The 576,716-nt window shown below is 41.5% G+C and overlaps 19 protein-coding genes and 7 pseudogenes across 111 annotated transcripts; 25 read left to right on the top strand and 1 right to left on the bottom strand.

The window, feature by feature from the left end:
* The first annotated feature begins 11,475 nt into the window (after positions 1–11,475).
* On the top strand, positions 11,476–17,812 carry LOC148338148 (eukaryotic peptide chain release factor subunit 1). Its single transcript, XM_088294934.1, has 11 exons — positions 11,476–11,642; positions 11,979–12,088; positions 14,008–14,183; positions 14,810–14,949; positions 15,040–15,178; positions 15,295–15,485; positions 15,891–16,020; positions 16,165–16,338; positions 16,422–16,486; positions 16,562–16,709; positions 16,829–17,812. Exons 2-11 carry the CDS (start codon positions 12,003–12,005, stop codon positions 16,909–16,911), a joined length of 1,332 nt encoding a protein of 443 aa, XP_088151060.1. The 5' UTR covers positions 11,476–11,642; positions 11,979–12,002; the 3' UTR covers positions 16,912–17,812.
* A 550-nt stretch (positions 17,813–18,362) lies between these two features.
* Positions 18,363–42,432, top strand: fbxw11a (F-box and WD repeat domain containing 11a). Its single transcript, XM_088294554.1, has 13 exons — positions 18,363–18,522; positions 27,323–27,391; positions 28,362–28,581; positions 29,313–29,499; positions 29,706–29,796; positions 30,040–30,177; positions 32,885–33,003; positions 35,043–35,292; positions 35,525–35,643; positions 38,040–38,150; positions 38,236–38,314; positions 38,973–39,137; positions 41,121–42,432. Exons 1-12 carry the CDS (start codon positions 18,406–18,408, stop codon positions 39,132–39,134), a joined length of 1,662 nt encoding a protein of 553 aa, XP_088150680.1. The 5' UTR covers positions 18,363–18,405; the 3' UTR covers positions 39,135–39,137; positions 41,121–42,432.
* Positions 42,433–45,111: 2,679 nt separating this feature from the next.
* On the bottom strand, positions 45,112–55,212 carry fgf18a (fibroblast growth factor 18a). The gene is made up of 5 exons (XM_088293516.1): positions 53,708–55,212; positions 49,808–49,847; positions 49,530–49,707; positions 47,191–47,297; positions 45,112–46,643 (listed from the first exon to the last, which is right to left on the bottom strand). Exons 1-5 carry the CDS (start codon positions 53,737–53,739, stop codon positions 46,371–46,373), a joined length of 630 nt encoding a protein of 209 aa, XP_088149642.1. The 5' UTR covers positions 53,740–55,212; the 3' UTR covers positions 45,112–46,370.
* Positions 55,213–102,823: 47,611 nt separating this feature from the next.
* Positions 102,824–115,813, top strand: LOC148338145 (protocadherin alpha-C2). 2 transcript variants are annotated; one of them, XM_088294817.1, is made up of 4 exons: positions 102,824–105,563; positions 114,395–114,453; positions 114,529–114,671; positions 114,993–115,813. In XM_088294817.1, the coding sequence occupies exons 1-4, from the start codon at positions 103,053–103,055 to the stop codon at positions 115,301–115,303; spliced, it is 3,024 nt and encodes a 1,007-aa protein (XP_088150943.1). In that variant the 5' UTR covers positions 102,824–103,052; the 3' UTR covers positions 115,304–115,813. The 2 variants fall into 2 exon arrangements, with proteins under 2 accessions (XP_088150943.1, XP_088150941.1); XM_088294815.1 differs by having other exon boundaries at positions 102,824–105,590.
* Positions 115,814–120,353: 4,540 nt separating this feature from the next.
* Positions 120,354–123,653, top strand: LOC148338144 (protocadherin alpha-C2 pseudogene; annotated as a pseudogene).
* Positions 123,555–126,174, top strand: LOC148338143 (protocadherin alpha-C2-like). The gene has a single exon (XM_088294104.1). The coding sequence runs from the start codon at positions 123,748–123,750 to the stop codon at positions 126,157–126,159; it is 2,412 nt and encodes an 803-aa protein (XP_088150230.1). The 5' UTR covers positions 123,555–123,747; the 3' UTR covers positions 126,160–126,174.
* Positions 126,175–126,377: 203 nt separating this feature from the next.
* LOC148338141 (protocadherin alpha-C2-like) lies at positions 126,378–147,110 on the top strand. 3 transcript variants are annotated; one of them, XR_015842773.1, is made up of 3 exons: positions 126,378–131,446; positions 143,659–143,695; positions 145,092–147,110. XR_015842773.1 is itself a non-coding variant. In XM_088292458.1 (3 exons), exons 1-2 carry the CDS (start codon positions 135,596–135,598, stop codon positions 143,668–143,670), a joined length of 2,421 nt encoding a protein of 806 aa, XP_088148584.1. In that variant the 5' UTR covers positions 135,468–135,595; the 3' UTR covers positions 143,671–143,695; positions 145,092–147,110. The 3 variants fall into 3 exon arrangements, 2 of the variants coding, with proteins under 2 accessions (XP_088148584.1, XP_088148583.1); XM_088292458.1 differs by lacking the exon at positions 126,378–131,446 and adding an exon at positions 135,468–138,004; XM_088292457.1 differs by lacking the exon at positions 126,378–131,446 and adding an exon at positions 138,016–142,856.
* On the top strand, positions 131,457–133,985 carry LOC148338142 (protocadherin alpha-C2 pseudogene; annotated as a pseudogene).
* Positions 147,111–150,486: 3,376 nt separating the features above from the next.
* Positions 150,487–153,478, top strand: LOC148338140 (protocadherin alpha-8-like). Its single transcript, XM_088293485.1, has 2 exons — positions 150,487–153,012; positions 153,443–153,478. Exons 1-2 carry the CDS (start codon positions 150,658–150,660, stop codon positions 153,476–153,478), a joined length of 2,391 nt encoding a protein of 796 aa, XP_088149611.1. The 5' UTR covers positions 150,487–150,657.
* Positions 153,479–154,477: 999 nt separating this feature from the next.
* Positions 154,478–157,683, top strand: LOC148338139 (protocadherin alpha-8 pseudogene; annotated as a pseudogene).
* A 623-nt stretch (positions 157,684–158,306) lies between these two features.
* On the top strand, positions 158,307–312,333 carry LOC148338135 (protocadherin alpha-C2-like). Of its 36 annotated transcripts, none has more exons than XM_088294870.1 (4): positions 158,307–160,785; positions 300,166–300,230; positions 302,083–302,168; positions 309,365–312,333. In XM_088294870.1, exons 1-4 carry the CDS (start codon positions 158,434–158,436, stop codon positions 309,667–309,669), a joined length of 2,808 nt encoding a protein of 935 aa, XP_088150996.1. In that variant the 5' UTR covers positions 158,307–158,433; the 3' UTR covers positions 309,670–312,333. The 36 variants fall into 36 exon arrangements, with proteins under 36 accessions (XP_088150996.1, XP_088150999.1, XP_088150998.1 ...); XM_088294873.1 differs by lacking the exon at positions 158,307–160,785 and adding an exon at positions 162,219–164,677; XM_088294872.1 differs by lacking the exon at positions 158,307–160,785 and adding an exon at positions 166,162–168,627.
* On the top strand, positions 169,837–173,546 carry LOC148338138 (protocadherin alpha-8 pseudogene; annotated as a pseudogene).
* LOC148338137 (protocadherin alpha-3 pseudogene) lies at positions 180,770–183,382 on the top strand (annotated as a pseudogene).
* Positions 243,856–246,529, top strand: LOC148338136 (protocadherin alpha-8-like). Its single transcript, XM_088294239.1, has one exon. It carries the CDS (start codon positions 243,927–243,929, stop codon positions 246,438–246,440), a length of 2,514 nt encoding a protein of 837 aa, XP_088150365.1. The 5' UTR covers positions 243,856–243,926; the 3' UTR covers positions 246,441–246,529.
* A 5,484-nt stretch (positions 312,334–317,817) lies between the features above and the next one.
* LOC148338134 (protocadherin beta-18-like) lies at positions 317,818–321,246 on the top strand. The gene is made up of 2 exons (XM_088293042.1): positions 317,818–320,352; positions 320,903–321,246. The coding sequence occupies exons 1-2, from the start codon at positions 317,968–317,970 to the stop codon at positions 321,185–321,187; spliced, it is 2,670 nt and encodes an 889-aa protein (XP_088149168.1). The 5' UTR covers positions 317,818–317,967; the 3' UTR covers positions 321,188–321,246.
* A 1,724-nt stretch (positions 321,247–322,970) lies between these two features.
* LOC148338133 (protocadherin gamma-A12-like) lies at positions 322,971–326,085 on the top strand. Its single transcript, XM_088293484.1, has 2 exons — positions 322,971–324,056; positions 326,074–326,085. Exons 1-2 carry the CDS (start codon positions 322,971–322,973, stop codon positions 326,083–326,085), a joined length of 1,098 nt encoding a protein of 365 aa, XP_088149610.1.
* Positions 326,086–327,236: 1,151 nt separating this feature from the next.
* Positions 327,237–571,820, top strand: LOC148338123 (protocadherin gamma-A11-like). Of its 50 annotated transcripts, XM_088292998.1 has the most exons (6): positions 433,963–435,855; positions 440,396–441,124; positions 564,792–564,850; positions 566,078–566,131; positions 567,494–567,591; positions 569,701–571,820. In XM_088292998.1, the coding sequence occupies exons 1-6, from the start codon at positions 434,161–434,163 to the stop codon at positions 569,982–569,984; spliced, it is 2,919 nt and encodes a 972-aa protein (XP_088149124.1). In that variant the 5' UTR covers positions 433,963–434,160; the 3' UTR covers positions 569,985–571,820. The 50 variants fall into 50 exon arrangements, with proteins under 50 accessions (XP_088149144.1, XP_088149163.1, XP_088149141.1 ...); XM_088293018.1 differs by lacking the exons at positions 433,963–435,855; positions 440,396–441,124 and adding an exon at positions 327,237–329,747; XM_088293015.1 differs by lacking the exons at positions 433,963–435,855; positions 440,396–441,124 and adding an exon at positions 332,173–334,688.
* On the top strand, positions 340,031–410,855 carry LOC148338132 (protocadherin beta-15-like). 6 transcript variants are annotated; one of them, XM_088293047.1, is made up of 2 exons: positions 340,031–342,533; positions 410,161–410,855. In XM_088293047.1, the coding sequence occupies exons 1-2, from the start codon at positions 340,143–340,145 to the stop codon at positions 410,182–410,184; spliced, it is 2,415 nt and encodes an 804-aa protein (XP_088149173.1). In that variant the 5' UTR covers positions 340,031–340,142; the 3' UTR covers positions 410,185–410,855. The 6 variants fall into 6 exon arrangements, with proteins under 6 accessions (XP_088149173.1, XP_088149176.1, XP_088149178.1 ...); XM_088293050.1 differs by lacking the exon at positions 340,031–342,533 and adding an exon at positions 391,053–393,471; XM_088293052.1 differs by lacking the exons at positions 340,031–342,533; positions 410,161–410,855 and adding exons at positions 391,053–393,471; positions 407,901–407,983.
* Positions 415,185–422,413, top strand: LOC148338131 (protocadherin beta-16-like). Its single transcript, XM_088292494.1, has 6 exons — positions 415,185–415,687; positions 416,969–417,744; positions 419,717–419,810; positions 419,889–420,030; positions 421,051–422,038; positions 422,369–422,413. The coding sequence occupies exons 1-6, from the start codon at positions 415,333–415,335 to the stop codon at positions 422,411–422,413; spliced, it is 2,400 nt and encodes a 799-aa protein (XP_088148620.1). The 5' UTR covers positions 415,185–415,332.
* LOC148338130 (protocadherin beta-11-like) lies at positions 423,176–425,953 on the top strand. Its single transcript, XM_088294187.1, has one exon. The coding sequence runs from the start codon at positions 423,404–423,406 to the stop codon at positions 425,942–425,944; it is 2,541 nt and encodes an 846-aa protein (XP_088150313.1). The 5' UTR covers positions 423,176–423,403; the 3' UTR covers positions 425,945–425,953.
* LOC148338129 (protocadherin beta-16-like) lies at positions 494,129–499,289 on the top strand. Its single transcript, XM_088293045.1, has 2 exons — positions 494,129–496,703; positions 499,188–499,289. Exons 1-2 carry the CDS (start codon positions 494,316–494,318, stop codon positions 499,224–499,226), a joined length of 2,427 nt encoding a protein of 808 aa, XP_088149171.1. The 5' UTR covers positions 494,129–494,315; the 3' UTR covers positions 499,227–499,289.
* LOC148338128 (protocadherin gamma-A12-like) lies at positions 513,084–522,779 on the top strand. The gene is made up of 2 exons (XM_088293044.1): positions 513,084–515,590; positions 522,614–522,779. The coding sequence occupies exons 1-2, from the start codon at positions 513,203–513,205 to the stop codon at positions 522,674–522,676; spliced, it is 2,451 nt and encodes an 816-aa protein (XP_088149170.1). The 5' UTR covers positions 513,084–513,202; the 3' UTR covers positions 522,677–522,779.
* LOC148338127 (protocadherin gamma-C5 pseudogene) lies at positions 524,827–528,498 on the top strand (annotated as a pseudogene).
* Positions 528,763–535,583, top strand: LOC148338126 (protocadherin beta-16-like). The gene is made up of 6 exons (XM_088292492.1): positions 528,763–531,494; positions 532,826–532,883; positions 533,113–533,244; positions 534,136–534,264; positions 534,394–535,478; positions 535,560–535,583. The coding sequence occupies exons 1-6, from the start codon at positions 528,981–528,983 to the stop codon at positions 535,581–535,583; spliced, it is 3,942 nt and encodes a 1,313-aa protein (XP_088148618.1). The 5' UTR covers positions 528,763–528,980.
* On the top strand, positions 538,137–540,653 carry LOC148338125 (protocadherin gamma-C5 pseudogene; annotated as a pseudogene).
* On the top strand, positions 546,286–549,165 carry LOC148338124 (protocadherin gamma-C5-like). Its single transcript, XM_088293043.1, has one exon. It carries the CDS (start codon positions 546,490–546,492, stop codon positions 548,971–548,973), a length of 2,484 nt encoding a protein of 827 aa, XP_088149169.1. The 5' UTR covers positions 546,286–546,489; the 3' UTR covers positions 548,974–549,165.
* Positions 571,821–576,716: the final 4,896 nt, after the last annotated feature.

Below are 576,716 nucleotides of genomic sequence, written 5' to 3'. Positions count from 1 at the left end.
CTTATTTTTCTGCGGAGGGGGTTAACACGCCACAAGGCAGTGCGATTGGCTCCTGCCCACCCATGACCTTAATAAGATGAAAATTGACTGATAAATGTTGATAAGGTTGTCCCTGACTATATTATAAAAGCATGGTATTTTAATAACATTTGGTTTTGAAATGTTAAAATCACATGCAAAAGCTTCCATTTAATCATATATTGGCCTTTTAGCCTTGGGCAGGTCTTAACTGTGGTTAAAAAAAATGACTACATTAAGTAAATATTTGCCAATTTAAAAAAATCTTTTGGAGAAATATGATGATAAATTCAGTTTTGTATTTGTGCAGGTAGTCCGGCTGGATCCCTAACTTCAAAAACAGGTTAATTGAAGACTATGGAATTGTGCCTTGGTGTTAAAGTGAGTTTGATTGATGGGCCTTGACTGGACACCAGGCTAGGGTGTACACCCCCCCCTCCCTCCCTCTCACAAAGTCAGCTGGGATAGACTTCAGCTCACCCCGTAACCTAATGAGAATACGGGGTATAGAAAATGAATGGGTGAATGTTTTTGTAGCTCTTTGTTTCAGTTAATTGAGAGTAATGGTGTAATTAATCTTTCTAAGATTCATGGCCATCATTGTGAAAACCAAAACCCATATTAAGTAATCGTCCACTATTTTGTACAATACAGTAATGCCTCATTTTTCGTGGTTCATGAATCACCCGCCAAAGTGAAATGTCAGCCTCACAGTAGAGAGGTACAAGGTTCGATTCCGGCTCCGGCCTTCCTGTGTAGTGCTTATAAAAACTTAAATAATATAAATGAAATAAAATGAAAAAGAATGTTCATTTGTTTGTTTGTTGTGTGCGGGCGCTGTTTGGTCGATTTCATGCCAGAAACCATTCACACGCCTTGAGTGCCCGTGGGTATGGACAAAGCCTCTGAGTCAATTCATCTCGAAACTTGGCTTTCTGCAATATCACTGCCTTTTTTGGGGGGGATGAATACTTTGGATGGTGGACGACTGGTTAGCACGATGGCCTCACAGTGCAGAGGTGCAGCGTTCGATTCCAGTCCTGTGTGGTGTTTGCATGTTCTCCCCGTGCCTGTGTGGGTTTTCTCCGCGTACTCCGTTTTCCTCCCACATTCCAAAAACATACATGGTAGGTCGATTGAACACTCTGAATTGTCCTTGGGCATGAGTTTGTCTTTATGTGTGATTGGCTGGCAACCAGTTCAGAGTGTACCCCGCCTAGATGCCCGAAGACGGCCGGGATAGGCTCCAGCACCCCCGCGTCCCTTGAGAGGATCAGCGGCTTGGATAATGGATGGATGAATATTTCTGAAAAATCTGCAAAACAAAAATGCAAAAAGTGAAGCGCGACGTGTCGAGGGATTACTATACTGTGATAGTGCTCAGCGAATGAAGACTTTACCAATTTTCTTGACTAAGAAGAAATCAAGTGAAAAACTGGAGTGTGAGGAAAGATTGTGAAGACAGTCTGAGTGATCTCTTCATTCAAGCGTCTTGTGACCACTCTAGTTTCAAATGTGTCAACCTTTCCCATCTGACGGTATCTTCCTCACTCTTACTTGTCATTCTTGAGAGACTCTCTTTTCAGCTCCTTTAGCCTTCAACATCACCTCTCCGTCTGCTCTCCCAACCATTCCAGTCATTTCCTCTTCTCTTATCAGCGTCATTGCATCTATCTTCTCTTCTCATTTTTGTAGCTCAGTCAGCCGCTTACTTCAATTCACAGCTTAGTATCACATCCTATTTTACTTTTCCCCAGCTTCTAAAGAATTTATTGGCCAGTCCATTGAAATAAAAAGCATTCTTACAGATTGACTGACAGACAGTCTCTTGTGGAAGTGTCCCATACTTTTTGAGGATATTTCATTTTCTTCATTTCACTCGTCAAGAAAAGTGTTCTCATAGATTATGTGAGTATCAATGAAAGTTATCACCAACAAACTTCAACAAAATGTCACATTATTGTATGTTTCATTTCTTGAATTTTGTCCTTCAACCCACAAATTAGAATTCAGATTTGTCAAGGAATTATATGAAATCATTATATGCACATAAATATACAGTGATGTGAAAATGTTTTTGCACATTTTTTTTTACAGAATTTCAAAAATCTATACTTTTGGTCATTGGGTGTTATTTTTTACAAATGATTGAGCAATCTGAAATTTTGAAGATGGCTTGCTCATTTTGATGATGCAATGTTAATTGTTGAGCATGACATTTTTGGGGTCTTCTGAAAAGTGATGATTTTGCATAGAAAGATAAAATAAATAAGAGTTCAGCCCAATGTCAGCAATGCTGCAACAAAGGGAACAAATGGGAACAGTTGTGACCTCCTCTTACACAGGATGTGATGAGGTCACCAGTAGGTACGCACATTGAAGCAAAGGAGACAGGAAGAAAGGAAAGATGACCGTCTTCTGTCTCCATTCTCAGACAGTTATTTCAGGAGCTTTTCTTATTGTTTTGTAACTGTTACGATAGTTAATAAATTGAAACTGAGAACACTGATCGACCGTTTAGCATGTCTGCCTCACAGTGCGTATATTTATTTGCACAAAAAATAGGGGTGAGACCAACAAATTACAAATAGTGCCACTGGCTACAAAGAACCAGGTTAAAAAAGGCAAACCAAAAACACTTGCAAAAAAGGCAAGGACAAAATAAAAACAAAAATCCTTTGGCAGAAAACCACAAGGAAACTCAATACACATGATGGCAAGCAAGATTACCACTAGAACTAAAATATTATCGGTAGGAAAAAAGGCAATACATGCGAGAGCCGATAATCAAAATAAGAGCATCTAGATACATTTGGCACTGGGGATACAGTCGTGAGCAAGGCAAATATCCCATTGAGTGGCTGGAATAGCAGCCCTTAAATAGTACGCTGATGAGATAGGCGACAGGTGCGCTGCTGGAGGGAACGCCCACCACTCCAGCTGAGACTGAATACAAAACAAACAGAACTATGACATAAAACAACCCAGTCCCAACTTGAATTATAAATCTGAATTGTTAATATAAATTCGTTAATCTGACGTCTACAATGATTAGTAATTATTTGTCTTCAACTTTTTTCTGTGAAATGTTGGACCGTGTCCGTGGGAATTTGTGTTCATTCATCCAGACTATCTGTGATTGGCTGCTGATCAGACTCCGCTTCTCCCTCATTGTCATCTGTGTTGGCTCCAGCTCATTCCCGATTGCTTCTGAAAATAAATGGCTAAAGTCACTAAGGTAGGTCTTGGGACAGGCCCTGGCCCACTATATTTGTTCTACTTCCTCCCCATTATTTCCAAAGGGGTTTTCAATGGGGATGATTTTGAGTTATTCCGCACCAAACTCATCCAAACATGCCTTTGTGGACTTTGCTTGGTGCAGTGGTGCAAAGTCATGCAGCAACAGAAAAGCCTTTCCCAAACTGCTTCCACACAGTTGGAAGCTCAGAATTGCATCAAGTTTTCATTATTGTCATTTCTTTCATGTTTGAATGGCATAGGGATGCTTTAGGCTAATATGATTTGAGTTTAATTTGACAGCTGCACAGTATGAGTCTGAAAAAAAATTCTATTCCTGCCCACTACTTTCGGTTCTGTCTCATCATGTCAGAGAGATTAGGCTTCATGAGCCAGCAGTCAGAGCACACATGCAAAGTGACTAACAATTTTACATGCTTTTTTTAATATGCTTTGAACAACTCAGAGATGTCTGTGGATTTTTATAAAAACAAAGCTGAGCAGAATCCGTTTTAAAACAATGCCTCGATAAAGCTGTTTTTATAGATTGTTGTTTTTATGTGAATACATTTCATTCCCGAGACATTCTAGTCGGCCATCTAAGCACTGTTGACCTTTGATCACGCCCATCATCCTTCAAACTGGGCTCGCCTCACCAGATACGCCTCTGTCTTCCTTTAACACGCTGTATTAAATCCACTGAACTGATAATGCCCTTTCAGTAGTAAATTTGATTAATGCAACTCCAAGAAAATCAATTTCCACCATCTTTCTCCCCTGTTTCATCTCTTTTCCCCATCTTCCTTGGCCTATCCATCTATCTTCAAGATTGTCATGGTGGTGGCTCTGATCTAATCTATCTTGAAGCCGTGCTGCAGGAGTAATGGCGTGGATTACCGCATAGCCCAAACTCATCAGTGTAAAATCTTATTTCCCTAAAGAATGAGATTTCTGCCTCACTAACACCAACATTTCAAATGAGTTGATTCGCATTAAGTCTGCCTTATTTTCTTTAATGAAATAATTGATTCACCCCAAAAACTGTATTTTCTTGCTACTGTACGGTATCTACTAATGAAACATATTTTTGTTCAACAGATGTACGTGTAATGGGTGTGTGCAAAAGGTTCAATGAAGGCACTCAAATGACTGATTTCCAGATTCTATTTGTTCCTGCAGAAGACAATACACAGTTTGTCTTCTCGAGTCCTTAAAGGGGAAGGCAACCCTAAATTTTACAAACATTTTACTTTACTTCAATAGCATTTTGATTAATATTGCATTTTTGCAATTTGAGTTAAGCAGCAAAATCCACCCGTTTTTAGCCATCCCAGGGGACGGCCATTTTGTCACATCTGTCGACTCAAAATAACATCACAGTTCTGAGCAATCACGGCTCACTTATTTTCTGAAGCTGAGCTAGGATGGATTGTACCCTGAGCCCTGAGGAACTTTGATGTCATTCGATGTCACAACAAGTGACCAAAATGGCCACCCACTAAAATGTACATCAACAGGTGGATTTTGCTGCTTAACTCATATTCCAAAAACACAATATTAATCAGAATGCCATATTTCGACTAGGAGGACTGCATAGTACATATTTTTGTCAAGTTTTTTTTAAGTTGACCTCCCCTTTAATATGTACATCTACTGCCCTCAGCAATCAACATCGCATTGTGAAGGAAGAATGAAGTTGCTTTGGAAGCCCTACAGGTATGACAGAAGCAGAACGTGCAGAACACACCGGAAACGACAAAATATTCATTAATAAAATGATTCATTGAGATTGAATTCACAAATATAAAAAATAACCACAAAATGATCATTTAAATTCAGAAAAAAAGTAGGAAGAAAAATAATAAATTAACTATATTTTTTTTACATATATGCGGTATTTTTGACTGAAGTTGTTTTCTTCTTTAATACAATAAAATACAACTTTATTTATATGGCGCATTTCACAATAGCCTCCTGAAAACCAAGAAAAATGTATCTTTCAGTTGTATTTATTTTTCCCTTTGTAATGCCTGCCTCCTTAGAACTAAAACAATCAAAATTATGCATTTTATAAAAATATTTTTACTATAGGATTTACAGCATATCCACTATAGTGGACAACAGAATGATTTTACTGCAGTACAACAAAATTAGAAGAGGCTGACATGGAAAGAAAAGAGCCCATTCTTTTAAAGATGAAAATACAATACAATAGAATGACCATTTAGCCTATATTTTTGGAAGCAGCGAAGCAAAATGTCACTTCTATCGGGGCCAATTTGTCTTTCAAGACTGACATGGTTATGCTGTGTGTACCCCGCCTACCGCCCATAGACAGCTGAGATAGCCTCCAGCATTTTTCAGAAAATGGATGTAGGGAATATATTGTGAGTCAAAAACAAAGCAAAACAGCAATTTAAACTGGAAATATTAGCTGTATGGGATGAGTCAGTGATGCTGACAAGAATACTGATCTAGTACTTTGGGTTTTTCTCCAAATTCAGTGTCTCATTTGACTGACTAAACACCATAGCTTCCGAGTTGAGGTTATTGGTCTTAATCCACCTTGTTGATACACTTCAAACTTGCTTAATTGTGTGGACAGGAAGCAGTACGTTGCCCTATTCCTCAAAAAGACCTCATTTATATTTATGACAGTCTTGAGTCTCCATTCCTGATTAATCCACTTAATATTAGGATGCGCATCCGTAAATCTCCTCCAAGCTGTGAGATAGTGTAGTGTAGAGCGAGTATGTGATCTGAATGCACTCTCTGTAATTTGCAAACGGAAAAGCTTGTACCTAAAGAACTCCTACTACAAATCTTGTTATCTCACTTGCCCCTTGGATAACTAGTCAGAATAGTAAAGCACATGGTTGTCCCGTGTCTTCAGTCATATCTTTCCGCATTTCCAAGCACATCACAATGAGACTAGTTTAAGACATAAGCAAGCCATTGAAGTACTGATGATTATGATCCTCTTTTTCACTATGAGAGACAGGCACAATGAGTCACAGATTAGCAAATCAGCAGAGAGTAAATGCTGCCTAATTCCCTCGGAGGAGCTGAAAGGTTTCTTCATCCTTGTTGAGAGCTGCTCAGCTCAATGTGAAGAGCTTTTATGGCGGGCTGCTTGCGTCGGGACGCTGCAAAATCAACAAATAGTTGAAAGTAGTGTCTAGTCAAATAGGTGTTGACATGATTTAGTTTGTTAGTGCCATTTCTACCCAGTTTGGAGTCATGTCCAAGGGTGTACACTAAGGGATAAGGAACAAGCCCTGCAGAGAAAACCTAAAATCTGCGACTATTTGATCCCCACAGTAAAAGAGTTTTGTATTAACCATAGAGATTTGCATTGCAACCAACAGTATTAACTAGCAAACTAGACTAAATAGATCACCAGCATAAATTGATGCGACATCACAAATATGCAAATAAATATGTGCTCGAACACTTAAGACCAGACTTTAAGTAACACAGTGAAGTTACTTCAAACAACATCTTTTGAGGGGAGAATGTACCAGCAAAGAAGGCAAATCTGACCAACGTCCGGATTTGAACCCACTTGGATGAAAACAAGTATGATGTGCTTGTATATGACGACAACTAAACGCCAATTTGACCGTTATTTAAACTGGTAAGGTAATTAAAAACATATTTGCTTTTAATAGCGATCTGCATGCAGACAGCAGAGCAAAAAAAAATCTTATAAAAATAATTATAATTTCATAGGTGCAGTGTGGTGCCATCTCGACCAGAGGCTTGGGAGCTTGAGGTGTTGGTTCTGTGCAGGATCTTAGCTGTTCCTGGTAATGAACTCAACTGCATGGAGATGTCGTTATTCCATGGTATCTGCCTGAGCCATTGCCGTTGGTCACTGTTCTCAGTGCCCCGATTACTACTGGCACCATTGTTGCCTTTTGTGAGTGCATTAGACACACACACACAAGCACGGGCACACAAACACAGAGACACGGAGAATACATATATATTGGCCAATTCTAAGGTAACAGTAGATTTGTTGGCGATAAGCAAAAACATACTTTGTTTCACCTTGAATGGTGCAAGAGATGAATTGAAGGACTGTCAATAAAACAGGTTACCTCAAAGTCAGACGAACAACACCACCAAGTCTTCACCAGAAGTGATTCATTTATTTATTTGGTTATTTATTTAGTTTTCTATTTATCCACCCAACCATCCATTATCCAAGCCGCTTCTCCTCACGAGGGTCATGGGTGTGCTGGAGCCTAACCCAGCTGTCTTCGGGAAGTAGGCGGGGTACACCCAAGACTGGTTGCCAGTCAATCGCAGGGCCCATAAAGACAAACGACCATCAGAGATCACAGTCACAATTAGGGGCAATTTATAGTGTTGCATTAACCTGCCACGCAGGTCTTTGGAATGTGGGTGGAAACCCGCGGAAAAACCACACCGGCACGAGGAGAACATGCAAACTCTACACCGGAAGGCCGGTGCCGGACCAAAATCGAACCTTTATCTATTTATTTACTTGAATATGCAGGGGAAGACTATTACAATAGAGAATGAAAGTGTAATATTCAATTCAGCCCTTCTGTGTTTCATATCTTACACTCCAATTCACATGTGCAATCTGGTGTGTCCTTGAATACCCCTGACAGTTCCAAGTTCCACCTTAACTCTCCCTTCTCTCCGCTCAGCACTACTTAAGCAGATGGCCACAGGTGGAAAAAATAGAACTGGATGAACCTGTAGGCAGCTGCCTTCAGTCACATGCTCCATAACACTTCCATATACATTGACACGCACACCCCCACAAACACAACTCCCTGCTTTTCTCTTAGGCACACAGGACGCCATAACAAACATGCAGATAATATATATATATATATATATATATATATATATATATATATATATATATTGTACTGTCCTCGCAAAGACGTGGGTGAGCATCGTCTAAGCTAGACAGCAAGCTAAACTCTTGAATGATGCAAGACGTCCTCTGGTTGTTTTTCACTTTTAATGGGAAATCTTGACACCGTTGAAAGAGTGAAACTAAAAATAAACACAAATCAACCCATCAGGCACGTGGGTCAGTATCATATGCGTTCGAAGACAATACAAAACAAATTAGCTGGCAATTCAACAGCAACTCACTAGCATACATCCAAAAGCCTTTAAATGTTAACCCTAGATTCATACAAACAACAATATGGCATGTTACATACAAGCGTTGCCTCTGTTGGAGGAAATTGCTTCCGCTGGATCGCAGGTGCACGCAATCTATATTCCCCTCCCACACGTAGTTTAGCCATCAACACTTCCTGCTTTACGGTACATCCGCCAAAATAAAGGTATGCCTTTCAAAATAAAAGTTGTCATAAACAAATAAGATTAACCTTGCCTGAAAAGCAGAATATATATATATATATATATATATATATATATGTGTGCGTGTGTGTATGTATATATATATATATATACAAACACACACACACACACATTTCTTACAGTGGAACCTAGGAACATATGTCTTGGCTCACCCGCACCCTGTGTGAGTGTGACAGAAAAGGCGGGTGTTGAAGCTTTCAAACGTTAGGTAAAGTGGGTGTTGCGACACCCCTGCTATTAGCACATGGCATCCTCTTAAGGACAGCTCTCTGCAATTGAGCATGTGCCATCTATTTCCAAGCCACAGATTATCACAGCTCTAATGGCTGACAGATGGTGAAAAATTGGCTCTAATACTAATGCGACAAAATGTTGCAGGCAGTCATTTTCATGAATTCTTTTTAATTTCGCTCATAAAGTAGCAAACCTGTGAAGTGGCAAATACTGACAGAAATTCCATGTACTCCCTCATTTCATTAGATTTGGGGATATGGCAGAGGCAATTTTGAGATTGTTACCAAAATGCACAGAGGAAATTGACCAGGGCACTAATGCTCAATAAATGGCAACGTGATACAATATAATTTAGTGTATGCCATGTCATGCCAATTTGTTCCCCATACAACAATGTAATTGAGTAAATAGATCGGCTTTCATGAATGAATTAACATCGGCAGACAGTGAAGTATGTTTTGGCTGTTGAATGATGCTGACATCTAGTGGTGTATATTTGTACAGTACCTGGATTTAGCTCAGGGACCAAAAAAATGAAGACCGTTAACTGTTTACAGTACATTGTTCATTGGCTGGTTAACTTTCTTTGGCACAAAATAATACATTCAACACATCTTTGAAAGTGCAATTATCTAGATGTCGTTTTGTTTGATTATTTTCTTCCAGGTTTTTGGTATGCTAACTTTTTAGCAAGTGTCTGCAGAGTAAATAAAAGAATAATTTCAAATATATTTTAATAAAGGTTGTTATATAATCTTAAATCACAGCATTTTTAGTCCATCAATTTAGCTTGATTTAATCAATTCCAAGGCAAGAAAATATAGTGTACTCAGAGGGGGGCATTGTCAGTCTGTCATCAAGTTCCTGTCGGTATTTCAGGCCAACCGACGTGGGCCCAGTCCGTTCCTCGTTGGCAAATGCCAATCTTTGTGTGAGGCATAATTCCATGTTACACACAGGCGCCGGACAAGCTGCGTGTGACGTGGTACCAGGACGCTGTTAGGCTGACGAACTGGCCAGGCCTGAAATACTGACGAGAACTTACTGATGAACTAAAGCACTGATGAATGCCCACCTCAGAGTTTTAATCAACACATTTTCACTGAATTCCCAATGGCCAGAACGCCCCTGCTAGTATTACAGCAACATGCAACAATGTAACAGCTGGGACATGCGCCACAACACTGTTAGAGTTGGCCTGTTTGACACAAATAATTACTTGTAGATGATTTAAGCTTGGCCGTTGTATATCTGTGACCTTTTTACTTGGCGCTGCATATTGCTTTCTTAGACACCCTTGACCTAAATATCTGTTTGGAGCAGGGAGATATATAAAACATCCAGGAAACCATAATATAAGGACCCAGTGATGGGTTCCCTCATCAAGCAAAAATAAAGTGAGCAATAGCACAATAATAATACGGTATCCTCGCATAATTTAAAGTGACCAGCAGTGCAGTAATTATGATCAAATGATGAATATGCATTTGATGCCGACTCCTTGAGCACTTTCAAGTGTGATCACAACAGTTATCCATCCATTCATCCATCCATTATCTGAGACGCTTTTCCTCACAAATGCACACAAACGCCCACTCACACTGACAATCACACCTAGAGACAATTTACAGCGTCCAATCAATCTATGATGCACGTCTTTGGAATGTGGGAAGAAACCGGATTATCCAGAGAAAACCCATGCAGGCACGGGAAGAACATGCACACAGTGGAAGGTCGGAACCAGAATCAAACCTTGCACCTCTACACTGTGAGGCTGACGCGCTTACCAGTCGTCCGCCGTGCCCGCCAAACAACAGTTATATTTGTACAAATATGTATAGAGCTGAAGCTACAACAATGAATATGGAACCGCTGTCAACTCAGGGTTGAACAAAATTGGCACACTTTGGCACAAATGGCCAATCAATTACAGTGTCTTAAACATTTTCACTTTTGTCATCCTGGACAGTATATTACATTACAGTTCACTTGTATTTACATTCCAAATATGGTACAGTTGCATTTACCATTTCTAACTGTTCTCAAACCTGTATTTATTTAGTTTTTTTAACTTATGTGTGGAAGATTTTCTTTTTTAAATTATTATTATTTTAAATGATTATTATTACCTATTTGTTGAGTACAGCTCAGTCGCATTTGCCTTCTAAGCGCAATACAGATGCGTTTAGCATATGCTCATGTACAGTTTCAACTTATTGGTTCTTAAAAATAATTTTGTATTTTCCTATATTTAAGTGCAGCGTTAACGTTCAAACTACATTGCATTACATTGCGTAAGATATCTTTTCATGGGGCCCAAAATCCATGCCACTGATAAATTGGTTTTAGCGCGGTAAACAAATGAAAGGTGACGAATCACAAAGTGTCCCTTTCATCCTTCGATTTGTCCGTATGCGGTCCTTGGAAGGAAAAGTTGGAACTCGCCAGGTTGAATCGGCGCAAAGCATTCACTACATATCCCACAAACAACTGCGAAATGGCCCTGCTCCTCTATGACGCGGTATTGCCATGAGTCATCCAATGGTTGCGTTGAATATGATGATTGACGCACAGGTCACATGCTACCATTGGTTTCTATGCGGTTTCCAGGAAGTGAACGCCACCACTGGGAACCACCTCCTACATGTGAGCTCAGTCGGCTGCACCACGCGCGGCGTGCGGAGGAGAGAAACCGGCGGAAAGGCAACGTCATCCCTCGGACCACCGACTCGACGTAGAGGAGAAAACAGCGAGCGGAGCGGCGTTGTCCGAGGCAGGTACGGTATTGATTGTTTTTTCAGATGGTTTAATCGCAACATCACAGTAGCTGTAGAAAAGAAACGGGGGGAAAAGTAGGTCGAATTAGGTAAGAAACGGGTGGACTTTAGGGCCTGGCAGAGTGTAGGCCTCTTAGCGCTCCGCGTACTTTACTGAGACGTAGAGCCCGGGTAGAAGCTCTTGTCTTCGGTCAGTCATAGCTTCAATACTGGCCAGGTGCCTGTCAAGACACCGCACCATTCATTCGGCGAGGTACACGACTCTGAATGAGCTCCGGCCTTTTTTGGTCGTGACCACTATTCTATCATATTTATGCCTCTTTTCCTACATTTTAGGTGCTGATCAACTACAGCAGAAAGATGGCGGACGACCCCAGCGCGGCGGATAGGAACGTGGAGATCTGGAAGATCAAGAAGCTGATCAAAAGTTTGGAAGCTGCCCGTGGGTAAGGACGCGATGTCGTGTGTTGTGTCCGTGTGTTGGTCGCTGGCACTGACTTAACACGACGTTAACCGGCTGAAGTTATTGTGTAAACGTGCCCAGTCGCAACAGCTGGACATCAGCTACGAAGGGCCGACTTTGGGAGTGGTTAGCTTAGCATCGCTAGCTTTTTGCCGCTGTGGCTGCTAGCCTGCCAGTGAATGGGTGCTGTCGTCGCATTTCGCCGGCCTGTTAAAAAAAACACAAAAAAACGATTGTAACTACGTGACCACCTTGACGTTTTCAGTTGCCAATTTCATACTTCAGTGGTAAATGAAACGCGTTAAACCCAGTAGACAGACTAAGACAGCGATCCTGAGGACATCCGTTACAAACGTCATCTCTGGAGCGAGGCCGCCATGGATGTCTTTAGCGAGATGGCTAATTGATGAAAATGAGAGGTTGCTAAACTTCCAGTGGATCTATTAACGACCCAAAATACTTGCATTTTTTTCAAATGACGTCAAGCTAGGGATTTGTCCTAAAAGCCAATGAGGCGAGCCTTATTTTGTAGCAGTAGTGTCACTATAACGTCATTGTTTCAACATGGTTAAGGACTACCTATTTCTCTTGATATTGTAATGGTTGAACGTTTCACAACTTATTACATAAGGTGGTCCATTCTCTATGTCAACTGGTGGTTGTTTTCCCCACTACTCAACCTGCTTGTTGCTACCAACCATTGAGTGCTGTGTCAGCATGCTTGTGGCCCTCTTATGTGGCCAGTGAATGGAGCGATGGAAATGGCAGAAGTGGAACTGTACTCTGCTTTTCACTATCTCGCACTATAGTGCGTTTGCAGTGATCTATCTAGTGTCTGTCCAATAACACGAGTATCACAGTTAAAAACTAAAACAGTGATGCGACTTTTAGTTGTGATACCTTGATTAATGTTAACACTCACATCTCAGATGATGTTTCCCCAAATGAAATGAATGTGAATGCCATTAATCTTTTTCGGGCCCCATATAACAGATATTTATTTATTTTTTTGTTGAAAAAAAAACACTCTCCTGCATTGCACTTTATAGATACATTCACTGTAACATAAATGTATTGTGAAGCATAAAACTAGGGGTGAACCATATATTCTGTCACAAAAAATTGTCCTTTTGTTTTGTCACCAAAACGACAAAGCCAAAACAGAATGTTTTGATGGTGCAAGCAAAAACCTTTAAAGCTAGCACTATAGCTTAGCTTAGCTAACCATGACGACTGGGACGTCGTAGGACACTGCAGAATGACTTAAAAGAAAAAGAGGGGGGTGATAAAAAGACGTTCATCACTCTCACCACTGTGGCCGCCATCAGTGCACCTTGGTCGGTCTTGTATGCGCCAGTGGCCCGCTGAACTGAGCGGATGTGACCGGCAGGAAATGAGACCAAAATTCCCCTGCCGCTGTATTCGTCCATTGGCCCTGAGTAAGAAGGCTGCCTGGTTGAGGCCGTTAAGGGCTGCCTCTCAAGTTGTCGTAAACGATTGTGTTATAGCAAAACAACATCAGTGCTAGTTTCCTTAACTAGCTATTGTTTTTTTGTATTGTGCGAAAGCATTAAGAAAGTTTTGTCGCATTTGGTTATATACACAACATGTAATTACTTGTTTTAGTTTTAGTTTTCCCCATACACCTGAACTGGGAGTGGCAATAAACCGCTTAAAGCAAGAACGTAGCCTCGCTTTTGTATATTTATTCACGATCTGCCAAACTGATGTTTGTTGTTAAGTTCGCTGTGTCCATCTACCCTTGGTAACTCAAATTTCTTTCTTCCAACACGAGAAAAAAAAGTGGTCAAGCAACTGCTTGTATTCGGAAAAATTCACGTCAGGTCCGTTTTAAGTAAAGTTATGACTGCATAATAACAGTAATGTCCTCCTCCTTTTTAGTAATGGCACCAGTATGATCTCTCTGATCATCCCACCCAAGGACCAGATTTCCAGAGTGGCCAAAATGTTGGCAGATGAATTTGGCACCGCTTCCAACATCAAGAGTCGAGTCAACAGACTCTCCGTTCTTGGGGCCATCACCTCTGTACAGCAAAGACTAAAGCTCTATAACAAAGGTAGGTCAAACACATCAAATTAGAAATGTAATATCCTGCTGTCTTGCATTCAATGTAAGTAATTATACTGGTTCTATACTTTCAAAGGGGTATTAACTGGTATACTGCCATTTATTTTTTGTACACACATTTAGTAGCAAGGGGTCGGTGGGATTCAGTAGCTTTGTGCAAATCCTCCAACTTTATGTGTGGGCATGATAAGTAAGATGTCCAAGTGCCTATATCTGAGCACTCGCAAGCTGTTTATATCAACAAAAGATCCCATCTGTGTTTTTTTTAATTCGGAAAAGTCAATAACAAGCTTCCCTTTGCTCATGTTTATGATCTAATGGAGTATCCTCAGGGTGACCTGTTGAGTTGATAAAAGTATGGCAAGAGGGCCTGAACAATTCTTAACATGCTGCTCAGTGCTAGGCTATCATTTCTAATGTTGTAGGATGGATATATAAAAATACTTCTCTGGAATGCATTTTCCCTCATGGCCAGCACCCTTTCTAAATCCATGTCCCAGTATTATTGTATATGGGTGATTTTGATTGCATAGCCGATCATTGGCAAAATTAATGCTGTTTAATAGTCATCTGAAAACGACACATTTTAATGTTATTTTACTCTTCTCGCTTCAGTGCCACCCAATGGCTTAGTTGTGTACTGCGGCACCATTGTTACAGACGAAGGGAAGGAGAAAAAAGTTAATATTGACTTTGAGCCTTTTAAGCCAATCAACACCTCCCTGTACCTTTGTGACAACAAGTTCCATACAGAGGTGGGTGTTTACTCTTTTGTGTCGTTTGGACTTCAGTTGTACAATATTCTGTTTTGTCTCATGCTTGCAATCTTTTCCTTCAAAACGTAGGCATTGACAGCCCTGCTCTCTGATGACAGTAAATTTGGCTTTATTGTGATTGACGGTAGTGGGGCGCTGTTTGGCACACTGCAGGGGAACACCAGGGAGGTGCTGCACAAGTTCACTGTGGACCTACCTAAGAAGCACGGTACTATACCACAATGCTCGCGCAACAGATTTTTGTATTTGCTACAACCCAGTAGGGATTTAAGACGAGGTTTTCCTCAATGGAACTTTGACACTTTCTAATCATCTTTGTCATAGGCAGAGGAGGACAGTCAGCTTTGCGTTTTGCCCGTTTAAGAATGGAGAAGAGGCACAACTATGTGAGGAAAGTGGCCGAAACGGCTGTCCAGCTGTTTGTGTCCAACGACAAAGTCAATGTGGCAGGAATGGTTTTGGCTGGTTCTGCTGACTTCAAGACTGAGCTAAGCCAGTCTGACATGTTTGACCCAGTAAGTGTGTGTTCTAAATGTGTGACGTTAGTTGTGGTTTACTTTCCTTTTTTTTCTCCCCTACCCCCGGTCATGTATCACTTGATGTTTGGAGAATGTGGACTTATTGCCCAAATTACTTACTTTAAATTGCACATAGTTTATTTTAATGCATTATTTAAGTAGACATTATTTGAAACGGGTTCATTTTTTCGTTGAAAATGAATCCTAGACAAGTTTAAATGACCTGATTTTCCTAAAAACATTTCACTGTATATCATCACTTGTGGCATGACTCTTGTCCAACCAAATTGTTTCGTCGGAATTAACTGTTGCACATTTTGTGGTATACACACAATGTGTTTTGATTGATTGACATTGTTGCTCAGGTTTTAACTAGTGGACATTTTTGTTTTTAAATAATAGAGGTTACAGGCCAAAGTTCTGAAGTTAGTGGATATCTCCTATGGTGGAGAAAATGGCTTCAACCAGGCCATTGAGCTCTCAGCAGAAGTTCTCTCCAATGTCAAGTTCATCCAAGAAAAAAAACTAATAGGTAGGTTGTTTTATTAACACGGTGGCACAACTTTCAGAGTTCTCAACAAGGGAACTAAGCGCTAGTGAGATTTGCCAAATCCTCGTCATTAAAAAAAAAAAAAAAGATAATGCTTTTATAAGCCTCTTGTTTGTGGTTCTACAGGACGATACTTTGATGAGATCAGTCAGGACACCGGGAAGTACTGCTTTGGTGTGGAGGACACGTTGAAAGCCTTGGAGATGGGAGCGGTGGAGATCCTCATTGTCTACGAGAACTTAGACACCATGCGTTACATTTTACGTGTGCATGGGGCCGAGAGCAATGGAGCTGAGAATGGTACACATTGATCACATACGGCAGAAGTCACCTAAAAGTGAACCATGCAACCTCATGCTCAATGTGGTTTCTGTGATTCCCAGATGAGAAGACTTTGTACTTAACGCCAGAGCAGGAGAAAGACAAATCTCATTTCACAGACAAAGAGGTGAGGAGGACTGCACACGCTGAAGTAATTGGTGTTGAGTTAAATTGTTCAATCCGTCTGCATTTATGTTGACAGACGGGGCAAGAGCACGAACTGCTCGAGAGCATGCCGCTGTTAGAGTGGTTTGCCAACAATTACAAGAAATTTGGAGCCACGCTGGAAATAGTCACAGATAAGAGCCAAGAAGGATCTCAGTTTGTCAAGGGCTTTGGAGGCATTGGGGGTAAGCACTATTCAAATATAACAGTTTTATGAATTAGGATAGCAAAGAACACCATGACAAACTGGACACCTCTCGCATTGATGGGTAATGTGATTTTTTTTTTTTTGTCTCCCCGACAGGTATCTTGCGGTACAGGGTGGACTTCCAGGGCATGGAGTACCAAGGAGAGGACGACGAGTTCTTTGATTTGGATGACTACTAGGTAGTCGGGGACTGATATATTGGGAGAGAGAAAAAAAAACAAAGGAATGAAGAATTAAGGAAAGAAAAATGCCACCTCTCTTGCAGCAAGTGAGGGGCTCAACTGTGTTGACCACGAAATGACAGCCAACTTCCAATTTACTTGTTGAATACACAATCTTGCACATACATTTCATCTGTACACACATTGAAGTACATCACACAGGCTGAAGAGGAGTGAAATTTTCTTTCATCCAGAGAGGGAAAAAGCCTTTCCTGAATAAATCCCTGCCTTAGAGTGCTGGTTCCTTCCCCTAGTTGGATTGGACTTGACTCATTTTTGTTCCTCAACACCCCAACCCCCGTTCACCTCCATTTTGAATGAACACAACAGCAAGTTCCCAGTGTTTGCTGCCCTCAACCCAGAAGATTAACATCTGAATCAGATACGATACAAAAATGTATTTTCCTTTTCTCCCATCCTGCTTGTCCTACCCTCTATGCTTAACCTGTTTTCTTTTTCTTTTTCATTTTTTTACAGGCAACTGCTGCTGTTGTATTTTATGAAAGTGGGGGATTTTTTTTAAACCTGGGTTTCTGTAGAGAAAGGGGGACAATGTATTAAAATTTGAACTGCTGAAAACCATTGCTACCTCCTCATCTCCTGTGCTCTCAAACTTCCGCTGTCAGCCTGCCCATTTCTTGGAGAAACCTGAACATTTCTGTTTCCCAGTTGTCATATGTGATTGTATGCATGACTGCACAGTAATTCCACTTGTTTGAGTCATTATCCAACTCTACTTTGGACATGAATCTTGTTTCCAAATTTCCAGCAGCAGAAATCAAAGTTTTGGAAGTATACCTTGTTTGATTTGATTTACTACCAAGATTAAATCCCTCCTATTTTTGACTATCAATCCAAACATATAGTCCACAAGTGAGTTGTTTGTATTACAAATGGATTATGCAATTGTGTTCTTATTTCTAAAATGCATCCTAATCGTAAAACACTACGTTTTTTAGCCACAGTGTGGAGAGAGCTAGTGCATTTAGTCAGGCCTCTATATTCAGCTGAAATGGACAATGGAATTGAGAGATACACTATTAATGTAAACGTTCTTATATTGATCACCCACACAAGGAAAAGATGGAAGACTTCGCTGACTAATCCTTTGAGTAAAGGGATGTGAAATCAAGCACCGTCAACGTGTGATCGCACTCTACATTAAGTTACCTAAGATCCTCACAATAAGCAACGTAGATCGATTTTATTTTAGCTGGATCCTCTTCGGGATAGCAACAGCATCTTGAGCAAATGACCTTTTGTTTGGGGGAGTCACCGGGGAAAGCCTTAGTATCTCGCTCGGCCAATAATCAACCATTAAATTCGTGTTAACCACGCCCCGTTAGGAAGCAATGGTTCAATCACCGCGTTGGTTCGACGCATGGGCGTTCCCATCCCCCACCCTCCCTTTTCACACCGTCCTACCCAATGCTGTGCGCTTGAGCAAGGCGAATGACGTCTCTACATTTGCGGGCCGCCGACGCAGGGCTGGGTTTCCATTTTCAGAGCGAGTTTCGGGGGATCGTCAACATGGAGCCGGAGATGGAGGACAAAACGTTGGATCTGATGGTAAGATGTGTTCCAGTGGGACATCGCGGACACGCGGGGTGTTCTCGGAGTTGTCTGGGGGACGCGTTGCTCGCTGATTTGAAAGGAAGAACAACCCGAAGCGGTTTGTCTGGAGAGGCGGTGGAGAAAAGTGGGGACCGGGAATCGAAGGGAGGGCCTGAAATTAGCGATACATTTCTAGTAGTATTGTGGATAACTAATGTTATTATGTATGTGACTTGTACTCGTTGTCATCTGGTGGTTGTGAACAACATATCGATTCTGCTACCGGTGGCAATTCGCGTTGTCTACGGCGGATTCGCGCAGCCGTCGGCCGAAGACAGCTGAGGTTTCTCGGAGTAGTGTTCACTGCGGTGACGCTGCGCCACTTTAACTGGGCCCTGTCTGGGCATTAGCTATCCAGCTAGCACTGGCTAGGGAACGGTGAAGCACTAAAATGAACACTTATGTTTACATATTGGTTGTGTGTTGAAAGTCCTCACGGTAAAAGATATGTGGACATGTCCAGTAGTTTCCGAGGCCTGTGGAAATATTGCTAAAATAATCCTAAAATGAAGCATGGCTGTTTATATTTTTGAAGTGCGTAGAAGGAAGTGTACTGCTTTTTCATTCATCTAGCATTACGGTTAGCGAGGCAGCAAGTTGCCATGTAGCTAGCTCGCTAGGTTTACTTGACATTCCTTTCCATATCAAAATAGACATTAAGTTGAGGCAGGAGTAGCCGTTTGTCGTACTAAACATAGCCAATAAGCCGCCATTCTAAATGCAGTTTCTTACAATGCGGCTCATTTACTGTTTATTTAGCTCGTGTATTACTGTTTATGTCAGAGGATTGGCTATCTCCAAAAGCTAGGCGGCTAGGGTACAGTTAGCTTAACGAAAGCTATTGCTACAATTACACTGGTTGAAATGAAGGGTTGCTAAAGTTATGATACCTCTTTTTGATAGTTGCTACATAATCGACATATCTCGGTATCTTCTCTTTGGTTTGTTTATGTAGCGAGGTGGAATTGAAATCGAGTTTAAAAATCAAATACATGCTTCATCTGTTGATGGAGGTTCCAGTCAGATATCATAACCGAAAATAACATTTACTATGAAGTCACATGTAATGTTCTTTAAGGGTCAGCTCTACAGCATCTTTACAATTCGAGTAACGTTAGTGATATGACGATTTACTAGCAAGGACAATGAGTAGATTACCCTCAAAACATGTGTTGGCGAGTGGCTAAAATTTCAACCGAAACTGTTATTACTTTTGGTAAAAGAAATGCTCATGTGCACATTTACAAGTTAGACTAGTCTGTGTTGTATAAAAGTGATGCTTAACTGAAAGTGTAATTAAAAGTACAACCCGAGGCTAGGTCAACGTGCTGTATACAAGTGATGCTGAAAAGGTATGCTATTTGTCTAAAAACAAATCATCTAAACGTACAATTTGAACCTCGGACCTGTTTACGTTTGACATTTGGCAGTTTTATTCTATTAGTGTCGATATTTTCAAGTGAGCAGGACTTCAACCATTGTGTCGTTCAGGGTCAGGTGTTTTTGTTTTTGGTTCGGATATTTTCTTGTAATTTTTGCCACAGTGTTATTCCGTTATTGTTTATGGAAGAGCAATTGACAGGAATATATATATAACTGACCGGCTAATCACAGTGCCCCTCCCACTCCTCTGCACACCCACTCCTCGTTCACAGCTAATATTGCTTCTGTGAGTATCAGTCAGTATTTTGTGTGCGAATGAGTGTGTGTGTTCCTGTGCTCACTGTGCAATGTGTGTAGCTCTAATACTGGTTTTTCCCTCCTCACTATTCCCCCAATTCCTTCCCTACTCTTTTCCTCACCTTTGATGGACACACACTCACAACCTCCTGATTCCCAACTAAACACTATTTATTTACTCATTCATTTTTATTGTATTTTGACACATCTACACCACATGAACTCTTGACTAATTGTATCCACATGTCAATTGATTGCTCCATCCATTCGTTCCCTCACCTCCTCGGTTTCCTCCTTCCATTTTCCCTCATCATCACTTCCTCCCTTCTCTTTTTCTTTACTTCACATCTATTTCTCTCTTGCTCTTCCTCCCTATGCCCTGTCCACGTGGGTCACCTCCTCCCTCCCTCCCTCTCTCTCTCACACAGTGCTCTGTGCCTCGCTCTCTCTGGCTGGGCTGCTCCTCGGTGGCTGAGAGTTTGTGTGCACTCAGGTGCCTGCAGAGCATCCCCTCCACCCGGGCTCACAACCAGGTTCTGCCTCTCTCCTCTTAATTCTGCTGCTCCTCCTCTACCTAAAGCCCACCCCCCCCCCTGCCATGTCCTTTTACTTTTCTTTCAACATAACTTCTAAGCATCCATGGAAACCCTCATCTCACCTGCCAACCTCCTTACCTGTTGTACTTTCCTCCACATTTGAAGCACACTGCTCTCAGGTCCCTCCCCGGTGTGTTGCTCGCCTCTCCCTGCCTAAAACATTAGTTACAGTATCCTAAACTCTAATTGACCACATTTATAATCGACCAAACCCAATTGGTCACGGCCACTGCACTCCGTGATTATGTCATTTAGCATTAACCTTTAATTGGCTATTTCCTTATTGCACATTGAAGTGAAGACAAACAGCCATCTTCATTCTTCTGCCTAGAGGTGTGAGGGCTGAGGTGGGGAGGGTCTTCTTTTAAGCCCTGAGAGACTATATCTGCTTGCTTGCCTGCCTGCCTGGTCAAACTTTTTATCTTTTCCTTCCCTCTCTCCTGCTCTGCATGATCATCAACACCAGCAAGCACATCTTGGCTTCTTAACCCTTATGCTTGGGTCTTGGGACCAGACGTTTTTGTTTTGTGTGGATGCCTCTGTGGCAACCACTGATAAGTTTGGTTGTTGTTTTTTTCTCAACATTAACTAGGGAAGGACATAATTGTCATTTGGTAAGGTTTGTGTTGATTTTGGGGTATTGCTTGTTGAGCAGCCTCGTCTATAAACAGTTGAGGCGACATGGAGTGCACCACTTGGGTAGAACCAGAAGAGACGCTGTGGATTCGTTGTGATCTAGTGTGCGGTCTAAAGAAGAACAAGTTGGTTATGAGAAGTTTATCCCCATTCACACCGACCCCGCTATGACACAATATTTTCAGGAGTTCAGAACATTCAGAGATATATACTCTCATCCCTTTTAAATTATAAAAAAAAAAAACAACAACACTAAATACCTGGGTTTAAACCAGTGGTGTCCAAACTACAGCCCACCATCCACTTTTTTAGGGGCCTGTGGCATATACTAATAATAACTTTTGACACAGTCCTAATTGATGTTTAAAAAAAAAGTATGTGCCATTAGGTTTAGAAGTGTAGCTGTCAAATGTGTATTTGGGACTACCACTACCACAGGCTGCACTGCTAATAAACCTTTGTAAATCTACAAATAAATAAATTTACAGCTAAAATAATAACATGTTTTCTTCAGAACACTGTGGAGGACAAAGATAAACCAGTTTCGTAAACAAAAACAAAACTACATCCACTTTCTGCTGCTGATTTGTGAACATATCACATTAATGATCCTCAAGTATCGTCATCTTACTTCAGCCTTTTCACGTTTTGGTTCTGAATGTGGAGATTGGATTCAGCTGCTCTTCAGTTCTAGTCGGATACAGAAACACAGCCCACTCCAAATGTGTGTGTGTGCGTGTGTGGGGGTGTGTGTGTGCGCGTGTATATATATATATATATATATTATATATATATATATATTATATATACATATACACATATATATATATATATATATTATATATACATATACACATATATATATATATATATTATATATACATATACACATATATATATATATATATATATATATATATACATATACACATATATATATAGATATAGATATATATACATATATATATACATATATATGTATATATATATATATATGTATATGTGTGTATATATATATATATATGTATATGTATATGTGTATATATATATATATATATATATATATGTGTATGTATATATATGTATGTGTGTGTGTGTGTGTGTGTATATATATAATATATATATATTATATATATAATATATTATATATATATATATATATAATATATATATCTGCCTTTAACAGAAAAGCCTTAAGTTAGATGTTTTTAAAAATAACATTATATGAACAATATATTGTTTGTCTTTATCTTGTTACATAGGTTTTATTAAAACCAAATCAAATTGGCCCTTGCATGTTACTATATTTTTTATGTATGCTGCCCCTTGATGAAAAAGTTTGGACAGCCTTGTTTTAAACCAGTGAATGGATGTGTTGACTTTACCACTGCACATTGATGATTATAGCTAGAAGTGGAAGAATCAGCATATTTTGGCATGAACAACATGGACGCCTCGCTGAACATCTCCAGCTGTTGTGAAATGCGCTATATAAATAACTTTGTATTGTATTGTAAATCAACAAGTGGTAGCTTTGTGCAGCAAACCAGAAGCCGTGCCTCAAGCGTGTGGAATTATTTGATTAAAAAGACTGGTAGCCTGGCCACTTACAAGTTATGTCGAGGCTATCCTCAGATATAATAAAACTACAAATCCTGTGATTGCCCATCTGAAAAGGATTCTGCTAACGCTAGCTGAAAACCAAATGCCCTCATGTTGCAGTAAAAACACAGTAAGTATCCTGTTGGGCCCACTTGGATGACAAAACAAAGATAAGCAGCAGTTGATCAAAAACATTTATTTATTTATTTACTTTGGTTAAAATTGATTGGTTAATGACGACAGCAACTGTTTTGCAAAAGCCTTTATCCCGACGACACACAGCAAGCACTTCTTCCTTCTCCCAGTTGTGCCATCCCACAATTCACCCGTCCAATGAAAATTGCCCCTAGACACTTCATGGTTTCACACAGTTTGATCTTAAAAAGTCTTGCAACAGTTCATATAACATGTTCAGGTTTGCTACCATACATTATTGCTGAGCATTCCCACATCAGGTAAAAAATTGCTTTGATTGCATTTATAAGCGAGTACAGACCTAGCAGTTTGTGATATGATTGGTAGTAGGGGTGCACGATATGCAGAAAACGTGCAATATCTGTTTAAAATTGATTCAATTAGATGTATGTGTATTAAGACTCAAATAAGTCAATGCAACTATGAAAAAGTCAAACAAATTGGTCAGTATAAAGATTAAATAAACTTTTTTAAACAATATGCTTTGTAGGGCTGGGCGATATGGCTGAAAAATGATTCAGAATATAAGGATTTCATATCAGATAATGTTTTTTTTTTAACCTTTAACTGTTTTTGATTTCGTTGTAATGTGCAGTTTCACCTCCACCTGTGCATTGCAAATGCTGATTTGCATAAGATGCGACCCCAAATCAATATTCTTAATACTCTTGCATAAGCCTTCATTCAGTGTTAATACATGTCGTGAACTACTCACACCTGTTCGACCTGATGCCCTCTGGCAGGCGCTACAGGTGCATCAAATCGAGGACCAATAGACTGAGAAACAGTTTCTTTCCGAGAGCCATCTCTATTCTGAACTCTCACACACACACGAGAACACCCTTACCTTGCAGAACAGCATTGTGATGTGTTTTTATATACCCTATTCAGTACTAAATTCCATTGCACTCTCTTATTTATTTATCTAATTTATATATTTGTCTGTATTATTGTTGTATTGCACTGGAGAGGGGAGCCCTCTAATCTCGTTGCACACTTGAGTACAATGACAATAAAGGGATTTCTAATTCTATATGTATGTGTATGTGTATATGTGTATGTGTATATGTATATATGTATATGTATGTATATATATGTATATGTATATATATGTATGTATATATATGTATATGTATATATATGTATATGTATATATATATGTATATGTATATATATGTATATGTATATATATATGTATATATATATATATATATATATATACATACAGCCCGATTTAATTTCTGGCAGTTTCTGGAAGCTCGCTGTAGTTAGCACATTTAGGCTACCATGTGCATCTGATGGAATGTCACATGCTTGTCCTGTTGTGCTACCCTAACATATTGTGTCCACTGTGGATTATGGTGGCATTAGTCAACAAACTTACATTTATTAAACCCACTCGCAAGTTGCGCAGTTGGTAACGTTCACCACAACAACATAATTATACAACATGGTTGGGATAAACATAAATATATACTATATTGACTGTAAAAATTCGGGATCTAACGATTTACTCAAGCTTCAATTAGATTTTAGATTTAGATTTTAAGTTCCCAATTTCAATTTGACCCCCCCCCCCAAATGAATAACTAAGTTTATAACCAAAATATTTGTGTGCCCTGCGATTGGTTTGCAACCCGTTCAGGGTGTACCCCACTACTACCTGAAGACAGCTGAGATAAGCTCCAACACACCTGCCACTCTTGAGGATAATGAATGGTTAGATGTTTTTATTTTCACATCTGTATTTTGTCCTTGTAACAAGGCGTATCCTTTTGTAACTTTACAAAAAAACTTTTGATAACTCCATAGTAATAATTGTTTAACTACATTTTGGTCTTATCACTGTTTTGTTAGTGCCATAACTAAACATGAAATTAAATAAATGTTCGATGGATTTGACTGTTATCATTACAAATCCTTTTGTGATCAAAATTTCCACATCAATTCTTTTACGTTTTTACTTCGATGCATATTTTAAGCAGTTTAAATGGAGGCATGATATGGAGACACACTGTGCTTTCTTTTATTAAGTCAGTTTGGAAAATAAAAGACCTGGCAAAAAGACATCACTGCAGTTCTTTGCATCTTGGAGTCGCAACATTAGGCCCTACAATATGTTTGCGTACCACAACAGGACATCACAGCGGCATTCAATCAGACGCATGTGGTAGCCTGTGTGCGCTAATTACAGCTCGCTTCCATACACGACTCTCCCTGTGTCCGAAATTCAAGCGGATATGAGCCGCAACGTGCTTCCTTTTTTGGCTCCCCGTTTATCACTCCTGTGCTGCCATGAAAAGGTTTACATTGTATTGAGTAATTTAGTAAAATGCGCCCGCACTTTCAGACTAACGTGAACATGGGTTGGCCATGAAACTCAAGTGCCCACAATAGAGACATGAGACAGCGGCAATGGTTAACATAACGTTTTAATCATGTGAGGTGAAAAGGATGAAATGAAGCATGTTAGAAAGCTGAAAGCTAGCACGGCAGCGTTAGCGCTGCTCCCCTGTCCTCTGCTGTCCATTAAGAAAATCTTAATAACCATTTAAACTGCAGGCTTTGCTGTTACAAAATTGAGCTTTCTCAAAATGTGATTGTATTGCAATCAATCATTCAGCCCTACTTTAAATAAACTGTTCAACAGTACAGCCTATATTAAGGGCTGTGTATCAAACCTCTGTCGTTAGTCTTTTTGGGGGGTTTTGCCACTCGCTGAAGTTAACACGAATGGCAAGTGGCGATATCTGCTGCAAATCCATGCTCCATCAAATATTTAATGTCAGCTATGTATTTGCGTTTGTAAACCAAAATTTCTCAACTTTTATATCTACACAATAATATGGCTCAAAATACGTTGATTTATTTGTAATCATTTTATCTTTGCAATATAGAAGAAAAGGCAGACATATGCACGTAAATGCAATTTTTAATGAAAAGAGCAAGAAAGAAAAATAACTAGATTTTTTTGGGCTGCTGTGTTTCATGGGAAATGCCTACTTTTCACATTTACATAACATGATACTTCCATTTTTTACCCTAAAATTTACATCACCCAAGGCACCATTGATGTGAAGGGATCCAATCATACCGTAATATGAACTTTAGGCCAAATTGCTAACCCCTCAGTCCCTATTTGAAGCAAAAATACGAAAAGCAATTTACATAAGAAATTATATTTACAGTGGAGCAAAAAAGTATTTAGTCAGCCTCCAATTGTGCAATTCTACCACTTATAAAGATGAAAGAGGCTGGTATTTTTCATCATAGGTGTACCTCAATTTTGAGAGACAAAATGGGGGAAAAAATATCATAAAATGTGATTTTCTGAATGACCAGAGAGCTGGGACCAAAGTAGCAAAAGGCCACCATCAGTACCGGACTACGCCACTAGGGACACAAAAGTAGAACTTTTTGTTAACAACTCCTCTCATTGCGTTTGAAGGAGAAACAGTGCTAAGTTGCATAGAACGAACACCTTACCTACTGTTAAGCGTGGGTGTGCAAACCTCCTGCTTTGGGGCAATTCTTCTGCAAAGGGACCAGGACTACTGATCCGTGTGAAGGAAAGAATGAATGGGTCTGTGAATTGTCATATTTTCAGTAAAAACCTCCTTCCAGCGGGAAGGGAATTGGAATGAAACAAACATAACAATGAACTTGTGCTCAGTGTAGATGAGGGTACACGATAATCCGTGTATTACCAAAGCCACTATCTAATATTATATTCTCTAACAGTACCAAAGCTCGTAACGGCCAAGTCATTGTTTAATGTACTGTAGTCTTCCTTTGTAGCTGTCATCGTTTTCAAGCAAGAATTTTGGTTGTGTTGATCAGGTTTTCCACATGGTGTGTGCGTGTACGCATGTGTGTAGACATACTGGCGTGCACGCAAGTCTCAGTACCCATAAAGGTTACCCCTCCTTGGCTGTTTTCGTGGCACTTCTTTGTCCATCTCTAAGCACTGGCTCAACGCAGTGATCTTAGCAAACTGTCAACTGAGAAAAAATGCACATTTGATCTATTTCTCCCCTTTTAAACAGAATACGTCGGGGATGGAGTCACAGAATCTAGTGGATGACCTGTCGCCAAAGAAGAACACGGTTCTCAAGGTATCTTCCGGGGCTTGGTGTCAGTTGAGCCTTACTGTATTTATTGTTTGTTTCAAAACTTACATGACAGTGTCACATTCATCCTCACCTCTTTCATAATCACAATGTTTTCTTGCTCTTCTTCAAACTTGTAGGAGTTGTCCGGTAAAAAGCATGAACAGAATAACACGAGTTGACTACTGCGGCTGTGTCAAAATGAGAAAATGTTCCTTATTCGGGCAAGGCTTTCAACCCATCTTTTTCATGTCCAAACCAAGCAACTTTAGCACAATGGAGCTGGAACACTCCACGGCACATTTTAGGGGCGACACCTTAAACGTGTTAGCTTCAAATCATTCAACGCATGTCCCATACTAAATGATGTCAAATTATTTAGAATTGTCTAACTGTCCCTGTTTATAAGTGCATTATTAACTGTTAAAGCCGTAGCTTCAGTATTCGTAACTGTCATACAAGTATATAAACAATATATCGCGATATAATTTGCTTGCATTAAAATAAAATCTGCTGTGTGATTGGCTGGCAACCAATTTGTGGTGTACCCTGCCAACTGCCTGAAGACAGCTGGCATAATGGATGGGTGTATAAAATAACATCACCCCTCCCTTTTAGGCATGGGTATTGTTACGATTTTAAAAATAGAATTACTCTTAACCATACAGCTTATAGATCTGATTCTTACGCTATCACTAAAGCTACCAGATGGGAAGGTGCTGTAAGCCCCTGTGAGATTTTGTAAGTGGCAATACCTTGAAATTTTATCTCAATATGAAGAGGTATCAGGGTAATATGACAAAAAAAAGTGATACGTAGGAAGTGATAAAGCTACTGCTTTGTTTGCTTTATATAAAGTTATATTGTATTGGAATTTACAATGTACACATTATTATGATTATTTAGTAGTGTGTTTCTATGTAGTATGCTATTCTGAACCAATGTCAGTCACTCAAACGTCTTCTACTCTTCACAGCTTAGTAATGGTCCTGTTGTGGGGTCCCGCAAGCGCCCGTCAGAGGGGAACTACGAGAAAGAGAAGGAACACTGCATCGCCCTATTCGACCAGTGGTCAGAGGCTGACCAGGTGGAGTTTGTTGAGCGACTGATCTCCCGAATGTGCCACTACCAGCATGGCCACATTAACTCCTACCTCAAACCCATGCTACAGAGAGACTTCATCACAGCGCTGCCAGGTACGAGAACCAACACAATTGCCCTATACAGTGTCGGAATTGTAAATGTGAGAATCTTACTAGTGAATGGATTCAATGTAAAAGTTGCTTTTGGGTGGCCTAGCCCCCCTTTTTTGTTGTTGTTTTGATGGTTGGGATTGTTTTGGGAATGAACATGAACATCGATCCACCCATTTTCTTTACAAATTGTCCTCATTATGGCTGTTGGTCAGCTGGAACCTCTCCTAGTTCACATTAGGTGAGCGCACTCCCAGGATGTGTCGTGAGGGGCGGCGTGGCTCAGTAGTAGAGTGCTCGTTTCTCAACCTAGAGTTTGTGGGTTTGATCCCTGGCCATAGTGACCCTAACAAATTAACCTTGGGCAAGATACTGTAAGAGCTATACAAGTGACCGCCCATTTACTATTTTGTCAGCCCTTATAGACCAAAAAATTAAAAAAGAAACATTCACAATTAGAAAGTGCAAGTAAATTTCTCCATGAAAGCTAAAATGCATGTTTGTGTCATGTGGGAGGAATACGGAGTACCCATATAAAATCCCCACAAGCACGGGGAGAACATGCAAACTCTACAACGGGATTTCGATCTCCAAGGATGGGCTAACATATCGTTTCCCAAGTTAGATATCCAGAGGTTATCTGTGGCTCTTACTATACATATAAAATGTAATTTTTCTCTCATGTTTCAACATCATGTAAGTAAATGTGATCCCCACTCTCCCTTCTTCTACAGCCCAAGGCTTAGATCACATAGCAGAAAACATCTTGTCTTTCCTGGATGCACGTTCGCTTTGTGCAGCAGAGCTTGTGTGTAAGGAGTGGCAAAGGGTAATCTCTGAGGGTATGCTGTGGAAGAAGCTCATAGAGCGCATGGTCCGCACTGACCCACTATGGAAAGGACTGTCCGAAAGACATCAGTGGTGAGAATGGGCCCCTTTGTTAAAGTCGACTTTGCTGTGTGTACTTTAAACAAAAGTAGCTTGTTTGTCTTATAGTGTTTATCATTCATTGATAGATATAAATGAATGAATAGAAATTAATAGATTGGTAGACTCTATTACTGTTTTATTATTATTAGGACCTTGTAAAATAATGATTAGAAAACTAATCATGCTTTTTCTCGTAGGGAGAAATACCTGTTCAAAAATCGCACATCTGAAGTCCCGCCCAACTCTTATTATCACTCCCTTTATCCCAAAATCATCCAAGACATAGAGGTAAGTGATTCCAAAAGGAAAGGTCAATGTTTATTCAATATAGTCACATTTCTCTTATTCTAGCCTATTTTGAGTTACCACGTTACCACGTCCTGTTTTACAATGCTTTGTTTTGTTGTCGATATAGCACATTACTTTGTCATTGTACATGCTCAAACCAAAAGAGCTGTTTTGTCATTTCTGCTCGTTTCGGTCCCACTTCTAGCCTTGAGAAATGTCTTATTGCCTTTTTCTTTTCTCCAGACAATTGAGGCTAACTGGCGGTGTGGCAGACACAATTTGCAAAGGATTCAGTGTCGCTCAGAAAATAGTAAAGGGGTTTATTGTCTCCAGTACGATGACGACAAAATCATCAGTGGCCTTAGGGACAATTCCATCAAGGTTTGTGTGTATGCTTATTTGAAGTCGGTCGCACAAATGTATTATTTGCTACTACCCTACTGTTAATTCTGCAGTTTTAGAACATGATATTTTCATATACAAAGTTGAGTTTTATGTTATGTGACTGTTTCATCGCTGATTAATTTGAAGGGGGGGAAAACAGCTGATACCATCCGATGTTATTGCACGGGAATGTATATCAAGACTCATCATTAGAAACCTGTAGGGCTGCAGCTATCAAATATTTTGGTATTCGGTGTCCTATAGAAAATTATATCAAATAATTAGTTATTTAAATTAAAAAAAAAACGTTTTTCCTTTTTGGGTTATAAATACAGAATACAAAAAAAAAACATTCCCACTTAAAATGAATGACCAACACCAACTGGTTGTCATTTTCAGATGTTCAACAGTTTATGTTTAAATTTACAGCGTGCATAGCAGCACACTATTTTACTTTCTAGAAACATTAGTGAGATTATGGGTAAATCTCTCCCCATGGGCATTGATTTTGGTCTTTGAGACGGAAATGACGGTGGAATAACAGTCACAATTTTGTTGGCTCAAACAAAGCGCTTGAGTAAACTCTGCTTGTTGAAAAGCGATCATTTGGTATGACATCGTGTCAGACTGTCAGCATCATATTGTGCGAAGTCATTTACGTCTCCTGACTTTGAAAAGTAGTCCGACGCCTCCCGGCAGACTATATGGGGCACTTGAGCGCTGCTACTGTTTGCTAGCGCTTGCTAGTGCTGGAGCTGTTACTAAACGCTGGCAGCAGGCATCGCACAATGCGGCGTCAGCGTAGTTAAGTTGCTTTTTTTAACGCCCTTAATTAGCGATTGAACATTATTTCAGAGCGATTTTTCGTTCTTGTAGTCGGTGGCAACAGTTTGTGTTGACAAACATCCCCGAACAGAGTCAAGTCAGCCGTTAGGTTGTGACACACTGCTGGGCACATCTTCAAAATAAAAGTGTTACAGAGTTACCCGAATTACTCGAGGACTCTTTTCAGCCTAATAAAGTTCCATTACAGTACAGAGAAATGTTTCTCATGTTTCTAAGGCTCCCTGCCGACTGCACGGCATGATGCCCAATTTGGATTTTGGGTTCATTCCCATTTTTTATGTGCTCGTTTAAGTAATAAAAAAATGTGACTCTTAACGTGAACCTAATGCGTTCGTGATGTGACACAAAGCACAATGGCGAGTGGCACAGTGTTTATGGAAATAAATGTGGGTCTGCGTGTAGCGGCTCATCTTTTTATCATCTTAGATCGCAAGAGGCAAAAAGAGGTTGAAATATTTAGCGGAAATTAGGCGACATTCTTCGATTTCCTCATTTAATGGCGACGTCCACTAAAGCTGACGTCACGTCATTGCCGCTCACATTAAATGAACCGTCTGCGAGGCTGAATGACTACCATCATCACATACTGTATGTATCTATATGCTTCAGGTTTCAAGTGGGTTTGAATTAGTCAAATGTTTCTCAAACTGCTTCTCAAAACGACTTTGCAGATTCACAGACTATATTCATGAGTCTCCAGATTCTGATTCTGAATCAAACTCTTCTCCTGCCCGCGCCGAGTGCATATTCTACCGTTGATGACATATTGGTTGGATGTGTATGGATGAGCGTTCATAATGCAGACCCATCACATACATTTCTGATTTATACCCACGTACGAAAGAGGCTCCTCAATAGTCACAGCTTACGAGTCTACAAACTGTACTAGCATAAACTGATGGACATCACACACCTGCAAACAAATAGGTGCAGTTGTTTGACATAAAAGGCATCTTTTGGCATTTACTCACAATAAGACATATTGGAGAATACACACCAATTGTATCAGCATCGGGAGAGAAGTAGAAATGCTTTCACACTTTTGATGGGACAAATGTGGAAGTTTCAAATGCAGATATGAAGCAACAAATGAATTAAACCGCACAATACACAAAGATTCCACCAGATGGCTCCAAAGTATGCTTTTTTTATGGCTTTGGCCTGAGCACATAAACAAGAGTTCTAGAGAGTAATGAAGCTACTCGAGATTCCTTGTAATGCTAGTTATACTACTTAAATGACTTGTGGTAAACCAGTTTGTCTATTTTGTTGTACCTTTTTTTTTTAAACAGATATGCCTTACTGACTGAATCCAATCTCACATTGGTGCATTGGACTATAAAATACTTTAATACGTTAAACAACTTGCCTTAGTTTTGAATGATGTCAACATATATTTATGTGGTTATTTTCTGCCACACCTGCATTTTCAAGGAAACAACCTTTAATTTTCTAAATCTTGCCGAATCATCTTCTTCCTACCTTTTAGCATAAACCTGCAGACTGAGAGAAAGCATCGGATAAAGGGCTCAACTCCGTGTGGTTGTGTGCCCCACTTAAATGTCTGGCCTGTGAGGAAAGGAAGATGATAATGATGAGCAAAAGAGCAATAGTAGAAGAGCAGCGGATTTGTCATCTTATTGTTATACACGAGGCTGGTGCGCACCCAGGGCCGCTCTAAATTATTCTCCAAGCGCACACGTTCTGCTCGCCTCAGCAGTGGGGAAATGGGGCGTGAACAGAACACGAGCATCGCAATGACAAATTGCCTTTCTTTGCATGACCCAAATCTGCGATCATCTGAACATAACATAAAATTCTGCTCCTTGTATGTCCTCGTGTGTATTTCCACCTGCAGATATGGGATAAACAGTCACTGGAGTGTCTGAAGATTCTGACTGGTCACACAGGTTCAGTGTTATGTCTCCAGTATGATGAAAGGGTCATCGTCACTGGATCATCTGACTCAACTGTTAGGTATGAACCTTTTTACATTATTAAGGGAATCATGTTGTACCAAACTGCTCAAATTGTTGACAAAATTATAGCCGTCTTGTTCTAATCATTATCATGGTCACTATAAATGGGGCCGCAGATGGAGGAGATGCTTACACCGAACTAACCGTTTGGTAGGCGGCCAACTCGACTGACTGCAGCTCCTGACATTCTTCATTAGGCCGCACCTCTTAAAGGCCTATGGCAACACACATTTACTACAGTGTGTGTAACTTAATCACACTTTCTTAAATCCGTTTGTTTCTTTACCCTTTAAAGTGTGTATTTTCACATTGAATAGTGCAGTGCTATTTCTCTAAACATGTTTTGGGGGGCTAGAGTGGTTTAATGGCAATTCAATTCACTTCAATGTGCATTTAATGTAAGAGTAAATCAAGTTACATGCTTGGTTACGGAGCAAATTATACTCATTAATCAAGATACCGCTGTACGGTGAAGTCTTCAAAGTATGAGTCATGCCAGCCGAGAAAAAAACAAAAAAAAAAACAAAGGTGGTGCACTATGAACATAATGACTTTGACATCAAAGTGCAGCAGGAAAGCAGAGCATTGGTGGAGAAAAAACAAACTCCCAGTTCATTTTACCTGAACAGACAGTCTTTTGACAAAGAGTTAGTAAAAATATAGCGGAAGAACTCCTCTCAACTGATAAATGCAATCAATTGTTGCTTTAGTAGTAAGATGCAATCCATCAGATCAAACATTACAAACCAGCAACATTTAAAATCACCCAGGGATAATTCAATTACCATGATAGAATTTGATGCAATGGATTAAATAACTATAACAGTTTTGTGAAATTTGTTCAGAGTCACGGCAAATACCATGGTGAACTTCTCAATTCAGTCACGCGAGTTGGCTAAACCCTTGAAATTAGCCGCTGTCATGCAATTGAAAAAAAAAAAAAAAAAGCGAAAGCAGGGATGACTCCTTGTTAGCAAATTATAGACCCATCTTTAACCATTCCTTCTGATGCAAGATTGTGGAGAAAGTGGCTTTTAATCAACTCAGTGAATTATTTTCAAATGGAGGTTTTGATGAATTCCAATCAGGTTTCCGAACTCACCACCGTACAGAAACAGCCCTTTTATAAAAGTACTAAATGACGTAAGATTTAACACTGACACAAGGAAGGTGTCGGTGCTCGTCTAATTGGATCTCTCCCATGCCGTGAGTTTCATGATGCATTCAAAAACACGTGGAAATAAGATTCCTTCGCAAGACAACATGACCTGTTACCAACAGAACAACTCACGTATCCTAAACTTCTCAAAGTGAAACACTTTTTCCACCACTTCCACATTTTCTAAATTAAAACATAACTAAAAAAAAATAATAATCTGTTGACATAGGCTGACTTGGTGCTATTGTGCCCAACTTCTTTGCCTTGGAGAAAGTGGGCGTGTGTTAAGTCTGCAGGGGCCATGTGGCTCATCACTTTGTGACAAAGTGAGGACTGAGTCAATTGTATTGGGAGGGGCTGGTGCTGAGAGAGCAGGAATGCTCTGTGATGGGTAAATGGAGGAAAACCCCACTTTGTGGTGTTCTTGGTGTGGAATTAGCCTTTTAACCTGGCTAAAAGCTAAAAAAAAAAAAAAAAGTTGATTTAGCATGACGTCATGTGTTTATTGCCAGTCTATATTCTTTTAGTAATTTTTGTAAGGTACCTTTGTTTAACTGTTGTTTATAAATGGTTGGAGGCGTTGTCTCTGAAGCACATTGAGTTGCCTTGTGTATCGAATGTGCTGCCGTGCCCTGCCTTTTCTCTTCTGGCTTTCCACCTTTTCTTTATTGTTACTTATTGTGTGTGGTCGCCTGGGAAAATGGGACTATTCCCACTCAGTTCTTAACTTGCAGCAATGTTTTGCGCATGTGTTTCAGTACACAGTGTTAGACATTACCTCATGTGTGTAATCGTTCTGGCCAAGTCTCCTGTTAAACCTGCCTCCCTCCTATCATCTCCATTGCTTCTGTTTCACTATGGCCTCCCTTCTTCTGCAGGGTGTGGGAGGTGACGACAGGTGAGGTACTGAACACGCTGATCCACCACAACGAGGCCGTGCTTCATTTACGCTTCGCCAACGGCCTCATGGTCACGTGTTCCAAGGACCGCTCGATCGCTGTATGGGACATGGCTTCGCCAACAGACATAAGCTTACGGCGCGTCCTCGTGGGACACCGGGCGGCTGTCAACGTGGTCGACTTTGATGACAAATATATTGTGTCAGCCTCAGGGGACCGCACCATCAAGGTAATGATTTGTATGGATTTTTCTTTTCCCGTATCTTTGCCTCGGGTAGGGTTAATTAAATATTATTTACTAAATAACACCAAAGCCGACAAGCTTTTTATCTTTTCATTCTTCTGTCAAAGCTTACTTGACACCTTTTCATTAAGAGTCACAACATTTTTGTTGTAGCTTTACTGCAAAATGTCATCCTCGCTAATAATCTTTCTTATTGTTGATCTGTTGACTTGTGCAGGTATGGAGCACCAGCACCTGTGAATTTGTCCGCACTCTAAACGGTCACAAGCGGGGTATCGCCTGTCTACAGTACCGAGATCGACTGGTTGTCAGCGGCTCATCTGATAACACAATTAGGTACATATGATACTGTCAGACTCAACAGGTCTGTTTCCTTCATGAAGGCAAAAGTGCTGCGATGATATGTTGACTTTACCTGCACATCTGTTAACTGTTAACAGACAGTGTGACATGGATTTGAACATAGTTGATGGGAAGATTTCTGCAACACACAGGCACAAATATAATCGGGCTGGCTCATTACCATAAAAATGAGAGGACTTAGTCGTTTTACTGTAGGATACGGTTGGATAACCTGCTATTGCATCTGTGATTCAATTATTTGCCTTACCCCTAATTATTAATCTGCATTAATATTTGCATTTGACTGTCCTAATACTCGTCAGCTGTTTAAAAACTTAAATATAACTCACCATGTAAAATGTTTACCCACTCGCCTTTGTGTTTTGTGTAGCCGTGGTTGTGATCTATCATCTGTCTTTCAGCATGGCAACTTTTAGCCTTGGCGCCATTTTGTTTCAAATTAATATTGTCCTCACCACATGGCACAATGTTGAATGATCCCATATCTGTCTGCTATTGTTTTCTGTACTCAGATGTAGGGCTGTGACTAACGATCATTCTAATAATCCATTAATCGGTCCATTATTTTTTTTTCATTAATTGAAGAATAAGAAAAAAAAAATTTCTGTCACTGTATTAAAAAAACAGGACCTCATTTCTAATTGACAGTACAGACAATGCAGAAACATAAATTATGAGTCAGTTAATGGTTTGTTCCGGAACTTGTCTGAAACTGGGCAGATATGCTGATCGTTTGTTTTAAAGTCAAAACAGATGTTTGCAAATATCTTATTTTGATTATAGACGTATGTTTTCACTGATGACTACGGAAATCTGATGATAGATACTTTTGAAAGGCTGCGATTCCAATGATTTTGACAATTTTAAGTTAAGCAAAATCTCTAAACATTTAGTTGACTATTGAAATAGTTTAGATTAATTGGATTCATTGTTGCACCTCACTTAGATCTTGCGATGCAAGTACAATGTCTTTCATAATTATTGGCCCCCATGGTTACTAAAAGCCTTAAAATGCTTTATTTTTTATTGCAGGAGCATGCTCTCAAACTGAAATTGTAGAAATGGTTCACCTGACACAGAATCAAGCTATTCCCACGACCATTTTAGTCCCCAGACCTCAATCCCGTTTTGAATCTGTGGAGTGAGCTAAAGAGGAGAGAGCGCAGAGGAATGGTCAAAGCTCCGTCTTTCTGCATTCCCCCACATTGTGAAACATTATAGGAGAAGATTAGGATAGGATTAGATTTTGTTGGCAAAAGGGGTTATACAATGTCTTAAGAACAGCAGGGCTGCTAATAATTTTTTTTTTTTTTTAATTTTTGTATTTTGGTCCTAAAACATATTAGAAGCTATATAATGCATCTTAACCAGGGTGACAATAATTAAAGAGGGCAATGTAATTGGAGTGTATCCCTTTCAAAAGAGTACCTGACCAACGTCCATGGTTGATATCTTGCAAAATAGGCATAACAAGGGATGCACATCAGTGGTCTACAGTCGCCCATATAAACTGAAAAAAAATGACCAAACGTGCAGTACATAGCCACTCACTTGCTTTTAGCCAACAAGCACCTCAGGTTTTCTTGGCTTAATTACAGCAGTTTGATTGGTTTTCGATATGAAGTGACCTGGTGCTGTCAATGTAGTAGTTTACTGGATTGCTCTCAAAATGGAGATTGGAAATGGTTTTGCGCATATTTTGTGCACCGAGCCTAGAACAGTGTTTCTCAACCTTTTTTTTGAGCCAAGGCACATATTTCACATCGGAAAGAAAATCATGGCATACACAATTTAGCAAAACAATTCACAAAAAGTAGAAAAGTAGACTGGTTAATTATGTAACTTGGGCCATTAGGTGGATTATTTTGCTTGTTACTATATCAGTAAAACATTTATTTATTTTTCTGTCTAAATGATTGACATTGGGACCAATGATTTCCTGTGCACAAATGAGCATGACAACTGTTAGCATTTCACATATCATCTTTCAAACTATTGCCAGGCAACTGGGAACAATTGTAAATCTGTATTGATCTGTTATTGAGTTTTCTGTACCCCGGGTGCTACCTTGCAATATGTGAGCATGTCAACAGGTTGCCATGTTGGTGTTTTAAAAGTCATTCAAAATATTATAACAATTTGGTTGAAGTGGAAGTTTGAAATAGTTCTCCAAGGCCATCCCAACTCACAAATATTTCATAAATGTTGCTTGCAGATTTTGTACAGACCTAAAAAATGACGAATCCCGGGAGGATTTTTCTTGTAGAACAATTGAATGGTCGGCTTTCGGCAGAATCAACTCCATGTTAAAACTGTGACAGTGCTGCAATCCTCTTTTGCCATTTAAAAGTGTCTAATCCCTGTTACAGGTTATGGGACATTGAGTGTGGGGCATGTTTGCGAGTGCTGGAGGGTCATGAAGAACTGGTGCGTTGCATCCGCTTTGACAACAAGAGGATTGTCAGTGGTGCTTATGATGGGTAAGACTTCACTTCAACAGGCACTCTGCTTCTGCTTTCGTATGTATCTTTAGATCTTATGTTGTGGCATGTTTTTTCTCTGCAGTAAAATCAAAGTGTGGGACTTACAAGCAGCCTTGGACCCACGAGCCCCTGCAAGCACACTATGTCTACGTACGCTAGTGGTGAGTGTTCACACATGATGCATGTAAATAATATCTATGTCGTTCGGTTTCTAGCCTCCTCTTTTATAATGTCTCCAACTTGACTGGAAACATGATGCCGACAGTAACATTGTGCTGCAACGAGGCCTGGGTCTCAAAATGTAATATTTTTAATAAATTTAACTTTGCTAAGGTTCAATGTTTTTTATTTGCCCAATAGATTTCATTTCATAAAAGAAAAAGAGCTGTCAGGCTTACAGGAAAATGTAAACTTTAAATGTGAATGAAGAGAGAGACAAATGAAAAAGATTTTCAAAATGGCATTTTAAATCACTTTGGGCATGATGAACACAGCCGACTTGTTTCCCCCGCTATCGGATTTTGGCCCCTTGGATTTCCGACTAAAGACGCAGAGAGTTTTAAATGGGCCTTGGTATTCTTTACACTCTCAACGAACATGTCCAACATTCTTTACCGTGCAAACTACAAAACAAAAGAAAAACACAAATTGTGTCTTTTTAGTTTCACAACTACACATTTCAATCATGTACACACTACGCTCATTTCAATTCAATACAAAAGAATGTTTGCACCCAAACGTATTCCTTATAAAATTATAATGGTGACTGTACTTATTGCGACAATGTTTTTGAAGTGTACTCCTGATTTCTATCTGCAGGAGCATACTGGCCGCGTGTTTCGTTTGCAATTTGATGAGTTCCAGATCATCAGCAGCTCTCACGACGACACCATTCTGATCTGGGACTTTTTGAACGTCTCAACCAACGGCCAGTCGGAGGGACGGTCTCCTTCCCGCACCTACACTTACATTTCTAGATAGCAGGTATGCAAGCACGCGTACATTCACGAATGACTGAGTCAGGTCTCAAAGAAATCCTGCATTCCATTCTGTGTCTTCAATATGTGTTTTTATGCTGATATGGTGAAAAGATGTATAAACGTGCCTTCCACACTGTGTGCTCAGCTTTAAGTTTCTGGCTTCAGAAGAGTTCTCCACACAACTTGGAGTAATAAGATTTTTTTTTTCTTTTTTCGAAGCAGTGTAGAATGACTGCCAACTTAAACGCTGATTTCTTTCAAGTGTCTCAAATGTTCCATGTTTCCATACAATTGTGCCCGTCAATGAATGATTCCACAGTGTGCGCTTCACTCTCCGCGCATCTGGCCCTCCCGGGTGTGAACAGCTTTTTCCATCTGTGCTCACTGTTAAAAGAGAGAGTAATAAGGCAATGTTGCCACATCCATCCGATGTCAGGTTACTTTCTGTCCTCTCATGCATCCATTTCTAAGGATTTGCATAGTCACTGGTTGCTCTACTATTAAGAATTCTGTTGATTTGCGTAGAATTTGTCTTGAAGCCGCTGAGCCAAAATGGACTGCACTACTTCGTAGCAACAAGCAAGGCCTTCTTAATTCATTTTCAAATAGTTTGTGATCTTAAGAACATGACATCTGTGGGAAGACGAGTCATCTGGACAGCAGTTAGCACGTGCACACAGTACTTGGTTGTGGCACCCACCACAGAATAGTGCACAGGACAGCCCCGGGACAATATTTTGCTAGCGCTTGCTAACCCAGGAGCCGTCGCTAAACACTGGCAATGGACACTGAGCAAATAGCGTAATTGCAATTTTTTTTGCTGGACGTTGTAGTGTTTTTGAAGTCTGTAGCAAAAGTTTATGGCGGCAAACGACCACACACACAATTTGGAAGACAAGTCAATCAGCCGTTACACTATAACATGCTGCCAGGAATGACTTCAAAATAAAAATATACCTAGGCATTGATGTCCATATATTATTTAATAAGGTTAGTTTTATTTTGAAGTTAGCCTTTTTATCGTGTTGACGATGCGCAGCATGAACAAATGTTGCTTGATTGATTAGCTTGACTTCATCAATTTTCAGCATTGAGAAAATCTTTTTTTTTTCTTTCTTTTTTTTTTTTTTCTTAATAATACCACATTGCGGTACGTCTTGTGTGTTCCAGAGCTAAGGATACTGTGTCACCACATTATTTTTATCGACTGTACAATCCACCAAAATCTCTTTCTGGTGTTACTCCATCATCATCCACCACCACCTTTCCTGTTGGATTTAATTGTCACAGAATTGAAGTGTTTTATTTCCGGTGCCTTTGCTGTTGTGGCCACACGGCAACACATACATAATAAGTGGGTTGGTCATCGGCACAGTGCTATGTGAAAAGGCCCTTTCACACTGCTCAATGGGCTGTAAGTGTTTAAAACATGCACAGTTAAGAATTACTGCAAACCCTCACAAGTTGAAGGAATAGGGAGCAAGACCTGCTCCAAATAGCAAAAATCGACAACTGAGGACCCTACCACTGAAAATATTTAAACGTAATTGCCTCTAGATGCCACATGATGGTGTCAAAGGACTACTTTTGTCTGAATGGACGTCCTAAATGCACTTCAAATGGTGCCATAGTGCAAAAGCAATATTGCATGAGCAGAAAAACAGATAATCGGATTTTCCAGGTAATAGGCTAGGTTCCAAGAAATAGTGAATCACATAGCGTGAATATGTTAGGCTTCATTGTCTTCTTATTTTGCTGCATTGTCAAACCGTAAATATTAGCCAAATGCCAATCTTAATGCCTTTTTGATGGTATTTTCTGAAAACAATTTGATTGAGCAATTGCCCCTCAATTCACTGTCTGTAAAAACAAAATATTGTGTCTGCACATCCTGCGATGCTGACCCTTGGTACTCATATGTGGAATCGTTTTGAGCAGGTGTTTATGCCCACTAAGCGGACCATGACTGTGTTTTTCTTTCCCGCAGGTGGCTCCATCCACCGCACCCTGTCTTGTTGGAGCCCAGGGCTGATTCAGCTGATGGGTGCATCAATCATGGAACGGAGCCCATCTCTTCTCCTTCCTCTTTGTCATCTCTCTGTCCACCTCCTCGCCTGCTCGCACCTCCTTTCCGTCCGTTCCGCCCAACTCTGAACGGACCTCTAAACGTCTGCCCATTTTCTACCAGCACTGAGGATGCCTGGCAATAGAACCAACGCCACTTTCTCCAGGAAGCTGTCCTTCTACTAATTTATCTTTTGTAAACTAATGACAGTATTAACAGACGTTATATAAGTCACAAGTTCCCTTCTCCCCTTGCCCCCGAAATTTATGAAGCTTCTGCTCCTCAGTTTCCACGCCCTGCCAAAAGAGGCTCTACAGATAAGGAATTGCTTATAGTTCTATTTATATATTACATATACATGCATACATGCAAATGCACACAGAGTGGCACAGCTGGACAGAGAATGGCTGGAGCTGTGACGCAGGAGAAAGAGACTCTTTACTCAGCTCCAGGAAAAGGAGGGAAGGATGGGAAAGTCGGAGGGAGTGCGTGATGGTGAAGTGTGTGCATGTGTGCGTGCGCGCACACTCCCCTCTCACTCCCTCCTCACCGTTTCTCTCTCAACATTACGCATCCCTTCCTGCTTCATGTGCCCACCCTTCCAACCCCCCAGAAATGCACACTAGCTTGGAATATGGCGGCACACACAGGAGTGAGTGTGTGCGCTTATGTATGTGGACTTGGCAGAGCAAAGGCGTCAGACATGCATGTGAGGTTGCCGCGGATACAGCGTCCAGGCACACCTTAGCTATTTTTTTTTTCTCTCGCTAACTCTTATTTTCTTACTGTTTTTTTATAAATGTTATTTTCTAATTTTATTTCAGTATGTTTTGGTTAGTACAAAATTCATACTAGTCCTCAACCCTTTTTGCTGTCTTTCGTCATCCTTTCTTCTAACCTCACATCGTTTGTCTGTTCCCCTCACTCCACGTTTGAGCTTGCTTTGGTTACGAGAGAAGCTGGAATTCATTCAAATTTAGTTGTAAACAGACTTGTCTTGTTAAAAATTGTGTTGTATATTAAAATGATTTTTTAAAGAAGAAAATGACCTTATTGTGAATAAAGTACTTGACAGTGAGTGTTGAGCCAACTGTAACGAGGATGAGTGTCTGTTGTTATGTTGTGTGTTTGTGTGGGAAAGTGTGGGCAGATTTGCCCACTGCCTTCTCCCCATTTGCACATTCAGGATTTAAATAAAATATTTCTTTTCTAGCTGAGAGAAGATGGATCCGTTTTGTGAAGTTTCAAACTTTTATGCCGAAGCTGAGGTTAAAAGGTTACATTTAACCTATGAACTTAAAATGAACGCAGTTGGTCGAGTAACCGTTGGCTAATGTGAAGAACTTATGGGTAACTCATTTAAGTTGGTGGCGAAAAGTACCTTGGCAATGAGCTGGTTAGATTGTGTGACACATGAGAAAAAACTTGAGGCAAAAAAATCTTTGGTAGTGTTGCTGACCTGATAAATTGAGGTGGATCAGAAAATGCTGAAAGATTGCCAGTAGATTTTATATTTTGGCCTGCTGTCAAAAAATGTGCAATCTGATGTATGCATTTCTACAAGTCAGTGTTAGAATGGTAGAAAGGTTTCAATGGAATTTTCAATCACAATTTCATGCACAAACCTTCAATTAAAGAAACCAAAATTGTATAAGAAATTGTCATTTGGCTATTGTGTTCGAAATAAGTGTTTGAAAACCTTTGAAACCATGTATTTTAAATATTTAATTATTTAGCGATTTGACAGCACAGGACATTTTCATGTCACAGTACAGGCATCTGTGTAGATCAGTTTAATAGAATGCTTTCTATGATGTTATATTAGACTGAAAGGACTTTGACGCAAAGTATTGCCTTCACTAAAATCTATCCGAAACGATCGGGGATTCGTGACAATTCAAAATGTTAAGAAAGTAAAATAAGTCCAAGTAAAAACTGTTCTATGCATTGATGTTCTTCAAATGTTTGCGTACACACACTTGCACGGTACATGTATGTGCCAAATTGAATCTTTAACACACCCTTGTTATAGGGTTTTAACTCTTGTGTCATTTCCTTCATGAAGGACATGATTTACTGTGAATAAGCGCATTCAAACTCTTTGCATGGAGCTGATTGGAATGTGGAAAAAGTGTCCACCAGATGGCAATATGAACTCACTCAATTCCCACAGTGAGGTCAGAAACAACCTGTTACAGTAGGCCACACACACCATCTTGTATAACTTAGAGAAGAATGCATGTTTGAATAAATACAACAGTGCACATGAAGCAAGACTGCTTCATAAGAAAGAAGCTATCTTATTCTACATTGAAGAGGGTGGAGATTGTTTTGGGGGGTTGGCTGTAATTGTTTCTTGGTTTATTCTTCAGAATGTTTCAAATTGTGTAAATGCTTTACGTGTTTAATACGGTTGGTATATGATGTCCGCATATGGGTGTGTGTGCTTCCGCTGGGTCTGTGGGATTTTGGCCCATAATTCCTGCAGCTCTCAGGTCACTGCTCCGTTCTCACACACATATTTGACATTCCTTCCCCGACGTGATTACCATACACCTTCCACTCTTGGGTTTGGCTACGCAAAATATTTCCATCATTCCCCAAGTGCAACTGGAACTTTCTCTTCTTTATCCCACACCCTCGTTGCCCTCCTGCCTCAACACCGATTCCTGTTGTCTTGTAATAGGAATCCTCTGGCACGACCCCTTTCCCCCCTGAGTCAGCTGTTTGTGTCTGCCAGCATGATTGGGTCATTTGGCAGCAACATCTCTTCAATGACCTCCTGCTATGAAATGGAAGGAAGGGGAAGGTCATGGGGGATAGATGAGAAGCGAAGCAACTCAAACACAATAAGGCATGTTTTCCTTAGTGGGTGCTTCACACTGCAGGGAGTAACTCAACACGCAGCTTTTAGTGACTGCAACCGTTAGTGAATTTACAAGTTCACCTCGGACAAAAAAGCTAACAGCTGAATAATTGTCGTCTGCAGACGTCACCATATGCAGATCATTTCAAAAACAGAAAAAATATAATTACAGTTATAATTATTATTATTTGTAGTAGTATTAGTAGGCCTGCTAATGCTAATAATAGTAAGACAAGCTATTTGAGTATTTATCAGATATCCTTCTTTTCGATTGATTTAGAATATTTTATTAGCACAGAAGACCGCACAATAAAACATCCCGTCACTCTGTCAGATATCACCGAGGATAAAAACAAAATAATGCCCCAGGGCTTATTTCCATTGTGGTCCTCAACAATTTATTTTAAAAGCTTAACAAACAGTTACTAAATTCCAGCAGTTCAAAATCCATGTACTAGTACGCTCTTTGTTCTCACTAGTAGGACAACTCTGTCATAGTAACACAACTAATCATTCAGGGATTAAAATGCACAAGCACTACTTGTGACATTGTAAAATTCTACTTATGAACAGCGAGTGCTTCACGAGTAGTACTAGACTAGTCGCAAAAGTCAATGAGTAAACAATGCCCAAGTTGTCCTACTAGTAAGCAGAAATGTGTTTTTGGGGAAACTTTTCCTCATAATACTTTGACTTTATTTTCGTAATATGCTCCTATATTTCTTTCTTTTCAGTTTGGCCCTTCAACACAAATTTCATGTAAATTCATTGGAATGTCTACACATTGCATCTCTTAGTCCCATGGAAACAGCGCACTAATTACTGCAGAGTTATTGAGGCCACACCCCCTGCACACATTTTGTTCCTTTCAACATTGTGTTGCTGGTTTTTGGTTGTCTTCATGTGGGATTCTTAATATTGAAAAATCCGCAATATATTCGCTGAAATTGCCTTTTGTTGTGTGTACGTGTCATGTGAGGACAAATCAGTTCAGAGACACATGGAATGGTTCGGTAAGGTTTACTGAGTCAAGAAAGACTGCTGCACACATAGCTGAAATAAATAAATGAAATAATTTTATCATAATAATTATGCTAACCATCATAGTAAGATTGCTTATTTAGTGTTTCTGTTTTCTTTATATATATAATATATATAGCTTTCAATAAATTGTTCCCTTTAATATTTTGTTCTCTTGGGCGTATGCACGAGACTTTGGTTTGTTCTATTGAATGTCCTGGTAGCAGCATTCTGTATCCACGGCATCGCACAGGAGCATCATCCCCTGGGGGTCGTTTCTATAGTAATGCTTATAGAGAAGGCACCTTCCCTCGTGTGTTCCCCCTCTGGGCTCATCATTGCCCCTCTGCACCTCTAAACTGAGGGTGCTTGTCCTCTGCAGTCATGTTAAAAGGGAGGAGTCCTGAAGAAGGCCCTCAGTTGTCTTTGGTTGCTCATTGATTTGGTCTTGTGTTATTGGTATGGTTGTTTTTGGTACATTAGTTCTATACATTCCAGTTGCTCCATGTCAGAGTCTCCAGAGTCCCTTGTGATCTTGCTTCCCTCATGCTTGTTGATGCACTTGCACAAACACACGCAAAACACACGTTAATTTCTATTTTTTCTCCTTTTACAGACATGCATGTATGAAGTGAGTCTGCCCCCCCATTCATCCGTCAATTACTTTCACAGGTTCTCACCAATCTATCGCTGAGAGGAATAAGTGTGTCACAAATCAAGAGTCCATTATTGGTCCTTGATCTGTGCCGATCATTCCATCCCTTTGTCCACATTGCAGTCTTTTCCCTTAAGCCTGAGCACCTACTCACCCCCTTTCACCCTTGTCCTCTCTCTGTATGGGCCAGTTGTAATTCCATTCTAGATATTGTCCAGCTGGTCCACAGCAGGAGATGTAAAAAGGCCATGTGTTTTTTTGTGGTTGTGGAATGAAGGCCTTTGTGGATCTGTGAGCCTTGGACTCTTTTGGCTGCCCTTCAGGTATTCTGTCAATAGTTCTGGTCTGTGAAGGGAAGCAGACCAGGTCCATATCGCTTCCAGTGATGGACCACCAAGGGTCCAGTTGGTCCCAGAAAGGGGAAAAAAGGAATGATCTACAACTATGGGGCTGTAGTGGCAAGAAGGTTGGTGTAAAGATAAACCCCATGAATGATTCATCAAGACTTCTGGTCAATGTTTGTCTCAACAAAGCGAGTTGTTCAGTGGAATGCGAATGGTTTTTGGTTGGCTGGTTCAGCCGTTGGCAGGCTCGGGCTTTCAGGCAACTTGAGTTTGGGCATTAGCCGCCATTAGCGGGGTCCAGTAGCACGCACCCTTTTGCCTCTCTTGCTGATGGTGGTGAAGCGAAATGGTGTGGTGAGGTCAGGTTGCTCCCCAGGCGGGAAACGCTTCATGAAGTGTACATCCTGCTGGTTGGGGAGCGTGTGGGGGCCGCGGCGAGGGCGCCCTCTTTTTGTGAAGCCCACATACCAGCCCGTGTAGCGTGCGGACATGAGAGCTGTGTAGTGGTTTTCCAGAACCTTTTCCACAAAAACACAGTCGGCACTTCTGTTACTGGCCTTCTGAGGAAGAGGAAGCACAGGCACCCACATGTGCAGAAAAGGGGAACAAAGAGAGGCTGGTCAGGACAGTGCATCACAATCATTTTGTATTGGACATTTTCAGAGATAGGCATTTCGTCCCTGACATCCGTCCGTCCGTCCAGGATGGACGCCGAATTTTTGGGACAGGCGACTAGAAGTTTTTACAAAAGGACGGACTAAGCAAGGGTGGAAGTGGGTTTTTGTCCGTCCCTTTAATCGTTACCGGGTTAAGTACTGTATTCTAGAATTCAAATATTTAAACTCAGAGCAGAGTAAAATATTGTAATGCTGTTGTGTGAACTGCCCCTTTAAGAGTTCAATTGTCAGAGAGAGAGAGAGAGAGAGAGAGAGACAGAAAGAGAGAGAGCAAGCAGGGAAAGAGAGAGAGAGATGCAGAGACAGAAAGAGAGAGCGATGTGTGAAATACTAGGACGCGGACGTAGGACGCAGGACGGAGGATGGACCGGCAAAATAGGGTGAAGCGCCCATCTCTGGATTTGTTGATGTAAATGAAGTTCATTCTTACCTTTCCTACCAGCTTGCCCCGGCGGTTCATGCACAGGTAGAAGTTGGTTTCTTTGCCCCGGATTCTCACCTGGCTACCAAAGGTGTCTGCCTCCACTACGAGCTGGGCTTGTGAAGGGACAGACAGAGGGACAGACAGACGTTAGATCCAGTGACAACAATGGCAATGTGTGGGTGTCAACAGAATCTCTATCTGACATTTGATTCCATGTGTGAAATCATATTAAAAACAGACGCACTTCCATCCACACAGCTACTTCCAAATGGCTGACTACATAATGGACTAGTCGGCAGTCAATGACAGTGAGTGTCAGAAATGTTCCAGGACTTGGGTCAAAAAAATATAGATTTTAAAAACCCAAACTAGAAATTTTCCTCTTCACTGTGGGCCAGACAATCAACCAGCACATATCTCCAAGACATCCTGTGCAGTTCGCCTCATTCAGTGTGCGAGAAGAAGCTAGTGAAGCGCCTTCACAATACACTTAGAATTTGACGCTTCCTGGTCAACAAGAATAATTGCTATGCAGGAGCAAACTCCTTACTAACCTCACCGGGCTCTGTGTGATTTCTCACCTGCTTTTTCCAAATCTAAATAAGGTCAACAATGTGATCCCTATTGAAGACATGGACTGCATCAAATTGCGTTTGACTCTAACGGAATTACTGTGAATGGGAAAACTTGTTTGGATTTTAGCTATCTTTTATAACTGCAGTCCTCGAACTTTCTCTGATACACCTCATATAGAGACTGACAACCATTCACATTGACATTAATAGAAATTTACTTTGTCCACTTTGCCTGTACTCGAGTCAGGCAAAAGAACCATTCCACCAAGACCCACTACCACTTTAGTCTTTTCCATCAAGCAGTGTAGTGCAAAAAGGAGGTGCAAGTGCAAGGTGGTACCCATTTTTTTCTGCACTTCCATTATCAAAAGCCCGACTAAAAATAAGTGAGCTGTACTGAGGCTTAGTTGATGGTTATGCAAATAATGCAGCCATTTGATTGACCCACAAGGAAATTTATAAGTGGCCATCATGGGAAAAAATCAACAGAAAATGTGCCTTAAAAACATGGATGAAGTGGATTCAAAATTGTTTCAGAGAAAGACAGTGCCACTTAACCTTTTTTCCATAAAGCATTAGTTCGGTTTGGTTCGATTTGGTACGCTAACATTGTCAAAGGTTGTTTTAAGTACAGAAACAACACTGTAACACATATTGGATCCTTTTGTTTGGGGTGCTGAGATATAAGTGTAACTGAATCGAACAGCCCAAACATTTTTCATGTTATCAATGGAACCTTCCATGTCTTCTATGCCTCTAGACGAACAGATGGTTTTAAGACAAGGCAATTCTCGTAGAAACAAACTGGCGCTTTTGATCATGAAGAGCAAGAGAAGGCTTTGACTGGGTTATCTATTTGTGCACATACAGTACAGCATACAGTACATTCATCCTTGCGGGCAATATCACTTCCCATCTTGAAAGAAAGCTTGAGGCTGGTTAAAAATATATCCCTAAAATGGTTCCTACATGACCTTAGTCAACAAAGGGGTCAAGCGAAATCAATACCTCCTTCCCTCTTGCCCTCTTCCATTCTCTTCCCCCCCAACTCTCCTCGCATATGTTTTAAGCTGTCTTGCATCGCTGTGCATGCATCAGACACAATACCCGATATCTTTAAGTCTTTGGAATGCTTTCTGAAACATTTTCCATAGATAATGTTTGCTCGAGGTGAAATGTTTGTAACTTGTTTGTGAATGGCAAGAGATACAATACTACCATCACCACCAAACGGAGCATCTAAGGAAACATGAACTCCAGGCTTCCTACTGCCCATTGATTCGGCGTAGTTTAAGAATGGGTTTAGGCATAATTACATTCAAGGTGGAGAGGAGGATGCAATGGGGGATGGACACAGGGAGTGTTAAAGCATGGAAGTGGAAAGGGAAGGAGGAAGGGAGGGAGGGGAAGCCTGCTGTTTTAAATCCAGAGGAGACAACAGCGAGGATGAGAAATCAATGTGTAGATCGATGAAGAGGATGAGTTTCTAACATCAGGTTTGACACTGCCTACCAGCCTTCTCTTCTAACTCACACCTTTTTCTTTTTATTTCACACAGACACCTTCATTCGCTCGTTCTCTTTCCGTCCTTTGCTCACTTGTGAATCACTGAGTCAGCAACCAGTCGATGAGGTCTTTGTACTCCTATAAGACAATCTCCAATGCCCCTGTGCCAAAGCCCGGGGAGGCATGCACAGCTGCCGCCTACATCAGTTCATACATTCACTTGTTTAACCACAGAGGCTTTGTACTTGTGTGTGTGCTTCTTACCATATTTGTCTCCATCTTCTCCCCGGGCGCTGATTCGGCGTCCCAGCACTTGGACATGTTTGCCGCTGGTACGACTGTAGAGCTGGTAAACCCGGTGATGTCGTCGACTCATGGTGTCTCGCACCTGTGTCTGGTTCTCCACATGCACACTGAAGTTGACCCCATCCACACCGAGTACCTGTTGGAAATACACACACGTAGACAGGTTTGAGAAAGTGTACCGACATTAAAATACAACTCGTCTTTATTAGTGTAAAAATTCCTCCTTGCCATCTCACCTGTAATGGATTGCACATCACCAGCAACATCTGGATACATCTGGAAATATTCGAAACAGAGCAATAGTTTAAAAAAAAAACATTCACAGCTGTGAGAGTCAAGCATGACACCATCATTCATCCCCATTCCCCTTCTGCCCCACAGTAACCTGCGTTCAACAGCTCTTTTGGCTTATTGGCCAATTGCTCACATTGCTGGCTGGCACAGCAGCTTGACATACCGACAGGCAGATGTCCAGGCATCAGCAGACAGGCAACACCCATAGCCCTGTTTATAGTGACTTCTTTCCGAGCCTAAGGTTCTGACCGGGCCATGCCAAAATGTGGCCTCCAAATGACCCGACTGGACCGGACCAGAATGGCAAACATGCCGAGACAAATAGAATATGCTTTGGTTGGGACATCTGAGGGAATGAGTCGGTTCAATTGGCTGCTGTGGATATGTAGACAGCTGGGCTGGACTACAGGTGCACACTGGGCTGTGATGTGGTTTTGGCCAGAAGTGGATTGTGGTACCAATTAGAGATGCTATGAATAAGTGAGAACATGAGCTACCAAATGTGTGGAAAAATCATTTCTGGAGGAATAATTATGGTGATGCACAAGTCATGTGTGTAGTCACACTGCTTATTTATGTTTTTACAGACCATGCAACTCAACTTTGGACTACTTGAGACGATGACAGAAACAGCTGGTTCCTTTTCAATTAAAATACATCTGTATTTATCTGAGATTAGACTACAAACCTTGGGACTATCATTTGTTTTTTAAAACTCTAAAATGGGACTGTGCAAAATCTGGTAGTCCTTGAGCTGCTCTGCATTAGTGACTTGATGACTTTCAGAACAACGCATGGAGGGTTCAAAGCAATTCTACCCATCTTGTCTTTCCCCACCTCATCTCTGCATGCCTCTTCCATCTCTACTCCGCTCTCTCTCTGACTTGTTGTCCTCCCTATCTTTCCTCCACCTCTTTCTCTCTCTCCTATCATTTTCCTGCCTCCCGGTTTATGTTTGGGGTTAGTGAGGTGACTCCTCCGCACTGTCATGGGCATGCACACAGATGTGTGTATACAGGAGGAGCAGGCAGCTGACAGCTGGGCCGAAGCAAAGACATGTGTTCCATTTATGAGACTCTGAGATAGTGGTGGAGAGACCGGCTGAATTGACCACAAAGCGGTTGAGAGAAGATGATCACCAGGGAATGATGCTGGCAGGGAATTCAAAAAAGGTAAGAGATAAAATCAGAAGTTATGTGAGCGGGAGGAGAGGCAGATCTTAAAAGGCTGCATCTCTCAGAAGGAATTAAAAAAAATGGAAGAGACAGTCTGACCACAGAGTGTGGTCTGGTCTGTCGTGAGAAGGAGACAAAAAGATCAATGATGGGAAAGAAAGGGGAAGAGGTTACAAGTCATGCACATCATAACATAAGTCACTACCAGCTCCTGACTCTGGCAAATGTACCTCATCGCACTCTCTTGCTTCATTCCCCTCCTCTTTTTGACACACAAAAATGGTTGCTCCTTAAGGGCCAACTATTTGAAACCAGTGATGGATATTATAATTGCGTAACAGATTAACTTAACTGATGTTTATTTGTTTTGCACTTTAAAACAACCATTCGCACATACTAAGTGCTATACATGGATTAACCAATTGTTAAGTATCTGAAATGGACTATTTGGTCACAACCAGCAAATTCAACTCCATTTGTGGTCTAAGAAAAATAACGTGACTTCAGCTAAGGCCGACAGCCACATTATGCGTTACTCGGCTCATTTTAACATTGGCATCAAAACAGGAGAACATTCAGAGCGGGTTTCTAATATCTCTAGTATAGTAAGAACATTTAGTAAAATTTTATATTACTTGGGCAACTGGAGAAAGTGCAAAGATTTATCTTAGAGTCAATGTGTTAGCACTTTGCAGTGCATTAGGATGGATAAACCATAAAGGAACAGCAATGCCTTCTTCTGTACACCTCATCAATGAATCCAAGACAAATTTGATTTTTCTTGGTTGTTGAAGATGTTTCGTCCTTAATCCAAAAGGCTCTGGGTTTCTAAATCCAGTTGCCTTCAGCTCACCCTTAGTAGATTACCATGACCTGGATGGCTGAGAAATTACACAGACATATTGTATCCCCTTTTCTGACAGCGCATACTTTGCCGTGTTGACACTTCAGTCATTCTAATAGACACAGACATCCAGGGCAACGCTGTGTTGGCCCTCACATTTTACCAACACCGCCAAAAAAACCTGAGCCCCTGTGCATTGTGAGGACTCTCAGCTGTTAAAACACCACGGCCGCACTGCCGTTGAAGACACTGCAGGAAAAGTGCCTCGACACTGGATTCCCCGCTCCCACAAAAACCACAGACACTCCGTGTTACGCCAGCCACAGAGCAAAGGCGAGAGGAAAGAGGGCACCGGTCGGGTGGGGGAGGGATGAGAAAAGGACAGAATAGGAGCAAAAAAAAAAAAAAGGTCGGGCAAAGCAAAGACAGAGCGGAGGTATGGGGGGGGGAAAGGAAAGCCCGGTGCGCAGTGGCTCCCTCCCAAAACAAGCAAAAGCTCTGACCATCTGATCATAAACCTGCGTCCCCGCAGATGCACCAGGATAAGACTGTGGTCAGACGAACGAGCCTCAGCGCGGACGAGCGAGCACCAGTGTGAAGAGAGCGTGATCGGCCTACTGGGACTCAGCATACAGAACGGCGGTTTCAGCTGTGTGTAGTAGTGGTTAGAGCGGTAGGCCGACACTGCATCAGCGGGCCTCAGCACGTTGGATGTTAGTCTGTGGGCCTCTGTGGCGGTGGTGAGGCAAGTGGGTGTGTGAGTGGTATCAGCAGCAACAGGCCTGACTGTGGAACAATAGTTAAAGAAAGCCTCGAAGTGGACCTGTGGCTTTTAAGCGAGGAGCAACAGGTTGCTGCGGTTAGAAGGACTTTCCCCTTTGCATACCAGACTTTGATAAAATGGGTGAAACTGCGTTTTCTGGGCGGAAGAAATAAATCCATAAATGTCTGCGGTAAAGTGATAGGCAAGAAGGAAATGAATGGCTCGATGATTGGCTTTGGTCGACCTTAACTAAAACCAGCAGACTAAACAGTCGGTCTGCCCGTCCTCAGATAGTGCCAGGGGCGCCGTCATTCATCAGTTATTAATTTCAAGTTTTATCTCTGCAAGCATATGTGGAAAAATGGTTACATGCAAGTCAACGAGACAGATGCAGGCAGTTAGGTGGGTAAAACAGAGACAGCGGGACGCAGGCAGGGAGGAGAAAGTTAGGCAGAGGCGACCGTCAAAACCCACCCCATCCAGGTCGTGCAAGGAATGAGAAGTATCTGGCGATGGCTGCCGTGTGGGAGAAGTAGAGCCGATGCAAGAAAAGAAAAATAAATCCTTCTCAGCTTTTAAGAAGACACACCTCAAATGGGCAAGCAACAGCCCCCTGAGTATGCATCCTCCCTCAGATTTGCTTTTGGCACTTTATCATGTTTCTATCCCACTAGATAAAGTTTGTTACTGGACTCGAAAATATTTTCAGCAGGAAAAAAAATTTGGAGATGGGAAAACAGCTTTCCCGAGCCAGTTTCGGCCATCCCTGAAGTAAGCGTAGACGGTGATGGAGAAGTTTATGGCAGCTTTTATGAGTAACACAGCCCCGAGTGTGACCCAGTGACCCCGAACTGTCAGCCAATCAAAACAGGACTTTCCTGGCATGTTTTCCACAGGGACTGATGAGGAGTGATGTAATCGTTTGACATTGCAACCCCTCCATCATCTTCATGCGTTGCTCAGCTTATTTGAAAGTAGTTTAAACACAAGGTGGAGACTGAGCACAGAGCACAGAGATCTGATTACGGCAAGATAAAGAGATTTAAAAGGGGAGACTTACAAGACGGTCAGCGTGGAAAGAAGGGACCACATCGCTTCCCCCCTCCACTATGGAACTTGGCCCAGAGTCAGTCTCCTCGCTCGGCCTGAACCAGTCCGACAGTCCGGAGAGTTTCCCTCTGTGGTTGAAATCCGGTGGATGTTAGGTAGAGTCAAAGCGTGAGCGGCCACTCCAGTTGGCATCGGCGATGACGTGGCCCAGTTCCCACAGCGTGGAGAATAAATATGCGGCTGTGGGTAAAGTGGTGTTTGAGGCCGGAGTAGCCGGGCCACTGTGACCGCAGGGCAACCTCGAACAGCTGTCCACGCCGGGGGCTAGTGGGCGGGGGGCGCAAAATGGTGAGCCTAAGACGATGCGCGCCCCCGACAAAGGAAGAAACAGGTGAAATCGCGCGTTCTACTTACAGATTGTCAAACTCCGAAAATACTGGTGACCCTCAGCAGCGCCGTGGAACGATGCAACGCGTGCGTAATTTTATGCGTAATCCAACCGTCCGATGCGTAAATGGAAAGGCGGTGGGTGGTGGGCTCGCTCCGATATGACAGCAGCAAACGAGCTTCAGTCCCGGGTGAGTAGGTCCAGCGACTGTTGGGGGTTCTTAGCTACGTGAGAAGGATGCTCGCGCGCACAGCAGGTGGGAGATGGGGGCTCTGCGGGCGCAGGGTGATGCAAGGTGCCTTCGGTCATGTCGGCTGTCCCGCGATGCCTCCGCTGGTTTGACGCGTCAGTGACACCACAGTGTCGGACGCAAATGTCGGTGAGGTCCTGGAGCGATCCAGCTCAGAGTAGTGTGCTTAAGGGACGAGACGAGGGAGGTGGTAACTTAGGAGGATGAGAGCAGCTGTGACTGGGTGTCGGACTCAGAGAGGAAATGACAGCCGCACTTTGCACCTGATTTTCCGGACTTGCCCGCCGCCCTCAGCGGCTGGTTGCCGCCTGGCTACAGCTCTTTCCCCTGCGCCTCTTCGACACAATACCAGCCAAAACACAGCTCGATGACATCACCTCCAAAATGTTTGAAGGGGGAAAATGCAATCCGATCGTTTTATTTATTTTTGTAAACCTAGAAAGTTAAAGCTGTTCCTATGAAGAGCGGGGGGGAGCACGAAAGCTTCTCCGCTCCGAGAGAGACAAAAAACAGCTCCGCGTTGCAAGAAGAGAGGGTTCGAGCTCGCCAGGTTAGCGGAGGAATAAAAAGTTGAACACTGCAAACGTTTACCCAAAATCACACTGACAGATCCACTCGTCGTCCAAAACCTGCTGCTCCGCTCTTCTTCTTCTTCGTCTCCTTCTTTTACTGCTCCGCTCTTTCATTCACACTTAGAAAGGCAAAAATGAGCCCAGCTGTGTGGTTTTCTCCACTTTCCTGCTATTATGCAGATGTTTCTCGCTTTTAAAAATCGCCAGACTCTTTGCATAAACAGCTCTCGTTGAGGGGGCTGCACAGGAGAGGCACGTCGGCAGGCACAGACCTCACTCTAAGAAAACCAGAACAAGATTTTAACAGACGCGGATCAATCCTCCCTTCCTCCCTCCTCGCCTCTCTCTCTCTCTCTCTCTCCCCCCCTCTCTCTCTCGCTCTCTGTCTCTCTCACTCTCTCTCTCTCTGTCTCTCTCTAACTCTCTCGCACCCCTCACACTCTCTCTCACACTACACAGTTACTGGATCAAACTGAGATTAGTCAATCGCAAGAAATGTCACTTTCAACAGGTGACGAGCACAAGGAGAACTTTATGACCTCTGTCTGTTTCCACTGATGGTTGTTTGATCAGATCACGGAAAATAATAATCCATAAAACAGTGGAATGTTGGAACGTTGCTCGAGGAAGAAGAATTTGGTGTGAATCTAGGAAGATAATGGCCCAAATTAGGAGTGTTTGGCCTTGGTTAAACATAAATTGGGTGGGTGGATTGATGACTATAGAGATGAATGCAAGTATGGTGGATGACTGGTTGGATGAGTGAATGAAGACTCCGGCAATTCTTTCTGACCTAAACAAAGTGGAAAATTGGACTGAACAGTCAATAAACATCTGTTTTAAAATCAACTGCTTGGCCCCTATTGCCCGCATACGCCACAATCCCCCGGTTGACACTCCCCCACCCCACCCCCCCGTCGCCGCCGCCCCAATCCCGTCAGCGTGCGTTCAAGTGATGCATTATGACTCCCCTTTTCTCAACTTTTAAGTGAAACCTTAAGAGGGGAAATGAAACGGACAATGAAAGACAGTCGAGAGGGCGGTATGTAAGCAAGGACAAGGATCCAAAAGGAACATTTCTCAGGGATTTCTGCAGAAACGCCCGCTCTGCGCTCCCCCGAAAAAAACTCCCTCTCACCGCTGCACAACCGCAGACAGTCAGCCAAGCCAACACAACACTACTGCCATACCTTTCAATGACACAGGCACACACACGTGCAAACACACACACATGCACTGCCTAGAGTGAGAGAGAGTGCATGGTTCAGCCTCACACACTAGGGACAGTTATCTTGGCTCAAAGTGAAGGCCTATTCTTTTCATCATTGTACTTTTAAATCACACACACATGCACAGTCGTTTGTGCAAGAGGACAGGCTTCAGCTGGGACGGGCACTGGGGTGCTGTGGTTGAATGCCTTTCCAGTCATGCTCCACAGAAAAGCCTCTGGCTTGCTTTCTTACCACTGGCTCGCTGCGTGTCTTAGCACCTGTGTTTGGGTGCTTTCTCGCCTGCTCACCACTGCTGCAAGGGACATGAGCGTAAATGTTATGGAGAGGGATTTGAACCACATTGCGGTGACAAGGTATGAGTCCGTCTGGTACGGTTAAGACCAGATGGAAGGGTTCAAGAAAAAGACTTAATAATAATTAGGACATTGAAGAACTAGAATCGATTGATGAAATTAAAAGTGTGATTTCCAACAAGGGTTACTTTTCAGTTCAGGTCATCGTATCTGTTACAGATAACTCTTACCGACCTTGCATTTCCACAAATTTTTTGTCAGCGATTGCTCAAGGTCGCAAATGGTCGCAAAGACATTCACAAACAGTTTTCCTTGGCGCAATGAAATTTTGAGCATGTTGAAAAATTCCCACCGAAAAGAAAAGCTATTTGTGTCAGTTAAAACTGTTGGCGCACATCTGGCAACTTGAACAAACCCTGAGGAGAAATAAAAAATCAAACACTTGTCAAACATCGCTGCTCAGTGAGATACTGTCTTAAGGTAATAAAGAGTACCTTCTGTTTTAAAATCCCTGTTTGGATTAGTTTCTGGACACAAATAGCTAAACAGAGCGGTGTAGCAGTTTGTAAAAGAAAAAAAGATGACGACAATGTCCAGCTTTCACCAACCTCTAAATAATAAAGAAATTTATGTTACATTTCATGCGTTGCACATAAAAGTTGAGAGATGAGCTTTCCAGTTATAAAAACTATGTCAGCCAATCACAATGGAAAGGTTCCATGCGGATTAGTAGCCATAAAAACATGTTGGGATCTATTTTCTTTGACAACGCATCTGTGGTTGGTCATAAATGCCGGCAGATTGGGATTTCCATTCTCCCGCAAGGGTCGCTGTTTGTGTTGGCCAATTTGGCAGACTGGTCCCTGTCAAACTGGGCATGCCGGTGCACCAATTCAAGTGGACAGACAAAGCATAGACCGTTGGTCATTTGAAGGGAATGCGAGGGACACTTTGATTGGCCATGTATGGTCACTCCCACATCAGATTCCTACATCTTTCTCTCAGATCAACAGGCCTGTTTTCGGTGGCGACATTACCAACACTGGGTTTAACCCGCCCCTGGCGCAGTTACGCGACGTGCCATTCAGAATTTATGCTTTCCACGACAATATAGTTCATTGAGTTAAAATTTAGTGGTACAGGGCAAACTGTCTAACATTTCTAGATGTGTCACTGAAGGCTTTTGAAAAATAGTTGATGGAATGGTCTGAAAATGTGCTAAATAAAGCAATAAACTTAGATTGGGAACACTTGTTTGTCTTGCTGTTTAATTTAGCTGATTTCATCATAAGATTTTATGTTACAAATGTCACTGATCCGTTTACTTAAATTCTTGTTGTGTCTGTGTGTGATTTCATTTCGCTCTTCTGTCTCATTCTCTTCAGATGCACATTGCACATCGTAGAACTTGACAAAAAGATGGTCTGAATTAAATTTCACCACTCCCTTCATTTTTAAAGCATTAGTGAAATGCTGCTTATTTGCTAGATATTGCCATTGGACATGAAGAACTTTCGACTTTCCACACCTGCTCCCAAAACGTAGTCTAAAGTTGAGAGAAAAGACGGATCGGAAGCTAATGCTGTGTTTCCTTTATCTGTTTCCTCCTCTGTCACATCGCTCACTCTCTTTTATTATCACGCCTCACTATCTGTCCCTTTAATCTGCCCCACCATTTTATCTGCTCTCTCTGTGTCTGCCTCTGTTTGCAGCCTGATTATTGATTGTTCATGTCTTTTCCTCTGCAGCTACTGCCTATTGATCTTTGGTTAAGACACACGCACACACCAACATATATTCACACACACTATAACATCAATGGAGCTCCAATTGTCATTTGCCATCCTTTTTGACCCCCCAGAACCCTCACACACACACGCCCTCATCAAACACACACAATCACATATTGATAAGTGCAAAAAAATTACACATTGATAAGAACACACATTTTTGCCATCCGTTGTGTTCAATAGACTTGGTATTGATGGACAGTATCCCTTTGTTGGGCTCTCTGGTCTCATTAAAGTAAATGTGAGAGCGAGAGTGAGGGAGAGAGAGAGTATTGGGAACTCGGTAACTGCAAAACTACTCTGTCTGTATGTGTATGTCTTTTCAGCGGGCCTGCAGGCTTCTTTATCCAGGGAGCCTGGTCAATATGGCCATTCTGTCTCGCAATTAACATCGATCAGCGCTCGTCAATACCGTTAGCACCCAGACAAAGGGCTCGCCCGCATTGTGTGTGCGGTCCCTTTCTTTATCACAGTCAAGCGTTTCCCCAAACGCCACTCTCATTATATGAGGGCATTCTGGCTTGACCCCAAGGTCGTGACGGTGAAGGAGTGAGGTGTGCTGGACTTTAGGGTCCAAGCTGGCTGTTGACTCTCTAAGATGAGTAAAGCGTGAGTCAAGTTTGGATAAGCTGTAGTTTATCAAGACAATTTGATGATCATCATCCATCATCTGGAATGACTGCAGAGGATTTGGCCCAATTAGCCTAGCCTATAATATACGGTCTGTACGTGTTTTGATGAGGAGGAAAGCCTGCGTTGAGGCTTTGATTAATACCTGCAGACTCTTATAGATTTTGGGCCAACATCTCAACATCAGATGTTCAGATGTTAGCCCAATGTTGTTTTCTGGGATTGATATTGCTGCTCTGTTAAATACAGGCCTGATTTAAACCGTTTGCCAATGTGTAAATGTATGAGACACTTATAACGGCCCTTTGAAAATTGGGGCCCCAAAGCCAAGTGGAGGAATGACTACAATGTGGTGTGCTTTGAAATGAGAACATGTTTGCCACTTGTTTGCACGTACACTTACCGCTAAAAGCTGAAAGCAGAAGTTACAATAATCAACAGAGAGACGCTTGTGCGATAGAGAGGTGTGGTTGACATAAAGAGAAAGGCAAAACATTGTTTTTATTAGCTGCTATGTTGGTGGTGTTTAGCTAGCTCTTCTCTGCTGTAGCAAGATGAATCTGATTAATACCGTTTGCTCTCTGCTCTGTCCATGAATCCATTACAGCTGTTGTCACTATACATAGCACAACTCCAGGCTCCAAAGTAACTTTGATTTGACGGTTTCTAGTTGAATGATTTGATTCTTGGGCGATTGTTCATGCTATCTATCTTTTACATGTCAAGCGCTGGTTTTGTAGAGTGAATAATTCCCAATAGTTCTCATTCATCAGGTTACAGGTTACACCTGCCATCACAACAATGTCTTTCAGTCAGGTTCTCTTTCATTAGAGCTCGAGTAATACTTTTAAAACGATCAGATTTATGGTTGTGATGTGGCTGATGGTTGCCAAAATCTTTGTTAAAACAAAACATCTGCTGAAACATTAGAGACGCAAACTTTACGACACAGACCTGATCTGAAATTAAAAATGGAGAAGTCAGCATTATGGAGCAATATCAAAATAATAATCCACCTTGGATTTTTCAGTAAATTAGGACTTAGTTGCCGTTGAATTATTCATGGCCAAATTGGGGCTGAGCAATACAGTACATATAATTGGAAAACAGGAAATATCCAAACATCCATTTTTTGTCCTGTTCCGGGTCACAGAGAAGCAAAAGCCTATTCCAACTGATTTAGCTCTACTCCATGCAGGTTATGCACTGCTTTGGCCCAAAGGACAATCATAGAATGGGCATTTATTTTCACATCCTGATTTTAGGTGATAATGGATAAAAACGTTGTTTGGAATGTTGTTTTTGGAGCCTGAAAATGAAAACGTTTGAAAATGGATCATTTCCAAGCGGAAAGGTTCAGTTTGTTCAGTGTTCAGCGTTTTCATTGTAAAGGGTTCGAAAATATCCAAACTGTCACACATTTCATGTTTTTATTCGGGTAGTGGTTTAGAGTAGAGTTTTGTTGAATTCATCAAGTAACAGTGGATATAACAAGTCGACACATGCCCGTTCAAATGTCAGGTTTTTGTGGTCTGAAAAAATGAAATGAGACCAAGATAAATCATTCACGCTTAAAGCCTCTGCTGGAAAGCAAAACAAATGTCAGGAAAAGCCTATTAGAACAACTGAAATTTATTTGGGATTATTCAGAGGCACTTTAAATGGTGGCAGGTGTGCGCTGACTCCTACTTAATGTGAGTAGAAATGTGATGGGTTCATTCTGAATACAGCCAAATCCCCAATTTTAAGAGGGTGTGCACATTTGTGCAAAAACATTACCTCTGCTGTTTATTTTTACTGCCCCCCCCCAAAAAAAAAAGAAAACGTTGCCATTTTTTGCATTCAATTGTTTTTTTTTTCTCAGATCCTGGCACTTGATGAGGGGTGTGTAGACTTTTTAAAATCCACTGTATACATTCTGCTATGATGTCATTCTATTTATGTAGCTGATGCATTAATGCATATCTCCAGTCAAACAACTAAAACAGTCATCTGCTAAAGCAGAAGATGTTTTTGTGTGTGTATGTGTACATGTTCAAAATTACATTCTACAAATCGGCAACACAACAAAAATAAGAAATTATGATTATATTAAGACCTTGTCAAGTAAAGTTCCATTCCTTTGGCAAGGGGGATATAAAATATGCCTTTGGAAAAAACCTGAGTATGCACATGGGTGAAAATTGTTTCTATATTACATATATTTCCAACTGCTGGTGTGGCATTCATATTACAGAGTTTAAAGATGTTTTTGCAGCTGCCTGTGAACCAGAATTGCTTAGATTGACATTGCTGCCATTTCTTCGTGAAACGTTTCAAAAGGAAAACCTTTGACATTTATACTTGATTGTCATTTTGTGAGTCTACTCCTCTCAGACATCCATTTGCGCAGATATTTTCATTAGTTTGGACTTTTGGGAGGAAGTCAGAGTACCTGAAGACAACCCAGGTGAGCAAAGGGAGAACAACTTCATATAGAGTGGTCCCGAGCAACATTTCAAACCTACAACCTACTTGCTGACAGTGCCTAAGCTCCAAATTGACAATAAATACAAAGTGCAATGAAGATTTTAGTGGAACAAAGGCAGCTGTGTGCTGTCTGACCTTGATTAACAGGCGTTGGATTGCACTCTCTCGAATGATGTACTGGTTAATTGCTTTTGACCAATGAGCGTGTATAAATATGCAATGTTCAGCTGTGTGGTGTGTGCTGCTATTGTGTTAACTGACAGCGTATCCCGACTGGCTCAACAAGGGTGTGTGCTATGCATAGTGTGTGTATGCGTGTGTGTGTGTGTGTGAGTTCTTGGACTCTATTTGTGTTCTTCAGAATCAATCTACGCCCTCCATGCAGCTGTGCAACGTGTTGGACGTCACGTCTTGTTTTTGTAATTTTTAACCTCATTTTTATGTTAAAGTATTCAACATTGGGATGTACTCCTCTTGCTCTTTCAGAGATGGGACAACATATTGATATTGCAGCGTCACATATCAGTATTTATCACGATACAGTATCAATGCATCAATCAATCAATATCAATGAAAATCAGTCTATTCAAACACTATAAAACATTTTTGTTCATTTTTATAGTAGTGTCTTCATGACTACGTAGTGAAGCGACAACAAATTTGTGTGTGTACTTTATTTTTAGTTTATTTATTTATAAATTATACGTTGACCGTATTGCATTAAACACTGGTTATAGAAAGACGACAAATTCCCGTTCAAATAGCAGTTTTTGTGATGTTAAAAAATAGAACAATCATTTACTACAACACAATTTCCATCCTTAATGCAACCTATAACTTGTAGGACTCAATTGCATATTTTCAAGAGAAATAATATGGTTGCATACGTTTGCACGCCGTCTTATAACCGCCTGGGGTCAGAATTAACCAATGCGATTCAAACACATGTTAAAAGGGAGCCAGCACACACTTGCAACCACTTGCCTGTGATTAACAAAAAAATAAATTTCAGATGTTCTAGTCAGCTTTTCCTGACTTTTTTTTTCTTTCCAACAGAATGCTGAAGCTTCTGTGCTAACGCTGCCAGCTATTTAGAACTTTTTTTCTTCTCTTCTAAGACCTCAGTTCCAGCTGGAAAAAAAAAATCATGACACTGCCTTCACAATGTTGTTTCGAACTGTTCATAAGTGCTCATTGGGACAATGTTCTTTTGGTGATGAGTGGTGTTGTGTTTGCGCCAAACAATTTAATTTTTCTCTAAATGGAAACATGGCAAATAAGTTTAACCTTTGTTACATCGCACCATAACAGATTTTTCCCACATATGTTTGGGAGATTCTGTTCAAACCTAGGTTAAACCTTTCCATTCCATTTTTAAGCTCCCCGAAAAGATTATAATTCTTTTCAGTTGTCTTGTAAAGGGTATTGGCCAGATTAATAATGGAAAACATTTTGAAATGATTTATCTTGCAGTATTTTTTCATAAAAACCTGGTATTTCATCAGGGGTGTGTGGACATTTTATCTTTGTTGTATGTTAGTAAGTTGGCTCTTGAGCTGAAAACCGTTTGAAAAATATATTTTTCTTCTAAAATGTACCAATATCATTGACATAGCATCACTCTCATTGGCAATTCGATTAAATTGTGGGTAGTTCAGTGATTCCAATCTCGATTCTCTTTTTTCCCATCTTCTCCTTACCGTTCATAATCCTCTTCACTGCCATTAATATTTATTTCTCTGCCCTTAGTGTTTATTTTCCTCATCTCTGCCAGCTTTATTTTTCCACGCTCAAGCTCTCATTCAGTTTTTTCCTCTTCTTGCTGCCCCTTAGCCATGCCACAGGGCAAAGGAGGAACTGTAATGTTTACAAAAAAATTAAAAAAACAATCTTTAATGTGCTATGTAATTACCCTGGCAGCAACTCCCATCATTACTCACGCCAATAAAGCACCTTGGAGTTGACTTGTCAGAGTGTGAGAGCAAGATGCTGCGGATCCCCTGCCATTAATCATCCCTCTCGTCTTTCATGTTTTCCCCGTCTACCTTTGCTCATCTTTTGCTGCTTCTTTCATTCTCGCCATCCACGGAGCCTTCCTCAACATCTCCTTCTACTCGACTTGCTGTGTGACTTTTTCCACATGGCCAGGTCGTGGTCATTTACGACAACAAACTTCTCGATTAAGAGCGCTCTGAGGACGTTTTTAGGAAGACCTCTATGACCTTTACGTTGGAAAACACGAGAACATATTGAAGGACGAGAGGAAGTCGGAGTGAAAGTAATTGGAAAATAACACTTTTGCATGAGTAAAGAAGGATACATAAAACAGTCAGTCAACTGCAGGCTCCATGGTGAATTTCTCAAAGAAGTGCAAAAAAAACTTCCATGAGCAATTAACACCAAGTCCTTACACAAGTGAACCCACATAAGTTAGTTTCTTGCCACTCTACCGCCCACTTAGAATGCTGAGAGCCTTTCACACGCTCTTTTTGTACCAGTGTGTGATTGTCATTTGGACCTTTTACAGTACAGGTCATTGCTGTAGTCCCTTTCTTCCTCTGCCCTGGCTGAATCCTCATTTGTAAGACAAATATTATAACAAATTAAGCAGCAAAACAATGGGTGGGTGCTTGCCTGACGTCAGCCTGCATTTCATTAGAAATTGCTAGTCTAACACTTTCCATATGGAGAGGCCTGCAGGGTAGCCCCCTGCTATCCATGCAGCCTCAGCCGAGCCCTGCGTGGCCCAGCTCGATGTGGTAACCACCATTTGCCCTAGCCTTACATTTCAGAAAGGCCAAAGATCTCATCCTCAATTTGAATAAACGAATAAATAAATAAAATGAGACCTCACTGTTATGTCATCTTCAGTTTGGCCTTGTCATACTACACTTGACACCTTCCTTCTCCCATCATGTTGTAACCTTTTGTTCTGAGAAGAAGCCCTCGGGAGCCTGTCTTGCTCTCGCCTGTTTCTCTCTTGGTCTTCTAAATTTGACACAGCACAGAGAAGAGTGTTGTTAACAACCCTGCCATGTTTGAACAATTACAATAATCTGCAAGTATATAAATGAGGTCTTAAAAACTGTGAAATATCAAGCCATTGTCTTTTTTCCTAAATCCTGTGAGTGTGTTCGGTGAATATTCGAACCACGCCCTGCAGAAAAATGGTTGCTACTTTGTATAGCAACTTTTTTTATTCTATTCCAGCCATCTTCGGGCAGTTGGCGGAGTACACCCTGAACTGGTTGCCATCACAGGGCACACAGAGACGAACAACCACGCCTGCTCACAATCACACCTAGGGCCAATTTAGAGTGTTCCATCAACCTACCATGCTTGTCTTTGGAATGAGGCAGGACACCGGAGTACCCAGAGAAAATCGATAGAACACGCAAACTCCACACTGGAAGGCGGTGCTGCAATCGAACTCTGCACCTCTGTACTGTTAGGCAGACTTGCCAGTCGTCCACAACATATAACATGTAAATAATTTTTTGGGGACCTCATCTTTAAAGCCTTCAGTGCTCGGAATAAATCCCGTCACGGGCCTTTCTACGTCAGGACGAGCGTGCGAGCTAACAGGCTTCTGGGGCCCCTCTTGGCCGCCGGACAAGCGGCGGGATTGTTCTTAACGTGGCATCCTCACTTGAGACTTTAAATAACGACAGTAAGCTGTACTATGAATTTTGTTATCCATAGAAGATGCATTTTCAGGTTGTAGATATAGATAACTCGGTAACTGCTCTAGTGGTGGAAATGGGCCGAGCCATACCTAATATATAACTCACAACTGCACTGGCTAACCATTTATGTGGCGCTCAAGATCTAATATAACTGGGGAGGTATGGACGAGGTTATTATAGTTAACGGAAACTAACAAAATAACTAATCATAACTTGCAAAATAAAATAAAAAGGAAAATGCTTTTGAAAAACACAAACTAACTTAAACTATGTCGTACGTTTATAAAACTAAAACTAAATATAGAAAATTTGTCTTTCTCAATTAATAGCATTGATGAGCTTTTAGGACTCATTTTATTTTATTTTTATTTATTTCAGGATTGCTGTACATCCTTATTGAAGAAGGAAGGTCAAAAAGTCGTTTGACAATCTTAGCTTACCTTACACAAAACTTATATAAATTCGCAATAAAAAAAAAATAAAATCATAGTAAAACTAAAACACATAAATGAATGATTGAATAAATGTACAAAAATAGAAAGTGATTAAAAAAAATAACAAACCTGCTCGAAAACATAATTAAAACTAAATGAAATTAAACAGCAAAAGTCAGACTAGTTTAACAGTGGCTCAGGCCCATGCTATTCACCCAAAACCAACACTGGGCACCAATTTAACCCCCACCCCCCCCACAAAAAAAAAAAAAAATATATATATATATAATGATAAAAGAATCTGTAAAAATAAAATTATGAAATATATAATAGTTTAACGCTATATCTCCTCAATTCACTGCATAGCTATTAAACTTTTCACATTTTCATCGATTATCATCAAACATAGATTGTATCTAGAAACTAATCTCTGAATTCACTTTACTTTCTTTATTTTTCTCTTAATTTTTTTGGATTTCTCTCACGTCTCTTTTTGCCCTGTGCGCAGGTTTTCATTTCTAACCTGCATGTACCTTGGCACTCACCTCTGCCTGAAGACATTCATGTCCAGGTGAGGGCCGCAAGAATCTTTCGGCTCGGGTTATGGATGACACCTCGGCACGCTCACCCGCAGGTCCGGTGCAGATGAAATGACTGACAGTAATATACGAGACGTGACAGTTGGAGGGAAAGCAAAGTGTTTTGGAAAGTGCCGCATTACTGTATAGCACATGACAGGATTCTGGATTCAGATGATTTTGTTGTCGTATAGGGGCGTCAGACTTGTGAGAGAGTGGCAGGGCCTCGGGTACGTTTCCTGTGGTGGAAATAAGGCGTGTGATGGATCAGTGGAATATGACAGAAAAGGAAGAAAGTTTCGAGAGAAACGAGTTTCAAATGAGAGTGAACTCCAAATTCCTCCGCAAACATGGAATTCCGACATGTGAGCAACGTCTGTGCATGCTTGTCTGACCTTTTGCATCTTTGCAAGCATGTGGGCTTTTTATGGGCCATGCTGTGTGATGTATACGGTTCGCAGTGCACATTACAATGTGACTTGTAGGGTGATGGTAGCCGTGCCTCATCGCTGCTCTGCCATTGGCATTCCTCCCACAGCTGTGATTCAATTCTGTTTGTCTATGTAAATATCTATGATTCAACAGCGCACATCCCCATGAATTATGAATTGGAAGAAAAGTGGGCATAAATTTGGGCATAAACAAGCTGGTGACGGGAGGTCATGGGTTCAGTCCCACTTTCCTTCATGCCGCCACTGAGGTGCCTTTGTAGAAGCACAGATTCCTTCCTGAATAAATAATGGTGAGAAAAAAAAAGAGGTTGAGCGATCTCACCACTGAGCTGACGTACCTCCGTCATACTTGGAGAGCGCTGATTCTTCCAATGTGAAGGCTGCTGTGGGCTCTGGGTCGTAGCCACGGATTAAACTTGAGATGCTGTTGATGCCCATCCATAGCTTGCCGTATTATCACATGACGCCACTTTCATTTAGAAATAGGAATAGGCACCCGAAAGAATTATGTATTAAGTATTATGAAGACAAGTGGAATTTAAAAAGTTGAACACAGTCCGTTCAGTGACAATAGGCTTCCAATTTCTTATGTGTTAAAGACCATGTAAAGTAAATTTAAAAAATTTGTTTCAAAACACATTTTTAAATATGTTTGAAGATAAGAGAGAACTATGTAGTACTGAATTATGGAGAGAGCAATAACGTGTTTTCTCCCATTTTAGTCTTATGTGCAGTCCGCACCGTCGAGAACGCTGATATCCTTGATATCCATCGTGTTGCTCAATTTCCACCCAAAGAGGAGCTCGACAAACCACCAACCCTCAAGAAGACAATCAAAGCTGCAGGGCAAATCAAGAGTTGCAAAGCAGCTGAAGTTGACGGCATCCCAGCAGAAATCTTGATGCAAGGAGGTCTGAAGCTCCATGACAAGCTCCACAAACTTTTTGTCTGCAACTGGGAGCAGAGCAAACTGCCACAATATCTTCAGGATGCTGTCATCATAACCTTGTACAAGAACAACGGTGAAAACCTTGACTGCTCCAACTACCAGGGAACCACTCTCCTCTCCATTGCTGGCAAAGCGCTTGCCAGAATCCTCCTCAGTGGGCTCGTACCAGACGAAAACGTCACAGAGAATCAAGAGAGCATGACTTTGTCAAAGGGGATGTTGTTCTCACCACTCTATTTTATGGATCTGGGACCTGGGTCATCTACTGCAGTTACATCCATCTCCTTGTGCGCATCCACCAGTGCTGCCTACGCACCATTCTCAACATCCACTGATGAGAGACGGCAGTTGTGTTGACTAACAGTGTAACAGTTGGAAACAATTCAGTCCACTCACAAGATACTCCAACTTCCTTAGTAGCAGTTCTCCGGGCCTGTTGCTCCTTTTTGTCTCGTCCCGGCCACCACATACATATGTAATATTTGTTGTATACTTCTCGGTCAAAAAGACGGCAATGATATTGTTGTCCCACATTGATTTTATTTCACTACTCACATTGTGTATGTACAAGCTTTAAAAAAATAGCTCTGGGTCTGTTTGTTCAAGTGCATGCAAAGGACGTAGTTAGTACGTTCTCAACACTGATTGGCTGTCGCAGACATGAACCGGCCAAAAGTTCACTTCATCCTACGCGGGCGGGATGGGAAAAGGTGCAACATTTCCGCTTCAAACACTTCAAACCGGTCACATAACTGCGCCTGACCGCGTGAACTGGATTGACTATATATGTAAATGCACTGTCGGGGAACGCTGAGCACGCCTCCGGTCTGCATGTAGCATACTAATTAAAAGTGCTCATGTTAGCCCTGAGCCCCGCCCCGTCAAAACACCGCCTACCCCCAAACCAAGTTTGAATATCAGTGGACTAGATTGCACAGTTTTCTGAGAGTTGGAGATTTTTAGAATGAGATTGAGGTTTTAATATAAGCACCCATACACACATGTAAGTGATCACATAAAATACATGTAAATGAGTCAAGATGTCACTTGCATAACATACCAACAGTTCGCTCGGTTGGAATGTAAGAGATTTATAGATCGCACTACACACTATTGTGGGATCTTTTGTCACAAGGCTTTCATGTGAAAAAGATTTCATTGTAATTGTTAAATGAAAAAAATCTTTTGCTAAAAATATGACCTATCCCAGAGTTTCTATATGTGAAAGACTATAAATCAGCAGTCCCCAATCACTGGTCACCATTTGGGACTTGGCCTCAGAGCTAGATAAAAATAAATAATTAAATACATATATATTTGTGATACATGTTTCAGTATAGACTCGTTCGATATAGTGCTCACACTTCGGTGTGCACTGCGTTGAATGATATGCTGTTGTCATTTGCGCTGCAACTCAGCAAAGAAAGCTCAGTATGTAAATGTAACATTTCCAACATCCTCATTGTCTTAACTATCTATAAATCTATAAAAACAAATTGGGACCCCATTTTGGGAAAAAATGTGTAAAACACCACAAACTACTGTCATGATCTGTGTTTGTTGTTTTTGGTTTAGTTGTTTCATGTTTTGCTCATGTTCCTTTGTCTCTTGTCAAGCTTATTCTTGCCACCTGTGCTTGTCTTCCCACTCCCTAGCGTTGAACAATCGGCTCCCTCAAACCCTTTGTGTCTTGTCCAGGTGCTCCTCGTTGTCTCGTTAATTTGCTTGTATTTAGTTCCCCGTTTCCTTTCACTTCTTGTCGGATCATTCTTTATGTCAGTTGTACATGTCTGCTCTCTCCTGTCAGCCGTTCCTCAGCGTGTTCAGATTTCATAGTCAGGTCTACGTTATTTTGATACTTTATCCATGTTCTTATGTACTTCTTTTTCTTTTTGTTCATCCAAGTACTTGGCTACCTTTTTACTTTAAATCAAATGCCCCTTTAAACCACTCCTTGCCTTGCTTCCCTGCATTTGGGTCCTCTTGCTCCTCCCCAACCAGAATCGTGACAACCATTGCAGTATTTTTTTTTCAAAGTTTCAAACACGTCCCTGCTCATTTTTGGAAAGTTTCCAGAAACCTGTAAATTTATAGGGGATGTCTTCCACGTTGGATTGGGCTACTTCCAATTTTTTTTTGTTTTTGTTTCAATGGTCATGATCACTGACATCATCTTCAAGGGGATCCTGAGGAAGGATGAGTGGATGGAAAAAATTAAACCAACAACAAAAGATGAACAAAGGAAGCTGGAGAAAACATGAGCAATGAAAACATGCAATTATACAGTACAATTATATTTAATCTGAGGATGAAAATGAATTACAGGGAACAAACAACTGCATTGATTTAAAAAAAAAAAAAAAAAAGTCCACTTGTTACCATGTGATTAAGATTTCACATTGAGGTTACTGGTGAACAAAATCTTCTGAAAATAATAGGATGATGGCTCACACATTTACAGAGTGTTTAGAAATAAAACGCGTGTGCAATCCAAGTTTGGAAATGCAGCACCTGAGCTGTCTTCAGACGAAAACATGACGGAATGTGCGCTTAAGCACCGATCCCAAGACTTGGACTTATTCAAAGCAGCGAGGTTGGCTCCTAATATGACAATGGCGGAGTGTTACATACCACAGTGACAACATCAGACGTTTGTGTCTGGTTGCGTGGTTTGCTCGGTAGCAGAGTGTGTTTTAAGCGGCTGCGTGATGCATGCGTGCATTCGAAAGTGATGGTTTGCACTTGTGTGTGCGTGTGTGAGTAAACCGCATCACCAGCTTGTGTATGCAGTGGCGTGGTTTGTGTTTGTCTGTGTGTTTGTGTTGGCTTGTTGTAGGCCCTTCGGTTGCTGGTGTTGGTCGGCAGTTTATGATCAGTATTTTCCGGCTTGCATGACTTAGTGTGTGAAAATCCATTCACACCCAACACAAATGCACACGTGCGCGTACGCACACACACACACACGCACGCGCACGCAAACACACACAAAAAAACGATGGATGAGATTCCATGGTGAGCCCGTGTCTGTGTCGTAGTCTTGGTAGCAGCGCAATGTAGTGTGGTGGAAGCATGGGTGTATGTCGTGTCTGTTTGTGAGTGCAGCTGCGCGTCGGTGTGTATGGATGTGAAAGACATCAGACACCAACACATTAATGGACTTCTGAAATTCTTGTTGTTTTTCTCACCGCAGCACTGTCTGTTCCAATAGAAACAAGGCACAGAATGTGCAAAGAGACTGATGGGATGACTGAGGTTGGAAATCTCACTTGTGCTCTCAGCCACAATACACACAGTTACATGCACACTACACACACCTCCAGATGCTGTAAGGAAAGGTTGGACATTTAGAGTTAACCTGCTTGCATGATACTCTGCCACAGCGTTTACGAATTGCCCAAAATATGCATATTACAAATAAACGGTGCATTCGCTGGTCTTTGACACTATTACACAAATACATCCACACGCACACATTCGCACACGTGCCAAAGTCCTTTCTGTGTTCCAGCTGGGGACCCAGCTGCGGTGATGTCATTTCTTGCTGCCACTTTGCTGATTGTGACTCTTATTGAAAGCAGAGCACTTTGATTTGCCTTCCAGAGTGAGTCAGAGTATGCAAGCGTGCGCATACATACACACAAACACAACTCGAGAATGGATTGAATGCATTGAGGGCACACAGCTCCTAACAACAGCATGTTTTGTGGACCTGATACTTACTAAGGCTGGATTATAAAGACCATAGCAGTCAAGGAGGCTAACATATTGGCAAAAAAGAGGCGAGAGATGGGCAGAAATCGATGCAAACCGAGCGCTAAATGTCTCCTTCGCCTCTGCAAACTATTCCCAAACATACTTAATTCTCCCACATGCTTTCTAACACCGAGCACCATGCAGATACAGACGCACAATTGGGGTCCAATTGCCCACTTCACTTGTGCTGCCAACTTTACATCATCAAGTGGAGATCTTGCAGTTTATAAACACACTTTAAGTGCACTGATCTACTGTATGAAAACCAATGAGTCAATTTGTCACTCGTTGTGTTTTGTACACATGCGTTTCATATCACAGACAAATTGTGTTTGTAATCAAAGTCCAATTTTTGTTTGTAATATGAACTAATAAATATAAAGATCAAATTTAACCAGAAAAAGCCCTGCTGTGTGATACATATCCTTTACACTCGGGCAAGACTTGAAAATAGGGCCTCAGAACTCACACAGTCACAACTGGTGGGTGAACACAGTGGGCCGTGCCCGCCAACCAAAATGCTCATGCCCCCCCAACTTGAGACCCGGATCTCTAAAAAGAAAATTTAATTAAATTCTCAACTTATTTTAACATAGTCGCTATTGTTGTTTCGTGAAATGTTCATCACTAAGATATTAAAAATATAAAGAAACCGTTGTGTGATTTTGTTTGAGTGATATTAAGTCTCTCCAACAGTCCATAACGGCCTTACTGAAAATAACGTTAGCGTATACGTGACGAGTACCTAAAAGTTGGGGTGCACGAGTGCTGCACTTGTGAGTGCTGATTTATGTGTGCCATTATGTAATATGGTATGTCTATAAAATGTGTATGTAATAGTAAATAACAAGAGGAGATTAAATGGCAGGCGAGCAGTAAAACTTTTAACATTAGCCAAAAAAACCCCCAAAAAACTTTCATCTCTTTATGTCACAAAACTGCAATCATATGTCCCGAAAAAGTATGTGGACATCCCTACTTATGCCCACATAAACCTTTGAAAATATCAGAACAATCGCCCCAATATTTTAGATTTTATGGACAAAGAATTTTCCTCATTAAGAGACATACTGTGAGCTTCGGTACTGACTGCCTCTTTGGAGAGGAAAATGCTTATTGTTAAATCTGAAATACTGGAGCATGCAAACATAGTAGCCATAGGTTGAAGCATAAGTAGAGACGTCAACGTCAATTTTGGCGACGATTGATGACAGTTGTCAGACATTAGGCAACTATACACTTCTCAAAATTAGGTATTCAAAACTGCCCTCGGTGCAGTCACGGTATAGCAAATGAGAAGGGACATATTACATTGGGGTCGTCAAATTAAAGAGCCATTTAAATCCATTTCACAAAGAAACCACCGGAGCCACAAACCCTTTGGAAATCTAAAATGAAGATTGGATTTTCTTTCCATTTTTTACTTTTTATTTGTGCTACGTTATTAACATCCTCAAGTACAGGTCGATGTATATGTTCTATAAATGTCTATGGTAGTACTTGACAGTGATTGTCACACAGGGCACCAATCAAGACAACTGTAACATAAAAAGTTAAGAGCTAAGTAAGTATTAACTGTAGCAAATAAAAAATAAATGACCACCTTTTTGGCTGAAGTTTGCCTGGACCCTTCCACACTTACCAACTCGCTGCAGTGTAAAAAAAAAACAGAAAAAAAAAACATGCTCTCTCCCGACCAGGTGGTGAGTGACCCCACATCAGGTGCTGTTGTCCGCTCTTGTCGGTGTTCTGCAAAGCAACTCAATACACCAGATGACTAACATACGTGCGTGACGGCGTTTATTCACTGATTCTCCGTAGACATGCTCAAGATTTTAGTTGCTTGTGTTGGGACCACTAACAATCACACAGCTTTTATGATGACGTCAACTCCCTAAACTAATCTTTCTTTTGAATTATAAAGTTCTTACTGGTGATTTCACACTGCATAAATGCTTCCACCACACAAAAGTAGCACTGCCTTGCTCATTATCCCCATCCTGTTCTATTGGTTAGCTGTTGCTTTCTTTTCCACACAATGTGTCCCTTCTATTCTTAGATAAGAACTTGACTCCTACTGTATGTAACTTTATTGTAGTCAAATATTATGATTATTCAGCTATGATCTGTTTTTTTCCATATATGTTTGGTTCTCTCTGTCTTTCCCTTTTTGTTTGTCCAGCTGCATTCTAAATAAGCATCGCGATATAAATAACCACAGGCAGAGTATCCCAAACTGCCGTTCCGTATAAAAAGACCTACCATTGTTAATTACTATGTAGCTGAAGAGCATAGATTAAAAATAGAAAAGAAACTGTTAGGTTTGGTTCTGGTTGTGTCTTAGAAAAATCCATCAAACTATCAGTCAAATATCTCGGTGTTATATATGACTCAACTATGTCTTTTCAAATAAACATTGAAATATTACTAGAACAGCATTTTTTTTTCTGGTCTCCCCACGTCTAGTCTTAAAAGTCTGCAGCTCGTGCAAAATGCGGCAGCTACACTCCTGATAAGGAAGAGAAAGATTGATCAATTTGCAAAGGCTCCTCGTCCAATTGAAATGTGATGTCAAAGTTTTGCTTCTTACCTAAAAAAATATTGCATGGCTTAGTTCCTTCCTATCTCGTTGACCTAGTGGTACCATATGCTCCGTCCCGAAACCTCCGTTCACAAATGCTGGTGTTGTGATCCCGAGAGACAAAAAGACGTCTGCAGGTTCTAGAGCGTTTTCTATTCAGGCACCCATGCTCTGGAATGCCCCACCCACGGATATTAGAGGTGCCACCTAAGTAGAAATGTTTAAAACATGACTAAAGAGTTATTTATATACTTCTGCATTTAGTTGAATGATTTCATGGCCTGTTTACTGCCGCTTCTATTCTCTTTTCTTACCCCTCTTCCCCGGCTTGGGAATTAGGTGACCGATTTGGAAGTTGCTGCTTTGATTTTACGGAAGCGGACCAGTACATGCTGACCACATCCTTGGAGGTGCTGCTATGGAGATTACGGCTTTGATCAACCGGGTGAGGACCGGCTCCACTGAAGTCATCTTCCTGCAGTGCTCCATTTGGTTGACTCTCACATTATGTCAACTGACATTTAATAGCATCATAATATTTGTTAAATGTTCATGAAAATGTTTAATAGGAGATTATAGTAGACTGAAATACGTCATACGCAAAACTTGGGTCTTCGTTTGAGTAAACCTCGAACCAGTTTTGATTTTATTTTTATTTGCCCACTCAGCATCCATTGCAGTTCGATTATCCTGGAAGGTGGATTCCCCCATCTGTGGACCCTTTTCAAGGTTTTTCATTTTTCCCCAGATGGGGTTTTGAGTTTTTCTTTGCCCCCCCTTGGGGGTTAAGATCAGGGGGTGTGGACAGTGGGCATGTGAAGCCCTTTGAGACTTTCTTGTGAGTAAGGGCTATATAAATAAATATGACTGGACTTTTTGACTTGACTTATTTTTTTAACTCATTCACTGCTGTTGGCAGACAGCTTCTGTGTACATATCGACATTAGACCAGATATAAGCAGGGGCTAAATTGTGGTGCACATGTAACAGGTTGAAATATTAAAGTATAAATAAAAAATGTATTATTTGTAATACGATAGGAATTTAAATATTAATTTGGTTTTTGGAATATTTCCATGCTTTTCACACTAGTGACGCTGTCGATCTGGGTTTTCCTATAGTTTGTAATAAAAACAATCTGAGATCGATTATTTATGTCTGTATGCACCTAGCAGGCGGCCGTTGGAGACTTTCCTCATTCTAGTAAAGTCTACTGAGGAAACAACACGCAACACTGTTGTGATTATTTCACCCTGTTTCAGGGTGTAACACACATGATGGAATGTGATTTTGGTAGATGGATTCTATGCTTTGTGGATGTGGATATGTTATAATATTTCATTGATATATATGATAACAGCATGCATAAATCATCATAATAGAAATAAAATAATTGAACAAGTTTCTGTCATTATCATCTTATCACCAACCTGCTGACTGGCCCTTGCCCACCCACTAAGATGCTTGTGCTCCTCAATTTGAGGCAAAGAGTTCTAAAAAGAAACTCTTTCTCCTGCATGGATCCCAGCGGTTCCTTCCGCCACTTCTCCTGTGCTGAATTTAAGGGGAATAAGAAGCTGGCTGTGTTCACTCTCACAATGGCGTAGACGTCCCTTTATAGCTGTGCCCATCTACGAAAATGCCAAAAGAAAGAAAACTCCATCCATGCGAACAGTTAAACTAGAAATGCACCTGGCATGAAAATATGTCCCAATGAGTCAGTGACATCACCAACTACTTTAGTGGCATGCATATTACAGCATTTTCAGTAGTTTTTAATGGTCGCTGTTAAAAGCAAAATAAACACAAACCCCTGAACTGGCATGCAGATTCCCAAATTTTCTGTTCGTTTTTTAAGGTCTGTGTAATCGGGATGAAACTTCTCCAAAAACTTTTTTTTTTTTACATAATGAAAACATACCATAGGATTATATGTGTCCACTTTTCACCTCTTTAGTCCTTCACATTACACTCTCACTGCCAAGAGAGACAAAACTATGAAGTCCTCATTGCACCCTAGAGATCTTTCATTCCCACAACTTACTTTTTACCTCTTTCTTTAAAACACCATTACCACCTTTATTTAAATCTTTTACACCCGGCCCCGTTTCCAGAGCTCTTTTCCCCATCCATCCCTGTCCACAGACAACCCAGCCCTTGTACACCCGTCTGCTGGCATGCCCTCTGTCTTTCCAGCCTTTGAAGGCTTTTCAGACTGCTAATAAAAGACAGGTCCCCACCACAACAAAAGGGGCTGAGCGCTGTCTTTGAATAAACAGTTTATTTCATTTTTTTCCCTCCCTTCGGCCTCTCCTCCTACCTCATACCCCCTGTGTGTGTGTGTGCTTCAATTAGAGTTAACAGGAAAATGTGTGCACTTGTTTTCTTTTTTTTCCATGCGATCACAATGCTCTGGATTAGATTAGCAAGGCACGAAGGAGAAGCAGAGAGGTATTAAAAGGAGATGAAGATGGAACAACAGATGAATGGACAGCAGGTAACTGTGGCAACCTTTCAACTCATTTCAATCAATCTGGTTCTCTGTTCTAAACTTTATTTTCCCCTTCATACACAACATGCACACCACTTCAAATTCACAATGTGGGTTTACTTCAGTTATTTGTTATTTGACGACATGTTACTACAATGAAACGTCCAATTTGGACATTTTTACTTTGGGGATGAATTCATTTGTTGTCAGCGTTTGAGACATTAATGAGTGTGGGCTTTATTTTTGTGACAGGCAAAATCCTACGGGGACGTTTGTTAGACTCGATGTTGGTAATTACACTGACAAGCGCAGGCCAGTGGATCTGCGAGAGGCAGGGCTGCATTGCTGTGGGAGTGGTCATATCATGGTTATCAAAGCGACTCCTTTGAATCCCCGCAAGAGTCATGCAAGAGTCCCAACATGGCTCAAGAAATTATGCCCTGTAAAGGAGGCCCTTGGAGACCACCAATGCCTGCGATTGTTACTGTGTCCCCAACATTGTTTTTCCCCGTGGGATTATTTTCCAAATATAACATAACTAATCTGAGGGTTTGGTCCCTACCACAATGTTAGAAGTGGTCTGCCAAATTGGAAAATGGCAAGCAAGCCTTGCACTTACGTGAAAACCAGGATCCGCTTAAATTCACACTTTTATAAAGGTTGTCCACTGACTACTTTACATTATAGTCAAGTGTCATTTCTCAAGTGCTGTCCCGTGAAAAGATATACGAAAATATCTACAAAAATGTGATAAATTTACTCACTTTCTCACTTTTGCAAGACGCTATGTCTCTGATAACAGCACGGATGTTGAATTGAGGTTTACCTGTTGTAGAACTAGTCTGAACCAGTGACCCCCCAAAAATAAATAAATAAATAAAATAAAAACAAATATATATATATATATATATATATATATATATATATATATATAATGCAACACAATTGAACACATTTCTGGAGCACAAATTAATTATTATTATTATTATTATTTATTTTTTTGTGGAGGTCCTAGTGTATGACTGGGAATACCATCTTCTGACTTTTGTCACTCCACCTCATACCTCATCCTCCTACTTCAGCCCTGCTGTCTGATGTCTTCATATGGCTGGGTGGTGGTTGTGTTTTTTTCTCAACCCACATCTTCCCATTGCCTCAATAATTTGCTTTTGGAGTTTGGGCTTGTCCTCCATACGCCTCTTCATATGTGGCCATGAATAGCTCGCGTGCATTGTTCACACCGCTATATAATTGTGGGTGTAGTGTGATGAAGTTGTTTTGCTGAATCACTGTTAGATCACGTCTTGTTTCGTCTTCTGGCTGCTGGCATCATGCATCTTGCTCAAGAGGATAGCAGCTCTGATGCATTGAATTGCTTTCTATTTTATTCTATTCTACTGAAAAATGTAGGTGAAAAATGTCAACCTCAACCTCAAGGCTGCTTTCTAAGAAGTGTCTGTTGAATTTCTTCTTTGACAATGTTACACATATGAACAGGCCGTTATGATCTGCCTCATGCAACCACCCTCCATAAAAGTAATAATACAATATCAGAGAGGAAGAGAGACAGAGAGAGAGGAAAAAGGTCTACTTTTGGTTTGCCCCTACTGAAATAATAGATCATATGAGATTATCATAAACATAGAATTCATTAAATAAGTGCAAACAAAAAAACATATAATTTCATCGTAGCTACTGTAAAATATAATGGATGACTTGTGCTCAACATTTTTTTTTTATTTTGCTTCATCATGAAAACACTCACCCATACATGAAATAACATGAAGATACACGTTGCGCATTATTTGGGTAGCGATACAAAACATTTTCCATCCATCCATCCAAGCTGCTTCTCCTCACAGGGGTCCCAGGCATGCTGGAGCCTATTCCAGCTGTCTTCGGGCAGTAGGTGTGGTACACCCTGGATCAGTTGCCAGCCAATCGCAGGGCACACAAGGACGAACAACCATCCGCGCTCACACACCTAGGAGTAATTCAGGGTGTCCAGTCTACCGACCATGCATGTCTTTGGAATGTGGGAGGAAACCGGAGTACCTGGAGGAAACCCATGGGGAGATCATGCAAACTCCCCACAGGAAGGCCGTAGCCGGATTCGAACCAAAATATTTTTCATTTCGAAAAATAAAAGAAGGAAAACATTAAATAAGGTTGCATGATTAATTGAATTATAAAATTAATTCATTGCAAAAGAAATAGAAATTTAGCCTGGTCACTTTGAAACCATGTCATGTATCACAGGTCAAAAGGTCATTGCATACTCACTTCTCCACTGCTAGGTCTTATCTTGTGAACACTGCGGCACACTGCTACAAGCACCTGCACTCTGAGGTAAACTCCCTCAAACCACATTAGTCCTGTGTACACTGGCAACACCTGGCTTTTCCCAAGCGGGTTCAAATAAACATCTTGTTGAAGAGAGGCCTGTTTTGTTGGATAAACTGGAACAACCTGGGCTCGAATCAGAGTGTAATCCACCACATCCAGAGGAATCGCGTCAAAGTCAGCTTGACAATTTGTCCTGTTTACATGCGTAGAACTATTTCATTGGCTAAAAGGGTCTTGTAAGGCATATTTGAAAAAGCACATTTTCCCCTAAATGTAAATAAGTTTGTTGGAACTGGACCCAGTGTGGTCCCACTGGCTGGAAAGACACTCTGCTACTGAACCAAGCCCCGGTAACCTGGGCCAGAATCAGGCCGGGCAGGGCAGAGCGCTCCGTCAAGCAGACATGGACAAACATAAATATGGCTCGGAATATTTCAAATACTTGCGGTGAACCTTAATTCATCTCATGAGATGCTTACACAACCTCAACATTGACAAAATCCCTTGGAAGATAAGTTTATTAAGCACTTTTACATGATTTCAAGTGTTCTGAGTGAACTCATCTACTTTTTTTCCCTCTTCACCAGGTTTGTTTCCTTGCTCATTTCTTCCCAAGCCACATTAACCAAAACCAAATGCAGCAGTGGACCAAACCACAGCTTGCTACTTGACAAACTCTCACTCCCTCTCAAGCAGCCGCTCTCTGGCTCTCTCGTCTTCATCTTGATGTTCCTACCTTTTGCGTTCCTACTCCTGCAATTGTGCCCCCCCCCATAACCACTTTTAGAGGTAGGAAGCTTCAAAGTAAATAAATTGTCTTTTTTTTCAGCTTTATTCTCTCAGGAGAACTACGGCGAGAGAGGCATGTGGATAAAGGTTTGTTTTTGTGTAAATTTATGCACCGTTGTGTACATACACTCTTAAGTGAATGTGTGTATGAGGCGGCAAACCACAGGCTTTTTACAGCTATTCGAGCGCTAGGTGAGCTACACCTGTGGCAGCACCAGATGTACAAGCGGCGATAAAGATTTGCACACGGCTGTACACTCACCAAGAAAAAGGACGCTCAACCGAATCTGTGCCATTTGCTTCCAGGGGAAAGAAAAAAAAGCATCAATGCACAATAATATTACTTTAAAATATTTTATAGTCTCCTGGTCATTGGTCCGACTGCATTCATTCCAACAGATTCATTTAACTTCATTGAAAACAGGAAAAATTGCATTTGTGTCCTGTCCCCAGTTCCTAAAATTAGACTTTGCCATGTAACATTTGAAATGCTTTAAAAATATATTTTTAATTGACAGTAGTTTAATTTCACAATTTTGTTGTATTGTTGGATTTTTACCCATTTTAGCACTGAGGTTCACACAAAAAAATTACAATTTCCCACAAGTCACATCATGCACAGCAAATTGCGTTATTCTGCATGCTTTGTGGGCCATTGGTAAGTTTTTTCATTGTTTTTTCTGTATATTTGATAATATTGCAAAAATAACTGAGAGGAGGTTAAAATCTCAGCTCAGGCGTGTTACCTAAACTATGTTTTTATATTCCTTTTTTCTATGCTAAAAAGAAGATGGGCCTGTGCACTTTTTGAGTGGTTCAATATGTATTAACAGATTTAGAGTTGAAAAAAAAAATCTGTTTGTTTTGAAAGTGTTACAAGAAGCAACTGGCACCAATTTGGTGTGATGGCTCACAAGCATATGGCACACATCAGTGCTGACAGAGGGATTATTAATTTGTACACTCCACATGTGTTCATAAACATACTTTGAAGTAATGCAAACAAATTGATTGCACACATGGGTAATTGTTCACGTCAAACACCGCGCACGCATGGCGCTCCCGAGTGATTGGTGGGCCGAGTGAGAATGACGACAGGTGACGCCGGAGCGCATCTCTTCATCCACGACTAATCATTCAACCTTTGTGTTCAAGAGTTGAATCCAATTCAAGTTGGTTGCACACCTACTGCTGTCTATGAATGGCCATTGTTGGTGTTGTCTTCTTCTTCTTCTTAGTTTATTGGCTGATTACAGCTCTATGTTGCATAGAGCCTCCTACTGTAAAGGAAGCGCAAAACATTTGCATATGTAGTATGCAGTATTCAACCCAGTGTTAGTCCATTCTTATATAAATTTGTTGTTACTTGTTCTGTACCCAGTTATCTCTCTTTCTCGCTATTGGTTAAAAAGAAAATGAAAATTGGGTCCACAACACACAGCACAGTGTCTGCCTTGTATCACAAGCAATGCTGACAGCAACAACTTTTACTGTTGAAAATCTTCAACGTAGTAGACACCCTGCTGTGACATCATCAAAATTATTATATATTTTCAAAAGCACAAAGGCCAGACGTTTGCGCAGCTGTCACATAAAGTAGAATAAAATGTAAAAAGTTTAGTGGAGAAGACATTTAGGGTCTTATTAAACGAAAATGCCGGATAAAATATAATGTCAATGTTGTGATTGAGTCAGCTCATAAATGAACAAAAAAATATTTTTGTGCAGTCTATTTTGTCCTCCAAACATTTCTCTTAGATTTTGAAGTGTTGTGCGTGAAAGGTTTACAGTACACTAATATTCTCAACGGTTCAAATTAGACTTGTGGCCATAAATCAGCTATTTTATCCACATCTGCACTTCACACCTTGCTTAGCCCAAAACGTTCTCCTCACGCTTAAAACCCCATAAAATGTTACAGCTAATGCTTATCTGTCTCCCAAAAGTCACAGCAGCTTGTCTAGAATTTCTCCTTTTCCCTGCAACGCTGCCTTCGCATCTCCCTCCGGACCCGGCTGGAATTTACTACGAGCCTGTTAGCCCTAACGCTCCCATTTGTCATGCATCCCAGTTATTGGAACGTTACAGTGGCACTTCCTGTGGCGTGGATGCGGCCGGCGGCTACGTTCTTGGGGTTACAGTAAAACAAGCGTCTAATGACACCCCCTGTAACCACAGCAAAAGAAGGAAAAGGGAGGGTGTGTTGGGGGTGCGGAGGGGGGGAGGGGTGCACGCGTCACTATAGCACTATAACCCAGGAAATGCTTTGGTTGGCCACAGGGTAATTGGGACTGTCCCATGTAATTTAGGTGGAGAAGCAGGCAAGTCTGGCCGCACACTTGCTGCACTTGTCTCTGACTGGCTGTTGGTCAACCACACGGCACCACAGACATGACAAAAGGATGGAGGGAGGGTTTGTGTGTTGGAAAGACGATAAGGCTTCAAGTGTGGCTGTAGAAGTGGAGGCTGAAGTGCGCAAAAATGGAAACAGATATCAACCGGAGTGAAGTGAAAACGTAGTGGTTAAGTGAGCGTGTTAGCGTCTGTTTAAACTGCGTGTCGCAGTTTGAGCCGTGAAAGTGTGACATTAGCACGGTGGGCATTACTTGTAGTTCTCCCTGGTGCAGGTTCTCCTACGCTGAGGCAGATGGAAAATAGGAAAGGGGATCAGGGGGAATTCAGCTTAGTCAGGTCTTCTGCTCCAGCAGTGTACTCATCACAGTATGCGTGTGTGTGTTTTGTGTCGGCTCCTCTTCAGAAGCTGAGCTCACTTTAAGTGGGACAGACAGCTCAAAGACCAAAGACTTCTCTGTTTTGTGGCCCCAAACCACAGGTGTGTGTTTGCATGTGTCTCCTCTGGGCGTGTTTCTGTTTTGGTGCGACGAGACTGTAGCGCAAGTGTGTGTTAATGGTTATCAGATCCAACGTGTGTAGCCTGCTTGGAAACATGTAACTGTGCCCTGCTGAGCTTGTGACGTCTGCCTTTGTGTTTGTTGTGGCTGCCGTGTCATACCTGTCTGTCTGTGGAGATTGTTTCGTATTAATGGAATTAGATGGCTTGTTCCACATGCTGTCTGCATGTGTGGGTTCTGTCTGCCTGTCTGTCTGTGTTTTCTTGGCAGGTGTGCACGTCTGAGGGTGCATATAGAAAGTTACAAGAATGCGTGTGCGTGTGTGTGTGTGTTTTGCCGGCTGTGGGGTCACCAGCAGGTCCTCATCTCCCCAGACCAGACCAGACCAGACGAACAGGAGGGGAGCGGCGAGGCAAGCGAGCCGGTGCGGTCCGGGACATGGCCTTAGGCTGTGACTAAATGAAAAATGGAACAGCACGGGGCCTTAAATGTTTGTAAATCTGACTCGGACTTACCTATGCTAAACCCCAAAACACACACAGAGACAATTCTAAACCGATCTCCCTCAGGGCAGTTACCTGTGACCCGCTTTCCTGTCTAGGTTTTGGCCAGAGTCCAAACTCAATCAGGTAAGCAGTCAGGTAAGCACCAAAGGCGATTGTGCCACCGGTGGCCTGTTTGGGTTTATTTTTCTTCCCAATGCTGCTTTGTTTCTATGATGAATCAGTAACGAGCTCTCAAGCAGCACAATTTACTGCACTTTTAACTTCAATAAACACGCTATTTAGCAAGTGTTGTTGTCCCTTGCCCCAGATTCTTGTGCAACAATAATACGTCTAACAAAGCACAGATGCTACATCAGCCTGGAGACATACTGTAGGTCTGACTTACACGGGAAAGACAGGGGGAGAGACTTTCAAAGAATGTCCCATCTCTACTTTGTGCTCGCTGCCGTTGCACATGTCCTCATCTAGCCGGTGCCAAAGACTGCTCCACGCCAAGAAACACTGACCTTTCTCTATCCTACTGAGGCGGTATCAAGTTTTCATGGCGACGTTTCAAAAGTGCGCATGATACAAGATGAAGAAAGACAAATGAAAGGGAGACATCGAGAAAGAGCCAGCGGTTCTGTATTGGTTCACATAGTTGATGTGTGTGGTATGAATTTCTAACAGTTAATAGCGGTGACTAACAGACAGTTTGACTGACTGGTGGTGATGAGTCGAAGTTGAAGTACGCCTTGCAAAAGCCTTGTCAAATGAATTCATATAGATTTGCTTCTAAATACATCATACTAGCTTTATAATAGCTTTAGAGAGCCTCGTTGTTCTGGAGTGGAAAAGCCCCGTGACAAACCAGTGGCATATATTTCGCAAATCAGCGAATCAATGACCAATCAAACAGTGCAAATGTGTAGCTTTGCCGGTAAGATGTCCGACTGTCCGTGTCCCAACCGAGTAGCAGGAGTGAGGAGATTTGTAGCCAAAAAAAGCCTGCCAACCATTGCTCATTCCTGTTGGTGCTTGAAGGATTTTTTTCCAAGATAATTCATTTCAAATGTGCTGCAAATTTTACCAACCAAAGAGTCGCCATTTAATAGCTCTAAAAAAACTCTGTCAAAATTTAAAAAAGCAGATTGAGGTAAGATGAGAGCTTATTATTTAAGGGTGACGACAGTGTAAGACTTAATTAGGCTTCTGAAAAACTATTATACCATATGTCATACCTAGTAATATACTAGCGCGACCTAATAGTACATGTAGCCTACTACTTAGTTTTTTATGGCTGGGTACTTAACAAGACATGTCATGAATTGCTGGCAAGCAACAGGCGGTGATTCAACATAGCAAGTTCTTGTTTTGTGACCTCTCAGTGATTTTTTAAATTTGATTTTAGCCAAATGTGAATTTTTAGAGATCTGTTATTGTTATTTGAAGTTATATGATTGCTATGTGCAAGATTTGTAAGTACTGTAACATTAATTACGAAAAGTAAGGAAGAGGGCGGTCAGAAACAGAGGACAATTATTTTCTGAGTTGGGACGGATGTACGATGACGAAAGCGTGCTCAGGTCGTGGATGGAGGATGCACTGGCAAAATTGGGTAAAGTGCCCATCTTTGGAGAATACTTTTGACACCTCTGGCAAACATCGATTTTTACGGGTCGTACTGGCGGTAGATTGACATTTGACAGTTGAGTGAAGCGTATTTTCAGTGAATTCGGTGGTCACATTCACAGCGTTTCACAGCGGAGAGAATTGTTTGATTTTTCTGAATTTTAAAACCACACACTTTCCGGTTTTATTAATAATTCAAATCTTGCAGAGTTGTTAACAACACTCTTCACTGTGGTGTGTCAAATGTAGAAAAATATTTATTTTCACTTTGCAGGGATTTTAAGGTTTGGCTCCTCCACAGCAAAGTGTTCCAGTTTGACTGAATACTCATCATTGAGGCTTTTCTCTGTGGAGTATGCGTGTTCTCCTGATGCATGTGGGGGTATTCTCAGTTTGCTTTGGTTCCGCCACAAATAAAAACATGCGAGGTTCAATTTGAGCCTGTTGCCTTGACCACGATGCTGAATAAGATCTAGATTTGATGTACCAAATTTCACAATAGAAGGAAATCAGATTACCAAGCAAACAGTTCAATTTGCCAAGATATGCTTTGGAATGGGAAAACTATGAAAATAGGGGAACTGGTATTGTAGTGGTTCGGATAGTTGACTTAGCCACAGATGGTTCTGGGGTTGGTCTTCCCTTTCAATGACCCATTCACAATCACTTTGTTGTTGATTGGCAACCACTCCAGTTTGCTAGTAAGTCATGACTTCACTGGTTGTGACCTTGACAGCGAAGATGAAATGGATTGATGTTTGGTTGGATCATACAGTAAGTAAATGGTTCCAAGCCAGAACAGCTGTGTAACAGTTTAAATGAATCAACTGGAAGGAGGATCATAACACAACAAAGACAGCAATGAATACAAATGACAATTCTTTGTTGACTATTCAATGAGAGACACTGTGCGTCTCCATGTACACCCAGTAGGTAACATACAAACAGTTAGTGTCCAAACAGGGGTCCCAAAAAGTAATTTATCGATCAATTATTTTGGTTCCCTTCATATATTTTGACGATGAAAAAAAAAAAACGTAAAAAAAAATGCATGCCATACCAAACTGCAGTGCATGGTGGAAACAGGGCTTAGCAGACTTGTGAGCCCATTGGGCATTAGTTACAGTTACGTGTTATTTCAATAAAAGACAGACTCTCAAGAGATAAAAATTCCAATGTAAGTGCACCAGCAGAGCAAACAATGCCAAACCTCAGCACAGCTGGGAAAGTCCAATCTGACTCATTTCAAAGTCGACAGAAGGAGAAATAGTGCTTCAGTGTAAATACGACTGGAATCGCGCGGGCCAACTTCTCTCATCCATTATGATGGTCACGTACTTTCACATCACATGATTTATGTTACAAGGTTTTCCTTTTTAGAGATGAAAAAATGGTAGTTTATGGAGCAGACAGAGTTATGACAAGGTAGAATAGAACAACTTTTATTCAAGACATAAAAGGCATAACTTTCCACAATTTAGTTACAAGGCTCAAGTGGCACTAAGTTGCAGACATAGACAAAAATACGTGTGCAAAATCCTGAGTTGAGAGGAAGAACAACGTGGAAAGCCAAAGAGGGTTCTTAAATAGAATAGGGAACTGGCTTTTTAGGTTCAAGTTGAAGGTGGACTCCATTTGGTCAAACCTGGTATAGGAACTTCACAAATATGCATAAAAAAACGACTTCAGGACCTTCTCTCAAACTCAAAATATCTGACCAGTTAAGTGCTGGCTACTTAAAATTATAGAGTCGAGTGGGGATTTACTTCCATTTAGCATTCGTAATATACTATAAAGCGTATTTTTTCTGGGTTGCAGGGGAACCTGTAAAGTCAGTATAATGTTTTAGTCCTCATCAACAAATTGCCTGTTATGTTTGCACAATGCGTTAAGTTAACCTATGACTCAGAATTTTGCAACAATGCGATGTTTTTGGGGGTGGAAAAGTCCAGTTCAGTATAAACTTAGAGTTTTTATGCTTCTTTTCAAAATTCAAATGCAAGCGTGATAAGCTATGATATTGGGATCACCGTCTAGCTTCAAAGAGTTCCTTGTGATGTGTGCACCTTGTCCACCAGGGGCAGTATAATACATGTGGGCATATTCACACAAAGAAGACGGCCACAACTGCTCAGTGATATTCATCATTTTTGTGTTTGTGTGAGCATTTCATCAGACCAAAAATTGGTGTTTGATTAAATACCCAAGGTGTATCTCGTTTTGTTTTATTTTTAGTTTTCCAGAAAACAAATAGCCAAATTTGCCTTAGAGGCTTTACGTAGAGTGTGAAAGCTAAGTTTAAGGTCAATTAGGAATGGTCACACATTTATTCTCATTATATTTTCAAACGTGATGATGTTTTTACTGAACTGTAGAAGAGCCTTTCAACTGTAGTATGCCATTCAGAGCAAATGTCAGCACATCGGTTTTTTTCTCCTCATTCAACTTGGCAAACAAAAGCCTCCCTAATAGTAAGGTTTGCGGCACTGTGCAGTGCACAAAGTGTTGCCATCCATCCACCCCAGGGAGGCGTTCTTTCTCATCTCTTGAACCTCTACTTAATTCTATGTCCTCTCTTTCTTCCTCTTTCTTCTCAGGCCAGACATGCCCAACTGTAGCCAATTAGCATTTTTTTGCCCTTTCTTCTCTTTCATTTTGTCCTCTCTTTTCTCGCCTCTGTTTGTTGTGTAAATTAGAGTTTAAGACACATTTGGAGTTCTCTGTCTCCATTACTTGCTCACTCTCAACATGAATAAACCTGCTGGCAATTAAACATTTATGGTGCTGGCATGCCCCCGTTTATCTCATCTCACTCAGAAGCCTCTTTCTCACTCTCTCCACACATTCGCTAGTGTCCGTTCTCCACTCACCTGCCTTTATCGATATTTCCACTCTTTTAGCTTTGACGCTCACTTTATCGCCTGCTGTGCGCACCCTTCAACACCTGCTGGAGGTCATATTTTTTTTGCTATCTTCTTCCTTTCTGAGTGAAAAAGGGGAATGAGTAATGAGAACACATTCAGATTTTCCTTCCACGTATTGCGCCAATGAAATGCCCATGTGCTTGCAAGCATTGAGAAAACTGTGCCAGACAAGAAGTGTTGTATGTGCGTCTATGTGTCTGATTTTGGAATGATAAAACAGAGCAGGGTGAAAAAGCAGAATACAATTAGCGGCACTCACGTGGCTTCAATCCAAAATTAGGTCCCGTGTGAACCATGTTTGCAACTGTTTGTACACACATTGTGGTTTATCAATGTGTGGGCAATCATGTGTGCTGTGTGTTTTAAGTTGCGGGAACAGATGTGCAACACGGTGCAATGAAATCCGACCTACCCCCCCCCCCCTTCCCTTCAGCATCAACTATGGCAGCCCCCGCTCCTCTCTTCTTGTCCTCCAAACCCGCCCAGAACTCTGCTGCGTTATAAGACACATGTGGAAACAATTCAGTCAATGCCCTGAGCAGGGTAGCCCTCTCTCTCTCTCTCTCTCTCACCCGCACCCCCCCCCACACACACACACCCCTGCATACACACACAAATGTATTTTACACTCTTAAGCACAGTCTGCAGACATACCATCATACTGGACATGTGACACTCATCCATCCATTCCCAATTGAAGTGCTCATTGCAGGGTATTTGACAGTGTGTTAACTCTGCTATGATCCTAAACTGCTATCACACTCTGTCAGTGAGTCGTGTGTATCCCTCAGTTCTAAGAAAGTGTGCAAGGAGAGCACAACATGAAACCAAAGTGGGACACTCAGACAGATTTGGGGGATGCTGTAATATGTTAAGGCTTGCTGATAAAGGAAGGCACCTTGACCTTCAATGGTGTGTTGACATGGACGCATTTAGCTGTTAAAGTGTGAAGACTTTTTTTTTTAATAGCAGTTTGGTGCATTTGTTTTCCAAGGTTCATCCAAACTTTGAACTGAAAGACAATCCAAAAAAATAATTGTCAATGAGAATTGGTCTAACCAATGGAGAGTGTCGCCACATTGGTTAAATTCAATTAAATTCCATTCATCTCGCCGGCTGAAATAACACACAATTTACAAGCGGGCACCTGAGCCGCAAGCACACACACACATAGGCATTTGGAATAATGAGAGAAAATGAGAGAAAGCCACACCATAGAGACTCGTTCATGAGTCCCAAAAGAAGAGTCCTAGTCAACTCTCGAGTCTTTAATGAATGAGTATAATTTGAGAAGTTCTTCAGTCCCTTCAGTCTTCAGTCACTCCCAAGTCCGATTTGCGAGTCCCCATCTCCCCATCTACTCCAGATGGAGATGTCGTCAACATCCCAGATCCAGGGACACAGAACCTCATATGACCAAACCTAGAAAACAGATGAGCTGTGATTGGTCATTACCCGAGCCCTGTCATTTTCAGGCAACAGCAAGTGGCAAAATGGACGAACCCTGTGATGGATTGAAACAGGTGGATTTTGAAACACATTTGGCAGCCTGTAGATGTACTTTTTTGTTATGTCTGTCACAGTACAACACTGGCCGAGGACACCCCAGCCTTCAGAGCGCACTGCAGTCCCTTTGCACGTGTGCATGCAGGTTACTCTAGTGTCATCCTGTATTTGGTGAACAATAATCTGTAATTAGGTTTTTCTAACAGGTGGCTGGGTGTATTGTAAAATATATAGGATTGAGGACCTTATTGAAAAAATAAATAAATAAAAAAAGAATTGCGAGGCCATGTTGGCCTGGAATAGACCGGTCAATCTGGTTTCGTCTCGAATTTCCCAATTGCCACCACATTCCTGGGAGCATGCACTCAAATTGAATCATGGGTCTGTTGTCGAGCATGCGAAGGTGCGAAAACCTGCTTTTTGATTAAGTTCCTACAATAGTTGGGACTGGCTTGGGCTTGTCCTGGATCACCTCTAATTATGTTGCAATCGACTGAGACTGCTGGGGGATTTCCCATGATGTTTTCTCCTTGTCCATTACCTGTCATACACAACCCAATAATGCTACATTTAACAGGTAATTCTACTTCTCAACAGTTGTAAATCATAATGTGTGAATTACTAGTAATGTTAACACTGTCAAGAATGAGTTTGAAGGTTGTGTATGGATAAGTTTGGTGGATGGTTGGATAATTAAGAAGACTATGCAAAAAGTGTTCCGATTTTATGTGATCTGGATACTGGTGTGGATTCAGAAATGTATCAGAGGAGCGGTCTACCTCAAAATCAAATAGGCATCAATCATCCCTTCATAAATGTCATCAAATGACATCATTCTCTATTACGCATGATGTAACCAATCAACAAAGATGGAAAATTAAAGTCAAAATAAAATGGGCCAGAATTTGTTAATAGTTGCGCCTTGGCAGAGGTCTGTTCCTGCTTAAGTAACATTATAACGCTCGTGTTTTCATTATTGCTGTTGTTGAAGCTCAACCGTGTGGAATTTGGTGTGCGACACTAAAATAGCTTCCAGAGTGCTGTATATCAAAACTGGGATATATATGTATATATATATATATATATATATATATATATTTATTTATTTATTTAGTTTTAATTTATTTATTTATGGTTCTGTCAGAAGTTTGTCACGCTGCCCTTAAGTTGTCTCATCTGTGCAGCTGAGAGCACTCCGCTGAGGTAATCAGACATGAATCAGTCTCTATGCCCTTCATTCACATCTAAGACTGACATTAGCATGTTAACAACAAAATGAGAAGGGACAAAACCTGTTTTATGCCGCACTTACATTCCAGAATGTTTCCAACATTAGTAAAACACAGTGAAAGTTTTAATTATCCACTAAACATAAATATCCTCTTTAGATGCCAAGCGACTGCAACTGTTTCACATTACAACATTGGATGTTAAGTTGTGTTATTTAGTGGAATAAACAGCACAACGTTTAATCACATGGGTGCATAAACATGATGTCAAGTGGTAAAGCATTTTATTTAAAGTTAACGAAAGCGGAAAAACATTGTATTGTGTTTGTTAGGCAGTCAACTGATGCAAAACAAGCGACATAGTTACTGTTTCTTTTTGCAAAAAAAGCTTGAGTTCTCCACTTTTTGGTTAGAAACCATTGTTTTTAGTGAGACTAACCCATGCTTACTGCTGATTAATAAAGAACAGAAAGCGTTAGAAACAATGTTTTTTGGATGAAAGAAAAGTGTCTACTCTTTCTATTGGTAGGTGAGGTGTTTGTATTATCACAGCATCTAGAAGACAATATTCTGTGGATCATGAAATATGCTTTCAAAATACAGAATCGGCCTAAAAGAGTATGAGAAACTTTGCCTAGAAAATGGTTCGGAGGGAATGAGTTTATCCAAGAATGGGCCAATGACTCCAAATAGTGAACACACATTTGAGAGTCTCTGCCCTGTCCTGATTTTGATTAAAATGTTTAGTACATGAGCTTCCCATCCATAATTTATATTGGCATTAGTGTGCATTTTGTGTAATGCCACAAACAAACAAACACAGCAATCAAAGCAATACCTCCTGCCTTTGCACTTTCACATTGGGGGCGGTATTATAAGAGAAAAATGACGGTTGTCCAACATTTACCACAATACTCATAAACCCATTTGATTTTATATCATTAAACTTTCAGCGGCACAACTATTTGATATTTTACTTATGTGTTTAATTTTTACGGAGTACAATGGAAACCAATAACACTCTGGCTGAAATGAGATTCATTTTTACATTCCGACAGAATTTAGTGTTAGGTTCTGTTGCCTTCGTGACAATAGCTTTCCAGATTCCAGCCAAGAATGGACTTACAGCACTTACGCAAGACCGCCCGGATCCCAGCTGTGCAGAACACAAGAACAGATCTGGTGGTTCAGAATAAATGGTGATTTATACTTCAAACTAATGACTTGGACAGGAGAGGTTATAACAGTTTGGGATTTTTCATTACAGTTAGTTTTTATTTCTTTTTGACTATTGTTTTGTAAACTCAGTTTTAATTAGTTTTAGACTGGCTTTATTGTTCTTTTTCTTAATACTTTTGGTTTTTAATACTTTTTCAGTTTTTATTAGTTTTACCATTAGTTTTATATATTTTTTTAAATGAAAGGTATTTGTCGAGTGCAAGATAAATAAAGGGTTACAATACGTAGTGTCAAACGCAATCTGCAAAAAACAGTTCGACCTTAATTAAATGTATTTTTAGTTTGTTTTACGAACACAAAATGCAGTTTCAGTTTATATGTTTTTTTATAAAATTAACTTTCAAAAGTGTTCTTTCAATTTCAGTTTTTTTTTTGGGGGGGTTAGTTTACATTAACTATAATAAAATTTGCGACAGGACAGTGAGTGAAACAGGCAACTTTCAAAAGTGAACAAGTACACGAGATCGCCCATAAAGAGGCAATCACCTGCGCTGTAATGTCCACATATGGTATCAAATGTTCAGGCGGTGTATGTCACATTGGGGGAGAGCATAGGCTGCTGGCTTGTTTTTGATATGGCCAAAGTGGAGAAACAAGCCCATTTCTGTAATTTAATATTTTGCTGCCTTCACATCTGGAGCTGCATGTAAAAATGGAAAATAGAGGGGTGGGATATGACATGGAGCGAGGGGAGGAGGAGAGAGAAAAAAAATAAACCCTCTTCTCCAGTGCACACATTTCACTCACTCACTACTCACACTATGACCGCATGTAACGTCTACATGCGCACACACACCACGCACGTACGCACACACACACATTGCATAGTTGCTGCATGCACATATACTTCTTGTCTTTCATTTTCTCTCTCAATCAGACTCTTTTTCACACACGTACAGTTGCGCACACACACACACACACACACACACACACGCTCTGGGGTGACTGGTGCTGTAAGTTGGCGTGAGCGTGTAGGTGATCTGGGTGTGATTACTGCTTGGCTCCCCGACAGCTCTGATGATGACATTCAGTGCTTTGAGCTCCTCTGGCCTGGGCGCGCTCCAAACACAACCAGGCAGGCCGTACACTCGCTCTACCTCGCAACCATGCATACATGTAGCCTGGATACTGCAGCAACACACGCTCTCTCGTGGAACTCGCACTTGGGTCGCCTGCATGCTATTGGCTGCACGAAGAACTCTGAATCTGGCTATTAAGTACGCCGGCAGCTGTGTGTTGCATAGTTGCTATCAAGAACAGAGGCAACACGTGTACAAACACAAACACACACACACACGCACACACTGCCAATTCACTGTGGGGCTTAATGCCCAGATTGTGTTCCTCTTCTCTGTCCTCTGCACAATTTTCTCTACACCCATCAACGTCATCGCCACTTTGATGAAGACGTGCACAACACGCGCGCACACTCGCTACTCTCCATCATTATCATTCTTTCAGCTGGAGAGGAGTCAGCGCTTTTGTTTGCAATTACAGGGGTTTGAAGTGAAGAATTTTCAAGAAGAAAGAAGATGATGGATGGAAAAAGGAGGGGGAAAAAACAGAGGAGGTCAGAAAAAAACACCAAGCAGCGTGTCTGTGACATATTAGTCACATTTTACCGTAATTGTTGTTCGACCCCATCCCACACTTGTTTAAAAAAGAAAAAAAGAACTACTTTGGGAATGTGCTCTGCCGTGGATGCCTTCCAAGGTTTTGTCTGGTAGATCTGTACAAAGGGCAAAAAGGAGCTTTGTGGCCGGCTGGTATGGCTTTAAAAACATGAGCGCTGTGGGCAGAGGACTGTTGCGCTTCCTAAGCCTGCAGCTTCGGCGAGGATTGACCCCATCAAAGCTGTGAGCTACTAAGGAGTCTACGGCTGTAGACTTTTGGTTTAGGTAAAATCGCAACAAATCCTTCCATGCAAAATCAAAGATAACGCTTACATGAAACCAACACCTTCCTTTTGAACCTGAGGATCTTTAGAAAAAAATGATGAACAATAATGACGTAGGAGCACACACATGGAAGTCACCACTGGCCTCGCAAACAGGCATCATTGTTGGCACGGCATGTGGCACAAAACCTGGTAAACGTTTGAGCCCCAAATGTGGACGATGAGGTCACAGTTCAAGGATAAGGTGTCATTGAAGGAAAGAGAAACACAAAACCTGTCCTCTCTGCCATCAAACTCCCGGCTATCAATTTGTGTCCTTTTTAGGATCGTGGATGAGGTGCTTTTTTTTGTATTTTCTGTCTCAATCATTCAAAAAGATAGACCACTTCCATTTATGATGTCAACCAACATGTCAACATATCACATACCGTACATCCTCAATTGAGCAAACGTCAAGAGATTAACTCTGCAAATTTGTTTTGTTTTTGAGGGGGAGATTATTTTTTTTGCTCATTCCAAAATGAAGGAAAAGTAGTTTGGAGAGATGAAGAACATGATGAGGGACGAAAATGAGTAAAACGAGAACAATTCTAAATTGTGAAATGTAGTGTTTTCTTGGCAGAAAAAAAATAATCAAATATAATAATAAAAGTAAGAAAATGTGAGAAAAAGTAAAAAAAAAAATAAAAGTGCCTCACTTAAATAGTTGGATTTTTTGGGCATCATTGTGAGGCAAAATTCAAATCCAGAGGAAGCTTCATATACTCACGAGAGTCATCAATGCACTTTCAGCCTTTTATTGAACGGGAAGAACAGTCACATACACAGAATGAAAACACTCGCAAGGAGCATGGAGAAGATGTGATAAATGGCCAACTGGAGTTGGACAGTCGTCAGTAGGGCACGCATTTTAAAGGCACATGTCAACACACAAATACTACAGTTTGGACACTTCATAAAAAGATTAAATGTCGCTTTATAATTTACCTTACAGTGCCATTTCCAGTCTTTGATAGGTTTGTGTTACACTCATTCCCATGATTTAGCATAGGTTCAGGTGCCACTCAGTGGTGAAGTGAATGGTTGTCAGTCTTTGTGTATCATAATAGAGACTGGCGACCAGTCCAGGGTGTTGCCTTCCTTTTACCCGATGTCAGCTGGGGTAGGCTCCAACTCACCGTGGACTCACAGGATAAACAACATGGAACACGGAAGGATGGTTTTTTTTTTTTTAATTGAAAACTCAACAAAACCATTTCTTTTTTTGTGGGACCTGGAACACAATGCAGTTAACGTATTTCAATTATTTTTTTATGGGGAACATTTATTTGATAAACAATTTAGTTACAAGGTTGGTCAGGGAATGAATTAAATTTATGAGTCAAGGTACTACTACTGAACAATACAGTATGTCATCTTTAATATTAACGGCTGCAGTTTATTTTTATGACATAATTAAAAAAAAACATTACCTGTACCTGCGCAACAAATAAATATTTTTATGATGGCAACAGTTGACCCTTCATGGATATGATCATTTCTATTTTCACTCTGCCTTACTAAGAAATTACCCAGACCAAATCAGAACAAAAAGGAGGCCAAGCATCATTCGTCCTTTGAAGTTTTGCCACAAAATGTTGCCCTGCTAATTTCATTAGAGGAGTGACTCTTTCGTCTTGTTTTTTTCATCATGTATCACACAAGTATAGCAAACTGCAAAAACATACACGTGTACGGTCACAACGTCGTCAACTTACGTCGAGGGAGGTGTTGTGTGTGACCCATGTACGTCCTCTCTTGACTCCCGTGCTTGCCCAACAGGGAGTGTTTTTATGGTATCCAAGGGCAACGGCAAGCGAGGGTGGGGGAGGCTGATGTGGAGAGGCAGGGCGGCAGCCTCGCTTTCTACTCTGATTTGTTTGTATGCATGATTACTGTGTGTGCGTGCGGGTGTGTGCGTGCGCGTGTGCGTGTGCGCGTGTCCTTGCGTGTGCTTGCGTCCGCGTGTACTGAATTTGCAGGTGGGCTTATGCATGTCATTATGCTTTAATGTTTGTGTAGCTCTGTATGTGTGCGCGCATGTGTCTGTGTGCGGGCGTGCGTGTGCGTGCATGTGCACGCGTGTAGCACCCATGCAACGTGTGGAAAATGTTGTTGTCAACAGACTAACTGTTGCTGACAAGCACACGCTGACTACTGGAGTCAAAAAGTTAAACGTACTCTATGCTCCTTCCACTCCCCTGAGGCGCTCTCTCGCTTGCTCTCTTTCTCTCACACTCTCTCACTCTCTCGATGTTTCCCCTCTTCCCATTTTTATTTTCTATATTTTTCTCTCTGTCATACCCTCCTGCTTTTTCTCTCTCTCCTGACGCTTTCTTTCTTTTTTTGCTCCCTCCTCCCTCCTTTCGCCATCTCTGATGATTTTAGCAGAGGTGTGACTCATTGGGCATGGAGCCACAATGTCAGGTAGTGAGGGGGTGGCAATGAGGTGGGGAGAAAAAGGGAAAAAGAGTGGCGTTTTTTTTTTTTTTAAGTGGTGAGGTATAGTATTGGTGGGGGTCATAGATATGTAAAACTGAGTGGAATGTGTGAGAGGGAAAGAGTGAGAGAGAAAGAGGGGGACTTGGGAGCGGGAGGGGTGTACAGTGAGCACAAGGAAAACATAAAAAAGGAGGGAAATGAATAATTTGATGGTTTCCGTCACAATTTACCCCCCCCCTCTTTTTTTCTTGCTCATGTTTTGGCTAAGGCACATATTCTGTGAGCTGACCAATGTGTTTATTTGAAAACCTGTTCATGGGCACAACCCCATTCATGACTTTTGGGGCTTTAAAGAAAGTCATTTGGTGGAAAGACATTAATAAACACTAAAAAAGGTGGAGGCAATTGGTTAGGGGCAGGTAAAGAGCCAAAACGAGGCTGGGATGAGCGAGGAAAGGAGGAGGAGGAGAGGGCGTTACACAGGCACATTCATGTTCATGTAACCTGTCACTCAAGTGTGTTGTGGCCCCCAAGGCAGGGGTTCTCCACCTTGCCACTCACACGCACACGCACCCAAACACCCCCTCACACACACACACACTTTTGGCCCATATTAATAACACTGTCCTATTTTCTTTCCTGCTTCTGATGAAACATTGTAATGAATGATTTCATCTCATGTGCCCAAAGGTTTAGGTCACCCTGAGGACACACACCTATGCATCAAATACACTGATTTTCAGTCCAACTCATTTTAAAAATTGGAATCGCTTTCAAAGTCCACAATGAGGGTAAGCAGTATAAGAAATAGTTGGATGGATTTTTTTTAAAAATCATCTTGTGCCTCTGTTTTTTTCTGCAGTTTACAAACATCAACAGAATGTCAGGTCGACTGACGTCACCTCAATCAGACATTGTCAAAGTGTGTTATGAGGACCACCAATGGTATGAGGGCTCTCTCTAGTGGCATGCAAAAGAATCACTGCCTCATTTTATTTTTCATTAGCTGATGCGCTTGTCCTCACCAGGGTTGCGGGCGTGCTGGAGCCTATCCCTGCTGGCTTCGTGCAGTCGGCGGGATACACCCTGGACTGGTTACCAGCCAACCGCAGGGCACACAAAGACGAACAACCCCCTGTGTTCACAATCATACCCAGGGACAATCTAGAGTGTTCAATGAACCTACCATGCATGTTTTGGGAATGTGGGAAGAAATCTGAGTACCTGGAGAAAACCCATGCAGGCATGGAGAGAACATGCAAACTCCACGCAGGTAGGGTGCGGCTGGATTGAAACCCACAATTTTTGTGTCGCTGCCGCTGTGAGGCGGACGTGCTAACGAGTCTGCTAACGTGCCACCATAAAAAATACATTCATCGTAAAGACACATTTTAGCAATAAAATCTGTTGTTTTAGATGGACACTTGGGCCTCCTTAGCTATTGTTTTCTCCAAAGTAAACTTAATGATGAATATTTTACCCTCAAACTTTACTTTGTTAACCGGGACCAAATATAGTCTTTTTTTATCGAAATGTACTCTACTAAATGTACTGTAATTTTGATCATTATGATGATATTTTGAGAGCTAAGTATTTTTGAAGTGGCACTCTGTCTAAAATGTCGAACAAACACTCCCATGAACTGCAAAGGAACTATTTTTGAAGAAAGTGCCACGTGTTTTTGTCATAAAAATAGACATATCTTCATTTTCATGCCGGGGTAAGTCTACCATATTTGGGAATTTGGCAGACCACGCTGCGTTTTTGTGGGCCCTCCAGTTGTCCGAGGGAGTTTTCTATCACACTCTCCCGGCGTGCCTAACAATTTGGTGACAGAATGACTTTAGACCAGGTAAATGCAGGTCTAAGTTATGGCGCAGGTGGTGTCACGTGAGTTTTGTGAATATTATCAAGGTGCAGGCAGACAAATTCAACTATATCATCTCCAAGTGGAGATCATCTTGCAGTTCTTTTCAAACTAACTTACCAATCTCCTGCATTGACTCCAGCGAGTGAGTCTATTATCCTTCCGCAATGTTGCACCTCACCTGTGCTGAATTCAAAGGGAATGAGAGGACCCGCTTCAACTGGCATGGATTCAAGTCAGCTGTGTTCACTCCCACAACGGCTCAAACACCCATTTCTAACTACACCCATCTACGAAAATGCCAAAAGAAAGAAAACACCACCCATGTGCACAATTAGACTTTGCACTAGACTTGTGCTGGGCACAGAAATTGGGCCCTAAATGTGAGCAGTAGTCTGTCTCTGCAAGGTGTTCTTGGCCTCTCTACCTGAGTCAGCTGGGATAGGTTTCTTGTTCGTTGTGACCATGCATAGGGTAAGAAATGGAAGATATTTATATAGATGACTGGAATTATTACTCCTCATATTTCATTTGTAGCTGAACCCTGAACCCAGCTCTTGTAGACTACTCAATACTGCCCCCATTAGGCTATTTTCTCCTACAGACAGACCAGGCGTCTTTCAATCTCTGCTTCGGAAAGAACACCTTGAGGTCAACAGTCATCATTGCATAACTCAGAAACGCATGTAAAAATATTGGAGGGGGGGGGCATCCAAAACCCCCTCTTTTTTTTACTGATTTGCGTTTGTATGTGATGTGCAGTTACTATTACATCTTTGTGTGTGCAGATTGTGATTGAGTGGGGAACATCCTGATCTGGTTATGACGGAGCCAATGAGGAGGATCAAAGTCATCCTGATAGATTGCCATCACCACTCCCACCTGTTTCCTCTGGAATGTGCCCCTCTCGCCAGAGCGTGTGTGCATGCGCGTGCACGAATGTTATGTCTATCAGACTGTTTAGGTTTCTGCATGTGTGCCCGCTTTTGCATCTGTTACCCGGTGGAGGAAAAACCTGTGTATATTTCTGTGTGTGCATGCGTGTATGTGTATGCAGTCTGTTTCAACACGTCTGCAAATTGCGGGAATTTTATAATCTGTAGCTGGAATATGTGCTCATGTCTGTGTCTGTCTAGCTGCTCCACCTCCTCCTCCCCCTCATTCTGTTCTCGCTCTCTGACAGATCCAATAAGTGCGGCGGATCGTACGCCCCTCCGAACATGCCAACTTCTTCCTGTTTGTCTCCTCTTTCCCCAATTCCATTTTGCGCCTCTTTTCTTATGCCCAGAAGTGTTATGCCAGCTCAGCGACAGACGGTTTCTCATGAGCACGCACTCACATATGGCAGACATACTTAGCAGCAGCGATACACACTTACATGCACACACTGTCTCAGTAGGCCTCTCGGGTTGCTGACATTTTCCATTTTTGCGCATATAAAGTATAATAATAATAATAATATTAGTGGGTGTGACAGAGCAAGGGTCTATTGACTGCCACTGCCAGCCTCCTATTAATATCCCCCCTTCTTCGGGGGAATCCGAGAAGCGGCGGAGACCTTCAGTTTACACAGCTGAGGTGCATGTGGACCAAACCCTCCATTCTCTCCATTTTCCCTCTTTTCCTCCCTCTCCTTTTACCCAGTCCTTGCTCTTCATTTTCCTATCACTCCGCTACTTGCTCTGGCTCCTTCACAATATTCTATTCACTCTTGTTTTCTTCTTGTCTTCTTTCCATACCTTTTCGATGTCTTCACAATTCTCTCCACGATGCATGGGCCTAACAAGTTTTTTTTCTCTTTCTATTCATACAAAGTTCAGATGTCTATGAAGAAACTACTGGGGGGAATTGATTTGCAAGTCACCCCCACTTTTTCGTACGGTCGTGTCTGCCAAGGTCATCAAAATAGTCACGAAGTGAGTGACACACATAGCCTTTTATGTATTTTACAAAAACATTGACAAGATAGTATGTCTGTTAACCATATGTGAGGATAGGCCAGTAGTGACTGTCGCAGTTTTTTTCCCTTGGTGTGTAGCTCCCTCTAGAGTATTTTTAGTGGCATCACAAAAAGTATTTTTTTATGGGAAAAAGATCAAGGTTTATTACTCTCATTGGTTCTAAGAAAACTAACAGGTTAATCCAACACAAGGTTCGACTACATTTCCTGGGGTGACGATAAAGGCAATGCACGCAGTGATTATCCCATGGGTGCATAAAAACACAAATTATCGTTTTGGAGGTGTCAGAATTAATTGATTAATCAACCACTATTGTCAAATTAATCAACAACAATTTTAACCGAGTAATCATTTACAGCCATAGAGCAGCTGTTTCACGGAAATTTGTACAAATCCTCTGATTTCAGCCTCAACAGTAAATGTTCTTGGATTGTGGTATTCTTTCATGAAAGCAGACTGACTGTCTTTTGTTTGATAAAAATAAAACATTTGCAACCGTCTGCTTGTACTTTTCAAAACAATGACTGAACCAGTAACTAAATCAGTTTTTAAGGGGTGAAGTACAACATCAATTCCTCTCAAATTATATTGTTTAGTTGTTGTTTAGTCATATTTTTAATCAGTGCAAAAATATTAAATAAACAACAATAATTGATTAATAATACACTGTGTAATACACTCTTATGACATAGTCAATTGTGTCCAATTATTCCAATTATTCAATTTAAGTTATTAAATATATATATATATATATGTGTAAGGCTCTTGCCTTGGATCCTTATTTCACCCTCTGTCACACTGTCGTCAAAAATTTGACCTCCAAACACTGCAAAATGACGGGGCATATTTGATGAGCAAACGTACCTATACCAGTTCACATGACATGACCTCTAGAATGCAGATCTGTGTTTTCGAGGATATTTGCAATAATTTCATATGGCATGACGTAATTGACTAAGCAGTTGTTATTCTCCTTTTTGGCCAATAGATGGCGGTCTTAGATCAAAGATGAAAACAACATCGCTCTGAGCACAAAGAATGACCAGCGAGGGGGAGTTTATTGACACTAAAACACACATTGAGGGGAGTTTTAACACAATCCTGTCAACTCTTTGCTTCTTTTCAGATAGATAGATAGATAGATAGATAGATAGATAGATAGATAGATAGATAGATAGATAGATAGATAGATAGATAGATAGATAGATAGATAGATAGATAGATAGATAGATAGATAGATAGATAGGTAGATAGATAGCATACACACTGTTTAAAATATAAAACGAATATAAAACAAAAAAGCAGCATCGAGGAGGAATTAAAAGAAATTTGTTGTTCGGCTGTAATTATGTCTAATCAATACGAAAGCCACAATAGTATTTCCTCAGTTTGTGAAAAGTATGATAGTGATGACATAAGTACTATATCGTAATTTAGGTTTGCAAGTACAACTGAGTGCTTTCTATATTTATTATCAAGTTATCGGTGAATCCCCATGTGCAGTGTACGTGCTTCATTTGCATGTAATTTACAATTCATGCCACTAGAGAGAGCCATAGGATAACTAGAAACTCGGCCGGGTGTACTTGTCAGACAAATTAACTGTGGTCAGTAGGAAGGAACTGCATAAAGATAATCGCAAAAATTAACGTTATACTCAGTTACATGTCACCCAGTGTGAACTGTCTTGTGGCATGACGCACTCTCGTATTTTGTCACTTTATAAAGGTATGACACTACTTCCGGTGTAGAGTTCAAGATGTAGTTCAGGCGGCCGCGAGGATCGGAGAAAGTCATCATCGTCTTCCTGTCACATAACGGAGTGCTTTGCGAGGCGATAGGGTCGGTTGAAACCAGCTTAATGCTCCGTGTAATGCATGTTAATGTACGCGGCACCAGGGGAGCGCCGGTCGCAGCGCTTCGGGATTATTTATCACCAAACATTTGTATTCTTCCGTCGGAGAACCGTTGATCCCGGATAGCTACCCACTAATCCCTCACTCCGTTAATTAAAAAAGAAGGCAAAGCAATGGAACTGGTGCTTTCCCCACTCTCTCCAGCTCCTCTTTTTTCCTGAAATGTAATCATTTCTGGAGAAGCTTAACCATCTGCTTGAGGTTAAGTCTGCAAGCAGATTGTGTTTTCTGCTTATTTAAACCTGGGGATTGGAGATTTTCATAAAAGGGAGGGTGTGGGTGCTGAGGGGGGATATTTCCAGGATATCTTCTGTTGTCGTTTGTTTGAATGCAACTCAAGTCATTTCCTTTAACACTTTAGGTGTGTCGAGAGACTATTTCATACATCTACATATCTACCCATGAACAAATTATTGTTTATTTTCCATCCTTTATCTACCATCTCCCTCTTCATTTTAGTGGCTAACGAGCTCCGAGCTGCCTGCAGGGCCCAGCCTGTGTCGTCAAGCCGAGAAGAGACTTCAAGAGATTTTAAGTCCAGCGCACATTTACATTAGGATGCCACTCGTGTCTATGTTGATCCACAAAGGCGTCCTTTTGCTTTGCCCCTCATTTGGTCTCTGTGCTCCAGTGCTTCTCAAACTGACCGGCATTATACAACAAAAAATCTCTGCAAATGTAGATTTACAGAAGTTCGTTTTTTTCTGAACTTTAACATCACACCCAAATTGTAAACACGTGCGTCCTATGAATGATCTAATCCAAACAATAATGCACGATTAGGGACAAATATGATTAAATCTTCATACCGTGGCTTTTATGTTGATTATGTTGATACATGTCCAGGCCTGCTTATGTGAATTAAAGTCTTGTAATGCGCATTTGTAGTGCTTGGTGTATTACACCTCCTCCTCACTGTCACTTTCATTACGTCCAAAAAGAAGCTCAGACATGTAGACATAATTGTGATTAAAGGGTAGTATTTTTAGTAATCTTTTGATATGTTTGAGCGGGTGATTAATTAAAGGGAGTGTAAAAAGAATTATGGGATATCAGGAATCGAATCGGTCCAGTCAATGTTGCATTGAATGTCATCCTTGGACAATCCTCTTGTTTCAAAGCCTGAAAAACACACCACGACACCCACCACACAATTTGCCCTCCTTAATCCAAATCTGGCTCTGACGTCTGGTGTCAAATTTTCGCCTTCTCGTCTCTTTAATAGGCCAGTGGAAGTGACGCGAGGGTGGGAAATGGTTAAACGTCGACAGTAATTAGAGTCGTATACTCTGCGTCCGCCAATACGGAGCATTGAGGAGCTCCAAGCACCCGCTCGCTACCCAACCCGCTTTGTCTCTCGCTCTCTCTCTCTCTCTTGCGCGCACACACACGCTCTCACACACCTCCCAGCCAGCTCCTCTGGGTGTCTAATACAGTGGAAAATCAAAGTGCGAGCCTTCCCAGTTCACACACCTCCCGTGTCGCGCGTGGAGCACAGTGGCAAGAGAGACAGGTGGCCCATTTTTCCGCACAAAATCTATCTAGTTAGTCACTTGCAAATGTGCTACAAAGTTGCATATGGTGACTATACACAATAGGTTGTTGCTGTTTGTTTTTTTTTAAACAGTGAATAATGCGTATTTTCTATAATGTGTGGCTGAGGTGACTTTACGCAAGGCTAAAATGGATCAAAGGCTCTCCAGATGCAGCTGGGTGCCGGTGACCGGGCTTGTTATTTGTCTGCTTCTGTGTGCCTGTGTGGTGGACTTGGTGCTGGCTCAAATTCGCTACTCCATCCCGGAGGAGCTGGAGCACGGAGCCTTCGTGGGCAACATTGCGGAGGACCTGGGCTTGGATGTGGCCAAATTGTCCGCACGTCGCTTCCGAATCGTGTCCGGAGCCAAGAAGCAATATTTAGAAGTGAACTTGGAGAACGGGATTTTGTTTGTTAACGAAAAAATAGACAGAGAGGATCTTTGTGAGCGCAGCCCCAGCTGTTTTTTACATCTCCAAGTGGTCATCGAAAACCCTTTAGAGCTCTACAGAGTAGAAGTGGAGATTTTAGATGTGAATGACAACTCCCCGAGTTTCCCTTGGAGCGAATTTAACATAGACATTACGGAGTCGGCTGCGCCCGGCTCCTGCTTCCCGTTGGAGAGCGCGCAAGATCTGGACGTAGGCACTAATGCTCTGCGCTCCTACCAGCTGAGCGCAAACGAACACTTCATTTTGAACATCCAGACGCGCAACGACGGGAGCAAGTTTGCGGAGCTCGTGCTGGACAACACTTTGGACCGGGAGCGGCAGAAAAAGCACGAGATGGTTTTGACAGCCTTTGACGGAGGGTCGCCGGAACGCTCCGGAACCGCTTTAATCACCATCACGGTGCTCGACGCGAACGACAACGTCCCCGTGTTCGATCGCTCCGTGTACCGAGCGAGACTAGTTGAAAACGCGCCGAGGGGGACACTAGTGCTGAAGCTGAACGCCACCGACTTGGACGAGGGCTCAAATGGGGAGGTGACTTACGCTTTTAGCGGACACGCGCCTCTCAAAGTGCGCGAGTTATTCAGCGTGGATCCGTACACGGGTGAGATCCGCGTAAAAGGCGTCGTGGACTACGAGAAAGCGAACGTGTACGAGCTGTACGTGCAAGCGAGGGACAGGGGACCCTCGGCCGTGGCCGTGCACAGCAAAGTGCTGGTCGACATCGTGGACGTGAACGACAACACCCCCGAAGTCATCCTCACGTCCGTGTCCACGCCAGTGCAGGAGGACGCACCACCGGGCACCGTTATAGCTGTTATCAGTGTCATGGACCGGGACTCGGGTGAGAACGGCAACGTGGACTGTCAAATCCCCAATAACGTCCCCTTTCAATTGCACTCCTCTTTTAAAAACTACTACACATTGGTGACAAGTGAAGTTTTGGACAGGGAGGCGGTGTCCGAGTACAATATCACACTCACGGCCCGCGATTTGGGCTCCCCGTCGCTTTCCACGAGGAAAACCATCGTGGTACAAGTGTCTGACATTAATGACAACCCCCCACGGTTTTCACAGCCGTCTTACACTGTCTATGTGACCGAGAATAATGCCCCGGGCGCTTCCATTTGCACCGTGACTGCCTTCGACCCCGATTCCAACCAGAACGCCTATCTGTCTTATTCTATTCTCGAGGGTCAAATTCAGGGCATGCCCGTGTCCACGTACGTGTCCATTAACTCAGATAATGGGAACATTTACGCACTGCGCTCCTTTGATTATGAGCAACTTAGAAACTTTCATATTCTCGTGCAAGCTCAGGACGCGGGTTTCCCACCACTGGCCAACAACGTGACAGTGAATGTTTTTGTTTTGGACCAGAATGACAACGCGCCAATCATTGTGTCCCCGTTGCCTAAAAACGGCACCGTCGCCACGGAGGTCGTGCCCCGCTCTGTGGATGCTGGTTATCTGGTCACCAAAGTGACGGCGCTGGACGCGGACGCGGGGCAAAACTCGCGGCTGTCCTATCAGGTGATGCAGGCGACAGATCCCGGTCTGTTCAGCGTGGCGCTGTACACGGGGGAAATCAGGAGCATTCGCCGACTTGTGGACAAAGACCCATCCAGACACAGACTGGTTATACTAGTGAAGGATAATGGGCAGCCTCCTCTCTCCGCCACCGTCTCCGTTGTCCTCACGGTGGTGGACAGCGTCCCCGAGTCTTTATCCGACTACGGCGACCACACGCTCAGCCCTCAGCCCCCCTCTAATCTCGCCCTTTACTTGATCGTGTCACTCAGCACCATCTCTTTCATCTTCCTCGTGGCCATCATCGTCCTGGCCGCGGTCAAGTGCCACAAGGACCGGGAGACACTGAGTGGCTACAATCTACCCCCCTTCGCGTGCTGCTGCTGCGGCGGCTTCCAGCCCGAGCCTACCCCCGAGGTGTTTAAAAAATCCAACCTCAACCTGCAGATTTCCTCCACAGCTAACAAGGTGCCCACTAACTGCATGGAGGTGAACGGAAGCAGCAGCCTGACGCAGCCTTATTGTTATAAAGTGTGCTTGACCCCAGAATCGTCCAAAAGTGACTTCATGTTTTTGAAGCCGTGCAGCCCGGCCAGCACGCCGCGCAACAACGAGGCGAAGAGCGCGGAACACTCGTGGGGCGCGTCTGTGAACAACGGAGCGACCACCCCCAATGAGGTAGCTGCAGAAAATACACTTTTAAAGGTGAAACCACAAAGCTCACATGCACCATCACTTTTTCATGCATTGTTGTTGGACGATTCCCAATAGCTGCATATCTAATTATTGCAACACATTGTACTAATAATCAATGTGCAGCTTTGTAATGTTTTGCACCGGAAATGAAATGAGACGAAGACGATGCCAGATTAGCTTTTAATTGACACGTTAATGCTCCACGGAGCATAATTATGCTGCGTGTGAGTATATCGTCTGAGAATGAAGTTAAATGTGGAAAAAAAAGTCGACAAAGGCTTAGGGCAGCCAGGAAATTATGATTAATTTGATGAGAAAATATAAATCATTCTTAATGCCTCCTGTTTCAGCGCCACTGCACTAGAGTAGCTATGAGGGAGGAGGGAGGTAGGCAGACTAAATTGCTCCCTGCACAACAGACTCGGAACAACAAGTCAAGGGTAATGGACAAGGTGAATGACAGTTTAGATTCATTTGTCCATGGTTCTGTCCATTTTGGTGCAGGCAAGGCGTTGACGTCTCACAATTTATATAGGACAAATCTCCCCTCTGGCCATCCCTCAAGGGCACCATTATACTCAACACAATGTGGCGGATTCGCAATGGGAGGGCTGTCCATTATTGATGAAAAATGGCAAATGTTCTGTTTTTTGGATAGGACACGGGGAGGGGGAGCGGGGGAAGAAGGTGTGGGGTGGGGGGGGGTGCGCAAGGACATGACTGGACTGAGACGTGGCCCGCCTGTAGATGGGTCCCTGCGATGTCCTCTGGGTGCAAGGAGAGACTAAGATGTGAAGTCATATTTATCAGCAGGGGTTGGGGGTGTGTGGATGTGGGGGTCTGTGGTTTGAGGGCTGGAGAAGAGGCGGCCAAGGAGGCAAGGAGAGAGGGTATTAAAGGAGCCAGGATGTAGTGTTTTCTAATTCTAGCAGACGGGGCAGTAGACCGTTAATGTGTGTGCGTGTGTGCGCGCGTGCGCGCGTGTGTGTGTGTGCGTATACCGCGCGTGACACCAGACTCCACCAGGCAGACTGACAAATGTCATTTCGGTCACGGGCACACTACTTTTGGCCACAGGAAGGGGCGGGGGTTGAGTCGATGAGGTCACAGTGGGGTTGTTATGCAGGTCCTTGAGGAGAGTGTGTCCCTCTTTAATCGTTAATTGGCTCCCTAATTCACTCATCGAGGCACGCACGCTCGCAAACGTTCACACACACGCTGGCACGCACATAGAGAGAGAGAAAGGTCGTGATAGGACACATGCATCATCCAATGACAAACCCAACTGACACGATGAGCCGCACGCGCACGCGCACGATGGAGGCCTGCGTGGAGCAAAGCGAAGGCAGATGGGTGGCGTGTACGAGCTTTGTCTCAACGACCTCAAGTGACTGTTCAAGGCTCTCTGTAATGACAAACCTTGCTCAGGCAGTCAAATATTCATGTAAAATATTTGCAGAAAGGAAGAAGAAAAACAATGATAATTTTCTTCATTTTCTCCTTGGCGAGCTTTCCCTTTGATGATTCTAATCGTGTTCCGTTTCATCCCGCTGGGCTTCTAATTGGTTTTCTAGCCAGCTTGGCCACACTTGTGGTATAGAGATACTATACTACTAGGAATTATTTTTAAATCAGTTTAGTTTTGTGTCGCATTCCTGTGTTATAGCAACTTTAAGTGAATTAACAGAGCAGCTATATGGCAAAAGAAGTCTGTTCAAATGTTAACTTTCTTTACACAAAACAAATGAGACCAAGAAAAATAATTTCAAAACTTCTTCCAACATTAATGTGTTCCTTTAAACTGTGCAATTCAGTTGAAAAAAAAACTAAATCTTTTTCTAGAGGAGAAGTGGAAATAAACAATGAGTTGCAATAAGCTCTTCTAACTGGAAGTGTGCCCATGGCTTAGAATTAACCAATTTTAGTCAAACTCATGTTAAATGGGACTCAGCACGCCATTGTCAGTGCCTCAGATTAACCACATAGGAAGTTCAGATGCTTTCGTATTGTTGAGGATTTGACCTCTATACTGGTTATTTGGATCTATTGTTCACTGCAGGGGTAAGGGTGTGCAGAGTAGCTATGCTTTTCCTGACACACATAGTCGACTAGCGGCCATCAAATCCGGTCCTTGAAGGCCCCTAATTGAGATGTCTCCCTCTTCCAACACACTGCACATCAGCAAGCTCAGCTCAAGCATAATAACGATCCAGATCATTTCAATCAGGTGTGTTGGATCCGGAACATATATTGTGGATAGAGGCCCTCGAGGACGGGATTTGGAGACCCCTGCTGTTAACCATGCTACGGTCTGCATACAAATTTCACATTATGAGCGTGATCTGTGATATTATTTGTGACGTTACTCTGAAATTGATAAAATGACGAGACCAAAACTGACCAGAGAGATCCCCAAGAGGCCAACAATAATGTTTAAGAATTTGTAGAAATTTCTGCTAGGTACTGGCTGTTCAAAGACGGCAGCTTTTTCTTACAGAAAAAAATGCGAACCGAGCTACATTTTGGGTACATTTTGGGCTATAATTCCCAAAACCTTGAAGCTTTTGCAAATAAGGGAAAAGGGAGAAAAAAGACCATTAGAACATCTGAACTTTATTTGGAGGCTATTCGATGGTAGATGTGGTGTCTTCCAATTAAAATGAGTCTAAATGTGAACACAGACAAATCCCCACGTAGTACAGGTTATAGGTCGCAAATGTGGTGGAAAAAGTTTTCAAATTGTATAATTCAATTTAAATTTTTTTTTTACATCACAAAAACTTTGCATTTGAACAGTGGTGTGTAGACTTTTTACAGCCACTGATAATTAGAGACTCATACTCTGAAAAAAATCTCACAAGGGTTCCCCCTTTATACACCCTTTCCTTAGCGAGCCTATAATACGAGCACAACTAAAAGTGACAGGCGTATGGCTGAGAGCAAAATAATGCCACCTCGGCCACAAGAGGGCAGCATTCGTCTCTTTTCTATAACGCTTATCTGAGGAATGGTCGCCAGCCAATCACTGGCCATATGAACACAATCTGTTCAAACTCCCATTCATATAATATAGACAATACAGAGGCTTCATTAACTGAACATGCGTGATTTTAAAAATGGGAAGAGAAAAATACTCTGAGAAAATACGGACAAGCAAAAAAAAAAAGGAAATAAATTATATATTAACTGAAATTACACTACTATATGAAATCATATCCTGGGTTGCTCAAAGATTGCTGGAATAGGCTCGAAAATGCCTGCTACTTAGTGAGGATAAACAGTTCGGACAACGAATGAATTCATATTATCTTAGTATGTAGGCATACTATGAGAATAATTGCTTTTTTTTTTATAAAGTTAAGAAAAGTAAAGAAATTCAAATTTCTCAAGATGAATTTTGCATTACTATCCTCGTGAAGGCGTACTGGTACAACGTCTCATTGTGAGTGCGTGCAGTAAACTTGCTTCACTGCATCCTGAATTATGTTAACTACAGAACTGAAGAACCAGGTTGTAATTCCAGCTCGCATACTTTTCATATTCACCGGCTCAAATGAGATTCAATACAAGTACTTAAAAAAAAAATCTGCCCTTACTAAATAATAGATAGTGTTCAGTTTTGATTGACATTGTCAGAGAAGTATACCTTTAATGATATATTTATAGATATTTTATCATTTGCAATGTAGTGCAGCGACACTGAGAGCTGTTTTAACGCATGCGTTTTCAAATAACACTGGTCACATAATTGGTACTATTTCTTTTTTTTGTATTCAGAGTTGCAAGTAAACCTTTCCACATTTTTTAATCTGCCCTTGTTTTACCCTGACATGTCATGTTTTCATAATAATTCACAATGATGATAATAGTGATAACAATATTGCATTTGCAATAAATTAATATATTTATGAATATTTCTGTCAAGATATCGCCTTGCGGCGATGAGGAGGTGGACCCAAAAGGCGAGGAGGCAGGAGGTGGATAGGGTTAAGGGAATTTATTGCCACTCTCAGCAGGGACAAACAACGGGGCGTGGACAAATCAACAACAAAAGGCAACAAAAACGAGACGGGAACGAACCAGGCGGACAGGGAATGATGACACGAGCAATAACAGGAACGAAACGCGAGTTGTGAGAGTCCGTGGTGCAGCAACAGGGAGCCAAACAGGATAATGACCCGACACTGGGTTGAGGGCATGGGAGGTATAAATAGTCCGGTAATCAGGGGAGCAGATGGGGAGCAGGTGTGTGATCGTGAACTGGGAACAGGTGCGTGGCTGGTGAGAATGAAAACAATAACACAAAGCACATGGCAGGGAGGTGACGAAAACAATAACAAAAGACACATGGCAGGGAGGTGACGAAAACAATAACAAAAGGCTGTCATGCCCGACGCGTATCATGACAGTACCCCCCCTCAAGGGACGGATTCCAGCCGTCCCCAAGAATAACAAAAAAGAAAAAACCATGTCCCAAAAACAAGGGTGGGCGGAAGGGGTCGGGAGGTGGGTCAACGACCCGTGATCGAGGCCGGTCTGGCGGATGCCCGGGGGGCCAGACCAGCGAGTCCTTTCGTGGCCCTTCAGGGGGCCGTGCGGGTGGCCAGACCAGTGCGTCCCGATGGGGCCATTCAGGCGGACGTCCGGGACGACCCGAACTCCACCTTGAGTCCGCTGATGGGGCTGAGACGAGGGGCAGCGGCGGGACGCTGGGTGCTGCAGAGGACGGAGCTTGGACCGGCGTTGAGGCGGGCGCAGCCGAGGCAGGAACTTGGAGCGATGGCGGGACGTCGGACGCCGCCGAGACGGAGACGAGGCATGGTGGAACGCCGGACCCCGCCGGAGCCGGGACGAGACGTGGCGGTGGAACGTCGACCGCCGTCGAGGCAGGCACTTGGTGCGGCGGCTGGTCGTCGAACCCCGCCGAGACCGGAACATGGAGCGGCGGCTGGTTGTCGAACCCCGCCGAGACAGGAACGTGGAGCGGCGGCGGCGGCTGGTCGTCGAACCCCGCCGAGACAGGAACGTGGAGCGGCGGCGGCGGCTGGTCGTCGAACCACTCCGAGACAGGAACGTGGAGCGGCGGCTGGTCCTCGAACCCCGCCGAGACAGGAACGTGGAGCGGCGGCTGGTCCTCGAACCCCGCCGAGACAGGAACGTGGAGCGGCGGCTGGTCCTCGAACCCCGCCGAGACAGGAACGTGGAGCGGCGGCTGGTCCTCGAACCCCGCCGAGACAGGAACGTGGAGCGGCGGCTGGTCCTCGAACCCCGCCGAGACCGGAACGTGGAGCGGCGGCTGGTCGTCGAACCCCGCCGAGACCGGAACGTGGAGCGGCGGCTGGTCGTCGAACCCCGCCGAGACAGGAACGTGGCATGGCGGCTGGTCCTCGAACCCTGCAGAGACAGGAAAGTGGAGCGGCGGCTGGTTGTCAAGCCCCGCCGGGACAGGAACGTGGAGTGGTGGCGGTTCGTCGGATGCCGCCGAGGCAAGGGCGGCAGGCGGCGGCTGGTCATCGTCCACCGCCGAGGCAGGAATCTGGATCTGTAGTGGATCGTCGGACGCCGCCGACACGGAGGCGAGAAGGGACGGTGGTTCATCTGGCACCGCCGGGGCAGAGGCGAGAGGCGGCGGCGTGTCGTCCTCCACCACCGGTGCAGGAGCTTGGGGCGACGGGGGATCGTCGAGCACCGCCGAGGCAGCGACGGGAAGCGATGGCGTGTCCTCGGGCGCCGCCGGGACAGGGAATTGGGGTGGCGGCGGACCATCTGGCGCCGCCAATGGAGGGATTTGGAGCGGCCGGGGGCCGGCCGCACCAGAGGCCGGGACTTGGAGCAGCGGCGGGCCAGGTGCAGCGGGGACAGTGACTGGTAGCGGACGCAGGACGTGCTCCGCCGGAACAGGGACTGGTGGCGGACGCAGAGCATGCTCCGCCGGAGCCCGGACTGGTGGCGGACGCAGAACGTGCTCCGCCAGAACAGGGACTTGTGGCGGACGCGTGGCGTGCTCCGCCGGAACAGAGACTTGTGGCGGACGCAGGGCGTGCTCCGCCGGAACAGGGACCTGTGGCGGACGCCTGGAGTGCTCCGCCGGAACAGGGGCTGGTGGCGGACGCAGGACGTGCCCCGCCAGAACAGGGACTTGTGGCGGACGCAGGACGTGCTCCGCCGGAACAGGGACTGGTGGCGGACGCAGGGCGTGCTCCGCCGGACCAGGGACTTGTGGCGGGCGCAGGGCGTGCTCCGCCGGAACAGGGACTTGTGGCGGACGCAGGACGTGCTCCGCCAGAACAGGAACTTGTGGCGGACGCAGGGCGTGCTCCGCCGGAATAGGGACTGGTGGCGGGCGCAGGGCGTGCTCCGCCGGAACAGGGACTTGTGGCGGACGCAGGGCGTGCTCCGCCGGAACAGGGGCTGGTGGCGGACGCAGGACGTGCTCCGCCAGAACAGGGACTTGTGGCGGACGCACGGCGTGCTCCGCCGGAACAGGGACTTGTAGCGGACGCACGACGTGCTCCGCCGGAACAGGGACTTGTGACGCTGGCGAGGCGCCGGAGGGGGGGTCAGCAGCTCTCGGGAGGCCAGAACGGGCCCCCCCAGCTTGGGGTGAGCCGGGACGGGGCGTATCAACTGGCGGGGAGCCGGAACGGGGTTCAGCAGCTGGCAGGAAGTCCGGACGGGACTCAACAGCTGGGGAGGAGCCGGAACAGGACTCATCTGCTGGCGGGGAGCCGGCACTTGACTCATCCGCTGGCGTGGAGCCGGAACGGGGCTCGGCAGCTGGCGGGGAGCCGGGAAGGGGCTCGGCAGCTGGCGGGGAGCCGGAACGGGGCTCGGCAGCTAGCGGGGAGCCGGAACGGGGCTCGGCAGCTAGCGGGGAGCCGGAACGGGGCTCGGCAGCTAGCGGGGAGCCGAGACGGGGCTCAGCAGCGGGCAGAGCGCCGGGACGGGGCTCGGCAGCTGGCGGGGAGCCGGGAAGGGGCTCGGCAGCTGGCGAGGAGCCGGGAAGGGGCTCGGCAGCTGGCGGGGAGCCGGGAAAGGGTTCAGCAGCTGGCGAGGAGCCGGGATGGGACGCTGCGGCTGGGGGGCAGCCGGGAAGGGACGCTGCGGCTGGCGGGGAGCCGGGAAGGGACTCAGCCGCTGGCGGGCAGCCGGGAAGGGACGCTGCGGCTGGCGGGCAGCCGGGAAGGGACGCTGCGGCTGGCGGGGAGCCGGGAAGGGACTCAGCAGCTGGCGGGGAGCCGTGGCAGGGCTCAGCAGCTGGCAGGGAGTCGGGACGGGACTCAACAGCTGGCGGAGAGCCGGGACAGGGCTCAGCAGCTGGCGGGGAACCGGGACGGGTCTCAGCAGCTGGCAGGGAGTCGGGACGGGACTCAACAGCTGGCGGGGAGCCGGAACGGGGCTCATCAGCTGTCGAGGAGCCGGGACGGGGCTCAGCAGCTGGCGGGGAGTCGGAGTGGGGCTCTGGAGGCAGCGTCTGATGAGGGACCGGCACTGGAGGCTGCATGGTGTGGGCAGCTGACGGGGAGGCTACGTGGGTGGTTGCAGCTGGCATGGAGGCGTGAACCTTTTCAGCCTGCTTTAGGTCAGCCAGCTGTGCCTGCAGCGAATAATACTGCCTCATGCTCTCCACCGTCTGATCCTCCAGCGCCGCGATCTGAGCGGTCAGCTCCTGGAGAGTCTCCCGGGGTGGTGCCTCGGCGGCGCCCTTCCCCGCTATTGAGGCCACCCGCTCCGCTATCTGGGCCAGTTTTTCACTCAGCTCAGTGCGGCGGGAGTCCATCAGGTAGGCGACCCTTGCGAGCTCGTCCTCGTAAGCGGGGTAAGCTGGTAACGAGGCAGACGTGGCGCTGAGCTGTTCGGCGGGTTGGTGGGGGGGGTCCGTGCGGCGGTGTCCATGACGCCGCCGCGAGCCCCTCGCTGGGTCCTTTTTTCGTGGTCGGGTCATTCTGTCAAGATATCGCCTTGCGGCGATGAGGAGGTGGACCCAAAAGGCGAGGAGGCAGGAGGTGGATAGGGTTAAGGGAATTTATTGCCACTCTCAGCAGGGACAAACAACGGGGCGTGGACAAATCAACAACAAAAGGCAACAAAAACGAGACGGGAACGAACCAGGCGGACAGGGAATGATGACACGAGCAATAACAGGAACGAAACGCGAGTTGTGAGAGTCCGTGGTGCAGCAACAGGGAGCCAAACAGGATAATGACCCGACACTGGGTTGAGGGCATGGGAGGTATAAATAGTCCGGTAATCAGGGGAGCAGATGGGGAGCAGGTGTGTGATCGTGAACTGGGAACAGGTGCGTGGCTGGTGAGAATGAAAACAATAACACAAAGCACATGGCAGGGAGGTGACGAAAACAATAACAAAAGACACATGGCAGGGAGGTGACGAAAACAATAACAAAAGGCTGTCATGCCCGACGCGTATCATGACAATTTCCGAACTAAGGTTTAGGTTCAGCCACAGGTGAAATGTTTTTCTGAAACGTCATTGCTATAAATTACAACGCATGATAAAATCTTTATCGCAGGTCAAACTTCAATTATTAAAGAGCTCAAAAACCTGATGTGATAAAAAAAAGAAAAAGTAAAGGCATTTTTTTTAAGCCAGTGTCAAAAACACGTTTCGGTCGGAACATTTAAAGCCATCTCTGATTAAAATTTGCTGTTGACCAAGGGCAATTTAACAAATTGAGTACAAACATCAACATAATTCAGTGCAGTTATACTAAGTGAAAATAAGTTCTATTTAAATGTAAATATACGTGTGGACATCGACATTATATTAAAGTATGGTATTTGTTTTTTCAGTTGAAGCAGCCAAACACGGACTGGACCCTCACAAAGAATCAGAATTCTTCCATCAAAAGGTAACTATTCTGACTAGAAAAACTTCATCTTGTTATGTGTCTGTCACAGTGACATGATTTTCATCTTCTCTCCAGTTATAACTCCATCAACATGGATGGGACACTCATGCGCAAGGCCATGCACGCAGACCCGGAAAACTACGTCACATCCATGACTCCTGGACAGTACTGGACCTGGGGCACTCACATGAGAGGCACAAAGCCAAGCCAAACGGAATGTGAGGGAAAAATCTATGATGCAAAACATTCCCAATGTTTGGTACAGCTGACAGCATCTAAACTGAGAGCTTGCTCTAACATTTTGCCGTGCATTCTCATATTGACAAATAACGGAAGTTGAATGTATTTCTCAAGATGAATTGAGCATTGTTATCTTTGTAAATTGTTGGTGCAACTCTTTTATCGTATCTCATTAGATTGTGTGTGAGTGTGTGAGCGTTAAACTAGACACACACCTTTTTGTGAATCCTGAATTATGCAAATTAACACCGAACTAAAGAATCGCTTTATAATTCCTTCCCACATATCTTCTACTGCAGACTATAAAATGTCTCCATCACCCAGCGGCGTAACCTCCCGGCCCTGGACTCCTCGGTGCACCCCTCCACCCCAGCAGCAGCAACCAACTAAGCCCCCACATCCTCACCCACACCCGCACCCGCCGCCTGACTACCATCACAACGTGTACATTCCCGGGACGCCATCAGGCTTCTGCACCCTGAGGCCTGTGGCACAACGCAGCGACTTGGACGTCCATAACTCCTTCTCCACCTTCGGCAAGAAGAGACGCCTCCAGATGTCCCCCCAGGGGGAGGCTGCCATGATCAATAACGATCTGTACAATGACTGACGTCTCACTGACTGCATGAGTGGAGGATTTGAGTGATGGATCACCTGAGATGAGGATCATTTGTTACATAAATTAATGAACAGTCGACTTGTGAGTGACTTAATATGTGAGCGAAATGGAAGGTCGGGACAAGGAGAAATAATGTCTGCCGGAGGGAAGTCGATTTTTGTGCTTATTTATGTGACAATATGTCTCAATGTATTTTTTATGACTATTAATTATTCCAATTTATTTTTTAGACAATCAAACAGGAGGTGCAGATGTGACTTTCAACATAAATGATAAGAATCAGTAGACAATTGTTTTGCACACCTTTAACTATGAAATCATATTATTGGGTTGTAAGAACATAGAACATGTTTTTTTTTCGTATGTTCGTCTGTTAACGTGACAAACATCATGCTGTGCTGTATATGCCGGTCACAACATGAGGAAAATAAAAAGAAGGGGAACACGCCTCACATATGTACTGTAAATACAATAATGGAAATAAAGTATTTTTTTGCATTACATTTCTTTCCCAAATGTATATAAATCGAAGCAGGTGCTTGGTCTTAACACAGACTTCAGTTGGCAAATCAGTATGCGGTATGCATACAGATGCAAGTTTTGTTCTTCGAGGTTGAATTTACTTGAGTCAATTATTTTCAGGGTGAAAAGGGTACAGTACAGCTCCTGCAATCTTTTCGCCTTGGTAAGCCGTTTTCCACCTAGATGAATAAACACAGTAAAATGCTAACATATGATAATTGGAGCACTTGCATTTCCATTTGCCCGCAGAGGACGGCGGGGGTTCATTTACTGAACAAACAAAAACTCTTCGCTTGAAAATATCACTTTAATTAAGAGCACGACCACACATGTACAAGTGTCGGGGGAGTGGGTCTACTGCTCCAAATGCCACACCTGGATGGGAGCTCCGGGGCCCAGAGCTTGTTTCTCTTCTTTCCTCGTGCCCTTTTACATGTTAATTCTCTGGGAAATTGTTCAGCACATTACAGATGGCTACCGGACAGGAACAAAGCAGGTTTAATTAGGTCGTCATTTGGTTCAGACTGAGAATAATCTCATTAATAAGGAAAAGGGGGTCCATAGAGTACCGAGGAGAGCGGGACACCTTCTCTGGGGTAAGGTGATCCAGAAGGGGCATACTTTATAGGTCAGATACAATAAAATGAAATGAAATAAATGGAGCTCCAATGCAGTTTCTGCTGCGGGGATAACTTTCACCTTGCTATCTGTTGTAATATACTTTGGGGGTAAAAATATCCAGATTTTCTCCTTGTAATGACATGTTACGACAGGAGTTCTGAGAGGTAAAACCATTCTATTCATGTAATTGTAATCAAAATTCTAAAATCTAATTCCCTCGTCGGCCAGGAAAGCTGTCCGTTGCTGTGGTGCTGAACTTCTGATCAGCGGTTGTTTTTCTTGTCAAACGCTGTGCCTACTTTCGTCCACCAGAGGGCAGATGTGATCAACGTTCAATATAGAGCAAGTGACCAGTGTCTCCGTCTATCACACGTGCTAAAAGAAAATCATCTCAATAATAAAACTTAACAAAGAATTAAATGAATCTACCAAAGCAGCATCATTTATTTGACAGTGTTCTCGAGTGTCATTCATGTGGAACAATTTACTGCCGATTCAATCTGCATCAAAGAGGAACAAATATGTTGGACATGAACGTAGAATTATGAGGAGTACAGATTTAGAATACAACGTCGCATTACATGCATTTTCACATTCACAAAACGTAACATGAAAAAAAGGTGCAGTACATGCAGCAGATGGCGTCGTTGAGTAAGATTCTCGAATTACTCTTTGTCTCACCTCAGAGAAACGGGATACTCTTAGTTGAATTAATGTTAATTAAAATTCATGGTGATTGTGAGAGAAAGGTCAATGGTGGAATTTACTTATGTATGTGCTGTATTATTTTTCCAATGATACAATTCTGGAAAATGCCACGTCTTTTACCTACACTATCAGTTTAATGTCATTGTATCAGAATCAGAATCAGAAATCCCTTTATTGTCATTGTACTCAAGTGTGCAACGAGATTAGAGAGCTCCCCTCTCCAGTGCAATACAACAATAATTCAGATAGATATATAAATTAGATAAATAAGAGAATAGTTCCTGCAATGGAAAATAATACTGGATAGGATATATAAAAACACATTACGTTGCTGTTCTGCAAGGTAAGGGTTGTCGTGTGTGTGTGTGAGAGTTTAAAATGGAGATGGCTCTCGGAAAGAAACTGTTTCTCAGTCTATTAGTCCTTGATTTGATGCACCTGTAGCGCCTGCCAGAGGGCATCAGGTGACTGCTTTTATTTGGCAAACTCAACTTTTGTAACACACATTGAAATAAACACTAAAATGAAGAATAGATTATTGACATAATTTAGGGTCAAAGAAAAAAGTCCTGTAAGAAAATAACCCCTGAATTATCATCAAACAGTCAGTAGGGCTCTAGGTATAGGTAAAAGGGTCTTTAAAAAAATCAAGGATATGGACAAAGAAAATATGTGTTTCTGTAAAAGGTGTTATTCCCTGCCATTGACAGGTATAGAAGCCAAAAAATACATTCATTTTACCAGGAGTGGCAGTGAATGAGTTTTAATTTATGCAATAATTATGGTAATGAATTGCAAGTAAAACACTTGTGCTTAAAAAGAGGTTTGAAAATATTTTACTACAATAATATATAAATCATATATAGAAATGTGAAACTTTACTGAAGCTATAATTCTTGGGTCTTGAGTAATAATGCTTCAGGTTTTAGTTTATAAATAAAATTATCCATGCACGTATATCAAAGCCGTTGTTTGTTTGTACTTTTCTTTTCTTTTTTTATTGTTTATTTTTAGAGTATGTATTGGATAGTGGGTCTACATGTTATGCTCACGTAGTTATTTTAACATATATATGGAAAAACTATCGTTGTTTTTTTTTGTTTTGTTGTGTATCAACATAATAAATGATTTCTAATAATTTATATTGTAATCTATTGTTTTTAAATATATAAACTGTTCTGAACTAAGATATGTATTGATTTTATATATTTAATTTTACAGATGTCAGAGAGTATTTCCAAAAAAACAATTCATTTAATTAGAAATTTACAAAGCCAAAAATAAAACTGTCGGCCATCCTGTGAGGAGTTTGCATCTTCTCCCGGTGCCCACATGGGCTTTCTCTCGTTTCTCCGGTTTCTTCCCACATTCCAAAGACATGCATGATAGGTTAATAGGACACTCTAAATTGTCAGTAGGTATGATTGTGAGCACGGATGGTTGTTTGCCTTTGTGGGCTCTGCGATTGAGTGGCAACCAGTTCAGAATGTACCCCTAAATGCCTGAAGACACCTGGGATAGGCTCCAGCACCTCCGCGACCCTCGTGTGGAAAGGCAGCTTAGATAATGAATGGATTTAATTTTCAGGTGTCAGAGTATTTAAAAAAAAAAAAGAATAATGACTTGGCAATGCCAATGATAAAACTGCTGGAAATGAAATTGCATTCTGAAGAAGCGTCTTTGTTCAAATGAAAAGAAAGGTCATGGACAAACATAGAGAGTAGCAAAAACTGGATATAAAAAGTATACACACCCCTGTTAAAATTCTAGGTTTTGTGACATAAAAAAAGGACCAATTTTCTCTTCCATGAATGTGAACTTTAATCTGTACAATGCAATATAAAATTTGTTGAATTATTTTTGAGGGAGTAAGTAAAAATAAACTGGGATATAAACAAAATGGAATTTGGCTGCGAATGGAATTAACCAATCACTTTCAAACTCATTTTAAATCAGAGTTAGAACACACCCGCCACCAATTAAAGTGTGTCAAATGAATCCAAACTGAAGTTAAAATGTTCTAATTGGCTTCAGTTTTCTTTACATTTTTAATTTGCTTTCCATCAAAAGCCTGAAGCTAAATCTTTGTGTTAACACTTCATGATATTTCTAACTTTGTATTATTCCAGACTCTTTTTGTGAAGCCCCAGTTCAAAATTAAAAAAGAAATAACTGCCCCAAAGCCTGATATTCATTGCCATCACAATGTTTCACTATTGGCAAGATGCTTCCACCAAACAAGCTAACTCAGATCTTGGTTCAAGTCAAATTATGAAATTGGAGTGTCTATCTATTTTATTTACGGATCATATAATGTATATATATATATATATATATATATACAAAGCTGTGTTTTTTGCAAGGAACAGATGAATGGCACAACCTTGTGCAATTAATCAGTTCCATGCAAAAAAAACAACAACATAGTTTTGTTTTCATTTATATAGATTTATATTTAGCAATACTTTAAATAAATTCAAACAATACTGAAATACAATTTATTTTATCGACATTTAAATTGAAAATATTTCCTTTTGAACATCATTTAAATGGACTTCGCTCACAAAATTACTATTGGGAAAAGAAATTACAGGCATTTTTTTTGTTCATATTTGAAGCATCGCCAAAATCTATGGAAAGACCTTCTATGATTTAATTTAGTAAGTCTATTCGTGGGCACAGAAGAGACACCAATAACCAGGAATGGCCAATTTAAGATAATATTTGATCGAATATAAACGTGATTTTGTCAAAAGGCGTAGCAAATATGTTTAATTTATTTTGGCAGTAAATTGATTTATGACTGAAAATGAGCGGAAATGTTAATCTCCCGAGTCATTTGGAACTCTACAGTGTGCCTTTTTGGCCACATGATGTCGCTGTTACCCTTTACTGTATTGCATAATTCATCAATCTACACATAAATCTCGACACACCCGTTGTAAAGGGTGGAGACATGTCTTTCTTTTGTATCCGATGTTTCGATGTGAAACAGTTGCGCCTCTCTGAGACATGCTTTGAGTAATTTTTGTTTTTGATATTTAGATAAATCTTTTGATTTGCTTCCATCCTAAAGCCTCCAGTCATGTGTCATGTAGGACAAAGGATGGATTTTTGGACGGGGGTCTTTGTGTTGTTTGCTGCATGGCCGGCTGCTTTGTCCGTGACACGTTACTCCATCCCTGAGGAAATGGAAAAGGGCTCCGTGGTGGCTAACCTTGCGGCTGATCTAGGACTGGAACCTGGAGGCTTGGCACAAAGAGAGGTAAAACTTGATATTTTTCACAACAAAAAATATCTGGATGTCAATAAGAAGACAGGGGAACTGCTCATCGTGGAGACAATGGACAGAGAATATCTTTGCCCCTCCAAACCAGCCTCTTGTCTACTTAAGCTTGATGTAATCATAGAAAGCCCACTGCGCATATTTAACATTGAACTTGGAATAACAGATATTAATGATAATGCACCACATTTTAGACGAGATAGAGTCGAACTGGATGTGTCTGAGTCTGCGACACCAGGGGAGCGATTCTCTCTCCCCAATGCGGTGGATCCAGATGTAGGTGTTAATACTATTAAAACATACACGCTCAGCCACAGTCAGCATTTTACCATTGAAATTCAGACGGGCACTGATGGAACACAGTATGTTGATTTAGTTTTGACCAAGTCTTTGGACCGGGAGGAGACTGCAGTCCATAATTTGATACTAACAGCAGTAGATGGTGGTAATCCAGTGCGCTCTGGCACGGCTAATATTATTGTGAAGGTACAGGATACCAATGACAATCCGCCTCGATTTGACCAGCAGATTTATACAGTCAACATGACAGAGAATTCCCCAATCGGAACCACGGTGATAAAGCTAAACGCTATTGATCTCGACGAGGGGCCAAATTCTGAACTTGTGTATTCATTCACACTTTACACATCAGAAAAAACACAAGATGTTTTTGCAATGAACCCCAACACGGGGGACATAACAGTGAAGGGGACCGTTGACTATGAAGACATGAAATTTTATGAAATGCACATTGAGGCAAGGGATAAAGGAATATACCCACTCCTAAGCCAGTGTAAAGTTATGGTGCATGTCATGGATATGAATGACAATTACCCTGAAATCACGCTCCAGTCTGTTAAAAATACAGTAAACGAAGACGTGCCTGTTGGCACTGTCATCGCCCTTGTGGCTATTAGTGACAGAGACACAGGTGATAATGGCAAAGTTAATTTATTCATTCATGACACAATCCCCTTTGTTTTAAACAAGTCATCAGACAGACCAATGCATTACAATCTCCTTGTTTCCAAACCTTTGGATCGTGAATCAGTTCCTGATTATGAGATCAAACTAATTGTGAGAGATTCAGGAAGACCACCATTGTCTGATAATGAAACAATTACTGTGCATCTGCTGGATGTAAATGATAATGCTCCACACTTCCCTCAGTCCTTTTATACCATACGTGTGATGGAGAATAACGCCCCTGGCGCCTTGCTCAGTTCCCTCAGTGCGTTTGACCCTGACCTCCATGAGAACCAGTACCTAGTTTACTTCATCCTGGAGAAGGAGATCGCCAACACCTCCATGTCCATGCTGTTCTCCATCAATCCAGAGAACGGCAACCTTTACGCACTCAAGACTTTTGACTATGAGATGGAGAAGGACTTTCTCTTCCACATCGAGGCCAGAGACTCTGGTTCCCCTTCGCTCAGCAGCAACGTGACCGTCCACATAATCATCGTGGACCAGAATGACAACGCTCCAGTTATCGTTTCTCCGTGGCGAGCGCACGGCTCTGTGGTGGAGGAGAAGATCCCCAGATCTACAGATAAAGGCTCGCTGGTGGCCAAGGTGATAGCCTTGGATGTGGATTCCGTGCACAACTCGCGTGTCACCTACCAGTTCCTGCAGGTGACCGACGCCTCCTTATTCAGTCTGGACCAGTACAACGGAGAAATCCGCACCGTGAGGATGTTCAGTTACAAAGATTCACGCCACCAGAGACTGGTTGTCGTTGCCAAGGACAACGGGGAGCCCGCTCTCTCTGCTACGGTCACCATCAAGCTGTCCACGGTGGAAACGGCCGTGAAGGCCTACTCGGACATGACCGAGGTGCCTCTGGAATACGACATCTTCTCGGACCTCAACCTGTATTTGGTCATCGGTCTGGGCTTGGTGACCTTCCTGCTGCTCATCACCATCTTGGTCACCATCGTGATCAAGTGTCAGAAGGTCAAGCCCAGCAAAGCGGCTCCTCCCTGCAGGAACAGTGTGATCAGCGAGAGGAACTCCACCATCGCAGATTCCACTCTGGTGTCCAACGATGCCTACTGGTACAGTCTGTTTCTGGCAGAGACCAGGAAAGGAAAGCTGGTGGTCAGGCAGCCCACGCCAAAGGGCTCCAGATACATCGTGTCCAGTATTCCCAGGAGCACAGGCATGTCTGACACCAGTGGCTCCGCTCCTTCCACCTTGCAGGTAAATTATTTTTCATCTTGTTCAATATTGTTTAAACTTATCAACAATCTTCATGGGTAGATAAACAACAAGGCACTTAAAAAATAAACAAAAAATATGAACACTGAATATGTACTTCATACAAATGAAGAAATATTCCACTAACACTAAGACCAGCAACAACAACAGTTGCTCTAGTGCTATTCCTATTAGGCTACTGATAGTGGTTCAGTGGGTAGTGGGAGTTTCTCCTAACTTTCGTTCAAGCTGATGCTTTGAATGTGGGTGCAAATTGTTGTCTGTCTCTATGTGTGCTCTATAGATTGACTGGTAAACAATCCATGGTATACTCTGCCTTTCACTGCATAGAATAGGCTCCTTGCAGCTCCCCTCTAACCCTGATAAGTGGTACAGAAAACAGATTGATATTATTATTATTATTATTATTATTATTATTATTATTATTAGTAGTAGTAGTAGTAGTAGTAGTAGTAGTAGTAGTAGTAGTAGTGGTAGTAGTAGTAGTATTAATAACAATAATAATAATAATAATAATAATAATAATAATAATAATAATAATAATAATAATAATAATAATAATAATAATAATAATAATGCATTGTCTTAAAAAATCCAATTGTGTAAAGTGTGATGCCACGGATAAAAGTATATTAATTGAAAGATTATGCATGGAACTGTTGATTCATAAAAATAAAAAACAAAAATTAAAAAATAAATAAAAAAGGAAAACAAATAACCTGATATCCTAATTATTTTATGGAACACATTACAGTAAATATTCGTATTAAATCAGCAACTGCTTCGTGTTCGACATTATACACATGAAGACAGGGGTGGCGCTGTCTAGCCTTGTTAATGTGAACCATCCTGCCATTTCCAAAGGCAAAGACGGTGGGTGACTTTTTCATACGAAAGAAGGAAGGGGAGGGAATGGACAGCTCCGAGGTGCTGAAATCCACACGGGAAGCGATCGCGCATTTGTTTGACTTTATGTCGGATTAAATCATTGAATGTATTACTGTGTTTGGAGTAACATAACAAGTAAAGGCCAGCCCATTTCATCACTTTCTATATAGCGTGCCGTGAATCGGAAATAATGGACTTCTCCGAGACAATGAGGAAACACAAAAGGTACGTGCAGCTCATTGTGTTGCTGTACACAGTACACGCTTTGGCTTCCGTGACTCATTATTCCATCCCCGAGGAGCTCAAAGAAGGATCCGTTGTTGCTAATCTTGCTAACGATCTCAGCTTGGACGTTACAAGTCTGAATAGAAGAAAAATGCGTGTGGATATCATCGCTAACAAAAAATATTTGGATGTGAACAAAGAGACTGGAGAACTGTATATTGTGGAGAAGATTGACAGGGAACATATTTGTACGACTAAATGGACATCATCATGTTATCTTAAACTGGAGGTGACGCTGGAAAACCCGTTGCGGATTTTTAACATCGAGTTAGAAATACTAGACATGAATGACAACGCCCCGCAGTTCAGACGAGACGCCATTCATTTGGATTTATCAGAGTCCACTTCAGCAGGGGAGAGATTCTCTTTAAGCAATGCAGTCGATCCTGATGTAGGGAGCAATTCAGTCAGCACATATCATTTGAGTGAAAGTGAGCATTTTAATATCGAGGTTCAGACGGGTAGAGATGGATCCAAATTTGCAGATTTAATATTAAATAAGGTTTTAGACCGAGAGCAGCAGGCTGTGCACAATTTAATACTCACGGCAGTAGATGGCGGTGCACCTCCTCGTACTGGCACTGTCAGTATTATTGTTCATGTCTTAGACGCCAACGATAACGCCCCTCTGTTTGATAATACAATTTACAGTGTGAAGATAATGGAAAATTATCCCATCGGAAGCCTTGTTATTGATTTAAATGCCACTGACTTGGATGAGGGCTCAAATTCCGATTTAACATATTCATATAGTTTATATACACCAGAGAAAACACAAGAAACTTTTAATTTGAATCCTTCTACTGGTGAGATCACTGTTAAAGGAATGTTGAATTATGAAGATTTTAGGATTTATGATATGGAAGTTATAGCAACAGACAAAGGAGTCAATAGTTTATCAGGACAATGTACGATAAAAATTCAAATTGAAGACATGAATGACAACCATCCGGAAATATCTATAAAATCGTTCCAAAGTCCAGTAAGTGAGAATATTGATGTAGGCACAGTGATAGCAGTTGTGAGTGTGAGTGATAAAGACTCGGGCAATAATGGCGTGGTGGATCTTCGCATTCCAAATAACATGCCTTTCAAATTGACGGAGTCCCCCGATAACTATTATAAATTAGTGGTTTCTGACCCATTAGACCGTGAGAAGGTTCCAGAATATGACATAATTTTCACTGTCGCCGACAGAGGCTCGCCTCCTTTAAGTGACAATGAAACAATGACTTTGCAGCTGCTGGACGTGAATGACAATGTCCCACACTTCCCTCAGTCCTTTTATACCATACGTGTGATGGAGAATAACGCCCCTGGCGCCTTGCTCAGTTCCCTCAGTGCGTTTGACCCTGACCTCCATGAGAACCAGTACCTAGTTTACTTCATCCTGGAGAAGGAGATCGCCAACACCTCCATGTCCATGCTGTTCTCCATCAATCCAGAGAACGGCAACCTTTACGCACTCAAGACTTTTGACTATGAGATGGAGAAGGACTTTCTCTTCCACATCGAGGCCAGAGACTCTGGTTCCCCTCCGCTCAGCAGCAACGTGACCGTCCATATCATCATCGTGGACCAGAATGACAACGCTCCAGTTATCGTTTCTCCGTGGCGAGCGCACGGCTCCGTGGTGGAGGAGAAGATCCCCAGATCTACAGATAAAGGCTCGCTGGTGGCCAAGGTGATAGCCTTGGACGTGGATTCCGTGCACAACTCGCGTATCACCTACCAGTTCCTGCAGGTGACCGACGCCTCCTTGTTCAGTCTGGACCAGTACAACGGTGAGATCCGCACCGTGAGGATGTTCAGTTACAAAGATTCACGGCACCAGAGACTGGTTGTCGTTGCCAAGGACAACGGGGAGCCCGCTCTCTCTGCTACGGTCACCATCAAGCTGTCCACGGTGGAAACGGCCGTGAAGGCCTACTCGGACATGACCGAGGTGCCTCTGGAATACGACATCTTCTCGGACCTCAACCTGTATTTGGTCATCGGTCTGGGCTTGGTGACCTTCCTGCTGCTCATCACCATCTTGGTCACCATCGTGATCAAGTGTCAGAAGGTCAAGCCCAGCAAAGCGGCTCCACCCTGCAGGAACAGTGTGATCAGCGAGAGGAACTCCACCATCGCAGATTCCACTCTGGTGTCCAACGATGCCTACTGGTACAGTCTGTTTCTGGCAGAGACCAGGAAAGGAAAGCTGGTGGTCAGGCAGCCCACGCCAAAGGGCTCCAGATACATCGTGTCCAGTATTCCCAGGAGCACAGGCATGTCTGAGACCAGTGGCTCCGCTCCTTCCACTCTGCAGGTATGAGTAACTTAAGCTTACTATTTCAGAAATGAAAATGTATTCATGATTGCAGTTGTTAATAAAATCACAAATAACTAAAAAATAGCCCTTTCACATGTAGTATTATCCGCGTATTGTAACAATAATACAGTATTATACAACCTATATCACTTTCCTCTTGGTTGGGTGGTGGGAAAACACAGGGGGGCGCTGTTTGACCAACAAAGTAGCCCATGACGCCATGACGCTGATATGTTGCTGTCGAGGCAGACAGGAAAATACCGCACAGATGTCACATTGATATCACATCCATTTGGATGAGATAGAATCGATTACCTTCACGCATCTTATCAGCGTGAAACTCATATAAGAATATTGGCGGTCAAGACCGTTTGCGGACTCAAACCATCATTTGGATTACAAATATTTTTGTTCGAGCTGAAATAGAATGGACGAGCAAACAACAATGGGGTCCGTTTTACTAACGTGTTCTTTTAAGAGGTACGTGCTGCTCTTTGTGTTTTTTTCCTTTGTTCATCGCTCACCGGCTTCAGTCACACATTATTCTATCCCTGAAGAAATGAAGGAAGGATCGGTAGTTGCAAACATTGCCAACGATTTGAGCTTGGATGTGAAGACACTAAACCTGAGGAAGATGCGGATGGATATTATTGCAAATAAGAGATATTTGGACGTGAAAAGGGAGACTGGTGAGCTATTTATTGTGGAGAAAATTGACAGGGAAATCCTTTGTCCGAGTAAATCATCAGCTTCTTGTTATCTAAAACTGGAGGTGATTTTGGAAAATCCTGTGCGGATTTTTAACATCGAGGTGGAAATAATGGACATCAATGACAACGCCCCTCAATTTAGGAGAGACGCAATTCATTTGGATATATCTGAATCTACTCCGAAAGGAGAAAGATTCTCTCTCAGCAATGCAGTGGATCCTGATGTTGGCAGTAATACAGTGAAAACATATCATCTGAGTGAAAGTCAACATTTTGGCATTGAAGTTCAGACAGGAAGAGATGGGTCCAAATTTGCTGAATTAATATTGAAAGAGACATTAGACAGGGAGAAGCAGGCTGTGCACAATTTAATGCTAACAGCAGTAGATGGCGGTAAACCTCCGCGTTCTGGGACTGCTAAAATTATTGTTCAAGTATTAGACACAAATGATAATGCTCCTCTGTTTGATAAGTCGATTTATAGTGTAAACATAATGGAAAATCCTCCCATCGGAAGCCTTGTTATTGATTTAAATGCCACTGACTTGGATGAGGGCTCAAATTCTGATTTAACATATTCATATAGTTTATATACACCAGAGAAAACACAAGAAACTTTTAATTTGAATCCTTCTACTGGTGAGATCACTGTTAAAGGAATGTTGAATTATGAAGATTTTAGGATTTATGATATGGAAGTTATAGCAGCAGACAAAGGGGTCAATAGTTTATCCGGACAATGTACGATTAAAATTCAAATTGAAGACATGAATGACAACCATCCGGAAATATCTATAAAATCGTTTCAAAGTCCAGTAAGTGAGAATATTGATGTAGGCACAGTGATAGCAGTAGTCAGTGTGAGTGATAAGGACTCAGGCAATAATGGAGTAGTGGATCTTCGCATTCCAAAACATATGCCTTTCAAATTGACGGAGTCCCCCGATAATTATTTCAAGTTAGTGGTTTCGGAGCCATTAGACCGCGAGAAGGTTCCAGAATATGAAATAATTTTCACTGTCACCGATAGAGGCTCGCCTCCTTTAAGTGACAATGAAACAATGACTTTGCAGCTGCTGGACGTGAATGACAATGTCCCACACTTCCCTCAGTCCTTTTATATCATACGTGTGATGGAGAATAACGCCCCTGGCGCCTTGCTCAGTTCCCTCAGTGCGTTTGACCCTGACCTCCATGAAAACCAGTACCTAGTTTACTTCATCTTGGAGAAGGAGATCGCCAACACCTCCATGTCCATGCTGTTCTCCATCAATCCAGAGAACGGCAACCTTTACGCACTCAAGACTTTTGACTATGAGATGGAGAAGGACTTTCTCTTCCACATCGAGGCCAGAGACTCTGGTTCCCCTCCGCTCAGCAGCAACGTGACCGTCCACATCATCATCGTGGACCAGAATGACAACGCTCCAGTTATCGTTTCTCCGTGGCGAGCGCACGGCTCCGTGGTGGAGGAGAAGATCCCCAGATCTACAGATAAAGGCTCGCTGGTGGCCAAAGTGATAGCCTTGGATGTGGATTCCGTGCACAACTCTCGTGTGACCTACCAGTTCCTGCAGGTGACCGACGCCTCCTTGTTCAGTCTGGACCAGTACAACGGTGAGATCCGCACCGTGAGGATGTTCAGTTACAAAGATTCACGCCACCAGAGACTGGTTGTCGTTGCCAAGGACAACGGTGAGCCCGCTCTCTCTGCTACGGTCACCATCAAGCTGTCCACGGTGGAAACGGCCGTGAAGGCCTACTCGGACATGACCGAGGTGCATCTGGAATACGACATCTTCTCGGACCTCAACCTGTATTTGGTCATCGGTCTGGGCTTGGTGACCTTCCTGCTGCTCATCACCATCTTGGTCACCATCGTGATCAAGTGTCAGAAGGTCAAGCCCAGCAAAGCGGCTCCTCCCTGCAGGAACAGTGTGATCAGCGAGAGGAACTCCACCATCGCAGATTCCACTCTGGTGTCCAACGATGCCTACTGGTACAGTCTGTTTCTGGCAGAGACCAGGAAAGGAAAGCTGGTGGTCAGGCAGCCCACGCCAAAGGGCTCCAGATACATTGTGTCCAGTATTCCCAGGAGCACAGGCATGTCTGAGACCAGTGGCTCCGCTCCTTCCACTCTGCAGGTATGAGTCAAGTGCATATACGTTTGGTCGATGGAATACTCACTTAAAATGGAATCAGGATTCATTGGTTTATTATAAAGCTTCACCATGCTGACTTTACAAGACTTTTGTATTATTTATATAATTTACATGATTGATAAATTTAATGACTTCTTTATCTGCAAATACAAACATCAACAGAAACAATACTTTTCAAATAAAATCAAAGAAAGAATGGAACAACCAAGTGAGAAAAAAGAAAAGAAGAGATACATTTCATCCTTCTTCAGTTTCCATGTTTAAATCGGATGAGAAAGACATTTAAAGACCTTACCACTTCTTACCTCGTGTTCTCTGTGTTATTTTTGTTTATATTGATACAATACTTAAATTTGTGATTATTACGTACAAATATATAAGTCTACCCAAATAATAGGTCCACAAATAAATGTGCATATCTTGTTATAAAGCTCTACATGTACTGTATTTAAATAAACCTTTGTAAACCTGTACCTATGTAAATAATTCTATAGAACCAAGCACACTACTTTCAAGGCCCCAAAACAAATAGAATTTTAAACATCTTGCAAAAAAAGTAATAAAATTGTTTGAACAACAAACAAACAAAATTAAGAAACACTTTCATTACAGTAGTTCAGATAACACCGCCAGATATTACTAGTTCAAAATTTCTTCTCACTGATTCGTGCATTTTTTTCTCAATACTCTTAAACCTACTTTTAAACTAAACAAGTGAACCACACATTTTTAAGCGAGTTTCATAATTATTCCATAAATCAAGTCCTATAACAGTAAATAAAAGTGGCACATCTTTGTTTTATATTATTCTTGGTTTTTTTTTTAAATACCTGTTCCCATCGATCATGACTGTCGAAATTCAAACAACTTCTTAGTACTGTGGCAAAGTATTGTGTACTTTGTACATTATCTGAACTATTTTAAATGCAACCAAGTCATACAACTTGAGAAAGTTTAAATTGAGTTGATTGTTGGTTCCATGTAGGATAATTATTTCATTTTGCTATATTATCTAACAACGGCACGACTGGTTAGCAGGATGACTTCACAGTACAGAGGTGCAAGGTTCGGTTTGGGCTCTGGCCCTCTTGTGTGGAGTTTGCATGTTCCCCCCGTGCCTGCGTGGGTTTTCTTCTGGCACTTAGGTTTCCTCTCACATTCCAATGACATGAATGGTAGGTTGATGGAACACTCTAAATTGGCCCGATATGTGATTGTGAGCGTGAGAGTTTGTTCGTCTTTGTGTGTCCTGCGATTTGCTGGCAACCAGTCCAAAGTGTTTCCAGCCTTCTGTCCATTGTCAGATGGGATAGGCTCCAGCATGCCCCTTGTGAGGAAATGTGACTCAGATAATGGATGGATGGATATTTTTATAACATAAAAATAGGGTGAGTGGTGTTTTTTTAGTTGTCATCCAATATCACAACACAGTAAATCATAGATGACAAAAACAGCTTGGTTTTATTGGGGGAAGCTTAACATCTTTGTTTTTCACTTTATATCCCTTCCAGCGTAGTATCACATTCAATGCCACTCCAAGGAAATTATCATATACTTTTACTTTTTAAAATGAATTTGCCCTATTTGAAATTTTCTGCTCATACACTTGATAATTGACCACATTAAACTAATCATATAACAGTCAGCACTGAGTAAGTGAAAAGAAGATTCTGTTCGATTTACATGAAAAAAAATGCATGGACATTTGCATGCATTAAAATCATGCTTCAACAACATGAATAAAGTAATTTTCTACAACATTCATGTTGGTCAAACATGATTTTAATGCTACAACCAATGTCCATACTTGTCAGATTCTTTTTTTTTCAGTGAGATGAGTGAAACCCCTAAAACAAATAGTAGACTCTGGCTTGAGGAAAGTATAGGGACTTTAGTGCCTTGCTCAAGGAAACCTCACTGAATTTTAGTCATTTCCACATATCTAAGTACTAGTTAGTCCCGTTTGGTAATAGGTCACATTAATAACCACGTTGTGGTATAGGAATGTGGTAGCACAGGTAACCCTAGTGGTAAAAATATATTTTTGACACGACTGTTTAATCATTTATGCATAAACAAATGCAGTTAAATCGTTCAGCACGGGTCGTCATAGGATGGTGGCGCTGTTTGTGATAATATTCAAATTACAGCCCATTCCTATCGTCATCATAGACCCCCTCGTGATAGGGCGGTTCTTACGTAAACTGGACCATTCCGCAGTGATGCAATGAGCCTCCGCCAATGCGGTCATTTATTCCGGCGTGTATTATCTGGAATATATTTGCAAATACGCGTTTTGGACATTTTTTTGCGCCGAAATTGAACTGGAAAAATACTGATTTTGAGACGTATCCTTTATGTGCATTGAGCGCAAATGAGAACAATGAACTCCGTTGCAGTTACGCAGCCACTGCAAAGGTACGTGCTGTTCGTTATTGTTATTCTTCTCTGTTTTATTCATCAAATATCCACATCCGTGACCCATTATTCCATACCCGAGGAAATGAAAGAGGGATCCGTTGTTGCCAACCTTGCCACCGATCTGGGATTGGATGTCAAGACGCTGAACCAGCGGAAGATGCGTTTGGACATTATTTCAAACAAAAAATATCTGGACGTGAACAAAGACACCGGGGAGCTGTATATTGTGGAGAAGATAGACAGGGAACACATCTGCCCTACAAAATCGCCAGGTTCTTGTTATTTGAGACTTGAGGTGATCTTGGAGAATCCGTTAAGAATTTTTAACATCGAAGTTGAAATAATTGACATGAACGACAACGCCCCTCAATTTAGGAGAGACGCCATTCATTTAGACATATCCGAATCGACACCAAAAGGAGAGCGATTCTCACTCAGCAATGCAGTCGATCCGGATGTTGGCAGTAATACAGTGAAAACATATCATCTCAGTGAAAGTGAGCATTTTAATATTGAGGTTCAGACAGGGAGGGAAGGAACAAAACTCGCAGATTTGATTTTGAATAAGGTTTTAGACCGAGAACAGCAGGCTGTGCACAATTTAATACTCACGGCAGTAGATGGCGGTACACCTCCGCGTTCTGGCACAGCGAGTATTATTGTTCATGTTTTAGACAACAATGACAACGCCCCTCTGTTTGATAATACAATCTACAGTGTTAAAATAATGGAAAATTCCCCCATCGGAAGTCTTGTTCTTGACTTAAATGCCACTGACTTGGATGAGGGCTCAAATTCTGATTTAACATATTCTTATAGTTTATATACACCAGAGAAAACACAAGAAACTTTTAATTTGAATCCTTCTACTGGTGAGATCACTGTTAAAGGAATGTTGAATTATGAAGATTTTAGGATTTATGATATGGAAGTGATAGCAACAGACAAAGGAGTCAATAGTTTATCCGGACAATGTACGATTAAAATTCAAATTGAAGACATGAATGACAACCATCCGGAGATATCTATAAAGTCGTTTCAAAGTCCAGTAAGTGAGAATATTGATGTAGGCACAGTGATAGCAGTAGTCAGTGTGAGTGATAAAGACTCGGGCAATAATGGCGTGGTGGATCTTCGCATTCCAAAACATATGCCTTTCAAATTGACGGAGTCCCCCGATAACTATTATAAGTTAGTAGTTTCTGAGCCATTGGACCGTGAGAAGGTTCCAGAATATGACATAATTTTCACTGTCGCTGACAGAGGCTCCCCTCCTTTAAGTGACAATGAAACAATGACTTTGCAGCTGCTGGACGTGAATGACAATGTCCCACACTTCCCTCAGTCCTTTTATACCATACGTGTGATGGAGAATAACGCCCCTGGCGCCTTGCTCAGTTCCCTCAGTGCGTTTGACCCTGACCTCCATGAGAACCAGTACCTAGTTTACTTCATCCTGGAGAAGGAGATCGCCAACACCTCCATGTCCATGCTGTTCTCCATCAATCCAGAGAACGGCAACCTTTACGCACTCAAGACTTTTGACTATGAGATGGAGAAGGACTTTCTCTTCCACATCGAGGCCAGAGACTCTGGTTCCCCTCCGCTCAGCAGCAACGTGACCGTCCACATCATCATCGTGGACCAGAATGACAACGCTCCAGTTATCGTTTCTCCGTGGCGAGCGCACGGCTCCGTGGTGGAGGAGAAGATCCCCAGATCTACAGATAAAGGCTCGCTGGTGGCCAAGGTGATAGCCTTGGATGTGGATTCCGTGCACAACTCTCGTGTGACCTACCAGTTCCTGCAGGTGACCGACGCCTCCTTGTTCAGTCTGGACCAGTACAACGGTGAGATCCGCACCATGAGGATGTTCAGTTACAAAGATTCACGCCACCAGAGACTGGTTGTCGTTGCCAAGGACAACGGTGAGCCCGCTCTCTCTGCTACGGTCACCATCAAGCTGTCCACGGTGGAAACGGCCGTGAAGGCCTACTCGGACATGACCGAGGTGCCTCTGGAATACGACATCTTCTCTGACCTCAACCTGTATTTGGTCATCGGTCTGGGCTTGGTGACCTTCCTGCTGCTCATCACCATCTTGGTCACCATCGTGATCAAGTGTCAGAAGGTCAAGCCCAGCAAAGCGGCTCCTCCCTGCAGGAACAGTGTGATCAGCGAGAGGAACTCCACCATCGCAGATTCCACTCTGGTGTCCAACGATGCCTACTGGTACAGTCTGTTTCTGGCGGAGACCAGGAAAGGAAAGTTGGTGGTCAGGCAGCCCACGCCAAAGGGCTCCAGATACATTGTGTCCAGTATTCCCAGGAGCACAGGCATGTCTGAGACCAGTGGCTCCGCTCCTTCCACTCTGCAGGTATGAAGATGAGCAAATGAAACAGAAACTTGTTCTGTATTATGAATGATTGTTCTTTATATTATATAGTTTTCAAATTCATATAGCTTTGACCTGTACAGCATTTTTCTATTTGTTTGCATGAAATCTACACAAGATAATAAGTTTGGTGATTCAACAGTATGAGCAATTCAGTCAACAAACTTTACTAATTATAATGCTAACTGCAATGCAAGAATTAGGGAATCCATGCAAAGTTACAGAATGGAGCAATCCACACTGCACATTTCAAGAAAAACATGCAGGCTGTAACAAAGTTTGCTATCGGGAATTAAATGCATTATAATCTTGATCATGGCCAGTAGTACAGGGTATTCTTTGCTGACTCTGCTGTCCCAAATAAATGATCAACAAGACAAAACTGATTACAATACATGCCACAATTCTATACATTTCTCAAGTAATGAATTTGTTCATGGGGAAATTAAACCACTATACTCCCAATAAAAGCCCTCAGTATTCTCAAGAAACATCCATCTATCCATTATTCAAACCTCCTAATTACAATCAATCATAAATATTTGGGTGTCTATACATGTATTACCTAAACATAATTAATGAAGCTATTCACATTTCGCGCTCACACATGATTTGTTCAGTATTTTGAGAACCAAAGTTCTGATACTTGAATTTATGACCTGTTTGCGCACTGGGGCCCATGCCTCGTGTTTTACCCAAAGAGCTGTGAGGAACTAAATCTTACAACACACACTACTGCACTTGCTGCAGCAACCATGTTGCGAAAATATTTATGATACATTACAACTCTAGTGACAAAACATATGGCAACTTTGGAGAAGTGAGGCATAGAATATGTAAAAAAAAAAATCATGGCGATATCTCCTCACAATATAACAACTACTTATTGCTCGGAGACGTTTATTTTCTTTTGATCTTATTGTTGAGTCTCTCAATGTTAACTTTACTGCACTTGAACGTTACCTGACTGCGATCTGTGCAATCTGGAGTCATCAACTAATCCGTCGTTAATTTTACACATTGAGAAAATGTTTGGGTATTTTTGTTAACATTGTTATGCGTGAGTATGACTGACTATATTATTATTATTTTTATACACTGACTCGGAGATTGTGTTGTGGTCTTGTTACCACAAGCCTCGCGATGTGTCTGGCGGCACACGACCCCCTGAAACAAGCTTCCCCCAGGTCCTAAAACGATCCCTTTCTTACCAAAGCATCTCGGGTTTATACTTAATTACGAATCATGTTGTATAAAGTTCTACCTTAATCAAAGTAAAACGGAATGCACAAAAACGAGGCAATATATCTTTTGAATTTATATAACGCTGTAATTGGATTTATCAATATATATTTTTTTAAATTGAGAAAAATAGAACCACAATTATGCACATAATGCCTTGCGTCACTGTGAGGAATCACAACTATGACTTTAATTTTAAGCGCACCTTTTTGAAAGGGAAATTGACGTCTCACAAATAGTATTAGTGTATGAAAAGAATATATTGAACTTATATTTAATCACAAATTGCAGATGTTTACAAAGGGTGGTTCAAGTCGCTGTTGGCCACAAAAAAATCTCGATGATGAAGTCATTTCTATAAACCTATTCTATTGGTGCACGATGAGGGGCGTATTATTCTCTCTATCAATGAACGGAAGAGGATCCTACAGGAGATTGTTTTTTGTCTGACTCTGAAAAGACGCACCTGAACTAAACGTCACATTTAATTATTTTAACCAAAGGGGAAAATGGCTCTTGCGTCTCTTCAACATTCAATGGAAAGGTATGTTGGCGTATTCCTTTTTCTTTTTGCCATAATGAACACCGTGAGGACCGTGACACATTACTCGGTTCCCGAAGAGATGGAGGAAGGCTCGGTAGTTGCTAATTTGGCGTCGGATTTAGGTTTAGATGTGAGGACGCTGAACAAGAGGAAAATGCGCATCGACGTGGTCGCAAATAAAAAATACCTTGAAATCAACAAGGACACGGGGGAGCTTTTTGTTCTGGAGAGAATAGACAGGGAGCTACTGTGCCCTTTGAAAACGACCACGTCATGTTTTCTTAAATTAGACGCAGCGATTGAGAACCCAATCCGTATGTTTAACATCGAAGTGGAAATCACGGACATTAATGATAACGCTCCTCATTTTCGACGAGGCACCATGCATTTGGACATATCCGAGTCGAGCCCGGCTGGGGAGAGATTCTCCCTGAATAATGCAGTGGACCCGGATGTTGGAGCCAATTCCGTGCAAAATTACCACCTGAGCTCGAGTCAACATTTTAACATTGAAATTCAAACGGGGAGAGATGGCACCAAGTTTGCAGATTTGATCCTAACAAAAGTGTTGGACAGAGAGGAGCAGGCTGTTCATCATCTCATTCTCACTGCTGTGGACGGTGGAGTTCCCACGCGCACGGGCACGGCCAGCATCATTGTTCAAGTCCTGGATGTTAATGACAACGCCCCATTATTTGACAAAGACAAATATTTTGTGGAAGTGATGGAGAACTCCCCTATTGGCAGTTTGGTGATTCAATTAAATACCACTGATTTAGATGAAGGTTCTAATTCTGACGTGCTTTATTCTTACAGTTTATACACGTCTGAAAGAACACAGAATGTGTTTAGTTTAAATCAAGAAAATGGTGAAATCAGAGTGAAGGAGACGATTAATTATGAAGATTTGAATTCTTATGAAATGGAAGTCATTGCTAGTGATAGGGGGCTAAACTCATTATCTGGGCAGTGTAAAGTGACTATACAGGTGACAGATGTGAATGACAACCACCCAGAAATTTCTATAAAATCCTTTCAAAGTCCAGTTAAAGAAAATATACCTATAGACACAGTGATAGCAGTTGTGAGTGTGAGTGATAAGGACTCAGGCAATAATGGAGTGGTGGATCTTCGCATTCCAAATAATATGCCTTTCAAACTGAAGGAGTCCCCCGATAATTATTTTAAGTTGGTGGTATCGGAGCCATTGGACCGTGAGAAGGTTCCAGAATATGACATAATTTTCACTGTCGCCGACAGAGGCTCGCCTCCTTTAAGTGACAATGAAACAATGACTTTGCAGCTGCTGGACGTGAATGACAATGTCCCACACTTCCCTCAGTCCTTTTATATCATACGTGTGATGGAGAATAACGCCCCTGGCGCCTTGCTCAGTTCCCTCAGTGCGTTTGACCCTGACCTCCATGAGAACCAGTACCTAGTTTACTTCATCCTGGAGAAGGAGATCGCCAACACCTCCATGTCCATGCTGTTCTCCATCAATCCAGAGAACGGCAACCTTTACGCACTCAAGACTTTTGACTATGAGATGGAGAAGGACTTTCTCTTCCACATCGAGGCCAGAGACTCTGGTTCCCCTCCGCTCAGCAGCAACGTGACCGTCCACATCATCATCGTGGACCAGAATGACAACGCTCCAGTTATCGTTTCTCCGTGGCGAGCGCACGGCTCCGTGGTGGAGGAGAAGATCCCCAGATCTACAGATAAAGGCTCGCTGGTGGCCAAGGTGATAGCCTTGGATGTGGATTCCGTGCACAACTCTCGTGTGACCTACCAGTTCCTGCAGGTGACCGACGCCTCCTTGTTCAGTCTGGACCAGTACAACGGTGAGATCCGCACCGTGAGGATGTTCAGTTACAAAGATTCACGCCACCAGAGACTGGTTGTCGTTGCCAAGGACAACGGGGAGCCCGCTCTCTCTGCTACGGTCACCATCAAGCTGTCCACGGTGGAAACGGCCGTGAAGGCCTACTCGGACATGACCGAGGTGCCTCTGGAATACGACATCTTCTCGGACCTCAACCTGTATTTGGTCATCGGTCTGGGCTTGGTGACCTTCCTGCTGCTCATCACCATCTTGGTCACCATCGTGATCAAGTGTCAGAAGGTCAAGCCCAGCAAAGCGGCTCCACCCTGCAGGAACAGTGTGATCAGCGAGAGGAACTCCACCATTGCAGATTCCACTCTGGTGTCCAACGATGCCTACTGGTACAGTCTGTTTCTAGCGGAGACCAGGAAAGGAAAGCTGGTGGTCAGGCAGCCCACGCCAAAGGGCTCCAGATACATCGTGTCCAGTATTCCCAGGAGCACAGGCATGTCTGAGACCAGTGGCTCCGCTCCTTCCACCTTGCAGGTATAATGACACATCTGTCAAACATCTTCAATGATCTGAAAACCCCAGTGATTAATCAAGTGCACTTATTTGATCAAAGCAGCCCCATGTTGCTGTGATATGATAGCTTTTTAAATATATTCTGAAGGGCGTTTAATCTTCAGGACCCTTCATCAATAGTAAATCACACAACCCTTAGGCACAGAAATGTTTTTATTTTTTCAGTTAGGACTCTCCCTTAATCTCAAATAACGGAACTCTTCTGGAAAGGGAATAAAATAATGTTTTAATTTCATTTATTAATTACATAAATGAAAAAAATCAAGGAAATGTTAAATTGATGTCATGAAAAAAGATGAAAAGAAATGTTAAAAATGAGAGAATATTCTGAAATAGTTATTTCAGATTCACGTTTAAGGTTTGAAAAAAAACTTATTGTACAGCACTGTTTTCCTACAATTATTGAACAATACATCCATTCAAAAAATCATGTCATACCACTGAACAAAACGCAGCAAAATGTTAGGAGAACTGAAATAATGATTTAGTCTCAATTTACTTACAATAATTCAACAGTTGCCAATGTGAATGTTGGCCAATTCAAAGCTGATATACTCACAGAAAAATCATGACTTACTTTATTTTGTGAATGGCAAAAGGTGGATACACAGGTTTTTACCTCCTCCTTCTAGTCCAGGAGCATTTCCCAATGCTTGTCACTATAGTCTCTGGCTTAGATAATTGAACTAACAATATATCTGTATATAGTAGATAATATTTTTTGGACAAATTAAGTTGGCATTTGGCTAATTTCCCACGGTATCCTGTTTGAGATCACTGTTCTGCAGTATAACAACAATTCTTTTACGCAAAAACTAGTAATGCCCAAATGTTTTAAAACATGGGGAAAAGAGTAAAAACTTATTTTTAACATCACTATCAGTATTATCACCTTGCTGCATGTTTGCATTGTTGCGAAACAAATATAACAAGAAACTCAATTCTAGTATAACAAAGTGGACTGTTGTGTGGTTTTGCCTCCCTTGACCACCTTGTCGCTCACACAACTGGAGCTTTATGAAGTGGACACTTTGTGGACTCATTTTTGAAGTGACAGATAATTCACAATGCTTATGCTGACGTTTATGTTGATATATTGTCATGAGATTTTCATGAAATTAGCTTAAATACAATTTTTGTCAATATTTACTTCTCTACTTGGCTTACAAAAAAATTGCTCTCACTCTTTCTATGGTACATTGCAGTCTCTTATTTAAGAGAGGCCGACTAAAACACGTTAGCATGTTTATGATAGTACACAGGGATTCTTTAAATTTGACACATTTTCTACATTTGCGTATGCAAGTTCATAGTATATTTCAGATTCTCACATTTAGGACAGAGGCGAGAGGGGAACTGAGTCACTGATGGTGGAGTGGGACACTTGCCTGATTTTGTGCGGACAGCTCTGTTGCAGTTCCCACTCAGTGACGATGTCTGTGTGTGCTCCGATACTGGCACGTGACCAGTTCAGGGTGTAGTGTGCCTTTTGCTCATAGTCAACTGTGATACGCTCTAGAACCCCCCACCCCGTGACCCTGTACAAGATTAGCAGTGTGGATGATGATGATGCTATGACGGCAACTATTAGCACACTTGTGGAAATGAAACTTAATTGGCCTTATCCAAGAGAGTTGGTTTTACAAATCAATGGATGATGGATGGATGGATGACTCATAGAGCGATAAATGAACTTTTTAGCAGGGTTCGAGAGAAATTAATCAGGGTAATAAAAATATGTATTCATCATTTCCAACCACTAGGCCCAGCAGTATATCCCAAACTTTACTGTGCATAAAAGTGTGACTTTGTTTTTAAGAAGTATTACTTTTTTAAAAAAATTGCATTTGATTATTTGACATGACTCTCATTTGTTTTGTACATTAGGGTTATTACTTCATTCAATGTAAACTGTTTAAGTGTACTTTAAAGTTTACCTCAAAAGACAAGTGTGGTAATTTAACATACATTTAAAACAACTTGCAAATGAACATCCGAACCTTTTGTTATTTTTTCCCGATGTAAAAACTAACTATTGTGAGGTGTATTTATTAACTAACTTAAGATATGTAACGGGTTTGGTCTGAAAACATTTGACGATATGTCATTATGAAATAAATCAGCAAAACACAGTGAGTTTTTTTTATAATGAAACGCCGGAATGTCAGTTGTTTTTAAATTGTAAGGGCTCTTGAAAACGAATTTCGTCGCTGCTGTACACAAAATCTCTCACGTTGGTGAGGTCATCATTTTCGCGAATTCTAGTTGGAGGAGAAGACGGACGTTTCAGTAGTGACGTCACACGGGGGCAAAATATGTTAACGTCCTCGTTGTGCTTATTCGTTGAGTAGGAGAGCGACTCGTCTTACCTTTCGTCGCGTTTTAAGGATTTATCATCAACATGACGCACGGCTTCTGTAAGTTAGTCGAGACGCGACCACTTGTCGTGCTTCTCTTTTTATGCACATTAGCGGACACGGTGTCGTCTGTCACTCACTACTCGATTCCTGAAGAGATGGAGGAAGGTTCAGTGGTTGCTAATTTGGCGTCCGATTTAGGCTTAGACGTGAGGACGCTTAACAAGAGGAAAATGCGCATCGACGTGGTGGCAAATAAAAAATATCTAGACATCAACAAAGACACGGGAGAGCTCTTTATTTTGGAGAGAATAGACAGAGAATTGCTACACTGCAACTCCAAAACAACGACATACTGCTCTCTGAAATTGGACGCAACGATTGAAAATCCAATCCGTATGTTTAACATCGAAGTGGAAATCACGGACATTAATGATAACGCTCCTCATTTTCGACGAGGCACCATGCATTTGGACATATCTGAGTCGAGCACGGTTGGGGAGAGATTCTCCCTGAATAATGCAGTGGACCCGGATGTTGGAGCCAATTCCGTGCAAAATTACCACCTGAGCTCGAGTCAACATTTTAGCATTGAAATTCAAACAGGGAGAGATGGCACCAAGTTTGCAGATTTGATCCTAACAAAAGTGTTGGACAGAGAGGAGCAGGCTGTTCATCATCTCATTCTCACTGCTGTGGACGGTGGAGTTCCCACGCGCACGGGCACGGCCAGCATCATTGTTCGAGTCCTGGATGTTAATGACAACGCCCCATTATTTGACAAAGACAAATATTTTGTGGAAGTGATGGAGAACTCCCCTATTGGCAGTTTGGTGATTCATTTAAACGCCACTGATTTAGATGAAGGTTCTAATTCTGACGTGCTTTATTCTTACAGTTTATACACGTCTGAAATAACACAGAATGTGTTTAGTTTAAATCAAGAAAATGGTGAAATCAGAGTGAAGGAGACGATTAATTATGAAGATTTGAATTCTTATGAAATGGAAGTCATTGCTAGTGATAGGGGGCTAAACTCGTTATCTGGGCAGTGTAAAGTGACTATACAGGTGACAGATATGAATGACAACCACCCAGAAATTTCTATAAAATCCTTTCAAAGTCCAGTTAAAGAAAATATACCTGTAGACACAGTGATAGCAGTTGTGAGCGTGAGTGACAAGGACTCAGGCAATAATGGAGTGGTGGATCTTCGCATTCCAAATAATATGCCTTTCAAACTGAAGGAGTCCCCCGATAATTATTTTAAGTTGGTGGTATCGGAGCCATTAGATCGTGAGAAGGTTCCGGAATATGACATTACCTTCACTGTCGCCGACAGAGGCTCCCCTCCTTTAAGTGACAATGAAACAATGACTTTGCAGCTGCTGGATGTGAATGACAATGTCCCACACTTCCCCCAGTCCTTTTATATCATACGTGTGATGGAGAATAACGCCCCTGGCGCCTTGCTCAGTTCCCTCAGTGCGTTTGACCCTGACCTCCATGAGAACCAGTACCTAGTTTACTTCATCCTGGAGAAGGAGATCGCCAACACCTCCATGTCCATGCTGTTCTCCATCAATCCAGAGAACGGCAACCTTTACGCACTCAAGACTTTTGACTATGAGATGGAGAAGGACTTTCTCTTCCACATCGAGGCCAGAGACTCTGGTTCTCCTCCGCTCAGCAGCAACGTGACCGTCCATATCATCATCGTGGACCAGAATGACAACGCTCCAGTTATCGTCTCTCCGTGGCGAGCACATGGCTCCATGGTGGAGGAGAAGATCCCCAGATCTACAGATAAAGGCTCGCTGGTGGCCAAGGTGATAGCCTTGGATGTGGATTCCGTGCACAACTCGCGTGTCACCTACCAGTTCCTGCAGGTGACAGACGCCTCCTTGTTCAGTCTGGACCAGTACAACGGAGAAATCCGCACCGTGAGGATGTTCAGTTACAAAGATTCACGCCACCAGAGACTGGTTGTCGTTGCCAAGGACAACGGGGAGCCCGCTCTCTCTGCTACGGTCACCATCAAGCTGTCCACGGTGGAAACGGCCGTGAAGGCCTACTCGGACATGACCGAGGTGCCTCTGGAATACGACATCTTCTCGGACCTCAACCTGTATTTGGTCATCGGTCTGGGCTTGGTGACCTTCCTGCTGCTCATCACCATCTTGGTCACCATCGTGATCAAGTGTCAGAAGGTCAAGCCCAGCAAAGCGGCTCCTCCCTGCAGGAACAGTGTGATCAGCGAGAGGAACTCCACCATCGCAGATTCCACTCTGGTGTCCAACGATGCCTACTGGTACAGTCTGTTTCTGGCAGAGACCAGGAAAGGAAAGCTGGTGGTCAGGCAGCCCACGCCAAAGGGCTCCAGATACATCGTGTCCAGTATTCCCAGGAGCACAGGCATGTCTGAGACCAGTGGCTCCGCTCCTTCCACTCTGCAGGTAAAAATATTTGCTACTTTCACAGAAGTGATGAAGAGTGAAGAGCATTATCAGGTATTGCAGTCACAGTGCAGCGTTTTCTCTGTGATGGAAATTAAATTGCAGTTAAATTCAAATTTTAAAAACTGTCAAAGTGCAGTCTGGGCACTAGCTGAAATTTCAAATAAATGTTTTTATTGTTCTATTATCTATGGTGTCCAATTCGTGGACTTTTATAAAAATGCAATGTATAAGCAGAAAAACTGTTATGTTTATCGATGCAAACTATTTATCATCTTTTCAAGATGTTTTTGTGATTAAGTGCACACATGTGCTCTCAATGTGTGAGTGGATAAAGTGTGTATTTGTTTTTATCTGTCTTATAATATGCCTAAACCAAAATACATTCAAAACCCTTTGTATACTTATATCCGTTCTAAAAGTTCATGAATGAAAATGCAAATATACGATACTTGCTCTGAGTTTCACAAAGCAGAACCCGCCTCCAAACTAAATAAAACTAGACTAAATTGAAATTGAACTACACTAAACTAAATTCATCTGCCATGGAGAATTGCTTTCATATGTGAGACTGTTATCTGCCTTTGCCTATCCAGGTACGTACAAGAGCTACTAGAAACAATGTTTTGACATGTTAAAATTTATTTTTGTGTTTATTGTTATGTCTATATCTGTCGCTGTGGGCCACCGCTGATGAATCTGGCGTCTTTGATTACATTCATCCCAAGATACATTGACAGTGAATTGTTTTTTGACCTGTAATAACCTCACCTCTCCCTTTCTTTTTCTTCCCACTATAAAGTACCCTAAATGAGGGAAGGCCACTCAGCAGCTTGCAGGTATGCAGGAGTCTCACTCCCTGTTTATGCACTGTTTAAAAATGTTCTCTGTTTCAACTGTTTTGTTTCCCTTCATGTTTCTTCTCGTCTCACTTTCAAATTCCGGTTTAATTTCTCTGACACCCCAATGTCTCTGTATTCACCACTTCATGTCCATATTTTGTCTGCAGTCGATCACATTCCCTTCCATAAAGCAAACCAAATGCATACCAGAAAAAAAAAAATACTAGTCATAACAATATAGTTTTTATCTTTGTATTCCTTATCAGAAAGTGTGCATTATTTAAAAAAATAATCAACCCGAATAATCATGGCCACAATAACCAAATGCACTGGAGACTCGCCTGACGACAATTTGTTGTCAGGATTGACACCATATGATAATTTACAACATACGTGAGGTGTTCCAGATACTATACAGCTTGTGGACAAAGTGATGGGTCAACTGCAACCAGTCCTTAAATGCACCTGTTGATTATTATTATCATCCCATATTAACACAACTATAAATGCAACACGGTCCATTTTTGAGTGACCTTTTATTGTGGGTAGCCTAAGGCACACTTGTGCCTTAAATGTGTTGCACAAGGTGCTCACACCACACACTCACTGGTTTTCTGCCTTCCCCAGAGTCCACCTCCCCCAACACACACGATATAGAGTAAAACTGCCCATGGATATGTGTTTGCGTGTTTTTATTTGTCTTTTATTTATATTACACCATATGGAAAGCGCTTTGTCACAGCTCCAGCTGTTGTGAAATGCGCTATATAAATAAATTGTATTATATATTAGATTGGCCTATTTTTGGGACATTCAAAGGCACACCTGTGCAATAATCTTGCTGTATAATCTGCACCTTTTGGCAAAGAAGTGCTCACTAACACAAATGTAGACATTTGAACTATTTATGAGAGTGTACTTAGAAAAAAAAAATGGGCTCACAGAAAATGGGCGCAGAAACAATAGTATTGCAGTTATATATTTTTGGGTGTACTTGCTGATTTAACTGTGTATAAAAAACAACAATATTCAAATTGTTACAAATGCATGTTAGGATTATAATTAGACCTTGACTGCGCCGTTTCCGTCACATTGCTTTGGCAACCAATTACAATTGTAAACTGGCTAAAATGTGGGACACATTTTATGTCTGACCTTTCTTTTATGCAGGAAATGTGCAAAACAATCGCAGTCACCCAGTTTCCTAGCAACCACGCACCTCATATTTCCCAAGCATGATATGTTCAATGACAGTGTGTAGATTCAAGGATCTGCCCAACCCTTTCTGTCTTCAGCCTGCAGCCTTACCATCTTAGTCACAAAATGCATATCAGCTTGACAAGTCATGTAGTTGTCTCTAATTTTTAAATGTATCCTTTGATCTCATTGACAGGCATCCACAACCAGCAGCACTCGATCTGCATGAAGACCACAACTCCCCCAGCTGCAAATCGGACCAATGGTGATGGGAGAGCTCCAGAGGAAAAGCGATAACCCTGAGTTGACATCACGCTCGTACCCATCATGCTCAGCCTGGTTCCTCGTAACTTGACACCCACCGAATGCTGCCATTTAATTGAGGAAATAACCTCCACCCTTTTGGCCAGTCCCCTCTCTCTGTATTCTTTAAGCACATGAAAAGCCAATTTAAGCCTTTTTGATATACTCTTCAGTGTACACAGTATGACCGCATGGCTTCAACTACACTTCATCCGAAAAATATGTTTGCAAGAGATGTGATTTGCCAAGAAACACACTGAACAATGTGAATAGTCCAAGAAGCCAAAACAAGGGGACAATGGAATGTGGAATTGCCAATATGAGACGATTGCCTCTTTCTCCACCCATTTTGTGTACAGTATTTATTTTTTTTTCACTTTGTCTTACTCATTGTCTGCATTAATAGCAGTGAAAATGGCACAGTATACTAGGTTGTTAAAAAAAAAAGAAAAAGCAACAACCTACAGTTTATAGAAGTGGAATTAGAATTTTATAAATGGTGATGTTAGGTTTTTGCAATGACATTGCGGACAAAGTCCACAGTTATTAATGAGTGTAATGATTCGGGTGACTTAACAAACCTACAGCCATGATAATTTAATGATTTTATGTACGAGAAATAATCTAAGGGGTGCCCTAGTCCGGTCCTTGAGAGCACCATACAGCCCTTCAAATTCAAATGATCAGGATCATAATCAGGCCTCTCAGAGCTTACTATTAAACTGTTCATTTGATGCCGATGTGTTGAAAGAAATGTGTTAAAATCAACCAGATTTGGGCACACCTGAGCTCATTGATTTTGTTAACTGTTCTTAAAATATTGGAGTTTCTGGGGGAAAAACTGCTACTATTCTGTTTTAAAAAGATGGTCAGCTGCACAAAAAAACAGCCAATGTACATTCCAAGGGTAAAACTTGGTCACTGTTCCTGGAATGCCGGGTCTGACTTTTACTACAAAGCACCTTGAGTTTTTAGGTTAAACAGAAAAGTGAGGCATTTTGTTCATCAGCTTTCACTTTTTTTTTTTGCATGGAATAACCATCATAGCTTTATGTCATTATTTTTTTGTGTCAACATTTAACGTCTGAGAACAAAGTACAAGTGGGACAAACCGTAAAGAGGAACAGTCAAATATGTTCAATGTTGTGTTTTCCTTCTCTTCTAACAATAAACATGAGTGTGCTTGAAAATAAATCATTCAACTGAGGACGTAAAACTCTCCGTGTAGATAATAGAAAATACAGTATGTATTTTATTTACTTTTTCATTTAAGAAGATAATCCGCAGATGTTTCCAACCATCAACAGTGTCTAAAATTGTGTAACACGTTGCAGTATATACAAAATATTTACAGTACTGGAATTTTGTATTTGTCACCCAATGAGAGCTGTGCTCTGCTGTATTACAGCAATTAGCAGTAAAATTTGGAAGTTCTGTGCAAAGAACTTGAGCTCCAACGTATAAAACATAGTGATGCCTTCTTTGTAATGCTTGTGTGGCATTTCTTGTTGAAATATGCACATCAAGGTATGAAAAGGCGTTTGCCCACTTCTGTGCTGATGATGGACATCTATATTCAGGTGTACAAATAATTATGAATGACGTTTGACTCTAAGCAGCCATGAACTAATAAATTCCCAGAAGCTAATACTGCACAATAAGGTCAAATGGCTTCTTCGATAATGCTGTCATCTTCATCTTTTCAGTTTCAATCGCATCAACTTATATACAGTAAATATCTATAAGTTGCAGTCAAACACAGCTTACATATTTAAAATTGTGATGTTTTAAAGGCATACTGCAATTGTACAGTGGTGCTTTGACAGTGAACTAAATGTTGTGTGTGTGTGTGTGTGTAATGTGATCGTATTGTATGACAGACTGAATAAAAATAAAATGGGAACTAATTAAACGTTTGTTGTGTGGTGGTAAGTGGAGTACAATGATTCTATTTGTAGATACCATGATACAAATGATGAGACTCATTTTCGTCACTGGATGCTTACATCACTTCATTATCAGGCCTGACCAAGCAACTACTCAGTCAAAAGATGCCATGCTGTCTGCCTCAGAGTTGCTTCCTGCATGGTTGCCAGGGAGATGAGCTATATGGGAAGGCACACTGACACATATAAGAAGAAAGGCACTGTTAATGTTACCATTTAAGTCAATTAAGTTGCATCGTGCTTATCAAGCTGGTTTATGTACAGAACAAAGCAAGCAGGGACACGTGCACTCCATCAATCTCAAATTACTGTATATTTTAATAGGGATGTTACAGAGCATTGTGTCATTTAAAATTGCTAGTGAAATTTACACTTGGTCAGTATGTAAGAATTAATATAAAACCACCGTCCACATTTAGGAGAATCGGTGTATGTATACTGTGATTCGCTTTGTTTGCAGCGTTCACGGCATCCCTCCCCCAACTCCTTCCTTCAGTAATGACCTGAGGAAAGGAGCTGCGTTGCCATGGCTACGAGCTGTCTGCTCCAGAAGGGCGTTGTGCCTGGTGCTCTGACAAAGCCCAGTGTTCTAATATTACAGCATACACACACAATGCTCGCGCACGCGCGTACGGACGACCGAACACTTTCTCTTGAGTGTTAATGGAAATCAGTCGCAATACAGTCTGTTGGAAATGGTGCAGTGTGGAGGGAGGGACGGGAGGGGCTTTACGTCGCAATATGCGGCAGCGCTTGGGCATGCGCAGCTTGATTTGGCCTACATCCAGAAGTATGATGCAATCGTGGAGAGGGGTGTGGCGAACGGATTTTTTAAAAAATAGGGTTTATATTTATTCTTATTACACATATATTATTGATTTTTCTATAATAATCCAATATTCCACGCCAAATCTATCAATTATTGTGGAGGCATTTTTCGTGGACATAAACAGACCAGAATGAACGTTTACTAGTGTCACAGCAGACGTTCTCCACGGAAGGTCGCTGTTGTCCACTCTGCATGAGTATGATGATGGGAGGGTACTGGATAGACTTTACTAGAATGAGGAAAGTCTCCAACGGCCGCCTGCTAGGTGCATACAGACATAAATAATCGATTTCAGATTGTTTTTATTACAAACTATAGGAGAACCCAGATCGACAGCGTCACTAGTGTGAAAAGCATGGGAATATTCAAAACACAAAATAAATTTTTAAATTCCTATCGTATTACAAATAATACATTTTTTATTTATACTTTAATATTTCAACTTGTTACAAAGACAAATAATATTTTTGCACTTTATGCCATATCTCGGGTCCTACAATTTAGAGGGTACTCTGAATTGCAATTACAAAAAAGAAAACAAAAAAGAAAACAAAACCAAAAAAAAAAACACTTTTTTGTCTGATTTGTTACAACTATAATAAAAATATAAATATAAACTAAATAATGATATGATCAGCCATCTCTGCAAGAGGGCGATTTTGGGTGGATACTAGATGGAGTGGACACAAAAATAATAATAATGCACTTTAGATGCGACTCTGAATCCTTTAAAGTTTTCTGTTAAAAAAAATACTAAAATAAAAAACACTTGTCAGACGTATAAAAACTGTCATTATGACTTAACAAAATAAATTGATATGATCTGTAAAAAAAAATAACAAAACAAAAAAAAAACAGCGATCTCTGGCCCCATGATGTTTTGCCTCTAATTTGATCAAATAAATTGCCGCGCTAGAAGAAAACAACCTTACAAAGTCTCAATCAACTGAAATGCTCTTTTGGGCACGCTCATCACGGGCACACCCTAGCAGCCTAAGAAAATAAAACTTTAAACTAATAACTTAGTGCTTCAAAGTGCTTTAAGTGGAAAAAATAAGTGCAGGCACTTCCCATATTCGACTGTTGCCAGGCAAATTAGGTGTTGGGTAACAGCAGATCATTCCGTTAATAAATAAATAAGCAAACAAACAAACAAATAAATAAGTAAACAAATAAATAAACAAACAAATAAATAAATAAATACCTTATTTGGTTGTTGGAGTGATTGAATATGATATTGTGGTGGTGTTTCGTTGATGTTGGTAGCAATTTGCAATGGCAATAAAATATGTCCCTAAAGCATGCCGAAATGTCCCCCTAAAAAAACTAAAAAAAACAAAAAAAAAAACAATTCAAGCTTGCTGTTACACCACCACAGGGGTCAACTTCAAAATAAAAGCCTAATTAGGCTCTTGCATTGGGCTCATCATATTAGATAGTAAACGTTTAGGTTTATCGTTTACTGTGAATTTTCTCTCAGCTGCCAAACTTTGACAAATAAAGGTTAAAAAAAAAGTAAATCCTACCAAGGTGTTTTCCATTACCATGAAAAGACTTAAGACTTTTTTTTCTCACAATAAATAAAACACCCTGAAAACATTGATCAAACTGTGTCTTAAAGTTATAAATTTTTTTTTGTTATCTCGGATGTTCTTTCAAATAATGTCCCCCGCAAGCCAATTTTCAATTTCAAAGAAACATATCATAGCTATCTTGGAAAAAAACACGAATGTCCGATTTTTTTTATGTTTTAAATAATTTTCACGCTCAATGTGACGCGCAAACCCCAAAAATGTAAGATTCAAAACAAAATATGCACACAAGTCCTTTTCACAGAACAGCAATGATATTCATAATTTAAATGTAAATTAATTTGGTTAGATTTAATAAAATCATCTCTGTAAATGACCACGGCAGCAGTGGTTTTCATTTATAGTGCATGTAATTTATCGAATGTCCCAAATTTCGCATTTGTGTTTTTGCATTTCAGTTTTTGGTGCTTAAGCTTATCATAATATACAGTGTCTGATACAATGTTGAAAGCCTGCACCTCCGGTCCATAAAATAAAATAAAACTGAAAAGTCAATATTATTTGTCAAGAATTGGCAAGAGTGACCAATATGGGCTTTGATCATGTGCCACATGCTGCATAAAGTGGACCAGTTAAATGTGGAAACATTAATTATCGCCAGCGTCCAAGAATAGACAACAAATAAGTAAATCATGAACAAAAGCTCAATCAAAAGAAGGGTATAATAAAAGAACCATTTCAACATCAATATAACATCAACTGAATGATTTTGATGTCATGTTGATGTTGAATTGACATCAGGTGCCCTCTTGTCAGCCGGATATTTATATACTTTAAACTTGACCTAAAATATGTGGAGTGTTTGGCAACATTTAATAGTTGAATACACTATATTTTAGCACGCTGCAATATTACGTTATTGACAGTAGGGAGCGCTGTTAGACTATATTTTGGGAGTGGGTGTGAGGAGGGTCATTTTTCTCACGACTATATTCACCGTCAACCGACGGACAGAGCCAGACTAGCAGACGAGAAACAACAATCGTTGTTCCACGGAATTGACTATTCTGCTGGATATTTTTTTATGATCCGTTATGAATCACTGGAAATGTACATTTAATAGCAGTGTTTAGGAATCGTCCCTGATTAACAATGGCAAGATGCGACATGAGAGGAAAATGGCCGGAGACATGGATTTCTTTGTGTTTGCCACTGCTGATTGTTGTTCATCCAGAAGGAATCTATGCTCAAATAAGATATTCAATTCAAGAGGAAGTCAAACCGGGAACAGTGGTTGGAAATGTCGCCAAAGATCTTGGGCTGGAAATCGGGAGGCTGCTGCAGAGAAATCTCCGTGTGGTGTCTGGAACAAAGCAGGAGCAGTTCAAGGTAAATCCGAGAGATGGTGTTCTATCTGTCCACCAGAGGTTAGACCGGGAGGACCTGTGCGGTAACACCATGCCGTGCATCACAAATCTCAAAGTGATTGTGGAAAACCCTCTGGAGATGCATCAAGTCCTCGTTGAGGTACTGGATGTGAATGATAACTTGCCAAGATTCCTGGATGATAATTGCACTTTAGAGGTGCTGGAATCTGCTGTAGTTGGATCCAAACTCCAGGTGGAGGGAGCCCAAGACTTGGATGTTGGCTTGAATTCTGTCCAGACGTACAAGCTGACCCAAAGCCCCTTTTTTCATCTAGAAACTGAAGACTTTGGTGAGGAAGGGAGGGTGCCTTTTCTTGTGCTACAGCGGCCTTTGGATAGAGAAAACGCAGCACAGCACCAATTAATATTAACAGCCACGGATGGAGGCAAACCACCTAAAACAGGTACTATTAATATCACCGTTATTATATCTGATATAAATGATAACGCACCAGTGTGTGACCATCAGAAATACTCCATTACCGTGAAAGAGAATGCACCCGTGGGGACATATCTGCTGACAGTGAACGCGTCAGACTCAGATGAAGGCCAGAACGGTGAGATTGAATATTCTCTGCGGAGCAAATTAAGAGGACTCTCGAGCATGCCATTTGATTTGGATAAAAAAAGTGGAGAACTAACAGTTAAAGGTGATCTAGATTTTGAAGAGAGACAAGTTTATGAGATGAAGGTGCTGGCTGCGGACAAAGGCGCAGTGTCATTGTCCACCCAATGCAATGTTGTAGTCCGAGTGGAGGATGTGAACGATAACCCACCCAAAATAGACATCACCTCTTTGTTGAATCGCATTGCAGAGGACGCCCCTCTCGGTACAGTTGTGGCGCTGGTGGGCGTTAATGATATGGACTCAGGTGTGAATGGACAGGTGGTCTGCAGCCTTCCGGAGCACTTGCCCTTTGCCCTCAAGTCGTCCCCAGATGGACAGTCATACTCACTTGTCACCAAAGACTATTTAGACAAAGAGAGGGAGCATGCATATGATATCGCAATAACAGCAAAAGATTTAGGGACGCCGCCTATGTCCTCTATTAAGATCGTACATGTCGATGTACTGGATATTAATGATAATAGGCCTTTATTCACTGAAAGCCCTTACACTTTTTACGTGCTGGAAAACAATAAAGCAGGAGAGTTTTTGTTCTCTGTGAGTGCCACAGATGTTGATGGAGAAGAAAATGCAGCTGTGACATACTCACTACAACGGAAAAGTGACAGTGTGACATCATTTTTGAATATTAATGAGATCACTGGCACAATTTCAGCATTAAAAAGTTTTAACTTTGAGACGTTGAAAAGTTTCCATTTCCGAGTGGTGGCCACCGACGGTGGAAGTCCTCCACTGAGCAGCAACGTGACAGTGAACGTGTTCATTCTGGATCAGAACGACAACGCTCCAGTCATCCTGTATCCAGTCAGCTCCAACGGTTCTGCCGAAGGTGTGGAGGAGATTCCCCGCAACACAAAAGCGGGAGACTTGGTGACTAAAGTCCGAGCCTATGACGCCGATATCGGATATAACGGCTGGTTGCTGTTCTCGCTGCAGCAAGTCAGCGACCACAGTCTGTTTTCTTTGGACCGCTATACGGGCCAGATCAGAACACTTCGCTCCTTCACTGAGACGGATGAGGCTGAGCATCGACTGCTCATCCTGGTCAAAGACAACGGCAACGTTTCGCTCTCGGCAACAGCTACCGTGACCGTCAAACTTGTGGAGCCCAAAGAGGCTTTTGCGGCCTCCGACGTCAAAAGTGCAGCAAAAGTGGACGAGGAGGACAATGTGACTTTTTATCTCATCATCACTTTGGGCTCGGTGTCGCTCCTTTTTGTCATCAGCATCATCGTGCTGATCGCCATGCAGTGCTCCAAATCCACAGAGTACACTTCCAAATATCTGCAAGACACTAATTATGATGGCACGCTGTGTCACAGCATCCAGTACAGATCAGGAGACAAACGCTACATGTTAGTTGGACCCAGAATGAGTATCGGGTCCACCATTGTCCCAGGCAGCCATGCCAACACTCTGGTGCTCCCCGATAGGAGACACACTTCTGGGGAGGTAGGAAGTCATTTTTTCTTTGATAAATGCTTACAAGAGACATGATGTGCACGCCAAAACAATTTGATCCACATTAAAACTCGTGTAAACTTTGACTATGTTTTTTTGTATATATACTTGAACTGATGACATTTTGTTTTAGATGTTGGAATTAAGGAGAAAAAAACTGTGTCCATTTCTCTCGTGGTTCCTATTTCATATGGTTATCTTTGTGAAATGATCCACAATGGTATGTGAATCAGGGTTTCTTCTATGATTTTTAAGTGTTTTTAAAATTCAATTTGATGTGCACAATATCCAAGCTTTGAGCATCTTCGAATGTCCTTGAAAGCCATTCCACATCTGGGGAGGTAAACGACGCGTTTTATCAAAGTTTTTTCACAGGCCTGGTCCATGCCTAGCTGCAATGTTTTTTGGTGTTGTTTTGCAGTGTTGCGATGAATCCTTCAATGCAGTTGCATTGTAGTGCGATTGCCCTGCACGGTGATGGGTTTGTAAGTAGTGACTGCTTGATCCAAATGAAGACAATAACTACAGTTTGAGCAAAATTTCAGTAACCGAACTACAAAACGACAACTCAAGATTCCAACAATAAAATTGGCAACATCAAACAAGTTCAACATTAAAAAGTGTCTCAGCTGGTAATAACTTACTTAACCAGATGTAGAGACACCACAAGGCTGAACCCAAGAGGAACAAGGGAAGAGCTGACCAACAGAAAGCAGATATGGCAAGAACTGATGTGACACTAACAATAGGGACATTTGCAAACGATCAACGCTCTTCCCTGCTCATCTTTTACTTCGCTTTTGTGTTGGATTGGCTGAGCATGTGAGCTTCCCTCATGGTCAATTAAGTACCTACATATAATTCCTTACCAACCTACTTTCCTCACATGTTCTTATGACTGGAACAATTTCACTGCTGTCCATGGTCCTGAAAGACTCTGGACAAAATTTTGATGATGCGACTGACTTGGTGGAAATTTATATTTAGCTTCCAATGGATGTTTTTTTTTTCTGTAGAGTATATTTAAGCATTGATTGCATGACTCACTGGACTTTGGTGTTTGGATTCAGTTGTATGTACTGTTCTGTGTGCTGCAAGCTATAGATTTTCAATTGTGATTTGAGAGAGATAAATATCTAATGGAAATTCTATTAAATAAAAAAGAAGGCGTTGGAAATAGATTGTGCTGTATTTTTTCCATTTAAGCCACGGAGGCAACTTTCAGTGAGTGATGTCGTGAACTTAGGAGGGAAAGTAAATACATTTTGTGGGTCAAGTACGTAACAGCAACTCACAATCACATTGATGCACATTTTTTAGGGATGATACTAGTCTCCATGCACATTACAAATTATACCCACTAGGTGGCAGTGTCATATCAGTATAGCTTGATGAGTATGAGGCGTCCTGCCCCTTCTGCAACGGTTTTGTTCAAGTCGTCAGAGGAGACGGTACCTTCAACAAAGAAAGATGTTGCTATCGCTTCAGTAGTTTATTGCCTTTCATTTTGGGATACCTTTAAGAGGAATATTTTGTCATTTGGAATTTTCATTCTTTGGTGGAATTCTGGATTTTGATGCTCTAATCCAAGCTGGGAGGATGGGAGCAGCATCACAAAGGCGAGGTCTCTTTCTCTGCATTATATTGGTTTGTTTGGAGCAGGTTGCAGCACAGATCAAATATTCCATCGCAGAGGAAGTCAAAGTGGGTACCGTGGTGGGGAATGTCGCCAGGGATCTTGGATTGGACATCAGCACATTGGTGGAAAGACGATTTCGTATTGTTTCAGGCACAGAGGAAGCTCAATTTGAGGTAAATGTGAACAATGGCGTCCTCTTTGTGCAGAAAACAGTCAACAGAGAGGAGCTATGTGGGAGCATCTCGCCATGTTTAATGAATTTGAAATTAGTTGCTGAGAATCCGATGGAAATACATCATGTTGGTGTAGAAATTATAGATATTAATGACAATTCACCCACTTTTCAAGAGGAAGAATTTGTTTTAGAAATATCTGAGTCCACTATTCCGGGTAGACGCTTCCAGTTACCAATTGCACGTGACCCAGATGTGGTCACTAATACAGTGCGTGCGTATAAATTAAATACAAATGAATACTTTAGTGCAGAAATTAGAGAGAGAGCTGAAGACAAGGCGCCCTTCTTAGTTTTACAAAAGTCTTTGGACCGAGAAAAATACACAGAGCATAAACTTGTTCTTAGTGCCGTTGATGGTGGGAATCCACCAAGATCTGGAAGTCTTAACATCACAGTTATAGTGCTTGATTCGAATGACAACCACCCGACATTCACACAAGACGTCTATTCTGTAACTTTATCAGAAAATGTAAAACATGGCACAAGCATCATTCAGGTGGAAGCAACTGATCAAGACGATGGATTAAACAGGGAAATTGAATATTATTTTGGAGGACAACTTGAGACTAAAATATATGAAATATTTAGTTTGGATAAAAACACTGGTGAAATAAGAGTGAAGGGACAAATAGATTTTGAGAAGGTTGATGTTTACAAATTAGACGTCCATGCCACAGACAAAGGACAACCTCCAATGAGCACTGATTGCCGAGTAATAATTAAAATAGTTGATGAAAATGACAACCAACCCGAAATAGACGTGACATCTCTGTCAAAAACGATAGCAGAGGATTCAAAACCCGGGACTGTCATTTCTCTTATAAGCATCACCGACAAAGACGTCGGCTTGAACGGCAAAGTCATATGTGGTCTGTCACAAAATGTCCCATTTGAATTAAAACCTTCGTTTCAAGATAACATGTACTCGTTGGTTCTGAAAGACAGACTGGATCGAGAATTAGTAGCAGAGTATGACATCACAATCACAGCAACAGACTGTGGTCAACCTCCTCTGTCCACTTTCAAAATTCTCCATGTCGACGTGTCAGACGTTAATGATAATATTCCAACCTTCACGCACAGTCCAATTCAAATTTATTTGGTGGAAAATAACGTGGCGGGAAAATCCATTTTTTCTGTCACTGCATTCGATAAAGACTTGAATGAAAACGCAGCGCTGACGTATCACATTAACAGAGCAGAAGGAAGCCAAGTTAAAATGTCAACGTTTTTAAACATCAACCCTGAAAATGGACACGTCACGGCTTTAAAAAGTTTTGACTTTGAGACGCTGAAAAGTTTCGGCTTCCAAGTGGTGGCCACCGATGGTGGAAGTCCTCCACTGAGCAGCAACGTGACAGTGAACGTGTTCATTCTGGATCAGAACGACAACGCTCCAGTCATCTTGTATCCAGTCAGCTCCAACGGTTCTGCCGAAGGTGTGGAGGAGATTCCCCGCAACATGAAAGCAGGAGACTTGGTGACTAAAGTCCGAGCCTATGACGCCGATATCGGATATAACGGCTGGTTGCTGTTTTCGCTGCAGCAAGTCAGCGACCACAGTCTGTTTTCTTTGGACCGCTATACGGGCCAGATCAGAACACTTCGCTCCTTCACGGAGACGGATGAGGCTGAGCATCGACTGCTCATCCTGGTCAAAGACAACGGCAACGTTTCGCTCTCGGCAACAGCTACTGTGACCGTCAAACTTGTGGAGCCCAAAGAGGCTTTTGCGGCTTCCGACGTCAAAAGTGCAGCAAAAGTGGACGAGGAGGACAATGTGACTTTTTATCTCATCATCACTTTGGGCTCGGTGTCGCTCCTTTTTGTCATCAGCATCATCGTGCTGATCGCCATGCAGTGCTCCAAATCCACAGAGTACACTTCCAAATATCTGCAAGACACTAATTATGATGGCACGCTGTGTCACAGCATCCAGTACAGATCAGGAGACAAACGCTACATGTTAGTTGGACCCAGAATGAGTATCGGGTCCACCATAGTTCCGGGCAGCCACGCCAACACTCTGGTGCTCCCCGACAGGAGACACACTTCTGGGGAGGTAAGAAAGACATCTTTTACTTTGATAAATGCTTACAACAGCCATAATGTGCGCATGTTGTTGTGTTAATGTTGTATGTTTTTTTTCATTAATTTTCTTGGACACAGGACATTTTCTTTTAGATGTTTAAGTGTAAGAGAAAAAAAACTGCTTCAATTTCTCTCCGTGGTGCTGAATTCTGATGGTTATTTAATATCCACAATAATATCTGAATCAGGGTTTCCGCTGCTATTATTTTTGAATGTTTTTTAAAGTTGAATTTAATGAGAGCAATTTCCAAGCTTTGAGCGTTTTAGACTAGTCCTTGAAAGCCATTCCACATCTGTGAAGGTAAACGGCACATTTTGTCAAAGTTATTTAATAGGTCTGGTGTATTCATAGCCGCAATGTTTTATGGTGTTGCTATGGATCCTTCAATGTAGTTGCATTGTAGTGTGATTGGTCTGCTCTTTTGGGTTTATAAGTGGCGACTACTTGATCCAAATGAAGACAATAACTACAGTTAGAACGTCCCAGTAACCTAACTACAAAACTACAACTCAAAATTCCAACAATAAAATTGGCAACATCAAACAAGTTCAACCTTAAAAAGCATCACAACTGGACAATAACTTGACACATAACCAGATGTAGAGAATCCGCAAGGCCAAACCCAAGAGGAACAAGGAAGGGCAGACCAACAAAATGCAGATATGCCAAGAAAAGAAGAAACATTCCAGAAAATGAACAAGGAAACCAGAACATTCACAATTTACCGTCTAGTTAATTTTTTACATCAATTATGTGTAAGTTTAGCTGAGTAAACGTCCCACGCGATATAAGTTGTACCTACACAAAGTATCTATTCACCTACTTCCCTGCCGACCTCTGATGGTAACTATTTGACCACTGTCCATGGTTCTGAAATATTTCGGGCACCGATGCTGTTAACGTGCAAATGGAAGCCAATATTTAAATATCCATTGGCGGTTTTGTCAATGTTACAAACCTCTAAAGATGTATGGCTGTTCATCACAACAGCGTTTAATTTTGAATTTTTATATTGTTTTGGGGGCAGCAATCTATGGATTAAAGTTTAGATTGTGTGAGTTAAACGACCAATGGATCTCCTTTTAAATAAAAGAAAAGTGCTATACAAGGACATTTTTGGCAACTATAATTTCAAAAACTACACGACAGCAACTCCAAATCATGCTGATGCACATTTGACAGGCATTTACTTATAGCGCCATGTACGTCCTGATTTATAACCACTAGGTGGCAGTGTCCTATCAGTGTAGATTGATGAGCATGAGGCGTCCTGCCCCTTCGGCAACGGTTTTGTTCAAGTCGTCAGAGGAGACGGTACCTTCAACAAAGACGGATGTTGCTATCGTTTCAGTAGTTTATTGCCTTTCATTTTGGGATACCTTTAAGTGGAATATTTTGTCATTTGGAATTTCCATTCTTCGGTGGAATTTGGATTTAGATGCTCGAATGCAAGCTGGGAGGATGGGAGCAGCATCACAAAGGCGAGGTCTTTTTCTCTGCATCATAATATTTTGTTTGGAGGAGGTTGCAGCACAGATAAAATATTCCATCGCAGAGGAAGTCAAAGTAGGTACCGTGGTGGGGAATGTCGCCAGGGATCTTGGATTGGACATCAGCACATTGGTGGAAAGACGATTTCGTATTGTTTCAGGCACAGAGGAAGCTCAATTTGAGGTAAATGTGAACAATGGCGTCCTCTTTGTGCAGAAAACAGTCAACAGAGAGGAGCTATGTGAGAGCATCTCGCCATGTTTAGTCAATCTGAAGTTAGTCGCTGAGAATCCAATGGAAATTCATCACGTTGGCGTAGAAATTATAGATATCAATGACAATTCACCCACTTTTCAAGAGTTGGAGAAGATTTTAGAAATCCCTGAGTCTACACTTCCGGGAAAACGCTTCCAATTACCCAGTGCACATGATCCAGATGTCGTTGCTAATACAGTGCGTGCTTACAAATTAAGCATGAATGAATATTTTAATATTCAAATTAGAGACAGAGGAGATGATAAAATACCCTTTTTGGTATTACAGAAGTCTCTGGACCGAGAAAAAGATACTGAGCACAGACTTATTCTGACTGCAGTAGATGGTGGAAATCCAGCAAGATCTGGAAGTCTAAATGTCACAGTTATAGTGCTTGACTCGAATGATAACCACCCAACATTTACGCAAGAGGTACATTCTGTAACTTTATCTGAAAATGTGAAATTGGGCACAAGCGTTATCAAGATTGAAGCAACTGATCTCGACGATGGAATAAATGGAGAAGTTGAATATTATTTTGGTGGCGAACTTGAATCTAAAATCTATGAAATATTCAATTTGGATAAAAACACTGGTGAAATAAGAGTGAAGGGACAAATAGATTTTGAGAAGGTTGATGTTTACAAATTAGACGTCCATGCCACAGACAAAGGACAACCTCCAATGAGCACTGATTGCCGAGTAATAATTAAAATAGTTGATGAAAATGACAACCAACCCGAAATAGACGTGACATCTCTGTCAAAAACGGTAGCAGAGGATTCAAAACCCGGGACTGTCATTTCTCTTATAAGCATCACCGACAAAGACGTCGGCTTGAACGGCAAAGTCATATGTGGTCTGTCACAAAATGTCCCATTTGAATTAAAACCTTCGTTTCAAGATAACATGTACTCGTTGGTTCTGAAAGACAGACTGGATCGAGAATTAGTAGCAGATTATGACATCACAATCACAGCAACAGACTGTGGTCAACCTCCTCTGTCCACTTTTAAAATTCTTCATGTCGACGTGTCAGACGTTAATGATAATATTCCAACCTTCACGCACAGTCCAATCCAACTTTATTTGTTGGAAAATAACGTGCCGGGAAAATCTATTTTTTCTGTCACTGCATTCGATAAAGACTTGAATGAAAATGCAGCGCTGACGTATCACATTAACAGAGCAGAAGGAAGCCAAGTTAAAATGTCAACGTTTTTAAACATCAACCCTGAAAATGGACACGTAACAGCTTTAAAAAGTTTTGACTTTGAGACGCTGAAAAGTTTCCACTTCCAAGTGGTGGCCACCGATGGTGGAAGTCCTCCACTGAGCAGCAACGTGACAGTGAACGTGTTCATTCTGGATCAGAACGACAACGCTCCAGTCATTTTGTATCCAGTCAGCTCCAACGGTTCTGCCGAAGGTGTGGAGGAGATTCCCCGCAACATGAAAGCAGGAGACTTGGTGACTAAAGTCCGAGCCTATGACGCCGATATCGGATATAACGGCTGGTTGCTGTTTTCGCTGCAGCAAGTCAGCGACCACAGTCTGTTTTCTTTGGACCGCTATACGGGCCAGATCAGAACACTTCGCTCCTTCACGGAGACGGACGAGGCTGAGCATCGACTGCTCATCCTGGTCAAAGACAACGGCAACGTTTCGCTCTCGGCAACAGCTACTGTGACCGTAAAACTCGTGGAGCCCAAAGAGGCTTTTGCGGCCTCCGACGTCAAAAGTGCAGCAAAAGTGGATGAGGAGGACAATGTGACTTTTTATCTCATCATCACTTTGGGCTCGGTGTCGCTCCTTTTTGTCATCAGCATCATCGTGCTGATTGCCATGCAGTGCTCCAAATCCACAGAGTACACTTCCAAATATCTGCAAGACACTAATTATGATGGCACGCTGTGTCACAGCATCCAGTACAGATCAGGAGACAAACGCTACATGTTAGTTGGACCCAGAATGAGCATCGGGTCCACCATCGTCCCGGGCAGCCACGCCAACACTCTGGTGCTCCCCGACAGGAGAAACACTTCTGGGGAGGTAAGAAAGACCCGTTACCAATATTTCTTCCAATTAATTGATCAAAATGATTTACTTTTTTTTAACTTGACTTTTTAATCATCTTCTGTTCCAGTTAATATCAATTCTGGTTTGAGGTTTCCAGCAGTATGATAGTTTAGTTAATTTGCTAACACACATTGTTGAAATTAAAAATGAACTTTAATTTTTGTAGAGCATTATGTTTCTTGGGTGTTTAGTTCATATGGCTCTTTATTTTGGTTATCACAAGAAATATTTCTCTGACTGCCAATAATGGCCTTGCAACTACCATTACTTATTCATATTCTGTTTTGTTGTTTTACGGCGTCATCAATTTTATGGCTTCAAAAGTACAATCACAATTGGCTAAATTTCAGTACTTTTTAACTAATGCCAGATATCATCTTTGCACATTGGGTAAAGGTGATTTGTGTCATTTAGTTGTACCTTTTGCGCAAAATGAAAGCGGATGTATTGCTCTATATTACCTTAATCATTTTTTAAGCGCCTCTTGAAGAAAATCAATTACTTGGGGGAGGGTTTGTCAAATTTAACACATTTATTGTGGTTGAACAGTTTCACTTATTGTATTATTGTTTTTTTAATCATGTTAGAAGTTATAACATTTTATTTTTCAAAAGACGAAATTGATAACGGTCCCTAATAAGATTGCAGTCTGTCGTTTTGCACCTCTTGGTGTCAGTAAAACAATAAAAATCATGGCCATACGGTATTACTATTGTTATTGTTATTATTAGTATTATTATTGTTATTATTATTATTATTATTGTTATTATTATTATTAGTTGTTGTAGTAGTAGAAAATCACGTAATGTTTTTTTTATTTTCAACATTTTAGCTGAGATTGAAAGCGCATTTTATTTTTCGGCGATGCGTTGCTTTTCGTGGTTTCAGGTGAGCACGCTTGACTATTATATTTTGCCTTTAAATAAAAAAAACTCTCATTTTAAGAAAACACATTTCTCTGAATTTCCAAAACGGTCTTGCATCTACAACATCGACTATTTTTTCTTTAGACGTTAGGGTTTCTCCCCAATAGCTTCAATACACAGCTTGACAAGTTGCCGAAGCGCAGTTAGTACATCGCGGGGCAGTTATTTTATTGCCACAGCATAATATTGTGGCGTCGTGTTTCGTTTCACCTTTATTGTGTTGTTTTTAAGAACCCGTTGAATATAATTAATTACTCGCAGGGACGGATGTGTGAAATTTGACATCTTTGTGTCAGATGGACGATACATATTCAGATTAACTTCCAAATATATTTAAATTGGTAATTTTATATAACGAAATTGTTAACGGCTCTAATAAGCAGCCAGTCTCTCCTCTTGGTGTCAGTGCAACATTAAAAATCATGGCCGTAGCGTCCCTCCTCTGCACATCTTTTGTTTGAGGCTGACAAAAACTCGGGCGGCATTTAGGCTGAGGTCGTCAGCGATTCGTGCATTCTGGTTGGAGCCGCATCACATTTGACACAATAATGACTTGGATTTAAAAATTCATTTATAAGCATATATTTTATGCAGCTGTATTTTTCTGTCGCGAGATGGAGGCTCAAGTACTTTTGCATTTTGCTTTGCTTCTGCTGCTGGCAAGACGGGCTTTGGCAGAAATACGCTACTCCATTCCCGAGGAGGTTAAAGATGGAACAACCGTGGGGAATATTGCAAAGGATCTCGGCCTTGATATGAGCTCTCTGGTTGATCGACGCTTCCGAGTGGTTTCCGAATCGAAGGAGGCCTTTTTTGAGGTAAACCAGCACAATGGGGTGTTGTACGTGAAAAAGAGAATAGACAGAGACGTCTCGTGTCGGGGCAGCGGCGCCTGCCTTTTTGAGCTCAAAGTCATCGTGGAAAACCCTTTGGAAATACATTACGTCGTTGTAGAAATCACCGATGTCAACGACCACTCCCCCGTGTTTACTGAAAAGGAGCAAACGTTTGAAATAGCCGAGCACACGTTGCCGGGCAAACGATTCCAGCTGCATGCAGCGCATGATCCGGACGCGGGGATAAATTCAATCCGCGCATACACTTTGACGGCAAATGGTCATTTTGAAGTGGATGTCCGCCAGAGCGATGAGGATAAAATTCCGTTTTTGGTCCTAAAGAAACACCTGGACCGGGAAAAAAATGCAAAGCACTCCCTGGTACTCACAGCGGTAGATGGAGGGAAACCTCCACGATCTGGCACGCTAAACGTGTCCATAATTGTTCTTGATATTAATGACAACCGCCCCATGTTCAGTCAGGACATTTACCAAATTACAATAGCAGAAAATATCCCGATTGGTACTTCAATATTTGAAATGAATGGCACCGACCCAGATGAAGGTATTAATGGGGATATTGAATATAGTCTTGCAAAAACATTGAAAAAAAATGTTTACAGTGTTTTTGAAGTGGAAAAGTCAACAGGGGTGATTCGAGTAAAAGGAAAAGTTGACTTTGAAGAAAATGAAGTTTTTAAACTAGACATTGTGGCATCAGACAGGGGAACACCACCTCTGACAGGTGAGTGCAGAGTAATTATACAGATCAGAGACGTCAATGATAACGTTCCAGAAATAGAAGTGACGTCACTGTCAAATACCGTGCCGGAAGATTCAAAACTTGGTACAGTTATTTCCCTCATTAGTGTGAAGGATAAAGACTCCGGTGTTAATGGCAAAATTATCTCCATCATAATTAACACTGTCCCTTTTGAATTAAAGCCATCCTACAAAGAAAATATATTCTCCGTTGTGACTAAAGACTATTTGGATAGAGAGGAAGTGTCTCATTATGAAATCACAATAAAGGCCACTGACTGTGGTGAGCCTCCTTTGTCAGCTGTCAAATCACTCAATGTTCAGATTTCAGATGTGAATGATAACAGTCCACACTTTGAACAGAACCCCCTTGAGTTTTATTTAACAGAGAACAATGTAGCTGGGAATTCGGTTTTCTATGTCAGTGCAACAGACACAGATATTAATGACAATGCAGTTATTTCATATCATATTGTGAGAGAGGGACACCTAAATGACATCATGTCTTTCCTGAATATCAATGCTGAAAATGGACAAATATCAGCTTTAAAAAGTTTTGACTTTGAGACACTGAAAAGTTTCCATTTCCAAGTGGTGGCCACCGATGGTGGAAGTCCTCCACTGAGCAGCAACGTGACAGTGAACGTGTTCATTTTGGATCAGAACGACAACGCTCCAGTCATCCTGTATCCAGTCAGCTCCAACGGTTCTGCCGAAGGTGTGGAGGAGATTCCTCGAAACACAAAAGCGGGAGACTTGGTGACTAAAGTCCGAGCCTATGACGCCGATATCGGATATAACGGCTGGTTGCTGTTTTCGCTGCAGCAAGTTAGCGACCACAGTCTGTTTTCTTTGGACCGCTATACGGGCCAGATCAGAACACTTCGCTCCTTCACGGAGACGGACGAAGCTGAGCATCGACTGATCATCCTGGTCAAAGACAACGGCAACGTTTCGCTCTCGGCAACAGCTACCGTGACCGTCAAACTTGTGGAGCCCAAAGAGGCTTTTGTGGCCTCCGACGTCAAAAGTGCAGCAAAAGTGGACGAGGAGGACAATATGACTTTTTATCTCATCATCACTTTGGGCTCAGTGTCGCTCCTTTTTGTCATCAGCATCATCGTGCTGATCGCCATGCAGTGCTCCAAATCCACAGAGTACACTTCCAAATATCTGCAAGACACTAATTATGATGGCACGCTGTGTCACAGCATCCAGTACAGATCAGGAGACAAACGCTACATGTTAGTTGGACCCAGAATGAGCATCGGGTCCACCATAGTCCCGGGCAGCCACGCCAACACGCTGGTGCTCCCCGACAGGAGACACACTTCTGGGGAGGTAAGACTTAATTTGTTCTTTTTCACTGAAAACACATGCAAAACATAACGAAAACGTTTAGTTAAATTTTCAACAATTTAACTCATCACTCTGGGACACATCTGTTGTTGCAAGGTCACACCACACTTTTTTCTGTATAATTATTGAGAGTATTTTTTTTTGCATAAAATTAATGAAAACATAGGTTGTATTTTTCAACGCTGTTTAAAATTCACTTCAATCTATCATCAAAGGCATATTGCAAATTACTATCATGCCAGCGAGCCCAATGTTGAGCTGATCTGATTTTTTTCCAGAGTAAACTATATTGAGAGAATGAAGCATGAGCGACGTCTGGCGTCACTTTATATGTCCATTGTGGGAAGCTGGCATACTTTTATATCCCCCCCCCAATTCGGAATACATATACATCCATCCCATCCATTATCTGAACCACTGCTCCTCACGAGGGTCGTGGGTGTGCCAGAGCCAATCCCAGCTGTCATCTGGCAATTGGTGGGGTACACCCTGGACTGGTTGACAGCAAATCGCAGGGCACACATAGACAACAATACAAATACACGTTACATACAAAAAAAATACTAGCTGTCTTTGACCCACAAAAAACTGTTCCGTGACCCATTTGTGTGTTCCAATCCACCAGCTGAAAATAATTGATTTAGAAAACATTTGGATATTTTTGTTTGTTTGTTGTCGTCATGATAACAATGAATTAATTAATGAACAAAGTCGAAAAATTTGGCAATGTCAAATAAGTAAACTTCTTCTACTTGTTGTGATGGACTTGAATGAGATTTTACATTGTTAGTCGGGCCAGCTGCGATAATGCCGTTTTACTCAATGAGACGTCTCAAAGCAATGGCGCTGTCCCTGGTTCTGAATTTATGTCAGTGAATCCATATGACTCAAAAGTATTGTTGGGCAAGTTCATTTTCTTCGTATACTAGTTCAAAGTTCAGTTCACAAATTTGAAATACATAGATAAATTAAAAGATGATTAGCTTCACCATTCCCAAAATTCACAATTTCATAGTTTTTTTCTCTCCCTCCAATATGTTGCTGCGAGATCCTCTCAAAATACTGTCTTTTCCCCGTGACAAACCTATTCAATCCATCCCCACTATAGTAGCCAGCTGCAACTTTCACCCTGCATTCTTAAAACACGAATACAACCATTTTGCAACATGCAGTAACGTTGTCCTTAATGTGCAAGCAAAAATACAATCTCCGGTATAGGAACTCGGCAACGGTAGAAAACTAGCTGACACACACCTAAACCCCCTCCACACACACACACTCCCGAGTCTTCAAGTTATCGTGAAACTGCAAACCCACCCATGCTCCCAAGACAACTGCGTCACCACAGTTTCACACTGCTGATGGTCCACTAGGTGTCAGCGTTACAACGTGGATGGGACATCACAATTTGTTCGCTTAAAAGAGTGCCATTGCTGGAGTACAAAGAATACAATCAATCGCTCGGATTCGCATGTGGAGCTTCCTCTGTCCGAGCGTGTGTATTTATATCTAACCACGGGCGTCGTGTGGAATAAATAGTAATTGCTATTTAATTACGGTGTTTTAAGTTGTTCTCAAACGAAGATCAAGGAAGAAGACGGATAAACATGTACTGGACGCGCCCTGTGCTTTTTTCCCTTCTGCTTTGTTACGGGGAGTTGGTTTCAGCCCAGCTGAAATATTCCACTCCAGAAGAGGTTAAAGTCGGATCTGTTGTTGGGAATGTTGCAAAGGATTTGGGCCTCGACATCGGCAATTTGGCGAGCAGGATGTTTCGCATTGTGTCCGGCGCACAGGACGCGCTGTTTGAGGTAAACCCGAACAATGGGCTTCTGCACGTGCGTAAACGCCTCGATCGCGAGGAGCTGTGCGACAGGAATGCTGTCTGTGTGATGGATCTCAAAATTGTTGTTGAGAACCCGCTAGAGATCCACTATATCTCCGTGGAAGTGACAGATGCCAACGACCACGCACCAACCTTTGCAGAAGGAGGGAAAATAATAGAAATAGCAGAAAATACTTTATCTGGTGCACGGTTTCAATTACCAGGGGCAAGAGACCCTGATGTTGGAATTAATTCAATCCAGCGTTACAAACTGAATCAGAACGACCGTTTTCAACTTGAAATTCGTGATAGAGGGGAAGATAAAATCCCCTTTCTAGTGTTGCAAAGGCAGCTAGACAGGGAAGATAAAATTAACCACAGCCTGATTTTGTCTGCTATAGATGGAGGGACTCCCTCAAAATCTGCAAACCTAAATATTACTATAAGGGTTTTAGATATAAATGACAACAGACCGATTTTCTTTAAAGAGGTTTATTCTGTTGAATTGCAAGAAAATGTGGCATCAGGCACCTCAGTAATAAAAGTGCAAGCCACTGACCTGGATGAGGGAGCTAATGGGGAAGTGGAATATGCATTTGGGGATGACATGAATGCAGAGGTGAGGCGTCTTTTCAGCCTGGACAAAAAAATGGGAGAAATTCGAGTAGCTGGGCAAATTGACTTTGAGACATACAATATTTTCAAGTTGGATGTGCAGGCCTCGGATAAAGGTCAACCTCCCATGACAACAGACTGCCGAGTCATCATCAAGATTCAAGATGTGAATGATAACAAACCCGAGATTGAAGTGACATCAATTACTAGCAAGGTCCCGGAAGATGCAAAACATGGGACTGTGATTGCTCTCATCAGTATCACTGATAATGATTCGGGCCTGAACGGCAAAGTTATCTGCAGTTTGACAGAAAATGTACCGCTTGAATTAAAGCCATCATTTAAGGAAAATATGTATTCATTAGTGACAAAAGACACTTTAGACAGAGAAACAAAATCAAGTTATGACATATCAATAACAGCTACTGACTGTGGTGAACCTCCCCTTTCCACAATTAAAACTGTAAACATTCAAGTAAAAGATGTAAATGATAACATCCCAAAATTCCCACAAAATCCTTTAGAGTTGTATCTAATAGAAAACAATGAAGCTGGAGCTTCAGTTTTTTCAGTGAATGCCTTTGATAAAGACTTAGACGACAATGCTGCAGTGTCTTATTACATTGTCAGACAGGGGGGTCATACTGATGTCACATCTTTCCTGAATGTCAATTCGGAAAATGGACAAATTTCAGCGCTGAAAAGTTTTGACTTCGAGACATTGAAAAGTTTCCGTTTCCAAGTGGTGGCCACCGATGGTGGAAGTCCTCCACTGAGCAGCAACGTGACAGTGAACGTGTTCATTTTGGATCAGAACGACAACGCTCCAGTCATCCTGTATCCAGTCAGCTCCAATGGTTCTGCCGAAGGTGTGGAGGAGATTCCCCGCAACATGAAAGCGGGAGACTTGGTGACTAAAGTCCGAGCCTATGATGCCGATATCGGATATAACGGCTGGTTGCTGTTTTCGCTGCAGCAAGTCAGCGACCACAGTCTGTTTTCTTTGGACCGCTATACGGGCCAGATCAGAACACTTCGCTCCTTCACGGAGACGGACGAAGCTGAGCATCGACTGCTCATCCTGGTCAAAGACAACGGCAACGTTTCACTCTCGGCAACAGCTACCGTGACCGTCAAACTTGTGGAGCCCAAAGAGGCTTTTGCGGCTTCCGACGTCAAAAGTGCAGCAAAAGTGGACGAGGAGGACAATGTGACTTTTTATCTCATCATCACTTTGGGCTCGGTGTCGCTCCTTTTTGTCATCAGCATCATCGTGCTGATCGCCATGCAGTGCTCCAAATCCACCGAGTACACTTCCAAATATCTGCAAGACACTAATTATGATGGCACGCTGTGTCACAGCATTCAGTACAGATCAGGAGACAAACGCTACATGTTAGTTGGATCCAGAATGAGTATCGGGTCCACCATCGTCCCGGGCAGCCACGCCAACACGCTGGTGCTCCCTGACCGGAGACACACTTCTGGGGAGGTAAGGAAGCAAACAAATTGATTTCTTTTGCTGATGTTTTGTTTTATGTGTTTTCCGGAACCGTTTATGTCAGGATGGTTGGATCTCAGTTGAGTTCTCTCTTTGACACTATTATTCTGTTCTTCTTAATGTAGATATAACAAAACACACACCGATACCTACAAGTCAATTTAGTGAAATGCTAAATGTACCTTCAGGCTTTATCTTTTTCACTCTAAAAGGCCAACTTTGCTCAGTGACTATGTGATCAAGGTATTACCATAAATTGTTATACAACCCGGGTTACTCTTGTGCATGTATTTTTTCCCAGGCATTAGTGGTGCATGAGTGGTGTAATGCACATACTTCTCAGATATCTTGATTTTAGTGCCCCTGGAATATAACAATCATTTCATGCCTACAATTTGGAGTGTTAAGAATTCTGCAGAATTTTGTGCGCATATAGTAAATAGATCACTGAGGATCACTCGTGGTCTGACTTTTGACTTCAGTGTTCTTTAAGAAAGCAGAAATGCTTGGATCACAGTGGAGTTGTGGCTTTGACACTTTAATTCTACTTTAATATTTTTTAATTTACGGATTACAAAACCTACCTACTTAGCTTATGTGCCTGTCAATTTAGTTAGCTAAATTTCCCTAGTTCGGCTATACCTCACTTATACTTCCGTGTCCTACATCTAATCTGTGGCATATTGCAGTTTAATGTTCACGTTTTATTTCTTCTCTTTTGTTTTTTTTAATTTAAATGGAGAGTGCTGCACTGCACATGCTTCTCGAATTTACTCTTTTTGGTGACAATGCAATACATAAATCATTGTGTGTTCATAGAATTTGAAGTGCAGTGACGTTGCAGTATTTCCGTTGTGAAATATAATTCCACTAATCTTGCAGTCTAGCAAAAACATGTTTTGTTTTTCTTTGGCTTTGTCAGTCGTTCAGAATCATTGAAAGGTTTTGTGTTAATGAGAATTGTGGCTTATTTTAATTAAATGAATGTAGTTGCAGATTTTGTTATTTAGAGAGAATGTTGATGGTTTGGGTTCTATTCATTAGAGAAAACTCTTTGACGTGAGCAGGTAATATCTGATAGAATAATGATGATGTACTAAAATCAGTTCATACTTGCTACCTCTTGGTGTCACTATGACATCAGGAGACCACAAATAGCTTTGGCACTCCTCTCACTTGTCCTTTGTCTGAATGGAGCAAAGGAAGCAGAGCGGATCAAATGCTGCAGTGCGTTCAGTCATCGCGCTCTTCTAAACGTGTCTGTTTCAGTAACAAGGTTCTGATCTTTGTTGGATAACGATGGGGAAAGGTCGTAACATCTGGGAAAAGGGACGCCTCTGGTTTGGATATTATCTGGCTGTGATGATTTTGTTCAGAGAGCATGTTCGGGCTCAGATAAGATACACGGTTCCTGAGGAGGTTAAAGACGGAACCCTGGTGGGAAACATCGCCAAGGATCTTGGGCTCGACGTCAGCAGCTTGATCGATCGACGGTTCCGAGTTGTGTCTGGATCCAAGCAGTCAATTTTTGAGGTAAATCAGAACAATGGGGCTCTGTATGTGCACAAACAAATTGACAGAGAGGAGCTGTGCCACGGCGGTGCTGCATGTGTGGTGGAGCTCAAAATCCTTGTGGAAAGCCCTCTTGAAATCCACTACGTGCTTGTGGAAATTGTGGATGTGAACGACCACTCTCCGAGCTTCCCTGAAGGCGAGCAGACGTTCGAAATTGCCGAGCACACTTTGCCAGGGAGGAGATTTCAATTGCACACAGCCCAAGATCCAGACGCAGGCACCAACTCCATCCGCACGTACACGTTGACGCAAAATGACCATTTTGAAGTCAATATCCGCCAAAGCGACGTGGGGAAGGTTCCGTTTCTGGTGCTGAAGAAATCTCTGGACAGAGAGCAGAAGGACAAACATTCGCTGCTGGTCACGGCAGTCGATGGAGGTAAACCTCCACGTTCAGGCACTTTAAATGTGTCCATTATTGTGCTTGACAGCAATGACAATAGACCCATTTTTAGCCAGGATTTTTATGAAATTATAATTGCCGAAAATATTGATATTAGCACGTCTATATTTAAAATGAATGCAACAGATCCGGATGAAGGAACTAATGGAGAAATAGAATACATTTTTTCAAAAACGCTGAGTCGAGACGTATATGATATTTTTGAACTGGATAAAGTAACAGGAGAGATTCGTGTAAAAGGAAAAATAGATTTTGAGGAAAAAGAATTTTATGAGTTGGAAGTTGATGCATCAGATAAAGCGACACCTCCAATGACAGGAGAGTGTAGAATTATAATCAAAATTAAAGATGTCAATGATAATACTCCACAAATAGAAGTGACATCACTATCAAATAAAGTATCTGAAGATTCTAAGCCAGGTACAGTTATTTCCCTAATTAGTGTCACCGATAAAGACTCTGGTGTGAATGCTAAAATTATTTCACAAATTACAAATGATTTGCCATTCGAATTAAAACCATCTTACAAGGAGAACACATACTCAGTTGTAACAAAAACATTTCTGGATAGAGAGGATGTGCCATATTATGAATTAATAATAAAAGCTGTTGATTGTGGTCAGCCTTCTTTATCTGCGTTTAAAACTCTAAACATTCAGGTGTCCGATGTAAATGATAACAGTCCACATTTTGAAAAATCCCCGCTCGAGTTTTATCTTTTAGAAAACAATATTGCGGGAAAATCTGTATTTTCCGTGAGTGCAACGGACAAAGATGTAGATGAAAATGCAGCCATTTCATATCAAATATCTAGAGGGGGGAAGACAAATGACATTGCATCTTTCCTTAACATTAATTCTGCTAATGGACACATATCAGCGTTAAAAAATTTTGACTTTGAGACACTGAAAAGTTTCAGTTTCCAAGTGGTGGCCACCGACGGTGGAAGTCCTCCACTGAGCAGCAACGTGACAGTGAACGTGTTCATTCTGGATCAGAACGACAACGCTCCAGTCATCCTGTATCCAGTCAGCTCCAACGGTTCTGCCGAAGGTGTGGAGGAGATTCCCCGCAACATGAAAGCAGGAGACTTGGTGACTAAAGTCCGAGCCTATGACGCCGATATCGGATATAACGGCTGGTTGCTGTTTTCGCTGCAGCAAGTCAGCGACCACAGTCTGTTTTCTTTGGATCGCTATACGGGCCAGATCAGAACACTTCGCTCCTTCACGGAGACGGACGAAGCTGAGCATCGACTGCTCATCCTGGTCAAAGACAACGGCAACGTTTCGCTCTCGGCAACAGCTACCGTGACCGTCAAACTTGTGGAGCCCAAAGAGGCTTTTGCGGCTTCCGACATCAAAAGTGCAGCAAAAGTGGACGAGGAGGACAATGTGACTTTTTATCTCATCATCACTTTGGGCTCGGTGTCGCTCCTTTTTGTCATCAGCATCATCGTGCTGATCGCCATGCAGTGCTCCAAATCCACCGAGTACACTTCCAAATATCTGCAAGACACTAATTATGATGGCACGCTGTGTCACAGCATCCAGTACAGATCAGGAGACAAACGCTACATGTTAGTTGGACCTAGAATGAGTATCGGGTCCACCATCGTCCCGGGCAGCCACGCCAACACGCTGGTGCTCCCCGACAGGAGAAACACTTCTGGGGAGGTAAGACATTTGAGTTGATGTCTGTTTCCATTCCAATATCTCAATATATGATTTTGGACATGAGTACTGAAGTGCTTCTGTCATTCTGCACTAAGAATTACACATCAGCCTTGTGTCTGTCTTGTGTCCTTTTTGTACTTCAGCTGTGTTGATGTGAATCCAACAAAACTTTTCAAGGCCGGAGATGTTTTGTCTGACTTCATAATTTAAAATGTATGTATAAATATGTCAATATTATACCACTTCCATCAAATTACACTTTTTGATTCTATCGCGACTACTTTGGCCAACTAAAAGCCATTGTCATGGATTGAATCATACAATTTGGGTGAAATTGGTTGCATTCAACACACAAGACTTCCCCCCCCCCCCTTGCACAGCATGGATCAATTTTTGGACCAGGAAAATAATTCACTTAGTATTCTTATGAAACAAGCTTTTAATGGCTTACTGCACACTGGAAATGAGGAAAATGAATAAGCAAATTTGATTTTTAAAAGGAGAACTACATTCTGCTGAACATGGAAAAGATTTACATTTTGATTTCCGATGTGTATGCTCCCCCTGCTGGCTGTTGAATGACTGTCATCGAGCAACACAAGAAAAAGGTGTTGCTTAAATATGTTGTTTTTTTTTTAGTTTTTTTTTTTAGATTTTTAGGATTTTACAACTAGCTCATTGCGCAAATAAACTTTAATGTAAAGGGTTATTACAATAAAAAATAATAAATTGTTCTGACTATTAATGACAAAAAAATTATTTAAGTTAAACACAAACAAATAATAAAAGAAGCAAAAACTTCTCAAGAAATCATTCAGCAATAGAAAACTGAAGCAAAATAAAAGGTCAACATTAACCGCTTTCATTCTTGACAACATTCTTCGAATTCGGGTAATTTAGTCAGGCAGTTCTATAAACTGCGGTGCAAGGCACATCAACATATTCAGCAATTTGTGCCACGAACTTAAAGGGAAAGCGTGCTGTGGATGATGCCTTATATAGCCTGCTGTCTGTTGCATTCAAATATATGCTTATCTATTTTACGGGATTTGATTGCAGGCTGTCAATGAATATTTTTAAAGGGTTATTCCATTATATGAATTACGACAGTACTATTCCCTCCCCCTTGGTGTCACTGTAATATTAGTAGACGCGAAACGTACACTGTCCCACCCTTGGAACATCCTTTGTTTGATCCAGCTCACCATTTAGATGTGAATCAGGAGGATCTGCGTGTGCTTTCCGCGCAGACATAGATACATTGCTGTGAAAGGGACGGTATATTATTCATAGAAGAGAGGTCGTCGTCTCTGATGTTTGTTGGACCGATGGGAAGTGTTAAAGGCTGCAGCCACTGGCTGGCTTTTGTTTTGTTTTTACATTTATATTTGGGAGAACAGGCTTGCATGGCTGAACTTCGTTACTCCGTTCCAGAGGAGGTGAAAGAGGGAACTGTGGTTGGAAATGTTGCCAAGGATCTTGGCCTGGATAAATCATCTCTTGTGGATCGACAGTTTCGCGTGGTTTCTGGTTCGAAAGAGACGTTTTTCCACGTGAGGCCGGAAAGTGGTGCATTGGCTGTCCGTGGGAAAATCGACAGAGAGGCGCTTTGTGAGGGCAGCGCAGCGTGCGTCATGGAGCTGAAAATTCTTGTTGAAAATCCACTGGAAATGCATCACGTCGTCGTGGAAATTACTGACGTGAATGATCACTCCCCGAGCTTTCCTGACAAAGAGCAGGTATTTAAAATTGGCGAGCAATCGTCTCCTGGGACGCGTTTCCAGCTGCAAGCAGCTCGTGATCCAGATGCTGGAATGAACTCAGTGCGGACATACACTTTAACGACTAATGAATATTTTGAACTAGATATCAGCCAAAATGACGAGGAAAACATTCCCTTTTTAGTGCTGAAAAGGCCTTTAGACCGAGAACAAAACACTAAACATGTGCTATTAGTTACTGCAGTTGATGGAGGGAAGCCACAAAAATCAAGCACACTTAATGTGACAATTATTGTTCTTGACAGTAATGATAACCGTCCAACGTTTAATCAAGATACTTATACTGTGGAAATAAAAGAAAATACGCCACCAGGTGTAAGCATTACAAGGGTATATGCCACAGATCCTGATGATGGAACAAATGGTGAAATAGAATATAGCCTTGGTAAAACATTAAATAAGGCTTACGACATTTTTGAATTAGACAAACTTAGTGGCCTCATTAAGTTGAAAGGGCTTGTTGATTTTGAGGACTCTGAGATTTATAAACTTGATATTCATGCATCTGATAAAGGACAGCCGCCATTAACTGGGAGGTGTCGAATAGTTGTGAAAATCAAAGACGTCAATGATAACCCTCCTGAAATAGAAGTCACATCCCTGTCAAGTAAAGTGTCTGAAGACTCCAAACCCGGTACAGTTATTTCTCTTATTAGTGTGACGGATAAAGACTCGGCTGTGAATGGTAAAATTATTTCACAAATTACCAATGATGTCCCATTTGAATTAAAACCTTCCTACAAAGAAAACATTTACTCAGTCGTTACTAAGGGATATTTAGATAGAGAGAAAGTGTCAAACTATAAAATAACCATTGCGGCGACAGACTGTGGTGAGCCCCCCTTGTCTACTTTTCAAATGTTAACTATTCAAATATCAGATGTGAATGATAATAAACCAGATTTCCACCAGCATCCACTTAACCTTTACCTCTCAGAAAACAACATTGCTGGACAGTCAGTATTTTCCGTCAGTGCAACAGATAATGATGTGAATGAAAATGCTGCCATTTCCTACAACATTATTAGAGCAGGGATTGAAAATGATGGAACATCTTTTCTTAACATAAATTCAGAGAATGGGCAGATATCTGCACTAAAAAGTTTTGACTTTGAGACGTTGAAAAGTTTCTGTTTCCAAGTGGTGGCCACCGATGGTGGAAGTCCTCCACTGAGCAGCAACGTGACAGTGAACGTGTTCATTCTGGATCAGAACGACAATGCTCCAGTCATCCTGTATCCAGTCAGCTCCAACGGTTCTGCCGAAGGTGTGGAGGAGATTCCTCGCAACATGAAAGCAGGAGACTTGGTGACTAAAGTCCGAGCCTATGACGCCGATATCGGATATAACGGCTGGTTGCTGTTTTCGCTGCAGCAAGTCAGCGACCACAGTCTGTTTTCTTTGGACCGCTATACGGGCCAGATCAGAACACTTCGCTCCTTCACGGAGACGGACGAGGCTGAGCATCGACTGCTCATCCTGGTCAAAGACAACGGCAACGTTTCGCTCTCGGCAACAGCTACTGTGACCGTCAAACTTGTGGAGCCCAAAGAGGCTTTTGCGGCTTCCGACATCAAAAGTGCAGCAAAAGTGGACGAGGAGGACAATGTGACTTTTTATCTCATCATCACTTTGGGCTCGGTGTCGCTCCTTTTTGTCATCAGCATCATCGTGCTGATCGCCATGCAGTGCTCCAAATCCACAGAGTACACTTCCAAATATCTGCAAGACACTAATTATGATGGCACGCTGTGTCACAGCATCCAGTACAGATCAGGAGACAAACGCTACATGTTAGTTGGACCCAGAATGAGTATCGGGTCCACCATCGTCCCGGGCAGCCACGCCAACACTCTGGTGCTCCCCGACAGGAGACACACTTCTGGGGAGGTAAGAATTTGCACGGCAATCAATAATGTTGATGAATGTACAGATATGCACTGTGTCGTTGATTGCTATGTGATCAATTAACATAGCACATGAATGTGTTTATTCCCACTTTCTGACACGTGTGTGGGTGGTTGTACGTGAAATAAGAATATTTGAACGTGAAATATATTTCATCATTTTCCTTACATACTGTATTAATCTTAAATCAGTTTTTAACTTTCTTATCCATTTAACCCCCCAGACACACACCAATGTAAACAATAAAATAAATAGGTTATTGTGTTACTTGTAGTCTTGATGCCAAATGTGTTGTTTAGTATTTAAAAGACTACTTTTTTGGTGGGATAAATGAATACAAAAATCGGATTGATGCGCCGCTCTCCGCGGTGCTGAAATCTCCACATGACTCTTTGGCGAAACAAACAGTGAACCATGTAATTCGTAAACATTGACTATGACTAGTGTGACTACTTTACACTCTGTGTGTATCAATACACGAATACAACGTGATTTTCTAGTTTTAGTAGGAAAAGAGAGCCATCACCAAATCGCCCTAAGTCCGTTTTACATAGCTACTGCTTTTTAAAATTTTTGGCATATTCTTCTGGATTCTTCTGGATGTACCATTGAAGTCACGTGGTACAGTATAGTTATTTGATCGCCTCAGGATAAGTGATTTAGATAATTGTCGGAAGGATGCTTATAATACTTATAATATCCTCTAGATGTCACTGTGACACAAATATAGTGACGAGCATCTCCACTCCTGTATGCTTTTGTCTGCAATCAGAAGAGAGCATTCATTTGTTGCGACATTCTGAACGGCGCTGTTTGATTTCTGATCACATTACGCATAGCTGTGGGACTATGCTGGTTTATTTAGCAGTTTTATTAATTTAACTCTCGTCGTTCTTAAATAACAATGGGAGGAAAACGTGGATGCAAAACGTGGAGCTTTTTGTGCTTTCTTCTGCATTCGTCCCTGTTGTTGTTTTTCGGGGAGCGGGCTTTGGCCGAGCTACGCTATTCTATTCCTGAGGAAATGGCGACGGGAACTGTTGTGGGCAATGTTGCAAAAGATCTCGGACTGGAGAGAAGCTTACTGCGTGACAGGCGTTTCAGGGTGGTGTCAGGAGACGTGGACGCATATTTCGAGGTAAACGCAGACAATGGTGCCCTGCAGGTCCGACGCAAAATTGACCGAGAGGAGCTTTGTCAGGGGAGCGGCGCCTGCTTAATGGAGCTCAAGATCCTGGTTGAGAATCCTCTCGAAGTGCATTATGTTGTGGTGGAAATCACCGACGTTAACGACCACAGTCCTGTTTTTTCTCAAACGAAACAGCTTTTTGAAATAGCTGAACATTCATCACCGGGAACCCGATTCCAGCTGCATGCAGCCCGTGATCCAGATGCTGGAATTAACTCCGTGCGCACATACACACTAACGTCTAATGAACATTTTGAATTAGATGTTGTTCAGAGTGATGATGAAAAAATACCGTTTTTAGTCCTGAAAAGGTCTTTAGACAGAGAACAAAAAAATAAACACTTCCTATTTGTTACTGCGGTGGATGGAGGGAAACCTCAAAAGTCAGGCACACTTAATGTTTCCATTATTGTGCTTGACATTAATGATAATCGACCCATGTTTAGTCAAGAGACTTACAGTGTTGAAATATACGAAAATGTATCAGGTGGAACAATCGTAGCACGAGTGAATGCAACAGATCCAGATGAAGGTTCAAACGGTGAAATTGAATATAGCCTCAGCAAGACTTTGACAAGCAAAGTCTCTGATATTTTTGAAATGGATAGTTTGAGTGGACAAATTAAGTTGAAAGGGCCTGTGGACTATGAGGAATCTGAGATTTATAAAATAGAAATTGAGGCCTCTGACAAAGGAACACCTCCACTGACAAGCAGGTGTCGTGTTGTTGTAAAAATAAAAGATGTCAATGATAATCCACCTGTAATAGACGTGACATCACTGTCAAATAAAGTGTCAGAGGATTCAAAGCCTGGTACAGTTATTGCCCTCATTAGTGTGATGGATAAAGACTCTGGTGTAAACGGTAAAATCATTTTACACCTCACCAACGATGTCCCTTTTGACTTAAAACCTTCCTATAAGGAGAACACATATTCAGTTGTCACTAAGGCATTTTTGGATCGTGAGGAGGTTTCTCATTATGAAATAACAATTAAAGCTACAGATTGTGGAGAGCCTCCTTTATCTAGTTTTAGGACATTCAACATAGAGTTATCTGATGTCAATGACAACAGTCCACATTTTGAACAGCGCCCCATAATTTTTTACCTGACGGAAAACAACATTGCCGGTGCATCAGTATTCTCTTTAAGGGCAACTGATAATGATGTAAATGAAAATGCAGTCATTCAATATAAAATAGCTCGAGCTGAGAAGGAAAACATAGTAACATCTTTTATGAATATAAATTCTGAAAATGGAGACGTCACAGCTTTAAAAAGTTTTGACTTTGAGACGCTGAAAAGTTTCCGCTTCCAAGTGGTGGCCACCGATGGTGGAAGTCCTCCACTGAGCAGCAACGTGACAGTGAACGTGTTCATTCTGGATCAGAACGACAACGCTCCAGTCATCCTGTATCCAGTCAGCTCCAACGGTTCTGCCGAAGGTGTGGAGGAGATTCCCCGCAACACGAAAGCGGGAGACTTGGTGACTAAAGTCCGAGCCTATGACGCTGATATCGGATATAACGGCTGGTTGCTGTTTTCGCTGCAGCAAGTCAGCGACCACAGTCTGTTTTCTTTGGACCGCTATACGGGCCAGATCAGAACACTTCGCTCTTTCACGGAGACGGACGAAGCTGAGCATCGACTGATCATCCTGGTCAAAGACAACGGCAACGTTTCGCTCTCGGCAACAGCTACCGTGACCGTCAAACTCGTGGAGCCCAAAGAGGCTTTTGCGGCCTCCGACGTCAAAAGTGCAGCAAAAGTGGACGAGGAGGACAATGTGACTTTTTATCTCATCATCACTTTGGGCTCGGTGTCGCTCCTTTTTGTCATCAGCATCATCGTGCTGATTGCCATGCAGTGCTCCAAATCCACCGAGTACACTTCCAAATATCTGCAAGACACTAATTATGATGGCACGCTGTGTCACAGCATCCAGTACAGATCAGGAGACAAACGCTACATGTTAGTTGGACCCAGAATGAGTATCGGGTCCACCATAGTTCCGGGCAGCCACGCCAACACTCTGGTGCTCCCCGACAGGAGACACACTTCTGGGGAGGTAAGGCCATTTTTTTCGTTCTGCATTGAATGGTTCCAATAAATGACACGTATGCGAAATACCTTTGAGTGTTTTGAAATGTTGATTTTGAACTCGCCCAAGTGGGGAATTTGGGGAATTGGATATTGGAATGAAAAAGACTTTGCTTAATGCTGCTGTTGTTTTCATTGGCTGTCACTTATTTATACATATAATAATATCTGATTATTGTTTTGTGTATCTGAATGCGGCGTCAGTTGAGTAGTGGGTGATATCAATGAGAGAGGACGAGCAGGGTTGGGGAAGATTGGCTCGGGCAGTTAGTTTGAAGATGGAGTGTGTGGGTGAGAGTTGTGGCCATCAGCAGCTCCTGTGTAAATGTGTATCATTTGCTGTCATTTGGTTTATTTAAACAAACAGATTTCATTAACGACTGTATGCATCCTTGGCCATTGGGATGGGCATTACAATATATTGAACTTGTAAATTGCAGGCTGGCTTGGCATTTGATTTGTGACTTTGTTCCTCAAAACCAGGAGGAAATAACACATTAGTATATAGCTTTAAGTACCTGGCAGTCAAACTTCCGAACAGGACTCACACTTATGATGATGTCTGGCCAAACCGGGCCATAATTTTAGCCCAGTTTTCATTTCATTGTGGTATGCTACTGCAGTATAGCATGACAGGTATTCACAGATTAAAATGAGGATTATAGTTAAAAAGGAAGAACAAAAATGCACAGCAGTACTGAAATAATGACACTTACAGAATATGGTGTCAAACACACAGACACATAAGAAACATAAGAAAAGCATATACAAAACTCCATAACATAAAATAAGGGCACAAAATTCGACATATCGGTTATGCATTAAGATCCAACGGGGGCGTGGCTTATCTGAGTATCATAATTGCACGTAATATCAAAGGTGTAAAAAGGGGCAATTGCTCGTGTATCTAAATGTGCAAAAATCCACATTAAATCTATTTACGCGTCCGTAGCTGTCCTCCAAATAGCACATATTTGAGTCAAGTCAATTCAATTCCATCACGTGATCACGGCTCCTGCTTAGACCGCTGCACGTTTTCCGTGCATGCCCTTCAAAATAAAGGTTATTTTCCATAGAAAAACATCGCCTCCTCATTATACATTTCGGTAATGATTGTTTTTATTGATGCGCTCGTTCGACCTACACGCACTTCGCTCAAACCACTGACCAGACGTCAAGAAGAATTTATTCAAATATATACGCTGTGTAGGCCAAACCTTCCCTGGTGTGATTGTGCTACTACAACGATTGCGCAACAATTCTCAATTCGTCTTTACTTTGTTTATTTTTTTGTCAAATCAAAAATATTCGTTGTAGTTTGTTTTTCTTTAACGGGTGTGTATTTGCGACTTAATCTTGATAGTCCCCGTTTCTCATACTGGAGGCGATCACTTGGTGTCAGTATATGAGCACGCATGAGCTCCGAGAATCTCTTTGTGAAAAAATGATCCACCCCTTCATCGGGTGGATTTTCACACAATAGTGCTTGGCTCATTCAGGGCGCACACGGTGAATATAGTCAGCGCTGTGGTTTGAGGATTTAAAATATAGTTTTTGGATATTATCCCATTTGGCGAAGGTATATATTTGAGTCACTACTGATATCATTGCTCCATCATGATTAAACGTGAAGGACGTGACTCATCTGTGCGACAAAGGCGGCTTTTTGCCTTCATTGCTGTGTTCATTTTGTCGTGGAGCAGAGTTTGCGCACAGATCAGATATTCCATCGCAGAAGAGGTGAAAGAAGGAACTGTTGTGGGCAACATAGCGAAAGATTTGGGACTCGACAAGGCCACGCTGAAAGAGAGAGGATACCGCATCGCGGAGGGCTCATCAGAGTCGATTTTTAGCGTCAACCATGGTGACGGTCTGCTGTATGTGGATCGAGTCATCGACAGGGAGAAGGTGTGCGAGCGGAGCAGCGTGTGTGTGATCCAGCTCAAAACGTTGTTGGAAAGCCCGCTGGAAATTCACTACGTGAGCGTGGAGGTGCTGGATGTTAACGACCACTCTCCGAGCTTCTCCGTGAACGCGTCCCGTCTGGAAATTTCTGAATCAGCTTTGCCGGGTTTGCGCCTCCAGCTGCAAGCTGCGCACGACCCTGACGTGGGGCCATTTTCCATCCAGGAGTATAAACTCAGTGCTAATGACCATTTTCGTTTGGAAGTTAAAGAACGAGGAAAGGATGGTAAAATACCAATTTTAGTGCTGTTCAAGTCGCTCGACAGAGAAACAAAGAGCAAACACAAATTGCTCTTGTCAGCTGTTGACGGAGGAAAACCGAGTAGATCCGGAACTGTAGAAATATGGGTGCGTGTTTTGGATGTTAATGATAATATGCCTGTTTTCACTGAAGAAAATTATTCAGTGCTTCTTACTGAAAATACTCCTATTGGCACAACTGTTATACAAGTGAATGCCACTGATTTAGATGAGGGCACCAATAGTGAGATAATATATACTTTAGGTAATAATGTAAACAGCAGAATACGTGAACTGTTCCGTGTTGATCCCCTTACAGGTGTAATTACGGTACAAGCGATGATTGATTCGGAATTAGAGGAGATCTATGAAATTGACATACAAGCTTCTGATAAAGGATCTGCTCCATTCCAAACTGAAAAAAGTGTCCTTGTGAAAATAATTGATTTGAATGACAACACTCCAGAGATAGAGGTGACGTCATTTTCCAGAGCATTAGCAGAAGACGCGAGACCGGGTACCACTGTAGCATTAATAAGTGTTCTTGATAAAGACTCTGGTCTAAATGGAAAAGTTATTTGCTCACTCAGTGAAAATCTTCCCTTCGTGTTAACGCCTTCAACTCAAGATAACATGTATTCTGTAGTAACGAAATCACCATTGGATAGAGAAAAACAATCCACATATGAGGTTAAAGTAGTTGCTAAAGATGCAGGTGTGCCGTCTTTGTCATCTGAAAAAAGAATAACTATTGTTGTGTCAGATGTGAATGACAACAGTCCAGAGTTTTCCTTGAAGCCTTACACATTTTACGTTACTGAGAACAATCCTCCAGGCCAATCAGTGTTTTCCGTGAGCGCATTTGACCATGATGAAGGTGATAATGCCCACATCACATATCACATTTTAAGAGAGGGAAGAGAAAAGGAACATATTTATTTGCACAGCCTGAATATCAATTCAGAAAATGGACAAATATCGGCACTAAAAAGTTTTGACTTTGAGACGCTGAAAAGTTTCCAATTTCAAGTGGTGGCCACCGATGGTGGAAGTCCTCCACTGAGCAGCAACGTGACAGTGAACGTGTTCATTCTGGATCAGAATGACAACGCTCCAGTCATCCTGTATCCAGTCAGCTCCAACGGTTCTGCCGAAGGTGTGGAGGAGATTCCCCGCAACATGAAAGCGGGAGACTTGGTGACTAAAGTCCGAGCCTATGACGCCGATATCGGATATAACGGCTGGTTGCTGTTTTCGCTGCAGCAAGTCAGTGACCACAGTCTGTTTTCTTTGGACCGCTATACGGGCCAGATCAGAACACTTCGCTCCTTCACGGAGACGGACGAGGCTGAGCATCGACTGCTCATCCTGGTCAAAGACAACGGCAACGTTTCGCTCTCGGCAACAGCTACCGTGACCGTCAAACTTGTGGAGCCCAAAGAGGCTTTTGCGGCCTCCGATGTCAAAAGTGCAGCAAAAGTGGACGAGGAGGACAATGTGACTTTTTATCTCATCATCACTTTGGGCTCGGTGTCGCTCCTTTTTGTCATCAGCATCATCGTGCTGATCGCCATGCAGTGCTCCAAATCCACAGAGTACACTTCCAAATATCTGCAAGAAACTAATTATGATGGCACGCTGTGTCACAGCATCCAGTACAGATCAGGAGACAAACGCTACATGTTAGTTGGACCCAGAATGAGTATCGGGTCCACCATTGTCCCGGGCAGCCACGCCAACACGCTGGTGCTCCCCGACAGGAGAAACACTTCTGGGGAGGTAAGACATTTTTTTAATTTTGTTTCCCTGTAAAATTCATCTGTTGTTAGTTTTATTTTAGGCTTGTTCGGCAGTGATTATGTATTTCCACATGGCTTCATCTCCAATGTGTGGTTTGGAAGATGTGATCTCTGTCCTATGTTTATTGTTTACCCTTTAAATTAGATTGTCTTGTCCCTTGTTTTCACATCTCAACTCAACTTTATTTATTTAGCGCTTTCAAGGCAGCTGCAATGAAAACAAGAAAACAACAACATGAACAATGATGCATATAGGCGCATTGACCACTCCATTATTTTAAAATAAACTGGCCATATATAATCTACCAACACATCCCAAACATTATTCTTAGCTTTAAGATAATTAAGATCCTCAAAACATTTGGCCAATTGTGTAATTTTTGTGATTTGTAATACACTTTAAAAAAATTAAGGCAGTAAGATTCACATTCTACTGCTGAATTATACCACATTTATATCTCCATACTAAATGAATGCCAAGTATAGATACTGGACATCTATCTCTAATAAAGAAGACAAATATGAGCTCTCCAAGCCTTGCAAAGGTGCAGATAATATCAAGAAGCGGAATCATTAAACGGGGCCTTCAGATTTAAGACCATTTGCACTGTAACGTTGCTGTCCATGGTGCTGGAAAGTTCTGGTCGTGTGTACTCGAGTATGTCTCGTAACATATATGAAAACATTTTTGGCACGTGTTTACAGCACGATAAATCACTGTAGTAATTTGCATCGGTTTCTTTTCTTTGTTTTTTTTTTTGCTTTGGGTAATGTTTTTTTTCGTGTAAAACGATGCAGAGTTTATTTAGCAGCGGACAAGGATTATTATTAGTGTGGACCCGAATGTTTGGTTAATATATTTATTTAATTTATGATAAATATTTACTGTTTTTTTACATTATTGTTAGGAACGTCTGGTGTTACTGTGATGAGTAAAAGTGTAGTGGAATGTCCTCTGCCTACGTAGAGCATAACCAACATGATTGTAGGTTATCGTCGTATACATGCACTGAAAAAAATGAGTGTTGCATTTCTGAAGTCTCTTTCGTCAAGTGGTTGAACAAAATAAAATCACGTGGATGTAGATGCATTTTAAGTAAATGTATAGTCTACTTAAAAATGTATATCCATATCCAGATAATTTTTAAAAGTGGATTCACTTCATATAAAATTTTGTAGTAAATTAAACACATTGTTTGTTTCTTCAGAGTACACTTTATGGATATTTGTAAGTCACTATCAACAATTAGTGAATAATCAGTACTTGTTTTTGAAAACGCCAAAAGTAATGCAAAGAAATGGAAGTTTCCTTCACCAAATTACATTTCTATTTTGCTTGGTATTCTATTGCATACCAATGCACAATGTTTCGATTTAGATATTTGATAGTCCTCTATTTTTATATATATATACACATTTGTGGAGCTCAATACTGCAAGTGTTTGTCAGCATTTGTGTCAATTCTTATGGGGTAAATTGAACATATTATCCCACATGCTCACAGGGTGGCAGTGTGTTACCATATAAGGATATTTAACGTTGTCTCTCACAGGCTGGGTCCGCCCATTCAATATTTGGTTTAGTGGTTCATTCAGCAAACACAAACGGACGAATCCACAGGGATCCTTTCGCGCTCGTTCGTATTTTTGCGCTCTTTTCAATTTAAAAGCGAAAAGGGAGTCGTATAGGTGCCATCATTTTGCAATCTCAAGGGACGAAACTATAAAAACGGGGATATTTTGGACATGTTTGGATTTGTATTTTGGCCGCACAACATGGAACAAAGAGGACGGGAGCGCCGGCCCTTGCTCGGAGTCTTGGCGTTGTTTTTATGCGTCTGTTCTGCTTCCACCCAGCTCAGATATTCCATATCTGAGGAGCTCAATGAGGGGACTTTTGTTGGGAATGTTGCGAAGGATTTAGGAATTGACCTTGCTTCAATAAAGCAAAGGGGATTCCGCATTATCTCCAGCTCGAGTGAAAGTCTCTTTAAGGTAAATGAGAACGACGGGGCCCTTTATGCAAAGCGCAAAATTGACCGAGAGGAGGTTTGTAAGGAGAGTAATGTGTGCTTGATTAATGTTAAAACTGTTCTCGACAACCCACTGGAGGTGCATTATATCGCAGTGGAAATAATAGATTTAAACGACCACTCCCCCACGTTCCCGGAGAAGACAAAAAGACTGGAAATAAGCGAGTCCGCTTTGCCGGGTGCTAAATATCAGCTGCAAAATGCGTATGACCCGGACGGTGGTCTAAACGCTGTGCAACAGTACAAAATCAGCCCAAACGATCACTTCCGCTTGGAGGTAAAAGACCGAGGGCGAGACGGCAAAACGCCCATTTTGCAGTTGCAAAGGCAGCTTGACAGAGAGAGCAAACGGAACCACAAACTGGTGCTGACAGCCATTGATGGGGGTACACCCCCAAAAACAGGCTCCGTTGAAATCCTCATCGAGGTTCTGGACGTGAATGACAACATGCCGGTGTTCACCAAAGAGGCTTATACTGTAACGCTGCAAGAGAATGCCCCGGTGGGCACGACTGTCATTCAAGTTAATGCAACAGATTCTGATTTCGGCTCCAATGGGGAGGTTGTTTATTCGTTCGGCAGTGACGTCAAAGATAAAATTAGACAATTATTTGTCGTTGATACTGTCACTGGGGAGATTATTGTGAAGGGCAACGTTGATTTTGAGGAGCAGGACAGTTATGATATTGACATCCAGGCGTCAGATAAAGGAAGCATCCCCTTTAAAACGGATAAAAGTGTCATTATTAAAATTATTGATATGAATGATAATCGTCCGGAGATAGAAGTGACGTCTTTGTCTCGCGCAGTTTCCGAGGACTCTAGAGCTGGGACAACAGTAGCACTCATCAGTGTAACCGACTTAGACTCTGGCCTTAATGGCAAAATAATGAGTCATGTTTCTGAAGATTCTCCTTTTATGTTAACTGCATCTATGCAGGATAACATGTTTGCTGTTGTTACCAAGTCCCAGCTTGACAGGGAGCAGAAACAGGCATATGATATAACGATAATTGCGAAAGACTCAGGTGAACCAGCTCTTTCCTCCACACAGATTATCAGTGTTTTTGTATCAGATAAAAATGATAATAGCCCAGAATTTTTATTGAGTCCTTATACATTCTACATTCATGAAAATAATAAACCAGGTGATTTTGTATTTTCTGTAAAAGCATCTGATCGTGACGAAGGAGAAAATGCACTAATTTCTTATCACATTTTGAGGAACACAGCAAAAGACAATGGGCACACATCATTTCTTAGCATTAACTCTGAAAATGGACAAATTTCAGCTCTAAAAAGTTTTGACTTTGAGACTCTTAAAAGTTTCCACTTGCAAGTGGTGGCCACCGATGGTGGAAGTCCTCCACTGAGCAGTAACGTGACAGTAAACGTGTTCATTTTGGATCAGAACGACAACGCTCCAGTCATCCTGTATCCAGTCAGCTCCAACGGTTCTGCCGAAGGTGTGGAGGAGATTCCCCGCAACATGAAAGCGGGAGACTTGGTGACTAAAGTCCGAGCCTATGACGCCGATATCGGATATAACGGCTGGTTGCTGTTTTCGCTGCAGCAAGTCAGCGACCACAGTCTGTTTTCTTTGGACCGCTATACGGGCCAGATCAGAACACTTCGCTCCTTCACGGAGACGGACGAAGCTGAGCATCGACTGCTCATCCTGGTTAAAGACAACGGCAACGTTTCGCTCTCGGCAACAGCTACCGTGACCGTCAAACTTGTGGAGCCCAAAGAGGCTTTTGCGGCTTCCGACGTCAAGAGTGCAGCAAAAGTGGACGAGGAGGACAATGTGACTTTTTATCTCATCATCACTTTGGGCTCGGTGTCGCTCCTTTTTGTCATCAGCATCATCGTGCTGATCGCCATGCAGTGCTCCAAATCCACTGAGTACACTTCCAAATATCTGCAAGAAACTAATTATGATGGCACGCTGTGTCACAGCATCCAGTACAGATCAGGAGACAAACGCTACATGTTAGTTGGACCCAGAATGAGTATCGGGTCCACCATCGTCCCCGGCAGCCACGCAAACACTCTGGTCCTCCCCGACAGGAGACACGCTTCTGGGGAGGTAAGGCATAAATTCCTTGATTTTTTTTATTCAATGATTTCCAAAGGACATGTACTGTCAAGTCACGTCCATGTAATTAAACTTTGTGGACTCTGATTGAAAATTGATGTGAATTTACACAATATGGTGTAGATTTTGTGCATTTTGGTCAGGCAAGTGTTTACATTACAGAGCTTTTATAGGTAAAGTTTTGTTGTAAACGTGAGATTTTCTATTGAGCGGGGATATTTTCTGTGCAAAATGTAGTGAAAGTCATGGAAAGCATTTTCTTGGCATTGCTTATTACCATAGTCCAAATGAATTTGCTTATTTTGTACATTGCACATGATTCCATAGTGTAAAATTATTATTATAATTCATATTATGTTATTTTTATTACAATTATAGTATCCAGGCCCTCTTATATAAAAAGTAGTTGGATAGTCTGCATGCGTATTTTAACATGGAACAAAAAAAAAGGAAGGAAAAAAGAAAGAAAGACCAAAGGAGAATGAAACATGCATAAAAAAATCATATCGAACAAACTTCGTCATGATCATGTCCAACTCCATCGTCCGCACGCAGAGAGCGCACACCGGCTGCGTAACAGAGATTAAAAAATATAAATCACTCTTATTGGAATAATAATTCCGTAGATGAAGTTGATGAATCTCAGTTCCTCGTTGCATCTTTAATCGAATGCCAGAATCGCGCCACAGAGCAGACACGGACACTTGAGCCCACGTTTGTGAAACAAAAAATCCTACTCTTTGGCGATAACATTCTTAGTGTATTTTCTTTTTCTGTCTCTCTATTTTTTTCGTATGGCGTAACATCACGCTGCTTATTTTGGTAGCGTGTAGCGTATGGATAACTTCAGTGATCGTTGAGGGCTTTGGCCATTATTTTGGCCTGCACACATTTTTCCGCCCCGCCTCTTCCAAAGTCAGGCAGCGTCACAGAGCAAATGTTTGATTGACAGGTAGTGAACAAATGAGAGTTTATTGTCGGGAAGAGGAGGGGCACCTGCGATTTTGACTGGGTGGAAATTTAGATTGATTTTAATCAGTGGTCTATCAAATATGTGCTTGACTTATGTGTGTTTAAGTTATTTGTTAAACAGCCACGAAAGTGGGGATGATGTTGGAATGAGGTTGTGGAACATTTTTACATAAAGCAAAGCTTCATTTGGTAATGTTACGAAATTAACATTCATAAAAGCAAATATACTGTAGTGAATTTTTGATGACTTCAAACATAGTATACCTGTTTGGTGTTCATAATTTTTATGTTATTTGTGAAGTTTTATGAACGGTGATTTGAAACCATCGACGTTGCAGCCGACTCTTTTGCTCATTAAAAAACTGTACTGTAGTCTGGATGCAGGCTGTCTCTGATCATGGAGGTAAAATAATAGCCTACATTTTGTGCGTAGGGGCTGGATATTAAGCAAATGTGTTACTTACATTTTTAGGGTGAACTTATTTACTCTTATAATAAATCACTAATCCAAATGCTATGCTGTTTGACATCACTTGGTGCCAGTATACAGCCGGAAAACGAGAGGCAATATGGTGACGTCACCGAACACAAAAATCACGAGAGACGTCCCATTCCTCTCACACCGCAACTGACCAAACCTTTTTCCTCTCTGTACTAAGAGCTTCGCCACTCAGTGGAGCTCAGATAAATGCCTTATTCTCGTTTACAAGGCTGATGATGAGACGAGTTTCAAATAGCTGTATGGTTATTTAAACGCCTGTCTTTTCGTGGAACGCATTTTCCCGTGACGTGATGGAACAAAGAGGACATCAGACAATGTGGGTTCCCTGCTTGATGCTTCTGATTTTCAGCCAGGTGTCGGCACAAATGAGATATTCCATCCCAGAGGAAGTAAAGGAAGGTACTGCTGTTGGGAATATCGCGAAGGATTTGGGTCTCGACAGGGCCACGCTGAAAGAGAGAAGCTACCGTATTGTGCGCGGCACTGCGGAGCCCCCCTTTCAAGTGAATCAGGACGACGGCATCTTGTACGTGAACGGCAACATTGACAGAGAGGAAGTGTGTGACCGCAGCAAGGTTTGTGTGATCGATTTAAAAACCGTCCTGGAAAACCCACTCGAGGTGCACTATGTGGCGGTGGAGGTCGTGGACATAAATGACCACGCACCGAGCTTCCCAGAGCAGCAAAAGACTTTGGAGATCTCTGAATCTGCGCTGCCGGGGGCGAGGTTTCAGCTGCAGGCTGCGCGCGATGCAGACACGGGCTCTCTGTCTGTTCAGCACTACAAGCTGAGCCCCAACGAGCACTTTCGTTTGGAAGTCAAAGATCGAGGCGAGGATCGTAAAACGCCCACGTTGGTTCTCCAAAAGTCCCTGGACAGAGAATCTGTCAAGACTCACGTGTTATTTTTAACAGCCACGGATGGGGGGAAACCTCCACTATTTGGGAACATGACAGTAATAGTGGAGGTGTCTGACGTCAATGATAACCCCCCAGTTTTCACGCAGGAGTCATACACTGTGCATTTAAATGAGAATTCCCCCCTCGGGACGATAGTGGTGCGAGTGAACGCAACAGATTTAGACGAAGGCTCAAATGGCGACGTTGTTTATTCGTTTGGCAGTGACGTCGATTCCCGCACGCGGGCTCGTTTTAATTTAAATCACGTGACAGGGGTAATCACTGTGGCGGGTCCGATTGATTTTGAAGAATGTAACAGGTATGAGATAGATATCCAGGCGTCAGATAAAGCAGTGGCAACACTGTCGACAGACAAAAGTGTAATTATCCATATTGTTGACGTAAATGACAACGCTCCCGATATTGAAGTGACGTCATTTTCTAACGCATTGCCAGAAGATGCAAAACTAGGGACCACTGTTGCTTTAATAAGTGTTAAAGATTCAGATTCTGGTCTTAATGGAAAAGTTATGTGTTATACAAGTCCAAATGTCCCTTTCATATTGTCTCCATCTTTACAGAATAATATGTATTCTTTGGTTACAAAGCAAATTTTGAATAGAGAACAGCAGTCACAGTTTAGTGTCAAAATTGTAGCTAAGGATGCAGGGGAGCCACCTTTATCTTCAGACAAAACTATACAAATTATTGTGTCTGATGTAAATGATAACAGTCCAGAATTCTCTCGTAGTACATATATATTTTACATGAATGAAAATAACACTCCGGGAAATGCTATTTTATCGGTCACAGCTCATGACTATGATGAGGGAAGCAATGCTGTGGTTGAGTATCACATATTAAGAGATAGAGGCAGTGAGCATTTGATGACGTCTTTTTTGAATGTTAATAGTGAAACAGGAGAAGTGTCCGCGCAAAAAAGTTTTGACTTTGAGAGGCTGAAAAGTTTCCATTTCCAAGTGGTGGCCACTGATGGTGGAAGTCCTCCACTGAGCAACAACGTGACAGTGAACGTGTTCATTCTGGATCAGAACGACAACGCTCCAGTCATCCTGTATCCAGTCAGCTCCAACGGTTCTGCCGAAGGTGTGGAGGAGATTCCTCGCAACATGAAAGCAGGAGACTTGGTGACTAAAGTCCGAGCCTATGACGCCGATATCGGATATAACGGCTGGTTGCTGTTTTCGCTGCAGCAAGTCAGCGACCACAGTCTGTTTTCTTTGGACCGCTATACGGGCCAGATCAGAACACTTCGCTCCTTCACGGAGACGGACGAGGCTGAGCATCGACTGCTCATCCTGGTCAAAGACAACGGCAACGTTTCGCTCTCGGCAACAGCTACTGTGACCGTCAAACTTGTGGAGCCCAAAGAGGCTTTTGCGGCTTCCGACGTCAAAAGTGCAGCAAAAGGTGACGAGGAGGACAATGTGACTTTTTATCTCATCATCACTTTGGGCTCGGTGTCGCTCCTTTTTGTCATCAGCATCATCGTGCTGATCGCCATGCAGTGCTCCAAATCCACAGAGTACACTTCCAAATATCTGCAAGACACTAATTATGATGGCACGCTGTGTCACAGCATCCAGTACAGATCAGGAGACAAACGCTACATGTTAGTTGGACCCAGAATGAGTATCGGGTCCACCATCGTCCCGGGCAGCCACGCCAACACGCTGGTGCTCCCCGACAGGAGACACACGTCTGGGGAGGTAAGACATTAACGAGTAACATTTTTTTTTTACTAATGTGAGAAAATATGCCACATTAAATTACAGAAGTTGTTTCATTGACTTGAAACCAATTTAACGCATGTTACAACACTGCCAAAGTTGTGACAGCCTCATTGTGGTTATAATGTTCAAGTTGTGGTGGAATTTCACGTAGAACCCCTTTGTTTAACCAGGCTAGTCTTTCAGCGGGTTTGGTGCTGTCAGTGGTGCTGAAGTCCAGCCAGTGCATGGTGATTCTGTATGAAAAGAGTAATATTGACTTTGACTGTCACTCATTTATTTACAGTGGTTCACATGTTCACTATTTCAGAGGATATATTTTTTATTTGAATGGGCCTTAATATGTTTTGATCCATCAGTATAGGTGTCAAATTTATCCCTCGTAAGGCAAATCAAGGCAATTGAAAAATGCTCCACACATATGAATTTGAATGATCAAAATGTTACATCAGTCCAGAGTTTGTTTTTTTTAAATTATTTTTGCATTTTAATCAGCGTTCTGCCATTCGTTTTTTCCTGCTGGCCTATAAGTGAAATTGCTGAATAGGGTTATATATTTGTGTCTGCCAAACTCGGTTAAATTGAACATTTGGTAATGTGACTGGCATTTGATGCAGATGTTTTGTAATTAGCCAAGTAGAGCCAATCAAACTCCCTAAATCTGACTCATCAATCGGGTTTACAATGGAAAAGAACACAGATGCACTTGAAACAAAGCTAAAAATCATATGAATATAGTCACGTGGAATGAAGAATACGTGCGAATGAAAATAAATAAAATTAACATTTTTAAGACGGTTTGTGGTCACGTGTGTACACTGCAAAATTCTTTGCTTAGATGCTGTCTAACTCTAAACTTTCCTGTTTGTTTAAAATGAAACCCTGGCTTCCTCTTCTGCAGTGTGGCATTTGGTCGCCGGGTGTCAGTGTCAGGATACTTACGGTTCCATTGATCATGTGACTTCACGAAGTAAACGGCTGTTCTGCCCAGCGCCTCTTGATAACAGTCGCGCTGGCGTGATCTCCGTGTCAGCCGCTTCGGTGTCGCTTGTCCCTCAGTGCTCATTTCAAAAGCAGTTGATTTAGCTGAGGAATAATTTATTGTATGACACATTTACATTTTGTGTTCACAAGTATTGTTGATTTTCTTAGAATGGACCAGTGATGTTTTTTCGTTTCACCATGGAACAAAGAAGCGCGCAGCAATGGGTGAGACGCTGTTTGCTCGGGTGCGTGGCTGCGGTGTTTTTGTGTAGCGTGACTTCGGCACAATTAAGATACTCCATCTCCGAGGAAGTCAATGAAGGAACTGTAGTTGGGAATGCTGCAAAAGACCTCGGATTGAATCGAAATACGCTGAAAGAGCGCAAGTATCGTATTGTTTCCAGTACTGCGGAGCCTCTTTTTCATGTGAGTCAGGCCGATGGCGTCCTGTATGTCAGCAGGAAGATCGACAGGGAAAAGGAGTGTCCGCAAAGCAGTACGTGTTTGATCAACTTAAAAACCGTGCTCGAAAACCCACTGGAGGTCCACTATGTTGGAGTGGAAGTGCTGGATGTAAACGATCATTCCCCCACTTTTCCTGAGGAAGAAACAAAGCTAGATATTTCAGAGTCAGTGTTGCCTGGAGCAAGATTTCAGCTACCAGCTTCGAAGGATGGAGACAGTGGCCAGTTTTCTGTTCAGCAGTATAAACTTAGTGACAATGAGCATTTTCGTTTGGAAGTTAAAGATAAAGGAAAAGATGGTAAAATTCCCATCTTGGTTGTTAAAAAATCTCTAGACAGGGAAACAACAGGACACCACTCATTAGTTTTGACTGCACTGGATGGAGGAAAATCTCCCAAAATTGGTGAAATGAATATTTCTATAAATGTGTTGGACATTAATGATAATGCCCCTATTTTTTCCAAAGACGTTTATTCCGTAATGCTCCACGAAAATGCTCCAATAGGAACAGAAGTTATAAAAGTAAATGCAACTGATTTAGATGAAGGCCCAAATGGAGATGTAGTTTATTCTTTCAGCAAGAATAATCAAAAGATAATGCATTTATTTGACATACTTGTAAATACCGGTGAGATTGTTGTGAAAGGCCCTATAGACTATGAGGACAACGATATGTTTGAAATAGAAATCCAAGCATCAGATAAAGGATCTGTCCCTCTAACAGCAGAAAAAAGTGTCATCATCAAGATCGTTGACGTTAATGACAATGCACCTGAAATTGAAGTGACGTCATTTTCCAGTTCCATTCCTGAAAATTCCAGACCTGGGACAACAGTTGCTCTCATAAGTGTTAATGATAATGACTCTGGCCTGAATGGGAAAGTGATTTGTTCCATAGGTGAGGATGTTCCTTTTTCTTTGTCGCCATCGTTACAAGACAAAATGTTTTCTTTAGTGACCAGATCACCTTTGGACAGAGAGAAAAAGTCCACATATGATATATTAGTAGTTGCAAGAGATGCTGGTCAACCTGCGCTCTCATCTGAAAAGACAATAAGTGTTTTCATTTCAGATGTGAATGATAACAGTCCAGAGTTTTCATCCAGTCCTTATACTTTCTATGTTGCCGAGGGCAACAATGCAGGCGCCTCCGTTTTTTCTGTCAAAGCTTTTGATCGGGATGACAATGAAAATGCTGTGATTTCATATCATATTCTTAGAGATGGGAGAGATGACAACAAACTGTCTTCATTTCTAAGTATAAATAGAGAAAATGGACAAATATCAGCTTTAAAAAGTTTTAACTTCGAGACATTGAAAAGTTTTCGTTTCCAAGTGGTGGCCACCGATGGTGGAAGTCCTCCACTGAGCAGCAACGTGACAGTGAACGTGTTCATTCTGGATAAGAACGACAACGCTCCAGTCATCCTGTATCCAGTCAGCTCCAACGGTTCTGCCGAAGGTGTGGAGGAGATTCCTCGCAACATGAAAGCAGGAGACTTGGTGACTAAAGTCCGAGCCTATGACGCCGATATCGGATATAACGGCTGGTTGCTGTTTTCGCTGCAGCAAGTCAGCGACCACAGTCTGTTTTCTTTGGACCGCTACACGGGCCAGATCAGAACTCTTCGCTCCTTCACGGAGACGGACGAGGCTGAGCATCGACTGCTCATCCTGGTCAAAGACAACGGCAACGTTTCGCTCTCGGCAACAGCTACCGTGACCGTCAAACTTGTGGAGCCCAAAGAGGCTTTTGCGGCCTCCGACATCAAAAGTGCAGCAAAAGTGGACGAGGAGGACAATGTGACTTTTTATCTCATCATCACTTTGGGCTCGGTGTCGCTCCTTTTTGTCATCAGCATCATCGTGCTGATCGCCATGCAGTGCTCCAAATCCACAGAGTACACTTCCAAATATCTGCAAGACACTAATTATGATGGCACGCTGTGTCACAGCATCCAGTACAGATCAGGAGACAAACGCTACATGTTAGTTGGACCCAGAATGAGTATCGGGTCCACCATCGTCCCGGGCAGCCACGCCAACACTCTGGTGCTCCCTGACAGGAGACATACTTCTGGGGAGGTAAGGCTTTTTCGATTCCACAATTTTAATTGAATTATTTCATTTCATTTGATTGCTATGAACTCTAATCAATTAAAAATGCGGTGACTCTCCTTACTGCCATGTGGGTAACTGATAAATGGTCTTTTACTTGTATAGCGCCTTTCCACCTATTGCGCTCCTCAAAGCGCTTCACACTGCTGTCACATCTACTTGCTGATGACATACATTCAGGAGCAACTGGGGGTTCAGTATCTTGCTCGAGGATACTTTGACATGGTCACATTGGGTGTTGCTTAAAAAAAATGCTATAGGCAGTGGCATAAGTGCAAATGCGGTTCCTTAACACGTTAATTTTCCATCAATATATCGTGGTGAATTCCTTTGCCTGTGCCTGCATCTTCTGGTTCCAAACACTATAGGCTACATCTTTAGACTCAAGAATGTGCAAAAAATATTTTTTTGTTAAGTACATGCTGCTGGAGTGGTTCATAAGGTTACAAGTTGTTAAATAAAATTGGCCATTTGATTTATTAAGCTGCTATCTACAATTGGCTGCTCTCCACGGTTTTAAAAGGCAACCTTTCTTCCCTATTTAAATTTCGCTAAAGAACAAATTATTTTACCCCCTCGCTACATTTTGTGCTCGAAGACCTATTACTTATTATTGCATGCATGCATAGATTTATGTCTTGCTACTACCATCTGGTTAGGACAAGATGAATATGGTTTAAATTGCTGTCTTCTAAGAACATCAAAACGTTTCTCAAAACACCTATCAATCTAAAAGTGGGTATGTCTGTGTGTGTGAAGGTGTGAGTATATTTTTAAATTGACTTATATTATAGTGAATGGATGGCTGGATAATTTTACAAGGCTATGATTTGTGTACTTCAGTAGAATACAATGCAATTGAATCTTCCACAATTGGTTGCTTTGTGTGCTAACTCTGGAAAGATTTTGGATATTCACTTTGGGACATGATGTTACGTTTTTTGGACAGTAGGGGTCAGTATACCCCAAGGCACCTTCGTCAAAATACTACCTGACGTCACGGTCCTTTCACAGACCCGACCACTTCGTTTGTTTTATTTCTTCAGCGCTTCCTGTGCGGTGTAGTGCCGTGATTAGCGAATTGCTGTTTTTATTCTCATAGCTCATTGACGCAACTGCTTCGTTTTTTATTTATGTGTGTGTGTGGCTAATCCAGCACTAGCACACACTCATCTTTGGGAGGACATTGCAAATCGGAAGGATAATTATTAAGTCATCTACACGGCATGGAACAAAGGCGATGCAGAGGTAGGAGGGAGCGATTCTGCTGGTTGTTTTTAGTGCTTATTGTGTGCAATGGATCATGTGCACAGCTCAGATATTCCATATCAGAGGAAGTTCAAGAGGGAACTGTGGTCGGGAACATAGCAAAGGATTTGGGGCTGGATAAGGGCGTGCTAAAAGGGCGAGGATACCGCATCGTGGCCGGCACGGATGAGCCCATTGTGGAGGTGAACCAGGACGACGGCATCTTGTATGTGGCAAGAAGGATCGACAGAGAGGAGGCGTGTGAACGCATCAGCCCGTGTGTGATCAACCTGAAAACAGTGCTTGAGCACCCACTAGAAGTGCACTACGTTGCGGTGGAAATATTAGACATCAACGACCACTCGCCTGTTTTTGTAGAAAAAGAAAAAAGGTTTGAAATATATGAGTCTGCTATGCCCGGAGCTCGGTTCCAACTCCAAGCGGCGCGAGACCCCGATGTGGGTCAATTTTCCATTCAGCAATACAAACTCACTCAAAATGAATATTTTCGCGTTGAGGTAAAAGACAGAGGCGAGGACCGTAAAGTTCCATTTTTAGTCCTGCTCAAGCATTTGGACAGAGAGACAACTGAGAGACACCGTCTGCGCCTTACAGCGGTAGACGGGGGGAAGCCCCAAAAGTCAGGCTCCATTGAAATAATTGTGGATGTCCTTGATGTGAATGATAACTCTCCTGTGTTTGACAAGGAGGTTTATTCAACTTCCCTGAATGAAAATGTACCAGTGGGCACCGTTGTGATACAGTTGAACGCCACAGATTTGGACCAGGGCGCAAATGGTGAAATAGTCTATTCATTCGGTAAGGAGGTGGATTTAAAAGTGATGGATCTTTTCAGTATAGACTCAAACACTGGAGAAATAAAAGTGATAGGCCACCTTGATTTTGAGGACAGTAAAAGCTATGAAATTGATATTCATGCATCTGACAAAGGGACAGTTCCTCTGACAGCTGATAAGAGTGTCTTGATAACTGTCATTGATGTTAATGATAATGCCCCCGAGATAGAGGTGACGTCATTTTCTAACGCCATTCAGGAGGATGCAAAGATAGCAACCACTGTGGCTTTGATTAGTGTCAGTGACTTGGACTCTGGAATTAACGGTCAAGTAGTATGTGCCATCAAACAAGATGTTCCTTTTACTTTATCGCCATCTTTACAAGAAAACATGTATTCTGTGGTCACTAAGTCCAGATTGGATAGGGAACATGTTTCTCAATATGAGGTCACCATCACTGCAAAGGACACGAACGAGCCAATGTTTTCAACTGAAAAGACTATAACTGTTGTCGTGTCCGATGTAAATGATAACAGTCCCGAGTTTTCATCAAGCCCTTATACATTTTATATCGCTGAAAACAACACACCTGGAGCCTCTGTGTTTTCGATAAAAGCTTCTGATCAGGATGAAGCTGACAATGCTCTTATTTCTTATCAGATTATCAGAGAGGCAAGTGCAGACACTAAATTGTTATCATTTATAAACATCAACCCAGAAACAGGAGATGTCTTGGCATTGAAAAGCTTTGACTTTGAGACGCTAAAAAATTTCCACTTCCAAGTGGTGGCCACCGATGGTGGAAGTCCTCCACTGAGCAGCAACGTGACAGTGAACGTGTTCATTCTGGATCAGAACGACAACGCTCCAGTCATTTTGTATCCAGTCAGCTCCAACGGTTCTGCCGATGGTGTGGAGGAGATCCCCCGCAACATGAAGGCAGGAGACTTAGTGACTAAAGTCCGAGCCTATGACGCCGATATCGGATATAACGGCTGGTTGCTGTTTTCGCTGCAGCAAGTCAGCGACCACAGTCTGTTTTCTTTGGACCGCTATACGGGCCAGATCAGAACACTTCGCTCCTTCACGGAGACGGACGAAGCTGAGCATCGACTGATAATCCTGGTCAAAGACAACGGCAACGTTTCGCTCTCGGCAACAGCTACTGTGACTGTCAAACTTGTGGAGCCCAAAGAGGCTTTTGCGGCCTCCGACATCAAAAGTGCAGCAAAAGTGGACGAGGAGGACAATGTGACTTTTTATCTCATCATCACTTTGGGCTCTGTGTCGCTCCTTTTTGTCATCAGCATCATCGTGCTGATTGCCATGCAGTGCTCCAAATCCACCGAGTACACTTCCAAATATCTGCAAGACACTAATTATGATGGCACGCTGTGTCACAGCATCCAGTACAGATCAGGAGACAAACGCTACATGTTAGTTGGACCCAGAATGAGTATCGGGTCCACCATTGTCCCGGGCAGCCACGCCAACACGCTGGTGCTCCCCGACAGGAGAAACACTTCTGGGGAGGTAAGACTCATTAACGAGTAACATTTTTTACTAATATAAGAAAATATGTCACATTCAATTACAGAAGTTGCTTTATTGAATTGTACCCAATTTGACGCATGTTACAACGCTGACAAATCTGTGACATTCTCATCATGGTTATCATGTTAAAGTTGTGGTGGAATTTCAAGTATATAGAAACCCTTTGTTTAATTAACCAGGCTAGTCTTTCAGGGGTTTGTGGTGCTGTCCATGGTGCTGAAATCCATCCTGTTCTTGGTGATTCTCTGTGTCAGGAGTAATATCGACTTTGAGCATGGATTTGATTGGAAGCTTTTGATTATAGCGCCTGTACAGTGTTGGGAAATTCATTATTTTTCAATTATTAAAATTACTAGGTTATTTGTAATTGTCTGATAGCTCATTATTTGGTTTCACTATAGATGTCTTAAAATATGGATATATCCAAAACAGACTTTGTTGTATCGCGGAATTTCCGTGTTCACTGTCCGTGGTGCTGAAACGTTGTCGAATATGGCCTGCTTGCCGTATAAAAACGTTTGCTCCTATCCTATCATGGCGGTAATATGGAATAAATTTGCATTAGTAAAAGTTTCAAGACTGATTTATGTATATTCCGTGATGTATTGGAAATTTGGCCTCATATGTCCCTTGTTTGTAGGAATGTGTTTGGGTATAACTTTTCTCATCACGCATCTGAGACAATGCATGTTGGATTATTTTACCAGCATAGAGTTTTCTGTTTCGTGGATGGCGTGAGTACGAGAATAATGTGAGAGGGACTGGTATTTTTCCTGATACTAATTTAAAATCAGGGACGTCTTTGCCGATTAAGGTCTCATGAAGCGGAGAGTAACGATTGTATTTTCACCGAATTGGTATATTTCGGAACTTAGTTTTGCTTTTATATTGACCTTCTTCTCAACTTCGCCTGTTTGTAATATGCGTATTGGTCTCTAGGTGTCAGTGTAATGACACGGACGCATTGAATGTTCACGTGACTTCATTTAGTGAGCTGTCGTTTTTGTCCACCACCTCTTGAAATCATTCGCGCTCCGCTGTCATGATCCCCGTGTCTGCCTGCTCGGTGTCAATTATATCGCAGTCCTCATTTCAAAAGCAGTTGATTTAGCTGAGAAATAGTTTATTGTATGACATATTTACATTTTGTGTTCACAAGTATTGTTGATTTTCTTAGAATGGACCAGTGATGTTTTTTCGTTTCACCATGGAACAAAGAAGCGCGCAGCAATGGGTGAGACGCTGTTTGCTCGGGTGCGTGGCTGCGGTGTTTTTGTGTAGCGTGACTTCGGCACAATTAAGATACTCCATCTCCGAGGAAGTCAATGAAGGAACTGTGGTTGGGAATGCTGCAAAAGACCTCGGATTGGATCGAAATACGCTGAAAGAGCGCAAGTATCGTATTGTTTCCAGTACTGCGGAGCCTCTTTTTCATGTGAGTCAGGCCGATGGCGTCCTGTATGTCAGCAGGAAGATCGACAGGGAAAAGGAGTGTCCGCAAAGCAGTACGTGTTTGATCAACTTAAAAACCGTGCTCGAAAACCCACTGGAGGTCCACTATGTTGGAGTGGAAGTGCTGGATGTAAACGATCATTCCCCCACTTTTCCTGAGGAAGAAACAAAGCTAGATATTTCAGAGTCAGTGTTGCCTGGAGCGAGGTTTCAGATTAAATCATCTCAGGATGGAGACAGTGGCCAGTTTTCAATTCAGCAATATAAACTCAGTGAAAATAATTATTTTCGTTTGGAGGTTAAAGATAGAGGAAAAGATGGCAAAATTCCCATACTCGTGGTTAAAAAATCTCTAGACAGAGAGACATTGGGGCATCTTACGTTAGTGTTAACTGCAATGGATGGAGGAAAACCTCCTAAAACGGGTCAAATGAATATTTTAATAACTGTGTTAGATGTTAATGATAATGTACCTGTTTTCTCTAAAGAAGTCTATTCTGCGATGCTCAATGAAAATGCAGCAATAGGAACAACTGTCATACAAGTGAATGCAACAGATTTTGATGAAGGATCAAATGGTGAAGTAATGTATTCTTTCAGCAATAGTATGAACCCAAATATTATGACTTCATTTGATATCACACGGACAACAGGTGAAATTGTTGTGAAAGGTCCGATAGACTATGAGGAAAATGACCTATTTGAAATTGAAATACAAGCATCAGATAAAGGCTTTGCTCCGCTAACTACAGAGAAGAGTGTCATTATCAAGATAGTTGATGTCAATGACAACGCACCTGAGATTGAAGTGACGTCATTTTCCAGTTCCATTGGTGAAGATTCCAGGCCTGGGACAACAGTTGCTCTAATAAGTGTGAATGACTTGGACTCTGGCCTGAATGGGAAAGTTACTTGCTCTATAAGTGAGGATGTTCCTTTTTCTTTGTCGCCATCGTTACAAGACAAAATGTTTTCATTAGTGACCAGATCACCTTTGGACAGAGAGAAAACGTCCGCATATGATATTTTAGTAGTCGCAAGAGATGCTGGCCAACCCGCTCTCTCATCTGAAAAGAAAATCAGTGTTTTCATTTCAGATGTGAATGATAACTGTCCAGAGTTTTCATCCAGTCCTTATACTTTCTATGTTGCCGAGGGCAACAATGCAGGCGCCTCCGTTTTTTCTGTCAACGCTTTTGATCGGGATGACAATGAGAATGCTGTGATTTCATATCATATTCTCAGAGATGGACAGAATGACAAACTATCTTCGTTTCTAAGTATAAATAGTGAAAATGGACAAATCTCAGCACTAAAAAGTTTTGACTTTGAGACGTTGAAAAGTTTCCATTTCCAAGTGGTGGCCACCGACGGTGGAAGTCCTCCACTGAGCAGCAACGTGACAGTGAACGTGTTCATTCTGGATCAGAACGACAACGCTCCAGTCATCCTGTATCCAGTCAGCTCCAACGGTTCTGCCGAAGGTGTGGAGGAGATTCCTCGCAACATGAAAGCAGGAGACTTGGTGACTAAAGTCCGAGCCTATGACGCCGATATCGGATATAACGGCTGGTTGCTGTTTTCGCTGCAGCAAGTCAGCGACCACAGTCTGTTTTCTTTGGACCGCTATACGGGCCAGATCAGAACACTTCGCTCCTTCACGGAGACGGACGAAGCTGAGCATCGACTGCTCATCCTGGTCAAAGACAACGGCAACGTTTCGCTCTCGGCAACAGCTACCGTGACCGTCAAACTCGTGGAGCCCAAAGAGGCTTTTGCGGCCTCCGACGTCAAAAGTGCAGCAAAAGTGGACGAGGAGGACAATGTGACTTTTTATCTCATCATCACTTTGGGCTCGGTGTCGCTCCTTTTTGTCATCAGCATCATCGTGCTGATCGCCATGCAGTGCTCCAAATCCACAGAGTACACTTCCAAATATCTGCAAGACACTAATTATGATGGCACGCTGTGTCACAGCATCCAGTACAGATCAGGAGACAAACGCTACATGTTAGTTGGACCCAGAATGAGCATCGGGTCCACCATAGTCCCGGGCAGCCACGCCAACACGCTGGTGCTCCCCGACAGGAGAAACACTTCTGGGGAGGTAAGACATACAAACACCATTGTTTTGTATCAGTGCATGCATGCATGTATTTGCTTTAATTTATGAAATACATTTTGGAGCCTTGGCGGCAGGGGCAAATATTGGAAAGCTGATTTGGGTAAAGCTTTTTCTTTTTATTCAGTATTATTCCATTGTCATGTTGGGAATAGGTTCAAACAAATATTGCAATGCTTCAAAACTCGTACTTTTTTATCTGATTAACACTGTCAGACAAATTAATTTGGCTGTTGCTATGAAATAGAAATAGAAATCCCTTTATTGTCATTGTACTCAAGTGTGCAACGAGATTAGAGGGCTCCCCTCTCCAGTGCAATACAACAATAATACAGACAGCTATAGCAATAGAGTTGTACTGAGTTATGTTGAGTGGTGTTGTATCTGCTTGACGGTAGTGTGGTTGAGACTTTTAAGCCAAGTTAAGACATAAATAAATGGTTTCCAATGGTCGGCCTATATTTTGAAAATATTTGATTCTGAAAGGCATACACCGGAAACGATAAGCAGAATCAAGTCCTTACTTCAAATATATGATGCAGTTCGGTGACAATATAGGGAGACGCCTACTTTATCTCGCGTGTTTTAAAATGTGGAATTTTGTGCAATGAGTGTTGCAAAAGCCCTTGCAGTGTATGAGACGCACTAATAGTGTTGTTCGCACATTTTAAAATCTGAAGTCTGACACGTTTTCCCCTGTATCTTGAATGCACACTTGACGATTTAGCAAGATTCCAAGTTGTTTATTATGCGAAATTCTGACATTTAAATGTATTTTACTCGCAGTTTCTTCACGGTGATTGCTGCCCCATTCCAGCAATTTTATTAGCTTTTTTGTGACCATTGTAATTTGACATGAATTGGCAAAAAAAAAAAAACAACAACAACACAAGAGTGAGCGAGGGTACGCCTCGTATTCCCGCAACAGTGCAGGAAATTTTTCGATCGCGTGGTGTTAGTGTAACAGTACAATCAAGCCCGCATGAGCGTTTCGTCATCACATTTTCATCAATCTCTCGTTCATTCCGGTGCGAGCACATCTCTCCGCTGCGTGTGGCTCATTCTGGGAATATTCTGCTTACATTCACATCTGCAGTTGCGGGAGGATAATGCACATTGCCGGACATCGAGGCTGTATCTTGTACTCTCCGATTGCTGTGTTTTTCTTGTGAGTACGCATTTATGTTGGTAGTCATGGGACAAAGAAGATGCGTATCGGGAAACGGGCAATGCCGTTTAGCCCGCTTGGTGGCCGCTGCGCTTTTGTGCAGCTTGGTCTCGGCAAATCTGAGATATTCAATTTCTGAGGGGATCAATGAAGGGACAGTGGTCGGAAATATAGCCAAAGATCTTGGACTGGATAAAGGCACACTGAAAGAAAGGAAATACCGCGTCGTTACGAGTGGCGCTGAGCCTCTTTTCCACGTGAATCCAAACGACGGCATCCTCTACGTGAGTCGCCCAATTGACAGAGAGGATGTGTGTGCACAGAGCAATACGTGTTTGATTAATTTAAAAACTGTGCTGGAAAACCCACTCGAGGTCCACTACGTGGGAGTGGACGTTTTGGATGTAAATGACCACGCGCCAAGTTTCCAGGAGAAGGAGAAAAAAATGGACATTTCTGAGTCTGTTTTGCCTGGAGCACGCTTTCAGCTTAAACCGTCACGTGATCTTGACAGCGTCCCGTTTTCCGTGCAAAATTATAAACTGAGTCAAAATGATCATTTTCGTTTGGAGGTCAAAGACAAAGGACAAGACGGCAAAATACCTGTTTTAGTGCTGCAAAAATCATTGGACAGAGAAGCAGCAAGAAGCCACTCCCTGGTGCTGACTGCTCTCGATGGAGGAAAGCCCCCAAAATCTGGAGACATGAATATATTAATAAACGTGTTAGACGTGAATGATAATACTCCCGTTTTTTCAAAAGATATATATTCTGCTATGCTCCGTGAAAATGCCCCAGTCGGCACAATGGTAGTACAAGTAAATGCAACTGATTTGGATGACGGTCAAAATGGAGATGTTATTTACTCTTTTGGCGACAGTGTGAGTAATGCTTTATTTAAAATGTTTAACATTAACCACTCAACGGGTGAGATATTTGTCACTGGTCAGATAGACTACGAGGAGAGGGAGACTTATGAAATCGAAATTCAAGCATCAGATAAAGGGTTGGCCCCATTAACAGCAGAAAAAAGTGTCGTCATCAAGATCGTTGACGTTAATGACAATGCACCTGAAATTGAAGTGACGTCATTTTCTAGTTCCATTCCTGAAGATTCCAGGCCTGGGACAACAGTTGCTCTCATAAGTGTTAATGATAATGACTCTGGCCTGAATGGGAAAGTTATTTGCTCGATAGGTGAGAATGTTCCATTTTCTTTGTCGCCATCATTACAAGACAAAACATTTTCATTAGTGACCAAATCACCTTTGGACAGAGAGAAAAAGTCCACATATGATATAATAGTAGTTGCAAGAGATGCTGGCCAACCTCCGCTCTCATCTGAAAAGACAATAAGTGTTTTCATTTCAGATGTGAATGATAACAGTCCAGAGTTTTCATCCAGTCCTTATACTTTCTATGTTGCCGAGGGCAACAATGCAGGCGCCTCCGTGTTTTCTGTCAAAGCTTTTGATCGGGATGACAATGAAAATGCTGGTATTTCATATCATATTCTTAGAGATGGGAGAGATGACAACAAACTGTCTTCATTTTTAAGTATAAATAGTGAAAATGGACAAATATCAGCTTTAAAAAGTTTTGACTTTGAGACAGTGAAAAATTTCCACTTCCAAGTGGTGGCCACCGATGGTGGAAGACCTCCACTGAGCAGCAACGTGACAGTGAACGTGTTCATTCTGGATCAGAACGACAACGCTCCAGTCATCCTGTATCCAGTCAGCTCCAACGGTTCCGCCGAAGGTGTGGAGGAGATTCCCCGCAACACGAAAGCGGGAGACTTGGTGACTAAAGTCCGAGCCTATGACGCCGATATCGGATATAACGGCTGGTTGCTGTTTTCGCTGCAGCAAGTCAGCGACCACAGTCTGTTTTCTTTGGACCGCTATACGGGCCAGATCAGAACACTTCGCTCCTTCACAGAGACGGACGAAGCTGAGCATCGACTGATCATCCTGGTCAAAGACAACGGCAACGTTTCGCTCTCGGCAACAGCTACTGTGACCGTCAAACTTGTGGAGCCCAAAGAGGCTTTTGCGGCCTCCGACGTCAAAAGTGCAGCAAAAGTGGACGAGGAGGACAATGTGACTTTTTATCTCATCATCACTTTGGGCTCGGTGTCGCTCCTTTTTGTCATCAGCATCATCGTGCTGATCGCCATGCAGTGCTCCAAATCCACAGAGTACACTTCCAAATATCTGCAAGACACTAATTATGATGGCACGCTGTGTCACAGCATCCAGTACAGATCAGGAGACAAACGCTACATGTTAGTTGGACCCAGAATGAGTATCGGGTCCACCATCGTCCCGGGCAGCCATGCCAACACTCTGGTGCTCCCTGACAGGAGACACACTTCTGGGGAGGTAAGGAAGCTTTTGAACCGATCGTTGATTATCTACATTCACAGCATACACAAATGTAGTAACATTTGTCTTTGTTTTAGTTGTGGTTGAAGTTAATTGATGCTGATATTAACACTAACTGTGCTAGTTTTGATTGTTACTTTCTGCCAGGATTTGTGACTTTAAAGCATATTTGATTAATTTTGTTTCCCGTTAATAAGCTACGCTAGTATTTACTATCATCTGATATTGATGGTTACTTGTTTGTTTTTACATTGTACCCAATGTGCAATGTATTGCCACACACACAAAATGGAACTCAATGAACATCTGCAATGTTTTGCAACTTAATTTACTATTTATTATTTTAATGTAGCATGCCTAATATGAGCCAGCCCAACATCCTTCACATTTTGTTTTTATTTATCTTTACAGAGGTCCTTTTCAGGGCTTTGTTATAGTGACGGTTGCGTTATTTCTTTAGTGTGAGTTTGTAAATTATATAAATGTAGTTATTGATGGTGTGGTGGTGCACTCACCTGACTTTGAGATGGTGTTATGAGTTCAATTCCCACTCATTGTTGGCATGAATCATTCTCTGTCCCCATATGTGCTTTGTGACTTACCGGCAACCAGTCCAGTTTGTAGTTTGTCTTTTGCAACGACTCAGCTGTGATGGGCTCCATCTCCCTGCGACCTTGAACTGAATAAGCAGTAGGCCAGAAACACTGAATGCATGATTGAATATCATCAGTGTTACTCATTTTGGTGAGTTATTTGCAGGTAGCGTGTATGATTTGAGCAAGATTTTCCTCCTCCATTATAATGAAATTTAACACAAAACTTCGATATTAAAATATGTGGCACAGTAAATATTAGTCAGACATTTCCTTTTAGAAGTACACTAACCACAACTGAGTCTCCTTGCTTTGCAAGGGTGCAGCTATATAAGTATTGATAGAAGCATAATGCCTTCCTGGAGTTGTACCCACTTGCACAGAAAGTCCACTGTCCGTGGTGCTGGATGCGTCTGCTCTTGTTACCGCATATCTCCAGAGAAATAGAGAGGAACAACTTATTTTTGGGATACATTTTCACCACTTCATTTGCATAGACACCACAGTAAAGCCCATAAGACATTTTGATCAAATTAATAGTTTTGAACTCAAGGTGATGTTCCATGTTTGTTTCCCAGATAACATGTAGAAGGGCCAATGTCTTCATTATTTTTGGTAGACATGAATTGATTTTATTGTACATTGAAATGCATCAACTTGTAGGAAGTAATGTCAACACATGGTGTCGCTGTGATTGTAAAAGTATAGCTGATTGTCTGCTGCCTGCAGGTCACTCTTCGTCATTGCAGTCTCAGTTGGGTGAGGTGTCCGGTTCGATGGTCTCGGCGTTCGACCATTGTTTGATATATTTTAATATTTCTGAGTGATAGCACATTCTCCTGCCTCGTTGTAATGCAGTAGTCTGTCAACAACACGCCGCCTGGAACGCAGTTGTCTTTCATCATGGAACAAAGAGGACGCGAGGCGAGGAGCGCGCAAATGCGGTGGATCTGCTGCGTGGTTGCTGTGCTTTTGTGGCGTGGCGCCTCGGCTCAATTGAGATATTCAATCCCCGAGGAAGTCAAGGAAGGAACTATCGTCGGAAATGTTGCGAAAGATTTGGGATTAGATCAGAGCACTTTGAAAGAACGCAAGTATCGGATTGTTTCAAGCCCAGCGGAGCCTTTTTTCCGCCTGGGGGAGAATGATGGCATCCTGTACGTAAGCAGGAAGATTGATCGGGAGGAGGTATGCGAGCGAAGCACAGCGTGTGTAATTGATTTAAAAACGGTGCTAGAACACCCTCTGGAGGTGCACTATGTTGCCGTAGAAGTCATGGATATCAATGATCATTCTCCCAGTTTCCCGGTGGAAATAAAGACTTTGGACATTCCCGAGTCCGTGCAACCTGGAATGCGAATTCCACTTAAAGCGGCCCGAGATGCAGACAGCGGTCCTTTCTCTGTCCAGCAGTATAGACTTAGCAAAAATGATCATTTCCGTTTGGAAATTAAAGATAAAGGCGATAATGAAAAAATTCCAATATTGATTGTGCAAAATAATTTGGACAGGGAGGCAGCCGGAAGTCATTCATTAGTGTTAACTGCACTTGATGGTGGAAAACCCCCCAAAACAGGTGATATTAATATTTTAATAAACGTATTAGATAGTAATGACAACTTGCCAGTTTTCTCTTCAGATGGATATTCTGTGACACTTAATGAAAATGTTCCAGTGGGAACAACCATTGTTCAGGTAAATGCAACTGATTTAGACGCAGGTCCAAATGGAGAGGTTGTTTATGCATTTAGCAACAGCGTGAGTCATAGATTATTGGATCTTTTTGAAATCAACCATTTAACAGGCGCAATTACAGTGAAAGGACTAATTGACTTTGAGGAAAAAGACAAATATGAGATTGAAATCCAAGCGTCAGATAAAGGTTCCCCCCCATTAACAAATGAAAAAAGTGTCCTCATCAAGATAGTTGACGTTAATGACAATGCACCTGAGATTGAAGTGACGTCATTTTCCAGTTTAATTCTCGAAGATTCCAGGCCTGGGACAACTGTTGCTCTAATCAGTGTGAAAGACTTGGACTCTGGTCCTAATGGGAAAGTGATTTGTTCTGTTGGTGAGGATGTTCCATTTTCTTTGTCGCCATCGTTACAAGACAAAATGTTTTCATTAGTGACCAGATCACCTTTGGACAGAGAGAAAAAGTCCACATATGATATATTAGTAGTTGCAAGAGATGCTGGCCAACCTGCGCTCTCATCTGAAAAGACAATAAGTGTTTTCATTTCAGATGTGAATGATAACAGTCCAGAGTTTTCTTCCAGTACTTATACTTTCTATGTTGCCGAGGGCAACAATGCAGGCGCCTCCGTTTTTTCTGTCAAAGCTTTTGATCGGGATGACAATGAAAATGCTGTCATTTCATATCATATTCTTAGAGATGGGAGAGATGACAACAAACTATCTTCATTTTTAAGTATAAATAGTGAAAATGGACAAATATCAGCTTTAAAAAGTTTTGACTTTGAGATTCTGAAAAATTTCCACTTCCAAGTGGTGGCCACGGATGGTGGAAGTCCTCCACTGAGCAGCAACGTGACAGTGAACGTGTTCATTCTGGATCAGAACGACAACGCTCCAGTCATCCTGTATCCAGTCAGCTCCAACGGTTCTGCCGAAGGTGTGGGGGAGATTCCCCGCAACATGAAAGCAGGGGACTTGGTGACTAAAGTCCGAGCCTATGACGCCGATATCGGATATAACGGCTGGTTGCTGTTTTCGCTGCAGCAAGTTAGCGACCACAGTCTGTTTTCTTTGGACCGCTATACGGGCCAGATCAGAACACTTCGCTCCTTCACGGAGACGGACGAGGCCGAGCATCGACTGCTCATCCTGGTCAAAGACAACGGCAACGTTTCGCTCTCGGCAACAGCTACTGTGACCGTCAAACTTGTGGAGCCCAAAGAGGCTTTTGCGGCTTCCGACATCAAAAGTGCAGCAAAAGTGGACGAGGAGGACAATGTGACTTTTTATCTCATCATCACTTTGGGCTCGGTGTCGCTCCTTTTTGTCATCAGCATCATCGTGCTGATCGCCATGCAGTGCTCCAAATCCACAGAGTACACTTCCAAATATCTGCAAGACACTAATTATGATGGCACGCTGTGTCACAGCATCCAGTACAGATCAGGAGACAAACGCTACATGTTAGTTGGACCCAGAATGAGTATCGGGTCCACCATAGTCCCGGGCAGCCACGCCAACACGCTGGTGCTCCCCGACAGGAGACACACTTCTGGGGAGGTAAGATAAAAAATAATTTGCACCTCTGGTTTTTCCTGAAATTGTTACTCTTTTAAAATGAACATTTAGTTTTATTTGTTAAGTACATCCAAAATTTAGATAGCATGTGTAATCAATTACAAACAGAGGGTCGACTTTAAAAAACTACTATAACCAAAATGTTGCAAAACAACCAGGCTCAGTAAATTCACAGTAGTTTCTTAACTATATTGTTGGATCATCCTGCAAACCCAAAACTTTTTTGTAAAAACAAATCAAGTGTTGTTAATTAAATAAAATCCAATAATTAAATATAATTAAATTATCACTTCTATGGTAAATTTATATTGGGATAAATTCAGATCAAATGAACTGAAACTATATAAACTTCCAAGTCCAAGCAACAGCAAAATACCAAATATTCTGTGAGCAAACTAATATTTGTTATAATTTAATACTGATTTGATTTAGCTGGCTATTTTTACTCCACACCAAATGATTAACAATCACTGTGTCCTTAAATATGATCATATTTTAAAATTAAATTACATGCCATTTTATTTAAATAATAATATTACAATTTTACTCTATCCCTTTTCATTAAGATGCATTTCATTACATTACACTACATTCAAATTATTTTATACTAAATTCACTTATAGGTATAAATTATAATGGATCGATTTTGTTTACATTTACTTAGATTGCATTAAATTGGATTGTATTCAATTCCACTAAATTAATGTCCCCAATCAGTCAATTCATTAATTTTGCAAAACAGTCTATCACTTTTGAAAATATTAATATTATAAAGTTATCATATTGGATTAGGTTCACAGATTAAACAATTTTAAAGTAATTAACTCCAAGTATTAACCTCAGTTCTATAACAAGTAAGCTAAGATGTGACTTTGGTTGACTTTGATTAATACAAGATGAACAGCTTCGTTTTATTGTTAACTAATAAGATGGTGGATGGGTGGATAATAAGATGATTGTGGTTCTCAAGTCCTTGTTTTTTCATATTAAAATGTATAGTTCACAAATACACGATACACGTAGCGTGTTTTGTATTCCTTAATGAATTGTTTTGTATATGCATTTTTCCCTTCTGTAATTTGTTGTGGACGACGTTGTAACAACGCGGTGGCTCGCATGGTGTCGGTGTTATTTCAAATATAGTTCTAACATTACGTCGTCATCGCGGTGACGTTGCCTCGTATGTTCCACCGCTGCGTGGAACTGCGTCTTTGTCCGCACAGTCTCCGAGCCGTGAAGGAGCGCGACTCGTCCTGGCGTCATCTTTCCTTTCCGCATATTGCATTTGATTTTTAATTTTGCACACAATGCAACGAATCAGACGACCCGTGTGGACAAAGCGCGGGAGGTGCGGAGCTTTCGTGCTGTTTTTGGTGACGTTTTGGAGCAGTGCCTCGGCACAGATTAGGTACTCCATCTCCGAAGAGGTGAAAGCGGGCAGTGTTGTTGGAAACGTCGCCAAAGATTTAGGACTCGACAGGAGTGCGCTCAAAGCTCGAGATTACCGTATTGTCGGCAGTGGGGCGGATCCTCTTTTCCACGTGAATGCAGACGACGGCGTCCTATATGTACGCAGGAAAGTGGATAGGGAAGAGGTGTGCGAGAGAGGTAACGCTTGTGTGATCAACCTAAAAACAGTGCTGGAGAACCCTTTGGAAATTCATTACGTGGCTATAGAAGTGATAGACGTCAATGACCATGCACCAGTGTTCCCAGAGAAACAAAAAAGACTGGAGATACTGGAGCCGACACTGCCAGGGGCGAGGTTTCAGCTCCAGCCCGCCAGGGACGCTGATGGCGGCCAGTTTTCAGTCCAGCAATACAAACTGAGCAACAATGACCACTTTCGTTTGGAGGTGAAGGAGAGGGGTGAGGATCGCAAGATGCCCTTTCTTATTCTGCAGAAGCAACTGGACAGGGAGGCTGGAAAGGAGCATCGGCTTGTGCTCACCGCTGTAGACGGCGGCCGGCCGCCGAGGTCTGGAACAATAGAAATTGTTGTCAACGTGCTTGATTTTAATGATAACGCGCCAGTTTTCACGAAAGATGTTTATTCGGCTGTTTTAAATGAGAATGCCGCTGATGGCACGTTAGTTGTGCGGGTCAATGCGACAGATTTAGATGAAGGGGAAAATGGTGAAATTATTTACTTATTTGGTAAAGAAGGAGATGCACATTTGCAAGAGCTGTTTAATATTAATCCAAAGACTGGGGAAATTAAAGTGGCAGGGCAAATAGATTTTGAAAAATGTCAACGTTATGAACTTGATATCCAAGCATCAGATAAAGGCACATTCCCTTTGTCCACAGACAAAAGTGTGATAATAAAAGTCTTAGATATGAATGATAATCCTCCTATAATTGATGTGACGTCATTTTCAAAATCAATCCCAGAGGATTCAAGGATTGGAACAACAGTAGCTCTAATAAGTGTTCATGATTTAGATTCAGGCATGAATGGAAAAGTTTCTTGCTTCACAAATGAAGACATCCCTTTTGCAATTTCTCCATCTCTACAAGATAATATGTACGCAGTCGTGACTAAATTACCATTGGACAGGGAGAGACAGGCTTTTTATGAAATTACAATAGTTGCAAAGGATGGTGGTGAGCCATCACTGTCATCTAAAAAGACAATCGGTGTTATTGTCTCAGACGTGAATGATAACAGACCGCAATTTTCACAGAATCCGTATACTTTTTATGTCACTGAAAATAATCTGCTGTCCGCAACAGTATTTTCAGTTAGGGCATCTGATCTTGATGAGGGTGAAAATGCACAAATCACATTTCTTATCCATAGGAACAGCAGTGATACCGTCGGTTTATTTTTTAATATTAATTCTGAAACAGGAGGTGTTATGGCACTAAAAAGTTTTGACTTTGAGACGATGAAAAGTTTCCAATTTCAAGTGGTGGCCACGGATGGTGGAAGTCCTCCACTGAGCAGCAACGTGACAGTGAACGTGTTCATTCTGGATCAGAACGACAACGCTCCAGTCATTTTGTATCCAGTCAGCTCCAACGGTTCTGCCGAAGGTGTGGAGGAGATCCCCCGCAACACAAAAGCGGGAGACTTGGTGACTAAAGTCCGAGCCTATGACGCCGATATCGGATATAACGGCTGGTTGCTGTTTTCGCTGCAGCAAGTCAGCGACCACAGTCTGTTTTCTTTGGACCGCTATACGGGCCAGATCAGAACACTTCGCTCCTTCACGGAGACGGACGAGGCTGAGCATCGACTGCTCATCCTGGTCAAAGACAACGGCAACGTTTCGCTCTCGGCAACAGCTACTGTGACCGTCAAACTTGTGGAGCCCAAAGAGGCTTTTGCGGCCTCCGACATCAAAAGTGCAGCAAAAGTGGACGAGGAGGACAATGTGACTTTTTATCTCATTATCACTTTGGGCTCGGTGTCGCTCCTTTTTGTCATCAGCATCATCGTGCTGATCGCCATGCAGTGCTCCAAATCCACAGAGTACACTTCCAAATATCTGCAAGACACTAATTATGATGGCACGCTGTGTCACAGCATCCAGTACAGATCAGGAGACAAACGCTACATGTTAGTTGGACCCAGAATGAGCATCGGGTCCACCATTGTCCCAGGCAGCCATGCCAATACTCTGGTGCTCCCCGACAGGAGACGCACTTCTGGGGAGGTAAGACAAAAATTGACTTATTTAAACTTGTCGTGTCCCCTGAGTTTCTAACTCATATAATGTCTTGAATACTTGTTGATGTTTTCGAGTCTTTACTAGAGATGGTCCTGGATGGACAATAATTTTGTGGATGTAGGCCGCAGGGCAAGGCTTTTTTTTTTCAAAGATGGACTAAGCAAGGACAGATGTGGTTTTTCCACAATCTAATAATATATTAATATATGAATATATTAATATATTTAATAATAATAATAATAATAATGGTATCATCTTCATCACCATTATTATCACCAACCCATGTTATGTAATTGTATGTAATTATTACAGCAACAATTTAGTAACACTGAAAATATATTTAGTACTATAAAAACAACAATAACTTTGACAAGAACAACAACAATAGTATAATGTGTGCTTGTTTAACCTAATTCAGCAAAATGTTATAGTCATATTAATTGTCAGCAGTCTTGAGCAAAATAATGAAGTTCATATTTAATTTGAAATAAGCAAAAATATATTATTTACAGATCACACCCTCGAATCTCATATTAGATATTAGTTCTGCAGCATGTTTTTTGGTTTGTTGCGTCTTTTTGTATACTTAAGGTAACACGTGGTTTAGCGAGTGGATGTAATAATTTGCATATCTGTCACGTGTGTTTGTGAAATGAATGGAGAGCCAATGCCTGACGATGGCCTGTATTTTGCTGGTTAGTTTTGAAATATTTCAAGCGCACTTTGAATGCCTTTACACCATTCTTGGAGCTAAAGTATCGAGACGACTACTTTGACATCGACTGCGACGAGCGGGTATGGCCGTTTTAAAAATTGCACGCCCATTTTTTTCCTAATGTTTTACACAGTTTTTATTGAAATAATGGAATGCATTGTGACTTGTGTTCGCTTGGTGTCACTGCTTGTGAGATAAAAAGTCTCACCGTAAGACGTCAGTGCATGGTTTTGGTTTACTGCGCTTGCGCGTCTGTGTGCACTTGTTCTTCGGGGCGTGTATTCAACCCCTGCCTTCTTGCTAGCGTAGTCATTTTGCGTGTTGGGTTTAATCATTTGCTTGATCCCCGATTTTCCAATTGCTCCCCCCTCATGGACTCCGCTTTGGACTGATAACCGGTCCATTATGTCTCGTCGAGGACGCGCGCCATGGACGGCGCGCTTGCTGGTTGTCATCTTTTGTTTGGATCTCGCATTTAATTTCACCATGGCCCAGCTGCGGTACTCTATTCCCGAAGAAGGGGCGGATGACGCCCTTGTTGGAAATGTTGCAAAAGATTTAGGCTTGGATGTGAGCGGACTAAACGCCCGAGGATTCCGTGTGGTTTCCGGGCCGACTGAACCTCTTTTTGTACTAACGAACAACGGCATGTTAAGGGTGAAGCGGAAAATAGACCGAGAGGAGGTCTGTGAGCGAATCAGCCCCTGTGTTGTTAACATTAAAATCGTTGTGGAAAACCCATTGGAAGTGCACTATGTCGCCGTTGAGATTTTGGACGTAAACGACCACCCTCCTACTTTCCCCGACAACGAGACGGGTTTGGAGATATCGGAATCTGCTCTTCCCGGTGCGCGCTTTCAGCTGCAGAGCGCTTCCGACCCAGACAGCGACGCGTATTCAGTTCATTCATACAAAATCAGTCAAAACGAACACTTTCGTTTGGAGGTTAAAGATCGAGGGGAAGACGGGAAAATCCCCGTTTTGTATTTGCACAAGGCGCTGGACAAAGAAAGTGCAAGAAGTCATAGACTGCTGTTGACCGCATTTGATGGCGGCAAGCCAGCGAGGTCAGGAAGCACGGAGATTTTAATTAATGTCTTAGATGTAAACGACAACATGCCGATTTTCACCTCCGATTCGTATTCGGCAGTGCTTAAAGAAAATGCGCCTATCGGCACAACCATCTTGCAAGTAAACGCGACAGATATAGATGACGGTCTCAATGGCGAGGTGGTGTACTCCTTTGGTAATAACGTTAATAGTAAGTTGCGCAAAGTTTTTGATGTTGATGCTATTACTGGAGAAATTACAGTAAAAGGTCAAATAGATTTCGAAGCAAAAGACAAGTATGACATTGATATTAAAGCATTTGATAAAGGGCAGGTTCCCCTAGAAACAGAGAAAAGTGTGAGAATAACTATTGAGGACTTAAATGATAACACACCTGAAATTGAAGTAACTTCATTTTCAAGTGCTATTCCAGAGGACTCCAAACCTGGGACCACAGTCGCCTTGATAAGTGTAAGCGATAAGGACTCAGGTGTCAATGGAAAGGTCATATGTCATGTGAGGGATGACATACCTTTTATGCTAACACCCTCTTTACAAGATAATATGTTTTCTCTTATCACCAAATCACACCTGGATCGAGAACATCAGTCCAAGTATGATGTGACAATAGTTGCAAAAGATGCTGGTGAGCCACCTTTGTCCTCTCTCAAAACAATACGTGTGACTGTGTCAGATGTAAACGATAACAGTCCAGAGTTTTCAAGTAATCTGTATACTTTCTATATTAACGAGAACAATATTGCAGGCACCTTTTTGTTTTCCATCAGCGCTCATGATAGTGATGAGGGACATAATGCTGTCGTATCGTTTGACATTGTGAGAAATAGGGATGTACACAAAATAATGACATCTTTTTTGAGCATTAACTCTGAAAATGGACAAATTTCCGCGCTAAAAAGTTTTGACTTTGAGACGCTGAAAAGTTTCCAATTTCAAGTGGTGGCCACCGATGGTGGAAGTCCTCCACTGAGCAGCAACGTGACAGTGAACGTGTTCATTCTGGATCAGAACGACAACGCTCCAGTCATCCTGTATCCAGTCAGCTCCAACGGTTCTGCCGAAGGTGTGGAGGAGATTCCCCGCAACATGAAAGCAGGAGACTTGGTGACTAAAGTCCGAGCCTATGACGCCGATATCGGATATAACGGCTGGTTGCTGTTTTCGCTGCAGCAAGTCAGCGACCACAGTCTGTTTTCTTTGGACCGCTATACGGGCCAGATCAGAACACTTCGCTCCTTCACTGAGACGGACGAAGCTGAGCATCGACTGCTCATCCTGGTCAAAGACAACGGCAACGTTTCGCTCTCGGCAACAGCTACTGTGACCGTCAAACTTGTGGAGCCCAAAGAGGCTTTTGCGGCCTCCGACGTCAAAAGTGCAGCAAAAGTGGACGAGGAGGACAATGTGACTTTTTATCTCATCATCACTTTGGGCTCGGTGTCACTCCTTTTTGTCATCAGCATCATCGTGCTGATCGCCATGCAGTGCTCCAAATCCACAGAGTACACTTCCAAATATCTGCAAGACACTAATTATGATGGCACGCTGTGTCACAGCATCCAGTACAGATCAGGAGACAAACGCTACATGTTAGTTGGACCCAGAATGAGTATCGGGTCCACCATCGTCCCCAGCAGCCACGCCAACACGCTGGTGCTCCCCGACAGGAGACACACTTCTGGGGAGGTAAGGCATCAGTCAAAACTTATTTTTGTGTGACAGACGTTTGAAAATAGTCAAACATCACATTTGCTTGACCTCAGAGTACAGACTGGTACTGTCTATGGTCCTGAAACATTCTCAAGTAGATGTTTCCCAATATGCAAACTGTTTCTTCTCAGAAAAATGGCCTGAAACGAAAACAAAAATTGTCCATTATTTTTTATTTGCACATAGAATGGTTTGTCAACACGATGTTTGTGTCATTAAGGGAAGAGGGTTCTTTTGCTTCTGATGTCAAACATGCAGTAAATGTGAACAAGGAATGCAATGTCACTTTATGTCATCACTTTGGGATTGGTTTTTTACCTTTTTTTTGGTGCTAATTATCAACATACTGATCACCAAGCAGTACTACAATTCCATGGCGTAAACTTCCAAGTATCAACACTTTGATTACACACTATATCACAACCTCCATAGCAAGGATTGAGACAAATACAATTAGTTGGACCTTGGAAAAATGGTGATTCTCGAAGTGTGACATGAGTACGACCAGTTATATGTGGGTAATCGCGATATGCAAAAAGAATCAATGTAATAAAAACAAGTCACATTAATAACATTTATTACATGCACTAATGTTAAGTGTATATATATATATATATATATATATATATATATATATATATATATATATATATATATTGGGGGGTTTTAATAAAATATTGTTAAATACATTTTGATCAGGATCATTATTATTATGAAAACCTAGTGTGCGAGAAAAGAGAATGCGACGGAGAGAGAGCGAGAGAGAGAGAGAGAGAGCCTGCAGCTGGCGTGCTGTGACTCACAAGTCACCCAGAGTCAATTGGGGATTGTCCTTTTGAGCATCAGATTGGATGTTCATTCATTGCAATTTATAATTTTTCCACTCTATGTTTCTGTTTTGCTTTCAGTGCTTTAGATTTGTGAAACACTTCACGATATGGCATCAAGAAATAACATATTACAATGGTCATGCTTGTCTTTTTGTAAACGCCTAAATAGGTCATGTTTTATCACATGTGTGCAATCTGCATGCTCTGCTTCTGGACTCATTCTGTGTGGAATATTGTGTGTTGCCCATAGCAACGCACAAGGAGATCCACCTATCGTAGCAGACTAGCAAACGCTCAACGGTCTTAGCAACAGCAGAGGAATAAGGCATGGGAGGAGGTGGAGAGGAGCAGCCGGAGCTGTCGGAGCACGAGGAAGAGGAGGAGGAGGGGGATGGGTGGTGGTTGCCTCCATAGGCGACTCAAAGTATTTAATTAAAATTGTTTTTTTCCCAATGAATGTGATTACATCAATAAAATTTCCACCCTATATTTAGGGAGCAGATGGTGCAGATAAATAAACAATAGGAAAGGCAGGGCCGGTTGAGCTCAGAATTAGCTATTTTATGGTATAGGGATAACCGTTTCTCGCTAAGAAGTAGGTCAGCCTTAAAATTCCTTTGCGACGAAAAACACGCCTGAAATATTCACTCATTTAGATGAATATAAGTTGTCCTGATTTGGATCAACAAGCAGGAGTCACACTGAGCATGTTTGCGTTGGAGGAAGGGTGGAGGAAGATCATTTCAGTATAGAGGCAGTATAAGGTTTTCCGCAGTGCTTTTGACCAATTTGCCTAAGTTGGTGTGTCGCTGATGCATATTTTGCACATGTGTGCCTGTGCAAGGCGCCATGTGTTACGCAGTGTCGCAGTAGTGCTAAGCTGTGCCTGAAGAGCAAATGCCCTGATGAGATAGAGGTATTGATGTGATTAAAAAGGAGTGCATTGAGCACGTGCACGGTGAAGTCAGTGGATCATATTTGTCGTTGCAGCTTGTTTTGAAATAGCAACTATTGCATCTCATGGGGATAAATCACAATTACTTCTTCCAATCATAGCAACCAACTATATGGGGTCTAATATGCTGCCTTATAAATTAATAATGCATATAATGCTCATATTTTATCGCAAGAGGTATTATTTTAATCAACGTGGTTATATTGTGGCTGTTGGTTGCACTACATCATAATATTTTGGCCAGTCAAAATTGCATTTTCTTTTATTTGATATTATGTAGTTTTAGAATTAATTCTGACGATTCAGTGTGTAAATTAAACAACGGCTGGGTGGGTGAAAGACTTGTAAAAAAAAAAGAAGGAGAGGCCTGTCGGACTGTCACGCTGAATCACACGTATAAAATAACAAATTTGATCAAGACATTTAATCATGTTATTAATTTGTAATTGAATTATCAATGAGAAAGCACTGATCATGTCAATAATGTCAAGGTGAAAAACAACATGCACCACTTTTCTATATATGCATCTCTGCAAGTGATTGCATTCTGCATTCTCTTACTATCACTTATACAACATTCCTTGGAAATCACAATGTTCCATCACTGATGAGCTATTTTTAGAACAGGCCCGTAAGCTATCCATGTGATGCCCACGGGAGCCACGTTGGTGACTTCTGTGCTGCAGTACAGTTTACTTCTCTGTCTCTCTTTTTTTAAATGTCATTCTAAATTCTGATTTGAATGTTGAGTCATTCAAGTGGCTAGAGTTTTGGTCAGTCAATTACAGCTGATTGCAGAACTTTCAGGAATTAACTATCTACTTTAGAGTAAGTATTGTAGCATTACACATTTGTATCGACTGCACAGCTTTGTCTGGGGGTGTGTCTGTTCGCCTCAGTGGCTTTGTCTGTCTGCCTGACTGGCCATGCAGGCAGATCTGTGCAATTGCGTTTGCAGGCAAACTGTCTGCACTGGAATTATTTCCAGTGCACTGACACTTGTCTGTTGTCTTTCACAAGTGGTTGAGAGAGTCTTCCTCATTAAAAGCGCCTCAGGTGTCAGAAGGAGAGAGGATAAGTAAATCAGTCAGGTGGTAGACAGAAAAATGGAGACACGCTTTTTACTTTTTGGTCTTATTTTTATATTTTACTGCAAATCCTAACAAACATTGCTTTAATTGCCTTCTTGATGCATTGTGCGGCATCCTGCTCTGCTACTGCACTCTCTCTCTCTTCCTCATCCTCCATGTTTGTATTGTTCCCCTCCCCCCTTCCCAGTCTACTCATGCCCTCCTTTTCCCGCTTTTATCTGAATGTCCTTGGGTACCTTTTGCCCCTATGCCATGTTCTATTGCCCGGATATGTCCATTTCCTTTCCTTAATCTTAAAATTCTATCACACACTCGAGAGCCGTTTGTGTGCGTGTCGTTGTGTATCACGCCTTTAGGGCTGTAGCTGTGTGATGCTGCATGTGCTGTTGTGTGTCACTAGGGCACATTGTCTCCTATATGGCTGCAGCATGGACGCACGGCTCCACTCACATTGGGGTCAGCAACAACAGTGATGGTGATCTAATTTACACACACAGTAGGGTACAGCACAAACACCAACTATCTTTAGGTCTTTGACACACACATGCTGACACAATCTGATACACACAGCATCCACTCACACTGACATAGACGTCGATGAAACTTGTTTGACAGAAGCAATTGTCCACCTCTGTTATGGTGCTCACTGCTCAGTAATTAAAAGTCATTCACTTAGATAAACTCCCGACTTTATTGTATAGTATTTGTTGTATTATGTTGGGCACTTGTACACCACTGCAAGTTATGATGGCATTAATCAACGCACTAAAATTGAACATCTCTCTGACGTTGTCAATCAAAATTGAGCAGTACTATCTTTCATTGACTGCCATTAAAATTGTGATAAGGGTGTCGTGCTACAAACTGGCATATCACAGATATGTGGGTCAATTTAAAAAGAGAACCGCTTATTACATATTTTCAGTTTATTATATTATTCGGACATTATCAAAATTGGCCCTTTACCCACAGATCATAATGTACATGTTTGAAAATGTATACAGATTGAAGCATGATTATATAATGCCTGTTGAGTTGACATGACAGTAGTGCTTGAAAGTGCTGCTGATGTCTAGAAAAGAAACTTAATGTTGCGTGCAGTGTCCACATCATAACCTAAAAAAACTGCAGCAAAAAACAAATTGCTGCTTTCAACGTCCATTCTCAAAATATGCTTTTAAAAATAATTCTCTTACACAGTACGTATTTTTAAAGTTACTTATTCTTCTACCGTCTTTTAAATTCTGGTTCGACTTATTTCATATGTCTACACCAACAAAAGACATACATTGCTGCATTACATTAGTCTTTGCTTTATTTTATTTTTTCATTTTTTTTTTTTAAAACATTACGCCTTCCCCTCTGCGTGTAGGGATTCTATGAGGTTCACTTTTTGAGTTCAACTACTAAAATGAAAATACTGAAATAAATTAATGTTTCCAAGATATTTACATTTATTGAGAGGCATTTGCGGTATATTGTGTAATGAGTGGAAAAATCAATAGTAAATTACATCAGGATGCGACAATTGACTTTGACAATGATACTGACCTTTGACCTTTATAATCACCAATTACATACTGTCCATGTTGCTGGATGGATGCTCTGAGCTCATGGGGCCTATTTTCATTCCTAGCACAAGTCTAGTGCAAAACACAGCCCAACTGTGCACATGGGTGGCATTTTCTTTCTTTTGATATTTTGCCAGACTTTGCACAGGTGGAGTTGGTTGTAACGGGGCTTTTGTGTCTTTGTGTGGTTGAAAGCCACAGAATGAAAATGTGTCTTCAAATGAGTTTTAAAAGTGGATATAGGGGGGCCTGCCTAACAATTAATCAAAGGTTATTCCAGAGGGGAGGACCGGCAACAGAAAAGGCTTGATCCCCTCTGATCGATCCTCGGCACCACCGGTAGCATCTGGTCCGCAGAGCTGAGGCTCCGGCAGCTGCATAGGGGTGGAGGAGCTTAGTGAGAGGGGGAGGACTGGCTGACTCCAAAAGAAAGTGCATTCCAATAATCTAGCCCAGTTGTAAAGAGGAGAGGAGAGGGATGCTGCAACATGACATCTTTGGTAATATTTGGTTACACAACAGAGACCTCATTTACACATTGGTCATAAATTTGTTGCGAATACTTTTTAGGCCTGCATCAACAAGCATCTATCAGTCATTAAATAAGAAAAGTGAGAGTGATGAATGGTGTCCTGAACAACAATGAGCAGTGTTTTTGTCTCTTTTTTTTTCCACCCCTTAAGCCCGTTACAAAAGGTGGATGCTCATGGTGTTGACAGGATGAAACAAAATGTGCTAAATTGATAACAAGTGTGGCAATGAGTATATATATATATATATATATGGTGGATAGATACATATAGTGATGTTGCATGAGTGTCTTCCCCGCTGTCCCTGTGTGTTACCAAGCCAAAGTGAGAGTCAGTGGGCCAATGCGAGTAAGTGTGGGCTGCTCTCACAGCTCCAGGCCAAGGCTCCCTGGCACAGCTCCTTTTGCTCCCGTCATTTGTCCCAGAACACGACAAGGCTGGTTCATAGCCATGTGTGGCTTCCATGCAAGTTGGCCCCGTGCTTGTCAGTAATATGGGTCAAACCCAAGTCTTCCATATTGATACAAACGTGTATCAACAGGACACTTGGCGCACTATCAGCATTTATCTATGATATTTTTTTTAAACATATGCATCAGTTTTCATCACAGAGCTGCGCCTTTCATGCAGAATTTTACATGAGCGTGTCTGACCCTTTCTCCCCTCCGCTACTCCAGTAGTTATATAAGCCCTCAGTTTCATTGTGTCGCACTTCATTGACTCATGAATCTGTGGAAGAGTGCTATATTTGTATGTTTCGACCTTGCCACTCGCACTGCACACTCACGCACATCGAGGACATTCTCTTGAGGACAAGCTTGCTTTATTTCCAAGTGCATATATAAACACATTGTCTAATATATTATTACTATTATTATTATCAGTAGGCCTATAGTAGTAGTAGTAGTAGTAGTAGTGCTTGATTTATTTGCCTTCTGTAGTTATTCCTGTGCCATCCTTGTTTCTTTTCTTTTTTTTTTTTTTGAATTAACAGATCAGAACAGATGGTCTACACTGCTCTTGTTTGGCATCAGTGTTCATACAGCCACAACATCTGCTGCAGTGCTAAGGTCACCGCTGCATGCCTGGAGGATTGAACTGACGGAGGGGTTAGCGTAAGGCTCACTGCAACTCAGCCATATAGTCGGAAAGGAGTCGGGCGAAAGAAAGCGCAACTGGCTTTTACCTTTTTCTTGCCATCCAAGGAGGGAAAACAACAAGAGGGATGCGTGGCCTTTGGTGTTGTGATGTCTGATTCAGTGAATGTTTAAGTGAGGGAAAGCTGTTTGGATAGAGGATGCTGCCTTTGTAAGAGGATTGCCTTCTTAGCACAATGTCCTTGCACTGCTCACTGTGGGGTATTTGGGGTGGGCATAGGACCACAGTGTCCTCATACAATTGTGATGAGGGCCGTATGTTGTATTTATTTCTGACTAAGCATCAATGGGATCAAATGTCTGCGAAAAGGATTCAGACTGACTGCAGCCGTTGTCCCCTGTTTGGCACCATCTATTGTAATTAAGGTTTCTTACAGCATTGTGGGTAATTGCTTGAATTTATTTGAACCCTAGTTTTTTGAAACTGTTGCAGTTTGAATAGTATTAATTTCAAAGTGTTTTGCTTATGTAAAGTTGACCCGCACACATGAAACTGCAAACTTTTTTTTCTTGTTTAAATGGCTTGCCAACTGCAGCATGCATGCTTTTTTTTTTACATTTCCATTAAGGCTTTATGAGACATTTAAGAAATGTATGGTTTTTCATGTGCATCAACCAAAGAACAAATTTATTATTTATTTATGTATTTATTTATTCTTATATATATTTGTATTCATATTTTGTTTAGGGGCGGCACAGTGGTTAGCACGTCCGCCTAACAGTTCAGAGGTGCAGATTCCAGCTCCGGCCTTCCTGCGTGGAATTTGCATGTCCCGTTTCCTCCCACATTCCAAAGACGTGCATTTTAGGTTAATGAGACACTCTAAATTGGCCCTTGGCGTGAGTGTGGGCATGATTGTTTGTGTTTTTTTTTTTTGCCCTGCGATTGGCTGGCAACCAGTTCAGGGTGTACCCCGCCTACTGCCCGAAGATAGCTGGGATAGGCTCCAGGACGCCCGCAACCCTTGTGAGGAAAAAGCGGCTCAGATAATGGAAGGATAATTTTGTTTAGGTTCAATGTTAGTTCTAGGTTTCTATCCTTGTACCGTCACTAATCCACTATGGGAAAGAAGCTAGGAATAATGGAGTATTTAAATAAACACAATCAAATCTACGGCATCTCCAGAGTGTACAAGTCACTTAACTCACAGTGATCAGACGTAGTCTGTTTTTGGAAATATTTTAATTAGAATGAGCTGAATGCTACTCCTGGTCATCTTTGTGAGTGCAAACCTGCAGTGAGCAGCTGTGTATGATGGATGAGTCATCATAGTGCCACATGTGGATGTTTTTTTTCCAAATCTGTTTATTTTTAGGTAGTCCATCTGTCAGGAGAAAAAGAAAAGCAGGGACGTGTTGATTTTAGCTTAATGGGTTTGAAGTAGTATTAAATATTGAGGACATTTTGTGGTTGCCATGCACTTGCCTCACATACTTTGTATATTTATGTTTATTATAGTAATCAAGGTACATGTTTACTGGCATCTTGTCCAGTTGGTGCAGTGTATGACTAAAACAATGAGCTAGGGTGTGTAAGAGAAATGTTAATGCGGTAGCCTTGACTCACATCTCACACTCTCGTCTCCCACTCTTTCCTCGTAGCCTACTCCCACTCTCATCCCACGTTTCGCTTCAAGTGGCTTTGTTCTCGACCCCACACTTTCCCAGCCTCGTTAGACGTCCATCTTGTCTTCACCTCAAATTGGATTATTTTACACACCCATCCTGCGCATCCATTTTCCCGCACACAAAGAGAATAGAAATCTTTCCTCGTCATCGAGCTCATACTTTCGCGTATGCCCCCTCCTGTCTGGTTTTATAAATGCAAGCACAAGCAAAGCAATTGCTGTCAACAATCTCATTTTATTTTTTGTTTGTCCGTATAGGCGGCTCGTTATTATTTGATCTTGCCTTGTCCAGTTGTTTCATAATAGAGAATTGTCCAGTGAAGCGACCACTCGCAAATTTGCCCTCTTAATCCATCATGCCCCCTAATGCTATTTCTGGTCTGAAGCAGCCTCTTGTCTGTACAGTGTGCCCTCGTTTTGGAGGAAGCGAAGCCGTAAATACTGCTTTAAGACTTACATTTCTTTCTTCCTCACATTTTATAACGAGAAGGAGAACTTCTTATGTCTAAGTTTTCATCTTTGACATGATTTTTTTCTTTAAAAACAGAAATAGCGTAACCATAAATTATTAAAGCACATTAATTTATTTATTAGGATAAAGTCAAAACATACCACAAAATCTGAAGAAAATTTAAAGGAAGCAACCATTTTTGGTTGTCCTTTCATTAATCTTAATGTCAAATTTCTACAGTGCACTACTTAATTTCAGCAGTTTGATTCACAATTTCAGGGTTTATTTAAAAGAGACCAATTTTTGCTATCGTGCAACACCCGTTACATTCAGTATGGACATCCACAAGAAGAGAACCTTCTTTTATCAAGTGTAACAATTTTCATGAAAAAATAACAATAGTTAGCAGCATGTGGTATCTGTGTAATTGTTTTAGTTAGCGGCTTCACCTCCTTCACCTACCACAACTTTTGGTACACTGACAAAATTAAATAAGATGCAATACATCAATATTTGCATCAAGGGTTCTTCATTTCCAACAACAATAACAATGCTCATTTTGATTGATATTTCCAGAGCTATATCAATTTTACAATATGTTTATTTTTATGTTTCTAGTTTGCTGGCATAGGATTAAGATTCTTCCTTATTAAGTCACATCTTTGAAAACTGCTGATAATGCTTTTAGCATGTCCCAATGGAAATTGCATAGCAACAATTTCTGTATGAGTTTCATTTGCATTTGATTTTTCTCCTTTGAACTTAAAGTCTATATGCACCAAGGTGACCGTCTGTTCCACATTTGGTTGGTTATGTTTCATGATTGTAGATGTGATGGAAGGAATTATGAAAACTTTCAAATAGTGGTTTATAGAAAACTTTCAGGCGACTTCAAAGAAGTGAAAAATGTCAAAAAAGCCCAGTAGAACACTTGAAATGTATTTGAAGTACTTTAAAATGGTAGCAGGTGTGTAGTGACTTATAGCATGAATTTAAAAGTTGTTTTTCAGTTGTTTATTTTTACTTTTGCTCTGGATGAATGGATGTCTGTTGGAAGTCACAAAAATGGTGGAAAAAAAGCTTGGTAGTTATTTATATCGGTCTGACATTTTTACATCACAAATATAATGCATTCAATCAGGGGTGTGTGGACATTTTTTTATCCACTTTGGTACAGTATGTGTTAATGAACTGTGTATGTTTGTGTGGCGTGAGGGATTTTCAAGACAAGGGCAGAATGTAATTACCCCCTCAGCTCTCTCTTTTTTGAAAGTCTAACTCTTTTTACTTTGTCGTCTCACAATTAGAGGAGAAAGAATGTTGATCAAATAAATGGGAGACTTATGCAATAGTAGTAGTATGAAAACATGTATTCATGTAAAAGACCTTGACTTTTAAAACAAACAAAAAAAGTCCAGCACCCCTGGCACATAGTGGAGATGGAAAAAAAAATAACTCCATGTTACTGGTGTTTGTAACTTTTAGTACTAAACTTCTGTTTTCAACTTATTCCGTTTCTTCTTCCACTTTCGATTTTCCAGTTTGTTTTACATGGATTAAGGCTTCTGTAATGAGTGTCAAGTGATAATTCTCCCGTTACTCCTCTAATGCGATTAGGTGGAATCATCTTAATGATGCCATGAGGAGTGGCTTAGAGTATGCTGCAGAAAGTGAAACTAAATGTCCAACGCACACAATTTTGTGGCTTGTTGTATTGTTGGGTTTAATGATATCCTCTTATGAATCGTTTTGTGGTAGTATGCAAATTAATTTTAGTTGTATCTAAAACATTTGCATCTGTGTGTGTTACCCTGTAGACACAAGTCATTCTTCATTTCAGATGCAAATACAGACTGTACACTCATGGGAATCAGCTGCCCATGTAGCTATTTAAGTTTTCATACAATTGAGACAGGAAGCTACGACTGTCTGATCTGAGAGTTTATGAAAATGAATGAAAGACGCATCACAATGCTGTAGTCAATTTGCGGTGGAAAGTAGAGCAACCTCACAAAAAAATATTCCAGCCTGCACTTCCAACATCAGTCTCTCAACAGGCCAGCGCTTTCCTCTATTATTCAGACTCACTCCCTTCATATTTTCTTTCAGGGAAGTGGGCCAAGCCTTAGCACATGCAGCAGGTCTGCTCCCTCACTGCTCCTCAGTTGCATGCAGTACTGGTGGGCGAGCATTCAGTTCAGCATGACGGACAAGGATGTAAAAATAGATATTACACAATGATTATTCTTGCATAATGTGTGGTTGGATAGAAAATCAATGCATCACATTTACATGTCTTGGGTGTGAGGAATGTTCAAAATAATAATACTATACTGTGAAAAAAAATGGGCATATAGCGTATGCAACAAATGTTAGATAAAAGAGGCATTTTGTTCTCCTGCTGCAATGTATCGCTCCATCTTTCCGTATTTGATTTCTTACACTGGCTGGCGTTTGCAAGCATTGTTTAATACAGTCCCCTTCTCAGCGTTTTCATTTCCTGAAGACACACTGAATGGGAATCAGACATCAAGGCTGCGAGAATATCTGTGACACATGATACACTTTTTCTTTTGAGCGTGAGAGTGCTTATCTATCAGAAAGCTTTAAAGCGTCGGCCTAGTCTGAGCATGTAGAAAGGGGGGAAAGGAAGATACGCGCCCTCTTGTGGCGAAAAAGCAGAACATAATGTCCCCAGTGCGTCAATACAGTCAATTATTTAGCTGGTCACTCCACTCCCAAAGTGGTGGTGTATTCACTGGTTTCACTATTGAGTTTATGTGTTTGTATTGATCCATATATAGTTGTCCCATTTTCTCCCCTACTCATAACTGGTTGGTCCACGGCCTCTGCCTATGATGAACCATTTGATTGACAAAACTAGGTTATCCATGATTGACTATGAAGCCAGATTTACCCCTAATCCCAGAAAAAAATGGTTTAGTTCTGGCTGCGTCTCTCATTCCTCTGCGTGGGTGCACGCAGCATATAAAAGATGAGGAAAATCTATACAATGACTGTGTGTGCAGAATATAAAACATATCTTTATGTATGTTGAAAGATAAATATTTAATTGTGTGCAGTTGACGTCATATCCTTTGCCTGTTTCCTCACAAAGAAAGGTCCAGAGGAGGGGCACGAAGTAGGGAGTGGCAGTGATGGAGGCTTGCATCTGTGTCGCTATGGTGACAAGAGAGGAGCTAGTGAATCAATTATGGCTGCTCCCAGTGGAAACAGATCTATCGGACGCCGCCTTTGTCGCTAGGTGCAATGATGAACCAATCAGGAGAGTCCATGGCTGTCTCATCGCTTCAACCAAGCCAATTGGATGTTTTTTTTTTTTTTTCTTTTTTCCTCCATGTCTGGTTTTATGGGCAGATATGATGAATGTGTCTGATGTTGTAAAGTGAATCCATGAGTGTAAAACTGTTGTCACAAATGATTTGCCAGTTTAGAACTTGGAAGTAAGGCACTAAATTAAAGCATCCCCTGCACATGCGTATATTACATTTCTCTGCAGTATCTCTCACACACTCAAGCCACATTCTCAATTGTATTTGTCAGCACCTACAATGTTGCCAAAGCATCCCATCGAATACACACTTGAGGAAAACTTGAAGACCACAAAGTGAGAGAAAGAAAAAGAGTTCTACACTCTCCTCTGATGACGCATGCTGTCATGAGCACATCGCCATCAACAATTGCCTGCTGCTTTGCCTGCCTGTTGTTTTACAGTAGAGTAACTAATTAAGTGATTTGGGGGAATTGTGCCATTGCTTTCCGAAAGAGTGAACAATGTGTTTATGTGTCTAGTTCAGTGGTGTGTGTAAGTGTGTGTGCGTGGGCATGCTCCATATTGCCATGTCCTGGCGCATGTTTTCGCTGGACGCTTCCCTGTCCTACTTTTCCGACCAATGGAGAGAGTGCAGATTTGGAAATAAATGTTTAAGATAGATTTCTTCCCGCTTCTTCATAATATTTTATATTTTAGCATGTGTTACTTTTTTGTGCAGTGGGTGTAGTCATCGAGTAATCATGTATGTGCTGCTGTTCAATGTCCTCCTATAAATAGAATGTTAAATATTGTATAATTCAGCACCATTCTCTCTCTCTCTCTCTCTCACTCACTCTCTCTTTCTCTTTCACACCCACATTGATTCTCAGTGCTTTCACACGTCGCCCCCAATTGATGACTGTACTTTTCTTAGGAATTATGTCACTCCATTATCTATCATTCTGATTGTAAATATCTTCACCTCTGCTTTGTATGTACTGCTTGTCTCATTAATGCATTAGTGATTTTGGGAGTGGCCCTAGCAGAATATGTTTTAAGAAATACAATGCGCAAACCTACCCAAGCACTTACAGCTACTTTTAGGAATGTTTTTAAAAAAAATAGAAATGAAAAAGACATGCATATGAGACATTTTGGCAGAACTTGATACATTATAAGTATTGCATCACATGGAGCAAGTGTGCATCTTACATGGAGGCAGTGGGGGTGGTCTCTAGAGCCTTGGCCCAGCGAGGGCACTGTGGGCTGTGCAGGGGCTGATTGAAAAGGTCAGGCTCTCTTCAGAGTGGTGGTGGGGCTCGGAAAGGAGAAGAAGCTGCTGCAGCTGAAGTGTCAGAGTGAATATGTTGTAGCAGTGCAACATTAGTGGTGCATGAGCAACCCAGATGCAACTGTTGGCACAATAGTTCACACCAGAGTATGCTTTGTTTGCTTTGGTGTACATTTGCGTGCTCGCTTGAAGCCTGACGTGGTTTGATTCATTCAGCGAGAGCAGAATCCATCAATGTGAAATGATGAATGTTCAGAAGTGGGTCAAAAAGCTCCAGTGTATTTAGTAAAATACACCCATGGGCTCATGCTTGGAATGTGTGTCTGTGTGCACAAGTGCATCATGTCTCTGCCGACGATGGCGTTACCATGGAGACGTGAAGGGGAGTGAAGAGAAGGAGAAAGGGAGGGGGAGCGCTTGCTCTCCTTGATGCATGATCAGATGGCACCCCCCCCCTACTCCCTCACTCACACATAGTATGTGCGCCTTTGTAACTTGCACAACACAAGCGTGCACACATACATCAAGGCCCGATCAGCAACAACTCCTCTATATGCTGCACTAACTCTTCAATAATACAACAAGGACACCGCAAATACGCCACACTCCCATTGCCCTCAACCTCTCACCTTTAAGTCTGCTCCCCCTCTAAGCTACACCTACTACTTCTTCTTCATCTAAATACAAACAAATGACTCTTAAGTCATTTGAAAATGTGTGTTTGTGTTAAAAAAAACCTGTATTTGTTCATGTAATTTTTTAAAGTATTTCCTAAGGGAAGGTTATTTCACTGATGAACATGTTTATTTTACTTGTTGGTGAAAATTTAACAAATCAAAGCAGAATGAGCTGTTTTTTAGTTTCTGCATAAAAACTGTTTCATGTTAGAGGACAACAGCAGCTCACTCAGACTGCTAAATATAGTTTAGAAAATGTGTTTGAAGTGTTTCTTTCTAAATGTTGTGTAAAAAGCTCCAAGTTTGCTGTCAAGTTGGATGTAGGATACAGCCGTTGACATTGTCTAAAACCTGCATGAATTCAAAGCATAAAAGTAACTGTAGTGTGCTTTGTAATTTCTTGGAAAGCAGCGATTTGAACTTGAATCAACAGCAAATAAGGTCGTGAGGTCAGCAGGTCGCTGGGCAGAACTGTGATAAGCTATGTGCTTTTAAAAGATAAATTCCGGCTTTACTGTGCTGAGTAATATTAGTATGTGTGATGTAGATTTTATGAGGAAGATAATCCTGGATTCTGGACTGGTTTTGATAATCCTGAATGTAATATACAGCTGTGTGAATCACCATCAAGTGATGGGAAAGGTAAACTTTTGTGACTATATATACATACAAAAATGTGCTTCTATTAAATTCACTTCACTTGAATGTGTGGATATTTTTGTCATCAATAAATTCTGCATAAATCATAGTAAGAAATAAATTCAAATTGCTACTGGGAGATGATTCTGGATCAGTGTGTGATGATTATTAATATTTTCTCCAAATAAAATCATGTTTTCCGCATGGGAAAAATAGGACGGGAGTTTATGGAGGATTAATTTTGGGATTAACAAACAGATAGAAATTGATGACAATTGTGGAGGAGTACAAAAACAGCCTTCTATGCAGCATAGGGGGCATCAGCTCATTTATTCAATCAGTTCAGCTCATTCCTGACCCTCAAGGTTAATAAAAATACTCAAATATCAGATGACGTTGCAGTGAAGGGAGAAAATATATATTTCAGTACTGTGTTACAATAGGACATTGAGTGCAGTAGTTTCCATTTTGGGGGTCAGAAAAAAAACACAGATATCCGTCAAGGTTTCTCATCCACTGTATGATTAATTCCCCCTCATTGGTGTTTTTTTAATGGCTGCATGAAAATATCATGAGTGAGTCACTCGCCCCCTGCACATAACCAATTTGACCACCAAGCGTCGCTCTTTATCTATCAGAGGAAGAGCCGCTCTTCCATGCATCGAGGCCCCTCCCGCTTTCAGATGCTGGGGATATCTACTCTGTCAGTCTTTGTTATAAAGAGGCAGAAGACGGAGGAACAGTCACAGGGCTCTGGCTAAAATAAGGAATTCTTTTTTATTTATACTTTGCTCATATTGGACATAAACATGCCTTGCAGATGGCGCTATTGTGGGATCTATTTAGGGCTTCTCCTACTGGAATGTTACTGGGAAACAGCGTCTGGACAGCTTTCTTATTCCATCTCGGAGGAGTTAAACCCCGGCACTCTCGTTGGAAACATCGCCAAGGATTTAAATTTAAACGTACAGGACCTAGAATCGCGTTTGTTTCAGATTGTTGCCACAACAAAGAAGAAATTCCTTGAGGTAAATCTAAAGACTGGAGCTCTTTATGTTCATGAAAGAATAGACAGAGAGGAGCTCTGCACTGAGGAAGTGAAATGCTCCATCAATGTAGAGGCTGTAATGAACAATCCTTTAAAACTGTATCGCATTGATGTAGATATTTTAGATGTGAATGATAATGCCCCATTGTTCACCACAAAATTGCAGAATTTATATATCGCAGAGAGCACATTGCCAGGGGTTAAATTTGCTTTGTCTGAAGCCACTGATGCAGATGCTGGTAAAAACAGCATCAGCACGTATAGATTAAGTCCAAATGAGCATTTTTCATTAGCTGTGCATAAAGCAGGCGACGGCGTGTCTGCTGAGCTGGTGCTGAAGAAAGCTTTGGATCGAGAGAAGCTGCCTCTTATCACCATGACGCTGACAGCTGTAGATGGGGGGAGCCCACCAAAATCAGGAACCTCTCAACTTCTAGTAAACGTTTTAGACAATAACGACAACATCCCGACATTTAGTAAATCTCTGTATAAGACAACGCTCAGAGAAAATGCACCATTAGGCTCTAGAATCGTAACATTGAACGCCACAGATGCTGATGAGGGTTTAAACAGCGAGATTGTGTATTCGTTGAGAAGCAAAGATCAAGATCATGTGCTGGATGTATTTGAAATTGAAGATGAAACAGGTGTAATTAAGGTGAAAGGTCACATTGACTATGAGGAAAAAAGGGCATACGAGATCAGGGTGGAGGCCACTGATAAAGGCAACCCTCCCATGTCTGCTCATTGCAAAGTGTTGGTTGAGGTTTTAGATGTTAATGACAACAGTCCTGAGGTCACGGTGACATCACTGCATCATGCCGTGCCAGAGGACGCAGTTATGGGCACCGCAGTCGCACTGGTGTCACTTTTTGATAAAGACGGTGGCGAAAATGGTCATGTTACTGTACATATTCAAAATAACGTTCCATTTAAACTAGAAGAAAATTACAAAAACTATTATTCTTTGTTAGTTGATGAGCCGCTAGACAGAGAAAGTGCACCGAACTACAACATCACCATAGTTGCCAAAGATAAGGGAATTCCACCTCTATCCAGCACAAGTGTAGTTTCTGTTCACATTTCTGATGTAAATGACAACGCGCCTCATTTTTCAGAGCCCCTCATTAATATTTACGTCAAAGAAAATAGTCCAACAGGAGCAGTAATTCAGAGAGTGACAGCAGATGATTATGACACTGATGAAAATAGGAAAGTCACTTACTCATTTGTGCAAAGTAGCACCATGCCACTAAATACAATGATAAATATCAACTCAGAGAGTGGAGACATCGTTGCATTACAGTCTTTTGACTATGAGAGGTTGAAAACGTTTCAGTTCAAAGTTCAGGCCACAGACTCTGGTGTTCCTCCACTCAGCAGCAATGTGACAGTCAACATTTTTATCCTGGATGAGAATGATAACAGTCCCGCTATATTGGCTCCCTATTCCGAACACGGCTCAGTTAACAGCGAGAGCGTCCCCTATTCTGCTGAAGCGGGATACTTTGTGGCAAAAATCAGGGCAGTAGATGCAGACTCTGGATACAATGCACTGCTCTCCTATCACCTGTCTGAGCCCAAAGGCAACAACAACCTCTTCCGGATCGGAACCAGCACCGGCGAGATTCGGACCAAGAGGCGAATGAGTGACAATGACCTGAAAAGTCACCCCTTGGTGGTGTTGGTGTGTGATAACGGAGAAGCCTCCCTGTCAGCTACTGTGTCTATTGATGTGGTGGTGCTTGAAAGCACAGCTGACATCCACACTCAGTTCAGACATGTGCCCATCAAGGAGGAGAGCTTCTCCGATTTACACTTGTATCTTCTCATCGCCATTGTGGCCGTGTCGCTCATCTTTCTGCTCAGCCTCATCACTTTAGTGGCTTTCAAATGCCACAGACAGACCAACGGACCCTTTGACCGGTACAGCGCCCCAATGATCACCACCCACCCTGACGGGAGCTGGTCTTACTCCAAAGCCACTCAGCAGTACGACGTGTGCTTCAGCTCAGACACACTCAAAAGTGACATGGTGGTTTTTCCCACGCCCTTTCCACCCGTTGAAGCAGAACTGATCAGTATTAATGGAGGAGACACCTATACCAGGACTCAGACTTTACCAACTGAGAAGGTAAGAAAAATATGTTTTTTTAGTTTGAATCTCGTACATATAAGGGCCGAAAAAAGGAGGAAAATTCAACAGTTTTCCATGTTAATATTTCTAAAAGATGAAACTGAAAATCACTTCATTTAATTGAATAAATTCACTTAAATTGTGTGAAAATTGTGTGTTTTAGATTTGTATATATTTTTTTAAAACCGGGGCACTGCACATCAATCCACATTTCTTTAAATGTGCCACTTTTAAATAAAAAAGTTAATTTCCAATTGTAGTCCCTGGGCAAGCTGTCAAACAAAATTACATTATAAGTGAATATATAAACGCATAATTATAAAGAAACCACATTATATTTAGATACTAACTACTACAATACAAAAAAGCAGCGTTTGAGTTTTGTAAATATGTTTTCATCTATCTATGCTAACATACTGTATCATTACAGGTAGAAAAATTTAATGCTCTTCTATTAGATAGCAGAAGCTCTCAAACTTGTTCCTATTCATACAACATGGCTTCCTGTGACTATCAGTTTGTGTTTAATAAATACGGCCCAGATTTCACACTGAATAAATTTGTCAGGAAATGAAATCATCATTATTCATTTATTTTTGTTTGTTTTCTGAGATTTTTTTCCAGTGTAAAGGTTTTGCGTGAGCTCAACAAATGTTGGGAGACACTGATGGGAGGTGCACTTATATGACTTTAGTTCAGAAGTTACCTCTTTCCGTGTTGCAGAGCAGCATGCATGCACCTGTCCATGGTGCTGAAACGTACGCCTCTGTGCGTTCTATTAACTAACTTTGAAATAACCATTTGTAAAATACTTAAACGTCCGAATGGCTGATATTTTTCTCCACAAGTTGTTTTTAACAATATATACAGAACCCCTCCATGTGAAATTGCTTTTGCTGTATATTCTTGTCTCTTAACATTTGCAAATCGCTAGACACGTGCTAGTGGAGAAAACTGTTGACTGACGTACAATCTGTGAACCTTATAAAATGAAATGTGGTTGACCCACGTTATGTAGTTCTTGCAGATCTTGCAGTTTACAAAAATAGCCACGCGGGGGCAGTCGAGACCATGCCACGTTTAACGTCCTTCGACTCCTCCCAAATAATGGGGATTCGAGCGTCGTATTCAGGCTTTGTCACAAAACCGTGAGGAGGAGTAGTACGTCCCTCGTTGTCTGTTAAAATCAAAATCTGTTTTTTGTAATATAATGAAGAATCATCGTGGAGATTTGGAGGAATCTGCTGTTTTTGGTCGATTGACGTCGGATACGAATATGTTGATGAGAAGGACACGCAGCTCATTGAGGATTTATTTGGCTTTTGTTCTATTGGATTGTTGCACGGTGGCATATGGACAGCTTTCTTACACTGTTCCGGAGGAGGTAAAAGTGGGCACCTTTGTTGGAAACGTGGCCAAGGATTTAAACTTAAACATGCTCGACTTGGAGGAGCGTATGTTTCAACTTGTGAGCGGATCAAAAAGGAAATATTTCGACGTGAATGTGAAAACAGGCTTTCTTTTTGTGAGTCAGAGAATAGACAGAGAGGAGCTCTGTGCTCAGGCAGCAGCATGCACCGTCAATGTCGAGGCGGTTATGAACAAACCTTTAAAGCTGTATAGACTGGACATAAATATAGCCGACATAAATGATAATGCGCCTTATTTCATAGAGAGGCTGCAGACACTTAATATTGCGGAAAATACTTTGCCCGGGGGGACTTTTGGTTTCATCGGGGCGTCAGATCTCGACGTTGGGAAGAACAGCGTTACTGCCTACACGATTAATCCGAATAATTATTTTTCTCTTGATTCGCACAAAGGGGAGGGTGTGGCTTCTAAGCTTGTGCTCCAGAAACCTTTAGATCGAGAGAAACAACGTTCTATTACACTCACAGTGACTGCAGTGGACGGAGGAAATCCACCCAAATCTGGTACATGCCAAATTTTGATCAATGTTTTAGACATTAACGACAATGCCCCTGTGTTTAGCACTTCTTTATATAAAATGCGGATTTCAGAGAACTCGCCACTAAATAAAACGGTTATTGCACTGAATGCAGCCGATGCAGATGACGGCTTGAATGGTGAAATTGAATATTCACTGAGGGGTAAAGGGCAGGACCATATTTTGGATTTATTTGGAATCAATACAAAAACAGGTGTGATTTTCGTGAAAGGAAATATTGACTATGAAGAAAATTCAGCCTTTGAGATCCATGCACAGGCCACTGATAAAGGTCATCCTCCGATGTCTACTGACTGCAAAATCCTGGTTGAAGTGGAGGACATAAATGACAACGCTCCTGAGATAAGTGTGACGTCACTGCTAAACACAGTCAAGGAGGATGCCGAGATCGGCACTGCAATTGCACTCGTGTCTGTATTGGACAAGGATGGAGGAAAGAATGGGTTAGTCAGCATTATAATTGCAAATGAGACTCCATTTAAATTAGAAACAAATTATAAAAACTATTATTCATTAACAGTAAATGGTTTGCTTGACAGAGAGACTCAGACCTACTATAACATTACTATAGTAGCAATTGATGAAGGCTCTCCACCCATGTCCAGCACTAGCGTAGTTTATGTTCATATTTCTGACATAAATGACAACACTCCTCATTTTTCGGAGCCCCTCATTAATGTTTATGTTAAAGAAAATAGCCCACCCGGAGCGCTAATACATACAGTCACTGCGAATGATGATGACATTGATCAAAATGGGCAAGTGACGTACTCCATTGTGCGAAGTTTAACTGACTCGATGCCGGTAACTGCACTGATTAATATTCACTTAGAGAGTGGTGACATAGTCAGTTTGCAATCATTTGACTATGAGAAGTTAAAAACGTTTCAGTTTAAAGTTCAGGCCACAGACTCTGGTGTTCCTCCACTTAGCAGTAATGTGACGGTCAATGTGTTTATCCTGGATGAGAATGACAACAGTCCTGCCATTTTGGCTCCCTATTCCGAACACGGCTCCGTGAACAGTGAGAGCATCCCGTATTCTGCTGAAGCGGGATACTTTGTGGCAAAAATCAGGGCAGTAGATGCAGACTCTGGATACAATGCACTGCTCTCCTATCACCTGTCTGAGCCCAAAGGCAACAACAACCTCTTCCGGGTCGGAACCAGCACCGGCGAGATTCGGACCAAGAGGCGAATGAGTGACAATGACCTGAAAAGTCACCCCTTGGTGGTGTTGGTGTGTGATAACGGAGAAGCCTCCCTGTCAGTTACTGTGTCTATTGATGTGGTGGTGCTTGAAAGCACAGCTGACATCCACACTCAGTTCAGACATGTGACCAAGGAGGAGAGCTTCTCCGATTTACACTTGTATCTTCTCATCGCCATTGTGGCCGTGTCGCTCATCTTTCTGCTCAGCCTCATCACTTTAGTGGCTTTCAAATGCCACAGACAGACAGACGGCCCCTTCGACCGGTACAGCGCCCCAATGATCACCACCCACCCTGACGGGAGCTGGTCTTACTCCAAAGCCACTCAGCAGTATGACGTGTGCTTCAGCTCAGACACACTCAAAAGTGACATGGTGGTTTTCCCCACGCCTTTTCCACCAGTAGAAGCAGAACTGATCAGTATTAATGGAGGAGACACCTTCACCAGGACTCAGACATTACCTAACACTGAGAAGGTAAGAACATACTGTTAAAAACCATGCCGTTTATATGCTTCTGCTGAATGGTCATGTTCGCACCCTTTTCCATGGGCGGGGCATAGGAGGCCGTGCCCGCCAAACAAAATGCCTGTGCTGTGAATTTACAAGTTTTATGCGGCATTATGTAATGTGGCAAGAAATGCCTGTAATGACTGTAAATTATGTGTATAATTTAAGATAACGCGAGTCGAGGACACTGAGGTTGAGTGAACTTGAGGCTGCAGTCGGAGCCTCAACATAAATATAAAGAAACAGTTTGCATCGCTTAACATTTCAGAAAACTGCAATCACTCATCACCAAAATGGTTGTGGACATTTATGCCCACGTCAACCTCTAAAAATATCAATAAGCACCCCAACATTTTGTATTTTAGCGATGGAGCGTTCCGCTCTGGGCTTCCTGTGTGGGGTTTGCATGACATTCAGATGCAAAGTAGAGAAAAACAAAAGTAACGTAAAAAATTACTGGCAGAACATACATTGATGGTGTTTAAACAAATTAACAGAAAACTTTGAAAACATTCCAAACTAAAGTAAAGAAACATGATTACATATCTAAAACGACTTCAAAATATATATTTAAAGATGTTTAGAAGACCTGAAACAACGATATGGGAAAACAAACAGAAGTTTTTCCCTGGATTTAAGTTTTTTTTGTTGTTTTTTATTTTTTTGAGGGGAGCAGTTGTTTGCGTTTGTTTGCTTGTGTGCTTGTTAGAGCTTTGCCTAAATTATCTTCTCATGATGTTTGCCAGGTCTTCTAAAACTGCCCCATCGTATTGTGGATGCAATTCTCCCCATGAAATGCAATTATATAGGCTGTACTGTCTGTAAGTACTTGGTTTAGTTATTTTGTCCTTGGTTGCGCCCCCCCCCCCGGATACGTGGGCAGTTATTTATGAAGACGATGATGTTAAAACAAACCTTTTAGTCTAAAGTATCTATATCATATGGTTTTTGTGTGTCGGGTCTAAGCTTGTCATGAAACTGATTGCAGTTACATTATTTCGCCACATGGAGGCCCTATAGACCGTGGCATTCAGGAGTCTGGTCAAAACAAAACCTTATAGGGCTCCTCCCAGAGAGAAAAAAAATCGGCAGCTTATGCCTCGCTGCTCTTTGTGACAAAGAGACGCGGTGGAAGAAGGAATACAAATGTGCATTTTGCGAAACAAAAGATGAGTCATTTTTTATAATTGATATTTTCAAAGATTTTATACTGCATATTTATTTTTTCATGTTTTGTTTGACATCCTTTGAATTGGATAGTACCCGGACTGGAAGGACACGACGATGTATTTCCCACGCAAAACTACGCGTCACTGGAAATATTTTGTGTTACTGCTCATAAACTGTTTGTATGAAGCGGCCGGTGGACAGCTTTCCTATTCTGTCTCGGAGGAGGTAAACCCAGGGACCTTTGTGGGAAATATCGCCAGGGATCTCAACCTTGACGTAAAGACTTTAGAATCACGCTTCTTTCAGATTGTGAGCAATTCTAAGGCAAAATATTTCGAGGTCAATCTAAAGACTGGTGTTCTTTTTGTCCGTGAAAGAATAGACAGGGAGGAGCTGTGCGCAAAGGCTCCAAAATGTACCATAAACGTGGAGGCTGTAATCAATAATCCTTTACATCTTTATCGCTTGGAAGTCAATATTATAGATATAAATGACAATTCGCCCGTATTTTCTGAGAATCTGCAGCTACTTGACATTGCAGAAAGTACATTACCGGGTCTTAAATTTGGGTTAATTGAAGCAGCCGATTCGGATGTTGGAAAGAACGGTATTAATACATACAAGCTCAGTGCAAACGAATATTTTTCTTTAGACATCCACAAAGGGGGAGAGAGTGTGTCTGCAGAGTTGGTGCTGCAGAAAGCTTTAGACCGTGAGCATGACTCTGTCATACAGCTCACACTGACGGCAGTAGACGGAGGAACCCCACCCAGGTCAGGAACATCACAAATTGCTATTAATGTTTTGGATAGTAACGACAATCCTCCCGCTTTTAGTAAATCTTTATACAAAATTAAAATCCCAGAAAATGCACCAAATGCCTCCGCTGTGATCACGCTGAATGCAACAGACCCGGACGATGGTTTAAACAGTGAGATAGAATACTCTCTGAGAAAAAAAGGACAGGATCATGTTTTAGATTTATTTGAAATTAATCCTAAAACAGGGGTGATTTTCGTCAAAGGAAAGATTGACTATGAAGAAAATTCAGCCTTTGAGATTCATGCACAAGCAACTGACAAAGGCAATCCTCCTATGTCGACTCACTGTAAAGTGCTTGTTGAGGTCGAGGACCGAAATGACAATGCTCCTGAGATTAGTGTAACGTCACTGCTAAAGACAGTAAAGGAGGATGCTGATATTGGCACTGCTATTGCACTTGTGTCTGTACTTGACAAGGATGGAGGAAAGAACGGGGTTGTGAACGTTGCACTTACAAATAAGACTCCATTTAAATTGAACACAAATTATAAAAACTATTACACATTAACAGTTAATAGTCCGCTTGACAGAGAGACTGAGGCCCAATACAATCTCACCATTGTTGCATGTGATGAAGGGACTCCCTCTATGTCCAGCACCAGTGTAGTTTTTGTTCATATCTCAGATGTTAATGACAATGTGCCTCACTTCTCAGAGCCCATAATTAATGTTTACATCAAAGAAAATAGTCCACCGGGAGCCTTAATACATAGAGTGACTGCATTGGATGATGACATTGATCAAAATGGGCAAGTGACGTACTCATTTGTGCAAAGTAGCCGCACCGCCTCAACCCCAATAACAACAATGATAAACATCAACTCAGAAAGTGGAGATATAGTTGCACTTCAATCTTTTGACTTTGAGAAGTTAAAGACTTTTCAGTTTAAAGTTCAGGCCACAGACGCTGGTGTTCCTCCACTCAGCAACAATGTGACTGTCAACGCTTTTATCCTGGATGAGAATGACAACAGTCCTGCCATTTTGGCTCCCTATTCCGAACACGGCTCCCTGAACAGTGAGAGCATCCCGTATTCTGCTGAAGCGGGATACTTTGTGGCAAAAATCAGGGCAGTCGATGCAGACTCTGGATACAATGCACTGCTCTCCTATCACCTGTCTGAGCCCAAAGGCAACAACAACCTCTTCCGGATCGGAACCAGCACCGGCGAGATTCGGACCAAGAGGCGAATGAGTGACAATGACCTGAAAAGTCACCCCTTGGTGGTGTTGGTGTGTGATAACGGAGAAGCCTCCCTGTCAGCTACTGTGTCTATTGATGTGGTGGTGCTTGAAAGCACAGCTGACATCCACACTCAGTTCAGACATGTGCCCATCAAGGAGGAGAGCTTCTCCGATTTACACTTGTATCTTCTCATCGCCATTGTGGCAGTGTCGCTCATCTTTCTGCTCAGCCTCATCACTCTAGTCGCTTTCAAATGCCACAGACAGACAGACGGCCCCTTCGACAGGTACAGCGCCCCAATGATCACCACCCACCCTGACGGGAGCTGGTCTTACTCCAAAGCCACTCAGCAGTACGACGTGTGCTTTAGCTCAGACACACTCAAAAGTGACATGGTGGTTTTCCCCACGCCCTTTCCACCAGTAGAAGCAGAACTGATCAGTATTAATGGAGGAGACACCTTTACCAGGACTCAAACGTTACCTAACTGTGAAAAGGTAGGCTGAACATATCTTTTCCTGCTTGCTTTTTCATGCAATAGTATGACGTTGTATTGCATTTACAGCTCAAACAGTACATAGTAATGGTCTTGTGAAAACCAATTTATAAGCAGTGATGGGATCCACAAATGCATACATCTCCTGTTTTAAATCAAGCTCATGGTTTATTATCAATATTGAAAAGCACCTGTGACTGCTTGGTAGGCTAACTACATTTTTGGGGCCAAAACAGCCCATAATCTTTGTACCTTTGCTCCAAGTGAAGTTCAACAATGATCTGTTAATTCAAAAGGCCCAACTTAATCTTGTAATCTGTGGACTAATTGAAATCCTCAATTTGAGGGTGTGTTCTGTTGCTAAAAGGTTTGTTCTTGTTTGGCTACATTTTACAGTTTATACATCACAGGCAGATTATTCTCCAGAATAGTTTTTTTTCTTAAAAGCTGCCTCAACTATCCAATAACAAAGCTCGCTCATGTTTTAGAACTCATTGTTCCTCATGAATTAACATACATCTTAAGTCATACACTGAAAAAAATGTGTGTTGAATTTATTCACTTTTATTTTGTAAAGTGTTTGCACAACATAAAATCATCTGTATCCAGATACATTTTGGAAGTAGACTACTACTCTATACATTACTTTTAAGAAAAATGTATGTGGTTGCGATGCTTTTATTTTGGGAAACCACTTGGTGAATTAAAATTCAGTACATCTTCTTTTCAGTGTGCTTACATTTGCTCTCTTGAATTCTATTTGTTCCACATTCTCTCCAAATGTGCGTTATATAGTGCTTGGGAGAAAATATTCTTGCATTAAAAGCTTTTAGTTATATTTGTTGGTGTTAATTGCCAAGGGTGAAAAACAATCTCAGAAATTTGTGATGTATTTTTAAAACAAGCGAGTTTGCAAAAACATGAAAAAAATAATGATAAATACTTATTTTGATGTCTTAATAATAGTTTCATATTTGGAGTCCATAATCTTTTAGGAAACTGTCACGTGCATGGAAAGGGACTGGTGTGATTTACTTTAAGTACATGTGGAACATTTAGATGGCAAATGTCAAAATACTTGATCACTTCATGGTGGAGTCTGTTGGACTATCGAATCTCATTGACTTACGCTGGCAGCATCTTACATCAAATAATTTACATTTATTTGTTTGGCGAGTATTGCAGTATTCAGGTTTTGTAATGGCTATTTACTTGTATAGTTTGAGATGCGCTGTCTGTGGTTCTGAGAATATAAGTTTTTTTTATGGGCAGTTCTGGTGTCACGTTTTTTTCAGACTTAAATGGAAATAAATTAATCTCCATGTCTTATAAAGTTTCTTAAGGCGTGATTTTACTTGCTTTCATTGTCATAAACTATCATTCACATTGTGGAAACATATTGGGGGTGGGGTTGTGCGATACAATTTATTTCTCTTATAAATGTTGAAGAATATCATCTCAGTGATTTATCTGTTGGTATTGAATCGTTTCACTGGAAAAAAACCTAACTTTTTGGAATGTACTCTCTTGGAACATGTACAACGTTTGCACATAATTAAAATGAGGAAAACTAATAGAGAAAATTATTAACTATAACTAACTACCAGCAGCACGGTGGACGACTGGTGAGCACGATGGCCTCACAGTGAGAGACTGCATCGGGCGTGGTTTCAATCCCAGCTCCGGCCATCCTGTGTGGAGTTTGCATGTTCTCCCCGTGCCTGCGTGGGTTTCCTCCGGGTACTCCAGTTTCCTCCCACATTCCAAAAACATGCATGGCATGCCGATTGAACACTGTAAATTGCCCCTAGGTATGAGTGTGAGTGCGGATGGTTGTTCGTCTCTGTGTGCCCTGCAATTGGCTGGCAACCAGTTCAGGGTGTCCCCCGCCTGCTTCCCAAAGTGAGCTGGGATAGGCTCCAGCACCCCCCGCGACCCTAGTGAGGAGAAGCGGTACAGATGATGGATGGATGGATGAACTAACTACCAAACTCATCATATTTTAAATGTGTAACCGCTGTACATCATCAAATTGAATATGTACATTGAACTATGTATTCAGTGTGCTTACCTGTTTCTGATAGAATTTACTTTTCTGAAAATCAAATCAGATTGTCTGGTCATACTCCCCGTTATTGTGAAATGTTAGACCTGCATTTATTACTTGATGACGCGCGTGTGATGCCGGTTGCAGTTCACGCAAACGTCCACTAGAGGACACAGTGGACCGTGGCATTTGAGCACTCCGGTTCAGGGAGCTGGGCTCCTCCCAAATCTACGTGCTGTTTCTCGTCAGTCGAACAAAGAAGCTCAGACTGTGAAAGAGACTGATGCAACGGGGATCGTTAAGTTCTGTCTGTTTCGCTTTTTCCTTTATATCAAGTCATTTTTTGCACTATATGTTCCTGTATGCCTTATGTGGATGAATGGAATGATGCGCCTGTTGGGGAGATGGAGCTCTGCGCGGATGTATTTGCTCTTGGTGCTGCTGGAGTGTTACTGGGAAGCCGTGTGCGGCCAGCTCTCTTATTCGGTGGCGGAGGAGGTGAATGTGGGCACCGTTGTGGGAAATATTGCAAAGGATTTGAGCCTAAACGTGCAGGATTTGGAGTCCCGGATGTTTCAGATCGTTGCGGGAACTAAGAGGAAATATTTCGAGGTAAACCGAAAGACTGGCACCCTCTATGTGAATGAGAGAATAGATCGAGAGGAACTGTGCGGAGGTGAAACAAAATGTTCACTCAGTGTAGAAGCCATCATTAATAATCCCTTAAAATTATACAGAATTGAAATTACAATTTTAGATGTAAATGACAATTACCCAATATTTTCCAGCAATTTACAGGTGTTGAACATAAGTGAGACTACAGTGGCTGGATATAAATTTCCTCTGCACCCATCTCATGATGCAGACGTTGGTAAAAATACTGTAACATCATACAAGCTCATCCAAAATGAATATTTTTCTCTTGAGGTACAAAGAGGAGAAAGTGTGACCCCAGAATTAGTACTTCAGAAGCTTTTAGACAGAGAAAAACAGGCGATGATCACACTCACGTTGATTGCAATTGATGGAGGAACACCACCGAAATCTGGCACCATGACTATTGTTGTGAATGTTTTAGATAATAATGACAATGCTCCTGTATTTAGTCAAAATCTATACAAAGCTAGTATATATGAGAATATTGAGATTGGCACATCAATAATAACGTTAAATGCTACTGATTTGGATGGGGGAGAAAATGGACAAGTGTTCTATTCTTTCAATGCAGGGGGAAGAGAGAAACAAACAAATATGTTCTCCATTGATGAAAAAACAGGAACTGTAACAAATAAGGAAAACATTGACTTTGAAAAAACTAATGCATTTGAACTCCGAATACAAGCTAATGATGGGGGGACATCTCCCTTAACTTCTCATGCCAAATTGCTAATTCAAGTTTTAGATGTCAATGACAATGAGCCTGAAATTTCAGTTACATCATTACTGAACACAGTCAGAGAAGATGCTACTATTGGCACGGCCATTGCAATTGTCTCTGTGTTGGACAAAGACGGAGGTAAAAATGGCTTGGTGCACTGTAAAATTCTGAATAATGTGCCATTCAAACTTGAGTCAAATTATAAGAACTCATATTCCTTGGTTGTTGGTGGGCCTCTTGACAGAGAGAGCATCTCAATGTACAATGTTAGCATTACGGCAAATGATGAAGGCACTCCACCTCTGTCCAGCACAAGTGTCATCAATGTCCGCATTTCCGATGTTAATGACAACAAGCCTCACTTCTCAGAGCCACTCATTAATGTTTATATTGAGGAAAATAGTCCACCAGGAGCAGTATTACATAGAGTGACTGCATTGGATGATGACATTGATCAAAATGGCCATGTGACCTACTCATTTGTGCAAAGCAGCACTGACACCGTGCCAATAAGTACAATGATAAACATTAACTCGGAAAGTGGAGATATAGTTGCACTTCAATCTTTTGACTTTGAGAAGTTAAAAACATTTCAGTTCAAAGTTCAAGCCACAGACTCTGGTGTTCCTCCACTTAGCAGTAATGTGACTGTCAACGTTTTTATCCTGGATGAGAATGACAACAGTCCTGCCATTTTGGCTCCCTATTCCGAACACGGCTCAGTGAACAGTGAGAGCATCCCCTATTCTGCTGAAGCGGGATACTTTGTGGCAAAAATCAGGGCAGTAGATGCAGACTCTGGATACAATGCACTGCTCTCCTATCACCTGTCTGAGCCTAAGGGCAACAACAACCTCTTCCGGATCGGAACCAGCACCGGCGAGATTCGGACCAAGAGGCGAATGAGTGACAATGACCTGAAAAGTCACCCCTTGGTGGTGTTGGTGTGTGATAACGGAGAAGCCTCCCTGTCAGCTACTGTGTCTATTGATGTGGTGGTGCTTGAAAGCACAGCTGACATCCACACTCAGTTCAGACATGTGCCCATCAAGGAGGAGAGCTTCTCCGATTTACACTTGTATCTTCTCATCGCCATTGTGGCCGTGTCACTCATCTTTCTGCTCAGCCTCATCACTTTAGTCGCTTTCAAATGCCACAGACAGACTGACGGCCCCTTCGACCGCTACAGCGCCCCAATGATCACCACCCACCCTGACGGGAGCTGGTCTTACTCCAAAGCCACTCAGCAGTACGACCTGTGCTTCAGCTCAGACACACTCAAAAGTGACATGGTGGTTTTCCCCACACCCTTTCCACCTGTCGAAGCAGAACTGATCAGTATTAATGGAGGAGACACCTTTACCAGGACTCAGACTTTACCCACTTCTGAGAAGGTAGGCGTTTGTGATTTTCCCTCCTGTTTTTTGTTGCTATATTATGCGTGTCTTTTCCAAGTTACTTTGTCTTACGCATATCTTATTATTCTTGTATTTACATCTACCTAGTTTAACGAATATTAAGCATATTCTTATGCTCTTTCAAAAAGCAACTTTTAAGACGTCAAAGCCACCCAATTTGTTCTAAGCCACTGTTATAGGCCATTTCTTACTCCTAATATATAATTGCTGCAGGAAAGGTGAAAAAGTAAAGTGGTTTAGTTATACTGCATTGGGAGTGTATTTTGTGTATATGAAATGGTCAATGTGATGCAGAGTGATTTTGAATTTGTTGGCAGCTGGTAGGGAAATCCTTCTCTTAAACATCTGTTATGTTTTTAATTAGTATTGCATCGAGTACTGTATGGGCATTACAAACAGTGTATTCTTCATATTTACCTCTACTATCCCGTAAAATAACCACTCATTCAATGAGTGGTTATTTAACAAATTTTCACTCTTGATGAATTTTACATTCATATGCCTAATGCATAAATTTGCTGTCTTAAATTGTGTGAAAACCAACTGTCCACATCCACATAACATTCACGGGGACAAAATATTCTTTCATTAAAGGTTTTAATTACTTGTTGGTGGAATTTGTACATGAAGTAATAACAATCTCTGAAACTTTTATAGACGTAATATTTTTAACTGAAACAGTAGTTTAACAAGTAGTTTGCTTTGGATATTATGAATACTTGTATGTTCTGTAACATGGATTTATGGATTGTGAATTTACGAATTCTTAGAATTAAATGTGAGTAAATATGATTAGTCCATTTAAATTCCAAATCTTGAGTTTATGTGGGCATGTGTTCATCGTAATCGCGCCTATGCTCTCCAAATAATAGTAAGATTGCGGGAGAAAAGATTGTTGTGGCATAATACAGCAATTCTTTGCTGTTTTTTTATCTTGAACGAAATTGACTTTTCTCATTCTGATTCATGACCTCACTGATCAATGTTACCTACCTGTCAGTTAAGTCTATTACTTGTTGCAACTATTTCAGCCTACAATTGACATATCTGAAAAATGACATACGCTATCAAGTAAAACTGACATTTTTTTTAAAAATGAAAAGTGAAATTATTAATGACTTTATTAATCATACCGGTCTTTCTTTCATGGGCGCGTAATGTTGGTTGTAGTTCACAAAAGCGTCCACTAGAGGACACAGTAGACCGTGGCATTTGCGATCATTGGTTGACAGCGCTGGGCTCCTCCCAACTGGACGGATGCTTTTCGTCACTGTAACAAAGAAGCTCACACGGTGAAAGACACTGAACAGAAGTGGATCGGTACAGGAAAGAATTAGTTCAGCTACATTAGTTTTTTTTCTTCATATCAAGCGGCGAATATTCCATTTTGCATTTTTTTCTATTTTTGCCTGATGTGGACGTATGAAAAGATGTTTGCAACGAGCAGATGGAGCTCTGCGTGGATGTATTTGCTCTTCGTGCTGCTGGAGTGTTACTGGGAAGCCGTGTGCGGCCAGCTCTCTTATTCGGTGGCGGAGGAGGTGAATGTGGGCACCGTTGTGGGAAATATTGCAAAGGATTTGAGCCTAAACGTGCAGGATTTGGAGTCCCGGATGTTTCAGATCGTTGTGGGAACTAAAAGGAAATACTTCGAGGTGAATCTAAAGACTGGTGTCCTCTATGTAAATGAGAGAATAGATCGAGAAGAATTGTGCAAAAAGCAAGCCAAGTGTTCTCTCGGTGTAGAAGCAATAATTAATAATCCGTTGAAATTGTACCGTATTGAAATAACAATATTAGATGTAAATGACAATCACCCTCTATTTTCTAGCCATGCACAGGTACTGAATATTAGTGAAACAACACCAGTGGGATTTAAATTTCCCCTGCACCCAGCTCACGATGTAGACGTTGGTAAAAATTCAGTAAATTCATACAAGCTCAATCCAAATGAACATTTCTCTCTTGACGGACTCAAAGGAGAAAGTGTGACACCAGAATTAGTGCTTCAGAGGCTTTTAGATAGAGAAAAACAGGCAAGGATCACGCTCACATTGACTGCTATTGATGGAGGAACACCACCAAAATCAGGAACCATGACTATTGTTGTGAATGTGTTAGATAATAATGACAATGCTCCTGTATTCAGTCAAAGTCTGTATAAAGCTACCATATATGAAAATATTGAGATTGGCACATCAATAATAACAATAAATGCTACTGATTTAGATGCAGGGCAAAATGGAAAGGTGTTTTATTCTTTCAATGCAGGAGGCAGAGAGGAACAAACAAATATGTTCTCTATTGATGAAAAAACCGGAACAGTAACAAATAAGGAAAATATCGATTTTGAGGACAACAGTGCATTTGAGCTTCGAGTACAAGCCAGTGACGGAGGTTCATCTCCTTTAACATCTCACACCAAATTGCTAATACGAGTTTTAGATGTCAATGACAATGAGCCTGAAATTTCAGTTACATCTTTATTGAACACAGTAAAAGAAGATGCTTCAACTGGCATAGCTATTGCAGTTGTCTCTGTGTTGGACAGGGATGGAGGTAAACATGGCATGGTGCACTGTAAAATTCAGAATAATGTGCCATTCAAACTTGAGTCAAATTACAAGAACTCTTATTACTTGGTTGTTGGTGGTCCTCTTGACAGAGAGAGCGTCTCTATGTACAATATCACCATCATTGCAAGTGATGAAGGCACTCCTTCAATGTCCAGCACAAGTATCATCAATGTCCGCATTTCCGATGTTAATGACAACAAGCCTCACTTTTTAGAGCCCCTCATTAATGTTTATATTGAGGAAAATAGTCCACCAGGAGCAGTATTACATAGAGTGACTGCATTGGATGATGACATTGATCAAAATGGCCATGTGACCTACTCATTTGTGCAAAGTAGCACTGACACCGTGCCAATAAGTACAATGATAAACATTAACTCGGAAAGTGGAGATATAGTTGCACTTCAATCTTTTGACTTTGAGAAGTTAAATACTTTTCAGTTCAAAGTTCAGGCCACAGACTCTGGTGTTCCTCCACTCAGCAGCAATATTACAGTCAACGTTTTTATCCTGGATGAGAATGACAACAGTCCTGCCATTTTGGCTCCATATTCCGAACACGGCTCCGTGAACAGTGAGAGCATCCCCTATTCTGCTGAAGCGGGATACTTTGTGGCAAAAATCAGGGCAGTGGATGCAGACTCTGGATACAATGCACTGCTCTCCTATCACCTGTCTGAGCCCAAAGGCAACAACAACCTCTTCCGGATCGGAACCAGCACCGGCGAGATTCGGACCAAGAGGCGAATGAGTGACAATGACCTGAAAAGTCACCCCTTGGTGGTGTTGGTGTGTGATAACGGAGAAGCCTCCCTGTCAGCTACTGTGTCTATTGATGTGGTGGTGCTTGAAAGCACAGCTGACATCCACACTCAGTTCAGACATGTGCCCATCAAGGAGGAGAGCTTCTCCGATTTACACTTGTATCTTCTCATCGCCATTGTGGCCGTGTCGCTCATCTTTCTGCTCAGCCTCATCACTTTAGTGGCTTTCAAATGCCACAGACAGACTGACGGCCCCTTCGACCGGTACAGCGCCCCAATGATCACCACCCACCCTGACGGGAGCTGGTCTTACTCCAAAGCCACTCAGCAGTACGACGTGTGCTTCAGCTCAGACACACTCAAAAGTGACATGGTGGTTTTCCCCACACCCTTTCCACCTGTAGAAGCAGAACTGATCAGTATTAATGGAGGAGACACCTTTACCAGGACTCAGACTTTACCCACTTCTGAGAAGGTAGGCGTTCGTGATTTTCCCTCCTGTTTTTTGTTGCTATATTATGCACTGTTTACGCGTCGAACATATGCCAATGATTTCAAATTACTTGGGTTTCATATTGCAAATTTTTAATATTCAATCTACCTAAAAGAATGGTTCAATGATTTAAGTCCAACATGTTTGCAACAAATTGAATTTGTGACATCTGAATAGTTTCATGATTTAAAAAGAGAATACCCCTTTATCATGGAATAGTCTCTCATGCCAGGAAAAAAAAAGGCTTGGTTTACTTTTTGAACTTCTGTAGACAATAACATGGTAAATGTAAGAAAATGGTGATGCTGTGCATTAAACACTGGTGTTTGTCATTTTTTTAAACATTTGTGAATGCAGCTAAAAGGTCCCTTAAGTTGTTTGTCATAGTGTCTGCATACTGTCTACAAGTGTTGTGAATTGTGCTCTCCATGGTGCTGATTTAAAAAGAATGCTCTTTGAATCGGTGGTTTTGTTCGGACTCAGCTTCCTTTTCTTTGACAACTTCTGCATTATTTTAATTCAGATGCCCTTACTCACACTTAGACTACATTTCATAGTTGTATATTAATCACTCCTCACAGCCAAGATGCCTTCTATTGTAATGTTGGAAGTGCTTCAAATTATTGTTGTATTTATTGAAGAGGGTAATATTAATGCCAGTGATTCTCCGTTTTTAACAGATTGTTATAGGTTTACGAGAATGTATTTAACTATCAATCCATGCACCGGCGTCGTTTGCTATCAGTTGTAGTTCAAGCAAATGTCCACTAGAGGACACAGTAGACCGTGGCATTTGAGCACTCTCGTCCATGACGCGGGGCTCCTCCCAAATCGGCGTGGTGTTTTTGGTTATTGGAACAAAGAAGCTCAGTCGGTGAAAGTGACCAATGTGTCGGGTCCTTACAAGGGGGAATCAATTCAATTTGGTCAGATTTTTTTCTTAATATCGAGTGGAGAATAGTACAATTGTTTGCACCATTTCTATCTTTATGTTTTATGTGGATTTATGGAAAATGCGAGCTCCGGGCAGATGGAGCTCTGCGCAGATGTATTTGCTCTTCGTGCTGCTGGAGTGTTACTGGGAAGCGGTGTGCGGCCAGCTCTCTTATTCGGTGGCGGAGGAGGTGAATGTGGGCACCGTTGTGGGAAATATTGCAAAGGATTTGAGCCTCAACGTCCAGGATTTGGAGTCCCGGATGTTTCAGATCGTTGCGGGGACTAAGAGGAAATATTTCGAGGTAAATCTAAAGACTGGTGTCCTCTTTGTAAATGAGAGAATAGATCGAGAAGAACTGTGCAAAAAGCAAGCTAAGTGTTCAATTACTTTTGAGGCCGTGATTAATAATCCATTAAAATTATACCGTATTGAAATGATCATTTTAGATGTAAATGATAATTATCCAACATTTATGAGCAAATCACAGGTGATAAATATCACGGAAAATACAGCAGCAGGAGCCAAATTTCCTCTGCACCCAGCTCATGATGCAGACGTTGGTAAAAATACAATAAATTCATACAGGCTCAGTCCAAATGAACATTTCTCTCTTGAGGCACAGAAAGGAGAAAGTGTGACGCCAGAATTGGTGCTTCAGAAGCTTTTAGACCGAGAAAAACAGGCTGTGATGACACTTAGATTGACTGCGATTGATGGAGGAACACCAGCTAAATCAGGCACAATGACTATTGTTGTGAATGTGCTGGACATTAATGATAATGCTCCCGTCTTTAATCAAAGTCTCTACAAAGCTCGGGTACATGAGAACATTGAGATTGGCACATCTATTATAACATTAAATGCGATGGATTTAGATGCTGGACAAAATGGACAAGTGTTTTATACTTTCAGTGAAGTTGGAAGAGGAAAGCAGAATGATTTATTTACAATAGATAAAACTACTGGCACTGTAACAAACATAAACAATTTGAATTTTGAGGATGAAAAAGTATTTGAAATAAGAGTACAAGCCAGTGATGGAGCAGCTTTCCCAATGATTTCACATGCCAAATTATTGATTGAGGTTTTAGATGTCAATGACAATGCACCTGAAATTTCAGTCACATCATTGCTGCACACAGTGAAAGAAGATGCTACAATCGGCACTGCTGTTGCACTTGTTTCCATCTTGGATAAAGATGAAGGTAAAAATAGTGTAGTGCTAACTAAAATAAAAAATGATGTCCCTTTTAAACTCGAGTTGAACTACAACAATTATTATACTTTGGTTGTTGGTGGTCCTCTCGACAGGGAGAACATTTCTGTGTTCAATATCAGCATCATTGCAGCTGATGAAGGCACTCCACCTCTGTCAAGTAATAGTGTGATCAATGTCCTCATCTCTGATGTTAATGACAACAAGCCTCACTTCTCAGAGCCACTCATTAATGTTTATATTAAGGAAAATAGTCCACCAGGAGCAGTATTACATAGAGTAAATGCAAGGGATGATGACATTGATCAAAATGGGCTTGTGACGTACTCTTTTGTGCAAAGTCGCACTGGCTCAATGCCAGTAACTACAATGATAAACATCAACTCGGAAAGTGGAGATATAGTTGCACTTCAATCTTTTGACTACGAAACGTTGAAGACCTTTCAGTTCAAAGTTCAGGCCACGGACTCTGGTGTTCCTCCACTCAGCAGCAATGTGACAGTCAACATTTTTATCCTGGATGAGAATGACAACAGTCCTGCCATTTTGGCTCCCTATTCTGAACACGGCTCCGTGAACAGTGAGAGCATCCCCTATTCTGCTGAAGCGGGATACTTTGTGGCAAAAATCAGGGCAGTAGATGCAGACTCTGGATACAATGCACTGCTCTCCTATCACCTGTCTGAGCCCAAAGGCAACAACAACCTCTTCCGGATCGGAACCAGCACTGGCGAGATTCGGACCAAGAGGCGAATGAGTGACAATGACCTGAAAAGTCACCCCTTGGTGGTGTTGGTGTGTGATAACGGAGAAGCCTCCCTGTCAGCTACTGTGTCTATTGATGTGGTGGTGCTTGAAAGCACAGCTGACATCCACACTCAGTTCAGACATGTGCCCATCAAGGAGGAGAGCTTCTCCGATTTACACTTGTATCTTCTCATCGCCATTGTGGCCGTGTCGCTCATCTTTCTGCTCAGCCTCATCACTCTAGTGGCTTTCAAATGCCACAGACAGACAGACGGCCCCTTTGACCGGTACAGCGCCCCAATGATCACCACCCACCCTGACGGGAGCTGGTCTTACTCCAAAGCCACTCAGCAATACGACGTGTGCTTCAGCTCAGACACACTCAAAAGTGACATGGTGGTTTTTCCCACGCCCTTTCCACCTGTAGAAGCAGAACTGATCAGTATTAATGGAGGAGACACTTTTACAAGGACACAGACTCTTCCTAACTCTGAGAAGGTAGGCTATAAATTCCTTTGGTTGCTTTGTCTTACCAGTGTAATATTGATGTTATAGGCATTTGAATGTAGCAAATTGTGCCACTATTATACAGCACAAAATGTTGTTTCTAAAAGAACTAACAATCACCACAACCAAAATTATAATATTTTAAGTCAAGATGGTTTACTATAAATAGCAATTTTGACAGCTTACATTGTTGTGGTCGGAACAGCACATAATGTTTATGCAACATTGTCTTGGGTAATCACTAATATCCTGTTTCATGAGGCTTGCTACCCATTTTTCTACAGCTGGTGACCGTTCATTTAACAATGAAAGTTTTGATGTAGGTTCAATGGAATTAACAGTTTACTCCCCACATCCACACAATAATTTGAAGAGGAGAAAATGTTCTTTCGAGTATGTGTTGTGATTATTTTTTTGGTTGATTGTGACGAGTGTAAGAACAATCTAAGAAGCTGGATTTGATTTTATTTCAATTTAGTTGCTCCAAATACCGCTTATGACCTATTAGTGATAGTTTCATGGAAGTATATGTACTCTTATAAAGCAGACCCATCCTATGGAAAAGGGTAAAGTTGTTTACTATCAATGTATATCAAGGTACACGTAGGTTTTATGTCAAAGACATGCTAAATATAATGTTGAGCTGTTTAGGAAATCCAGGGCCATTTGAACTGACAATATCTTACCTTTGCACTTGTTTACATACATTGGATGGTGTCAAAGTTTTTTGTTTGTTTGCCTTTATCATCTTGTTTTGTAAGTCGTTGTCCGTGGTTCTGAACAGATTTTAATAGGTAGTTGGTTGTTGTCTGAACTAAATATGATTGAAGTATTCAACGACTTCAGGAATGAGTCCATTCCCGTTTATTAACTCATATGTTTATTTGCTTTCAATGTTGTCGTGTTACCCACATCACCGATATATTGAGGTCGGGGGTCATTGCCGAAAAATGTTGCTTTTGGTCTTGTATTTGTTGATGTTTCCCTTAAACTAAGTTTGTCAACAACTTATCTGGTTGGTTCTGAATCATGGCATTTAAGTTTATATATGGACACAACGGACATTATTTAAAATCGCAAAACAAACGGTGTAGTTTTACTGTCCGTTTTTATGAATTGTGAAATATATTTATGGACTTGATTCTGGTCTTAATGCTGAGCAATTTTAGTTGTAGTTCACCAAACCGTCCACTAGAGGACACAGTGGACCGTGGCATTTGAGCTCACTCATTCACAGCGCTGGGCTCCTCCCAAATGTGCGTGTTGATTTTCATCACAAGAACAAAGAAGCTCAGACGTTGGAAGAAACCGATGCGGCGGCTGAATTGACACAGATTGTTCAGAACTTTTCTTATAAAGTGGATAGTCATACATTTTTGCATTACCTTTATGCCTTTTGTGGATGTGTGCAAAGATGCGCCCGTCGAGCAGATGGAGCTCCGTGCGGATGTATTTGATTTTCGTGCTGCTGGAGTGTTCCTGGGACACCGTGTGCGGCCAGCTCTCTTACTCGGTGGCGGAGGAAGTGAATGTGGGGACCGTTGTGGGAAATATTGCAAAGGATTTGAGCCTAAACGTGCAGGATTTGCAGTCCCGGATGTTTCAGATTGTTGTGGCAAGCAAAAGAAAATACTTCGAGGTAAACCTTAAGACTGGCGTCCTCTATGTGAATGAGAGAGTAGATCGAGAGGAGCTGTGCGGGGATGAAACAAAATGTTCACTGAGTGTAGAGGCAGTGATTAATAATCCATTAAAATTGTACCGAGTAGAAATAATAATATTTGATGTAAATGACAATTACCCATTATTTTCTACCAATGCAGAGATTCTTAACATCAGTGAGACTACAGCAGTAGGATCAAAATATCCTCTGCACCCAGCTCATGATGTTGACGTTGGTAAAAATACTGTCAATTTATACAAGCTGAGTCAAAATGAACACTTCTCTCTTGAAGTACAAAGAGGAGAAAGTGTGACCCCAGAATTAATACTTCAGAAGCTTTTAGACAGAGAAAAACAGGCGATGATCACACTCACGTTGATTGCTATTGATGGAGGAACACCAGCTAAATCAGGCACCATGACTATTGTTGTGAATGTACTCGACATTAATGACAATGCTCCTGTATTTAGTCAAAATCTATACAAAGCTAGTATATATGAGAATATTGAGATTGGCACATCAATAATAACGTTAAATGCTACTGATTTGGATGGGGGAGAAAATGGACAAGTGTTCTATTCTTTCAATGCAGGGGGAAGAGAGAAACAAACAAATATGTTCTCTATCGATGAAAAAACCGGAACTGTAACAAATAAGGAAAACATTGACTTTGAAAAAACTAATGCAGTTGAACTCCGAATACGAGCTAAGGATGGAGGGACATCTCCCTTAACTTCTCATGCCAAATTGCTAATTCAAGTTTTAGACGTCAATGACAATGAGCCTGAAATTTCAGTTACATCATTATTGAACACGGTGAAAGAAGACGCTACAATTGGTACCGCCATTGCGATTGTCTCTGTGTTGGACAAAGACGGAGGTAAAAATGGCTTGGTGCACTGTAAAATTCTGAATAATGTGCCGTTTAAACTCGAGTCAAATTATAAGAACTCATATTCCTTGGTTGTTGGCGGTCCTCTTGACAGAGAGAGCATCTCAATGTACAATGTTAGCATTACGGCAAATGATGAAGGCACTCCATCTCTGTCCAGCACAAGTGTCATCAATGTCCGCATCTCCGATGTTAATGACAACAAGCCTCACTTCTCAGAGCCCCTCATTAATGTTTATATTAAAGAAAATAGTCTACCAGGAGAAGTAATAAATCGAGTGACTGCATTGGATGATGACATTGATCAAAATGGCCATGTGACCTACTCATTTGTGCAAAGTAGCACTGACACCGTGCCAATAAGTACAATGATAAACATTAACTCGGAAAGTGGAGATATAGTTGCACTTCAATCTTTTGACTTTGAGAAGTTAAAAACATTTCAGTTCAAAGTTCAGGCCACAGACTCTGGTGTTCCTCCACTCAGCAGCAATATTACAGTCAATACTTTTATCCTGGATGAGAATGACAACAGTCCTGCCATTTTGGCTCCTTATTCCGAACACGGCTCCGTGAACAGTGAGAGCATCCCGTATTCTGCTGAAGCGGGATACTTTGTGGCAAAAATCAGGGCAGTAGATGCAGACTCTGGATACAATGCACTGCTCTCCTATCACCTGTCTGAGCCCAAAGGCCACAACAACCTCTTCCGGATCGGAACCAGCACCGGCGAGATTCGGACCAAGAGGCGAATGAGTGACAATGACCTGAAAAGTCACCCCTTGGTGGTGTTGGTGTGTGATAACGGAGAAGCCTCCCTGTCAGCTACTGTGTCTATTGATGTGGTGGTGCTTGAAAGCACAGCTGACATCCACACTCAGTTCAGACATGTGCCCATCAAGGAGGAGAGCTTCTCCGATTTACACTTGTATCTTCTCATCGCCATTGTGGCCGTGTCGCTCATCTTTCTGCTCAGCCTCATCACTTTAGTGGCTTTCAAATGCCACAGACAGACAGACGGCCCCTTCGACAGGTACAGCGCCCCAATGATCACCACCCACCCTGACGGGAGCTGGTCTTACTCCAAAGCTACTCAGCAGTACGACGTGTGCTTCAGCTCAGACACACTCAAAAGTGACATGGTGGTTTTTCCCACGCCCTTTCCACCTGTAGAAGCAGAACTGATCAGTATTAATGGAGGAGACACATTTACTAGGACTCAGACCTTGCCTAACACTGACAAGGTAGGCTATACTTTCATTTGTACTTTCCGGACTGCTTGGTTGTATGTCTCTATATTATGCATTTATGAAGAAAATAGCTCAACAAATGCATATCACTTCAAGTAACGATGATCTTTTTAAAAGTAACATATGAGCAGTCACTGTGCATGTAATATGAGTACACAATTTAAATCTAGATTGTTTGCTGCAAATAGTACTTATGCTGTCTTAACAATTTCGTATTTTGAGACAATAGTTGTTATGAAATAATTTCTCAAGCAAGGGAAATAAGTATGGTAATTTTCTTTCAGTGTACTGTATGTTGTGCATCAGTGATAAGGTGCAGTAAACGTAGCAACATCGTGATGTTGAAGAATTCAGATTGGAGTCTGTTAAGCACTAAGGTTTTTTTATGTAATCAATTCACATTGATATCAGAGTTTGCAGTTTTCAGAATACGGGTGAAAATGTTACAATATAGGTTTGATTATTTTTTTTGCTTTAGCTGCTGATAGTCTTGAACTGTGAGATTCACTGTCCATGGTTCTGAACCCATTTTTACGAAAAATTCGCATTTTGTGAGAATGAAATATGAATATATTAATTCAGGAATTCATCCTTTGAATTTGTAATGTTAACCTTAACTATTCAACTCGACACAGATACACTGGAGATGTGGATGCGGTGGGCGGAGATACCCTTTGGAAAAATAATCCCAGTCATTAGTGTTTATCTTGAAGAAAGTAATATCATCTGAGCAATTAATCAGTTGGTTCTAAATCTAAATCGTACGTTACATCATTGATGTTACGTATATTTCCAGATTAAAAAAGTGGCGTGTGAAAATCTCAGCACACTCTGGAGTCAACTATATTTTTTAAAATATTATTTTTTTTAGTTTATGTAATTGTAGCGGCAATTTACGGTCTTTTTTGACACTACGTCAGCGGGCAATGAAAATCCTGACTGGTGCCTTTCTTCGTATAGGGGCTTTTATTTCAGCAACGACAACAACGAAAGAACGACGCCGTTGTAGTTGAACAAAAGAAATGTTTCGCTTTAATTCCACCTGAGTCGTCTTGAAAACAAAGTATTCCAAAACAACGAGGTCGATCGCACGGTCAGAAAAGTTGTTGCTCTATGCCCTATACTTGTCTTCCTAATTGTGTTTACATCAACACCACACTTTTCCACCTATACTTGCGCTTTACGGCAGCCCAAAAGTAGGAAAACTTTATGAAGCTTAGATACTTAAATATTCTGAATAAATGTACTTTCAGTAAAATGTACAATAAGATAAAAAATAAAAAATAATCCAAAAAAGTATAACTCTTCAATTAAAATTATTCAGATGGAGCACGAATAATTAAATATATAATTAATCAAAATCAACTAATGGCTCAAACAATTATGTATTTTCTATTAGCGATGTAGTTGCATCATACTTTTGTGATGTTGGTTGTACTTTATAAAAATTTCCACGAGAGGGCACAATGGACCATAAGACCAAAACATTCTCATCCGCGGCGCGGGGCTCCTCCCAAATAAATGTGCTCTTTTTCGTCACTGGAACAAAGAAGCTTAGACGGAGAATGACACTGATAGGATAAAGACGGTTACACGGAAGAATTAATTCAATTCGTTTTGATTTTCCCTTCATATCAAGTACATTTTTGATCATTTCGAACTTTATGTCCCCGCGGATGTCTGGAATGATGCGTGCGCGGAGCAGATGGAGCTCTGTGCGGATGTATTTTCTCTTCGTGCTGCTGGAGTGTTACTGGGAAGCCGTGTGCGGCCAGCTCTCTTATTCGGTGGCGGAGGAGGTGAATGTGGGCACTGTTGTGGGAAATATTGCAAAGGATTTGAGCCTCATTGTCCAGGATTTGGAATCCCGCATGTTTCAGATCGTTGCAGGAAACAAGAGGAAATATTTCGAGGTAAACCTTAAGTCTGGCGTCCTCTACGTAAATCAGAGAATAGATCGAGAAGAATTGTGCAGAGATCAAGCCAAGTGTGCAGTCAGTGTCGAAGCGGTTATTAATAATCCGTTAAAGTTTTACCGCATTGAAATTATAATCTTGGATGTAAATGACAATTATCCATCATTTTCGAGACAAGTGCAGGTGTTAAACATCAGTGAAAACACAGCATCGGGAGCTAAATTCCCTCTTCATGTTGCGCATGATACAGACGTTGGTAAAAATACAGTAAATTCATACAAACTGAGCCAAAGTGAGCATTTCTCTCTTGAGGCGCAAAAAGAAGAAAGTGTAACCCCGGAATTAGTGCTTCAGAGACTTTTAGATCGAGAAAAACAGGCAAGGATCACGCTCACATTGACTGCTATTGATGGAGGAACACCACCGAAATCAGGAACCATGACTATTGTTGTGAATGTGTTAGATAATAATGACAATGCTCCTGTATTCAGTCAAAGTCTGTATAAAGCGACCATATATGAAAATATTGAGATTGGCACATCAATAATAACAATAAATGCTACTGATTTAGATGCAGGGCAACACGGACTTGTTTTCTATTCTTTTAGTGCCGGGGGGAAAGAAAAACTAGCAAACACGTTCTCTATTGATGGAAAAACTGGAATAGTAACAAACAAGAAAAATATAGATTTTGAGGACATTGCTGCATTTGAGCTTCAAGTACAAGCAAGTGACGGAGGTTCACCACCTTTAATGTCTCATACTAAATTGCTAATCAAAGTTTTAGATGTCAATGACAATGAGCCTGAAATTTCAGTTACATCCTTAATGAGCACAGTGAAAGAAGATGCTACCACTGGCACAGCTATTGCAGTTGTCTCTGTGTTGGACAAAGACGGAGGTAAAAATGGCTTGGTGCACTGTAAAATTCTGAATAATGTGCCATTCAAACTTGAGTCAAATTATAAAAATTATTATTCTTTGGTTGTTGATGGTCCTCTTGACAGAGAGAGCATCTCGATGTACAATATCTCCATCATTGCAAGTGATGAAGGCACTCCTTCAATGTCCAGCACAAGTGTCATCAATGTCCGCATCTCCGATGTTAATGACAACAAGCCTCACTTCTCAGAGACCCTCATTAATGTTTATATCAAAGAAAATAGTCCACCAGGAGAAGTAATGAATAGAGTTACTGCAATGGATGATGACATTGATCAAAATGGGCAAGTGACATACTCATATCTGCAAAGTAACACTTCCTCAATGCCAGTAACTACAATGATAAACATTAACCCAGAAAGTGGAGATATAGTAGCGCTTCAATCTTTTGACTACGAAACATTGAAAACATTTCAGTTCAAAGTTCAGGCCACAGACGCTGGTGTTCCTCCACTTAGCAGTAATGTGACTGTCAATGTTTTTATCCTGGATGAGAATGACAACAGTCCTGCCATTTTGGCTCCCTATTCCGAACACGGCTCCGTGAACAGTGAGAGCATCCCCTATTCTGCTGAAGCGGGATACTTTGTGGCAAAAATCAGGGCAGTAGATGCAGACTCTGGATACAATGCCCTGCTCTCCTATCACCTGTCTGAGCCTAAGGGCAACAACAACCTATTCCGGATCGGAACCAGCACCGGCGAGATTCGGACCAAGAGGCGAATGAGTGACAATGACCTGAAAAGTCACCCCTTGGTGGTGTTGGTGTGTGATAACGGAGAAGCCTCCCTGTCAGCTACTGTGTCTATTGATGTGGTGGTGCTTGAAAGCACAGCTGACATCCACACTCAGTTCAGACATGTGCCCATCAAGGAGGAGAGTTTCTCCGATTTACACTTGTATCTTCTCATCGCCATTGTGGCCGTGTCGCTCATCTTTCTGCTCAGCCTCATCACTTTAGTGGCTTTCAAATGCCACAGACAGACAGACGGTCCCTTCGACCGGTACAGCGCCCCAATGATCACCACCCACCCTGACGGGAGCTGGTCTTACTCCAATGCCACTCAGCAGTATGACGTGTGCTTCAGCTCAGACACACTCAAAAGTGACATGGTGGTTTTTCCCACGCCCTTTCCACCAGTAGAAGCAGAACTGATCAGTATTAATGGAGGAGACACCTTTACTAGGACTCAGACTTTGCCTAACACTGACAAGGTAGGATTTACATTTCTTTCTATACTTTTCAGAACTGCTTTGTTGTTAGTGCACTTGACAAAAATAGCTCATCATATATGAATCACTTGAAGTGATGATTTTTTTATTTATTTTTTACAAAACCAAGTTGTAAGAAGTAAATCCACGTAAAACCGTATTGATGCAACAATTTAAATGCGGGGTTTGTTTGAAATAACACTTGTTGGTTTCATATTTAGTGTGGCCTTTTTAATTAAAGCGAAGAAAAATATAGGTCTGCGATTTACTTTCAGTCAAAATGCTTTATATATATGTGTTCTGTATCCCTGATTACGTAAATTTAACAATATAGTCATGTTGAGGAAGTGACATTGGAGTCTGTTGATCATGAGAAGGGGTTTCATTTCATGCATCATAATTGTCCTATTGCAGAGCTTGCACTTGTTTAAATTCACGAGACATACGACTACAGTAATCAGGTTTCTTTTCAAATGGCTGCTGACATTCTCTTGTTGTGAGATGTGCTATATATGGCTCTGGACATTTTATGGGTTAGTATGATTCAAATTTAGTAGAAGTAAATATGAATAAATGTATTCAGGAATATATCCATTCAAATATGCATGTTATTTTTACCCTCTATACTCGCCAGAATAATGGTTGTGGACGGGGTTGAGTTGAGGGAATTTTGTTTTGGAAAAATACTGGCGTTCATTACTTGTTTATTTTGAAGAGAGTGGTATTATCTGAGGGACCTATGTGTTGGTCCTGAATCATGACATCTGTGATGCCATGTGAACATCATTCTATTCAGACATGCCTATTCAACTGACATGGATGAAAATCAAATCATGTTCTTGCAGACAAACATTTTTTAATGGGATTTTATTGTTTATGCAATGGACTTACTACTGGTATTTGCATCATCGTCGTGTGATGTTGGTTGCAGTTCATGCAAACGTCCACTAGAGGACACAGTGGACCGTGACATTGAAGCACCCTCATTCACGGCGCGGGGCTCCTCCCAAAGATAGACGTGCTCTTTTTCGTCATTGGAACAAAGAAGCTCAGTCAGTGACTGATGCGGCGGGGATCGTTACAGAAGAATTAATTTCTTTTGTTCAGATTTTACTCCACGCTAAGTGGAGAGTCTAACGATTTTGCACCATTTCCCTTTTGCCTTATGTGGATGTATAGAACGATGCGTACGCCGAGCAGATGGAGCTCTGCGCGATTGTATTTGCTCTTCGTGCTGCTGGAGTGTTACTGGGAAGCGGTGTGCGGCCAACTCTCTTACTCGGTGGCGGAGGAGGTGAATGTGGGGACCGTTGTGGGAAATATTTCAAAGGATTTGAGCCTAAACGTGCAGGATTTGGAGTCTCGCATGTTTCAGATCGTTGCGGGAACAAAGAGGAAATATTTCGAGGTAAACCTAAAGACTGGCGTCATCTATGTGAATGAAAGAATAGATCGAGAGGAATTGTGCGGAGATGAAGCAAAATGTTCACTCAGTATAGAAGCAGTCATTAATAATCCGTTAAAACTGTACCATTTTGAAATTAATATATCAGATGTAAATGACAATTATCCAACATTCTTGAGTAAATCACAGGTATTAAATATTACGGAAAATACAGAACTGAGCACAAAGTTTCCCCTGCACACAGCTCATGATGTTGACGTAGGTAAAAATTCAGTAAATTCATACAAGCTCAGCCAAAATGAACACTTCTCTCTTGAGGTACTCCGAGGAGAAAGTGTGACGCCGGAATTGGTGCTTCAGAGACTTTTAGACCGAGAAAAACAGGCCGTGATCACACTCACGATGACTGCGATTGATGGAGGAACACCACCAAAGTCAGGCACCATGACTATTGTTGTGAATGTATTGGACATCAATGATAATGCTCCGGTATTCAGTAAAAGTCTGTATAAAGCTAGCGTGTATGAAAATATTGAGATTGGCACATCGATAATAACCTTAAATGCTACTGATTTAGATGAAGGAGAAAATGGACATGTATTCTATTCTTTCAGTGAAGTAGATAGAGGGAATCAAAATGCTTTGTTTGCTATAGACAAAACAAGTGGGACTGTTACAAACATAAAGAATTTGAACTTCGAAGAGAGGAGCAATTTTGAAGTGAGAGTACAAGCCAGTGATGGGGCTTTTTTCCCCAAGACTTCTCATGCAAAATTATTGATTGAGGTTTTAGATGTCAATGACAATGCCCCTGAAATTTCAGTTACATCCTTGTTGAGCACAGTAAAAGAAGATGCTATCATTGGCACTGCTGTTGCCCTTGTTTCAATATTAGATAAAGATGGAGGGAAAAATGGTCTTGTGCATAGTAAAATTAATAATGATGTGCCATTTAAACTTGAGTCAAATTATAAGAACTCATATTCCTTGGTTGTTGGTGGGCCTCTTGACAGAGAGAGCATCTCAATGTACAATGTTAGCATTACGGCAAATGATGAAGGCACTCCACCTCTGTCCAGCACAAGTGTCATCAATGTCCGCGTTTCCGATGTTAATGACAACAAGCCTCACTTCTCAGAGCCACTCATTAATATTCATATTAAAGAAAATAGTCCAATAGGAGAAGTAATAAATCGAGTGACTGCATTGGATGATGACATTGATCAAAATGGCCATGTGACCTACTCATTTGTGCAAAGTAGCACCGCCTCAATCCCAATAACTACAATGATAACCATCAACTCAGAAAGTGGCGATATAGTTGCACTTCAGTCTTTTGACTACGAAACATTGAAGACCTTTCAGTTCAAAGTTCAGGCCACAGACTCTGGTGTTCCTCCACTTAGCAGTAATGTGACGGTCAATGTTTTTATCCTGGATGAGAATGACAACAGTCCTGCCATTTTGGCTCCCTATTCCGAACACGGCTCCGTGAACAGTGAGAGCATCCCCTATTCTGCTGAAGCGGGATACTTTGTGGCAAAAATCAGGGCAGTAGATGCAGACTCTGGATACAATGCACTGCTCTCCTATCACCTGTCTGAGCCCAAAGGCAACAACAACCTCTTCCGGATCGGAACCAGCACCGGCGAGATTCGGACCAAGAGGCGAATGAGTGACAATGACCTGAAAAGTCACCCCTTGGTGGTGTTGGTGTGTGATAACGGAGAAGCCTCCCTGTCAGCTACTGTGTCTATTGATGTGGTGGTGCTTGAAAGCACAGCTGACATCCACACTCAGTTCAGACATGTGCCCATCAAGGAGGAGAGCTTCTCCGATTTACACTTGTATCTTCTCATCGCCATTGTGGCCGTGTCGCTCATTTTTCTGCTCAGCCTCATCACTTTAGTGGCTTTCAAATGCCACAGACAGACAGACGGCCCCTTCGACCGGTACAGCGCCCCAATGATCACCACCCACCCTGACGGGAGCTGGTCTTACTCCAAAGCCACTCAGCAGTACGACGTGTGCTTCAGCTCAGACACACTCAAAAGTGACATGGTGGTTTTTCCCACGCCCTTTCCACCTGTAGAAGCAGAACTGATTAGTATTAATGGAGGAGACACCTTTACCAGGACTCAAACGTTACCTAACAATGAAAAGGTAAGACATTTTCAAGGATTAAAATTTTCTTTGTAACATTGCTATTCACACAGTAATTAAAGTTGAATAGTGTTGCTGTGTTTAGTCACCTGTACAATGCAATACCAATCATTTAGCGGCACCTTTTAAAAAATATCAAATTAAAATGAAAACTATACAAATAAGGTCCTATAAATATAAACATATGAAATACTGAATAAATTAATACAAATAACATTTCTATGACTAATGTAGTCCGGACAGTTATTATAAGATCATGTCAATAAGGCTTTTAAACAAGTTGCGTTTTGAAGGCAGAGATTCCCTGTTCCAGATCTTGTGTGGGATGGAGTTTGGAAGTTTTAAATCATCAAGACAAGTCTGAAGTGTGACTGAAAGATGAAAGTGGCCTGCTGGATGTAACACATATAAAGATGTGTAAAGTTATGAGGAGCTCTGAATATATTATTTTAATAAATATTTTAAAAAAAAAAACGTTTACCCGGTGTATTTCCGTTATATGTTAGAGGACATTAATCACGTGTTCAACTGCTTTATTTTTGTTCGTTTCGATTGTTAAACTTTGAGTCGCCTATGGACAATACAAAACATGATAGCTTGATGCATTTTACAATGACACTTGTTTGTTAAATTGCTATTCAAATCAACTGATGATAATAGTGTCTAGAATAAAGTGCTGACATCTGAGTCTATTATTTGACTCTCAAACCTCCGCTTTAAAATGTTATATTAAAACAAAAATGGAGTCGCTCTCCGTGGTCCTGACGGCCCTGATTTTTTAGTACTGTCCACGTGAGATGCGTTTCAGGATCCAGGCTGCATATTATGCTACTTTTTACATATAAAACGAGTACATAGATGGATTTCCACCTAGTCGACCAATTGCTTCAGTTTTCTGGACAGGATTAACATTTAAAAATCTGCATTTGACTTGAAACTGCATTTCACCACAACCGTCGCAAGGTGACGCAGGAGACCGTGCTAAAATGCATCTGGAGTGCACACGTAACTCCTCCGAATAGAAAACGTCACAAATGGGGAGTGTCATCGTCGAATCAACACAGTTACAACGAGACACACTCTGGCAACGTAAGCGGCAAAAGAAACGTACTCGGATAAATTTTTATTTATTTTTTTTTTCATTCCCTGTGGATATATACCAAAGGCAAAACTGGATTGATGTTGTCTATTTGAGCAGGAATGGCTTCTTGGGACCAATGGGTTACCATCGGAGGTCTGTTTTTCACTCTGCTTTGTCTGTGCGGCTGGAGCACGGCTCAAATATCTTATTCCATCTCGGAGGAGGTAGACAAAGGGAGCGCGGTGGGAAATCTCGCAAAGGATTTAAACCTCAGTGCGCAGCAACTCCTGTCCACGGGTCTGCAGATAAACTCCGCGAACAATAAGCGCTATTTTGACGTTAATCTCGAGTCTGGAATATTGTATGTCCGCGAGAGAATAGACAGAGAGGAGCTGTGTCCCAATGTGGTGAAATGTTCTTTAAATATAGAAGCCGCGTTGAGTAACCCTCGCAGGCTCCACCAAATTGAGGTTGTTGTTAATGATATTAATGACAACGCTCCGGTTTTTAATCAAGACATTACAACAATAGATATGTATGAAAATTATTTTCTTGGAGAAAAACATCCGCTTCCAATAGCACATGACGCAGACGTTGGCCTAAACTCAGTTAAGACTTATATATTACATCCAAATGAATACTTTGTTTTAGACGTACAAAAGAACGAGGACAGCGTTTCTGCTGAATTATTACTGCAGAAAGCTTTAGATCGAGAAAAACAGGCTGTGGTTGATCTCACGCTTGTTGCCATTGATGGAGGAAAACCTGCAAAATCAGGGACCATACAAATCCAAATAAATGTTCTTGATGTTAACGACAATCCTCCCTTGTTTAGCAAATCTCTGTACAAGGTCCAAGTTATTGAAAATGCAGATATAGGCACCGCGTTGCTAACGTTGACTGCTACTGATTTAGACGATGGCGTCAACGGGCAACTCACGTATTCTTTTGCAGAACGAGGGCGTTTTAACCCTGATAACAAGTTTGCACTGAATGATAATACAGGGGAAATCACCGTTAAAGGTAATGTTGATTATGAGGAAACTCAAGCGTATGAGATTCGTGTTCAAGCGCGGGACAAAGGCGTTCCTCCCCGTTTGGCGCACAGCAAAGTTTTAGTGGAAGTCATTGACCTGAATGACAATGCACCGGAAATCACTGTGTCATCTCTCATGAGTCCCGTGAAAGAGGGTGCTGAAATCGGCACTGCTGTTGCCATGGTGATGATTACTGATAAGGACGGGGGTAAAAATGGCCAAACAAAGTGTGAAATTGTTGGATCTGTGCCATTCATATTACAGTTCAATTATAAAAAATACTACTCGTTGTTGGTTGACGGTCCTCTTGATAGAGAGGCCACCTCCAAGTATTTCGTAACACTTAGAGCTACTGATGAAGGAACCCCACCCCAGTCCACTACACACGTCATCACCATTCAGGTGTCTGATGTTAATGACAATCCACCTCAATTCGTGGAGCCTGAAATTAATGTATATGTGAAGGAGAATAATCCGTTTGGAACAACTATTTACACTTTGACAACTACAGATGCGGATTTACTTGAAAATGGAAAAGCATTTTATCACTTGAGTGAAAGCCCTTTTAAAACTACACAAACGGCTTCAATGATAAGTATTAACTCTGAAAGTGGAGATGTAGTCGCTTTGCAGTCTTTTGATTATGAAAAGTTAAAAACGTTTCAGTTTAAAATTCAGGCCACAGACTCTGGTGTTCCTCCACTCAGCAGTAATGTGACAGTCAATATTTTTATCCTGGATGAGAATGACAACAGTCCTGCCATTTTGGCTCCCTATTCCGAACACGGCTCCGTGAACAGTGAGAGCATCCCGTATTCTGCTGAAGCGGGATACTTTGTGGCAAAAATCAGGGCAGTCGATGCAGACTCTGGATACAATGCACTGCTCTCCTATCACCTGTCTGAGCCTAAGGGCAACAACAACCTCTTCCGGGTCGGAACCAGCACCGGCGAGATTCGGACCAAGAGGCGAATGAGTGACAATGACCTGAAAAGTCACCCCTTGGTGGTGTTGGTGTGTGATAACGGAGAAGCCTCCCTGTCAGCTACTGTGTCTATTGATGTGGTGGTGCTTGAAAGCACAGCTGACATCCACACTCAGTTCAGACATGTGCCCATCAAGGAGGAGAGCTTCTCCGATTTACACTTGTATCTTCTCATCGCCATTGTGGCAGTGTCGCTCATTTTTCTGCTCAGCCTCATCACTTTAGTGGCTTTCAAATGCCACAGACAGACAGACGGCCCCTTCGACCGGTACAGCGCCCCAATGATCACCACCCACCCTGACGGGAGCTGGTCTTACTCCAAAGCTACTCAGCAATACGACGTGTGCTTCAGCTCAGACACACTCAAAAGTGACATGGTGGTTTTCCCCACGCCCTTTCCACCAGTAGAAGCAGAATTGATCAGTATTAATGGAGGAGACACCTTTACAAGGACTCAGACTTTACCCTCTACTGAGAAGGTAGGCTGACATTTATAAATATTGATTTTTATATTTATAAATTTATAAGGCATTTATACTGTCTATAAATAGTTAATAGATAAAAACATCTATGCACTCCTGTTCTTGTGCTTGGTTTATTGTGAAGCTTTCCTGAGTACTCAATATGCTATTTGTGTTGATAATGTTGTTCATGTCTCAGAGAATATTTAGGTTGACTAAATGTTGTGATTTATTTTCAATAGTTTTGTCATTGTGTAAATTGTAGACTAGTAGCAAAGATGACAGATAACATATCGTGAAATTTAAAGTGTTGATGCTCAAAATATTAAGTCCTTCGGATGCTTTCAAATTAAGTTGAAGGGAACTCTCCCCATTTTTTTTTTGTATAAGCCATTCGTTTTGGTTCACACGGCTGCCACGTACGAATGGGTGGATGGATGAAATGTTTGTTCCCAGCCTGCTTGTGTAGCACAATCAATGGAATTTGAAGAGCACGCATACCTTTCTAAAGCATGAGAAAGTCCTAATTTGTGTATTGTAAATTATTCACAGTTCTGTTACGAATAATATTATCTGAACACTCATGGTTGCTGGATGGACAGTACATTTTCAGTGGGTAAATATACATCACTAAGTCTTTTTTTTTAATCTTACATGATATTATTGTGTGGTAAAAATTCCAAATCCGACCACATTAATCAGAGTGCTTTTAATCTAAATCGAACGGATACAAAATATAATGTTTGCAATGTTTTGACTGTAGCGAAAACTCAAACAATATATATAAATTAGTTTTTCTGAATTTGAAGTGTATTGCACGTTTCAACGCTTTAACAATCATTGACCACACGATGTCGCACTAAGACCACAGATATGATAATGCATAATGCTCCTCACCCGGGCGATGTAAAACTGTCATTGGCTGCGGTTTAGCCTGCTACTCGGCTGGCATTTGGCGAGAAGAACTGTTGTTACCGCCCGAGATTTGTGTTGGTCTCGGCTAGGCAAACCGTGGATATACATTGCTAGCTGGGTTATTATTTTTTTTTGTGCAACGATGGGGACGGAGGAGTATTTGTGGATTTATATCTTTGCCATGTTTCTCTTTTGTGACGGATCTGCTTCGCAATTATCTTACTCTGTTTCCGAGGAGATGAACAAAGGCACGGTGGTGGGAAATATTGCAAAGGATTTGAACCTCAATTTGCAAGAGCTGCATCACAGAGACCTGCACATCGTTTCCAGTTATAATAAGAACTATATCGAGGTGGATCTTCGCACCGGGAACCTCTTTGTTAACAATAGAATAGACAGAGAGGAGCTTTGTCCGAGCACGGCGCAATGCTTTGTGAGGATACAGGCAGTGCTGAGCAACCCGATGAGTGTGCACCGCATAGACGTTATTATTTTAGATGTAAACGACAATTCACCGATATTTGAGGAGGAGATACACATTTTGAAGATATCTGAATCCGTGGCACCGGGAGAAAGATATTTTCTACCAGAAGCAGTAGATTCAGATACAGGAAGCAATTCAATCAAAACGTACACATTGAGTCCAAATGAATATTTTACGTTGGATGTGCAGAGTGGTGGAGAACAAGGCGTGTCTGCAGAGCTCGTGCTGCACAAAGCTTTAGATAGAGAGAGACAGCCTGTTCATGAACTTACTCTTACGGCTTTTGATGGAGGAAAACCTATAAGATCGGGCATGTTGCATATCAAAGTAATGGTCATGGATGCAAATGATAACACACCTGTTTTTAGCAAGTCGCTGTATAAAGTGCGTTTGAGTGAAAATGCAGCTCAGGGCTCAGTTGTGATTAAATTAAATGCAACAGATTTAGACGAAGGAATGAACAGTAAGATTGTGTATTCCTTAATTAAACGAGGTAACAATGATCTGTCTAATGTTTTCAATCTAAATGCTGACACAGGAGAAATAACAGTGAAAGGTTATTTAGATTATGAAGAGACTCCTGCTTATGAAGTCAGGGTTCAAGCAATGGATCAAGGCCTTTCTCCTCGTAGTACAAATGCTAAACTGCTCATTGAGGTAATTGATGTAAATGACAACGACCCTCAAATAACAGTGACGTCACTTATGATGCCAGTAAAGGAAAATGCAGAACTGGGGACAATTGTTGCTTTGGTTACAGTAAGTGATAAGGATGGCGGCAACAATGGCCTTACCAACTGCAAGGTAGTTGGATCTGTTCCCTTTAAGCTGAAAACTAACTACAAAAATGATTATTCTTTAGTCGTTGATGGAGCACTCGACAGAGAAAACACCTCTCTTTATAATGTCACGATTTTAGCCACAGATGAAGGTAGTCCACCTCTGTCCACTACAAGGATCATTACTGTTCTTGTTTCTGATGTTAATGATAACGCACCTCGTTTTATGGAACCTGTTATTAATGTGTATGTCAAAGAAAATAGTCCAACGGGATATTCTCTTTGTTCCATAAATGCAGTTGATCCTGATTTGGATGCAAATGCAAAAGTGTCATACACACTGTTAGATAGTTCTCCAAGGAATATTGCAATTTCTTCACTTCTTAACATCAACCCAGAGAATGGTGACATTGTCAGTTTGCAATCGTTTGACTATGAGAAGTTAAAAACGTTTCAGTTCAAAGTTCAGGCCACAGACTCTGGTGTTCCTCCACTCAACAGCAATATTACAGTCAATATTTTTATCCTGGATGAGAATGACAACAGTCCTGCCATTTTGGCTCCATATTCCGAACACGGCTCCGTGAACAGTGAGAGCATTCCGTATTCTGCTGAAGCGGGATACTTTGTGGCAAAAATCAGGGCAGTCGATGCAGACTCTGGATACAATGCACTGCTCTCCTATCACCTGTCTGAGCCCAAAGGCAACAACAACCTCTTCCGGATCGGAACCAGCACTGGCGAGATTCGGACCAAGAGGCGAATGAGTGACAATGACCTGAAAAGTCACCCCTTGGTGGTGTTGGTGTGTGATAACGGAGAAGCCTCCCTGTCAGCTACTGTGTCTATTGATGTGGTGGTGCTTGAAAGCACAGCTGACATCCACACTCAGTTCAGACATGTGCCCATCAAGGAGGAGAGCTTCTCCGATTTACACTTGTATCTTCTCATCGCCATTGTGGCCGTGTCACTCATCTTTCTGCTCAGCCTCATCACTTTAGTGGGTTTCAAATGCCACAGACAGACAGACGGCCCCTTCGACAGGTACAGCGCCCCAATGATCACCACCCACCCTGACGGGAGCTGGTCTTACTCCAAAGCCACTCAGCAGTACGACGTGTGCTTCAGCTCAGACACACTCAAAAGTGACATGGTGGTTTTTCCCACGCCCTTTCCACCTGTCGAAGCAGAACTGATCAGTATTAATGGAGGAGACACTTTTACAAGGACACAGACTCTTCCTAACTCTGAGAAGGTAGGCTTACACTTTGTAAGTTTTGTTTACCTAGTTGACTGCGCAGGCTGAACATTGAAAGCAATGTTCTGTATTGTCTGAATTATATATTCTTTTATGACAAATTGCTAGTGACAGTCTCTTGGTCAACTCAGACATGTCTAAAATTGTCATGTAAGGTATACAATATACAATGTGCAAATACCGAAAAGCAACCACAGATGGAGTAATCATTATGTTTTCTTCTGTAGTTTGGGCTTCATGCTATTCTGGTTTAAGGTGAAGCCCGGGTGTGCTCTCCGTAATCCTGGAAAAATAGTTTATTGAATTTAATCAATTTTATTTCACCAAATGTATGCACGAAATGGGATCATGTGGATCCATACATTTTATATGTAGACTCGTATGATACTTAAAAATGTATTTGGATCCAAATGCTTTTATTTTGTGCAACACCTTGATGAACCAAATTGTGGTAAATTCATCATACATTTTTTTTCAATGTAGTAGTAATTTGGAGTTGATGCTGTCAACTATTTGGTAGCTGTTGTTCTATTTGTGTGATTTGTGTCAGAAAAGATGAGGTAGAATTTTTAACTATTGGTTAATAATGTTCTTAAAATGTTACAAAACATTTTAAATGGCATATGGGAATCAACATTTTCCACGTCATCGGATTGAGGCCTAAATACCTCATTTTTAAAATTGTTATTTGGTTGCTCTTAGGTCATTCTGCTTGTGCAGTGACAGTTATGGCCTTGCCTTAAATTCGCCACACGGGGTCGCAGGAGACCGTAAATATGAAGATGTTAATTCCAAGGCCCCTCAATATTTTTACTCCGCCCTGCACGAGAAAAGAAATCGTCATCCGCCGGTTGTTTAAGCGCAGAAGACGCACAGAGGAGCAGGGCAACCTCGCAACAGCAATGTTGCATTGGATTCAATTATTTCAATGTGGATAAATGATAGACGAGAGTCTGTTAATTTTGCTGCGCTGACGATGAGGACTCGTCAACCAAGAGACGATTTCCGGATTTACTTTGCTTTTCTTCTTTGTATTTTCGGCTCGTCCGCGTCTCAATTGTCTTACTCCATTAACGAGGAGGCGAACAAAGGCTTCGTGGTGGGCAACATCGCCAAGGATTTAAACCTCAACTTGCTGGAGCTGCACACCAGAGATCTGCGAGTTGTTTCCAGCCACAGTAAAGAGTATTTCAACGTGAATTTACAGAGCGGTGATCTATTTGTGAAAGAAAGAATAGACAGGGAGGCGCTTTGTCCGAATGTGGCAAAATGTTCGTTAAGGATACAAGCTGTGTTAAACAATCCGATGACGGCACATCGTATTGACGTCAGTGTTTTGGATATAAACGATAATTCACCTGCTTTTATAGAAAGTGCGTATACTTTGGACATTTCAGAGTCCGCTTTACCGGGAGAGCGGTACCTCCTCCCAGTGGCTGTGGACGCAGACATTGGCAGTAACTCAGTGAGGAGCTATAAATTGAGCAACAATGAACATTTTACTCTGGATGTGCAGAGTGGAGGAGACCACGGCGTGTCTGCAGAATTGGTGCTACATAAATCTTTAGATCGAGAGAAACAATCTCTCGTCACACTCACACTCACGGCTGTCGACGGAGGTAAACCTCCGAAATCTGGCTCCTTACAAATACGCGTAAATGTGCTCGATGTTAATGACAACGTACCCACTTTTAGCAAATCGCTTTATAAAGTGCGTCTCAGCGAAGATGCCGCGCAGGGCTCAGTCGTGATAAAATTAAATGCAACAGATTTAGACGAAGGCATGAACAGTAAAATTACATATTCCTTGGTTAAACGAGGCAACAATGATCCATCAAATAGTTTTAATCTAAATACAGAAACGGGCGAAATCACCGTTAAAGGTACTTTAGATTATGAAGAGACTCCTGCTTTTGAAGTAAGAATTCAAGCAACAGATCAAGGCCCCGTTCCTCGTAGTGCACACGCTAAACTGCTCATAGAGATATTTGATGTGAATGACAACGCCCCTGAAATAACGGTGACGTCACTGATGACCCCCGTAAAAGAAAACGCAGACTCGGGGACAATTGTTGCTTTGGTTACAGTAAGTGATAAGGATAGTGGGAACAACGGTGTCACCAACTGTAAGGTAGATGGATTTGTTCCCTTTAAGTTGAAAACTAACTACAAAAATGATTATTCTTTAGTCGTTGATGGAGCACTCGACAGAGAAAACACCTCTCTTTATAATGTCACGATTTTAGCCACAGATGAAGGTAGTCCACCTCTGTCCACTACAAGGATCATTACTGTTCTTGTTTCTGATGTTAATGATAACGCACCTCGTTTTATGGAACCTGTTATTAATGTGTATGTCAAAGAAAATAGTCCAACGGGATATTCTCTTTGTTCCATAAATGCAGTTGATCCTGATTTGAATGCAAATGCAAGAGTGTCATACACACTGTTAGATAGTTCTCCAAGGAATATTGCAATTTCTTCACTTCTTAACATCAACTCAGAGAGTGGAGACATTGTCAGTTTGCAATCGTTTGACTATGAGAAGTTAAAAACGTTTCAGTTCAAAGTTCAGGCCACAGACGCTGGTGTTCCTCCACTCAGCAGCAATGTGACAGTTAATATTTTTATCCTGGATGAGAATGACAACAGTCCTGCCATTTTGGCTCCCTATTCCGAACACGGCTCCGTGAACAGTGAGAGCATCCCCTATTCTGCTGAAGCGGGATACTTTGTGGCAAAAATCAGGGCAGTAGATGCAGACTCTGGATACAATGCACTGCTCTCCTATCACCTGTCTGAGCCTAAGGGCAACAACCTCTTCCGGATCGGAACCAGCACCGGCGAGATTCGGACCAAGAGGCGAATGAGTGACAATGACCTGAAAAGTCACCCCTTGGTGGTGTTGGTGTGTGATAACGGAGAAGCCTCCCTGTCAGCTACTGTGTCTATTGATGTGGTGGTGCTTGAAAGCACAGCTGACATCCACACTCAGTTCAGACATGTGCCCATCAAGGAGGAGAGCTTCTCCGATTTACACTTGTATCTTCTCATCGCCATTGTGGCCGTGTCACTCATTTTTCTGCTCAGCCTCATCACTTTAGTGGCTTTCAAATGCCACAGACAGACCAACGGACCCTTTGACCGGTACAGCGCCCCAATGATCACCACCCACCCTGACGGGAGCTGGTCTTACTCCAAAGCTACTCAGCAGTACGACGTGTGCTTCAGCTCAGACACACTCAAAAGTGACATGGTGGTTTTTCCCACGCCCTTTCCACCAGTAGAAGCAGAACTGATCAGTATTAATGGAGGAGACACCTTTACCAGGACTCAAACTTTACCTAGCACTGAGAAGGTAGGCTGACAAATTTTGTTCTTCAGTTTCATTTCCTTCGCTGACAGTTGAAAGCAATGCATATCCTAGTAAAAATATATTTAATTTTTCATATTAACATTACTGGGTCTTATTTTGGTCAACTGTTTCCCGTGCACTCACTATAAAAACAGACCTAGCTTAATTTTCGGACCAGCGCAAGTCAAGTCCACCGTGTTTGTGGCTGTGTTGCACTCATCTGGCATGCTGGCATACAAAGCAGCCTCGCCCCCCACACAACTGATGATTAGGTCACAGAAAGTAGTCTGCTCTTGTTGTAAAAGGATGCATTGTCATTTGTGTGCAGGGTCAATGTTTTAGTTCAGCATGTGTGTTAATGTGGGAAACATTTCTGCCTCGTCTCCTCCCATCGCATCCACAAATTTTGCCACAAAAAGTAGAATCAAGTTTAGACTCGCAAAAAACAGGTCTAATTTGAGGCGCAGCCGGTGTAACTCATTTTTTTTTTCTTGGATCGAGACACAGGCAAACAAATCGGCCCTCCCTGGATGTGAATGATGCATGTCATATAATTCATTCGTAAATATGACATCAGCATGGGACAATCCATCTCAATCAATAACTGATTAGATTATAATCATCGTCATCTTAAAAAAATATTTTAAAAGCACTCCTGTCACTACTGTGCGTGTGTCTGGGAGGGGGCATTCACATCTTCTACTATCGCGCAAAAGCCATTCGGAACACACGCATGCACACACATGATTTACCCGTTTGACGAAAAATGTTTAGATGCATGTTGATAGGCTATTAAATGATAGAATGGGAATGTTGGATGAGCATTTTGCTGCATGGGAAATCAGGGGCCCATATACTTTTGCTGCTATAAAACTAGTTCTTGCACTTTAATCTGAAAGCCTTGTGTGTTCCCTGTATTACTGACTTTGCAATGTCATCTCTGCTCTCCTGAATCTTTACTCTGTACTTCATAACTTCACATAGCCACTCGCTTTCCATTTGGTTGTGAAAATAACTACTTTAAATGCCACTGTCCATGGTGCTGGACTTCATGTGATGCACGTTTGTGGGTTCCTCATATCATGCATCAGATTGAATATCCATCCATCAATTTTGTGTAATATTTATCTGGTTCAGGGCTGAGGAAAGCTGGGATCTATCAAAGCTTTCGTGCGAAAGGGGACCACCTCTGGTCTGATCGTCAGTCAGTCACATGGCACATATAGGAACAGAAAACCAATCACAGTCAGTCACATCCACATCAATGTGTGGGAAATGCACACTACCTGCGTGGAAGTAAGGCGAGTGAACATTTATAGCAACAGTGACTTAACATTCAAAATTATAATTGTTAAAATTACATATTGTAGTATTGGCATTGATAATAGTAGTATAGTTGATTTTGAGTTCCCCGTTATGTTCATTTACTTCATGTAAGCAACTACAAAATATTTCATGGAAATTTATAATATTGCTACTATTCCTTTCGAATGTTCTTCAAATGTTACAACAAATTTTAAAAGGTAAATGGGAATCAATATTTAGCATTACCAGGTGTTGGTCCTAAATATTGATTTTTTTTTTTTCCAAAGATTATTTTGTTGCTCTTAGGTCATCTGCATGTGCAGTGAGTTATGATAGCCTTATCTTAAATTTACCACACGGGGTCGCAGGAGACCGCAAATATGGACATGTTAATTCGACGGCCCAGCAATAGTCCTACACCGCCCTGCTTGAGAAAAGAAATCCTCATCCGCCGGTTGTTCATACGCAGAAGACGCACGGAGACGCACGGCAACCTCGCAACAGTAATGTTGCATTGGATTAAATTATTTCAAAGTGGATAAATGATAGACGACAGTCTGTTAGTTTTGCCGCGTTGACGATGAGGACGCGTCAACCAAGAGACGATTTCCGGATTTACTTTGCTTTTCTTCTTTGTATTTTCGGCTCGTCCGCTTCGCAATTGTCTTACTCCATTAACGAGGAGGCGAACAAAGGCTTCGTGGTGGGCAACATCGCCAAGGATTTAAACCTCAACTTGCTGGAGCTGCACACCAGAGATCTGCGAGTTGTTTCCAGCCACAGTAAAGAGTATTTCAACGTGAATTTCCAGAGCGGTGATCTATTTGTGAAAGAAAGAATAGACAGGGAGGCGCTTTGTCCGAATGTGGCAAAATGTTCGTTAAGGATACAAGCTGTGTTAAACAATCCGATGACGGCACATCGTATTGACGTCAGTGTTTTGGATATAAACGATAATTCACCTGTTTTTATAGAAAATGCATACACTTTGGACATTTTTGAATCAGCTTTACCGGGAGAGCGGTACTTCCTCCCAGTAGCCGTGGACGCAGACTTCGGCAGTTATTCAGTGAGGAGCTATAAAATTAACAATAATGAACATTTTACACTGGATGTGCAGAGCGGAGGAGACCACGGCGTGTCTGCAGAATTGGTGCTACAAAGGGCTTTAGATCGAGAGAAACAATCTCTCGTCACACTCACGCTCACCGCTGTCGACGGAGGTAAACCTCCGAAATCTGGCTCCTTGCAAATACGCGTAAATGTGCTCGATGTTAATGACAACGTACCCACTTTTAGCAAGTCGCTTTATAAAGTGCGTCTGAGCGAAGATGCCGCGGAGGGCTCAGTTGTGATAAAATTAAATGCAACAGATTTGGATGAGGGCATTAACAGTAAGATCACATATTCTATAATCAAACGAAGCCTTAATGATGAATCAAATGTTTTCAATCTAAATTCCGAAACCGGAGAAATCACCGTGAAAGGTACTCTAGATTATGAAGAGAATCCTGTTTATGAAATTAGGATTCAGGCAACGGATCAAGGCCCTTTTCCTCGTAGTGCAAATGCTAAACTGCTCATAGAGATAATGGATGTGAATGACAACGCCCCCAAAATAACGGTGACGTCACTGATGACCCCAGTAAAAGAAAATGCTGAATTTGAGACAATTGTTGCCTTGGTTACAGTAAGCGATGTTGATAGTGGGAACAATGGGGTAACAAACTGTAAGGTAGTTGGATCGGTTCCCTTTAAGATGAGGACGAACTACAAAAATGATTATTCTTTAGTCGTTGATGGAGCACTGGACAGAGAAAACACCTCTCTTTATAATGTCACGATTTTAGCCACAGATGAAGGTAGTCCACCTCTGTCCACTACAAGGATCATTACTGTTCTTGTTTCTGATGTTAATGATAACGCACCTCGTTTTATGGAACCTGTTATTAATGTGTATGTCAAAGAAAATAGTCCAACGGGATATTCTCTTTGTTCCATAAATGCAGTTGATCCTGATTTGGATGCAAATGCAAGAGTGTCATACACACTGTTAGATAGTTCTCCAAGGAATATTGCAATTTCTTCACTTCTTAACATCAACTCAGAGAGTGGAGACATTGTCAGTTTGCAATCGTTTGACTATGAGAAGTTAAAAACGTTTCAGTTCAAAGTTCAGGCCACAGATGCTGGTGTTCCTCCACTCAGCAGCAATGTGACAGTCAATATTTTTATCCTGGATGAGAATGACAACAGTCCTGCCATTTTGGCTCCCTATTCCGAACACGGCTCTGTGAACAGTGAGAGCATCCCGTATTCTGCTGAAGCGGGATACTTTGTGGCAAAAATCAGGGCAGTCGATGCAGACTCTGGATACAATGCACTGCTCTCCTATCACCTGTCTGAGCCCAAAGGCAACAACAACCTCTTCCGGATCGGAACCAGCACCGGCGAGATTCGGACCAAGAGGCGAATGAGTGACAATGACCTGAAAAGTCACCCCTTGGTGGTGTTGGTGTGTGATAACGGAGAAGCCTCCCTGTCAGCTACTGTGTCTATTGATGTGGTGGTGCTTGAAAGCACAGCTGACATCCACACTCAGTTCAGACATGTGCCCATCAAGGAGGAGAGCTTCTCCGATTTACACTTGTATCTTCTCATCGCCATTGTGGCCGTGTCGCTCATCTTTCTGCTCAGCCTCATCACTCTAGTCGCTTTCAAATGCCACAGACAGACAGACGGCCCCTTCGACAGGTACAGCGCCCCAATGATCACCACCCACCCTGACGGGAGCTGGTCTTACTCCAAAGCCACTCAGCAGTACGACGTGTGCTTCAGCTCAGACACACTCAAAAGTGACATGGTGGTTTTTCCCACGCCCTTTCCACCTGTAGAAGCAGAACTGATCAGTATTAATGGAGGAGACACCTTTACCAGGACTCAGACTTTACCCACTACTGAGAAGGTAGGCTTGTAAATTCAGTCTTTTTTTAATTACTTTTTTAGGCGTGACTAAATCGCATAAACTATTTATAATAATAACGACTAAATAGACTGACTGGATATTTAGTTTTTGAAGCAAAAACGGATGTGGCAATTTGTCTGATACGGATTAATGATTTCGAGAGAAAAATGGGGCTCCGTCGTTTGCCATTATTGCATGTTAACGTGGGTGGTGTCTGTTTAGGTTATGTGGGATCATTTCACACCCCGCTATTGACTGATGATTGCATGGTCAAGGGTGTAGTCCGCTATTTAATTTGCATTTTACACCAAGTTAGCAGGACAGGCAGGCTATTGGCTTCAAGATGAATACTCAAGTAAAGGAATATGTTTGCGCTGTCCATGGTGCTGTTGTTGTTTCAATATGTAAAAGCTTTCTTTATTTCTCCTCAAATCACATCACTGAATTCCATGCCCAAAGCAGTACTTTATCACATGCTATTGAAGTGTATAAAATGTTCATAGCAGTTACTGATCAAATATTGTCTGTTTTATTTTGCTGAACTTCAAAACAATATTTCGGTTATAACGTGTGTCTGTAGCTCTGCCACAATTAGAACAAACGTCTCCATTCTCACAAAACAATGTGGTTGAAACTTTTCAGTTATTTAAACCAGAGTTTCCTTTAATTTATCTGGATAAATTCCTTGCGTGGTTACACTGCTATTCTGTATACATTTTCAAGATACACACCGCTTTTAGAGTTTTGCTTTTTTTAAAAGCATTGTCTTTTTACATTTCACTGTTTCAAAATCCAATTTCTCTATATGCAAAGTTCTCAATGGGCTTTAATATTACCCATGTTCTTGTCTCCTTTTGTGTGGGTAGGGGCGGGGGAGTAGTTCGTCATATTATAAGAGAACTAATATCAATGATGTGATAGTTATCGCAGAATATAACCCCCTTTAGTACATAGATATGCTGTCATTTTAGGGCAAATGTTGATACCAAGATTAAACGCTTGAGGTCGCTTTAGACCACCATTTTGTATGAGCTCCCTGTCTCCACGATTCCGTGTAGCGTCATCAGACTGATCGCATTGTGTGCCTAGCCCAAAAGACGAACACATTCGGAGGAAGGGAATAGCTGATGGAATTATGGACGATAGTCTGTTGTTTTGTGGATGAAACGCTGTTTTTTCTTCGTGGGAATCTGTGGGAATAGCAATGGCTGGTGGACGGAAACATTCAAATCTCTGCTGTTTCTTAATTGCCGTTTTATGGCACTGCTGCGCTGCTCAGATTTCCTACTCTATTATGGAAGAGGTGGACAAAGGAACCGTGGTGGGCAACCTTGCGAAGGATTTGAATATCAACGCGAGGGACCTGCAAACTCGGGATCTAAGTGTCGTGTCTGCTTACAGTAAGGAATATTTCAAGGCCAATTTTCGAACGGGGGAGCTTTATGTTACCGAGAGAGTAGACCGCGAGGAGCTCTGTCCAAAAGCGAGCAAATGCACTCTCAATTTAGAGGCCATACTGAGGAACCCGATGGCTCTGCATCGAATTGAAGTGGTGGTAGAAGATTTAAACGACAACGCACCTCGTTTTGTGGAGGAGTCGCATTCAATTAACGTGTCCGAATCCTCGCCCCCAGGCGAGCATTTCTTACTTCCATTAGCACTTGACGCCGATACTGCTGGAAACTCGGTAAAGACTTACAAGCTGAGCACGAATGAATATTTTTCTTTAGATGTGCAGGGCGGTGGTGAGCACAGTGTATCTGCTGAGTTGGTGCTGCTAAAAGCTTTAGACAGAGAAAAACAAGCCACGATAAAATTAACGCTGACTGCAGTTGATGGAGGAAAGCCTTCCAAATCCGGCACGTTATTGTTGCATGTAAATGTTTTGGATGTTAATGATAACACACCTTCATTTAGTCAAGCGCTGTACAAGGCTCGTGTGAAAGAAAATGCACCACCTGGGTCTTTAGTGATTCAGTTAAGTGCTGCAGATTTAGACGAAGGTGACAATGGGAGGATAACATTTGCTTTTGTCAAACGTGCGCATTTTGATCCCGCAGACGTGTTTTTAATCGATGCAGACACGGGTGAGATTGCGGTAAAAAGCCGTTTGGATTATGAGGCGCAGGCGGCGTATGATATTCACGTTCAGGCTACTGATAAAGGTTTGTCGCCTCGGAGAGCAAATGCAAAGCTACTTGTGGAAGTGCTAGATGTGAACGACAATGCTCCAGAAATTGTGGTGACGTCACTCATGAACCCTGTTAAAGAAGACGCTGAGATTGGAAGTGTCGTTGCTTTAGTGACCGTTACTGATAAAGATGGAGGGAAGAATGGAAACACCAAGTGTAAATTAAGTGGCTCTGCACCTTTTAATCTTAAATCTAATTATAAAAACTATTACTCTCTAGTAGTTGACGGCCCACTAGATAGGGAGGAACACTCCTTTTACAATCTGACTCTTGTAGCAAATGATGAGGGGAGCCCCTCTCTATCTAGCACAAACGTTATTGGCATTGAAGTGGCAGATGTTAATGACAACGCACCACGTTTCTCTGAACCCATTATTAATATTTATGTAAAAGAAAACAGTCCTGTGGGAGCCAGTATAAACAGAATAACAGCAATAGATTTGGATATGAATGAGAACGCAAGAGTGACATATGCATTATTGGGAGATGCAAATAGCATTCCAATAACATCTGTGATGAATGTCAATTCAGAGAGTGGTGATATAGTCAGTTTACAGTCTTTTGATTATGAGAAATTAAATACATTTCAGTTCAAAGTTCAGGCCACAGACTCTGGTCTTCCTCCACTCAGCAGCAATGTGACAGTCAATATTTTTATCCTGGATGAGAATGACAACAGTCCTGCCATTTTGGCTCCCTATTCCGAACACGGCTCCGTGAACAGTGAGAGCATCCCCTATTCTGCTGAAGCGGGATACTTTGTGGCAAAAATCAGGGCAGTAGATGCAGACTCTGGATACAATGCACTGCTCTCCTATCACCTGTCTGAGCCTAAGGGCAACAACAACCTCTTCCGGATCGGAACCAGCACCGGCGAGATTCGGACCAAGAGGCGAATGAGTGACAATGACCTGAAAAGTCACCCCTTGGTGGTGTTGGTGTGTGATAACGGAGAAGCCTCCCTGTCAGCTACTGTGTCGATTGATGTGGTGGTGCTTGAAAGCACAGCTGACATCCACACTCAGTTCAGACATGTGCCCATCAAGGAGGAGAGCTTCTCTGATTTACACTTGTATCTTCTCATCGCCATTGTGGCCGTGTCGCTCATTTTTCTGCTCAGCCTCGTCACTCTAGTGGCTTTCAAATGCCATAGACAGACTGACGGCCCCTTCGACCGGTACAGCGCCCCAATGATCACCACCCACCCTGACGGGAGCTGGTCTTACTCCAAAGCCACTCAGCAGTACGACGTGTGCTTCAGCTCAGACACACTCAAAAGTGACATGGTGGTTTTTCCCACGCCCTTTCCACCTGTCGAAGCAGAACTGATCAGTATTAATGGAGGAGACACCTTTACCAGGACTCAGACTTTGCCTAACACAGAGAAGGTAATGTAGATGGCACAAACCTCACTTTTTACGATTTTTAGATTTGTGTCTGTTTTCTACTGTTTTAACGTTGTGGTGTTTATTCATAAACAAAGCTTCATTACAATATCTTTAGAATTATACAAAGGCTAAGGCTGTATTTGATTATTTTTTTTATGCATTGGTGAAATAATAGTTTGTGGCATAAGCGAAAGCAATGATTCCCAACTCGGGTGTCATCTCACCTGAGTGTGCCATGAGGTTATCAGGGGGTGCTTTTAAAAATGTATTCAATTTCACTTAGCCTGTCAGATGACTATTAATCATACATACTGTACTTGTTCACCTATCTATGCCAGTGACATATCGTGCCAGGCATAACAATTTTAAATGTTCTATTAGATGACAAAAGGAACAATAAACATTTGGCACCATTCTCACAACAGTAATTCATGTTTTACAATATCATCTTTGTGTTCAATTAAACCGGCCCTGATTTCATTCCGAGTTGGCCAAATAGTGAGAAAACTCACACGAGATCATTATTTTAAGGTTCATATTTTTTACATAGTTTCTACTGTTCTTGATTTGAATGGTGAATGTGGATTTTAATGTCACCGATTTTCAATCGACAATTATTACGTGACACAAAATGTTTAATTTTTGACCACAAGATGTCCCCCTCGGCCCGCAGATGCCAAACTCTTAAAAAATCGCTCCTCCCTTTTCTCCATATTAAGAGATATAGAGCTTCTTTGTTCACCATTACAGATTCTTTTTTTTGCGTGTACTGACTCGGACATGTTAAAATGTTACCGGTGCAGTTCAATATTTCGGGGGCATCTGTTTAACGAGCCAGGATAATAATGACACTGGACGGCATTTTTCACCTTTGGGTATATATTTCCCTTCCTTTGTTTCACTTTTGGAGTGCGGCATCTGCACAGATTGTTTATTCCGTGACGGAAGAATCAATTCCCGGAACAACTGTGGGGAATTTAGCAAAGGACTTGAACATCGATAGCCAGCATTTGGAATTAAGTGGTTTGCAAATATCAGGACCGAATTCCAGGTATTTGGAAGTCAACGCCAAAACGGGAATACTTGTGGTGAAGGACAGAATAGACCGAGAGGGGTTGTGCTCTCGCCGTGTGAAGTGCTCTTTGGAAGTGGAAGCCATTGCAAACACGCCTCGGAATCTCTACCGGTTTGAGGTTAAAATTGTGGACATAAACGACAACCCTCCGTCTTTCCGACTACCCGAGATTGTTCTTAACGTGTCTGAGTTGGCTTTTACTGGCGAACGATTTACTTTACCAAAAGCATTCGACGCAGATGTCGGCAGTAATTCAGTAAAAAGCTATAAACTGAGCCAAAATGAGCATTTCTCTTTGGATGTGCAGAACGCGGGTGAGCAATCCATGTCTGCTGAATTGGTGCTGCAAAAGGCTCTGGACCGCGAGAAACAGTCGGTGATTAAACTCACGTTAACAGCTCTGGATGGAGGAAAACCTGCTAAATCTGGGACTTTACCGCTCACAATTGCTGTGCAGGATGTTAACGACAATATTCCAATATTCGACAATGCATTGTACAAAGCCATCGTCACTGAAAATGCCCCGCCTGGCACGAGCGTCCTATCAGTGCATGCTCGTGATTTCGATGAGGGTCTTAATGGAGAAATTGTGTATTCTTTTATTGATCACGATGGTGATGATGTTGATAAATTTGCAATTAATTCAGTAACGGGGGAAATTACTGTAAAAAGTGAATTGGATCATGAAAAGAGCAATGCTGTTGAAATCAGAGTGCAAGCAAAAGACAAAGGTTTAAATTCAAGAGCATCACATTGTAAAATACTAGTTGAAATCATTGACATTAATGATAACCCACCCAAAATATCAGTTACGTCATTAGTCGACGTGGTGAGGGAGGATGCACCACTCGACACAATGGTGGGACTTTTAACGGTTAAAGACAATGACGCAGATAAAAACGGAGTTGTTAATGTTCAAATAATTGAGCCAGTGCCATTTAAAATAAAAAACACTTACAAAAATCACTATTCGTTGGTTGTAGACGGTGCTCTGGACAGAGAGAAGGTTTCTAACTATAATATTACTATTACTGCATCTGATGAAGGTGTTCCTTCACTGTCCAGTACTACTATAATAACCGTGCAAGTTTCTGATATCAATGACAATGTGCCTCACTTTGAAGAACCTGCAATTCATATTTTTGTGAAGGAAAACGGCCCATATGGTGCAGTTATATATACCATAAATGCAGATGATCCGGATGTCGGCGAAAATGCAAAAATATCCTACTCCGTTATGAATGATAATCACAAAGATGTCATAGTAAGATCAATTATTAACATCAACTCAGAGAGCGGCGATATAGTGGCTCTGCAGTCTTTTGACTACGAAATGTTAAAGACATTTCAGTTTAAAGTTCAGGCCACAGACGCTGGTGTTCCTCCACTTAGCAGTAATGTGACTGTCAACATTTTTATCCTGGATGAGAATGACAACAGTCCTGCCATTTTGGCTCCCTATTCCGAACACGGCTCCGTGAACAGTGAGAACATCCCCTATTCTGCTGAAGCGGGATACTTTGTGGCAAAAATCAGGGCAGTAGATGCAGACTCTGGATACAATGCACTGCTCTCCTATCACCTGTCTGAGCCTAAGGGCAACAACAACCTCTTCCGGATCGGAACCAGCACCGGCGAGATTCGGACCAAGAGGCGAATGAGTGACAATGACCTGAAAAGTCACCCCTTGGTGGTGTTGGTGTGTGATAACGGAGAAGCCTCCATGTCAGCTACTGTGTCTATTGATGTGGTGGTGCTTGAAGGCACAGCTGACATCCACACTCAGTTCACACATGTGACCAAGGAGGAGAGCTTCTCCGATTTACACTTGTATCTTCTCATCGCCATTGTGGCCGTGTCGCTCATTTTTCTGCTCAGCCTCATCACTTTAGTGGCTTTAAAATGCCACAGACAGACAGACGGCCCCTTCGACAGGTACAGCGCCCCAATGATCACCACCCACCCTGACGGGAGCTGGTCTTACTCCAAAGCCACTCAGCAATACGACGTGTGCTTCAGCTCAGACACACTCAAAAGTGACATGGTGGTTTTTCCCACGCCCTTTCCACCTGTCGAAGCAGAACTGATCAGTATTAATGGAGGAGACACCTTTACAAGGACTCAGACTTTACCCACTACTGAGAAGGTAGGCTTGTAAATTCCGTCTTTTTTAATTACTTTTTTAAGCGTAACTAAACCGCATAAACTATTTATAATAATAACAACTAAATAGACTGACTGGATATTTGGTATTTGAAGCAAAAACGGATGTGGCAATTTGTCTGATACAGATTAATGATTTCGAGAGAAAAATGGGGCCCCGTCGTTTGCCATGGTAGTGAATGTTCACGTAGGTAGTGTCTGTTTAGGTTATGTGGGATCATTTCACACCCCGCTATTGACTGATGATTGCATGGTCAAGGGTGTAGTCCTCAAACTCGACCTAATACGGAGAAGCTGAGTTTCATTGTCTTGGAATCTAATATTCTTCTCGATTTGAGTTTGCCATCTTTCTGTTCTGAGGTGCTAGGGAGCTATCCATGGTGCTGATACCGAGCAAGCGCACACCAAAGTCGACCATTTGGTGTGAAGTTGTTTCTGTTTTGCCATTGTTGGGAAGTCTTCTGAGTTGCAAGTTTGTCTACGTTAAATGTAGCTTCACTAAACCGAAATTCCCCACCAGAGAAATTTTGCTAGCAAAACTAAAATAAAGATGCCCAAATAGCTGAACTTCCATCGTTTGCGTGGAGCCTTAAAGAATATACTACATTTAAAAATGTTACTGACAGCACTGTGTTACTCTTAACATTTGTGAAGAGTGTGTATTGAACAAATGATGTGTTACCATTACAGATTTGTTAATCCTTCCCTATTATGTGCAATGTTTTAAAGCGATCAGATTAACAATAATTTAGTTTGGGACAGAAGGTTATCTGCACAAATACTATTGCAAAGTAACATAACTCAAAGATGCTTTTCAGCATAATCTCCCATTTGTCGAAACATAACAAACATAGAGTACATATTTTGCCTTAAAAATCGTTTACATTTAAAAAATACAACTCAAGATAAAATAAAAACTCACGGTCCACTAGGGACACGTGTACCCCTGGTTGCGAAACCAAAAATCATACTGAGTGTGTTCGATCATAAGTGTAGTGGTAGGCATGTCAGTCCATCAGTCATCGTTCATTATTTCCGGCAGGTCCAGCTGTCGTCATCATCATTGTTTTTTTTTTTTTTTTTTTTTCAAATTGCCATATCCCGAACACATATTTTAATAATGATCTGTCATGTTTTTAGTTAACATGGTGGCAAAAAATAGAGCTTGGAGTTCTACAATTAATGAAGTTTGACCTTGATTTTCTCACTCTTGCCAGTTGCATTCACATTCCTCCTGATGCTCTTCATGCAGATATTATTCACATAAACCTAGCTTCTTCTGCTCCCCCTCCTAGTGCATGCTTTGCTTTCCCATCCCCCTCTCCTTCAACGCCAATTTCAGAGGAGGAGAGCAGCTGAGGGAACTAACAGGGAATTAATGTCCATCGCCGCAGACATGTGTGCTATCAGCCCTGGAGTGTTGCAAACATGATCTAATATATATTCATTAGCATTCCAAATGTGTGTGCTGCACAGACAGCGCTGGTGTATTCAAGCAAAGGACAGACAACATATTTCAAGATATGTCTCACGTTGTCTCTTTATTTCTATGCATTGAAAATGTTCTTTTTCATCGAGTTGTATAATTATAACCGCAAACTTCAGTTCGACACTGTGACACAGCGAATCTGTGATGCTGTGAGTCACTCAGACGACATGACCTCATTTCAGGGAGTGGTCCAGCACAAACAAGCGTGGTCCGATGTGACTGTCGTGTCGAAGCTCCCTTGCGTCAGTGGGAGGGAGATTTGACAGAGGCTTTGTGTGCTTACACGCAGCGAAGTCATCGTGTGTGTGGACAAATGGGTCATCTTGTGATTTAAAGATGGCTGCTCGCTCCATGAGCCTGCAGTGGGCTGTTTTGTTCTTATTTCCCTTCCAATATATCCTCCCTATGTTGTGCTTCCCTAAACAATGCCTGAAGCCCTCTCCCTGCATAAAAGTGCTTCAGTGCCTGTTCTGCACGCTGCAGCTCTCTGTGAATATGAGTGGAGAAGGCTGGGGGGAGGGGGAGGTAATTTTCCGCTCCCTGCTGCTGCTACTGCAGCTTCAGCACCGACCACGCTATCAGTTCAGCTCAGCCTTCTACTCTGCGCTTGGGCAGGGCGGGGCGGGACGGACAGCATCTAATGTCAGTCATTGTGGTAGGGCAGGGCAAGTGTGTGGGCTATGCGGAGAGGCTTTTTTTTTATGAGGAGCGATCAGAACATTATGTATTTTTGTCATGCTCAACCCAAAAATTGATCGAAATAAACGGTCAATTGATGTTCGAGTGTGATATGGAAATGCTGATGTCCAAAAGAGGATGATATCAGCATGTGCCTTATGAAAGCATTCTAGCTCTCTCAATGCTTCAGTATGCAGTGAATTATTTATTCTGCTGTACATTATCCTACATGAGGCGCACAGCAAAGTGGTTCACAGTGGCTCTATCGATTGTACTTCCTGCAATAATTTTACTAAAGGACAATCAGCACAATGTTGATGTGGATATTTGATTTGACGTGTGACCTTTAGAGGGGGTTATCTATTTCTGTGAAATGAAGTAGTACCCATGCGTGATCTTTTTTGTCTGACATTTCCTATTTGTAGCACTTCCTGTTTTTCTTCCCTTACAAGGGCGTGTCCTTTGTGCAAGTGAGGCAGACGGTGCTGTCTGTGGTTACCATGGAGACTGCTCTCAGCCTTAATGAAATGATGTACTCCTCTGTTTCCTAGGAGCTGCCTGGATGCAGCCGCCTCCACTCCTTTTGAGCATGTGCCGTAGAAACGAGCTCAAATGAAAACTGGCTTTCACTGTAAAGTTATGGTAGGGAGTAGTTTCAATACGAGAAGCAATGCCAAATCACAACAATGACAAGTGAAGAATGTGAAAGCAGAAGGATGCATTTCAGATGAAAAAAAATAGGCGCCGTATAAGCTTGAGTCTGTTATTTGAAAACTTGTTTTTGAGGACAAGATGGAAGAAACACATTAAATGGATGCCTTTTAGTTGAGTGGTTAAAACTTCCAATTGGTCACAGCTAAAGAAGGGAATTTGTCACCCCACTGGTTTTCCTCTACCATTTCCCTCAGCCTGTCCTCCCTTTGTTGCTCCTTTCCCTCTTGGGAGTGTCTTCGGGATGTTGTTTTTGTCATTAGATTAGCTCGTCGTGCTCACAACCTCAGCTTCCATCCTCGTCCCATATGTCGAGGATAAAGAGCCAAGGCATCCAAAGAGGGAAATGTCCAAAGCCTGCCTGCCTTTCCCGATAGCTTTGTTCAGTGTCTGCTTGATTTATTCAGAGGCTGAATTGGGAGGAAGGCACTGTTTAACCCCAGAAGGAGGATTTTGTGCTCATTTTAGTTCCCTCTCTCTCTCTGCCCTTTATTTTTGAAAGCAATGTCCACAAGGGATGAACACAAACAAACAAAACCAGAGAAATGTTTCTTCTACAATGTGTCCACCTGTGTAAAGGGATTTACATGGCACTGATATTTGAAAATGTTAAAGTTTGCATCTAGGACAAAATGATGCAAGGTGAACACTACTTTATAGTGTCGAATGAATTCTGTAATGTTATGCATGTATTTATCTTTATTGTCAAAAATTGGTCTTTTGCAGTTATTCGCCCATATTGATTGAAGGGATGCACAGATAATTACACCAGTATTGGTAATAGTGATGATGCAGTGTGTTTGTACTTATTTTCATCGTCGAAAAAATGTTCCACACATCCGTGACCCCCTGAGGAGAATGGATGGATACTACAACAATGTTAACACTTTACCAGTCTGACATAGAGTGTAACTTCCTGGCAGGTGGAGTAATAGTCAGATATTTCTAGGTTTAACACTGATAAGTATGTGATTGGTGTCATAAAGTTTCATTTCTGTTGTCTGTCACAGTTTTATTTGATAGCTTGTGGTAGCCTTAAGAACTATCATGGGTGCATTTTTGCACAACTTATTTTGTCGTTAATACACAGTGGTAAAATTGCATCCATTTTCCTACGAGAATATCGGCCAGTCTCTCGATTATTTTTTGGAGTCTTATCAATATACTCCTTTACAAAGTGTCCCTAGTGTTCAGTCCGAGAGACCGCATACCTAAAATGCCTTGTGTTACAGGTTACATTTGAGTGTTTGGAAAAAACTATTTAGTTGATTGTTAAAATATCAGTAATGACAAGTGATTAGACTGGAAAGTGCTTGAGTGAAATTTATTCTATGTTCTGGTAAAGTTTGTGTTTCAGAACAATATATGATTAAGAAAAATGCATTGTTACAATTACAAGATATCAGGACATTATCAAGTAAGTATTAGTTATTTGGTATCAGTGAGTACTCAAATGTAAGTACCGGTACTTGTAATCCTACATGATGTGAAAGAAATTGTATGTCCTGAGTTGATCGTTTTGCTGGTGTGAGTGGGTGTAATGTGGGTCAGGCTGCATGAACGGTCAGATCAAATGAATTTGGCATTTTGTGTTGTTGTGTGTTGTTGCTTTTCCAGCAACTATCCCTTATCTTCTTGCCTTTCGGCTTGCATTGTCGGTTTTGGGTCACTGCCATGGAAATGTGAATGAAAATGACTACTCATGATGTACTGTATGCGTTTGTGCTCTCTGGCTCCAACTCCCTCCTCACCATAGCAGGGATTATGCTTTAGAGAGCTTTGGCTTAATGCAAAAAAAAAAACTGCAGCTTGGGAGTGGGGTGGTGATCACGTGTCCACCACTTGTGGTACCAGTTTGTTCCAACAGAGGGACCACTTTAACTGTGTCCTGTACTTTTGCTCTCCCCTTGGCTGCCTTTCTGCCAAAGTGACTTTTTAACCATACAAATGACATGGACTACTGTAAAGATGTCGGCAGCATCATAGACTTTGTGTGATATAATTTGCTTTCATCAGATGTCCATTAATTTCATTATGTTGAATCTTAGAAATAGTGTTTTGTGCATGGAGTAAAAATACACATGATGCATTTCACATTCCTTATACTAAAGTAAAAATCCACTATTCTAGGTTTTTGCACAGGACATTTGGGTTTGTTTTATTAAACTACAACACAACTGCAGAATTCCATTTGACAAAATAAGTAGGCAAAATATTAGAAACACCACTAAGATGATGCTGCAGTTCATGTCTGCAACTACTATAATAAACACTGTTAAATAAATACATAAGTCGCTGATGTTGTATTTGTACATATGACTTCTGTGACTTTAGTGCCCACTCAATGATGGTTGAGTTTCTTGACATAATTTGTACCTGGCAACTGACTGGTGACCAGTCCAGTGTAGCTCGCCTTTCAGCTGGAGTCAGATGGGTTGTGCCGTAGCTCCCAATAAGGCTAAGCATGATAAGTGGTACAGAAAATGGACGGCTGGATGAAATGTGTACATCGGACAATTATTCAAGATTAGTTGTTTTGAATTGTCGATACAGCTCTTGTATGAACACACCCGGGGCATAGTGATGGAGAGAAAAGTGATGAGGATTCTAAAGGCCCAACTGTGACAGGACCCTGAGAAAGTAGTATTCTCTATTTGTGTGTATACTATATAAAACGTTATATACTTAAATGGACGGAGATTTGCATCATATTTGCGAACTGTCCTGGAGTGTGCGCAGATAATGTATTAGAACACTAAAAATGTAAAAAAAAAACTATATGCCAGAAGAGATGATATGAATGGCTTTTATAATGGCCGCTTGCAGTATTAATGACATTGGGTTTTGGAGAATGAAAACGTCCTTAATACATGGGCCTTTTTGCATCATTAATGAAATGGGGGATTGGGGATGTTCATATTATGACAATGAAAGATAATTTCTATTTTTATTATGGAAATGTAGGTCAAACTTTACAACTTAATAGTTTAAAATTTTAACAACTGTTTTTGTGTGTTTGGTGAAGGCTGAATCATCAGTGACTAAATCTTGTTTTTCCCACTTGGTTTCAAGTGATTTCAGAGGAGAGTACTCATAGGTTGCTTCAGATGAGACGCGTTTTACAAGGAATAGCAATTAGCCTGTGCAGCTCGATGGTTGTTGATGCGTATCAGGCATCTGTCATTTGCAGAAACATGATAACTTGATATGCATCACCCAGATGTAAAATAAACTGTCGCTCTGTGGCATTCAATTAAAGAGGGGGCAGATGTAATAATTGCGTGTGATGTATGATGATGGAAAAAAACTCCCAAAGCGAGATAAAAACGAGACGAAAAGAAAGGTGGTAAATGTTGTGTGTAAATCCAGCTTTGTGTGCGAGATGAACCCTTTTTTGTATTTTTGTGTGTGTCAGTGCCAACCAAGCAGTTGTTCACGGCCCACTGGGAAAATCTGCTAAATGTCACTGATGGCGTGACTGCGAGTCCATGCAAAGCCATTGGAGACTGTTGAACACTTTTATGGCCAATGCAGAGTGGCATAAATTCAGAGAAAAAATGTGAGTTTTTTTTTTGTATGTTTATTGGTTTTGCAGAGACATGGAATCATGTATTCCCAACTACAATTACAACATCTGCACTGGATTGTTTTCAAGTCTTAATGATGAGGAATATCACAAACCAGTAAATTAGGTCAAAGCTGCGTAAAACATTTGTTAAGCATGTTATTTGCATTCCTTCTCCAAACACTTTCTCTCACTTGTGCAGCATCACATTTGCCCTATCATCCTCCTACTCCTCCACCTCCTTTTCCTCCTCCTTGCTGACTTGGAGTCACTCCAAATATACACTCGTCCACTTGCTGCGTCCGACTGAGTCACTGTCTTCTCCCTCACATATTCCGCCACTGATGGGTGTTGTTATTGCTGTGGGTAGTCTGCATGCGTATGGGAGAAAGTGGCATTACATCAGGAAAGGAGAACAATAGGCACAACACATAGAGTATATGCCTTGTGGTCGGAGTGCTAACATAACTTTAAAATCAAGTGTTTGACAGAAAGATAACAGACTCTATATTGACTATAGGTATAATTTAAATATGTTGTTGACTGGGCCTCTTGATCAGTCTGAAAAGTGAACAATTACAAGTGTTGTACTAAAAACTCCCACTTTACTCTAATTTTGAATGTCAGGGATGCATTAATTTAACAAGATATATGCATTGGGGCGGCTGCTTCACACGTCCGCCTCACAGTTCAGTGATGCAGGGTTCGACTCCGGCTGCGGCATTCATGTGTGGAGTTTTGCATGTTCTCCCTGTGCCTGTGTGGTTTTTTTTGCGGGTACTCCGGTTTCCTCCCACATTACAAAAACATGCATGGTAGGTTAATTGAACTCTCTAAATTGTCCCTAGGTGTGATTGAGCGCAAAGGGTTGTTCGTCTTTGTGTGCCCTACAATTGGCTGTGTACCATTCCTACTGTCCGGAGACAGTTAGGATGGGCTCTAGCACGCCCACTATCCTTGTGAGGATAAGCGGCTCAGATAATGTATGGATGGATATATGGATATATATATAGTTCTAAGTTTCACTCGTGTGGAACACTACTATTGTACATATTAAGTACAATATATCACATATTAGGTGATTTAAACCTGTGCCATTTGCCCAAACGGTTGGGTCAAAATATTAGAAACTCATTTCAGTTCTATCTAGTGCAGCACAGCACATCAGTACACTTTCTGCTAACTACAACCGCGGAAAATAACCACATTGTTATTAGATTTTCTGTATGTATCGCTTGTGTGTGGTCTACCTAATGTTGCGGCCAGTGTGTGGAAGTCAATTACTTACAATTAAAAGGGAAGTCAAACCCCCCCAAAAATATTTCCAATAATATGTTGTATGTGCCTTCACTAGTCCAAACATGTGATTCTGATTAATATTGCATTTGTGGAATGATAAGTCACTTTTTGTCGGCTGAAAATTACATCACAGTTGCTCAGGGCTCAGGTAACGACCAATCAAGGTTCACTTGTTTTCCGAACCTTAACTCATATTCCCCAAACACAATATTAATCAGAATGCAGTGTTTCGTCTAGTGGGGCTGCGTAGAACATATTCTTGGGAAGAATTTTATTGGGGGTTGAATCTCCCTTTAAATGAAGTCGTAATATATTTTTATTTGAGACACCTGGTTCATGACAGATTTTAACCTGAGCTCCCAATTATTTCAAATGAAAATTTACACTGTAGTTATGTAATGTGCTCGCAAATTGATAGTCAGTAGAGGATAGAAAGCATGTGATTTAGGGGAAAGGCAGAACATTTGTTGTTTAATTCATTAGCACAGATTTTTTTCAACCTTTATGCATACTGTTTTTTTTTGCCTTCCCATTAAAAAAAAAAAAGGCATCTTGTGCTTAAATAGCAGCAGAAGCCTGATCGCTCGACTTACTCATGAATTGGTTTTCCCGGTGCATGCATCGGAAAGGGCGGTGGCGCTGCCCCAAAAAAACAAAAGAGGAGACGGAAACGATTTTTGTCTGCTTCATTTCACAACAGTCAGCTGCAGAGGGGAATTGGCTGCTCTGGAATGACCTTGAGCGATAGCTATGTCATTAAAAATGAACTGTTTGGACAATTAGGCTTATTTTTTTCTTTATTCGATAATTTTATCAGAGCTGAAATGAAAGCTGCATCGTTTGAGCGAGCCCCCTCCCTCCCTTTGCCCACACGCCAACACCACAGCACAGGGAGGAGAGGGAGGAGGAGAGAAATCAGTCTTGCTCGGAGGGCAAACATTTTTATCCACAACAACGCAAACATGGACACACCGGGAGAAAAGAAAGCGAAATGGGCGCCAGCGAGGTAGCAGGCGGCATTCTGCACGTAGTCATGCAGACTCTTTTTTTGCTCTCAGCGTGGCGGAATACAGGCATCTGATTTTAAAAAGACAGATTTTTTTTCTTCTGTGTCCACATACTGCCTCCCTGCGATGGCAACAACGGCGCGTTACGGACTATGTTTAATTATTTTAATATACGGTGGCTATTCGAGGGGGCAGATTCACTACTCCATTCCAGAGGAGCTGGAGAACGGTGCACAGGTGGGTGATATTGCCCGTGATTTGAGTGTGGACCTGGGGAAACTTAGCAGCCGTCGCATCCGTGTGACTCCTGAAAGTGGACGGAGGTATTTCACCGTTAATCACAAAAGTGGGAAGTTGATGGTGAGTGACCGTATAGACAGAGAGACCCTGTGTAAAGCGGGTGGCACCTGTGTCCTCAGCCTTGAAGTGATTTTGGACCACCCCATGGAATTGCACAACGTAGAAGTGGACATTCTGGACGTTAACGATAACGCACCGAGATTCCCACATTCGGAGTATCTGCTCGAAGTGTCTGAATCTGCTTTGACAGGCTCAAAGTTCCACATAGAGGCCGCTCAAGATCCTGATGATGGCTCCAACTCTGTGAAGCAGTACAGACTGAGCCCCAACCAACATCTAACTCTGGACTCTGTTAAGCCCTTCTCTAATAACAAGCACATTGAGCTTATTCTCAAAAAGCCCTTTGACCGGGAGCAGACGCCATCCGATCAGCTCATCCTGACAGCAGTGGATGGAGGCACCCCGCAAAGAAGTGGCACAGCCAAAATCAATGTACGCATCCTTGATGCAAACGACAATGTGCCTGCTTTTGACAGCTCTGTGTATAAAGTTAAAGTCTATGAAAACTCCCCAATGGGTACCCTTGTGATTCAATTAAATGCTACAGACCTCGACGAGGGCTCCAATGGGGATGTTTTTTACTCATTCAGTAGTTACACTCCAGAACGGGTCAGACAGATGTTTTCCATGGACACAGACACGGGGAAGATAACAGTGAAGAGCAATATAGACTATGAGGAGACGCACGCCTATGAAATCTACATTCAGGCGATGGACAAGGGGCCCGCCGCCGTGGCAGTGCACTGTAAAGTAGTAGTAGAAGTATTAGACGTTAATGACAACGTCCCTGAAATTGTCCTGTCATCTCTCTCCATTCCTGTACGTGAGGACGCCCGCGCAGACACCGCTGTTGCTCTGATCAGCGTAAACGATCGTGATTCTGGACCTAACAAGCAAGTCATCCTAGAACTGATCCCGCCAACCCCCTTCAAAATCAAATCTTTCCGCACCCACTATACTGTCGTCACCTCTGCATTTCTGGACCGTGAATCCATCTCAACCTACAACATCACTATACGTGCCGTAGATGGAGGAACCCCCCCCCTGTTGTCCCAAATGACTTTTAAAGTAGACGTTGCCGACGTAAACGACAACCCTCCTCGATTCGAACAGACGTCCTATACTGTTTACATCACCGAGAACAATGCTCCAGGTTCGCCACTGTGTACCGTCAAAGCCACGGATGCTGACGCAGCAGAAAATGCACGCATTACCTATACTGTCCTTAACGACAACAATCACGGCATCCCTGTGGCGAGCTACGTCAGCGTCAAATCCCACACAGGTGAGGCCTATGCCCTGCGAACGTTTGACTTTGAAAAGCTGAGAGAGTTTCACTTTCAGGTTAAAGCGCAGGACAATGGCATGCCCCCGTTAAGCCGCGTGGCCACAGTGTATGTTTACATTATGGATCAAAATGACCACAAGCCAAGAATAGTGTACCCACCTGCCAACGGGAGCCGCACCGCAGAGACACTGCTGAAGAACGCTGAAGCTGGAGTGTTGGTAACAAAGGTGGTGGCGTGGGACGGGGATGCAGGCCAGAACGCTTGGCTGCTGTATGCCTTTCAGCCACCCAACGTGGAATTTGACCTCTTCAAGGTGCACGAGCACACTGGTGAGATCCGTACCACGAGGCGCGTCCTTGAGGATAACGCCACCTCCTTTGCTCTGACTGTTCTGGTGCGTGATAACGGCCTGCCACCGCTCTCATCAACCACAACTGTCCACGTGCATGTGATGGAGCTCATGCCTAAGTTGACACCTGACCCAAAGCGCATCATCAGGCCTGAAAGCCCCTTGATGTTTTCCCATGTCACAATCTACCTCATCATCGCCCTGTGTGCCACCACCTTTGTGTTCTTGGTCACTGTCTGTGTGCTGGCCATCGTGCGTTGCCATGCCTACTGCACCCAGCCTGGTTCCTGCTGTCCTTGCTGTGTATCCAAGAAGAGTCTGCCTGGGGGTAGCAGCTCTGCAGCTGCCAGCGGGGGCGCAGGACGACCCGCATCAGGGGGAGGCCAGTCAGGGGCCAATGTGGCCCTGCGTCGAGATCTTAAAGTCGAACCGCATTACATCGAAGTGCGTGGCAATGGTTCGGTGACTAAAACGTACTGTTATAAAACATGCCTGACAGCGACTTCTGGGAGTGACACTTTTATGTTCTACAACACGGGACGACCCCACAGTGGCACCTGGGGCTCAGGCTATGTCACCAGCCACAGCGGACACAGCCAGATAATTGTTCGCCGTCTCAGTATGCCAGATGCCACTGCCATTCAGGTGTGTGCCTGTTCTGATGTGTGTGTTGTTTTGTGTCTCAAACCAAAAAAGGAAACATCATTGCGAGGATCTGAATTGTTTTTAATACAGTTTTGGGCTTACTTCATATTGTGTTCATTTCTTTAATCATTTATGACCTTAGCTTATGTTTTGACATGAAGGCAAGGCAACGCCATTTCAATTCACAATTTCCTGAGGAAAAAAATGAGCCTCCAGCTTGTACAGGGTTTTATCCAATTTCCAAATTTAATTGACATGTAAATTGACCAATTGAAGAACTTCAAAAATTCTATATCGACGCAACCTCATATCTACATAGTGTTAGCATTAGCAGTAAACAGCTTATTGTGTTTTGGGACTTTTCTCTTATTTTCTCTTATTTCTGCGGGCAGAGTTTGCATTTTGTGTTCCATGTTTGCTCATTTCTTGTACATTGACTGAATTATTTATGGTCTTTCAGGGTGTGATGTGTTTGAGTGCCTATGTGCAAAAATAAATCCCATTAGGTAGGCTTGCCTCTCTATGCACAATTACTTTGTTTATTACTTATGCTCGCACAAGGAGCAATTTGAGCCCCACACAAGTAGATTGCGCTCAAATGTGTTACTCCAGCGGGAATTCGGTGGTCATTTCTATACTGTGGGCAATAGTGCAGCCTGCATCAATGTGCTTTTACACCCACGTAGCATCCTCCGAGTCTCTCGTGTTGTCTGTGCAGACTACAAAGGACAACAAATAGAATAAATAAGGGTTATCAGTCGCTTCTCATTAAATGCCAGTCAAGTTTCCTCTGGATCTGTTATTAACTGATAGTGATAGGTGCTGAAAGCAGATTGGCTGGCTCCAGGCAGCCAAGGCAGGGGGGAGTGAAATGTGATTGGACGTGCTGTTGATGGCGGAGGTGTGAGCCTTGTATCCATGCGAAAAGTCCTCACTCACCGGAGATGGAATGTAAGAGAAAAAAAGGCAGAATAAGGTTTGAATCAATATTCTACTCAGATTATCAAATGAAATGTTGATACGCTCACCCTGCTTGGAACTTCTTTGATACCGTCTTTTACATGCATTTGCATATTAAACCGCAGACATGTTTTGGTTCCAGATTATTGTATCCTGTGTGTTTTTGTGAGGATGTGTGTGTATACTTACAAAATACTCGAACAGCCTGCAGATTGCTATGTCCATGTTCCAACAGGACATACATTTATTAAAGCGGTTTGATCCTTTTTTTGGGGGTGGGGGGGGGTAATCTAGCCTCAACCATCATGTGTCTTTTTTTAGGTATTTTAACACTCTTGTTTTTTTTTCTTTTTCTTGACATTATTTTTTGTCGAACTGTAAACACAATAACCGGTATCCAAATGAGTCACTGTTATGACAAATACAATACCACAGGCCCTGTTGTAATTTTTCTGTTCAAAAATGGTAGCGGGCTTCTCCCATAATGACCAAAATATAACACCACAGACTCAAACGTTCAATGCAGCCTCAATAACAAGTGCATATCTTATCTGTTTGGAATGAAAATGGTTTTTCTCTGCACTCTTTGCACAAGTAGAAGTGATACTTTTTCACACGGGCCTGAAATCTTTGATAATTAATGTGTGAGCTCAATGTGATGACTCTAATTCTGTTAGAGAAAATGCAATTAAATTTTGGTGAAGCAGTCCTTTTTTCCACACTATCCTGTTATTTTTGTGTCTAATTTACGCATTGGTATTTATATAATGAATATGTGGCTTGAAGATAACAGTTGTATTTGTCTTTGTTTTCGTATTTGTTTTGACAGCAGTGAATTGAGGGGTAGTGCCTGGAGGGTTAAATGTAGCCCGGTTACCGCAGTTACCAAAGTTAGATGTGTCACACTCACTTCACTTCACTGTGTTCTTGTGAAATCTGCGTTCTTGACGAGAGAGATGACCTGTACAGCAAAGGTTGCAACAATCTGGTTAAATCCCGAGGAGCTATGAAAAAAAAAACGAATGTTATGGAAAATGGGCAAACTGTTCAGAAAACGCTGAAGTATTCAATACATTTTACAGCATTTTATCATGCAGAGTAATGATGGTAATCATACTGAGTTCATCTCAAGGAAAACGTTCTACATACTTTGTGTTAATCTGATGTGACTATTATCTTGCAATCACTTGAAGAAGGGCATTCATAGAGGAAGCTCATCACTCATTTCTTTCCAACTACAGGGGCAGTTTTGACGTCCAGCCATGACTTATTAATGTGGCGGTATTAGGTTTCCTCTGTACTCAACACTCAATTCCTCTCACTCTCTTTTGCAGCCTAAGGTGCCAAATTCTGACTGGAGATATTCAGCCTCCCTAAGAGCAGGTGGTGTCATGCAAAGGTAAGCACGGAACCATTTGGTGTCCTTTTTGCTTTTTATTTCATCCCCATGAATTGTTGTTTTTATAGAAAGCTTGTTTTGAGAGGCTTGCTCTCTTTTATAGCCTGTGGGCATGCATGACACTTATAAGATAACCAAATCCTTCACCATCATCTCAATCATAAAGACTATTATTTGCGATGAAAATTTTACACAGAAATCTGCAATATATTCCTGTTTAAAATATACCATTAGCTGCATGCTTTCATCCCAATTTTGACATCCCAGCAGCACCTACATGGTGTCACCCTTTAATTAATCAGCAATATTTTCAAGAGACGGCTTAGGTTGTATAATGAAAATTATAAAAGTAATAAATGAAAGACAACTCGACATTCCAGTGACAGATGATTCCGTACACTTCGCATTGAAGTTAAGATTAAAATGATTTTGTGGTTACTACGAGCAAGGTATGTTTTCATTGAAGCAGTATAACTGCACAGTAACCAGGAACCTCTTTTGTTGCCTCTCTACTTAGTGTAGTGTTTGCAGATATGGGATTCATTTGATTTTCCTAATTGTGGGTGCTTCTAAGCCAGCTCATTATTTAATGTGCCTTTCGGTTAGTTGTTTTTCTTTTGGCCAATTCAAATTAAATTAACTTGCTTTGCTCGCAAACTTCGTAAGTTGTTAATATTGCAGGTGATCCTCTTCATGTTCCTTTGTTGACAAAAAAAGAAAGTTTAGTTATGTTAAGTTAAATGCTCATAAAGGTCCACTTTTGATGTACCCTTTTTTAAGATTAATTAAAGTAGCAATACATTTTAGAAGTAGGATGCGGTTTCAGATTTCAAACTCTTCATTGCCATTTCCATAAAAAGGTTGGAACTCGTGAGGAGGAAGTATGTCTCATGAATTACTGCTTCAAAGGTGTGACATTGATTTATTAATTGCACCATCAAATTACCAAATAAAACAATCAAACTGTTGTAAAACCATACAGGCTCACCCAAATGAAGGCTCACTTTACATAAATGAGTGCAATTTACTAATAGCGCATGTTGTCTGCATGAATCCATGATGCCACATTTTGTTTCTGTGAGTGTACTGTAATTATCGGGTGAGACTAAGACCAGGAAGCTCACGTAGAGTAAGTGTCGTTAACATTAAGCAGATCTCCTCATAATTACAGCTAGGATTTGCTTGCGCAAATCGGATGAATATATTCTATATCTACGATTTATTTTAATGGCTTTAATGGCTGTGTTCTATTACCAAAGCTTCTCTGAGTTGAGATTTTGGAAAACACCAATCGCCACATGATGGCACTGACCTATTTCATTTAATCCCATGCGTTTTATCCCCTGCAATTTTATAATATTAAATAAGTCTTTTCCTGTCCCCATTTAGATTTGAAATTATTCATTTAGATTTGGAATAGTTTTCTACTCTGATAAAATGCCTACTTATTTTTCTGTTTTGTTTTGTGACTGTCAAGCTTGTGAGATAATTATGGTTGTGTCAAGTTTCTAGTCTAGCTGGTATACTTATGCAAGATTTACAACTCATTATTTGGAATTATCTGTAAAATGCTTTTTATAATGTGGAAAACTGATGAAAGACGAGTCACCACAGAAAGCGAGTTTGCATGTCCATGCATTCTTTTGAATGCTAAGGTTTATTTTGAAGTTGGCCTTCTCGCCGCCTGTTACCATCATGCATAGCATTGACACATGTTGTAAGGTCAATCAAAACTGAGCATTGTAACATCTTAAAGGGCATGTTTGTCATCAAACGTACCGTGAATGTTCATTTACTATATTGTATCTGTGGAGTAACTTATTTAACATGTTTATTTGTGTGTTTGTTGCAGCTCAGTGCATATGGAGGAGTCTTCTGTGATGCAGGGCGCCCAGGGAGTTCTGGTTCAGAACTGGCCCACAGCATCAAGTGCTGCTGGTAAGAATTAGTCAGCCCATCCTCACTTTATATAACTGTGAAGAGGCAAAGATCGTCTCTGGCTAATTTCACAAAAGGATTTTGTGGTTTTTGCTTGGTACTAACCGGTAAAAACAAAGCAAAGAGATAATTTAATTCACAAAGGACACCCAGATGGTGAAATGCTTCACCAACTGAGATGCCAAGCAGAATACGTCTCGTGCGCTGATGGTATTTGTGCACATTCAAATGAGGTAATATCCATACATTCGGCTGGAAATTGTCCGACTTTATTCAAATGAGTCTCATTGATCAACAATGTGTAATTCACTCACACCATTGGTAATAGCCACGCGTATTACGAGTGAAGCAAATATCTCATGTAGAAATTGGTGTAAACTTAGCACTTGGTTGTGGAAGCCTCTTTTTGAGGGGACACATTGCTCACTGCGATATCTGAGGAATGTGAGGGAACACTCCAACACGTACAAGACATGTCATCCTAAATTACATGTTTTGACTTTTGATTCGTCAAAAAGTCTCTTCCTAACTTCCATTGTTCTGACAGGGTGTTCTTGGCACAAAGCAGCATTTATACTGGCGCAAAATGTATTCAGCTATTAAACTTGTTGGTCATATTTGTGAAGGTATGTCATTAGCTCATAATTCTTTTTGACTAGGATAGGTGCGAATGATGTGCAATTTAAGGTGGTATGAGCTGCTGCAGTTATGCTCCGTGGATTCGGTCCTCGATATTTGATCGACATGAAAAATGTCTCCATATATTACTTATAAAACCATGGACAATATTTTCCAGACTACAAGTCGGTCTGGAGTATTAGTCGAACCAGCCCTAAAATGCACAATGAAGTATAAAAAAATTGGAGTATAACAGGCTAAAACAATGAAGATTATTTAACCACACGAAGAATAAACATGAACAGAAAAGGTGTCCAGTGTTTATTTTAATGTTTTCGGGACACCACTGTCTGTACTCTAATAGAGCAGCAGTTACGTTGCGTGAAGCAGAAGCTCCAAGAAGGCCCCCCCTTATATTCAACGACCTGAGTGTGTAGAGCAGGGGTGTCAAACTCCAGTCCTCGAGGGCCGTTGTCCTGCATGTTTTCCATCTCTCCCAGCTGCAACCCACCTGATTCAAATGAGCAGGATACTTATCAGGCTTCTTCAGAGCTTGCTGATGAGCTGATCATTTGAATCAGGTGGGTTGCAGCCGGGAGAGATTGAAAGCATGCAGGAAAGCGGCCCTCCAGGACTGGATCTTGACACCCCTGGTGTAGAGGTACTGTAACTGTAATTAGTGTTGACAAGACTCACCCGCAGGATGTTGTTTAAGCAGCCACTGGTGAACTTGTTCCTCTCGCTCTGGTCATCTAAGCTTTCAGGTTTTTTATTTTATTTTATTTGCTTCATCGCAGTAAAAGTCGCCTTGGCAGTCCATAACAAGTTTATCATTCATGCCAAACTTTCTCTCTGCTGCCCAATTTACAAATTTCAGCTTTGTAGTCAGCGGAATACGATTCGCTTGAGGGTCACTTGTGTTAAGTCATTCTCAGTTGTCTTTGTAAGGAATAGAAGATATTGGTGCATAACTCTGGAGTGCCCTCTTATATCTGTCTGTGAAATGACTTTTTATTTCATCTATAAGTCACTCCAGAGTACAAGTTGCAGGACAAGCCAACCTATGAAAAGGAATTGTGACTTACCGTCCGGAAAATATGCTACATATATTTTGGCAAGAGACTCACCTCAACTCATTTGTCTCTGCCTCTTGAGCCATTTGAAGCATTGTGGTGTGATGATGGGTATTTTAAGTTCAATATAAGGTTATGAAAGCATGTAAGCATTTCGCCTTAAAGACAGCTCAACATAATGAGAAGTAAGAAAATACAATCCTATTGTAATTTTTTGTGAACATAGTAAACACATGGTGAACAAGTGGTTAGCACGTCCGCCTCTCATTTCTGAGGAGTTTGTATCTTTTCCCCATGCTTGTATGTTTTTTTTTTCTGCAGATACTTCTCTTTCTTCACATATTCCCCTAAACCTGCTTCTTAAGTGCATTGAATACCCTAAGTTGTCCTTAAGTGTGAATGTTTTTGTCTATAACTATCCTGTAATTGGATGGCGACCAATCCGGTGTGTAGCTCACCTCTTGCCAGAACTTCAGATGGCATATGCTCCAGCTCACTTGTGATCCTCTTGAGGATAAGCGGTATCGAAGATAGATGAATAGTCAACACAGAGGTGGCAGTCACAAAAGATATAAATTGTGTACATAGTGGTGTATTGAAATTTAGATACAGGGTGTTTCTTCTGAATAACAATGAAGAGCTGATGGAACTTGTTATAGCGTAGGGGGCTGATTTACAAAAAGGAATGAAATGCCCAACAATCGTAGTTATGTGTTGCTAATTTGACTAATGTGGGCTTTTCTTCTGAAACATTGGTTCCATTATACAACCTTGGTAATACCGGCTACAAAAAAAACAGCAATGATGTAATTTGTATTCTCTTGTTTTGGCACTTTTGCATTGCATATTGTTTTATTGAAAGTGAGGCAGATTTACTGTAATTCTGTGACAATAATATTGTGATATATTCATATGAAATGAGCAAGTTTCTTTTGGGTTCTTTGTACTTTCATAGAAACTTGACCGACACTTATAAGCTTTGTTTGTGTTAAGCAGATTTTATATTGCATCGTCCACATATTCACCTTGATTGGCCTTTCTACTGAATTGTCTTTTTTTTTTTTTTTTTTTAAATCATTGTTATGCCGATGAGTGACTTCAATTTTACCTGAAAGCCACTTTAGCTTCCGGTCAAATATGCTTCCAGTTGGATGAACAGAATTTTCAGGCTGGGGTTATCAGAAGTTTTGAAAAGCAGATCTTCCATAGCCTTGCTTGCGGGAAAAAAAAATCTGTTTGTGATACGGTATGCAGAAAGAATACTCTTGAATGTATCGCAGGTAGGAGAGAGAATGACATATTGATTTAAAGTGGCCTGCCACATCAGCATGAGTCATGGGCAGAGCTATTTATAACTAAGTTGTCTTGTTTGTCAGGCAAGCGGCAGCCCTCAGGTGGAGACCAGCAGTACACTTGAATAAGTGGGTGTGAGTACACGAAAAGCAAAGATCCCTTAAAACTTCCTTACTGATTTATCACATATCTATTTACTTGTTGATCTTCATTAGTGTTTTATTACATCCATCCGACCGTGTATTTTGTGCTTCGAGTATGTTCTATGCGTCTGGGGGCTTGAGAGGGATTCGGCTGCCTACGTCGTGTGCTGCGCCTGCTGTGACAGATGGAGCACAGCCCACGCCCAGCTTAACAGACCCACATTAATAGAATCAGGGTTGTGCTGACTCTCTCTCGATGTCTTTCTAAAACAAGGGCACGCCGGGATTCAGAAAAATGTGCGCAGCCCTCTGCAGGAGAAACAAGACATAGAAGGGCGGTGGTAAGAGCACGACAGTGAGAAAATTAATATAGATTAATACAAAATGTGGTGAATTGGTATTCGATTTGAAGGTCTAAGGTGAGAGTGACGAAGAGACTGAAACAGGAAGGTGAATGCGGTGGCTGTTGCCGAGCGAGTGTTGGACAGACTGTGAAGGAAAGCAGGGGGTGGGGGGGTTGCTGAGAGCTTGCAGCATTATTCTCTATCAGCCACTGTCACCATGACTCCTACCAATGTCCCACTGCTTTACCGGAGGATGTTGTTGCCACGGCAACCATTCATGGGCTCCAATTATCGATGAGAAGGGAGCGGGGGCTGTCAGATGGAGAGAGGTGTGAACATATGGTGTTGGCCGAAGGATACTGAAAGAGGGTGGAAGGACAAAGGGAGGTTAAATGCAGTTAGAGAGAGTAAGATGAGGAAGAATGGGTGTTGCTGAAGGAAAAAAACTTGCAGGTATGAAGTGGAAAGAGAGGAAGAGAGCAGGAGGGTGACCTACATTCACTAGGGAGGGAATAGGCTGCAAAACAGGATGAATGTTTGATAGTTTCTTGATCATCCTCCACACACTCACATTTTATCGTACAACATAGCGGACAAAAATATTTTCATAAAAAATAAATGTGTTTATATGTATACGATAATCAGGTGCAGGGACATAGCATTTAGACCTCTAAAAATGAACGCAATTCGTTCCCAGAGGCTAGTCGCCCTCATGTGTTCAGATTTGGAAAGCATTCTCCCATTAGAGCTGGTGGAAACTGTTGCCATAAAAAAAAATATATATATATATACATATATTAACTGTACAGGCAATGTTTTATGTAATATGTTGACATCTTACAACTAGAGAAATTGAATAACCACCATTAATACTAATATATCAAAACAATCATGACACAGACATAATCCCGAATATGATTAGTGTCCCATATGGCACGTATGTTTTGCATTCTTGCTGAAATTGCTTTCTTCTGGAATAAGAGGTTGGGAATAAGGTTGCAACAAAACGACAGATATATGTGTAATGTCATGTATCGCTATGATTCGAATGCTGGAGCACTGTGCAATTTTAGAGGCATATTTTTTCCAGAGGATGTTTGTCAAATTCCAAATAGTGCAACCTTTGGGGCATTTTGCGGTTTTACATTAAAAGGTGAAGATTAGGTCAAAAGGATCTGTAAAGTTGTCTGGCTGTATGCTGTATTTCTGAGTGGAGACATGAACTGTAACACCACTAAATTATGATGCTTAACATGCGTGAACACAGCGTTGTGCACATGGTTAACCACACGTACATGATTCAAATCTGCACTCATTTATTTTTTAGGATGAATTTACATAAGGGAGTTTATGCAAAACCAATAGACAAAATGATCCATAAATAGATATCATCATGCACAGGCACCATTTTGAAAAGGGTGTGGTCACTCATTTATATTCTGACACACACTCAAAGCCACAGCAGTTAAGCAAAATAAAAACTGATGAAAATGGATCAGGTTCTTTCCTTTTCTCTCTGTTTTATCTGCTTATCAAACCCCTGCTTCACTTTCATCCTCATTCTCCTTCTTCCTCTTCCAGTTTATGTAACACTGCGCTGTGCTTCTGTTCAGCAGTCCGACAAGTTGAAATTATTAACTCGACTTGGCCTGATAGAGCTTGGCTGACTGAAGTGGCTATAAAAATCTTGGGTGGCAGTGGACGTCGCAGAGATGTTCTGCTATACTAATGCAAAGAATGAGGGGCATTTACAGACTGTCATGTCAGTGTATTCACTTTTTGTGCAGCGAGAGTAATAAGATGGCTTTCCTCCTCTGATGGAAAGCAATAATACTACACAATCACTCTGACAATCAACATTGATGGCATAGATTAAGACTTTCATCACTAACAGAGTGCAACTACTGTGTTTTCACGGGAGACTGTATGAAAGGTCAGAGCAGCTGCATGATGCTGGGAAAGGATGGGTAGGAGAGATTGGAGGGGAGCAAAGAGAGTTTTGCTCTGCAGCAGTTATCAAAGCTGCAAAGGCTGTGTCAGGATTAGTTTTGAATGAGGCGAGCCTGATGTCACAGCACAGAACATAATCCGTTCTGGGACGCTGGTCGACCTCCGATTGATTCGGATATTGAAGTATTTTCTTTCCTGAGGCAATGATGAAAATAATCATTACATCTCAACAAATTATCGCAGTTAGTCAAGTATCTTTATCCAGTCAAAGAATAACCGGTTATAACGTTTGGTGCCTTTTTTCTATGGCCTTCTTTCTCGTCAGTGTCAGCTTCACATTTCAGCATAAGTAAATAATAGTTGTTTATCTTTTGCGAAACAAGTGTTTCTGCGTCCTCAATTTCAAAGTCTCCTTTGACTTTTGAGACTTTGCGTGCCTCTTGGAGATTAGGATTGTATGCCCAGTGGAACATGTCATGTTATGAGCGGATTTAGATTTTGAATCCTTGCCCACTAAAAAGACCTGACATGAGATCGAGGACAAATGTGATATTTAACCAGAAAAAAATGTATCAGCAGAGAAAGAATCACATTTGAGTCATTATGCACTTTAGCATTGAAGAAAGACGGCTCTATATTCGTAGACTTCAGACTGAACATGAAATACCGCATCACCTGGGGGAACTACACAGAGGTTGCTTCAGTGGCGAAGAGAAGGCGCTCCTCCTTCTCCTCCAACAGGAAGAAAGAAGTTTGAACATAATCTGGTGACTGATGGTTGTGTTGCTTTGGCTGCTAAATGCTATATTGATTTACAGTTCAGCAGCTTTAGTAATCCAGTCAATACACTCACCAAATACTGTCGGACAACTTCCTCACTCCCCATTTTCCGAGCCTGCTCCTTTTATGCTCGTTCCCTGCCAGTATTGGAAGCTGGCTGTGTTTTACCTGTATTCCTCCCCGACAAAATTGTCCGTGTCTGTTTGTGCTTGCTAGTAAGAGCATTGTTGTGCCAATTGGCTGTCATTGACGCAATGCCACTTCAAGTTCATATTTGCAAATTCCACCAAAATTGGCAAAATTTCGCTTCATTTGTGCTGTCCATTCGCACCTGACCCTGCAATCATCATTGACTTCATATGGAACTGCACCACCAGAATCACTCATCTTGTGTTCAGTTTGACCTTACCTTAAAATGGGCATATCCTGATTTCCTTGTATACACAAGCCTGATGCTCTTGGTTGTTAATTTTGGTTCATATCTCCATACCATGTTGGGCATTCTGGCGTAACGAGGACATTTCCTTTGCCCTCGGAGTGCAGGAACACCCAAGCACGTATGATCCAGTTGGAAGGTGGTCTCCAAGTGCTCGCTTTAAAGATCTGTGATCTCCCTATGTGCAATTTTCTAACAGCCGCCCGTGGAGGCCTGCTTGACGTTTGTTAGAAGAGTACTTTGCACGGGACAACCTGCCGCAGGACGAAAGCAAATCTTATTCCACCATGTCAAGGACTATGAGCGTTCCTCTGACGTGCGGCATTTAAAGGGAATGAGAGAATCCACTTTGATTGGCGGCAAAACAAGTCAGCTGTGTCCATCCCCACAATAGTGCAAATCACACTTTTTAATATGAAAAACGTACGTTTAGTAAAATAAACCTTTTGCATCAAGTGCCATTGAATGGGAAAATTATGCCATGTTTTAATCACAGTGTTTCCATATGAGACAAATGAATAGCAAACACTCTAATTTTTGCTTTTCTTTGTCGTTTCAGATGCTGAAGGAGGAGAGGTGTCGCCCCCAATGGGTGCCGGAGTTGACAGCAACAGCTGGCACTTTCGCTATGGCCCCGGAGGTCCCGGTGCACCCCCGCAGCACTTGAAGGCCGGCGAGGTTCCCCCAGAGGCGTTCATCATCCCTGGCTCCCCCGCCATAATATCCATCAGACAGAACCAGGGAGGAGACGACGACAAGAGCGACTTTATCACCTTTGGAAAGAAGGAGGAGGCCAAGAAGAAGAAAAAGAAGAAGAAGGACAAGAAGGACAAAAAGGATAAGGGAAAAGATGATGATGAGTAAAGAAACAAGAAGTGAAAATTGGCAAAGAAAAAAACAAAGGGTGTTGCTAAAACAGAGGTACCAACCAAAGTCCACTGGGTTTGTTTTTAACCTGGCCTTTACCATCAGTTCCCTGCTGAGGTAAATTATTGATCTTGCCTTGATAAATAATAAAATGATTGATTTTCATCCACGCCCCCACGTGCCTATACACCCTGAGTCAACTATAATGTTGTTAGAAAAAAAACACAGGACCAGTCTTTAACCTCATCCTCTTTGTTTACCCTACCCACCGTTGACCCATTGGGCATGTTGGCACCTCTGTATTACCCCCTCCCCAACAATAATGAATATTCTCTGCGAGAGAGGACAAATACTTTGTACAAGTTCTGTGCCAGCCAAGGAAAAGAAGAAGTCACATGTGCGCAATCTGGGGCTGGACATACACATGTAACACACACACAAACGCACGATATATACACAATACTTGTAAATAGCACTGGGGAGAGTTGCTGAAACAAAGGCCAACACTCACAACAAAACTGCTGCAGAGTCCAACAGTGTTTCCTGTGATCTCAAAGAATCCACTTGCATGCATGCTCACACAGTCAAACATGCTAACATATACTTTGCCATGTGGACACCGACAGCACTTGAGAAAAAGCTTGAAAAAAGAACAAGAGAGAAATTAATGTGCTGCAAATTAGCCACAGCAAGCTTTTTGTCACCTATGGGGTATCAACTCTCAGGATGGAAGGAGCATCCCTTTGCTATCACGCCGTATATGCTTACTGCTTTAAATGGACAAGAGCTCCAGCCGGAAGCCCGAGGCAAAGAGCACAGTCAAGTTGGAAAGATGGGAAGATACCTCACACTCACCTGAGGATCACCACGGGGAAGAGTCCGCCTATCAGTCGATGGACTCTGAAGAAAACAAGCAGAATATTATTCATAGAAATCGTGAGATTTTGATAACACCCCTTCTTATGTCCCCATGCTGCAGCAAAAGCTGAAAGCTTTCTGCTTTGAATGTTCGGTAGCAACCAGTCCTTATCTGATACCTATTCAACTCCTCACCTGCTTGTGCTCCCCCAATGCTACCACAAACTATATCCCCCAACCCCACTGACTGCCTCTTCATGTCAAGATGAAGTAAACCAACTTTCCTTAATTCTCTTAAGAGATTCACAGTACATGTTTTTGCCATTTTATGTAGAGACACCCCCCACCCACACTCTCCTCCCGATTCTTGCATGTCCACCCCCTCAGACAGTAACCCTCACTCCCTGCTCAGCACACATCCTGGGAAAACGGCCTGCTCTGAACATTGTGGTGTGCTGACAACAGCATGGAGTAATGTGGATGTGGCCCATCAGGGGGAAGAGCGGGGGTGGCATACACCTTGAACTCTTGTCTCTAAAAGTGCAAAACGGTTCAGTGCTTTTAACATGTGAATACTACACTATGCTGTTCACTTCCTGTTTGTCGCTGCTGTTGTGAGACAGGATCAGGTGGGATTGAGATAAATGACAGGGGGCAAAGGACCGGACGGGAAATGAGGAGGCGGGTGCCTTGGGCTGGCCCTCCCTCCTCAAGTTTGCGAGACAAGTAAATTGATTGTTTATGATCATGGAGTCGCATACTGTCTTTCATGTAGGCTGTAAATGTAGCGTTTGATTGATTGTCTCTACACTAGTTTAACCTGCTAAAATTAAAAAAAAAAAAAAAATGACATCCGAGGCTTTCCTGTTAACAGCGAAATCCCACCAATCCTTTCATGAGGCAATGAGTACGAGGCCCAAACATGCTTCCATGCTTCTGTTTGTCCCCTTCGCCTGCCTGTAAGTCATTACCACAATCAGCCCCACCAAGGTTTTGCGACTCAGTCTGATGTCACTCCATTAAGTGGCTGCTGCATGTACTGCTCTAAGGAAACACATACTATATAGAGAAATATATATATAAATAGATAGCAATGATTTTATTTTTTATTTTTTTTCTCTTCATTACTCACACAGGAAATATTTGTATGTACTTCTCTTGTCTATGCCACACATCTTTGTATTACAATCGTCACGATCTGCAGATGTGTTATGGCATCCACTAAACCTCTTTCAATATTTGTAATGCTAATAGTGTGATATATATCCCTTTTTAATGCATTCTCCCCATTTTTTTTATTTATGCTTTTGAAAACAAGTTAAAAAAAAAGACAAAAAAAACACTCCCTGTCCAGCTTTGACATGATGGTCTAACTAACACTGTAATATTGTAAGTGAAATATGTATGATCCTATGATGAGCTATCACTTCCCTTTCATTCTTGCAAAAAAATATCCAAAAAAATGAAAAAAGAAAAAAAACTGGGGGGAAAAAAAAGTATATGTACCTGTAGTGTATGCTTGTATTTAGTGAGCTTTCATGCTGTGATTTTTTTCCCTGTGTATGGTTGTGAACTTTGGTGGAAATGTGCGGTCCAAATGAGGACCAGCCAAGATCTGTTTTAAATCCCGGTTTTATTTTTTTTTTTAGGGGGGGTACACCTGCTCATCAACTGTGACAGTAAAATAGTGAATTTTAATTTACTTCCATTCCCCTTCTGCCTTTTATTTGACCTAAATGGAAACAGTGGTAATGTGTTTTGTTTCTGAATCACAAAATAAAGTTTTCTTTCTTAAAAGTGAAATTGAATTCATTGTCTTTAAGAAGATGAGGTATTGATCTATTATTTGAGCATGGAGCGGAAACGAGTACACACAGAGCCATAAAAGGAAAAATCACACTTCCCATTTCTCAGTTAATTAAATGTCCATTGGAAATCCATTTATGTTATAATGTGATTTGAGAACATAACCATCTATGGAAACTCAAGTATTTAACCTAATGAAGACTGGATCAAAATTCAAGTGGGAAACAACCAGGCTGATGCAGCTTCTGCCTATCTCTGCAACAATTCCATGCTAACAGAGTTAAAGTTAATGGTTATTCTCATTTCTAAATGAAAACAACACCAGTCATTTTAAAGGATAGCTAATCCAGAAAAAAAGTGTGACTTTTTACAGAAAGGCTCATTTTTACACCAAATCCTGTGTACATAATTTCATTATTGCTTAAAAGCTATATCCAATTGGACTATTAAGTATAAAAAAAAAAATTGTCCACATACACACATTTCCTGCGGATGGTTAGAGGTGCAAGATAATTGACCTGCCTGCTGCATTTGTCCTTTGTCTAATGGCATGGTCGCACATGTTGCCAACAGTCCCTTGTGAATGGAAGCTTTCACTCGTACAAGAACCAATTACACAGAGTGGCTAAATAGATTTATTGGATCCCAGAAGATATGTCTGCTGTAAAATGGAAGGGAATAGCTGACTTGCTGTCTTAAATTAAACGTAATCAATCCTGTTATTCAGGCTTTACTCAGAATGCCGTTGGGATTGTAAATAATGTAAATCATTGCAGAAGGCAGAACATTTATATTTAAAGTTTGAATAATCAGTCTTGACAGGGTTTAGCATTTTTTAAAATTTAACAAAAAAAAAAAAATTCACACGTGACATGTGTCCTGGTTAATTTTTCATAGAAATGTTATATAGTCCAGTTCTTAGATTAGGTGGAATAGATGTTTAAAAAATGTCAGAAACAAATTAATGAGGAAGATGTTGACGGTACATGTAACAAGCACAATATCAAACAAAATGTTATCAGGGCAGATGACGTGTTGTTGATCAGTGGCACTTATGATGACCCATTAACAGGCAGCATCATCACTCTTTAAAACCTTTAACACACTGCTGTAACAATGAAATAGACATCACACCACGTGTAGCCTTTTGACAACAGATACAAATTGCTAATGCTCAAAATGACAAAAAGTCATATGTTTTGTCATTTCACTGTTAACCACTTTTGTTTCTGTTTCTATATTCCACAGTGTCAATGCTCTAAACAAATCCAAAGCTATCTTTCTATCTTTTTTCGAGTTTCAAAAAGTAATGTATTGGGAGAGATGTTAGAAAGTTCATGTTGTTCATGCTTTTCACCCACAGCATAACTCACATATGTTTTTGTAGTTACAATTATGGGGTGTGAGAGTAAACACAGTGGATAGATTACCCACTTACAATACTGTATACATACCTGCAAACAACACTGTTGACTGTTGATTTCATACTGCAATATATCATCAACACAGCTTCACACTTCACATGAAGCATTATCTCGATAACAATATCAAACAAACTTAACATCATGAGCAATCAGAAAACATACCCTAGTCTTTCTAAATTTGGCCAATTTCAGTAAACAACGAATAAACAGGAAAATAACAGGGAATCTGCTGGCAGATAATTAGCCTGCAGTATTTGGAATTTGTAATGAATACGAATGCATGTTTTGGCAGATTCTGGAGCACGGTTGAAAGTATCTTCTTTAGAGCCCCAAACATCATAATATATGTTGTACAGCCAAAACATTATTTATGTATATGATAATTCCAAGAGCCGAGATCATACGCATTAAAAGGAAATATCTTTATGTTGTTAATTAGAAGGAGGTGGTTGAAAAATGTTATATATAACCCACATGCACCAGAAGGGAGGGGCAGTTTAAAAGTGCATCTGTTTGACCAACACATGAAATGAGGCTGACATCATCTGCAATGACTAGACGGACGCATCATCCAGCTGCTGTGGGAGACAAAGGAGGTATATATTGACCAGCCAGGATGAAGATGGACAGATTAAGTAGCCTATTATTGGCTTGTTTGAAAAGGACATACTAAAGTCAAAAGACATGAATTACATTAAAAATGTTGTGTGGTATGAAAATGCATTGTTATCTGTCATATTTACCGATTAACGTGACGTATTCCACGTCCACACTTAGTCTTCACATTTAATTATTCTGTGCCTGTATACAAGTATTATCGGTATGTGTGAACAGAAAACAAGATGATGGTGTCAGTATTTCATTTCCGTTTTAATCAGCTTTGACACAACGAGCCTTTGGGCGACTGGTCATTAAGCGCAAAAGGCACATGCTCACAATTGTGTAATAATTGATTTCAGACATTCACCACTTAAGTGGAAATAGGTGACCTAAATCTAATACTACCCTCCATAGTGCATGCCAATGTTGAGGTCAAAGGTGGATATCATTTGAAAGCTGCTCTGTGTGTCGTTAAGAAATAATATACTAAGTATGCATCACTGTCCTAAACCACACCTCGAAGATTAAAGATCATTGGGCATCAAACACGTAGTCTATTGCATTATTTGTGTGACTGTACCTTAGTGAAATTGGCTCTGTACAAGAGGGACTTTATTAAAATGCACAAGTAGGAATTTGAATCACAGACAGATCAATAGGATATATTTCACATTGATTTCCAGGAACCATCGATTTTACGCACAAGCCAGCTGGTGACAGGAAACAGAAACATAATCTGCAGCCGGCAGGTCCCTTTTTGGAGGGGTCGTGAGTAGAAGGCGCCATCTCCTGGGCAAAATATCACAGCACATTTAATAAACATGATTGTAAATGGAAAAAAGGGGGAAAAAAGGGGGAAAAAAGGACAAACATTTCATCTTAATTTCCACACAAAAGATGTGGGTGAGGGGGAGGCGCGGGTGAGCTTTACAGGAAGTTTTACACATATTATAGATCCTTAAAGGATGCATACTGAGAGAGTGTACACATATATAGTTATGATTTAATACCCCACACATTAAGGATGATTCTTGTTTCAATAACACTCATTCTGTTATGATGGTTGTGATGGGAAAAGGTGGGTACTGATGTTAAAAGTTATTTAAAGCAGGGATGATTTTCTAGCAAACAGTTCGAGAATAACTCAAGACGGGTATAACTCCTCCTTCTCATCCTCGGGAATAATGCAGACTGTGTACAGCTCTTACTCAGTCGGATCAGCAGCGTCTCGAATAGGAACCGCGTGGGACTGCAGGACTGGTGACAAAAACCTTTGAGAAAGCCCCCAGTACCTTGCCGTTAGTGTAACACTGCCCAGGCAATCATTAGACAAACTCAGGTTGCAGTCATTAGCAACAAATATGGGCATTCATTGGAAAAAATATATTGGTAAAAATGGTTCGGCCAATTGGAGAAGACTGAAAGCAAAATGTTTTTTTTCTTACAGCAAATTCCAAAATTCCTTTCAAAATTAGGTTTTAAAAATAAATTTGATTTGACTTTTTGTATAACTGAGAGCCATGGGAAGAAGGCCTAATTTAATTAGTAACAACCATTGCTGTTTTTACAATTTTGGGCATGTTAATAGGCAACATAAAATGTTTTACATCCATATTTTTGAGTGAAAGTAACAGTTACAACGTTGTGTTGATCCATACACTCTTAAAACTGCTAGGCCAAAAAAACGCAATTTTTCTCCAGAGTCGACCAACCCGCTATATACTTGGTTCAATTTGACCCAAATGTACGGGTTGTTTCGTTGTTTTATACAAAAAAAGTTTTTAAAAAAATACCCTTGTTTGTTTTAATATTGTTTATTTTGTGACCAAATATCGTAGGCTCCTTTTCGACCTCCTCCAAAATCGAAGGCGTAACGAGAATATCTTCAACGGTGATGATTATAGTGCAAACCTTCAGAAGTGCAACACAGTGAAAATTCCCCAAAAAGTCAAAAAATACAGAAAAAGTGAAAAATATCAATTTACAAAACAAGGTCTATTATATATATATATATATATATATATATATATATATATATATATATATATATAGATATATATATATATATATCTATATATATATATATATATATATATATATATATATATATATATATATATAGATATAGATATATATATCTATATATATATATATAGATATATATATAGATATATAGATATATATATCGCCTGACACAATTAGTCCCTTATTCTTTTTAATTTTAGCCCAGAGGCATTTTGTTCCAGTTTAGTTTCAATTATATATTCAAATAAATATGGTCCCGCATTGTCCACTATTAAGTTATCATGATCTAACCTGTATATTTATTGAACCAAATTAATTTTCAGTCACCTGACCACTTGACGCGGAAAAGAAAAAAAAACGTTTTTAAACGATGCGGAAGCTGCCCCTCTGTTTGGACTTCATTGATGACGTGTCGTGTTGTGTCTGTTGTCTGCAGCGCCTCGTGACTGGTGAGTGTTAAATTGAATGTGCGTGTGTGTGCGTCTATGTGTGTGCGAGTCAATGTACGCTTCAAACCATATTAAAACTACAAAACTACCAAGTGTGCACCCTCGGTCGCTATACTAAAACTGTGACTGACGTGGGATTGACGTGCTGCCCGGTGCGTGTGTATGTTTTAAACGGGATAGAAATGAATGAATCAGTATGGAACTGTGAGGTGTGTGTGCGCACTAACATCCCCGTAGCTATGCTGTACCGTCCTTAGAGAGTTTGGGAGAGAGAAATAATGCGTACTATGGACGGCAAAGTTTGCTGTTAGTTTTCACTCTAAAACGCTAATATACAAATGCACAACGAGTATAGAAATGATTAATAATGAAGTGGCGTTATTATCAATAATTTCAGGTTAAAATTGTGCATTATTTTTATACTTTAGATTCACCTCCCTTATTAAGAATGTGAAAAAGTAATTTACGATACGCTAGTCTCACACTATCGTTTTAGCTATAGCCGTAGTTTTTTTAATTGGTTGCATCCCCTTAAGAATGTAGAAAAATATCACGGCAAAGCCTTTTTACACTGTAACCTATATCATTATTATTATTATTATTATTATTATTATTATTTCAGAATAACTCAAATGAAAAAAAATAGTACCCCCCCTCATTAAAAACAATATTAATTGGAACCTGTATGCACAATACTTCTTATCTTAACATGTTTGATAAAGTTTGATGATCATGAATGTTGTATACTTTTATATATTTTATTTTAGGATTACTAATTGCAATTAAAATCCCCCGGACGCTATTATTCAGTATATAATGTGAAAATATTTTAAGGTAATCCTCCGAGCATTATTGAAGAACAATAGCCTAAAAATATGATCCATTTCCTGGGCATCGATTATATTTTACTAATGCAGATGTAAAGAGTAAAAAACGACTCGTGGTGCCGCTGTGAGCCCACACAAACCGCACACATCTCCGCTCATTGTGTTGGACCTGCTCCCAGAATCACTTCAATCCGGCGCGTTTCTTTGTCGTCGGTCAAGTTAATTTAAGGGTTCCTACTAATTTCGATTCCTGGCGCAGTTTGAACCAGCTTCTCATTTCGAAGATCTGGATGTGTATTTTTATCAATGGCAGAAAAGGGAATTTCAGCGCTAGGCCCGATTGCCTGCCTTTCTGCTTTCTTTGTGGCGCTGTCCCTCGTTCATGGCGATATCAGCTATTCGTTTCCGGAGGAAATGGAGAGCTTGGCTGCTATCGGAAATATAGCCAAGGATCTCGGTACCGACCTGAGGACATTATCTTCACGAAAAGCTCGGATTGATATGGAGGACAATCGAAGACGGTATTGTGATTTGAATCTGAGCACCGGAGATTTGATCATAGCGGAGAGAATTGACAGAGAAATCCTTTGTGACAAGAAGCCATCGTGCGTGGTAAAAGTGGATCTGGTTTTGGAAAATCCTCTCGAGCTACATCGCGTGAGTCTCCTTATTCAAGATGTAAATGATAACTCGCCGCACTTCAAAAATAATTTGATTGAGATGGAAATAAGGGAGTCGGCAGAAAAGGGCAGTCGTTTTTCGATTGAGGAAGCGCATGATGCAGATATAGGCCAAAATGCTGTTCAACGATACAGTCTACAAAAAAATGGCAACTTTATTTTCTCTGTTGACAATAATAAAGTTGAGCTTGTCTTAGAAAATAAATTAGACCGGGAAAAGCAAAGTGAGATGAATTTGCTTCTGACAGCTTTAGATGGTGGCTCTCCACAGAAATCAGGCACAGTGGTCATACATGTCACTGTGCTGGATGCTAATGATAACGCTCCTGTGTTCAGCCAGGCTGTTTATAAAGCCAGTCTGCCTGAAAACTCTCCTCCAGATACAATAGTGATTAATGTTAGTGCTACTGACGCAGATGAGGGAATCAATGGCGATGTGACGTATGATTTTGGACACGTATCTGGCAATAATGTTAATGTATTTTTTATTGATCCCGCAACAGGTGAAGTTAAAGTGACAGGTGTGACAGATTTTGAAGAGAAAGCGTCATATGAAATGAGAGTAGAAGCTAAAGATGGTTTAGGCCTGACATCCTACACGAAAATCATATTTGATATCACTGATGTAAATGACAACGCCCCTGTGATTAATTTAAAGTCACTGTCTAATCCAGTTGCAGAGAATGTGTCACCTGGTACACAGGTGGGCATCATTAATGTGCAGGACAGAGACTCTGACAAGAATGGAAAAGTCCACTGTTCCATTCAACAAAATGTGCCCTTTACGTTAATACCTTCTATCAAAAACTATTATTCTCTGGTGACTACGGAACAACTTGACCGTGAACTCGTGTCTGATTACAACATTACAATCAGTGCCACTGACGAGGGCTCTCCTCCTCTGTCCTCCTCCAAAAGTGTTCACTTGTCTGTAGCAGACATCAACGACAACCCACCTGTGTTTGAGGAACAGTCCTACAGCGCATATGTGAGTGAAAATAACAAAGCTGGCTCCACTTTATGTTCTGTGAGTGCTCGAGACCCCGACTGGAGACAGAACGGCACCGTCATTTATTCTCTGTTACCTGCTGAAGTGAACGGTGCCCCGGTGTCCTCCTATGTGTCCGTTAACGGGGACACGGGCGTGATCCACGCTGTCAGGTCGTTTGATTACGAACACTTGAGGAGATTTCAAGTCCACGTCATGGCCAGAGACAACGGTTCTCCTCCGCTGAGCAGCAACGTGAGCGTCAGTGTGTTCATATCGGACGTGAACGACAACTCTCCTCAGATACTGTACCCCGCCCCGGAGGGCAACTCCTTCATGACCGAGCTGGTCCCCAAAGCTGCACACGGAGGCTCTGTGGTGTCCAAAGTGATAGCGGTGGACGCCGACTCCGGACAGAACGCCTGGCTGTCCTATCAGATTGTCAAGTCCACAGATCCGGGACTTTTCACCATTGGTCTCCACAGTGGAGAGATCAGGACCCAGCGGGACATTTCTGAGTCAGACAGCATGAAACAGAACCTGATTGTGGCCGTGAAAGATAACGGACAGCCCCCTCTCTCTGCCACCTGCTCCATGTATTTACTAATTTCCGATAACTTGGCTGAGGTGCCAGAACTGAAGGACATTTCTTATGATGACAAGAATTCCAAACTGACCTCTTACCTGATCATCGCGCTGGTGTCTGTGTCCACCTTCTTCCTGACCTTCATCATCATCGTCCTGGCTGTGAGGTTTTGTCGCAGGAGAAAGCCCAGACTGTTGTTTGATGGAGCAGTTGCCATCCCCAGCGCGTATCTCCCTCCTAATTACGCAGATGTTGATGGCACAGGAACTTTACGCAGCACCTACAACTATGACGCCTACTTGACAACAGGTTCCAGAACCAGCGACTTTAAGTTTGTGTCTTCTTACAATGACAACACGCTGCCTGCTGATCAGACTTTGAGAAAAAGTTCAAGTGACTTTGATGATCCATTTGAAGGTCTCGACGCAAATGTTGAGGTAAGAGTCAACCTCCCCCATTACCATGAACTATAATTCATGTAAGTCAGTAATTCCAATTCATTTAGCTGTGTTGTTGATGCCCACATTTGTTCCTTCATTATTTGGTGTTGAGCCATTATATTTATTCTCATGGTATGTACTTCACTCAGGAATGCCCATTAGAAATATTCAGCTAAAATATATATATGTTTGTATTGAAGACATATACATGTTGTCATAAGATCATTATTATTATTATTTTCATTATCTCAAGTGTACTTTTTTATTTATTGTAACTAATTGACCATGGGACAAAGAAGGTCTCAAAGTGCAGAGAATTGAGAGCCTCTGCTCTTGCTTTTTAATGCGCTCGATCGTGACTCGAGCCTTTGATGGCTGTCCATGGTGCTGAAAGTGACAACTGACTGAACAGTAGTTCAATTTTCTTTTCAGACACGCTGCAGAATCGAAATTGTTTTTTTTACAAAGTGCACATTTATTTAATTCGATTATTGAAACCATATTGTAGTGTTAGCGTTTCCTTCTTCCACTTTCCTGACCGTATTAGGGTGGCGCAGGGGACATCCGTCTCCAAGGCCAAGGCCGGAGATGCCCTGGGGTCGCGGCCGGAACACGCCGTCGTAAGGTGGAGCCCTTAGAATCAATAACACGCCTGCAGGGATATAGTGGTGTACCTTTAGCCTCACTTTATTTTATACACTCTAAAACGTTTCCTTTACACTTGCCTCTCATTTCCTCGCCCGCCAATCCAGCACATCCTCACATCTCCTCCACTGCACTCTTCATCACGCATGCGCACAAACACTCACACAATGCTTGCAACAGTTGGTAAGATATTAGGCCTTTATGTTCTCACTCTGTTTTACATCAAACGCCGCGAGATGTGACCGACTGAAACAGGTGCAAAATAGTTTATTACTCAATGAAAATAAATTTAGAGTGAATGCGATGTCGTGTTTATTTCCACACCTGATGACTAAATTGGCTTATATGTGGGAAAGTATTATTTTCTCTGGTATTTTCCTTGTTAAATTTGTCAGTTAACAATGCACAGGGCGGAAAGGCATTGGTGAAATGTTAACCAAAATGTGGAGAGTAATTTATATGTTTTTGGATTTATTGCTGTTAACAGTTTGGACTCTTGGGGTCGCTGTTGGCTTGTATAAAGCAAATCCGCATCCAGTCTGTCTCTTGCTGCTCGGATCCGCTTTGTCTTTCTGCGGATGGTTGGAACCTTGTGAATATTTTTGCATCAACCAGCGTCGAATTGGGAATTGCGTGGCGCATTACATTGTCGGGTTGAGATCTTGGATTATTTCTGCCAACATGGGAGCCGAGGAATTCTCTCTTTGCCGTATGATGTATGTTTTTGTCGTCGTTGCTCAGATGCGCCTCGTTGATGGAGATTTGAGCTTTTCTCTTCCAGAGGAGATGAAACCCTCGTTTGTTGTTGGAAATATAGCAAAAGATCTAGGTGTGGATCCAAGGACATTGTCTGCTCGAAATGCCCGTCTTGATGTGGAAGGGACACGTAAACAGTACTGTGAGATTAATCTGAGCACGGGGGACTTGATCACGGCGGAGAGAATTGACAGAGAGAGCCTTTGTGGGAAGAAACCGTCTTGTCTTATGAAAATAGATCTGGTGTTTGAAAATCCTCTGGAGCTTCATCACATAAGTCTTCATATTCAAATGACAACTCGCCAAAATTCAAAAATAATTTTATTGAAATGGAAATCAGGGAGTCGGCAGAAAAAGGCAGTCGTTTTTCCATTGAGAAAGCCCATGATGCGGATATAGGACAAAATGCTGTTCAAAGATACATTCTGCAAAGAAATGACAACTTTATTCTTGCTGTTGACAACAACAAGGTTGAATTGACTCTCGAAAGTAAACTCGACCGAGAAAAGCAAAGTGAGATGAATTTGCTTCTCACAGCTTTAGATGGTGGCTCTCCTCAGCGATCAGGCACAGTCGTCATACACGTCACTGTACTCGATGCTAATGATAACGCTCCTGTGTTCAGCCAGGCCGTTTATAAAGCCAGTCTGCCTGAAAACTCTCCTCCAGATACAGTTGTGATTAATGTGAGTGCGACAGATGCTGATGAGGGAGTGAATGGGGATGTGACGTATGACTTTGGCCATGCATCTGATGATGAGGTTAGCATATTTTCAATTGATCCGTTAACAGGTATAATTAGAATAACTGGTTTGGTTGATTTTGAAGAAGGAATTTCATTTGAAATTAGTGTCCAAGCAAAAGATGGTTTAGGACTCACTTCATACGCTAAGGTCATAATTGATATTACTGATGTAAATGACAATGCCCCGATGATTAATTTAAAGTCACTGTCTAATCCAATATCAGAGAATGTGTCACCAGGTGAACAGGTGGGCATCATTAATGTGCAGGACAGAGACTCTGACAAAAATGGAAAAGTCCACTGTTCCATTCAACAAAATGTCCCCTTCAAGTTAGTTCCTTCAATTAAAAACTATTATTCCCTGGTGACTACTGGACAACTTGACCGTGAACTCGTGTCTGATTACAACATTACAATCAGTGCCACTGACGAGGGCTCTCCTCCCCTGTCCTCCTCCAAAAGTGTCCACATGTCTGTAGCAGACATCAACGACAACCCACCTGTGTTTGAGGAACAGTCCTACAGCGCATATGTGAGTGAAAATAACAAAGCTGGCTCCGCTTTATGTTCTGTGAGTGCTCGAGACCCCGACTGGAGACAGAACGGCACTGTCATTTATTCTCTGTTACCTGCTGAAGTGAACGGTGCCCCGGTGTCCTCCTATGTGTCCGTTAACGGGGACACGGGCGTGATCCACGCTGTCAGGTCGTTTGATTACGAACACTTGAGGAGGTTTCAAGTCCACGTCATGGCCAGAGACAACGGTTCTCCTCCGCTGAGCAGCAACGTGAGCGTCAGTGTGTTCATATCGGATGTGAACGACAACTCTCCTCAGATACTGTACCCCGCCCCGGAGGGCAACTCCTTCATGACCGAGCTGGTCCCCAAAGCTGCACACGGAGGCTCTGTGGTGTCCAAAGTGATAGCGGTGGACGCCGACTCCGGACAGAACGCCTGGCTGTCCTATCAGATTGTCAAGTCCACAGATCCGGGACTTTTCACCATTGGTCTCCACAGTGGAGAGATCAGGACCCAGCGGGACATTTCTGAGTCAGACAGCATGAAACAGAACCTGATTGTGGTCGTAAAAGATAACGGACAGCCCCCTCTCTCTGCCACCTGCTCCATGTATTTACTTATTTCCGATAACTTGGCTGAGGTGCCAGAATTGAAGGATATTTCTTACGACGACAAGAATTCCAAACTGACCTCTTACCTGATCATCGCGCTGGTGTCTGTGTCCACCTTCTTCCTGACCTTTCTCATCATCGTCCTGGCTGTGAGGTTTTGTCGCAGGAGAAAGCCCAGACTGTTGTTTGATGGAGCAGTTGCCATCCCCAGCGCGTATCTTCCTCCAAATTACGCAGATGTTGACGGCACAGGAACTTTACGCAGCACCTACAACTATGACGCCTACTTGACAACAGGTTCCAGAACCAGCGACTTTAAGTTTGTGTCTTCTTACAATGACAACACACTGCCTGCTGACCAGACTCTAAGGAAAAGTCCAAGTGTCTTTGCTGATCCGTTTGAAGAAATTGATGAGGCTGAACAGGTAGGAGTCTTTTTCAAGTAATCATGCATATTCAATGACTCATATTAATTTAGTTTTTCCTTTATCGGTGAATGTAGTTTTATTTAAATAATGAAACATTTCTGGTTTACTATATTTATAAAAAAAGCTGTTAAAATACAACTGGGGGAAACTCCAATACTGGATGTGAGCTAGACTTATGCCCACTACAAGTTCACAATAAAAGAACAAGACAACAGAGGGTAATGTAAACCAGATATTTATTTTTCTCAATAATGTTAAAAAAGAACCTCATTTAAGACGAGAACTCTGCAAAAGGACCGAAAACTACTAATAAAAATAGAGCCTAATGGCCCACAGTACCTATAATAAATAATCCAATAAAAACACACTCGTGGCACAAAAGAAATAAATAAGATGAATACACGACAAAATAGTCATGCTTAAAGTATGTTAAAACAAACGCACAGTAACCGTAATCAGTGAATCACACTTGTAAAAATAGTGTAAATTGGCACAAGTATTTCTAGTGGGAAAATAAACCCATGCAGGAACAAAGTTAAACTTGGAGTCTATTTATGAAAATACGGACACAAAAATTGTGAGGGAGAAAAAAAGTGGCTGTACAGTGATGTGCTGCACCAATACGGCCTCGATACTTAACAAAGGGTTATCTGCTGGCGCAGAATATTGTCTTGTGGTGTCATACAACAGGCTTAACTTGGACTTTCAGAGCTCCTCAACTGGTTGCCACGAGGCGAGAACAAACGTGAGTTAGGGAAATCTCACGGGTTTTTAACAAGGGAAGGCTGCCTTCTTTCAACTACCTGTGGTGGACGCTGGGTCCTAGTGTCCCAACCGTTGATGTAGCCACTGACTTATGCATGAATGTATTAACAATGGCGACTGTCTCTCAAATTGCCACTCTCTCAACTCGCTTAACTTGAATACATTGATTTCTCTGCGGAGTTTCACAATATTTTCTGTCTCTCAAGGTGAAAATTCCACCGAATGGCATATCAATAAGTCTGAAAGAAGCACTGCATGCACGTTTCCTTGAATGTGATTGCAAATTTTCTCTAGTAATGTATATCTGAGTGCAACTCAAAGATTCTTCAGCATCATGTTACAAATATGAATAATGAAATTCAAGCAAAGCGCAAAAGAATAAAAATCTGCAAAACGTAAGGCGAACCTCTGTAAGTCGTTTGCCATACAATACAAAAATAGAAGGGAAGTTGGTACTTTGGGAGACTCTTAGTAATCTAAACGGGGAACCTGGCGTAAGAAAAAAAACTGTAGTTGTAAATTGCAGTAGCAACGTAAAACGGCTGCCCTCTGCCTTCAGTCAATCAGGGCCCATTGATTGTCAATACATATATACTTCCCGGGTTGTAGCACTTAGCTTTTCGCAGTGCAACGTTGCTAGCAACGACCTTATTAAAGACCACATCAGTCACTATTATTATGGCTGATGTACTTGAGAACAAAAACTGTTATGTATAACTTATTTCTTAGAATGAAGAAATACCGTGTGTTAGGATTCCACCGACATGTTGAGAATATCGAGAACCATTTCATTTCGAATGCCAAACGCCGAAAACATGCAACCTTACGGAAGAGGATTAGGGCCATGAATGAAAAAAAAAGTTTAGAAGGATTCTGACTTTATTCTCAGAATTCTGACTTTAAAGTGAGAATTCTGAATTCCTTCCAACCTTTTTTTCATTCATGGCCCGAATCCTCTTCCGTACAATCTCGCTTTGTTCTTCATCTAGTTTTTTTCAAACCACCCGTTTTACCGCTACTTGGAAGCAAGATGATCCATCCATCCATCATCTATACCGCTTCTCCTCACTATCCCAGCTATCTTCGGGCAGTAGGCGGGGGACACCCTGAACTGGTTGCCAGCCAATCGCAGGAATGCAAGATGACAATGCATAATTCGATATTGATAAATGGATGGATGGATACTTAATTAACCTCGTGAGGAGGAAAGATATAAAGCCTATGCGTGTACCCGTGTGTGTGCGTGTAGGTGTGTGAGTAAGTGTGTGCGAGCATGTAGGCGGCACAATAAGTAAAAAGGAACATATTTGGAGTCTTTTCATACATATATTGAAGTGTGGATATCTATTATTATTATTATTATTATTTTTATTATTGATTGATTGTAATTGGATTTATTTATTTTAACGTTTTTATTATTTTTTACAATTGCATTTTTCTTAGCCATCCTCAAGTTGTGTTTTCATTCCAGAGGTAAAAAGTGAAATGTTTTTGTTACATTGTTTTGTTGAGTTTCGGATTGACTTTTCTACTTCGTTGTCATTCCATTCCAGTGTGTTTTGAATGTAGAATTGGATTATACTTGCCTAATTTGATGGCCTTATTTTGCTCAATTGTGATTGTAGTTTAACTTTAATCCTCTATCTTAACCATCGAGATGCTCTTCATTCATCGTCCAAAAAATATATGCGCGTGTTAAAAACATATATGCGTGTGTTTTCGAATTAAGGCTACTTTTCAAAAACAAAATTCCTTGTCTTGGTTTCTTGTGACTTAGTGTCTATGGGAAATGCAGGTCTCCGTGGGAACAGTTTAGATTCCTGATTTTTTTTTTCTTTTTGTTTTCCTGTGAAGGCATTTCAATGGAGGCTAAAACACGATGCGACTGTCCGTGGTGCTGAAAGACCAAGCCGCAAGTTGACGGTCGTTTAATTTTCTTTGCGGAAATCCTGAAAATATCGAAATAGATTCAAATTAAACCTATTCCAGTTAAATTGTCACAGACGTAGCTATGGAAGCTACTGTGAAATCGTGTATTATACGCACTGCGTAGTTTTAGACTATATTGGTCCACATTTCAATACTGTTTTCACGTCGTGTACACTCCACTGAGCATGCGATTAACTGAATTAGTTGCAGTATATTATTTAATTCATGGAAATAAAAATAGTGTGCATGTGTTGTGGCATAATAGTTCCAAAACTGAACGCTGTTGTAAATTCGCATAAAAACATAATGCGAAAGTGTCATTTTTTTTATCCAAGGCATTTTACATGTTACACTTATATTTGGAGAATTGTTTTTTAGGTTCTTGCAGTTTGTGCTGTTGATAAAAATGGACTCTTGGCGTCGCTGTTGTCTTATATAACGCAAACCCGCACCCAGTCTGTCTCCTTCTGCACAGATTCTGGATGCTTTGTTTTTCTGCGGATGGTTCGAACGTTGAGAATATTTTGAGTCAACTAGTGTGGAAGAGTGTAAAACATTGGATTTTCGGATCTGGACAAGAAATTGAACACGTTTTGGATTATTTCTGCCAACATGGGTGTCGAGGATTTCTATTTTTGCCGTCTAATGTATGTTTTTGTCGTCGTTGCTCAGATGCGCCTCGTTAATGGAGATCTGAGCTTTTCTCTTCCAGAGGAGATGAAACGCTCGTCTGTTGTTGGAAATATAGCAAAAGATCTAGGTGTGGATCCGAGGACATTGTCTGGTCGAAATGCCCGTCTTGATGTGGAAGGTACACGCAAGCAGTACTGTGAGATTAATCTGAGCACGGGGGACTTGATCACGGCGGAGAGAATTGACAGAGAGAGCCTTTGTGACAAAAAGCCCTCGTGTGTGATAAAATTGGATCTGGTGTTAGAAAATCCTCTTGAGCTTCATCGCCTGAATTTACATATTCAAGATGTCAATGACAATTATCCAAAATTCAAAAAGAATTTGATTGAAATGGAAATATGGGAGTCGGCAGAAAAAGGCAGTCGTTTTTCCATTGAAAGGGCACATGATGGGGATATAGGACAAAATACCGTTCAAAGATACAGTTTACAAAGAAATGCAAATTTTATTCTTGCCGTTGGCAACAACAAAGTCGAGCTTATTCTAGAAAATAAGCTCGACCGAGAAAAGCAAAGTGAGATGAATTTGCTTCTAACAGCTTTTGATGGTGGCTCTCCGCAGAAATCAGGCACAGTCGTCATCCGCCTCACTGTGTTGGATGCTAATGATAACGCTCCTGTGTTCAGCCAGGCCGTTTATAAAGCCAGTCTGCCTGAAAACTCTCCTCCAGATACAGTAATAATTAATGTTAGCGCTACTGATGCTGACGAGGGAGTCAATGGAGATGTAACATATGATTTTGGCCATGTCTCAGACAATAATGTGAATGCATTTTCTATTGAGCTCACAACAGGTGTAATTCGAGTAAAAAGTTTAATTGATTTTGAAGAGAAAACTTCTTACGAGATGAGTGTTGAAGCTAAAGATGGTTTGGGACTGACATCCTATAGTAAAATTATAATAGATGTTAGTGACGTAAATGATAACGCTCCAGTAATTAATTTGAAGTCACTGTCTAATACAGTTGCAGAGAATGTGGTACCTGGTACAGAGGTGGGCATCATAAACGTGCAGGATCGAGATTCTGAGAAGAATGGACAGGTCCGCTGCTCCATTCAACAAAATGTACCCTTTAAATTAGTTCCTTCAATTAAAAACTATTATTCTCTGGTGACTACTGGACAACTTGACCGTGAACTCGTGTCTGATTACAACATTACAATCAGTGCCACTGACGAGGGCTCTCCTCCTCTGTCCTCCTCCAAAAGTTTTCACTTGTCAGTAGCAGACATCAACGACAACCCACCTGTGTTTGAGGAACAGTCCTACAGCGCATATGTGAGTGAAAATAACAAAGCTGGCTCCACTTTATGTTCTGTGAGTGCTCGGGACCCCGACTGGAGACAGAACGGCACCGTCATTTATTCTCTGTTACCTGCTGAAGTGAACGGTGCCCCGGTGTCCTCCTATGTGTCCGTTAACGGAGACACGGGCGTGATCCACGCTGTCAGGTCGTTTGATTACGAACACTTGAGGAGTTTTCAAGTCCACGTCATGGCCAGAGACAACGGTTCTCCTCCGCTGAGCAGCAACGTGAGCGTCAGTGTGTTCATATCGGACGTGAACGACAACTCTCCTCAGATACTGTACCCCGCCCCGGAGGGCAACTCCTTCATGACCGAGCTGGTCCCCAAAGCTGCACACGGAGGCTCTGTGGTGTCCAAAGTGATAGCGGTGGACGCCGACTCCGGACAGAACGCCTGGCTGTCCTATCAGATTGTCAAGTCCACAGATCCGGGACTTTTCACCATTGGTCTCCACAGTGGAGAGATCAGGACCCAGCGGGACATTTCTGAGTCGGACAGCATGAAACAGAACCTGATTGTGGCCGTAAAAGATAACGGACAGCCCCCTCTCTCTGCCACCTGCTCCATGTATTTGCTTATTTCCGATAACTTGGCTGAGGTGCCAGAACTGAAGGACATTTCTTACGATGACAAGAATTCCAAACTGACCTCTTACCTGATCATCGCGCTGGTGTCTGTGTCCACCTTCTTCCTGACCTTCATCATCATCGTCCTGGCTGTGAGGTTTTGTCGCAGGAGAAAGCCCAGACTGTTGTTTGATGGAGCAGTTGCCATCCCCAGCGCGTATCTCCCTCCTAATTACGCAGATGTTGACGGCACAGGAACTTTACGCAGCACCTACAACTATGACGCCTACTTGACAACAGGTTCCAGAACCAGTGACTTTAAGTTTGTGTCTTCTTACAATGACAACACGCTGCCTGCTGACCAGACTCTTAGGAAAAGTCCATCTGACTTTGCTGATCCCTTTGAAGATATGGGGACCATCTCAGAGGTAGGACAATTTCACAACTTGTCTCAACAGGTGACAGACGTAATTTTTTTTGTATGCTGGTTCTTCTATGAATAATAGCTGTTTCTATTGCAAATTAATTTCAGACATGTGACAAATAGGACACTTTAATTAAATGGCTTTGGCATTTAAAGGAGTCAAATACTACTTCATTACTGTAAGTAGTATTTCAACGTGATCATTTATGGCCTACTTTCGATCACTTATATGTTCAGTACAATATATCCTACATTTTATTTAACCCTCTTCGTGACTCATGCGAAATCAAATCCACATAACTTGTTGATTTCCGTAATGGCTGAATCGCTGAAATCAATGCGAAAAGCTGATGGAGAGCGGTTGGGGTGGGGATCAACTGTGTATGACGCAGGAAGTCTTTATATGGGCACATCGGTTGTCGGCCTACATGCCTTTGCTCTTTTCGTACTTGGACCAGCAGACGCAGCGTCGCACTCGGGCCTTCCTAACAGAGTTTCATGGAGTACATTTTACTTTAAAAACTAGATTTGGTCTCTGTAAACAGAGTAAAATTTGAGTCTGCGAATAAGTTACGCAGAGAATTGTACACTAAACATTTTACTCTCATATTATATTCTGTTTAATGGGACCAAATATAGTCTTTTTAGAGTAAAATGTCTTCTTCAAAATTGAACGTGTACATTAGCCAACACGCAAATAACTCCACACTACACAATTAAATTGAACGAATCAAAATCAAATTAAATAGATAAGACTAAACACAAATCTAACCGCAACTTGGGCAAAAATACTTCCACGTAAGTACTTCAGTAACTTGCATTTATTATGATAATTATTCTGAACGAATTTAAATATATTTAAATAATTTTCCGTGATTTTCTCGTAGCTTAATATTTCACACGTGGCTATAGAACTTAAACCAACTTTAATGTATTTTAAGTTTCGTTGCAAAGTCTCTTTAAGGCACAAAACGAATTCATGTTTTCTTCGCTCTCTCTCTCTATCTCTCTCTCTCTCTCCCTCTCTCTCTCGTTTTCTTTCTTTCTCTCTTTATCTTAATTTCTCTCTCTCACTCTCGGGTTCTTTTTCTCGCTGTTTCTCTCTTTCTTTCTCTTTCGTTCTCAGTTTTTTTAAAGACGGTCTGTTATGAATTAATCGAATGAGCAAGTTGGAACGGGCCTTTATTGCTTCAACATGTCTTTAACCTGATCGTACATCTGATCTTGCTCATATCGCGGGAACGATCCTGTACTCAATATTAAAATAATGCAAATAACTGAAATGAACGAACAAGTACCGCATTAAAATAAATCATAAAGGGACGCTTTACGCCAACATAAGTATGTAAATATAATTATTGACTAATAGAGCTCATTGGCCGAGTGTCGTGAAAATAAATTAAGTCCGCGCAAATCTTTGAAACTATATTCGAAGCCCATTTCACGCCTTTGGAATCAGATGTCAGCGTACTATTTAAAGCACGAATGATAGCTTCAGCATTAACATTTACGCACGCACGCAGGCGTTCTTTATGTCTGTTTAACTTGGCAGAAGCAGAATTGACCATTTCACCTTTTCATTGACCATTGTAAATTATAAATTAAGTTATGAATAAGAGGCCTATAATGTAACTTAATGATTACGTAAATTTATATCAGTGGAGCAACATTACCAACAGAATTGAATGTTTTAATACTTTTACTAGCAAATTAGATTTTTCATGTTAACGTTTTTATTGTTAAAAATGGGATGAGTGACTGTCCTGCCTTAAAACTGCACATGTAGCCTATAACCCCCAATCCGTTGCGTTTGCATCGAAGACGTTCCTTTACTATAACCCCTTATTTTGAATGCATGAAAAACGAAACTGTTCTCGAGGCGTGGACGTTTTTTTTTTTTCAAATAGCCTCAGAGTCTCAGTTCAGCACATTTTACTACTAAATCGGAGGATATAGTTGTGAACAGCGGTGACTGAATATATTTGGAAAATTCGTGTTTTTTGTGGTTACAAAATGATTGTAGGGCAATACAGTACTCGAATACAAACATAATCGATTGTAGTGAATAATTAAGAAAGTCATCTTTTTATTTCGATATTAAGCTACATTTTCACCGGGGTTTTAAAGAAGTTCTATTTTTTGCTTTTGGATGTCGTTTTAGTTTGCACGGACTTTGTATGAATTAGGAACATACAGTATCGGCCCCTGAGTTGACCATTCCTTTCCTTTTTATTCCTGACGTCAACATTATTGCTCCTTTTAGTCCATTATTTGCAAAAGAATACATACAAATTATAGTGTCGTGGCGAATTATTTCTTATGAGTGTAAAACTAAAAAATGGACTGATGATGTCGCTCTCGGCTTGCAGACCGTAGACGCACCACTCCACCCTTCCTGCGGGCATATCTGACCGCATTTAGTGTTTGCACTCAGTGAAACGGCTGTATCAATTTTTTCAGACAGTGTCATCTCCCGCTGTTTGACAAGATTGTTGATTTACTTCGTTGTATCTTCTACTGGAATTGCGCTGTCCAAATAGCGGACGTGCTGTACTTCAAGATGGGAGACAAAGGATTTTCCAAGCTTGTTCCAATGCTCTGCTTTGTCTCCTTCATCGTAATGGTGCCTCTCGTTTATGGAGATCTGAGTTACTCTGTCCCAGAGGAGGTGAAACAGGGCTCTGTTATCGGAAATATAGCAAAGGATCTTGGAGCCGATCTGGTGACTTTTGCAGCCCGAAAGCCTCGATTTGATTTTGAGGAAGCACGGAGACGTTATTGTGGGATTAATCTGAGCAACGGTGATCTGATCACATCAGAGAGGATTGACAGAGAAATTATTTGTGGAACGAAACCTTCATGTGTCTTAAAAGTCGATCTGGTTTTGGAGAATCCTCTGGAGCTTCAACGTGTGAGTTTTCATATTCAAGATATAAACGACAATTCTCCTAAATTCCGTGACCATTTAATTGAAATGGAAATAAGTGAGTCGGCCGAAAAGGGCAGTCGTTTTGCCATCGAGGAGGCCCATGATGCAGATATAGGTCAAAATGCTGTTCAACGATACATTCTGCAAAGAAACGCAAATTTTATTCTTACGGTTGACAACAACAAAGTTGAGCTTGTTCTAGAAAATAAACTCGATAGAGAAAAACAAAGTGAGATGAATTTACTCCTCTCAGCTTTAGATGGCGGCTCTCCTCAGAAATCCGGCACAGTCGTCATACACGTCACTGTGTTGGATGCTAATGATAACGCTCCTGTGTTCAGCCAGGACGTTTATAAAGCCAGTCTGCCTGAAAACTCCCCTCCAGACACAATAGTGATTAATGTTAGTGCTACTGATGCTGATGAAGGAGTGAATGGAGATGTGACTTATAATGTTGGCCACATATCAAATGATGACACAAATGTTTTCAAAATTGATCCCAAAACTGGTGCAGTTCGGCTATCAGGTGAGACTGATTTTGAAGAGAACAGTTCCTATGAATTGAAAGTGCAAGCCAAAGATGGTTTAGGACTCACATCCTTTGCTAAAGTCATAATAGATATTACTGATGTAAATGACAATGCCCCTGTGATAAATTTAAAATCGCTGTCCAATCCAGTATCAGAGAATCTGTCACCAGGTGAACAGGTGGGCATCATTAATGTGCAGGACAGAGACTCTGACAAAAATGGAAAAGTCCACTGTTCCATTCAACAAAATGTCCCCTTCAAGTTAGTTCCTTCAATTAAAAACTATTATTCTCTGGTGACTACTGGACAACTTGACCGTGAACTCGTGTCTGATTACAACATTACAATCAGTGCCACTGACGAGGGCTCTCCTCCTCTGTCCTCCTCCAAAAGTGTTCACTTGTCTGTAGCAGACATCAACGACAACCCACCTGTGTTTCAGGAACAGTCCTACAGCGCATATGTGAGTGAAAATAACAAAGCTGGCTCCACTTTATGTACTGTGAGTGCTCGAGACCCCGACTGGAGACAGAACGGCACCGTCATTTATTCTCTGTTACCTGCTGAAGTGAACGGTGCCCCGGTTTCCTCCTATGTGTCCGTTAACGGGGACACGGGCGTGATCCACGCTGTCAGGTCGTTTGATTACGAACACTTGAGGAGTTTTCAAGTCCACGTCATGGCCAGAGACAACGGTTCTCCTCCGCTGAGCAGCAACGTGAGCGTCAGTGTGTTCATATCGGACGTGAACGACAACTCTCCTCAGATACTGTACCCCGCCCCGGAGGGCAACTCCTTCATGACCGAGCTGGTCCCCAAAGCTGCACACGGAGGCTCTGTGGTGTCCAAAGTGATAGCGGTGGACGCAGACTCCGGACAGAACGCCTGGCTGTCCTATCAGATTGTCAAGTCCACAGATCCGGGACTTTTCACCATTGGTCTCCACAGTGGAGAGATCAGGACCCAGCGGGACATTTCTGAGTCGGACAGCATGAAACAGAACCTGATTGTCGCTGTGAAAGATAACGGACAGCCCCCTCTCTCTGCCACCTGCTCCATGTATTTGCTTATTTCTGATAACTTGGCTGAGGTGCCAGAATTGAAGGACATTTCTTACGACGACAAGAATTCCAAACTAACCTCTTACCTGATCATCGCGCTGGTGTCTGTGTCCACCTTCTTCCTGACCTTCATCATCATCGTCTTGGCTGTGAGGTTTTGTCGCAGGAGGAAGCCCAGACTGTTGTTTGATGGAGCAGTTGCCATCCCCAGCGCGTATCTCCCTCCTAATTACGCAGATGTTGACGGCACAGGAACTTTACGCAGCACCTACAACTATGACGCCTACTTGACAACAGGTTCCAGAACCAGCGACTTTAAGTTTGTGTCTTCTTATAATGACAACACGCTGCCTGCTGACCAGACTCTGAGGAAAAGTCCATCTGACTTTGTTGATCCTTTTGAAGATCTTGAGTCCTCTGAAGAGGTAGGGCTGTTTTTAATTTAGTTGTCTCGCTTCACTCACTTAACTACACTTGGAATATGTTTCCATTTCACAATTTTTTTTATTCAGTAAACATTGTGTACACTTTCTGCCCCTCATTCAAATTTGCAATATCAAACTTGCATTCAATATGTTGCTGTGTAAAATGGTCACGTGTAATCACTCAAGTAAGCCTGAATGGCAATAATGAATGGTTCCCGGTTTTCATGGCAAAATATATCACAATTAATGTCACTTTATTTCCCTATCCTTGAACTCTGGTTGTCAGTTATATGTTGACAAATTATTACCACACATCGGATATACTCCATATTAATATATGTATGCAGTAACAGTGCTGAACAGGAAGACCATTTTGTGCTATGCATTCGGCATTTCCCAGATGTTCAGTCATAGAATGCTGAACCTCACCTCAGCAGACAGAAAATAGTTATCATTTCTGTTTACATTACCAATAGGCTCAGACATGCTTTGATCCCATTTTGTTACACGGCCAAACAATCCACTTTATTTTATGTTGCTAATGTTTTTGTTTTTAGTATTTCTTATTTACTGCATCCTCCATGTTTTTCTTCTTATGTTAGTAATGAGTTATTCAAACAATTTTGATGAGTTGTAGGAAGGCTAATATTACAACAATGTTGCACTGATATTGCCTCACCTGTGGATTCTTGTGGCCAACTTGCAAAGAAAACAGTCTGAGTGGTAATTTTGGAGCCACTACTCAATGACTTACTCCTGTCAGATTCACTGCCATGATTGTGAGCACCAGTGTGATAACTGTTTTTTTTTTTTAGATGTATCATGGAAATCTGTAAGCAACCAGATGAAGCCCTGAATGAATAAGATGACTATTATTAATACCTGGACACATTTGGATTTCAATGTTTATTGGAACATGTGAGTGGAGTATACATTCTGACCCCTGTCCTTGCATGGATTTTTTCAGGCACTCCGCATTCCCCTCACATCCCCAAAACATGCATGTGAGGTTACTTGACACTTAGAATTTACAATGGGTTTGAATGTGAGTGCAAAGGGTTGTTAATTGGCCAAGTGGGATGAGATAGGATTGGGCACAAGAATGATAGAAAATGGAAGCATACTTAACCATTTTGTTCATTGGGTAATTGTGTTTGTTGAAGTTGTGGAAATCTAGTTCCTAGCTGCGTGATAGTGTTGGTTACGGTTTTGCTTTTCATTTGAATAAGCAGTTTGAAACGTATTGCTATGATATATGGTAATTATTCTTCGGCTTTGTGACTATAAATAATTGTAATGAATGAAGTATTGTTTAGAATGGTGCGAAGTGGCCTGTCCACCCTCTGTGATGTGTGTAAAATAATCAGAGTTGCAATTTTTTATTTTGGTGTTGTTCACACTCAGGATATTTTTTTTTTTTGGTTTGTTTGTTTGTTTGTTTACTTGTTTGTTAGCCTTTGCTTCACATACTGGCCCTCAAACGTTCCTGTATGCTGTTATTTTGTGACTATTTTCTTTCCAAAGAATAATGCAACTGTTTATTTTGCTTAAACATGATATTGTAGTTTATGTCACTAAGCTATTACAGGTTACTTGTGTGTTCTTGCTGTTTTGTTAAATTATGGTGTGGGGTTTGATAATACTACTCCTACTACTACTACTACTACTACTCCTAATAATAATAATAATAATAATAATAGTGACGGTTATTCCCCATACGTATTCTAAACAGAATTTGATAACTTGATAGCACTACTATTACACATGGCAATACGTTTTAATTTCACAAATTCAGAAAGTTAAATGAATAATCCCCTAATCATTCAATATTTTCAGTTTTGTGACAATAATAAAAATCGTCTGTTGGTGTCGCTGTTGACCCATGGAACGCGAACCATCCTCTCGCGCTATGACTGCATTGTTCCGCGGCGGTGGTTAAAAGGGGACAAAACATTTCGTGTCGGTATACTGAGGCGTGTGGGACGTGAACCAGTGTGGAATATTTTTTTTTCATGCGATCTGTTTTGGACCGGTTTGGTCAAGATGGGACACCTTAGATCCTCAAAGCGTCGTCTGATCTTTCTATTTGCCTTCTTTGTTCCGGCACAACTCGTCTCCGGAGATTTAAGCTATTCTATTCCTGAGGAGATGAAGCGCCAGGCCGTTGTTGGAAACATAGCCAAAGATATGGGTGCTGATCCGAGGACGCTATCTTCACGAAATGCCCGTGTTAACGTTGCAGGGACACGAAAGCAGTATTGTGAGATTAATCTGAGCACTGGTGAGTTGATCACATCGGAGAGAATTGACAGAGAAAGCATTTGCGGGAAGAAACCATCTTGCATTATTAAAATGGATCTGGTGTTAGAAAATCCTCTTGAGCTTCATCGCATGATTTTACATATTCAAGACGTCAATGACAATTATCCAAAATTCAAAAAGGATTTGATTGAGATGGAAATATGGGAGTCGGCAGAAAAGGGGAGTCGTTTTTCGATTGAGGAAGCGCATGATGCAGATATAGGCCAAAATGCTGTTCAACGATACAGTCTACAAAAAAATGACAACTTTATTCTCTCTGTTGACAATAATAAAGTTGAGCTTGTCTTAGAAAATAAATTAGACCGGGAAAAGAAAAGTGAGATGAATTTGCTTCTGACAGCTTTAGATGGCGGCTCGCCTCACAGATCAGGCACAGTAGTCATACATGTCACTGTGTTGGATGCTAATGATAACGCTCCTGTGTTCAGCCAGGCCATTTATAAAGCCTGTCTGCCTGAAAACTCTCCTCCAGATACAGTTGTGATTAATGTGAGTGCGACAGATGCTGATGAGGGAGTGAATGGGGATGTGACGTATGACTTTGGCCACGTATCGGACGAAAACAATTTATTTGAAATAGACCCCACAACTGGGGAAATTAAAGTAACAGGTTTGGTTGATTTTGAAGAAATGGTTTCTTTTGAAATTAAGGTGGAAGCTAAAGATGGTTTGGGACTGACTTCCTACGCCAAAGTTTTAATCGATATTATTGATGCAAATGACAACGCTCCTGTGATCAATGTAATGTCATTGACCAATCCATTAGCAGAGGATGTGTCACCAGGTGCAGTGGTGGGCATCATTAATGTGCAGGACCGAGACTCTGACAAGAATGGACTTGTCCACTGTTCCATTCAAAATAACGTTCCCTTTAAATTAGTTCCTTCAATTAAAAACTATTATTCCCTGGTGACTACTGGACAACTTGACCGTGAACTCGTGTCTGATTACAACATTACAATCAGTGCCACTGACGAGGGCTCTCCTCCTCTGTCCTCCTCCAAAAGTGTCCACTTGTCTGTAGCAGACATCAACGACAACCCACCTGTGTTTGAGGAACAGTCCTACAGCGCATATGTGAGTGAAAATAACAAAGCTGGCTCCACTTTATGTTATGTGAGTGCTCGAGACCCCGACTGGAGACAGAACGGCACCGTCATTTATTCTCTCTTACCTGCTGAAGTGAACGGTGCCCCGGTGTCCTCCTATGTGTCCGTTAACGGGGACACGGGCGTGATCCACGCTGTCAGGTCGTTTGATTACGAACACTTGAGGAGTTTTCAAGTCCACGTCATGGCCAGAGACAACGGTTCTCCTCCGCTGAGCAGCAACGTGAGCGTCAGTGTGTTCATATCGGACGTGAATGACAACTCTCCTCAGATACTGTACCCCGCCCCGGAGGGCAACTCCTTCATGACCGAGCTGGTCCCCAAAGCTGCACACGGAGGCTCTGTGGTGTCCAAAGTGATAGCGGTGGACGCCGACTCCGGACAGAACGCCTGGCTGTCCTATCAGATTGTCAAGTCCACAGATCCGGGACTTTTCACCATTGGGCTCCACAGTGGAGAGATCAGAACCCAGCGGGACATTTCTGAGTCGGACAGCATGAAACAGAACCTGATTGTGGCCGTGAAAGATAACGGACAGCCCCCTCTCTCTGCCACCTGCTCCATGTATTTACTAATTTCCGATAACTTGGCTGAGGTGCCAGAATTGAAGGACATTTCTTATGATGACAAGAATTCCAAACTAACCTCTTACCTGATCATCGCGCTGGTGTCTGTGTCCACCTTCTTCCTGACCTTCATCATCATCGTCCTGGCTGTGAGGTTTTGTCGCAGGAGAAAGCCCAGACTGTTGTTTGATGGAGCAGTTGCCATCCCCAGCGCGTATCTCCCTCCTAATTACGCAGATGTTGACGGCACAGGAACTTTACGCAGCACCTACAACTATGACGCCTACTTGACAACAGGTTCCAGAACCAGTGACTTTAAGTTTGTGTCTTCTTACAATGACAACACGCTGCCAGCCGATCAGACTATGAGGAAAAGTCCATCTGACTTTGATGTGGTTTTCGATAACCTGCAGGACTCGCCAGAGGTAGGGTACACTTTTACAATCAACATTTCAAAGTCCATCACCCAGTACAAAGTGATATGTTACAATTATGTTTGTTCATTTACAAAATCAAATGGATCTATTTCCATTTTGTAAAATTAACATGGTCAGTATCACTGCAGTGTGATACATACACGCTTGAATTCTGAACACGTCTTGTCTTTAATGACAAATGGGCATTTATACTTGAAATACAAGTATAAACTTTCTTCTTATTAATGTTGAAGCAAGTTAATTTAATATTCTAATGTTTTCACGCTCAACTCTTAGTTTTTTAAGTCTTTCTGACACTTTAGCATAGATATTGTAGAATTATTGTTTCTTGGTAATCTATCATTTGACCGTGTTTGTGTTCATTATATTGTAGCATTTGTTTTGTGTTGGGGGAAATTTTTGCATTTTGCCAATCAACAGATAAGCTTGCGTTGCATGAAATCCACATTCCGACACCATAAGTCACCACTTAATACAATTAGTAACCTCCTCTTGCACCTGCAACGGTATATCATTTTAATTTCATTTTTCAGTTAGTGAGCATGTTTTTCATTTAGTGTGTTTGAGAAGACTTCATTGTAGACCAACAAGGCGTCCGCAACTCACAAATCTTGCATTTTTAAATGTTTCATGAAAATTGCATTTAGAGGACGAATCCGTTGACAAATGGCCTTGTCGCTTCACCATAAACACTGTCCATGGTGCTGATTTATGTTGTTATATTTCTGGTACCAATTACAGGGAAAAAAGCTCTGTGTTGCAAATGAGTGTTTATTCAGGGTGCTTACATTAGTATGTAATTTTCAGAGTAGACTCAAGATGTCGCACTACACTCATAGATATGAGGCTGTCAATTTTATGGGTGTTTTTTCCACATGAAGCAGACGTGATTCAACCATTACGAACCACGGCAGCTTTTGTTCCGGGAGCTAAATGGACTTCTTTTAAGGAGTGTGCTTTTATACTTTCATCTGAGTGGCTAACCGAAATTTATCGTGCTTATTTTTGGCAAGTAAAAAAATGGATAGCCAAGCTCATCTGCTCCTCGTTTGTTTCTACGGATATGTTCTTTGTGCCGACACCACCATTGCAGAGCTCAGCTATTCTGTTCCGGAGGAGATGAAAGTCGGATCCATTGTTGGCAATATCGCCAAGGACCTCGGACTGGAAGGACGGGCATTGATCTCTCGTAAGGCCCGTATTGATACTGTTAGTGAGGATGTGCGTTACTGCGACATTGACGTCAAAACGGGTAATTTTGTGATTCGGGAGAGGATCGACAGAGAGGAGCTATGCGGAGAGACCTTGACTTGTATGCTAAAATATGAATTGGTGTTAGAAAGCCCGCTGGAGATGCATCGCATTACGGTGCTTGTTTTGGATGTGAATGACAATTCCCCCGCCTTTCCAAAGGATGAAATAAAGCTGGAAATTAGGGAATCCGCCCTCAAGGGAACTCGATACCGCGTTAACGAAGCAGATGATGCTGACATTGGGCAAAATTCTGTAAAAAAATATTTCTTACAGAACAATGCGCATTTCGTTTTATCTGTGCGAGAGAATTCTGATGGATCAAAGAATCTTGAATTGGTGTTAGACAAAGAGCTTGACCGTGAAGCAGAACATGAATTAAATGTGGTACTCACTGCCAGTGATGGAGGCACTCCTGAAAGATCAGGAACGGCCCTAGTGCACGTCACTGTGCTTGATGCAAATGATAACTCCCCAGTGTTCGTTCACGATGTGTACAAAGCCAACCTGCCTGAAAACGCAGCACTGGAAACTGTTGTGGTCAGAGTGAGTGCAACGGACGCAGACGATGGCGTCAATGGGGAAATTTCGTACGATTTTAGTCGCATTGCAGAAAAGGCTAAAAGAGTATTCTCGATCGACAATAAATCTGGTGAGATTAAAGTAATAGGATCACTTGACTTTGAGAGTAGTTCCAAATATGAAATGAGGGTAGATGCTAAAGATGGTTATGGACTTTCATCACATTGTAAAGTGATGATTGACATCACGGATGTGAATGATAACACTCCTGTAATACAACTAAAGTCACTCTCTAATCCAGTAGCAGAAAATGTGTCACCTGGTACCGAGGTGGGCATCATTAACGTGCAGGACAGAGATTCAGAGGAGAACGGACAGGTGCGCTGCTCCATTCAACAAAACGTCCCCTTCAAGTTAGTTCCTTCTATTAAAAACTATTATTCTCTCGTGACTACTGGGCGACTTGACCGTGAACTCGTGTCTGATTACAACATTACAATCAGTGCCACTGACGAGGGCTCTCCTCCTCTGTCCTCCTCCAAAAGTGTTCACTTGTCTGTAGCAGACATCAACGACAACCCACCTGTGTTTGACGAACAGTCCTACAGCGCATATGTGAGTGAAAATAACAAAGCTGGCTCCACTTTATGTTCTGTTAGTGCTCGGGACCCCGACTGGAGACAGAACGGCACCGTCATTTATTCTCTGTTACCTGCTGAAGTGAACGGTGCCCCGGTTTCCTCCTATGTGTCTGTTAACGGAGACACGGGCGTGATCCACGCTGTCAGGTCGTTTGATTACGAACACTTGAGGAGTTTTCAAGTCCACGTCATGGCCAGAGACAACGGTTCTCCTCCGCTGAGCAGCAACGTGAGCGTCAGTGTGTTCATATCGGACGTGAACGACAACTCTCCTCAGATACTGTACCCCGCCCCGGAGGGCAACTCCTTCATGACCGAGCTGGTCCCCAAAGCTGCACACGGAGGCTCTGTGGTGTCCAAAGTGATCGCGGTGGACGCCGACTCCGGACAGAACGCCTGGCTGTCCTATCAGATTGTCAAGTCCACAGATCCGGGACTTTTCACCATTGGTCTCCACAGTGGAGAGATCAGGACCCAGCGGGACATTTCTGAGTCTGACAGCATGAAACAGAACCTGATTGTGGCCGTAAAAGATAACGGACAGCCCCCTCTCTCTGCCACCTGCTCCATGTATTTACTAATTTCCGATAACTTGGCTGAGGTGCCAGAATTGAAGGATATTTCTTACGATGACAAGAATTCCAAACTGACCTCTTACCTGATCATCGCGCTGGTGTCTGTGTCCACCTTCTTCCTGACCTTCATCATCATCGTCCTGGCTGTGAGGTTTTGTCGCGGGAGGAAGCCCAGACTGTTGTTTGATGGAGCAGTTGCCATCCCCAGCGCGTATCTTCCTCCTAATTACGCAGATGTTGACGGCACAGGAACTTTACGCAGCACCTACAACTATGACGCCTACTTGACAACAGGTTCCAGAACCAGTGACTTTAAATTTGTGTCTTCTTACAATGACAACACGCTACCTGCCGACCAGACTCTGAGGAAAAGTCCATCTGACTTTGTTGATGAACTTCATGATTCTTTCGACCCTCTTGAGGTAGGCAGCTTCTCTCTTGTAAAAACCCATAATGCCTTCTTTTCTGCATTACATCGTATCATTTTGATCATACTACTTTATTGCTCTGGCAGCAGTGTTCTTGTAATGCTTCATGATCAAATTTGATAATTTCAAAATTGCCTAAACTTTGAATCACAATTTCTTAAAAAATGTCAGGAATACATTGACATGTGATGATTTGGTTATCCTTCAGATATCTTTGAGGAAAACCTATTTTCTTAACTTATGCGATGTGGATTTGGACATATTACTGATTACTGATGTTGATTTGATAAATTCGTGTTAGTACCATTCCCACCCCATGTTCCAACTGTTTTGAATTTGTTCTCACGGACCCAAACTGTGTTTGGCACTGTCTTACAATGAAACGGGGATAAAAATCTTTGTAGTTGAGACGTCCATTGTTGGACTTCTACCAAGTGTATTTTACTGCAATACTTAACACATCTCTTATCTATATATGAGTGAGACACAGAACTTGGATCTCAACCAAATATAAATTGTGTTTGCTTCCGGTATATTATTGCAGTTTTAAACACTTGGTGTCCATGTGCTGTGGTTAAACAATTTGGAGTCTTTTTAATGAGTGGAGAACAAAAAGAGGGAAGAAAACGTCATATCATTACATTTAAGTGCTTATTAAAAGTAAACACACCCCTCTTCATGTACAAAGTTTTTTAAACAAAGTTTAAAAACAAACAAAATATCAATAATTTTAGTACATGGGTATCAGTACCGCTGACTGTTTTTTTGGCTGCGTAACACTGGCTCTGTCCTTTCTGTGTTCTGCCCGTGCTTGGGTGTTTCTTTTTCCCCCTCTGGATTCGCTGCCTTTCTCCCACATTCCGAAACTCAACATGTGAGATTCAATGAAGATGCAATTGAATAGTTATGAGTGTCAGTGAGTGTGGTTGTTTATGTGCTGAGTTTGTCTTCATTACTGTTTTCCCTTTGATTGGCTGGTGACAATGTAGGTGTTGTACCCTGCCTCTGCCAAAAGTCCGCTGAAATGCTCCAGCTCACCCACATCCCAAGCAAGGATAAAGGTTATAAACAATGGATGTATATTAGTGGGGATGTTACTGATGGAGTAGTGGTACGTTGCTTGACTTTGATGCAGCAACGTCGGTTCAGTTCCTACTTGGTGACGATGTCAATGAGAATGTTTGTCAATCATGCACTGTGACCAAGTTGTAGTTTGTCTTTCATTCAAAGTCAGCTGGGATGGGTTCAAACTCACCTACTCGATTTTACTTTGTCTATATTATAGCAATGAAAAAAAAGTATAGCTACACTGGTAAATTCACATTGTAACGAATTATAATTATCAGGATGCTCCATTATAATTATATTTTTATGTATTTTAGAGATGGGAGCCTATGTCAGCTCTGCACATGTTGCCCTTGCAAATAGTCTTCCGAAGCCCTGCAAAAGTGCTACTGATTTGTCAGATTTGGAAGCGATATGTTGTGTCTCAGTGTACAGATGTTTTTTAGGTCTGGGTTCTGGGTTAGATATTTATTCCAATCAAAGCGCTGAAAATTTGGGGCGATACTTGAATGTTGATTGGAATCATTCGTAAGTAACTTTATCATAGTTTCTGCTCACATTTTGTCATGATGTATTGCGGTTGTTGAGCATTTCGTGGTAAATTAACATACATGTGTTCATTTTACGGTTCCTCCAAGCATGTACCTCAGTTGTGTATCTCATTCTCGATTATTGATTATGATATGAATTATGAATCTGTGATTTAAATCCATCCAACAATTGCAACTGTCTTTTGAGAAGAAATTATTTTTTTAATGGAATATCTATTTATCAGCTGTTGGAACAACCTTACAAATTAAGTCACTTTTTTCACATGGTGGTAACTGACGTCAGCACAGATGAACAGAAAATTTGGAAGTAAAGCTTCTGAAAAAATGCTCATATTCAGATTAGTCCATGTCTGCCGAGTGTTATAGGCACTAAGCACATTGCATTAATGAAAATGTATTTTCTCAAATCTCTCGACAGATTTTAAGGACACACATTTAAGTGTGTCATGACTGAGAAGAAATATTCATAACATTTTCTGGATATGTTATTTAAAATTAGTCCTTATGCCATGACCATTATAATCACTGCCTTGGTTTGTTCGTAGGACGTCTTCGTAAATGTTGAGTATCAGCTAGGGAACCGTATTTACAATTTTTAGTAACGTTGATAAATCAGGGTGGTTTGTTTGGAATACCACTGCGCCAGCTCCGTCCCTGTCCATGGTGCTGAATACAGTCCAACTTTTTTCTACACTGACAGCTTTTTCTCCGATTTCTGTTTTCGTTCTTTAAAAAATCAGCGATCATTATACGACAACATTTTAATAGTTGAGTTTAAATTAACTTATGTTTTGAAATATACTTATTTTTATTCACACGTCATGTACGTTTTTACGAACCGTTTAGACTCAGGTTTATCATAAACATGAGCAATCAGGGTATTTTGCGATTACAGTACATAAAGTGGACAATTAATGATTGTGAGCGTATGGAAGATGAATGGCTGGATTTAAAAACATCAACTGGGTGTTATGTCAATAAATTCACTCTAGAGGTCAGTATGTACTCATGAACAAAAGCTGCTCAGTTTCCCACCCATTCACGTCGACAAGCAAACCAGATTTTCGTTTTGAGGAGCTCATGGTCTAAATGTCTGACTGTAAGTGCTGTGTCGAAAGCTGGGAATATAGCAAGGAACGATTAAATTGACATAATTACTCATCTCTTATCGCATTGGAAGTGACTCTGACGGGTATTTTAAGTGGAATGGAAAACAGAAGATTTGCGCCGTTTGGCTACGGCCTCACTTTTCTTTTCTATTTCCTTCGCACCATCAAAGGGGACGTGAGCTACTCTATTCCGGAGGAGATGAAACAAGGATCTGTAATTGGAAATATTGCCAAGGATTTGGGACTAAATGTGGGCCAGTTGTCTGCTCGCAAAGCACGCATTGATCCGGAGGATGATAACGGACAACACTGCGGCATCAACCTCAACACGGGTGACTTGATTGTTCAGGAAAGGATTGACAGAGAAGGGCTTTGTGGCAAAAGGGCGTCGTGTGTCTTAAAACAGGAATTTGTACTTGAAAACCCATTAGAGCTACATCGTATTAACATCCGTGTTCTCGATATCAATGATAATTCACCGCAGTTTAATGAAGACTCACTAAAATTAGAAATTAGGGAATCGGCAGACAAAGGGGAGCGTTTTCTTCTTGGGGAGGCACATGATGGAGACGTCGGAGAAAATGCTGTTCAAAGCTACACTTTACAGGAAAATGACAATTTTAAATTAAATGTAAATACTAAACCAGGGGGACGGAAATACTGTGAACTGATTTTAGACAAAGAGTTAGACAGAGAAGATAAAAAGGACATCATGCTTTTGCTGACTGCATATGATGGCGGCTCTCCTCGGAGATCAGGAACAGTCGTCATTCACGTCACTGTGCTGGATGCTAATGATAATGTACCAGTGTTTAGTCAAACAGTCTATAAAGCAGATCTGCCTGAAAACTCTCCTCTTGACACTTTGGTGATCACAGTGAGTGCAAATGATGCAGATGAAGGAATAAATAGTGAGATAGCATATGCATTTGACCATGTTTCTGATGACAATAGTCATGTATTTGCTTTACATCCCAAAACTGGAGAAGTGAGAGTGACTGGAGTTGTTGATTATGAAAAAGTGTCATCTTATGAAATGCAAATAAGTGCTAAAGATGGTCTTGGCTTAGTGTCTTATACAACATTAATCATTGACCTCACTGATGTTAATGATAATGCCCCTGTAATCAATTTAAAGTCGCTGTCTAATTCAATACCAGAGAATGTGTCACCTGGTACTGAGGTGGGCATCATTAACGTGCAGGACAGAGATTCAGAGGAGAACGGACAGGTGCGCTGCTCCATTCAACAAAACGTCCCCTTCAAGTTAGTTCCTTCTATTAAAAACTATTATTCTCTAGTGACTACTGGGCGACTTGACCGTGAACTCGTGTCTGATTACAACATTACAATCAGTGCCACTGACGAGGGCTCTCCTCCTCTGTCCTCCTCCAAAAGTGTTCACTTGTCTGTAGCAGACATCAACGACAACCCACCTGTGTTTGAGGAACAGTCCTACAGCGCATATGTGAGTGAAAATAACAAAGCTGGCTCCACTTTATGTTCTGTGAGTGCTCGAGACCCCGACTGGAGACAAAACGGCACCGTCATTTATTCTCTGTTACCTGCTGAAGTGAACGGTGCCCCGGTGTCCTCCTATGTGTCCGTTAACGGAGACACGGGCGTGATCCACGCTGTCCGGTCGTTTGATTACGAACACTTGAAGAGTTTTCAAGTCCACGTCATGGCCAGAGACAACGGTTCTCCTCCGCTGAGCAGCAACGTGAGCGTCAGTGTGTTCATATCGGACGTGAACGACAACTCTCCTCAGATACTGTACCCCGCCCCGGAGGGCAACTCCTTCATGACCGAGCTGGTCCCCAAAGCTGCACACGGAGGCTCTGTGGTGTCCAAAGTGATAGCGGTGGACGCCGACTCCGGACAGAACGCCTGGCTGTCCTATCAGATTGTCAAGTCCACAGATCCGGGACTTTTCACCATTGGTCTCCACAGTGGAGAGATCAGGACCCAGCGGGACATTTCTGAGTCTGACAGCATGAAACAGAACCTGATTGTGGCTGTAAAAGATAACGGACAGCCCCCTCTCTCTGCCACCTGCTCCATGTATTTAGTAATTTCCGATAACTTGGCTGAGGTGCCAGAACTGAAGGACATTTCTTATGATGACAAGAATTCCAAACTAACCTCTTACCTGATCATTGCGCTGGTGTCTGTGTCCACCTTCTTCCTGACCTTCATCATCATTGTCCTGGCTGTGAGGTTTTGTCGCAGGAGAAAGCCCAGACTGTTGTTTGATGGAGCAGTTGCCATCCCCAGCGCGTATCTCCCTCCTAATTACGCAGATGTTGACGGCACAGGAACTTTACGCAGCACCTACAACTATGACGCCTACTTGACAACAGGTTCCAGAACCAGCGACTTTAAGTTTGTGTCTTCTTACAATGACAACACACTGCCTGCCGACCAGACTCTGAGGAAAAGTCCATCTGACTTTGCTGATGAGCTTCACGATTCTTTCGACCCCTTGGAGGTATGAAGTCTTTTAAGTATTTAACTAATTTCAAAATGTTTCTTGGTCACTCAGTGTCAGAATCATAATTTCTTCATTTTGGCTTTGCGAACATTAATATTTTATTTGTACCCAAAATTCTAAGTATATCACAACCTCTACATATTTCATTAACACATTTTTTGGCAAACATCTAAATCCAACTGTCTCTGTTTTGCGTTTGAAAAATAGTTAAATATTTTCCAACTTGGAAAAGAAATGTAAAAAAGCCATATACCATAAAACCTCCACATATTACACGGTTTAGGCAAATATCAGATAATCACATTTGACCATGGCCATTTAATTATTGAAAATTCTCATTTCTTCTGTTATCTTAAGCTGTTTTTTTGGACCTTCATAATGGGCACTAAGGTCGAAGATGTTTTTGAAGCGCATTGCCGCAAACAATTAATGATTTGCATCCAGAGAGGGAAAAAACCACCATCTATATTTCCTGAAATTATAATGATCATCTATGATATGAGCACTTTGAATAAACAATTATTTAGGGGTGCTTTTTAAATTTAATTTGAAATTGTTCACTACTGTGACCTTAATAGCCTGTGATTCGTAAAGTTCTGTTTGCGACAGTATTCCGCTGTTTTCCACCCGCAAAGCACATTTTTGCCCTGCGATGTCCTTCATAAAACTAACGGTTAATTTTCCAAACAATAGTGTGGAATTAATGTTCTACATTGCATAACAAAAAATAATTTTGTTTGCTCTTGAACCAACGATGCTGTAATTTGCCTGCGTCATACCTTGATTGTTCCTTCCGAATCCCGATGCATTTAAAATTTGTATCTCGAGCAGATCAGGTATATTAATCATTGTTTAAAAATAAGTTATAATTGTTTTGCAGTTGGACATTTGTCATTGTACAATCGAGTGTAATTCGCTGACCACTACTTGAAGTTTTACGTCATGAATTAACGCGGCTCTTTTGCGTTCCACGCACATATGTTCTAAAGATACACAATATTTCTCTTACATGGTGAAGTTTGCTTTGACTCTGTCAAAATAAAGTTGGAACCACATGATTTTTTTTCTACAACCTATGTTGACCAGCCGTATCCTTGCTTTTGCAAATACATACAGTGCGGGGAACTCTCTAAGACTTGTAGTCGTTTATTAGCTTAGAAACATGATTTTAAGTTTCGTTTGTTAAATTGTCTCCCAGTATATGTAATATTCAAAACTTGCTCCAAGTGGCGCTGTCCACCATGGATGAGGTTACGCTACACATCCACAGCAACATTTCCTTATTATTTGACCACAATTTGACGAATGCGGCAGAGGCGCACATTCGATCAGCCTCCTTGTACTATTAGAGGACGTATATTTTTCGCCGGTTATTTTTTAAGGCAATTGTGGCTCACTCAGCACTGTTTTTTTTTCGTGGAAATGGAAAACAAGGGATTTTCATTGTTGGAACTGACGGCTTTGTTGGGCTTCTTTCTTTTCACGCTGCAAATTGTGCAAGGAGATGTGACCTATTCAATTCCCGAGGAGATGAAGCGCGGATCTATTGTTGGAAATGTAGCAAAAGATATTGGAATAGAGGTGGGCAAGATGTCTGTTCGACGGGCTCGGATTGATGGAGACGGCAACAACAAACGGTATTTTGAGATGAATTTGAACACTGGAGATATTGTTGTGGCAGACAGGATTGACCGAGAGGGGCTTTGTGGCAAAAAGCCATCCTGCATTTTGAAACAGGAGCTTGTTTTGGAAGAGCCTTTAGAATTGCATCGAATCAATATTCACATTCAGGATATTAATGATAATTCACCTCAGTTTAAAAAGGATCAAATTCATTTGGAGATCAGTGAATCAGCATTTAAAGGGAGTCGCTACCGTTTAGATGAGGCCCACGACGCAGATGTGGGGCAGAATGCTATCCAGAACTATGCCATCGAACCAAACCAACACTTTAAATTGAATGTTGTTGCAAAAAGCGCTGGAGGGAAGTATGGGGAGTTAGTAATAGAAAAGGAACTCGACAGAGAGCAAGAACGGGAGCTGAAGATTGTGCTGATTGCAACAGACGGTGGCACACCTCAGAGATCAGGCACAGTAGTCGTACACGTCACTGTGCTGGACGCAAATGATAACGCCCCAGTGTTCAGCCGAGCAATTTATAAAGCCAATCTGCCTGAAAACTCTCCCCCAGATACAATTGTGATCAATGTAAGTGCAACGGATGCTGATGAGGGAGTCAATAGTGAAGTAACATATGAATTTGATCACATCTCTGATGACACTAATATTGTGTTTGCTCTTGACAAAAAAACTGGTGCAGTGAGTGTGAGTGGATCCATAGATTATGAAGAGGTGCCCTCTTATGAAATGCAAATTACAGCCAAAGATGGCTTAGGCTTGGTGTCATCTTGTACATTAATAATTGACGTCAGTGATGTCAATGACAATGCACCTTTATTGTTTGTTAAGTCCTTGAAAAATCCCCTTCCAGAAAATACCCCTACTGGAACACAGGTGGGCATCATTAATGTGCAGGACAGAGACTCTGAGGAGAATGGACACGTCCGCTGTACCATTCAACAAAATGTCCCCTTCAAATTAGTTCCTTCTATCAAGAACTATTATTCTCTGGTTACCACTGGACAACTTGACCGTGAACTCGTGTCTGATTACAACATTACAATCAGTGCCACTGACGAGGGCTCTCCTCCTCTGTCCTCCTCCAAAAGTGTTCACTTGTCTGTAGCAGACATCAACGACAACCCACCTGTGTTTGACGAACAGTCCTACAGCGCATATGTGAGTGAAAATAACAAAGCTGGCTCCACTTTATGTTCTGTCAGTGCTCGAGACCCCGACTGGAGACAGAACGGCACCGTCATTTATTCTCTGTTACCTGCTGAAGTGAACGGTGCCCCAGTTTCCTCCTATGTGTCCGTTAACGGGGACACGGGCGTGATCCACGCTGTCAGGTCGTTTGATTACGAACACTTGAGGAGTTTTCAAGTCCACGTCATGGCCAGAGACAACGGTTCTCCTCCGCTGAGCAGCAACGTGACCGTCAGTGTGTTCATATCGGACGTGAACGACAACTCTCCTCAGATACTGTACCCCGCCCCGGAGGGCAACTCCTTCATGACCGAGCTGGTCCCCAAAGCTGCACACGGAGGCTCTGTGGTGTCCAAAGTGATCGCGGTGGACGCCGACTCCGGACAGAACGCCTGGCTGTCCTATCAGATTGTCAAGTCCACAGATCCGGGACTTTTCACCATTGGTCTCCACAGTGGAGAGATCAGGACCCAGCGGGACATTTCTGAGACGGACAGCATGAAACAGAACCTGATTGTGGTCATAAAAGATAACGGACAGCCCCCTCTCTCTGCCACCTGCTCCATGTTTTTACTAATTTCTGATAACTTGGCTGAGGTGCCAGAACTGAAGGACATTTCTTATGATGACAAGAATTCCAAACTGACCTCTTACCTGATCATCGCGCTGGTGTCTGTGTCCACCTTCTTCCTGACCTTCATCATCGTCGTCCTGGCTGTGAGATTTTGTCACAGGAGGAAGCCCAGACTGTTGTTTGATGGAGCAGTTGCCATCCCCAGCGCGTATCTCCCTCCTAATTACGCAGATGTTGACGGCACAGGAACTTTACGCAGCACCTACAACTATGACGCCTACTTGACAACAGGTTCCAGAACCAGCGACTTTAAGTTTGTGTCTTCTTACAATGACAACACACTGCCTGCTGACCAGACTCTGAGGAAAAGTCCAAGTGACTTTGCTGATGAGCTTCATGATTCGTTTGACCCTTTGGAGGTAGGCACCCTATGGCAAATTTGAATGTGTTTGTTTTTGTCATGCACATATTGTCCAGGCTTGGAAAAAATATTTACCACCTTTATTTTTGTTACATTTCTTGATTATTTTAATGCCTGATGCAAACATTTAATTTGTCCAAATATAATGAAAACAAGAATAATAGTTAAAGTTAGAGTTAAATTCACATGCCTTTATTTAGCCATTTTCTAAGATTTTCTTGATAATGACCAAAATAAGTGAAGTGCTTACATTAAAAGCTGTGGCATTGTACTGCCAAAAAACTGTGCTTTTAGCCATTCCATGTTTACTTATCTGTCCATTGTTCACATTATATCCCTTTAGTGTTAACTGACTTTGAAATGAACAACTAAGAAAACAACAAAGTGGTCTAATATTATTTTTTCTTGACTCTAAATGTCAACATTTTCGATAGTCACTCACAGCTTTGCTTCAGGAGACAAATCACATTTTTTCATCTTATCCTGACCACTCATCTTTTGCATAGTCTTCTTCACATTGAAATTGTAGAGCTGATGAACCTCTTTGTAGTTGTCTGGCCAACTTCATTAGGTGTGAAAGAAATTGACGACCTTTGACCTTGGTTCTTTCAACATGTTTATAAATTTTTTGCCTCCATTTAATTTGGGTCTTAATGATATGTGTTGTCAAGCTTTTGTTGTTTTCATAAAGTTTGCTTTGTCAACATAAATCAATTGTGCAATAGTGGAAAATATATATAGTTCAAATAATTTATAGATTTTTTTTGTTTTGGTGATGAAGATTAATGTAGATGTTTTTTGTCCGTAAACCATCCTACTAAATTGATCCTACTAAATCATTTAAGTCTGCTCGGTCCCTGCCTTTCCATGAATTTAAAAGGAAGCATGGTTCACAAGAATAATTTGCAAAAATGCATATATGGGTGAGTGGATGGACAATTTCAGCAAATGTACCATACAATTTACTGCAAATGTCTCTTACATTTTGGGGGATGGGCCAATTGTTTACAGCTTAATTTTGCATATATTTTCAATGTCAATGTGATTTATTTCAAACATCATACACAGCAGAATTATAAAAATATGACAGGTTAAAAATTAAAGGGTAAAAGTACAGCTCAGTAAATTAAGCGCCCCGACAATACAACTGTGCTCTACATGTAAAATTAACCATTGTATTCGTTCATAATTAAACAAATAATAGTCGATTTTTTTGTGGTCGATAGAAATTTTGTTAATTCAGTTTTATGAATATTCCATACATCAAGTTTGATATTAAAAAACAAAAAACAAAATAAAAAACACACACACATCCAAAATGAAACAAAGATAATCAAAGTCAACAGAACTAAAAAACATCCGATATATGAGCTTTCTTTACTTTTATAGAATATGGAATGAAAATGAATAATTAGGATTATTATGCTTGGATATTTTTCAGGCATTTCTATATGTGGGCTTTAAAAGCAAGTGTCATTCAATATTCTGAAAATCTGATCTTTACATTCAGAGGGTTTGTTTATTCAAACGTCTGACCTTGGTGCTTAATATTTTTACGTTCATGGGATGTATTTTCAACAAAATTTCACTACCTCTTCTTGCTTTTCTGTTAGACAATGAGACACCTGTTTAAAAAAACTTCTGAACGTTAATCTTTATTTTGAGTGTACAACAAATTTGTTGACACTCTGTATATTTATTTGTTTTTGTTAGATTGAAATGCCAAAAGTTTATTTTAGTCGGTAAGCTATTGAATACAATTCTACACTGCAACAGCAGCTTGGCATTTCCTTCTCTCTTGCTCAGGCAAACGCTGTTTTATTATTTTCACACAAGAAATTAAGACGAAGATACAATTACCCTTGTTGTGAATTGTTTTTTTCTGAAGTGTGGCTGTTTATTATACCGTTTAAATTGGTTTTCCCTTTTAACATTTAAGTTCAATCACAAGATTATTCGTCTACATATTTTTGGAGTGGGAAAAATACAACATTATTTTTATGCATTTTACTATTTTTAAAGAATATTTAATACGACTTTTGGTGCCTCCTTCAAGTTCCACCCATCCATTTGAATGCTTGCGATTGTATCTCATTCTTGATATGTGCTTTTTAGTGACAGCAACGCTAAGCAATGCACGCATTTGTTGAAAGTCATCGTCTCCGTTTAAAGTAAATTAACTCGCATGTATAAAAAGAGGATATGAATACAATACACAACACTATATTTAAATCGCAGTATTTTAACTGGACACATGGTGTCACCATAGACCAGCAGAGGATGAATAATATGAGGCGTGTGTTGCACAGCGCACATATCAAGTGTCCAGCGTACCTCGCAGCGTGGAAAAATAGAAGACAAAGGGGAACAGACGAGTCTAGTCGAATGCGTTTTTTATATTTTTTTGCAGTAGTTTCTGTTTCTATCAGAGAATGGCTTGTTTATGGAACATCGTCCAATGCTGGAGATTTGCCTTTTTCTTTGTTCTGGTTGCATACGTACGCGGAGACCTCAGCTATTCGGTTCAAGAGGAGTTAAAACGCGGATCTATTATTGGAAATATTGCCAAGGATCTCGGACTAGAGGTGGGGAAATTGTCTGCTCGCAAAGCTCGTGTTGATATGGAAAATAACAACAAACAGTATTGTGGAATAAACCTCCGGACGGGGGATTTAGTGGTCGCTGACAGAATTGACCGAGAGGAGCACTGCGGGGAAAAGCCTTCGTGTGTTCTAAAATTCGACCTGCTGCTGGAGAATCCTTTGGAATTGCACCGGTTGTCTTTGCAAATTCAAGATGTGAATGACAATTCTCCCATTTTCTCTAAAGATTTTGTGAAGCTGGAAATTCGTGAGTCAGCTGTCAAAGGAGCCAAATATCGCATTAATGCGGCACATGATTCAGATATAGGAACGAATTCCGTTCAAAGCTATATTTTGCAGCAAAACTCAAATTTTGTGTTTCACATTCAATCGACAAATGCTGGTAGTAAAGATGGTGAGCTTATTTTAGATAAAGAATTGGACAGAGAAGAGCAGCAGGAAATGAAATTATTGCTTACAGCAGTGGATGGTGGTTCTCCTCCCAGATCTGGTACTGTAGTCATACATGTCATTGTACTTGATGCGAATGACAACGCCCCAGTTTTTGCACAAAATGTTTACACAACCTCCGTGAGGGAAGATGCAGCTCTCAAAACACCAGTTATCACAGTGAGTGCATCGGATGCTGACGAAGGAATAAATGGAGAAGTTACATATGAGCTTAGCAGGCTGTCTGATAAAGCAAAAAATATGTTTTCTCTCAATCAGAAAACTGGCGAAATGTTTGTGGTCGGTGAGATAGATTATGAAGATGGATCAAAACATGAAATGTTTATTGAAGCCAAAGACGGTTATGGACTTTCTTCCAAGGCTAAAGTAATTATTGATATAACTGATGTAAATGACAATGCCCCTGTGATCAACTTAAAGTCACTATCCAACCCAATATCTGAGAATGTGTCACCTGGCACACAGGTGGGCATCATTAATGTGCAGGACAGAGATTCAGAGGAGAACGGACAGGTGCGCTGCTCCATTCAACAAAATGTCCCTTTTAAATTAGTTCCTTCTATCAAGAACTATTATTCTTTGGTAACGACTGGTCAACTTGACCGCGAAATAGTATCCGATTACAACATTACAATCAGCGCTATTGACGAGGGCTCTCCTCCTCTGTCCTCCTCCAAAAGTGTTCACTTGTCTGTCGCAGACATCAACGACAACCCACCTGTGTTTGAGGAACAGTCCTACAGCGCATATGTGAGTGAAAATAACAAAGCTGGCTCCACTTTATGTTCTGTGAGTGCTCGAGACCCCGACTGGAGACAGAACGGCACCGTCATTTATTCTCTGTTACCTGCTGAAGTGAACGGTGCCCCGGTTTCCTCCTATGTGTCCGTTAACGGAGACACGGGCGTGATCCACGCTGTCAGGTCGTTTGATTACGAACACTTGAGGAGTTTTCAAGTCCACGTCATGGCCAGAGACAACGGTTCTCCTCCGCTGAGCAGCAACGTGAGCGTCAGTGTGTTCATATCGGACGTGAACGACAACTCTCCTCAGATACTGTACCCCGCCCCGGAGGGCAACTCCTTCATGACCGAGCTGGTCCCCAAAGCTGCACACGGAGGCTCTGTGGTGTCCAAAGTGATAGCGGTGGACGCCGACTCCGGACAGAACGCCTGGCTGTCCTATCAGATTGTCAAGTCCACAGATCCGGGACTTTTCACCATTGGTCTCCACAGTGGAGAGATCAGGACCCAGCGGGACATTTCTGAGTCAGACAGCATGAAACAGAACCTGATTGTGGCCGTGAAAGATAACGGACAGCCCCCTCTCTCTGCCACCTGCTCCATGTATTTACTAATTTCCGATAACTTGGCTGAGGTGCCAGAATTTAAGGATATTTCTTACGATGACAAGAATTCCAAATTGACCTCTTACCTGATCATCGCGCTGGTGTCTGTGTCCACCTTCTTCCTGACCTTCATCATCATCGTCCTGGCTGTGAGGTTTTGTCGCAGGAGAAAGCCCAGACTGTTGTTTGATGGAGCAGTTGCCATCCCCAGCGCGTATCTGCCTCCTAATTACGCAGATGTTGACGGCACAGGAACTTTACGTAGCACCTACAACTATGATGCCTACTTGACAACAGGTTCCAGAACCAGTGACTTTAAGTTTGTGTCTTCTTACAATGACAACACACTGCCTGCTGACCAAACTATGAGGAAAAGTCCAAGTGACTTTGCTGATGAGCTTCAGGATTCGTTTGACCCTTTGGAGGTAGGCACCTTCGATTTGATTGTCTTTTTTCTTATTTTTTATTTTTCATCCCGACTTGATCACACTTATTTGAAGTAGCTTACACGTTGGTATTTTAATACTGATGACCCTATTTGGTGAAGTCCAGTTAACTTGATTAACTTTGGAAGAAATGGTTGACCTTTGACCTCAGTTCTATAAACGTGCTTGCAGTTTTTCAATGTGACACATCAATTTCATCCTCTTTGATCTAGGAGTTGTCAGGCTGTTGTTTTGATTGTTTGTTTTTTTCCAGTTCATTCATATTTTTAGCTTGTGGGCGATTTTCAATTTGTGGGTTATTGGTGATGAAGGTCAATATAGATGTTTATCTTTCTGTCAACTGCTCATTTCAACGCATACTGAGTCCACCTTAGATTTGTCACAGCCATTCATGACCTAAAACAGCAAGTATGTTATGAAGATGAGTAGATCAATGGCCGGATGAACAATTTCAAGTTCATCAAACACGAATAAGAAATAGCATAATTTTGTGTTGCCTTTGCTCTTATTAAAAAATGCACATTTAGTTCTTTTCAACATATAATTTCTTCCATTTCTTCTGAGGAAGAAAATGAGCAAACTGCTCATGCTTCATTTTCTGTGAAATTACAAACAATGGAGGAGTGTTGATTCATTGTCACCTCTGACCATGGTGCTGAATCTTGCTGCATCTTCATGGGATTTATTTTCAGAGTCAGTTGTGCTTAGTTCTTAGTTCTTTCCATCATTGTAATTGTTTCATAGGCTTCTCCAAATATGTAACATTGAGACACGTAATAAAAATAACAAAAAAGACGTTGATATTACAATTTTAGTTGATGTGGACACCAAATATGTTGTGACATCCCTTTTATAGATGGAAGGGTCAAACGTTTAATATCAGCTGGGAAGGGATTGAATAAAATGCTGCATCCAAGACCTGAGTTATTTCTTCATGGCTTTTTTTTTCAGGCAAATTAATTGTTGCAACTTTCTCCAAAGTGTTTTAAACTAAAAAAAAAAAATAAAAAAAACGTTCGCAGGACAGTACATATACCCTGTGTAATAGTGTTTTATTTTTTCAACAAACGTTTGCGGTTTAGGGACATTGTTATCTAAATTCAACTTTTGAAACAAACTAATAGGAGTTATTGGTGACTTCTGAGGATTTTTAAGAAATTTAAAAGTAAAAACAATATATTTTCTTTGTGAGAATTACGAACCTCTTTAAAATATATTTGATGCAATATTGGTGTTTTTTTTCGACCACTGCTTTGAATGCTTGACATGAGATTGTAAGTCACTCTTTCTAAGAAATTATTTGCAGTGATAAAAAAAGGTAAGCATAAGGTAAATTAACTCACTAGTATAAAAAGAGGATATGAATTCACATAGCACATTCCAATCGCAGTATTTTAACTCGACACGTGGTGTCACCATAGACCAGCAGAGAATTAATAATATGAGGCGTATATTGCACAGCGCACATATCTAGAGTCCATTGTATCTCGTAGCGTGAAAAACAGAAGACAAAGAGAAAAAGACGAGTCTGGTCGAATGAGCTTTTGATTTATTTATTTTTTGCAGTATTTTCTGATTATATCAGAGAATGGCTTATTTGTTGAACATCGTCCAATGCTGGAGCTTTGCCTTTTTCTTTGTTCTGATTGCATACGCACGGGGAGACCTCAGCTATTCGGTTCAAGAGGAGTTAAAACGCGGATCTATTATTGGAAATATTGCCAAGGATCTCGGACTAGAGGTGGGGAAATTGTCTGCTCGCAACGCTCGTGTTGACATGGAAAATAACAACAAACAGTATTGTGGAATAAACCTCCGGACGGGGGATTTAGTGGTCGCTGACAGAATTGACCGAGAGGAGCACTGCGGGGAAAAGCCTTCGTGTGTTCTAAAATTCGACCTGCTGCTGGAGAATCCTTTGGAATTGCACCGGTTGTCTTTGCAAATTCAAGATGTGAATGACAATCCTCCCATTTTCTCTAAAGATTTTGTGAAGCTGGAAATTCGTGAGTCAGCTGACAAAGGAGCCAAATATCGCATTAATGCGGCACATGATTCAGATATAGGAACGAATTCCGTTCAAAGCTACATTTTGCAGCAAAACTCAAATTTTGTGTTTCGCATTCAAACGACAAATGATGGCAGTAAATATGGCGAGCTTGTTTTAGATAAAGAATTAGACAGAGAAGAGCAGCAGGAAATGAAATTATTGCTTACAGCAGTGGATGGTGGTTCTCCTCCCAGATCTGGTACTGTAGTCATACATGTCATTGTACTTGATGCGAATGACAACGCCCCAGTTTTTGGACAAAATGTTTATACAACCTTCGTGAGGGAAGATGCAGCTCTCAAAACACCAGTTATCACTGTGAGTGCATCGGATGCTGACGAAGGAATAAATGGAGAAGTTACATATGAGTTTAGCAGGATGACTGAGAAAGCAAAAAATATTTTTTCCCTCAATGACAAAACTGGAGAAATGTTTGTGGTAGGTGAAATAGATTATGAAGAAGCATCAATCCATGATGTCTTGGTTGAAGCTAAAGATGGTTATGGCCTTTCCTCTGAGGCAAAGGTAATAATTAATATAATTGATGTAAATGACAATGCCCCTGTGATCAACTTAAAGTCAATATCTAACCCAATATCGGAGAATGTGTCACCGGGTACAGAAGTGGGCATCATTAATGTGCAGGACAGAGATTCAGAGGAGAACGGACAGGTGCGCTGCTCCATTCAACAAAATGTCCCTTTTAAATTAATTCCTTCAATTAAAAATTATTATTCTTTGGTAACGACTGGTCAACTTGACCGCGAAATAGTATCCGATTACAACATTACAATCAGCGCTATTGACGAGGGCTCTCCTCCTCTGTCCTCCTCCAAAAGTGTTCACTTGTCTGTAGCAGACATCAACGACAACCCACCTGTGTTTGAGGAACAGTCCTACAGCGCATATGTGAGTGAAAATAACAAAGCTGGCTCCACTTTATGTTCTGTGAGTGCTCGAGACCCCGACTGGAGACAGAACGGCACCGTCATTTATTCTCTGTTACCTGCTGAAGTGAACGGTGCCCCAGTTTCCTCCTATGTGTCCGTTAACGGAGAAACGGGCGTGATCCACGCTGTCAGGTCGTTTGATTACGAACACTTGAGGAGTTTTCAAGTCCACGTCATGGCCAGAGACAACGGTTCTCCTCCGCTGAGCAGCAACGTGAGCGTCAGTGTGTTCATATCGGACGTGAACGACAACTCTCCTCAGATACTGTACCCCGCCCCGGAGGGCAACTCCTTCATGACCGAGCTGGTCCCCAAAGCTGCACACGGAGGCTCTGTGGTGTCCAAAGTGATAGCGGTGGACGCCGACTCCGGACAGAACGCCTGGCTGTCCTATCAGATTGTCAAGTCCACAGATCCGGGACTTTTCACCATTGGGCTCCACAGTGGAGAGATCAGGACCCAGCGGGACATTTCTGAGTCTGACAGCATGAAACAGAACCTAATTGTCGCTGTGAAAGATAACGGACAGCCCCCTCTCTCTGCCACCTGCTCCATGTATTTACTTATTTCCGATAACTTGGCTGAGGTGCCAGAACTGAAGGACATTTCTTACGATGACAAGAATTCCAAACTGACCTCTTACCTGATCATCGCGCTGGTGTCTGTGTCCACCTTCTTCCTGACCTTCATCATCATCGTCCTGGCTGTGAGGTTTTGTCGCAAGAGAAAGCCCAGACTGTTGTTTGATGGAGCAGTTGCCATCCCCAGCGCGTATCTTCCTCCTAATTACGCAGATGTTGACGGCACAGGAACTTTACGCAGCACCTACAACTATGACGCCTACTTGACAACAGGTTCCAGAACCAGCGACTTTAAGTTTGTGTCTTCTTACAATGACAACACGCTGCCTGCTGACCAGACTCTGAGGAAAAGCCCAAGCGACTTCGTGGATGAACTTCATGATTCATTCGACCCCCTTGAGGTTAGATTATTACAATATAATGTAAAAGGAAATATATCATCCCTATTGTGGTTAATGTTTGAATCAGCTTGTCATTTAACAATCGCAAATTAAGGTCTATGTTTATTTGGTAGGCAACCATTTTTAATTGCTGTTTTTTTTTGCACGCTACTAAACTAGGCCTGAGTCTTGTTTCTATACTTCGCTGATACTGTTGTGATGAAGGACCAAAGTATTCATTAATTTAAAACATTTGCATCACATGTCCCATTCGTGTCATTACCGTTGAGTAGTTTGGTCTCTTCCTCCATAATATTGTTTGATTCTTCTGTTTATAACTAACTTAGCAATATAAATGTGTAATAACAATCTTTAATTAGAATTGGCAATAGTTAGCAGAAGAAACCTAATTCTTAAACGATGTATTTGAGCAAAAATAATGACACAGATTAACAATTGCATATCAGCGCATCATTCACATAATTATTTAGCAGTTAAGAAAACTAAATTCTTTGAAAAATAAAATCAATGTGTCATACTGTTCACTGTTTGTCCACCAAGTATCACCTAAAAAAGATTCAGAGCGTCCCAAACACCACGATAATGACCAACATTAATGTAATGTACAGTTTGCTGAATTTTCATCAAAAAACAGGTGCAGCTTTTATTCATAAAAAAATATTGATTTTATAAGCCACAATAACTTTATGTAGTCTAATTATCACAGTGCTAAAATATAGAAAAGGAACACACTGTACTCACAGTAAATGACTCAATTTAATTGTACTGCAGATAAGAATTAAACAGTCATACAGACCAAATGAACTTTTCCTGCACGAGTGAGAATTGAATTCAGAAAGATTTGTGGGATTGTTTGTCGTAGCGCAACCAACTGTAAGGCTAACTCTTTGAAATGTTTTGGATTAATGGACCGGTACTCAGATTCGTCCCACAAAAGAATTGATCAAAAGTGTCAAGTGTTAATTACGTGTCAATTACTCTCTATTGAATGGCAAATCCTAAAGGTTTTTAGTGGCAATAAAAAGCATGTAAAATGTGGTCTCAAACCATATAATTCAGTTCAAATTGTCATTTGGTTTACTTGAACAAGGATATCAATGTTTAATATTGAAATATATAACTATAAACATTAAATTACTCTTATAAACACATTAAACTATTCATATAATCCATTTTAGTAGTAACTGATCATAAATCAACCATTACACACTAAAACATTGTGTATAATTGATCAAAGTTAAACTAATGCAAATAAAAATGAGCAAGAAGCTTTACATTTCCATTTGAAAACAGTACTGGGAAGAGATTTTAAAATTCTTACGTTGCAGGCTTTCCCGTATTATTAAGAGATGTACTAAAAATTAACCTGTTTATCTTCAATAACACAACTGGAAACAAATAAATTCTTGGCGGTATTGAGATTGCCGTATAAATTAAAACATAGATATTATTCTTGTCTTTATTTGGCACTGTCCACGTTTGGACACCTGATACTCAAGACTGACAGTAACAAAACAAACTGATTTCCGTTAAGTTTTTTTGCAGCTAAGCTGCCACAAAAACTTAAAGTTTCTATACTGACCACTGTGCGCTTGTTGCTGCTGGTGTGAAAGAGGAAGTAGTCAGGTGGGATCCTTTCCAAAGCTCACCACTCGCTCAAGATACTGAAAGTGACCTATATTGCGTTTGTGTTGCTGAGTGAATGACGCATTCAGGTGCATCACGGGAAATTGTATGTTATAATGCAGTTGGGTTTGAATGCAGATATTGCTTGCCTAAGTTGAGTATATAAATGTTACAGTATAGACATACAGCATCGTTTGGTTGATATAGCTTCTCTGCCCTTACCAATGACGCTCAGATGTCAACAAGTTCCCTTGGATAAGAAAGGGGGGGGGTGCTTCTTCAATACAAAAAAATGTTTCTTCCTTTTGTTTGAGCCGTCAGGATAGGTACATCTCTTTACTTGGATGTGGTTGTGATTTTGAGAACTTCCTGTGTCTTTTGCTTCTTCTGTTCCATTTGTAGTTGCTACTTGAGGCCACGTTCAGCTTGTTTGTCTAGGAGGGTCATAGTAATTTGTATTTCTGTGACAACATTGCTTAAATGGTTGATTTGGAACATTTGGTCCCTCATTGAGATATTCGGGTTTGTTTATTATGATATCATTTAAACAAAGAGTTGCATGTCGTTGTTCTTAAAGTTGCAGATATGGTGACTGCGTCAAAGTACAATTTGACCATGTCTTCTGCTTCTTATGTGCACTATTGAGTCATGTGTTTTTTAGTCCAGGATGTGCCGGTCCCAGTGACAAGTTAAAACCTGAGCCAAAATGCCACTGTTAAACAGGAAATATTTAATATTTACACACAGCAGTAGCAGGGATGAGCATACCCGAGAAAGTTTTGGCAAATCGTCTGTCTCAAATTGAAAAGGTTCTTTCCGAACCCCATATGTGGATCTAATTTATGGAAGGAAAAAACAGCTGAACTACTTTCCTCAGCCATTGTTTCTATATGCGTGATATAAATAAAGTTGTATTGTATTGTATAGTAATAAAAAAAGAAGACATTTTAGACAGCTTTTTCTTGACTCTTTTCAAAACTATCATACAGACGTGTACACAAGGGGTCAGTATATACTCATTGTTCCGAGCCTTGGAATGATTTGCTCGCCACCCGTTGCTTAAATTGACGACATCGGCGTACTTTGTCCACATAACCTCGGACGACTAACACAAGACGGGAGGAGGGGGATATCTAAAAAAATAATTGATTAAACTACCGTGCTATAGTGAGTACATTACTGTCAAAGAATGGCGCGCACACGGCGCATCGTCCGATGCTGCAGCATTGCCTTTTTCTTTGTTCTGGTCGGATATGCACAAGGAGACCTCAGCTATTCCGTTCACGAGGAGCTGAAACGCGGATCTGTTATTGGAAATATTGCCAAAGATCTCGGATTGGAGGTGGGGAAGCTGTCTGCTCGCAAAGCTCGTGTTGATATGGAAAATAACAACAAACAGTATTGCGGAATCAACCTCCGGACGGGGGATTTAGTGGTTGCTGACAGAATTGACCGAGAGGAGCACTGCGGGGAAAAGCCTTCATGTGTTCTTAAATTCGACCTGCTGCTGGAGAATCCTTTGGAATTGCACCGGTTGTCTTTGCAAGTTCAGGATGTGAATGATAATTCGCCCGTTTTCCCAAAAGATATTATAAAGCTGGAAATTCGTGAGTCAGCTGTCAAAGGAGCCAAATATCGCATAAATGCAGCACAGGATCCAGATATAGGCCCTAATTCTGTTCAAAGTTACCTTTTGCAAGAAAATTCAAATTTTGTGTTTGGCATTCAGGCAACAAATGATGGTAGTAAATATGGTGAGCTTATTTTGGATAAGGAATTGGACAGAGAAGAGCAGCAGGAAATGAAAATATTGCTTACAGCAGTGGATGGTGGTTCTCCTCAAAGGTCTGGTACTGTAGTCATACATGTCATTGTACTTGATGCGAATGACAACGCCCCAGTTTTTACCCAAAATGTTTATACAGCATCTGTAAAGGAAAACACAGCTAAAAAAACACCAGTTATTAGTGTGAGTGCATCAGATGCTGATGAAGGAATAAACGGAGAAGTTACATATGAGTTCAGCCGCCTTTCTGATAAATCTCAAAATTTCTTCTCCCTCAATCATAAAAGCGGTGAATTGCAAGTAATGGGAAATATTGATTTTGAAGAAGGATCAAAATTTGAAGTTTTTGTTGAGGCAAAAGACGGTTATGGGCTCTTTTCAGAGGCTAAGGTAATTATTCATATAATTGACGTAAATGACAACCCCCCATTAATACAACTGAAATCACTCTCTAATCCAGTAGCAGAAAATGCGTCACCCGGTACAGAGGTGGGCATCATTAATGTGCAGGACAGAGATTCAGAGGAGAACGGACAGGTGCGCTGCTCCATTCAACAAAATGTCCCTTTTAAATTAGTTCCTTCTATCAAGAACTATTATTCTCTAGTGACTACTGGACAACTTGACCGTGAACTCGTATCTGATTACAACATTACAATCAGTGCCACTGACGAGGGCTCTCCTCCTCTGTCCTCCTCCAAAAGTGTTCACTTGTCAGTAGCAGACATCAACGACAACCCACCTGTGTTTGAGGAACAGTCCTACAGCGCATATGCGAGTGAAAATAACCAAGCTGGCTCCACTTTATGTTCTGTGAGTGCTCGAGACCCCGACTGGAGACAGAACGGCACCGTCATTTATTCTCTGTTACCTGCTGAAGTGAACGGTGCCCCGGTGTCCTCCTATGTGTCCGTTAACGGGGACACGGGCGTGATCCACGCTGTCAGGTCGTTTGATTACGAACACTTGAGGAGTTTTCAAGTCCACGTCATGGCCAGAGACAACGGTTCTCCTCCGCTGAGCAGCAACGTGAGCGTCGGTGTGTTCATATCGGACGTGAACGACAACTCTCCTCAGATACTGTACCCCGCCCCGGAGGGCAACTCCTTCATGACCGAGCTGGTCCCCAAAGCTGCACACGGAGGCTCTGTGGTGTCCAAAGTGATAGCGGTGGACGCCGACTCCGGACAGAACGCCTGGCTGTCCTATCAGATTGTCAAGTCCACAGATCCGGGACTTTTCACCATTGGTTTCCACAGTGGAGAGATCAGGACCCAGCGGGACATTTCTGAGTCTGACAGCATGAAACAGAACCTAATTGTCGCTGTGAAAGATAACGGACAGCCCCCTCTCTCTGCCACCTGCTCCATGTATTTACTAATTTCCGATAACTTGGCTGAGGTGCCAGAATTGAAGGACATTTCTTACGACGACAAGAATTCCAAACTGACCTCTTACCTGATCATCGCGCTGGTGTCTGTGTCCACCTTCTTCCTGACCTTCATCATCATCGTCCTGGCTGTGAGGTTTTGTCGCAGGAGAAAGCCCAGACTGTTGTTTGATGGAGCAGTTGCCATCCCCAGCGCGTATCTTCCTCCTAATTACGCAGATGTTGACGGCACAGGAACTTTACGCAGCACCTACAACTATGACGCCTACTTGACAACAGGTTCCAGAACCAGCGACTTTAAGTTTGTGTCTTCTTACAATGACAACACGCTGCCTGCTGACCAGACTCTTAGGAAAAGTCCAAGCGACTTTGTTGATGAACTTCATGATTCCTTGGATCCATTTGAGGTAGATTCGTTTCCATTTTAGTCATTTGATAATTTTTCTAAAGAATGTATATGACACTATACTATACACCTAAGAAATCAATTTAACTTCAAATGCAATAATCGGAAAGTATTTTAAATTCCTATTTCTATCAAGTACATCTTGTGGTTAATCAAAGCTATCCTTGCTCTACTTTTGTTCTGCTTCTCTACAATCAAATTTTCTTTCATCTAACTTAATTTAGTGCTGTCAAGTGATTCATTTTTTTAACTAATTAATCACAAAAAAATCCATGATTAATCATGATTAGTCACATTTTTCAACTACTATTTTTTGCGAAGCTTATAACAGATACTTACTTGAATAATATCTTGGAATTGATGCAAAATTGACAAATATGACGTATATTTAATTCAAACACTGTTCTAATAGCTTTCTTGGATTCTTGAATACGATCTAAATGGAGACATATTTGCAGAAATTTATTTTTGAAACATTTCTCAAAACTGCCCACACGCGCCACACTCCAGCAGTGTTGGCTTGCAAAGCCCAGTGGTAACTTACACACAGTGCTTTGTTCTGAGACGTTCTAAAGACAGCTAATATGGCACAATATTTGCAAAGTATGCAAATTGTTTTTTTCAGTAAATCAAACTGAGTTAAATTCTTTTGGATTAATCACCTGAGTTAAGTTTGACTAATATATATATATATATATATATATATATATATATATATATACATATATATATATATACAAGAAGAGAATATCTTCTCCCTTCGATGTTTTCGGAGGGTTATATTTAGCTGAGTTTGTCAACTAACATGCTCAGATAATACCCACTCATTTTGATGTGAAGGAAGTGAAACTCCTTGTATCTCTGTCCATGGTGCTGAAACATTTCCTCTTTGTCCTCTTTACAAAAGCACGCTTTTATAAATGATCCGCCTCTCCAAATCATTCCTGATTGGAATTATTGTAGTCATGTTTCATAGCTAAAACTAGGTGGAATGGCGGTAAATGTACACTAGATGTCAGTATGCACTCATGAACAAAAGCTTTTCATTTCCCACCCATTTATGTCGGAACAAATCCCTGATTTTATTGTGTAGCTTGTCTCGACGCTTGTGAACCTGACCGTGGTGTTGGAAGCTGAGGACGTCCCAAAACATCATAGTTATATTGTTTGTTTATCTATTAAGAAAGTCGTTTTTATTAGTGTTATTAGTTGTAGTGCAATGGAAGAGAAAAAACATGCGCCGTACAGCCAAAGCCTCTTTTTTCTTTTCCTTTTCCTCCACACCATCAATGGAGACGTGAGCTACTCTATCCCAGAGGAAATGAAACGTGGATCTGTAATCGGGAATATTGCCAAGGATTTGGGACTAAATTTGGACCAGTTGTCTGCTCGCAAAGCACGCATTGATCCGGAGGATAACAACGTACAACACTGCGGCATCAACCTCAACACGGGTGACTTGATTGTTCAGGAAAGGATCGACAGAGAAGGGCTTTGTGGCAAAAGGGCGTCGTGTGTTTTGAAACAAGAACTTGTGCTGGAAAATCCATTAGAACTGCACCGTGTTAGCATCCGTGTTCTTGATATCAATGATAATTCACCACAGTTTAATGAAGATTCGCTAAAATTAGAAATCCGGGAATCGACAGTGAAAGGTGCTCGTTTTCTTCTTAGAGAAGCACATGATGCAGACATCGGAGAAAATGCTGTTCAAAGCTATACTTTGCAGCAGAATGATCACTTCAAATTAAATGTAAATACTAAACCAGGGGGTCGAAAATACTGTGAATTGATTTTAGACAAAGAGTTAGACAGAGAAGATAAAAAGGACATCATGCTTTTGCTGTCTGCATATGATGGCGGCTCTCCTCAGAGATCAGGAACAGTCGTCATTCACGTCACTGTGCTGGATGCTAATGATAATGTACCAGTGTTTAGTCAGACAGTCTATAAAGCAGATCTGCCTGAAAACTCTCCTCTTGACACTTTGGTGATCACAGTGAGCGCAAGTGATGCAGATGAAGGAATAAATAGTGAAATCACGTATGCATTTGACCATGTTTCTGATGACAATAGAAATGTCTTTGCTTTACATCCCAAAACTGGAGAAGTGAGAGTGACTGGAGTTGTTGATTATGAAAAAGTAACATCATATGAAATACAAATAAGTGCGTTAGATGGGTTAGGATTGATTTCTTATTGCTCTTTAATAATTAAAGTTATTGACACGAATGATAATGTCCCCGTCATACAACTAAAATCACTGTCTAATCCATTCCCTGAAAATGTGTCACCGGGTACAGAAGTGGGCATCATTAATGTGCAGGACAGAGACTCCGAGCAGAATGGTCAGGTCCGCTGCTCCATTCAACAAAATGTCCCTTTTAAATTAGTTCCTTCAATTAAAAACTATTATTCTCTAGTGACTACGGGACAACTTGACCGTGAACTCGTGTCTGATTACAACATTACAATCAGTGCCACTGACGAGGGCTCTCCTCCTCTGTCCTCCTCCAAAAGTGTTCACTTGTCTGTAGCAGACATCAACGACAACCCACCTGTGTTTGAGGAACAGTCCTACAGCGCATATGTGAGTGAGAATAACAAAGCTGGCTCCACTTTATGTTCTGTGAGTGCTCGAGACCCCGACTGGAGACAGAACGGCACCGTCATTTATTCTCTCTTACCTGCTGAAGTGAACGGTGCCCCGGTGTCCTCCTATGTGTCCGTTAACGGAGACACGGGCGTGATCCACGCTGTCAGGTCGTTTGATTACGAACACTTGAGGAGTTTTCAAGTCCACGTCATGGCCAGAGACAACGGTTCTCCTCCGCTGAGCAGCAACGTGAGCGTCAGTGTGTTCATATCGGACGTGAACGACAACTCTCCTCAGATACTGTACCCCGCCCCGGAGGGCAACTCCTTCATGACCGAGCTGGTCCCCAAAGCTGCACACGGAGGCTCTGTGGTGTCCAAAGTGATAGCGGTGGACGCCGACTCCGGACAGAACGCCTGGCTGTCCTATCAGATTGTCAAGTCCACAGATCCGGGACTTTTCACCATTGGTCTCCACAGTGGAGAGATCAGGACCCAGCGGGACATTTCTGAGTCGGACAGCATGAAACAGAACCTGATTGTGGCCGTAAAAGATAACGGACAGCCCCCTCTCTCTGCCACCTGCTCCATGTATTTACTTATTTCCGATAACTTGGCTGAGGTGCCAGAATTGAAGGACATTTCTTATGATGACAAGAATTCCAAACTGACCTCTTACCTGATCATCGCGCTGGTGTCTGTGTCCACCTTCTTCCTGACCTTCATCATCATCGTCCTGGCTGTGAGGTTTTGTCGCAGGAGAAAGCCCAGACTGTTGTTTGATGGAGCAGTTGCCATCCCCAGCGCGTATCTTCCTCCTAATTACGCAGATGTTGACGGCACAGGAACTTTACGCAGCACCTACAACTATGACGCCTACTTGACAACAGGTTCCAGAACCAGCGACTTTAAGTTTGTGTCTTCTTACAATGACAACACGCTGCCTGCCGACCAGACTATGAGGAAAAGTCCATCTGACTTTGTTGATGAGCTTCATGATTCTTTTGACCCTTTAGAGGTAGGCGCTATCATTAATGCCTTATTATATTTCTCAAACAGAAGCTTTGTTGTTCATTTGTCATAACTTGTGCATTGAAATTATTTCTAAGCACAAATATACTTCCCCATTGTGATTCTTTTTCCATCAATAATCCTGAGTTGTTTGCTTCAGGAGATGATGACATTTATATGCCAATCTCTCAGCACATATGTTGTCACTTTCCCTGTAAATCCTTTAACCTGAAATCACTTTCTTTGTCAGTGTTTGAAAAGCGAATTCTCCGTTTTGTTGTCTTAAGATGGTTTCCACTGCGTCATTGAGAGTGTAGGGGTGTGCGCATCTTATCATGCAGCCACTGTGGTTGAGTCCCTCTTAATGACGTTATGTGTGAATGGTTCTTTGGCAGTTAGTGAAGCGTGGAACTACCAATGTGGACTAAACATTTTTGACTGGCAAATACATTCGAACCTATTTGCAAATACGTTCAAACGCACTTGTGGGCTAACTGCTAAAAAAGCAAACAAAAAAAACTATTACAACAAAAAATATATTTTTTTTTCCATCATGTCACTGTGCTGTACTCACTACACGAGACTATGTGCAGCTAGACACCCAGCGAACTAGTAAATAAAACTCCGTACACAAGGCATACTTTTCTTGCTTTTATGAATTCCTCTTGTACTAACAGACAACAAATTGTAAAGGAAGGTAGGTAGATAGATAGATAGATAGATAGATAGATAGATAGATAGATAGATAGATAGAAACTGAAACAAAATAAGAAACAAATATACAGTAGATTACTCCAGTGGTATAGTGCAGGCCTACACATGAGCACACGAGCTGTCAGCTTGATGAAACAACATATTTCCATATACCAGTGTTCAAAATAAAGAACACACTTGACTCAAATAACTGTTTCGGAACTAATAAATACTCACAAAGACGAAAGTCTTCCAAGGCGCAAATGTTTTGGAGTACGCATCCAACTGTGAAGATAGCGTGACTTCGAAAAGAGAAATACATCAAAGATCCACTATTAACAACAGATGCGCTTACATCGGAGAAAGCGAAAAAGATACACAGAAATGAAAAGTCTTCCTCTCACACGTTTATCCAAAGATTTATAAGCGTGCACTAAGAAATCGTCGATTCCAGAGAATAATAAACAAACTCAATTATGGGCAAATATGAACGTATTCACAACCTTTAAATTAATACTACTCTATGAAATATGAATGTCTCTTCACCGGAAGACTTGACACATGCGCCAGTTAAAAAAACGCTTTTGTTTTATTTTTTTTAACATTTGGCCTACGTTATACCAGTACTTTCGAGATTAAGTAAACATTTATTACACTTAATAGTCGTAATTTGTATGGTTTTATTGCGCCCGTAGTGCATTATACCTGTTTGGCATTTTTCCCATAATGCCATGGGATGTACGCATGCGCAAACCAATACCCCTTGAAACGTACATACGTTTGAACGTATTTGCAAATGTATTTGAATGTCGAGTAAAATTGGCAGTCAGCCAGTTGCACAAAGTTAGCTGGGATTGTTTACAGCTGCCTGCACCCCTGAACAGGATAAGCGGTACAGAAATTGGATTGATGGATTTTGTCGTCATTGTTATGTGAGAAATGAGCATATACCACTAGGCAATGTGTATAAAGTTGACAGTAAAAAGTGAATAAATAATTAAGCATTGGTCCTGAAGCAAAATTTTTAATATTAGATTAACTTTGGGTTCGGTTTTATTTATTTATTTATTTATTTATTTATTTATTTATTTAATTAGTTGAAGGAATTATTTAGAGATCTGGCCTAGAAAATCACACAAAGTGAAAATGGAAGCTAATGTTCAGCAATTAGCTCACCATGTGTATCTATAATGGCTTTTGTGAGGTCAGAGGTGACTGACATTGGGCCTGAGAAAGCGTGTGTCCGAAAATATGAGTTTGTCCCTTAGGTCTTTGATGGTTCGTGGTAAGTGCTTGCTTGGTCTTCCACCAAAAAAAAAAAAAAAACGAATCCACGCATACTTTGACAGGCGTTGCTTTCTGTGCAGGATCAGAGTCATATTCAATGAGAAAGGGCCTTCTCCAAATGATCCCTACAAATTTAGACTTAAATACTGCAATTGTCTTCTCATGATTAAAATTTAAGACACACGGTGTCAGCATTCACCCCAAAATAGTATTTTGGGTTTTTAATGTATCTTTTAATAAATGTTACGGAAAAACTATGTCAGAAACCTATGGGCAGTTTATAAATCCTTTTCTTCACTTGAGAGAAAATGAACTTCAGTGCCTCGATTAATGCGATGGAATACAAAAAAAAATGTTTTGAGATCAACTCTTTCTTTTTCATAGGAAGTTGCCCATATCCATGTACTGTAATACCACAGAGAAATTAATTGAATCCTCGTTAAGGGTGGCTGCAAAGTGATCTATCATGGTTTGCACATTACCCACTGTCAGGAGACTTTGTTTTTTAGTCGCCATCGAAGCATGTGTGGAGTTAGCATGTTCTCAATGCACTTGCTTGAGTTTTCTTCAGGTTCTTTTTGTTTCTCTGAATATACATCACTGTGAAGAAGCCTACTTTTTTTGTCTTTTCGTCTCTTGAAAGGCAAAGTATAAACCGGAACTCGTATTTTTATAGTATTATATTTATTCCCAAAACATGGATGCCAGGTTAAATAAGCACTCATGGGTACTCATACATGTGAAAATGAGTGAAGAATGTTGTTTTATATGGCCTGCGTTTCACTAGTGACCGGGCCAGTGTGTTTCTCGGGTCTAAGCAGAAGAATGTACTGGGGAAAATAGTATAGAAAATGGATGGACGGTTTACATATATGGGGATTCACTGGATAGGTTGTTGTGACACTCACGCGGAGGAGGAAAAACCTTGTCTCTTATTCATCTGGATTAGGCAAGTGTCTTCAGTGTGAGAAACAATAATTCATGTTGTTTCTGGTTGGCTCACTATCTCGCTCAGAAAGTACCATGCATTTTTGTTTGAGCTCCAAAGTTTTTAATTCTCGGTGTTTCTTTAGGAAGAGCTCTCTGTCCATGGTGCTGAAACATTTTTTGGAACAATTCTTCGCTGACTCTGGAAAACTTGATCCTCACTTCTCTCGTTAAAAAATCTTTTTGTTCAGTCTATCAACATTTCTATGAGAAATTGTCCTTGACAATTGTTTAATTTTTATTTTATTGACGTTTTATTTTAGTATCTTGAAAATATGTTATCAGAACAGTTCACTTTGAAAAAAGAACGCTCATGCAAAGGCACCATAAAAAGGGAGTGATAATTTTACGATAGTAGTTGATGCTATGTCGAGAAATGTACTCTAGGTGTCAGTATGCGCTCATAAACAAAAAATAAGGAAACTCGCTCTCATGTCGACACACCACCCGGATTTTCATTGTGTAGCTCTGCTGGATACGCGTAAAATTGCTGTGCTGTAGAAATCTGTCGATATTCGTGGAGATTACTACAATATCCAGTTTATCTGTTGCAAAAAGGTTTGCTGTTGTGTCATGGAGAGCAAAGGATTTGCAATTTTCGGATCCCGCCTTATTTTTCTTTTCCTTTTCCTCCACACCATCAATGGAGACGTGAGCTACTCTATCCCAGAGGAAATGAAACGTGGATCTGTAATCGGGAATATTGCCAAGGATTTGGGACTAAATTTGGACCAGTTGTCTGCTCGCAAAGCACGCATTGATCCGGAGGATAACAACGTACAACACTGCGGCATCAACCTCAACACGGGTGACTTGATTGTTCAGGAAAGGATCGACAGAGAAGGGCTTTGTGGCAAAAAGGCATCGTGTGTCTTAAAACAGGAATTTGTACTTGAAAACCCATTAGAACTGCACCGTATTAGCATCCGTGTTCTTGATATCAATGATAATTCACCACAGTTTAATGAAGATTCGCTAAAATTAGAAATCCGGGAATCGGCAGACAAGGGTGAGCGTTTTCTTCTAAGAGAAGCACATGATGCAGACATCGGAGAAAATGCTGTTCAAAGCTATACTTTACAGGAGAATGATAATTTTAAATTAAATATAAAAATTAAACCAGGGGGACGAAAATACTGTGAATTGATTTTAGACAAAGAATTAGACCGAGAAGATAAAAAGGACATCATGCTTTTGCTGACTGCATATGATGGCGGCTCTCCTCAGAGATCAGGAACAGTCGTCATTCACGTCACTGTGCTGGATGCTAATGATAATGTACCAGTGTTTAGTCAGACAGTCTATAAAGCAGATCTGCCTGAAAACTCTCCTCTTGACACTTTGGTGATCACAGTGAGCGCAAGTGATGCAGATGAAGGAATAAATAGTGAAATCACGTATGAATTTGACCATGTTTCTGATGACAATAGAAATGTCTTTGCTTTACATCCCAAAACTGGAGAAGTGAGAGTGACTGGAGTTGTTGATTATGAAAAAGTAACATCATATGAAATACAAATAAGTGCGGTAGATGGGTTAGGATTGATTTCTTATTGCTCTTTAATAATTAAAGTCATTGACACGAATGATAATGTCCCCGTCATACAACTAAAATCACTGTCTAATCCATTCCCTGAAAATGTGTCACCGGGTACAGAAGTGGGCATCATTAATGTGCAGGACAAAGACTCCGAGCAGAATGGTCAGGTCCGCTGCTCCATTCAACAAAATGTCCCCTTTAAATTAGTTCCTTCAATTAAAAACTATTATTCTCTGGTGACTACGGGACAACTTGACCGTGAACTCGTGTCTGATTACAACATTACAATCAGTGCCACTGACGAGGGCTCTCCTCCTCTGTCCTCCTCCAAAAGTGTCCACTTGTCTGTAGCAGACATCAACGACAACCCACCTGTGTTTGAGGAACAGTCCTACAGCGCATATGTGAGTGAAAATAACAAAGCTGGCTCCACTTTATGTTCTGTGAGTGCTCGGGACCCCGACTGGAGACAGAACGGCACTGTCATTTATTCTCTGTTACCTGCTGAAGTGAACGGTGCCCCGGTGTCCTCCTATGTGTCCGTTAACGGAGACACGGGCGTGATCCACGCTGTCAGGTCGTTTGATTACGAACACTTGAGGAGTTTTCAAGTCCACGTCATGGCCAGAGACAACGGTTCTCCTCCGCTGAGCAGCAACGTGAGCGTCGGTGTGTTCATATCGGACGTGAACGACAACTCTCCTCAGATACTGTACCCCGCCCCGGAGGGCAACTCCTTCATGACCGAGCTGGTCCCCAAAGCTGCACACGGAGGCTCTGTGGTGTCCAAAGTGATAGCGGTGGACGCCGACTCTGGACAGAACGCCTGGCTGTCCTATCAGATTGTCAAGTCCACAGATCCGGGAATTTTCACCATTGGTCTCCACAGTGGAGAGATCAGGACCCAGCGGGACATTTCTGAGTCAGACAGCATGAAACAGAACCTGATTGTGGCTGTAAAAGATAACGGACAGCCCCCTCTCTCTGCCACCTGCTCCATGTATTTACTTATTTCCGATAACTTGGCTGAGGTGCCAGAATTGAAGGATATTTCTTACGACGACAAGAATTCCAAACTGACCTCTTACCTGATCATCGCGCTGGTGTCTGTGTCCACCTTCTTCCTGACCTTCATCATCATCGTCTTGGCTGTGAGGTTTTGTCGCAGGAGGAAGCCCAGACTGTTGTTTGATGGAGCAGTTGCCATCCCCAGCGCGTATCTCCCTCCTAATTACGCAGATGTTGACGGCACAGGAACTTTACGCAGCACCTACAACTATGACGCCTACTTGACAACAGGTTCCAGAACCAGTGACTTTAAATTTGTTACCTCTTACAATGACAACACGCTGCCTGCTGACCTGACCCTCAGGAAAAGTCCTGCCGACTTTGATGATATTTTTGGAGATGCTGAAAATACTCCTGAGGTATGAGCAACAGTCACACTTAATTGTTCGTTCAGTTCGATAATTAATTCTTACATAGAGGTGTTTCATCATATGCGCTTGTTGGACTGAATCATTTGGTCAATTGGGGTTTTTTACACCGGTAAACGCCATCTTTATTTCATCCTGTTTGTGTTTGATTAAAATTTACTTTGATTGACCAGGTTAATTAGATGGTTACTGTCTGCTAAAATCTGACAAGGAGGATTTACTACCACCAATATTTCAGCATTTCACTTGAAGAGAAAAAAAGTTGTCATTGTTTCAGTTTTTTTTTTTTATTGAAATCACAATCAATAGCAGATGTGGTTCCAATAGTTTATGAAGGTGTGCTTGTGGCTTTTAGAAGTTTTTGTCCACTTTTTGTGGTGAGAACACTGGATTTAATTTGCATTAGAGCCTGGACTCTTGGACCAAATCTCTGTTCACATATTCATTGACCAGTTAAACATCGAATCTCAAAATCATCCGAATGGTTTATTAATAGTACCTTTGCCCAAAAAATGTCATATTATTCCGTAAAAAGTCCAACTTGATTATAATTGGAAATGCAGTGCGCTTATTCAGTGCTTTATCGACAGCAAAGCCTTTAACAAGCCTCATTTACATAATTTTGATAATATATCTAGTTTTTTTGCTTTTAAATAACTTAAAATAATAACTTACACCTCCAGGATCTCTCCCAATGCACTCTTCAAAGGCAGAACCCATGCTGTTTTTCCCACTTTTGGTGCAGTTTTTAATCCATCAATTTCCTGTTGTATCAGTTAGCTTGCGCTACGATAAGTTAACTATCTTTCCGATCTAGCATCCAAGTTTGTTGCTAGGATGAAGATTGCGTGTCGCACAACGCAGTGCAGGTGCTACACGTACTATGTAACACTCGCATTGCCATCCAAACATTCCTGTAACACCAGTATGCTATGATTTATTCTTACTCAAATTTGAAAATGAACAGTTCAACCATCTACTTCCGTTTCATATTATTAATCACAAAAAGTATTATTTCCCATGTTAATGCAGGTAAAATTATCTTTTTGGTATCAGCAGATATGTAAACAAGAGTATAAACAATAAAAAAAAAAAAATTCGTAATTACTTCAAATCACACATTTTCACCCCACAGATTTGATCTCCTACTCCTGGGGTGTCACCCATGCAAAGCATTATATTAGCTTCCACATCACGTACTTTCAAAACCTCTTGTTTAATAGTATAAAGAGTCTTTTGGTTGTGAGTGTTCTGTACTGTACAGTACAAATTAATTTGCGGAAATATAAACTGTTATGGTGCAAACTGAACATTCTCTGCAGTGACTATTGCGAATGCATCCATTATCCATCCATTTTCCCTTTCTCTGAACCGCTTCTCCTTTCGAGGGTCTTTGGGCTGCTGGAGCCTATCCCTGCTGTCTTTGGGCAGTAGGCGAGGTACACCCTGAACTGGTTGCAAGCCAATCGCAGCAAATGTGAATGCGTGTGAATCAAAGTGAATACTACAGTGAGGAGATGATTTTAATAGTGAAAATTAGGTAACATATTATTATCTCCTGCATTGTCTACAAGCATGTTACTTGAAGCATTCATTCACTGCCATACGCTTCCTTGTTGTATAGCTCCTGTTTTTCTTTCTTGCTCAAGTCAAGTAGTAACAGACATGTTATATGTGGCCTCGACTTGTATTCATTTGTTATCAGAAAACAGCCACACAGCATGATGTGAGTTCATAAACAAGAGGCATTTGTATTCTTACCAGTATGCTTTTGTAGAAGTGGACATTCTCTCTGTCGTCTTTCGCCACACTCTCAATGAGCTTAACTACATGCTCAATATGATCATATTTATTATAATGAGGCACACAGACCTGATTTTATAGAGTTTTGCAGAATTTAAGACTGATGAATCCAGATTAAACATGATTCACCCTATAGTTTCTGATCAATGTCATGCCAAACCTTTATCAAAAACTAAAAGAGAGTACATATTGGGGAAGTATTGCCCAATCTTTTATCCTACTGACTGCCTGACTTGCGCCACAAATCGGACACACGCACTTGTCGCTCATCATTTGTGAAACAAAAGTGTGTTTCCCACCCACATTTTATGAAAACAATAAGTTTTGTTGTTGGTATGGATTAACTGAATTGTTGGCATTGTTAGTAGCCGGCTTCGTCCAATGACAGACAGAGCTGCAGCGCGAATTTGTGATTCACAGTATCTTGATAAATATTTCTTTATCGTCTGGAGGGGTTGGCACACGTGATTATTGCTGCATGAACCTTAAGAAATGGCCAGGCGAGTGATCTCTGTATAGCGTCTCCAAGTGCACTGTGTGAGTTAAAGTTCTTGATTAGTGAAGACAAAACATTAAGACTATATCTTTGAAAGATAATTTGTATCTTTTTTAAGGTGATGGCAGATTTTAGATGATAATGTCTGACGTTGTCAAAAAGTATATACAAATTGAGTGCTGCTTAATAGACTGCACAGTTCCTCAATCTAGTTAAATATTTCCATTGCTTTCCTCTTTGTGAAAAATGAAGTACATAAGGTTACTTTCAATGAAACACATAATCCGTTTTATTCCCAGGTATGAACATTGAACTCTTGCACTTAATTATTTTCTTTTGTAATCGTGCAAATAGACTCAAGATGGCGGTATAGACCAGCCTTAAATAGTCTTTCTCTCCTATGTGGAAGGGCGTTTCGGCCGCACAAGCTTTTGGGTTCTAGGGAGGATAACAAATCGTCGCTCCTGTTACGTGCACAATTATATTTTGGACTTGTTTGTTGCATCTACTGACCACATTTTCTGAACGGATCTTTTTTTAATGATGGCGTCAACGTGCACCGCGTTTCAAGCGCGCAGCTTCTATTTAGTCCTCCTTTTGTTTCATTCATCGCACGGAGACGTGAGCTTTTCCTTTCCCGAGGAGATGAAACGTGGATCTGTTATTGGGAATTTAGCCAAGGATCTCGGATTGGAAACGAGCGCGCTGTCCAGCAGAAAAGCGCGCATCGACGCCGACGGGAGCGGAAAACGTTTTTGTGATCTAAACGTGCGAAATGGAGAGCTGGTTGTGGCCGACAGGATCGACAGAGAGGGGCTTTGTGGTGACAAGGCTTCCTGCGTTCTGAAACATGAGGTTGTGCTGCAGAATCCACTAGAACTTCATCGAATGAATCTGCACGTTCAGGATATAAATGACAATGCACCGCTATTTAATGATGACTTAATTAAATTGGAGATACAGGAGTCTGCCATCAAGGGAGCTCGTTTTGTGTTAGAGGAGGCCCACGATGCAGATGTAGGACAAAATTCAGTTCAGCAGTACATCCTAAAGAAAAATGATAATTTTGTTTTGTTTGTCAGTGGTAACACAATAGAGCTTGTTCTTGACAAAGAACTTGATCGTGAAAAACAAAGTGAGATGAATTTGCTCCTCACAGCTTTAGATGGCGGCTCGCCTCAGAGATCAGGCACAGTAGTCATCCATGTCACTGTGCTGGATGCTAATGACAACGCTCCTGTGTTCAGTCAAGCCATTTATAAAGTCACTTTGCCTGAAAACTCTCCCCCAGATACGGTAGTGATTACTATTAGTGCTACTGATGCTGATGAAGGTGTAAATGGGGAGGTGAGTTATGATTTTGGACATGTTACAGAAGATGTGAAGAAGCTATTCAGCATTGATCGCAAAGTGGGTGCAATAGCTGTAATTGGCACTGTTGATTATGAATCTAGCACATCATATGAATTACGCGTGAAGGCAAAAGATGGCCTGGGAGTTTCAACATATGCCAAGGTTATTATTTCCATCACTGATGTGAATGACAATGCTCCAATGATACATTTAGAATCACTGTCTAATCCAGTAGCAGAGAATGTGTTACCTGGTACCGAGGTGGGCATTGTTAATGTGCAGGACAGAGACTCGGAAAAGAATGGTCAAGTACGCTGCTCCATTCAACAAAATGTCCCCTTTAAATTAGTTCCTTCAATTAAAAACTATTATTCTCTGGTGACTACTGGACAACTTGACCGTGAACTCGTGTCTGATTACAACATTACAATCAGTGCCACTGACGAGGGCTCTCCTCCTCTGTCCTCCTCCAAAAGTGTCCACTTGTCTGTAGCAGACATCAACGACAACCCACCTGTGTTTGAGGAACAGTCCTACAGCGCATATGTGAGTGAAAATAACAAAGCTGGCTCCACTTTATGTTCTGTGAGTGCTCGAGACCCCGACTGGAGACAGAACGGCACTGTCATTTATTCTCTGTTACCTGCTGAAGTGAACGGTGCCCCGGTGTCCTCCTATGTGTCCGTTAACGGAGACACGGGCGTGATCCACGCTGTCAGGTCGTTTGATTACGAACACTTGAGGAGTTTTCAAGTCCACGTCATGGCCAGAGACAACGGTTCTCCTCCGCTGAGCAGCAACGTGAGCGTCGGTGTGTTCATATCGGACGTGAACGACAACTCTCCTCAGATACTGTACCCCGCCCCGGAGGGCAACTCCTTCATGACCGAGCTGGTCCCCAAAGCTGCACACGGAGGCTCTGTGGTGTCCAAAGTGATAGCGGTGGACGCCGACTCTGGACAGAACGCCTGGCTGTCCTATCAGATTGTCAAGTCCACAGATCCGGGACTTTTCACCATTGGTCTCCACAGTGGAGAGATCAGGACCCAGCGGGACATTTCTGAGTCGGACAGCATGAAACAGAACCTGATTGTGGCCGTAAAAGATAACGGACAGCCTCCTCTCTCTGCCACCTGCTCCATGTATTTACTAATTTCCGATAACTTGGCTGAGGTGCCAGAATTGAAGGATATTTCTTACGATGACAAGAATTCCAAACTGACCTCTTACCTGATCATCGCGCTGGTGTCTGTGTCCACCTTCTTCCTGACCTTCATCATCATCGTCCTGGCTGTGAGGTTTTGTCGCAGGAGGAAGCCCAGACTGTTGTTTGATGGAGCAGTTGCCATCCCCAGCGCGTATCTCCCTCCTAATTACGCAGATGTTGACGGCACAGGAACTTTACGCAGCACCTACAACTATGACGCCTACTTGACAACAGGTTCCAGAACCAGTGACTTTAAGTTTGTGTCTTCTTACAATGACAACACACTGCCTGCTGACCAGACTCTAATGAAAAGCCCAACAGACTTTGTTGATGAGCTTCATGATGCGTTTGACCCTTTGGAGGTAGGCACCTTTTTCAATTAAAAAAAAAAGATGACATTATCATTGTTCTTGATGAAAATAAACAGTGTGTTGAATTATTGAACTTGTTGCAAGGAAAGAATATTTGCTGGCCAGGCTGAGACTAGTTGGATATTTTGGTTTGTATCAGAATACGCATGTTTTTCAAAGTTTTGAGCGTTTACATTGTTTTCACAGTGGAAGATCCTTCCTCATTTTTGCGTACTATTGTTGTGTGCATTGGACTGGGCACATTTGACTTGAACTGCGGATATGGATATATATGGACTCGCTATATCTTTTTCCATTAGCTTTCAGAATGTGTCGTTGCATACAATCTATTAACTTAAATTTACATTTTTCATATCAAAGTGTCCTGCATAAACCGCCTTTAATATGCCTTTAATTGTTCTATATAATAATTCATGCACATATTCACTGTCGTGCAAAAACTAGAAATGATCTCAGTACATCACACAATAGGAACTATTAAGACTATTGTACTTTTAAAAGTTTCATGTTTAGACTTTACTCTTGGTAATCCATGAAAGTGACCTTTCTTTCTGTTTGTATGTATTTTAAGGTAACCTTTTCTCGTCACACAATAGGAAAGTAATGAAGATTATCTTAAATAAAAGACACACAATTGAAAAGAAATGACACGTATAATTCACATATCGCACATCTCTTAGATGACGCTAACTGAATCCTTTGTTTTGTTTTCACATTGGCCCAAAAGGTCATGAAACACAATTTTAACAGTTTGACATTTCTTCTTTGCAATGTTGTGGTACTCATTAGTTGTTTCAAATATTTCATGTTTAGCTATTGTGTTGTTGTTGTATTTGAAATGATCATTCTGCTTGATGCATACCATTCTAAATTTCAGTATTGGCCCTCAAAAATTCATTCTGAGTTCTCTTACTTTTGGTTAGAGCTGCTTTCCCATGAAAGTGAGTATAATAACCAATTAATAATAACAACATGTTGCAATCACATAGATAGGAAGTGAAATGTAATTCAAGATTGACTCGGCCTCCCCAATGGGAATTAAAACCGTCTTCACTCTTCCTGGAGTGTGGGAAGTGCGTCTGTGGCAAACTTTATTCACTGATGTAGAAGAACAATTTGCATTGGAGATTTTGAGTAGTTCATCCCAAACAAGACCAGGATGTCAGGTTTTTCTGCACCAAACCTCCTGCAATGGGTGCCTTGCTTTTTGCTCCGCCTTTGTTTCAAGACATTTTTGTTCTATTTTTAAGGCTTTATTTCGTAATTATGCATTTCTCTATTATTTCAAATCATATTGTCATGATGGTCGCTACTTGCAGTAGAAATGTGACATTTTTATATTCTTCAATTCAAGGGTGACAACATTTAACACTTTTTTTTAATATGAGCTGCATCAAAATGTGCAGAGACATGTTGACAAAGATACGCAAACCCACCAAACTTGTAAATGAACTTTCTGGCAGACAAAGGAACACAGTAGCATGGGTGCAAATGTGGCGTGAAAAAGCAATATGAGCATGTTGGTTTTTACAACTGTATTTTGAAGCATATGATTCACTTTTCAACACAAGTTTGTGTTCTTGCAGTTTTCTCAGACACAAATATGTCTCATTTTTTTTCATTTAAATTTTTTGCTTTCGTGTATCTAAATTGTATCATCTTAAACATTCTGGACAGACAACTCCAGAAACATTGTAGTTTTTGGCCAATTTATATATAGCCCATTTTGCACACTTAAAACATGCATTTCACTTACTGAGAAAAGGTAAATATCCATAAAGATTCTTGTGGTGCATTTTGAAAATGTATTTGTCAACAGTGATGTTAAACATTTCGTAAGTATATTTAGACATTTTAGTGCAGATTAGGCTGTCGATGTTCCCTCACTGATGAAGCGGATTTTTGTTGGTTATTTTTGTCTCAGTGGAAAAAAAGGTTTTCATGATGTGATACCAGTTTTGAGGATGTGTAGTTCAGGGGATCAACTAAGTGGTTCAGAAAGTCTCATGTTCATTTTGCCTTTCGAGTTTGGAAACCATTGTGGCTCATTTCATAGGCACTGCTTAATCTCTGTCCATGGTTCTGAAATTAAGATCATGTTTATTTCTCTTTAGGCTGACACTGCAAGGTTATGTTCAACTTCTCACTTGTTCAAAAATCATTGAGCTCATATTATATTATGTTCAAGGTCTCTACAATTTGTTTTAGAGAGCTTGCATTTTTCTTAGTATATTATTTATATCTAATGTGAATTTTTAAACTTTTTTTTATGAATGAGCGACCATAAAAAAGCAGTCCCAGAATAATTATTTGACTGGAACATTTTTTCTTCCATTGGGTGTTATGACGAAAAATGTACTCTAGATGTCAGTATGCTCTCATAAAAAACGATCTTGAATTTCACACCCATTTGCGTGAACACACGATTCAGATTTTATTGTTGTGTATAGCGCTGGTCTGGACGCTGGACAACAAGACATCCGAGGAGAATCTGTGGATATTCCATGAGATCATATTTAAATTGCTGATCATCTTTTGATTAATCTTTCTTTGTGTCGCAATGAGGAACAAAACATTTGCATCGTGCAACCAGGGCCTCGCTTTTCTTTTTATTTTCTTTTTCCTCCACACCATCAATGGAGACGTGAGCTACTCAATCCCAGAGGAGTTGAAACGTGGATCTATGATCGGGAATATTGCCAAGGATTTGGGACTAAATTTGGGCCAGTTGTCTGCTCGCAAAGCACGCATTGATCCGGAGGATAACAACGTACAACACTGCGGCATCAACCTCAACACGGGTGACTTGATTGTTCAGGAAAGGATCGACAGAGAAGGGCTTTGTGGCAAAAGGGCGTCGTGTGTCTTAAAACAGGAATTTGTACTTGAAAACCCATTAGAGCTACATCGTGTGAATATTCGTATTCTCGATATCAATGATAATTTACCACAGTTTAATGAAGATTTGCTCAAATTGGAAATTCAAGAATCAGCAGTGAAAGGTGCTCGTTTTCTTGTTGGAGAAGCACATGATGCAGACATCGGAGAAAATTCTGTGCAAAGCTATACTTTGCAGCAGAATGATCACTTCAAATTAAATGTAAATACTAAACCAGGGGGTCGAAAATACTGTGAATTGATTTTAGACAAAGAGTTAGACAGAGAAGATAAAAAGGACATCATGCTTTTGCTGACTGCTTATGATGGCGGCTCTCCTCAGAGATCAGGAACAGTCGTCATTCACGTCACTGTGCTGGATGCTAATGATAATGTACCAGTGTTTAGTCAGACAGTCTATAAAGCAGATCTGCCTGAAAACTCTCCTCTTGACACTTTGGTGATCACAGTGAGCGCAAGTGATGCAGATGAAGGAATAAATAGTGAAATCACGTATGCATTTGACCATGTTTCTGATGACAATAGTAAAGTGTTTACTTTACATCCCAAAACTGGAGAAGTGAGAGTGGCTGGAGTTGTTGATTATGAAAAAGTGTCATCTTATGAAATGCAAATAAGTGCTAAAGATGGTCTTGGCTTAGTGTCTTATTCAACATTAATCATTGACCTCACTGATGTTAATGATAATGCCCCTGTAATCAATTTAAAGTCGCTGTCTAATTCAATACCAGAGAATGTGTCACCTGGTACAGAGGTGGGCATCATAAACGTGCAGGATCGAGATTCTGAGAAGAATGGACAGGTCCGCTGCTCCATTCAACAAAATGTCCCCTTTAAATTAGTTCCTTCAATTAAAAACTATTATTCTCTGGTGACTACTGGACAACTTGACCGTGAACTCGTGTCTGATTACAACATTACAATCAGTGCCACTGACGAGGGCTCTCCTCCTCTGTCCTCCTCCAAAAGTGTTCACTTGTCAGTAGCAGACATCAACGACAACCCACCTGTGTTTGAGGAACAGTCCTACAGCGCATATGTGAGTGAAAATAACAAAGCTGGCTCCACTTTATGTTCTGTGAGTGCTCGAGACCCCGACTGGAGACAGAACGGCACCGTCATTTATTCTCTCTTACCTGCTGAAGTGAACGGTGCCCCGGTGTCCTCCTATGTGTCCGTTAACGGAGACACGGGCGTGATCCACGCTGTCAGGTCGTTTGATTACGAACACTTGAGGAGTTTTCAAGTCCACGTCATGGCCAGAGACAACGGTTCTCCTCCGCTGAGCAGCAACGTGAGCGTCGGTGTGTTCATATCGGACGTGAACGACAACTCTCCTCAGATACTGTACCCCGCCCCGGAGGGCAACTCCTTCATGACCGAGCTGGTCCCCAAAGCTGCACACGGAGGCTCTGTGGTGTCCAAAGTGATAGCGGTGGACGCCGACTCCGGACAGAACGCCTGGCTGTCCTATCAGATTGTCAAGTCCACAGATCCGGGACTTTTCACCATTGGTCTCCACAGTGGAGAGATCAGGACCCAGCGGGACATTTCTGAGACGGACAGCATGAAACAGAACTTGATTGTGGTCGTAAAAGATAACGGACAGCCCCCTCTCTCTGCCACCTGCTCCATGTATTTACTAATTTCCGATAACTTGGCTGAGGTGCCAGAACTGAAGGACATTTCTTATGATGACAAGAATTCCAAACTGACCTCTTACCTGATCATCGCGCTGGTGTCTGTGTCCACCTTCTTCCTGACCTTCATCATCATCGTCCTGGCTGTGAGGTTTTGTCGCAGGAGAAAGCCCAGACTGTTGTTTGATGGAGCAGTTGCCATCCCCAGCGCGTATCTCCCTCCTAATTACGCAGATGTTGACGGCACAGGAACTTTACGCAGCGCATACAACTATGACGCCTACTTGACAACAGGTTCCAGAACCAGTGACTTTAAGTTTGTGTCTTCTTACAATGACAACACACTGCCTGCTGACCAGACTATGAAGAAAAGTCCATGTGACTTTGATGAGATGTTTGGAGATGCTGACCACTCCCCAGAGGTATGAATCAATGCTGTTTTATTTAATTTTATTTGGCGTTTCCCAAGGACATTTTTTTCCCTTGCACTCCTTAAGATTAGGGGAAGTCATTGATACTCATTCATTGTGGGCAGGTGAAGCCCTTTCCGGCTTTTTTGTGATCAAGAATTCAATCAGTTAATTTTGCTTGACTTGATCATGTCTAGTATTTTTTGTTTCGGCATTTGGAACCACTTGGTGTCAGACAAAAGCTTACTTAGACAAAAGTTCTAGTTTTTAGAAGTGTACATACTTTTCATGGTTACAGGAAACCTGGAGTCTATCCCATCTTAAATTAATTTAAAGCAGTCTGTATTCCGGATTGGTTGGTACTCGATTATTCAGAATTTGTTCAACTTCATTTACATTGTCCGTCTTTCTTGGAACCAACAATTCTAACTCGATTGTTTGGCTCCACTTGCTGTCATAGACTCATTGGTCAGATATTCAAATTTGATTGTGCTGATGTTGATGTTGTTTTTCACCAATGGAAGGCACAGTGCGAACTTGTTTCCTCATAAATATATTCATTTATTTTCTGACCTGTCCATTCATTTGTTGGCTTACAGTAGATGCAAGTGTACATTATTCGGTCAAAGATGAGAAATTTTTTGCGGGTCTTTTAATTAATTTCTCAAGAGTGCTTGAGGCAAACCTTGAAATTGGTGATAGCTTTTTATTATTATTTTTCATCCATTATCTGTTCCGCTTCTCCTCACAAGGGTATTCGTAGTAGTAGTAGTTGTAGTTGTAGTCGGAGTTGTAGTAGTATCGATTCATGCTTTTATCACTTTTGCTTGCGTTTCATATTAGTAAGCTTGATATTGCTTAAATGTAGTAATTGAACATCAATCTGCAATATTCAGTTCTTAATATGGTTATCTGGTGATGGATTGATGGATTATATTTTACGGCAACTAAAGTGTGTAAAAATTTGACTGTAGAATTTACAGTAAATTACAGGCAAAAAAGTTTCCAGCAAAGTATTATAAACTCAAAATGAATTTCTGTAAAAATCTATTACAACATATTGACGTCAATGGTTTACAAGTTTCTACTGTATATAAATTACAATTACCTGCTGTTTTTAAGAAAACAGCAATTTAGTGTTATCTAATTTATAACGTTTTTTTTGTATTCTAATAAATTACAGTAATTGCCTGGCAGCTAAGGTTGCCAGTGAATACCTGTAAATAAATAATACAATAGCTTGTTGCAGTATGTTTTACAGACAATCATGTTTTTTACATTTGCTGCTTTGCAAATTATGCAGATTGTGAATGAAACAAACAATGCAGTGTCAGAGCTCCTACAAAACACTTTTACTCAACTTAAAGCATCTCAAAATATCCAAATTTATAAATGCAAACATGAGTTAAAAATTATTAGCAGTGGAATAACCTAAAAAAACTAAGCCAACTTCAAATAATGTCTTGTCCATTCATCATTACTGCAAACTTAAGTACTGCAAGCATCTATTGACCTTTGGATGAATTCCAGGGTACATGTAGCCCGCTCCTGGTATGCCAGATTAAAGTTGTGGTAGCACGAAAACAATGCTGCCAGTCCTGTTGAAAAGTTGGGGTGTGGAGGGACAACCACCCGTCCCGCGATGCTTAGCATCCACTCCTAAACATAAAGAAACATAGTTTAAATGTTAATGATTTTTTTTTAATATTGTTGCCTTTCACAAAATAATTTCAACAATAAACTGTTTCTTTACAGTGTCCTAGATATGGCCTTTTTGAAATATTTTACAACATTGAAATTCATTTTATGTGTTCATATTAATGGCTGTTGTCACCGTAACCGATTGGTTAGCACTTCCGCCCCACAGTGCAGAGGTCGTGGGCTCGATTCCGGTTCCCACCTTCCTGTGTGAACTTTACATGTTCTTCCCGTGCCTGCGTGGGTTTTCTTGGGGTACTCCGCTTTCCTCCCACAACAACAAATGTGCACAGTTTAGCTCCCTACATTTTGCAGGTTGCTAGTGCAATACTGGGAAAGTAAAGCTATTGTTTTACATTCATATCAATTATTTTAATAAGTAGGATTATATTTGAAAAAAAATTAACCACAGAAGGTTATTTTCTGATATACAGCGATGAGTGTGCACATAAAATTCTAGCCAGATAACTAGTTTGTGTGATGAAAGAACTGCGCGCAAGCCCCCGAATGCATGATTTCTTGGCTGTGATAAAGTATTAAAAGTGCGTAGGCAAATTTTAGTTTACTTGAGGTAACCTGGACACAAACTGAATCCTAAACCTAACTTTCACTGGAACAGACTGCATAGTTACAAAATGAGATTAACATTACTGACTATAACAAACCCAGGGTGACAAACGTTATGTGGCAGAAACACATTGTAACTTTCATCCAAATAAAATAAGATTTATGCATTGGGTGTTTTCATGTTGCGTTGTTAGATTAAACTGTAAATTGTACAAAAGCATTTTACCTCAAAATCCGCTTCAGTGGTGTTTGTTCACGTAGGACTTCAGTGGTGTGGCGCTCCCTCGGTGCCATTTACCTGTGTAACTTTTTGAAGCACAGTTTGCAAAAAAAAAAAAAGATATGGTAGATTGTTACTTTATTATTTTGAACTAACTGGACTGTGTCCATGTTCGCATAGTAACGAACAGCAGAAAAGCGAGCGAACTTTTATACGTCCAATTTAAGCACAATTCCTACCACACGATCTTTTACAGCTCGTTTCAAAACGTTCCAAAACACCATGAAATTAAAACTTAACCGAATATAACTATCTACCGACTTCAACACAACCTCACCCCCGCAAATCCCCTTCTGCAGCCGAGTGTATAAATGCCCGTTACTGGCTGCAATGTTGCCTGTTTATTGGAGAAATGCGATGTGAAGGCGATGCAGACTGCCTTCGTGCTAAATGTTACATCCGCCTTTGTTAATGTGACTGAAAAGTACCGTCAATTAAGCAAATATTACTCACCATTCGGCTGAATTTTTATTCTCGCTCCGGCGACTGCAATAACTCCGCCATTATCCTCTCCACTTGATTATTTCAAACCGCCAAAAGTCAAAATAACAGTGACTACGCGTAATACATTTCATCTATATGCCAGAATACAGCTACAATAAATTTTACAACATTTAACCGTGAAGTTATGCAGCATCCATCCGTCCATTGTCTGTACCGCTTCTCCTCTCTCGGGTTACTTTAAATTGTTTTTACCCATAATGCAATGCGGTATACAGTTAAACCCTGTAATATGACAAAACAACAAGATGCTGGCTTAATTGTATCAGGAGGCGACTGCAGTCTTCAATATATTTGTTCTTCACATGCATGAACTTTAGGTATTTTAAATATTGTTCTTTTATTCTCTAAATGCACCTCAACAACCACATGCGGTCTAAAGGTCCTTTTGGAAAGCTTTGAGACACACTGGAGTCTGCATGGGCTGCATAAGTGTTTGTTGGGTTGTTTATTCGGGCCCAATATAGTTTGGGCTTATACAACTCAGGATCTAGCTGGAGCTGAGTGTTTTTTGTTTTGTTTTGGGTTTTTTGTTTGTTTGTTTGTTTATTTGTTTTTTTATTTTGTTGGGAGTTGGTGATATTGGTATTCATTACTTGTCTTATTACAGAAATTCAGTAACACTACATTAGCCATTGCTGTGCTGTAATCTCATTACCTATATAGCCTGAAAAAAAAAACATGTTCATGTGATGGGGGTTGCAGTCTAATCTTATCAATAACATTTCTACACGTAGAAATTACATATGCAAATATCACGCAAGTTTTAATTCCATGTTATTAATTTCACCGTGTAGTTTGTTGCTGTAAAATCTGAAAATTACCTTTTGTTCCATGCTCTTCTATTCAGGTTCATACGGGCAAAAACATTTCTGAGCACCTTGATACGTACTTTATATTGAGGCTTTCAGTATTATATATTTTCATCGCGTTGGGTGGTAATTATCTGCATTTGCATTGACAAATTAGTCCAATGAATGTTTTATTAGATTTTCTGAGGGAAATTTCTCTCTTAACAATCGAAGAAAAGCCTTCAGTCTTCATTTTCCAACTTTCTACGAGTCTGTAAATGAGTCTTGGCTCGCAAAAAAAGTTTTCTTTTGTATGGCAGGCAAAAAGTGAAAACGATTAAATATAAATATTTCATACATAATATCTTAAATATGTTATTGCAAACATGGTATTGAATGCATTGTGCTATTTGCATTAGTTAATAATATAATTAATAATATACATATTGACCTTGTTTTTCGAAAAAACGTTTTTTATTTATAATGTCCACTTTGTCCGTCAAAGTCCGTGGGCGGATGGTAACACCTGATTAGTTGTGCTGCACATAAAATCAATGCGCATCTATTCCACTGCTAAAACAGCTCGAAATAAGCAGCAAGACCACGTACAGCGGTGGGCCCCCTGGTGATGATCCAGCACGCGGGGTGCGAGACGGAACCCCAAAAACTTTCCCCGTAACTAATGAGAGAAGCTGCATTTTTGACTGAGGAAGTTGTTCGCTCAACTACTCCGGCACAGTCGCAGCAGATGCCTGAAGCTTTCAAGTAATGGGCATGGACGAGATTCGAGTTACTTAGCACTGGCCACAAACTTTGGTGAGCGGGTTAGACACAAAATAAAATTATGAAGTATTACCACGCAGATTGTGGAATAGCCGACTAAAATAAATACATGTGGGGTTTTGTTTGTTTTAAACAAAATTAATTGGTATTTTAATGAATTAATACCACGTTTAAAAAAGCAATCAAACATTCTATTTATTAATGTCACACTTAATTCATGATTTAATTGTGTTATTATTCAATGTGCCACTTTTGGCCTTGCATACCTAACCTTTGTGGCTGTCTTGTATTGAATAATTAAAAAAAAGAGTCAATATTCGACTCATTTTGGTTTCAGTGGTGAATTGTGACGTAATGGGCTGTACTTACAGAAGAATTAATTCATTTAATTCTATTTTGAAGTGATTCTGAGTTGTTGTGCATTCATAAATCGAAAACCCATTGCAACGAGAATAGATTTTCTTCTTCTTTTCTTCTTGTAATATTAATAATAATAATGAGAATAATGATAACAACGATAAAAATGATAATAATAATGATGATGATAAAGATAATAATAGTTATTGTTGTTGTGGTTGTTTTTGTTATTAGCATGATAAAATATTGATCGTATAACTATTTAGGCAAAATCATAAAGTGCAGCAAGCGTGTTGATTATTACTACAAAACAACAAACGCCATAACAAATTACTTGTGGTTCAAGTATTTTTTCACAAAAGGTCAGTATAATTTGATACAAATAGAGACATATTATATTGTAAAAGCATACATTTATTTCGCTCATAAAATGTAAAATAGTTTTCATTTAGTTTTAGACAAATAATTTCATCCAAGACGTATATTTACTTTCAAAAGACATGCTGTTAAGCATTTTTTAATTGCTATTTTTAAACATAATGTAAAAAAGAATTGTTCAGTATTTTTTGTATTGTTTATCTTCAAAGAAATCTAATATAAATGTATTTAAAAAAATAAAAATATATATTAATAACAATCTGTACTCACGGTGGCGCAATAGACCACCTTTTAAATTTCTGCTAAACGCCCGTTGTCATTTGCAGTGGACTGACGTTATGCTTACATGTTCGTGATTTTGTAGACCACATTGTTCCCCAGTCCGTTCGGGAAGGCGTCCATGATGGATCCTAAAATATCTTTGTTTCTCTTGAGCACCTTTTATTTCCATTCCCTTTTGCTGCATCTCGCACACGGAGACGTGAGCTTTTCCTTTCCCGAGGAGATGAAACCTGGATCTGTTATTGGGAATTTAGCCAAGGATCTCGGATTGGAAGCGAGCGCGCTGTCCATCAGAAAAGCGCGCATCGACGCCGACGGGAGGGGAAAACGTTTTTGTGATCTAAACGTGCGAAATGGAGAGCTGGTTGTGGCCGACAGGATCGACAGAGAGGGGCTTTGTGACGACAAGGCTTCATGTGTCCTAAAATATGAGATGGTCCTGGAGAATCCACTGGAGCTCCATCGAATTAATTTGCATATTCAGGATATAAATGATAACGTACCAGTGTTTAACGATGACTTAATTGAATTGGAGATACAGGAGTCAGCTGACAGAGGAGCTCGTTTTGTTATAGAAGAAGCGCACGATGCGGACATAGGACAAAATACAGTGCAGCAGTACATCCTGAAGAAAAATGATAATTTCGTTTTGTCTGTCAGTGGTAACACATTAGAGCTTGTTCTTGACAAAGAACTTGACCGTGAACAAAAACAGGATATAAATGTGCTCCTCACAGCTTTTGATGGCGGCTCGCCTCAGAGATCAGGCACAGTAGTCATCCATGTCACTGTGCTGGATGCTAATGACAACGCTCCTGTGTTCAGCCAGGCCGTTTATGAAGCCAGTTTGCCTGAAAACTCTCCTCCAGATACAATAGTGATTAATGTTAGTGCCACTGATGCGGATGAGGGAGTGAATGGGGAGGTGAGTTATGATTTTGGACATGTTACAGAACATGTGAAGAAGTTATTCAGCATTGATCGCAAAGTGGGTGCAATAGCTGTAATTGGCACTGTTGATTATGAATCTAGCACATCATATGAATTACGTGTGAAAGCCAAAGATGGGCTTGGGCTATCCTCCTATGCAAAGGTGATTATTTCCATCACTGACGTGAATGACAACGCCCCTGTGATCAATTTAAAGTCGCTGTCTAATACAGTGTCAGAGAATGTGCCACCTGGTACAGATGTGGGCCTTATTAATGTGCAGGACAGAGACTCGGAAAAGAATGGTCAAGTGCGCTGCTCCATTCAACAAAATTTTCCTTTTAAATTAGTTCCTTCTATCAAGAACTATTATTCTCTGGTGACTACGGGACAACTTGACCGTGAACTCGTGTCTGATTACAACATTACAATCAGTGCCACTGACGAGGGCTCTCCTCCTCTGTCCTCCTCCAAAAGTGTTCACTTGTCTGTAGCAGACATCAACGACAACCCACCTGTGTTTGAGGAACAGTCCTACAGCGCATATGTGAGTGAAAATAACAAAGCTGGCTCCACTTTATGTTCTGTTAGTGCTCGGGACCCCGACTGGAGACAGAACGGCACCGTCATTTATTCTCTCTTACCTGGTGCCCCGGTGTCCTCCTATGTGTCCGTTAACGGGGACACGGGCGTGATCCACGCTGTCAGGTCGTTTGATTACGAACACTTGAGGAGTTTTCAAGTCCACGTCATGGCCAGAGACAACGGTTCTCCTCCGCTGAGCAGCAACGTGAGCGTCGGTGTGTTCATATCGGACGTGAACGACAACTCTCCTCAGATACTGTACCCCGCCCCGGAGGGCAACTCCTTCATGACCGAGCTGGTCCCCAAAGCTGCACACGGAGGCTCTGTGGTGTCCAAAGTGATAGCGGTGGACGCCGACTCCGGACAGAACGCCTGGCTGTCCTATCAGATTGTCAAGTCCACAGATCCGGGACTTTTCACCATTGGGCTCCACAGTGGAGAGATCAGGACCCAGCGGGACATTTCTGAGTCTGACAGCATGAAACAGAACCTAATTGTCGCTGTGAAAGATAACGGACAGCCCCCTCTCTCTGCCACCTGCTCCATGTATTTACTAATTTCCGATAACTTGGCTGAGGTGCCAGAATTGAAGGACATTTCTTACGATGACAAGAATTCCAAACTGACCTCTTACCTGATAATCGCGCTGGTGTCTGTGTCCACCTTCTTCCTGACCTTCATCATCATCGTCCTGGCTGTGAGGTTTTGTCGCAGGAGAAAGCCCAGACTGTTGTTTGATGGAGCAGTTGCCATCCCCAGCGCGTATCTCCCTCCTAATTACGCAGATGTTGACGGCACAGGAACTTTACGCAGCACCTACAACTATGACGCCTACTTGACAACAGGTTCCAGAACCAGTGACTTTAAGTTTGTGTCTTCTTACAATGACAACACGCTGCCTGCTGACCAGACTCTGAGGAAAAGTCCATCTGACTTTGATGAGATTTTTGGTGATGCTGAAGGTTCTCCTGAGGTATGATCAACAGTTCCGTTTCACTTTATCTCATTTATTCTTAATTTAACCCATAAGAACCCACGGTGACACCAGTGTAACAAACACTTTGAACTCCCCTGTTTCTTTGTTTTAAAACTTTTTGCCTGACTTTAACCCTTCAAAACCCTACGCGGCATATATGCAACATCCTGGAATAAAGACCATGTGATAGTCATGTGACTCTGACAGGAAGTGACCTCTCCAATTTGCTGGAACTGCTGATGTGTTAATTTCAAAGAACCAGCCAACTTCAAAGAACTGTTATGTGATACTACAGGTAATGTCAAACTCATTTGACAGTTCCAATACTTTGATAACATGTCCTATAGTGCTGATAACATGGTCTCACCATAGTGTTTGAAGAAACTAATATCAAACCAGGGATCGAAATATTGCTGTGACATATATGTCACATCGGGCTTTCAGCCTTAAAATACGATTGAAAAGCTCGACGTGACATATATGTCACAATAACAAAAATTGTCATAATCCACCCAATTTATTCAGCGGTATCTGCGATATTCAGCTGAAGTATGTTCTGCTTGTGAATTAAAAGTATACTGAACAATTAGAAACACAAAATAATGCGAAAGAAAAAGACTTTTTGGAACTTCAACGTAATGCTAACAAAGTTTGACTATCCTATGATTATCTCATAAAAAGAAACATCTAATTATTGTGTATTCTGTACTTTCTTATTTTTAATACATTTTTAGAATGCAAAAGAACAAGAAATACTCTCTTCAAAATGCACTCCAGATCATCCTGGGAGATGACAGTGACTTTGAGGGTTGTCACGATAACTCGGATGAAGACCCAGATGATCCTCTTTACAATCCCAATAGCCAAGACATGGACAGTGATGAGTCTAGTGAGTGTGGTGATTCACACATTAGTGAATCAAGTACTTCTGATGAAGAACCACAGCCAAATGTGAGTTCAAGAGAGCAAAATAAAAATACATCCGTCCAAGGAAAAAAAGGGAATGGCCATGGTCACAAAAAAGGAACAGAAGAAGGAACTGTCCAAGGTAAAAAAACATTTTCTTGGAGGAAGAAATCTTTTGAAATCCCTGACAGCACATTCAAAGGACCACATGTCACACCTCCTGACAATCTTCTTAGTCCTCTGGAGTACTTCAGAAAGTTCATAACAGCGGAAATGCTTGAGTTGCTCAAAGATCAAACAAATTTGTACAGTGTACAAAAATCGGAACACCACAACAATGTAAACACCACTGTAAAAGAGCTGGAAATAATGATTGGTCTTTATCTGAGAATGGGTCTTTGCCAACTGACAGGAAATCGTGCATACTGGGAAAATGACACAAGGTGCCCCATGGTGGCTGACATCATGTCACGTAATCGTTTTCTAAACCTGCTGACAAATCTACATTTCACTGACAACACCAACGTATCAAACAGAAGAGCAGAAGATAAGTGTTGGAAGATTCGGCCATGGTTGGATATGTTTCGCAAACAATGTCTGGATATCACCCCGGAAGAGCACAACTCTATTGATGAGCAAATGGTGTCCTTCAGAGGGACACACAGTCCCATAAGACAGTATGTAAAGGGTAAGCCCCACCCTTGGGGACTGAAAATTTGGAGTCGCTGTTGTTCTTCAGGAATCCTCTGTGATTTTGTCGTGTACGAAGGTGGCACTGGGAAAAAATCTTTACTTGGCATGGGAGGTGATGTTGTGGTCAAGCTTTGTGAAACTCTCCCATCAGACCACAACTACAAAGTCTTTGCCGACAATCTTTTTTCTTCAGTCCCACTGGTACTCAACCTTCTTCAACGAAATATATACTTTGTGGGAACTCTGCGTGCCAATCGCTTAGCTGGGTGTCAGCTTGAAGATGAGAAAAGTCTTGCCAAGAGAGGCAGAGGGTCTGTTGACGCCAGGGTGGAAAAAAACGAAAAGTTGGTCATTGTGAAGTGGTATGACAACAAATCAGTAATCCTAATTTCATCCTATTGTGCAGTTGAGCCTCAAGATAATGCTCGACGCTGGAGCAAAGCAGACAAGACATTTTTGGAGGTCAGGAGGCCTCACATTGTGAAGGAATATAATACATTCATGGGAGGAGTGGATCTTCTTGATGCATGCATTGCAAGGTGCAAGTATCACATGAGGTCACGGAGGTGGTACCTCTACTTGTTCTGGCACACCATTATGTTAGGTCTGGTTAATGCTTGGTTGATCTACCGCCGTGACTGTAAACTACTTGGTGTCAAAAATGTACTGCGCCAAAAGAGCTTTCAGGCAGAGGTTGCCACTAGCCTCATTCTTCTGCAGGCACAAAGAGGCCGACCATCACTCAATCCCACATCTTCACAGCCACCACCACCACCCAAAAGGGTTCGTCTTGGAGTTCCAGATGATGTTCGCTTAGATCAAGTTGCACATTGGCCTGTGAAATGTGACAAACGCGGCCGCTGCAAACACTGCAAAGTCAACACAACTACCACTCTCTGTGAGAAATGTGATGTGCGTCTTTGCTTCACTGAGGAACGAAACTGTTTCAAGTCTTACCATCTAGTGTAGGCTAAAAAACTTTTTTTTTTTTTTTTTTTGCACAACTTTTTTGGGGAGTTTGTTATTCAGTTCTCTGTACCCATGGTGGCTTGTTACAAATGCAACCAAATATGCAGCATTATTTATTTATGATACAGTTGGCAATTTTGTGACACAAAATGTGTAAACTGAAGAATTTTATTTTAAACCTTATCGTTAAAGTCACAGCCACAATTTGTGTTGTTGAAATGCAAGTAATTGGCACATTTCATGTTACTAAGCACTAAAAACTGTCATGTTTACTCATTGCCAAATAAAGAATTTTTTTTACCACTAACGCCCAATGTTAAATATATGTAACAATACAGATCTTTGGTATGAAAAAGTATTATTCTGAAAAAAACATCAGAAATGTGTTTAATGTGATCCACTTGGCCCGTGGTATATCCCACATAATTTTCCTTTATGGAAAAATGGGTCTGGGTTCTTATGGGTTAATTTTCACAAAAGTTTTCATCCCTGATACTATTGCTCATCTGTTGTTGGAATTTATCCAAGCTGATTGTTTAGGCAAAAAGCAGACCATTTACCAGACTGATGAACATTCTATCTCAAATATTTCTTCCTTTTATTTACTGTTGGACATGGCTTTCACAACCATCTTTCTTGGGATTCAAACGATTGCTTCATGGCTTTACTTGTTTTCATTGGTCAGTTGATAAGATTGATAACAACCCCCCCACTAATTGTCTGTATTATTGAGTGACCTGTTTGCCTTACATCCCTATTAATAAGACTTCATCATCTGATCACAACATACTTATTGTGTCTGGGTGCATGTTCATTTTGTTGAGTTTCATGGAGAGGGTTTTTTTTTCCTTCGCTCAATTCTTTTCCACTGCAGTTAGCAAACTTTAGATTGATCTAAAATGTATATTTGGAGCATCAACGGTCTGATATTCATTCTGTAATTTGAAACAAGATCATGTTTCATTCAACTGTAGTTCAATATTGAAGCGTCGAAACCTTGTTTGCTGTGATATTATTCACTTCTTTTTCCATATGTTTTATCCAGCTTCACATGAATTAATCTTTTTACAAGATTTACTTTTGTGACTTATATCAATTGGCCTTCATCCTTGACATAACTTAAATGTTGTTTCATGTAGTTTATCTTTGTGATCTCTAGTCTTTTTTTCCCTGATAGTATATGTAGCGCCATTGTGGTTGTTTTAATAACATGCAGTCGTTTATTCCGATTTCACAACGGCTTTTGCAACTTTTTGAGCTTTGATTTTTGTTGTTCTTACTCTATGGCCTTTGGCCAAGTGTCGGCTCCGCAGGCTCACCTTGTCAAATCATATCAGACAGTCTTGGGAAACCCCACGTGTGATTTGGCTTTCTCTTATGCTTTGAATATGAGTTGTGTTTAAGTTGTCATCTGAGGACAATACAAGTTGAATCTTGTCTACCTATCGGGGTCAAACACCTCACAGAGGCAGTATCAGTTGCAGCTGACATATGGTCGCAAGATTGATATTTTTCTGATCAATATCAAAATTAGACATGAGCTTATAAGCCTTTCTGGCTCTGTATCATTACTTATCTCCAAAAATCTTTCAGAGCTACATGTATGACAGCAACAGGTGTTGCCCTCTGGTCTTACCAGTGATATTTAAAGACACGCAATTAAAACACACAACTGTGATCATCTATTAAGTTCAAATTCCACATTTTTCAGTTTACTGCGATCTCCATTTCGCTATAGAGAATTTTTAAAATAAGTGTGTTGCAACAGGTTGAAACATGTTGCATGGTGAGCTATTCCTATGATTTATGCTGTTGAGCATTTGTTCAAAAGATAAATATATTATTTTAAGCAACAGTTTGCTCAGGTTGTATTAATTGATATTTCATACTGCTATAGAAAGTCAACAGCTGTGTGTAATTTTGTTTGTTTCGTATAGGCTGCCGTAAGGGGGACAACTATGACAACACATTGAAGGCCCCCATAGTTCACATGGGGACCTCGAAATAATATTTCCAATATTTGGCATTGAAATACAAGGACCCAAAGTGATCTTGTCTTATGGAATCCACAATCCTCAGCAGTGGCTTGTTTGCTAGTCATAATCATTTTAAAATCAAATGATGTGGTTGGGTAAAAGTTTGATTTGATTATCCTCCGTGAACAATACTTAACTGACTGTAGCTACAGTATTTTAATTTAATGTGTTTATCATATCGGTTGTGGTTATTTTGCTGATGTCGATTGAAAAATGAATCCAGTGTTTTTGTGATGTGTTGTAGTTTTCTTCTGGTTGTGTCTGCCAAGTGTCATCAGCTCTGAATAGCAAACTAGTATTGAAACAGCTGAAGTCTCAGTGTGTTAAACGTTAGGTTTATCTCCCATTTTTTAGTCTGTGTTGTCAATGTGAAAAAGAAAATTGCAAAAAAAAAACAACAACCAAATTATTTGTACACAATGTAGTGCTTCACTCTTTAGAGAAAATATTTATTTATTTATTTATTTATTTATTTATTTTGGGATGCAAAGTGACTGGAACCAAAATAACCAACTGTTATATTGTCTTGTGAATTAAGGTAATATGTCATTCAGTGTCTTGAGATATTTAATTTTCAAATATCAGCACTTGGCTTGTAGCACTGAAACAAACTGATGAAATATATAAGGAGCGGATAGGGTATGTAATAGAATTAGAAAAAAAGTGCGACACACGTTTCTTTGGGGTACGATTTAAAACTATATAAATCGTCTGCATTTACACCAAGTTAAGCTCACGGTGGCGCAATAGACCAACTTTCAGATTGTTAAACGCCCTTCTTCTTCTTTTGTAGTGGACTGACGTTATGCTTGCATGTTCGTGATTTTGTAGACCACATTGTTCTACACTCCGTTCGGGAAGCCGTCCAAGATGGATCCTAAAATATCTTTGTTTCTCTTGAGCACCTTTTATTTCCATTCCCTTTTGCTGCATCTCGCACACGGAGACGTGAGCTTTTCCTTTCCCGAGGAGATGAAACGTGGATCTGTTATTGGGAATTTCGCCAAGGATCTCGGATTGGAAGCGAGCGCGCTGTCCAGCAGAAAAGCGCGCATCGACGCCGACGGGAGCGGAAAACGTTTTTGTGATCTAAACGTGCGAAATGGAGAGCTGATTGTGGCCGACAGGATCGACAGAGAGGGGCTTTGTGGCAATAAGGCTTCGTGTGTCCTAAAACAGGAAGTCGTACTGGAGAATCCATTGGAGCTCCATCGAATTAATTTGCACATTCAGGATATAAATGATAACGCACCGGTGTTTAATGATGACTTAATTGATTTGGAGATAAGGGAGTCTGCCATTAAAGGAGCTCGTTTTGTCATAGAAGAAGCGCACGATGCGGACATAGGACAAAATACAGTGCAGCAGTACGTCCTGAAGAAAAATGATAATTTCGTTTTGTCTGTCAGTGGTAACACATTAGAGCTTGTTCTTGACAAAGAACTTGACCGTGAACAAAAACAAGAAATTAATGTGCTCCTCACAGCTTTTGATGGCGGCTCTCCTCAGAGATCAGGCACAGTAGTCATCCATGTCACTGTGCTGGATGCTAATGACAACGCTCCTGTGTTCAGCCAGGCCGTTTATAAAGCCAGTCTGCCTGAAAACTCTCCTCCAGATACAATAGTGATTAATGTTAGTGCCACTGACGCAGATGAGGGAGTGAATGGGGAGGTGAGTTATGATTTTGGACATGTTACAGAAGATGTGAAGAAGTTATTCAGCATTGATCGCAAAGTGGGTGCAATAGCTGTAATTGGCACTGTTGATTATGAATCTAGCACATCATATGAATTACGTGTGAAAGCCAAAGATGGGCTTGGGCTATCCTCCTATGCAAAGGTGATTATTTTCATCACTGACGTGAATGACAACGCCCCTGTGATCAATTTAAAGTCGCTGTCTAATACAGTGGCAGAGAATGTGCCACCTGGTACAGAAGTGGGCATCATTAATGTGCAGGATAGAGACTCGGAAAAGAATGGTCAAGTGCGCTGCTCCATTCAACAAAATTTTCCTTTTAAATTAGTTCCTTCTATCAAGAACTATTATTCTCTAGTGACTACTGGACAACTTGACCGTGAACTCGTGTCTGATTACAACATTACAATCAGTGCCACTGACGAGGGCTCTCCTCCTCTGTCCTCCTCCAAAAGTGTCCACTTGTTTGTAGCAGACATCAACGACAACCCACCTGTGTTTGAGGAACAGTCCTACAGCGCATATGTGAGTGAAAATAACAAAGCTGGCTCCACTTTATGTTCTGTTAGTGCTCGAGACCCCGACTGGAGACAGAACGGCACCGTCATTTATTCTCTGTTACCTTCTGAAGTGAACAGTGCCCCAGTGTCCTCCTATGTGTCCGTTAACGGGGACACGGGCGTGATCCACGCTGTCAGGTCGTTTGATTACGAACACTTGAGGAGTTTTCAAGTCCACGTCATGGCCAGAGACAACGGTTCTCCTCCGCTGAGCAGCAACGTGAGCGTCAGTGTGTTCATATCGGACGTGAACGACAACTCTCCTCAGATACTGTACCCCGCCCCGGAGGGCAACTCCTTCATGACCGAGCTGGTCCCCAAAGCTGCACACGGAGGCTCTGTGGTGTCCAAAGTGATAGCGGTGGACGCCGACTCCGGACAGAACGCCTGGCTGTCCTATCAGATTGTCAAGTCCACAGATCCGGGACTTTTCACCATTGGTCTCCACAGTGGAGAGATCAGGACCCAGCGGGACATTTCTGAGTCGGACAGCATGAAACAGAACCTGATTGTGGTCGTAAAAGATAACGGACAGCCCCCTCTCTCTGCCACCTGCTCCATGTATTTACTAATTTCCGATAACTTGGCTGAGGTGCCAGAATTGAAGGACATTTCTTATGATGACAAGAATTCCAAACTGACCTCTTACCTGATCATCGCGCTGGTGTCTGTGTCCACCTTCTTCCTGACCTTCATCATCATCGTCCTGGCTGTGAGGTTTTGTCGCAGGAGGAAGCCCAGACTGTTGTTTGATGGAGCAGTTGCCATCCCCAGCGCGTATCTCCCTCCTAATTACGCAGATGTTGACGGCACAGGAACTTTACGCAGCACCTACAACTATGACGCCTACTTGACAACAGGTTCCAGAACCAGTGACTTTAAATTTGTGTCTTCTTACAATGACAACACGCTGCCTGCTGAGCAGACGCTGAAGAAAAGTTCAAGTGACTTTGATGAGATTTTTGGAGATGCTCAAGCGTCACCTGAGGTACAAATAATTATTGATGATTAATATTTTCTTTCTATTTATCTGTCTATCTTTCTCTCTGTCTTTCTCGCTCTTTTTCTCTACCAAGCTCTTGCTCTTTCTCTCTTTCTCTTCTGCAAGCTTTTTTGTCATTACAATACAGTTCCTCTTCCATTAATGCATGCTGCTACTTTTTTTGATATGGTAACACAATTATAAAACAGTGCCTGGTACCCAAATCCGCTTGATAAATGAAGATGGCTTTGTCATGCCATTTTACATTTTTGGCATGACAGATAATTGAATTTGAATGTGAAGAAATAATCCAAATTAACTGAAGTTGCTTTTTAACATAAGTATTAAGCAATGCTGTGGTTTAAAAATATTTTTGCTGTAATTTTATACACTACTGGATAATGGCTGTTCGTTTCTCATTGTGTCTCTAAACCTGATATGCTTTTTTTGATATATCAAAGGGAAATGTTTAAATTGCAGTTCAGATGCTCACAATTATGTCTTGGAACCCCCCATGCAATTGACCATTAATGTTTCTTCTTTAAAAAAAAAAAAAGTCAACAAATTCTGTTCAATTGCCAGATTTTCTACTTCATTATTTTACAACCTTTTCCCATCATTAACCAGACCTATAACCTGTACAACACAATTGAATAAAAAAAGGAAAATAAATCTTTTGACAAGGCGAAGTAAAAGGAAACAACGGAGATAAGATATTTGCCCCAGTATATGCAGAACAAATAGTGTTGTGTTTGTGATTAACATACCTATTTTAAAATGTTATTAAAATGCACATGAACTCCCCCAAACCCATGTAAAAGGTTGTCTGGTCCCATGAAACCAAGCTTAATCTTTTCAGCAAAAAGTTATGCCAAAACTATTCATCAACAGAAGAACATTATGCGATCTATTAAAATAGCAGAAATTAATTTGGGTTGTTCAGAGACAGAGGTTTGTTTTTACTTCTCCTCGCAAAACGTATTTTTTTTAAGTTGTCCAGCTCTGTTGGCCAAATCAATGGTGGAAAAAGATTTAAAATAATTAACAGTGGTCTCACTTATGTCACAAAAAGCTAAACCTAGCATTTGAACAGGGGTGTGTAGACTTTTTATATGCTCTGCATATACATAGTGTCATGGTCCTAATGCCTTTAACATTCGAAATATGATCAGTTATATTTGCATTAGCTGTCGTGGTGGCAAATACAACATTGAAATAAATTGAGTTTTAATAGATTGCTGGAGATTGATGGATGAGTGGAGATTATTCACTTATCAAAGTATTCTGTAGCGAAATCTTGAAAGTGATGATAAACTTGAAAATTGAGTATTTTATCACCACGTATTTTTTTTCTGGTTTGATTCCAAATTCTATTGTTTGTGGAAAATTACCAATCACCTAAATAGTGGAGAATACAATTGTTGGTGAGGTCTATTTTACCATAAAGTCAGCTTTGTGTTGCATTTTCTCTTGTAATTATCCCATATGGCCTCGTGGCGACGCTCTTAGAATATTCGAGTCATCTATGGCGTGGTCTGCTGTAAGTGTGTCAGTGAAACTGGAGCATTGGGTGAGAGCGAAAGGCTGTGTGCGCGTGTGTGCGTGCATGTGCATGTGCGTGCGTGTGATGGAGGCATAGAAAAAAAAAAATGCATGTGTGGGTGTTTGGAGCGGGATAACGAGAGAGACAGAGAGAAATAGAGAGAGGGAGAAAGTAGGAGAGAGAGATGAAATGGGAATAGAGAATCCAAGCTGACAGCTTCCCTAATAGAGCATGAGTAACTCGGCTAGAGAAGCAGGGAAGCGTTGGATTGCGGCACAATTTTCAGTTCGACATTTTCATGAGCATGTTTAGGCTTTAGCTCAGTTTTTCGACGTTTTTTCAAACATCAGAGTGAATTTCTAAAAATGGACTACCAAATCAACTTTGAACATTGGAGAGAGTTATTCTTTTTTTGCCTCTTTTTTTCTGTGTCGTCCGGAGAGGTGCGTTATGTCCTTCCAGAGGAGATGCAGCCAGGTTCAGTCATTGGGAATGTTGCACGAGATCTCGGTGTTGAGGCGCGGGAGCTCGGTGCTCGTCGTGCCCGTGTTGTTGCAGACGGAACCAGTCGGCTGTGTGAACTGGACCTGTCATCAGGCAATCTTTTGATCAGCCAGCGGATCGACCGAGAGGAGCTCTGCGCACAAGGCAGCGTGTGCACTATCCAGCATCAGCTTTTACTCGAGGACCCCCTTCAAGCATTCAGTCTACTTTTAGATATTGCAGATATAAACGACAACACTCCAGAGTTTGCTGCAAAGGAGATCAACCTTGATTTGGTGGAGTCCACAGTTCTCGGGAGACGTTTCCCACTGGAGAGTGCGCATGACCCTGATCTGGGCACGAACTCCGTCAGTGAATACAAACTGAGCCCGAATGACCATTTTGGCCTGGAAATAAGTACCCAAATAAATGGTAATGCTTATCCGGAGCTTATTCTGAAAAAGGCACTAGACCGAGAAGCACAAGCTGAACATGTGCTGAAAATCAATGGGATCGATAGGGGAAGTCCTGCAAGAACTGGGACTGCTTCTATCCGGATCCGAGTTTTGGACGCCAACGATAATGTCCCAGTTTTCAGCCAGCGGGTTTACAGAGCATCTGTACCGGAGAACTCTGTTAGAGGGACTTTAGTAGCACAACTGAATGCCACAGACTTGGATGACAGCCTATATGGAGAGATAACATACTCTTTCAGTCACCTGACGGACAAGACCAGAGGAGTTGTTAACATTGACCCACTGAGTGGTGAAGTCCGGGTGGCCGGTGTCCTTGACTATGAGGAGGCGAGTACTCACGAGTTGGACGTGCAGGCTAAAGATGGTGGTGGCCAGGCCTCCCACTGCAGACTTATTATCGATGTCATCGACGTCAATGACAACAAACCTGTGATTGAAATCAAGTCTGTGTCGGCTAATATAGTGGAAGACTCCAAACTCGGAACGATGGTGGCCCTCATCAATATTTATGACATGGACACTGGAAATAGCGGACACGTCACGTGTTCCATCCCTGACAATGTTCCATTTCAAATTGTATCTGAAGTGAAAAACTATTATATGCTAGTGACAGCTGGGACACTAGACAGAGAGCTTCAATCGGAGTATAACATTACTCTTATTGCCACAGACTCGGGGTCTCCATCACTGGAGAGCAGAAAAGTTTTATCAATCGTGGTTACTGATATAAATGACAACCCTCCAACTTTTACACAACGCGAGTACACCGCCAACATCTTGGAAAACCAACCTGTCGGCACGCTTGTTATGAAAGTAATGGCACAGGATTTGGACGATACATCCAATAATAAATTAATTTACCAAATATCAAAAGAGGCAAATTCGGAAGTTACTTCATTCCTTACCATTAACATGGAAACGGGAGAGCTTTTCACATCGCGGCTCTTCGATTACGAGCAGTCCGTTTACTTTCAAATCAAGGTGGAGGCCCGAGATGGAGGCGACCCCCAACTCACTACCACCTGCACCGTCAATGTTTTTATTAAAGACCAAAATGACAACTCGCCAGTTGTTCTATATCCCGTGCAAGCCTTCATTGCCGAGGATGTAGTTCCCTTTGAAGCCCCAAGAGGCTATTTAGTGACCAAGGTGGTGGCTGTAGACGCGGACTCGGGCCACAACGCGTGGTTGTCTTACAGAATAATCAAAGAAACGCAGCCCAATCTGTTCATGGTGGGTTTACACACCGGCGAAATTAGAACCATGCGGGCCTTTATGGAGCTTGATGAAACGAAGCAAACAATTGTTATTGTGGTAACGGATAACGGGCCAGAAACTCTGTCTGCCACAGCTACAGTTAGTATCACGATTGACGAGGGGTTGCCAGTTCTACAAGAACTCTTTGAGCTGGCCGATGAATATCAGGGCAGCGATAACTTGAGGCTCTATTTGATTATTGCCCTGTTCACCGTTTCTTTCCTCTTAATCCTTTTAATCATTGGAGTATTTTATTTCAAGCTTTGTCGTCGTAGTTACGTGTACCGTTCTACCGCTGCTAGTCTTCCCGTTTTCCCCACAACATACTATCCTCCTAGTTTTACTGATTTTAGTCGCTGTGGGACATTGCTGAAAGACGATCGATATGATCCGTTTCTGACCACCGGCTCGTGGAGAGGTGACTTTCGCTTCGGTTCAAACACGGACACTGACACGCTAAAGAAAAGGAGTGCGGCTTATCAAAAGAACACCCTGAGGCGCATCAGTGCAGACCGATCTACTCTAAAGGTTCGAGCCGGTCCCTCGCATCCTTGTTATGTGGTCACTTGAAAACTGGCTGCAATTATTGCACATGAGTTGGTTGTAAAAAGTCTACACACCCCTGTTCCAATGCCAGGTTTTCTGTGATAAAATATAGGATCAAGATAATCATTTCAAAACATTTTAGGGGCAGTTTGCAATAGAAGACAGTGTTTGCACGAAATGTTCAGGCTTCTGCCAGAAAGCAAAACAAAATGTCAGGAAAATTGTACTTGAACAGCTGAACTTTATTTGGAGTTAGTCAGAGGCACTTTAAATGGTTGCAGGTGTGTGCTGACTCCGGTTTGGGAGTTTGAATCGGAGTGGTAATATTCTGAACACAGCCACATCCCAGTTAAAAGAGGGTGTGCACACTTGTGCAACCATATTATTAGTTTATTTTTACTCCCCCATATGATTTTTTTTTTCCAAATTGAAATGTTACATTAATCATGGATAAAGTTTTGAAATGATTTCTCTACAACCTGGCTTCATCAAGGGATCTATAGACTTTTTGTATTCGCTGTGCTTTGTAAAAAAAAAAAAAAAAAAATGTGACCTTTTAAATACACTCACCGGATACTTAATTGGGTATTCCCACCTTCTGATGTTAGACATTTGTAATGTTATTTATATATTTACAGTATTCTAAGATCCTAAACTATGCACGACATCATGATACAATATACAGCAATTCAACATCTTTACAAACTGCAACCCTAATAAAAGTACTGTAAATGAAATAACTTGACTATGTGAGATTGTGCAGGTGTTGTGGAATGTGAGTGTTGGTTGTGATGACAAACTGTAAAGATTCAAATAAATGACAAGGAATCATAAAGTATAATATTTTTAAATATGTTTAATGTGAGGAATTATGTTTTGTATCTATGCATGGAAATATTCATGTTGAAAATAATAGTGTGAAACAATCAACTGAAACAGTGTCAAATTAGCATGATAACTGATCATAATTGCTTTGTTTTGTGTTTGTTCATTAATTAGCGTACTACTTATAAGTACATTTTCTTGTCATGCAAGTTTTGCTGCTTTTACCAGTTTTATTGTTCTGTCACTGAAGCAAGGTCTCTGCCGCAATATTTCCTCACCAGTTGTTTGTTCTGTTACTATTTTTCCCTCATTTGACTAAGATAAATTATCTTGTATGCAATGTGACTGCCCAGACCCATGATATATTCCTTAACCAGCACGACAGTTTGTGATTTCAACTTCACCAGACTTTTTTTTTCTTTCAAAATGTAAACTATACAAAATGCTTTTTTTCCCCCCTGCACATTTTGTAATGGCCATTTTGTAGCATGTCTCAGTTTTTTTTTTTTTTTTTGGCTTCATCTTTTTCTTGTTCACACAGGTCCCTGCTGTTGCCTTTTGAATCTGTGGCCATTAATATTCCATCCAACTACAGTCAATTTTTGTTGTGTTATACTGTATTCCTACATTGTAATAGAATGATTTAACAGCTGAATAAATCTTTAAATAAATTTTGATTTTTTTTTTTTTATTTATTTGTGACTGTTTTCACCAAGGTACAGTGAGATACAATTTACACACATGCAGCCACAACTGTTATGATGTCATTCACTTTCAGGTCAGTGCTTCAAGCGTGATACTACAACAGATTAATGTTATGTGTGTTGCTAAAGTCGGTGAAGTAGAGAAATATGTTCTCATTTGTGGTTGCTTGCACATTTGCTCCAAATTGAGCCATCATTGGATTTCTGAACTCTCTGGATCACATTCAATATATACTGTATTACTGACATGAGGCTTATATTGCAGTTGATGACAAGCTGGATTGCTCGGTGATTGGTAGTAACTATTTATATTAAAAAAAAAAGCACAAAGCAAACATATGGTAATAATTGAATATTTTTTCTGAAGAGTTAGCAGGACTTTGTTTTCAGTGCTTCAGGGGTTTTTAGGGTAACATTTGTGGACAGTATATGCATTGTTGGAGTTTCTACACTTCCTCTTCATACAGTACAAACTGAACATATCAATTTATAGTAAATGTTGTGCACATGAACATTAATATAAAGACATTAAACCTGTTTACCCATTATTGATCTCACATTTAAGGTCATCGCATTCATGTTCACACTCCACCTGTTTTATGATTTTTCTGTCTGTGGGATTTGATGTGACAGCATTACTTTGTTAAAGTAAATGTCATTATTAGACGTAATCCTAACTTCTCTTTTTGCTCTCTCTTTTCTTTTGGTCTCCCCCTTCAATGAACCTCCCAATCTGGATGCACAGGTAAGCTAATTTTTTAATTATTTTAGCACTCACATGCACTCTACTCCTGCTACAATAGCACACAAGCATCAGCCTCATCAAGAACACTAATTAGCTGACATAATCAATATGATACCAAATGACCCAGAATGTGTTTCCATTTGTACAATCTCTTTGCTTGAGCCTCTTTTTCACAGAACACACTGTGCCAACAAACATATTTATCGATCATGTCATCCAGGCCAGAATCTTTTCAGCACAAGGATTACCGTAAATCGAATGTAAGCACCCTTTGCAGTCATGTAACTTATGCAGAAAAAAAGTGATCCTATTGGGATGAAATGTGTTCCCAGTATAAGATGCATGAATATTAATAACTCTGCCCGCTGTTGCTGTGCAGACTCGGCCTTAATAATGCACCATCATGATGTGTACGCTCTGCAGCAGAGTGCTGAAATGGAGCGCACACAAGGAGGCAATGTGAGGCACTACCATGGCTGCCTTTTTTTGGTTCAATGTTTTGAAAAATATTGATGAGAGGTCAGGGGACTTTCTTTGTGTAGAGCTGCTTGCTCACATACTGAATGTAAATTCCTCTCAATGTAGGTCACTACTCTTTGATCAGCCCTCTATCTATCTGTCTGTCAGTCTGTCCGTCCGTCCGTCCTTTCTTCCTTTCTACAGTTTTCACAATGTTCATGTCATTTAGTTTTTTTTTTCATTTGACTTTTAAACTATATTGCAACATCAGAGCACTGCTTGGTGTGTCGTTTTACTTTATCTCAGCCGGCGGTGCTGTTGCATCAGTCTTGGAAGCATTTTGACCAATTCATCAGTCTTTATGGCAAGTAAATGCAGGACTCCTTAGAGTATCGCTGCATTGGACATGAGTTTGTGCGAACAATATTTAACATGGATACATTAAAATATACTCCTCGTGTACTTGAACATTTTTTTTAATTATTTCCCACCAACAACAATGGACATGTTGAAGTGGAGTGTCTCCATTTTGTTTTTCTCGGTTATAGCTGCGATTGCAAGACAATTTTGTGATTAGAAGAAATGAGGAAGTAGACTTGGATGTGAAAATCTGGCTTGCTGCTTTTTATATTGATAGAGCGAGTCAGGATGTTGTTCTCAAACCATATAAAGAACACCTCATTGTCAATGAAATAATTGAGATTGAGAAAATGTGGAAATTGTCCTGGAAGACCCACTTGAGTTCTTTTACATGACCATCAAGATACTGGGTGTAAACAATCATGCTCCAGCTTTATAAAAAAAAAAAAATCTATATGTATATTATGGGAATTAGCACCCTAAAAAGATGTTTCGTAAACATTAACAATAATTTTGTTCTGAAACCACACAATGTAACAGATGGGGGTGGATATGCAGAGATGATATTTTTTGGTGACTTGGAGCGGGAGAAGCAGTGAGTGAGTGATTAGGTAGTTTTTTTGTTTTTTTTTACATTTTATTGCTTTTTTTTTTTTAAATATACTCTGTACTTTACAAGCGCATAAACATGCAAAACTGAGACAATCAGCGTCAAAATACGTCTTATGTTAGCATTATTTATCAACTGTAGAAAAGCTGGACTGGACAAATTTAGTGGTGATGGGAAAATTAAGCTTCTTTTTTTTCATCAATCAGTTGTAATTTTTGACTCCTCTGTGGCACTTATGGTTTAAACAAAGGCGTTTAAGAAATGGCACGTCAGTATACAATTCAGCCCATTCAATTGATCCCAATGTTGAACAGAGAGTGCCATCTAGAGGAGTAAAAAAATGAAACAACTGGTTCATGAAGAATATGTGAAGTTTCATTGTCCCATCAGTAAAACTTTGTGACATTTTGGTCAAATCTTATGTTCTGGTCAAAGATAATACTCACATTGTTAGCAGGTAAATTAATATTCTGTGTGGAGTGGCCAATCGACTATGTAACAAAATTGACAAAGATTTCAAGGCGAATTAAAAGAACTTGAATTGTGTCATGGTTCAATTGAAAAACATTTTTGGACATCAATTATTTTGTAGTAGCAAGACCCTCATGGCGGGTGTTGAGTTGGTTGAAGTTCTTAAGTTTGGCAGAATGAGGTTGAACAACTAACCAAGAGGGAGCATGTACAACGAAAACAGTACTTCATTCTTAATTCATCCAGTGCTGATGTTTTAAGTCTGTCCTCTTACAAAAGAGCAATCTATATGTCGTATGTAAATGTTACTATATGCTTTTTTTCGACATTTATTTATGATCATATATTTTATGTTGATAGAACCATCTTCAGTGCTCTGGCTAAGGAGGTTGCCATCCAAGATTGTATGGTCCATTCCGCCTTTTGTCCAATATCCACCCATGCTGATTTTTCACCACTGCCATGATAACCCTTCAATGAAATATTGTATTGCAAAAGGCTCCTGTCGATTGTTATTTTGCAGGTCAGTTTTTCATTTCAGTACAGTTGCAAAGTCAGAAGTGTCATTCTCACTAAGCCGTGAGTAAGCAACAATGTATCCACGTCAATGTATATACAACTCGGAGGGGAGACCTCTGCAAAGTTTTGAGTTCATGCCGGCAAATATCATGCCAACAACTCTGCCCAAAAAGTGACATGTTTGATATTATCTCTAAAAATCTATTGATTGTGAACACAGCAAGCAGAATTAACCCTGAAGACGAGCCTTGATTTTGAAGTTCTTTTACATTCCTTTTCTTCGATTATTTCATTGTATGCGTTTATTTTATATTTTTTTGCATGCTTTGCAGTTAATAGTAACTAGGTATAAACGCTCACTGCTACTTTCACTTATGTTGAATCCCTTGTTTGAAGAAAAGACAATGTGAACCGTGAGAATTTCGAGTTATCTTTCTCTGTCCATGGTTCTGAATTATAGCAAAAGCCATTGAAGAAGTGAAATGATTGACCTTCGCTCAAACCAAATAAAATCATTGTGCTATTTTGCATTCGAATGATTTTTCATCATTTGTGTTATTCCTACATTGCCAACTGTCCATTCATCCATGTTATGTACCACTTAATAACACTTTTATTATCTGATGACTTTGTGACGACCGTATTAATCCAAAATCGTATTTAAAAACTAAGAGAAGCTTGTATTATTATTTCGAAAGTATTTTGATATGGTCATCTGAAGATGATTTTTTTAAACTTTTCTTTCTATATCAATTTCACATATGCGCCTCTAGAGGGCGAGGTTACATGGAAAATGAGTATGTCTGTGTTGCGTAATGCGGCGCAGCTCCCTCCTCGATCACTGCCATTTGGCACAAGAGATCAGATCTTCACTTGAAAGACGTAGAACGTTGGGATGAAATAACGCATGTTTGAATGCGCCTGTTTTTTCCCGTACAATTCTTTATTCGAATGGTTCGTTATACGAGACTTTTTAATTTTGACGTGGAGATGGAGTCTAAAGGTATGTGCGGTGGAATACGACGGCGATGGTTTGTTCGACGGGTGTCCTGGCTCTTTGTCTTTTGTTTTTTTCTAAATGGAACGCAAGGACAAATCCGCTACTCAATCCAAGAGGAGATGAAAAAGGGCTCGCTCGTCGGAAATGTGGCCCAAGATCTTGGTTTGGATCTGAAAAGACTCCGTTCTGGGCGTGCCCGCATCGTGACCGGAGACAACGTCCAGTACGCCGAGCTGATGGCGGACAAAGGGCTTCTGGTTGTCAATGAGAGGATAGATCGTGAGAAGCTGTGTGGAGACGTGACACCGTGCAGCTTCACCTTTGAGATTTTATTGGAAAATCCCATGGAACTGCATCCCGTGACCATCGAAGTGTTGGACGTAAATGACAATGCTCCCACCTTTGAAAATAGATATTTAGAATTTGAAATAAGTGAATCGGCTGCACTTGGCTCCCGTTTTGTTTTAGAGAATGCTCATGATGCTGACGTGGGCGCAAACGGCCTGCAGAGCTATATTTTAACACCGAGTGATCATTTTATTTTGAAGCAACACGTCAGTCCGGGGGGTAGAAAATATGCAGAAATGATGCTTCAGAAAGCCTTAGACAGAGAAGAACAGCCGCGACTCTCATTAAGGTTGGTAGCCGTGGACGGGGGAAATCCACAAAGATCAGGTACAGTAAATATAGATATCAACATTCAAGATGCTAATGACAATGCTCCTGTTTTTAATCAAACAATTTATAAAGCGAAATTAATTGAAAATGCACCAAAAGGCACCCTCGTTTTGACCGTGAATGCTACTGATGCTGATAGCGGTTCAAATGGAATAGTAACATACTCATTTTCAAAATTAAATGCAGGAATAGCAGATCTGTTTCAAATAGACGATGTGACAGGACGTATATCTGTAGCAAAACAAGTAGATTATGAAAAAGACAAAACAATAGAATTCATGGTTGAAGCTAAAGATCAAGGTCTGTTTGCTGTCTCTACGAAAGTCGAAATAGAAGTCATGGATATAAATGATAATGTCCCAGTCATAAATGTTATGTCCTTCACTAGTCTTGTGTCAGAAGATTCCCCTGCTGGTACCACCATTGGTATTATTAACCTGAAAGACTTAGATTCTGGGGAAAATGGTCACGTGCGGTGCGCGATTGAAGGCCGCGTTCCATTTAGAATTAAATCCAATGTGAGAAATTATTTTGCATTGACGACAGATGCTGCTTTAGATCGTGAAAGCGTGTCAGAATATAACATCACAGTTGTTGCGTCAGATGCTGGCTCCCCTCCCCTTTCCACTCAACAGACCTTTAATTTGAAAGTGTCAGACGTGAATGACAATTCTCCCGTGTTTCCGGTCCGCATCTATAGTGCGAATATTGCAGAAAACAACTCCCCAGGTGTTTCTGTGCTAAGCGTTCGCGCCAAAGACCCAGATGAAAACCAGAACGCTCGTGTCTCTTACATTTTGGAGAAGAGTGAAATAGGAGGAAGTCCAATTAGTGAATATGTGTCTGTTAATGTAGAAAGTGGAATTATTAGTGCAGTTCGCTCATACGACTACGAGCAAATCAAAGAGCTGATATTTATTGTCAGAGCACAAGATGGCGGCTCCCCTCATCTCAGCAGCAACGTGAGCGTTCGCATTGTGATACAGGACCAGAACGACAACGGCCCCCAGGTGCTGTACCCGGTGCAGACGGGCGGCTCGCTGCTGGCTGAAATGGTGCCTCGTTCGGCAGATGTGGGCTATCTGGTGACTAAAGTTGTGGCGGTTGATGTGGACTCTGGCCAGAACGCCTGGCTCTCCTATAAAGTCCACAAAGCCACGGACCGGGCGCTGTTTGAAGTGGGCCTCCACAACGGAGAAATAAGAACTGTCCGCCAAGTGACTGATAAAGATGCTGTCAAACAAAGACTGACTGTTGTCGTGGAGGACAACGGGAAGCCCTCTCGTTCAGCTACAGTCATTGTTAACGTGGCGGTGGCCGACAGCTTCCCTCAAGTGCTGTCAGAGTTCACTGACTTTAGCATGCACGACAAGGAGTACAATGACAAGCTGACTTTTTACTTAGTCTTGGCGCTGGCTGTGGTCTCCTTCCTCTTCATCACCTGCTTGCTGCTTATCATATCAGTCAAAGTGTACAGGTGGAGACAGTCTCGCGTCCTGTACCACTCCAACCTGCCTGTCATTCCGTATTATCCGCCACGTTACTCGGATACCTTGGGGACGGGGACTCTCCCGCACGTGTACAATTACGAGGTGTGCAGGACCACTGACTCTAGAAAAAGTGACATGAAGAACATGCAAGCCATGAGTCAAAGTTTAGTGAGTGTGGATGGAGCTGATGCTGACATGCCGCATGACAACAAGCAGATGTTTGGAAACTGTTCACAGATGTCAACCTTGGTGAGTCAAATGTTTCAATTTTTGTCTTCTCATTCTATTTTTTTCACTGTTGGCCTCGTCTTAAGAAATTAAATTCTGTTCATGGTCTACTTTTTTTGCCAGTCATTTCTGAATTGTAAAACAGGGCATGAAAAGTTCGTCTATATAGCTGTACATTTTTATTTTTCAATTCTGCTTGCGATATTTTGCTTTAATTAACTTCACAAAAACACAGTTAGCATGTAACAAGTAATCATTTTTGTAGGAAAGAAGCCGTGTTTTATGGGTAAATTCTTTTAAAAAATGCTGAAGTTTTGCACGATGGAAATCTTTCGTTTTTGAAGGATTCCTGACGTCGCTGTCCATGGTTCTGGAATTGATTGACTTTCGTTTATTCACCCACTGCGACTAGTTAACATACAGTTGAATTTTGCTGTTAATTTTTCTTCACATCTTGGCTAATTGTCTTGTATTTCTTGAAGCATTTAAAGTAAAGAAGTTATTTATTTTCATATTGTATCTTCTTGATTTTAATACTCATTCAAAATGTGTTGCTGAGAGTCTTTCCACTTAGAAAATACTGTTTTTCATCTGTAAAAATTTTTATGATACTGAGTACACTGAACAAATTACATATGTTAATGGTGTTTTTTTACGTATTGGTAAAAGTGGTATTTTTTTTTCTAATAGTGAAAATATTTTGGTCTTCAAATTTTTACACGAATAAACATACCTTATGGCAGCATGATGGTCGACTGGTAAGCACGATGGCCTCACAGTGCTGAGGTCGTGGGTTCGATCCAGACTACGTCCTTCCTGTGTGGAGTTTGCATGTTCTCCATGTGCCTGCGTGAGGTTTCCTCCGGGTACTCCAGTTTCCTCCCACATTCCAAAAACAAACATGATGGTTGATTTAAATTGCCCCTAGGTAAGAGTGTGATAGCGGCTGTTCTTTTGTCTGTGTGCCCTGAAATTGGTTGGTGACCAGTTCAGGGTGTCCCCCGCCTACTGCCCAAAGACAGCTGGGATAAGCTCCAGCACCCCTCGCGTCCCTGGTGAGGAGAAGCGGTACATATAATAGATGGAAGGAAATATACATAATTGCAACTAGAAATTCTTTGCGCAATTGATTTTCTTTAAATATTTAATTTCCTCCGCACGCAACAATTATAACGAGTTGCACTACTGTGAAAATGCTCTGAGCGCATTCAGTCGTAGAGATCTTTTGGACCAGAAAGGTTCACAAAAGAAAGCTTACATTATTCCAGCTTGTTCTTTACGATCATGCATTTATTTTTCAAATAAAATTTCCCACACACGCTTTTTGTTCTTACCATATCATTTTGATAAGAGCCAATTATACCGAGTTGCACTACCACGAAAATGCTCTGAGCGCCGCTAGTGATACGTCATTGAATTAGAGGGTCTGCGCAGTATCGTCCTCCTCTTGGACTCCGGTGAAGCTTCGCTGCTGATAAACACCACAGTCAGCTCGCCATTTGAAGAGGAACGTTTTCCCTGGATTCACGCATTTATTTGAGATTTTTTTTTTGATTGAAGATACTCTGATACTACTTAAAGGAATCAACTTGTTATTTTTTAATTTGTTCATTCACGATGGAAGTTTTGTGGATGCACCTCGTAAGAGGCCGATGGCGCACACTGTTTGTCATTCTTTGTCTCTGTGAGCTGCGCTTCGTGACTGGACAGGCTCGCTATTCCATACCGGAGGAGCAAGTGGAAGGCTCTTTTGTTGGAAATATTGCGAGAGATTTGGGCTTGGATGTGGGCAGACTCGTGGCAGGTAAAGCTCGTATTATTACCAAAGGAGGCCGACAGTATGTTGAGTTAAAGCGAGACAAAGGCACACTTGTGATTAAAGAGCGCATCGACCGAGAGGAGCTTTGTGGAAAGACGACGCCCTGCAGCTTCAGTTTTGACGTAATTTTAGAAAATCCGATCCAGCTTTATCGTGTAACAGTGGAGGTCGTGGACATTAATGACAACAGTCCGTCTTTTCCACAGTCTGAAATTAATATTAAAATCGCTGAAAGTGTTACACCGGGCACTCGCTTCTCTCTTGCGAATGCAGCCGACCCTGATGTTGGTATTAATGATATTCAAAAATATGCACTTAAAACAACTGATTTTAAATTAGAAGTCCATAATCAACCGGATGGTCAGCGTGTAATAGAAATGGTTTTGCAGAAGTCTTTAGACCGCGAAAAAGAGGAGAGTCTGACACTGATGTTGATTGTTTCAGATGGTGGTGAGCCTCATAGATCAGGGACGGTGAGAATTCAAATAACTGTGCTGGATGCAAACGATAATGCACCAGTGTGCACTCAACTTGTTTATAAGGTCGATGTGCCAGAAAATTCACCTGTAGGAACATTGATCACGACTGTGAGTGCACAAGATGCGGATGCAGGCCTCAATGGTGACGTCACTTACTCCAGTCCTCATATGACCAAAGAGGAAAATCAGCTTTTTAATATAAATGTTAAAACAGGTGAAATTAAAATTATTGGTGCATTAGATTTTGAAAAGTCAAAAAACTTTAATTTGCAGATTCATGCTAGTGATCATGGAGGATTTACAGATACATGCAAAGTTATTGTGAACATAATGGATGAAAATGACAATGTGCCTATTATAGAACTTATGTCATTTTCTCAATCCATACCTGAGGATTCTCCCCCAGGCACAACTGTTTCTGTTTTTAATGTGAATGATGAAGACTCTGAGGGCAACGGTGTTGTCAAGTGTTCCATTAACACTGACGTTCCTTTTAAAATTGAGTCTTCTCTAACAGGTTATTACACATTAGTGACTGAAAATTTCTTAGACCGCGAACGTGTTCCTGAATATAATATCACCATAACAGTGACTGACCAAGGCTCTCCACCTCTATCTAGTAGTAAAAGCATCAACGTTAAAATATCTGACGTGAATGACAACCCACCCAAATTCCATCAGTCAGAATACAGTAAGATTGTACCAGAGAACAACTCTCCGGGTTTTTCTGTGTTTACTGTCAGTGCTAGTGATGCAGACTGGGGTCAAAATGCAAGGGTGTCTTACTTCCTGGAGGAGAAAGAAATTAATGGAGTAGCTGTGTCTTCTTTTGTCTCGGTTAATTCGGAGAATGGTGTCATCCAAGCAGATAGATCATTTGATTATGAACAAATCAAGTCCTTTGAATTTAACATTACTGCCCGCGACTCTGGATCCCCTCCACTGAGTTCTGTAGCCACAGTTCGCATCTCGATCCAGGACCAGAACGACAACGGCCCTCAGGTGCTGTACCCGGTGCAGACGGGCGGCTCGCTGCTGGCCGAAATGGTGCCACGTTCTGCAGATGTGGGCTATCTGGTGACTAAAGTGGTGGCGGTGGATGTGGACTCTGGCCAGAACGCCTGGCTCTCCTATAAAGTGCTCAAAGCCACAGACCGGGCGCTGTTTGAAGTGGGCCTCCACAATGGAGAAATAAGAACTGTTCGCCAAGTGACTGATAAAGATGCTGTCAAACAAAGACTGACTGTTGTCGTGGAGGACAACGGGCAGCCCTCTCGTTCAGCGACAGTCATTGTTAACGTGGCGGTGGCCGACAGCTTCCCTCAAGTGCTGTCAGAGTTCACTGACTTTAGCATGCACGACAAGGAGTACAATGACAAGCTGACTTTTTACTTAGTCTTGGCGCTGGCTGTGGTCTCCTTCCTCTTCATCACCTGCTTGCTGCTTATCATATCAGTCAAAGTGTACAGGTGGAGACAGTCTCGCGTCCTGTACCACTCCAATCTGCCTGTCATTCCGTATTACCCGCCACGTTACTCGGATACTTTGGGGACGGGGACTCTCCCGCATGTGTACAATTACGAGGTGTGCAGGACCACTGACTCTAGAAAAAGCGACATGAAGAACATGCAAGCCATGAGTCAAAGTTTAGTGAGTGTGGATGGAGCTGATGCTGACATGTCGCATGTGAACAAGCAGATGTCTGGAGACCTTTCTCAGATGTCAACATTGGTGAGTGAAATATTTTATTCAATATTTGTGTACAGTTTCAAGGGTTCATCAAAAATTGATAATACTAAAAACCAGCAGTATAGTTTCATTGTTTTTGAATCAGTGCTTATATTAGTCACGTTTTTGCAGCATTGTATGAAGTACCTGGCAGCTTAAATGAGTAAAAGTACACAATTCTAAAAGTGAATTATTCCGTTAGACATCAAAATCACTTGTCGAGTATTACTTGAGTAAATATTTGAACGTTCCCAACATTATCCTATGGGCTAAGTATCCAAAGTGACTTTGTTATATTAGTTGTATGCAACACTTCAAATATTCAAAGTCAATGTATTAAACATCTTAGGCATGATTTATTTTCTAAACGTTATTTTCACTTTGTACAATGATGTATTTATTTATTTATTTTGCCCAGTGGTGTTGAAAAAGATCTGCGTGTTGGCCATGATCCAAGTTCATGAGGCGGTTAAATGACGCTGATGTCTTCTGGCCTCAGCCGAAACGAGCGACAGCGAGTTTAAATACTTCCGGTGCGCCAAAATCATGACTTTCTGATCGCCAGCGTCTGATTTTCAGAAACTTCCACTACCGGCGCCATGACCATTTAATTCTGTCACATTAACAAACATTTTCTTTTGAGTTTATTTTGTAATAATGACTCCACAAACGAAGAGGAACTTGGGAAATGTATTCGAGTAAAAGCATTTATCTCGTTTAGGAAATATTGGGTGGAAGTGTTCAGAAATGCAAATAATGATGATGTATAAGAGTGAAAATTCGCCTATAGTGCAACAATTAAGTATTTTGTCCGGCATTAAATTGCAATACATGTGGCTATATTTCCAAGCATGCATTTTAAGTGTGGTCGTTGTTATAATGTGATTCGTCATTCATCAGCCATCTTTATAGAAATAAAATAAAAAATACAGGCTATATCCTTGCCAGTATGTAAATGGTGTACTAGCACTGACAAATGTACTCAACTCGTGTCTTTAGTCTGTGGCGATCACATTCAATGTCGTGGTCCATTGAACTGGAAACACTTGTGGCCTACTTGCGCATGCGCATCCTAAAATCGAAGGTAACGATTAATACATTTTAGGCTAAGATTTATTACAAGATTAAGCTGTTTTACCACTACTTTGTTGTTTGTTTCTGACCCAATTTATTGAACAAATTGATATTAAAATGCCCAAGAGTTTAAAAGCCTTGCCGAATATTGGTTTAAAACTTACTCTCATAATTAAATTTATATTTAGACTCAAGTGTTGCTTTTCTCCAAAACAAATATGAGTGCAATATTAAAGACATGGGCCAAAATATATAGAAATGCGAGATGTAAAATAAAGATATATATTTTCAATCATTCTCTTAAAAAATGCGTTATGTATCCCAATTAATCAGTAAACTTAATTTTCAACCTGATTATAATACCGCCATATTGATAATAACAAAATATAACACATTATCCATAAAAAAACATTATCCATAAAAAATCACATACATCAATTTAAGCATATTTGTCCGTGTTTTGTTATTGACAATGCATGGCCACAGATCAAAATGCTATCCATTAATATTGTATAGTTTTCCATACGTATTTATAAAATATGACGGTGCACTAATCAAAACATACTCTAAGCGCCGCTAGTGGCACGTCATAGAATTAGAGGGAAAATAGTCCGTGCTGGAGTCCTCCTCTTGGACTCCCCTTAGTGCTTCACAGCTGAGAAAGACGACGGTCAGACCGCCAAATTAAGACACTATTACAGCGGATTCTTGTGTTTGTTTTGGGCTTTTTTTTTATTGGGGATCGACGGATTGCATTACAATGAACCGGCTTGATATTTCTGTATTTCTTAGTTTTTCTCATACTATGGATTTAATGTGGATGAGCGCTGCTGTCAGAGGCCGATGGCGCACACTGTTTGTCATTCTTTGTCTCTGTGAGCTGCGCTCCGTGACTGGACAGGCTCGCTATTCCATACCGGAGGAGCAGGCGGAAGGCTCTTTTGTTGGAAATATTGCGAGAGATTTGGGCTTGGATGTGGGCAGACTCGTGGCAGGTAAAGCTCGTATTATCACAAAAGAAGATCAACAGTATGTTGATTTAAAACGAGACAAAGGCACGCTTGTGATTAAAGAGCGCATCGACCGAGAGGAGCTTTGTGGAAAGACGACGCCCTGCAGCTTCAGTTTTGACGTAATTTTAGAAAATCCGATCCAGCTTTATCATGTAACAGTGGAGGTCGTGGACATTAATGACAACAGTCCGTCTTTCCCTCAGTCTGAAATGAATTTGAAAATTGCGGAAAATGCTGCAGTCGGCACTCGTTTCTCTCTCACAAATGCAGCCGACCCAGACGTTGGTATTAATGATATTCAGAAGTACACACTTAAACCATTGAATAATTTTAAATTGGAAATACATAATCAACCAGATGGTGAGGGTGTTATAGAAATGGTCTTGCAGAAGACTTTAGACAGAGAGAAAGAAGAGAGTCTCACACTGATGTTGATTGCTTCAGATGGTGGTGAGCCACATAGAACAGGGACGGTGAGAATTCAAATAACTGTGCTGGATGCAAACGATAATGCACCAGTGTGCACTCAACCTGTTTATAAGGTCGATGTGCCAGAAAATTCACCTGTAGGAACATTGATCACGACTGTGAGTGCACAAGATGTGGACGCAGGCCTCAATGGTGACGTCACTTACTCCAGTCCTCATATGAACAAAGAGGAAAATCAGCTTTTTAATATAAATGTTAAAACAGGTGAAATCAAAATTATTGGTGTATTAGATTTTGAAAAGTCCAAAAATTTTCAGTTGAAGGTCCAGGCTAGTGACCATGGCGGTTATACAGATACGTGTAAAGTTATAGTAAACATAATTGATAAGAATGACAATGTTCCCACCATTAAGCTAATGTCTTTTTCTCAATCCATACCAGAGGATTCTCCCCCAGGCACAACTGTTGCTGTTTTTAACGTGAATGACGAAGACTCTGAGGGCAACGGTGTTGTCAAGTGTTCCATTAACACTGACGTTCCTTTTAAAATTGAGTCTTCTCTAACCGGTTATTACACAATAGTGACTGAAAATTTCTTAGACCGCGAAAGTGTCACTGAATATAATGTGACTATAGAAGTGTCTGATCAAGGCTCTCCACCTCTGTCAAATAGTAAAAGCATCAACGTTAAAATATCTGACGTGAATGACAACCCACCCAAATTCCATCAGTCAGAATACAGTAAGATTGTACCAGAGAACAACTCTCCTGGTTTTTCTGTGTTTACTGTCAGTGCTAGTGATGCAGACTGGGGCCAAAATGCAAGGGTGTCTTACTTCCTGGAGGAGAAAGAAATTAATGGAGTAGCAGTGTCTTCATTTGTCTCCGTCAATTCGGAGAATGGTGTCATCCAAGCAGATAGATCATTTGATTATGAACAAATCAAGTCCTTTGAATTTAACATTACTGCCCGCGACTCTGGATCCCCTCCACTGAGTTCTGTAGCCACAGTTCGCATCGCGATCCAGGACCAGAACGACAACGGCCCTCAGGTGCTGTACCCGGTGCAGACGGGCGGCTCGCTGCTGGCCGAAATGGTGCCTCGTTCTGCAGATGTGGGCTATCTGGTGACTAAAGTGGTGGCGGTGGATGTGGACTCTGGCCAGAACGCCTGGCTCTCCTATAAAGTGCACAAAGCCACAGACCGGGCGCTGTTTGAAGTGGGCCTCCACAATGGAGAAATAAGAACTGTCCGCCAAGTGACTGATAAAGATGCTGTCAAACAAAGACTGACTGTTGTCGTGGAGGACAACGGGAAGCCCTCTCGTTCAGCTACAGTCATTGTTAACGTGGCGGTGGCCGACAGCTTCCCTCAAGTGCTGTCAGAGTTCACTGACTTTAGCATGCACGACAAGGAGTACAATGACAAGCTGACTTTTTACTTAGTCTTGGCGCTGGCTGTGGTCTCCTTCCTCTTCATCACCTGCTTGCTGCTTATCATATCAGTCAAAGTGTACAGGTGGAGACAGTCTCGCGTCCTGTACCACTCCAACCTGCCTGCCATTCCGTATTATCCGCCACGTTACTCGGATACTTTGGGGACGGGGACTCTCCCGCATGTGTACAATTACGAGGTGTGCAGGACCACTGACTCCAGAAAAAGTGACATGAAGAACATGCAAGCCATGAGTCAAAGTTTAGTGAGTGTGGATGGAGCTGATGCTGATACACCACACGTGAACAAGCAGATGTCAGGAAACTTCTCTCAGATGTCAACCTTGGTGAGTCAAATGTTTAAATTTTGTATTTGTTTTGTAAATGATAGCTGTCACTTGTTTCTGTGTTATAATGTTGGGTTGCATGCCTCATCACTGTCGATGTACAGTGGCTGCAAGACTGTCATGTTGAATGAAGTCTTATATGTAAAAGTCACAGTAACTTAAACGTAATGTCTGTCATTATTTGATCACTGATGACTTTTGTAGGCTTGCCATGATAGTCTTGTATTTGAACGAAGAGAGACAGAAGACAAACCCAGACTTTTATTACCGTGCTATGAGCTGCACTCAAATTTTTACTTAGCATTTTTTTTCAGTCCATGGTCACCGTAGAAGACCCATTACCTGGATTTCTTGATGAAGAGGTTCTTGTCCTAGATTTTATTTTACATCATGGGTTCTTTTTCTCTAAGATTTACCATAGGAAGACCTGATCATTCAACTTTCTAATAATCAAATAATTCACATGGCACTTGAACTATACACCGGGCATGATAGTGAGTCCGATCCAGAGATTCATTCATTTCTTCACTTTTGGTCGTGCTTGTACTTCTGTATTTAGTACCTTTATTGTTGGTACTATTTTAAACAGAAAGCAGTGTGTATTTCCTTACAGTGAAGTGCCTCGTCAAGATTTATTGCAGTTTTAAAAGTCTTAAAATCATGCACAACTGCGAAGTCCAGGGCTTTACCAAACGAATTGATAAATGTTAATAATCTGGAATGAAACACCTAAACAGGAGGTCTGATGCCAAGTATAGTGTATCAATAATCCGCATTTTTTGTACTACTTTCCAATCATGCAACCTACTGCTCATACGTTTCCTGACTCCAAGTGAACAATGAGCGCCAAACGCAGCTGTGTCTCTGTCCGTGGTGCTAAAGGACTGCTTTCACTTGATTTGTTGAATGACGCTCACGCTTCGGAGTTAATCAGTTATCATTTATATAATTTATCTTACTCTTAACTATAATCAAGCAATTGTGTTTATTGAGTGTTTTTGGGAATTACGGCTTATTAGAAAAACGTGTATTTATGTAATTTTCTTGTCATTTTGTATTTTTATAAAGCTATGAAACTACGAATGTCGTATTTTAAAGTATACGTTTTTCATATGCTGAAATGTGCAGTCTCACATTTCAAATTTCACATAGGCGCCTCTAAACGGCGCTGTTGCACATTGAATGAATTTTTCTGTCCTGCATGATGCAGAGCAGCTCCCTCCTCTGTCACTGCCATTTTGCACAAGAGAGCTTCGTGTGAACAACTTATAACCGTGGAGCTAAATTAGGCTAAAATAATTTCACCGGGTTTCTAAGAATCCGTTTTCGATTGGTTCACCTTATTGAAATATTGTTTACTTCAATATGGAGTCTGGAGCTATTCATGTTAGCGCAGGAGAAATATGGCGACGAGCAGCCTGCCTCTTTGTCTTTTGGTGTTTTTTTCTAAATGGAACGCAGGGGCAAATCCGCTACTCGATCCCAGAGGAGATGAAAAAGGGCTCGCTCGTCGGAAATGTGGCCCAAGATCTCGGATTGGATCTGAAAAGACTCCGTTCTAGGCGTGCCCGCATCGTGACCGGGGACGACGTCCAGTACGCCGAGCTGAGGGCGGACAAAGGGCTTCTGGTTGTCAATGAGAGGATAGATCGAGAGCAGCTGTGTGGAGACGTGACACCGTGCAGTTTCACCTTTGAGATTTTATTGGAAAATCCCATGGAACTGCATCCCGTGACCATCGAAGTGTTGGACGTAAATGACAATGCTCCCACTTTTAAAAACAATCATTTGCGATTTGAAGTAATCGAATCTGCTGTACTTGGCTCTCGTTTTGTTCTGGAAAGTGCACAAGATGCTGATGTGGAAGCGAACGGTCTTCAGAGCTACATTTTAACACCCAGTGATCATTTCGTTTTAAAACAACACGCCAATCCAGGGGGCAGAAAGCATGCAGAAATGGTGCTTCAGAAAGATTTAGACAGAGAAGAACAGCCGCGGCTTGCCTTAAAATTAGTGGCTGTTGACGGGGGAAATCCACAAAGATCAGGTACTGTCAATATAGAAATTATTATTTTAGATGCCAATGATAATACTCCCGTCTTCAATCAAACTTTATATAAAACTAAAGTGATTGAAAATGCACCAAAAGGCACCCACGTTGTGACTGTTAATGCCACTGACGCAGATAGCGGTTCAAATGGAATAGTAACGTACTCATTTTCAAAATCCAATGCCGATATAGCAGATTTGTTTCAAATAGACGAGGTGAGTGGATGTATTTCTATTGCAAAACAATTAGATTATGAGAAAGACAAAATAATTCGATTCATGGTTGACGCTAACGATCAAGGTGGCTTGACTGAGTCTTCAAAAGTCGAAATAGAAGTCATGGATATAAATGATAATGTCCCAGTCATAAATGTTATGTCCTTCACTAGTCCTGTGTCAGAAGATTCCCCGTCTGGTACCACCATTGGTATCATTAACCTGAAAGATTTAGACTCTGGAGAAAATGGTCACGTGCGGTGCGCGATTGAAGGCCGCGTTCCATTTAGGATTAAATCCAATGTGAGAAATTATTTTCTATTGATGACAGATGCTGCTTTAGATCGTGAAAGTGTGTCAGAATATAACATCACAGTTGTTGCGTCAGATGCTGGCTCCCCTCCCCTCTCCACTAAACAGACCTTTAATTTGAAAGTGTCAGACGTGAATGACAATGCTCCCGTGTTTCCGGTCAGCATCTATCGTGCGAATATTGCAGAAAACAACTCCCCAGGTGTTTCTGTGCTAAGCGTGAATGCCAAAGACCCAGATGAAAGCCAGAACGCTCGTGTCTCTTACATGTTGGCGCAGAGTGAAATCGGAGGAAGTCCAATTAGTGAATATGTGTCTGTTCATGCAGAAAGTGGAATTATTAGTGCAGTTCGCTCATACGACTACGAGCAAATCAAAGAGGTGATTTTTATTGTCAGAGCACAAGATGGCGGCTCCCCTCCTCTCAGCAGCAATGTGAGCGTTCGCATCGTGATCCAGGACCAGAATGACAATGGCCCTCAGGTGCTGTACCCGGTGCAGACGGGCGGCTCGCTGCTGGCCGAAATGGTGCCCCGTTCGGCAGATGTAGGCTATCTGGTGACTAAAGTTGTGGCGGTGGATGTGGACTCTGGCCAGAACGCCTGGCTCTCCTATAAAGTGCACAAAGCCACAGACCGGGCGCTGTTTGAAGTGGGCCTCCACAACGGAGAAATAAGAACTGTCCGCCAAGTGACTGATAAAGATGCTGTCAAACAAAGACTGACTGTTGTCGTGGAGGACAACGGGAAGCCCTCTCGTTCAGCTACAGTCATTGTTAACGTGGCGGTGGCCGACAGCTTCCCTCAAGTGCTGTCAGAGTTCACTGACTTTAGCATGCACGACAAGGAGTACAATGACAAGCTGACTTTTTACTTAGTCTTGGCGCTGGCTGTGGTCTCCTTCCTCTTCATCACCTGCTTGCTGCTTATCATATCAGTCAAAGTGTACAGGTGGAGACAGTCTCGCGTCCTGTACCACTCCAACCTGCCTGTCATTCCGTATTATCCGCCACGTTACTCGGATACTTTGGGGACGGGGACTCTTCCGCACGTGTACAATTACGAGGTGTGCAGGACCACTGACTCCCGAAAAAGTGACATGAAGAACATGCAAGTCATGAGTCAAAGTTTAGTGAGTGTGGATGGAGCTGATGCTGACATGTCGCATGTGAACAAGCAGATGTCAGGAGACCTTTCTCAGATGTCAACATTGGTGAGTCAAGTGTTTCAATTTTATTTGCTGTTTAAGTATTTAGTATTCTTTTTATACATAACTGTTAGTATATCAAGGGTAATTTTTCCTCCGTTACTTCACAAACGGAATTGGTAGTCCATCCTGGGATTCTCAAACGGCGTCACACTCCTGCATGTTCATGGATTTGTGACCCACTTTTACATGCCAAGCAAATTTATTTAAAAAATGTAAATAAGTTACAATCACGTGCATTCTCTTTTTAAAGCACAAGATCAAAGCTCATAATTACATGTTCAGTGCATTACCGAGCACGTTTTAGGACTAACTAAATTGGGCCTCACGATTAGATATTTTACTTGACTGGGGTAGACTTCACTGAATGCCACCCAATTGAGTTGCATGGAGTTCAGTGCCTTTTCATCTTCAATGTACAATTGTATTTGATTCATTTTCTGCACGTTTTTATTATAAATTGTATATTTCAGTGAGTAACTCGTGTACATGCAACAGCACTGACGAAAATGCTTAATTTATTCTTTAGAGACGAATGTTCCGTGTTGCTGTCCTTGGTACTGAAATTCATTCCGGCTGCCTTAAAAGTAGACATCATTCAATCGTTGCTAATATAGATAACAGTACAACAATCTTACAACCTAGAGCAGTTTTATCACTTCTTGGGTACTTGTTTCGACCTCTTTAAAGCAAAAGAATAGTTTCTTTGCAGTATAACGTGCAATCTTGTAATAGTAATATTATTCTTGTACTTATTTTAATAATAAAATGAGTTTTCACTCTGGAATTTTATTCACGTTTCAAAACGTTTTGTGGATGCAATAACAATGACATCGGTCGTTAGAATATCATTTATAGTAATTCGTTGTATTCTTAATTCCGTTGTTAAACTAAAGACTTATTTGTGATGTCATCTAAAGGTCCTCTTTTTGTTTATTTTCTGTTGTGTCGTTCCAAATAAAAGAATAATAATACTGTATTTTCATATCGGCAATATTATCTAATTTAAAAAAAATGACCCTGATGAAAATGCTACAGGTCCATCAAAACAAAGACAAAAAGGCTGAAAACAGTTTCTTCCCGAGAGCCGTCTACATGGTGAACTATCGCACATAACTGCCTTTGCTGCAACAATGTGTCACCATGTGCACTTTTTCAAAACTCTTTTTTTTTTCATTATCATTTATTTTTGACTTGGAGAGGGGAAGCTCTCCAATTTCATTGTACACTGAGTATAATGACAATAAAGGGCAAACCGATTCTGATAAATAGAGGTGCACTACTGTGAAAATGCTCTAAGCGCCGCTGGTGACACGTCATTGAATTAGAGGGAAACTACTCTGTGCTGTAGTCCTCCTCTTGGACTCCTTTTAAAGCTGCGTTGACGAGAAAGAGGCGGTCAGCTCGCCATTTGAAGAGGAGCGATTTTTCGTGGATTTACGAGTTTATTTTCATTTTATTCGATTGAGGATATTCTGGTTTCACTTGAAGGAATTACCTTGTTAATTAGTATATATATTTTTTTAATTCCACAATGGGTTGCATGTCAATGCGCGCTGTCAGAGGACGATGGCGCACACTGTTTGTCATTCTTTGTCTTTATGAGCTGCGCTCCGTGACTGGACAAGCACGCTATTCCATACCGGAGGAGCAGGCGGAAGGCTCTTTTGTTGGGAATATTGCGAGAGATTTGGGCTTGGATGTGGGCAGACTCGTGGCAGGTAAAGCTCGTATTATTACCAAAGGAGGCCGACAGTATGTTGAGTTAAAGCGAGACAAAGGCACACTTGTGATTAAAGAGCGCATCGACCGAGAAGAGCTTTGTGGAAAGACGACGCCCTGCAGCTTCAGTTTTGACATCATTTTAGAAAATCCAATCCAGCTTTATCGTGTAACAGCGGAGGTCGTGGATATTAATGACAACAGTCCGTCTTTCCCACAGTCTGAAATTAATATTAAAATTGCTGAAAGTCTTACACCGGGCACTCGCTTCTCTCTAGCGAATGCAGCCGACCCTGATGTTGGTATTAATGATATTCAGAAATATGCACTAAAACCATCGGATCATTTTAAATTAGAAATGCAGAACCAGCAAAATGGAAGAAAGATTCTTGAAATGGTTTTGCAGAAGTCTTTAGACCGAGAAAAGGAGGAGAGTCTGACACTCATGTTGATTGCTTCAGATGGTGGTGAGCCACATAGATCAGGGACGGTGAGAATTGAAATCACTGTGCTGGATGCAAACGACAATGCGCCAGTTTGCTCTCAACCTGTTTATAAGGTCGACGTGCCAGAAAATTCACCTGTAGGAACATTGATCACGACTGTGAGTGCACAAGATGCTGATGCCGGCCTCAATGGTGACGTCACATATTCCACTCCTCACATGACCAAAGAGGAAAATCTGCTTTTTGATATAAATACCAAAACAGGAGAGATTAAAATTGACGGCAATTTAGATTTTGAAAAATCCAGCAACTACGAATTAAACGTCCAAGCTAGTGACCATGGCGGTTATACAGATTCCTGTAAGGTTATTGTTAACATAATTGATGAAAATGACAATGTCCCCACTATAGAACTTATGTCATTTTCTCAATCCATACCTGAGGATTCTCCCCCAGGCACAACTGTTGCTGTTTTTAATGTGAATGATGAAGACTCTGAGGGCAACGGTGTTGTCAAGTGTTCCATTAACACTGACGTGCCTTTTAAAATTGAGTCTTCTCTAACCGGTTACTACACAATAGTAACTGAAAATTTCTTAGACCGCGAAAGTGTCCCTGAGTATAATGTGACTATAGAAGTGTCTGACCAAGGCTCTCCACCTTTATCTAGTACTAAAAGCATCAACGTTAAAATATCTGACGTGAATGACAACCCACCCAAATTCCATCAGTCAGAATACAGTAAGATTGTACCAGAGAACAACTCTCCGGGGTTTTCTGTGTTTACTGTCAGTGCTAGTGATGCAGACTGGGGCCAAAATGCAAGAGTGTCTTACTTCCTGGAGGAGAAAGAAATTAATGGAGTAGCTGTGTCTTCTTTTGTCTCAGTTAATTCGGAGAATGGTGTCATCCAAGCAGATAGATCGTTTGATTATGAACAAATCAAGTCCTTCGACTTTAACATTACTGCCCGCGACTCTGGATCCCCTCCACTGAGTTCTGTAGCCACAGTTCGCATCCTGATCCAGGACCAGAACGACAACGGCCCTCAGGTGCTGTACCCGGTGCAGACGGGCGGCTCACTGCTGGCCGAAATGGTGCCTCGTTCGGCAGATGTGGGCTATCTGGTGACTAAAGTGGTGGCGGTGGATGTGGACTCTGGCCAGAACGCCTGGCTCTCCTATAAAGTGCACAAAGCCACAGACCGGGCGCTGTTTGAAGTGGGCCTCCACAATGGAGAAATAAGAACTGTCCGCCAAGTGACTGATAAAGATGCTGTCAAACAAAGACTGACTGTTGTCGTGGAGGACAACGGGAAGCCCTCTCGTTCAGCTACAGTCATTGTTAACGTGGCGGTGGCCGACAGCTTCCCTCAAGTGCTATCAGAGTTTACTGACTTTAGCATGCACGACAAGGAGTACAATGACAAGCTGACTTTTTACTTAGTCTTGGCGCTGGCTGTGGTCTCCTTCCTCTTCATCACCTGCTTGCTGCTTATCATATCAGTCAAAGTGTACAGGTGGAGACAGTCTCGCGTCCTGTACCACTCCAACCTGCCTGTCATTCCGTATTATCCGCCACGTTACTCGGATACTTTGGGGACGGGGACTCTCCCGCACGTGTACAATTACGAGGTGTGCAGGACCACTGACTCCCGAAAAAGTGACATGAAGAACATGCAAGCCATGAGTCAAAGTTTAGTGAGTGTGGATGAAGCTGATGCTGAAACACTGCACAAGAACAATCAGATGTCAGGAAACTTTTCACAGATGTCAACCTTGGTGAGTGAAATTTCAACATTACCTTTCTCTATTTTTGTAGTCACAGAGTAATGCCTACTCACTGCTTTTCTACATAGTGCTGTCAGGTTTATATTTTAATAAAATGTAGTTATGGTCATGTTATGTACAATATGAAAAACTTCATAAAGAAATAGACAAGCCTGGGGAATCTGTTATTTTACTAATTGCTGATTTTGTAAGTTTGCTCACATGGTCTGAAAATAATCTGATCACTTCATCTTTCTAGTGAGAGGTAGATAATCACCAATTACAATAAAGGACTAATTTTATTTTGGTCCTGTTCTTTTGCCACTCATTGAGCATGTGATTTTCGTCATTGTCATTAAAATGGAGATGATCATAGAGGGAGTACCACATGTTGGAAAATGTGGATGCAAATCAGCTATTTTTGCTTGAGGTGGATCAGGTTGAGGCAGAGCTGGAGGATGACAATGGTGCGACTGGGCAGGTAAAAGCTGCATTGGAAGTATAGTGGTTCCCAGGTGCCAGGCAAGAAGATATGGATGGAGAAAGATGTGCTGTTTGCAGCCGTGGAGGCAGAGCTTGATGCTGTGTAGTAGATGGAGCCATATGTTTCACTGGTGGCTGAACTTCAGTTTGCACTGGAGCAGGTGTGGGCAAACTACGGCCTCTGGCCCACATGCGGCCCATTAAACATTTTAATCCAGCCCGCCAAACTTGAAAGAAATTAAATGAATAAACCTTGTTAATGTTTTATTTTCTAAATACTCTGGTGTGTCAAACGCAGATATTTTGTTGTAATGCTTTTGTTCATTTTCATTTAAAATTAATTGGATTTTTTTTCTCCAATGAGGTGAGGTTAGCAAAACACTCCATCCATCTGCTCCTGGTCCGGCCCCTCTGTCAAATTTTAGAACCCATTGTGGCCCACCAATCAAAATGTTTGCCCACCCCTGTGCTAGCGATATGGCCAGTTACTATAATTTCATGCAGTAAATAATTTTGGCAATATTTGGTTTTTTTTAAAGGCCATCTAAACGTGCTAAAGAAAATCTAAAAAAAAAAAAAGAAAACAACAACTGAATATGAATACCCATGGGCTATGCCTTTTCTAACTCAAATATTCTGTCATATAAAAACAATCGGTTTACCTCCTTTCAGCTGAACATTGGTTTGTGTTCTGCGCATGCTCTCTCTGAAAGCGTTGTCTTTTGAGTCCAGGAAGCACTTACATGTGAGTTGTCTGCCGCGCAAAAAAGTAGAAATACGCAAGACAAAATGAAGAAACATGGCAAAATTCAGACATAGCATTGAACCACACTGTTGGAGGTAGGACAAAGTCTGTTTGCGCATCTGTTTGCGTTATGAGGTCCGTGCGTCGCCGTTTATATTGTGATATTCTACTTGCCATGTATACTGGAGTAACTCTCTCCGCTCACGCATGTAAATATCCCAAATATTTCAGAGACCGCAAATTTTCCACCTTAATCCGAATATTGACGGCATGCAGACTGTGTCAATTGAGGTGTTACCAGGGTTGTTGTAAGATGGGTCGCATGTGTGGCGAGAGGCGAAGGCAGCGAGACTTAAGGTGGTGCTCTGTGTCCCACTGGCGGCAGAGCTAGTGGGACCAAAGGCTTAAATGCTAGGCTGCTGGTGAGCATGGAGAGACTCTGGCCCTATCCGATTCTTGTGCTTGCTTTTTTTCGTGACAAGTGACCATCTGACCTATCTCCACCTAATTCTCTCGCTACTTGAGCTATCACCACGTTTCCAATTGACTTGTTCGTGACTCCTGTACTGTGTCCTAATGGCTTCCTCCTGTAGCTGTTGTGCCTCTCTGACTCGAATTTGGAGTGCTGGCATTCATATTCTACGTGTTGGTCCTCCACTATATGCTCTTGAAGCTGCTCTTTCTCCATTTGTTTCATTCTCAAATCAAGCTGTTCTGTTTCCACATGTGAGAAAATGTTAGAGGGAAATCTGACAATGGATGTGCGAGATGACCAAGTGGATCTGCAGTGTGTGCCTGTGAGAGGAGCGAGTTCACAGTAATTTGCATGGAGTACATTTTACTAGTAAAATTTAAGCTTGGAAGAGAATAAACTACTTAGAGTATATTTTCCTCAAAGTGGTGGCCTAATTATGCTCCAAATTATTAAAAATCAACTTTAATTTGATGGGAACATTGGTTACTCACCCACATTTTACACAGATGAGAGTCGATTTCCTCAGATTTTGATCCATTCTGAAGATTAACTCCCACTCTCGTGGCCATGGGAGGCAATTGTACTGAAAAATGTGAAAATACAACGGAATTAGAGGGGAAAATGTGACTGCCAAAACCACTCTACACTTTTACTGTGCACATATTTGGTCAGATTTGCTGTGAGGCAACAGTCTCGCTGTGTAACACGATGGGAAGCAGATTCACCCTGGTCACCTGTTCGTTTCATACCTTAATATACTCTATCCATCTCAAAGGAGCATAAAGCAGAGAGGGTCATGGAGAGAGTATGATGTTGCCCGGTTATTAAATTTTAGAGTGGCAAGGTACAGATGGGTCTGCTCCTGTTCAAGAACATATTCCAGTTGACTAGTTTATTTATTGTGGTCTGCAACAATACACAATGCTAAAACGGTAACAACAGACACCTAACACATGTTAGTGCACAGTATACTCAAACTTCACACTTAACTGTATTCAGTAATTGAACAACCATACGAAATATAAACATTTCGCATTCACATTAAACACATGGTTAGCATACGAGCCTACCGTTAATTGACGGGACGATCAGATGTGGAAGTATGAATTACTCACAAACACACACTTGTGCAGTAGTGTGCAATAAACACTTGACACGGACAAGCAGTCCGTAACTGTTAAGTTTTATGGCACAAAAGAACAGGATCTGCGTCAAAAGAAACCATAGAAAACAGATTTACTTCATCCCAGTCAGGCAGGAGACTTTCGGTGCGTTCACTGACCGGTCATCGTGTAGGACATCTCAAACTCTACACCAAAAAACTCAATTGCGGTAATACGTCAAACGCCAACATTTTACTAATAGTTTAAACAACTCTGGCTTTCTGACAGACATGTTGGAAGACCCGTCTTCATCGTACTGGCCGAGGAAGTTCTTGTCCAAGATTTTACAGTTCATTTGACTCTTCATGCAATACTAATACTGCTGGATTAAAAATAACCCAATGTGAGCCGATTATGGACCGACCAGTTAGGGACAAGTTGAAACAACTTTCTTGGTTGGTTTACACAAAACAACCCAGTTGTGATGGATGTTCAAAAACAACAAAAATTGTACAAACAACCTATTTGTTGTACACACAACTCAAAATGGTTTGTTCGTTTTTTGTTTTCTTATGTGTTTTTGTGTGTGTTTGGTTGTTTGTTTATTTGCTTTTACCCAGTTTTAAGAGTTTGAGTTTTTCTGATCTTACCCCTCATGATTTTCATATATAGCTATTAACCCAATATAAGACCGGAAAATTATTATTAATATTATTATTATTATTATTATCATCATCATTTTACTAGTAGTAACATTATTATTGTTGTTGTTGTCTTTGTTGTTGTATTTCTTGCCTTCTCAAGTAGAATTGAACGTCCCGTTCGAAGCAATATTTTTGATGGTGTTCTAGTCATTTCAATCATGCAGTAGTCTAGTTGGGTGACGTGCTTACAATGTGCCGGGGAGTGACATATGCCTTGCTGTTAAAAAAAATAAATAAATAAATAAATATGCCTTGCTGTTGAGTCGATACAATTCAGGTAATTTATAGTTACCGTCGTTCTAAAAGACACGTTAGCCAGGTTGGTGTTCAGAGTTTGACGTAATGTGTATTCTGAATTGATTTGTTTAGTTTGATTTCGTCGACATTTTAAACAAAAAAATTGTAACTTTCACATGAGCAAATATGCTCAACTTTATTAATGCAATTTTAATGCTTTGCGGTGTACTATAGTCGTGGTTAGTATTTTTAATTTCGTTTCACCATAACTGTCTGTGTGTCATTTTCAATCATTTGCTTATATGTGTTTTTATTATCTTAATTTCAGCATTTATTTGACTTAAACTTGCATTTTGATATAAGAAAAAATGTTGCATTACCCAGTTTGGACTCAAAGGGACGCTGTAGGTCAATCCAAAAGTGAATCTGTAGTATTCTGCTCTTTATCCTCCAGTAGTGAGGCGTATGAGAGGAAAGGGGTCGTGTGCATCATTTGGACTGGCTTCGAGAGAAACGGACTTGCTCTCACTCTGTTGTTGTCGAATACGGTAGAAATCCAGCATTTTTCTCTTTGTCGGCACTTTTCTCTATATTAGAAAAATACGCAGCTTTTATTGGAATTATAGTGTATAGTATTTAATATTTGTATTTTACCATGTCAAACGAAACACCTCCCTGCACACAGCGCGGAAAATGGCGCATCGTATGCTGGCATCTGTCATTTCTCCTTTTTCTCAACCCAGCGGTGGACGGAAATATAAGGTATTCGATTCCAGAGGAGATGAAGAAAGGCTCTGTGATCGGAAACGTAGCACAAGACCTCGGTTTGGATGTAAAGAGACTGTTGTCCGGGCGGGCCCGCATCGTGACGGGGGAGAGCGTCGAGTACACCAAGCTCGTGACAAACAAAGGGACTCTGGTGGTGAATGAGAGGATCGACCGAGAGCAGCTTTGTGGAGATGTGACGCCTTGCAGTTTCAGCTTTGAGGTGATTTTAGAAAACCCCACGGAGCTCCATCAAGTAACTGTTGAAATTACAGACATAAACGACCACTCGCCGAAGTTCAAAAGAAACGACATCCGTTTTGAAATCAGTGAAATTGCAAATACTGGCGCTCGATTTTCTCTGACAAGTGCGGAGGACCCAGACGTAGGTCTCAACAGCCTGCGGGAATATTTTTTGACCGAAAATGCCTATTTTGTGCTGAAACAGCACTCAAATACAGATGGCAAGAAATATGCGGAGATGGTGCTTCACAAGCCGTTGGACAGGGAGACGCTCCCCAGTTTGTCTTTAAAATTAATAGCAGTGGACGGCGGGAACCCGCAAAGGTCTGGTACAGTCAATATTAATATTATTGTTCTTGATGCGAACGACAACGCGCCTGTTTTCAATCAATCCGAATACAAAGCCGCCGTAATGGAGAACGCTGCTCTCGGCAATTTCGTCGTCACGGTTAATGCTACTGACGCAGACATTGGGTCTAATAGCCTGGTGACTTATCATTTTTCAGACATGGACAGCAGCCTGCGTGACGTGTTTGCCATTCATGAAAAAAGTGGTGTTATTTCTGTAAATGGCGCTATTGATTTTGAGAAAAATAAAAAATATGAGCTGAGAATAGACGCGAAGGACCAGGGAGGTTTGACAGACTCGTGTAAAGTGATCGTTGACGTCACTGATGCAAATGACAACGCCCCCACGATGAGCGTTATGTCCTTCACGAGTCCTGTGTCAGAGGACTCCCCTCCTGCGACAACTGTTGGTATCATTAACGTTAAAGACATTGACTCAGCTGAAAACGGGCAGGTGACCTGTAGGATTGAGCAAAATGTGCCTTTCAAAATCAAATCTAACTTGAGAAATTATTACACGTTGTTAACAGATGCACCGCTCGATCGTGAAAGTGTGTCCGAATATAATATAACTGTTGTTGCCACAGACGCGGGACTTCCTAGTCTGTGGACAAAAAAAACTTTTCACCTGAAAGTCTCTGACGTGAACGACAATGCTCCCGTATTTTCACGTGCTCTCTACAGCGCAACTGTAACTGAAAATAATTCTCCTGGCGATTCTATTATGACTCTAAATGCTAAAGATCCTGATCATAATCAGAACGCTCGAATTTCCTATATTTTAGAGGATGCGAGTATCGGTGGGTCTCCAATGTCTGACTATATTTCTATAAACGCAGAAAGTGGAGTGATTCACGCAGTACGCTCCGTTGATTATGAGCAAATTAAACAACTAGACTTGGTGGTCAGAGCACAAGATGGCGGCTCCCCTCCTCTCAGCAGCAATGTGAGCGTTCGCATCGTGATCCAGGACCAGAACGACAACGGCCCTCAGGTGCTTTACCCGGTGCAGACGGGCGGCTCGCTGCTGGCCGAAATGGTGCCACGTTCTGCAGATGTGGGCTATCTGGTGACTAAAGTGGTGGCGGTGGATGTTGACTCTGGCCAGAACGCCTGGCTCTCCTTTAAAGTGCTCAAAGCCACAGACCGGGCGCTGTTTGAAGTGGGCCTCCACAACGGAGAAATAAGGACTGTCCGCCAAGTGACTGATAAAGATGCTGTCAAACAAAGACTGACTGTTGTCGTGGAGGACAACGGGAAGCCCTCTCGTTCAGCTACAGTCATTGTTAACGTGGCGGTGGCCGACAGCTTCCCTCTAGTGCTGTCAGAGTTCACTGACTTTAGCATGCACGACAAGGAGTACAATGACAAGCTGACTTTTTACTTGGTCTTGGCGCTGGCTGTGGTCTCCTTTCTCTTCATCACCTGCTTGCTGCTTATCATATCAGTCAAAGTGTACAGGTGGAGACAGTCTCGCGTCCTGTACCACTCCAACCTGCCTGTCATTCCGTATTATCCACCACGTTACTCGGATACTTTGGGGACGGGGACTCTTCCACACGTGTACAATTACGAGGTGTGCAGGACCACTGACTCCAGAAAAAGTGATATGAAGAACATGCAAGCAATGAGTCAAAGTTTAGTGAGTGTGGATGGAGCTGATGCTGACATGCCGCACGTGAACAAGCCGATGACAGGAGACTTTTCGCATATGTCTACTTTGGTGAGTCAAGTGTTTCAACATCCTTCTCTGAATTTGCTGTATACGTATTTAGTCATTTTTTTTAACACAACTGTTAGTATATCCAGAAAAGGATAATTTTTCATCTATTATTTCATAAACTCTATAAATATATCCTTTCCTGGGATTTTGAAATGATGTCGCACTTACACATGTTCATGACCCACTTTTACAGATGTCAAGCAAATTTATTTAAAAAATGTAAATAAGTAACAGTCACGTGGACTAAATCTTTTAAAAATATAATATCAAAACGCATAATTACATGTTTAGTGCGTTACTGAGCACGTTTTAGGACTAACTTAATAAGGCCTCACAATAAAAAATTTTACTTGACCAGAAAAGACTCCATCGCGTGTCACACAACTTAGTTGCATGGAGTTCAGTGCCTTTTCATCTTCAATGGACAATTATATTTGATTTTATAATCAATTTTAAATATAACATGTATATTTTAGTAAGCACGTAAATTGTGTACATGCAACAGCACCGACGAAAATGCTGAACTGACAGCCCTTTTTCCATTTACCATCCTTAGATGAACGTTGAATGTCGCTGTCCATGGTTCTGAACCGATTCTGACTGCCTTAAAAATACACATAATGCAATCGATGCTAATATAGATCACAATGCAACATTTTTACAACTTGGACCTGTTTTATCATTACTTGGGAACTTGTTTGGACTTATATTATTAATAAATATATATTTTAGTGAACATGTAAATCGTGTACAATCGCACTGACGAAAATGCGGAACTTTCAAATGAGTTTATTACTCTTTGGAGATGGATGTTCAGTGTTGCTAGCCATGGTCCTGTAACTGCTTCCTGCTGCCTTAAAATACAGATCATGCAATCGATGATAAAAACGTACATACAATAACATAATTACAGAGCAACCATTTTACAACTTGGAAAAGTTTTATCACTTCTTGTATACTTGACCTATTTGAAAGAATTAATTTCCACATGCAGAGTATAATGTTCATTTTCGTAATTGTAAATATTTTAGATAACAAAATGAGTTTTCACTCTGAAATTTTATTCAAGTTTCAAAAATATTTTGGATGCAATAACAATTGCATCGGTATAGAGTATATATTTTATATAAATACTGTATGTTCTTAATTTATTTGCTGCTGCTCGCCTTTTAATTGGAGCTCGGAAGACGGATCACTCAACCCAAATCTTGGCCTCTCTCACTGGCTCCCAGTGCAATTTAGAGTTCATTTTAAGATACTTCTGTTCGTATTCAAATCCTTAAATGGCCTTGCCCCAGCGTACCTATCCGAGCTCCTCCACCCCTACGCACCTGCCCGCTGCCTCAGGTCTGCCGAACAAATACTGCTGCAGGTGCCGAGGACTAAGCGCAGCCACAGGGGGATCGTTTTCTTTTCTGCTGCCGGTCCTTCCATGAGGAATTAACTCCCATTAAATGTTAGGCAACCACCCTCTCTGTCCACTTTTAAAACTCGTTTGAAGATATATTTTTAATCTTTAGCTTTAGACTCAACATGAGCGTGTCACTGCTCTGTTTTTCTTGTTAATGTGTTTTAGTTTGTGTTCTAATTTCCTGCTCATTAGTATTTCTTTTATTTCTGAATGAATTTATTACACCATATGGAAAGCGCTTTGTTACAGCTCCGGCTGTTGTGAAATGCGCTATATAAATAAAGTTGGATTGGGTTGGATTTGATTGTATAGCGTTTAAAGTTTTTTTTTCCTGTTTTGTCGTTCCAGATAAGATGATTTTACTACTGCATAATCATATCGGCAATATTATCTAATTAAAAAAATATTAGACCCAGACACAAATGCTTTGCGTCCATATTTTTTGATAGGGTGAATAATATAGAGGTGCACTACTGTGAAAATGCTCTAAGCGCCGCTGGTGACACGTCATTGAATTAGAGGGAAACGACTCTGCGCTGTAGTCCTTCTCTTGGACTCCTTTTACAGTTGCGTGGACGAGAAAGAAGGCGGTCAGCTCGCCATTTGATGAGGCACTTATTTGGTGGATTTAAGTGTTTAATTTTCATTTTTTGATTGAGAATATTCTGGTTTTACTTGAAGGAATCATCTTGTCAAACTTGTATTTTTGTCACGATGGATTTTATGTGGATGCGCGCCGCTGTCAGAGGCCGATGGCGCACACTGTTTGTCATTCTTTGTCTCTCTGAGCTGCGCTCCGTGACTGGACAGGCTCGCTATTCCATACCGGAGGAGCAGGCGGAAGGCTCATTTGTTGGAAATATTGCAAGAGATTTGGGCTTGCATGTGGGCAGACTCGTGGCAGGTAAAGCTCGTATTATCACAAAAGAAGATCGACAGTATGTGGATTTAAAGCGAGACAAAGGCACACTTGTGATTAAAGAGCGCATCGACCGTGAGGAGCTTTGTGGAAAGACGACGCCCTGCAGCTTCAGTTTTGACATCATTTTAGAAAATCCAATCCAGCTTTATCGTGTAACAGTGGAGGTCGTGGACATTAATGACAACTATCCGTCCTTCCCTCAGTCTGAAATTAAATTGAAAATTGCCGAAAATGCTGCAGTGGGGACGCGTTTCTCACTCGAAAAAGCAGATGATACCGATGTTGGTATTAATGATATTCAAAAATATGTACTTAAACCTTCAAATGATTTTAAATTAGAAATAGAAAGGCAACCAAGTGAAAGAAATGTTATTGAAATAATTTTACAGAAGCCTTTAGACAGAGAAAGAGAGGAGAATCTGACACTGATGTTGATTGCTTCAGATGGTGGTGAGCCGCATAGATCGGGGACGGTGAGAATTCAAATCACTGTGCTAGATGCAAACGATAATGCGCCAATTTGCACTCAACCTGTTTATAAAGTTGATGTGCCAGAAAACTCACCAGCAGGAACATTGATCATGACTGTTAGTGCAAAAGATGCTGATGCAGGGCTCAATGGTGACGTCACGTTTTCCACACGCTCCACTAAAGAAACAGAAAAGCTGTTTGGTGTAAATGTAAAAACAGGCGAGATTAAAATTACCGGTATATTAGATTTTGAGAAATCCCAAATCTATGAGTTCAATGTCCATGCTAGTGATCATGGAGGATTTACAGATACATGTAAAGTTATTGTGAACATAATTGATGAGAATGACAATGTTCCCACCATAAAGTTAATGTCATTCTCTCAATCCATACCTGAGGATTCTCTCCCAGGTACAATTGTTGCTGTTTTTAATGTGAATGATGAAGACTCTGAGGGCAATGGTGTTGTCAAGTGTTCCATTAACACTGACGTGCCTTTTAAAATTGAGTCTTCTCTAACAGGTTATTACACAATAGTGACTGAAAATTTCTTAGACCGTGAAAGTGTGCCTGAATATAATGTGACTATAGAAGTGTCTGATCAAGGCTCTCCACCTCTGTCTAATAGTAAAAGCATCAACGTTAAAATATCAGACGTGAATGACAACCCCCCAAAATTCCATCAGTCAGAATACAGTAAGATTGTACCAGAGAACAACTCTCCGGGTTTTTCTGTGTTTACTGTCAGTGCTAGTGATGCAGACTGGGGCCAAAATGCAAGAGTGTCTTACTTCCTGGAGGAGAAAGAAATTAATGGAGTAGCTGTGTCTACTTTTTTCTCGGTTAATTCGGAGAATGGTGTCATCCAAGCAGATAGATCGTTTGATTATGAACAAATCAAGTCCTTTGACTTTAACATTACTGCCCGCGACTCTGGATCCCCTCCACTGAGTTCTGTAGCCAGAGTTCGCATCGTGATTCAGGACCAGAACGACAACGGCCCTCAGGTGCTGTACCCGGTGCAGACGGGCGGCTCGCTGCTGGCCGAAATGGTGCCTCGTTCGGCAGATGTGGGCTATCTGGTGACCAAAGTGGTGGCGGTGGATGTGGACTCTGGCCAGAACGCCTGGCTCTCCTATAAAGTGCACAAAGCCACAGACCGGGCGCTGTTTGAAGTGGGCCTCCACAATGGAGAAATAAGAACTGTCCGCCAAGTGACTGATAAAGATGCTGTCAAACAAAGACTGACTGTTGTCGTGGAGGACAACGGGAAGCCCTCTCGTTCAGCTACAGTCATTGTTAACGTGGCGGTGGCCGACAGCTTCCCTCAAGTGCTGTCAGAGTTCACTGACTTTAGCATGCACGACAAGGAGTACAATGACAAGCTGACTTTTTACTTAGTCTTGGCGCTGGCTGTGGTCTCCTTCCTCTTCATCACCTGCTTGCTGCTTATCATATCAGTCAAAGTGTACAGGTGGAGACAGTCTCGTGTCCTGTACCACTCCAACCTGCCTGTCATTCCGTATTATCCGCCACGTTACTCAGATACTTTGGGGACGGGGACTCTCCCGCACGTATACAATTACGAGGTGTGCAGGACCACTGACTCCAGAAAAAGTGACATGAAGAACATGCAAGCCATGAGTCAAAGTTTAGTGAGTGTGGATGGAGTTGATGATGATACGCTGCATGAAAACAAGCAGATGTCAGGACACTGTTCACAGATGTCAACCTTGGTGAGTCAAGTTTTTCCATATTTTAAGAGTTTTTGTAGCTGTTAAGTTTCAGTTTTCATGTTCATGGTGTATGCTTCAACACTCAACATGTATATCCTGCAAGGCTGTCTGCTTATAAAAAGTCTCTCGCATTTTAGTCTTTTTGATTTACAGTGAAATGTAGATTAGATTTTTTTTAGTTTTTTATTATTTTATTTTTTTACAGTAGTTCTTGTTCTACCCCTCACTTGTTTTCTTGGTCATACACCATTTGTTTGTTGTCAAATACTTGTAATAGTTCGACCTGACGGATTTGCTTTCCGAGATTTATATGGCTCCTTTCAAAGTTGTCATGAATATTCTAGATGGCGCCTTGCATCCGAAAACATTCTTGACTATTTTTTGGTACTTCAGTTTTCAAAGAAATCCACCTGCATATCCCGATAATTCATTGGTTGTTTCAGAGGTTCTATCACTTTTCATGTCAGGACAGTGTTCACATTTTCAAGCATTTAAAGTATGTTGAGTGTATTCATTATTTCCAACAATTTCAAAATTAGAGCTGATTCGTATCTTTGCCTCGTTTCAAGCAGTGACAAGTGTCAATGTACAATTACGCAAAGGCAATACTTTCTCACTAAATATCAGAAAAAAAAGTGCAGTCACCAGCAATGTATAATACACGTTTACTTAAATTAGCATCGGTTCATTATTGTACTTTACAGACAATATAGCCTCTTCGTCGTCCCAAAGTGAGTCGTGGTGCCTTGTGTGGCTGTGTCTCTGTCCGTGGTGCTGAAGAACAGCTTGTGCTGTATTTGTCGAACAGTGCTCACGCCGAAGTAAATTCATCCTTCATATAATTTGTAATACTTAAGTACACTCATGCAATTGTGTTGATTTGCTGTTTGAGCAATTTACAATTTAAATTCAAGGAGGAAAAGTTCATTTAATTTTGTGTTCTCATTTTGTACTACATTTTTATGAGGTTATCAAAGAAGACAGGCCTACAATGATTTTAAGACGTGACTTTTTGCATATATTTTAGTCTCCGGTGGACTAATAGCAAATAACCACCTCCGGGGGGCGCTGTTACATGTTGAATGGATTTTTTGTGCTGAGTGATGACGAGCAGCTCCCTCCTCTCTCACTGCCATTTGGCATAGAAGAGCTTCGTGTGAACAACGCATAGGTGTTTAGCCAAAATAACGCCGATCGAATTAAGCCTGCTTGTTTGGATCATTTTTTTTCGATTGATTCATTATAATGGAATGTTTTTACTATCATTTGGTGTGTAAAGACTTCCGTTTAAGCCGAGGAGGAATATGGCGACGCAAAGCAGTCCGCTTTGTCTTTTGGTGTTTTTTTCTAAATGGAACGCTGGCGCAAATCCGCTACTCAATTCCAGAGGAGATGAAAAAAGGCTCGCTCGTTGGAAATGTGGCCCAAGATCTCGGATTGGATCTGAAAAGACTCCGTTCTGGGCGTGCCCGCATCGTGACCGGGGACGACGTCCAGTACGCCGAGCTGAGGGCGGACAAAGGGCTTCTGGTTGTCAATGAGAGGATAGATCGAGAGCAGCTGTGTGGAGACGTGTCACCGTGCAGCTTCACCTTTGAGATTTTATTGGAAAACCCCATGGAACTGCATCCCGTGACCATCGAAGTGTTGGACGTCAATGACAATGCTCCCATATTTGAGAACACTTATTTACAATTTGAAATAATTGAATCTGCTGCGCTTGGCTCCCGTTTTGTTTTGGAGAGTGCGTATGATGCAGATGAGGGTTCGAACGGCTTGCAGAGCTACATTTTAACACCAAGTGATAATTTTGTTCTAAAACAACACGTCAGTCCTGGAGGAAGTAAATATGCCGAAATGGTGCTTCAGAAAGGCTTAGACAGAGAACAAGAGCGGCGACTACCAATAAAATTAGTGGCTGTGGACGGTGGGAATCCACAGAGATCAGGTACAGTAAATATAGAAATTATTATTTTAGATGCCAATGATAATGCTCCCGTCTTTAATCAAACTTTATATAAAACTAAAGTGATTGAAAATGCACCAAAAGGCACCCACGTCGTGACTGTTAATGCCACTGACGCAGATAGTGGTTCGTATGGAAAAGTAACATACTCATTTTCAAAATCAAAAACGGGAATAGCAGATTTGTTTCATATAGACGAGTTGACAGGATGTATATCTGTAGCAAAACAAATAGATTATGAAAAAGACAAAACAATAGAATTCATGGTTGAAGCTAAAGATCAAGGTGGGTTGAGTGAGTCTACAAAAGTCGAAATAGAAGTCATAGATAGAAATGATAATGTCCCAGTCATAAATGTTATGTCCTTCACTAGTCCTGTGTCAGAAGACTCCCCCGCTGGTACCACTATTGGTATCATTAACCTGAAAGACTTAGATTCTGGAGAAAATGGTCACGTGCGGTGCGCGATTGAAGGCCGCGTTCCATTTAGGATTAAATCCAATGTGAGAAATTATTTTGCATTGACGACAGATGCTGCTTTAGATCGTGAAAGCGTGTCAGAATATAACATCACAGTTGTTGCGTCAGATGCTGGCTCCCCTCCCCTTTCCACTCAACAGACCTTTAATTTGAAAGTGTCAGACGTGAATGACAATGCTCCCGTGTTTCCGGTCAGCATCTATAGTGCGAATATTGCAGAAAACAACTCCCCAGGTGTTTCTGTGCTAAGCGTTAGCGCCAAAGACCCAGATGAAAACCAGAATGCTCGTGTCTCTTACATGTTGGAGCAGAGTGAAATCGGAAGCAGTCCAATTAGTGAATATGTGTCTGTTCATGCAGAAAGTGGAATTATTAGTGCAGTTCGCTCATACGACTACGAGCAAATCAAAGAGCTGATTTTTATTGTCAGAGCACAAGATGGCGGCTCCCCTCCTCTCAGCAGCAACGTGAGCGTTCGCATCCTGATCCAGGACCAGAACGACAACGGCCCTCAGGTGCTGTACCCGGTGCAGACGGGCGGCTCGCTGCTGGCCGAAATGGTGCCTCGTTCGGCAGATGTGGGCTATCTGGTGACTAAAGTGGTGGCGGTGGATGTGGACTCTGGCCAGAACGCCTGGCTCTCCTATAAAGTGCACAAAGCCACAGACCGGGCGCTGTTTGAAGTGGGCCTCCACAATGGAGAAATAAGAACTGTCCGCCAAGTGACTGATAAAGATGCTGTCAAACAAAGACTGACTGTTGTAGTGGAGGACAACGGGAAGCCCTCTCGTTCAGCTACAGTCATTGTTAACGTGGCGGTGGCCGACAGCTTCCCTCAAGTGCTGTCAGAGTTCACTGACTTTAGCATGCACGACAAGGAGTACAATGACAAGCTGACTTTTTACTTAGTCTTGGCGCTGGCTGTGGTCTCCTTCCTCTTCATCACCTGCTTGCTGCTTATCATATCAGTCAAAGTGTACAGGTGGAGACAGTCTCGCGTCCTGTACCACTCCAACCTGCCTGTCATTCCGTATTATCCGCCACGTTACTCGGATACTTTGGGGACAGGGACTCTCCCGCATGTGTACAATTACGAGGTGTGCAGGACCACTGACTCCCGAAAAAATGACATGAAGAACATGCAAGCCATGAGTCAAAGTTTAGTGAGTGTGGATGGAGCTGATGCTGATATGCCGCATGTGAACAAGGAGCTGTCAGGAAACTTTTCAAAGATGTCAACGTTGGTGAGTCATATGTTTTACGATTTCCTCATGTGTTGTAGGCCATATGTTTATTATCAAACTGCCACAGTGTCCATGAAAGGTAATATTCTTTCCGTTTTCATAGTCTCTTGAAAATCTGAGAGTCCTAAGTGGCCTCACATGGGAACCACATTTCTGCACAGTTCTGGAGTTGTGAATAACTTTTTTATGTCAAACCATAACAGACATACAAGGTTTTTAAACATTATGGAAATAATTATTTTGTTTAATTGTACAAAGTGCATTTCTGAGCCCATCATTACAGACATGAGGAGTAAAATCAAATTTATTAACCTAGAATCAGATTCAAAGACGTGGCAAAATTAAACATTAAATGGAACGGTACGGACAGAAAACCCAGCAGGTAACAACTCAAAACCAATTTTTATGTGGATTATTTTGATACCCATAGGACAGACACATCAACGAAAGAGAGAGATGGGGGAGAGTGCATTTCTGAGCCCATCATTATGTACTTGAGGAGTAAAATCTAATTATTTCTCAGAAACTAAAATCGGCCGCGCGATTTATATCACTTGTAGGTCTATCCCTCGTTTCCACAAACTGAAGAGGAACCTAAAATATACGAATAAAAGATAAATAAAAGTGCATACATTTGAAAAGTTCCATTTCGGCCGATTTCACAATATGCCACACAACCAGTGAAATTCTTTAATGTCCAATAACCGACATTTTAGGACGTGCAGTCACGTTTCCCTTCCCCTACTTTCTTCCGAAAAAAGTAAGAATTTGGAATACGACGAACTGCACTTTTTCGTTGCTTTCAAAATCAATACTCCAAAAATTTAAGCCCAACAGTTTATGTACGTTCAATCAATTTAAAATAACATTTTCAATACAAACATGACGAAAGAATAAGAATGAAAATTCTTTTATTATTATTATTATTTTTGGACATGCAATGAACATATACGTTTTTTTGTATTTTCGGTTTTTAGGCTTAATGTCACTGTCTTTGTTGTTACGGTTGTTTCTCAAAGTACTAATTTCCTCGATGTCAAAGTCCACACAATAATTCCCTCCCACATTGATAATAACAATAAATGCGTTTGTAACTCTGAGAAGCTCATAACACTGTAAAATATTCACTTTGATTAAAAAAACACATGGAAATAAAAATAAAAATGCTTCGTATAACGCATTAGTTTGAATTATTGGTGTCAGGGTTCTACAACGTGTTGCACTTTACAAGGGTTAGATCACCTTGCATCTGTTTCGTCTTCAATCTGAATTTTGAATCAGATCTTTTTGGAGGTGATTTTTGAAGGGTGGGCCGGTTTCTCATTTTCAGTGAAGGTTGTTTTTTTGTTTTTTTTATACCCCCAACGTTGACAGGTTTTCAAGAAATATTTTCGTTTACGTTTAAAACATTTTTCTATTAGCTCCTTATTTTTTAACATTATTTTTCTATTAATGTTTCTACATAATGAAAGAAAGTGCAAAGCTTCGCGTTCAGATGTGTCAGCTTTGGCTGCTGTGCAGCGCCCGTTCTTCCACATTTTCGACTCTAAGAGACGCTGTTGGCCTGTATATAATTTTCCGGGTGTTTTCGTCATGCAGTCCTCTCTTGTGACGAGGCACTGGAGGAGATTTTCTGTCTTTTGTTGCCGATGAGAGCAAGTGGAAGAACAACGGTCTTTGCTTCACATTTATTTGCATGTATGTAGGAGTGGTGAGCAGGATACGGATTATTTACAAGAATATTTAATTGGTCTCTTTTTATTTTTGCCATAATGGATAATCACCGACCTCTCCCTTTCTCATTCGCATCATGGAGGTTGTTTTTTGGATGGCGACTGCAAATAGGAACACTCATGTTTCTGCTTCGTTTGGTTACCACGGTAGGTGGTCAGATTCGTTATTCTATTCCCGAGGAAATGAAGAAAGGCTCCGTGATTGGAAATGTGGCGCAAGATCTCGGTTTAGACATGAAGAGACTCATTTCTGGACGGGCCCGCATCGTGACGGGAGAAAGCACGCAATACGCAGAGCTGAAAACAGACAAAGGACTTTTGGTTGTCAGTGACAGAATAGACCGAGAGCAGCTTTGTGAAGATGTAATGCCATGTAGCTTTAGCTTTGAGATCATTTTAGAAAATCCGATCGAACTGCACAGAATAATTGTTGAAGTTTTGGATATCAATGACCACGCTCCCGTTTTTTCAAATAAAGATAAAGCGCTGCGCTATGAAATAAGTGAATCTGCTGCAGCAGGAGTGCGCTTTCCTCTGCAGGGTGCAGAGGATCAAGACGTGGGGCAAAATGCGTTGCAAAATTACATTTTGTCACCAAACGAGAATTTTATACTGAATCAGCATGCAAATCCAGATGGCAGTAAAAATGTTGAAATGGTGCTCCAGAAGCCTTTAGACAGAGAGCGACAGCCTCATTTGTCTTTAAAATTAATTGCAGTTGATGGAGGAACACCACAGAGATCTGGCACCATAAATATAGAAATAAACATTTTAGATGCAAATGACAACGAACCCGTATTTAACCAGTCAGTATATAAAGCCTCTGTTATGGAAAACACAATAAAAGGAACAACTATAATTACTGTAAATTCTACTGATGCTGACAGTGGTTCAAATGGACTCATTACTTACAGTTTGTCGAAAATGAAAGGTAGTGCAGCAGACATATTTAATATTGATGAAAACACTGGCACAATTTATGTGTCTGGTCAAATAGATTATGAAAAGAGCAGAAAGTATGAAGTGAGGGTGGAAGCAAAAGATCAAGGTGGACTTACTGGCACCAGTAAAGTTATATTTGATGTTATTGACACAAATGACAATGCTCCAGTAATTAATGTTATGTCTTTTTCAAGTCCTCTGTCTGAGGATTCACCTCCTGGTACAACAGTCGCGGTTCTGAACATTAAAGATATAGATTCTGACAGAAATGGACAAATTAAATGTTCTATAGACAACAGACTTCCTTTTAAGTTGGAGATGTCCTTAACAAACTATTACAATTTGATTTCAGATCAATATTTTGATAGAGAATCTGTTTTAGATTACAACATAACAATTACAGCCACCGATCTGGGAACGCCTCCACTTTCTAGCTCAACAAAGTTGAATTTGAAAATATCAGACGTGAATGATAATGCACCGTTGTTCAATAAGAACATTTACACTTCTTATGTCGCCGAGAATAACTCTCCTGGCATTTCCATATTTGCAGTCACTGCTCGAGACGCTGATTCGAATCAAAATGCGAGAATATGTTATCTTTTGGAGGATACACAGATGAGTGGCAGCCCAGTTTCTACTTTTGTTTCTCTAAATTCTGAAACTGGGGTTGTCAGTGCAGTTCGATCATTTGATTATGAGCAAATTAAACAACTAGACTTGGTGGTCAGAGCACAAGATGGCGGCTCCCCTCCTCTCAGCAGCAATGTGAGCGTTTGCATCCTGATCCAGGACCAGAACGACAACGGCCCTCAGGTGCTGTACCCGGTGCAGACGGGCGGCTCACTGCTGGCCGAAATGGTGCCTCGTTCGGCAGATGTGGGCTATCTGGTGACTAAAGTGGTGGCGGTGGATGTGGACTCTGGCCAGAACGCCTGGCTCTCCTATAAAGTGCACAAAGCCACAGACCGGGCGCTGTTTGAAGTGGGCCTCCACAATGGAGAAATAAGAACTGTCCGCCAAGTGACTGATAAAGATGCTGTCAAACAAAGACTGACTGTTGTCGTGGAGGACAACGGGAAGCCCTCTCGTTCAGCTACAGTCATTGTTAACGTGGCGGTGGCCGACAGCTTCCCTCAAGTGCTGTCAGAGTTCACTGACTTTAGCATGCACGACAAGGAGTACAATGACAAGCTGACTTTTTACTTAGTCTTGGCGCTGGCTGTGGTCTCCTTCCTCTTCATCACCTGCTTGCTGCTTATCATATCAGTCAAAGTGTACAGGTGGAGACAGTCTCGCGTCCTGTACCACTCCAACCTGCCTGTCATTCCGTATTATCCGCCACGTTACTCGGATACTTTGGGCACGGGGACTCTTCCGCACGTGTACAATTACGAGGTGTGCAGGACCACTGACTCCCGAAAAAGTGACATGAAGAACATGCAAGCAATGAGTCAAAGTTTAGTGAGTGTGGATGGAGCTGATGCTGATATGCTGCATGACAACAAGCAGATGTCAGGACACTGTTCACAGATGTCAACTTTGGTGAGTCAAATGTTTCTACATTAATTTTTAAATGTTGTTTCTGATAAGTTTCTCAAGAATGTTTGACGAATTTGCTCTAAACTAAACTTCTTTTGTATATGGTTCTGGAAGAACGTCATAACGAAGTACCTCCCATATAATGTATCACTTACAGTCAATCTAAAAAAAGTCTGCACACCCCTGTCCAAATGCTATGCAGATTTTTCATCATATAAAAACCTGATATTTCAACAGTGTTGTGTCAACTTTACTATTAGTACCCGTCACCATTCCTGGCAGCAATGATCGTCTTCTAGTCTGTGGTAATTTCTTCGCTGTACTCTGGAAGTTTCAGATTTATGGAGTGAATTTGTTCCACTTTGCGACCCCTGGTGGTCTTGAGTTGTCCATCTTTTCTTCTTATGAAAATGATACAAGGCCACACCGTCTAAGTTGTAGCAAGTGTTTCACTTTATGATGAAAAACCTTAAGGGGAGAGTAATTAGTTAATCTTCCTCTGCTTTGTTTTTTGCCCTCTTAATAATGAATGGAATTGTTTTAGTCTTATCAATTTAACACAGAGAGACTATAATCAATTATATAAAGTTCATATAATTTTATTTTTTTGTGACCACTCATTTAAATAAAATATTAGTAAATATTGTGCTGCCCTTTTTTGGTGACATTTTTGTGTTCCTTTTAACACTATGAATTTTGTTTTGTACATTTTCATGCGCACTGACAGATTTGCAATGTTTGGACACCATTAAAGTGCCACCAATTACAACTAAAGTGTAATATACTGGACACAAGATTGTACTTTATGGCGAACCGTCCATTGTTTGACCTTTTTTCCTCAAGCATCTTTTCTCCTATTTATGTGTAGTGTGTTAACATTACCTAAAAATATAGCATACTGTCGTTGATAGTTTGACTTATTTTCTCTTGTAGATTAGAGAGAGTTGACTCTGGCCTGCACTTTCTTTACATGACACATGGTGTGTTAGCGAAATGATAGTTTGCTGAAAAGAAAATCTCAGCAGATAATGTGAACGCAATGGCCACTAATAACGCATGTGTATAGTTGCAAAATGAAAAAAAAAAGTAGAAAATGTATGCCCAGAAAATCTTTCTTAGTGAACATCTACCTGTAAAAAAAATAATCATAGCTGCAGCTTCACCATGACAACATGCAAATGTTACCATAGCCACAATCCTCAATCCAAAACCTTCTTGAGGGTCACACATGTAAAACCACGACACCTTGAAGATCTGTTGAAAATGTTGCTTTGTAAAACAGGGGTCAAAAATGTGTGTGACACTGAGGGCTATCACTATCATAGGTCATGTGGACAACTCTATACATTATTAATATTTGTAATTTCAAACATGCATAATCAATATCGAATCTTATTTGCATTTAACAGTAATCGTGAGACTGCAGGCCAAAATCATAATCAAATTATGTGTCGTCCAGTCATTTAATTTTATACTCCTCTCTTTTTTGCCCCAACGTGTTACAGAGAAGACAGACATTTACAACAAGAGGGCGAAGTAACAACAACAAAACGGTCATACCTTATGCTGACCTTGGTGGCGGTTGTGTGGCGATGATCATTTCTGAACACAATTTTTTGTGAGACGCTTGGAAATGTATATTGCTCTGAAGTCCACTGTCGTCACGTTATCGGGTTTATAAATTGATGTCCGCAGTCTGTTGGTGTCTTTTGAGGCCCAGACTCTGCGGATTGTTTTAAATTCAGATAAAAACGGCTTTTGAAGCTGACTTTTTTTTTTAACACGAGGGCGTTGTAGTTCCTGTTCATACGTCATTTGTCAAACGGAGGATGAGTGCACGCGCGCGTACGTCATATCCTTTCACAGTTTTTAAATTATCAAATATAGGCAGGGCGAAATATGAAAAATAATCTTTTAGATATGACAAAGAGCAACAGCAATTTTTTGCATGCCGGCTATATGGGTACCGCTTGTGAAACGGCATGTCCCCGAGTATATTTGGAACACTCTATATAGATAGTTTTAAAAAAATGTCGCAGAACGTTAAATAATTAAAGAAAGAAAGAAAGACAAAAGAAAGAAAGAAAGAAATAACATAAAGGGGAACAAAAAAAAACATACTCTTTAAACGCACTTATTTACACCTGTGCGTTCACTCCTCAGTGGGACTTGATTCGGATAAACAATCATAGTGTTGTTAGCTGGGCTGACGAGTGAACACATCTTCAATTTATGGCATTTTAATATTTTTTTTTTTTACCAGCGTAGGTGGTTCCAAATACATTTACATTTTTTTTCTCTGAAGTTTGTCATGCTGTGGTAAGAGATTTAAGTCATCCTGCAGTGTTGCAATGTGGACTCTTAGGGACGCTGTAGACCAGAAAGTTGGTGACTGGCAGCACGATTGGAGCAGACACTACCATGCATGTAACGTCGACAAAACACACATTGAAGAGAACACGACGGATGATAACAGATTATTTGACGTCCGTGTCAAATTAAAAATAAGGTGTTTTTGAACTTGAAAGCCATTTACTTCGATTAAGGGGGATTATATTCGACATTGGACCACGAAGAGGACATTTTGTTGCAATAGTAGTAGATTGGAGCTCCGCTGGGGAGAATTGGAGAGAACAATGAATGGGCAAGTACTGCTGTTTGTGTCTCTCTTCGCCCTCGACGCAGTGTACGGCCAGGCCAGCTATTCCATTCCAGAAGAGATGACCAGAGGATCTCTAGTGGGAAACATAGCGCAAGATTTAGGTTTAGAAATAAAACGTTTGATTTCGGGTAAGGCAAAGATCTATTCGAGGAACAATGAAGAATACATCGAGCTGAGCCGAGAAAAAGGAGTCCTCCTCGTTAAAGAGAGGATCGACAGAGAGGCTCTTTGCGCACACACCTCGCTTTGTGCGCTGCATTTAGAAATTATTCTGGAGAATCCAATCGAATTTTACAGCATTAATGTGCAAATTACAGATATTAATGACAATGCGCCCAGTTTTGAAAAAACTGAGACGAAATTTAAAATAAGCGAGTCGGCCACCGTCGGTGCAAAATTTGTTTTAGCACGAGCTGTAGACCTTGATGTTGGAATTAACGACGTTAAAAATTATGAATTAAAACCAACAGATCATTTTGCTCTTAAGATTCAAAATAATGCAGATGGGAATAAAAACGTGGAAATTATTTTACAGAAACCTTTAGACAGAGAAAAAGAGGAGCAGATGTCTCTCGTGTTAACTGCCGTAGATGGAGGAGAGCCGCGGATGTCGGGAACGATGATGATTGTTATTACTGTGTTAGACGCTAATGATAATGCCCCCGTTTTTACACAAAGCACATACAAGGCTACTGTTACTGAAAATTCACCTGCAGGGACAATTGTGGCTTCTGTTTCTGCCACGGATGCAGACCAGGATTCACATGCTAAATTATCATATTCGGTTACCAATATGATGGGAAATGTAAAACATATATTTGAAATTGATAGAGAAAACGGTCAGGTTTCACTAATTGGTAATATCGATTTTGAAAAGTCCAGACAGTTTCAAATTAATTTGCTTGCTAGTGATGACGGAGGCCTCACAGATTCGTGTAAGTTAATTATTGACGTGCAAGATGTAAATGATAACAAACCTGAAATAAACATTTTATCTAAATCAAATGAAATATCAGAGGATGTAGAAATAAATACTGTTGTTACGGTAATCAACATTGAGGATTTGGATTCGGGAGAAAATGGAATCGTGAAATGCTTTATCGATGATAATATTCCATTTATCCTGAAAACCTCCAAAAATAATTTTTACAGTTTAACAACAGAAGTAGCTTTGGATAGAGAATCTGCATCTGAGTATAATATCACAGTGACCTGTTCTGACGAGGGCGTGCCCTCTCTCTCCAGCAGTATCACTCTCACCTTGCGCATCTCAGATGTGAATGACAACGCACCTGTTTTTGAGAGGGGCTCATATGAAGCCTACATTGTTGAAAACAACACACCAGGTCTCTCTATATTCACTGTAAAAGCCATTGATGCTGACTGGAACCAGAATGCTCGTCTTTCGTACATTCTGGAGGACTCCTCGGTTCACGGAGTGCCAGTCTCCTCATATGTGTCCGTTAGTGCCGAAAGTGGAGTCATCCATGCAGTGCGGTCTTTTGACTATGAGCAACTCAAAGAGTTCCACTTTCGCGTCAGAGCGCAGGATGGCGGCTCCCCTCCTCTTAGTAGCAACGTGAGCGTTCGCATCGTGATCCAGGACCAGAACGACAACGGCCCTCAGGTGCTGTACCCGGTGCAGACGGGCGGCTCGCTGCTGGCCGAAATGGTGCCTCGTTCGGCAGATGTGGGCTATCTGGTGACTAAAGTGGTGGCGGTGGATGTGGACTCTGGCCAGAACGCCTGGCTCTCCTATAAAGTGCACAAAGCCACGGACCGGGCGCTGTTTGAAGTGGGCCTCCACAATGGAGAAATAAGAACTGTCCGCCAAGTGACTGATAAAGATGCTGTCAAACAAAGACTGACTGTTGTCGTGGAGGACAACGGGAAGCCCTCTCGTTCAGCGACAGTCATTGTTAACGTGGCGGTGGCCGACAGCTTCCCTCAAGTGCTGTCAGAGTTCACTGACTTTAGCATGCACGACAAGGAGTACAATGACAAGCTGACGTTTTACTTAGTCTTGGCGCTGGCTGTGGTCTCCTTCCTCTTCATCACCTGCTTGCTGCTTATCATATCAGTCAAAGTGTACAGGTGGAGACAGTCTCGCGTCCTGTACCACTCCAACCTGCCTGTCATTCCGTATTATCCGCCACGTTACTCGGATACTTTGGGGACGGGGACTCTCCCACACGTGTACAATTATGAGGTGTGCAGGACCACTGACTCCAGAAAAAGTGACATGAAGAACATGCAAGCAATGAGTCAAAGTTTAGTGAGTGTGGATGGAGCTGATGGTGACAGGCTGCATGAGAACAAGCAGATGTCGGGAAACTGCTCACAGATGTCAACCTTGGTGAGTCAAGTAATCATATTCTTTTCTTGTTCGATTATTTGATTCCAGTTTCCACCAGGGTTTATAAAAACACAGTCTAGACTCTAGACCATTAGTCATAAATATGTATTCCTTATTTTTTTTAGTTGTTGCATACTCTACACTGTCTGACTTCATGTCAACATTTTTATTGCATTTTCATTTTAAATTGGATAGCTATTGTATTTGAATCATTTTGTATAAGCGTTAATTATAAATAACTACATCGTATCGTCAATGTTATAATGGTGTACGAAATGAACTGACAAAAATGTTCATTTTTTCCATTCATTTCTAATCGATTTTAGATGGACTCAATGTTGTTGTCCATGGTTATGGATATACTTGCATCTGATCCAGACAATCTCAACCTTTCAGGAAATATGATTGATTTATCCATCATTTCAATACTATATCTATTTACGAGCTGTATCGATTTTACTAGCTTCTGGTTGATTGGTTTTGACTCCATTCCATAATGTGTTGAATATTAATATGCACGTAAAGTAAATCACAACTTTGTTGTAATTTTAGTGTTATTTTCAACTCTTCTCGTTCATGTTATAAAAATCTTAAAATGAACGAGAATAAAAATCACGAATTAAATCATTTTGAAAAGGAATTATATTTATATGCAATCTTTAATTCTTTTTTACATTAAAAATAGGTTTGTTTTAATTCAGCTTTCATTAAACTAACTTCGTATTTTGCTTTTATTTAGATTTATTTATTTATTTATTTATTTATATCAATACTGTTATATTAATGGTTTGGAAAACAAAAATAACATCCCATTTAGCATTAAGTCATTACATGTAATAGCCCATTTAATAAATATGTGTATTTAGTTGCGCCACATAGAAACGCTTTGGAATTATGTCATATACAACTTTTTATTGACACTAATAATATTGAGGTGCACTACTACAAAAATGCTCTGAGCGCCGCTGGTACTACGTCAATGAATTCAAGTGAAACGAGTTCTCTATTCGTCTGCTTTTTGAGCTTCATTGCTTAGAAAGGCGACGAGGCTCTGGTCGCCATTTGAATACCGACATTTCTTGTGGATTATCCTTTTTATTTCTGGATGCTCTAATGAGAAACGAGCTTGATTTTGTTATCAAGGAAACATCTCGTTGTATTTTTTTTAATTCACGATGGATTGTATGTGGATGCGCACCATCAGAGGCCGATGGCGCACACTGTTTGTCATTCTTTGTCTCTGTGAGCTGCGCTCCGTGACTGGACAGGCTCGCTATTCCATACCGGAGGAGCAGGCGGAAGGCTCATTTGTTGGAAACGTTGCGAGAGATTTGGGCTTGGATGTGGGCAGACTAGTAGCAGGTAAAGCTCGTATTATCACAAAAGGGGGCCGACAGTATGTTGAGTTAAAGCGAGACAAAGGCACACTTGTGATTAAAGAGCGCATCGACCGAGAAGAGCTTTGTGGAAAGACGACGCCCTGCAGCTTCAGTTTTGACGTAATTTTAGACAATCCGATCCAGCTTTATCGTGTAACAGTGGAGGTCGTGGATATTAATGACAACAGTCCGTCTTTCCCACAGTTTGAAATTAATTTAGAAATTGCCGAAAGTGTCGCATCCGGAGCACGTTTCTCACTCGAGAATGCGGATGACCCCGATGTTGGAATTAATGATATACATAAATATATTCTTAAACCATCAGATAATTTTAAATTGGAAATACAAAGCCAAGCAGATGGAGCAAAATTCATGGAGATGGTTTTACAAAGGCCTTTAGATCGAGAAAAAGAGGAGAGTCTGACACTGATGTTGATTGCTTCAGATGGTGGTGAGCCGCATAGATCAGGGACGGTGAGAATTCAAATCACTGTGCTGGATGCAAACGACAATGCGCCAGTTTGCACTCAACCTGTTTATAAGGTTGATGTGCTTGAAAATTCACAGGCAGGAACATTGATCACGACAGTTAGTGCAAAAGATGCTGATGCTGGCCTCAATGGTGACGTCACATATTCCACTCGTTCTTCCAAAGACACAGAGCATCTATTTGGCGTAAATGTTAAAACTGGGGAGATTAAAGTTGCGGGTAAATTAGATTTTGAGAAGTCAAGGAGCTATCAGTTAAACGTTCAGGCTAGAGATCATGGGGGATATACAGATACATGTAAAGTTTTCATTAACATAATTGATGAAAATGACAATATCCCCACTATAGAACTTATGTCATTTTCTCAATCCATACCTGAGGATTCTCCCCCAGGTACAACTGTTGCTGTTTTTAATGTGAATGATGAAGACTCTGAAGGCAACGGTGTTGTCAAGTGTTCCATTAACACTGACGTGCCTTTTAAAATTGAGTCTTCTCTAACCGGTTACTACACAATAGTAACTGAAAATTTCTTAGACCGCGAAAGTGTTCCTGAATATAATGTCACCATAACAGTGACTGACCAAGGCTCTCCACCTTTATCTAGTAGTAAAAGCATCAACGTTAAAATATCTGACGTGAATGACAACCCACCCAAATTCCATCAGTCAGAATACAGTAAGATTGTACCAGAAAACAACTCTCCTGGTTTTTCTGTGTTTACTGTCAGTGCTAGTGATGCAGACTGGGGCCAAAATGCAAGAGTGTCTTACTTCCTGGAGGAGAAAGAAATTAATGGAGTAGCTGTGTCTTCTTTTGTCTCGGTTAATTCGGAGAATGGTGTCATCCAAGCAGATAGATCGTTTGATTATGAACAAATCAAGTCCTTTGAATTTAACATTACTGCCCGCGACTCTGGATCCCCTCCACTGAGTTCTGTAGCCACAGTTCGCATCGTGATCCAGGACCAGAACGACAACGGCCCTCAGGTGCTGTACCCGGTGCAGACGGGCGGCTCGCTGCTGGCTGAAATGGTGCCACGTTCTGCAGATGTGGGCTATCTGGTGACTAAAGTGGTGGCGGTGGATGTGGACTCTGGCCAGAACGCCTGGCTCTCCTATAAAGTGCACAAAGCCACAGACCGGGCGCTGTTTGAAGTGGGCCTCCACAATGGAGAAATAAGAACTGTCCGCCAAGTGACTGATAAAGATGCTGTCAAACAAAGACTGACTGTTGTCGTGGAGGACAACGGGAAGCCCTCTCGTTCAGCGACAGTCATTGTTAACGTGGCGGTGGCCGACAGCTTCCCTCAAGTGCTGTCAGAGTTCACTGACTTTAGCATGCACGACAAGGAGTACAATGACAAGCTGACTTTTTACTTAGTCTTGGCGCTGGCTGTGGTCTCCTTCCTCTTCATCACCTGCTTGCTGCTTATCATATCAGTCAAAGTGTACAGGTGGAGACAGTCTCGCGTCCTGTACCACTCCAACCTGCCTGTCATCCCGTATTATCCGCCACGTTACTCGGATACTTTGGGGACGGGGACTCTTCCGCACGTGTACAATTACGAGGTGTGCAGGACCACTGACTCCCGAAAAAGTGACATGAAGAACATGCAAGCAATGAGTCAAAGTTTAGTGAGTGTGGATGGAGCTGATGGTGATACGCTGCATGACAACAAGCAGATGTCAGGACACTGTTCACAGATGTCAACTTTGGTGAGTCAAAAATTTTAGCTTTTTTCATGTTTTTGCGATTTAGCTTTTTTCATGTTTTTGCGATTTATACTTCTCGCAAATTGAGTTAAATATCAATCATTATTTTTCTTCATGTGAATGACGAGGATTTGCTTGCTCATTTATAGCAGCTTGTTGATGTCTTGAAGTGTAATTTTTAAAACAAGTAAAGTTCATCAAGAAACAGTGTGAAAGTGGACATTTTAGAAATGCTTATGTTGCAAATAATCATTTTTGAGTATTTCCGATACCTGTTTTCATTTTTATAACTATGTTCACAAAGACATTTTCAAATGCAATCAAACATGTTTTGGGTGGGCGCATGTATTAAACTCTGTGTCCTTGCGCGAAACGTCACTCTGAATAAATTGAAGACATTTGTTGATGATTAATCCAAGCCATCAAAGCAAAATAAACTGAACTTCGACATACATTTAAATCGCTGTGTTTCAAAAATGTTGAATAAACTGAAGTTCATTTCAGAATCAGATTGCCCTTTATTGTCATTGTACTCGGTGTAGAGTATACATTTGAGACCTAACAACAATTCGCGTTATATAGTTTGGAGATTAGATTAATGTAATTAGAAGTGAGTGTATGTTGGTATATATATTTTTTATTTATAGCCATGATTTCCCAAACAATAAGAATACTTTAGCTTTTCCATCTTCGACCATCATGTAGGCTCTACCCACATTATGCGGCGTCACACCTCTTGAAAGACTTCTCAAAGATCCATGTTAGTCATGTTTATTATCAACAGTTGAGACAATCCAGGATGGTGGATGTCTGTGATTGTGCTCATTATTTAAGATAGTCGATTTGTCTCATTTTGTGTGACTGTTTTTGAGCCGTGTAAAAAGTGCCTTCCACAAGTTCGGCAGTTTCAGCACCATAGACAGCTACTCACTTTGCACTCTTCCGTCAGTGGTCACGGTTTTTGTACCGTTTTATTTCTTATTGTAGTACATCTTTATCCCTTTTTGCCCGCTTTCCCAATGTTTATTTTATTTACAAGAACTTAAATTGTTTTGCAGGTATTCATTAACTATGTACTGTATATACATATACTATAGTATATTTGCAGACCTCTTTTATTTTTTATTTTTGTCTATGAGGACTTTCACATCTTTCAATTGTTATTGTGTGATCAATAATTCCCACTGCCCTTGATGCTGCAAGATTAAATTTTTGAAGAGACGTAATTCAAATATTTTAATGTAAAAATTAAAAAACACAGCCCTAACCCAAACCATAACACCTAAATACTACAGTGCTCAAAATTCAAATAAAAAAGCTTGAAAATATTTTGGCCAGGATATGTGTAGATATAGTCTCCAATTATTACTTTTATTGAACAATTTTTTATTTAATGTTACTTAAATTTTATTTCCAATTACTGCAAAAAACACACAATAAATAAAATGTCTCATCAGACACGAAAGAATGGTCTTTAGATTGTTTTTTAATAAATGTTATATTGTATCAAATTGTATTAGATTACATTAAATCACTTTAATGCCATTACAACATTCACAAGTAGGGTACGAGGCAGTAAAATATATGGATTGAATCTCTATTTTTTTCATGAAAAATATAACTGCGAAATGCAATCGGGAATGTCTTCTTTTCTAATCTTATTTTTTTAATTCCTACGAAGTTGTGCTCTTTTTTTTTATGAAATTTCCCTGAAGTATGTTCAATCCGTATACCGTTTCCCCAAAAAAATTAATAGAATTCATTGAAAATCTTACCATCTAGAAAGTCATACGGATTATCTGATTTCATTAACCTAATATCCTGTTCTTAAAAAATATGATGAATATCGGATTATAGTAAAGCATTCATATAAATGATGATATGATGAATGAAAGCTTGGTATGAACTGCCATGCACTACTGTCAAAATGCTCTGAGCGCCGCTAGTGTAACGTCATTGAATTAGAGGAGAACGAGTCAGTGCAGTCGACCTCCTCTCGGGCTCCTTTTTCAGCTCCATTGCTGAGAAAGACGACGGCCGGCTCGCCGTTTGAAGAGACACGGTTTTTGGATGATTTTCATGTTAATTTTGATAATTCGATTGAAGAGCGCCTGTTTTAATTTGAGAGGAATCTTCTCGATATTTTTTTTAAATCACGATGGATTGTATGTGGATGCGCACCATCAGAGGACGATGGCGCACACTGTTTGTCATTCTTTGTCTCTGTGAGCTGCGCTCCGTGACTGGACAGGCTCGCTATTCCATACCGGAGGAGCAGGCGGAAGGCTCATTTGTTGGAAACGTTGCGAGAGATTTGGGCTTGGATGTGGGAAGACTAGTAGCAGGTAAAGCTCGTATTATAACAAAAGAAGATCGACAGTATGTTGATTTAAAACGAGACAAAGGCACGCTTGTGATTAAAGAGCGCATCGACCGAGAGGAGCTTTGTGGAAAGACGACGCCCTGCAGCTTCAGTTTTGACATCATTTTAGAAAACCCGATCCAGCTTTATCGTGTAACAGTGGAGGTCGTGGATATTAATGACAACAGTCCGTCTTTTCCACAGTCTGAAATTCATTTGAAAATTACAGAAAATGCTGTAGTGGGTAATCGTTTTTCCCTCGAGAATGCAGATGACTTCGATGTCGGTATTAATGATATTCAGAAATATGTTTTGAAACCTTCAGATAATTTTAAATTGGAAATACAAGCCCTGTCAGATGGAGAAAAAATCATTGAAATGGTTTTGCAGAAGCCTTTAGACCGAGAGAAAGAAGAGAGTCTGACACTGATGTTGATCGCTTCAGATGGTGGTGAGCCGCATAGATCAGGGACGGTGAGAATTCAAATCACTGTGCTGGATGCAAACGATAATGCGCCAGTTTGCTCTCAACCTGTTTATAAGGTTGATGTGCCAGAAAATTCACCAGCAGGAACATTGATCACGACTGTTAATGCAAAAGATGCTGATGCAGGTCTCAATGGTGACATCACATATTCCACTCGTACTTCGAAAGACACAGAGCAGCTGTTTGATGTAAACGTTAAAACTGGGGAGATTAAAGTTATAGGTAAATTAGATTTTGAGAAATCGAGGAGTTATCAGTTTAACATCCAGGCTAGTGATCATGGAGGATTTACGGACACGTGTAAAGTAATCATAAACATAATTGATGAAAATGACAATTTACCTACAATTAAATTAATGTCATTGTCTCAGTCCATACCTGAGGATTCTCCCCCAGGCACAACTGTTGCTGTTTTTAACGTGAATGACGAAGACTCTGAGGGCAATGGTGTGGTCAAGTGTTCCATTAACACTGACGTGCCTTTTAAAATTGAGTCTTCTCTAACCGGTTACTACACAATAGTAACTGAAAATTTCTTAGACCGCGAAAGTGTACCTGAATATAATATCACCATAACAGTGACTGATCAAGGCTCTCCACCTCTATCTAGTAGTAAAAGCATCAACGTTAAAATATCTGACGTGAATGACAACCCGCCCAAATTCCATCAGTCAGAATACAGTAAGATTGTACCAGAGAACAACTCTCCGGGTTTTTCTGTGTTTACTGTCAGTGCTAGTGATGCAGACTGGGGCCAAAATGCAAGAGTGTCTTACTTCCTGGAGGAGAAAGAAATTAATGGAGTAGCAGTGTCTTCATTTGTCTCTGTCAATTCGGAGAATGGTGTCATCCAAGCAGATAGATCGTTTGATTATGAACAAATCAAGTCCTTCGACTTTAACATTACTGCCCGCGACTCTGGATCCCCTCCACTGAGTTCTGTAGCCACAGTTCGCATCGTGATCCAGGACCAGAACGACAACGGCCCTCAGGTGCTGTACCCGGTGCAGACGGGCGGCTCGCTGCTGGCCGAAATGGTGCCCCGTTCGGCAGATGTAGGCTATCTGGTGACTAAGGTGGTGGCGGTGGATGTGGACTCTGGCCAGAACGCCTGGCTCTCCTATAAAGTGCACAAAGCCACAGACCGGGCGCTGTTTGAAGTGGGCCTCCACAACGGAGAAATAAGAACTGTCCGCCAAGTGACTGATAAAGATGCTGTCAAACAAAGACTGACTGTTGTCGTGGAGGACAACGGGAAGCCCTCTCGTTCAGCTACAGTCATTGTTAACGTGGCGGTGGCCGACAGCTTCCCTCAAGTGCTGTCAGAGTTCACTGACTTTAGCATGCACGACAAGGAGTACAATGACAAGCTGACTTTTTACTTAGTCTTGGCGCTGGCTGTGGTCTCCTTCCTCTTCATCACCTGCTTGCTGCTTATCATATCAGTCAAAGTGTACAGGTGGAGACAGTCTCGCGTCCTGTACCACTCCAACCTGCCTGTCATCCCGTATTATCCGCCACGTTACTCGGATACTTTGGGGACGGGGACTCTCCCGCACGTGTACAATTACGAGGTGTGCAGGACCACTGACTCTAGAAAAAGTGACATGAAGAACATGCAAGCCATGAGTCAAAGTTTAGTGAGTGTGGATGGAGCTGATGCTGACACACCACATATGAACAAGGAGATATCAGGAAACTTCTCTCAGAAGTCAACATTGGTGAGTAAAATGTTTCACCATCATTTTTTCGCATCTTTATGAGATTTTTTTCACAACTTCTCGCACCTTTGGAAAGAGGAATTCTCAGTCGTTTTAATATCCGTGTCCACAATTTCACGTTGTTTTGAATTCATAGCCTACTTTCATGTATAGTTCAAATCAAGCACTTTTATTTTGCAACAGTTGCCTCCGTAACGCATGTTATTTTAAAGATGAAGTAAAACATGCAACGTGTATTTCGGGAAACATTAACAAACTTGAGAGTAAAGTTGAATTGCAAATTAAGATTTTACAATATAAATATGGCAACGCGTTTAGACATTTTACAAAATATGGATAAATGCCCTAAAATGTATTCATAAAACTAATATCTTTAAAAAATAGTAACAATTAAAAAAACAAAACATTTTTTCTACAAATAACAGCTCGGATTTCGAAATACAATTATTTTAAAAACAAAAGTCCCAAACACGGTTGAAAATGTCAATATTTTGTTGTTGGTTTTTTTCCATTTAGATTTGTTTGTCCTTGTGTGTTTGAGAATACCAGTTCTCACATGCATTAAAAATATGTTGAATCCGTTAATGAATTAAGTTTTTAAAAATACATATAATCCCGTGAGCCACTGCATAACTGCATGCGCAGTTGCTTCTTTGCAAAAAGTAGTTGAAAAATAAACACTGAATATTTCCATGGCAATCCGTTTTTGAGATGTCACTCTCCATGGCACCGTTGTGTTTTTCAGATGACTAAATTCCCTCACGTTCCAAACCCAAAATGATAAATCGTGACTCTTACACTTAAAGACTTAAAAAATATAGACTGTTGTGACGTATTGATGCAAAATGATGAATTATGATAAACATTTTGCCGTGTTGTTTTTCCAGGCTTGATGATGATGGCAATAGCGAAAGTAATAATTTCGAATAAGTCCTTAACAATGTTATATTTTCATGAATACTCATGCTGGATGATTACTATATATTAAATCCGTGCTTGTTTGTACTCAAGAAAAAGAAAATTTCACGTATTAGTCATGACGTTTATTATTATTGTTCAATTCTACAGCAATATAAAAGCGTTGACTCATTTTGCAATCCTGTGTAAATATTAATATTATAGATCTCCCCTAATTTTAATAGATTTTAATGTGTTCAATATTTTTATTATTACGGGGAAAAATCCGGTAATTATTTTGAATATATTTATTGAGTAAAGTCCTAACTCGGCTCCTTAGTGTGGCACAATAATTGCGGTTATACAGCGGAGTCATTTTTTATTTTTTTTGTATGTTGCTCGTTCTTACACATTTTAGACTCTAAGAGACGCTGTTGGCTTGGATATCGTTATCCGTGTGTTGTCGTCATGCTGTCCTCCCTATTAACCAAGCACTAGACTAGAGGATATTTTTTGTCATTTGTTGGCGGTGAGCGCAAGCGAAAAGAACAACGGACTGGGCTGCACATGCATTTGCGTGTAAACGTCAAAGTGGTGCGCAGTTAACGGAATATTTAACAAAATATTTGATCTCTTTCTTTTTATTTTTGTCATAATGGAAAAACACAGACCTCTCCCTTTCTCGTGCACAACGTGGAGGTTGTTTTACAGACGGCGACAGCAAATAGGAACGCTCGTGTTTCTGCTTCGTTTGGTTACCACGGTAGGTGGTCAAATTCGATATTCTTTCCCTGAGGAGATGAAAAAAGGCTCCGTGATTGGAAATGTGGCACAAGATCTCGGTTTGGACACGAAGAGACTCATAGCAGGGCGGGCCCGGATTTTAACAGAGGATAATATCCAGTACGCAGAGCTGAAGACAGACAAAGGGCTTCTGGTCGTCAATGACAGAATAGACCGAGAGGAGCTCTGCGGTGATATAACGCCGTGTAGCTTCAGCTTTGAGATCATTTTAGAAAATCCGATCGAACTGCACAGAATAATTGTTGAAGTTTTGGATATAAATGATCACGCTCCCGTCTTTCCGAACAAAGATAAAGCTCTCACATTTGAAGTAAATGAAGCTGCTGCAGCAGGAGTGCGCTTTCCTCTGCAAGGTGCAGAGGATCAAGATGTGGGGCAAAATGCATTGCAAAATTACATTTTGTCACCAAACGAAAATTTTATACTTAATCAGCATGCAAATCCAGATGGCAGTAAAAATGTTGAAATGGTGCTCCAGAAGCCTTTAGACAGAGAGCGACAGCCTCATTTGTCTTTAAAATTAATTGCAGTTGATGGAGGAACACCACAGAGATCTGGCACCATAAATATAGAAATAAACATTTTAGATGCAAATGACAACGAACCCGTATTTAACCAGTCAGTATATAAAGCCTCTGTTATGGAAAACACAATGAAAGGAACGACTATAATTACTGTAAATGCTACAGATGCTGACAGTGGTTCAAATGGAGTCATTACTTATAGTTTGTCGAAAATGAAAGGAAGCACAGCAGACATATTTAATATTGATGAAAATACTGGCACAATTTACGTTTCTGGACAAATAGATTATGAAAAGAGCAGAAAGTATGAAGTGAGGGTGGAAGCAAAAGATCAAGGTGGGCTAATAGGAACCAGTAAAGTTATATTTGATGTTATTGACACCAATGACAATGCTCCAGTAATTCATATAAAATCCTTTTCAAGTCCTCTGTCTGAGGATTCACCTCCTGGTACAACAGTTGCGGTTCTGAACATAAAAGATGTCGATTCTGACAGAAATGGACAAATAAAATGTTCATTAGACCGGAAACTGCCTTTTAAAATTGAGCCATCTCTTACAAATTATTATAATTTGATTTCAGATCAATATGTTGATAGAGAATCTGTTTCAGAATACAACATAACAATAACAGCCACTGATCAGGGAACACCTCCACTTTCTAGCACAAAAAACTTACATCTGAGAATTTCAGACGTGAATGACAATGCACCATTATTTAATAAAAATATTTATTCTGCTTATGTCACAGAAAATAATTCTCCGGGTACTTCCATTTTTGCTGTCACTGCTCGAGACGCTGATTCGAATCAAAATGCGAGAATATCTTATCTTTTGGAGGATACACAGATGAGTGGCAGCCCAGTTTCTACTTTTGTTTCTCTAAATTCTGAAACTGGTGTTCTCAGTGCAGTTCGATCATTTGATTATGAGCAAATTAAACAACTAGACTTGGTGGTCAGAGCACAAGATGGCGGCTCCCCTCCTCTCAGCAGCAATGTGAGCGTTCGCATCCTGATCCAGGACCAGAACGACAACGGTCCTCAGGTGCTGTACCCGGTGCAGACGGGCGGCTCACTGCTGGCCGAAATGGTGCCTCGTTCGGCAGATGTGGGCTATCTGGTGACTAAAGTGGTGGCGGTGGATGTGGACTCTGGCCAGAACGCCTGGCTCTCCTATAAAGTGCACAAAGCCACAGACCGGGCGCTGTTTGAAGTGGGCCTCCACAATGGAGAAATAAGAACTGTCCGCCAAGTGACTGATAAAGATGCTGTCAAACAAAGACTGACTGTTGTCGTGGAGGACAACGGGAAGCCCTCTCGTTCAGCGACAGTCATTGTTAACGTGGCGGTGGCCGACAGCTTCCCTCAAGTGCTGTCAGAGTTCACTGACTTTAGCATGCACGACAAGGAGTACAATGACAAGCTGACTTTTTACTTAGTCTTGGCGCTGGCTGTGGTCTCCTTCCTCTTCATCACCTGCTTGCTGCTTATCATATCAGTCAAAGTGTACAGGTGGAGACAGTCTCGCGTCCTGTACCACTCCAACCTGCCTGTCATTCCGTATTATCCGCCACGTTACTCGGATACTTTGGGGACGGGGACTCTCCCGCACGTGTACAATTATGAGGTGTGCAGGACCACTGACTCCAGAAAAAGTGACATGAAGAACATTCAAGCCATGAGTCAAAGTTTAGTGAGTGTGGATGGAGCTGATGCTGACATGACACTTGCGAGCAAGGAGCTGTCAGGAAACTTTTCAAAGATGTCAACATTGGTGAGTCAATATTTCACAATTATTTCTCTGTTTTTGTTTTTAACAACTTTCATTGCTCTCAGTCGGGGAGTGCATTTATCCTTTCTGCTGGATGGATGATATCTTGAATATAATTCCAAATACTGCAGGGCGGTGCTATGTGATCACTCGCTCGTCACCGTACCCTAGGGTAAGGTTTTGTTACGTGTGACCATTTTCACATGGATGCAGATAGATCACATGATATCTTGAAATTAAATGTACACTTAAAGGTGCCAATCTTGGACAATACAATCATAGTCCAAGCAGGAACAAACCTTACTATAAACCAACATTTACAAATGTGAAAATTTGGTCTCTTTGTGATTTTTAGATTATGATTTGAATGAATGAGCCACTATGATTGGCTGGCAACCAGTCCAGGGTGTACCCCGCCTACTGCCCAAGGGAAGCTGGCTCCAGCATGCCTGCAACCCTTACGAGGAGACACAGCTTGAATAATGGATGGATCGATGAATGAATGAGCAATTGCTAGTATGCAATATGGGGTTGGCCGTTTGTGACACTTGATCAGTCTGATTTGAAGTAAGCTAGCAAGTCAGTGCATGACATAGAAGTAGACTATGAGATAGTACGCTAAAGCAATGAAAATTTATTTTTATTGTATATTCAGATCAGCAAAATATTGTTTTTTCCTTAGACTACATATTCCCTGTATTATGAATTTTTTGAGCAATGTACTGGATACGTGCGCATTTTATTTCACGAAACCCTGACTGTGGATGGTATGATAAACAATCGCTGCTCAATTACAGAGATCATTATTCGTTTTTCAATGTAAAATGTCAAATTGGTGTATTTTAATGACTCAACCGTGTTGGGCAGTAACTACATGCTCGTCTTTGTAAGTTACTCCAGCTAATAATGAAATAAGTGTTTATCAAATTTTGAATAATACAACACTCACGCTTTAAAATACAATATTCTTTTAGAGACACTCCTAAATAATTTTTGTTTATTGCTGGAAGAACCACCTTCACTGCTCACGATTTCATTATTAGATTATCTGGCCAGTACCAAAAATGTTAAAAATGGTTCAAACTTTTTTATTATAATCAAAATCACACCATGTGATGATAATGTGGGGAGCGCGCACTAACAACCCGACATACGTAGCATTCATTTTCAAATATTCATCTGATATTGGATTGCTCTTCAGGCACTTCCATTTCTTTCTTGACAATAAACCTCACCACAATATTCTGCACTGCTTTTTTGTATCATTTGTCAGAATAACTCGTCATACTTGTTCTAAATCAACAAATATAATTTTAAAGGCATGCATTTAGACCCACTCATGGTTGCATCATATTTTAGACTTGGAAGGAGGTGAGAGCCGTAGAATTGACAGACAAGGGCTGAATGTTAACTGCGATGTTTAGTTGTGTTGTCTGGACTTGTATTTATAACGGCACACACAGCAGCAACAACAACTTTTCAGTTTTATAAAATATTAAACAGGGACCCTTTTCTAAATAGAATGAATTGTCCCAAAGTCTTGTTCAAAGTCGCATCAACATAGAACAAATTGTGTCATTGTCTAGTTTATATTCTATTTCTGAACTTTTAATACGGTTTTAGAGTGTCTCAAAACCACTCAGTGACCAAACGTCAAGCAGATGCTGGCTATGCTATATTGTCGTCTACCTTTTTTAGTATGTTAGAATATTTGTTATGTTCATGTGACACAATTCTATAGTGGCTATTATAACTCATTCATGAGGGATGTATATGCACGGAGATAAAGTTGCAGAAATTGTTTACAGTATATCAAAGAATTAATGAAAATACATTGAATCTAAATATTATCCAATGTGGAAACCTCAGCGAGCAATCTTTGTTTTTAATATATTTTGTACTCATTTATTTCAGATAATCACGTAATTTTTGTTTGTTCTTCCTACTTTGTAAACATGTGGCAATACCCGGGCGACTGTTAAGAAGTTTCCTGTAGCATGCATAAATAAATGCTGGTGAGCTGCAGTTTGTCTAAATGGACTCTTAGGGCCGCTGTAGACCATAAAGCGTTGCAGGCTTGCTCCAAGATGGTTAATGCCGTAACCTCCCATGTTGTTTGGACATATTAGAAGAAGACATCGACAAAGAACGAGCATCGGAGCCATTAGGCGCTTGAAAAAGCGCAATTTCACCGTCAGGACGTACCTTTTTTTTCTTTTTGGATATCAAGCAGTGGAATTCTTAACCGCCATCGAACAGAATTTCATTTGATGGGAAGGAAAGACTCTGAATTTTGTAGGGGAATATTCAGTAATAGAACAATGGCAAGGCAAGTGCTGCTCTTTATTTTTTCTCTCTTCGTTGGTTCTGTGTTCGGTCAGGTCAGCTACTCCATCCCGGAGGAGATGCCCAAAGGATCTCTCGTTGGAAACATAGCTCACGATTTAGGTTTGCAGACCAAACGTATGCTGGTCGGAAAAGCGCGCATTTATAACCGAGATGGTGACAATTTTGTGGAGTTGAATAGAGACAGAGGAGTCATCCTGTTGAAAGAAAGGATCGACAGAGAGGCGCTGTGCAGACAGACGACGCCTTGCGCTTTACATTTCCAAATTATTTTAGAGAACCCCATGCAGTTTTACAGCATTACAGTTCAAATTACTGACATTAATGATAACGCGCCAACCTTTAACAGGGGCGAAATGACGTTCAAAATTAGCGAGTCGGCGAACATCGGAGCAAAATTTGTTCTAGAGAAGGCTGTAGATCTTGATGTCGGAATTAACGGCGTCAATAATTATGAATTAAAACCATCAAATCACTTTGCTCTTAAGTTAAAAAATAATGCGGATGGAAATATAAATGTCGAGATGGTTTTACAGAAACCTTTAGACAGAGAAAAAGAGGAGCAGATGTCTCTCGTGTTAACTGCCGTAGATGGAGGAGAGCCGCGGATGTCGGGAACCATGTTGATTCTTATTACTGTGTTAGACGCTAATGATAATGCCCCCGTTTTTACACAGCACACATACAAGGCTGCTGTTACTGAAAATGCACCTGCAGGAACAATTGTGGCAACTGTTTCGGCAACTGATGCGGATCAGGGCTCGAACGCCAAAATATTATATTCTATAAGCGATGCGCTAGAAGATATTAGAAAAATGTTTGAAATTAACAATGAAACCGGTGAAGTCAAGTTAATTGGAATTATTGATTTTGAGCATTCTCGAAAATATGAAATAAATATACTAGCAAAAGATGATGGGGGCCTCACGGATTCGTGTAAAATAATTGTTGAAGTGCAAGACATCAATGACAACGAACCAAAAATCAGCATAATGTCAAAGTCAAATATTATTTCAGAAAATGCAGAGCACAATACAGTTGTTACTATGATAAATATAGAAGATAAAGACTCTGGAGAAAATGGAAATGTTGTTTGTTTCATAAACGAAAACATACCGTTTACTTTAAAAACCTCAACACATAACTTTTACACTTTAGTGACAGAAAATGAGTTGGACAGAGAGAGGTCACGTGAGTATAATATCACAGTGACCTGTTCTGACGAGGGCCTGCCCTCTCTCTCCAGCAGCATCACTCTCACCTTACACATCTCAGATGTGAATGACAACGCACCTGTTTTTGAGAGGAGCTCATATGAGGCCTACATTGGAGAAAACAACACCCCAGATCTCTCTATATTCAGTGTAAAAGCCAGTGATGCTGACTGGAACCAGAATGCTCGTCTTTCATACATCCTGGAGGACTCCTCAGTCAATGGAGTGCCAGTCTCCTCATATGTGTCTGTTAGTGCTGAAAGTGGAGTCATCCATGCAGTGCGGTCTTTTGACTATGAGCAACTCAAAGAGTTCCACTTTCGCGTCAGAGCGCAAGATGGCGGCTCCCCTCCTCTCAGCAGCAACGTAAGCGTGCGTATTGTGATCCAGGACCAGAACGACAACGGTCCTCAGGTGCTGTACCCGGTGCAGACGGGCGGCTCGCTGCTGGCCGAAATGGTGCCTCGTTCGGCAGATGTGGGCTATCTGGTGACTAAAGTGGTGGCGGTGGATGTGGACTCTGGCCAGAACGCCTGGCTCTCCTATAAAGTGCACAAAGCCACAGACCGGGCGCTGTTTGAAGTGGGCCTCCACAATGGAGAAATAAGAACTGTCCGCCAAGTGACTGATAAAGATGCTGTCAAACAAAGACTGACTGTTGTCGTGGAGGACAACGGGAAGCCCTCTCGTTCAGCTACAGTCATTGTTAACGTGGCGGTGGCCGACAGCTTCCCTCAAGTGCTGTCAGAGTTCACTGACTTTAGCATGCACGACAAGGAGTATAATGACAAGCTGACTTTTTACTTAGTCTTGGCGCTGGCTGTGGTCTCCTTCCTCTTCATCACCTGCTTGCTGCTTATCATATCAGTCAAAGTGTACAGGTGGAGACAGTCTCGCGTCCTGTACCACTCCAATCTGCCTGTCATTCCGTATTTTCCGCCACGTTACTCAGATACTTTGGGGACGGGGACTCTCCCGCACGTGTACAATTACGAGGTGTGCAGGACCACTGACTCCAGAAAAAGTGACAAGAAGAACATGCAAGCAATGAGTCAAAGTTTAGTTAGTGTAGATGGAGTTGATGCCGAGATGCCCGAAGAGATCAATCAGATACCAAGAGCCTTTTCTCAGATGTCAACATTGGTGAGTGAAATTTGTTACTTTTCTTTCTCTATTTTATATTGAGTCGAAATCTGTTCAGTTTTCAGTACCTGGTTCGGCAGGGATTCTCAACTGGCCTCATCCTACAGAGGCACATAACTTTACATGGATGTTAAATCACCACCTATTTTTACAGATGCTCAACCACACACTTAATTAACCAAATGCAGACATTTAGTACACATAATTTTAAATATAGGTACAATAATGATCAAATTTGCAGATTGTTTATCACCGTACATTAAAGAACTTGTAACTAATGATCAATTTTATTTTAAAAGTGAACAAAAATAAATCCGATCACGATACTGGACATTTCATGAGGAACAAAACAACTATGCTGTGATTTTTTTTTAGCCTATGGATACAACAAAAAAAAATCACAACTGGAAATTGAAGTCCCACACGTCCGAACATTATACACGTGGAGTTTCTGTCTCTTAATCCTCAACGTGCAAAATTTAATCGTGGTTGCATTTATTTTTGCCATCTTTCTCCCGAACAATTGCAAGATTTTTAAGTTAGGTCGCATGTGTTTCATATGATCATCTTTCAAAATGGATGCATTTTCAAAAGTAATGTCGTAACATCTTATGAGTAGCCATTGCAAATGTATTTGTGAGTTATCTTAGACCCACCAGTTGAGATATCTTGTAGCGTAATTTCTTGAAAGGCGAATCAGAATCAGAATGCCCTTTATTGTAATTATACTCAGCGTACAACGAGATTGGAGAGTTCCCCTCTCCAGTGCAAAAATAGATAATAAAATAAGACAATAACAAATAAATAAATACAAATAAAACAAAGAGTGTTGATAAAGAGTACTGGGTGCCACATTATGTTGCAGTTCTACAAGGCAAAGGTTGTTGTGTGCGAGAGTTCAGCGTGGAGATGGCTGTAGGGAAGAAACTGTTTTTCAGTCTGTTAGTCTTTGTTTTGATGCACCTGCAGCGGAGAGGTGTGAACTCGGTGATTATTATCATTGGTGATCTTGTGAGCTCTGCTGAGGCACCGGGTGCATGTCCGGCAGGGATGGGAGATGGATTGTTTCAGTGCAACTGTAACTTTGAATATACAAGTATTCGATGACAGACAAACGGTATAAAACATATTTTTTCCGTTAACATAATGAGAATATGCAATTTTCACCATGACATTTTCTTAATAATGAAAATTGCAAGCTTCAACGTCGCTTTCCAGGGTGCTGAATGGGGTTCCGGTGAAATGATCAACACACTGGCCAAAAAGAACTTGGTACAAAATTGTTACGTGACTACTTCAAAGACTTGTAAAAATTAATACAGCCCAAATATAGATCCTACGTGTTCATGAATTATTTTTGTTTTTAAATTTCTTATTTATAAATCATTTTGATTCGTATAATTTATTGTTGAGTTTTGTAGTTATTGTTGAGGCTATTTTTATTATGGTGCAGCAAATAAATAAATAAAAAAAATAATAAATTCGTCTTACATTTCCATGAATAACAAATAGCATGTTGGAAGGATAATATTTTGTTCTATTTGAATGTTTTGTACTGTTTGCAAAAGATTCGATTTTTATTTTGAATAGTCATTTTTGTCTTGGCTCCTTGGTGTTGCACGCTTTTTTCTGCTCACGTTTCACACACATGGGCGAAAATAAATTATTTTTAACATTATTATAGTGCATTTTTTGGCTATGGTGAAGCGTGGTCGTTCTTACGCGTTTTCGACTCTAAGAGACGCTGTTGGCCTGCATATAATTTCTCGTGCGTTGTCGTCATGCAGTCCTCCGACAAGTGACGAGGCACGGAAGGACATTATTTGTCTTTTGGTGGCGGTGAGTGCAAGTGGACGAACAACGGTCTTTAGCGAAGATTTATTTGCATATAAGCGTTGAATAAGTGAGCAGCAAACGGATTGACACGGATATACAATTTTTATTGATATATTTTTTATCATGGATAATCAAGGACGTCTCCCTTTCTCATTCGCAAAACAGAGGTTGTTTTATGGATGGCGACTGCAAATGGGAACACTCATGTTTCTGCTTCGTTTGGTTACCACGGTAGGTGGTCAGATTCGTTATTCTATTCCCGAGGAAATGAAGAAAGGCTCCGTGATTGGAAATGTGGCGCAAGATCTCGGTTTAGACATGAAGAGACTCATTTCTGGACGGGCCCGCATCGTGACGGGAGAAAGCACACAGTACGCAGAGCTGAAAACAGACAAAGGGCTCCTGGTTGTCAGTGACAGAATAGACCGAGAGCAGCTTTGTGAAGATGTGACGCCGTGTAGCTTCAGCTTCGATATCATTTTAGAAAATCCGATCGAGCTGCACAGAATAATTGTTGAAGTTTTGGATATAAATGATCATGCTCCCATATATCTAAATAAAGAAAAAGCTCTCATATTTGAAATAAGTGAATCTGCTGTTGTCGGAGTGCCGTTTCCCTTGCCGAGTGCAGAAGATCAAGATGTGGGTCAAAATGGGTTGCAAAATTACATTTTGTCACCAAACGAGAATTTTATACTGAATCAGCATGCAAATCCAGATGGCAGTAAATATGTTGAAATGGTGCTCCAGAAGCCTTTAGACAGAGAGCGACATCCTCATTTGTCTTTAAAATTAATTGCAGTTGATGGAGGAACACCACAGAGATCGGGCACCGTTAATATAGAAATAAACGTTTTAGATGCAAATGACAACAGGCCAATATTTAATCAATCAGAATATAAAGCCCCAGTTGTAGAAAATACAACGAAAGGGACAAGTATAATTACTGTAAATGCTACAGATGCTGACAGTGGTTCAAATGGACTCATCACTTACAGTTTGTCGAAAATGAAAGGTAGTGCAGCAGATATATTTAATATTGATGAAAACACTGGCACAATTTATGTCTCTGGTCAAATAGATTATGAAAAGAGCAGAAAGTATGAAGTGAGGGTGGAAGCAAAAGATCAAGGTGGACTGACAGGGACCAGTAAAGTTATATTTGATGTTATTGACACAAATGACAATGCTCCAGTAATTAATATAATGTCATTTTCAAGTCCACTGTCTGAGGATTCACCTCCTGGTACAACAGTTGCGGTTCTGAACATTAAAGATATAGATTCTGACAGAAATGGACAAATTAAATGTTCTATAGACAACAGACTTCCTTTTAAGTTAGAGATGTCATTAACAAACTATTACAATTTGATATCAGATCAATATTTTGATAGAGAATCTGTCTCAGAATATAACATAACAATTACGACCACTGATCTTGGAATTCCTCCTCTTTCTAGCTCAACAAAATTACATCTTAGAATATCAGACGTGAATGACAATGCACCATTATTTAATAAAAATATTTATTCTGCTTATGTCACAGAAAATAATTCTCCGGGTACTTCCATATTTGCAGTCACTGCTCGTGACGCTGATTCGATTCAAAATGCGAGAGTATCTTATCTTTTGGAGGACACACAGATAAGTGGAAGTCCAGTTTCAAGTTTTGTTTCCTTAAATTCTGAAACTGGTGTTCTCAGTGCAGTCCGATCATTTGATTATGAGCAAATTAAACAACTAGACTTGGTGGTCAGAGCACAAGATGGTGGCTCCCCTCCTCTCAGCAGCAATGTGAGCGTTCGCATCCTGATCCAGGACCAGAACGACAACGGCCCTCAGGTGCTGTACCCGGTGCAGACGGGCGGCTCACTGCTGGCCGAAATTGTGCCTCGTTCGGCAGATGTGGGCTATCTGGTGACTAAAGTGGTGGCGGTGGATGTGGACTCTGGCCAGAACGCCTGGCTCTCCTATAAAGTGCACAAAGCCACAGACCGGGCGCTGTTTGAAGTGGGCCTCCACAATGGAGAAATAAGAACTGTCCGCCAAGTGACTGAAAAAGATGCTGTCAAACAAAGACTGACTGTTGTCGTGGAGGACAACGGGAAGCCCTCTCGTTCAGCTACAGTCATTGTTAACGTGGCGGTGGCCGACAGCTTCCCTCAAGTGCTGTCAGAGTTCACTGACTTTAGCATGCACGACAAGGAGTACAATGACAAGCTGACTTTTTACTTAGTTTTGGCGCTGGCTGTGGTCTCCTTCCTCTTCATCACCTGCTTGCTGCTTATCATATCAGTCAAAGTGTACAGGTGGAGACAGTCTCGCGTCCTGTACCACTCCAACCTGCCTGTCATTCCGTATTATCCGCCACGTTACTCGGATACTTTGGGGACGGGGACTCTTCCGCACGTGTACAATTACGAGGTGTGCAGGACCACAGACTCCCGAAAAAGTGACATGAAGAACATGCAAGCCATGAGTCAAAGTTTAGTGAGCGTGGATGGAGCTGATGCTGATATGCCAGTTGACCACAAGCAGATGTCAGGACACTGTTCACAGATGTCAACTTTGGTGAGTCAATATTTCACCATTCTTTATTTTATCAGAGTACATGTATATATATTTGGGCTGTCAAAATTAAAGCGTTAATTCAGGTGATTAATCCAAAATGTTTGATTTACTTCAAAAATAATTTGCATTTTTTGCAAATATTGTGCCATATTAGCTGTACATCTTAAGCAGGTCTCAGAATTGAACACCGTATTCAAGTTCCCACTGGGCCTTGCAATCCAACACTGCTGGAGTGTGGTGCTTGTGGGCAGTTTTGAGAAAAGTTTAGAAGAAAAATGCCTGTAAAGATGTCCCCATTTAGATTGCATTCAAGAATCCAAGAAAGCTATTAGAACAGTCTTTGAATTAAATATACTTCATATTTATTATTTAAGTACATATCTGTTACAAGCTTCACAGAAAATAGTAGTATTAATCACTTGACAGCACTTGTTTATATATATATGTATATATATATATATGTATATATATATATATACATATATATATATATATATATATATATATATATATAACATTAAATGATAATATTCAGTTTTGACCTCTTCACATATTTGACCAAAAAAAAAATCTGATTTGACTTCCTCGTAATGTTCCAATCTTTGAGCTGCAATGTCGCTGTCCAAGGTGTTGATATGGTTTCTCATGACTGAAGTCGCACACTCCACAACAGCCCATTTTCAAATTACAGCGCAGCATTGTTGAAAGACTACATTAAAAAAATAAAAATGAGTATTGAGCAAATTTTGTAGTTGACAAATTTGTTGATTTTGATTCATGATAATCACAATATTGTGGAAAAAACAAACATGTTTTTATGCGAGTCGGGCTACTACTATAACAACAACTAATAAAAAAATGAAATAATATTAATAATGATAATAATAATAATAACAATAATAACAATAATAACAATAATAATAATAATAATAATAATAATAATAATAATAATAATAATAATAATAATAATAATAATACACCACACCTGGTGTGCATTTTTTATGTGTATGTTAAAAATCCTTGAAGTAGACGATTACATATGGTAACGATCATTTAGTTTGTTCTTTATGTTTTGGTTGTCCATTGTTTGCAAATCCGTTATAAATTTGAGTGTATATTTATCTTTTTAAAAATGGCATTGGTCCTTGAGTATTGAACAATATTTTCTTTTGCCTATATACTTTCGGACAATGGAAGCGCTTCATTGTAATTCCTTTTGAGTGTTATGAATGTGCATTTTTTTTCGTCTGTGCCTCACTCGCTCTTACACGTTTTAGACTCTAAGAGACGCTGTTGGCTTGGATATGGTTTTCCATGTGTGGTCGTCATGCAGACCTTCCTATTGACGAAGCACTGGAGGAGATTTTTTTGTCATTTGTTGGCGGTGAAGGAAAACGTAAGAGCAGCGATTTCAGCCTCACGTTCGTTTGGATGTAAAGAGGTGATGTAAGGAGGGAACTGATTCTTCACCCACCAGGACATAACATTGCTCGGTTTTTATTTTTAGTTTTGTAATCATGGATTATCACGGACATCGCTCGTTTCCGTGCACAAAATGGAGGGTGTTTTATGAATGGGGACGGCAAATCGGAACGTTCATGTTTCTGCTTCGTTTGGTTACCACGGTAGGTGGTCAGATTCGTTATTCGATTCCCGAGGAGATGAAAAAAGGCTCCGTGATTGGAAATGTGGCGCAAGATCTCGGTTTGGACATGAAGAGACTCATTTCTGGACGAGCCCGCATCGTGACGGGAGAAAGCACGCAATACGCAGAGCTGAAAACAGACAAAGGGCTCCTGGTTGTCAGTGACAGAATAGACCGAGAGCAGCTTTGTAGAGATGTGACTCCGTGCAGCTTCAGCTTTGAGATCATTTTAGAAAATCCGATCGAACTGCACAGAGTAATTGTTGAGGTTTTGGATATAAATGATCACTCCCCAGTATTTTTACATACAGATAAAGCTCTCAAATTTGAAATAAGTGAATCTGCTGTTGTTGGAGTGCGTTTCCCTCTACAAAGTGCAGAGGATCAAGATGTGGGGGGAAATGCTTTGCAAAATTACATATTATCGTCAAATGATAATTTTATACTTAATCAGCATGCAAATCCAGATGGCAGTAAATATGTTGAAATGGTGCTCCAAAATCCTTTAGACAGAGAGCGACATCCTCATTTGTCTTTAAAATTAATTGCAGTTGATGGAGGAACACCACAGAGATCTGGCACCATAAATATTGAAATAAACATTTTAGATGCAAATGACAACGAACCCGTATTTAACCAGTCACAATATAAAGCGTCTATTGTTGAAAATGCAATGAAAGGAACAACTATAATTACTGTAAATGCTACAGATGCTGACAGTGGTCCATATGGAGTCATTACTTACAGTTTGTCAAACATAAAAGGAAGTGCAGCAGATATTTTTAATATTGATCAAAACACTGGCTTAATTTATGTATCTGGTCAAATAGATTATGAAAAGGACAGGAAGTATGAAGTGAGGGTGCAGGCAAAAGATCTAGGTGGGCTAATTGGGACCAGTAAAGTTATATTTGATGTTATTGACACAAATGACAATGCTCCAGTAATTAATATAATGTCATTTTCAAGTCCACTGTCTGAGGATTCACCTCCTGGTACAACAGTTGCGGTTCTGAACATAAAAGATGAAGATTCTGATAGAAATGGACAAGTAAAATGTTCCATTGACGGAAAACTTCCTTTTAAATTGGAGACGTCTTTAACAAATTATTACAATTTGATTTCTGATCAATATTTTGACAGAGAATCTGTCTCAGAATATAACATAACAATTACAGCCACTGATTTCGGAACGCCTCCACTTTCTAGCTCAACAAAATTACATCTTAGAATATCAGACGTGAATGACAATGCACCATTATTTAATAAAAATATTTATTCTGCTTATGTCACAGAAAATAATTCTCCGGGTACTTCCATATTTGCAGTCACTGCTCGTGACGCTGATTCGATTCAAAATGCGAGAGTATCTTATCTTTTGGAGGACACACAGATAAGTGGAAGTCCAGTTTCTACTTTTGTTTCCTTAAATTCTGAAACTGGTGTTCTCAGTGCAGTCCGATCATTTGATTATGAGCAAATTAAACAACTAGACTTGGTGGTCAGAGCACAAGATGGCGGCTCCCCTCCTCTCAGCAGCAACGTAAGCGTTCGCATCCTGATCCAGGACCAGAACGACAACGGTCCTCAGGTGCTGTACCCGGTGCAGACGGGCGGCTCACTGCTGGCCGAAATGGTGCCTCGTTCGGCAGATGTGGGCTATCTGGTGACTAAAGTGGTGGCGGTGGATGTGGACTCTGGCCAGAACGCCTGGCTCTCCTATAAAGTGCACAAAGCCACAGACCGGGCGCTGTTTCAAGTGGGCCTCCACAACGGAGAAATAAGAACTGTCCGCCAAGTGACTGATAAAGATGCTGTCAAACAAAGACTGACTGTTGTCGTGGAGGACAACGGGCAGCCCTCTCGTTCAGCTACAGTCATTGTTAACGTGGCGGTGGCCGACAGCTTCCCTCAAGTGCTGTCAGAGTTCACTGACTTTAGCATGCACGACAAGGAGTACAATGACAAGCTGACTTTTTACTTAGTCTTGGCGCTGGCTGTGGTCTCCTTCCTCTTCATCACCTGCTTGCTGCTTATCATATCAGTCAAAGTGTACAGGTGGAGACAGTCTCGCGTCCTGTACCACTCCAACCTGCCTGTCATTCCGTATTATCCGCCACGTTACTCGGATACTTTGGGGACGGGGACTCTTCCGCACGTGTACAATTACGAGGTGTGCAGGACCACTGACTCCCGAAAAAGTGACTGTAAATTGGACAGAGCTGCAAGCCACAACGTGCTGGTTATGGACCCCACCAGTTCTACAGGGACTATGCAGAAGCTTTACAGGGAAAAGAATATCCTAGATGAGCCTGACTCTCCTCTTGAGGTTAGTTTACTATATTTTTATGTGGAGTCTCATCGTTGTGGTTGGCTTGTTTTCAGCAATGTCCTAACTCCCATCATGTTATTGCTTCCCTCGAGCACCAATGTTAAAATATGAGAAGTATTGTTTCAATTCGTCTTGATTTCAGTTGCTCACTGAGAGTCGTATGCAATGGTAGTGAAGTAGAATTTCAGAACCACGCAGAGCTCACCTTAACTCAATCCTTTGTTTGCTGTCGAATAGTACTGTCATGTTCATATTCAAGTTGTTAAGATGCACTCTTATTGGTTCCATCTAAATTCTAAAAATTGTTGCATGAAAAAAATACAATACTGCTTATCTTTGGTGACATTTGTTTTCATCCATACCCTCATAAAGTTGTTTTCTCTATCAGAATTGCAGGAATTGATTACCAATGATTTGATGACAAAGTGCAGTTTATGTGAAGTATCACTGATTAATAGTCAGTTAGTACAATTTTCCTTTGACCCTAGAACAGTCTAGAAAATGCATCGATGGTTGAAGGGAGTGAAATATGCTTAACACTGCAGTGTACCCACTGAGCGCTGAAAACCACACACTACATGTGATCACAAGCATCTTTTTAATAGCATGGTGGAGTTGCACTTAGCACATGTCTGCGTCATACTGAGTAGATGTTATTTTTAATCCTGAGTTCAAACTGGGACTCGATGGCCTCACAGTGAGACGCAGCAGAGGTTGTGGGTTCGAATCCGGCTCCGGCCTTTCTGTGTGGAGTTTGCATGTTCTCCCCATGCCTGCGTGGGTTTCCTCCAAGTGCCCCGGTTTCCTCCCACATTCCAAAAAACATGCATATGCGGCATGTTAATTGAACACTCTAAATTGCTACTAGGTATGATTGTGAGCGGGGATGGTTGTTCGTTTCTGTGTGCCCTGCGATTGACTGGCAACCACATCAGGCTGGCAACCAGTTCAGGGTGCCCCCGCGCCTACTGCCCGAAGGTAGTTGGGTTAGGCTCCAGCACCCCCACGACCCTAGTGAGGAGAAGTGGTACAGATAATGGATGGATAGTTCAAACTGGGTGGGTTTGGACAAAATGGATGGATAGATGGAATGTTTTGTTGTCTTGTTAATCCATGTACAGTGGTCATGCTAATCCTTAAATCTGCATGATTGGACCTTTGGCCTTGGTTGTCTTGTATTTTTCTTTCTCTGCTAAATTTCAAAATATTTGAGCTCTCTCTTTTACATGTTGCTCTTCAAGCTTTGCATAAATCTTTTTACCATTTTCAATCGGATCAACTTTGAAATCTGACATTTGATTAAAGTTGTAGAATATTAAATAATGACTTCATGCATAGTCATATACAGTATATACACAGCCAATATTGTCACTGATGTGTGCTTGACTTGTTTCGGATGGATGGATGTTTAAAATATTAATCACAGGTGCCTCTACCATCAAGTGAGATAAATCTTAAAATGTGCAGCACTAATAAAAAAAATGTAGAAAATCTCCTGAGTGTTTTTAGTTGATAAAAGATCTAACGAGGATAAGATTTCCTGGACCAGTGTTCAAAGAATTTGCAAATGTTTTATTTTGTTTATTGGACTACAATGTTTTGTTGCAAATCAAAACCATTGACAAGGAATAGGTAACAACGTTTCATGTTTCCCAATATGCCATGTTAAATAGCATTTTTTACAAAACTGCACATTGGTGGGCACTTGAAAATGTAGCATTGAAAATTGATCCAAATAAATGTGCATGGATTTGACATTTGACCCTAGGTACCCTGCCTATGTTTGATAACTCCAAACAAGCAAGATTACTGCAGAGCTGCTGCAAAATAATCGCCATTAGTTTGTAGATGACTTAAAAGTTGTCACTGTTCCTTTACTTTTATTGAAGTCTAAAATAATAATTGTAGGAGACTGACTGTGGAGCCCAGAATGTGCATTTATTAAATAATATAGATTTTAGCTGCGATATTGCAAACTTAAATCCAAGATCGTTCAACAGTGTTCTTTAAATGACACAAACACACACCCACACACCCACACACACACACAATGAAAATACATTGATGTTGCTTTGAAAATAGTTTCAAATGAACATGAAACGCTGGTGTACATTCAACCTACATTTTTTTCATGCCAGAAATCAAACGAAATAAAAAGTAATTATATGCCCAGTTAATGAAAAAAAAAATGCTTAAACGCGGAGAAATGTTGTTAAAAAAGTGTCATTGGCATATGCTTCGAGCTGTACGAAGTGGTTGCAATGTGAAAAACAAAGACATGACGCTATTTTTGTAAAATGGGGGCAACTAACAAGTTTATGATGAATGTACTATTTTTTAAAACATTTATAAAGTGGCTGGTAATTTTCAGTCACGTTTGTGTACAGTCATTGAGCCACTGTGTTCCAGGTATATTATGATTTTTTTTTTTAACATTTATTTTATTTTTATTCTGCTCAAATCTTGTAAGTCATGTGCTGTGGAAAGTGTTTAGTTTAAGTTCTTCCTTGCTGCAGTGCCGCAATATGGACTCTTAGGGACGCTGTAGACCAGAGAGTTGATGACTGGGTGTAGGATTGGTGCTGCGCCTCCTTGTAACGTCGACATAACAGAGAGAACGCGACGAGAAGCGAACGGATTATTTGACGTGCGTGTCAAATTAAGAATATAGACATTTGGACCTGAACACTATTCACTTCGATTAAGACAGGATTATATTCGACATACATTGTGAGGAGTATCGTTTTGGTGGAATATATGCAAAGAGGAGCTCCACTGGGGAGAATTGAACAGAACAATGAATGGGCAAGTACTGCTGTTTGTGTTTCTCTTCGCCCTCGACGCAGTGTACGGCCAGGCCAGCTATTCCATTCCAGAGGAGATGAGCAGAGGATCTTTAGTGGGGAACGTTGCGCAAGATTTAGGTTTAGAAATACAGCGTCTGATTTCTGGTAAAGCAAAGATCTATTCGAGGAACAATGAAGAATATATCGAGCTGAGCCGAGAAAAAGGAGTCCTCCTCGTTAAAGAGAGGATCGACAGAGAGGCTCTTTGCGCACACACCGCCCTTTGTGCGCTGCAATTCCGAATCATTTTGGAAAGTCCGATAGAATTCTATAGTGTTATCATACAGATTACCGACATTAATGACAATTCGCCAAGCTTTGAAAAGAATGAGATGAAATTTAAAATAAGCGAGTCGGCGACCATCGGAGCAAAATTTGTTCTACAAAGGGCTGTAGATCTTGATGTTGGAATTAACAACCTCCAAAACTACGAATTAAAACCATCGGATCATTTCTCTCTTAAACTGCAAAATAATGCGGATGGGAATAAAAACGTGGAAATGATTTTACAGAAACCTTTAGACAGAGAAAAAGAGGAGCAGATGTCTCTCGTGTTAACTGCCGTAGATGGAGGAGAGCCGCGGATGTCGGGAACGATGTTGATTCTTATTACTGTGTTGGACGTGAATGATAATGCCCCCGTTTTTACACAGCACACATACAAGGCTACTGTTACTGAGAATTCACCTTTAGGAACCATTGTAGCTACTGTTTCTGCATCTGATGCAGATGCGGATTTAAACTCTAGAATATCATATTCAATTACAAACACCCTTGACAACGTTAGGGATATCTTCAAAATAAATAAAGAAAATGGGCAGGTTTCATTAATTGGAAATATTAATTTTGAAAAATCAAGACATTTTCAAATTAATTTACTTGCTAGTGATGATGGGGGACTCACAGATTCATGTAAATTGATTATTGATGTACTAGATGAAAATGACAATACGCCCGACATAAACATTATGTCTAAATCAAATGTAATATCAGAAGGGGCAGAAATCAGCACTGTTGTTACTGTTATCAGCATAGAAGATTTAGATTCGGGAGACAATGGCATGGTTAAATGCTTTATTAATGAAAATATTCCATTTACTCTCAAAACCTCTGAAAATAATTTTTATAGCTTAGTGACAGATAGCGAATTAGACAGAGAGAGGTCGTCTGAGTATAATATCACAGTGACATGCTCTGATGAGGGCATGCCCTCCCTCTCCAGTAGCGTCACTCTCACCTTACTCATCTCAGATGTGAATGACAACGCGCCTGTTTTTGAGAGGAGCTCATATCAGGCTTACATTGTCGAAAACAACACACCAGGTCTCTCTATATTCACTGTAAAAGCCAGTGATGCTGACTGGAACCAAAATGCTCGTCTTTCGTACATCCTGGAGGACTCCTCAGTCAATGGAGTGCCAGTCTCCTCATATGTTTCTGTTAGTGCTGAAAGTGGAGTCATCCATGCAGTGCGTTCTTTTGACTATGAGCAACTCAAAGAGTTCCACTTTCGCGTCAGAGCGCAGGATGGCGGCTCCCCTCCTCTCAGCAGCAACGTAAGCGTGCGTATTGTGATCCAGGACCAGAATGACAACGGTCCTCAGGTGCTGTACCCGGTGCAGACGGGCGGCTCGCTGCTGGCCGAAATGGTGCCTCGTTCTGCAGATGTGGGCTATCTGGTGACTAAAGTGGTGGCGGTGGATGTGGACTCTGGCCAGAACGCCTGGCTCTCCTATAAAGTGCACAAAGCCACAGACCGGGCGCTGTTTGAAGTGGGCCTCCACAATGGCGAAATAAGAACTGTCCGCCAAGTGACTGATAAAGATGCTGTCAAACAAAGACTGACTGTTGTAGTGGAGGACAACGGGAAGCCCTCTTGTTCAGCGACAGTCATTGTTAACGTGGCGGTGGCCGACAGCTTCCCTCAAGTGCTGTCAGAGTTCACTGACTTTAGCATGCACGACAAGGAGTACAATGACAAGCTGACTTTTTACTTAGTCTTGGCGCTGGCTGTGGTCTCCTTCCTCTTCATCACCTGCTTGCTGCTTATCATATCAGTCAAAGTGTACAGGTGGAGACAGTCTCGCGTCCTGTACCACTCCAACCTGCCTGTCATTCCGTATTATCCGCCACGTTACTCGGATACTTTGGGGACGGGGACTCTCCCGCACGTGTTCAATTACGAGGTGTGCAGGACCACTGACTCCAGAAAAAGTGACTGTAAATTGGACAGAGCTGCAAGTCACAACGTGCTGGTCATGGACCCTAGTTCTACAGGGACCATGCAGAAGCTTTACAGGGAAAAGAATATCCTGGATGAACCTGACTCTCCTCTTGAGGTTAGTTTATGACATTGTCATGTGGAAATCTGTGTCTCTTTTTGGTTCATGACCTATTTGTTAACAGAAATGCAATATTTATAAAGTCTACAATAATCTCATGACATCCATGAAGCATAAATGTTAAACAATGAGAGGCATCGTTTCAATTCTCCTTGATGTCAGTTGCTCAATGAGAGTCATGCAGTGGTCGTGAAGTGGTCATTCAGCACCATGGAGAGCTTCCAATTTAGACTAATTTCTTTGTTAGTTGTAGAATACTTACAACCCTAACTGCATCAATATTGTCCATTTCAATGGACTGTAGCTATTTTACTTTAGTACTGTCAAGTCCAACCTGAAATTGTCTCTAATCCCATCTATTATTGAATCTATTTGTATAAACTGTAAATATAATTACATGAAACAATACTGTGCAGCCTATTTTTGGTAACATTTGTTTCCATCCATACCCTCATAAAGTAGTTTTTTTTCTATCTACTGATCCCTATCAGAATTGCAGGATTTGATTAGCAATAAAGTGATGTGAATGTGCAGTTTGTGTGAAGTATCACTGATTTGAAGTCAGTTAGTTCAATATGCCTGAGACCCTGAAAAGGATAAGTGGTGTAGAAACCGTATTGATGCCAGGATAGAGTAAAATATGCTATGCACTGCAATGGGTAGATAACTGAAGTCTGTATATTGCACATGTGATTTTATTTAACTCAAACATCTTATTTTTTACAACATGATTAATTTGCACATTAATGCTACCTTAGCACATCTGCCTTACAGTCAGTAGATGCATTTTCAGTATTTTTAGCATCTCTCCATGGTGTTTGCTTGTTTTCCACAATCCAAAAATATTCTTCTTAGATTTACTGCAGGTATTATTTATCTGTGTGTAAATGTAAGTGGTAATGGTTGATTGTTTAAATGTCACCTGCGATTGACCAGCAAAATGTCACAGGTGCAGGCCGCCTCTTGTCCAAACCCAGATGGGATAGTCTCCAATTACCTGCAAATCTAATGAGGATAAGCAGTATATTAAATGGATGGACTAGTTTAATGTCTTCTAATTTAGTGGGTTTGCTTAATATAATTAGATACACTCTACAACCTGTAACATGCATGATAGGACCTTAGCCCTTGGGGTGGGAGGGACGGTTGGCGAGATGTGACATGTCTTCCAACCTTTACGATGATTGCACTATGCGACCCTATTTTCACTCAAAAGAACGCAATCACTTTTCAGATAAATACACAGTGGTAACCATAAGCACATCTGAGCTCAAAAAGCATTTTAAGGCCGTAATTTTAATATAATATAATTTGATTTTAGTAATCCACGGCAGGCGTTATCAGGACGAGTGACTTTAAACACAACTTAGTCACGATACCGAATTAAATACAGTAACAGTGAGTGAGCAATTATTGTATAAAAGGGATGGCCTGTGGATGAACACAAGTCTGAAACTCGGAAATAATTATCTATAACATTAACAATAACTATTTAATTGTTGGCAACTACATTGCCGATCGGCATGCTGGGTATTCCAGCATTAACCTTCTATCAGTTCGAATATTTTGAGCACACCCTCACTTGTTGTCAACCATTCCTTCCCCTGCCGCTACACTCACTGCGACCAGATATATCTGAACAATAGGTGCAACGTGCGCCTTTTTATCTGCTTACCCATAGATAAAACTAGATAAACCAGGGGCCTCTTCGAATTGTCGTTTTTGCCGCGGACATTTTCTTTATCGTATCCGAGCGACAAGACCCGGAAGTACTTGGAGGATAGAATCGTTCCAATTCGACATTTTTTTTTATTATTATTATTTTTAATCATTTCTTTCCAATTCGACATATGCTTCGGATTGGTGTGTAAATGCAACCCGTAAGCCTCATTTTGTATATGACATTCCTTTACGAAAGGAGGTTACCCACAATTCCTAAGGGCCGAAACGTTTAAAGCAACAGGACAACAACGTAGTTGACAGACTATGCGAAGAAGCTCGAGTTTAGCGCTCAAAACAAAAAAATAATAATAATACATAAATTATACACTAATTAAAATAATACTACTAATAATAAAATGTTTTCCAAGTACATAGTCAATTAGGTCAAGGAATATGAGTTCAAAGGAAAAGTGTGGTTCCTCACAAGCAAAAATTAAATTATAAACACCTTTCCACAATTTATTAGAAAATGGGCAACTCTAAAATCAATGAAAAAAACATCATCAGTGGTCCTTGACAAAAACAACAATTAGGATTTCCATTCTTAATTTTATTATCAAGCTAATATTTGCAGGTAAAGTTCGCAAGCCACATTAGTAATCGCACTATGTACCCCGATTCAGTTGAAACGGAGTTGCATGACACCCACGTGTGTCAAGTCTACATTATAATATCTTAATATACATATATTTCACTTAATATATTCTTGTTGCGACTGTTGTGACAGGCTTGTGTGTGACGTGTAGCTGCGCAGTGCGCATGCGTGAGGAAGAGGGCCAAGAGCAGAGGTGCGGATCTGTTGGAGTGGCTAGCGAGAAAATGATCGAGACGTGTAGAGGCAAGACAATAAAATACAACTTTATTTATATAGGGCATTTCACAGCAACTAGAGCTGTAACAAAGGGAAGAGTGTATAAAAAAAATAAAGCGAGGCTACAGGTACAACTCCTGTCTTCATGTGGCGTGTAATTGAGCTTCAGGGCTCCACGTTTTCGACGACGTGCGCCGGCCGCCATCCCAGGGGCATCTCCCTTGCATCCCCCGACCACGGTCAGGAGTGTCGAAGCAGAACCAGACAACACGCTATATAATATTCAATAAATAACAGATCTTAAGGTAACATTAATATGAATACAAATGAGTTCACTGACTTTAGCATGCACGACAAGGAGTACAATGACAAGCTGACTTTTTACTTAGTCTTGGCGCTGGCTGTGGTCTCCTTCCTCTTCATCACCTGCTTGCTGCTTATCATATCAGTCAAAGTGTACAGGTGGAGACAGTCTCGCGTCCTGTACCACTCCAACCTGCCTGTCATTCCGTATTATCCGCCACGTTACTCTGATACTTTGGGGACGGGGACTCTTCCGCACGTGTACAATTACGAGGTGTGCAGGACCACTGACTCCAGAAAAAGTGACTGTAAATTGGACAGAGCTGCAAGTCACAACGTGCTGGTCATGGACCCCAGTTCTACAGGGACCATGCAGAAGCTTTACAGGGAAAAGAATATCCTGGATGAACCTGACTCTCCTCTCGAGGTTAGAATTCCCCATTTTCGTTTTGCAAAATGTGGTTAGTATTACAGACAGTGTGACGTGAATCAGAACCATGGTCAGAGACACAAGGGTGCCAACAGCTTGGCGTCTGTTAGCTGTTTAATTCAGTTGTCTGTGACTGCGAATGGTTCCTAACTTATACAAATTCAACTGTGATTTAAAAATAATTCTTTTATAATTCTATTCTTGTGTGTTTCAATAATTTATAAATTGGCCTGTTGGGATGTCAAGATTAGTCAACTAATCACGACGAGGTCAACGATCGAAATCGTCGACAATTAATTTGAATAGTCAACGCGTAGTTTTTTAAATTATTTGGCGCTGGTTTTCTCTCGAAAATACCTTGCCTTCCGCACCCTTCTCCTGCCGGCTCTATGTCCGGTCTGCAACGCACATGCGTAGTCGTGCTAATCCAGGTCATCCTTAATGTAAAACAGAAGCATTATGGGTAATTGAGTGAGGTCCATGTTAGCGTTTGCAACAGAGTCTGAAAGTCCGGCCTTATTTCACAAAATGACTAAATACAATGTAAACCTGCGTTTCATAGCAGCACAGCAGTGATAAACGAACATCTAAAAAGGAAGCACATTGCGGCTGATGCCGGATTTCATTCTGGACAGGGACAGTTGTTTCTGTAAGCTAGCTGTAGTTAGCACATATACAGGCTACCATGTGTGTCTAATGGAATGTCACACGGATGTCCTGTTGTGCTACCCGACCATATTGTGTCCACTGTGGATTATGGTGGCATTAGTCAACAAACTTACATTTATTAACCCCCAAAAAACGATTTCTGCATAGCCACCGTAGATATAGAACAGCATGAGCACATGTGCTTCCTCCTGGTCACTCGTGAGTCACGACCACAGCATTTCTGAAATCGGAAATCTCAGTACTCATATAGTAAAGCAACATGACCTATTTTCCACAAGCCCTTAATGGCAACACATAACAATGAAAGACATAACCTACCGAGGTAGTTAGATTATACTAAATTACTGTGGTAAAAAATTATGTTCCTCCAAATCTTTAAAGTTTTTTTTCCATTCGAGGTGCATACCACATTTTGTGTAGGTCAAATTATTCATACCAGAGGAACAAAATGAAACGTTTTGGATAAAGGTTAAATAAAAAAAAAAATGAAACAACCAACACAAGTGTTAATTTTACTTTACTTTAGCACAGTGCATTTACCTAATTTTATGCATATGATTTCACTCCCTTCTCCATAAAAAAAAGATTGGTGCTCAAGAAGAGATACATATGTTTACCAGTATTTATTTTTTTGCTGTACCGTCCTTATTGACGGAGCTGCTCCGTCACAGTATTATTTTAAAGATAGTTTTCAAGTATTAGTGCAACTCGGCGTAGTGTATTGTTTTTGGTTCAATTTTAAAATGCACTAAATGTTTACAGTTAAATTGTTAAGGCCACAATTCCACTTGTAATTTCAGTTACTCCCCTCATTTATAAACATGTAATACAAATTGGATATATTATCATCTTAATTGTCTTTATTATGCATGTGTACATACCTTAAATAATTCTAGCTGTAAGTTACAGATGTCATGTAGCTGCTTGCTGGTGTGAATATGGGGCGATTTACATATGATCCGATTAGTCGACTAATCGCGTATACTGTTGGTGATTAGTCGACTAGCAAAATAATCATGAGTGGCAGCCCTATGGGCTTGCATCACTCTTCGTTTACGTTCTGGAGGTGGTCGGCCTTTTCTAGTTTATTTATGTCTCTTTACTTGCTCCTGTCACTACATCAGTCACAAGTCATATGAAAGACTTAGAATAGAGTGGAATTTGTTTATTTGATAAGGACATCACAAGAACATTGGTCAAATCTTGCTGAAGGTTGTAGCATGAGTGCTCATTCTTAATACTTGTCCACAGAAAGCTTATTAGAAGAGAAGGTAAATAAATTAAATGTGACTTAACAGGCTTTTTCTGAAATGACGTTTGTTGCGAAAATTCAATCATTCACCGAGACTGGTGGGTGATGCTTATTGGTCTCAGTCATCGTCCTAACATTACCCAGTTTGTTAGAATTTTTTATTGCCATGAGACAATGAAACTCTGGTGTAAACTGCATTTGTTCTCTTCATTCCTGACATTTCTTTTCTACTGTCGCAAAACGAGTGCTTCTTTTTTTGACTTGCTGTTAAATTGAACTGATACCAAATGGGGGAAAGCGTGATTTTATTTTGTTTTATTGATGTTCAAGATCGGATGTTATCTTGTATTCACTAACCAGCAAATGTTTCTAGATGTCCATGATATACGAGATTTTATTGACCTGTGCTGATATAGCCTAACTTTTATGAAAATGAATCATCTCTGTCATTTTTTTTCTTTTTGCAATCCTAGCATTTATGAAATGACAGCGCAGGTGATTCAGTGGGAGATGTTTTCAAATACATTATTGTTCATCATCAGCCCTCAAGAAGCCCCCAACCTTTCTCATGTCCTTGCAAAATATATATATATTTTTTGTAGATGGGTAGACATATTTGTTTTCCAAATATGGAGTAAAAATGTTGATGATTGTTTGGCATTTAGCTGATTTATAGTATTATAGTACAGACTTTCCCTTTAGAGCTATCAGTATATCAGCATATAGCCAGATACACAATCAAACAAATAAATGAAATGAACTACAATATATATATATATATGTATATATATATACATATATATATTTTTTTATTTTTTTTTCCCCTTCTATGATGATAACTTTGGGGACGGTTTTAAATGCACATATGCCGCCCATTGTTTTGCAGTAGTCCGAGACCTGGGTGTGATATGCTGCAGTACAAGTGTTTGGACTCTTAGGGACGCTGTTGACCAGAAATTCCTCCGATCATTTATCTGTATACCCTGCACACAATGATCGACATCGACATCACACAAATAGAAGAAGGAACGGGCGCTTATCAGCTCGTCCAGTCGTTTTGCTCACAGGCAACACGGAGATATTTTTGTATTTTATTCTCTATTTGGATCAGAGGATTTTAAACGACATTTGCTCGAATTTGGACCATTGTACATCGAATGGAACAATGAAGCGGCAAGTACTATTGTTCGTTTGGGCGTATTTTGTCAGCTCGGTGCTCGGGCAGGTCACCTATTCCATTCCCGAGGAAATGAGCAAAGGCTCTTTGGTTGGAAACATAGCGCAAGATTTGGGCGTGCATGTGAAAAGGCTGAAATCTGGCAAAGCTCGCATCTACACGGAGGGCAACGGAGATTATATGGAGCTGCACAGAGACAGAGGGCTGCTCATGGTTAAAGAAAGGATCGACAGGGAGGCGCTATGCGGACAAACAACGCCTTGCGCGTTACATCTGCAGATTACTTTAGAAGAGCCCATTGAGTTCTACGCGGTGACTGTCGAAATTAATGATATTAATGACAATGCACCTACTTTTAAAAAGGATGAGATGACGTTTAAGATAAGCGAGATGGCTTTGATTGGAGCAAAATTCGTGCTGGACAGGGCTGTGGATTTAGACGTCGGTGTGAACGGATTGCAGGGCTACTCGTTAAAGCCTACGGATAATTTTCATCTTAAATTACAAAATCAGCAGGATGGGAGCAAGAGAGTGGAAATGGTTCTGCAAAAGACTCTAGATAGAGAGGCTCAAGAACATCTCTCTTTAGTTCTCACTGCGGCTGATGGCGGTGATCCACAGCTTACAGGAACAATGCGTGTAGAAATTACGGTGCTAGACGCAAATGACAACGCGCCAGTATTTACGCAGGAGATATACAGGGTCACTGTGATGGAGACTGCTCCAAAAGGCACTTTTATGTGCACCGTGAGCTCTGTGGATGCAGATGAAGGCTCAAATGGGAAAGTGTCTTATTCGATAACGAACAGAGTGGATGACGTCCCTGTTATTTTTCAAATTGATGAAAAAAGTGGTGTAGTGTCTTTAATTGGAAGCCTAGATTATGAAAGAGTGCGTCACTATGAAATATTTGTGCAAGCTAGTGATGATGGCGGGCTAACAGATTCATGTAGAATTATTGTGGAAGTGACCGACACAAATGATAACCCTCCTTCTATAAATATCATGTCCAAAACCAGTTCTATATCAGAGAATTCTACACCAGGAACTGTGGTCACGATCTTTAATGTGCAAGATCCCGACTCATCAGAAAATGGCCATGTTGCATGTTTTATTGAAGAAAACGTGCCATTTTTGATGAAAAGTACATCTAAAAAGTTCTTTAGCTTAGTGACAGACGGCGATTTGGACCGGGAGAGGTCAGGCGAATATAACATCACAGTGACATGCTCTGATGAGGGCATGCCCTCCCTCTCCAGCAGTGTCACTCTCCCATTGCACATCTTAGATGTGAATGACAATGCGCCTGTTTTTGAGAGGGGCACATATGAGGCCTATATTATTGAAAATAATACACCAGGTCTCTCTATATTCACAGTGAAAGCGAGCGATGCCGACTGGAACCAGAATGCTCGTCTTTCTTACATCCTGCAGGACTCATCAGTTCACGGAGTGCCAGTCTCCTCATATGTGTCCGTTAGTGCTGAAAGTGGAGTCATCCATGCAGTGCGGTCTTTTGACTATGAGCAACTCAAAGAGTTCCACTTTCGCGTCAGAGCGCAAGATGGCGGCTCCCCTCCTCTCAGTAGCAACGTGAGCGTTCGCATCCTGATCCAAGACCAGAACGACAACGGCCCTCAGGTGCTGTACCCGGTGCAGACGGGCGGCTCGCTGCTGGCCGAAATGGTGCCTCGTTCGGCAGATGTGGGCTATCTGGTGACTAAAGTTGTGGCGGTTGATGTGGACTCTGGCCAGAACGCCTGGCTCTCCTATAAAGTCCACAAAGCCACGGACCGGGCGCTGTTTGAAGTGGGCCTCCACAACGGAGAAATAAGAACTGTCCGCCAAGTGACTGATAAAGATGCTGTCAAACAAAGACTGACTGTTGTCGTGGAGGACAACGGGAAGCCCTCTCGTTCAGCTACAGTCATTGTTAACGTGGCGGTGGCCGACAGCTTCCCTCAAGTGCTGTCAGAGTTCACTGACTTTAGCATGCACGACAAGGAGTACAATGACAAGCTGACTTTTTACTTAGTCTTGGCGCTGGCTGTGGTCTCCTTCCTCTTCATCACCTGCTTGCTGCTTATCATATCAGTCAAAGTGTACAGGTGGAGACAGTCTCGCGTCCTGTACCACTCCAATCTTCCTGTCATTCCGTATTATCCGCCACGTTACTCTGATACTTTGGGGACGGGGACTCTTCCGCATGTGTACAATTACGAGGTGTGCAGGACCACTGAGTCCAGAAAAAGTGACTGTAAATTGGACAGAGCTGCAAGTCACAACGTGCTGGTCATGGACCCCAGTTCTACAGGGACCATGCAGAAGCTTTGCAGGGAAAAGAACATCCTGGATGAACCTGACTCTCCTCTCGAGGTTGGTGTCTTGAGCTTATATGACTTGAACAAAAAATTGATTTTCACAATGCAAGTAATAACTAAAACCCAAAATTTTATACAGCAAATTCTTATTGGACATTTTACTCTGAAAAGAGTATATTTGGGCCCAATAAACTGAGTAAAATTGGAGAGTAAAATATTCAGTGTCAAATTTAGCATAAGATTTATGCTGAGAATTTCCCGATGAATATTTGACTCTCCAATTTTACTTTGTTTACTGGGATAAAATATTGTCGTTTTGGAGTAAAATGCAGCCAAGAAATTTAGACCATAATTTATTCAACTTGGTATCCGCCATATGTGTGTGATACTTATTAGTGCTGCCCCATGAGAGTCGTGTATGACTCCCATGAGAGTCGTGTATGACTCTCATCCTCGTTTAGTGTCTAATATCTGCAAATGACAGATAGCTGTGATCCATAAATTAATAATGGGCATTTTCAAGTTGTTGTTCTCTACCGGTATACTGCGACATTGTTCTCATATTGGGCCTCACATACCACTGTCAAACTCCCAACCATGCAGTTTCAGCACCATGGACAGCGGGTGCGTTGCAAAAGTGACCTGCAGTGCGTCATGGCTCCGTTTACTGCAGTTATTTCATTCTGTTATCTGATCTAATCTGTTGAGTACCGAATCACTGAATTTAATCATAAATATATGCTCTGTAATGCATATTTATCATATTCATATTTTACCTCTACTTCTACTTGAGTTCTCATATTTTAACTTTAGTTATTTAATTTCTAACTGTAGGTTTTGGTGACATGTTTCTCTTTTCTCTTTTTTAACTTTTTGTTGTAGTTTGTAATTTTCGTCTCAAAGCGGCGCTGTTGCCATGCGTGTTGAGATTTAATGTTTTCTGGGTATTTTTCTCCTTCTCTTCTTTGTCCCTGCTTTCCGCGCATAGCACAGACTAGTCGTTGTGTCTGCCGCGAGCAGTGAGGTTTCATGCTTTAACTGGATTTTTCTGAATATTCTGTGGATCGCTGCTTTTTTTTCTAAGCACGTTTGCAAATGGAGTCGTGATTGTTGGATTTTAATTGCTGAAGGAAAACGAGCTACGCGGAGAAAACAATGAGACGGCAAGTACTGTTGTTCCTCTCGGCTGTGTGCCTCCGCTCCGTGCTTGGCCAGGTCAGCTATTCCATCCCTGAGGAAATGTCCAAAGGCTCTATAGTTGGAAACATAGCGCACGATTTAGGCTTAGATCTCAAGAGGCTGAAATCTGGCAAGGCTCGGGTGTACACCGGCCGCAATGACGAATACGTCGGTATGAATAAAGAAAGAGGAGTTCTCGTTATCCATGAGCGGATAGACAGGGAGGCTTTGTGTGGGGAGACCTCGCCGTGCGCTTTACATTTCCAGATCATTCTGGAAAATCCAATGGAGCTTTTTCGCGTGACGGTGGAGATTACCGACATAAACGACAACACGCCCAGCTTTGCCAACGCGGAAAAACGTTTCGAAATTAGCGAGTCGGCTGTTATAGGATCCAAATTCATATTAGAGAAAGCAATCGATTTGGACATAGGCTTAAATGGATTACAACAATACATACTCACTCCCGCTGATAACTTTGCATTAAAATTTGAGAATGAGGCTGATGGGAGTAAAAAGGTAGAAATGGTGCTGCAGAAGCCTCTCGATCGAGAGAAGCAGGATTATATTAGGCTTTTATTAACTGCTATTGATGGAGGCGAGCAGCAGCTGTCGGGTACAATGCAAATATTTGTTAATGTGTTAGATGTGAATGATAACGCACCCATTTTTGAAAAACGTATATATAGAGCAAAAATACTTGAAAATGCACCCAAGGGTACCAGCGTAACGACTGTAAGTGCATCTGATAAAGACATCGGCGCAAATGGAGAAGTATCATATCTGATATCTCCCAGCAAACGCCTTCTGTCGGATATTTTTAAGATTAACCCGCAAACTGGTGTGATTACCCTGGTCGGAGACATTGATTATGAAAAGGCGACTTCCTATCAAATGGATGTGGAGGTGGTCGACAAGGGAGGTCTGTCTGATTCTACAAAGGTGGTTGTTGACGTTACTGATATGAATGACAACAGTCCTCATATTAATGTTGTTTCTAAATCAGATATAATATTAGAAGATTCGCCTCCTAATACAGTGATTGCAATGTTAAGTGTGAGTGATCCAGATTCAGAAAATAATGGAAAAATTGAGTGTTTCAAAGATGATATTACGCCATTTAAGATACAAACGTCTTTAAATGGATTTTATACTTTAGTTACAGAGATTGATTTGGACAGAGAAAGGGCGCGTGAATATAACATCACAGTAACGTGTTCGGATGAGGGTGTGCCCTCCCTCACCAGCAGCGTCACTCTCACCTTGCACATCTCAGATGTGAATGACAACGCGCCTGTTTTTGAGAGGAGCTCATATGAAGCTTACATTGTAGAAAACAACACCCCAGGTCTCTCTATATTCACTGTAAAGGCCAGTGATGATGACTGGAACCAGAATGCTCGTCTTTCGTACATCCTGGATGACTCTTCAGTCAATGGAGTGCCAGTCTCCTCATATGTGTCCGTTAGTGCTGAAAGTGGAGTCATCCATGCAGTGCGTTCTTTCGATTATGAGCAACTGAAAGACTTCCACTTCCGCGTCAGAGCACAAGATGGCGGCTCCCCTCCTCTCAGCAGCAATGTGAGCGTTCGCATTGTGATCCAGGACCAGAACGACAATGGCCCTCAGGTGCTGTACCCGGTGCAGACGGGCGGCTCGCTGCTGGCCGAAATGGTTCCTCGTTCGGCAGATGTGGGCTATCTGGTGACTAAAGTTGTGGCGGTGGATGTGGACTCTGGCCAGAACGCCTGGCTCTCCTATAAAGTGCACAAAGCCACAGACCGGGCGCTGTTTGAAGTGGGCCTCCACAATGGAGAAATAAGAACTGTCCGCCAAGTGACTGATAAAGATGCTGTCAAACAAAGACTGACTGTTGTAGTGGAGGACAACGGGCAGCCCTCTCGTTCAGCGACAGTCATTGTTAACGTGGCGGTGGCCGACAGCTTCCCTCAAGTGCTGTCAGAGTTCACTGACTTTAGCATGCACGACAAGGAGTACAATGACAAGCTGACTTTTTACTTAGTCTTGGCGCTGGCTGTGGTCTCCTTCCTCTTCATCACCTGCTTGCTGCTTATCATATCAGTCAAAGTGTACAGGTGGAGACAGTCTCGCGTCCTGTACCACTCCAACCTGCCTGTCATTCCGTATTATCCGCCACGTTACTCGGATACTTTGGGGACGGGGACCCTCCCGCACGTGTACAATTACGAGGTGTGCAGGACCACTGACTCCAGAAAAAGTGACTGTAAATTGGACAGAGCTGCTAGTCACAACGTGCTGGTCATGGACCCCAGTTCTACAGGGACCTTACAGATGAGACGCAGTAAAAAGAACATCCTGGATGAACCCGACTCTCCTCTTGAGGTTGGTTTCCAAAGATATTTTCCATATGTGTAGAGATGATGCCTTTTCTTTGTCAATGATTAGTGCCACAAATATAATTTCACACCAGAATCCACTCATCACCTTGGTGAAAGCTAAGCAAAGGAAAGTTACATGTCTAATCTATTATTTTGCTGTAGGCTTATGCATTGCTAATCAGCAAAAAATACAATTAATTCAATAAAAATATACCATCCATTCATCCATCCATCATCATAACCACCTTTCCTCACGATGTTCAAGGGAGTGCTGGAGCGTTTCCCAAATTTCTTTGGGCATAATAATAATAATAATAATAAAAATAATACTAATAATAATAGTAAAAATAGTAAAAATAGTTAAAAAAAATAGTAATAATAATAATGATAATGATGATAACAATAATAGCAATTATGATAATAATAATAATAATATAATAATAATGGTAATAAAAAATAATAACGATAATAATAATAATAATAATCATAATAATAATCATAATAATAATCATAATAATAATCATAATAATAATGATAATGCTAATGGTAATAATAATTATAATAATAAGAAGAATAAGAATAATAAGAAGAATTTGAGTAGTGTTAAATTAGTTGGATTCCTGAATTATAATCTTTGACAATGCAAAAAAGACAAAGGGCAATACAAATATTATGATTTAAGTTGACATTTAATCGCTACTGCAAAATCTGAAATTTTGTTACATCTTAGTTTACCCCAAAAATAACTATAACTAATTTTAAAGTATCAATGTATTTTTGGATGAATCTTTTATGAGGAAAGGTACCGTATTTCTTTGGGCGTGTATTTATAGATTTGACTCATAAAACCACCTCGACCTTTTTCAGAAAAAAAAAACAAAATACATACTGGCTACTATTTGAAGTATTCCCATGGCGGTTTGTGATATTTATATAATTTCAAGATAACATTCCACTTAATGTGCGCAAACCTTTGTTGTTGCGTGCAGAACAGAAAAGGCCGCTTGTGGCCAGAGTGTGGCAGTCTACGACAGGGGTTCAGTCAGTCCCTCCCTTTTACACGATGACGCTCTCGACAATAAACTGATCATTTGGAGCCAGTGCTCGCTAAACGTGGACGTGGACGGCTTTTGTCTCTCTCGATCATTTTTTTCCAGTTAGAATTATATGGATTACAAAGCGTTTTTTAACCGGTGGAATAATTATTTAGCACAATGACGCGTCAACGAGGCCTACTGTTGTTCATCTTGATTCTGTATTTCCCCTCTGTGTTCGGACAAGTCAGCTACTCGATTCCAGAGGAAATGGAGAAAGGCTCGTTGGTGTCTAACGTAGCGCAAGATTTGGGCTTGGACCTGAGAAGGCTGAAATCCGGGCGAGCTCGCATTCATTCTGGGGACAATGCGGACTATATCGAGCTGGATAAAGAAAGAGGGCTCCTCCTTGTGAAGGAGAGGATAGACAGAGAGGCGCTGTGCGGTGAGATGACGCTCTGTGCGTTGCATTTGCAAATGATTCTCGAAAATCCCATGGAAATGTTTCGCATCACTATTGAAATCACAGATATAAACGACAATACGCCCACCTTTGAATCCATCAGCAAACGTTTTGAAATCAGTGAATCAGCTATTGTCGCCTCCAAATTTATGCTGGAGAAAGCCATCGACGCTGATATTGGCGCAAATGGTCTGCAAAGTTACTCTCTCAGTCCGACCAATAATTTCCAGCTGAAATTAGAAAATCAAGCGGACGGTCTTAAAAAGGTGGAGATGATATTACAGAAGGCTCTTGATCGAGAGCAGCATGAGAAAATTTCCTTGTTATTAACAGCTTTTGATGGCGGGCAACCGCGCAGGTCAGGAACAATGCAGATTATTATTCATGTGTTAGATGTAAATGATAACGCCCCTGTGTTTAGTAAAACCTTATACAAGGCAACTATTAGTGAAAATGCACCCAAGGGTACCAGTGTAATAACTGTTAGTGCTTCGGACAAGGACAGTGGCCCAAATGGAAAAATATCTTATGTAATATCCCAAAACACGCTCATATCTGAATTATTTCAAATTAATAGTGATACAGGGTCTGTTATTTTAACTGGTAAGATTGATTATGAGAAATCAAAAGTACTACAAATGGATATTGAAGCTGTAGATAATGGAGGACTGTCTGATTCAAGTAAGATCTTGATTGATGTCATTGATGTAAATGACAACAGCCCTCAAATGAAAATACTCTCCAAGTCCGATTCAATTTCAGAGGACTCTGCAGAGAATACTGTCGTTACGATGTTAAGTGTGAGTGACCCTGACTCTGGCAGCAATGGGGAGGTGAAGTGTCACATCAATCATGACATTCCATTTAAAATAGAAAACACAATGAATGGATTTTACAGTTTAGTAACAGACGTGGCTTTGGATAGAGAATTGGCATCTGAATATAATATCACAGTTACATGCTCTGATGAGGGTTTGCCTTCCCTCTCCAGCAGCGTCGCTCTCACCTTACACATATCAGATGTGAATGACAACGCGCCAGCCTTTGAGAGGAGCTCATACGAGGCCTCTGTTGTAGAAAACAACACACCAGGTCTCTCTATATTCACTGTAAAAGCCAGTGATGATGACTGGAACCAGAATGCTCGTCTTTCGTACATCCTGGAGGACTCCTCGGTTCACGGAGTGCCAGTCTCCTCATATGTGTCCGTTAGTGCTGAAAGTGGAGTCATCCATGCAGTGCGGTCTTTTGACTATGAGCAACTCAAAGAGTTCCACTTCCGCGTCAGAGCGCAGGATGGCGGCTCCCCTCCTCTCAGCAGCAACGTGAGCGTTCGCATCCTGATCCTGGACCAGAATGACAACGGCCCTCAGGTGCTGTACCCGGTGCAGACGGGCGGCTCGCTGCTGGCCGAAATGGTGCCACGTTCTGCAGATGTGGGCTATCTGGTGACTAAAGTGGTGGCGGTGGATGTGGACTCTGGCCAGAACGCCTGGCTCTCCTATAAAGTGCTCAAAGCCACAGACCGGGCGCTGTTTGAAGTGGGCCTCCACAATGGAGAAATAAGAACTGTCCGCCAAGTGACTGATAAAGATGCTGTCAAACAAAGACTGACTGTTGTCGTGGAGGACAACGGGCAGCCCTCTCGTTCAGCTACAGTCATTGTTAACGTGGCGGTGGCCGACAGCTTCCCTCAAGTGCTGTCAGAGTTCACTGACTTTAGCATGCACGACAAGGAGTACAATGACAAGCTGACTTTTTACTTAGTCTTGGCGCTGGCTGTGGTCTCCTTCCTCTTCATCACCTGCTTGCTGCTTATCATATCAGTCAAAGTGTACAGGTGGAGACAGTCTCGCGTCCTGTACCACTCCAACCTGCCTGTCATTCCGTATTATCCGCCACGTTACTCGGATACTTTGGGGACGGGGACTCTTCCGCATGTGTACAATTACGAGGTGTGCAGGACCACTGACTCCCGAAAAAGTGACTGTAAATTGGACAGAGCTGCAAGTCACAACGTGCTGGTCATGGATCAGAGTTCTGCAGGGACCATGCAGAAGCTTTACAGGGAAAAGAACATCCTTGATGAACCTGACTCTCCTCTTGAGGTTGGTCATTTTGGGTTTATTTGAGTTCAACAATATATTTTTTACATTTGTTGTTTAAACAAATTCATTGTTTTATATGACTGCAATATACCCATCAGACATCCTTCAGTTGTTTATGACACTGTTTATGCTATAGTGCCACCTGCCTGCTTTTATAAAAAAAATTCTCAAAACGATTTAAAACAATAGCTTAAGATATCTAAAACTCTTTTAGAATGTTTTCATCCCAATGTTCATTTGGGGTTGTCTGTGTCCCACTACGGATTTATGTAAATATTAAAATAGCTTCCCTACAAACAGATGCTCACGTTATTTCATTAAGCAAGGTAAATGTACCTCTCTCTATCAGTGAAGCTCGAAGCTTAGAAGCATAATTCAATGTTTAAAGGTTATTATAACCACTTGAGTTTTACTGCCAGTCAGAAACTGACTCAATTCACCAAAATATAGCCATCGCTCTTCTCTTCCACTGCTTTGTGTTGACTCATGTTCGGTATGCAGATTGATATTTATTCATTGATCCCAAAACAAAGAGTGACGTAGAAGTCAGATTTCACCATGCTTTGTTCTTTTATGATTAAGCTATCTGGCCTAGTGTCAGCGCCTTGGAGAGGAATGCGTTTAAGCCTTTAAATCCACTCTCTTTCAATCTTCCTTTTCATATGCTTGCCTGGCTATTTTCATTTGCATAAATAATACCTGTTATGCATGTGTATACGCTCTATATTACTACCTTAGCGTTTCTTCGATTAGCTAAGTCTGATGTCTAAGCTCTCAGTTGAATGAGGGTGTCTGCTTGAGGTTTTGTGTTTTTCAGGATACAAATGAGCTTTTCTGTTTGAGTGGAGCTTAAAAATCTCCAGCACCATGGACAGCGACAACGAGGCCAATGCGCCTCTGTTGGAAAACCACTCTTTCCTTTCAGCGTATTTATAGTTTTCCTGTCTGCAATATCTTCAGTAGCCTGAGATAAAATTCTTATATCACGTGACCAAATCTGTCAAAATTATACTATCATTGTCCTATTATTTATTCACCATATCAAGTTCATTGGAGTGTAATTGTTCTGATTTTTTTTCATACATGTTGAGCTCTTTGGATGCATTCGAAATTACCCTATAGTATACTACTGTTGTAATTGTTTCATTCAATTTGGTTGAGCTGCACTTGCACAGTTTGAACTCTGTGGGACGCTGTTGCCTCACGTTTTTCAATTGGTCTTTTTAAACCTTTTGTCACATTTTCTCCCTGTGCGGTGATGAAACACCGAGTCAGTTGTGGAAGCGCTGCATCGTGGACGGATATTTCATGCTGGATCTAAACTACATTTTAATATTTGGATTGAATAGCATTTTTCAGCCTCATTTTTGGTCTACATTCGATGGACTCTGTTACTCAGAGGGAATACAGGTCCGTGTCTTTTGTGTAGCTGGGAATCAGATAGGACAATGAGACGGCAAGTACTGTTTATGTTCTTCTGCCTCGGCTCCGTGATAGGGCAGGTTTCTTATACCATTCCGGAGGAAATGGGGAAAGGATCTTTAATCGGAAACATCGCCCGGGATTTAGCCTTAGACGTCAAGAGGCTGAAGGCGGGCAAAGCGCGCATTTACACGGGAGACAGCGCTCAGTTTATCGAGCTGAACAGGGAACGAGGGATCCTCCTTATCAAAGAAAAAATAGACCGCGAGTTGCTCTGCAAGCAGACGACGCCCTGTGCGTTGCATTTCCAAATAACACTTGAAAATCCGTTGGAATTATTCCCCATCACGGTGGAAATCATGGACATTAATGACAATGCGCCAGTATTCCAAAAAGACGAGAGAAAATTTGAAATAAGTGAATCCGCTGTTGTGGGGTCTAAATTCATGCTAGAAAAGGCGTTTGATGCTGATATAGGACTGAATGGTCTTCAACGATACACCCTGAAGCCGAGTGACAGTTTTGCGCTTAAACTGCACAGTCAGTCAGATGGCAGCAAAAAGGTTGAAATGGTTTTACAAAAGCCGTTAGACCGAGAAAAACAAGAGCATGTTTCTTTGGTTCTGACAGCCGAGGATGGAGGAGAACCACAGCTGACAGGAACAATGCAGATCCATGTCACTGTCCTGGATGCAAATGACAATGCGCCAGTATTTAGTAAGGCAGTGTACAAAGCAAGCATCACCGAGAACTCCTCTGTAGGGACACTCATTACTAAAGTGAGCGCTACAGACGCAGATACGGGAGCAAACGGAGATGTGATGTATGTAATCGGGAATAGCATTGATACTGTGTCGAAGCTATTTCACATTAATACAGAGGGTGACGTCATCCTGAATGGTCCAGTTGATTATGAAAAAGAGAAAAATTATCACATTGACATAGAGGCTATTGATCAAGGGGGGCTCTCCGATTCCAGCAAAATAATTATTGATGTAATTGATGTAAATGACAACAGTCCCGTTGTGAATGTGATTTCATCCTCTGGCTCAGTGCCAGAAGATGCCCCTTTCACAACCGTGATAGCGTTAATGAGTGTCAGTGACCCTGATTCTGATGCAAATGGACAGGTCAATTGCGTTATAGGGGAAAACATTCCATTTGCAATAAAAATGACCACTAATAATTTCTATAGTTTAGTGACAGACAGTGACTTAGACAGAGAGAGAGCATGTGAGTATAATATCACAGTGACATGTTCTGATGAGGGTTTGCCTTCCCTCTCCAGCAGCGTCGCTCTCACCTTACTCATATCAGATGTGAATGACAACGCGCCTGTCTTTGAGAGGAGCTCATATGAGGCCTACATTGTAGAAAACAACATCCCAGGTCTCTCTGTATTCACACTGAAAGCCAGTGATGCTGACTGGAACCAGAATGCTCGTCTTTCATACATCCTGGAGGACTCCTCAGTAAACGGAGTGCCAGTCTCCTCATATGTGTCTGTTAGTGCAGAAAGTGGAGTCATCCATGCAGTGCGTTCTTTCGATTATGAGCAACTGAAAGAGTTCCACTTCCGCGTCAGAGCGCAGGATGGCGGCTCCCCTCCTCTCAGCAACAACGTGAGCGTTCGCATCCTGATCCAAGACCAGAACGACAACGGCCCTCAGGTGCTGTACCCGGTGCAGACGGGCGGCTCGCTGCTGGCCGAAATGGTGCCCCGTTCTGCAGATGTGGGCTATCTGGTGACTAAAGTGGTGGCGGTGGATGTGGACTCTGGCCAGAACGCCTGGCTCTCCTATAAAGTGCACAAAGCCACAGACCGGGCGCTGTTTGAAGTGGGCCTCCACAATGGAGAAATAAGAACTGTCCGCCAAGTGACTGATAAAGATGCTGTCAAACAAAGACTGACTGTTGTCGTGGAGGACAACGGGAAGCCCTCTCGTTCAGCTACAGTCATTGTTAACGTGGCGGTGGCCGACAGCTTCCCTCAAGTGCTGTCAGAGTTCACTGACTTTAGCATGCACGACAAGGAGTACAATGACAAGCTGACTTTTTACTTAGTCTTGGCGCTGGCTGTGGTCTCCTTCCTCTTCATCACCTGCTTGCTGCTTATCATATCAGTCAAAGTGTACAGGTGGAGACAGTCTCGCGTCCTGTATCACTCCAACCTGCCTGTCATTCCGTATTATCCGCCACGTTACTCGGATACTTTGGGGACGGGGACTCTCCCGCACGTGTACAATTACGAGGTGTGCAGGACCACTGACTCCAGAAAAAGTGACTGTAAATTGGACAGAGCTGCAAGTCACAACGTGCTGGTCATGGACACCAGTTCTACAGGGACCATGCAGAAGCTTTACAGGGAAAAGAATATCCTGGATGAACCTGACTCTCCTCTAGAGGTTGGTTAAATGAATTAATTTGCATTTGTGTAGAGAAAGTTGCGTTTTGTATTTTTCACTTTTAGGGATGGGTTGCACGATAGTATACCAACATTGCAATTGTTTATCAGCGTCCATGCAACACCTTTATACAAAGTGTATGATTGAGACGCTAGAGAAGTATTGTTACGTTTCACCTAACAATACTGACTATGTCTCATATTGTAAAAAAAAATTAAATGCACATTTGATATACACACCCCAACAACAGTACTGTTAATGTATTTTTTCCACTAATTTTAAAGTTGATCATATCAATTTTATCCAACTGCACTTTACAGCAAGTCTAAGAACAATAAAGGAATACTAAAATCACGAAACAATTTCTGTAATTTTGACGTTAGAATTCCTGGTACTTTGCCGGTTTAGTGTACTAAACGATACTTTGCTTCAACATTTTTCTGACTAAATTTTATTGATAATGACACATTTTAATAATCATTTACGAATTAAAATATTCTGACGAACAATATAAAGATAATAATAATTATTATTATTGTAATTATTATTATAAATATCATAATTTTTAAAATAATTATATATATATATATATATATATATATATATATATATATATATATATATATATATATATTAGGGCTGTCAAAATCAAAGCGTTAACTCAGGTGATTAATCCAACATTTTTTAACTCAGTTAAATATTTAAATATTTTAACTTAATTAAGTTTGATTTACTTCATAAATAATTTACATACTCAGCAAATATTGCGCCATATTAGCTGTGCATCTTTAGCAAGTCTCAGAACAAAACACCGTGCTCAAGTTACCACTGGGCCTTGCATACCAACATTGCTGGAGTGTGGTGCTTGTGGGCAGTTATGAGAAATGTTTTGACGAAAAATGCCTGTAAAGATGTCTCCATTTAGATTGTATTGAAGAATCAAAGAAAGCTATTATCTTTGAATGATTCCGATTCTGATTCTAAATATATTTCACATTTGGTGATTTTGCATCAATTCCAAGATATTATTCAAGTAAATATCTGTTCCAAGCGTAAAAAAAAAATAGTAGTTGAAAAATGTGATTAATCGCAATCAATCATGGATTTTTTTATGATTAATTAGTTCAAAAAAGGAATCACTTGACAGCACTAATATATATATATATATATATATATATATATATATATATATATACACACACACACATATATACACACATATATACACACAAAACATGAACATATCCGATGCATATAAGCCTATAGGCTTCAATTCGTTTGAATAGTGCAACTTTTTTTTTCGTCTGCCGCGGAAACTAAACTTAAATTGAATTTATATTGAGGCCAAATTGTATCTTTTGGCCTGCATGTGCTAAAGTGGTCATCCATGTAAGGGAAATTTAACCCCCATTTTCACCCTTCTCACTCCCGCCACTTTTTTTTCCAAGTTTTCACTTGTTCTTTTGGAGGAATTAGATCAGGCGGATGTCTCTAATATTTGTTAGGTGTGACTTAGTGAAGTCTTTTGGGGCTCTATTGTGATTAAGGTCGATACACATAAACTTGTCTCGATTTTCTGCAAATTAAAACAACATACAATTCCATAAACCTATGGGCCTACTTTGTGGGCAAGTCGGTGGTCTATTCGCATTTCGGCTTGTGGAGATTTTTGGGCATTTCACCTCCTAAATATTCATTGTTTTCTCACAAATACGTAAAAATGCATATTTTCAGGACCTCGTGATAATCGTGTTCTTTGCCATTTCTGGTGTATTTCTGTTTTGACGCGCGCAAGCCTTTGTTGTTGCGTGCAGAACAGAAAAGGCCGCTTGTGGCCAGAGTGTGGCAGTCTACGACAGGGGTTCAGTCAGTCCCTCCCTTTTACACGATGACGCTTTCAACAATAAACTAATCATTTGGAGCCAGTGCTCGCTAAACGTGGACGTGGACGGCTTTTGTCTCTCTCGATTTTTTCCCAACTTGATTTATATGGATTTTAAAGCGTTTTTTTTAACGGTGGAATAATTATTTAGCACAATGACGCGTCAACGAGGCCTACTGTTGTTCATCTTGATGCTGAATTTCCCCTCCGTGTTCGGACAAGTCAGCTACTCGATTCCGGAGGAAATGGAGAAAGGCTCGTTGGTGTCTAACGTAGCGCAAGATTTGGGCTTGGACCTGAGAAGGCTGAAATCCGGGCGAGCTCGCATTCATTCTGGGGACAATGCGGACTATATCGAGCTGGATAAAGAAAGAGGGCTCCTCCTTGTGAAGGAGAGGATAGACAGAGAGGCGCTGTGCGGTGAGATGACGCTCTGTGCGTTGCATTTGCAAATGATTCTCGAAAATCCCATGGAATTGTTTCGCATCACTATTGAAATCACAGATATAAACGACAATACGCCCACCTTTGAATCCATCAGCAAACGTTTTGAAATCAGTGAATCAGCTATTGTCGGCTCCAAATTTGTGCTGGAGAAAGCCATCGACACTGATATGGGTGTAAATGGTCTGCAAAGTTACTCTCTCAGTCCAACCAATAATTTTCAGCTGAAATTGGAAAACCAAGCAGATGGTGATAAAAAGGTGGAGATGATATTACAGAAGGTGCTTGATCGAGAGCAGCATGACAAGATTTCCTTGTTATTAACAGCCTTTGATGGCGGGCAACCGCGCAGGTCAGGAACAATGCAGATTATTATTCATGTGTTAGATGCAAATGATAACGCCCCTGTGTTTAGTAAAACCGTATACAAGGCAACTATTAGTGAAAATGCACCCAAGGGTACCAGTGTAATAACTGTTAGTGCTTCGGACAAGGACAGTGGCCAAAATGGAAAAATATCATATGTAATATCCCCAAACAAACTTAGATTATCAAACCTATTTCAAATTAATAGTGATACTGGGGATGTTATTTTAACTGGTAACATTGATTATGAGAAATCAAAAGTACTACAAATGGATATTGAAGCTGTAGATAATGGAGGACTGTCTGATTCAAGTAAGATCTTGATTGATGTCATTGATGTAAATGACAACAGCCCTCAAATGAAAATACTCTCCAAGTCCGATTCAATTTCAGAGGACTCTGCAGAGAATACTGTTGTCACGATGTTAAGTGTGAGTGACCCTGACTCTGGCAGCAATGGGGAGGTGAAATGTCACATCAATCATGACATTCCATTTAAAATAGAAAACACAATGAATGGATTGTATAGTTTAGTAACAGACGTGGCTTTGGATAGAGAATTGGCATCTGAATATAATATCACTGTTACATGCTCTGATGAGGGTTTGCCTTCCCTCTCCAGCAGCGTCGCTCTCACCTTACACATATCAGATGTGAATGACAACGCGCCTGCCTTTGAGAGGAGCTCATACGAGGCCTCTGTTGTAGAAAACAACACACCAGGTCTCTCTATATTCACTGTAAAAGCCATTGATGATGACTGGAACCAGAATGCCCGTCTTTCGTACATCCTGGAGGACTCCTCAGTAAACGGAGTGCCAGTCTCCTCATATGTGTCCGTTAGCGCTGAAAGTGGAGTCATCCATGCAGTGCGTTCTTTTGACTATGAGCAACTCAAAGAGTTCCACTTCCGCGTCAGAGCGCAGGATGGCGGCTCCCCTCCTCTCAGCAGCAACGTGAGCGTTCGCATCCTGATCCTGGACCAGAATGACAATGGCCCTCAGGTGCTGTACCCGGTGCAGACGGGCGGCTCGCTGCTGGCCGAAATGGTGCCTCGTTCGGCAGATGTGGGCTATCTGGTGACTAAAGTGGTGGCGGTGGATGTGGACTCTGGCCAGAACGCCTGGCTCTCCTATAAAGTGCACAAAGCCACAGACCGGGCGCTGTTTGAAGTGGGCCTCCACAATGGAGAAATAAGAACTGTCCGCCAAGTGACTGATAAAGATGCTGTCAAACAAAGACTGACTGTTGTCGTGGAGGACAACGGGAAGCCCTCTCGTTCAGCTACAGTCATTGTTAACGTGGCGGTGGCCGACAGCTTCCCTCAAGTGCTGTCAGAGTTCACTGACTTTAGCATGCACGACAAGGAGTACAATGACAAGCTGACTTTTTACTTAGTCTTGGCGCTGGCTGTGGTCTCCTTCCTCTTCCTCACCTGCTTGCTGCTTATCATATCAGTCAAAGTGTACAGGTGGAGACAGTCTCGCGTCCTGTACCACTCCAACCTGCCTGTCATTCCGTATTATCCGCCACGTTACTCGGATACTTTGGGGACGGGGACTCTTCCGCATGTGTACAATTACGAGGTGTGCAGGACCACTGACTCCAGAAAAAGTGACTGTAAATTGGACAGAGCTGCAAGTCACAACGTGCTGGTCATGGACCCCAGTTCTACAGGGACCATGCAGAAGCTTTACAGGGAAAAGAACATCCTGGATGAGCCTGACTCTCCTCTTGAGGTAGATCATATGATATGCCACGTTTTCGATTGTTTGTTGCTGTTGTTTTTTTTTTTAAGTTAAAACTGTTGACTTCAGCTATTTCAGTACTCTGGACAGCGGCACAATAGCTACCTTCTCCCCACTCGTTGCTCGGAAAGAGCTTCATATGCTTTCCACATTGCAGGTGCAAGGATCTTAGTTTTTTTTTAAATGGATGAAGTTAGTGTTTTTTCAATCATAATTTATTCTATGAATACCCGCTATAAATTAATCCAGAAAGCTGTTAAAGCATAATGTGCTCATGTTTTTCCGTGTTTCTTATGGTAGTTCAAAGATTAAAATTGTTGTAGAGAATATATGTTCTTGCATGTACTTACACGATATGAACTCGGTGGGCCGCTGTTGCCCTTTGTCTAAGTGTTTTCAAGTCTACATTTATACAAGCACATCTCTTGTGCGCCCTCAGTCGAGCAAGGGCATTGAAACGTATCGCACGGTCCATTTTCGACGGAATACCACCTTTGGAATATTACCCTGAAGTATTTTCTTGTCATATTTTATTACGTTGGCCTTTGCTTTCATGTATTATTTCTCGCGTTGTAAACGGTGAAAGGGGACTGCAGTTAAAGGATTCAGCGCAGTCATCTGGTTGAACAATGAGGAGGCAAGCGTTGCTTTTTCTTTGCGTGCTTTGCTTTTCAGCCGTGCTCGGACACGTCAGCTACTCTATACCCGAGGAGATGGCCAAAGGATCCTTCATCGGTAACATTGCACAAGATTTGGGACTGGATGTGAAACGCTTACATTCGGGCAGAGCTCGCATCCACACGGGGGAACGCGCTGATTACATCCAGCTCGACAAGGAAAAAGGAGTGCTGGTTATTAAAGAGAGGATAGATCGCGAAGCTATTTGTGGTCAGACAACGCCTTGTGCGCTGCATTTTCAGATAGCGCTAGAGCAGCCGATAGAAATATTACCCGTGACTGTCGAGATCACGGATATAAACGACAACGACCCGGTTTTTGAAAAGCAAGGTAGGGTGTTGGAGATTAGCGAGTCGGCTGTTGTGGGCTCTAAATTCATGTTAGAGAAAGCAATAGACCCCGACATTGGGTTGAATGGGCTTCAGAGCTACACGCTCAAGCCTAATGATAATTTTATGCTCAAATTACACAGACAGTCTGACAGCGGTAAGAAAGTGGAAATGATTTTGCAGAAGCCTTTAGACAGAGAAAAAGAGGAATTTGTAACACTGCTCTTAACGGCGCTAGATGGAGGCGAGCCGCAGAGGTCAGGGACAATGCAGATTCAAATTCAAGTGTTAGATGCAAATGATAATGCTCCTGTTTTTACACAAAATGTTTACAAAGCGAGCATAAAGGAAAATTCCCTCTCAGGAACACTCATCACTAAAGTTAGTGCTTCTGATGCAGACAAAGGCTCTAACGGAGAAGTGAGTTATGTTATTGGAAACAGCATGAGCAGCATTTCCAAATTATTTCATATTACTGAAGATGGAAATTTTGTTTTGAAAGGCTCTATAGATTATGAAAAGGCACAAAAATACGAAATTGATATTGAGGCAGTTGATAAAGGTGGTCTCTCTGACTCCAGTAAGGTGATTATTGACGTGGGTGATGTGAACGACAACATTCCTGTCATTAAAATGATTTCCTCCTCCACTTCAGTGGAGGAGGATTTGCCTGCCAACACAGTGATAGCGGTAATGAGTGTTAATGATCCAGATTCGGAAGAAAATGGAAAAGTAAGTTGTGTTATTGATGAGAATATACCTTTTAAAGTAACATCTATGAGCAGTTTTTACAGTATTGTAGCAGATGGTGACTTGGACAGAGAAAGGTCACGCGAGTATAACATCACAGTGACATGCTCTGATGAGGGCATGCCCTCCCTCTCCAGCAGCGTCACTCTCACCTTACTCATCTCAGATGTGAATGACAACGCGCCTGTCTTTGAGAGGAGCTCATACGAGGCCTCTGTTGTAGAAAACAACACCCCAGGTCTCTCTATATTCACTGTAAAAGCCAGTGATGCTGACTGGAACCAGAATGCTCGTCTTTCGTACATCCTGGAGGACTCCTCAGTCAATGGAGTGCCAGTCTCCTCATATGTTTCTGTTAGTGCTGAAAGTGGAGTCATCCATGCAGTGCGGTCTTTTGACTATGAGCAACTCAAAGAGTTCCACTTTCGCGTCAGAGCGCAGGATGGAGGCTCCCCTCCTCTCAGCAGCAACGTGAGCGTTCGCATCGTGATCCAAGACCAGAACGACAACGGCCCTCAGGTGCTGTACCCGGTGCAGACGGGCGGCTCGCTGCTGGCCGAAATGGTGCCTCGTTCGGCAGATGTGGGCTATCTGGTGACTAAAGTGGTGGCGGTGGATGTGGACTCTGGCCAGAACGCCTGGCTCTCCTATAAAGTGCACAAAGCCACAGACCGGGCGCTGTTTGAAGTGGGCCTCCACAACGGAGAAATAAGAACTGTCCGCCAAGTGACTGATAAAGATGCTGTCAAACAAAGACTGACTGTTGTCGTGGAGGACAACGGGAAGCCCTCTCGTTCAGCGACAGTCATTGTTAACGTGGCGGTGGCCGACAGCTTCCCTCAAGTGCTGTCAGAGTTCACTGACTTTAGCATGCACGACAAGGAGTACAATGACAAGCTGACTTTTTACTTAGTCTTGGCGCTGGCTGTGGTCTCCTTCCTCTTCATCACCTGCTTGCTGCTTATCATATCAGTCAAAGTGTACAGGTGGAGACAGTCTCGCGTCCTGTACCACTCCAACCTGCCTGTCATTCCGTATTATCCGCCACGTTACTCGGATACTTTGGGGACGGGGACTCTCCCGCACGTGTACAATTACGAGGTGTGCAGGACCACTGACTCCAGAAAAAGTGACTGTAAATTGGACAGAGCTGCAAGCCATAGCGTGATGGCAATGGACCCCAGTTTCACAGGGACCTTGCAAAAGATGCACGTTGAAAAAAACATCTTGGATGAACCTGATTCTCCTCTCGAGGTTAGACTTCATTATTGTTCATTTGTATACTGATAAGTGTATTTGCACAATGACAAATATTTTAGGATTTTACTTTCATTGTGTAAACCCACAATTTATTTGGTTGAGATCAAGCAAAATGATTTGGCAATTCAAGAATATCAAATTTATGTCTTAAAAAATTGCTTCTTGTATACGGTTTTATGCGCCATAATTTTATTTATTTATTTTTTTTGTGTATGTGAGGAGAGTATAGAGATCAAGTTATTTGGTTATTTCTGCCAATGGCAGCATCATCCATCAACATGAGTGAGCTGTTTCAAATAGCAGCTACAGTATACATGTTCATGTCATACTTCCCCCAACATGTTTGACATCTCAACTCAACTCAGCTCAAGTCAACTGTGTTTATAGAACACTGTGAAACATGACACTGTTTGATTTGAAACATGGTCTTTTCCTTTCCTTCTCCTTACTTTCCTCTATGCACCATTCTACAAATTCACTTTTGTTCAATCTGTCCAAAGAATATCATTCGAGAGTATTGAAGATTTTTGCATTTGTGGTAAAATCTGATTTGGGTTCTTGAATGGTCCTTGTTTAACCCTTGACCTAATTGTAAACCTTCTCTAGTTCTATTTAGTGGCCGCTTGATTGAGGATTATATTCTTTTAAAGATTGATTTAGGAGTGTCATCTGTCCTCACACACTTAAGACGAATTATTTTGGTCTTCTATCATTTTTGGTATTGATAGGTTAACAAACTCTCATTTTCCCCCAAAGGCTTTTGCAATCTCTTTTTATGTTGTTGTTTTTAGTCTGTGATGCATTGAAACATCCCAAACTTCATATTGATATTTCCTGAAATGTATCCGTTTCATTTGTCTTAAGTAACAAGTAGCTGGACAACAACTGGCCAGTTAGCTCCCATGAGTCAATTGTCCAAATGCTTTTGAGCCCCTGAAAATTGACGTATTTACCATTTTCTAAAATGCTAAGAGGTATATTTTTTTAAACCTCCTAAAATAAAACTGGACGTGTACAATTCAATCACATTTTTCGGAAACCTATGTGGTGATACGTGAATACGAAACTCTTAAACTCGTGTCTATGTCCAAACACAACCGGACTTAACTTTTAAGGCCTCTGATTTCAGGACCACGGAGAGCGACACTAATCCATCTGTTCTCCCACTTGAATGCCTCACTTGTCTTTTGCTATTCTGCCAATTTCTTTGCATTTTATCATTTCTTTGACAATCTAGAATTTGCACGATCATGATTATGCACAAGATCTGAAAAACTGAGAGTGGGTGGGTGATTGGGGGCCATCCAGAAGAAACCTGACTCTTCCCTTGATCTTAGAGTATTGTAATATAACATATTTCATCTGTTCTTTTGACGAACCATTTTTTGTAGTGACTTGGATTTAATTGCTGTACAACTGCAGTCCCACTTTTGGTCTCTAAGTGCCGCTGTAGGTCAATGTGTGGATATTGGGGGAGGTGGTGGGGGTCTGAGAGTCTGCATATTTTTTAGTCCGTGTCATTTCGTCTAGTGCGAAAACGCCTCGACATATCCTCTCCACGTTTACCCAGACAACGTGTTCCATTTAATTTGTGGATAGATTTGAAGAGACACGATGTGGAGTTCATTGTTTTTCTTTTGGAAGGTATTCTTTTTCTGCCTGTATGTAGCGGATTTGGTCGACGCTCATGTCCGTTATTCCATACCCGAGGAGATGGCTATTGGATCTATTGTTGGGAATATCGTGCAGGATCTCGGTTTGGATAAAAAGAGAGTGAAATCCGGGCGGGCCAGAATATTTACAGAGGACAGTAGTGAGTACATTGCTCTCAATTTGGATAAAGGAACGCTTGAAATTAAGCAGAGAATAGACCGAGAGGAGAGGTGCGGCCAAGTGTCTCCTTGCTCGCTGCATTTCCAAATTATCTTAAACAACCCCATGGAACTCCATCATGTCGATGTAGAAATTATTGACATAAATGATAACGCCCCCGTATTTTCTAAGAAGGAAATGAATTTTGAAATAAGCGAATCTGCTGTTAAGGGCGCTCGTTTTTCACTCGACAGTGCCAAAGACCCAGACGTAGGCTCGAATACATTACATACGTATAAACTTAGCCCGACAGACCATTTCAAATTAAATATACTCTCTCGTCCTGATGGCACCAAATATGCAGAAATGATACTTGATGCTTTATTAGACAGAGAATTTCAAGAGGCGCATAAATTGACTTTAACTGCATATGATGGCGGTGACCCCCCTAAATCAAGCGCAGTAAAAATTAACGTCATTGTTTTGGATGCAAATGACAATGCACCAGTGTTCAGCCAGTCTCGTTACAGGGTAACTGTACCTGAAAACACGCAAAGGGGATCGATTGTTTTGCAAGTTAGTGCCACCGATGGAGATAGAGGTGCAAACGGGGAGGTAGTGTATTCATTCTCACAGAACAGCGACGTGGCCTCGTCTGTGTTTAATATCCACGGTAATACGGGCAAAATCTCCGTGATGGGTGAGCTAAATTACGAAAAAGACAAACAGTATGAAATAGACGTCGAGGCAACAGATAAAGGGGGGCTGAGGGACACATGTAAGGTGTTAATCGAAGTGGGTGATTTAAATGACAATGCGCCCGTCATAAGCATCCTTTCACTCTCCAATCCAATACCAGAGGATTCACTTCTTGAAACAACAATAGCTATGCTTAATATAAAAGACTTAGACTCTGGTAAGAATGGCAAAGTGAAGTGTTTCATCACCCCGGGTTTGCCCTTCAAAATAAAATCATCCTCACTTAATTTCTATAGCTTGGTATCCGATGACATTTTAGACCGAGAAACAGTGCCGGAATATAACATAACAATAACAGCAATAGACGAGGGGACCCCAACTCGCTCTACAAACAAGACCATTAATTTGAAATTATCAGACGTAAACGATCACGCCCCTGTGTTTCAACTTGGATCTTATTCAGCCTGCGCTACTGAAAATAACACTCCAGGAGTACCGCTTCTTGCCCTTATAGCCAATGATGAAGACGCAGGGAACAATGCGCGTATTTCCTATTTCCTTGAAGACGTCAAACTCAACGGGATGCCAGCTTCTGCCTTTTTTACGGTGAATGCAGAAAGTGGGGAGATAATGGCTGTGCGCTCATTCGACTACGAGCAAACTAAAGAGTTCCACATCCGCGTCAGAGCGCAGGATGGCGGCTCCCCTCCTCTCAGCAGCAACGTAAGCGTGCGTATTGTGATCCAGGACCAGAACGACAACGGTCCTCAGGTGCTGTACCCGGTGCAGACGGGCGGCTCGCTGCTGGCCGAAATGGTGCCTCGTTCTGCAGATGTGGGCTATCTGGTAACTAAAGTGGTGGCGGTGGATGTGGACTCTGGCCAGAACGCCTGGCTCTCCTATAAAGTGCACAAAGCCACGGACCGGGCGCTGTTTGAAGTGGGCCTCCACAACGGAGAAATAAGAACTGTCCGCCAAGTGACTGATAAAGATGCTGTCAAACAAAGACTGACTGTTGTCGTGGAGGACAACGGGAAGCCCTCTCGTTCAGCTACAGTCATTGTTAACGTGGCGGTGGCCGACAGCTTCCCTCAAGTGCTGTCAGAGTTCACTGACTTTAGCATGCACGACAAGGAGTACAATGACAAGCTGACTTTTTACTTGGTCTTGGCGCTGGCTGTGGTCTCCTTCCTCTTCATCACCTGTTTGCTGCTTATCATATCAGTCAAAATCTACAGGTGGCGTCAAGAGCGCCTGCTTTGCAAATCAAACGGCACACTTCCGGTTATTCCTTATTACCCGCCCTTTTACGCTGACGTTGACGGCTCCGGTACGCTGAAGCAGGCGTTTGGCTATGACGTATGCGAAACTACCGATTCCAGGAAAAGCGACCTGATGTTTTCTCGCCAAATAAGTCCAAATACTCTGAGTGGCGACCATAACAGGACAGTTCAGAGATCCAAAACAGATACAGAAACTTTGGTGGCCGAGGTGAGAATCGATCATTCGTTTCTCCTGTTGAGATGTTGTTTACTAACCATTGCCAACCATATAAAACATAATTTATGGTGTACTTCATGCTCATTTAGTGTTAGACATTGTTTTTAGCAGTGGGTCGTGTCAGTGGCTGTGTCGGTCATGGCGTGGTTGTGTTGACTTAATTGGTATTTTATTTTTATTATTATTTTTTTACACAATCTCGGCATAGTGACCATCTTGCAAACTTGCTCTTGCAAAAGCTCAGTAATATATATACTTTTACCTTTCATCACAAAATAATTGTGTTCTAATTCTCATGTGACTAGATAAAATGTAATTGTATGCTGCTAATGGTGTCCAACTATTATGCTTCTTCTCAAAGCCAAATATTTTTTGTTTTAAACATAAAATATAATATAACATGTTCTCATTATAAGATCTCAAAAGTCGACACGATACTATATTAAGAATGGCCTTATTTATTTAACTCTAGTGTTGCTAATTTGCTGCATTACATCCATATACTAGTGCTTGCTATGTCATTGCTCTGCTCATTATTATGCGCAATGAAAGTTATCACAACTTATTTAATTTAATCAATTATTAATACTTACAAGGTGTGTATTCTTAGTGGCTGAATAAATACTTGCAAACAGGTGTCTCGAATGGCTCAGTCATCTGATAGTAAAAGAGGAATAAGAACACCTACGATATGCTAAATGCACATAAGATACAGTATGTGTTCAGATACAATATATATACAATAGATAAAATAAGATGCTCAAAGGTTTTTCAAGTGTCAATTGTGCATTTTATTGTACTATCAGTATTTTAAAGTAACAACTGTCTGTTATGTATTTTTACATAGTTTTATCCATCCACCTTTAGGTAGATTCATTTATTTCTCCTATTTGCAATTATTTCAGAGGTATCCTGGCATGTGTTGATCTGCGAATGTGCATGAGATGTGTTTTCCTATGAGAGATTATCGTCATCAGAGTTGAAATCAATACAAACTCACCAATGACACGGGTTTTTCATCCCGGCTAAACCTTGCCAGTGATGCCTCTCACACAGAAACACACAGGCATACAGTGCACTACTTTTCCAGTGACCTATTTCACAGGCATGCATGATGCAGCCACACATGGGGACAAAAGAACAGGAATAGACACAGCTAATGGCAGTTTAGAATGCAAATTGTTTTGCAATAATGTTGCTTTAACATGTGGTTGAGTCGAAAAGATTCAGTGCTGAATCTCTAGTGACAGAGAGGGCGAAAGCAGTGTGATGAAAATGAGAACAGAGGCAAGCAGCGGGGGAGGGGATGAGGCGCGTGGTCCAGCATCCCTGTGCAGCGTTTTGTGCTTGTGATGCACGGCAGCCATTTTGCTACGCTGCCATCTATGTGTGCTGAAATGAGAAAATGTGTTGCGTGCATGGCAACAGTTATATTAGGTTCCGTGCTCTGTGATTGGCAGAGACTCTGTGAGATATTTAAAATGGTGGAAAAGAAACACAAAGGGATAGGATAGAGGGAGAGAGGTTATGTAAGAAAAAGTGGGTGGCTGTCTAAAGTAGAGCAGAGACTGAGTGTGTCTCAGAGTGGGTGGAAGTGGGCTAACTGATCATTGAATGGCAGCTATTAGCCTTCAAAGCTGCAGCCGTGTTGTGGAGTTGGTCAGTAACACTTGTACTTAGACTCTGTGTCACTGGGGAAATGATGCTCAAAGTGTAGGCGTGGTGCAATGTTGACAAAATCTGCCCTAATATTGTATGGGGGGTGAGGGAGGGGGCTGTCACCCCCTAGCACTCATGTGTTGGTAGGCCATTTGACTATATATACATTTTTCACAATTTTATCTCTTATAAGGCTGCAAATATATTAATGATGTTCATGTGCTTCCAGTTGCCTTAATTGCATTCAGGGTGCCTTTCTGCGCTGTTTTGGATGTCTTTCCGCAGAACTAATTGCCAATGAGGAAATAAAGTTGAAGTTGAAAAAGTTAGTAGTGACAACTTCACATTCTAATGTAATCCAATACAGGAACTTTGTGGTTATAACAACTCTGCTTTGGAAGGATTATAATTATTCATCTCATCTGTGCGACAGTCATCTGGTTGTTTTCATAATACAGAATGTGTATAATTTAATTGACTCAATTAAAACTCAGAACAGGCGCCACGTAGACGACTGGTTAGCATGTTGGCATTACAGTGCAGAGGTCTTGGGTTAGATTCCGGTTCCGGCCTTCCTGTGTGGAGTTTGCATGTTCTCCCTGGGCCTGCGTGGGTTTCCTCCGGGTTCTCCGGTTTCCTCCCACATTCCAAAAACATGCACGGCAGGTTAATTGAAAACTCCAAATTGTCCCTTGGTTTCATTGTGAGCGCGGATAGTTGTTCGTCTGTGTGCCATGCGATTCGCTGGCAGCCAGTTCAGGATGTACCCCGCCTATTGCCCGAAGATAGCTGGGATAGGCTCCAGCACCCCCGCGACCCTGGTGAGGAGAAGCGGTACAGATAATGGATGGATAAAACCCAGTACAAATTCGTAAAGGAAGTTAGTTCATGTCTTGCATTTTATGAATATTAAGACCAGTGAGCATGCAGTCCATACATGTATATTTCTTAGTGGTTTGCTGTCATACCTTTCTGTGATTTTTTTTTAGGAGTATTTAGTGCATGTATACCCTTCCTTTTCAAGGATAATTAACTATTTTTATTTTAGAAAATATGATTTTTTTTTTTTTTTACATTATATACTTTTGGAAGAAAGTTTTTTTTAAAGCTTGATGTTCAGAACTTTAGGAAAGTCCACAAACCTCTTTCGCTTCATGATTTTAACCCCATATTCCTCAAAACAGACTGCGAAACTATAGAGTAATATGCATAAACAACCAGAGCACAGTACTTGGTGCTGATTTGAGTTTGTTTATTGTCTGCTCAAGCTTCATGACATAAGGCTCATTATTATACTGCATTTGTGTGCTGGCATGCGTGATTCATGTTGTGCGTATGCCTGCTTCTGTTTTAAGAACTTGGCGTAAAGTATTTTGCTCTGCCTGCAAGATAACTGTGCATAATCAGTATAAAATTAATATATAACAATGCTTAATTTGCAATAGAGTAAGACCCCCACTATTATTGGGATGGTGAGTGTATGCTGTACATTTCCAACTTGTTAAAGTGTGCGTGCTTGTAGTTTTCATCTACTGCTGAATGTCTGCACAGGATTACATTCAAGATTAGCCATGCAGGGCAGTGTAAAGTGGGACAATAGCCAAGTTGCGTTCAGAACACCAATGTGCACACAGACACTTCTATGCTCAATCTAATTCTATTACTGTAATCTGTCTAAGTCACACATTTGGATTATTTGGTTCTGCTTTGTTATTACAGTTGTGCTGTACTCTCAATGGAAAGAAACAAATTATTATGATATGATGGTAATGGTATTGTGTGTTACCACATTTTAGTCATCTTCAGCATAACGTGCCAAATATGACGAAGCTCGTGTCATTGAGAATTTTAAATAACACTTTAGTGATTGTATTCTTTTGCTTGCGCTCGTTCCTATAATGTCAAAGATGGCCAGTGTGTCATCACCATTCTTGTTTTGCAAAGTCTTCCTCCCTTCCTCTTTTGCTCCTGATCTGCTTGTCTGCAGCCACCCCTCCCCCACTCCAGCTGCATCACTCTGCAGCAAAGAGAAGGGGAGAGAAAGGGAGTGAAAGATGCTCAGTGAGACATCCTTTTTGTTGATGAAATCAAACGAATCACCATATGGGGACAATTCATGCTTCGTGTCGGTCACTGTCTTATATGAGCATCACTTTTACTTTCTAATGTTTAATTTCCTTCTTTTGTCTTGAAGGACACTCTTTCATTTTACATATTTGTACATATTCTTTTCCATCAGATCATCACAATTCATTCCTTCTGATTTCCTTTTCCACATCATTCCTTCCCCTTTTCTTCTTTGCCACGATTGATGGCACGTATAGGAAACAGGGTGGGATGCAAGAGGCTGGATGTATTACCATGGCAACAAGCTGACTCACTGGCAGGGTTTTACCATTTCGAGTGATAGGGGTGAGCAACAGTGGCAGCCCTTGTGTGTGTGTGTAGGCGGTCTAGATGAAGAAGACAGCAAGCACCCCTGTTTTGGGCAGGGAGGTGCAGCATGCTCACACCAGTAGGGGGTGGCTGATACCCATGATGAAGAGGACGAGGAAGAGGATGGAAGGGGGAGGGTGATCATGGCTCCTTTTTTTTCAGATTTATTGTGATTGATGCTGTAGTTGCCCTATTTGGCTTGTTTGTCCTAGTTCCAACAAACCTCCGTGATCACGTTGGCTGGAGATATTTATGTTGCAAACGGTCCCCTTCCCAAAATAGATTCCCTGCTCCATTTAGTTTTTCTTTTCTGGATGCACTATTTTCTGGGTACAAACTGCGTGATAGTCTAATTTCCCTAAATGAGCTGCATTGTTTTGTTGTTGATTTTGCTCCCATGCACAAAGGCATTGACGTGTGCAGTCTCATTAATAAAACATTTGCTACTGGCCATCGCCTCCAGGCCCTCTGCTGGGGGTTTCTTGGAAGTGACTTTGTGAGTCACCGTTGCAATAACAACGTTGATGCTTTTTTCTTGGAACATGTCTGAATGCAGATTTTTTTTTTATGTATTCACTTTTGTGTTTTCAATGTAGGCGTTACATTTCTAGGCTTCTACTCAATATTAGTTCTATTATTTCATTCGTTTCTTCCTCCTAAAAAAACGACATGTAATGTTTGTATGTCAATGAGCTTGCTATTTTTTATTTTGACTCTTTTTTATCACTCAAAGAGATTATAATATATATATATATATTTGTATATATATATGTGTGTGTATATATATATACATATACATATACGTATATATATATGTGTGTATATATATATATATATATATATACATATTGATATATATATAGATATATATGTATGTATATATATATATATATATATATATATATATATATGTATGTATAGTATATAATTTATTGTATTGTTTTATTAGTTTTCAGTTGAATACAGTGTCGTTGTTCATTTTTATTTTCTCTAACCTTTGCCATGTGATTTTTAACACAATGGCTGCAAATATTTGAATTGTGCTGTTGTCATTCAATCAAATATCGATACAAATGGAAACACATTACGGAGCCCATATATATCAAAGTATTGAAATTCACAAGACACCATTTGAAAACAAAACTAACTTCATGCAGAACACACAAATGATGACACACTTTTGTGTGAGTCACAAGGTAAGTATGTTTGTTGGTTAAGCACGCCAAGGTCAGAGTTAGCGTTTTAACACCAGTCTAACCAGTGTCCCTTCCTTCTTGCCTTTTTTTCTCTTCCATGTCTCCTCTTGTGTACTTCTGTCCATCCTTGCGTCCCTCACTCCCGTTCAACCATCTCTTGACAAATAAGGTAAGAAAGTCTTTCTCTATATTCATCACACACAAGAAACAAAAAGCAAATTGTTGACTAATCTGCCACTACTCGAATTAATTGAACACAAGTATATTAGTTCTGAATTTCCACTTTGGCTGACACATCTGTTCACATACCGCACAAATGTTCCAATGCACTAAAACAGAACAATGAGCTATTTTTTATGTCTTGGTCAAACTGTGATGAAATGCAACTGAAACTACAATACACTGTGCATGTTCAAAAAGGTTCTCTTTGTATTAACCAGTCAGATATTGTGAAACAAGATATTGACTCAATCATTGTGAGAGGCTAAAGCAGTAAAATATAACTTGCAGGATTCACATCAGAGGTCACTGACCATTTTGAAACTGACAGCTACTTTTGGGGTACTCATTAATGTGATAGCCTACCAGTTTGATACACACTATTGAAATAATGGTATTATTTAATAATAAATAAATGTGCTTTAATACCTTTAACTACATTTATTATGTAACTATTAACAATTATATTCATTTATGTGAAGACATTGGTCATGTTAGTGATATCTCACAGTATTTAGGAACCAGATAAGAATCCATATGCAACACTTAATTTCTATGCCAGTGTTTACATTTTCAAATGATTACTTTTGCAACATACTTGAAAAAAAATGACATTGTCCTATCACTGGTGAGCTTGTTTTAGAACAGACCCACGGGCTACTCGTGTAGTCCTTGGAGGCTCCCTGGTGCTCATGGGTGCCACGTTGGTGACCCCTGATTTACGTTATAAATGAATAGCAAGGTTCATACATACTGGACTGTAGATGCAATGACTGTGCAGCACATCCTCTCAAAATCTAAATCATGACCGGCAATACTAATTTCAATTTTTACAGCATATTCTTCTCTCAGTTAGTGCTTCTGTTTTCCAGTGAGTATGTTTCAATTTTCATCTAAGCTGGTATTGCATTAAGTTCACACCTCCTCTTCTTTTTCCCTTCCTGTGTGGGGCGACCATGTTGAACATGAACGTGTGTCTAAAATGAACAAATCTTTATGTATACCTGCAAAATGAAATCCAAAACAAGAGCTGTATTAGTGTCTGTCTTTAGAAAGACGCTCAGTAATGTTTCACTCTGAGAGCTAGCGACAATATTCATACAACAGCATTTTAGTGGTTGTAGTTTGCATTGTAAGACACTCAATAATGCTGCCCTAGTTGTCTTCAAAGAGCGTGTAAAAATATTAACCTATTACTTATGGTTTACTGTGAACTACTGCAACAATAATGCTAAAGTTGAAGGTTTTTTTTTTCAACTAGTTTTGCCTATCTTTCATTAAATACAATTTGATTGTACAGAAGATGTGGCCTGTGAGTGTTAACTTCTTGATTTTCACCTGATAGCTATGAATGTTTCCCTTCTTAATATTTGAAAAGGAAATAATGTGTGGGTAAAACGGCTGTAGCAATAAAGCTACACGTTAAAAAGAAGTTACCAGCAAAAATAGTGGCAGCTCCTGGAGCATCTTGATATTTGTCATGTTTATTGAGCGTGGGTTGCAGATGCAGCAGTTGGCCGCCTGTGTGGCGCTGTCCACCCGCGTGGTGCTGAAAGCAGCTCCCTGACTGGATCTCGACATCTCCCTCTGTCGCCCACATTGCTGTGCAGCAGACGAAAATAATTGAAGTGATGTCAAGATGGTGGACGTTGTCTATACCAAATGAGAAATGTTTTATTATTTAACATAACATACGGCTTCATTTTTCATCTTGATATCAGTGACAGTTCAAGAAGTCACTGTCAGGATCTGTTTACTTGTTTACATTTTGCACATTATATTTTAATATCTGGGAGACAAGTTTTTGTGTGAGTGTGTGTGTGTGTGTATTTATATTATATTATATATATATATATATATATATATATATATATATATATATATATATATATATATATATATATTTAGATTTATATTTAGATTTATATTTTCACCGTTTGAGCTCCCCCTCCCCTTTCTTTTGGTTTGATCCACAGAGCTCCATCCGCGTATTTGATGTGGTCGCGTGGCAGGCATTTTCATTTGAAGCAGTCAGGATTAGATGGCGTGCAAAAACTGCACCTGCTCTCTCTAGCCACTGGAAGGCGATGATCAGCCTTGTGAGCTGGAGAGGACGCGTGTGCTCTAAATAGAATTGAATGGGTGTGGAAGTAGATTGGCATTGGGGGAAATGGTTCAATTAAATTGATCTATTATATAATGTTTAAATTTGTATTTTACAGTGTGTTTATATAATTACATAATTGAAACGAAAAAAAAGGACTGTATTACTAAATGTGTGTTTTTATTCTTTCAATAATCCATATAAATAGATTTTTTCTGAGTATTTCGTTTTATTGCTCAGTTTTATGAAAATTAAGCACTGTAATATTAAACTAGTATATGTTTTTAATCAATATTTGAAATATTTTTAAAATTCTAAAATTTTACTTTAACTTGAGTTGACTCGTATCAATTTATGTAAATAACAATACACCCTTTTGCATTTTGTGCAAATATGAATGGCCTTTCAATAGACATTAAAGCCATGCTGTTGCATTCGTTGTGATCAGGTAACATTTTAGTTGAGTGGCGTGATGAAGAGCCGGTGTTGTGTAACGTCATTTTCCACGTTTAACTGGTATTTTATTCCATATTTTATTCCAATATTATTGACGTTTTGAAACAGGCCATGCGCGTAATTTTAAATTACTATTTTGGTTTTTCCCCAATATTGAATAAAAACGAATACATTTCCCTCGATGGTTTTTATTTGTATTTTATTACGAATGAAATTGAATTGAATTGTGAATAAAATTAAAGACGTTATGTTACGTTGTTGTGCATCAACTGCTATAATGAAAAATATGCACTACATTGCAGGGTGTGTTGTACCAATATTAATGGCCTAAAAAGTGTACGTTAAAATGCACGATGTCGTTGAATAGGTGTTGTGGGATATCATATTTGAGTGTCATGAAGGGCGAATTTTGTGTGACGTCATATACCACGTTTAAATATTTTAATATAATATGTAACGCAATATTAATATTGGCATATAATTCCATTGGATGAAAGAATACACTGTAGTGTTAAATTATTTCACTTTTGAAAATGTAGTTTGAAAGACGGATTTCCTACCGTTGTTTTATATTTATACAACATTATACTTACAATGCTAATAAAAGTAAAGACACTCTATATGTAATTAAAAATATGCATTACTGCATTTGTTATATTAAGATGCATGATGTTGAATTGGTGGTGTTAGTTAATATTTCATTAGAGTAGTAAAATGCTGTTATGAAGGGCATATGTCGTGCGACCTCATATACTGCTTTTTAATATTATAAATACAGTAATACCTACATACATGTAATAAAATTAAGCACTTTGATATTAAATTAGTATTTATTTTTTATACGTTTTAGATTTGTATTGTGTAATTAGTTAATAAAATGCACATATATGCACGAAGTTGCCCTGCTACTGCTGTAAATAAAAACATGCAAAATTTGTTTTTTTTACATATTAATTGGCCTTTAATTACACATTAAACTATATGTTATCGTGTATAAGTATCGTAATAATAATAGGGGGGTGTTGTCTGACGTCTTTGTATCATTGAAGCCTTACTGATTGGCTCGAACGTGTGCTCAGTGCCCACCAATGACAGTGAGAGGTGTACAAAGAGATCTAGTCGCTTGGCAGCTTCAGCGCACTTGCCTGCACACTGTCGAGCTGCATGGGGGAGGGCTTTTATGCATACAAAGCATGACTATCTCTTTAATCACTGATAAATGCGAGGACGATTTTTCGCTGGATTACAGACTTTCTGTTTTAGCATCTTCGGTAGAGGCTTACTCTGGATATATTGCATTTCATGGGAATAATGTGGCAAAAATTGCCTGCGTGGCAGTTGCTTTGGTGGTGGCATCATTTCTCCCTTTTGTGGAGTACAATAGACGGACAGACCCGCTACAGCATCCCGGAGGAGTTAAAACGGGGCTCGGTGGTGGGAAATCTTGCAAAGGATTTGGGTTTGGTCGTTTCTGAATTGCATCGTCGGAAACTGCGGATAACGTCGGAGACTGGTAAGCAGTTTTTCAATGTAGACCTCGGAAAGGGAGACCTGCTGGTGACTGATCGAATAGACAGAGAAGAGCTGTGCGGACAAAGAGCGGCATGTCAGTTGCCTTTGGAGCTGGTTATAGACAACCCCTTGCAGCTGCATAGGGTTGAGATTGAAATATTGGACACGAATGATAACTCGCCTAGTTTTCTTACAAAGGAAAAAATATTGAAAATAGCAGAGCTCGTTAATCCAGGTGCACGTTTTCCTTTAGAAAGTGCACAAGACCCTGACGTCGGCACTAATTCTGTCCGCTCCTATGTTATCAGCAAAAATGAGAATTTTAAATTAGCTGTCAAAAGTCACAAGGATGGACGAAAAATCCCTGAACTGCTGCTTGAAAAACCTCTCGATCGAGAAAAGCTGCCTGTCCATCATCTCATCCTCACGGCTGTGGATGGTGGCGACCCGGTCCGTTCGGGGACGTCCGAAATTACAATAACAGTCCTTGACAATAATGACAATGCGCCCCAGTTTGAGAGGCAGCTTTATGAGGCCAATGTCAGCGAGAAGGCGAGTCCGGGCGCGCAAATTTTACAAGTGAAAGCGACAGATGCAGATGAAGGACTAAACGGTGAAATTGAATATAGTTTTGCTGAGCAAACGTCAGAAGATATTTTATTATTATTTAATATTGAAGCTGCAACTGGAGATATTACAGTGAAAGGAGATTTAGACCATGAAACGAGTTATTTACATAGGTTTGACATTACAGCAAAAGACAAAGGCAATCCAAAAATGGAGGGGCACAGTGGCGTCGAAATAAAAATAATTGACATTAATGACAATGCTCCTGAAATAATCGTGACGTCCCTAACGAGCCCGGTGCCGGAAGATTCAGCCACGGGAACAGTTATTGCTCTTATAAGTACAAGAGATCCCGATTCAAAAGACAATGGCAAGGTTACTTTGCAGTTGTCCTCTGAATCTATTTTTAAATTAAGTCCGTCTGTCTCTAACCACTACTCATTAGTGACAAACGGCCCGCTTGATCGTGAAAGAAATGACCAATATACTGTTGAAATTAGTGCGACTGATTATGGAAAGCCACCACTGTCGAGTGCAAAAACAATTGTAGTTAAACTATTGGATGTAAACGACAACCCGCCAGTTTTCTCGCAGCCCCATTATACTATTTATGTAAAGGAAAATAGCGCGCCAGGCCATATTTTATATTCGGTCTCCGCAAGTGACCCGGATACCGGTGAAAACGCTAAAGTGTCTTACTCTATCGTGGACTCTAAAGTGCACGGCGTGTCCGTGTCCTCTTATGTTTACGTGAACTCGGAGAACGGCAGCATCTACAGCATGCACTCGTTTGACTACGAGAAAGTCAAAGTGTTTCAAGTTCAGGTTGAGGCAAAGGACCAGGGCTCTCCGTCCCTCAGCAGCAACGCCACCGTCCACGTTTTCATCCAGGACCAAAACGACAACGCCCCCGCTGTCATATACCCCTCCCCCCACGCCGCCTCCCACCTGAGGGTGCCCCGCTCGGCCAAGGCGGGCCACCTGCTCACCAAGGTGACGGCCGTGGACGCCGACTCGGGCCACAACGCGTGGATCTCGTACAAAGTGGCGGAGGCCACGGACGCCTCTCTGTTCATGCTCAATTTGTACACGGGGGAGGTGAGGACCAAACGTGCCGTGTCCGAGCACGACGACTCCTCTCAGAGGCTGATCGTAGAGGTCAAGGACGACGGGGAACCGGTCCAGTCGGCCACCGTCACGCTGTCCATCATGCTGGAGGACGGCGTGAGCGAGCCTATTTTGGAGCTGAGACACAAGGCGTCCGAGGCCGGCAAGAAAGGCGGCAGAATCACACTTTATTTGATTGTGTCTCTGGCCTCGGTGTCCGTGCTGTCTCTGGTCACTTTGCTCATCTTGGCCGTCAAATGCATGAGGAGCAGCACGAGCGGCGCTACTTGCTGCGTCAGACGGACACACTGTGATGGGGACAAGAAGCCCAACAGAAATCTGCACATTCAGCTCAACACAGATGGACCAATCAAGTACGTGGAGGTACTGGGAGGAGACGTCATGTCTCAGAGTCACTCGTTCAGGTCGTGCATGTCTCCCATGTCGGAGTACAGTGATTTCACTTTGGTCAAGCCCAGCAGCACCACTGACTTTAAAGAGGTCATCAGTGTCCTGGATGCTTCTTTGCCTGACAGCACTTGGACCTTTGAGAGCCAGCAGGTGAGCGCTACTTTTGTTTGCACTCAAGGAAAACGTGGGCCACTTCACCTACTTGCTTATATATATATATATATATATATATATATATATATATATATATATATATATATATATTATAAGTGGCTGTTTGTTTTAGAAACAAATGTGTATTCAAAATTATGGGAATTTGTTGATATAATTGGTGAAAAGGGAAGTTTTCGTTTTGTTTATAACACATTCAATTTCGTAGAGTACGTTTTACTCTAAAAAAGACTGTATTTGGTCACATTGAAAAGGGTAGAGTTTGAGAGCAAAATATTCATCGTAAAATTCTGAAATTTATTTCTGCGATTTTTACGATACAGTAATCTCAAATTTTACTGTTTACAATGACCAAATATAGTATCTTTTTTTTAGTAAAATGCACTCTATAAAATTTACTGTGTAGTTAAGTTGTTGTGCTTATATTTTGTGAAGTATATCACCTGTAATGGGTTGATGTTTTTTCCGAATATATTCATATAATATTTTAGTGAAAATCCACCCTTATGGGATTGTGAAAGTAATACCATCATTAAAAAAAGATTAAACCAAGACTTTGTGAAATATGCCCTCATATTAACGAAATGTTTGATATTTCAATATAAACAGTTTGACTCACTACTAAATATTAGACCCCAGAGCAAATACAAAAGCATTACATTATTTATTCGTATTTAGCATTTTCGAAATGCACAATTTCCGTCCACTCCCACAAATTCTAGTATTCACCCCCCCCCCCCCCCCCGCCACCCCAAATGCTGGGGTTTTATATTAGGAATAATCGTTTAAAAATAATAATAATAACGCAATTTCACCCAATTAAAAAAAAAATACCGGAATACGCAGGGTTATAAATTAAAATGTTTGTCAAACCAAAATGTAACATTTTTTTAAACTTGATAGCATTTTGATTGTCACAGAAAGTAGGCATAATGTATCAATTCAATGTAATCAAAACGGCTAAATATCATTTCATTAATTTAGTTCGTGCTTATTCTGGATCGTATATAATGTTTCGCTCATGCACTTATTTTCAGATTCTGGATAAAACGCACTCATAGTCGGTAAAGCCATTTCGACTCAAAGTGATTTGTGGTCAGTGGTTTGAGATGGATGTGTGCTCGTTCATGTTCAAACACATTGTAGTTATTTTAGAGTGGCATGTTTACAACTAAATACGAAGCTCTCACACGACGTGCCTGCATGGATGGAAAAGGAGAGAAAGCCTTGCTCTCATTGGTTGAAAGGATCTGCTGCTGTGGTCCAATAGGATTTCGAAGTTTACAAAGCAATCTTGTCCCCGCCCCAATGCAGCTTCGTCTTGCATGGAGCTCAAACAGAAAGGAGAGAGAGTGAGAGCGAGTGTCTGCGCGCGTGTGTGCGCTATGAGCTTATTTTTTTATTTTAATTCATTTGCAATAACATAAAGCCATGCTTTGCTGTTGTGGACCATGTTATAGTGGATTCTTATTTGAAATGGTGACCGCCGGCAGTCCCTTTTATGCAACATTAACGGGAATATTTGCGTCGTAACGGAGCAAGGATGACAAAGACAATAGGATGTCGAGACTGGCGATGGCAGGCTCTTTTGTGGCATTTTCTCTTGTGGACTACAGTGGATGCGCAGACTCGTTACAGCATCCCAGAGGAGCTCAAAAAGGGTTCCGTGGTGGGAAATTTGGCCAAAGATCTGTCTTTGGGACTGTCCGAGATATTTGAGCGCAAGCTGCGTGTCGCCTCTGAGGCTGGTAAGCAATATTTCAGCGTGGATGCGGGGAAGGGCGAGCTGCTGGTCAACGACAGAATAGACAGAGAGGCTTTGTGCGGACAAAGCGTTAGCTGCGTGCTCCCTCTGCAGGTCGTCATCGAGGATCCCTTACAGCTTTTCCGCGTGGAAGTAGAAATACAGGACATAAATGATAACGCACCCCTGTTCCCATCGAATGACGTCATAGTTGAGATAGCAGAATCAACGGTAGTAGGGGTTCGTTTTCCGGTGGAAAATGCTGTTGATCCAGATGTTGGCGTTAATTCGCTCAAGTCGTACACTCTGAGTAAAGACGAATGTTTTAATATTAGACTCAAGGAGGTTGCTGGTGGGAGGAAAGTCCCCGAGTTGGTTTTAGTGAAAACGTTAGACAGAGAGAAAAAGTCTGTTCATCAGCTTTTACTCACAGCTTTGGATGGAGGAAATCCTGTGAGAACAGGGACATCACAAATAACAATAAGGATTCTTGACAATAATGATAATGTTCCTGCTTTTGAGAAAACATTATATAAGGTGTCTGTTCCTGAAAATCTTGAAAGAGGTGCCAAAATTGTGCAAACAAAAGCAACAGACATGGATGAGGGACAAAATGGAGAAGTAGAATATTTTTTTGGTGCTCACACACCAGAGAGCATCCTCGCCGTGTTTGCAGTTGATAATATGACTGGCACAATACTTTTAAAACGAATATTAGATTTTGAGACGGCTGCAAATTATGAAATCGACATAACTGCAAAGGATAAAGGTAATCCTAGAATGGAGGGTCATTGCATTGTCCAAGTTGAGATTCTAGATGTAAATGACAATGCTCCAGAAATAATACTCACCTCTAATTCCAAGCCAGTTCCTGAGAATTCTCCAAATGGTACTGTGGTAGCTTTGCTCAGTGCTAGAGACCCAGACACTGGTGACAATGGGAAAGTAAAATTACATATTTCCCCAAAATATCCATTTGCCCTTAAACCATCTTTTTCGAATAATTACGCGTTGGTCACCAGGGGTGCTTTAGACCGAGAGAGTGTGTCTGAGTATAACATTGAGATAACAGTCACTGATGCAGGCTCTCCTCCTCTCTCTAGTAAGAAAATGATATTTGTCAGCGTCACTGACGTTAATGACAACCCTCCTGTATTCTCCCAGAGCTCGTATAATGTTTATTTGAAAGAGAACGGAGTAGCAGGCTCTATATTGTATTCGGTGTCTGCAAGTGACCCGGATGCTGGTGAAAACGCCAAAGTCTCTTACTCTATCGTGGACTCAAAAGTGCACGGCGTGTCCGCTTCCTCTTACGTTTACGTGAACTCGGAGAACGGCAGCATCTACAGCATGCACTCGTTTGACTACGAGAAAGTCAAAGTGTTTCAAGTTCAGGTTGAGGCAAAGGACCAGGGCTCTCCGTCCCTCCGCAGCAACGCCACCGTCCACGTTTTCATCCAGGACCAAAACGACAACGCCCCCGCTGTCATATACCCCTCCCCCCACGCCGCCTCCCACCTGAGGGTGCCCCGCTCGGCCAAGGCGGGCCACCTGCTCACCAAGGTGACGGCCGTGGACGCCGACTCGGGCCACAACGCGTGGATCTCGTACAAAGTGGCGGAGGCCACGGACGCCTCTCTGTTCACGCTCAATTTGTACACGGGGGAGGTGAGGACCAAACGCGCCGTGTCCGAACACGACGACTCCTCTCAGAGGCTGATCGTAGAGGTCAAGGACGATGGGGAACCGGTCCAGTCGGCCACCGTCACGCTGTCCATCCTGCTTGAGGACGCCGTGAGCGAGCCTATGTTGGAGCTGAGACACAAGGCGTCCGAGGCCGGCAAGAAAGGCGGCAGAATCACGCTTTATTTGATCGTGTCTCTGGCCTCCGTATCCGTGCTGTCTCTGGTCACTTTGCTCATCTTGGCCGTCAAATGCATGAGGAGCAGCACGAGCGGCGCTACTTGCTGCGTCAGACGGACACACTGTGATGGGGACAAGAAGCCCAACAGAAATCTGCACATTCAGCTCAACACAGATGGACCAATCAAGTACGTGGAGGTACTGGGAGGAGACGTCATGTCTCAGAGTCACTCGTTCAGGTCGTGCATGTCTCCCATGTCGGAGTACAGTGATTTCACTTTGGTCAAGCCCAGCAGCACCACTGACTTTAAAGAGGTCATCAGTGTCCTGGATGCTTCTTTGCCTGACAGCACCTGGACCTTTGAGAGCCAGCAGGTGAGCGCTACTTTTGTTTGCTCTCAAGGACAACTTGCTGCACTCCACCTACTTGCCATTTACACATTTTTCCATGTTTTTGTTAAACTAGCAGTGATGCATTTTCATTTACGACAATCAATTGTTTCAGTAACTCATCACTTGTAATGGCTATACTGCTCCAATCACATTTTGGGGTTTGAGTAGTCGTAAACTGCTCCGCACTTTTCTTGTTTATGGGAACAATTCAGCAATGTTACAATGAAGTTGAAATCCTCCAATAACGGATTTTTTACCATCCATTTCCTTTCAATTCGATACAGCTGCCGAGATGAATTTCCAACGTCTTCACAGGTCTCAAGTTCTTTTAGCTATATTTTGGCACTTACTTGTGTGTATCAAGCTACTGTTGGAATTACAGCACAAATTTGTTTTTGAACAGAGAAAATTCCGGTTCTACCCCCGACACTAGTTGAATAGTATGATTTAATTAACTTCTTCTAATCACGCATGCACACAATTTCATTGTTGTTATTTGTAGAAAAGTCAGGATGATTAGTCACTTTGCTCACATCACAGTGGCAGCGATACTTTAGTTTCCGAGGATTTTTTTAACATTTCTCCTCAAATTTAGATTGATTCTGATTCATGTCTTGCAACCCCTTTCCTCGGGAATGCAGGCTCACCTAAAACTAAATTTATATACATTCTGTAATGCTCATAAAATGACTTTGTTGTTGTTGTTGTTAACCTAAGTACACGCTGAATTCCCCAGACAGAAATAATTCAACAGAGTCATAACAGATGCTTTGAGATGAAAAAAAATGCAGTGTTAAAATTAAAATGCGATTTTCAAAAATAAATAAAATACATTAATGTCCTTACAAATGCATAAATGTATGCTGTTTAAATTGCACGAAAGCTTCGGGTGAGCTAAAACTGCAGCTTTTTTGTTTTTAGTGTACCATTACTCTGATAGCCTAGTTTTGATGTAATATGGTTTGAAGGCAGCAAATGTATCGGCGTAAGTAATACTCCTCTCAAATATTATTCAGCACCCTAACAAGTGGACAGTGACGCTGTAATACTGCAACGTTTTAGAAAAAAAAAAGCATTTTTTTTCTCTTTGTGCTGCTGAATTACATTCTGTCTGATATTTGTGCCGTTGAATTTTTTTTAACATTTAGGATATTGATAATTATTTGTGTTGTATATAAAGTGACCAAATTTATAAAATACATAAAAAGTAAAAAAAAAAAATAGATACATTAGCCCCTAAACTCTGTACTGCCAAATGATTGCACAGATGCTGTGACTTTAAGATTGAATGAGGATCAACTTCCATCTGATTGGCTGGTGCAAGTGCAAGCCGTGAACCAATAGAATTGAAAACCGTACAACGCAATCTCGTCCCTGCCCCCGCGCAGTTTTCATCTCACACGCAGAATGCACTGAGCTGCGGCACGGACAGAAAGGAATCAGCTCGTATTTTTTTGTTTTTAACACTGAAACGAATTTTATTCAATATTTTTGCGCAGATGGCTTGAGCTGTTTGTTGTGGAAATATACCCATTTGTATGGATGGAGCAATTGACGTGAAAGGGATGTTGATGAGGGCGTTTGCGTCGTAACGGAGCAAGGATGACAAAGACAATAGGATGTCGAGACTGGCGATGGCAGACTTTTTTGTGGCATTTTCTTTTGTGGACTACAGTGGATGCTCAGACTCGTTACAGCATCCCAGAGGAGCTCAAACAAGGTTCTGTGGTGGGAAATTTGGCCAAAGATCTGTCTTTGGGACTGTCTGAGATATTTGAGCGCAAGCTGCGGGTCGCCTCTGAGGCTGGTAAGCAATATTTAAGCGTGGATGCGGGGAAGGGCGAGCTGCTGGTCAACGACAGAATAGACAGAGAGGCTTTGTGCGGACAAAGCGCAAGCTGCGTGCTCCCTCTGCAGGTCGTCGCAGAAAATCCCTTACAATTGCATCGAATCGAAGTGGAAATCAGAGACATTAACGACAATTTTCCTCGTTTCCCCACTCAAGAAATTAACCTTAAAATACCAGAATCCGTCGCAGTGGGTACACGTTTTCCTTTGGAGAGTGCAGAGGACGCCGATGTGGGAGGCAATTCTCTGAAAACATACACTTTAAGTAAAAATGATTATTTTTCTTTGAAATTCAAGGAAGCAAAAAATGGTAAAACGGTCCCTGAGCTGACGTTAGATAAATCTTTGGACAGGGAGAAAATGTCCACTCATCAATTGCTTTTAACAGCATTAGATGGGGGAAACCCTGTAAAATCTGGTACATGTAAAATTATAATTAATGTGCTTGATAATAATGACAATGTTCCTATATTTGAGGAAAAAGAGTATTCCGTCTCTTTAAAGGAAAACAGCACAAAAGGAACATTTGTACTGAAAGTAAAAGCTACAGATGCGGATGACGGTTTTAACAGTGAAATTAAATATTATTTTGCGTCACGCACTCCAGAAGCTGTTTTATCAGCATTTGAAATTAATGAACAAACTGGAGAAATTTTTTTAAAGGGCGAGTTGAATTATGAGGCTTTTGAATCTTATCTGATTGACATAACTGCAAAAGACAAAGGTGTACCTGAAATGGAAGGTCACTGTCAGCTACAATTAGATATAGAAGACATAAATGATAATGCTCCAGAAATTATTCTGACTTCTAAACCCAGTCCTGTCCGTGAAAATGCTCCACGTGGCACAGTGGTGGCTTTGATTAATGTCAAAGACATAGACTCCGGTAATAATAGCAAAGTTACACTGCAGCTACCTAAAGACTCCCCTTTTGTTCTGAAACCGTCTTTTTCTAATAATTACGCGCTGGTCACCAATGGTGCGCTAGACCGAGAGAACATGTCTGCATACAATATTGAGATAACAGCTACCGATGCAGGCTCTCCTTCTCTCTCTACTAAGAAAATTATATCTGTCAGTGTCACTGACGTTAATGACAATCCTCCAGTTTTCTCTCAGCGCTCGTATAATGTTTATTTGAAAGAGAACGGAGTAGCAGGCTCTATATTGTACTCGGTGTCTGCAAGTGACCCGGATGCTGGTGAAAACGCCAAAATGTCTTACTCTATCGTGGACTCAAAAGTGCATGGCGTGTCCGTGTCGTCTTACGTTTACGTGAACTCGGAGAACGGCAGCATTTACAGCATGCACTCGTTTGACTACGAGAAAGTCAAAGTGTTTCAAGTTCAGGTTGAGGCAAAGGACCAGGGCTCTCCGTCCCTCAGCAGCAACGCCACCGTGCACGTTTTCATCCAGGACCAAAACGACAACGCCCCCGCTGTCATATACCCCTCCCCCCACGCCGCCTCCCACCTGAGGGTTCCCCGCTCGGCTAAGGCGGGCCACCTGCTCACCAAGGTGACGGCCGTGGATGCCGACTCGGGCCACAATGCGTGGATCTCGTACAAAGTGGCGGAGGCCACGGACGCCTCTCTGTTCACCCTCAATTTGTACACGGGGGAGGTGAGGACCAAACGTGCCGTGTCCGAGCACGATGACTCCTCTCAGAGGCTGATCGTAGAGGTCAAGGACGATGGGGAACCGGTCCAGTCGGCCACCGTTACGCTGTCCATCCTGCTGGAGGACGCCGTGAGCGAGCCCGTGTTGGAGCTGAGACATAAGGCGTCCGAGGCCGGCAAAAAAGGCGGCAGAATCACGCTTTATTTGATCGTGTCTCTGGCCTCGGTGTCCGTGCTGTCTCTGGTCACTTTGCTCATCTTGGCCGTCAAATGCATGAGGAGCAGCACGAGCGGCGCAACTTGCTGCATCAGACGGACACACTGTGATGGGGACAAGAAGCCCAACAGAAATCTGCACATTCAGCTCAACACCGATGGACCAATCAAGTACGTGGAGGTTCTGGGAGGAGACGTCATGTCTCAGAGTCACTCGTTCAGGTCTTGCATGTCTCCCATGTCGGAGTACAGTGATTTCACTTTGGTCAAGCCCAGCAGCACCACTGACTTTAAAGAGGTCATCAGTGTCCTGGATGCTTCTTTGCCTGACAGCACCTGGACCTTTGAGAGCCAGCAGGTGAGCGCTACTTATGTTTGCACTCAACGACAACTTGCTGTTCTCCACCTAAGTGCCTTTTACACTTTTTCATGTGTTCAGTCCTTTCTTGCCCTGGTTATTTGATCATATCTCAGTGCTCGGGAGTTGCTCTCTTTACGTGTTCTCATAACATAGTTTTTTAATACTTTATACTTTGATTGTGGCATCACACCAGTGTGACACAGTCCAGTGCTTACAGTGAAGCAGTTCAGCACCATGACATTGTGGACAGTGACTGTTGGAGGCACACCAACATAAACATAAGTCAGAGAGTAGTAGTACGTGTTCAATAATAATATTTGTTAGTTACTTGCATCATAATATAAAATATAATTTGATAGGATCACCTGTCGACTTCCTTTAGCAAACTGGTGATGTGTCACATTGCTATAAACTCAAACAGGAATACGGGTGATTTGTTGAAATATTTGGTTCCCTCTGTATAATGACTTGATTAACCAAAAACTATATTTTGTTGAGAGAGCAGACACATAAATTAACAATTATTTGTATTTTTATTTATAGTATGAGTATGGACACATTTTAGTTGAAAAGTGCACGTGCAAACCACCGAAAAAATATATTTGTGAATTTAGTTAATTTTATTATGTCAAGAGGTTGCATGAAATAAAAACATCTGGATCCAGGTACATTTTAAATAGTCTATACATCCACTTGAAATTGTATAGATCCGTATGATTTTATGTTTTGCAGCCACTTGACGAATAAAAATTGAGTAAATTCAGCACACCATTTTTTCAGCGTTGCTAGAAAAAAAAACAGCTCATAGTTGTAGTACGACTGAATCTCCATGTTGTAATTTTGTTTTTGTTTTTTTTTTCAAATATAATCTTAAGGGGAACAGAAAAGCCATGGCTGCTGTATTTTAGTTTAACATGGAGAAACAGAAAATGCACAGCATTTGCGACCTAATCACATCTTCGTCAACTAACACTGTTATAACTGAAGTTGGCTAAATATGATAGTTTTTATTTATACATAAAAAGCTCTTGATTTAAAAAAATGTGTCTTAAAAGAGGAGCTTGTTAATCACGGGGGCCTATTTAATTTCTTTAGGCATTTTCTAGATTGGTGGTGTCGCGCTTATACGACCATAAAACAGAACACCCATAGGTGTCCAAGAAGGTGCCTGACTAAATTAACAACCAGTACAAAATAAACACAACAATATAATGGGAATTTAAAACAGTGACCTGTAGGCATTTCGCTAACAAAGAATAGTGTCTGTTAATTTGAACATAATTCAGGACATTCGAACACAACAGCTCAACACTTCGAGAACGGACACAGACTTTAAAGGAAATCGAACTCGCCACGAAAGAATCAACACTAATAACTTTGCCTATTTATTCAAAAAAATAGATAACGACTTCTGCATAAATTGGCTTATTTTGATGTTTCAATACGATTTAAAACATTGTTTCATTTGGATAATGTTTAACGAATATGGATCAAGCTCATACCACTGGTTATGTTTGTTGGCCTGTTTGTGCTTATTTTGGTCATAAGAGCAGTTCTGTGTGCAGCAAACACGTGTATAGCCATCTACCACTTATTAAAATTTGCTAAATTTTACGTCGTCGTGTGGTTGCACGAAATAAAATAATTTGATTCCACAATAAGATGCAGCTTCACTGAAGGAAAAACGTTTTTGTTGAATGTATTCAATTTTATTTCGTCTGTGGCTGTACGAAATAAAATCAACTGGACCCAGAATCAGTTTTCAAGCGTACTTAAAATTTTGTCTGGTTCCAAATTATTTTATTTTGTGCTGCCAACTGATGAAATAAAATTGAGTAAATTCAACCAACATTTTTTTTATGCATAATGAAAAAGTACAATACATTTAGTCACGATTCCAACAGCGTTGTTAGTTCACTGCACAGTATACCGTATTCCCACTATCTTGCTGAGTTGCTTCTATGTGAGGAGCACTGAAACAAATGTTGGTTGAATTTATTCGGTTTCCTTCGTCAAGTCATCATCTGATTCAGATACGTTTTAAATAGACTATACATCCACTTTAAAAATGTATTTGGATCCAGATTATTTTATTTTTGCAGCCGCTTGACGAGATAAAATTGAGTAAATTCCCCACGCCATTTTTTCAGTGCATGAGTCTTGTCTTCTAATTATCATACGATTTTTGTGTTTCAACATCTTTCAAATATTATTTTTTTAACCGAGCGTGAAAAATAAGCAATATGAGAATACACTATGTTGCATACAATAAGCAAATTAAGGCTAGCGCGGAGGGTGGTGTGGTGGTGGTGGAGGGGGGGGGGCTCTGAGCTGTGACTTTTAGGATCAGCTTCTTTCTCTTTGGCTGTCGGAAGCGCAAGCCGTGAACCAATAGAATTGAAGAGTGTACCAAGCAATCTCGTCCCTGCCCCCACGCAGCTTCATCTCGCACTTAGAAAGCACCGAGCTGCAGTGGAGACGGAGGGGAATCAGCTCGGATTTTTTATTTTTGTTTTTTCTTAAAATTTAAACGAATGTAATTCGGTGGTTTTGCGGGGATGGCTTGAATCGTTTCATGTGAAATCTCCGTCGTTTCTATGGATGTAGAAATCACCACGAAGAGGATGTTGATGTTTGCGTTGTAGCGGAGCAAGGATGACAAAGACAATAGGATGTCGAGACTGGCGATGGCAGGCTCTTTTGTGGCATTTCCTCTTGTGGATTACAGTGGATGCGCAGACTCGTTACAGCATCCCAGAGGAGCTCAAAAAGGGTTTCGTGGTGGGAAATCTGGCCAAAGATCTGTCTTTGGGACTGTCTGAAATATTTGAGCGCGAGCTGCGTGTCTCCTCTGAGGCTGGTAAGCAATATTTCAGCGTGGATGCGGGGAAGGGCGAGCTGCTGGTCAACGACAGAATAGACAGAGAGGCTTTATGCGGACAAAGCGCCACCTGCGTGCTCCCTCTGCAGGTCGTCGCAGAAAATCCCTTACAATTACATCGAATTGAAGTGGAAATCAGAGACATTAATGACAATTTTCCTCGTTTCCAAACGCAAGAAATCAACCTTAAAATACCAGAATTCGTTGCACTTGGTAAACGGTTTCCTTTGGAGAGTGCAGAAGACCCTGATGTTGGTGGCAATTCTCTGAAAACGTACACTTTAATTAAAAATGAATATTTTTCATTAAAGTTTAAAGACGAAAAGAATGGTTTGACTGCTCCAGAACTGGTGTTAGAAAAATCATTGGACAGGGAAAAAATTTCCATTCATCATTTGCTGCTAACAGCAGTGGATGGGGGAAACCCTATAAAATCGGGAACATGTAAAATTGTAATTGATGTGCTTGATATTAATGACAATTCTCCTATATTTGAGGAAAAAGAGTATTCCGTCTCTTTAAAGGAAAACAGCACAAAAGGAACCTTTGTACTGAAAGTAAAAGCTACAGATGCGGATGACGGTTTTAACAGTGAAATTAAATATTATTTTGGGTCTCGCACTCCTGAAGCTGTTTTATCAACATTTGAAATGAATGAACAAACTGGACAAATTGTTTTAAAGGGGGAATTAGACTATGAGTCATTTTCATCTTATCTGATTGATATAACTGCAAAAGACACAGGTGTTCCAGAAATGGAAGGTCACTGTCGCCTGCAGCTTAACATAGAAGACATAAATGATAATGCTCCAGAAATTGTTCTGACTTCCAAACCAAGTCCTGTCCAAGAAGATGCTCCATCTGCCACAGTTGTGGCATTGATTAGTGTCAAAGATATAGATTCGGGTAATAATAGCAACGTTACACTGCAGGTGCAAAAAGGCTCCCCTTTTATTCTTAAACCGTCTTTTTCTAATAATTACGCTCTGCTCACTAGTGGCATTTTAGACCGAGAGAGAATGTCTGTATACAATATTGAGATAACAGCCACTGATTCAGGCTCTCCTCCTCTCTCTACTAAGAAAATTGTATCTGTCAGCATCACTGACGTTAATGACAACCCTCCTGTATTCTCCCAGAGCTCGTATAATGTTTATTTGAAAGAGAACGGACTAGCAGGCTCCATATTGTACTCGGTGTCTGCAAGTGACCCGGATGCTGGTGAAAACGCCAAAGTGTCTTACTCTATCGTGGACTCTAAAGTACACGGCGTGTCCGTTTCCTCTTACGTTTACGTGAACTCGGAGAACGGCAGCATTTACAGCATGCACTCGTTTGACTACGAGAAAGTCAAAGTGTTTCAAGTTCAGGTTGAGGCAAAGGACCAGGGCTCTCCGTCCCTCAGCAGCAACGCCACCGTCCACGTTTTCATCCAGGACCAGAACGACAACGCCCCCGCTGTCATATACCCCTCCCCCCACGCCGCCTCCCACCTGAGGGTGCCCCGCTCGGCCAAGGCGGGCCACCTGCTCACCAAGGTGACGGCCGTGGACGCCGACTCGGGCCACAACGCGTGGATCTCGTACAAAGTGGCGGAGGCCACGGACGCCTCTCTGTTCACGCTCAATTTGTACACGGGGGAAGTGAGGACCAAACGCGCCGTGTCCGAGCACGATGACTCCTCTCAGAGGCTGATCGTAGAGGTCAAGGACGACGGGGAACCGGTCCAGTCGGCCACCGTCACGCTGTCCATCCTGCTGGAGGACGGCGTGAGCGAGCCCGTGTTGGAGCTGAGACACAAGGCGTCCGAGGCCGGCAAGAAAGGCGGCAGAATCACACTTTATTTGATCGTGTCTCTGGCCTCCGTATCCGTGCTGTCTCTGGTCACTTTGCTCATCTTGGCCGTCAAATGCATGAGGAGCAGCACGAGCGGCGCTACTTGCTGCGTCAGACGGACACACTGTGATGAGGATAAGAAGCCCAACAGAAATCTGCACATTCAGCTCAACACCGATGGACCAATCAAGTACGTGGAGGTTCTGGGAGGAGACGTCATGTCTCAGAGTCACTCGTTCAGGTCTTGCATGTCTCCCATGTCGGAGTACAGTGATTTCACTTTGGTCAAGCCCAGCAGCACCACTGACTTTAAAGAGGTCATCAGTGTCCTGGATGCTTCTTTGCCTGACAGCACCTGGACCTTTGAGAGCCAGCAGGTGAGCGCTACTTTTGTTTGCACTCAAGGACAACTTGCTGCACTGCACTTACTTGCCATTTAAATCTTGTCCTTGTTTTTGTTCAACTAGAAGTTAACCATTCTGATCTACAACATCAGATTCTGCCTGTGTACTTATCACTTCCGCTGAGTATATTGCTGCTCTCATATTTTATTGTCTGAATCGAGTAAGCTGCTGCACACTTTCATTGTGTTACAATGGAATTGAAATCCTCCAATAGTATTTTTACCATTGATTTCCTTTCAATCTATTACGTGCGGAATGTTTTGGCAACATTTTCACAAACTGGTCTCGAGGTCTTTTAGCTTCCATTTTGTGTCTTTTGTAGCAAATAACTTTTGTAATTACACTATAAATGTGATTGCGAACTTGGAAAATTCGGGTTATTGTCACAAACCCCCCACGCCCCTCGACCGTGGTTGAATAATACAGTTTAAGTACCTTCTTTCCAATATGTATGCACATTATTTCATTCTTCTTGGTAGAAAAGTCAGGATGATTCGTCACACTGCTCACACCACAGTGGCAGACACATAAGTTTCCCAAAAGTAATAATAATAATAATATATTTTCAAATAAGATTGAGTCCGATTCATGTCTTACAATTTATTTTCTTGGGAATACATGCACACCTGCAACCAAATTTATATACATTTTGGAATGCTCATAAAGTGATGACATTTAGTTGTTGTATTAAACTTAAGTATGGGCTGAATACCCCAATACTAACAGTGCCATAACAGACACTTTGAGATGAATCGAAACACAGTGTCAAAAGTAAAATTTGATTTGTATGTGATACTCCTCTCGCAAACTATTCAGCACCCAAAAGAGTGGACAGCGACGCTGAAAAGCAGCCACGTTTTAGAATAAAAACATGATTTTTTTGTCCGTTTTCTTTTTTTTTTTTGCTGCTGGATTATATTCTGTTGATATTTGTGCAATTGAAATGCATATTTTATCCATTTTTGTTGCATATTCAATGGCCAAATCTAACAATTACATGGCATAAAAAAACATACCCTTTCTATTGGTCCCTAACAAAGTATTTAATGGTTCAAAGGGAGAGCGGGGATGCTGTGACTTTAAGGGTGAATGAGGATTAGCTTCCTTCTGATTTGCTGGTGGATGTGCAAGCCGTGAACCAATAGAATTTGAAGACTGTACAAAGCAATCTCGTCCCTGCCCCCGCGCAGTTTTTATCTCACACGCAGAATGCACTGAGCTGCGGCGCGGACAGAAAGGAATCAGCTCGTATTTTTTCGCAACATTGAAACGAATTTTATTCAGTAGTTCCACCCAGATGGCTTTAAGTGTTTTTGTAGAAATATCCCTTGTATGTATGGATGGAGCAATTGCCGCCAAGAGGATGTTGATGAGGACACTTGCGTTGTAACGGAGCAAGGATGACAAAGACAATAGGATGTCGAGACTGGCGATGGCAGGCTCTTTTGTGGCATTTTCTCGTGTGGACTACAGTGGATGCTCAGACTCGTTACAGCATCCCAGAGGAGCTCAAAAAAGGTTCTGTGGTGGGAAATTTGGCCAAAGATCTGTCTTTGGGACTGTCTGAGATATTTGAGCGCAAGCTGCGTGTCGCCTCTGAGGCTGGTAAGCAATATTTCAGCGTGGATGCGGGGAAGGGCGAGCTGCTGGTCAACGACAGAATAGACAGAGAGGCTTTGTGCGGACAAAGCGCTAGCTGCGTGCTCCCTCTGCAGGTCGTCGTAGAAAATCCATTACAATTGCATCGTTTAGAAGTGGAAATAAAAGACGTAAATGACAATGCTCCTAGTTTTCTCAAAAGTGAACATGTAATAGAAATAGCCGAATCCACCGTTGTTGGGGAAAATTTTCCCTTGCAGAGTGCAGAGGACCCTGATGTTGGGAGTCATACAATAAAGACATACACGCTCAGTAAAGATGAATGTTTTACATTAAAAGTTAGAGACATTGACAATGGAAGAAAAATACCTGAGTTAGTGTTAAATAAATCATTAGATCGTGAGAAAAAATCTGTTCATAATTTAATTCTTACAGCTATGGATGGTGGCAATCCAGTTAAATCAGGAACTTCAAAAATTACAATAAAGGTTCTTGACATTAATGACAATGTTCCTTCTTTCAATAATAAATTATATAAAATATCTGTAAAAGAAAACAGTCCAAATGGTTCTTTGGTGATCACAACAAAGGCGACAGACATAGATGATGGTCCAAACGGTGAAATAGAGTACTCTCTCGGAATACACACGCCACCATCAGTGCTATCACTGTTTCATATTGACCCCATTAGTGGAGATATATTATTAAAAAATAATTTGGATCATGAACAACAGAACTCTTATCGAATTGACATTACTGCAAAAGATAAAGGCTTTCCCACAATGGAAGGTCGGTGCAGTGTGCAGGTTGATGTGTTAGATTTAAATGATAATGCACCAGAAATTGTATTAACTTCTAAACCTAGTTCAATACCGGAAGACTCTTCAATTGGAACAGTTGTAGCTTTGCTGAGTGTACGTGACCCCGACTCTGGCAAAAATGGTGAAGTAACTTCATATCTTCCCAAAGGCTTCCCTTTTACTCTTAAACCATCCTTTTCTAATAATTACGCGCTGGTCACCAGTGGTGCTTTAGACCGTGAGAGAATGTCTGCATACAATATTGAGATTACAACTACAGATGCAGGCTCTCCTCCTCTCTCTAGTAAGAAAATGATATCTGTCAGCATCACTGATGTAAATGACAACCCTCCAGTTTTCTCTCAGCGCTCGTATAATGTTTATTTGAAAGAGAACGGAGTAGCAGGCTCCATATTGTATTCGGTGTCTGCAAGTGACCCGGATGCCGGTGAAAACGCCAAAGTGTCTTACTCTATCGTGGACTCTAAAGTGCACGGCGTGTCGGTGTCGTCTTACGTTTACATAAACTCGGAGAACGGCAGCATTTACAGCATGCACTCGTTTGACTACGAGAAAGTCAAAGTGTTTCAGGTTCAGGTTGAGGCAAAGGACCAGGGCTCTCCGTCCCTCAGCAGCAACGCCACCGTGCACGTTTTCATCCAGGACCAAAACGACAACGTCCCCGCTGTCATATACCCCTCCCCCCACGCCGCCTCCCACCTGAGGGTGCCCCGCTCGGCCAAGGCGGGCCACCTGCTCACCAAGGTGACGGCCGTGGACGCCGACTCGGGCCACAACGCGTGGATCTCGTACAAAGTGGCGGAGGCCACGGACGCCTCTCTGTTCACGCTCAATTTGTACACGGGGGAGGTGAGGACCAAACGTGCCGTGTCCGAGCACGATGACTCCTCTCAGAGGCTGATCGTAGAGGTCAAGGACGATGGGGAACCGGTCCAGTCGGCCACCGTCACGCTGTCCATCCTGCTGGAGGACGGCGTGAGCGAGCCTATTTTGGAGCTGAGACACAAGGCGTCCGAGGCCGGCAAAAAAGGCGGCAGAATCACACTTTATTTGATCGTGTCTCTGGCCTCGGTGTCCGTGCTGTCTCTGGTCACTTTGCTCATCTTGGCCGTCAAATGCATGAGGAGCAGCACGAGCGGCGCTACTTGCTGCGTCAGACGGACACACTGTGATGGGGACAAGAAGCCCAACAGAAATCTGCACATTCAGCTCAACACAGATGGACCAATCAAGTACGTGGAGGTTCTGGGAGGAGACGTCATGTCTCAGAGTCACTCGTTCAGGTCTTGCATGTCTCCCATGTCGGAGTACAGTGATTTCACTTTGGTCAAGCCCAGCAGCACCACTGACTTTAAAGAGGTCATCAGCACTCTGGATGCTTCTTTGCCTGATAGCACCTGGACCTTTGAGAGCCAACAGGTGAGCGCTACTTAACTTACACTCCAGGACAACTTGTGCAACTGACTCCTCGTAATGTAAACGTCGTCACAATTTTTATTTTAGGATGAGACATTGTTTTTTTGTGGCCACTTATTTGCTCATGTATTAACAAACATCTTTTGGAGCACTCCTGTTCAGTCTTTGAATATTGAGATACCTTAGTTTTGTATTTTGCAATACATTGTTTTATTCTAGAAACCTCAACCTCGCATTTTAATGGTCACGCTGAAACAATTCAGCACCACAATTACGGACAGTGAATCTAACCATACACATGTTAATGGGCGATATTTGAAAAAATCCTTCAGTTAGTTTTACTCAGTTCGTTTTGTGCATTCTACTATAGCATTTGATTGATGATATATTGTGTTTATGTCACAAATTGGTGCCGATGAAAATGACATTGAAACATTCCAACGCAAAAATAACCAGGGGGAAATATATCTAATCCTGTATAACCCTGTTACTATATGTATAAAAACGATAACCCAGTAACAAAGCAGACGTGGGTTTGTTTTTCATTTTTGTCTTTATAGACAGTATGATAAGTAAGTGGAAAATATGTGCAAGCAACAAACGCTGTATCATCGCTCAATCATAATTATATAATAAAATGTCTTAACACAATTAAGCTTTTATCACTATATATTGACCTTCAATGTGATGAATAGGGTGAATTAATTTGCATCCCTGGGGAAACGCCAACTAAACGAAATCGCATTTATTCAGTTTGCATCACAAATTTGGCAGCTAAAATAAAAACAGTCGAAGCTCAAGTTAAAATTCCAAACACTTTAAAAGTAAAAAAGAGCTCAATTTCTTGAAAAAGCACCGCCTTGCAAAAATATATAATTCTTTACGACGTTGAATTAGCGTTGTCGGGAAATCTGTCATACAACAGGACATGTTGATGAAAAGGACCCCATGAGATGCTATAGGTGTCCCAAAAATTGCCTGACTAAGTAAACTACCAATACACAATTAAGCACGGGTAACTTACTTTAATTATCATCAAATTATGCCAAAGCTTAGTATTTAAACACAAAACTGTGATTTTATATCAAACTTTAACAATGTTCTTCTCAATTGCAACCCAGCACCTCGAATGTGGACAACGACATTAAAAAAGTAAAATTATTAAATGCACGGTGTCATAATTCGTTTTGTTCGATTAAATCATACATTACTGCATAATTTGACTTTTAATTTGATGTTTTTTTATTTAATTCTAATACATTATTTTGTTTCAATCAAAACGTTTTTTTTCAGTTAGTGCTTGCCAAATGTATCTATCATAAATCACTGAGTACGATTTTTTTTTTAAAAATACTTCGACTGCTTATTCTTGTCATTGGGGTTATTTTGAGTGGAGCAGACGTTTTGCTAAATGTCACTCTACTCACACGGAAAAAAAATCAGCACCCGGGAAATGAAGCGATATGATTGTGCAGCATAAATAAATACATCCAAACACACGTGCATACATACATATCCGTGTTAGAATGATAACAAATACACCCATCATGCATTTTTTGTGTATGCAAAGTTGAAACGGTGTACTATTCAATTTAAAGCATATTTTTAAAGTCCGCCGAATATTCATTTGTATTTAACCTAACATATTTAGGTTAAAGGAAAACAAACCAGCCTGCCCATAAGTGACATTATTACACCAACCTCAGTGTTACAAAAAGGAAAGAGCTGCGTCTTTAAGAGTTTATGGAGATCAGCTTCATTCTCTTTGGCTGGTGGAAGTGCAAGTCGGGAACCAATAGAATTGAAGACTGTACAAAGCAATCCTGTCCCAGCCCCCACGCAGCTCACACTAACAGACAGAATGCACTGCGCTGCAGCACATACAGAAAGGAAACAGTTTTCTTTTTTTTTTTTTACATCTTAACTAATTTGATTTGTTCTGCTCAGATGGCTTGATGTGTGTGTTGTGGACATATTCCCCGTTTTTATGGATGTAATAATCACCGTGAAGTGGATGTTGATGAGGATGTTTGCTTTATAGCGGAGCAAGGATGACAAAGACAATAGGATACCGAGAATGGCGATGGCAGTCTCTTTTGTGGCATTTTCTCTTGTGGACTACAGTGGATGCTCAGACTCGTTACAGCATCCCAGAGGAGCTCAAAAAGGGTTCCGTGGTGGGAAATTTGGCCAAAGATCTGTCTTTGGGACTGTCCGAGATATTTGAGCGCAAGCTGCGTGTCGCCTCTGAGGCTGGTAAGCAATATTTCAGCGTGGATGCGGGGAAGGGCGAGCTGCTGGTCAACGACAGAATAGACAGAGAGGCTTTATGCGGACAAAGCGCTAGCTGCGTGCTCCCTCTACAGGTCGTGGTGGAAAATCCTTTGAATTTGCATCGAATTGAAGTAGACATTAAAGACATTAATGACAATTCACCTCAGTTTCATACAAACGAACTTTCTTTAAAAATCGCCGAATCTGCCGCGGTAGGGACTCGTTTCCTTTTGGAAAGCGCGGAGGATTTAGATGTCGGAAGTAATTCGGTAAAAACGTATACTTTGGCTAAAAACGACTGTTTCTTATTGAAAATTAAGGAGATTGACGATGGGAAAATAGTTCCCGAGTTGGTGTTACAAAAAACACTGGACAGAGAAAGAAAATCTTTTCACCAGCTCCTGCTGACTGCTCTAGACGGAGGGAATCCAGCCATGTCCGGTACTACACAAATTACTGTTATTGTACTTGACAACAATGACAATTTCCCCGTTTTTGATAAAAATGTATATAAAGCGTCCTTACAAGAGAACGTGGCAAAAGATGCATTTGTACTTAAGATAACAGCGACTGATGCAGACGAGGGGCAAAACGGAGAAGTGGAATATTTTTTCGGCACTCGCACATCCGATTCGGTGTTATCGGTGTTTAAATTAAATTCACAAACAGGTGAAATATTTTTAAAAGGAGCCTTAGATTATGAAAAGGCTGCTTCTTACAAAATTGAAGTGACTGCTAAAGACAAAGGCATGCCTGAAATGGAGAGTCACTGTCGTGTGCAGATTGATGTTATCGATATTAATGATAATGCCCCAGAAATTATCCTCACCTCGGAACCGCAGCCGGTCCGGGAGGATGCACCAAGTGGATCCGTTGTAGCGCTGCTTACATCACGTGATGTGGACTCCGGTAATAATAGTAAAGTAACACTGCAGCTTCCTAAAGGCTCCCCTTTTGTCCTTAAACCGTCTTTTTCTAATAATTACGCACTGGTGACCAGTGGTGCTTTAGATCGTGAGAGTATGTCTGCATACAATATTGAAATAACAGCCACTGATGCAGGCTTTCCTCCTCTCTCGAGTAAGAAAATTATATCTGTCAGCGTCACTGACGTTAATGACAACCCTCCTGCATTCTCTCAGAGCTCGTATAATGTTTATTTGAAAGAGAACGGAGTAGCAGGCTCCATATTGTACTCGGTGTCTGCAAGTGACCCGGATGCTGGTGAAAACGCCAAAGTGTCTTACTCTATCGTAGACTCAAAAGTGCATGGCGTGTCCGTTTCCTCTTACGTTTACGTGAACTCGGAGAACGGCAGCATTTACAGCATGCACTCGTTTGACTACGAGAAAGTCAAAGTGTTTCAGGTTCAGGTTGAGGCAAAGGACCAGGGCTCTCCGTCCCTCAGCAGCAACGCCACCGTGCACGTTTTCATCCAGGACCAAAACGACAACGCCCCCGCTGTCATATACCCCTCCCCCCACGCCGCCTCCCACCTGAGGGTGCCCCGCTCGGCTAAGGCGGGCCACCTGCTCACCAAGGTGACGGCCGTGGACGCCGACTCGGGCCACAACGCGTGGATCTCGTACAAAGTGGCAGAGGCCACGGACGCCTCTCTGTTCACGCTCAATTTGTACACGGGGGAGGTGAGGACCAAACGCGCCGTGTCCGAGCACGATGACTCCTCTCAGAGGCTGATCGTAGAGGTCAAGGACGACGGGGAACCGGTCCAGTCGGCCACCGTCACGCTGTCCATCCTGCTGGAGGACGGCGTGAGCGAGCCCGTGTTGGAGCTGAGACACAAGGCGTCCGACGCCGGCAAGAAAGGCGGCAGAATCACGCTTTATTTGATTGTGTCTCTGGCCTCGGTGTCCGTGCTGTCTCTGGTCACTTTGCTCATCTTGGCCGTCAAATGCATGAGGAGCAGCACGAGCGGCGCTACTTGTTGCATCAGACGGACACACTGTGATGGGGACAAGAAGCCCAACAGAAATCTGCACATTCAGCTCAACACCGATGGACCAATCAAGTACGTGGAGGTTCTGGGAGGAGACGTCATGTCTCAGAGTCACTCGTTCAGGTCTTGCATGTCTCCCATGTCGGAGTACAGTGATTTCACTTTGGTGAAGCCCAGCAGCACCACTGACTTTAAAGAGGTCATCAGTGTCCTGGATGCTTCTTTGCCTGACAGCACCTGGACCTTTGAGAGCCAGCAGGTGAGCGCTAAAGTTTGCACTCAAGAACAGATTGCTGTACTCTGACTCCTCGTCATGCACACCTCTTGACAGTTGTTATTTAACAATATGAGTAATCCAGTCCTTTGGCCATTGATTATTTGATTATATATTAACAAATTATTTTCGAGCACTCCTGTTTGGCCTTTAAATTTCACAATACCTTAATTTTGCATTTGCAATATATTGTTTGATTTTGGAAACGTCAGCCTGCATTTTATTGGACACCCCGAAACAATTCAGCACCACAACAACGGACCGTGAATTTAACCTCGCACGCGTTAAGGAATAGGTGGTGTTAGGATACATTCAATTAGTTTTATCATTGTTAGTTCGTTGCATTCGCGACTATTGGTCCAGTATAATTACATTTTATTTTATGTCATAAGATGACGCACGTGTGTCACATGTAAACATACCAACACAGTGATTTGGAGGAGAAAATGTATTTGCTTCAGTATTTAATCCTGCAAGTACTACTTACTACTTTAACCACAAAAACTATATTCCGGTGACAAAGCTGACACAGAAAAAAAAATTCTGTCTTTGTTATATGTATGAAAAGACAAACAATCTTCGCATAAAATTGTGTATGCACAAGCAACGGAAGTACACAATGGAGCCAATATATAAATGCATTATTACTGGATGTCAGTTAAAATTGCAAGGTTTTTATCAATATGTATTAGACTTCAATGTGGTCAATATAGCGACTGAATTCGCATCCTTGGCGAAACGGCATTGGGTAAACAAAAAGGCAACAGTTCAGCGAGCAGCACAGCTTCGGTCGCTATTGTTGAACACACTCAAAAGATTTTGTGACAATTACAAACATTTTTAAGATTTTTTTAAAAGAACATAATGTCTCGAAAAGGTAGCGCATTGGTCAAGTATTTCCTTCTTTACGCATTTTGTAGGAGTAAAAATGAGAATTCAGCGAGACGCGTTCACTCGAAGGACCCAACGAGGGCCTATAGTTTTCCCAGAAAGTGCCTGCTTCAATGAACAAGGAATGCAAACTCAAACACGGGTAATTAATCATTATCTTAAAATCCACCCACAATACAGTGTTAAAAGACAACCGTGTTTGCCATTCAAACTTTAACTATTTTATGCCCTACAATTGCAACTCAGCACCTCGAGTGTGGACAACGAATTTAAAAAAGTCAAATTACTAAGTGTAACTTAAAACAGAGATTTACTGCATAATTTTACTTATTTTGATGATGTGTTTTTCAATTATGCTTCCCAAATGGATCAATCGCAATTCACTTTTTTTAACACTTAGATTGTTTATTCTTGCCATTAAAGGGGTTTTATTTGCAGCAGACATTTCTCTCTTATCACACGGAAATAATTCCGATCCCTGGAAGTAAAGCGATATAACTGTGCAGTAAAAATAAATATAAACAATTAAATAAAAAATAAAATACTGCTGTTACAATGGTAACAAATACCACCATCGTGCATTTTGTTGTGCATGTAAACTTGAGACTGTGTATGATGTAATATATAGAATATTTTTAACTCTGCCAAATATTCATTTTTATTTAAGACAGCATAGGAAAACAAAACAGTCTGCACATGAGAGTCATTAAAACTCCAACTTCAGTGTTACAAAAAGGAAAGAGCTGCGACTTTAAGGCCTTGTGGAGATCAGCTTCATTCTTATTGGCTGGCGGAAGTGCAAGCCGTGAACCAATAGAATTGAAGACTGTACAAAGCAATCCTGTCCCTGCCCCCACGCAGCTCACACTAACAGGCAGAATGCACTGCGCTGCTGCACAGACAGAAAGGAATCAGATAGGATTTTTTTCAAGATCTAAAATAATTTAATTTAGCATTTCTGCTCAAATGGCTTGATATGTGTGCTTTGGAAATATCATCCGTTTTTATGGAAGTAACAATCACCGTGAAGAGGATGTTGATGGGGACGTTTGCGTTGTAGCGGAGCAAGGATGACAAAGACAATAGGATGTCGAGACTGGCGATGGCAGGCTCTTTTGTGGCATTTTCTCTTGTGGACTACAGTGGATGCGCAGACTCGTTACAGCATCCCAGAGGAGCTAAAAAAAGGTTCTGTTGTGGGAAATCTGGCCAAAGATCTGTCTTTGGGACTGTCTGAGATATTTGAGCGCAAGCTGCGTGTCGCCTCTGAGGCTGGTAAGCAATATTTCAGCGTGGATGCGGGGAAGGGCGAGCTGCTGGTCAACGACAGAATAGACAGAGAGGCTTTATGCGGACAAAGCGCCACCTGCGTGCTCCCTCTGCAAGTGGTGCTGGAAAATCCTTTGCGGTCTCATCGAATTGAAATAGAAATTAAGGACATTAACGACAATTCTGCTAATTTTCCAACGCAAGAAATTAACCTTAAAATACCAGAATCCGTAGCAGTTGGTACACGTTTTCCTTTAGAGAGTGCAGAGGATCCTGACGTCGGTGGAAATTCTTTGAAAAGTTACACACTTATCAAAAATGAATATTTTTCGTTAAAATTTAAAAATGAAAAGAATAGTCTGAGTGCTCCAGAGCTGGTGTTAGAAAAATCATTGGATCGGGAAAATATGGCTATTCATCAGCTGCTATTAACAGCACTGGATGGAGGTAACCCTATAAAATCGGGAACATGTAAAATTGTAATTGATGTGCTTGATAATAATGACAATGTTCCTATCTTCGAGGAAAAAGAGTACAAAGTTTCTTTGAAGGAAAACAGCACAATGGGAACATTTGTACTGAGAGTTAAAGCTACAGATCTTGATCTTGGTGTAAACAGTGAAATTAAATATTGCTTTGGTTCTCGCACTCCAGGATCAGTTTTATCCACATTTGATATAAATGAACAAACTGGACAAATTATTTTAAAGGGTGAACTGGACTATGAGGCATTTTCATTTTATCTGATTGACATAACTGCAAAAGACACAGGTGTTCCAGAAATGGAAGGTCACTGTCGTCTGCAGCTTAATATAGAAGACATAAATGATAATGCTCCCGAAATTGTTTTGACTTCTAAACCCAGTCCTGTACAAGAAGATGCTACATCTGGCACAGTTGTGGCATTGATTAGTGTCAAAGATATAGATTCGGGTAATAATAGCAAAGTTACACTGCATCTTCCTCGTGGATCACCATTCACTCTCAAGCCATCTTTCTCCCAAAATTATGAACTTGTCACGAGGGGAGCTTTAGACCGAGAGAGTGTGTGTGAGTATAATATTGAGATAACAGCCACCGATGCAGGCTCTCCTCCTCTCTCGAGTAAGAAAATGATATCTGTCAGCGTCATTGACGTTAATGACAACCCTCCTGTATTCTCCCAGAGCTCGTATAATGTTTATTTGAAAGAGAACGGAGCAGCAGGCTCTATACTGTACTCGGTGTCTGCAAGTGACCCGGATGCTGGTGAAAACGCCAAACTGTCTTACGCTATCGTGGACTCAAAAGTGCACGGCGTGTCCGCTTCCTCTTACGTTTACGTGAACTCGGAGAATGGCAGCATTTACAGCATGCACTCGTTTGACTACGAGAAAGTCAAAGTGTTTCAGGTTCAGGTTGAGGCAAAGGACCAGGGCTCTCCGTCCCTCAGCAGCAACGCCACCGTCCACGTTTTCATCCAGGACCAGAACGACAACGCCCCCGCTGTCATATACCCCTCCCCCCACGCCGCCTCCCACCTGAGGGTGCCCCGCTCGGCCAAGGCGGGCCACCTGCTCACCAAGGTGACGGCCGTGGACGCCGACTCGGGCCACAACGCGTGGATCTCGTACAAAGTGGCGGAGGCCACGGACGCCTCTCTGTTCACGCTCAATTTGTACACGGGGGAGGTGAGGACCAAACGCGCCGTGTCCGAACACGACGACTCCTCTCAGAGGCTGATCGTAGAGGTCAAGGACGATGGGGAACCGGTCCAGTCGGCCACCGTCACGCTGTCCATCCTGCTGGAGGACGGCGTGAGCGAGCCTATTTTGGAGCTGAGACACAAGGCGCCCGAGGCCGGCAAGAAAGGCGGCAGAATCACACTTTATTTGATCGTGTCTCTGGCCTCGGTGTCCGTGCTGTCTCTGGTCACTTTGCTCATCTTGGCCGTCAAATGCATGAGGAGCAGCACGAGCGGCGCTACTTGCTGCGTCAGACGGACACACTGTGATGGGGACAAGAAGCCCAACAGAAATCTGCACATTCAGCTCAACACAGATGGACCAATCAAGTACGTGGAGGTTCTGGGAGGAGACGTCATGTCTCAGAGTCACTCGTTCAGGTCTTGCATGTCTCCCATGTCGGAGTACAGTGATTTCACTTTGGTCAAGCCCAGCAGCACTACTGACTTTAAAGAGGTCATCAGTGTCCTGGATGCTTCTTTGCCTGACAGCACCTGGACCTTTGAGAGCCAGCAGGTGAGCAGACCTATGAAGAATTTTTTTTTTTTTAGATAATTTTGAACGTCAAAACTGGTGCTAGAAAAAACAGGATTAATTGGCTGTCACAACTCGTTTACTCATTGAGTATATTTAAACAGATTGTGTGCGATGTGCCTTTACATAACTAACGTTTCGTAAAAAAAAAAAAAAAAAAAAAAAAAGAAAGCAGTGTCACGAATATTGCCGCTTTCTTGTCAGTTTCGAACTGAAATTCAGCACCACATAAATGAACAGCGACGGTGACCAGTGCCGAAGGAAGTGACCACTACTACTTGTTAACGGGAGAGTGGGGTCGTTTCGATGACTCACTTTAAATGATAATAATAATAATAATAATAATAATAATAATAATAATAATAATAATAATAATAATTTTTTTTATTAATAACTCAATTTATATTTATATTTCTTCAACCTCAAACTGTTGTTGTTAAACATGTTTTGTTTTCTGTTTTGTTAGTTTTGTTTGTTTGTTGTTTAAAATATGCTCTAGCAAAATGCTTTTGGAAAACGAAAAGTCATAAAATCACGTTTTAAAGCTTCAGTAGTCTCTGGGCCCCTCCAGGCGGCCGGGGAGTGCGTTCCATATGGGAGCCGAGGAGAAGGCCATCGCCTATGCATGGTGCGAAGCTTGGTTTTGGAGACTTGAAGCGATTCTGTAGTAGCAGAACGGAGAATTCGTAAATCGCGAGGAGGTTTATATTTACACGCTTACTGAGTTAAAATGCGGGAGACAATGACAGTTTTAAAGATTAGTATTAATTCCTTGACATAGTGTAATTACTAATTACATTAATTATTAGTCTTGTGATGTCGTGTATGACATGCACCCATTGACTTATTATATTAGGAATACGAGCAAAATGAATTGCAATTCAATGAGATGCGCTTATTTTATTTTTCATCCCATATAGCTATACACTATGAAAACATTCTATCTGTCTGTCTACCTATCTGTCTCTCTTCCGCCGGCCCGTCCGTCCGCCCGTCGGCACGGCGCAGTTCCGCATTATTGCGCTACACCCAAAATAATTACATGCTTAAAGCAGTCTTTCTTTCATTGAAAATTGAATATTATCTTTTTAAAGACAATGTTTTTAAACACCCCCTTTTAGAATGAATTAGAAGAGCAGGTGTTTCTACATTTAGTGGGCAATTATCTCATTGATATTTTTTATTGAGCTTATCAAGACAATATGTGTTTGTTATCTCTTGACACTTTTCTTGCTCTCAATTGAGGGCAGATGAGCTGTGAGCGTATATGTTGGTGTGTAACGGTGGTAGCGAGAGCGTCGTCTATTGGCTGAGGGGATGTATGATGCGCACCAATAGCATTCTGAACTGTACAAAGAGATCTTTTCCCTCCCCCCATACGACTGAGCAACACAACCACAATGCTCAGTTTAGGGAGGAGAGGATGTAAATCTGCCATGCAGTAGCATTATACTTATTTTTTGACTATGGATGGTTATTGTTTGACGATATCACGTGCTTGGAATATGGATTTTATCCGTATGGTCTCTTTTCTCTGGATGGGAATTGATACGTTTTATTGAAAAAAAAAGGATGACAAAGACAATAGGATGTCGAGACTGGCGATGGCAGGCTCTTTTGTGGAATTTTCTCTTGTGGACTACAGTGGATGCTCAGACTCGTTACAGCATCCCAGAGGAGCTCAAAAAAGGTTCTGTGGTGGGAAATTTGGCCAAAGATCTGTCTTTGGGACTGTCTGAGATATTTGAACGCAAGCTGCGTGTCGCCTCTGAGGCTGGTAAGCAATATTTCAGCGTGGATGCGGGGAAGGGCGAGCTGCTGGTCAACGACAGAATAGACAGAGAGGCTTTGTGCGGACAAAGCGCAAGCTGCGTGCTCCCTCTGCAGGTCGTCATTGAGGACCCGTTGCAATTGCATAGAATCGAGGTTGAAATACGAGACATTAATGATAACTCTCCCAGTTTTAGTTTTCCTGAGCAATCTTTAAAATTAGCCGAATCTGCGGCTGTAGGGACACAGTTTCCTTTGAAGAGCGCAGCGGATCCTGATGTGGGAAGCAATTCAATTAAATCATATACTCTTAGTAGAAATGACTGCTGTTTCCTTAGAATAAAAGCAATCGAGGGTGGAAACCCCGCCCCTGAGCTCGTGCTGGATAAGCCTTTAGACAGGGAAAAGAAGGCTGTGTATAAAATATTGTTAACTGCAGTAGATGGAGGGAGTCCGGCGAAATCAGGGACATCAGAAATAACTATAAATGTACTTGACATTAATGATAACTTTCCTGTCTTTGAGAAAAATCTCTATAAAGTAACTGTGGGTGAAAAGGGTGTAAAAGGGGCTATTATTATCAGACCAAAAGCAACAGATGCAGATGAGGGATCGAATGGAGAAATTGCATTCTCATTTGGCTCTGCAACTCCCGATTCCGTGTTGTCCCTGTTTGATATAAATCCAATTACTGGTGAGATCACTTTAAAGGGGGCGTTAGACTATGAGACAACAAAGTCATATGTCATTGACATAACGGCTAAAGATAAAGGCAGCCCTGAGATGGAGGGTCATTGTCGTGTGCAGGTTGATGTAATGGACTTCAATGATAATCCGCCTGAAATTTTCGTCACCTCTCAGCCAAAACCTGTTCGTGAGGACGCCCCGAGTGGAACTGTTGTCGCCCTCATTAGTGCTCGTGATCTTGACTCAGGTAATAATGGTAATGTGACATTAAAACTGAAAAGGGGCTCGCTTTTTGACCTAAAAAGTTCATTTTCTAATAATTATGCATTGGTCACATGTGGTACTTTAGACCGTGAGAACATGTCTGCATACAATATTGAGATAACGGCCACTGATGCTGGCTCTCCTCCTCTCTCTAGTAAGAAAATGATATCTGTCAGCGTCGCTGACGTTAATGACAACCCTCCTGTATTCTCCCAGAGCTCGTATAATGTTTATTTGAAAGAGAACGGAGTAGCAGGCTCCATATTGTACTCTGTGTCTGCAAGTGACCCGGATGCCGGTGAAAACGCCAAAGTGTCTTACTCTATCGTGGACTCTAAAGTACACAGCGTGTCCGTTTCCTCTTACGTTTACGTGAACTCGGAGAATGGCAGCATTTACAGCATGCACTCGTTTGACTACGAGAAAGTCAAAGTGTTTCAAGTTCAGGTTGAGGCAAAGGACCAGGGCTCTCCGTCCCTCAGCAGCAACGCCACCGTCCACGTTTTCATCCAGGACCAGAACGACAACGCCCCCGCTGTCATATACCCCTCCCCCCACGCCGCCTCCCACCTGAGGGTGCCCCGCTCGGCCAAGGCGGGCCACCTGCTCACCAAGGTGACGGCCGTGGACGCCGACTCGGGCCACAACGCGTGGATCTCGTACAAAGTGGCGGAAGCCACGGACGCCTCTCTGTTCACGCTCAATTTGTACACGGGGGAGGTGAGGACCAAACGTGCCGTGTCCGAACACGACGACTCCTCTCAGAGGCTGATCGTAGAGGTCAAGGACGACGGGGAACCGGTCCAGTCGGCCACCGTCACGCTGTCCATCCTGCTGGAGGACGGCGTGAGCGAGCCTATGTTGGAGCTGAGACACAAGGCGTCCGAGGCCGGCAAGAAAGGCGGCAGAATCACACTTTATTTGATCGTGTCTCTGGCCTCCGTATCCGTGCTGTCTCTGGTCACTTTGCTCATCTTGGCCGTCAAATGCATGAGGAGCAGCACGAGCGGGGCTACTTGCTGCGTCAGACGGACACACTGTGATGAGGATAAGAAGCCCAACAGAAATCTGCACATTCAGCTCAACACCGATGGACCAATCAAGTACGTGGAGGTTCTGGGAGGAGACGTCATGTCTCAGAGTCACTCGTTCAGGTCTTGCATGTCTCCCATGTCGGAGTACAGTGATTTCACTTTGGTCAAGCCCAGCAGCACCACTGACTTTAAAGAGGTCATCAGTGTCCTGGATGCTTCTTTGCCTGACAGCACCTGGACCTTTGAGAGCCAGCAGGTGAGCGCTAGTTTTGTTTTCACTCAAGGACAAATCACTGTTTTCCACCTACTTTTTTCCAGGTGAGCAGGTAATTGTCAAGTAAATTTATCTGATCTTAGAATTAAGTTAAAATATATATTTTTTCAAGTTTAGTCAGTGGCACAATTTTAACTTGATTGACATGTTGCCCAGGTATTGTTTTAATTTCACCATAAAACAATATTAAACAATATACGCTGTTAGGAAACTATATTTTTAAAGAATTTTCACATTTCGCCAGATTAAAAAAAATAAAATCAATAAATGAATAATTAGAGTAATACCACGTGGTCGTGGCATTAATAGTAGTCATAGTGTGATCAGGAGCGGGAGCAGGAGTCTATATCTGATGTGGGCGTGTGCTGTGTGAGGCTGTGTTGTTCATTTTCCTATATAGCTTTATATTTCATATTCCTATATATCTTTACATTTGTATTTTTTTCTTAATTTTCTTTCTTAATTTAAATGTTGGCGTGGACAATCCATTCCAATTTAGTTCTGATCCCAAGCCTGTATATGGGAGGCTTAGAATCAGGCAAGGCATCCGTCTGCACTTTAAAATTGGAGACTGCTCATCTAAAGCCCATATTGGACAAATCTGGTCGGCCATAACTGTTTGGTAAAATATATTTTGATTGCTAAGATACATTTTATTTGCTTGCAATTCATATTGAATAGCAAATCCCACCTTTTATCTAGAAAACAAACCTGGGACCGGTTTCCATCTTGCTGATTTTGTACAATTTGTGAGGTTGGACAGTTTGGCTGTGGCGCCCCCTTCTGGGTAAAATACTTTCCCAACTTTTTTCCCACCACTCCCAACACGTAAATTACGCAAAGACGCACTGGAATGTGTTTTAGGTTCCTTTCATAACCCCACCCCGCGCCCCCCATTGCGAATTTAGTATATTAGCACATCCATATCAGCTCACTTTTTTGTTAAAATTGTTCCCACGAACGTTGAGTGTGTGAAGGGGGGGGGGAATGAAACCTTCAAGTTATCGAGAACACGTGGGAAAGTGTGCGCGCGCGTGTGTTCGTGCGCGTGTGTTTGCGTGAGAGACTTTTGTGTGTACATATGTGAGTGTGTGTTCCATTGAGGGGGCAGGCCTCTGTTTCCTCTCCCCGCCCACGAGAGTAGTGAGGCGGGAGAGAGGAGCCAGAGCGAAGTTGGGGGAAAAAAAGTTGAAGTTTTTCGGCCTCGTTTTTCTGTGAATGTCTGCGGTCATGATTGCGTCAAAACTTCCCGTCTCTCCCGTCAAGCGGATACACTCACCACCGAATTGGACGGGCTCGTCTTAATCCAAAATAATAATGGACACCAAACGGTGAAGGGAGAAGTTTCAGCGTTTTCCCGGACAATGGACTGCAGGCAGAGGAATCGCCCGGGAGGAGGGAGCCAGCTGTCGCGGCTCTGCTGCTTTCTGGCCTGCCTTTCCTCCGCCTCCGCCCAGCTCAGCTACTCGGTGTCGGAGGAGCTCAGTCCGGGATCCATCGTTGGGAACATCGCTAAAGATCTTGGCCTGAGCACTCAGGGGATTGTCCAACGGGGGCTGCGTGTGGTGTCTGAGTCAGACACTCAATACTTTGAGGTGAGACAAGCGAGTGGAGATTTGGTGATTATGCAGCAGATTGACAGAGAACAGATGTGCGAGTTGAGCTCGTCCTGCTCACTACACCTTCAGATACTTTTGTCGGATCCTTTGGAGATCCAGCGCGTCGTGGTGGACATTGTAGACGTGAACGACAATGCTCCGAAATTTTCCACCACCAGCGTGTCTTTGGAGGTGTCCGAGGCCGCCGCGCAGGGCACAAGGTTCCGCTTGGAGAGCGCGCACGACCCGGACGTGGGTACCAACTCATTACGAACGTACCACCTCGCAGAAAATGACTTTTTTATATTGAATGTCGAGACTAAAAGTGACGGCAGCAAGTTTCCTGAGCTTGTAGTGGACAAACTTCTTGACAGGGAGGCGCAGGCCTCCTTTGAGCTGCTGCTTACGGCTGTGGATGGGGGACAGCCGCAAAAATCAGGCTCCACGCTGCTTCTCATTAAAGTGTTGGACGTAAACGACAACGCACCTATTTTTGAGGATTCTGTAAAAAAAGTGAGCCTGTTTGAGAATGTCGCACTGGGCACTTTAGTGACAAAACTGAACGCCACGGACGCGGATTCGGGTCGCAATGGAGAAATATCATTCATGTTTAGTAAATACACGCCAGAGCGTGTCGTTAAACTTTTCACCGTGGATACGAAGAGTGGGGAGATTCGTGTGAACGGCGAAGTGGATTACGAGAAAGCTACATCCTATCACATCACAGTGCAGGCCAGAGATGGTGGCTCCCCAGCGATGGAGGGCTCCTGCAACGTCATCGTGGACGTCATCGACATCAATGACAACGTGCCAGAGGTCACGCTGACGTCACTCACAAGCCCCATCCGAGAAGACTCCGCCCCTGAGACGGTGATAGCCCTCATCAGTGCTCGGGATCTGGACTCAGGCAAGAATGGGGAGGTTAGTTTAACCATTCCACAAGGTCTGCCATTCAAACTCAACTCAGCCTTTGGCATGCACTACAGCCTCACTACAGCGGGGACCCTCGACCGTGAGATTGAGTCCGAATATAAGGTGGTCATCATGGCCACCGACGCCGGATCTCCCCCCCTGTCATCGCAAACCAGCTTTGTGGTGAAGCTTTCCGACGTCAACGACAACGCCCCCTCCTTCTCCCAGAACTCCTACTCGGTGGACATCCCTGAGAATAACGCTCACAGCGCCCCCATCGCCGCTGTCTCGGCAACTGACCCGGACCTGGGGGACAATGCCCGCATCACCTACTCCATTCTCCCAGGCATGGTCCAGGGCTCACCCATCTCATCCTATGTCTACATTAACCCAGAGAGCGGCCACATCTTCAGCATGCGTTCTTTGGATCATGAGCAGATTAAGGCCTTCCGTATCGAGGTCCAGGCTCGGGATGCCGGGACGCCCCCCAGGACCACCAACGTCACTGTCCATGTGTTTGTGGTGGATGTGAATGACAACGCACCCATGATTGTCCACCCTGCATTTCCGCAAGACATAGGACTGCATCTTAGTGTGCCCCCTTCTGCTGGACCGGGGTATCTCATAAACAAACTTGTAGGGGTGGATGCCGACAGCGGGCTCAATGCCTGGTTGTTTTACTCCATCGCTCCCGGGCCACATGCTGGCATGTTCCGTATCGGGCCGCACTCGGGCGACCTCCGCACAGCCCGCAAGTGGGCTGAGGAGGAAGAAGGCTCCACTTATGACATTGTGGTCATCATACAAGACAATGGTGAGCCGCCAAAGTCCAGCTGGGTGAACATTACGGTCACAGTGGACGAGAAGGCAGTCGCGGATGACACTCCGGCGAGACCTCACCACACGCCGTTCTTCCCGCACAGCGGGATGTCAGACATCACCTTATACCTCATCATCTCTCTCGCCTGTGTATCAGGTGTGTCTTTTATCACTTTCGCCATCCTCATGGTCCGGTGCCTGAGGCACCGCGGGCACGGGGTGGGTGACTCCGACTGCTGCTACTGCTGCTATGGTAACCAGCGGTCGGGCCGGTACCACCAAAGGCCCAGCAAGGACCTGCACCTGCAGCTCAACACGGACGGACCCATCCGTTACATGGAGGTGGTGGGAGGCCCCCAGGATCCGCACACACGCACTTATAGGCCCTGCTACTCCACCATATCCAGCAGGAGTGACTTTGTGTTCATGAAGACACCCATGCTGAGTCACAACAACACGCTCAACACCACTCTCAGCAGGAAGCACCTTATGAACTCAGCCAGTGAGGTGAGGAAACTAATCTGTGTTTGGGGGGGGTCTACAAAGTGTCTCTCAGAAGCAAATTCCCCGGCTACAACTTTAGTCACACCTGTACCACATATTCTGCCTTTATTTATTAGTTTGGTTGCTGTACCAGTGGCATTTTTATAGTGAAGCCTCACAAAATTGCTTTTTTGGGTCAATGCTCAGTTTTTCACTGAAAAGTGTACCTAATTACTGTTTTATGCTCAAATGCCGTGTCTAGTTTTAAAATAATTCATTTGTTACTGTCCTGGGGCAAAAAAATATAAATTGAAAAAAGGTTTTGTTGAATTTACTCAATTTTATTTTGTCATGTGGTTGCGTGGAATAATATCATCTGGATCCAAATACCTTCACTTAAAGAAATGATCTGATCCACATGATTTTATTTTTTGCAACCACTTGATGAAATCAAATTGCGTAACTTCAACACACTATTTTTTCTGAGTCTGTTGAAGTGTGGGGAGGAGCTTTATTCTGTCAGGTCATATCGTTGAAAAAAAACATTTTTGTTACATCTAGAGACAAACCTTTTTGGATGTGTGTTAATACCTCACAGATTACATAAATCTGCAATTTTCGTATCATCTGCCGCTGCAAACTACAACCACATTCAATCAGCCTAACTACATAAATTAGCATAACCGCCTGAGTTATTTTTGACGAGATAATAAATCAGTTTGAAAAGAAAAGCTAAAGACTTGGCAATTATGCTCCTGATCTTGTTCAATGAATACAGTTAAAAAATGCATTATTAGCTTTATAAAGGCAGGATTTTGGCTTTACCTCTTTAATTTACTCCATTTAGAACTTCATGTGAAGGTTTCTTTGTCAGTTTAGGCCTTCTATGGGCTTAGTTACCCCCACTAGATAGTGGCGGGGGATGGAGGAAGCTTGAGTGGTTCTAGCAGATGGTGAGAAAAAGACAGCAGAAAAAAATACCACAAATAAAAAAGTTAGTGTAATGTTGACCTAGTGGCTGCGAAGCTGAGCGGAAGATGACAGCAGAGAAAAATGGGATGTGAAGGAGAGGAAGGCGGGCTAAGGAAAGCAAATACTCAAAGGAATGGAAGAAAAAAAACAGTTTGGTTCGGAACAGGAAGTCACGGGGTCATTTGTATGGCCCCTGACTTCCTGTTGTCCACTGATGAATAGTTGCAGCACTCTGTTCTTACTTCCTTGGACAAAATGGTGCCTCGTTGTTGAGTCAAACGTATGACTCATCATTATCCAGGATGGGTTAATTAACCCAAAGTCATAATGTACAGCACAAAACAGGATGCGCTTTCTGTCATATGCTTTATCCATCATGTCGGGTTTTTATTTCATGAAGCTTTTTAACATACTTCCTCTATACTGAATTAGCTTCGCCCCTGAGGTCAGCCGAGTGCCATCTGTCGCTGTGTTCCACGTGACGCGTGCTTGCAAAGAGGACACGAGAACTTGTGAGGAAGAGAAGATAAAGGGACGGGCGGCTTTGAGCACACGGCGGCAGACGGCGCTTTATTTAATACATTTTACTTCAGAACGGCGGCCATCATGTTAGCGCCCGTGCTTGAGGTTGCGAGCGTTAAGTGGGACACACAAAGAGCGCCACGGTAGCGGGTAATTTTAGAAACGAGCCGTGAGCGCCAGTGACTAATGTTCCCTCTCTTCCATGTCCATTCTTTTGTAATGTGTTGCTCCGGAACACTTGGTTTGACATGCCCTTAGCAATATTTCAAAATAGAGCCTCCTTTCTTTCTTCATCTCACCATTGAAAGCATCCATTCCCCTTTGGTGAGTTTTCAAGTAATCAATCACAAAGTGTTGTGCTTACTCTTCATAGTTTGTTTATGTGCTTGCTAGTCAGGTTGTTATGCAAATACAGCACATTTGTGTGGACATTAAAGCATCAGATGCACCAAACTGGCTCATGCAGTTCTGGGAAACTGTCCTCAGGTGTTTGTCAGTTACCTGGTCGTTGTTAAAATCAAACACTCACCACGTTTCCTACTGGATGTGTACTTCTGATCGGCAGCACTTGAACTGGGATGGGAACGGTGGTGGGCTCATGCATGGTTGCTTGCTTTTATAACATCAGATAGGATTGAAATGTGTGTGTATGTGTGTGAGAGAGATTGTCAGAGCGACGGAACAAAGAAATGGACTTCCTCCTTTCAGTTAGAGCGCCAGGTGCAGTCCACGCCAAACTATTTTAACCATCATACAGTTTATCATCTGTGCCTCCCGAAGGCCCCAAAAAAACACACCAGATGGAAGGAAGGATATTTTGTCTGCACAAAAAAAATCTAGTTATACCAGTTGAACAGTGCTGCATGCACAATCACAAAAGTATTTTTATGTTTTATTTCAGCGTGACAGATGTTCGCCAGATGCTCTCATACGCTGGTAAGAGAACTGAGGCAGGTCGTAATTTGTTTGTCTAACGCAAATATGTGGCAGATGCCGACTAAAAGTGCGTTAAGCTGCTATGAAAGGTCAATTCCACACTCTGGTTGGATGAGATGTTATTGTTTGGTCGTAGGTAACGTCGGAACAGGATGCGCAAATATGGCCTCGTGACGTGTTCAACATGGCCTTGGAGCCTATACAGCACAAAATATCGTAGCCTTTATCACTGACCTCGACATTGTTTGCCTCTCAGCTGGAATGCTGGGCCTCTTCCTGGATGTTTGCCGTCACTCGCGGCTCAATCGCTTTCTATCAGACAAACACACATGCCCACGCTCATCTCGAGCATCCATTTTTAGAATCGGAGGACTGAGATCGACAATCCTCCCTTCATTCACAACCGCTGCTGTTTCATTTTTGGAATGGCTGCTGATTGAACTTTGCGTAGTTTCCTTTTTATTGGACTGATGTGGGAGGAAAATGTGCATTACTATCATAAAAGTAAGATTCCTCCGACCATCTTCCAGCTTTCCCACATCCCCCGGGGGTTGAACATCTCTTTTAATAATGCAGCGCATCAACTTTCCCGCCACTCGCTCCGGGGAGCTCTTGTGTCGATTAGGCAGCGCAACATGGAGCTCAGCCAGCCTCCATTCACTGCATCAGTGCACAACAAGAAGTGGAAAAGACATAAGCAGTCAGGACTAGATGGCTCAGAATGCATAGACTGTTTAACCTTGCTTAGCTGTGAAACAGACTCACACGAATGTTTAGAGACATGGAACAAAAATAGAAGGATTGTCAACTTTTCCAGCTGATGCCTATTTATGCCTTGTCTCCTTCTGATCAAGCAGACGTTCAAGGTTTGCGTTTCCCATTATGAATTTCCATTCTGTGTCTGAATAGTTTTCGTTTAGCATTTTCTGCTCCACCACTTCTGGAACAACATGCGCGTGCGTGCAAAGGTTTCTTGTGTGTTTTTTTTTTTTTTTTTCGTCCTGCTGCAAAACTGCAAAACACATGCTCACGCACACATATGCACAGATGTGTCAGCCACAAAAAGAACATACAGTAACATGAAATCCAGTGAGGAACCTCATCAAGTGTTTTGATCTTGAAGGCGTGGCTCATGTTGCAATTTTTCTTCTCTTTGCAGCAAAAGCCGCCCAACAATGACTGGCGTTTTAACCAGGGACCAAGACCAGGACCCAGTGGGTGAGTAAGCGTGCACTCCTCTTGCTCACAATCACATAACGAAGATGATGAAAGATGGAAAATAGCAATTAAAACGCTATTACATTGCTTTACATTGTGGTTACATTAATACACTCGAGTGTGAGGTTGCCTTTCCCCCTCACGCACTGCATCCCCGCTTTCTAAAATGGCTGCCGCAGCCTCCTCTCCCCCTCCCCCTCGCGTTCCTCTCCTCTCTGCTTGCTCAGTACTGCAGATGAGCGATGGTGGCCAGAGCTGGTGGGGGAGGGGACGATGCAGTTGTTCTCGCCTCCTTTCCTGACATCCGAGGGGTGTTTCTAATCAAACCGACGCCATGGCATATTTCTGCTCTTGGGCAATGCGTGATCATTGCTGCTGATTGCAGCTTCGGGCACGTTAATTTACTCCGTGTTGTCATGGGGTAGCATTTCATAATTATTATTACACAACATATATTAGTCCCGAAAACAAGCCAGGGTGCAGTTCCCCAAATAAATACTGCTGAGATCATGGATAAATCAAGAAAACCTTGCTTCCCTTGTCCGACTTGTAGATGGGAACTGATAAGATTATAAATAGGAGCTGGGCCTAGCCTATATTCTTCTAGCTACAATGTCACGGAATCGAGCAGACTCCTACCAATGCTGAACAGTCACTTTGAATGAGCAAAGAATCGTCCATCTTCATAGATTTCCACTTCTTAATGATCTGAATATTGACAGGAGGATTAATTAACTATTTCTTGCCAAATGAAGGTAGTAGAACTAGCTGATTTCTCCCAGGTCATGACAATAATGCATCATTTTGAAGAAAGCTGGATTATAAATTTTCTACTAGCACGCACACACACACACATTCATACACAAACACATACACGCACTAATAAAATGACCTCCTTTTTTTGGATATGATTATGCTCAAATTTGAATGACGCTGCCATAGAGGTATTTGTTCATCATTGTTTTTCTTAATGTGGTTTTACTTTGTCAGTGGTGCCCGACCGCATTGCATCACCCTGAGAGCTGTTTCTGACATATTATTTCGATCCCTGAGAGGTTTAAATCTATTAGAAAGTGTACATTACGAAAAACTACAACCACAAATGACTGCTTCTGTGACAGTGTCAGTCAAAACTGCAACTCTTGTCTTGGACCTCATTGGGTTGCACAAGTGTACATGCACAAAGTAAGCATGTCTGTCAGACTGTATAACATGTTGTGTTTTTAGTCCCCACATGCCATACGGTACACATATACGATGGACGCCGAAGAGTGGGACAAGGTACTAATTTAGACATAGAAAGTTTGGCCACTCTCTGCCCTTTGTAGCTGACCAGCGTTTTTGAAAATGAATTGGACCTGATTGGTTTATAAGGGCGGAGAGTTTCCTGTCATAGTGCACCCAGGCTGAGTGTGTCTGTAGCTGTATCTAACTCATAGAGCTTGTGTTAGTCTCCCTAAAAGTTTGATGGGGTTTGTTGAACCGTGTGCATTTAGGCCACAATGCCTGCTGTGGCGTAGGAAGGACTGTGACACTTCTTTGCGTGCAGTGTCGTGCCATATATATGTGTGCAAAACCAAACAAAATGGAGCTTGTGTAATTTCCTTGGGCTTTACTGTGTCGCCTTAATGTTTGTGTGTGCGTAGTGGTTGTAGCCCAACAGTATCACCTGTGGCTTTTCATGTAATTTATCAAGTGGACAGCGGGGAAGATGACGCGTTGCTCTCTTGAGGTCAACATGCTATTGAGACAGAGGCAGCAAGAGCAGCGTGTGGTTATCTGCAGACTGAGGCTGGATGTGCCTAAAATGTCCCCGGCGAGGCAATAAAACACGACTGGAGCATATAAACGCCGGCCTCATTGGGCTGAGCGTCCGCCCTCGGGACCGCGAGTCCCAATCTTGCCCACAGGAAGTGATAATACTGACCACAGGAAGAGCTCAACAGCCACAGGATGTGATAAGTGAGAGGCTCGTTTAGCTTAAATGAAGCGCTCACTTTTTATCTTTCGTGATGAGAGGGAGATGGCAGCTTCAACTCAGTGGTTGGTTCTCACTGGCTGGAAGAAAAAACATTGTCGGGTTTTGGAAAGCAGGTGTCGGAGCACATAAGTCCCCTTTTTTTTCCCCAGTTAATCTTCTTTCCATTTAATTCTTCTGAAGCGCAGGGGTGTTTATGGCGATCTTGTTGGATGTTGTGCATCACTAGTCTAACCCAGATTACAAATCAGCGTGACCCAGTTGTTAGCAGCACAGCTTGCGTTCGTGCAGCACTTGTGTGCCAATGTGAAAAATAATAGTTTGCAGGTCTGCTTTGTTCCCGACACACGCAAATTACACTCTTTGAATAAACAAGCCTGCCTGCAGTTTGCCTACATGGAAATGATCAGTGTGCATCAAGCAATGTTGACGACAACCTCAGCATTTATTATTTCACCACTTTTGCTCAATGGAACAATGGAGAGTGAGCACATTTTGTGCAACCTTGTTTTAAGGTTCAAACACGCTTGCCACTGTGACACAATGAGCACTCCACTCTTTGTCAGCTGCTGCTTTGCCACCAACACAGAAAATGTCAAGCAAGACCCACCGCTTAATTACAGTCGGACTTACCTTCATCTTCTCTCCCTGTCCCACTTGCGCAGGGCTGCCGGAGGACCTGAGGTTGCCATGGGAACCGGTCCCTGGCCCCAACCCCCAACTGAAGCTGAGCAGCTCCAGGCCCTGATGGCTGCGGCAAACGGTAAGACAATCAGAGGCAACTCTTCCCTCTCAATGCTGCTATTGCATACAAATAAATAGTATGAGTTGCATGATTAGTCAGTCACCTAGTTGATTCTGTTTATTTTTTTGCTTTGTGTTGTGAGCCTCCAATAAGCCGCCTCTCGAGTGAAGTGAAATTAAGAAGAATAATACACTTTCAGTTGCATATTTAATGGGACAAACAGTCAAACAAACATATACAAGATGAAAACACTTGAAAGGAGCATTGTGGTACCACCAAGACTACACTTCGAAAAATAAATATTCTTTTGATTATCTTTTGTTGTATTATGTCTATATTTTGAAATTCAGCACTATTTTTGTTGGATAAAACGTAGAACAAAATTCACGTTTAGAATGGATTACTTCCATTCCAGAATACAGACTATTGATTTGGCAATTTGTTTTTTTTCACTATTTAAAAAAAAAAATGTTTTGATATTTAAAAACATTTGTGTTGTTTTTGTTGGGGGGAGCCAATTCCTGTTTTTGTTTTGTGGAAAATGTTTATTGGAAGTATATGCCTGTATTGTGGGGTTAAAAAAATTGTCAAAGTATAAATCAAGGTACCACTGGACATGCAACCTTCCTTTTCCTGCCCTTCCCATGTTCACTCTCCCCTGCACTCAAATAGAGCTCACGCATAGGTGACTCACTTAGAAAAGAAGCTTAATGTGCACTATAAATGCAATGTTTTAATTAAAAAAAAAAAAAAAAAAAAGAAAAGCAAAAGAACAAACAGAGACTGCGGGCAAACTCGTTGGCAAACAAGTCATCAGTTAAGTTTCCACTGCTGTTGTCATCTCCTTGTCAGTGGCGTGGAAAAAAAATATCCTTCGTTGTGTTCAGCCATACCCACGTCAGCACAAAATACGCCAGAGTGGCCCATCTGTGTCATTAGGAAGGAAAAGAACGTGCGATACACGATGAAGGTCATCTCGAAATCGCAGATTGGAAGGAAGAAGGATGTTGTGCACATTTGTCAATACTAAATGTAAGACCAAGGTATTTTCCGTGCATAATTACGTAAAGGAGCAACTGAATCGGTGGGGTAGGGGCAAGACGGTAGCGTTTGTGGCTCTGCATTGCAGAGGCTGAGGAAGAATTATGAGCTGAGCAGTGATGCACACAGAGCAGAGGACAAAGCGGGAGTCATCAGACTCAGGATTACAGCACTAAAGTGTAACACGTGTTCACATATTTAATCTTAATGAATATTAAATCCAAATAATAGCAGACCACAATGCTTCTTTTTAATGTTAGTAACTAAATTGCCACTTCGTCCAACGGTTACATTTAAATTCCAAACCAACACAGAGTTAAACAATTAAAATAAAAAAAAAAAATGCTTCAGATAAGTTCTCATCTCCTGCTTCTTTATGACGTGTTAGCCGACTAAACTAGAAATTAACCAGCAAGTGGTAAATAGTTTTGACTGACAACATTCGGTCACTGTTTAGGATGGGTTTATAGAAATAAACACAAGAGAATAGAGTGTGGTTCAGTGGAAAAACTAACACATATTTAAGTGAAAATTACAAATGTGAGTTAGCATTGCTAGCCGAAATTCATAATAGGGTTGAGCGGTTATGTAAAATTGTAATCTACTAATCTACTAAATCTACAAAAATGCTTATTCACCGATTTCAAAACTCTACTCAAAACTACTTTCTCGATCCCCATGCTTTTTTTCATCCTTGCATAGTGAACATTTTATTCTTGAACACTCCTTGTCGAGTACAAAAATAATCGTGTAAATATGTGCAATTCATGCCTTTTGCTGCACACACCAAATTTTGTTACCTGTTTTTAAAAGGACAAATTGCACTGTATTGTAGAAAATACATAAATATGTCAGCATAATGAAACGTGACAAACGGGATTATGAAGAAATAAACTAGTTTTACAGTATAAAATGTAATCAAGCCAAAAGAGACTCAGTTCACTCAATGTTAAGGTCTCCTTGATTCATGTGAGTGTTTTCAATTTGTTCTTGTATGTTTGATTTTTTGTCCTGTTTATTAATCAGGTGAAAGTGTATCAGCCTTTCTCACTCGCCCCCACTCTCTCCTTCCGTTTCACCCATCAGTGAGCGAGGCGACCGGCACCCTTGGACCCGGCACAATGGGCCTGAGCACCCGCTACAGCCCCCAGTTCACCCTGCAGCATGTGCCCGACTACCGGCAGAATGTCTACATTCCCGGCAGCACGGCCACGCTCACCTCCAATCCGCAGCAACAGCAGCAGCAGGCCATGGCCCAGCAGGCTAGCCAGCAGGCGCTTCCTCCGCCCCAGCCGGGCCAGCCCGAGCCCCCGAAAGCTGCCCAGACCCCCGCCTCCAAGAAGAAGTCCACCAAGAAGGAGAAGAAGTAGAAATGGAGGCGGAAAAATTCTCATTCGGGTCTGACGAGAGCTGAAACCCCCCACACCCCACCATGAGGTATCGCACGATGGACTGTTTTGATGATTCTTTGGAAGTGTCCTGAAGGTTTTGAGGAGTCTGAACATGCCGAATGCTTTTGCTTGTAATCAGTCGATATTTGCTGGCTGGGTATGGGGGGTTATTGTGATTTTCTTTTCTTTTATTTTGACTAAGACAAGAAACCTCCCAAGGTTGACAAGGCTTAGAAAGCAAGGGATGTATTCAGAGAAATGTTTTGTCTTTCATGTTGGATTTATTGTGCTCTTTCCCTCAAGTGGGAATTCAGCTGTTGTGAGTACGCTAGTCGCCATGATATTTTGATGTAGGCTCGGCCTTTGCAGGATCTTCGAGCATACCTTCCGCGGAGATAATAAGGCTGTTCTTTTACCGCTATTACAAACTCGTCTGCATGCTCTTTAAAGGTTCAAACCACATTGTTCTAGTTTAGAGTTGCAAACTATGCATTGCAAAAGCAAAAGAGGAGGATGCCACGCCCCCTCCCCCCGCCCTCTGCCAAATCGCTGGTAAACGGAATGCACATGTAGCATTTACCTGGCAAAAAAAAAAAAAAAAAAAAAGACTTTTGTAACCATCGTTCGAAAAAGTACGACATTAACCTCCTGTAAAGCATGTTCCCACAATGAGAGCCAACAGATGGTGTCCAGCAACCACCCTCCCCCAAACCCCCTGCCCCGCGTTGAGAGCCAACCTCAGATTTTGCACTGACGTCGGGTATAGATCACATTTGGATGAAGTATTTGAGTTGAAGTTATTTTGTTTGCCGCAATAGCATAGCGTCATTGTACGCATAAGATATGAAGTCCGGCTGGTGAGCGGGAGAGATTGGAGGTTCTGGTGACCGCTACCAAATCATTGTTCCATCGGCCCAACAGGGTGGGGAACTTGGACTCCAACCACTGAATGTACAGAGGAATCACTGTTGCCCCGCCCACCACTAGCTCAAATGCACTGACCCAGGCTGGGGTCAAGGGTTCGGTGAGGCAATATCACTCGCCATACTCGTTCTTCGCCAATATTAAAAATCCTCCCCCACCCCCATCCGCTCACTTGTAAATAAACACAAGTCCTGTTGATGGTATGAGCCAGGTGTTTGTGTTGTATGGACTGCCGCCGTCCAACCTTCTCCAAAATCAAAAGTCCTTCTCCACAAAGCGTGGCTCACTACTGGAATGTGTTGCATTTTGTTTTCCAAGAAAATTAAGAAAACCACAGATTTAAAAAAAAAAACAAAAACAAAAAAAAAACAATTCTAAAAAATGAAATCTGAGATGTTCTTCAACAGTTTGTGTTGCAATGTAGTAACGAAGCACCATGCCAACTAACTCTCCAGTGTAAATAAAACTAAAGATAACTTTAGATAAGTGACACACGTAGACTAGTTAACTTGTGATATGTGTTGCGCATATTTTTTGTGTTCATTTTCTCATCTATCTTTTACGACCCTGTAAAGAAACGACAAAAACATATGAATATGTTTCTATCCTTCTGTAACCTCTCAATGTTCTTTTTGCGGTGATTTGATCTTGTGCATTCTCTTTCTGTCCATATGAACAAATGACTATAAATATGATATATGTGTATGTCCGTCCGCTGCTGAATTAATACTACTCTATCCTGCTGTATTATCTTTCTTATCAAATGCTTAGTCCCCCTCCCCCCGCCACGCTTTATCCCTGTTACTCTTATTTTTATGCTAATATTTATATTGCTGTTTTATTTTCTCTTGAACACTGACATTTCAAATAAAAAGATGATGAAATCAGCTATCTCGGCCTTGGTTTCCTTTTCTCTCCATAACAAGACAACACAATAATGCCTTGCACCTAATGTATTGTTTTGCGACATTCATTGAGCTCTGGCACACGACTAAAAATAAAATGGAGCAAAAAGTAGGAATACTGAAATGATGCTGATCTCATGTGAATTTACTCACAAAGTGATTGTGAAATCTGGGTGTGTTTAATTGAACAAAAAGATGATAATAGTCCCAAAAAGTCATGATGTTGTGTAAACGATTGGAGGTATCCTGCACCATCTGCCAAGAGCATCTAATTCTTTTGCCTGTCAAAATAAATCGCTGCCATAGGAAGATGAACGATTGATATTCATAATCATTTTCTGACAACTTAAGTGGCACCTCTGATGATCTCCCATGGTATGCTGGTTGGGAAGTTCTAATGCATCCCAGAATTATTTCCCCTGTTCTCAGTCTGAACAAAATTTCAAACATGAGACTTCAAGGTAACATTTCACTCACAAAAAATACGAAGAAAATTAGCTTATAATCCTTATCAACTGTGAAGGTTTTTGGAGGCAGAACGGTTACATATGAACTGATTAAGCGACAACAAGAGAGGTTAAAAAGTAAATCATATAATGTAAGGGATCAATATGTTGGATGCCCTCAGTATGATGAAGTAAATACGATAAAACCTTTTCTGCGGTGTTGAATTTTACTGCTCTTCTTCTGAACATCTGGAGACTCTGATAAAGTGTCTGCTGAGCATACTGTACATGGTAATATAGTGGCCCAAATGAGGGAGAAACAGTGACAAAATTAGCGTAAATAACAACATCTATGTTATACACCAAAGCAAACCATTCATAATCTTGGAAGCCTAATAATGCAGAGAATTCTTTAAAGGCAGAATAGTGGCCACTGCAAATAAGTGCGTAGAACCGTCCAAGGATTTATTTGTCGCAAAAACATGGGCAGCTATAAATAGCCTCCTGAGATGTCACCGTGCAGGAACAAGCGGGCGGGCTGTGACTCGCTGCATGCTGCAGATGTTGGGGGATGGAAGCAGAGAGGAGATGTGGAGCGAGGGCGGCGTCCTGATGCAGCTTTTTCAACGGGTGAACAATTGGTATGCTGAATATGACTTCAAAAATATCTCGGAGACATGCATTACATTTCTACGGGAGTGAGTCACTTTCACTATGTTTTAACTGCCATTGTTTTAATCTATCCCAGGAAGATGGTCTCTTGTGACAATGCCATTCTCTTAATAAGTCACACAGGAGATAGCCCCCATCATAAACAAACTCAACTCAAAACCGCAACCTCCTGAGTCGTTCGTTCGTATTGAGCGAGTCCGCAAGTCTTCAATTGTGTTCCTCTAGGTCCGCTGTCCTGCCTGTTTCCCGTCGCCCCCTCCTGCAATTTGATTGAAGAGCTCTGGTGTAAGATAAAATACATAGTCCTGCAATGCTGTGCTTTCTTGCTTGAAAAAAGACCAACAGCCATGAGACCTTATTATAATGATCAAGCACAGCAATTTGCATACCCAAAATGGCTGAATTGCCTCTCCCCACCTCTGTGTCATTGTGTTCCGAGGTTGCTATGGTAACTGTCAGCCCCAGTGAGCACGCTGTTCTCCACTCCCTGCGTTAAATCGGTGTAGCAGCCATGTTGGTGTGGTCCTGCTGAGCTGCAGGAAGACAAACACATTGAACCATTAGTCAGAGCCCAAATACAGGAAATGCACACTCACACACACACACACACACACACACACACACACACACACACACACATACACACATAGATGAGTCAGACATAGTACGGCACTTTGGCCTAGTTTGATTCCCCGATGACAGAAGAATGTTGGTGTTCTAACAAATCTAGATTCACAATTCAGATTTAGATGGACGAAAAGTCCCATTTTATGTAGCGTAACATCATGACTTTGACAAACTGCCAGGTTAAAACTTTGCTGACAACTTTGAAGGCACATTTTTATCTGTCAGTTAAGTGAAAAAAATAAGTGAACTACCATTAAAACTTAAGACATTAATAAAATAAAAGTCAGTTTTTTTGCTGGATTTTGGTATGGTTGCATGTAAAATAAAAATCATTTTCTTCTTGCTTAACGTTGTGTAGATCTGAGCAATGTAAAAGTGGATGACCAATGTGATTGGCTAATGTGTGAAAGGAGGTGAGTCTTGGGGCTATGCTGCAAATCTACAGGTTTTCCTTAACCGTTAACTTGAACCATGAACAATGTCAAAGAAGACTATAATCATGTCACCCTCACAATAAATGCAGTCACAACGTGAAAACAGTCTCTCTAATACATTACAAAAAACACAATTACATTTTATCCTTAAATGTAATTTTCTGTCCACCCAACCCATGAGTACTCCTCCTAATATGCTACAATCGCACATGATGACTGAAGTCAGAGGGGGATAGAAAGGATCTTTATTGTGGTGCGTCTAATGTATAGCTTCAAAGTCACTTCATCAGCTGATGACTCACAGAGACCGGTTGTGTCTCCAGTCTCTGAATGTGGCAAAAGAGAATAGAGAAGCGCTTGTTCTCTCGTGGCCCCATTACGACCCGCCTCCCGCCTCACCTAATTAAGCACATTCCCGCTCATTAGACACAGCAACACAGATACAAATGCATATAAGAAATAAATCCAGGGACGTATAGCAGAATTATCCAATATAATGGATGACCTCTTTCACTTAATAACATTAGTCAGAAAACAAAGACACAATAGAGAAGAACAAATATATTTATGGGGATTTTTTTTTCATTTTTTTTGCATTTGCTAGGAACTTGGTTACCGGTTGGTACTCCAATTTTTCTCACATTTCAATAACATCCATGTGACACAAATTTGTCCTAGAAATGTCAATGTGAATGCAAAATTAGCAAGTCAGTAGAAGTAAAATGTTTTGGCAAAAGAATACTTGTCTGTATGTTTTTTTATATAAGAAAATGACTCAAAATAATTGTTTTAAGTGTGTAAAAGTCAACAATAGCAGATCATAGGTGAGGAAAGAATCACGCAAAAGCATTCAACACCAAAGTGAATGGCCTCTCTACATTCATTGTTGAGCAGTGACAGAAAAAAAAAGAAGCAGGATTTCATTCATTTCCCGCCACTGAGGGTTACATCTGATCCTCGTTAGGAAAGAACAGGATGTGATGTCATGATGGTGCGTGGCGGGACAGGAAGTTGGCGCCTCATCACCCTCACCGCTTCCTCCCTCACAAGTCCGGTGAAAAGGAAGGAGCCCGCCCCCTACAAACTTCCTCTCATCTTCCTTCCCTTGACCCCAAAGCCGCCCCCCCCCCACCCCTCCCAACCCGCCCTATTTATCCCGTTTTGCTGCAGCTGTGTTTCATGGCGTCTCTGCACGTGTTGGAGGACACAGTGGTACTCTGTGCTTGAACAATGCGCTGGATTTACTCCCGACAGACACACATGACTTCATCTCAAGTAATAACTCTGAGGTGGCATGGACTGTGTGTTCTTTACAATGCCATCTTTGAATTTGCATACTTTGGGAAAATTGCGTGTGAAACTTTAAGAGGGAGTGAAGTTGTACACATGCAACTCAGAAGATGAAGGGTGCACTCTTTTTCTTTGGATGGATGCACCTTATAAAAAATGTAGAGGAAGAACCAATTTTCTCTAGCCTCACGCAGCCATTTCCAAAAATAGACTTTTGAAAACCCTGCATAACCTCACTTACTCCTCACTTGCACAATCATGTCTTTATTCGATCCAATACACAGAATAGATTCTGTCTTTTTCTGGATTTTTTTAATTATCTGTGCTCGGTTTGGATTGACACTGCCAGGGAGGAAATAATTTAATTTGATCTCCATGTGGTTGCAGAGGGCAAGAGTGCACACACATTTTTTCCAAATGATTTGTACAGGTCACATTCATAGTGTAAAATAATTATGAAATAAAAAGTTAGGAAATGATTTATCGTGCCTTGTTACATGAATTTGATCTTAGTCAAAATCACTCTAACTACAAAAACTAAGTATGTATTACTTGGCATTATGTGACTTTTGAAGAATAATAACAGAAATCAAATCAAATACTGGAATAATAATAACAAGGGATGGGCAAGTACTGATCACAGCCTTATTTTAAAGTTATGGGTATTTATGGGGGCTGCCGATACTAGCCCGTTATATTAAATTCAAGAAAGAAAATGTGCCATGGAGTTAGTCCTCCTTGGCAGTAGTTGGCGCTATACTGTAGAGGCGTGACACATCCGCAAATAATCATCATTGTCAGAAAGAAAGGTCTTCACAATATTTTGTCCTTGAATGAAAGAAATTTTGTATATTCAAGCATTAGCAATATCAGTACTCGGTATTGGTGAGTATTCAAAGAGTAAATTTTCTGTGAAAAAAAGTGGTACCAGACATCGCTATTAATGACAATGGTAATAATAACGATAGTTTCATTTCAACAAAATTTAGAAAAGAACAGAATCATTTGTTTCAAATGTTCTTTTTCACCACTGCAAAGTATAGCGTACTCATTGTGTACAACTTATTTGCGTCTGAAAGTATAGCATGGCATGAGAAAAACACCCTAAAATCTCCACAAGTCTTTGGTTTAGTCAACAGCAGCAAATTTCGCATCGTTCTCACACACTATTCTAATTTGTCTTCTCTTCAGCTGAAAGAAAATGTGGCACCAATTAAACTGGAGCACTGAAGCACTGGAGCCTAAATGTTGCTATGGCTAACACTAGCCTGATTTAAAGCGACACAGTAATGTGCTGGCTGCAGACTGGACCGAATCACAAAAAAGAGCACAATGCTCCCTTTCAAAGCTCTGTTCCCTCTGCATGTGAAAAGGCCCCTCTCTGCGCTTTCTTACTGCCGTCGTCTTCTGGCC

This window comes from Idiotropiscis lumnitzeri, chromosome 4 (genome assembly GCF_059441095.1).
Source record: "Idiotropiscis lumnitzeri isolate Australia: NSW breed Sydney's pygmy pipehorse chromosome 4, RoL_Ilum_1.0, whole genome shotgun sequence".
NCBI lineage: Eukaryota > Metazoa > Chordata > Actinopteri > Syngnathiformes > Syngnathidae > Idiotropiscis > Idiotropiscis lumnitzeri.
The sequence above is the reverse complement of the archived record's forward strand: the minus strand, read 5'-3'. Positions and strand labels throughout refer to the sequence as shown.

Excerpts from the sequence above, each read along its gene's own strand:
- LOC148338133 (XM_088293484.1), top strand. The coding sequence starts at position 322,971 with ATGTCTGTAGCAGACATCAACGACAACCCACCTGTGTTTGAGGAACAG.
- LOC148338128 (XM_088293044.1), top strand. The coding sequence starts at position 513,203 with ATGTGGAGTTCATTGTTTTTCTTTTGGAAGGTATTCTTTTTCTGCCTG. Across the intron at positions 515,591-522,613 it reads CAGAAACTTTGGTGGCCGAG|ATGCAGCAGTTGGCCGCCTG; the intron begins GTGAGAATCGAT and ends CGTGGGTTGCAG.
- LOC148338132 (XM_088293047.1), top strand. The coding sequence starts at position 340,143 with ATGGATAGCCAAGCTCATCTGCTCCTCGTTTGTTTCTACGGATATGTT. Across the intron at positions 342,534-410,160 it reads ATTCTTTCGACCCTCTTGAG|AACCATCTTCAGTGCTCTGG; the intron begins GTAGGCAGCTTC and ends TTATGTTGATAG.
- fgf18a (XM_088293516.1), bottom strand. The coding sequence starts at position 53,739 with ATGTGGTCCCTTCTTTCCACGCTGACCGTCTT. Across the intron at positions 49,848-53,707 it reads CTTTCCACGCTGACCGTCTT|ATGTATCCAGATGTTGCTGG; the intron begins GTAAGTCTCCCC and ends GAATATTTCCAG. Across the intron at positions 46,644-47,190 it reads GGGGCAAGCTGGTAGGAAAG|AAGGCCAGTAACAGAAGTGC; the intron begins GTAAGAATGAAC and ends CCTCTTCCTCAG.
- LOC148338141 (XM_088292457.1), top strand. The coding sequence starts at position 140,445 with ATGACGCACGGCTTCTGTAAGTTAGTCGAGACGCGACCACTTGTCGTG.
- LOC148338124 (XM_088293043.1), top strand. The coding sequence starts at position 546,490 with ATGACAAAGACAATAGGATACCGAGAATGGCGATGGCAGTCTCTTTTG.
- LOC148338143 (XM_088294104.1), top strand. The coding sequence starts at position 123,748 with ATGGACTTCTCCGAGACAATGAGGAAACACAAAAGGTACGTGCAGCTC.
- LOC148338131 (XM_088292494.1), top strand. The coding sequence starts at position 415,333 with ATGGAAGTTTTGTGGATGCACCTCGTAAGAGGCCGATGGCGCACACTG. Across the intron at positions 419,811-419,888 it reads TGTGGGCAGACTCGTGGCAG|AGCGCATCGACCGAGAGGAG; the intron begins GTAAAGCTCGTA and ends TTGTGATTAAAG. Across the intron at positions 420,031-421,050 it reads AACAGTCCGTCTTTCCCTCA|TGCTAGTGATGCAGACTGGG; the intron begins GTCTGAAATGAA and ends GTTTACTGTCAG.
- LOC148338148 (XM_088294934.1), top strand. The coding sequence starts at position 12,003 with ATGGCGGACGACCCCAGCGCGGCGGATAGGAACGTGGAGATCTGGAAG. Across the intron at positions 12,089-14,007 it reads AGTTTGGAAGCTGCCCGTGG|TAATGGCACCAGTATGATCT; the intron begins GTAAGGACGCGA and ends CCTCCTTTTTAG. Across the intron at positions 16,021-16,164 it reads CCAAGAAAAAAAACTAATAG|GACGATACTTTGATGAGATC; the intron begins GTAGGTTGTTTT and ends GTGGTTCTACAG.
- LOC148338129 (XM_088293045.1), top strand. The coding sequence starts at position 494,316 with ATGAGACGGCAAGTACTGTTGTTCCTCTCGGCTGTGTGCCTCCGCTCC. Across the intron at positions 496,704-499,187 it reads AACCCGACTCTCCTCTTGAG|CAGCGTCGCTCTCACCTTAC; the intron begins GTTGGTTTCCAA and ends TTCCCTCTCCAG.
- LOC148338145 (XM_088294815.1), top strand. The coding sequence starts at position 103,053 with ATGGATCAAAGGCTCTCCAGATGCAGCTGGGTGCCGGTGACCGGGCTT. Across the intron at positions 105,591-114,394 it reads CAGAAAATACACTTTTAAAG|TTGAAGCAGCCAAACACGGA; the intron begins GTGAAACCACAA and ends TTGTTTTTTCAG. Across the intron at positions 114,454-114,528 it reads CAGAATTCTTCCATCAAAAG|TTATAACTCCATCAACATGG; the intron begins GTAACTATTCTG and ends TCTTCTCTCCAG.
- LOC148338126 (XM_088292492.1), top strand. The coding sequence starts at position 528,981 with ATGACAAAGACAATAGGATGTCGAGACTGGCGATGGCAGGCTCTTTTG. Across the intron at positions 531,495-532,825 it reads CCATTTACACATTTTTCCAT|TTTTCATCTCACACGCAGAA; the intron begins GTTTTTGTTAAA and ends GCCCCCGCGCAG. Across the intron at positions 535,479-535,559 it reads GGACCTTTGAGAGCCAGCAG|TCCTTTCTTGCCCTGGTTAT; the intron begins GTGAGCGCTACT and ends TCATGTGTTCAG.
- LOC148338130 (XM_088294187.1), top strand. The coding sequence starts at position 423,404 with ATGGAGTCTGGAGCTATTCATGTTAGCGCAGGAGAAATATGGCGACGA.
- LOC148338140 (XM_088293485.1), top strand. The coding sequence starts at position 150,658 with ATGGCAAGATGCGACATGAGAGGAAAATGGCCGGAGACATGGATTTCT. Across the intron at positions 153,013-153,442 it reads GGAGACACACTTCTGGGGAG|TGTTGCGATGAATCCTTCAA; the intron begins GTAGGAAGTCAT and ends GTTGTTTTGCAG.
- LOC148338134 (XM_088293042.1), top strand. The coding sequence starts at position 317,968 with ATGGCAGAAAAGGGAATTTCAGCGCTAGGCCCGATTGCCTGCCTTTCT. Across the intron at positions 320,353-320,902 it reads GTCTCGACGCAAATGTTGAG|GGTGGCGCAGGGGACATCCG; the intron begins GTAAGAGTCAAC and ends TGACCGTATTAG.
- LOC148338123 (XM_088292987.1), top strand. The coding sequence starts at position 558,755 with ATGGACTGCAGGCAGAGGAATCGCCCGGGAGGAGGGAGCCAGCTGTCG. Across the intron at positions 566,132-567,493 it reads ACGCCGAAGAGTGGGACAAG|GGCTGCCGGAGGACCTGAGG; the intron begins GTACTAATTTAG and ends CCACTTGCGCAG. Across the intron at positions 567,592-569,700 it reads CCTGATGGCTGCGGCAAACG|TGAGCGAGGCGACCGGCACC; the intron begins GTAAGACAATCA and ends TTCACCCATCAG.
- fbxw11a (XM_088294554.1), top strand. The coding sequence starts at position 18,406 with ATGACGTCTCTACATTTGCGGGCCGCCGACGCAGGGCTGGGTTTCCAT. Across the intron at positions 29,500-29,705 it reads CTGTCCGAAAGACATCAGTG|GGAGAAATACCTGTTCAAAA; the intron begins GTGAGAATGGGC and ends TTTTTCTCGTAG. Across the intron at positions 35,293-35,524 it reads CAGGGGACCGCACCATCAAG|GTATGGAGCACCAGCACCTG; the intron begins GTAATGATTTGT and ends TGACTTGTGCAG.
- LOC148338136 (XM_088294239.1), top strand. The coding sequence starts at position 243,927 with ATGTGGATGAATGGAATGATGCGCCTGTTGGGGAGATGGAGCTCTGCG.
- LOC148338135 (XM_088294847.1), top strand. The coding sequence starts at position 295,355 with ATGGCAACAACGGCGCGTTACGGACTATGTTTAATTATTTTAATATAC. Across the intron at positions 297,872-300,165 it reads CAGATGCCACTGCCATTCAG|CCTAAGGTGCCAAATTCTGA; the intron begins GTGTGTGCCTGT and ends TCTCTTTTGCAG. Across the intron at positions 302,169-309,364 it reads CACAGCATCAAGTGCTGCTG|ATGCTGAAGGAGGAGAGGTG; the intron begins GTAAGAATTAGT and ends TTGTCGTTTCAG.